The 576,716-nt window shown below is 47.8% G+C and overlaps 2 protein-coding genes, 1 long non-coding RNA gene and 1 pseudogene across 5 annotated transcripts; 3 read left to right on the top strand and 1 right to left on the bottom strand.

Moving 5' to 3' along the window:
• Window positions 1–117,619: 117,619 nt before the first annotated feature.
• On the bottom strand, window positions 117,620–553,717 carry Dock1 (dedicator of cytokinesis 1). Of its 2 annotated transcripts, none has more exons than XM_070011394.1 (52): window positions 553,540–553,717; window positions 511,051–511,134; window positions 504,699–504,739; window positions 502,146–502,201; window positions 499,715–499,811; window positions 496,091–496,239; window positions 493,321–493,456; window positions 492,465–492,622; window positions 491,338–491,419; window positions 490,240–490,375; window positions 484,109–484,181; window positions 481,050–481,129; window positions 475,553–475,678; window positions 471,723–471,847; window positions 470,626–470,724; window positions 469,685–469,757; window positions 467,888–467,991; window positions 467,100–467,283; window positions 462,769–462,866; window positions 458,365–458,454; window positions 458,006–458,106; window positions 453,110–453,244; window positions 442,131–442,239; window positions 405,428–405,498; window positions 402,201–402,307; window positions 384,680–384,807; window positions 382,931–383,026; window positions 273,543–273,644; window positions 266,072–266,166; window positions 201,462–201,540; window positions 200,138–200,238; window positions 192,801–192,859; window positions 183,499–183,647; window positions 173,100–173,185; window positions 172,756–172,912; window positions 167,753–167,793; window positions 166,339–166,429; window positions 163,584–163,703; window positions 155,510–155,599; window positions 154,574–154,678; window positions 149,839–149,980; window positions 149,637–149,715; window positions 147,753–147,837; window positions 143,204–143,290; window positions 141,660–141,836; window positions 140,646–140,729; window positions 136,676–136,813; window positions 131,371–131,516; window positions 127,158–127,356; window positions 124,321–124,474; window positions 122,287–122,456; window positions 117,620–118,769 (listed from the first exon to the last, which is right to left on the bottom strand). In XM_070011394.1, the coding sequence occupies exons 1-52, from the start codon at window positions 553,583–553,585 to the stop codon at window positions 118,680–118,682; spliced, it is 5,610 nt and encodes a 1,869-aa protein (XP_069867495.1). In that variant the 5' UTR covers window positions 553,586–553,717; the 3' UTR covers window positions 117,620–118,679. The 2 variants fall into 2 exon arrangements, with proteins under 2 accessions (XP_069867495.1, XP_069867494.1); XM_070011393.1 differs by having other exon boundaries at window positions 481,050–481,192; window positions 553,540–553,689.
• LOC138819873 (uncharacterized) lies at window positions 184,256–185,136 on the top strand. Its single transcript, XR_011369659.1, has 3 exons — window positions 184,256–184,334; window positions 184,576–184,596; window positions 184,942–185,136. It is a non-coding gene; the product is annotated as an uncharacterized lncRNA (long non-coding RNA).
• Insyn2a (inhibitory synaptic factor 2A) lies at window positions 317,556–375,598 on the top strand. Of its 2 annotated transcripts, XM_070011395.1 has the most exons (4): window positions 317,556–317,627; window positions 335,724–336,873; window positions 357,186–357,257; window positions 372,883–375,598. In XM_070011395.1, exons 2-4 carry the CDS (start codon window positions 335,729–335,731, stop codon window positions 373,064–373,066), a joined length of 1,401 nt encoding a protein of 466 aa, XP_069867496.1. In that variant the 5' UTR covers window positions 317,556–317,627; window positions 335,724–335,728; the 3' UTR covers window positions 373,067–375,598. The 2 variants fall into 2 exon arrangements, with proteins under 2 accessions (XP_069867496.1, XP_069867497.1); XM_070011396.1 differs by lacking the exon at window positions 357,186–357,257.
• Window positions 496,988–497,160, top strand: LOC138819882 (U2 spliceosomal RNA; annotated as a pseudogene).
• Window positions 553,718–576,716: the final 22,999 nt, after the last annotated feature.

Here is a 576,716-nt window from a genome sequence, read left to right as displayed (position 1 = left end):
TAGGCTCTGAGTTCAAGCCCCAAGACTGGCAAAAAAACAAACAAACAAAAAAAGCACCTGACAATAGAAACAGTAGCTTTTCAATTAGAAATAATGAGAAAAAGTGTAAACACTGCAAATAAAACTTCTTAAGTCTCTCAGCCCTCTCTTCCAGCTTGATTTCAGAAATGACTTAAGCGGAGATACTCACATCCTGAGAGAAGAGCTGTCGGGATGATTGATTCTGCTTTGGAACACACTCCAGACGCTTGGCGGGGAAGGCATACCCTTATCAAAGAGCTTGATAAGGCTGCATTTTATTCTGATTTAAAGTTGCCTTTTGCTCAAATAAATGGCAAAGGAACTGATTTGATAAAGTCCTTGCAGTTGGTTACTCTCAAAGAGGTTATGATCATTATATCAATAATGCTTACAATGTTCATGACGATGATGGCTGTGAAGGCTAATTACACTTCAGAATGCTCAATGGTGAGCTGGTGAAACTCCAGACCCATGAGCCATGCAGCCGCAGGTGTGAGCAGGGAACACATATACTGGATGTTCTGAGGGAGCTGAACTCTGACAGGTGGCGTCACAGTTCTTGGGAAGCATCATCTGAGGTGAAGAACTGTATTAAGACATGATCCCAGGAAAAGTTGCTGGAGGAATGAGGAAGTGGGGGCAGGCCACAGAAGGTGGGTACCAGCCAAGGTGAGTGTGACTCTGGCTTGTTCTTCTCTGCATGCTGTGAAGATCTGTAGCTCACATCTCAGTTGCCGATGTTAGTGGAAGGGGAAGGAACCATGTGTACTTCTGGTTCAATGCTGACCTGGGGGGATGGGGGGATGTAAATTCCCAGGTACTTTTCTTCTCTTCCTGTGCAGAAGCAAAATGCACCGGCAGCCCAACAAAGGTTCACAGATGCTCTCTTGTAAGAGCAAGTGTGGGTGTTTGTGAAGGTGGTGAAGGACCAGGATGTGAGCTGTGTGGATGTATTTCGTGCTATCCACCACGAGCTTTGTACACCAAATGTGTCTCCCCTCTAAGACCCACCCTCCGACTTCTATGTCTTTACAGTGGTGTCTGCTCATTAGCAATAGCTTCTCAATAATGGAACCCTGGTTATATTTTAGACACAAGAAGCCCCACCAAAGTATCGCACTTCCAGGCTCCCTTGCAGCTAGACTTGATGCTTTTCTGTGCTTCCTCCTTCTGTTTTTTCTTTATTTTTCTGTCTTGTTCAGAGGTCAGCTATAACAGGAGCTGGCCGTCAGGGTAGCAAGGTCTTCCACAGGGTGGTAGAGTATAAAGATGGGAGGAAGTGTAGGTCCCCAGGAGCTGTCTGTTGGGGTACCTGCATCAGCCCTACATGGCCAACTGCTGTGACATAAATCTAGCATGAGTTCTTTATCCATCTGTAGATGGATAAAGATTCATCACCAGCACTGCATTAAGTGGAGAGGGAACAAATGACATAATGGTATAATGAAATAGATGTGATTTTGCTTGTTTTTGGTCAAATGTTGATAAAAGCAGAAGTGACCTTGAATGTTTGCCAGACTCTGTGGATGAAAGAAGGTGCCCACTTGGGTTTTCCAAATCATGATTGGATTGTTTTTCTTCAAGGAGAAAAAATAATAGACACATTAGGATAAGGAGAATAATTCATTGTTCATCTGAATGATAAAGAATGGCTCACAGATTTGGTTTATTTTAACAGATGTTGAGCACGCTTAATCAACAATTGCTAGAAAAAAATGGAATATGTTTATTGCAGATGACAAGATTGTTGAAAGGAAGATGAGCTGGGGAACTGCATGAAGATAATTGATGGTGGGGGCCATTAATCACTGGAGACACTTGGCTCATTTACATGGGGTGAAATTTACTGCGTCGATGGCAAAATGAAGTGCATCATCCTTCGTCCCTCCTCACCGAGCACCAGTCCTGATGACAGTGTGCTGCACTGACCACAGCCGCTCTCCTGTCTCACCTCGTGGGACCCCCAGGACTGAGCTCCCTCGTTTCCTATCTCAGCCTTTTCCTCGGCAAATTGTGGGCTTGTACGTACAATGGAGTGCACAAAGAGAAAGAAGGGAGAGCCCCTTCAGCCGGCCCTCTTCAGGAACATGCAGCCCCCTCACTTACCTGGGAGGTGTACTTTGAGTCTCCATCATGAACGCTCCAAGGACAGGTGTTGTGTCATTACTCACCTGCAAGTCCTCTTAGGAGGCAGGGAGACAGGTGGAGAATGCTCATTTCCACGCTCAGGCCATTCCAGCCAGCTCAAGTTGCTGAGATGCAGGCAGGGAAGTAAACAGATCTGGGTTTAGAATCTGAAAGATGTGTGTGTGTGTGTTCCAACTCAATTCAGTTTTTAGAAACAGATGGACTAGCTGGCCAGCCTTTCACCTGCTAAACCATGAGCCAGGTTCTCATTGTTCTTCATGGTATATGTAAACCATTATTTTTCATGTTAAGCCAAGACTAGACACTGAATTTAAATACAAAACTCACTTCTATTGAGGGGCAACAAGAAATTTGGGGAGAAAACAAGCAAACAAAAACACAACTACAACCCAAGTAGTTGGTCTGCACATATAAAGGTAGAAGAATGAAAACTGTTGAAATTGTTTTAAGGAGTGGGAATGGTTTGGAAGTTCAGAAAATACAAATAATAAAATGAAATGAAAAATAAGTAAAATAAAATAAAGGGGAGGGAAGTAAGAACAACAGAGGCCAATTTGTTAGGATTTCTTCCATACATGTATGAAATATCACAATGGATCCTCCTGTATAACTAATGGATTCTATTAAGTATCATTTTCTAAAAAACTAAAGAAAAAAAGCAATCAGAAAATTTAACATTTCCCATCCAACTATTCCTTGTGGCAGGAGGCAGAAACTGGTATCTCCAGGAGTCTGTGTAAAATAGTAAACACCTACAGATACAGAATTTCTACAAGTGGTAATAGTCTTTCTGCAAATTAAGCACTTTCCCTATACTAAATTCCTTTAAACTATAAAACTTAGAGGAGTAGGACACATATTTTAGGTGGAAGAATTATATAAAGGCTTATTAATTTTGTTGTACAATGTTAAATTCCAAGTACTGAAAGGCTGGCTATTAAATGACTCTTTAACCCAAACTCCTATCCAGCAAATGGACGTGGATGAAGAGCGGACACCTGGCCACAGGGCTCACACTTGTGCCCTCCAGAGAAATCTTGTGATTTTCCCTGTGGATGTGTGTGAAGAAGCTGGATGACTCACAGTCTATGCCAGTCTCTGCCTTGTCTTTATTTTTGTGTTCCTTCTGCTTACAAGCAGAGTGACCTAGTGCAGAAATGATGCTCTTTCCAAAAATCACTCCTGGAGCCATTGGAAATCTACCTGCAAAACAGTATAAACACTGTCTCCCACCTCCTACCATCCTTCAGAATTCAAGTGGAGAGCCTTCCATGCTAACATCTTAAAACTATAAAAAAAATACTGGAAGAAAACCAGAGAATAGTTTGCAACCTCAGACTAGGCAGGAAGATTTTTTTTAATGCAACTTAAAAAGTGATTCATACAGCAAAAATGGAGACTTGGTATGCTTAAAACCTTAAAAATTCTCAAAAATTCTCAATTAAGCAAATAAAAAGACAAATCAGATTGGAGATGCAACACACACACACAGGGTAAGAGACTGGTAATGAGATTCTTGTTATCTCCTAAGTCAATAATAAGAAAACAAGCCTCTTTCTTGCCCTGGACAAGGGTTTGGAACCAACACCCGTAGCTTTATTTAAAGAAACACATAGCTGGCAAATAACAATGTAGAAAAATGGCAACAATGTCAGCAATAAGGAAAAGCCAAGTAACACACCACATGGTCCATGACCCTCTAAGTTGGCCTTAAAAAACAGAAAATTTTAAATGATGGTAAGGAAACAGCATCTGGAGTCCCAGAGGGAATACAAAATAATGTAAGCACTTTAAATAGCAATTCAGTATCTTCCATAAAACTGAACATACTCAGCATTACAACCAGAAGTTCTGATCTTATATGCTTATCTGAAAGATATGAAATATTCAGAGAGCTGCACACAAATAACAAATTTATTTACTTATTATTACATTATTATTTCTTTATTACAGTAGCAAATTTATTGTCCCCAAAGTTTTGCGAACAATTCAAAGGTCCACCAATTGGTAAATGGATAAATCATGTCTTCTATAGGAAGAAATGCTATTCAATAATAATCATAATAAATGAAAGGACAAATTGCTGATTCAAATAACCTCATGGGTAACTCTCAAAAGCACGATGCGAATTGAGCATGACATGCTCAATGGACCACTGTATGATTGAATTCACATTAATGACATTCTAGCACAAAGTTTTAGGAATAGACCAGCGGTCCTCAAGCCCTGGGGCTGAGGAGGGAGGAGGGGTCAGGCTGCAGAGTGATCAGCGCTAATGGGATCTTTTTAGAGATAGAAATACTTTATGTCTTGAAATTACCTCCCAAGTAGCTATACTCTCTGTCAGTTCATAGAACTATCCACCTAAAAGTGAGTGAATTCTACTCGATGAAAAGTCTCCCTCAATAGAGTCATAGGAGGGGAAGGAAAGCCACACGATGGTCAGGTACAATATGTGCCCTCAATCAGATCCCAAGCCCAGCAAATCCTACCAGATAAACAAGACAACTTTTTAAAAACCAACAGCTACTACTTGGGGACAGCTATATTGTTGGGACAGTGTAGGCAACAAAATGAAATATATAGTTGTTTTGGGATAATGTTCATTTCTTGGGCATGATCAATGCAGGAGGAGCAATAAGAGAAGGGCTTTGCTTTGCAGAGACAGGATTAAGTGTTCAGGAGTAAGTGATCTATCATTGCATCTGCAAGTGACTTTCCCAAGATCAAGTTCTAGAGAAAAAAGTGTGTACAGAGAGAGAGAGCAAGAAAGCCATGGTGGGGAAAGAAGAGAGAGAATAAAGATGAGAGAAAGGTTCATGTATAGTATAGTAAGTCTGAGTAGAATCCTCATTATACTACTTTTTCTTCTGTTTTTCCTGTAGGTTTGAAAATTTTCAAGTAAAGAGTTGGTAGAAAAATGTGTTAATCCCTTTTCATCCAACAGTGACCTTTGAGAAAGTTTATCTTAACATAATCAAAGCTGTACACAGATGCAGGGTAATCCACTCTGTATTCTGAAGTTCATGCTTAAAATTTTAGAAAATACCAAAATGTCCAGCAATATCCAACACCTGACACAGTGGGAATCCAACACATTTTTATTGAACAAATTTGTGTTTGCATTCTGGGATCATGAATATATAAATTATAGAATATAAATATAATAGAATATTATGTTGACTTTAAGTATGCTTTGCTAAATATTTAATGGCATGTGAAATGTTTATGCTATGTTTAAATGAAAAATTCAGAATGTGAAACCTGAAGGTAAGATTCTTTTTAACACATGGAGAGAAAGCCTAGAAAAAATAAACTAAGCAGTTAAAGGTGTTTGTTGTCTCTGGTGACAGGATTTACTTTTTGTTGTTGTGGTTTATACTTTGCCCTATTTTCCACTTTTTGATACAGAGCATATCCTTTTTTGTTTATGTTTTCTGACATCTAAAACCGTGCTTGAATTTAGCAGTGCGATGCATGGGAAAGGAGAGAGACAGGTCTAGAAGAATATCAGAAAGAAGTCTGCATATGGGGAGGAGGCAAAAACAAGGTTGGTAGCATAAAATACTGGATGAATTCTGCAAACGACACACGCATTAACTGAATCACAACTATTATGACAAAGCCCCAGGACCTCAACGGAATTCTTTTCTCCTCAATGTAAGAAAGCATTTTTATATATGCCTTCATAAAATAATAGCGTTTTCTGACTTTGTGTTAGTCTTCAGCACGAAATTAAACCTTAGAATTAGCTAAAGCAGAATTATACAGTTGTTCTTTTCCCAGAATTTTCTTAGAAGCTCTGGTTTCCAACCGCGTAGTGCGTGTGTGTGTGTGTGTGTGTGTGTGCATGCGCGCGCGCTGCCTGGGGTTTGGAGACCCCCCTGCCCTGTGTGTGGCAGCTGGGGTACACAAAAAGCCCCCCTCTGCTGCGCCCCCCGCCGCTGGGTCGGAGCCAGCCCCTAGTCGGAGCTTCTCCCCAGATCTGTGGCTGGAGGGGAGAACGTGGAGCAGGAAGGAACCCTGAAAAGGCCAAGCGGAAAATGTGTGAAGATGCCAAGCTGCCGTCAACCCCCCGGGCTCCGGGATCCTGTCGCCGCGGATCAAGGCTGAGTGGGAAGAACGCCGTCGGCCTGGGATTTCAGGAGACCTCCGTGGCGCGAGGAGACCTCGTCTGGAAGGCGGGCTGTGGTGTCTGGAAGGCGGCTGTGCGGGACTGGGTCAGTGCACGCTATGCAGGGCCTAGCTCTGTGCACTCTGTGCGGGGTCAGTGTGGGGTCAGTGCGGGGTCTGGACTGGGCGCGCTCTGTGCAGCATCTGGGCTGGGTGCGCTCTGTGCGGGGTCAGTGCGGGATCTGGGCTGGGTGTGCTCTGTGCGGGGTCAGTGCGGGATCTGGGCTGGGTACGCTCTGTGTGGGGTCAGTGCGGGATCTGGGCTGGGTGCGCTCTGTGCGGGGTCTGTGTGGGGTCTGGGCTGGGTGTGCTCTGTGCGGGGTCAGTGCGGGATCTGGGCTGGGTGTGCTCTGTGCGGGGTCAGTGCGGGGTCTGTGAGGGGCCAGTGCGGGGTCTGGGCTAGCTGCGCTCTGTGCGAGGTCTGTGCGGGGTCTGGGCTGGGCGCGCACAGGTGACACACGGGGTTTTCTCCAGCTTAGAGTCGGGAGACCCAGGTCCGGGGTAGCGAAGGAGAGGTCGTGTTCCCAGCATTTCGGGTTGAGGAGTCTGGTGCGCGATGGGGAGTCCTGGGAGGAAGGACGGCATTGCTGGTGGAAAGCAGGAGCTGAGAGGCGCAGCGTGCGCCCAGTGGAGCTGGAGGTCAGGGTCGGCTGTGTCTGCCATCAATCACCCACTGTCCCCGGGGAGAGCGGAGGCCAGGCCATAGAGGACCGACTGCGAGGCCCCAAGCTGGGCCTTCTCCACAGTAGTGTGCCTTCCTCCAGAGCGCCAGGGGGTTCTGCTGGGGTCTGGCAGTGTTGAGGGGCCAGGACATATCAGAATGAGAGAGAACCTCGTGCTCCAGCAGGAATTTTCAAGCATTTTTTCAGCCCTGTGTAATTTTTTGAATAAATTAAAAAAAAAAAAGCTGGTGCCAGTGGTTCATTCCTGTAATCCTACCTTCTTGGGAAGCTGAGAACAGGAGGATTTTGCAATTTGAGGGCAGCTGGGGCAGATAAGGCCTGTGAGACTCTCAGTTTCCATGGATTTCCACAGAAGGAAGTTGGACACAGTGGTGCATTCCTGAAATCTCAGCAACCCCTTGAAGACTAAAGTAGGAAGCTTGCAGCCTAGGCCCCTGTCTGGTCAGGAGTGAAGATTTTAAAAACAACCAGAGAGAAACAGGGTTGGAGGTGTGGCTCAGAGATATTACAGGGGTGAGGCTCTGGGTCCAAAGACCAACTCTACTTGAAATGATTTTGGAACTGGTATTTTTGAATAAAGGCTATTTTTCTACACTGTATTCCTCACAGCGGCCATGAAGGCCTGTGGGACACATTGAGCAGCGAAAGCGTCAGCTTCGCATCTCCCCGTAAAGCCATCTCTTTCTGCTGGGCTCCCTGTGTTGCTGTCATTTCTAATCACCTGCAATGGACACGGGGCCCTAAATAATGCAATTGTGCTGCAAAATGCTCTGGACTCAATTGAGTTAAATACTAAGTGTAGAGTTCTACAAAACGGTGTGGTTAATAAATGATGTTACGACTTAATGCGATGCTTAGGAACCTCTGAGAGCTTTTATCTTCATATTTTAAATTCTTAATGATTCCTCCCCTTTCTTATTAAAGCCATTTGGAGAAATAAATCTTTTTCTACAGGAAACCCTTAACATTTTCCTCATTTGCTGGAGGGAATGGAACTGCAAGGAAAGCCGCTCACTCCCTCGCGCTCTCCTCCTCGCTCTCTGTCTCTAGTTGTCTGTCTTTCTGCCCCCTCTCTCTGTCTTTCTCTTTCCCCTCTTTTTTCTTCTCTTTTACCCATCCCTCCCTTCTTTTTTCCTTCCCTCCTTCCCCCTCTCTCTTTCTGTCTCTGTCTCTCTCCCTCCCACTCCCTCTCTCTCTCTCTCTCTCTCTCTCTCTCTTTCTCACTCTTTCTGATTGCACTACCTTGGAACAAAGAATTGGATTTTACAGTGACAATTCAGTTGATATAACCACAGAGTGAGCTACTCAGCTGTCTCTGGAGTGGGCACACACGTGGTCGGGGGGTTCGCACACACATGTGCGTGCACACACACACAGTCACAAACACAGAAGCAGCTGAGGTCCTCAAGAGTCCGCTCCAGCCCAGTTCTGTCCCTTCACCTGTGCTGAGTCTGAGGCTCAAGGGTGAGGGGGGCCGCAGCAGGCCAGGGCCTGTGCAGACCCTGTCTTCTGGGGCACCATGGGGTGTGCAGGTAGCAAGACTCAGGAGTTGGGGACGCGGCCCAGTTTCCAGCATGGCGGTGAAGGGTGACGAGCCTGTGTGCCTGGTGGGAAGCGAGTTCTTCAGACAGTCAGGTCCTGAGCTCACGCATCCCAGCCCACAGGCTGAGGCTGACAGGGTGGAGGGGACAGGGAGGAGGGGACAGGGAGAAGGAGAATGGGGAGGAGGGGATGGGGAGGGGGGGTCGGGGAGGAGGAGACCGGGAGGGGGGATGGGGAAGGGGTCCTGGTGCCTGTTCCTGCCACAGGTCCCACCCTTGCTCCATGAAAAGGGACTTCCTCCAGGGATGTTTGGGGAACCAGCATCTACTGCTCACCTTCCTGTAACTCAGCAGAGCCTGGAAGCTTCCATCCACCCACCAGCAAACTGCTGATTGACGACCAGTCAGGAGCGTGACCTGGAGTGGGGACGCAAAGCCACGTCAGACCTCATGAAAACAAAGTGGAATCGGCTCTGTGGTGGCAATTCTTGTTTTCCATGTGAAGCATAGCCACAGCCTCCCATCTATCCCCCCCCCCAGACCACAGCCACAGCCTCCCACCCCCCACCCCCCAGATCACAGCCTCTCATCCCCCCACCCCATCCCACCCCCAGACCACAGCCACAGCCTCCCACCCCCCCAGACCACAGCCACAGCCTCCCATCCCCCCCACCTCCAGGCCTCAGCCACAGCCTCCCATCCCCCCCACCCCCCAGACCACAGCCACAGCCTCCCACCCACCCCCCCAGACCACAGTCACAGCCTCCCACCCACCCCCCCAGACCACAGCCTCTCATCCCCCCACCCCATCCCACCCCCAGATCACAGCCACAGACTCCCGCCCCCTCACCCCCCAGATCACAGCCTCTCATCCCCCCACCCCCATCCCACCCCCAGATCACAGCCACAGACTCCCGCCCACCCCCCAGATCACAGCCACAGCCTCCCACCCCCCCAGACCACAGCCACAGCCTCCCATCCCCCCACCCACACCCCCAGACCACAGCCACAGCCTCCCATCCCCCCCCACCTCCAGGCCTCAGCCACAGCCTCCCATCCCCCTCCCCACCTCCAGGCCTCAGCCACAGCCTCCTATTCACACTCCTAACCTCCCAGATCTGTTCAATTCGGGGGATATCCTGCACCCCAAGGGAGCCATCCATGCCCTTCCCCAGCATATTCCCCAGGGTCACATTTGTGGCCCTTGAAGGTCCAACTCAGACCTCCCTCCAAGGGTCTGGGAGGGGCCTGGGGGGCCAGGGAGCATGCTTAGTACAGGGCCGTGCGCCTGAGCTCCGGCTGTGGACAGGCCCAGGTGAGGGCTGGGCGGGTTCTTCAGTCTGGTCAGGTGAGTTCTCTTTCCTCTTAGGCAGATAGCATCTGGTTTTGTTGTTGTTTTTCTTTTTCTGCTACTGTGTATCTTTACAGCTCACTGAACTTTAGGTCACTTAAGTATGCTCTAAGGCCAAAACAATTCCTCAAGCATATCGAAGGCAGATGCAGAGCTAGAGCTGGACCTGATGTGACTGAGGGTCAAAGGACCCCACCAGTGCTGGGCTGACTGAAGGTCACTTACAGGGCATGTGCGGTGGCGGTGGGTGAGGCCGACTCCCCCTACTTTGAAGGAAGTAAGGCAACGGCCCTATTCATTCCATGAATTTGCCTGTGTGATTTTTAAGACTGACATGAGACCTCACCTCCATCAGGACCCGCCGAAGCCTTTCATGCGGGCACCGCAGACAGAGATTGGTGAGCACACACTTTCTCCACGTCATCAAGTGGAAGGTGACAGGCATGATGCATGGTCATTCATTCCTACAATGAAAAGAGGAAAAACTTACTTTTAATAGAAATTGCAATCCTTTTTCAAATGAAGGGAAAATGACTTGCTGATTTCAGCCAATAAAAAGAAAGTAGTCAAAATCATTTATTAACCAGCTGGTGGCAGTGTTTTCATTAAGAAAAGATAAAGTAATGTTTTACACACTACTTCTGATTCATTTTTATTAAGTGTTAAAAAGGATGGTTTTTTTTTTGTCCTTCTCACAAATATGCTGGAAATTCCCACCAAATTTGGAGTTCTAAGAGGAAACAGTGTCTGATAGTTCTTCGGTAAGTTTGTGCCAGCAAAAAATTAATTATATAAACTAGACAGGGGAAATTTAAATGTGTGCTCTGTTTTCTTTTTCAATTACAGATCCTTTTGTAAGAGTGTGTGAGATCGGACTATGGGGCTGCTCCGCTGGGCTCTGCCTCCACTGCTGGGTAACAGACTGACTTAGCTGCACGGACAAGATACATTATGCATGTGTTCATACTGTAGCTTAAACTCAGGGCCTCCCGCTCTCTTTTAGCTTTTCCATTCAAGGCTGACACTCTACTACTTGAGCCACAACATCTATTCCTGGCTTTTTGCTGAGTAATTGGAGATAAAAGTCTCTAAGGATTTGTCTTCCCAGACTGGCTCTGAACACCTTGATCCTCAAATCTCAGCCTCCTGAGTAGCTAGGATTACAGACATGAGCCACCAGAGCTCAGCTCAGATGCATTTTTTGACAAAATAATCATTCCTCTTCACTGTGTAATATCCAAGAGGAGACAGTGGGATTTGGCTTCCTTCTCTAAAATGGAATTCTGTTCTCACGCACTCTCTGCAGAAAAGGAAGTCGGCCTGCAAAGAAGCCAGTCCTACGTCAGATCAGCAGAGTGCCTGGAGTTTTATTTCTGTGCATGGTCATGTGACAGCATCCTTGCCAACGTTTAGATTCCATTATGCCAAAAAGAATTGCCAATCAGGTGTGGGAATAACGTTGTCCTCCTACTGAAAAACACTCAAAATACCCACAGCCTTGACCTCTCCATCTGGGAGGATGAATAACTCCTTCTCAGAGGGACCGAGCCTCCCACCCGATGTGCTGCTGGGACCATCTGCACCGTCTCCATCTGGGAATGGGGTCCAAAGCCCACACAGCCACGCTCTAAGGCAGCGCCGGTTCCCTGAAGACCCTGGGACCCCTTGGCTCTGCAGGAACCAGCGGATGGCACAGAGCAAAACTTGGCAGTCAGTGTTTCCCCTCCTCTCGTTGAATCTGTGCCTTCTTCCTATTCCTGGGATAAGAATTGGGTCATTTTTATTTCCAAGGGTATGTTGTTCTAATTGGCATTGCATTTAGGGTGATCTTTACTAATTAGTGCTGCAAAGCCCCGTGGCCCGGCTGCCCCTGAGATGCTAAGTCCTCCAGAGTTGGGCAGCCGGCAGCTTGGGTCACCTGCCAAAGGCTGCACAGCAAATTGCAGACAAATGAAGCAGGAAGCCTTGGAACTGCAGTTTTCAGTCCATGAAGACTGTGATGTGGGAGTGGAATGCACATTATTGATTTGCTCAAGTAGGGATACACAATCTGCCCTACAGGCTGGGTAGCAGGTCCTGGAGCGATGAGCCTTGAACACCTGGTGGCCATTCCAGTCCTCACACCTGCCGAAAACCTGACAAGAGCTCAGATGATGACCTGAGTGTCCAGCATGTAACAAAATCAGTCACAGCACCTGCCCTTGCGTCAAGGAGTCTGAGGAATAAGAAGATCCTACGGACGACTGTGGGACGCAGATGATGGGCACCAGAGGAGAGCAAACCTCCAATGTCCTTGAGTAGACCTTGGTCAAGACCCAGGATGCTCGTGTTCTCATGGATACGAGCACGTGGAAGACACGGCCATCTGGCATACACAAAGTGATCTTAGCTTCAGACCTTTGAGTTTTCATTCTATATACTGTCACATGACAGCAGCCTTGCCAACACTGAGATTCCATTATGCCAAAAAGAATTGCCAGTCAGGTGTAGGAATGACCTTGTCCTCCTACTGAAAAATCACTCAAGATACCCACAGCGTTGGCCTCTCTATCTGAGAGGAAGAATGACTCGAGCCTGGCAGCCTAGAAGTCAGGGGCTATGACCATGATAGGAAGAGCAATGTCTTTAAATGGTAGAAAGGCTGGCTCATAAAAGAAAGGAGACTTCAAAGAGAGGTCCAGTTCCGCTCAGAGCTTTCTAGCAATTTAAACTGCTCCTGATACAGGGGAGAATGTTCCTGAAGTGGCCTTAGAATGATTGGGAATTAAGTCTTTGTTCTTATACATACCAGTGGAATGACCTTTAGAAGGTTACTCATTTCCTCCTCTCTCCTCCCCTCTCTTCCGGTTTGTTATGGTTGTTAAGGGATGGATCTCCATTTGAACTCTGACTATTCACATTTGAAGGGATTGTCATTTGTAAGAAGAACAGAGTTGATGGCTATCAAAGTTATGGACAGACCTGGCCATTCCTGGGTAATAATTGTTTAATTTACTGGTACTGGACCCAGTGGCACCTCCCTGCTTATTTCCATGACTTCAGGTAATCCTTCCAATAACTTATGAAAGAGTGTTGCGGTTCTCATTTGGAGGTCCAGCAGCTGCATTAGAAGTGAGATGCATGGTTCAAATGGATGGCAGTGCTGAAATCTGAACTGGCATCCTGGGACAGGGTTCTCTCCCACTCAGGACCTCTATCCCTCCTGTCAGATTGCTTGCACTGCAGAACAGGAGAGTGGAGGAGGGGCACACAGGTCCCCACCCACAAAAGGTCAACAGCGCTGGCAGTCTTCAGAGGTCCTTGGCTACCCTGTGTTCCCGAGTCCCATGAGAAGCCCCTCACTGATGTAACAGCCAAACCTACAAGTGTCTAAGCCTCAGAAGATCAAAGGATTGTCTTCCAAAATATGTTCTAAATAGCTTCAACGCTCTCCTTTAATCTGAATTGTAAATTCTACAAACATCACCACGATCTCCCAAGTGTCCCAGGAATGTGTGAACAGCTGGGCAAATGCAACTCTGGTGCTAATTGACTTGCCTCAGACATGTCTGTCTTAGCCTGGCTTGAACTGGAGGAGTTTTCTGGGGGTATTCTTCTGGCTTGCTAATGAACCATTATGAGCAGTGTGAGAGTCAGCTACATTTTACAATTCATGCCATGAAGATAGGGAGATAGGTAGCTATGAACACATTGCAGATCAAATTGTGCTCTCAAAATTCTGCTGTTTCAAGTTAAGAGTGCTGTGTCTGACCAAGATCATGGGTAAATCCACCAGGTCCTATGTGTCCAGGAGAAAGAATCTGTGTGGTCTGATTATTTGTAGTCCTGCTCTTTTCTCCCTTCTTCCTTCCTTTCCTTCTCCCTCTTTCCTACCCCCTCCTACTTTTGTCCTTTTCTTTCTTGTCAGTTAGGTTTTAGTTTTATCATACTTGCCTTATTCATTCACAGGTTAAATGTTTATTCCTTAAAAATCAATTCACTCAGCTCACTTCCATTTCTTTTTCTTTCTCAGACCTCCAATTGGCTAAAGAGCTAATTATTTGGTGTTCACATCCACATTTCCAAAAATATTCTGGTACCTTTTCTTTTCAGTTTGGGGAATATGTAGTTAAATTATTATTTTTGTGAGATCAACATTGGTTATTCATCTTATAACTCTGTATCACCATTCACAGTCAGCCACATAGTGAGCTAAGATTATTTTTCCTTGCTTTTGTTGGAGTTGAAATTTTTATCTCCTTTTGCTTGCCTGATTTTCTATGTACTTATCATTAATCCCAGCACAAAAGCTCCATTAGTGGTATAATCTCCTGTCAAGATGTTCAGACATGTCAGGATTTCTATTCCTTAGACCTCATGAAGAACTTAGTCTCAGAGCCTCTGCCCTCCTAAGCCTGGCCTGTTATCCAGAATGCCTGAGACACACTGGCTTGAGTATGCCTCCTCCATCAGTCCATGGTTCTCGTCTCCAACCTTTCACCTTCACAACCTGCTCCTTTATTCTGAGCTGTTTCTTGATCTAGACTCTTTGTAAGGGTGAGACCCATCTATCTGAGGGTCCCAAGAAAGTGTGCATCTGAAGTATGCATCTCTGAGATGATGCTTGCCTGAAAATCTCTTATTTCTCTTTCAAAATATATTTGCTGTCTTAGCTAGGTATGGAGACTCTGCAAGTTATAAAATTCTATGAGATCAGCTTTCTGCTCTTGTGCTATTAGCCTCAGCTTTCAGTTAATTTTCAGTTTTATTGGGAAGATGGATGCTGCTTTTGGATCTCTTCAAGTGGTTTTGTTTCACATCTATGTTCTTCCTTCCTTTCTAGAGAGTTGTAGGATTTTTTAGCTTTCGGGCTTTCAGCACGTTTAAATAGACTTGGTGAGATCTTCTCTTGCCTGCCAGGCTCCATGCTTGATGAACCCTTTTCTCCCACATTTTCTTTCTCTTTACTCTGTGATTGAACCCAGGAACCCAAGCATGTCAGGCAAGGTCTCTGCCACTGTAGCCATGCCTCCTTCTGTTTGTATTTGTTTCTGAGATAGAGACCTACTAACATTTCCTGCTGGCTGAGAACTCCTGCTTCTCCTGCATCTACTTCTCAAGTAGCGACGATTGTAGGTATACACATATACCACACTCAGCATCACTATTGTGTATTTTCTTGTGTGGTTTTACTGATGTCCTCTGATCTGTTCTCTCCTTTCAAAATGGCTGTAGTCACCCTTATCTCTAGCTTCACTCTCCAGGGTTTCAGTTTTCCTCAACTAACCAAGTCCAAAAACAGTAAGCAAGTTGTTTTGTTCCCCAAATGTTCTTGTTCTGCTGAATGGCTGGTTAACTAGGGACACTCCAGTGTTGGCAAAATGGGTGCTTTGTTGTAGGAGGCCAGATGACCAAAAGAGAAGTCTCGTAATCATCTCTCTGGTAGGTAAAATTCCAGCCTTGGAGAAGCTAAAAGCAGTCTTTGTCGTCATCATTGTCATTGTTGTTGTCATCTTCTTTTCCTCCTCCCCCTCCTCCTCCTCCTCCTCCTCCTCCTCCTCCTCCTCCTCCTCCTTTTCTTTGAGTAGTTGTACAAAGGGGTTTCAATTCAACATGCCATTTTTTAGTACAATGCATCATGATTAATGCCATTCCTTCCATCATTCCCCACTATGTCTCCCAACCCCATCCATCTTCTCAAGTTATCTGGTTCAGTTTTCACAAGCATACATTGAATATTATGACTACAGCTTAAACAGATATCTAAAAACCTTCCTTTTTTAATCATCCCTGATTAACTCTGCTTCAGAGTTATCCAAGGCCATGAACGATTAGGCTTTCTGAAGATTGCACTATATAAACCCTCTTAATTGATTCTAATTTTTTTCTTGCAGCCAGGTGAGAATTAAGTTCTCTGAGGTCTGCTAGGTCATTGACCTCCTCTATTTTCTTCCCCATATCCAGAACTTTACTGCTGTCCTTTCCTCTCCCTTTCTCCTTATCCTTCTGAGTTCATGCCTATTTTCAACCCATTTTTGTTACCACAATGTTAGTGAGTTCCTAGGGGGTGGAAACATGTGTTTTACCTTCCACCTTTAAGTAGAAGGCCAACCATTATTCCCCTGAAGGAATGTTTCATCTCCTGTTTGTCAATCTTGGGTACACTTTCAAAGGTGAGTAGAAGGAGCCCTGCTCTTTCATTAGGAATTCTCTTAACTTTTTACTTGAGCTTAAAGTGCAGCTGATGGCCCATTGTGATTCCCTCCATACTTTTAGCTCTACTTATTCCTAGTTAATCATTTCTTAAAATAAAGGAAGGCATAAGTAAGTAATTTATTCATTTAGTGAGTGTTTACCATTTTCCAGTTAAGTACAGGGATTACAACAGGAATTAGAGAAAAATGCTTTGTCCAGAGGGACCTTAAGTCCTGCTTTAGTAGAGCTAAAATTCTAATGGTCATTGTCTAAATGTAGTCTTAAGATTTGGCAGAAGAACTTGGGTGGATATTGTAGGTTTAGTTGGGACAGAGTCAATTTCAGTTCCCATTCAGGTACAGTGGGGCATTTACTGTTTGATCAGCCTATTAACTTAATGTTTTACACATAAATTATCTTCCCAATCATCCCTTCTTTCTTGGGCTCTACTAGTCACACAATATATGAAAGAAGCATCCCCTTTACTTGTAATGATATTTGACTGCAGTTTTCAAATGTAGACCCAGTAGGTAACTAATAGGTCTGCCATTATAACTATATTAAAACATTTTTGTATTTATATCTATTTATCCAAGCCTTGTTTTGGGATGTGGCTCTTATAAAGGACATAAAATTAAAATGTAGAATACCATTTATGAAAAGAACCAGTTGCTACTGGGTGAATTTTACATCAAGCTATAAAACTGGTATCAGAGGAGGCTAGCATGGATAAGAGGATTGTACTGAAACAAGAATAAGTGGAAGCCCAAGAGGGGTCTGGGGATGGATTCATCTCTACACTCACCCACGGATTTCCTGTGGAAATGATGATTCATGACAAATCCCCCACAGTTCTACCTGCCTGGAATCCCCAGACATACCCAATGTCAGGCCCACTCTCCTCCCTGAAAACATGCTAGACGACTAGAATCCCCAGCCTGGGAAGCTAGCCAAAGGCGTATATAAAGGTGACACTCATCTCTCAGATTGTCATCTTATTCCAAACAGCTCAGGGGAGTTGGTTAGTCATTAAGAGTCATTGATCCTGAAAACCAAGCTCAGCCTACGTGACACTAAAGCAACGGTTCCACTTAATTTTCACCTTCCTGTTGTTCCTGAGAGTTGAGTGTGTCGTACACTCTGGAAAAGTCTCTGAAAGGGAGCCCAGTGGAGGCTCTACTTTCTAGTGGATTCCGTGGAGATCATCTGCCCTGTGTAGCTTCTTCTAAGGACATCCTCTACATCATAGCCTCATGGCTGCAGCTCACAAGTGAGGTTCTGACACACAGAGGATGAGGTTCAGATGTGAGGTGAACACATCCTGTACCACATTCTACACAGGGACTTACCCTTGGCCATACCTAATGGAGCCAAAGAGGATACAGCCTGGGGCCTGACCATGCAGTCTGCAGACAGAGAAGGGCCTGCAGAGCAAGTGTCCTTCTCCCTGTACCATGGAAGCCATGAGATGAGCTCATGGTGGTCCTGTGCCCAGACATGTGCAGGAAGCTATGTCTTCTTGGGGTGGAAAAGGAGCAGAGGACACAGAAAAAGAGACAGAGGGCTGCCCACACAGGCAGCCTGGCAGAGGCCAAAGCTACCCCTGGTTCCAGTGGTCTTCAGAATCCTCACTCCATATCCCAGAAGCTCCTTTGGTTGAACCCTGTTCCCCACCATCAAAGGAGTCAGTAGCAGATCTTCCACCTCCCCCCAGAAAATGCTGCTTGGTTCTCAGAACTGGATGTTCCTTATTTCCCGTGGGTCTTCCTCCTGGCACATGAAGCCGAGATCCTCCGGAGACTTGCTTATTTCCCTAAGCTCACATCAAGCTGTGTTTCAAATTAGAATGAAGAAATGGAGAAGAAAAGGGATAGAGAGATTCCGTGGGGGTTCATGTTGCCTTGAAGCACACTGACAATGTGTCTAGGAGCCAGGGCTGCTGAGTATCCAGACACCGCTAATGGTCCAGCCACCCTGGGGAGCTTCCTCCCGTGCCTGCCAGAAGGTTCTTTTCTGGAGCCTGGAGCCATGGAGGGTGCTGCGTCACATTTGTTTCTTCCCTGGTTCACTAGCTCACTTGGCTCCGGGGCTATTTCAATATGCCTCCTACTCGATGCCAGCTGCTTGGGGACAGGGGACGCATTTCCTCTTCTCCTCCATCTCCTCCTCCTCCATCTCAAAATCCCGTGACACATAGCAGAAGAAAGAGCCACACCACAGAGCCTGGAACAGGAATAGAGTGCCAGCAATCTTCATTTCTAAAGATCTGATTGTCATGCAAGAAGACCACCCTGAAACTCAGTCAGGTGACAGACACCTGCATCCTGAAGGACAGGAACGATGTGCTAGAATGTGTCATTTCTGTGGTTTCGCCTCTTCAGATGCCAAGTTCATTATATTACAGTCCAAACAAGAACTAGAGGCTTTCGACTGTGGCTTCACCGGAGCTGGGACTGTGAATTCTGTATTTACAAAGAAGTGCGGTGCGTGTCAACAGGATTAAGGGTTAATAATGGTGTGATGTATGCTCAGTGTTGTATGTGTAAATATTTTCTACAAACTTGAGTGCCATCCTAGAATTAAATGTGGAAAAAGAAACTTGTGCATTAACTTCAGCAAAGAAAATTTATACGAAAGTAAATAGACAACCCACACACCACTCTACTACAAGAATTCTAGAAGGCTCATGATTTTTAAAATATGTAGTTTAATCTTATAATTGCCTTTTTTCCTGTCTAGCAACTAAATATCTTATTATGCAAGAGAAATAGGAAAGGAGAATGCCATCGATTTCCAGAGTCTATTTAAACATTTTTTGCTTTTTTTTTTTAACCATCTGTGTGAGACCATTTCACCAGGTAGGAAAACTTTTCTCTCATTAAAGCCAAATTACATTTGAAAAGTTAAAAAGCTTTTAGCAGAACTTGTCAACAGTATTCTATTAGTGAAAATACAGAGATGGAAGGGGAGCTAACAGCAAGTAATTTCCAAGGTAGAGATGCTTTAAAAGTTATGTACATATATAGGCCGGGAATGGTGACACATACTTGTAATCCCAGGTATTCGGAAAGTAGAAACAGGAAGATCAAGGTTCAAGGACAGCCCTGAAAAAAACTAGCATGAGACCCAGTCTAGAAAACAAAAAGACCATGGGTACAACTCAGGAATAGGTTTAGGAAGTATGAGACTCAGTTTAAACCAAAGGACCATAGAATGAATATATATAGTGTATATATACATACAATAATATATTTATATGGTATATATACTATATGTACTATATTCATTATGTAAAATATATTCATTATTCTATGCACTTATTATATAATATTTATTATATATCCATTCATATAATTATTATATTCATTCACATATATGTTCATTATACAATATGGTACTATATTAAACAATGTATATTATAGATTATACTGTAGATTAGTAATTTATTATATGTAATATGTGTGTGTGTGTGTGTGTGTGTATCAGCAAGACCTCCATAGATGAGCCATTAGCCTTAGATCAAGGAGTGATATTAATTTAATGTCTGGGTCTTCACGTGAGCTGTCCTGCGTTTCCTCTTGGACTGAGCAGTCTCAGAATTCTGTGAGAAGCACAGTGAGAGAAACACAGTGGTGGCTCATTTCCAGCCACTTAGGATGATGGCTGCAAACAGGTCGGAATCCGTATGACCTTCTAATTTGGTGGTGGAAGGGAAGGCTTGTAAAGCGACTGAGTCATTCCGCTTGAATTGCATAAGACAGAAGTGTAACATGAAAAATTACATCTGTCCTGTTCTATTCTGACTCCTGCGCATGACGCCAGCAATGTGGAATGCAAAGCGTGTCTACAGCTGGGACGCACAGGCAAGGCCGTGGACCTCTGACATCAACCCATGGAGAGAAAGCCACATTCCCCCCAAAGAGGAGCTGAACAGAGTTTTGGTGACTGTGATAACTACGGCGATGGTAGTGGTAGCATACTAAGAATGACAATAGCAGTAAGGCCACTGCTGTCAGAGAAGAACAATCAGGCTCTTTACCCAGTATTTTATCATGTCATCTCATTTAGCAGCTATAAAACTCTATAATATTCTCATTAATAGATATTGTTACTACAGTTTGCACAGTAAGGAACTATATTCTACCAAAGTTAAGAAACTTTTCCCAAGGCTGACAGCTAGTGAGATAGGAGCTAGGATTACTGTGGGTCCATATGCCGGCGCCCGTGATCTTGGCAGGACTTGGTTGGAATCCATCTTGATGAGATGGAGAGCCCAGGGAGGGCCCCAGCTTGCTTCCCAACAACAGCATGGTGTTTGGTTCCTAAGGTGTAGTTGTGTAGTTGGACTTACCCGTGTCCAATCCTTCCGCCGAGTGCAAGCATGTGGTTTCTAAAAAGGAAGTTTTAGAGAGATAATGGATACTGCATAATGATTTAAATGTCCCAAAAGCTCTTGTGAACAATTTAATGTAGTTTTTTTTTTTTTTTACCACTCATTAGGTTCAAAAGTTGCTATGTGAAGTCCTTACCTAGCTTGAAACTTCTGGAATCATGGACAAGAGAAACAATATTCTCCGTAATGAATTGCTGCAGAATCTTTCTGAAGTGCAGCGGGATGTTATCTGTAAGTCAGGAAAGGGTTCTCGTGCGGCCCCACAGAGAGCAGATTCGTAATTACTTCCATGTTCTTGGCTTTCATCAGCTGCAAATGGGAAATTACACAACTCTCCTACCTCTGTCCCAGAATGATAAAGATCAGTTCATGTGTGAACACAAAGCTTTTTTCAATATTTATGGAAAGGAAGAAAGGAAGTCTTATCAGAATGGAAGAGATTGCTTTTATTGTTACAGCCACAAGATGAAACACAAGAATTTTCACAAACACGCGGTACACCTTCCATTTCCGTTTTCCTCCGTGACAAGCACTTTTTCTCCCCCTCCTGCTTACTGGCAGGAGTTTACTACCCAGAAGCCACTCACTGCCTTTCCCTCTCCTCTCTGCTCTGGATTGATGAGTGGCAGGACATCCTGCAGCTGGGGACCCAGTGTGGGCCTCGGTCGCCCTGGGAATAGATTAGCATTCGCTCTGCACAAGAGAAGGAAGTCTCCCACGTTAAGAAGAGAGCAACTTCATCTTAATTTTGCTTGTTGAAGGCTTTATATAATACTTCTAAGGAAACAACACCCTGAGGCAGGTCCCTTGGCAGATGAAATGCTGTGGCCGCGTTATTAGAGAACATCAAAGCTGTTTAGTAGAAACCAAGGCGCTGGAGAAAGGGCTGGCATCTGACTGCGATGGAAATGAAGAACAATCGGGCTCTCGCTCAGGCCGTATCCGGGCAGCAGAGGTGTCCTGGAGAAATGCTTGTTCACAAGCTGCGCATCGCCCCCTTCAAAACACTGAAATTAAGAGCATGGGCTGGATGGCATCCGCTGATGGCTGAAGGTAGCGCACAGCTTCAGACGCAGCAGCTCGGGGCCGCGTCCCCCGGGACGCTCCCCACAGCCCAAACATTGCCCTTGTTGTGGAAAAATGGCTGCCAGGGGCTCAGTCTTCATGGCTCTGAGGCTTCGCCTTTTGAGGCAGGTTCGGCCAGAGTCCTGCGCCCCTTCCTCCAGAGGGGGTCCCCGAGGCTGAACTGGCACACGGGCTCGCATCACCAAGCCTGGGGTTGGGGCTGAGCCGCTTCTCCGGGGCAGAGCTTCTGTGAGCACCACGGGAAGCAGGAAGAGACCACGGAGGGTGGCACACCACCTGTGCCCACCTTACAAACCTCGAGCAAGCCGAAGGACGCCGCTTCCTTCCGGGAATGCCGCCTGGGCCCTGCCGGAGCCTCCGGGCCTTGGCGCGACACCCATCTCCTCTGCTCCGACCTCACGCGCCGCCCCGGCGTCCTTGCACCGGATAGAGCGACGGCCTGTGGGAACGAGCAGTGAACAGCAGCGGCTTTACAGCTAGGGGGATAGCCTGCGATGGCAGAGAACGAGCCTGGAGCTCAGCGCGCAGATCTTCCACGCGGAATGGACGCCACTCGTCCAGGGCCCCGTGGGGAGCCTCAGCCACCAGGACCCCCTACCCTGTGCGCCCTGTATGCCATCAGGGGCCACAGGGACCCCCTACCTTGTGCGCCGCCCCGTGCGTCACCCAGGCCACGGGGACCCCATACCCTGTGCGCCCCGTACGCCGCCGGGGCCACGGGGACCCCCTACCCTGTGCGCCCTGTGCGCCACTAGGGCCATGGGCGCCCGCACCACGCCCCGAACCCGCTGGGCCCCTGGTGTCTGGTTATAGCTTCGGCCACTGTCTCAACCTCCAGCCAGCGAGCCCACAGCGCCTGCTCAGCACAGGGGACAAGGACCTCGTGACCGACAGCGCACCCCGCGGGCATGGGAGAAGGAGGGGAGGGGGAAGGACAGGGGTGGGGGCCACCCTTCGAGGGGAAGGGGCAGGCACAGAGCCGGTTACACAGAGCAGGGCCGGCCTGCAGGAAGCCCAGGGGCCACGGAGACGGCTGCCCGCAGCAGAGAGCTGCGCCGCGCTGCTGCTCCACCTGCTCGCCTCATCCTGACTTCATCCTCTGTGCTAGACTCTCACGCCAAAGGAAGGGGTGGCCCGATGTCGGCTCGCTTTCCGTTTGGAGTGGGATGGGGAGGAGTTGCAGGCTAAAATGCTGATCCAAATGCGGTAGACAATGGAAATGACATGACTTTGGGTTCTAAACATTAGAATTAAACAACCAGGAATTGAGAGAGGAGAATGTCAAGATAGGTGCCTTGACCAGGACAATGAAGAGCTATTAGTGGAGATTTATCCTGGCAAGGTTACTGAATGTTAAAGAAACTGAAAATACTCAAATGTTCATATTTGAATATATATACATATATAATCATGGTCCATATAATTGTGTAATTATGCTATGTCCTTTATACAGGGGACATAATATAATTATATATAAATACCAGAATGATGCCTCAAACACGTCACAGAACTCCAGGAAAACAATGAAATAATTGAAAGTGTGCAAACTATTGACAGTAAACTATATGCTAACCTCAACTATATGCCACAAGAAGCCACATGCATGGCAATGAGAATAGGGCATTGGGTGTGGGCAAAGATCACAGTCTGAGGCCAGTCCACTCCCCCTCCCCGCAAAAACACATCCACCAGACCCCATGCCAACCAATGAAAGGTTGAATGCAGTAGTGGGCGCCTGTCATTCCACACAGGCCTGTAGAACAGAGGACTGGGGTCTAGGCCTGGTCTGGGGAGAGCCACAGAGTGGTAGAACGGGAAACTTCAGCTGCACCCCTCTGGGAGGATGCCCAGAGGAGACAGCACAGATGGATTAAGATGCCAATGTGACATTTGTTTCCTCTGCTGGTTTGGAGATGGAGGTGAGGGAGCAGACAAGGAGAGAAGACACTGGCAGTCTCTGTGGTGTCCTGAGGGCCTGGCTCGGGCCGCTGGCCACACAGGGGCAGGTGTGGCGAGGCAGGCCAGGTCCTTCTGAGTCCAGCCCTGCAGTGGAACTTCAGGTCAGCTATGTGTCTGCCCACAGCAATTCTACAGAACCCAGAAGTCACCCCGGGTCTCAGCCATATCAGAATTTACATTAGGTGAGAATGATATTTAGAGAAATACTTGGAATAATACCCAATTCATATTTTCCCCAGGAAGGAGCATTGTCTCTCCGTCCTTACCAAGTTAATTGGAAAGGGTGCCGAGTATGCCCGTCTTGGTGTACATTCACCTGGAATGTCTGCAAAGCTCTCGCTATGACGCGCTCCCGTGAGCCCAGCCCTGCGGTGATGATTACGTGTATGACTCCCTTCCTGCCAAGAAGACCCTTGGATTCCAGGGCCACTGTGGGTTCCGGTTCACAGATGAGGAGACCGAGGCTTGGAGCGGGTTAGGAATCTGTCTGCAATTGGTTAAACGACACACCCTTGAGCTTGAGCTCGTCTGATGCAAAGCCTGTCCTTACAAATCCCCAGAAATGTGAGACCCCAGCAAAGCCCAGGGGGTCCTGGGAGAGAGCACAGTGTGCCAATTCGGAGCTGTAGCGTCTGTTTCTTGAAGACTATAAAAGAGTCTGAAGCCGTAATTCTTCCAGGTAGCTGGAGGGTTTCCATCATGGTGGCAGGAAGCAGGATTACAGCTAATGTCATCCTTTGGCAGTGGTCGTAATTCACTTTGGTAATTACTAGCCCACCCTCCCGCTGCCCACCCAAGGAAGCGAGAAGTCCCATTGTGGACAGAGGACAAGCGCTCCGAACGCCCCACAGGCTGACTGAGCTGCGAAACTGTTGACGTGGTTGTAGATGGAAATATCCCAGCTCTCGGTTCCTGACAGGCCAGCTGCATTACAATGTCATGTCTGCATTTCTCACATGTATAGGGAGCTAGCTTGTAAGTTCAGTTTTTTTTTTTTCTATTGAATCCACTTCAACCATTTTCTTTCTTCTTTTCCATTTCCTGGAGTTCATCTTGATAAGTATTATTCTCTATGACCAGGGGCCCAGAGGAATTGTCCTCCCCTTGTGTTCCTCCCCTGTGGGTATCTTCCTTAAGACTCACTGAGTCAGTCCAGCCATTTTCTAACTTCAGTAGGAGTAACCAGTGCAGTTGCACATCCTCCACACATCCCTGCTGCCTTTTCTGTTTACTTGATCTCTGCCCTGCCCCCCCAAAGTCTGCCTGCAGCCAACTTTTCCCCACCACCTGTGACATTGAAAAATACTGAGTGCTCCTGGGAGAAGGGCTCGTATATATGCTCCTAGGGCAGGGCCTGTAGGTCTCCAATAGCTCGGTTGTTTGCATGTGCACAGTTGTAAAGTGGCTCTAAATGTTAGACTCAGCCTTGCTCCGAGGGGTCTGCTGCTCATGTGTCAGTCAAATGCCTAGAGTGTCTCACAATGTCCTTCCATTGGGCGTGGTGCCCCACAATTTCTGGGGTGACATACTCCACTGTCTCCAGTAATCCCACCGCTGGTGTTCATACACAGTGAGTCCCTCCACTTGCCTATAGGAGGGACCTCCAGCTTTCTCTTAGCCACTAGCATCCCACAGAGGTGATGGATGGGTGAAATCACCTCCATGACTATGTTATACAAGGCACCGATGCACCGATGCCCATTGTACTAGAGGATTCTCTCCCTTGCTGGCTTTTTTTTTTGTCAGTCGTGAGGCTTGAACTCTGGACCTGGGCGCTGTCCCTAACTCTTCAGCTCAAGGCAAGTGCTCTACCCCTTGAACCACGGCGCCACTTCCGGTTTTCTGGTGGTTCATTGGAGATAAGAGCCTTATGGGCTCTCCTGCCTGAGTTGGCTTTGAACCACAATCCTCAGATCTCAGCCTCCTGAGTAGCTGGGATTACAGGCGTGAGCCACCAGTACCTGGCTCCCTTCCTGGCTTTGAGGAAGCCAGCAGCTGTGGTGGAGGCCCAGGTAGAGAAAGGACTGAGCACAGCCTCCAGGAATCAGAGGTGGTCACTGACCAGAATGAAACTGGGGCCACGAAGAGATCTGATTGAGCCTGAGCATCAGCCCAGAGCCCTGTGACTGCTGCCCCGAGTCACCAGGCAGAAGGCTTAGTCTCTCAGGCCCAGTAGCAGAAGACCCAGTTGCCAGACCCTTAGAAGATAAAGCATGGCTGTTATTTTAAGCCAGTAACTTCCTGGTGATTTGTAGCACGGCAATGGAGAAGTAGTACACCTTCTGATTTTTGTTCTTTTCTTGTGTGGTATCCTCTTACTGTGGATAGCTGTGGACAGCTGCATACTAAGGGGCTACAGGACACCCCTAGCACAGAGACCTGCCTCTTACTGACTTCGTGACCTTGAGAAAAATCACCGCGGCGCTGTCTGAGCTTCACTCTCCTTGTCTGCGCATAAAGACAGCACCATCCTGCATTCCTCTCAGGGCTGCAATGGAGAAAAGGAGACAAGACACGGAAAGGTCTTGGTGCGAATATTTAAGCCTGTTAAATAAATCACATTGTCCTCAGGGAGGAGCATTTTTTACAGCCACAGATTGAGAACCACACAGCAAAAATCTCTTCAGCTTTGATTTTGGTGGGGGGTTTTTTGGTTGGTTTTGGGGATTTTGTTTTGCATGATGAAGCCATAGAAGGCATTAATTACTTAAGTTGGTGTTGGACAGGCAGAAGCTTGCAAATACCCAGGCACACTGTCAACATGACCAGGTCCAGGGTTTGGCTCACAGGTAGCACACACAGAAGCTGAACCATCCCAACAACATCTGGCTGTGGTCTCCCCAGAGAGGGCCATGAGGACACCACATGGCCACATCTATGGATCTACAATCTGTGCTCCAGAAAAAGGGATCCTGCCCACATCCTTTGATCCATTTCCTCAGAGAAGAGAGTTAGATCAAGAACTGATATGCCTCTTGAATGTCTATAATCTCTGACAGGGAGAAGCATGTTCAGAACGGAAGAGGCGGAGGACAGGGGCCTCAGGTCCCTGTTTCACTCCTACAGGTTGATAGACCAATGGACAGAAGAGAATAGTGAGCTAGGACTAAAACTCTGGCATCAAATCACCAAATTCTCTATCTTACCGTAGGCAGAAAATGGAATTTGATTCTTTTCAGACTTTCCTACCCTGAAGCGCGGATTCTTTCCTGCAGCTGTCCAAAGTTGAATCAGACAGTGTTTGGGGTTTAAATTTTATAACAGGCACCTTGGTGTGTGTTATTAGGTTACCACATTAGAAATCAATAGCCAGCAGAAAGAAAATAAGGTGGGTGCTCCAGAACTTCCAATGCAAAAGTTGAAATTGTAATTTTTGTACTTCTTGGCCTGGGCTTTCCACCCACCCATTCCCTCCTAAACAAAGCTGTAATAGTTCTATGAAGATTTTAGAAAGAGTTTACGGAACATTGCAGAAAATGTTTGTAGGAGCAGTATGCCCCTCATTCTTACATGACAAAGAGTCCCGGGGATGGAGTTGCAGCTGCAGGACCAGCCTCCAGGAAGCTGACACTGCAGCTGGCTGCCTTCAGCACCTTGGAGAGTTCCCACTCTCCCTGTCCAGGTCTTCACCCACCAAAGGCTGCACACCACTGCTCAACTGTGGAGCAAGAGAGAACGGAAGGAATCTTTGTCCCTGGGCATCCTTCATAGAGTGAAGAAATTGCTACCTGTGTTGAAATTTCCCTTGTGTATATTTTATTTCTCTTTCTTCTGACTTCATGAAGACTGAAAGAGACACTTGATGGATAATGACATTTGCTGCTGTAAACCTTCCTGTGGCGTCCAGTGTCACTCAGAGGAAAAGCAAAGCCCTGGGGAGACCTTCCAGGAACTAGGAACTCACTCACCTGTCTGATCCCAGCTCTTTGCATCCTCTATGTGTTCACTCAGTCCTGGGTTTCTTTATACATACTGCAGGGCCATCTTTCTACCTTAAAAAAAAAAAAGAGTAAACTGTCATCAACTTCGTGGAAGATTAGCAGAAAATCATTCAGCTCACCTTGAGCAAAGAGTAGAGCTTTTTAATCTCACTGTAATAAAAGAAACTGAATTCACCATTATTATGCTACCTCAAAGGTAAAAAATATTTTAAGTCCATCCTTTGGTCTTAAATTCTATACATGGTGTTTGAAATGTCTTTCAATTGGAATTGTTCATCTTTGAGGTGACTCTTATTTTAACCTTGACTCCTTGAATTTTAATTTCAGAAGAAAAGTGACTAGAAAGCAAACAATTCTTGCTCTGTGGTACTGAACATATAATTAAAATTCATCAACAAGTTTAGAGCTGGGGTTGGGGCAAACACAAGACTCTAGGTTTGATCCCCAGCACCACCAAGAAGGAGAAAATGTTATTAATATATACTCACTGTGCTCCAATTTTGGAACTCTTGTTAATTCTTTCTAGCAATATTTTCTGTCACAACTTCATCAGAAATGACATACCCAACTCTGCCCTGTGAAATATTCCCTCTCTCCCTTCTTTGCTGATCTTGTTATCACCATGTAAACATATATAAGTATAATTGTATGTACTGGTTCATATGTGACCCAAATGTATACTGTTGTTTGTAAATGTTATCTTTATAATGTACCATAGTCATTACTACCTACCAGTCTATCAAGTTAGCTTCTCTACCATAATGTAGAAAGATCAGAGATACCATTTCTGAACTCTGGCTAAGTTGTCCACATTTTATCGGGAGTATGTTCTGTGTTGTTTGTGGTCCACATAGATTGCATGTTTCTCAAACTCCACGTAAGTGAGTTTAGCCTGTTTTCTTCACTGCTATTTCTCAGTGCTTAAGACACTGTGGCACATAGCAAGTGCATGAGAAATATGAGCCAAACAAATGAATTAGTAAATGCATGAAAAACACCCCTGCTGAGGTAGTAATACCAGCTCCATCTTATATTGGTAAAACTTGGGCTCGAAAGGATTCTAAAAGCGTGGTCAAGATGGTACAACTGGGCGAACCACGGCTGCAGTCTGTGGAGGCTGAGGTCTCAGCTCTCTGGCTCCCAAGTCAGCCCTGAGGTCCTTCCTCCGCATCAGCATTCTCTCTCCCCAGAAGCCTCACCTGCTCTTCTTCTCCCCTCCATGCCCCCCACAGGAAAATCTCTGAGCCCACCACTCAGTCACACTTGTGCATCACTGAGGGAATTAACTAACTCCTTGTCATCCTGGATGCTGTTTTCTAAGAACTTCCAAATCTTTGCATGGTGCATCCAGCTCTGGCTTCCGTCAATGACCCCTGACAATGGAGGGTGGAGCCCCTCGGATGCCCTCTTACCTCAGGTTCATCCTTGTCCACATGTGAGGGACAGAGGAGGAGCAACAGGGTTCAAAGCAGGATGTGATTTGCAGTATTCTCTCTGCAAGCGAAGCTATCCATCCTTGGTGACCTGTCCAACGACTGTCTAAACATGATTCAGAGACATTTTCTTTGTCTTCAACATGGCAGTCCTGCACCTTAGCAAGAGGTATAATTTCTCCTCAGAGAGCCAATTTTCCCATCTGCCCGCTTGCAATCTACTATGATTTTCAGAGTGCAGAAACTTTTTTCATAGTCCTTTTCCCCTGGAGGTTAAAATGATATTTTAGATCCAGAAATAGGAAGAGAAAATTTCCAATTATACTTCTGGTGTTTTATTATTCCAGCCAATCCATATAAATGCAAATGGTAGAAAATTAGAAAGAGTCCCTGAAATTGCTGTCTTCCCTCTGTGATGGCCGAGGTGCCCGTCACCAGCATTCGCAAGGTGAGCTTGTTAACGCAGCCGCTTGCTTTCTGTGTGGAAGCAGCAAATAACACCTATTGGGCTATCTAATTAGCAGCCCCACCAATAGTGCTGGGCAGAGTAGAACTGCCGGATTCCCTGACAAACCCCTGCCAGGTTTCCTATTGTACTGGAAGCACTTGAAATGGTGCCCATTGAGCCCCATGGTGCCACCCAGGCTGTGGCGCACCGTTGTTCACTCCATTCTGTGAGTGCAGGTGCTCCCAGTGCAAGGTGCTGCTTGGGATGAAGTGAGGAGAGCAGAACTGCTACAGGCCATGGCCTCCCCATAGGACCAAAGCCAGTAACCATGGCAACAGAAAACAAAGGACGTAAGCACTTAGTTCACCAACTGCATTAGCACCTCCACCGTTCATCCCTCTCCACATAATCAACTGGGAAATGATGACAAGAGCTTCCACTTGGGAAGTTTATGTTTACTGTTTCAACTATTTCAACAAACAACAGATTCTCAGTGACCTCAGCTCACATTGTGGCCACCAAGCACCCCGAGAGCCGGATGGAGATGGTGGATAGAGACTATGGCTCACCAGACACTCTGACCTCTAATGCGGTCCTCCTGAGGCTGCCTTTCGCCACCAACCTGCCCCACCCCAAGCTCCTGCACAGAAGAGGTGACGGCAGACCGGGATTGCTGGGGTGGGCTGGTGTCTCCTCCATACACCTCCTGGGGGAAGATATGCTGGTGAGGTCCTGCCGACACTGCTGCTACTACCACGGGAGGGAATGGGTCGCAACAGCAAGGGAAGCTGGACCAGCAAAATTAGTTCCACCAGCTTCACTATGCTGGCACATCTGCATCCTGAGCCCCATCGGAACTGCAAGCAAGGGGACTGCATGTCACACTGGTATAAAGACCCAAGTCTAGGCTAGGCATGGTGGTACACACCTGTAATTCCAGCTACTCTGGGAGTGAAAATAGGAGGATCACAATCCAAGTCCTGAATGAGAGTGTATAACCCTATGTGATATATAAATCAAAAAGCAAAAGAATTGAGGAACAGGGTGCTTGCCTAGCAAGCCCTATGCTCAAGCTCTAATAAGACCAAAGAGCAGGAAGGAAGGAGGGAAAGAAGGAAGGAAGGAGGGGGAGGAAGGTGGGGAGGAAGGAAGGAAGGATGGAAGGAAGGAGGGAAGAAGGGAAGGAAGGAAGGAAGGAGGGAAGAAGGAAAGGAAGGAAGGAAGGAAGGAGGGAAGGAGGGAAGGAAGGAAGGAGGGAAGGAAGGAGGGAATGAGGGAAGGAAGGAAGGAGGGAAGGAGGGAAGGAGGGAAGGAAGGAGGGAAGGAGGGAAGGAAGGAAGGAAGGAAGGAAGGAAGGAAGGAGGAAAGGAAAAGAAAATTTTTAAAAAGGATCAGACTCCAAACTCTGCCTTCGTAGTTAGAAAATTAGCCCTGTGTGTGTGTGTGTGTGTGTGTGTGTGTGTGTGTGTGTGTGTGTGTGTGTGTGTTAGAGGGACAGGAATAAGGAGAGAAAGAAAATGTGAATATATTTTAGAAGAAATTTTTTGAAGGGATGTGAAGGGTAAACAAAGGAGGAGGCTGCAATGCTTGGTAAGAAATGTACGCATTATCCTGCCCATGTAATTGTAACTCCTCTGTACAGTATGTTCACAAATAAAATTTTTAAAAAAGAAATTTTTTAAGTATATCAAGGATAAAAGTAGGGAAGAGTAGAAAAAAAACCATTTCCTGTTTTCCACCCAGGAAAGGAGAGTTGGAAACGCGGCTGGCAGTTTCTGTCTGTGGCGTGCCTACGTTTGTGCTGAGTGCATACACACCGTCCAGCAGTCCCACAGCTCCCGATCCTTAGACACTGACTGAGTGGGTAAGATGAGGTAGGCCCACTCGACACAGAGGTCACCCTTTACACAACTACTTAAAGAATTTTAAAAGTAATATTTTTTCCAAAAGCTGGGTACCCTTCAGGCTTTCCTTTTGCTAGGTATGTTTTTCATATTTTGTTTTTATCCAGTCATGAAGGTTCCAAGATTTTTGCCATTTCAAAGGAGAAGGTGGTTTTAGATGGCCACTCTGTGACCCGCGGCCACCACCCTCCTCCCCCATAGTGTAACTTAACATTAAAAAGGAAGTATGTTAGTGCTTCCTTCTTGGCTTTAAAATGAGTCTCTCCTTTTGACATTTGTTGATAATAATCTATTTTCTCTATCTCTGCATCCATCTATCAGGCTCCGTTTCCCCCCTAAATGACTTTGGTCTCATTGAATCTTAAAGGGGTGCAGAGGGCCCATCTTCTATAGCTTCCTGTGGAGTGCCCAAAAATGTTCCCTTTGGGTTAAATAGGGACAGAGAAGCCCCATCTGATTTAGACATTGACCTGGGAAATTCAGCCGGCAGGCTGACTAGAAGATCAGAATTGGAAGTTATCAAATTATTCTTTAAATAAAAGAAATGGAAGTGATATTAGTGTAATTAGTGCTATTAATGTTGTGCTATTATTTTTAAGGAATCATAGAACATGAGCAATGGAAATGTCTGTGGGTTTACTATATTGAATATTTGCAGAGAAACAGCATAATAGAATGGCCTCAGCCAGAGCCTCTGAGTAGGCAGATCACAGCTATCCTGCATGGACAAGGTTTTACATTGATAGTGAGTGTCTCCTAAAGGGATGGGGTTCAGTTTAAATCCTCTAATGGCCTACAGGAAGAGGATTCTTGGCTCCTCAGTGAATCTGGCTGTTTTTGTTTCTGTTGTAAGAACTTAAGAGAAATACATTTTATTTTTGAAATGTAAATCTGGATGCTTCTGCATCTAATAGTTTTGAAACCCAAGCCTTAGGCTACAAAATTTTTCTCCACCTTTGAATAAGAACTTTTAAAGCCATGACCTGCCTTACAGTTACATATACAGAGAATCATAGGTTTACCTAAATCCAGAGTCCCCGGGGCTAGGGCAGATAGCAGACAGCTTTTAAGTTTGAGGTGCTTTGTTTCTCCAGTTTATCTAGGTGTTTACACTCAGGTCATGGGTTTGCTTCTAGAGAGACTGTGTTATTACCCCGATGGAAGAATATTTTTTAAATATTTCAGGTTCCATCTGCTTCCCTCATACCTAGAATGTTTGATGAAAGAGAGAACAGCCCCCAAGGGGACGGGTATAAATTTGAATCCAGCCAACAGAGGGAAAGTGAAGCAGGTAACATGCTGTGTGTGTGATCCCCCCACCCCTTCCACACCACCTTCTGTAGGGTCTGTCACCTCACAGCCCATGGAAGCATCCTGAGACCTGGGACCTGCACTGCTACTTCTGTAGAGACACACATCATGCGCGTGTGTATTGAGTTCTGGAGCCGTGACACAAAGCCCCAGAAGAGGGTAAAGGGAGGGCAGGCCCCAGGTCTTCAAGACCATTGCATCTGCCGGGAGGGCCAGGGGAGGGGAGAAAGACAGGCCAGGCCAGGGGGCAGAGTGCAGAGCTCACACAGGATCAAGTGTCACTGACCTTTCAGATAAACACCCCTTCCTCAACAAGTCTTCACGGTGTTATGCCAGCTCAAATCATGCTTCACTTTCATCTGGGGGGCAAAGGTAAGAGGAGCACCTATTTAGGGCCAAGAACAGAACTCAGACCCCAGAGGCCTGGCGTTTCCTCAATACCAAATGAGGATTGTGGCTTGCAGAATGGGTTTGGTTCAGTGTAACTACTCACCCTGAATACCACTCTGTGAAGACCGTATCACTGTCTGAAATGAGTGACTGAGGACATTGTGTTCCCGGAGCTTCCAGGATGCCAGGTCTGGGGACTGTGTGTGGCTTTCAGGGAAAACGCTCACCATATTGCAGAATGCAACATGTACAGACACTTCCCTTATCACCATACTTTGGAAATAACACACAAGTCAATGTTACATTATTCTTTCTTTTAAAAAAACACCAGGAGTTTTTAACGGAAGGGCACTGGGCCCTTCCCCGGAAGCCCCAGTGTTGCCACCAAGCCGAGCTTTGAGAAGCTCTCCCTCAGGACTGCCCTGCCCCACCAGCAGCCAGGTAGGCTCTCTGGTGTTTTTGTTGTCACCAGCAGTATTTCATGTTTTAAGACTACTAAAGGTAATAAATACCCAAGACAAAACATCAATCCTTATATAAATATATTTGCGATCAGGGAAGGGAGGCAAGAATTACATCCAGAGAGCTCTGCTGATGTCTAATTGATCGATTTATTGATTGATTGACACACTGTGACACTATTCATCTTAACTTTGGTTGATTTAACAAGTCTATCTTACAAACTGAAGCAGCAGAACCCAAAATAATGGGTTGAGAAATCACATTGAAGAGAAATGTGGCATATACATACTTTGCAGTATTCAATAGTATGATATCACAATATTGCAGACAGGGAATAAAAGCATACTAATGTCATGACTATAAAAAATGCTCACAAGAGCTGCAGAAAAGTATGATCAAAGCAGATGCACCCATCTTTATCTGGAAAGTTACCAACTGAGCACATAAATAGTTTTTTTCTGTTACAATGGAAAATTTCAAACAGGTTCACACTCTTTAAAACTCAATTTACTCAGAACCAGTTAGGAGAGGAGAGGTATTTGCAGAGTGGGAGGAAAGCAACGCTTAATGGTAAAGCTACAACAGACTTCCAGCATATCAGTCACACTCCACATAGTTTGAGATTAATTCCCAGAGTTCTTTGCACACTTATTCATCGTTTTGCTCTTCGAAAGGAAGTTTTTTTCATTCCTGTGCCAACTCCATTGCGAAAGGACCTTTTCATTGACATCTTCTCCAAAATTGGCTTTAGAAAAGCTAGTCCCTCACTGCCATCCAGCCTGTCTGGGCAGCTGTTCAGCAGGATGAAGGAAGAATCGTACTTTCCAGACACCTGGCAATTCAGATGAGGGAAGAAGGAGAGAATGCAGCTTCAGGGTTAAAAGTTTATTTCAGCAGGAACAATTTTCAAAAGCTTACAGCAATAAACCCAATATATCTTAATCTTAAGGCAGAAACTTAGTCAAATCATAACATATATTTTACCTAGATACAAAAAATATTATTTGAAGGGCTACCCATTTGTCTAATTTTTATACTTTTTACGTAATTGCTGCTATTCAGTATTTCTATCACGCACGGTACCTAGTAATCTTGCTGCTGTTATTTTGTAAGGAATATTTCAAGTGGCACTAATTAGTCCTGGGAATAGTTTTAAATTTTCACTTGAAAAGCACCCAGGAGGATGAAACTCCAGGGCTTGGGAGGTTCTGCTGAGCCTCCTACCAGCTGTCCCGAGGTGCTGCAGAGGGGGCCCATTTCTTGAGCTCCGGGATCTTCACCTTGGGGTGGGGGTCCCGTCCTCATTGTGGGCTGAGGTCTGGATGGCGCATGGGAGCATTGGGGTGCTGACGGTAGAGGAGAGTGATGTGAACGCTGAGTGCTCACGCTGTGCTTCCAGCCCCATGCGTGGGGATGGAGAAGTCAGCTCGAGAGCAAAGGTCAGACACAAAGTTACAGCCACAGAGACCAGGGGCAGCGCGGACCTGGCCTTCCGCTGGGAATTGTGGATGCTTGTCATGCTTTCTCTCCTGCCTGGTTTCAGAATTGAGAAACACACTGACAAGGGACAAACACAAATCACATCACTAGCAAAAGCCGTGATCACCAGTGGCCTTAGAGCCCCATGCATCACATGCTTCATTTTATTTGGTTCCACAGTAAAGCTAGACTACTATTTCCTCTCTTTTATACTGGGAAGCCACCTGACTAGTGGATAAAGTTATTTCAGCTGATACTTTCTGACTCTAAGCCCAGGTTTCTCAGCTGTACCAGAAGTGTAAATTCTGAATTATTTTATGAAAAAAATAAAGAAATCTACTGAAAAGCAAAAACAGAAACAAAAGCCAATCCACATTACACCAGGTAACTTGAGGAGATGGGTGGGGTTGGGAGGGGAGACACCAATTAAGATGCATAAACTGATGATAAGTAGAATTGAAACCCCTTTATACAATCTATAAATATCCATTTTTCTGTCTTGGTGTGGGAAGTCAGGTTTGGCCTCAGGATCCTATAGCTGGAGGTTGAGGCTAGGTAGGGTCCAGAAAGTTCTCTGTGGCTTTCCTTGCCTTGGCTGGTGACCTGCTGAGCTCTGCAGGTCCCATAGGAAGCATCCTACTGGTCTCTGGGGAAATGATGAGCTTTCTGTGTATTTTTTCCTTTTGGATCTGGGAATAGTCAAAGACAGTTTCATAATATTGGTTATGGGGAAAACAATTTTACAAGCACCACTGTGTGTCTTTCCCTAAGGAATAAAGCAGGGGAAAGACAGCTATATTAAGTAAACAAGAAATAGAAAAGCGACAGATGCAAAGATTAGCCAGAGGACCAATTATATAAGTAACTGGAGATAGTTATTTGGATACAGGATTGATGATAAGTAAATGATAGTTAATTGCCATCTATTTTAAATTACCACCAGCTCAGCCTAGGTATGAACTACAGAAAGGGAAACGATTCGGAGATTTCCAGAAATACTCAAGATTTGCCACCTTCACCTAACAGGAGGACACGTTCTAGTTCTGAGATCCCTAAACCCTCCCTGAAAATATTGCAATACCCTTTGCCCGTTGGAAGGCATTTCATGCTGGGAGGAATGTTATACACGTTAACAGAATAATATTATACATGTGGCCTGCTGCTGAGCTTTATGAAGCTCCAAACAAAATCATAAAATCCCATAAGTCCCAGATACATCATCATCCCCCCTCAACAATCAAATTGGCATGCACACTAGCACCAGATGAAGGGGTAGTAATGACAGCAAAATTGTCACTTGCAAAACCACAAATGTGGAAGATGCAGTCCAAGGTGAAATATTTCATTCGCAGGCAAGGAGGTCTTGTAAGTACGTTAGAAGAAAGAACATTCTTAATTTTAAAAAGCTACAGACAAGTGCCTCTTGTTCAATAGAAATGTCATGAGAAAACCTTTGGGGGAAAGAATAGAAAGTAATTAGGAAGACACTTGAGAAAATAGGCCAATTTATGGATTGTGACTCATCAACTTGATCAATGTGGTGTCTTATCAAATCAATGACTAAATTAGAGTTGAATGCTCATAGGAGTAGAGCAAGAAAAAGACAGCTATCTTAAGTAAACAAGAAATAGAAAAATTGCATATGCAAAGATCAGTGAAAGGACCAATTGTATAAATAACGAGATCATTATGTTTAGATACAGATTTATCATTTAGAGTTTGTGTGACAGCTCTTTATCCTAAACTTAGTGTCATAAACTTTGTGGATCTCAGTCATTACAATGGAAAAGATTAACATTAGGTGCAGAAAAGTTAAGTTCACAATGTCATCAACAACCACAGATATACCTTCTTAAAATATTGGAAGAACTGAAATATCAACTGAAATAATATTACACATTCCAAAGAAAATCTTTCATTTTCAGAATTTCCTGAACAGCTCAGGAAATACAATTAGGAGCTCCATGAAAGCCCTTAATAAATACATGAATTAATATTTTATGTACTCTTTCACTGGAATTTAAATTGTTGTCTGTATTCTTCATCTGGGAAATGTCTCTATTTTTTTGCAAAATTAAGAAATTCATGGCTTCAAAAAATAACGTGTTTTTGTATAATTTGGATGGCTAAATGTTCACTGTGACTATGAGCCCATGCATGCAGAGTAAACAAAATATCATGGCAAAAAATTAAACATTTTAACTTTGAAATGAATGTTTCTCTGTGCAAGAGATAACTCAAAGACAATTTCCAACAACTTTTATATTGGCCAGCATTGCTTCTGTCCTAACAATGCCTCTTTTGACTAATTTCAGGAATCTGTTTATACTTTTTTTTCTTGAAAGCTCTGGAAACAAAGAAAATTACTTTTCTGTCACATATTCTTTGAGTTTATTTTGGATCCAAATACTCTACAATTTCACTCATCTATTCAAACAGAAAAAAAAAAAAACAGAGGCAAAAAAGAGAAAAGCCTTACCTTTGAAGACAGAGCTGGATAACACCAAAACACATGCATGGTGGACAGAGACAGAACCAAGATCAGATTGAGTTTCAATGGGCTGCAGAGTAGAAAGGACAGAAAAAGCTGGATTTAGTTTCTCATAGGCATTATCAATTTAAAAAACATCGAAATTCAAATTTTCTCCGGGCAGAGGAATGCAACGCTTTACCTAATCATTTTGGACTTCCTAAAATCCGTCCAGAGACAACGAATGGGTGGTCTTATTGTCGAGTTCCTCAAACTTACTGTCAGCTCCTCCTTGGAGAGCCCTTTTATAACAGAAAGTTCAGAAGTAAAAATGTCACCATGTCCCATCTCATGTGACTAGTTGGTCTGCCTGTGGCCTTTTGTTCTTGTTAAGTAGGAAAAGGACAATAATGTACACACGTTGTCATTGAGCTCCTTGTGACTGACTTCATTAAAGGTTACCATGAAGAATGCCCTTCAAAAGTCTGTCCTCTGTGCTGTGCTCATCGGGACGTGGAGGGCCTGAGGTCTCAAGAGGAACGAAAGGTCTTGTTTTGTCTTAAGAGCTTAAACTTGAAAGAAGGCTGGCATATTTCCTTGAATGTCTCACAGACTGGTACCAAAGAAATCACTATAGGACTTGGCAAGCAATGTTTGTGCATTAACTTCTCAACTGTGGTTTTCTACAGCGCTTTCTTTTGAACTACTGTGAAGGGTTCCACTAGTTCTTCAGATCAAGGGACACACTGTTTCTGTTCTAGGGCCCTCTTCCAGTCCCAGACCTAGCGTTCTGTAAGCACCTGCTGGTTTGACCTTTTCTCCCTAGGGTACCAGGTTCCCCGAAGGCCTGGACTGTCCTTGAGTGTCAGTGGGCATTGGTGGAAGCCCATTGATTTGGGAAAGCTCAGTACGAACAGATGCTGCTGAGGTTGAGGTTCAGAATGTAGGAAACACCAAGGGAGATGCTTTCTGCTTGGATGGCCCGTGCTTCTGAGATGGTGCCAACATTTCTTTAATACAGAGCAACAGAGGAAAGTGCTTGCCTCCTTCAGATCAGCATATTTTGGAGGACAAAGCCGCCCTGCGTCTGGCACACTTTCTGCCTGCTTGTCAGTACTGTGTTTCTTTCTTTGGGAAACTTCCACTCTGCATGGTCCTCATGTGACTGTCGACCATGGAGTTCCGGTGAGACTCTCGGGAGAAGCAGAGAACTGGACTCTTGATAGAAACGAGATCATGGGGCCAGAGCCAGGCTTGGGGCAGAGATATAGCATTATTGTTTTGGGGGCCATCTCCTGGCCAGCCGGTGGCAAAGGGCTAACAGAGCGCAGAGGGGATGAATGTCCATGTTCTCTGTCAGTTTCTTCTCAATCCTAGCTAAAATAAATACATGAAAACCAAAGGGGGGGGGCGGTCACAGCCGCAGAATTCTGCTAAGGGCTGAGCACTTGAATAGGTAGTGCTGAGAAGGGCTTGCTGACAGTCCTTCACAGGCTCAAGTCTGCCTGGAACCAGCCACTCACTGCTTTCTGCGGGACCTGAAGGAGGTCTCATCAAGGAGGACTAGAGAGGAATCTGTTTAAGGGTAATTTGCATACCACGTGCCCTCCTCACTGACTTGCAAGAAGGCTAGATTCTCTGAGACAAGATACAGAGAAGGTCTCCTGACAGAACGGATCGGTTAGGCATGGTGGAATGCACAGGCACTTCTAAAAACAAAGACTGGGAAAATACTAGACTCAGTGCAGAGGTCAGGGGTCTCTTCTGTGATACGGCATCCAACACACTTCTAGGCTTTAACCTCAAGGAAAGCAACTGGAAAAGCCCTTCATTAACTGCCCTCCCTAAGAAGAAACCTTGGAAATCTAAAGACATGAAGGTTCCCAGACAAAAGCACTCCAGCCAACTGCAATGCTGGAGGCCTCCAGTCACAGATCCAATAGCACACAAACCCCCATGGGCCTGCTGCTGCCTACTCAGAGATCAACAGACCCACCAGACACAGCACAGTGAGTGGGCCAGAACCCAACATGAACAGTACAGGCAAGAGAGAATGAAAAAGAGAAAAGAAAAAATGCTCTCTGAAGGACAAGAAGTTCTATCTATAAAAAAAAAAAAGAAGCTGTGTGAGAGGAAAAAATAGAAAGACCTAAACAAGCTAATGGAAATTAAAACTAAAGAAAACTAGATAGAAGGAACGAGATACATGGTGAAGTAATTCCTCTAGACCTTATAGGAAAAAAGACGAATTAAAAAAGTAAGGAGAATGAAAGAATAAGACTAGTCCAAGAGACCCAACATAAAACCAATAGGAATTCTGAGAGAGAAGAATGGGGAGACACAAGAGCATCAGTGAAAACAATTCAAGAACATTTATCATAAGAGTAAAAAAATCCATCCCTGCACAATGGATAAAATCCAACCTATACCAATAGACATCACAAAATGTCAGCAAACTGGATTTTCCCAGTGTCCATATCACTTATCTCAAAAGTAACATTGACAACCTAGTCTATACTGGAACAATGCTTTCAAAATTTGAGAGGGGAAAATGTAGCCAATTCAGAATATTATTCCTGCCAAATCATAAATAACCCGAATTACTTTCTTAATATGAAATGATAATCAGATTTTCAGATACATAAGAGTACAAAATTATACTTCCTGTGAGACTTTTCTCAGAAAGCTACTCCAGGATGTGCCCTTCCTTTATAGGCTTATTGTATATGAACCTGTAACAAGGAAAGTTCGAGATGCATCCAAGAGATGAAGACAGGAGACAAAAGAAGGGAACTCCCAGGATGACAGCCGGGGGAGCTCTCCATTGAGCTCACAGGGATGATTGTCACCTGGGCAACAGGGAAAGGGAGGGACATGTGCCCTCCAATGAAAAAGAGGGACATGTATCCACTGCAGTTCCAGGCCTACTTGAACCTGTGAAAGGTCGATCAATCAGCAAGCACTCTTCAGATCTACCTACTCAAGTGCTCAGGATTTAGCAAAGTGGGGTATTTCTATTAGCAGCCTCTTGGAGTGACTTCTGTGAGATGAAAGGAGCCAAAGAATGCCTGAATGTCTTGAGAGGAGAAACAGACAACTGGGGAATTAGGGCTCAGTTAGTCATGAATCCATACAAAACTAAGCAACGGGAAAAGAGGGACATATATTCACTCTAGTGAAATAACAGTTACCTACGAAGAAAAAGTAATAAAAGTTAACTACTTGAGTCAGCCAGGGGAGCATTTACATAGTGATAGCAATCATGTAAATACCGAATACTCTTCTAACCCAAAAGCAATTTAAGTGTATTTGAAGATGGGGCTAGGGATGAGTGTATTTCTGTGGTGAAAAAACTGCCCAGCTTCTATGGTAGGAATACAAGACACAGGGGTTGGGAAGGTGGCTCAGTGGTAGAGCGTTTGCCTTGCATGCATGAGGCCCTGGGTTCGATTCCTCAGCATCACATAAAGAAAAAAGAAAAAAAAGCCAGAAGTGGCGCTGTGGCTCAAGTGGTAGAGCGCTAGCCTTGAGCTGAAGAGCTGAGGAACAGCGCCCAGGGCCAGAGTTCAGACTCCACGACCGGACCAAAAAAAAAAAAAAAAAAAAGGGAATACAAGACACAATGTAGAAAATGAATAATCAAAATGCACTGTTGTTATTTAGAGATAAATACAAAGATAATCAGCTTTAAAAGGTTAAAAGTGATGGCTCTGGGGGAGGAAATTGAACAGGGAACAGAAACTACTGTTTTTGTGAAGTACTTCTCAGAATGATTTGATTCTTTAAATAGACTAAGTATAGTGTTAGCTGTGGTAAAAGTAATTCTTGGAAAAAAATATAGGTGAGCATGAAGATATCAGGGGTCATCTCTACCATTGTATTGAGAAAATGCGTGTGATAAAAAGGCTCACACAAGAAATGAGAACCTGGGGCTCTGATAGGGCCCTGGGAGGGGGGGAGATGAAGGGGAAGGAGGAGGAGGAAAAGGAAGAGGAGGAAGAGGAGGAAAAAGAAGAAAGAAGAGGAGGAAGAGAAAGAGGAATAAAGATAGGGTAGATAGGGATGAAGAGAGGAAGAAAGACAAACACTGGGTTGGAGAGAGGGAGAAAGACAGTTGTGGACAGAGAGGGAGAGGATTCGAGAAAGAAGTAGGGAGACTAGAAAAGAGATATGGCGGTAGTCCTGGAACTCACATCTCCCTCTTCATCCTCACGACCTTGAGAACAATTACCTACCTTTTGCCTCTGACCTTGATGGTATTATTTGCATTCTTATCCACAAATTATCTTACATGGTTTTGAAATGTTTCTTCCCCTTTCAGATGTCTGCCTTATCCCACAGACTTGTGCTTCTTTCAACTTCTTATACTTCGGATGATATTTCTGGTTCTATCGGTAATGCCCCATTTATATGTTTAAATAATTTGGTATGGATAATCCTTGGTTCAATCTGGCAAAATATGAAAACATCATTGCTTGAGATCTGTGAGGTAGATAAATTCCCAAGGAAATCTGGGGTCACCTTGCTCTCCAGGAGGCCCTTGGAATGACCAAGTCTCACCTAAATGCTCCGACTCATCTACAGAACCACTGAGACAGGAAGAACTCCCCTATTGACCCACAGGTACTAATGACTGTATTCGGAAGAGAGAAAATAAAGCTGTCAGCAGATTCTCAAAGATTCCCTTAAGAACCATGACCTTCCATCCTCCAAAGAGAATAGCGCTGGCCTACACCAGACCTGTATCCTCGCCGGGTCCTCTCGCCACCAACAGAGAGCGCATAACCCATGATGCCTCTTCCTCTCGGCCATCTGCCTGCATGGCTCTCATTTGTTCACCCATCGAGCCAGTGAGTAAATGGAGTACAGAGACTTGCAGCAAGAAAACTCAATAGGAGAGTTCTGGCACCTATTTGGTCTGGTGGGTTTGATCCTTTTCTACCTATCTGTCTGGATTTGATCCTTGTTCAGACATATTTGTGCCCTCCAGGCTGCTATCCCCACAGATGGAGAGTAGTTCTCCACTCTTCAGCATTGGGATTCACCATGTAACTTGTCTTGGCCGGTGGATCTTTGATGTCATACCACCACAAGCCCCTGCTCCTCGCATGCCTGCCCACCAGTGCCCTGGGAAAAATGTGGCCCCGAGGTGCTAGGGCTCCAGACCAACAGGTAGCAGCGCTTTCTGGCTCAGCGGAGACTGACCACTGGCCTGCAGAATGTCTAGGATTTGAGTCTCTGAACTTCAAGGTGTCTTGGTAAGCAGCAAGCTACCAGGAGTACTTCTGTAAAGATTCACTTGAGAAAAGAAGTTGCAAGAAACCTCAAATGCAGTTCCTTCTTGGAGTCAGTGCCGTGGTTCCTCCTGGCATATTGGCCTTCCTCCCCATACTTCAAAGACTGTCTGGCGCTGTAAAGGGGTCTGGACATCACCTCCGGCCTCAGCCGTTGGCCAGAGTGACTATGCCAGGAAGGGACACAGGAATTGTGGGTTAATGTTTTAGATTAGTTCTTTCAGGCCTAGATGTACTTCCTTCCCTTCTGCTTTTGAAAGGAACGTCTTTTACAGGACTCGACCTTACAAATGGAGTTAGTATACAAGGCATTCAGCCTACCAATCGCTCACTGAATTAGGTCATTTGCTTGTCTGTGGTATGCTGGGCCCCTGGGCTGGGTTGTACTGATGCAGGAGTGAATGAGAGGCCCTATTCTCACATTATAGGTCTTTATGGAATGCTCAGCCTAGGTTCAAAAATAGGGTTTGTTTCCTAATCTTGAGCTTATTAAACCCAAGTGCCAGGCAGTCGAGCAGCTGCAGGGAGAAGGCTGAGCTGGGGCACAGGTCGTGCACAGTGCTCTGAGTTCAGAGCCCCAGGATCACAGCTCAGGGTCAGACTTCTCCGTGGATCAGCCGCATAATACCCTTAGCCTGCACATGTCGAAGGACGCATTTCTCTTTCAACCAAGTTTGGTGGGGAAGGAAGGGGAGAATATTGAGCACTGGATACTTAGAAATGGGGACCATGACTCTGCACCCTCCAGACGGGACAGCAGTGGGAGGAGAGTCAGGAGAATCATGCTCAGACAGTCTGGCGGGGGTGTGGGCTGTGTCTTTGTGTGAGCCGCCCTTTAGTGTGATGTCTGGAGCCATGAGGATACAATCACCCAACTCAAAGCCACTGTCAGCGCCTAACAGGGAAGGTTAGCGCCAGCTCAGCCCTGGGATTTATTGGCCTTCTCACAGAAAGTTTACTTTGGCATGATGGATCTGTCTTAGTGTCACCAAAGCCCTTTTCACATATTTCTTCCTGACATCAGAGTGAAAGCAAAGGAGAAGGAGCAGATTCTTTCTGACTTTTTCCTCTCCCTGGTCAACAATGAAATATTCCAAGGTGCTTCGGTATCACCGCCTCAGAAGTTCAAGGACGTCAAAGCAGGCATATTTTGAACTGAAAGGATCAAAGGAGGTCTTTTTCTAATTCTCAAAGCTTAGCGTTATCATATCAAGAAACTTTCTCCAAGACCAGCTTTATTGCTATTGGGTTTTAGTACTTTGCCAAAACTTTAGAAAGATGCTTTAATGATCGTATGAGCAAACAAATGACAAAAGAGAAAAGATTTGCAATTAAATGCAGTTCAGGACTTTGGTGTCTTTCAAAAAATATTCTGCAATTGGTCCCAGTTGTAATAAGCTTCATATCTCTCTATATGTATGGAAAAATCCATTTAATTTTACTGCTTCTTAATTCATTTAACCATTATATGCTCTGGTAGTATAATTAAAATGTAAAATATGTCCAAGTATATATTTTTTTTTTGGTTTTCTACTCGAGAAGGAGAAATAAAGGCTTGTGCAGAGCTTAGGCTAGCTTATGGAAATAAATCATTGCTCTAATTGATGGTTGCTCCTAGGAAGTTTTGGTACACTTTTCATTTACATATTCTGAGAAGCCCAGGGCTTAATGTTACGACCTGTGTTCTGTGGAGACAAAAAGCTACAGGAAATCTAGATAGAGATGGGACTTGTCATGGCCGGATGGAGAAAGCACAGGCAGTTCTAGTTCTAGTGTTCACTCTGGAATGTGATTTCTCAACATGCAGCACTACTGGAACTTTTGGCTGGTGATTCTTGCTGGCCTCCATCCAATAGATATCACCACCCCAACGGTGGCTGCTGAGGACTTCTGCAGACATTGCAAATGTCCCCTTGGAAAGAGGGCCGGGCACTCCTGGCTGAGGAATACCTCTACCCCACAGCCTGCTGGGCAGACCAGCTGGGTGGGGTATGCATTCCATAGTGATTCCACAGTGATACATTCACATTAGCTGGCAGCGGGTCATTCCTTCCTGGTGGTGCATCAAATAATGGTAGAGTTTTTAGAGTCAATGAACTATTGTAGTTATTTCTGGATACCATGGGAGGCAGTGGCATTTGGAATAAATGGCTTATGTGTTGACTTAAATAATTAGTAATAAAATATGCTATTAAGTTTTCTTTCCCCTGACATATGTCCTTAGCTACAAACTTATGCATATGGTCTATTTTTCTTGCACTTTGCTTTTGGATACTCTGAATGTGTTTCTGAGAAGGCAGATGTCGCATCAGACTTGGCTTTGTCATTCTGCTGATGGCATTGTTTAGGAAAGCCCGCTGGTGGGCAGGAGGGCCTCTGTAATGGGCTGTCGAGTCACTTGGCCCATAGCAGCTGGATCTTTCTGGATGAGCAAGTAGCCTTTGTAGGGACTCAAGGTGCTGGGAGGAGAGCTCTGCTGTAAAGTCCCCTAAAGCTTTTTCAAGAATGTTCTTTGCAGCAGCCAAATCGCATTTGTGGATCCATCAAAGAATCAATGAGGGTGCCCTGCTTGCCAACGGCTGCCGCAATGAGCAAACACTGGGAAGCGTGAGTGCGGGAGAGCGCGGACCGCCAAGCCGCGTGCTGGCGCAGCACCTCGCCAAACGTGGCTCTGAGGAGGAGGAGGGGCCCAAGCCCACGGGTCTCTGTCGCTCTCAGAGGCTCCTTCTTGCTGGCGCACAGGCTTGCTGGGGGGCACAGCACTGTCACACACGGCATGAGCACTAGGCCAAGTTCATCTGGACGTGTGACTCTGCAGACTTCCCGGCTGCCAGGAGGAGGACCGGTTGGCCCGGTGGCGGCAGCAAGGAGACAGCTGCGTGGGCTGTGATCATCAGATCCAGTGAAAAGATGAGGCCAGGGACCAGACGGGGGCAATGGGCGCAGAGACAGAGCCTCGGGCACAGCTGCAAGTCGCACACGTGGGCATGATGAGGGGGGCGGAAGGGATTTCTTTTTCCCACAGCTCGTGGCAATCACTCAAAAATGTGCCATCTTCAAAAATGTGCCACGCTTGATGACAGTGCCACAGCTCCAGCCTCTCTGCTCCTGTTCTCCATCTCCTGGAACATGGGTTCCGGTCTCTGTTCCCACCACATCCTTCCCCCTACCCCCTTCAGCCGCAGGCCGCTCTTCCTTCATAGTCCGGGTAGGAGGCTGCAGTCCTTCATAACTGTCCTGAAAATGCTTCTCTCCACTCAACGCAAATAACACAATCCCAACCATGACTGAAATCACATCACTCACTCTTTCCTGGTCCTACTCAAGGTATTAGCCACCTGGTCTCCCATAAGAGAGAGCGATTTCACACTATCAGTCCTGGGAAACTACAGTGCTTGGGGCTCGCATTACCCCACCCCTGTGCACGCGTGCATGCACGCGCGCGCGCACACACACACACACACACACACACACACACACACACACACACACACACACACACACACACACAGAGCTCACTGAGAACCCAGAAGTGACCAGACAGGAACGCTTAGCTTTTCCCCATCACATTACCAACACACTCTTACAGGTACCGATACTAGTCCTGCCTTGTATTGATGATGATAATTCTTACATCTTCTGGGGGCCGAGTCTCCCCCCGTTTCTCAAGGACTTTTTTCCTGCAATGAGCTTCCCCTCCTCCTGTTCTTCCTCAACTTTCTCTTCTTCTTCCTCCTTTTCTTCTTCTCTTCTTCTGCCTTCTCTTCCTCTTCCTTTTTCCTCCTCCTTCTTCCTCTCCTTCCTTGAGTTCATCCTTCACCTCCTTCTTCATCTTCTCTTTCCCTGGCTTCCATCTGCTGGCATACATGTCATAGCTCCTGTTTCATAAAGGCATCTTCTAACATACCTCCATGAGTTTGTCCATCCATCCAGGCCTCCTCAGCTCCATGAAGACTCATCTGTCTGAGCACCAGACTCTGCTCCTGCCACCTGATGGCTCAGCAGCACTGCACTTGTTCCTTCGGAAAATACTCTGTCCCCTTGCCATTGTCATACTTGCCTTTCTTCCACTGAAAAAAATCCCAACTCTCGAGACCTCCTTCTGGTCTCTCCACACAATCTCTCTAGAGAACCACAGGCAGTCTTGAGGCTGGAAAGACAGCTGCACATCTGACTCACAGTTTATCTCCTCCTGTGACACTCTCCAGGACACCCCTGAGTATTCTTTCTCCTGGGAGCACTGGGGATTGAGCCCAAGGCCTTGAGCCTGTTAGGCTAGTGCCTTATGACTTCTCCAGCCCTTTTGTTTTCATTTTTGAGAAAGGGTCTCACTAATTATTCCCAAGATGGCCTCCATTATACCTACCAAGCAGCTAGAATTACAGATGTGTGCTCCATGCCCAGCTCCCCAAATGCATTCTTGATGTAATCTCCAGGCTTCTCCTCGTCTGCTTTATATAAGCCCTCGACCCCTCCCCTGCACAAGCCAAGCATCTCATTTTTACTTTGGTTGTCCCTTAGCCCTCTCCTCAAGAAGACTTACAAGTTCTTCTGGCAGGACAGACTGTGAGCTCATCCACATCTTTCCTCCCACCACCACTGCTGTCTAGGATACCTGCGAGAGACTCTTACTTGGCCTTGACCTTCTCTTTTCTCCCTAGAATCTTCAACACACAGCTGTCAGAGCAATTCATAGCCATGTTTTTAATAACACAAATTGTATTCCAGTCCTCCCTTATCTTCCCATTGCGTTTAGAAGAGAGTCCAGGCTCTTGTCCTTCGCCCACAAAGCCCTGCTAAGCCCAGGGGCACTGGAGTTGCACTTTTGGTTATCACACTGAGATAAGCACTGCTGGTATTTGGTTCCCAATGCCCAGACTCAGGCCCACACAATTACCCCCACCAAGACACCAACCAGGTTTCTCCTCTATGGGAAAACAAGGGATGTGTGTAGACTCCTTGTACCTCCCCAGCCTGCTCTTCCCACTCTATTTGCCAATGCCACGGGCCTGTGTCTCTTGTTTGAACTGAGGATACAATTCCCTTTGAATCTGAGTACCTGGCTCCATTGTTTCATTTTCTCTGGGTCTGCATCTAAATGTAGGCCTTCCCTAAACCACAGGGAATCCTCCACCCATCCCCACCCCCATTGAGCCCCGCTTCTATTTGTTCATTTCTGGAACCTTCCCCAACCCAACCAGGAACAGACAATTTGCCATCCCATTCACTGTTTCATTCTCCACACAAGGAGAGTAAGGACTATTTGTGAGTGAATGAATGGGCGAGAAAAAATAAAGAGAGGAGGCTGTTCTGAGCCATAACAGGGTCATGGCCAAGTTTTGCTTTATGAGGAAAATAACATCCTCTCCTTTATCCTAGAGGAAGAACAGGTTTATTTATCCAGCAAATACAGTTTGGACTTCTCTCAGTCATGCTGAAGGGCAGAGTGGAGAGTGATGGGCATCCAGTGTGAGATTTGGGGGAGACTGATGTTCGGCAGTCTGGGACAGAACCCCTTACCCTGTTACAGGTTTTCTCCAGTAAGGAGAAATTTCTGGAAGCAGCACTGAGAATGTGAAGGCAACTCAGTGGCTCCTACCTCTGAGAATTGGCAGTGGGTATCAGAGTCTTTAGGGGAGGATGTCTTTAGATGGTTGACCAGATGTTCAAGGAAGCCTGCCATAGCCAAGTGAATCTGGGGAGGGTAATGGGCTGAAGAGAGGCACCATGGAGAGGGGGGACAGAGGAGGAGGGAATCCAGGGGCACAGACAAGGAGGAAGCGGACTCCTGACCTGGGGTTGGGGTGACCCTGGAGAGCGGGAAAAGCCCTACAGAGATGCAGTGGGCCAAGTGTGCTTAATAGACAGTGTTCTAGGTATCTGGGGAGGTGAAGGGGCAGAGTTGAGTCAAGGACACATCCTGAGGGGGGGTGAAGGAGGTTCCTCTTCTTCCTGTACTTCTTGGACTTTGCCTCCGACTGACCTGTACCAGTCTCACGCGGACCATTTTACATGCAGCATCCCACGGCATTTCCGTGTACAAGGATGCAAGCCTACACGTCCATTTAGGCCACAGAATCTACATCCAAGGTCACTCTCATGATGTTCAGCCCAGACCGGATCCCACAGAGCTGCGCCCAGGAAGGAGCAGAGCCTGGAGCTCTAGGAGCCTACCACTGCCTCTTCCTCTTCCGCTCTAGTAACCAGATCCTCTCCTGAGCAGAGTAGCCTTGGAAACAAGGAAGGCATCAGCTCCTGCCTAGCCACTGAGACCCCATAGGACCCATTGTCTCCCAGCCTCCGCAGAACTTTGCCTGGGCTCCCCAGCTAAAAGCTCAGGGGAAATTAAGCCTAAACTCTCAGGGTACCAGAGGAAGAGGCAGGGCTGAGTGGTCAGCTCTTCTCTGCAGACAGGCCCCAGGACTCAGAAGCATTCCAACCCCCTCTCTTGGGACAAACCTGCTGAGTTTGTCCTTGCTTTCAACCTCTGGCCTCATCTTTATCCCCTGTGGTTTTAGAGATCTCATCCATAGATGATACTATCTGGGTTTTATGAGGTCCATAGTTATTTTCCAACTATGTACCTATTTAAACTTTACAATCTTTTATAAGGGTTGCATTCATGGATAAATAAATACCAGGCACTTAAAACTTTATCTCCTGGAAGCTTCTGCTTTGGCTTACAAAATGATCCTGATGTCCCAGCTAAAACAATTTAATGTCATTGCTGCTGGAAGACAGAGCTTCCTGAATTCCAGACCCTAGACAGGGTGAAGAGACATTTCTTTCTGTCTAACTCAAGTGCTTATTTTGTGGATGTTAGGGCCATTTTTGAAAATTCCTTTATTTGAACACTGCAGATACCAGTGGAAATTTAGTGTACTTATTTTAATTTTCCTATAAGAGTAAACATCTCAGTACAATTACAAATATGAAATCCATGTAGGCAAGGTAGTGCGGGCCTGGAGTGAACCCAGACAGCTGCCTTACCTATTCAGATGATTTCAGTGCAGTCAGTTGTCGATGGAAATTTCAAGGGCATCTGACTAATATTTTAACCATGCAATTAGTAACAGATACTGTAATTGTCTCCTGAACAAATGAAAGGTTGTCGAGCCCAATGAAAGCATCTCATTTCCTCTAAACACACGTGCCATTCCTTCTTACCTTGTCGAATATGTCACCAGCGAACACCCAAAATACAGGTCAGACGCTGGCCAGTAGGAGACACTGAAAGGCTGCCAAGTGTGGAGGAGCGGGGATGAAGGAGAGAAGATGGGAGAGCTCATCAAGATCTCTCATCGCATGGGGGGCAGAGTCAGAGCAGGGGCTCCACCCCACCATAGGCCGGAGCTCAGCCTCCTCCCGAGAGCCACAGATGGAGAGCGTGGGACCAGCAGCCTACCTTGTCCTCATGGGGCAGCCCTGGCTCTGTGAGCTGGGGAGCTGCAGGCTCCACGCCCCCTTTCCTGAGAGGAGGAGAGAGAGTACTCAGCAAGGACCGCCCCACGCTCTCTTCCTTGTGACCCAGATGAGCCCCAGACCGCTGGACAGGCCACCGTGGGGCTGTCACCCGAAAGCCTGGGAGCCCGTCCGTCATGCATGTGGACTGTGCACTCTCTCGAGAAAGCAGTCTCGGGTATTGGGTCCTACAAACATCTCTGCATATTCCTTCGTGCTTCTTTTTATTTGACAAATGGGACAGCTGAGACACGGGCAGGCATCTGGGCAGCGAGTCACGCCTCTCAAGATCGTCTGTCTTCTTTCTCTCCGGGTTTCTCCTGGATTCATGGTGGTAGCTGGCATCTGCAAATGCTGTCAATTTGCCATGAGAGAGGACTCTGTCATTAACAGAATCGCTGGTTAACCCAGCCCCTCTGGGTCAGGGAGGCCTATGGAGGCCGTGTTTGCCAGCCTCGGCTGGGAAGGGCTTTTCTGTGCAGCTCCACGGAGCTGGAGGTGGTACAGAGCCAGCCGGGCCCAGTGCCGGCCTGAGACGCAGCTGCCTGTGGGGCTGTGGGAGCAGAGTCTGGAGCCGTGAACCCCACCTCTTACTCGGGTGGCCTCAGACAGGCGAGGGGCTTCACTTCTCTGTATCAATTCTTACCGTACAGGTCTTGTGAGACCCACGGATGGCTCCTCGCATGCTGCTCCACACGACCTCACCCAGAGCTGACCCCAGGACCTGCAGAGCTCCGCTCCGACCTCTGGGGCTGCCGAGCTTTTCCAGAGGCACCGAGTGTACAGCGCCTCTCAAGGAGCTCCTCATCGGCTGCGGGACGAGGCAGGCTGCTTTCCTGCCTGGATCTCCCAGGGGGCCAAGTGGGACCTCAGTGTCTCCTCAGGAACCCAAGCCTCCTCCAACTCCCCCCCTCTCCACACACACTCAACTTCCTCTAAGATATCTTCTCATTCTAAAGAGCACCACAGGAACCGACCAGGCTATGAGGAAGAGCTAGAGAATGATCAGAGCAGCTGCCTGGATGATAGTGACTTGGCTTAGTCAGCGGGGTCAGCTAGACCAGCTGCAAACTCTAGGCGTTGGGGGTCTAGGGAATAATCTATTGTGGGTACAGGGCAGGTATGGAGTGATAGGAAGAAGGCCAGGTGGAGAGGAGAGCTGCCCAGGAGAGCTCAGTCCTGGCTGTCTGCCGGTGACATGCTTTATGAAGAAGTGACTGGCAGGAGAAAGCACCGCACCACTGTAAATGTCAGTCATTGTTTGTGAAAAGGTCCCTCCCAAAAAAGGCGGCCAGCACTGCGGCCGAGCCCTGGCCCAGGGAAAGCTGCTCTGCCTCCCAGCTCTAGATCTCATTTCTGTCCAGGAGCAGAATCTGGCCAAGAACACCACACAGCCCTGGGCTTTGTGGCCTGCCCCAGAGCTCTCCTTCTGCCTTTTCAGGAAAGAGCTTCCTCCTTCCCAGGCTCGTTCCTCCAAAGAGAACAAGAAAAGTCATTTAAGAGAAATGGAAAGCCTACTATTTTATAACTGCATTTGTGTAAAGACAGAGAATCCAGGCTGGCATACACGCTTCTGATTTTCAAAGCAATTGAAAAATGCACGAACAAGCTGAGCGCTTGTGGACTATACCTGTAATCCTAGCTACTCAGGAGACTGAGATCTGAGGCTACGTGGTTCACAGCCAGCCTGGGCAGAAAAACCTGTGAGACTCTTACCTCCAATTAACCACCAGAAAAACCAGAAGCGGCTCTAGTGGCAAAGTACTAACCTGGAGCAAAAGGAGCTCAGGAACAGCACTCAGGCCCTGAATTCAAGACCCACTACCACCCCCCCCCAAAAAAAAAAACCACAAAAAAGCATGAACACAGAACACTGAGCACTGGCACCACTCAGGAAGAACTTGCCAGAGCTCACATTTGCTATGTGTGAGCTGCTGAGTCAGCGCCAGGAGCAGCTGCCTCCCCCGCCCCCACATACACACACTTTGCACCTCACCCCCCATACACACACACAGGTATGTCCCGTCCCCTTGGGTGTGCTGTTCCCATACCCACTTCATAGATCAGAAGGGTCAGTGCTGATCCTGGGGTGCATCTGGCCCCCACAACTTCAGAAGCCTGTGGAACCAACCCCAAGGCCTAAGTCTTTGCTAGACTCACAATAAAGTACATAGAGGACTGAGAAGGTGGCTCGGTGGTAGAGCGCTTGCCTCACATGCATGAGGCCCTGTGTTTGATTCCTCAGCACCACACAAACAGAAAAAGCCAGAAGTGGCACTGTGGCTCAAGTGGTAGAGTGCTAGCCTTGATCTGAAGAGCTGAGGGACAGTGCCCAGGCCCAGAGTTCAAGCCCCATCACCACCACCAACAAAAAAAGAAAGTAAGTATACAAAAAACACTTCATAAAGACTGGCTAAACTCCTCAATCCTTCCTTCCTTTGTAAATCGCTCATGATAGAGCCACAGGCTCTGTATGATTCTATTTGTTGGCAGTACTGAGGTTGCACTCAGAATTTGTCGCTTTCTTGGTGACCACCTTGCACTTAACCTGTGCCTCCAGCCATTTGCTGTTAGTTTGTTTTCCACAGAGAGTCTCAGTCTTTTGTCTAGGCTGGCCTCAGACTGTGATCCTCCTACACCTAGGACCACAGGTGTGTGCACTAGAACACAAGGCCTTTCCTTGAGATAGGGTCTCATCAGCCTTTTCCCAAGGCTGGTCTGGAACCCACTCCTCCTCCTATCTCTGGCTACTAAGTTGCTGGGATTATAGATAGGAGCCACCATACCCAACTGTACAGACACTTAAAACATTTTTCAAAAACACTAGGCTTTAATTATTTTTTGGAAAACTGTTTCTCTAAATTTCTGTCCTGCTCAGCCCATTGGCCTCGGATGGTGGTAACTTTCAGGAAAACAGAAAAGGTCCTTCATACTAGGGCTGTACACTCAGTAGGGACCCAAGCATGGAATTCTATTAAAGTAAACAATGAGGCATGCACAGAAACCCACCAGGATGATTCTCTGACTTCTTTTTCAAATACTGCAGCTCTGAACACCAGCCCAGCATTATTGGTACACTCACAGAATGCCCAGGACATGAGGAAAGGCAAAGCACTGGGGCCATGGGTGGGGGCTGGGGGACTGGGAACACTTACAATACAACATTGAAGGTTCCACTGAAAGCCACACTCTCTTCCCCTATACTATAACCAGATCACCTTAAATCTAACCTGTGGCATTTGTTGATAATCTGACAGTTCTTTAAGAACTAGACTTTTCACAGTTCAATAAACCACCAAGACCTACAGTTTATCCAAATGCACTGTCATTCTCTCCTGAGACCCGAGACTCCAAACGCTACCCCCGTAGTAAAGCAGAACCTGACTTCGTGGGCACGAGGTCTAGGGGATGCTCTGTCACCCAGAAGGAGTTGCTTCTGTGGGTATGGTGTGTAGGGTGTCGGCAGTCCAATTCCGCAAGTAAGTACATCCACAAATTGTCCGTCTTTCCTCCATTGTTACTGCTTAATACTCTCAAGTCTTTCCTTCATGTTGGAGAACTCATTTGTGATATCAGATTGCTGCTGTGTTCTTTTCCTCCTTTCAGAAACACTTTCCAGCTCGCAGTCAGGATCACATTGGCAAATGCTCTCTGCCAGGCTGGGTGAGCTCTGTTTCCAGCATGGCTGTCCCACCCATGGCTGACGTTCTGTGGAAGTTCAGTTGCTCGTTTGGTGGGACAGCTCTGCTTGCTTCCAGACAGTTCTAGAGGCCTCTCTTCTCTCCCTGCCAACTGGCTGTCTCAGGTCTCTGCATTGTGGTGTGGAATTAGAAAAAGATGGTAGAAGACCAGGACGGATGTGGAGGAAGAGAACCCCCGGGGCCTGGAGCACAGGAGAAAAGTAAGAGACAGAGGCCATCTTAGAAGGTCCCTACGCTGCAGGTGCTGTTCATATAAGGGGAAAAGTCACGTTTGTTGGAAATAGCTTTTTGGCAGCCAAGCTGTTGTTGGATGGTCTGAGACTGCCTCTCTGCTGGCTTTGGCAGAATTCCATTTCAAACCTCAGATGCCTGGTCTCCTTCACTCACAAGCCCCGTCCTCCATCAATCCCCACATTCTGCGAAGTAATACCGTATCCTGTGTCCTCAGTGTCTTCTTCTACACGTGTCCTTCAAATGCCCTCACCCTTCACCTGAGTAGGGCCTCCATCCACCTCCTCCCGCCTGCCCAGTGGCCTTTTATAACCCCTGGTACCTTTGGACTGTTTTGATGTTTTCAGACTATCAAGCTCCTCACCCCCCTGGAGTCACAGGAAAGCTGGATTGTGGTCAGGTTCACTTCCCTCTCAGACAGGGCCTCCTTGGCAGCCTCTTCTCCTCCTTGGACCCCACACCACTCCCTGGGGTCCCTCTCCCGGCTGCAGTTATGTCCTTGCCTTGGCTCCCGAGAGAGGACCATGCTGTTCTCTCCCAGAAGCCCTTCATCCCCAAGACACCATGCTGTCCAAATCATCCACTTCTCCATTGTTGCTGCAAGGACAGCAGAGCTGTCTCCAGGCTGGAGACAGGCTGAGGTTCAGACTCAGCTTTCAAACTCTTTGGCATGCCCTCAAGAATATCTCTGAGAGGCCGGGTGCTGGAGGCTCACGCCTGTAATCCTAGCTACTCAGGAGGCTGAGATCTGAGGATCGTGGTTCAAAGCCAGCCTGAAGCAGAGGCAAGAGCCAGGTGCACCACCAGGTCTGCAGTGCTCTAATCTTCTCTTCTCTCCACTCCTCCACCCCTCTACTCCTCCAGCCTCTGAGCCTCTGCTCATGCTATGCCCTATGCCACAACACCTCTTCCTCCCCCTCCATAAATCCAGCCCTTTGTATCTTTAGAAAAGCATAATAATTGTGTTTCTGGAAACTCTTCCCCCAAATCCCTTGTCCAAAGAGTACTCTCATTCTTCCTCTATCTGGTTCCCATGTGGCTTTCATAGCAGTTTGCAATTTTTAAAATATATTTTTCATTGACATGATTTTTCACCTGACTCACCTATAAAATTCTAGCTTCCGTTTGATCAGGAGTCCTATCCTCCTTAGTTACCCCAGTATCCCCAGAGCTCATCAGAACAAGACACGTGTTCTTTTTAAACAAATGTGTATAGACACAATTTTCCTTTCCAAAAAATCATATGTGTATTCATCAGTGATGGTAAGGCGGCAGTAACAAACAGACCCATATCTGTGTAGTAGAGTAAACACAACAGATCCCACACATGCAATCTCCCATAGGGTGGTCCTGATTAGTAGGATATTCTTGGCTAGCAGGTAGCTCTCCTCCATGTGATGGTGAACGGGCTAAAACTTCTTCCATTCCAGGACTCCAAAATTATCTAGGGCCTTCCAGTTGTCTGTATTCCGCTGGCTATCGAGGAAGGGGGAAATGGTATCCATTTCTTGAAAAGCATGGTTCTAATATGGCACCCAGTGGCCTTGACTGGGGAAAAAGTCTTAGAAAGAAGCAAAATAGGTAATAACCATATCCATCCATGATGGACCATAAGGGAACCTCGGCCTGTCATGGCCCAATTGAAGGACCAATCTCTTTACCTTGAGGGCCTTTGACTTTCCAGTCATGAGCAAAAAAAAAAAAAAAAACCCAACTAATGCCACCCAAGAAACCAGAGTCACTATTGTATTACTGACTGTCCTGATAGGTTTGGGGCAGCTCTTTTTGAAGTAGCCTTTGTTGTCATAAAAGACTTCTCTCTGGCTATCTCTTTTAAAAAAAACCTATGATTGAAATTGTTAATGGGTGGCGTTCATTTTAGTTCTTCTTTGCTCCTAAATACTTGAGCTCTCATTTGATATTGTCTCTCCAGACTTTATGCCTACAGAGCCATTCCCAGGTGGGATTTTGAGCACAGGTAATTGAAAGTAGAGCCAGTAGCCAGGCAATGAGGGCAGAAGCTGCCCATCTGCTGGCAGGGGGTTAGGTACTGTTTACCTCTCCATTGTATCTGCCTCCTGTAATTTGGGTTGCAGACGATGCCATCTGTTTCCAAAATCCACTTACCGCCATTGAGCAAGAGGGTAATAACCTTGCTGGCCAGGATTCAGTCTGCCCTCACTCTGATCAGCCGCCACCCCCCCTCCCATCTGTGAGAGAGGTTCGGGGTAGGAGACCGGGAGCCACTCAGCCAGGACAGCTTCACCTTCCTCCCACGGAAGACCTGTCTCCTGTGCCCATCAAAACACGAAAATCCAGATACGGCCAAGGCTGGGAAAAGACCCTGAACCCCATGAATATGAAGATATTTCCGTTGCCTGGGAAACAATTTCCCCTTTGTGTCCTGGGATCAGCAAAGACATAGTCTATAAACTTCCCTCTCAACAAATACTCAGCTGGCTCGTGCATAGCCTTTTGGGAAACCCTGAGATGGAACAAAACTTGGGTAGCAACTCACTGTCTGTTTAACCCTTTTTTTTTAGCATGAGCTGCCCATTCCTGACATCTAAAGTAATATTGAAAGTGTTAAGCATGAGTTCAACTCTTTATAGCAATTAGCACAAGTCTTCTTCCTCTCCCACTTATATGGAAGAAGAGGGGGAGGGGTTTCAGCTTATAGTGAGAACCAGGAAGAACTTTGCGAGGTAAGACAGCTGGTCAGCCATCATGCCAAAGGATGGATTTTGGAGAATTAAACTCCACCTACTCATTTAGCCACGGCCCTGCAATGATGGTTGAACACGGGAGGCTCCTCCGGGAGGCATTCTGCCATTGACATTGGCGTGACAGTTGATTCACGGCTAAGAATTGGGGGTCATTATTTCTGCTAAATCCAAGTCACAATCACCACTTTATCAGCATCCTATTTCACACTGCTCAATTCAAAAATATGTAATGAAAAAGTTCTATTAGTGTGGGCATAAATTTTCAATGGTTGCGTCCCTAAATTGCTACCAATGTCTCTATCCAATTTTGCGATGTTATCCTAGGAAATTAACCCGTGCATAACTGCCTGAACACCAGAATTGGATCTGTGCTATTTGCATGTGCTTGAACCCTAATAGGCGTGGCATCTCACTCAGAGAGGGCAGAATCAAAGGAGATGGAGTGGAGCCAGGGAGCTCAGCAGGAGCCATCTGCCACGTGATGAAAGCAGGTTCCTTGGTGCCAGGATGCTCCCAGTACAGAACAGAAACAACCCAAGCCTCTCCACCAGGCCTAATACACAGGGCATGCTGCACAGCATGAGGCTCTGTTAGTCAGTGGACTAACACTGTGAGATCAGCAACCCCATCTACATCTTTTAAAACCCTGCTTTGTGCCAAGTACTGGGCCGGGCACCAGGGACACAGAGATGTCTATTCCATGGTGTCTGCCTTTAAAGATTTATAGAATAGCTAGAAAGAGGCACTGGACCTGAGCACGTCAATGCAGCGACAAATGCCAGCAGGGTGGCACAGCCAGGAGAAATTCTTTCTCCCACTTCTTGTGCCCCGGCTGGTGTCGCTAAGGCGGTACAGTGCTCTTTGTCTGAACGGGGATGTAGTTCCAGGACCCAGCCAGGTCCTCCAGGCAGCCACGGTGGATGAGACAGCTCTCCTGTGCCAGGAGATGTGTCATGCCCGAAGGTAGACTCCAACTTCAGTGCTGGAAGAAGAGACGCCTCTGAATATCCAAGTCTGCTGATCTTCTGAAAGTCAGCCGCTCACCTGTGCTAAGCCACAAGTAACGGAGATGGGTTGAAATCCCCCCAAGCAAAACAGCTGAGCACAAGGGGGCTGGAGACGTCTCGGGGCCGTCGAGCGGCCCAGGGCTGACTGTGGCTGACTGTGTGGTCATGCCCGTGGACCACGCCACTTAAGACGGGGTCTTACCTGAGGATGTGATGATGATCTTCCCCTGGAGAATAGGGACTGGTCTGCACTGCTCTGTCCTGCACACCAGGCCTAGCATTTGTCTGGGATCACCTCCAGTTTCCAAGACAGAATCTGGGCCATAGAGGATGGAGGAGAGAGCATTGTGAGCTTAGAAAACAGATACGGTGGTAAGAATCAAGATCCCCCCTCCCCCACCTCCCCCTCTTGCCTTTAGCAGAGCCCAGAGGCCAGACAGTACCAGAGTGAAGAGGTACCAGGCCCTCAGGGTGGACAGATGGCCATGTCCGGAGCACAAGCTGCCATTGGGAAAGGAAGCAGGTCTCCTGTCCACTCAGCATGTGTCTTCCGGAGCCTGGGGCAGGAGCCTGTGGGAGAAGCACGGGGGAGCCAGGTGCTGGCTCTTGCAGGTTCACAGTCTTGCTAGGTGTGAAGGGAAAAGTAGAATTCCAAGTTCCTCACCCGATGCCACCAATGCTGACAGTTCTCAGTGTGATGATATTGTTATACTTATTTTAATAGCTTGATCACATCCCTGTGCTAGTATCCTACTGGCGCAGTAACAAATCCCCATAGACCTAGTGGCTTAAAACTGCTCAAAGTGTTACCTTGCAATTCTTGGCATAAAGTGTTCAAAATGCATCTTCCCAGGCTAGACTCCAGGGCGAGGTACAGTTGCTGGGGTTACTGAATTCCTGGGCTGTAGACCCTCTCTCCATTGGCAAAGCTCACTGTCAACTATAGTTTCTATTCTTAACACCCTCCACCTCTCTATTCTTGGAAAGCCCCTGTGATCTTGGGCCAACCTGGTGAGCCTGATGGCTGGCCCCATCTCTGGGTGACGAACTTGACCCCTCTGCAGGCTCTCCTGTTTAAAACTCCTTGGCTTCCAGGATTTGGAGGTGGTCCTTTGGGGTATTGACAATAAGGATCATCTGTTTTTCTTTCAAATTCCTTCCACTTCTCCCCTTGCCTCTGCTAAGCAGGTGGCACCCAGGGCTCTGTGGCTGAGCCCTCAGAGTTGGCAGGAGAAGATAACAGAGGTTGATTGTGAGAGCCAGGGACTTCAACTGCTGAGCCAGGCTCTTGAGATAGAAGAGGCTGATTTGAATTCCAAAAACCTTCATTTGGGGGAAAAAAAAGCAACAGCCAAAGTCTGAAGGATGAGGCATAAAGTTAATCCAAATATAACAGATTAGAAAGCGGACTCATTTGTGTCTGTCCAGAACGGGATAAAGCGTTCCCAGCTGGTGACAGGAGGAAGAGCTGACGGGCCTGGCATCAGCCTAGGAATCTGCTCCCTGCTGGACCAGCAGCCCTGACCAGTGCAGGGAGGCCAGTGCTTCATAGCAAGGCGGTGGGTGGTGGAGGAAGGAGACCGGTGCCCTCGGCAAACCTTCCTCGGGGCGGCCAGATGCGGAGGTCTCTCCAGACCCCCGTCCTCTGGGCCCTGGGTTCCACACCCCACACAATGGGTAGGAAAAGCCCTGGGGTTGCCATGCTTCTCCCCGAACAGAACTGGCAGAGTCAGAAAAAGAACCAGAAGGCCCAAAGTTTAGGGAGTGTGAGACGGCAGGCAGAAGACGCCACAGGGGATGGGAATCCCGGGCGCCCCACATCCAGAGCCAGAATCCCAGGTGAGGCCCTGGGCCCAGGGTCACAGGTCATCTCCCCTGTCTGGGGTGGCTTCTGCACTCCAACTCAAAGGAGAACAAGACGGAGATGTGGTTGAGTGACGGGGGTGTTTGAGGGACCATGTTCCGGTCACATTCAGAGCAGGGACAATGGAATTGCATTTACTTGCTAGTCTCTTTGAGGTGCTGATTGAGTTTTCATTATCCACGGACTACCAAGCTTTTATAAATCATGCTTTGAAAGTGTACATACTGCCACTTTCCACAGCTTACATATCCTTATAATAAAAAGAAAGACATGCATTTACCTTGATTGAGAAATGTCACTCGTGGGTGCCTGCCTTATTTTCTGGCATCCACCCAGCAATTTAGAAGGCCCTGTTCCCCAGTCACTTGCTCAAGATGACAGAGGAAATGATGGTCGGACTGGATTCTAACCCTTCTCTGCCTCCATCACCCAGCAGCACTGTAGTCTTTCCTTAAGTGTGTCTTCACCAGAACATAGGCTCCTTGAGGGAGAAGCTGCAATGGAACTTTATCTCCCTGGCTTTCAGCACCTGCACGCAGCTCAGAAACGAGCAGTCAGTGAGCTGCACCGTCTGCCTTCAACCTGAAGTGAGGACTGAATGAACGAGGGAGCATCTTCTGGCCCCCTAGGTCAGCCTTAGAGACTTGAGGGGTATCAAAATACAAGCTGAGAGAGAGAGAGAGAGAGCAATGGGCAGGACCAGGTCACAGGTCACCTGGTCATGGGCAGTTGTCCCTAACGAGCACTTGCGCATCTTTGAATGAATGACATAACCCGCTGGCAAATATCACAAGCCTTTCAAACACTGAGTCAGAAGGGGAGATTCGACAGGGTACTGAAAACCTTGTCACAGGTCCCTGTTTTCTAAAGTAACATATTTCTCTTCCACTGTCCCTATGATCTTGACTCTTTAGAAGAAACTTGAAAAAATAAACACCAGCCGAAGCTTCAATGCAGACATTCTGGATGCTTCAATGCAGACGTTCTGGAAGCCTCAATGCAGACGTTCTGGTGAGGCGTCTTTCCCACGATTCTCAAGAGATGGGGGTGGGGCTGAGCAGCTGCCCACATGGTCGTAGTGACCTCTGCGGAAATGGGGCTTTGGAAGCGAACTGCATGGAACAGCTTAGATCTGGATTGCTCTGAAATAAAGATGCAGACTTGGGACATTTAAAAAGATTTCATGTGTCTATTTCCTCTTTAGAATATCAAGGGGTTGGGAAGTGCAACAATACCCCCAAGGTTCTTTGCTACTTCTTCAGCTGGTTCCTTAAAGGAAAAGACCACACTGGCCACTAGTATTTCCCAGGTCGGACCTGTGGGGGGTCTGTCTGCATTGGTGCTTGGGTGCTCACCAAGTGTGCTGAGTAAGCAAAGATTCTTGGGAGAAATGAGACAGAAAAGAATGGCTCAACGTGAACACAAAACAGCCCACTCGATTTTATGTTCCTTATTTTTAGTTCAAAGGTGTAATCTAGCCTCATGCACATTCTTTTTCCTGGAAAGCAATCCCCCATGAGCAACTATATGTGGCCTGTCAGCACCCCGGTAATCACTGGGCCTCATGGTGCTTTGAAAAAGACAGAGATTTCTAGTCTTTGCTCCTAAAGGTTCAGATTCAGCAGGCCTGGGATTCTGCTCAGAAATCTTATCTTTTAAATACCTTTGGGGATGATTCTGAGCAGAGCCTTGCCTGGGAATCACAAATTTCTAATTATTCAAAGCTACTAGCTGGGTCAGCATGCTTTGAAAGAGGATTAATTCACCACCAGGTGAAACTTTAGAGGCTCAGCTCCCAGCCCCGCAAAGCATCTCAGTCTGCCCCTTAGAACGGTCAGATGGCTGGGAGCTTTGTAACCATGGGGCAGCCTGCCAGGAGAGAAGGGAGTCCTGCTTCTTGTTAATCACCTTACTAACTCCCCATACCTTATAAATTTACACAGTGTGCAGCACTCTTAAGGGTAAGGTTGAGGAGGAAAACTGGGAGAGAATGAGGGAGGGGATGACACTGTTCAAAAGGAAATGTACTCATTACCTGAATCTTGTAACAGTGTAATCTACCTGAATCTTGTAAAAGTGCTGTACAGAGGGGTTACGGTTCTATGAGTAAGGTAATTGTACATTTCTTGTCAAGCATTGTTCCCCCCCTCTTTGTTCTTCTCCTACTCTCCCTTCCCTCCCCACCTCACCCACTCTACCCCTCCCCCACCAAAGTTGTAAAGTTCATTTGCAACATAGTGTCCTGTGAGTCTCATTGTTGCATTGGGCCATCCTATGTCCTTGTTTCAGCATTTTGCTATTCCCTTTCCCCTCCCCAAATTAGATAAGAGTATATACAAGATGCAGGGCACCAAAATCAAATACAGTGACAACAGGGGATCTACCATATGGGGAAGAACATACAAAAGAAACAAAAACAATCACGTAGTACATTAAAAACAACAACAAAGAAAGACCTCTTGCATCTATATCTCAGGGTTCATTTCGCTTAGCATCATCTTATATGGTCATATATACATAGCTTTTGAGCTTTTCTGCTCATCTGATAAGATTATCCTAGATTTATTCTAGAAAGAAGTATGGAAGTTCCTCAAAAGACTACATATAGCGCTCCCTTATGACCCAGCAATCCCATTTCTAGGCATTTACTCAAACGATCACAACAAGGCCATACTAAAGCTACCAGTACAACTATGTTTATTGCAGCATTATTCACCATAGCTAAGATATGGAACCAACCCAGATACCCCTTGGTAGATGAATGGATCAAGAAAATGTCACACACACACACACACACACACACACACACACACACACACACACACACACAAATTTATCACTTCCAGCAGAAAGAATGATACCACCCCATTTGTTAGAAAGTGGAAAGACGGGGAAAAAAATCGTATTAAGTGCAGTAAGCCAGACCCAAAGAAATATGGGTCCCATGGTTTCTCTTACAATAATTAAAAAAAAAAAGAGTATGGATATCAGGGAGCTGGTGGCTCACGCCTGGAATCCTAGCTAATCAGGAGGCTGATATGTGAGGATCGCAGTTCAAAGCCAGCTGGGGCAGGAATGTCCATGAGACTCATCTCCAATTAACCACCAGAAAACCAGAAATGGCGCTGTGGCTCAAGTGGTAAAGCGCTCACCGTTAGCTGAGGACCTGAGGGTCAGTGCCCAGGCCCAGAATTCAAGCCCCAAATAAACAAACATAAAAGAGTAAGGTTGATCTTGCTTACTAACTCCACTTCACAGGTAAACACAACGATGCTCACACAGGTAAAAGTATCATGCAGGTTCTGCCAGCATGAGTGGGCAACAGCGTAAGTACAGAGCAGCAACTCACACAATGGTCTTGCTACTGGCTCCGGAGAAGTCTACTGCTGAGTCTGATCTTGCTCAAGTGAGAAGTTACTTAATGATTGCTTTTTAAAGGCCCACCCATGAGCCTTTCAGTTTGACCTCCAGTGGTAGTGGATGTCTAAGGTGGGTAAGGGGAATGCACACACAAGACAGTCAAGAGGGAACAATTTTCTGGGATGCTCATAATTGGCATCTTATGAAAGTAAGATGTGAAAAGAGAAAAAAAGACTTCAAGTAGCTAAGTGAATCAAAATTTGCAAGGAAAGAGATAAAATGACTCGAGGAGAGAGCAAAAACAAGATAACATAATATATATATTTAGGATCAGACTTTCTAATTTACTGCAATCTGTGATTCTCTGAATCTGACTACATTGGGTGTAATTATTTCTGTCTAAATAATTTTGCAGACTTGCTGCATAATAACCCAGGATCACAAATAGGAATCAACTCCGCTGTGCTCACAAGACAGCAGTAATTATGTTCTTGAGTCGGTACAGTTCCTTATGTCTTGGCGCAGAGTCATTACGTTTCTTTCTTAGCACACAGCATATTAACCTGTGGAAATGACAGATCGTGAGGTGTAGGAAGCTATTTTTCTTATGGGAAAGTGCCAAGTTTGGCCTCCTGAAAATCCTAGTCTACCTGAAGAAGCTGGCATTGGTGAAGCTTTCTGGTGAACACTTTCCATCCTTGATTGAGGTCATCATTTCTTTATGTGGGTAGGGTTGTACAATATTATTTGTTTTATTCTCCCTCATTTTTGTTCTTGCAAAATCATCCACCACTTCATTTTCTTCCACAAAAGAAGGAAAGAAAGAATGCAATTCAATGAAGATGACAGGGGTATGGCTTCTTGAATTTTCCAGACTGCATACAAACTGGCAGAGCACCTACGCAGTGACCTAAAAAAGTAATAAAATTAAGGAGTAAGTCACTCCCACAATCCCAAAGAATGTAAACATGGAGAAAAGTCTCCAACACCCATCAGGGTTTTGGTGTCAGTACAGAAGAAAGCAAAAGGAAGACAGAAAAACAGGAGAAATCCAGGGTGGTCAGCTGGACTTCCTGTGAGCAGCACAGGCCAATCTAAGAGCAGAGGGCACTTGGGCAGAGCTGACCTACATTGGTGAGGGTGGAGTGGTACCAAAGGACCTGAGCTGAGAAGGTCAGAAGGGACTAGGGCCCCTGTGAGCTCTGGAAACCGCCCCCCAGGATGCTCATTTAGGCAGAGCTCCAGGCTGAGAAGAAGCAGCTAGAGCAGCAATCAAACCTGAGCGGGAAATGGACTCCAGGGTAACAGAAATAAAAAGTGAGATAAAATTGTAAGGGTAGAGGAGATACAGCCAGAAAACACCAGAAACCGAGCAGGCATGTTCTGAATTTCATATGAAGCTAACAGAAGTAGTGCCTGCTATGAGTTACAAAGCTGCAGCGGAGCTAGGATTCCTTCCAAATACTGGAAAAATTAATTGATGTGAACTATTTATCATAGAGCATTGTACTACAGAAGATCAAAGCATTCTAGAAAGCCATACTAAGAAAGAAATTAGGTTAAAGTATAGTAAACATCATTAAGTAAACAATGGAAGAGACACAATAACATCAATCGGAATTATACAAATTTAGAACTAGGAGTCTTTAACTCCTATTCTCTGCATGGGGAGCAGGACGTGTTCCTCTATCTTTTTCTTACAACTTTCACTCTAAACTCTAAAAAAAAAGTCAGAAAACTAAAAAAATCAGAATTCAATGAAACAAGTGGAAATTTAAAACATTTAAATGTAATTTAGAATGAGAATTCGTCTAGAAAGATCAAAGAATAAATAATCCAACAGATAGTGTCCTAATAAAAATAGTAGTCAAAAGAATGTTTGTCTTAAAAAGTAAGAAAGAGCCGAGCACTGGGAGCTCACGCCTATAATCGTAGCTACTCAGAAGGCTGAGATTTAAGAATCATAGTTCAAAGCCAGCCACAGCAGAAGAGTCCCCATGAGACTATTATCTCTAATTAATCACAGAAAAAGCTAGAAGTGGCACTGTGGTTCAAGTAGTACAGTGCTAGCCTTGAGCAAAATTGCTCAGGAACAGCACGCAGGCCCAGAGTTCAAGCCCCAGGACTAGCCAAAAAATAAATAAATAAAAAGTAAGGAAGAATTTAAGAATTTTTTTAATTAATTGAAGATAATGTGGCAATATTGGAGGTAGGCAAAGAAGATGCCTTCTTAGAGAAGACTAAAGGACAGATACAGAATAAATAATACAAGCCTCCCTGAAATAAAGAAAAACATATGAAACTAATTATTGAAGAAGCACTTTATCTACCTGAGAGCACTTGGCATAGAACAACCAATAAGAATCTATGTTCTAGAAAAAAATACTAGAATTATTAAAAGAAAAAGAAAGGAGGAGATCTTAGATAGCTAGGCAAAACAAAAGGGTTATTTTTAAAGGAAAATAAAATTAGATTATTGCCAAATGATTTTTTCTAGCACTATTTTGTACCAGAAGATCATAAATTAGTACAGTCAAGGCATGTAAAGAAAGAAATCAAGAGCCAGGATTTTGTGGCTCAGCAAAGCTTATCTGAGTATAAAGAGCACAGATAGTATCTCAGATAAAAGAACTTAGGAGAGATCTCCTAAGTTCACGGGAGATCTCCCAGAGAATCACAGGGAGAAGAGGCTCCAGACAATCAAAACACCCAGGGTTTTCAGCATGAGCTTGGCAGTGGGAATTACAAATGTTTCCTTGTGAAATGAAAATTAAGTAAGACCTAAGGAGAAGTAATGTGTAATTACTCTATCTTTAATGCAAGCGTAGAGTAAGAAGTAAAATATTGTCAATACTCACAATTAGTGATGGTAATAGAATTATTATCATCAGACTTTTGAAGATGTAAGTAGAGTGAAATGAATAAATAAAGAGCATTCTCATTTATCTTGAGATAATGATTCAAACCCCAGTATGAGAAAGAGAAAAAGAGAAAAGGAGGGAGGGAGAGAGGGAAGGAAGGAAGGAAGGAAGGAAGGGAGGGAGGGAGGGAGGGAGGGAGGGAGGGAGGGAGGGAGGGAGGGAGGGAGGGAGGGAGGAAAAGAAAGAAAGAAAGAAAGAAAGAAAGAAAGAAAGAAAGAAAGAAAGAAAGAAAGAGAAAGAGAGAAAGAGAAAGGAAAGAAATAAGAAAGGTAGAAGGAAGCAGAGAAAGAAAGGGAAAGAGGGAAGGAAGAAGGGAAGAAGAGAGAGAAAGAGAGGGAAGAAAGGAGGGAAGAAAGGAAGCCATAGAGAAGGGAAAAGGTAGGAAAGGAAGGGAGGAGGAAAGGAAGGATAGAGAGAAGAAAGGAGGTAGGGAAGGAAGGAAGGAAGGAAAGCAAGTGGAAGGAAGCAGAGAGAGAAAAGGAAGGAGGGAGGGAAGAAGGGAGAATTATTATTAATACTATTAATAATAGAATTATGGTCAGACTTTTGAAGATGTAAGTGGAGTGGAATGAATAAGTAAAGAGGTAACAAAGGAGGAGGTAACAATGCTCCATAGGAAATGTACTCATTAACTTACTATGTAACTCTAAACCTTCTGTACAGTAAAAAAGAGAAAGGACTCTGACTTGCAATGTTGAGGTTTAAAAAAGAAGAAGGAAAAGCTTCCTATCTCCATGTTTTTGTGCAAGTAGAATAAAATGTGGTAAGGTAAGTTTCCCTGAGCTTTGTCAACTAGCATGAAACAAGTCCTTGGTCTTGGAGTATGGATGTAGATCTTTAGCTCTAGAACAAGAGGCCAGGGTCTGCCTCTCCTAGAGAGAAATAAAGTGCTGCCGTGGAGGACTGTGACACACAATGAACTATGCTTCCCTACAAGGCTCAGGGGTGGCCAACGTCTTCCAGTGCCTGCCTGGCTGTGGATGGCAAGACTCATTATGTTGCATACACTCAATGTATGACATTTTAAAACTAGCTTGTTGAAAAAAAAAACAATATAAGGGGGAACCCGTATTGGGTGATTGCTGTTATTTATTCGGGTAGCAGTACATGATCATCTCTGTGGATCAGAGAAAAAGCAACAGCACCCTCAGCTCTGGTTCTTCATGGAGAGCTGTTACACAGAGCTCAGCATGAGACCTGAAGAGGGACAGACACAGGATTCAGTCACGGGCGACCTGGCAATGTGGCCAGGCTCTTTTTTCATCCTTAAGAGGAACGATCTGGAGGAAAAGCTGTGGAGATGGAAAAGGAAAGCTTTCCTGATATTCCTGCCCCTCCCTGCATGTCCCAGAGCCAGGGTCTGAGCGCACACTGCTGAGGAGAACACAGCTCCGGGTCACTGACCTTAGTACCAGCTCACCTGGAAGCCAAGGCCTTGTCCTGTCCTCCACGGGGTTTGCTGTCCTCTGAATCCCACAGAAATGAAGATGCAGGTCCACAGTCATCTAATTGACTACTTGCCCTTGAAAATATGACTGATATTACCACCTGCAGTCCCTCACTTGAGGCTGAGCCAGGAGAATCTCAAGTTTGAGGCCAGTCCGGATCACAGAACAAAGCTGTCTAAAACACAGGAGAAAAGGGATGGAGGTACAACTCAAAGAGTGCTACACTTTCCCGAAGAGCACAAGCCCCTGATGAACAGTACCAACAGGAAGGAAGGAAGGGAGGAAGGGAGAACGAAGGAAGGGAGAGGAAAGATGGAAGGAGGAGAGGAGAAGGAAGGAGAAGGGATGAAGACAGGCAAAGGGAACAGAAGGGAAACATGAGAGAAAGGGGAATGGAAGAGGGAGGCAAATAGCTGGGAGGTTAAAGACTTAGATACAGGTCCAAATTAACTAATATTCTGATCCTATGTTCATCTCGTGGATAAGTGCTAGCCGTAGCACATGGCTCGTAGTAAATACCCAGTTATAGGAGCTATTATTATTATTATTATTATTATTATTATTATTATTATTATTATTATTATTATTATTATTATTTATTACAATGAAGCCCAAACTGGAAAGCCACATTGTACCCTTCTTTGGAAAACCCTCCGGAGTATTGTAAAGAAATCTGAAACCCACACACTGACCCTAGGAAAGGGGCTCTATAAATCTCATATCGTGTGTTCAAAATTCATGGTTTTTACACTATGTCTTCGGGGAGATAATGTTTATACTTTAACTCTAAAACAAATGTTTGGTACCCTAACATATAAAAAGTTCTCTTGATCATAAAACTAGAAGAGCTATAAACCTAGTTTTATTAACACGGAGCTTAGACTAAAAGAAAGGTGAATGGCCATTGATACATGAAAACAGGTCCCAGCTCAGCCATAACAAGATAAAAATAAATGAAAACTATATTGCAATATTATGTATGATCTATCATTTAAACGAATACAGATGTCAAGCCATGCACTCTGGTGTTTAGCCTGAGGACAAGCCAGTTTCTGTACTATTCTGGTAGAAACCCATGATTCTATGGCTTCTATTCAGGGATAGTCTCATGAGTGAACCCCTGTAGATGCCCTTGACCAAACCACCCGCTTCCCATAAGCCGCCATGAAGACAGATTGCTGCAAACACAAAGACGCCTCTTTGACAATTTTAATAATAGTGCAATTGCACACCATTGGAATCAATGCCATTATCAAGAGACTAGCTGAACCGATGGACAGAGTGTGAACACGGCAGAGTTGTGGGAGGCCAGGAGAAGTGGCAGGGAGCCCCTATGGGCTCATTGGAGGAGATCTCAAGTGGGGACTGTTGCGTGGAAAGACCTATGTAGGTCAACATGCGGAGAACACATCCTCAGGGGTAAGAAGGAAGGAATAATAACATTGCGTGTGTTTGCCCATTTATGCAACAAAAGAAACCCTACAAGACCAGCTGGGAGCAAACAAAGATGGAACTGTGGTGGAAGAGAAAATTCTTTGTGTGGTTTGGATCCTTGAATCCTAAGAATATTTCATATACTCAAAACTTATGAGTAAATCCAAAAGGGAAAGAAAATCCAAAGATTAAAAAACAACCAATGACATCAGTAAAGCAAACTGCATTTCAACTTAGGAAAACATTCCTAAGGAAGCAGGTTATCTATGGCGGCTCTGAGTTCAGGTGGTCCTTTTAGACAGACCCCAACAAAAAGCCATCAAAGAACTTTAAACTTCACTTAGCAATTTCAAGATAGAAGTTCTATTGTGATTGTAGGTTTGGAAGCAGTTTAATCTGTATGGTAGGAACAAAAAAATAGCAAGTACGTTAGTGTTATTAGAAACTCTAAGACGTCATTGTGAGTGCTGACAATATCTCAGCATCTTGGGGTACAATAGGAATAAGGAGACTCTTGAGAGGAACTCAGGAAGGCCAAGTTTTTACTTCCGCCAAAGATTGTGTTACTGACAGAAGGCCAAGGAAGCAAACATGCTGAGCAGCCAGTTTACTCCCTGATGCATTACCGCCCCTCTTTCCCATCGGTCGGCGCTTAGGTTCACGATCTTTAAAAAAGAAAAAAAGGTTACATTCATATATATACATACATATCCTATCTTTTCATTGTAAAGGTGATGTGCAGAGAGGTTGCGGTTACACACGTCAGGAATGAGAACATTTCTTTTTGAACAGTGTCGCCTCTCCCCTTGCTTTCTGCCAGTTTTCCCCTCTCAGGCCTTCCCCAAGTTGCGTGGTTCATTTTCAAAATAGTCTCAAGTGAGTGTCTCTGCTGCATTTGTTCACCCTTTGTCCCCTCATTTCTGTGCTGCCCCTCCCAAACAGATAAACTTCCATATGAGACAAAACAGTGACAAAGGAGAGAAAGAAACAAAAACGAAAAACCTCTTGTTTCCATTTCTTGGAGTTCATGTCGATAAATTCATTTTATAGAATCATATGCACATAGCTATTGAGCCTTTGTGATCCTCTCAGAGTATCCGCCATTGGCCCCACTGTGTGAATGCTTAGAGACCTATATAATTTACCATGCCCCACTGTATTTTTTTGTCTTTTACTACCTATTGTATTTACTTGTAGATTTATAGGCACATTGGGGAAACCATGCAACCTATGTTTCTTTGGGTCTGGCTTACTTCCCTTAATATAATTTTTCCAAATATTTCCATTTATTGACATATGGGGCAATGTCATTCTTTCTGATGGAAGCGTAGAATTCCATTGTATATAATACATACCACAGTTCCTCGATCTATTTGTCCACTGAGGGGCATCTGGGTTGATTCCATATCTTGGCTACAGTAAACAGTGCTACAATGGACATAGTTGTGTAGGCAGCTTTCATGTGGCCTGGTTTGTGGTCTATTGGATAAATGCCCAGGAGTGGGATTGCTGGGTCATAGCGGAGCTCCATGTGGAGTCTTTTGAGAACCCTCCATACTGCTTTACAGAGTGGTTGAACAACGTTACATTCCCACCAACAGTGCAGTAGCGTTCCCTTTGGCCACATCCCTGCCAGCATCTGTTATTGTTAGTTTTCTTGATAATAGCCATTCTCACCGGGGTGAGGTAGAATCTCAATGTTGTTTTGATTTGCATTTCTTTTATAGCAGAGATCAGAGATGTTGAACATGTTTTCGTGTGTCTATCGGCCAGTCTTACCTATATATAATCTTTAAGTACCTCACAATCCTGTGTATTTGGCTAGTTTGATTTATTTTGTTTTGTTTTTGGGTCCGGTCGTGGGGCCTGAACTCTGGGCCTGGGCGCTGTCCCTCAGCTCTTCAGCTCAAGGCTAGCGCTCTACCACTTGAACCACAGCGCCACTTCTGGCTTTTTTCTTTTTGCTTATGTGGTACTGAGGAATCGAACCCAGGGCCTCAGGCATGCAAGGCAAGCGCTCTACCACTGAGCCACCTTCCCAGCCCTATTTGGCTAGTTTGAAAAGGGTTAAAAGTTTCTTCAAGCAATCAGCCAAGATCAGGACACGTGGCCAAAGCAAGACCTTGTTAGGAAAATGAGAGTTGTAACCTAATCAAAATAGCTTCTTTTAAGATGGTGGTGATCCTTAAAATAGTGATGCTTATGTCCAACTCTGACAGCAAAGATTCTAACTCCCACACTCAGGAAAAGAGAAATGCTTCAAACATCTAAACATGCACAAAGAAACCTGGTCTCAGTGGCACCAGGTAACCAGAGGTTGAAGAAAGGCAGACAGAGCTAGAGTTGTGTGCCAGCCAATGTTGACATGCTGAGCCAGACCAAGGGGAGGCTTGGCCTTTATTTTTAAAAAACCAACATGTGACTGTGTCAGTGGCTGGCACTATATGCTCAGCTGACTTCCTTAACAACTTTATTTGTCCTGCTGTTCTTAGAATGTGTGCCAGGTCCTGGTAGGCCAACGAGTGGTTATAACCAAGATGGTTGTAGTCAAGCTGGGTTTCCTATAACTCTGTCATGTTAAATTTAAACTGCAATGTCTGTGGTAACTCATAATTTAAAACAATGTCCTGTCTTGGCCTCCAGGGGGGTTTCAAGACCATGGCACTTCAGTGTTCAGAACTCGATTTTCTAAATGCCATTTCTTCCTAAAAGGTAATTAGGCTTGTTGGGACAGGAAGGATGATTACAAAAAATGAGACATCATTATGACCCAGAAAGTATGAAAACACTCAATGGCCAAGAGGACTTTGTCAGAATGACCTAGAAGATTTACCACTGGTTTAGTGAGAGACATTCTGAACTTCAATGAAAAATTCTTATTTCTAAAATAAACAAAACCCCACACGCCTAGAGTGATTCACAGGGCTTGAGAGAGAGAAAACTAATTTTCCAGCATCAGAGGCTGCTTTGGTAATTAGTCGTTCTGGAGGAAAAGCACAAACTCCACATTATTTTTGAGAAACTCTAGTCATTTCTAGTTTATACTCACAAGGATATCTCTTTCAGAAAGGCCAGCTAATAAATGTTGAAAGTGCGATAAAATTAGAAAATTACCATTCTGTCATCTTCAAGAAAATAAGTGATCTAAGTAAGAATTGGATGATGCTACACACGTTCTGAAATGCTGGGTAACAAAATATTTGCATGGCGCCCAAGCCTGCCTCTGTGTTGCTGGCTGCTCACAGGGAAAACGTCTAACGAGACATTGTCAGGGGAGATTTTGCTGTCACCTTTAAATTGATTTAAGCAATCAGTATCAGGGACCCAGGACGACACCTTGGGTCTCCTGGGAGGTTGTAGTATCACCTACACTTTGCCTGAAGTATCTGCCCCGTGCTGACCAGAATCTAAGTCCAGTGTATCCGAAGCATAGGGATTTTTGTTACCTGGCTAACCAAAACACTCAAAGACCAGGGCTCTCCTTTGTAAACCAAGCAGTAACAGTCCCGCGTCTCCTTCCCTGTGACTTGTTGTGAGGATTGTGTCAGGTAGTTCAAGTCACACATATATCACATACCAGACTACATTCGATGAATTTCAATTTCTTATTCTAATTTCTGTGTCACATAAAAGTTTGAAAGTCATGGAGTTTGCAGAGAATGGGGCGTGGTAGTGTTACATGCTCACATGGTATGTGATCATTTCTGATCACATGAGAAGTTCCATCACACCTGCCATCTCCGATTTATTGCCAAGATTCCAAGCAATTGATGTGCAAATCCTTTTAAATATTGCACTGAGATAGAGACTCAGTCTCTTGGAAAAGGACTTGCTTAAAGCTGGAGTCTAGCCAGGTGCCAGTGGCTCATGCCTGTAATCCTGGCTATTCAGGAGGCTGAGATCTGAGGATTGGAGTTTGAGGCCAACATGGGCAGAAAAGTTTGTGGGAGTCTCATCTCATATGTGTGTGTGTGTGTGTGTGTGTGTGTGTGTGTGTGTGTGTATGTCTGTGTGTGTGTGTGTGCATATATATATATATATATATATATATATATATATGAAGAAGTAAAATTGTGGCTCAAGGAGTAGAGAACTAGCCTTGAACACAAAAGCTCAAGGACAGTGCCCAAACCCAGGACAGGCAAAAAAAAAGTTGTAGTCCAATGGAACAGAGAGGTTGTTTTCTGTAGTGTCTTTAGACTTCCTGGTTTTCAAATTGGATTTGAGACAGTAACATGTGGCAACCTCCAGAACGCTAGCACCCGGGGAAGGATGCTGCCTCCTTTTCCCGCCTCACGGTTATCAGCCCTCTGTGGCTGATGGAGATAATGATAGGGGATTGGAGTCAACCACATATTTCTCACATGAATTTCCTCGTGTCTGGGGTGAACACTGCCCGCCCATGCTGAGTCAGTGCAGGACCCAGGAGGCCACAGCAAACCCTGCCACCCGGCATCCACAGGTGTGTTCATTTGTCCCCACGCAGGGGCAGGGCAGGGGCAGGGGGAGGGGCAGGGGCAGAGGCAGGGGCAGGGCAGGGGCAGGGGCAGGGCAGGGCAGGGGCAGGGGCAGAGGCAGGGGCAAGGGCAGGGGTAGGGGCAGGGGCAGGGCAGGGCAGGGGCAGGGGCAGGGGCAGGGCAGGGGCAGGGCAGGGGCAGGGGCAGGGCAGGGCAGGGGCAGGGGCAGGGCAGGGGCAGGGGCAGGGGCAAGGGCAGGGCAGGGGCAGGGGCAGAGGCAGGGGCAAGGGCAGGGCAGGGGCAGGGGCAGGGCAGGGCAGGGGCAGGGGCAGAGGCAGGGGCAAGGGCAGGGGCAGGGGCAGGGGCAGGGCAGGGGCAGGGCAGGGGCAGGGCAGGGGCAGGGGCAGGGCAGGGCAGGGGCAGGGGCAGGGCAGGGGCAGGGCAGGGGCAGGGGTAGGGCAGGGGCAGGGGCAAGGGCAGGGCAGGGGCAGGGCAGGGGCAGGGCAGGGCAGGGCAGGGCAGGGGCAGGGCAGTGCAGGGCAGGGCAGGGCAGGGCAGGGCAGGGGCAGGGCAGTGCAGGGCAGGGCAGGGCAGGGCAGGGCAGGGGCAGGGCAGGGCAGGGCAGGGGCAGGGCAGGGGCAGGGCAGGGCAGGGGCAGGGGCAGGGCAGGGGCAGGGCAGGGCAGGGGCAGGGCAGGGGCAGGGCAGGGCAGGGGCAGGGCAGGGCAGGGGCAGGGGCAGGGCAGGGCAGGGCAGGGGCAGGGCAGGGGCAGGGCAGGGCAGGGGCAGGGCAGGGCAGGGCAGGGGAGGGGGTGCCCTGCTCCCCCTAGGTTCTCCATCACTGCACAGGAAGCACCTCTGCACTTCGAGCTCCTCCTCCCGCCAGCCGTGCTAGGCGTAAGAGAACACAGGCCAGCCTGTCACCCAAGTTTAAATATTTATCTCTTAATGCATTGTCTGTGTCCTTGTGGTGGAACATTATAAAGGATCAAAACGATGCACTTTAAACGCATGTTTAAAAATTCAAGTCATACAACAAGCACTCAATAAAATACGTCTTCTTCTAGCCCAGTTTCCTGTGGTTGGAGAAAGCCACAGTGAGCCGTCCCTGTCCTCAGCTTTCAGGCATTCAGCCAAGAAACATGCACGCACACATTTATCCATTTGCTACACAAATGGGAACATCCAACACATCATAGACTCCCTACCTTGCTTTAAAAAATGCTTTCCATGAGGAAAAATAAGCAACATATAAACACACAGCCTAAGGAATCACAACATAGCCTCAATAAACTATCCATTGATATCTACAATCAATATGGAGAAACAAATCCACGACTCACAGCACAGAAGAGCCATGCCAAGGGCAGAGTCCAGTACCATGATGATCTCTTACGGCAGTTGCTCTCCACGTGTTACTGTGGCGTAAGGATGCATCTCTGACACTGCAGTGAGAACCTCTTCTTCATGAACAGAGGCAGCCTCTGACCTCTGTATGTGTTTCCATTTGCCCACATGAGTCTGTGAGTTTCATTCCCATTGTTGTGTACAGTTGCCGTTCATTTCTTTACATTGTTGAAATGATGCATGACCATAGGAAAACAATTCTTGGTCCCTTTGGGTTGTATCCAGGTCCTGGCTGTTGGGAACAACGTTGGTGCAAGTGTTTCTGTTCATCCTCTCTGTGCCCCCGCATGCCCTCCTGCTGAGTGGATTGTGGGTTCACTGGTGGTGAGGACACTTCCAATCAGCTCGTCAATTCGTGCTCGTGGTGAGTGGCCCTCCCCACAGCCACGCTGGAGAGGTCCCGCTGCCTGGAGGGCTTCTCATCACCGAACGTCGCCAGCCCTTCTAATGTCCAGCTCTTCTGCTGAGCATTCGCCGACTTGCATTGCCGCCATCAGAAAGCGGTTCTATAGATGTGGTTGCCCATTCTGCTTTCCATTCTTGTCAATTACCTAGCCCATTTCTTATTTGTTGTCTGGTGGGTTGTCTTTCTATTATTGATTTATAGAACTTTAGAAAATATTGTAAATATCACCTCTGTCAGTTTTATGAGTTACACATATTTTTCCTTACTTTTTCCACTCAGTGTATTATATTATAAATAAGTCCTGCCGGGACATGGAGATCCATCTGCTTTTGAAAACACAGATTTTTAGCGAATTCGTGCCTTTCTAGTCACTATTTCTTTAAAAAGCAGTTTATCGAGACATAGATTACATACTATATACTTCATCCACTTAAGGCATCCAACTTAATGTCACTTATATTCATGAGATTGTACAAATATAGCCATACTATTATTCTAGAGCATTCTTTCTCCCACAAAAGAATCCCACAGTCACTGACTTTCTTCTCTCACGATCATGTATTCAAGCTTGTTCAGGTAATAGATGACTTGGGGCTTCATTCCTGGTCAAGGCGGATTCATATTCGAATGTATGGACATGCTACATCTTGCCTAGCCACAGGTCATAGAAATTTTACACAGCAGTTACCATGCTATGGTATGCCTACGCCACGTATGTTTTAAAGAATCTAACACTGGGATAATGTTAGATGATTTATTCTGAATGTTGACAAATAAAAATAATAAGTAAATAATAAACAACTGGTTGTTGTTTCTGATTAAGAGGAGGTAAAAGACCTTGCAGTATGGCTGTGTGAGGTCACGGGTAGAAGATGCTTATTCACAAACCCAGAGAAGAAGGCGGGAGAAACTTCACCTACCGACACTTCCATCTGGGACTTGTAGCCTCCAGAATTATAATGAAGTGATTTTTTATTGTTTAAAGTCCCTTGGTCTGGGGTAATCGGTTATGGTAGCCCTGGTGGATACTGGTGTTCAGCTTCCCATTGGTATGGGGCTTACATGATGTCAAGATTGGATATTAACTTGGTTTGATATTAGTATTTTGCTGCTGGTGAGGATCAGTCAATTATTATATGTTCAATGAATGTCATAAGTGATATTTGTGAATTTCTTATGTCAGATCACCTGGGAATCCTTGGGAAAAGGGTAACTGTGGGTGATAAATTTGAGTTTTGGCATTATTGTGTTGGAATCCATTGGTGATATGTGGTATTAAATTCTGTACCGAAACATCGCTGAAATTTTGTCAGTCTTTGTTTTGTCGTGTTATGTTTGTCAGGTTCCCTTTTCACATTATTCTAGCTATACTAAAGAAGTTCCATGTCCTATATTTTGAAGTTTTGGCAAAAATCTTGCCTCTTAAACTTACCAACAATTTTTTTCTTTGATGGAGAACTATGTGCTTCGATGTTCTATATCTTCAGATTTGTCACTGTCAGTCTTTTTTGCCTGAATTTTGTTTCACTTTACTGGATTTTGTTATTACCTTGTATTTTAAATTAGAGTTCAAATGTCTTAGTGTTCTCAGTCTATCAAATAAATGACTTGGCTTTTATTTTGTCTGATTCCCACACGTTTTATTCTTTATGTGTCAGGCTCTCGGATTTTCTTTCTGTCAAGTTCTTCTTGCTGTTTTTCCCAAGTTAATACACAACCAGTTCCTTCTCACAAGAAAGTTCTTTTCCACTATTGTGTGAGTGTGTGTGTGTGTGAGTGTGTGTGTGTGTGAGTGTGTGTGTGTGTGAGTATGTGAGGGTGTGTGTTTCTTCTTCTTGTCCTGATTGCAAGTTGAGCAATGTCAGGCTCATTCTTACTAATACCGACTTGACATTTGTTTCTGTAATGACTTGGCTTTTCTCTTCCATGTCCCCCAGCTTTTCTACATCACCTTCTACTGCCTTAACAATTGAGTCTGAGATTTTGCAGATAGCTCTCTGCTTTCCTCTCAGCACAATCACACTGCCTTTCCTTTGTTTGCTATCATAGAGAAATGCTTGTCTGCACCTATCTGCTCTTCCCAACCATGATACTTTCATTGTATATTTTTGAATTTAGTACACATATATATACATATTAGTATGTTCTTATTCTATTTGTCAATATTGCATCTGAATCTGAATCAGATTCCTTTTGGATTGCATATCATCTTTGAGTAAGTTCTTCAAGACCCTTTGACCGCTAGGCAATCTTCCCGGAGGACACATCTCTGCTTTGGCATGCAGAAGGCTTGCTTAGCTCAGGAACAAGCCCAGCAGACAAAGGTTCTTCTGGCGTTAACTCAAGTTTCACCCTTGTCTGCTGACTAAGACCAACCATTGCAGCTCTGACCCTCACTAGCTCCCTCTTCCACCCTGACATTCGCTCAGCAGGCTTGTTGCAAAGGCACTGTGCCTTCCGGGGCTTCTGCTGGAACTCTGAATGTCATGTCACACTCCAGGGCATTCTACCAGAGGTGGTCTTTCCACTCAAGGAATTTCTGGGGTGGAGCTCAGCCTCTGCAAAGCCCAATGCCCTTATTGGGCGCACGCACATGCACACTCCGCACACACATATGCACACACACGTACACACACGCACGCACACTGCACTCCATTACTGCTAAAGTAGCTAGCACGTAAGTGCGTACCTTTCCCAGGCAATGTTTGCAATCTGGAAAGCTCCTTGTTCCACAATAAACTGAGACAGCCTGTCCCAAAACACACCTTTGAGTATCAGAACGAACAGGTGAGACTCCATGTACAGGAACATGCATGGAAGCTGGATGCTGTCTGCTTGTCAAAGATGAGAGATTGACTGGGCAGCAGTCTCAGCTCTTTATGTTCTTTGTGAGGGTTTCCAGTTCTTTCCCTTTCCATGAGCCACACTCTGTAATGACAAAGCCCTGTCTGCGGGGCCGCCCAGGCAGACACAGACACCGGAGCGCTGCGGCGGAAACCTGCAGCCCTGGAGACCAGACGCCTGCTTTCCACCTCCCCGGTGTCCACTGACACGCAGCACAATGACCGGGGAAATGTTGGGTGTGTAAATGACTGTGTGTCACAGGTGTTATCGGTCAGGCTTCGTGTCTAGCTCTGTTCCCAACTTATGTTCAAGATGCTATTAGGAAAGGAGCAAGTGCTCACTCTGGGGTCAGGCTACCACACGGTGATGGAACTGAAGCAGCATGGGAAGCAAAACACAGCTGTGGGCAGGAATGATGAAGGGTGAGCCTGGCAGGCCGGAGGGTGCTGCACACCAGGCCAGGGGAGCGCAGAGCCCGTGGGCCACTGCCAGAGACGGAAGCAGAACAAACAGAGCAGCGGCTGCTCTGCAGGAATGCGACTTGCATTCTGGAAGGCAGAGCAAAGTCTCTGGAGAGTAAGGGATGGATGACAGAGACGGCTGTACAGGAAAAGAAATGTGATTAACAGGAAGACATGGCGCTTTTCATGAAATGGCCTTGGGCTCCCAAAACTGGAGGAGAAATGCTTCCATTTTAGAATATGGTGATGGAGTCTGAGATTGACCCGCCCCTTGGCTGTGTGTTACAAGATGGTCTCCGTTAGAGCCATTGTCCTGTGATCATCCATCCCTGCCTGCAGTCGGCCTTGTTGTTGGTCTTGGCCAACCACACATGCTGGTGCTGCGGTCCGTCACGCTGCATTTGCTGTGAGGAGCTCATGCAGCAGGTCTCTGGGGAGCCAGGCACCCCGTGAGGAAGACCAGAATCCGCACACTAGCATTCCCACCCGGTCACCTGTCTCTGCCCTGTCTATGTTCATGAATCAACCCCTCTGTGTATGGCACAGTAATTTTTAAATCAAACTAAATAAAAGTCTTGAGATGACTTTACTTTTCATACAAAATTCAAAAATCCCTATGTGACAAATTCTCAAAAATGTTTGCATTTTCCTTAGTGCATATTAATTATACAAAGAGATTTATTGCACAAACACATACACACACATACACACACACACACACACACACACACACACGTGTAACGCTGTAGTCAGATTAGCCCCTCTAGTGCACTTTCTTTTCATATCTTCCTGCCCTAAATTGCAAACCAGCTTCAGTGAGGCTCCTTATTGTGTTAGATAGATAGATAGATAGATAGAGAGAGAGAGAGAGAGAGAGAGAGAGAGAGAGAGAGAGAGAGAGAGAGAGAGAGAGAGAGAGAGAGAGAGAGAGGAGATTTGTATATACACATATATATGCAGGTCTTATAGAACTATATTCCCAATATGAGAGAAACTATTTGTCCCTGGCCCATCTAAACCTTGCTTACTTGGCATGCTGACCTCCAGACCCATCTACTTTCCTACAAATTCCATAATTTCGTTCTTCTTTATGGCTGAATAATACTCCATGGGGTGTATATCTCACGCCTTCTTTTCCTATTCATTTGCTGTAGGGCATGTAGGCTGTTGCAGGTAATGCAGTAATAAATGTGGGTGTGCACATGTCTCTGTAGCATCTTTATTTACATTCCTTCCACTACATATCCAAGAGGGTAACTCTATATCCTAGGGAAGTTCTGGTTTTAGTTCTTCGAGGAACCTCCATACTGTTTTTCCATAATGGTTGCGTTAAATTTACATTCCCCCCATCAGTTATAAGTGTTCCCTTTCCCAGCATTTGTTTTCATTTGTATTCTTTATGACAGCCATTCTGACTAGAGCATGATGCATTTTCTTTATGGCCAGCTATATTGAGCATTTATCTATTTGTTTATTGTTCATTTGTACTTACTCTTTTCAGAATTATCTATTCAGTTCCTTTGCCGATTTATAAACTGGGCTGTTGATTCTCGGGGAGTTCACGTCTTTGAGGTCCTTGTATATTTTGGCTATTAATCCCTGTCAGAGCTATAGAGGGCAAAGATTTTTCCTCCATTCTGCAGGCGGCCTCCTTCCTCACTCTCATGACCATGTCCTTTGCTGGGCACAACTTTTGAGTCTGATGAAATCCCATTTGTCAATTCATGGTTTTATTTCCTGAGAGACTAGAGTTCTCTTCAGGGAGTTGTTGCCCTATCTCCCAGTTCCAAGGTTTTCTTTCTGTTTTCTTATTGTAGTTTCAAAGCTTCAGGTCTTACAGTAAGGTCCTTGATCCACTTTGAATTGGTAGTTTCAGTCTTCTACATTTAAATATTTCATTTTCCCCAGCACCACTTTTTGACGAGGTTATCTTCTGCAAAGTATGTTTTTGGCACCTTTGTCAAAAATCAGTTGACTGTAACTGCGTTGAAAAATTTTTTTAATGAGTTGTGTCCATATTCCCAGTACTTGAAAATTGTCACACAATTCATTTACTATAGAAACTCCTCATCTTAATCCTTTTAGAGTGCTCGGGTCAGTGGCACTAAATACATTTACATTCCGATGCAAACTTTATCCAATCCATCCTCTGCGCACTTTTAACCTTGCAAAACTGAAAGTCTGTCTTTGTTAAACAAAAAAATCACATTCTCTCCCCACTGAGCACTGATAACCAGCTCTCTCTAGCCTGTCTCCTTGCATTTGGTGACTCCAGGGGCTCTGTCTAAGTGGAACTACACAATGCTTGCTTTTGGGGGTGAACTTAGTTCAGCCAACATAAGGTCTTCAGGGCTCATCAGGCTGCAAAGTTTTGAAGAATCATTTGAAGAATCACACAATACCGTGCTGTATGGATGTATCACATTTTTTGTTGATGCATTCGCCCATCAGTGAATATTTAGGGTACTCTCAACTTTTGAACAGAGCTACTATGAACATAAATAGATGTACAAATAGTTGCTCAAGGTCCTGCTTTTAATTCTTTTTACATTTCTGGAACCTATGATAATTTTATTTCTCTGTGTGTGTGTGTGTGTGTGTGTGTGTGTGTGTGTGTGTGTGTGTAGCAGGCATACTGTCTTGCATGTTCCATACATTTTTGGAACTATTGATTTCTGAAGAGAAAATGTTCATGCCATCCTTGGAGAGAATGAGAACTCGCTGACCATACCACCTATCAGAGACCTCTGCCACGGGGCCATAGATCTGCTCATTCCTGTTTTGCTCAAAAGTGGTTCACGTTTTTAAAGTTCTGTTCAAGATACATTCCTGTGGGGCCTTTCTTGTCTCTCCAGGCAGGAAGGACCTGCCAGGGCCCCCAAGAGGCCTCACGTTTACCATTTCGCCATCACCTGCTCAGATGTGACTCCTGTACCAGCTACAAGCTTGTGGGGGGCAGGGACAGGACTTCCGTACTCCTCCCTTTGTATCTGCAGTGATTTGCATAATCCCAAAGCGCTTCATTGACACTTCCTGGAGCTCTCACAATGCAGGGCACAGTTCAGGTCCCCAGGTCCCCTCTGTCCTCAGTCTCTGCGATCTGCTCTCTGCCACAGCCTCCCAACCCCACCTCTGTGAGCTTGTTTGCCTGACCTCCGAGGAGCAGGGGAGCGCAGGCCCTCCCCCTACTCCACCGTGGCCTCCTAGTGCAGGCCTTCCTCCCTGGCTCTTTCCTGCCTCTCTGGTCCTGGACTCCTAGCGAGGGCCATGTTCAGAGGCCTGCCTGACCTGTGGCCCCTCTATCCACTCTCCCTATAAGCCTAGGCAGGGCAGCCCTGTAGGTTGCACCCTAGAACTCCTAAAACTCAATTTGGTAGCTAGTCTAACGAGCTTTGCCTTCTGCAATGACTGTACATAAAAAACTCTTAATCCCAATTCTACAAACAAGCTTCTTTAGTCTCTTCCCCTGCATCTGCTCCAGGACCGTTTTGCCTGCTGGCCCTGGACGTGGGGCCCCTCCTCCACGGAGAGCCCTCAGCCAACCTCCTGTCAGTGCCTCGCCCTTCTGCCTGTCCTGAGCCATGTGGCTTTGGCGACGACCTTGCCCTCTGCCTTGTCAAGGTCAGAGGTCACCAACTCCTCTGTCCATCATAGCTGACAGTTCACCGGCCATCAGCCTGTCCCACAGGAGCTCTTGAGCTCCTTCTTCCTGCCCAGGCCACTGCTGTGTCAGCTGAGACGTGTGCTGTCAGTCCCCTGCCCTGGAGCATCCTGCCCAGAGCTGAGTGCGCAGAGCCCCAGCTCAGAACCACAGGGCAGACATTACCCTTCCCCCGAGGACAGACCTCCGTGCTGCCCCCGGCCTGGCTCTGTCACCCTCCCTTGCCTCTGTCAGCCCTGTGGTAGATTTCACTGCAGCTGATTAGGAAAAGAACCTACCCAAGTCTAGCAAGTAGAAGGCAGAGGGAAGGCACACAGAGCAGCAGGCAACTGAACACCAAGAGTTGGCGGCTGCTACGGAGCCTATATGGGGGCGGGGGACAGGGACAGGTTTATCTGAGTAAAACCAAGCAGAAACAGAACAAAAGTGCACCCTCTGCTGGGCGGTGAGCCAGCTCAAGAAGGGACACTGCTCAGAGGTCCAGAGGCCCACGTTTTTGTGGGGCCTGCAGAGGTGAGGGTGGTCAGTCCGGGAAAACTGGGTTGTGTAGATTTAACTCTCAGAGACCGGGCCGTGGGTCAACTCCCCACATGGTAGGTGGGGAGGAGGGGTGGCCGTGGACGGTTGAGTCTTCATGCTGTCATTTTCTGTGGACTCCAAGGAGCTGCAGGACAGCAAGGCCCTGCTGTGTGTCACCAGCCGCATTGCCAGCAATCTAGCATACCATTTCTTATTAATAGTCACCTGATCTACCAAGCCCTGAGCCAGGGAAGGGAAGGAATGGGAGTCCTACAAACCGTTATTTTGGTCCTCATGTAACATATCTAGAGAGATAATACCACATGCCCAGACCAGACACTGTTCCACCTTCAAAAGTGCCCAGATATTATTTTTTTTATTGTGAAAATACCGCACAGAGGGGTTACAATTATATGGGCGAGATAACGAGTACATTTCTTATCAAGCATTGTTTCCCCTTCCCATCCCTTCCATACCCCCTACCCCCTCTACCTGATCCTCCCCACCACCACCAAAGTTGTAAAGTTCGTTTTTCGACATAACGACTTGTACATCTCATTGTTGCAATGGGTATCCCTAGTTAAACAATTTGTTTTTTCCCTTCCCCTCCACAAATTAGACCAACATCAAATACAGTAAAAGCAGGGATTATACCATGGGGAAGGGACATACAAACCAACAAAGAAATCATCTTATAACTATGTTATAAACAATTGCATGAAAGGGAAAAAAAACAAAAAACATTTGAATACTTATCTTGGGGTTCATTCCCCCAACATCAACTTATCTGACCTTTTCTGCTTGACTCAGACATACACTGGTTATTGCAAATAAGGGAAACCATGGGACCTATGTTTCTTTGGGCCTGGCTTCACTTAATATATATTTTTCTAAGTCTTTCCATTTCCTAATAAATGGGGCAATGTCATTCTTTCTGATGGAGGCATAGAATTCCATTGTGTATATATTACCACATTTTCTTGATCCATTCATCTACTGAGGGGCATCGGGGTTGGTTCCATATCTTAGCTATGGTAAATAATGCTGCAATAAATATAGTTGTGCTGGTAGCTTTATGTGGTCTTGTTTGTGATCATTTTGGTAAATGTCCAAAAGTGGGATTGCTGGGTCATAGGGGAGCTCTATGTGGAGTCTTTTGAGGAACTGTTTTCCAAAGTGGTTGAACAAGTTTACACTCCCACCAACAATGCAGTAAGGTTCCCTCCTGTCCACATCCCCTCCGGCATCTGTTGTTATTAGAGTTCTTGATTATAGCCATTCTAACTGGAGTGAGGTGATATCTCAATGTTGATTTGATTTGCATTTCTTTTATGGCTAGGGAGGTTGAGCATTTCTTCATGTGTCTATTGGCCATCCTTCTTTCCTTTTCAGAGAAGTTTCTCTTTAAGTCTTTAGCCCACTTATTTATTGGGCAGTTGTTTCTTTGAGGATTTGTTGTTGGGGGGATTTAATTTTTTGAGTTCCAGGTATATTTTAGATATGAGACCCTTGTCTGTTGTACAGGATATTCTTGTGTAAAAAGATCACACAGTGCTTTCCAGCCCTACCTTAGCATTTGTCCTCATTCTCTCACGTCCAGAGGCTTTTCTGGATATTGCTGCCCTGGTGTTCTGCCAGGAGAAGCAGCCTCCCCTCCCCCGTTCTCCATCTCAGGGGTGCAGATGTTTCCATTTTCTCTTGGGATGCACACAGTGGCCATGTCAGGGTTTTCCCTGTGCCCACCTCTGACCGTCTCCACTGCACCAGCTGTCCAGCACAGGTCAGCGGCCGCTCTGCGCTCATGTGGAGTTTTAGTGGGATCCTAGGAAGATGCTACGCTCCGTAAACCATGCAGATGAGCAAGCAGACAGATGGCCTCTCTCTGGAGACAGACGAAGTGCCAGGTTCAAGGAGCATGGAAGAAGGCATTCTGGGCTTGGCCAAAATTGGCTCCCTCCAAGGACTCAGTGCAGGGTACCCCAGCCCAGGCCTGCATGGGATGCAAGGAGTGTTTGCCAAGCAATTATGACTCACGCAGGCTGTACAGGGAAACCGGGAGCTTCAGTCCTCATCATCTGTGGTAGCTGCTGGGGTCTAGAGGTTAACAAGCTTCTTCATTTGGATTAGATTTATTTTTTAAGAGGCAAAGACGACTCGTGGAAAACACAACCAATTCCAGGGATGCTGGTTCTGAGGAGAGCTGATTCCTTACAAGTGCTGAATCCATTCGGGGTTTGAAAGCTGTATTCTGACCCTAGGGCCCAAGGCTTGAGGTAAGTGGATTTCAACATTACCTGCTGGGAACCGGCTGGTGACAAAAGGAGCCGTGTCTTAGGCATGGCCTGGATGTACGTTCCAAGAATAAACCCAGGCCCAGCCCCTTCCTTCCCAGCCTCACGAAAAACAACGAGAGCCACCACCGGAAAGAACAGGGGAGAGTCACCAAGAAGGCCACAGGGAGCTAACCCATGCCCTTGAGTCTTAAGTGGGCTTCGCGTGGCCAGCGACGGTGCATATGAAATCAGCTATTTGGGTTCTCTAGGAGACGCTGATTGACTGTTCCTGTGGCAGGCTCCTGCATAGCATACATGCGCGGGGGATACCACCAGGGACGTGAGAACGGAGCAGGTGGCAGATCAGTACACAGAACAGACGCCACTTACCACGGAGGAGCTGAGCAGAAGCTTTGCCCGTGCCTCAGATGAAAAGACTGGCAAGGCACAAAATAGCAATGAAACAAAACCTAATGCACTGTTAGGATACACCACGCGGGAAGAAGGACCCAAGGCATCGCGGGGGGAGCTGGAGACCCGGGGAGGGGGCAGAAGAAACGGAAAGTGGGGGTTGTTAGCTTAGAGTGATATGCAAGAGCAGGGACCCAAAAAAGTCAAGAGCGGAGATGTGGAGGGAGTGAGGGGACCGAGGCCATGGTCAGTAGAGCCCTGGGGCGGGCTCCTCCAAAGGCACCCACACAGCCTTCCCACAGCAATGAAACCTTCTATCCCATGGGGTACGTGATGGAACAGACATAATGCCACAGAACTGTCCAACAGACAGTGGTAGAAACTAAGCACTGTTCTTAATACCAACGCAGTGTGTCGGCGCCGATTCATCAATGGTAATAACTGTGCTTCACCAGTTCAGCACGTAAATAATTGGAGAAGTTGAGGAGAGGCCATGAGGCAGCTTTGTACGCTCTGCTGGATTTTCCTGTCAACCGAGAGCTACTCTAGGACATAAGATCTATGAATGTAAAAGAGGAAGAAAAGCAGAAGTCATAAAAAGATAAAGGGAACTCTCCACTGATGGCTTTCATGGAGCTCTTAAACCCAATGAGGCTCTGGGAAACATGAATGCGGTCTGCCCAACCTAGGGACCCCGAGTCACGCTGTAGCCCCAAGATACAAGCCTCATTTATCTCAGCTCAGAAGGAGGACTTTCCCATCTTTAGATGCCTGTATTTGATTTTCCTTTCTGTTATGATTGCAGAATACTCACATAAAGGATGTGTTGAAGGACTTCTCTTACCCAACACCCTGTTGCTGGATACACAAGAGGTAGAAGGGTGGCACTGTGGCCCAAAGTACTAGAGCACTAGCCTTGAGCTGAAGAGCTCAGGGACAGCGCCCAAGACCTGAGTTCAAGCCTCACAACTGACACAAGAAGGAAGGGCTCATAAAATACTGACATCCTTTGTCAACTGCCAGGTGGTGAAGCTCTCCTCCACGTCTGTGGAATTCCCTCTACCCGATAGCCCGTCAAAGCTCTGCCTTGTCACTGAGTTTTTCACTCAGAATCATAAACAAGACTAAACAGAAATTTAGCAAAACTTCTAAAATTCTCACAATGTCAGCTCTGTACTCAGCTCATCAATACACAGGCGACCTGGCAAAGCCCTCATTTGCTGAAAATAAACAATCCTATCGTAGATCACTGACAATTTCCTTCGAGTGAATATCTCAAAGTGGTTCTATTTTTGATAAACCATAGTTATATGCAAATTCCTGGCTTTATTTCTCTGCACCTGAGCTTTGATTAAACCAAGCAATTTGCCTCTCTGAGTCTCTCCTGAGCTATGGAGGGGTGCAGTGCAGGACGGGTAACTGTGATGGAAAAAGCATGGGGGGGCTCCGCGGTAGGACCCCAAAGCACCTCAAAGCTGGCGATGAGGTGGAATCCTCACAGAAGAATAATATAGCCGGAGCTTGGGGGGTTCTTGGGGTCAGGGAAGCAATCTGCTCACTGAGATGCAGAACATCAAGACCCTGGGCTCCAGAGCTGATCTGCAGAGGCTGGCCGGCCACCAACAGAGAATGGTAGTTAGCCTTCACCTTCAACACTGACATCGGGTTGCTTATTGACTGGATGATCTGTTTAAGTTTGGGAAAGTTACGGTGGTTAGACTGCACAGTGTCTGAGAAGGTGCTATGTCTGCATGCTGTGACCCTTGCTCCAAATCCCTATGTTGAAACCCTAACTCCACAGATGAGGGTAAGAGGCAGGGGGCCTTCATGGGTGATTAGGTTGGGAGGGTGGAACCGGCCATATGTGGAACACCAGAAAACTCTCCCGCTCTTCCCTCCCTGTACAGATCCATGGAGACGTTTCCAGGCTGCCACCTAGAAGGACACTAGCAAAACCCAAGCAGCTAGAATCCTGATCCTCCATGGCCAATGTCTCCATCAGTCTATGATATAGGAACTTCCATGAAGCAGGACAGAAAGGAGAGCAGAGAACTTCTTTGTGAGAATTCAACCTGATGTTGCAAGCTTTCAATGTGGAGGAAGAGCTCACACACCAGAAATGCTGGAAACCTCTTCAAGCTGGAAGGGGCCAGGAGGAAAGGCAAATCCTGTGGTGCCTGATGGAGCCCAGGAAGCTCCATATGAGACTTGTAGTCCATGAACTGGGAGAGGTTTACCTGTGTTGTTGCAAGCCATCACATGTCTGTGATGATTGATTATAGCAGCGATAGAAACCCAACACATGCAGAGTGCTACCCGCCAACACTAGCTGTCCCTCAGGGATGCTTGTATTCTTCCATTGTATCTCCATGTGATGGTTTATCTTGACTAGCAAGGAGAAGCACATAGGACATCAGTGTGCCTGAAAAGTGTTTCTGGAGTGGATTTGCTAAGTGAGCAGGAACAATCCTGAATGTGGGGAGTGTCACCCTACAGCCTAGGAGTCAGATAGAATAACGGGAAAAGGAAAAAAATCCAGCCGAGGACTGGCAGAGTCTCTCCCCTCCTTTTTCCTCCCCTGACCTCTCTTTTCCTCTCCCATCCTCTCCTCTCCTTCCTTGTACTACAGTGCAAACTGTACCCTTCCCTCCATGATGGGCTGAAACTATAAGCCAAAATAAAATCCTTCCTCTTTTGATTTCATTTCTCATAGGTATGTGTCACAGTGATCAAATCTGATGAACACATCTTGCAACAATTGTAGGAAAACCCCACCATTTACCTCATTTTCAAGAGACAGAAACTGAGTCACAAGGAAGTTACTACCGCACATGGGTTCAAGGAGTCCACCTGATTCCCACTGGGGCTTTGTAGGGAAGGAGAGGGGAGGAGGGAGTTCTTCACAGATCATCCCTAGGGCATGAGCTCAAATGAGAAGACCTATGGAAGGCATCCTAGCCTGTCATGTGTAACCACACACAATACTCGCCTGAGTAATTGATTTAAAGGACTGATTCCTTCCTGCACTGGAAGGTGGAGAGTCCAGTGGTAATCTGGTAACCTCTGGCCTCATTGTCACATGGTAAGACAGAACAAGCATGCACACAAGCTTGGGTCTGCTCTTTTTAGACAGCACTGACAGCCATCCTGGGGCTGACCCTCATGACGTCATCTAACCCTAAAGTCCCACCTGCAAGTCCCATCCACACAGGAGTCCCCAAGTTGTCTGAACACATGAACTTCCTGGGGATACAGTCAACCCACAACAGAAGAAAAGAAGCCACGCCTCAGAAGTGACCAGAGCCCTCGTGATGAAGTCTTGGTCCCTGGCCCAGTCCGCTGGTCTTGACTCACCCAGGGCCCAAGGGCTCACAGCAGGTCCTCCCCCCAGGACTGCTCCCCGCTCTGCCCCCGTCTCTCCTTGTGGCTCAGCACACAGCTGGGTTGAGTCCAGTAGAGTGATAGTGTGGGATGTGGAGACTGGAGCTCCCGTCCTCACTTCTGCCTTGTTATTACAACCTGTGTGCACCTTCCTGGGCCTCCCGCATCGTCCTGGCTCTGGGACATGGATCCTCTAGAAGGCTCTGCCCAGCTCTTGCAGTAGCTCACACGGAAGGAGTCATCCTCAGTGCTCCTAGGGAAGGGGGGTCATACTCGGTGCTCCTAGGGAAGGGGGGTCATACTCGGTGCTCCTAGGGAAGGGGGGTCATACTCGGTGCTCCTAGAGGAGGCACACCAACGACAAAAGTGCTGACATTAGTTTTGTGCCCAGCTTCACTTCCTGTGAAGCTTTGAAAATAGTGAAGTCATAGGAGAAATATTTAAATCTAGGAACTAAAATTCCCATTATAATCTACCTAGAGGGTCCCTCTTTGTGAGTTTTGAGCTACTCCAGAGAATCACTTATTACTCAGAATGAGAAGGGGAAAGAAAGCAAATTCACCTCCGGGTGAGAGAGACCATTCGAGATATTTTTTTAGTGCACTTGCCCTTGGCTTTCCATTGCTATCGTCCATTACTGGCTAATGAAGGAGAAGAGGTATATCTCTGTGTGTTCTGAAAAGGAACACGGTGCTGTCGGTGGAGTGCAAGAGAATGGGAAGTAGGGAGGGTGAAGGAAGGATCGCAGCCAAGTGGGGGGAGGGGGAGGTGAATCTGGGAGATGTACCCATGGGGTGCTCAGGAAATGTCTAGGAATGGTTGTGCCGGAAACTAGAAAAAGCAGTGTTGCCTCCAGTGCTGTGTGAGACCTCTGAGAATGTGGCCTTGCATTTAAATGACGACCCATATAGCACATGTCGGCAATTGTGAGTCTGCTACGGCCAGCCCTGAACTAGGCACAGAGGACCCAACACAGCTGCACCCACAGGAGCCCCTGCCCAGTGGGGAGATGCAGTCAAGTGCCTGAGAGGTAGAACCAGAAGGCCAGGGAACCCATCGCTGCGATTTATTATGCTAAGAGGTTAAATGAGAACACCATATGGTCATCAATATGGGCTCCAGAAAACATTTACAAAAATCACACATCCGCTTCTGCTACCAAGTTTAAGGAACCGGAGAGTAGGAATACATTTTCTAAAATTAAGAGCATCCATTCAAAACATCTAGCAGGCAGCATGTGTAGTAATAAATCACTGGACATTCCCATGAAAGGCAGAGTAGCAAATTGCTAAATGAGGCCGGGAACTCACCCACCATGCCTGTGCGCACCTCACCCTAGGGTGGCTTTGGTGCTCAGCTAAGTAGCTGAGGTGTCCCCACCTCCTGAACATGGGCTATCTTCGCAAAATGCCTAGGAATTCAATAGCTGTGAGAGAATCAAGACCCAGTAAAGCCACCAGCACAACCATGTTCACTGTGGCACTATTCACCATAGTCAAGGTATGGAATCAGCCCAAAGGCTCCTCAATGGATGAATGGATCAAGAAAATGTGGTATATGTACACATGGAATTTTACATATCCATCAGAAAGAAAGATATTAGACTATTTGTAAAGAAAAAGAAAGATCTGGAAAAAAATTATGTGAAATGAAGTAAATCAGGCCCACAGTGACCACAATTACATGCTTCCCCTCATATTAGAAGCTATATTTAGCTTATCAACTCATAAGTAAGTACATTGGGTGGTAGATGAGTACATACAAATGTGTTAACTGAAATACGGTAGATTCAAGGGAGAACACCAATACGGTAATTTCTTAGAAAGCCAAAACCAAAGTTTAGCAAAATAAAACACCAGGAACCAGGTACTTGAAAAGGGTAGGGTGGAGTCAAGGGGAAAGGGGCAAGGGAATGAAGAGGAGAAGAGGGGGAGAATATAGACTAGAATCCAATATATATCCTACAAAAATTAAGAAGAGTAAGGGAAGGAGTGGGTAGGGGAGGGCTGGGGGAGAATGTTGAAAGGGGTGGCGCAGGTCAAGACATACTGTATCCATAAACTACTTTGTTACGTGGCAACTCCTCCACACAACTACTTAAAGATAATAATAGAAATAAATGTAAAACCACAGTGAAGGATGCCGTATTGGTTCCACTAGTGCAGCTAGAGGTCTTATGAGTTCTGCTTTTGACCTCCAAGGACATCATGTGTCGCAGTAAGTGGTATGGCAGCACGTGCTGCTCCAGCTGCGGGCTGGTGCCAGCCATTCTGCACGTGTGTAAGGCCACATGGCCCACTTGGCCTTTGTGAGCTGCCGATGGCTGGGGTCACATGAAGGACGTTGTGGGGGAAAGCCACCAAGAACGGCCCAGCTGAAGCTCAGCCCAAACTGCTGACCCACTGAAACGCAAACAAACACGAAACCACTGCGGCGTGGAACCATCCTGTCCGGGTGATCTGTTCTGTGGGTTCGTTTACTTGGGCTGTCATCTCCAGTTGCTAAACAAACTGATGGGCATCACCAGCTGTGACTGCAGGGTTGGCTGCTTCGGGGCTCTAAAGCAGGTCAGAGGCCTGGCCCCTCTCTCTTTCTCTCTCTCTCCCTCTCTCTCCGTCTCTCCCTCTCTGTCTCTCTCTCTCTCTCAGACTTCAAGATCTTCCTGTTTATACGGTATGAAGCATGTGTGTGTGTGTGTCCACATTTCCCCCTGTCACAGAGATGCTGGTGGTACTGGATGAAAGCCCACAGTTTTGACTCCATTTTAGTTTGGTAACTTCTGCACAGACCCTTCCCCTGAAGAGTGCCTGCTTCTGAGCTGCTGCTGGCTGGGAAGTCCGCATAGGTATTTTAGAAGACCCGACTCAAGCCTGACCTTCTACACCCACGGGAAACCTATGGCGTCCACTGTCAGGATTTACCTTGCATCCGAAGGCAACATAGTAAGACAGGAGCAAGGAGCAAAATGTCTAAGAATCGGAAAGCAAAGACAGCTTACCTTACTGTCTGCCTGCAAATCCTAAAAACTTTATCTGAGACACTACTGAAAGTCCTTATGAAGAGAGTTCCCAGGGATTTCTGCCTGATTGTCAGGACAGCTTTATTTCCTGTGGAGAATAACTAATTTGAATGTGTAACCTAAAAATCTACATTTGCGAACAAAAAGAAAAAAAGACTTGTATACTATTCCTACCCCCAAATAGAAAACACAAAAATTCCTCATCAGCTGACGTCTAGAGGGCTGCATAGCCATCCAAGGATGGCGACTTGGGATCATGTACAAAAGGCTGGTATACACATTTTTCTAAGAAAACATATTCTATAGCTGTTTAAAGCTGTTCAAACCTACATTTCAATGAACGACTTCACTTCATTATATGTAAATTGTGCTTCAAGAAATAGCTCTTCGAAATTCCAACTTTATTAAAGGGATAAATCTTTTTTAAAAAAGATATTAAAAAGTCCAAAGAAAATTTGAAGAATATTTATATAACCTTATGGAAAAAATAATTTAATCAAGATGACAGAGCCAAGCAAAAGCTATAAATTAAAAGATAAAAATTTTTGCACTCCTATATAAAATATTCTACGTGATTATGTATGGAAGGACACAAGCCCCAAAGCTTAGAACCAAGCCACAGGGACTGAGGGCACTGAAGCTCCGTGGTAGAGTGCTCCCTTTGCATGCCCAAGACATGGGTGGACCCTCACCCCACAAATAGAAAAAAGGGAACAAACTTGGGGAACTTCAGTGTGTCTAGCAAACGGTGGGAGATCATCAAAAATGCTGGTGTAGGGTGTGAAGTGAGGAGAGAAAGCTGTGGGAACCAGGGAATTCGGCAGACTCCAGACATGAGAAGGCAAAAAGGCTAGGTCTGTTTGGATAGAGAAGCAGCCAGGAAGGCAGAGAGAGGGAGCAGAAGAGGCTCCTCAGCCTGGTGCCCATGTGCCACCCAGCGTGGGAGCAGTGGGAAGACCTTGTCCTGTGCCCTTGGCCCAGAGCACTGTGACTCCTGCACATCCTCAGTCGCTAGTGTGATGTCATCGCTCTCTGGCCAATCACCATCTCCTTCCTCCTAGAGCACAGTGGAGAATGGATAGGAGGCTGACGTGTGGCTGCAGCTCTCAGGAGACCTTTGCATATGAGATAACCACTGAAGATCCCCAAAAGTGTGATCAATGCTTGCTGTACCAGAAATTAAAACGAAGAATGCACCCACAGGTTGACTGATACATTAAAATGACAATAAAGAACCATGACATCTTAACATAAATGAGCAGCGTAATTTAAAAAAAAAGCTCTATTTTTCAAGACAAACTAAACACAAGGAGGAGGAAGAGGAGGAGAAGGGGAGGAAGAGGGGGAGGAAGAGGGGAGGAAGAAGAAGAGGAGGAGGAGGAGAAGGAAGAGGAAAAGGAGGAGGAGGAGGAGGAGGAGGAGGAAAGAAAGAGGAGAGGAGGAGGACGACGACGACAAGGAGGAGGAGGAGGAGAAGGGGAGGAAGAGGGGGAGGAGAAGGAGGAGAGGGAGAGGGAGAGGAGGAGGCGGAGGAAGAGGAGGAGGAAAAGGAGAAGGGGAGGAAAAGGGGAGGAGGAGGAGGAGGGGAGGCGTGGAGGAGGAGGAGGAGGAGAGAAGAGGAAGAGGAGGAGGAGGAGGAAGAAGACAAAGAAGACGAAGAAGATGAAGAAGAGGAAGAGGAAGAAGAAGAGGAAGAGGAAGAGGAAGAAGAAGAAGAAGAAGAAGAAGAAGAAGAAGAAGAAGAAGAAGAAGAAGAAGAAGAAGAAGAAGAAGAAGAAGAAGAAGAAGAAGAAGAAGAAGAAGAAGAAGAAGAAGAAAATTCCTCCTTATCTCACTCATGACTGGCTTAGGAGAAGACAGCTAGATTCTTAGATTCATTTGGCCCCAATGGTTTGAGTATATAAAGAAGAGTTAATTTTGTACAAATAGATCATTGGGAAAGAGAGGGGTTTGTAATGGCCTTTTTAGATCATGTAGATATTCCTTTTACATACCGCATCAAATCTCAATAAGTTACCAGTACTTCAAAGTTTATTCCACATGAATCAGAAGTCTCACCAATGACAGTTTACTCGGCTACTTAAACTCTATCGGTTGTACGTCTGTGAGTGGATCTTTGACTCACAAAACATCATGCTCTGGTCATCTGAAAATGATGAAGTTGCTGAGGTTATGAAGATCTTCTATAACTGTTGACACGTTATCTTTGTTAAAATCACTTCCAATCTCATCAGGAAGGTATTCATGTACTGAAATCTGCCAGGCTCGTGGCGTCGGCTACAAGTGTTCCAAAATTCCAATTTTCACTTGAAAGCTTGAATTTTATCACTATCCAAAAAAAAAAATACTGTCAGTTGCTTTCCTTGAAGTGACAGGCTTGCATCGTTCATTTTGGAGAAAATGTCTAGCAAATACTGAAGCCTAGGGAGCCGTGGTGTGTCTGTCAGTCATTCTTTTGAAGAGAAAATGGTGTTCGGAGAAAGAGAAGTTGACTCAGCTCAAAAAAGAAGCATTGCACACCAGCCCTTCCGGATAGAGCTTACACAATGGGTGGGCGCACGCTTCCTGCCACCAGGCAGAATAACAGAAGTCATGTATGCAAAGGCCTGAGTATAATAAAACTAAGCTTTCAAGCTGTATCATGAGCTTCTTCAACTACAATTGGTGCTAAGCATGAGTCCAGAGCTCCCAGGAGCGCACTGGCCATTGCTACCAGCACTGTTTCTACACAGTGGAGTACACATGTCGGCCGGGTCCAGTGGCTCAGGTCTGTTACCCCAACAACTTAGGAGGCTAAAATCTGGGATTCTATCTCCAATTAATCAGCAACTGACATTGATCAGATGCATTGTACTTAGAGACAACTGATAGGTTAACTGATAGGTTAAATTTGAGGTCCCCCTCAGTACAACTTGAAGATAATTTTTTAAAAGAAAGAATGAAAGAAGAAATAAAAGAAGGAAGGAAGGAAGGAAGGAAGGAAGGAAGGAAGGAAGGAAGGAAGGAAGGAAGGAAGGGAGGGAGGGAGGGAGGGAGGGGAGAGAAAGGAGAAAGGAAGGAAGAAAGGAAGGAAGGAAGGAAGGAAGGAAGGAAGAAAGAAAGAAAGAAAGAAAGAAAGAAAGAAAGAAAGAAAGAAAGAAAGAAAGAAAGAAAGAAAGAACAAATGAACAACAGGTCTGGAGGCACGGCTCACGTTGTAGAGCACCAGCCATGAGCAAACAAGTCCAGTGAATGCTGAAAACTCTGCATTCAAGGCCCAGGGAGGAAAAGAAGTACAGATGTACAGATTTACAGAAGTACAGAAGTACAGACAGCCACAGGATGGAAGAGAACATCTTAACGTTGTTAGGAAAAGGGTTTTGACCTCGGAGGCCTTGGGGAACCCGGGCGTGCGTGCGGGGTGCTCGCGCTCGGTCTCACCATGACAAGCGCATCCCAGGAGGCCTCGGAAGGCTGTTCAAAGAGGTTTGGTTAAAGGTCTTAATTCCAACAACGTATAAAACAGCAGAGAATGGTGAAAGAACCATCTGGATGTGACTCAGGAGGACGTGTGCATGCAGTGGACGTGGACGGAGGGGGGGGAGCAGGGGGAGGGGGAGCGGGGGGAGGGGGGCTGGCAGGATGGAGCCGACTGTGCTGGGACATGCTGGGGAATGGGAATTGTCAGGACACGGGGACAGGCATGGGACGGAGGAGACGCTGCTGAGAAAGAGGCCTGGACCCGACACACAGAGAGAGGGCCTTTCAGAGGGCCGTGAAGGGCACGGGGCAGGCCTCTCTGCTCCTGCGTCCGCCGTCCAGAGCTGGGCTTGGGTGGGAGCCTGGAGGGCACCGAGCTAGTGCCTGGGCAGGGCTCAGCACCTCCCCAGAAGCTACTAGGAGAAAAGCTGCTTCTTGCTAAAGGAGAGTCTGGGCAGCATGCTCGAGTATCCACCGTAAGCTTTCAAAGCAGACAAGGCAGTCCCGGGATGCATCGTAGACAGATGTGTTCAATGGCGGGTGTGCTGTGTGAGCCGGGCAGCCCAGCTGCGTGGGAGGCTGAGATTGGGGAGATCACGGGAGGCTGAGATCAGGGGCATCATGGGAGGCTGGGATGGGGGGGACCATCGGATGCTGAGATTGGGGGCATCTTGGGAGGCTGAGATGGGGGGATAATGGTTCAAGGTCATCCAGGTCTCAGTTCTGAGCCTGAGACCACATCTCAACAGAAAAAGCTGAGCTCGGTAAGGTGTGCCTGTGATCCCAGCTAGGGTGGGAAGTGTAAAGAGGAGGATCAAAGTCCAGGCTGAGCTAAGCAAGGAAGCAGGCCTCATCTCACAAATAATCAGAGACTAAAGGACCGGAGGTTTGGCACATGTCAATCTCAGGTACCCTCCCCCCCCCAATAATAACAAATAAAAGATATAATTACGTGAAGTAAAAATCTCTAATGTAAGTTCATTTTCTATACCAATAATATAAAATAGGAAAATAAAATGAGAGTCCTCATAGAATAGCCTAGAAAGATAAATAATGAACTTCACAGTAATGACCTTGAATGGTAGCATTCAAGAGGAAAAATCATCTTTATTTTATGTGTATTTGTGTATTATTTACTAATTTATTTACTTGCAGTACTGGGAATTGAACTCAGGGCAGGGTGCTTGATTGATAAGCGAGCACTCTCCTGCCTGAGCCACACCTCCACCCCACTGGCTTTTAGTTTGTATTTCAGACAGAGTCTGGTAGTACCTTTATCCTAGCCAGCCTCGAAACTCAATTCTATCTCAGCCTCCCAAATAGCCGAAATTACAGGTGGGTACTAGCACACTGAGGAACCTGTGGACCCTTCTATGTTCTTTAACAAGTATATGCAATGAGTCCATATTTCCTAGATGCACCCTAGGAAAACCTCTCTATCAGCTTGAGCATCCCAAGAGGGGCAAAGGAGCAGAAATGTAATTAAAAAGAATAAGCGGAAATGTTATTTAATGGGCTGGGCACCCGTGGTTCATACCTGTAATCCTAGTTACTTAGGAGGCTGAGATCTGAGGATCATGGCTCAAAGCCAGCCCAGGCAAGAAAGTCTGTGAGAGTCTTCTTTCCAATTAACCAGCAAGAAATAGAAGTAAAGCTATTGCTCAAGTGGTAGAGTAAATGTTGAGAGAGAAAAAGAGAGAGAGAGAAAAGCAAATGTACAGCACCCAGGCCCTGAGTTCAAGTCCCAGGACTGGCACAGGATTTAGAGTCCTTAGGAGTGCAGAACCTCAGATCTACATCAGTGACACACGCTGCTGCTCACATGCACCCCATTGGGGCTGTCACATGAAGAGTCCCCATTAGGCGTTCCCCTGGATACCCCAATGGACTCACCACTTCACCCAGCTCATATTTATTGAGGAGCTACTTATCGAGGACCTGCTTGTGTGAGACAGGTGTTGATTACAGACAGAATGTGATGAAGCGTCACATTTCAGGCATATCTAAACTGTTCACACAGCAGGCTAAGTGACGGAAATGCGTGGTCATAAGCACTAAGGAGCTTCAATAATTGTGTCATTTTGTCTTGGAACACAGAGACTTGCCTTTGCAGAATTATTCCAGCAAGAGGTTCACGGCAGGAAGTAGAAGACCTACACCTTATGATTCAGCCCGAGCAATACAGAGGGCTCGGAGACCCCGGCTCTGTACCCAGATCAGCCACTGTGGCCCCAGGAGGGAGGTACAAACGGAGCCAGGGGCCCCAGCTGTAGGCAGATGCGGGGAGGGCAGTAACCCTGGCCTCGCCAAGGAAGAGAGCTCACACAGATCAAACTCTGGGGCTGACGGCAGCTGTGCGGGCCGCACAGTTCCTCCCTGCGGAAGCATGTGGCCACCTTCTGTACACTGAAATCCAGTCCACAGCTGTGCACTGGCCTCCTAGGCTGGGCCTGGACTAGGGAGCGAGTTGTGTCCTTGAACTCAGACCAACCTGTGCTCTGAAACCACGTCTAACACGCTCTCACCAAGGTCAGTGGCTGGCAGGTCTGTGAAATAATGTTCAAGTGGAGACCTGTGGGTCTCATCCCCCACATCTCATCAGGGGAGTCCTTGGCCGGTGAGGCAGACGCTGCCACACCAGGTTCTGAGCTATGAGATGGTCCTCCCCGTTATGAAGCATGATGTTGTCCCCGCCCCCGCCCCCGGAACATGTGACCCTGCCTTTGGAGATCCCCACGGCCCCTCTTGCTCCCCTGAACCATGCATTGTGAAGCCATGACCCAGCGACTGCTCCTAAGAGGTGATTCTGCATGCCACCAGCAGATCCGAAAGCCTGCCGTGACGCCGCATTTAGAGTCCCTTTAAACCACGATGGCCCCGAGAAAGTCAGAAGGGAAAGTCAGAAAGTCACAGGGAGCTCTGATGAGAGGGTGTGAGGGTTTCCAAGACACTGGCCCCGCTGGATCTTCAGGGAAGAGATGCCCACAAGAGACGATGAGGGGGAAGAGGCTAAGAAATAGCTTGACCTTGAGTGTTCCTCACCCTTCTCCCCCCGCCCCCCCCCCGCTTCATCTAGCAACTAAAGTTCGTGCTATTCCATCTGTGACAGCAAGGTGAATTGGCAAGTGTGGGGCACAGGGGAGGGACGGACATGGGGAAGTACACAATGCATATCAACTGCCTCTTCCAGCCCCATCGATGATTCTATAAGGGTCTGTCTTGCCTCTACCATCAGCAAAGGAGACTTTAAGCCTAGAAACCTGAAGACAATCGCTGAGTACCAGGGTGAGGGGACTGAGGTAGAGAATAGGTCACCCTTCTTCTAAGACAAAAACGCCGCCATGTAGTATCTCATTTGGAGGGACATTTTAACCTGCAGTCATTCTGACAATGGATATCTTCACTGACGGGTAGAGCCACAACACAGAAAAGGCTTTAGGAGATAGCACTTCACCTGCTATTTAATCGGGCACTTACAAAAGATGGAAAAACCTTTTTGTGTCAGCTTCGTCCACCCTCACTTCAGTGTTTGTTTTAATTAGCTCAAGCTCTAAATTATCAGAGGTAAGCCTGCCTTGAGAAATGTTTAGTTACTTTAGCTAACAATTGAAGAGGGCGTTCTATTTTTTTAATTTCAGAATTGCTTAACTGTTCTCATTTGACAGGAATTATTTTAGCGTTAACAGATTTCTTACAAGTTTGTGAACCCTTTTAACCTCTTTCTGCTGCACTGGGAACGTGTGCTGGTACAGACTCTGAAGAGATTGTGCCACGCCGAGTCCAATGTGGCAGCTACCCTACCCTCTCAGAGAACTCTGTGGGGGGTGGCGACTGGACCTCACCACTCCACAAGCATTGTATCTGTGCCTGCGGATGGGGGTGTGATCTTCAGAACGTTTGGAAGTCATCTTCATAATACAGTAAACAGAATGAATGCTGCGAGATTGTGCATGCCCACTGACCTATGAAAGTGAACGAAATGATGTGACCACTTTAAAAAAGAAAGAGAGAGGAATTAAAGTTCCCTTTATGGAAACACTTTTTTCACACTTTACATGCCATCACTGATCAAAGCAACTCTAAATAGAATTCGGTGATGTGCCTTTCTTAACCAAAATTCACCTCTGACATCCTATGGAGGGCATAGCTGCTTCCATTACAAACTGGTAGAAGAACACGTGCAAGAGCTCCACCGGCTGGTTCCAGAATAACTTGTGGGCGGTGAGGTGGTTGGAGAGAAAAGCTTTATTGGTCAGTTGACGTGCTAGCTTCTGTGTACAAATGTCACCATTTTGTCTACAAGCTTCGAGGATAGATGTTAGAATCCATGGCCATTTTGTCAGTTACTCCATTCTCTTGCAGAACAGAAACTCTCTGGTGGTGTTCCCACAATGCTTAGGAATTATCAATGTATGGTGTCCTGACTCTGTGCCTCTCAAGGCCTAGTGGACCCAGGAACTGGTTAGTCAACAAGTGTCAATGGTCTTTCTGTGTTTGCCCTAGAGATCCTTTGTGAATGAGAAAAGCAATCCTTACGAAGACATTCTTGAAAAGGCTTGAGTAGTATAAAGAAGGAAAAGTTAACAGCCCCAGTTCTGGAATATTAATATATCAAAAGCACTGTCCTCATATGATGTTCAAGAGAATATGCTTTCTTAGAAAATTCCTTTGCATTGGTTTGCAGGGGACCTGGGAACACTAGGAGCACCTTCTTCTTCAGTTTGCTGCAAACTCAAATTGTTGTTAAAAAGAAAATTACCCCGCAAATGCTGTATAAATGCTCTATACAGTATTTGATCAGCATGCAATATCTCTAGGCAAGCATTGGATAAATAAAAATAAACTGAACGTTCAAAGGCTTGCGAATCCACAGTAGACCTGTGGGTCCACCCGACCAGTTACTTGAAGGAGTCAGACAGTCCTGGCAAGCCCGTGGGTGTCTTTTTTACGTACTAGCATCAGACTGGATTTTCAGCCTGGAGTAATGAAGCGTGACAAGACTGAAGTTGAAAAGGTTCACATAAAGGATCTGCGACAGGTCAGAAGTCTAACAAAATGGTAATGCTGTGCTTTAATTGAAAAGTATTTCTCCATAAAACACTCGACAAAGCAAATATATCAAAATATAGTGCTGTATATATTGGAGAAAAATGTGTGACTCTTCTCTTCCACTGACCAGCAAGAAGCTGGTGCCAGTGGAGGTGTGGCTGAAGTGGTGTGGTACCAGTCTTAAGTGGAAAAAGTGAAGAAAGAGCTGAAGGCCCTGAGTTTGGGCCCCACTACTATGCTATAAGAGATTTTGAAGTCTGAATAAAAACATATGTAAGCTGTAATCAACTCTGAAGAAAAAAAGTAGCAAGCCAAAATAAGCCAACAAAATTATAAAATCCATCAAAAAGCTGGGAAGAAATGGAATAAACCAGAGAACATGGAAATCAGTCAAGGATCTACTGAAATTAAACGAACAAACACCTCCTCAGTGCAGATGGATTTGTAAGTTCGATCACCCTCTCAAGAGTTCCGAGATTTAAGCCATTGCAGTCAGGGAGAAACAGAGCATCATTATTAACATTAATAACAGACTCATTCTTCACCACATCATGATTATCCCCAAAGTCTGTGGATTTAAACAATCGCCACCCATGCCCACGGCTGAGAAGTGGCTGAAGGTCAGATCCCACCACGGAGTCTTGGAAGTCTGCAGCCAAGACATTGGCTCATGCAGGAGTTGTCTCAGGGCCTGACTGGGGTAGCTGGACCCAGTTCAAGTTCGGTTGTTCTCAGAGCCCTTGGCAGAAGTTCCATTCCTGACAGACAGCCAGCAGCCTTGGTCTTACCCATGTGGCACTCCTAGGGCTGCCTGCGTCCACTGGGACACCATGGCTGACTTCCCCCAGGATGGGTAATTGGGAAGAGAGAACAAAGGGGGTGTGGCAATGACTCTGGTGACCCAGGCAGAGCCAGCACACAGCCATTGCTTCCTCTGTCTACTCCTCAAATGCTCATCACTGAATCCAACCCACCCTCAGGGGAGAGGAATTAGTTCCGCATTTGGAGGTACGTCAAGGAACTTACGCACATATTGCCTAGTTCTCCCACCGGCAACACACAGCCACCTCTTCTCATCTCCCCTGAACCTACTCTCTACTACACCATCAGTTGTGCCACGCAGGAGCTGTGCATCGAAGGATTCTGCTGAAGTGCAGCGTCTCGCATACCCTGGCTTTTGCCGGAAGACTTCACCTATCCAAAACACCTATGAAAGAACTGTCATTGGCCCTCTCGTTAAGAAAGGGAAATGAGGGGAAAACAAAGGAGGGGTAACAATGTTCCATAGGAAATGCACTCCTTACCTGACTCCTGTAACACTAACCCCTTTGTACAGTGTCTTTACAATAAAAGAACTTAAAAGAAAGGGAAATGGGGAAGTACGGTATCAATTTTTAGGACATCCAGACAAGCTGTGATTTTTTTTTTTTTTTAATGAGGATGCTGTCCTATTTTGGCTCAGCTCTTAGAACTATCTTCTGGACACCTAGTTCTGCTTTCAGAACTATAATTTCTTTTTTCTTAAGAGATAATCATGCTTATACCTGCAAATGTTTTTATCTGCTTTCTGTGGGTGGAGCTTTGAGGAGGGAAGACTGAAGGTCTCTTTTCATTGTCTATTGTTTCTGTCCTTTCAATCTATTGGTATTTCAACCAATATATTTCTTTTGTAAACTTTCTGGTTCTGCTACAAATCTTAGTAGGAATTCATTCCCCTAAGCATAAATCACAGTCGTTAATATTCCCAAGAAAAATTCTTCTCCACTTGGATGACTAACCTACACTTCTTGGGAGTCCTATTATAGAGTGAGCAATTCACAGAGGAAGCAGATATTTCTTTCTGAGGGCTACATCTAGGATTTCACAGAATGTCTTTGTCTTTAGTCTCACTCTCCAATGATTGCCTTAAATTTTCAGTTAGAAACTTTTTTTTTAAATTTTATTCAGCTGTTTGCCAGCTAGAAAGGCTAAGGGATATTTTAAAACATGAGTCCTGCATCTTCTAATGTTTAAGAACCGAACTTCCCTTGGGTTATGTCAATCCTCTCACATTTCACTGGACACAGTAAAGATCCCTCAGCCTTCAGTTAATCCTGGAGTCCATGAGTCTACTCCCCACCAAACCCCAGGTGACTGAATCGTTGAACTTTCTGCCATTATACAACAATGAGTCCCTTTCCTCTAGTCTTCTGCAGGACTCTCCTCGCTTTCCTTTAAGCCGTGGCCGGTATCAAAGGCCATCTTGCTTTCACATGTGGTTTCTTGAAGCTTGTGAAGTTCGCACTCACTCCCCAGCATCCTCCAGGTCTCCATCCACTGCCTGGCTGCAAAGTCATCCCACAGTTCAAGCTTTTGCCATGGCAATGCCCTACTCTTGGTACCAAAGTCGAGCTATCTGTAAGGGTTCAATCAGAGGAGTAGATCAAAACCACTAGGACATCTATAAAAGGAAGTTGGCTGAATAGTTCGTGAGAGCTGGCTGAGCTGTGTCTAGATTGTTATTACATTTTTATGGAGAAGCCTGACATCGGCACGGCAGATGGTTGGGAAGAGAAAACGTTGAAAGGTGGAGGAATGGAGAAGCTTTAGCCCCGAGCAACAAGCTGGCCCAAACCAGAAACACACACTCACCCCGTGTCATCCCTGCCTGTCCCTGATGAAATGGGGTTCCCTTGGAGAGGATGAGCCCTGGCAGCACCAAGCTAAATATACACTGGACCCTAGAGTCAGGGAAGCCAGCAGGGGATGGTGGGAAGTTGGGAGGGCACAGGTCAAGCTGCTCTTCCAGGCCAGTGAGGTGAATAGATGGGTACATGTCATCATGTGAACTGCAGAAGTACCCGTTAGCCATTCACCTAAATATAGAAGCATCCTGGTGACTACTTTAGGAAAGTGGCTCCTGGGGCCATTTCCTGTGGAGGTCTGTGGAAGAGAATGTTCAGGCCTGGTTGGATTAACTTCCAGAACAAAGAAGAACAACAGGAAGCCCCTTCTAAGTGTCCAGGCACGGAGTTCTTCAGTCAAGCCTGCACTTCTACTCTGTTTATTATTGCTATCCTCAGGGAAGAATTTTCTCCCTCTGCAATATATTCTATTTTGGAGGATGCCATCCATCTATCTTCTCACCTGTCATTGATACCCAGCAAGGACAAGGAACATAGACCCAGGAATCAAAGAGTTGACCCGGCCAGCTCGGAGAGGTAGGTCTTCCCCTACAGGCTAAAATCCTGCACCTGCCGGTGGTCCATCCCCTAAGAACTGGAGTGAAACATACTTTGGAGAAACTAATCCTTTTCTCACTAATAAATGCTACCCACACCTTACTACTGTGTATACTTCCCTAGAGATTCGTTCTATTAATACCAGCCGAGGACACAGCTGGCCAGCTCCCCAAGAGCCCTACTTTCATTCTGGGCACAGAGTTCACTCAATGATTAGTCGGGTCTCAGCAGGCTATGAGGGAAGGAATTGTGCTTGAGATCAGAGACCAGGGAAAGCCAGGGAAACCCCTGCCCCTGTGTGGCTCAATGGTGAGTCAGTGCTGGACACCTGGCTATCTGGTGAGTTCTCTCTCCATGCTAAGCCCACCTAGATTGGCTTTTCCTAAAGGCTTTGGACCCATTCTGAAGAACATGCTAACACTGAGACCCTGGTTCAAGAAGACTACCATGCATGACAGAGATTGAGGGGGGAGAGGCACCTGAAGATGGGCCTGTAGAGGGAGAGAGACCTACAGATGATCTTTTCAAATAAACTGGAGGACTTGGCTCTGGTGATAGTAATATACAGAGACCCTGGTTTGCACTGCGCAGAATAGCTCTCCCCCTCAAAAGCCAGGGATGAAGGCAACTATGGCTTTATGCAGACTGTTTCTGGACAGCAAGCTATCATCTGATCAGACCTGGCAAAGCACGTCTGTCTGAAAGCAAACTCCAGGGTGGACAGAAGGGAACCGCTGGAGGGTGGATTGTGACTTGGTTTATAAGTTGAAAGTCCATGAAGTCCAGAGCACTTCCTCCTGTGCATGGATTTGACCATGGGCTTGTGCAGCGTGTGAAGCAGAAGAGGTAACCTTGTCCAGTGCAAATTCCTTGGAAAGACTCGCGTTACATCAGGCAGGGCAGGGCTCCACCCAGACATATTTTACATTCCAGAGTTCTTACCGAGGCGCTTAACATCTTAGTAGAAGGTATTCCTCTAGATACACACGTGTATGTTTCCAAAGCTGATATGCTCAGCTGAGACCCACACATTAGAAATCCAATATTTTCTAGTGTCTTTTCCTTATCATTGTGGATGATATTTGTTTTTCCTCATTAAAAAGAATTCTTACAATCCAACAGATGGTTTGCTTATTCCACAATTAATTACTGAGTAATGAACTATGAGGAGTTAAAAAGTTAAACTAATTGTAAGTCAAGCTTGAGGACTGCTGAACAAACTGGTTGTGGGGATGGAATTGTGCTGCTTCTGACCAGCAGATTCCGGGGCGATAGATGAAGAGAGGCCCATGCAGTGATAGCTCCGAATAGTGTTTATTAAATAATTAATCTTCCAGTTACAACCCTGGGGAGAGGAAATGAGTTTAACTGACAGACATGGTTAGGCTCAAGGTGGCTCCCCCAATCTCTGCTTCCTGCATTCAAATTAGCCCAGGATAATAGACACAGGGGCCCGTTCCAAGGGGTAGGTGACAAATGTGAGAAAGCATGCAGCTTCAGAAAGTGGTCCGGGAACTTTCCTCACTAAGATAATTACCTACAGGGACTGTCTTTTGACGGAAATTAATGCAAGAGGCCAAATGCTCAGAATCCTGTGTCTTTAGTCATGGAACAAGCAACAAGACAACCAGGGTTTTCCACTGGAATCATTCACTTTAAGCTCACCACGGGGCTCTGGGGCTCCCATGGAGCTGGGTGAACCACTGACCAAGGGGCAGGTTGTAGCAAGGAGCAGCCCTACTTGGACCTAAGTACGTAGGAACAGATGGTGTGAAAGTGCAGATAGAAAGGCGTGTGGGGAAAGGAGGAAGCAGGCGCGGGGCTGCAGAGGCGGGACGTGGGGCTCAGTAGACTCAGAGAGCAGCAGAGAGGAGCAGAGAGGCCGAGGTGAAGCCCTGAGCCCCCTTCTGCATAGGGCAGCCTGATTCTCTAGGCCTCTGTAGTTTCTCCCTCAGAGACGGTTATGGATCCTCACGACGTCCTGAGGCAGGTGGGTTTTATTCTGTACAGAAGCAGAAGGCCTTCCTGTGTGCCGATCCTCACAACGGCAGAGGAGACTACAGACTCGGAAAGGTGGGCTGCAGGGTGCCGGAGGCCACAGGGCTCCATGCTGCTCCCCGATCCCACCTGTGCCATGAGGGGGTGTGGCCGGCCTTGATGCCATCCGTTGAGACCACCTCCATGCGGCTGCCCTCCCAGCAGAGCAGATCCCTTGCCCTGCACACACCTTCCACGTGCATCCTCTACTCCTTGCACCTGAAGCCTTGGTTTCTATCTGAAGTCCTCCATGGAGCAAAGCCTGTGGCAGGTGTTTAGGAAGTGACCTGTCACAGTCGGGGAGCCTTCTCCTGCTGGTATCCAGGCAAGCATCTGTAAGCCAAGTCCATCCAGCAAACAGCAAGAATGACACCTTCTGGGCGCCATTCCCAGGCCTGTCACATACAAGAGGAGGGCAGGGCTCTCCTCTGAGCTGCTCATGATTCTAGCTCTCCTCTGAGACCCTGTGCACAGCGTAGGTCCTAGGAAAGGGGAGAAGAGGGCTGGAATCACCACTGATTCCACAGGGACTTGGCACCTGTGGTATCTCCTCCTGCAAACAGCTAGCGGCTGAGCAAGGAGAGCCTGACTTGGAGCCAGTCAGGTCTGAGTGCTGGGCCAGATCTCTGCACAGCTTCCTCTTGGTCAAGAGGACGTGATGGCACCTGGTACTGCAGAGGGATGCCTAGTGCACCAGAAAGCAGGAGGCGGGCATTGACCACCGGCATTGACCACCGGCCTTGCTGTGGGACTGCTGTGCGTTCACAGCTATTTCCAGAGCATCCTGCATACAGACTGACCCATACACACATAGACAGACACACGGACACACAAAGATACCACACAGGGACACACACACAAACAAGACACACACATAAATATATGCACGTAGGCACATACACATAGATATCATATGGACCCATACACACACACAGACACACACCACACAGGCACACACAGGCACACACACACAGGCACACACACACAGGCACACAGGCCCAGGCTATGGGTCCATTAAGTCTCCAGCCATAGCTCAGAATATTTGCTTCTCCTCTGTGGCCTTGGTGTTCCTGGAGGAAGGACAGATGTCTGCACATTGCAGAGCCACTTTGGGGGTGCTGTGCGGGGTGCCAGCCCTGCTGGCAGCTTCCTGGGAGTCTGGCGGCTGAGGTGGCCCAGGAGGAGCTCAGCATGGGTCAATCTGGAGTCTGGCAACACGGCCTCTTCCCAAGGCACCGTGGGGCACAGGTGCGCTGCGTGGCGATCACCTGGCTGGAGGGGTGTCTGGGGACATAGTTTCAGTTGACCATCTGGGCCAAGTCCTCAGTAAACACTGACTAAGTGAGGGCTGGCAGGACCCCAGAGGCCCAGACCCTCACTCCTGTGGACAGACCAATCCTGGCGGAGGCCCAGCTGTCGGATACACTGAGAAAGTCACTGACAGGCTCAGACCTGTCTGCACGAGTGGGGCTGGACTCTGTCAGAACCCCGAGGACCCTCTGCTCACCAGCTAGGTCTGGTTCTATCCAGCCCAGGATGGTTGTGGTCCTAGAAAGGTCATGCCCCATCTCAGACGCCCGGTCTCCCTCCTCCTGACATTCTACAAGGACGGGAGCACGGCTCGGATCCCCACACCCCATCTCGATGGCATGTGACTGGTCACTTCCAGTTATGCCGACCCGTCCTTTAACGCTCTTTGTCAGGCAGTGGAGACAAGGCCTGAGAGGAAACTTGTTCCTTTAGTGCCACTGTGGCATGGGGGATGGGCTCCCAGGAAGCCACACAGTGACGGGCCAGCCAGCCATGGTGGAGCTCAGCCCTGGCGGGCACTGCCTGTTAGAAGGCTCCGCCCACCAGCCTCCCATCCCCAGGGGAAGCAGTCAGCGTGCTTAGGGGCATTCAAGAGAGACCAAAGGTCATGTCCAGGCCTAGCTGGGGGCCTGGACCCCAGATTTGTACCCCAGATTTCTTCCCGGGAACTCTGGGGAAGCTCTGGGGAGCTACAGCAAAAACCTTCGTGGCCACCCAGCTGTAAAGTGGGGCTGGTGTGGTGCCCCCCTCCGCAGCTTGTCAAACAGCAAGTGGGTGATGGCGCTGGCCTCCGCATTCACTGTGTCCAGCAGAGCTGAGCACTCTGCGTGCACCACGCAGCATCACTGAGTCCTGGGCCCCGTGTCAGAGTGCCACAGCGGCGAAGGACACCTCCGAGGGGAGCAGGAAGCTCAAAGCAAAGCAAGGAGGAGCGGCCAGGCAGGCACGGAAACAAATGACTAATGAGTAGAAAACCAACGGAGAGCCAACAAAACCAAAAGTTGCTTCTTTGAGAAGATCCACAAAATGCGCAAAGCTTCATCTAGCCAGCACCAGGATAAGAGGGAGAAGGCTGATAATACTAAAGTCGGGCGGGAAAGAGGGGCGCTGCGCTACCAGCCTTTCAGAAGCAGACATAAGCGAAACCACTCCACACAATGGTTTGAGGCAGGGCACACACTGGCCAGGAGGGGGTTCTGGCACCTGATAGGACTACAGGAACCACCCAAGGAGACACGAGCAGACCGGCCTAGTCACAAGCCAGGCTCTGCTCTTAGCAGGCTTGGTCCCCAGCTATGATAAGTATGGAGGCCTCTGCCTCTGGTTGAAGTGGAGCCCATCTGCCCCCAGGGGGCGCTGAGTGGTTGTGATGAGCAGACCGCAGACCCCTCTCCCTGTGGGGGCTTGGCTGACCACGGGGCCCTGCCTCCTGACTGTGGGTGCCATCTGTGCCGTCCTAAGCCACTTAGAGGGCAGAGACCTGGGTGACTACAGGGGTCAACAGACTGTCCACAACGTCAGCCACCTTTGGCTCTCCCATGATTCCAAGAAAATCATGCAAGGGTTCCGTGTGTGGAGATACATGGAATATGAACGTCTTTCTAATAGGAACACTTTCCCAAGGTCAAAAATAAAGGTTGATGGGGTCATTATAGGTTTCATTCCCATCTTTATCCCAAGGAAAGCTGCCTGGGATGCCTGCTCCCGGAAGCCAGGACAGTCACCTCCTGAGGCAAAGCCCAGCACGTGGCTTCACCTGCTACGCACATCACACCTAGCAGGGTTGGTGAAGGAGAAGAAACCTGGGTTTTTTTGTTGTTGTTGTCGGTCGTGGGGCCTGAACTCTGGGCCTGGGCGCTGTTCCTCGGCTCTTCAGCTCAAGGCTAAAGTCTACCCCTGGAGCCACAGCGCCACTTCCGGCTTTTTCTGCTTATGTGGTGCTGAAGAATTAAACCCAGGGCCTCATGCATGTGAGGCAAGCACTCTATCACTGAGCCACCTTCCCAGCCCCAGAAACGTGGATTCTTAACATGCTCAAAGTCAGTAATTTGCGCACATGGAAGTAGAATCTCTAGAATGCAAATGAAGTGCTCAGATGCAGTCCTGCCCACTGCAAAGGCTCGGAGGGGGAGGAGTTGGGTCTGTGAGCTCTGGGCTGCCGCACAGAATGCAATGCAGGGAAAGAGTCATGAATGCGGCAGGTGCCGAGGAGACTCGGATGGATGTCCTTTGGGACACACGGTTGGGCTCCTAAAAAGTCACAGCCAATACATAATCTAGAACCGCGTTCCTTCTCCATCAAGTGGGAAGAGAAGTGCACGACTCTGCTGAACCACTTAGGCCGACTACCAAGTCCAATGGGACTAACTGTGAACGTAATTTGGAAAATAGAGCGATTCTTTATAAATAAGTATGATCCTGCTTTATACCTAGTAATAATGAAATCTTTCTAACAACTAACAGACGGTTTAGCAAAATGAATATGAGGAAGTTGAAATGGGATTCTCAGAGGGGTTAGTGGGAGAGGGGCGGATGAAGGGAAAAGGGAGTGGGAGACAAATAGACCAGAATATTCCATTTACACGTGTGAGGAAGGACAGGGGAATGTGGCATGAGTTGGGGTGAGGGGCAGGCAGGATGGGAGAATGCTGGGGGGGGAGCCCCACACAGACAGCCCCGGACATCTAGACGGAAGAGTTGTCGCAATCCCCTCTGCAACCTTCTGACGTTCAAAAGACTTAAATTTTCGAAAGGAAAAACAATAATAATTTACCAACATTATAGTTTCCTCGACTCATTGCTACGTGGCTCCAGGAAGCCCCAGGCCATGAGTTAAAGTTTTATGAAGATTTTTCTACTTTTCACTCTCTTGCACTCAAAATGATATTTCCTGTTCCACCAAAGGCATCTGTCAGCGGAGGAGCAGGGCCGGGGAGGGTGAGAATTAGCCTTGTCAGAGAGAGGCGAGCCCGGGCAGTCCGTGGGCACTGCTGGGCTCTCTTCTGCTTCCTTTAGTTGCTCATTCTGAGTCTGAGATCGATGGCAGGCTCCCTGGGGTGTGTGAATTAGGTAGAGCTGCGGCACACAGCCAGGCAAGGTGTTCTGCTTGCCTGTTCTTTCCTCCTCTCTCTGACTCTCTCTTTTCCTCCTCCTTCCCAGTGTTCCTCCTCCTCACTCTGCTTCCCTTCCACCTTCTCTCTCTCTCTCTCTGCCTTTGCAGTGCCACTTTCTCCTCTGTAGACTTGGTTGTGACTTCTCTAAGACGCATGCCCCCTGGCAGAACTGCACTGTCACCGAAAGCCTGGCAAGCTCCATAGCACCTCTACCTGTACTCCCACCACAACTGGAGCCCGCATGGCATTGTGGGCTGTCCCCTCCTGTAGTGCCCACTGCAACCTTACGTCATGGAAGTGGTTTCCTTCCCACTGTTTACCTGAGTCCACCAACGATGCTGGTGGGGACGCTGACAGGATGGTGGTGCTGGCGGTGAGGGTAGAGATGATGCGGAGGGGTGTGAAGATGACGGTGTGGTGATCCCGATGATGGCGGCGGCCATGCTCACAGTGGCGGTTGGTGGTGGTAAGGATTGTCCCTGCTGGCAAGATGAAAGGGACAGGAAGGTTTCCTGACCATCCACGTGCAGAATTTCCAAATCTGCCCCACGCTCCAGGGTGGACAGATCGAGTCTCCCGGCTGCACCCAAGGAGCAGGTGGTCCCCATTCACAACAGAATAGGGGTGCACAGCCTCTCCACCACTCTTCCAGAAAGGGGAGGATGTCAGGGGAACGAGAGGGGCTGCAGGGCGGGGTGGGGGGTCAGTGGGAGAGCAGCAGGCCCCAGAGAAGGCGAGCAGCAAGAGGCAGGGAGACCCTTTGCTTGTCGCAGCACCCCTTTTTTCCGCCCTGATATAAGGCACCATCCCTTCGGTAGGAAGCAGTCTATGAACCCCAATGGGCTAGTGGAGCCCCAGGGCCCAAGCCGAGACCTGGAAAGAGAGGCATAGACCTTGGGAAGGGGGAAGGACAGGTGGAAACACCAATTACATCTTTTGGAGGAGGAAGGACTCAGATGGCTGTGGAGGGAAGCTGGGGTGGGGAGAGTATGAGGGCGCAGCGGCTGTTGGGGTTGAGGAGGGGTGCGGCAGGAGGAGACGGCACCCGAAGACGATGTTCAAGGCCATTTGAGAACCATAGTCGCTGATCCACATCCTTCTTTATAGTTAGGGGATTGCGGTGAAATGGTTGGTTGTAAGAACAACTTTTTTTTGTTTTTTTGGGTCCGGTCGTGGGGCCTGAACTCTGGGCCTGGGCGCTGTTCCTCAGCTCTTCAGCTCAAGGCTAGTGCTCTACCACTTGAGCCACAGCGCCACTTCCAGCTTTTTTCTTTCTTTCTTTCTTTTTTTTTTTTTTTGCTTATGTGGTGCTGAGGAATCAAACCCAGGGCATGCAAGGCAAGCGCTCTACCTCTGAGCCACCTTCCCAGCCCTGTAAGAACAACTTTTAATCCACCTTCCTCAAAGATTAGATCACCGAAGGAAATGGGTTATAGATGGCTAGTGAGAACCCTGGCTAGATTCACAGTCCTATTTTCCTTCCTCTAGACTCTGGCCAACTGTGAGGGGGGGCTGGCCCTGGGAGAAGTGGGGTAACCTCCGTAACTGGAAGGAAGTGAATCCTAAAAAAAGACATGAACTGGAAAGCCAGCCGTGTGACCTTGGTAAATCACAAGGCCATTTGTAGCTTGTGTCCACTAGGCTAATGCAAGTACTGTGATAGTGAACAATCACAACACTGGGGCACCGAGATGCATGACTCCCAAGAGTTCTTACTGAGACAAGACTCTACCTACTGTGGACCCCTCATCTCCTCTGACTTTAGACAGCAGTGATAGCACAGAGCCGAGCCGCCGGTGGTTCTGACAGCAGAGCTTTGACTGGAGAGCTCTGGGATGCTGGCAGCAAACACGGGCCTCTGGTGCTCCCTTTTAGTCTCTGATGACTCTGAGCTGCCGACAGCTGGGCCTGCAGTGATTTCCAAAGCGTGGTGGGTCTCCATTGCGGTGATCCAACGCACCTGCAAACTGCACGGTTCCAGTCATCAGCCATTGCATTCTGTTCTTGGCAATCCTCCCCGGAACGGGATAATCTCCAAGGGACATAAAAGCTGTGACCCCTAGACCTCTTCTGCCCTTCCAGGCTGCAATGAGCCTCCACCACAGGCTGCGAAGCTGTCAATACAACAGAGCTGAAGCAAGACAGTATTGGGGTCAAAAAACACCCACCTCACTAATGCTTCTGAAAAGCGAAAGGGATGAGTCCTCTCCATTGTAACCGCTGTGCTTTCATAAAGCAAAGTTTGCTTTTCAGGTAAAAACAACAACAACGACAAAGAAAACCCCCAAACCAGCTTCACCAAGGCAGTGAAAACCCACAGATGTTGTCTGTGAGCCCTGCAGAGAAGCCAAAAATACGTCGGTGCTTAAAAATAACCCTGCACTTTACGGGTAGTTCCTTGTTCACGCTTCCGCATCCTTCTCTGGTGCGCGGGTCTATAATGCTAAATTAACTGTTAACAGGTATTTTTAAATAGCCCAGTTTATGCTCATTTAAAAATATTCCCGTTCCCGATTGGATTATTTTTACCTTCCAAATTGCTGCACTCTTCCATTGGTGGCGGACGCCACTGGTGGGTCAGAGCTCTGATTGAGCAGCTCTGCTTTCCGTGGACGAGTGTGCACCACTTGCTGGGGGCTGGTGGTGGCTAGGTCTGTGTGTGTGTGGCTCTGTGCTGTGGTATGGTCTCTCGTGGCTGTTGGGGAGGAAGCAGGGTCACTGCCCGCATGGTGAGGACTACCTTACCTAGGGGCTGGGTGGTCCCAGGAGTACTTGTTGACCCCTCTGAGCACACCCCGCCCTCTTCACCCTCTGCAGGAGCATGGCATGGGCGCTGACAGTGAAAACCGAAGCCCGGTGTGGATGTTGCTTCCTCCACAGTCCCTGGGGACTTCCATTTCACTCATCACTTGCATGAGGTTTGCTCAGTTCTTTGCTTATGAAGCCAAGAACCAGGAATGATGCCGAATGGGACCACTATCCAGTAGCCACTTTTGCTCCTTTTGGTTTCTGAGTGGAGACCACCAAGTTGGAGAAGTCCTGTTTCCATGACACTGAACCTAAGGACTGCGGTAAGCAGACCCCATTGTGGGTGTGGCCATAGAAGTTTCTCAGAGCAGCTGTTCAACATGGTGTCATTCTTCCCATGGGAAAGGCCGTCCCAGGCTATGTGAATAATCTATGAAAGGCCAGGGCACGTCATTCCCCTCTAAGTAAGTTGTCTTGGTTTGGTGGTTTGTCTTCAAGTGAGGCCGTCTTCTGACTCAGGAGGTGGTGTAGGGGGTTAGGAAACCTCATGTCTGTGAATAAGAGGTTGGGCACTGAGAAAACCTCACTTCCTGAGCTGATGACATGAACAGAACTGACCTGTGAGCACTGTGGAGACTTCTTGACCCACAGCCCTCCCGGTCCATGGCGACGATGGCTTCAGTCTGACCATCCAATACCAAGAACTCCCTGTCTGACGACGGAGGAGCCGATGACACAGAGCCCAGCGCCTGGTGTGGACGGTGTGTAACCCAGCTTCCTAGGACTGACCGCGCCCATGCACGCAGATGTCAATAAACGCTTGCTGTCTCAGGACCTCTGAGGCAGGGCTGCCGTGAGCCTGCCCGCCGGCCCCTCAGGAGGCACGCTCTGCCTCCACTTCGCTTCTCCTCCTGCTTAGATCTCCTCTGTGTCCTTCTTGAGTTCTTCTCCAGTGTGACCAAGAGCCTTCGACCGCTGGCTGTGGCCTGAATCCAGTGATACAGCCTGACATAGCCTCCACGCAAACATCCAAATCAAGAAACTAACATGGATCCATCAGCACCCCGCAATCCTCAGACTCTCCAGGCTTTCCAAGTTGTCCAATGTAGGGTCCAGATCAGAACTGCATGCAGTTATTTATTGTGCCTCTTTAGCCTGATATGTCATTCATGGCATAGCACGGCTGGAGATTGAACAGCAGCAGTGTATAATTTAGCAACCATAACATTCACCCTGCTATGTGTACAACTCAGCAGCGCATAGTATTGTCATGGAATCAAGCGGCTGCACCTCTGTGATGTGCTGCTTGAAGCTTCATCCTTCTCAAGAGAAGCCCATATTTGCACAGTCTCTCAGTCCCCACACCCTACTAATCCACATTCTGTCTAGAGGTCTGTTGCTGTGGACATTTCACACAAATGGGGTCACTTGCTATAGACCAGTCGTTCATAGAACATCTGGGACTCAAATTTGGCTGACTTTCCCCCTGGTTGATTTCTGACCCTCCATCTTGTCCTCATAAAACAGCCCTGGAGGGATGTGGGATTCTTCTCGAGGCATCTCATCAGGGCGCACACATTGTCATCTGTGTCGTTACTGATGCTCTTTTATTTCTTGATTGAGGCAATGTCTGCCAGCTTTCTTTTTCCATTGTCAAAGTATCCTTTCCCATTGTAATTAATGTTACTCTGTGAGAAGATGCTTTGAAGCTTTGTCTTCCCCAACGAGCTTGTATATGTGGGCATTGATTTCTATCGATATGAGCTCATGAAACATGATCACTTTATTCAATGGGTGAAACAAAAGTCACTACTGTCATTTATTTGGATGTTTGCAAGGCCCCAGCTTCAGCCAGTCCATTAGGAATTGCGTTTTCTGGCTTCTGCGTCTCATCCTCGTGCCCCCTACATCTGGGGTGTCCTTCTTTATTCAGACACAAAATGCTCAGAGCTAGCTGTGCCCCCAGCTCCGGAACCAGAACCTCAGAGCCTCTATCGGGGAATGGGTTTTAGAACTGGGCACTTCCCGGTACTGAAAACCAGTATCAACGAGCGGCAATGCATTAAACCCACAGGTGAACCAGGCAGTCACAGAAGGTGGGAAACAGTGCTCCATGAGAGAGAAGGCTGGGGCCCTCTGGATGGGGGAGAGCAGCGTGAAAATCAGAGGATTCACTCACAAACTCGACTGTCTTCAGAGCAACGCAGGCTGCAGTGTGACGCCCGAACCAGCGGCCCCTGAGTGTATCTGGAGGAATGAGCAGAGCTGCCGGGCTCTGAGGAGGGCTCTCCTACCGCGTGGAGGTCACGTGGGAAGGTCAGAGCCACAGCCCCATTTTGGTCTGGCAGAGTAAAGAAATTTTGTTCAGAATGTTAACGGAAAACTTGAGTGTGCAGAGCAGCTTCCTACGGATGTAATAAAATATCCCCGGATGATGGACAGCTGGTGGGGGTGGGGGTGGGGGAGAGAAGTGGAGGAAGGCCAGCCGGCCAAACTGCCAGACATAGGAGGGAAGCCATCTTGGATGTTCCAGCCTGGTGAAGCAACCCCATGGGCAGTTGGTTCTACCTCTGGCCAGTGAAGTACTTTATGACTGGAGAGGCTAAGCGGCTTATTTGGGGATGTCTAGGTCTGGGATTCTACTCTAGGCATCTCTATTGAAAGGTGCTTCTTCCTGCAAGAATGCCAGGGGGGTGTGTGTGCGCGCGTGTGCATGTGCATCTGCGTGTGCGTGTATAACTGTGGGGGGAGTGGGCATCTGTCATGCAGCTGCAGGGCTGGCATGTGGGCCAAGCAGGCTGGGAAGCCAGGCAGGAGTCGAGGCTGTGGTCGGAGGGCAGTTCCATCTTCTCCCGGACACTGTTCACTGATTGGGTGTGGTCCATCCAAATTATCCAGGGTGCTGTTCTTTACTCAACGTCAGTGGATTACAGGTTCTAACATCATCTACAAATGCCTTCACAGCCACGCCTGTGTAGCTTGGTATTTTAGCTTAGTCGTACGACAGTAGCACAAATCCTCCTGAAACTAACTTAGTTTGTCCTGGGCCAAACAGGCAGGTAGCCCCTGCTCCCCTCCCCAACTTGGGCTGCCAGCATGGGCTATTCTAAGGCCCAGGGAAGGAGTGAGAAGCAGTTAGGACACCCCGATTTCACCACCGCAGGAGACGTTTAAGTAACTCTGAGAAGGCCTATTGCCAAAGGAGTGGTAAAAGTTGCCAGGTTTTAAAGAATGAGTAAAATATTAAAAACTAATTAGAGATAGAAAGACTTCCGTGAACATGAAACGTAAAGTCCAACATCACCAAGAATCCAGAGCAGAGACAATAAAATCTTTTAGGAATTAAAAAGATGGAATCTTTACATGAAAGAATAATCTTCAAATTGATTTTAAAATAATTTCTTTGAATACTCAGAAGCAATCTTTAAGCACCAAGGGTGATTTTTAAGTAGGAAAAAGACGTCTTCCATTTAGGAAATACAGCTTATGTGCCATCTACGCTGAATAAAGATGTGAGAAAGCAGATATTAAATTGGGTAAAGACAGAATTTTAATATGCCAGAAAAGTATTTTGGAAGACCAACAAAATAAGACAAAAATTGTCCTGAGTGTGTGAGAATGGACTTTGGCTTTGAGCTTCCAGGCAACCAAAGCAAAAATAGAACACAAGACATTCACCTTCTTGGTTGAAGCACGTGATGCTGAAAACCGTCTCATGGGAGAGATAGTCATCAGACTTTATGTTGCTGTAACAAAAATACCACCCATACGCAGCGTAAGGAATGATTTATTTCTCTCATGGTTTCAGGGGTCAATTTATCATTGGGGGAAGGAGAGGTCAAGGAGGGCATTTTACATTATTATGTGGACAACAAGCACACACACACACACACACACACACACACACACACACACACACACACACACACACACACGCGTGCGCATAAGCACAAGGGGCCAGGGCATGATTCAGCCTCTGAGATACGCCTGTACCTCCATAGGACTGTAACTTGTAACATATTGGCTGTGCCCTCTTTTCCCTCTCCTGCATTCAGCTCTGTATTCTCCAAGTACTCTCCAGGCCATCATGGGGCGCACAGCCCAGGAGGGGAGGTGTGGGGGGGTCCCAGGTGGGGCTCACTCTATGGTAAACCACCATTTCGGTAGGGTACGGAACTAGTCTGGCAGTTTGGGGTGGCTGCTTGTGTGGGAGAACTTGCTGACCACCCAGAAAGGGACCCATGGCCAGCAGCGGGGCTCTCCAACTCTCCTCGATCAGTGTGCCAATGTACTACTGCAGACTTGTGGATAATGGCCTGCTTCTAACTCACTGGCTGGAGGCTGAGCCTTTATCTTGCTCAGAGAGAGTGGATTCACAAGGGAAAAAATAAATGTATCTTCCCCGTGTCTGTAGTTCCTTGGGGTGGACTAGATATTCTCAAGCGCGAGGAAGTGATGATATTTTAGTGTTAAGCAGGAGTTAAAGCAGAATTGTGCAGCTCCTGAGCCAGAGAACGACACCCCAGACGCGGCGCAGCAGCACGCGCTTACGGATGGAACACATCTGGAGGGAAGCGGTGGGAGAGAGCCCTCCACAGCAGCCAGCACCCCACTGCCTGCCTCTCTTCTTGCAACTCAACATCCAGCCCGGAAGGTGCAGGGCAAAGCTCCCAGGGTCCAGACCTCTCAAGTCCAATCACACACCCTACTGAGCAGAGCCTCCTCTCGAATTAGCAGCTGCAAGGGGCGAGGCGGAGGTGTCAGTGACTGTGGCCGGCAGCCCCCCAGGGTCCGGCAGAGGAGGGGGCCGCAGCCTGCTCCGCTCCCCGGCATGAGGACTCATGAGGACTCCCGCGAGGGAGCAGGAAAACATGGCGCCCGGGCCCGGGCCCCACCAGGCACAACGCAACCGAGATGACAGGAACGTGATGTCTGAGAAAGAAAGCAGTGTGGCTTGTCACTTCTTTAAAGAGGAAAAAGGCAGAGTTTCTATTTCACAGTAAAAACAAAACAGGCCAGGCACCGTACCGCTTTTTAAATACCATTTTATTTTTTCATTTGCCAATGATTAACCTTGAAGCTATGAGGAGAGTATCATGATCATAGTGAATAAAAAAATATAGATAGAATACAATATCAGGTTATACACGTTAGTTTTCATAAAAAAACCTTGTTGTCCATCCATATCTTCAGGAGCTGAATGCTCTGGAGAACACATTGAATTTGTGGATGTTTTTCTGGTATTTTTGTTTTTTTACATTTCCACCGTTAGAATTAGGAATTCATCTTACGAATCATTTGAAAGTGACTATGACAACGAACAGAAGGGCCACAAAAAGTTAAAACAAGTTCTAAGAACCACCAAATATATATAAATCTCTCTATATACAAACTTCTGTACAGGAGACTGAAATACAGGGAATGCTCCAGTCTAAAACCATCTTGTGTGGTGCGCAGGCGTTTACAGCAAAGAATGCCCGTGTCTCTCCTTCCTATACCCATCTGATCCAGTATCCTCAACGGTGTTTCTACTCCATAAATTAGTAACTGTTCAGTAGCTGAGAAATATCCTATTTTAAATTATACCAGGGAAAAAACAACCAAGAACCCAAACCAGGAACCTCCCTGAAGGGTTGAACTCTTGAGTTGCTCGGCATAGGTTGCAGACATAGCCAACCCGCACAAGTGTGGGGTGGGCTGGGGTCCCGGCGTTAGCAGACGGTGGGCGGCCAGGGGGGTCGTCACGGCGGCGCGCTGCTCACCTCTCCGGGCTGACATAGCAGCCCAGCTCTTCGCTAACACACATCATTTGGCACAAAAACAAAGGATGTTGGGCAAGACTGGGGCTCTCTCTAAGACTGACCTGCGAGGGGTCCCCAAAGTGTTGATGAACTCCAGGCGCACCTTGGTCCTATGCCCCCCTGAGGACACCCCAGGTGAGGGCCACAGGTGAACCACCTCCCTCTTTCTGGGAAAAGCCCATGCACTGAAGGTTAGACACCACAGCCCCCCCCCAATGAGGTAACTGCCAGACACGAAAGATGGGGTGAGGGGGGGACAGCTGGCCTTTGAGGCAGGCCTGCGGCTGCTCACTGCACGATCCCGGAGTCCACCGAGGTCTGCTTGCGGGTGGTCTTTGGAGGAGGAGGGGGTGGCGTCTTGCTGGGCAGCGGAGGCGGCTGGAAGACACGACGGGAGGAGATGTCATGGTATTTCTGTCCCCACGTGGAGAGGTCTGTCTCCAGGAGGGGCCGCTCCTGGCACAGCAGTTGGGGCAGGAAGCGATGCAGGCCGCTGGACTGGAGCCGTGCCCCCCACACCGACTGGCTGAGGGCTCGTACAATGCTACACCCAAATCTGGCTGCCTGGCCACCGTGGGTCTCTCCGACAGCTCTGAGTGCTTGCTCACCGTGTGCACAGTCCCCGAGGTGCACGGCCCCCACGCTCGGCTGCCTTAATACAGGTGCCACGGCAGTGGTGACTGGTCTGCTATCAGGGACGGGCAGGTCCCGGGAGAGGTTCTACCGAGGTGGTGGCAGACCCCTTCCCTTGCCTTGTGAACCGGAAGTCAAGGTAGTCAGGCTTCCCTGGATGTGCGGGCCCCACAGCTCTACTGAGCTGGGAAGAGCTAGCGATGGTACTGGGTTCTAAGGAAAGTTGACTTTAAAAAAATGGCAGGTCCTCTGAACAACTACCCAAAGATAATAACATAATACAAAATAATAAAGGAACCCTCCACTACTTTTTCAAGGGGGGAAAAAATAGGTGGCTGGTGAATCTGAGCCCTAGGCCACTGGATGTCTTAGAAAGAGAATGAACTAGCTGGGCACCAGTGGCTCCCGCCTGTAATCCTAGCTACTCAGGAGGCTGAGATCTAAGGATCATGGTTCAAGCCAGTCCAGGGATGAAAGTTCGTGAGACTCTTATCTCCAATAAACCACCAGAAAACTGGAACTGGTGCTGAGGCTCAAGTGGTAAAGCATTCACCTTGAGCTGAAGAGCTCAGGGATAGCACTCAGGCCCAGAGTTCAAGCCACACAAAAAGAAAGAGAATAAAGTTACAGCTGGAAGCGAGTGGCCCTGCCTGATGCCAGCAGCGGTAGGCTCTGTGACCATGCACCCATCACAGACAGACAGAGGCATTCCACAGCTGTGGGTCCATCACAAGGTAAATGAGCAGTGGAGCCAATGAGCCCACAGCTGAAGCAATGAGCCGAGCTGAGACGGTGGGGCATAGCAAGCAGAGCGGCTGGGAGGGCGGCTCGCACGCCACCGCCTGGCTTAAGGGGCTTGTGGCTTGCTCACAGCCTGCAGCGGAGGCAGGCACGCAGGGAAACGCTGGAAAAGTCTGCAAAGGACCACAGAACGGCGCGAGCTTTTCTCACCGGCCAAGTTTCTTCCCGACTCCCAGACAAGGATCTATGGCTGAGGATCTGGGTGAGTCATGGAATTCACACCTTTATTAACTGAACCCAAGCCAGTGGAGAGGATGCTAGGCCTTCACCTAACTAAACAGAAATGGCACCGGGAACTTGGAATGATGCGGTCCAGGAGAGGGGGAGGGGCAGGAAAATGTTCCCCAAATCTTCCATTTACTTGTATAGGGAGACCAGGGGGGACATTTCTGATTTTCTAGTAAAATAAAAGAGAGGAAATTAAAGATGTGATTAAGTGAGCCAGTAGGCTAGAACACCTGACAAAGCCAAGGTTCCTCCTGGACTCCGCAAGTCTCCTTTGCGGCCACCACACAGCTACAGCACTGGGAAGGTCAAGTTTACACTGCAGCTTAATTTGGCCTCTGAGGAGCAGCCCGCAGCATCCCCGGGTCCCTGGTTTGCCACCAAGCCACGTCTGGGAGGCAATGACACTCTAGTCTTGGAAGAGACACCTGCCCCTTGCAGGCAAAAGCAATACCCAAATAGACGCTATTAATAAGCACTCTCTCCTCCACTCTTCTCCCAAAAAGAGGAAAAGTCTGCAGAGCACTCAGGGAAACCGTCTCCCTGAGGAGGAACAGGAAATGGAAAACAGAAATGGCATGCAGAATTTCTATTGTCTAGAAAGAGCAAAAAGCCACACCTGGCGGTTCCCCGCCCCTGCGTGTCCCCATGTGCCACAGGGTGTCTGAGACTATAGAATTACAGAGCAGCTGCGTAAATATGAGCAGAGGCATTTACGCTGCAGACTGAGCTCCTTTAGTTTTACAAGGCCATGAATCGTATGCACATGGGGAAGGGGTGAGACCCAGAAGTGGACTTTCTGGTTACAGCATCCATCACCCAACTGCACCTCCTGGTTCTAAACTGGAGCAGCGGCCAAGGCACTGGACCTAAATGGAAGGATTCCACACGTGGCAGCCGGCAGCAGTAACCAGATCGCAGGCTAATGCGCATCAGTGCCCCAAGCAGGCTCAGGGGCCACTGGGCACGGTTCATAACACACCAGCGCCCAAGGAGCAGCAGCCTCGGGTGCAGGTGGGCGCGGGCTCAGCACTGCCGGAGGAAGCCAGCACCCAGAACCCACATGAGGGGTCCACGGGAATGGGGCACGGGGGGGGGAGGGAGGGGGGAGGAGGGGTACCGGTGCTGTCTCAGAGCCTGAAGACCCCTGCTCTACGCCTGGGATCCCGGCACAAGGGGCACCGCCAGGACCTGGGCTGCGAGGCACGGGTTTGTGCCTCCTCTCCAGGGCAGCGTGCACATGGACAGCACAGGCAGACAGACAGACAGACAGACACGCCTTGGCAGAAAAGCCGCTCTCAAAATCAAAATTCTGGTTCAATTCTGCCATCCCAGCTACCCAGGAGGCTGAGAGGTGAGGACCACAGGTCAAAGCCAACCTGGGCAGGAAAGTCCATGAGGCTCTTATGGAAATGAATCAAGTGGTAGAGTACCAGCTTTGAGCAGGGGTTAAAAAAAAAAAGCTAAGGGACAGAGCCCAGGCCTTGAGTTCAGGCTCCAGTACTAGCATAAAAACACACAAACCGGGCTGGGAAGGTGGCTCAGTGGTAGAGTGCTTGCCTTGCATGCCTGAGGCCCTGGGTTCGATTCCTCAGCACCACATAGGCAGAAAAAGCCGGAAGTGGTGCTGTGGCTCAAGTGGTAGAGCGCTCGCCTTGAGCTGAAGAGCTGAGGGACAGCGCCCAGGCCCAGAGTTCAGGCCCCACAACCAACAATACAAACAAAAACAAACAAACAAACAAAAATCAAGGCTTGGTAGGAACTGCACGCCCAAGGCGACATGGCAGCTGCTGGGAGGGGCGCCCTCCTCCCACGAATCAGGAAGCGTGGCACGCGTGAGCACAGGGCTCACCTGCCCGCGCCCCCCTCAGCCCCCCTCGGAGCACAGGGCTCACCTGCCCGCGCCCCCCTCAGCCCCCCTCGGAGCACAGGGCTCACCTGCCCGCGCCCCCCTCAGCCCCCCTCGGAGCACAGGGCTCACCTGCCCGCGCCCCCCTCAGCCCCCCACGGAGCACAGGGCTCACCTGCCCGCGCCCCCCTCAGCCCCCCTCAGAGCACAAGGCTCACCTGCCCGCGCCCCCCTCAGCCCCCCTCAGAGCACAGGGCTCACCTGCCTGCGCCCCCCTCAGAGCACAGGGCTCACCTGCCCGCGCCCCTACATGTGTGGTGCTCCCACAGTCAAGCCCAGGCTGCTCCTGTTGTGGGGGGAGGAGGGAGCCCTGCAGGTGACACTTACCCGCTGGTGGGGAGGCGGGGGAGGGGGTGGGGGCGTCGACGCGCCCCCCAGGTCCTGGGTCTCCATCAGGTTCCCGTAGTCTGCCGTGCTGCCTTTGAGAGGCAGAGGGGGCGGGACATCAACCACGTCCACGCTCGTCACGCCGCCCGTCACGCCGTTCAACTCCAGACCTGGAAGATCAGGGCTCTACTTTACACCAGCCTAGGACGCCCCTGCGGCCCGGTGCCCGCGGCCTGAGTCCTGGCTCCCGGCTTGAGGAACACTTTGTCCGGGGGAACATCTGCCCATGGAGCAGAGAGCCAGGGAGAACTTAAAGGGTAGGGTTGCCTTCTAATGGAATGCTCTAGAAATGGAATAGCAAGTCTCACAACGCACTGAAAACCAGAGCTTTCATAAGACATCGGGCCTCTGTGAAACACTGAAGTTGACGCAGCTCTTCCCGGAGCCCCTGCCCGGTGGCTTCTCCGCGGCCACTCTCTGGAGCCGGCCTGCCCGGACGGTCCCCAGGGAGAAACCCCCAACAAGGGGCACAGACGGCCCCCACCTCCCGCTCCTCCTCCCTCTCCTGGAAGACCGCACAGGAGGGGTGGCTGCTGCTCTCCCCCAGCACAGGGGAAGAGGGGTGCATGGGGGACCGCACGGGGCGTCCCGACGCGGCCAGCACCCGGGACCGCCACCCCTCCCCGCTCCCCTCTCCCTGAGTATCCTGGGAACAATCTGTTTTCTTTCATATCAGAGAGAGACACATTGACAGGTTTGCTGATGGGCGTCTTCTGGAGTTCTCCCCAGTGGCTCATCTGATGATAAATCAATCGTTCATTAGGAAATCCTTCTCAGGAAGCAGGGGTCCTGTCAAAGGGGAGGCCACGCTTCACAGGGGGCGGGGGGAGCAGGAAGAGGCGCTGCTGGCTCATCTTACGATGGTGAAACAGGCATGGCATAAACTCTGCCATTTTGCCATCTACTAGTGTATGACCCAGGGACAATGTTGTCTCTGTTGTCACCCACACAGACGGAGTGCGCACCCAGCCTCACTCCGAGTCTTCAGTACTTCCACCCTTTGCCTGTTCCAGGTACTTGCTCCAAGTGCAACGAGACAGAACTTTCCTTCAGTGCCCGGCCCCCCTCCCTCAGCTGGTTCCCAGGCTCATCAGTGCTGCGGCGCGTCGGAACCCCATTCCTTTTTCTAGCAGTATAATGTTCCATCGCACGCGTCCCCGCGCCTCCCCCCTTTGGGTGCACATTTTGTTCATTTTGTCAGCTGATAGTATTTGTACTGTTTCCAGCTTTCTCGAATAACAATGCGGCGGACATTCTCATACAAGTATCTGAGCACTTTCCAATTCTTGAGGGGGATCTAGGTTTAGAAATGGAATTGCTGGGTCATATATGGTAATTTGGAGAAAACATCAAACCGTTTCAAACAGTGTTTTTCCTATGGTTCTTGGATTCTCAGTTTGGGTGCGGTTTCTTGGCTTTTATTGTGGTCTTGTTGGTTTTCTATGTGTAGGGTATCTTTAAGAATCTTTTGTAGGGCTGGTTTCAAACAGTGTTTTGGGATAGAAAATTCCTTTTGGAAAGGATTCCTGTGGTTTAAAGAATGGGGAAGGACGTCACCACCTTCCTTCCAAGGACCCCGGACATTCTTGGCTTACTAAAAGTGAGCTTCATCTATCTACTCCTGGAGCCGAGAAACCACCACCCGAGGGTCTCCAGAATCACCGCTATTCTCCTTTCTGCAAGAAGTCAAGTGCTCGCTGTTGTCTGTCTGTCCACCGCACCACTCTCTGTCTTGGAGCCCTCCCTCTGGCCAGCGGAGGAGTGGACGCCCCCAATTCTCCAGCCACTGATTTTCGAATTCAGAGACAAGCTTTGGCCCGAGCTGCTGGCGACCAGCCCATCCTGAGGGTCATCCCTGGACACTGGGCTGTGACGCCCTGGGCCTGCTGCTGGGGTGGTGGGGAGGAGTCATCGTGCAGAGCCCTGCTCGAGGGGCCGGGGCGTGCGCAGCGGGGGACAGGCTCTCTGACTTACCAGACTGAACGCTGAAGCTGAGCTTGGCCCTCGGCGTGACCGGAGGCGGGGTGTGCTGGGATCCTGGCGGAGCTGGAGACACGGAGAAGCGCCGCTCACTGCCCATCACATTGAGCACCTGGCTCTTGGGTCTCTGTGGCCGTAAGGGACTGATCTGCGGGGAGGAGAGAGCCCGGGGCAGGGCAGGGTGAGAGCTCTGGCCCTGTGCCGAGGCCCCTCCCCCAGGATCCATGGTGCACATCTGAAAACAGGAGTCTGACAAATGGCCCAGTCCAGCTATGTCTCCACATGACAGGTGTCCTTCTAAAGAAGGGGACGTTGTGCGCACACACACACACACACACACACACACACACACACACACACACACACACACACACACACACACACACACACACACACACACACACACACACACACACACACACACACACACACACACACACCCAGGAGAACAGAGGAACAGAGTGGAGGGCCGACCGGCCTCTGCAGGCCAAGGAATACCAAAGGATTCTGTTAGTTTCAGGAGCTGGGGCGGAGGATGGAGCAGGTGAGAACTGTCCTGCACCTGAGCCTCGGACTTCAGCCACAGAATGGAGAGGGGGTGGATTCCTGGACTGCTCAGCCTCAGCAGTGTTGCCCCTTAGTGTGGGCCTCATGCCGGGTGGGGGTGGCGTTCCCAGGCTTCCCAAACACAGTGAACAGCGGCAGAGCACTGCCGGAAGCCATTCGATGCCCAGCAAGACGACCCTGGCAGCCCCCAAAGACTCAAGAATGGAGAGGAAGCCTAGAAACATCAGCAGAACTTGTGCTGCATCCCTGCCACCTGTTACTGGGTGAGAGTTCTTTCTCTGTGACTTCTGTGGGCCTCTGGCTTCCGGTGCACTTGACTTTCCTTGTCTGAGCCCCTTCCCCGGGGCTTGTTCTGGCAATAAATTTTGTTTACGTATTTCCTATACCTTGGCCTCAGATCAGTGGGCCTTAGGAAGACCAGGAATTGCAAAATATTCAGAGGTAGAAGTAATCAGGAAAGTTATTAACTCAGCCAAAACAGCAGGACGGTTTCTCCTGCTCCCCCCAGGAAGGAAGGGCAGGCAGGGGCTCCGGCCTGGGTGCTGCAGCCTGATCTGCAGGGGCGTGTGTGTGTGTGTGTGTGTGTGTGTGTGTGTGTGTGTGTGTGTGTGTGTGTGTGTGTGTGTGTGTGTGTGTGTGTGTGTGTGTGTGTGTGTGTGTGTGTGTGTGTGTGTGTGTGTGTGTGTGTGTGTGTGTGTGTGCGTGCTGGGGTGGGGAAGGGACTGGTTTAAGTGAGGAAGTGCAGCTGAGGTGCAATGTCCATCCCAGGAAAGGACCACAAAGCCAGAAGCATCTAAAGCTTCCAAGGCAGGCCTGGAGGCTGTGCCTGAGCAGGAGGCGGGTCTCACAGAACGGTAAACGAGGGGCCCAGGGCTCAGCCAACAGGCCCACCTGAGACCCACCCTGTGGGGATGGGTGTAGGGAGGCCTGCTCGGAGGCCTTGTGCCGTGTCAGGCTGACACGTACACCCAAGGGCTGGAGAACACAGGATGGGGAGACTCAACACGGGCCTGGTAGGCTCCACCTGGAGAAGCTAGAAATTCGCCTCTGGAGCAGACGGGCTCAGAAAAGGTGGGGACATCATGGATGGTGCAAATCAAGTAGGAGGCTAAGCCCAGTCCCAAGGGTTAAGGAGAGGAACGTTCGTACAGTCTGGAAAGGTGAATGAGGGCAAGGGCAATGCAAGGCTAGGTGCCTGGCGAACACTAGGGGGCGCCAGGGCTACCTGGGGAACGCAGCTCCTCTCTGGGGCCTGGGGCTGCTCCCTGCCTCTCTCCCACTCCAGGCTGTGCTGACACCGCGTGACCACTGCCCTCAGAGCCCGGACAGACCCTCGGTGTCTTAAGAGACAACAGCAGTGCAGTGTGTCATATTAAGACATGGCCCTGTCTGAGTTGTCATGAAGAACCCTTACATCACGGCCATGACAGAGCCGCCAGTCACGGCTGCTGTCCAGCAAGGAAAGCTTTCTCCACTCACCAGACAAGCCTATGTGTGTAGAGAGTATACCACGCCCACATCGCCCCGGAAGTCGGCAGCCCGCGAGGCCCTCTTCCCACCTCGTTCCAGCCTCTGGACAGTGCTTTCTGTGCCTCATTTCTGCACTCAACCCCAAACACTGTGGTGTGCTTCTGGGAAGCCCTCCCTGCGATGACAGCAGACCCCCTGGACTTCGCTCCCTCCGGACGCCCAGGACGCTGGGGGTGCACACGAGCCTCTGAGTCTGTCCTAATGTCTACTTGCTAGTGTGTGTCAAGTCCCTGCAAATCCTTCTGAACTATGGCCGAGAGAACTGTGCACGTGGCAGCTGGGGTGGGGGGTGTGGAGTCTGGCTGGCAGACAGGAGGGGCATTGGGGCGCTGGCTGGGCGGGTAGTGATCGGCTACGATCCTGGTCAGGAAGGGGTGAGGGGAGGCAGTTGACACACAGCACTGGTTGGCCTCATCTTCCCGGATACCAGGTCCTTTGTGGAACCAAGCCACACAGAGCACAGGAACCCCAAGATGCCAGGGCCTGCCAGAGACGGACCCCTCCACAGCCCTGGGGGCAGGGGATGAGGGCTAAGACATCACCCTCCAGAGAGCAGGCTGCTTGACCCTGCAGCTCTGATGGTTGAAGTTAAGGATGAGGACGGCCTAGGTTTTCAGATGACTATTTTTGTGAAAACTCAATAAAATCCACCCAGCAGCCCTCTTGGCTAGTTGTGCCGGAGCGATGGGTCCCAAAGGCTCCCACGGAATGAGGCAGATACCCTGGCAAATTACCGTTTCCGAAAGGATCACAGCCTCGGCCGGCTGCAGGGAGCCGTCGGCCGGCTTGAGTTCCTTATCAAGTATCTCCTGGTGTTTGCTGTTCCTCTTCTCCTTCCTCTTGTCCTTCTTCTCCTTCTCCGCGTCGTCCTTGTCCAGCTTGTCCTGGGACCTGGAGTGCATTTTCTTTGGCAGTAGAGGCTCCAGAGCAAACCTAAAGGAAGCAGTTAAGTCACAGGAGAGGAATTGCTTGTCACCCTGCAGAGTTTGTTCATCCGCCCGCCAGGCACCTCCCCGCTGCCTGGGAATCACAGCCCAGGGTGCAAAGGACTCAGCCAGAGCCAGTGGGGTCCTCCAGACACCTCCCCGCTGCCTGGGAATCACAGCCCAGGGTGCAAACGACTCAGCCAGAGCCAGTGGGGTCCTCCAGACACAGGGGCCCAAGGGCAGAAAACGTGTTTGTATCCCAAGAAAAACAGACGGGGAGAAGAACACCAGGAGGATAGGAAATCGGGCTGCGTATTTGTTGTGGGGCCTAAGAGCATCTGTTGATGTATGATGGTTGGTATGACATATTGGGTCGATTGAGCAATGTACACATATATTCTCAGAAGCAATGGGGGATGTGGGGGGGAGCTATGCGGGTAGCAAAGTGAAGAAATTTCTCAAACCTTCATTCTGACCGAGCGTCTGGTTATAAATAGTTGGTCTTTTCCAGGTGAGAGCCCTTTGGACGGCTGGCCAGAAGCCAGTGGGTTCCATGGAGAGGACCCCAGGTTCACAGAGGTCTGGGTTCCCACTCTGCCGCCTACTTTTGAGCCCTGGTGTCCGCGAACCCCTGGGAGCCTCAGGCTGTCCTGGAACGCCCGGGGACACTGGCCCCCGCCTGCCCACTGATACCCCACGGTGGGTGGAAAGGTGTGCCAGTGGGTGGACTGGTGAGGGAATTGATTCTGAACGAGTTTTCAAGCCTGGGGCCAGAGGTGAGTGTGCACACACATCTGCACACAGCTGCAGCTTGCTAGTCGGCATCCGATGGGGAGGTGCACACCTGACTGTGTCCTAGTACATCATTCCTGGGGGGAGACGAAGGGTCCAGTGCTAAATCTCCACAGCCTCTGCTGTCCGGACGGTGAGGGGGCAGGGGCTCTTTGAGTCACGGGGTCCTAACGGAGAGGTTTATTTTCAAAGCAGAGCTGGTGAAAAGGAATTCAAGAAGAGGCATGGCCTCTGAGTAGGGGCCCTGTCACACAGTGAGGGCGTGATTGCTGGTGGGGTCCTGCTTCGCTCTGGTACCCACATCAGCTCCAGTGGCTGAGAGAGGGCAGCAGACAGCTCCAGGCTCTCCATGGCTCAATGTCCGTGTGGTCCCTAAGCCGGGTGGCAGGGTCGGCTCCGGCCCCGTCGTGTGGTTGGAGCTGGCCCGAGCTGGCCTTCGGGAGCTTCCTGCCCCAGCCTTGCACAGCCTGGATTCCCTGACCACCTGCAGAACACACGCCTGCTGATTTTGAGAGAAGGCTGAGCACGGCAGTCACGTTTCCATCTGCCCGCGGCTCTGCTCATGCCGACTTCTGAACGGGACTGTGGGGGTGAAATGGCTGCTCCAGCGTGGCAAGCGGGCTCCCAGTGCGGGCCGGCACGGGGAAGGAAGGAGAAGCCCGACACCGCCCCAAATCTACTGGAGACAGACTGCTGCCCGCAGTCAGCCCCACCCCGTGACCCGCTTCTCCCCAGCCGGTCTGCTGACACGGGCACAGGAGAGTTCAACAGCAGTGGAGTGGAGTCTACACATTGACTACCAACCAATAACTGCTCCATCCAGAGAAACCAAAAGAAAGAAAATTGATTACCGCTAACTGCTCACCTCCAGAGAGGAAAAAGAGAGAAAGCCAGCCCTGACGTGCCTCTGGGTGGAAGGACACACAGGTCTGACTGCAGATCAAACCAGAACCAGACCAACTCTCTAGCTTCAACTCCACATTTGCAGGAAATATGGGGCAAACCAACTAACACATCAGGGGGTCGAGATCGGCCAAGCCAATCATGACCTGACGGCACACACTCACAACAATCCATACTTCAGGAACACAATGGGAAAGAAAACCTTGACTTAAAAAAATATTACATAAGCCGGGCGCTGGTGGCTCACGCCTGTCATCCCAGCTACTTAGGAGGCTGAGATCTGAGGATTGCAGTTCAAAGCCAGCCCAGGCAGGAATGTCTGTGAGACTCTTATCTCCAATTAACCACTAGAAAACTGGAAGTGGCACTGTGGCTCAAGCAGTAGAGCGCTCGCCTTGAGCTGAAGGGCCGAGGGATAGCGCCCAAGCCCAGAGTTCAAGCCCCACAACTGACAAAAAAAAAAAAAAAACCATAACAAGGAAAAAGAATGTAAAAGTAGGACTGAAACAGACAACTAAATATAAGGTAATGGCCAAACAAACAAAAAGGACATTTATGATAATGAGATATTAAACAGTAATATATATATAATATTCTGTATCACAGTGATATGGAATTCCCATTAATAGGTTGCCTGAAATAGTCTTCTCTTTCAGCAGTGCGTACTTGAGGCGTCTGGCTGTGTGGGGAAGGCAGGAGGCAGCACACGAGGGAGCAGACTGGCTGGGCTCCCTCCCTGAGCTCCCACGCCTGGGATCTGTCTCTGACGGAGCCGGCTTCCCGTTACAGGTTAAACAAGAGGCTCCTGGGAGGAGCTGACTGAAGCTCACCACGGTCCGCCTGGAACCCTAAAGTCGCAATTTTGTGCTAAGTGACAGGCACACGTGATTTAAATACCTGTAAGTGGGGAATTTCTGTACGGCCTGACATCCCAAATATCAAACACGCACAAAAAAGTACTGTGAATAAAAAAAAAAAAAAAAAGCATGTGCGGGCACACCGCGGCTCTCCACCGGCCCCCTCCACGGCTGGGTTCAGCATGCGCAGACAGCCGGGCCACCTGCCGCGTGGCCTGCAAGTGTGTGCCCCGAAGCCCTTGGGTTTGACACGGTGATGGCGTCTAAACCAAATGGGTTTGGACAAATACGTAATGGTGCACAACTCCACAGCCAGACAATGAGAAGTCCTTCTCTGATGTCTAAATTGCACGCGGAATGTTTCCATTTTGCAGAACAAGATTCCACTTGACAAGGTACCCACATCGAAATGCAAACACCCAATATTGACCGAGACTGTCCCTCCAACAGTCAGCTAACAACGAAGTTCCAGTGAGTGTCTGGGGCTCACATGCCCCTGGATGGGGCCCCAAAGCCCTCCTGTGACCCAACTGTGTGTTTGACTCTCCAAAATCAGAGGCACCCAGTGGAGTGGTATTTACGGGGTGGGGTTAGGGTCAATGGAAAATGAACGAAAGGGTGGCAATTCTGTGTCAGCAGGGTGGTCGTGGAGAGGAGGGGACAGGAGGGTTCACCTTTCCCTTTAGAAGACAACAGCCTCATTAGAAATAAGAACAAGCAACGCTGTTCTCACACACACACCCAGGTTAGAAGAGTGGCCCCATCAGACATCTTGGCGAGGACACAGAGGCCGTGTCACCCTCGGGCCATCCAATCCGAGCCTGGCTTGCCGCCTGCATGCAGCATGCACGCAGCATGCACAGAGCACGCGCAGAGCACGCAGAGCACACACAGAGCACTCACAGAGCGCACGCAGAGCACGCACAGAGCACACGCAGAGCACGTGCAGAGCACGCAGAGCACGCACAGAGCACTCACAGAGCGCACACAGAGCACGCACAGAGCACGCAGAGTACTCACAGAGCACGTGCAGAGCATGCGCAGAGCACTCAGAGAGCACGCGCAGAGCACGCAGAGCACGTACAAAGCACACAGAGCACGCAGAGCACGCACAGCACACGCAGAGCACGCACAGAGCATGCAGAGCATGCGCAGAGCACGTGCAGAGACAGGTCCACAGGGACGGCAGGGCCTTCGGGTAAAGGACACCAATGATGCCCCAGTGCTCAGGGAGGACTCGCAGGTACACGGATGCCTTTTCCAGAAGTGCTCCCTGTGGGAGGACTCTCCCTCAACCATCACAAGACCTGGAGTGTCACCCTGGGCACTACAGCCATTCAGTCTCAGAAGGTCTCAGTTTCAGGATGAAAAAAATCCTCAGCGGCAAGAAGTAGTCCCAGGATACAGTGTTCTTTGTGAGGACCCCAAGTCCTCCTCTGCCCCAACTCCCTCCTGCTGAACGTACTCACCCATCAGAGCCTGGCCTGGATGGCGTGCTGTCGGACGACAGGGAAGAGACGGAGGCCACGGACAGAGGCCGGGATGTGGACGGCATAGTGAAGGATCGCACCATGGAGCGTGGCCGACTGCCTCTTCTGTCATCCAGGCTTGAGGGCTGAGAGAGAGAGGCAGAGAGAGAGAGAGAAAGGGAGAGAGAGAGAGAGGTCTGATATCCATACTAAACATGGTATCTGAGGACAGGCACTGCCATTACTTCAGCCTCTTTAAAGCCAGACCCAGTGATGTAGAAAATATAAGAAAGGACCTTAGTTTAAATGCACTTTTCTTTTCTGTAATGCACCAACCTGCTCCTCAGTGGCACATACTGACCAGGAAGTTTGAGGCTAGATGCTGGAGTAGCATCTCACATCTAGAATGTACTTCCAGGTGAGTGTGGTACGTTCCCACAAGCTGTGTGGAGCCGTGAAGACTGCACTCCATGCAGAAGAGGCGGCCTCCTCCTATGAGCGATGCTGTGACAGGTGAAGGTGACCCCTCTGTCCCGGGAGACCACTAAGGCCACCTTCTAGGGAGAAATGATCTCAGGGCTGGGAGCTGGTGGCTCACACCTGTAATCCTAGCTACTCAGCCTGGGCTAGCCTTGCCAGCCTGGGCAAGAACATCCATGAGACTTATCTCCAATTAATCACCCCAAAAAGCAGGAACTGGGGCTGTGGCTCAAGTGGTAAAGTGTTAGCCTCAGGGGAAAAAAAAAGCTCAGGAACAGTGTCTAGGCCCTGAGTTCAAGCCCCAGGACTGGCACATACACACAGAAGAAAGGGTCTCGGTGTAGAATTTTTCTCTTCTCTCATTGACACCTTGTTGTACATCACCACAACAAGTCTCGCTGAGATGCTGCATTTGTCAACACCTAATTAGCCAGGGATGGCTCGGGTACCTGTACCAAGCCAGATGTTGGCACATTGGGAACCACAGCTGCTGTGGAAGCAGTTCCCTGGAAAACAGGGAAACCACATTCCTGAGGGCACAGCTGTGGCCCTGCATTCCCCGTCCTCCTCCCAGCCCACGCCGACGCCCCGCCCAGCCGGTCACCGGAGGTAAGAAAGAACCATCACAGATTCCCGACGCTCACTCCAACACCTGAAAAGTGGGCCTGCTTCTTGAACACGTGATCCTAACTAGAACAGAAAGTCCAAGATTGCAAAAGGGCAGGCGCTGGCACACTCCCTCTGCAGAGGACCCCGGATGTAGTCTTTTAGGCAGACACAAACCTGCGCAAAGGAGGTGGCTGTGGTCCAATAAAACTGTATTCTCAGAAGCAGGTAACTGGCCTGAGTTTGCTAACCAGTGGGTAAAAGCAACATGGCGCCGGAAACGGGTAGTAGAGAGGGGTTTGAACTTTGCTACAGAGATGCGGTGGTGGTCGTCCCTGTGAAGATGTCCACTGTGCTCGACCAGCTTCATAAGCGAATAGCAGGGCGAGAGTTACTTGTCGAGAACCCTTATACAATGCGACATCAGGAGACGCAGCGTCTACACCACTGTCTCTGGCAGGCTGAAGGGGTCCTCCACCAGCCTCTGGCTGGACCAGTGGACTCGGTTCTGTGTCCTTGCTGTTCCTAAGGGCTCTAAGGCTACCCCAGATCCGCGCTGGGCCCGGGCAGCATCCTCCTGTCTGTATCTCTTGATTCCTCCAGGGACCTTGAAGCGATCTCGTGACAGCCTTGGTCTTCCCAAATCTACACTACCCCTGCCTGTTTCTTCCACGGGGTCAGAGGTGGGGACTGCGGGGGAAAGGTGGTTGTTTCCCAACATCCATCCGGGGAGGGGCTGCCTTCTACCTTCCCTAGAGTCACCTCTGGCTGATGTGACTCCACTACCAGCCTTTCCAGACACAGGCTGGGAAAGGACGGAAGCCAGCAACCGTGGGTGCATCTGCTTCCTGTGGCATGGAGAACAATCACTCTGTGACTCTGCCACCTGGTCAGGTAGAGAAGCAGCAGCCAAGGAAATAGAGGAAACTCGCCGTGCTTGACATGTGGGTGGGGTCTTGGCACACAGCCTTGACCATGCTGGCATCCGCGTCTGTGATGAATTGATTTCACAGCCGCTGAGGGCCCGTGGGCACATGCCGGAGGGGGGCAGCCGGGGACCAGGAGGTAGAGATACCAGGGGAGGACGGCCTCGTGCCAGCTCGCAGGCAGGCAGCAGCAAAGCAGCCCCTGAGCCCCCAGCTGACCATCAGCAAGAGCCGGGAACCTCCCTTGGGACGTCTTGGGGCACCCACTATGTCCCGTAAAGGAAGGGGAGCCCCCGGCAGGGGCTGCATGCCTAGGCCATGTGTGGCGGTGGCCATGGGCTCACTGCGCTCTTTGCTTCAGATTTCTTTTTGAGTGAGCAAAACGTCTAGAAACGGAGAGACGGGAATTTCATTTCTTTCCGCTGAAGCAAGCAGAGTCCTCCTCAGTCCTCACAGGTACAGCTCAGCGCCAGCACAGCTGGCCCACAGCCTGCAGTGCCAGTGTTGGAGCAGGGCTAGAAGGTGTGACTTGCCGGAAACCAGGAGCCGCTCTCCGCCTCCGCCTCTGCCTCCTCTGGAGCACGGAGGAGCCGTCTCCCCTCCGGGGTCCTGCATGGGGACACTGGACGGATGGTGGAGGCGAGGCCCATCCTGCTTGGAGCAGGCAGACGGCAGCGCACCTGGCTCCCAGGGCTTGTGCTTGCATCAAATGCAAGAGCTCCCTTCAGTTCTCACAGCCGGAGTGACCTGTGCCCCTACCCAGAGCCTTGAGGCTGTGACGCTCAGATGAGCCGCCATGACACTTCTTAACGCCGGACCACCGCGGAGCATGGCGGGGTGGGATCAGCTGAATTTCATCAAGGTGACCAGCAAGTGAAGTGAGAAGGAATGGTGTACAGTTCTCTGTACACGTTACACGCATGACAGCGGTGGCATGCTGCCTGCTGGGAGGTGGCAGGGTCTGTGGGTATGGGTCGGTCAGGCTCTGCTGGGCGGCAGAGGCAGCTGACAGGGCCCAGCCCCGGCCTAGAGACGCCACCAGGACTGATCTGAGGGGTGCAGGGAGACTCAGGCTTTTCACCCGGCTGTTTTGGCCATGCCCGGGGGAACCAGAGCAGGGAGCCAGGCAGACCGCAGGCATTGGGAGGCAGCTGCAGACAGGGGTTTGGAAGTCTGCTCAGCCCATGGGCCCCTGGGTGGCTTGGGAGGTGGACAGGAGCAGAGCAGAGGACAACGGAGCCAGGCGAGGTCTCGTAGTCCCTCACTGGACTCGAAGGAAGAAGTACATGGGAGCAGGGATGCTTTCTGCCTGCGTGCAGAAAGCAGCCACAACAGGGGCTGTCGTACTCTGTCTCTTCCCCAGGGTTTCCAAGGCCTGCTGAGCCCCCGTCCCACAAGCAGGGGCTCGGTGGGGCTCTAAGATCGGCCAGACAAAGGAGCGAGACACAGAGGCCTGTGCATTATGAAGTCAGAGGGCGTCTGAATCTTCTTTCTGAGGCTTAGGCTGGCTCAGAAACATTGACAAAATGGTTTATGTCCTTTCTGTGCGTTTTTTATTTTTAAATCCATCCTGGAAGCAGGGTGATACACTATTGCTTTTCTGAGTATTCCAAGATGCTTGCAAATTTCCAAAGAAGGTAAGACAGGCAAGAAGCCTTCCACACTGCTTTATTGCTGCATTTCAGAGACCACCATAAAGCCCTGCTCTGGGGTCCCTGGGTGGAGAATTCAGGAAGGCAGCTCCTGGAGACAAGGCTCTTTTTGGTTTTGTCCCAAAGTCCCACTGTCTCTGCAGAGATGGGCAGGAGGCGTGGTGGGGGTAAGGCTGCCGCAGAAAGGGCTTATCTCCAGTGGAGAAGGCTGCTGTGCAGCAGGACGCTGTCCTCAAGAAGACACATGCCCTTCACCCCCACAGACCCCTCACCCCAGCTTCCCGCCCCTGCATCCTCACCCCGAGAATGCGCCCCAGCAGAGAAGGGGCAGGAGCAATGCCTGGCAGAGCCCAACACCTGCCTGGGATTCAGAGATAGGCACTAAATGATGGTCAAAACAGGAAGCTTTTCACTTGGAAACTTGAAGATCACACAAGTGTTTGTTTCTAGAAAGAATTAAGAGCCGGGTGGAACTTTTCAAGGGCTGCCTTCCGACGCACTCTGCAACTCTTGCAGCCTCTCAGCCCTGACTGTAAGGAGCTGCGAGCTCTGAGCTCATCAAGCATTCTCAACGCTTCTGACTCACACGGGGGTCCTTCAGTGCATGAGGAGGAGGAGGAGGGGGATGGGGAGGAGGGGGGAAGGGAATGAGGAGGAAGGGATGAGGAGGCAGAGGAGGAGGAGGAAGAGGGGAAGGAGGAGGGAGAAGGGAGAGGAAAGGGAGAGGAAGAGAAGGGGGAAGAGGGAAAGGGGGAGGAGGAAGATGGGGAGGGGAGAGGGGGAGGAGGAGGAGGAGCAGGAGGAGGAGGAGGGAGGAGGGAAGCACCCTGCTTCCAAGCCTGGTTACTTGCTGCGCCTCCCGCTGGGCTGTCTGTCCCAGGCTCCCATCTGCTGGCCTTGTAGCCGGAGCGCTGCTGACTACCTGGGCCCAAGACTCCTGACACCCTCGTCTCAGGACGCCAGCTCTGAGCCTTGGACGCAGGGCCTAGCCACGCCAGACAGGAGCGCATCTGGATCACTTCTACTGCAAAGCTTTTTGCATTATTAAAAATCCTAAGCAGCTTCTGTCAGGCTCCTGATGCAGCCCTGACACTTTCCACCGGCTCATCAGAAGGCCAGATTCTCCCGTCATCCTGCCCTTGAGGGGCCTCCTGACACTGGAGGCCGGGCCTTCCTTCCTCTGCCCTGACGGGCCTGCGTCCTTGCGGCCTCTGGCCCGCCGTTCAGTTCCCACCTCCCTCTGGGCCTGGACCATTTCTATTCATCCAGCAGGTGTGCCTTTGGCATTCATTTCAGCCTCAGAACCTCCTCTCTCCTCCCTTCCCGGCTCCTGTGCGTAGGGGCTGACCATGGACTGGGCACAGGTGTGCTGCCCTGTGTGGGTGGAGCATGCCTGGAGGCCTGAGACCTGGGTGACGTGGGTCTTTGTCCACAGTGCCGCCACCGAGGGCCGACTGCCCAGCAGGTAACTGGAGCAGATCCAAGAACGGTGACTCATGCCAACATTTCCCATTTCTGGAAGGAGGTGGATGGATGGGTAACTCACAGACAAGGAAGGCTGGGCTCTCTCGCGCCCCAGGTCTCACGTGCACACCCAGCTTCCCCACTGCGGGCACAGCACAGCGTGGCACCCCTTCTTACCATGGTTCGGATGCCATATTGCTTCTCCACCTTCTCCCTCAGCTGCTTGAAGCAGGCTTCCATTCGCTCATGGAATGGCCTGAGAGCCTCTGTGACCTTGTCTCCATGAATCCTGATCCCTTCAGCAAGAAACGGAATCTGAAAAACATACAGGTTCATGGTCCTGATTCCGGGGTGTGTGGTCTAGAGAGAGCGATGCACTTCAGGAGGGGGTAGGGCATGAGACAAGATGCACCTGCTTCTGCTTGGTGTTTCCAAATCAAGCTGATGGATTAAGCTCTCATCACCCCCAAAGACCAAGATATTTAGACGCGGCGCACTGGTGTGTTGCCGGGGCCAGGTGGGTGAGGGGACCCACTGCCTTGCGGGGCTCCTATGCTCTGCTGGCCCAGAGGGAACTCCCCAGCGCTTTTCACTGGTGTTGGGGAAGAAATGCACTTGGAATCTGATCAGTTGCATGTTTTTCTGTGACCAAAGGGTCACGTTGGAGACCAACAATTTTTAGTTAAGAATATTGTCTTTACAGGTAATTGAGAACCCTACTCTAAACCGCGAGAATCTAATGACGTGATCTAGAGTCCCACTGGATATTCTGATGTAGGAAGGAAAACTAAATTTATTCATCCCGAAGACTAAAAATAATCTCTTCTCTGCCAACACTGCTGTCACAAGACATGCATGCCGACATTTCAGTCCCCGAGAGCGGCCATGGCACTGACCTCTCCTGCCGTAGTGAGAAGCCTTGTCGCTCTCTCGGCCGCACAGACCCTCTGAGCCGAGGTGGGAACAGGAGGTCTCTGTCCCTGACCTCTGCTCCCCCCACCCGCCCAACGTGTCTAAAGGTAGAAGATAACTACCTGCGCGGACTGGGCACTAGACACTTCCTCTCACTCATTTCTAATTAAATAGAAATACTGATTAAAAGCAGAGTTTCCTAATAGGACAGAATACCAATCCAAAGGAGCACATTTATCAAGAAGAGAGATAATAAGTAGGCACTTGGATTTTATGGGAGCAAATTCAAGAAATCTTATCAAGACGAGTCAACCTGTGAGATGCACTTTGTTGACATTTATACCGTATATACCCTGCAGCTGCTGGTTCTCCTGGCACTCCAGGGGGGCTCCCTGAGCCCCTCGGCCCCCCCCCACCCCCTGTCCACACGGTTCCCAGCCTGCTCTCAGGTGGCACTAGCACAGAAGGGAGTTTTGCTGACAGTTGGACTAAACCCAAGGCAACCCAACTGTCCCGTTCTGGGACACTGCATAGGTGAGACTGTAACACAGACGGGCATCGTACTGTTCATGTGAATTTCACATGCAGCGGCAGCTTCCCCGGCATTCATGGCTAGCACTGTGAGTGCTCACTCTGGGGCCCTTTTGTTTTCTGGCTTCTGCTTTGGGGGAAGGCATGCTGGGACAACTTTGAGGAGCGTGGCAAATGTGTGGTAACTATCGGGGGGCAAAGGCCAGTGGGGGCGGGAAGGCCGTCTCCACCTGAGGACTGCTAGCCTAGCCCCCGGCGGCATTTTAGAATGGCCTTGTTCAAATGAGCAAAATGCAATCTAATCATTTCTCTGCTAGTTATTTTTTGTCTTTATAATAAGTCTTTTATTGGTCAGATTCTTTGCATTAAAGAAGCTACCAGCTGGACCAGAGTGGAGAGTACTTATTTTGTGCACTGGTACTACTTAAACTGCAATCTGGCAGATGAAGTGGACTGGCTTCTTAAGAGTGAGGTGCTGGTGGCTGTAATCACAGCTACTTAGGAGGCTGGATCTGGAGGACTGTGACTAGAAGTCAGCCTGGGCAGAAAAGTCCTCAAGACTCCATTTCCAAAATAGCCAGCAAAAAGCTAGGCTGGAGTTGTGGGCTCAAGCAGGTCCAGAAAGCACGAAGTCCTAAGTTTAAATTCCAGTACTTCCCCTACCTACCTCCTCCCTCCCCCCACCCAAAAAAAGGGAAAGTATAGTATCTGCCTCAGGGCTATGACTATTTGGGCTCAACTACAGCTGTGATTGTAGATGAATGGAAATAAAAAGATTCTGTGGTACCTAAATTACACAGAGAAGACACAGACCTCGGGCCTGCGATGGTCTTTGAAGGCCCTTTAGTTTGGTGGCTCTGCCATGGCTATGATTTAAAATCAGGCAAATTCCTGAACTCCATTAAGGATTACCTCACGGCCCAGCAAGTGTACCCCAAGAACCTTAATTGGCTGTAGGAGGACCCCAGAATCTGCATTTCTAAGGTTCTTCCCAAAGCCAGAAGCAAGGACTTTCCCAGAGTCCACCTCTAGCTATTCAACAGGAGCCTGCAGGCTGGATGACATCTGCTCCTGGCGCCCACACCCAAGGCCAGTGGTGCGGAGCATGTGAAATCCCTGCTTCAGGCTCTGGAGGCACCAGGCCTGGCCAAGGGGACGGCTCCTGTCAGAGGCTGGGGGGTGAGGCGGGTGGTGACAAGCCAGTTTGATCTTACCCATGTCCAAGGGTAAGCAGGGCAGCAGTGTGACGGGAGGCTGTCTAGGGTCACCTCCCAGCACTCAGCAACAACAGGTGCACTGGTGGGAAGACAGCACCGGGCCTTGCGGGACGTGCCTCACAACCTGGCCTGACTTCGGTCCTGGTGCGGGCAGCTCAGTCAGTACCACTCTCTACTTCAGAGCCAGCTCACAGAACAGAGGCACTGCCAGGGCCAGTCCGCCAGCCTCCACCAAGGGCTGCGGGGGCATGGGAGACCAGTGGCTTGCACACGTACACAGGTGACACAGACCGCACACAAGTCCTGGGACTCCCAGGAGGAAATCTGCTGTGCCCCAACCAACTCAGCTAGTGGACAAAACCACCACAGAGCATTCTGACAGCGCCCGAGCGCTCCGGTTTTTAATGAACACAACACTCAATTGCTGATATGAAGACAGGGGTTTCCAAAACATTTGCCAATGAAACAAAATCACAGGTGATGTTCTGAATATGTATTTTCCCTCCCCCTTTGATTTAATGAAGTTGCTAGAAAACTGGTTCAACTTTCCTGCAAGCTGCTTTAGAATTCCTCCTTTAATATAGTTATTAGGGGTGATGGCACAAGGCTGACATAAAGTTGCTCTCTAGGGAACAAATTATTTTCCTCGATAGGACTTAAAACTCTAAAAATCCAATTTGCTGTAAAAGCTTACAGGGGGGGAAAATCAATAGAACTTCTGCAGACCAAACTAGTTTTGTGTGTGTGTGTGTTACAGCATTCACAGGAGTTTTGAGTTTTATATCTTTTAGTGTCTACAGCATTCAACATTTAGTATCTATCTATCTATCTATCTATCTATCTATCTATCTATCTATCTATCTATCTATCTATCTATCTATCTATCTATCTATCTATCTATTGTCTAATCATGGTATAAAAGGACCACTCCCAACAAGAGGCTTACTTTCCATGCAAAGAAATCATGGTTGGGTAACGGAACACAGGGCACTCTTCAGGGGTCCCAGGAGTGAGTGGGAAGGAAATAATATGCAGAATGAAGCTGGGGAAGCAGACAGACAGACCCAGACAGACCAGAAGCCACTCCCAGCTCGCAGCCTCCGAGCAGAGGGAGCGAGGCCGCCCGCGGCTTCCAACCTACAGCTTCTCAAGGACTTCAGCAATCACAGCGGGCCTTTCTGTGGGTGGGCTGGGGCTCCAGGGCTCCGGGCTCACCCTGATGTTCTTGTGTTGTACTACCACAAAGACTTCCTAGCAGCTAAGATACCAAGGGGAGCCAAGACGTCTTGCATGTTTGCAAGAGAGTTTCCTGGGAGTTCAAGTTGACAGTGTAGCCCGAGAGTTGAGCTGAGAGTGAACTGTGGGGGGGGGTGTAGGGCGGTTATCTGAGGGAATCATATTGGGAATTCACCCAGAGGCACTCAGACCTCAGTCCAGAGGCCTCCACACCGGCCTCGGCGGTGCGGGGATTTCATGAGACATCTTACCTGCCAGGCTATGAGGTCCTTGAGCTTCTCTATCTGCCCGTGGGCCTCAGGGTGCTCCTGCAGGTACCGGTCTGTGAAGAAGGCCTGTGAAGAGACAGAAGTGCTCAGAGTAGCAGCTCATCCAGCATGGGCTTTTACACACCAGGCCTTAGGGAGAAGAACTGGGCATAAGACGGCCCCACCCTGGCCTCCTGAGCTCCTGGCAGACTCCGTGTTAGGCCCCTCGCCAGGCCAGGGAAGGAAGTCAAGCACAAGTGGTGGACAGAGCGTCTGGGCAGCCACAGTGGCCACTCACCGATGGCATCCTGTCCTGAGAGTCCAGCAAATCTCCAGCTGGCCTGAGCTGCTTGGTCTTGCTAGATGGCAGTGAGTACGGCCCTCCCAGTCCCCACCATACTCCTGCCAAGGCCTGACTTGCTTTTCTCCACCTCCATAGCACTATCTCTGGTGCTGGCCTTTCTGCCTCAGTCTTTCTCTAGAGAAGATCACAGAAGCACTGACTATGAGGACACCTGGCATGAGCAAACCCGCCTTGGCCAACTGCTCAGCTGTGCTGTGGCTGTGTCGGGAAAACCACCACAGGAAGAAGCACAGAACCGGCAGAGTCCACATGTGGGCAGACTGATCTAGTCCACACCCCACAACCTTCAATTTCTTCCCATTCCTACCGAGCTACCATCCAGGGAGATCAGCGGGCCAGCTCCTTGATCTCTGTCTGTCTCTCCAGTGGAATCAGTGGGGCCTAATCATCCCACAGCTGAAAGCTACCCAAGGGCCCTCTCCACAGCTAGCCCGGTGTGGACGGGCCACTGGGGCTCTCAGGCTGAGGATGATGGCTCAGTGCTGGCATCCGGCCTCACGTTCCATCCCTGCAGACCGCCCGGGCTGCTGCGAGCCCTGTGTCTGCTGAGGTGGCTCAGGGACACGGAGAAGCTCTCGTGCTCGGGGAGTTGTGACTAGCAGGCTCAGCCTGCCCCGGGGCAGGGTGGTGAGGAGGACAGGGGCGTCACGTGCCTTCTCGTAGTTTGCAAAGCCTCCCATAACGGCGGGGTCCACGATGCCGTTCAGGAGCATGGACAGGGGGTTGATGGGCAGACCAGGGTCGTCCAGGTGCTGCTGCACCATGCTGCTGATCTTGTCATTGGTCAGCTGCATGGTCTCGATGGCGTTCTCCAGCGGGCTGATCTCCACCTGCGAGGATGAGGAGGCCAGAGCGGCGTTGGGGGGGGGGCAGGCTTCCTGCTCTCCCCTGAACAGCACCCTCACCAAAGCCCAGGCTCCCTCCACCTGCTGGCCAGTGAGCTTCCGCATCCCAGCCGCGGGGCTCCCAGCATCCCAGGTGTCAGAAGCCATGCGTGCAGAAGTATCCGGATTGTTACCTGTTTATAACCTACTGTTACACGTAAGGCCTGACAGGGTTCCACCTGCCTAAGCTAAAGTGAGTATGTCCCCAGGAGGGGCACACAAAGGCCCAGGGCTCCTTCCTACAGGCCCGAAGGTGGGGGAGGGGGGCCCAAGCCGACGTGCACAAAGGAGGAGGGTGGGCTTGGCTGGAAAGAGAATTTCAGGAGGCCTCACTACGAGCGAAATGGTGAGTACCATCCCCAGGGGCAGGATCCGGTCCAGGAAGACTCAAAGATAAAAATGTATTTCAGCCGGTGCGGGTAGCTCAAGCCCATGATTCTAGCTACTCAGGAGGCTGAGATCTGTGGACCACACTTTGAAACCAATCTGGGCTGAAAAAGTCTATGAGACTCTTCTCTCCGATTTACCACCAGAAGTGGAGCTATGGCTCAAGCAGAACACTAGCCTTGAGTGGAAAAGCTGAGGGATAGTGCCTAGAGCCTCAGTGCATGTACATGCATGCATACACACACACACACACACACACACACACACACACACACACACACACGGCAAACAAACAAGAATATATTTCAAACAGGTCTCTGAGTGTGTGCCATGACATTTTGGTACACGTGACCTGACATTTGCTGCCCAAGTCTGCTTCACGAGATGCAGCCGTCCCACGGCATTGCGATGTGAGCTTCTTGTACATGGAACTGCCCCACAGCAAGGCAGGATAAAGCGAGGGAGAAGGAAATGATGATTCTTTAAAAAAATGCCCAGAGAGGGGTGTATTTTCAGGCTATTTTTACTTGAAATGAGCAAGTACTATTAATTAAGTTGTTTGTCATGTAAATGGTAATAAAAACCATCAGGAAGAAAGATCTGGTAAGGAGTTTATGTAAATGGGAATTTGTTTTAAACTTCTCATTTACTTAAGGGAGGGAACTGTCAAAACATCACAGCTATGACTGAAATGAAATACTGCAGGAGGGAGAAAGAGGTCCTGGGGCTGCTCTTAGCAGCGGGCGTGAGGTGCGTGGGATTCCAAGGCTCTTCCTGGCCAGAGCTGGGTGAGGGGACACTGACCCTTCCACTACGTGACCTGACCACAGGACCTGCAGCCAGCCACAGTGACCACCAGGCTCCAGCTGGGGGGAAGGGTGGGTCAGGGCGGGGTAGTAGCAGGTCCTTCTGAAGGGTATCCTTACCATGAAAACTGATTTGACCTCAAACCACCTTAAGATCCCTGGCAGCTTATACGCTGTAGTGTATATGGTTCTCTCGATCCACATGTTCTGTGAAAAGAACACATGACATGGTTAGGCGAACGCTCTGCCCTCTCTGGTGTGGAGGTCTCCTCCAGGACCAGGTCCTGCTGTGTCCGGGCCAGGCAGGCATGAGCCATGGACGGGGCTCTCGGGAGTCAGATTCCACCTGACAGCACAGCACACTGCAGAGTGGTCCCTTTCAGGGCCAATATTGCCCAGCTCTCGTGTATATGGCAAAGACTATAACAGGAGAGCAGGGGAGATGTCAGTCCTTCTAAACACAAGTGGGGTCCCTCTTCCATAAATGAAATTCGGCCAGGTACCAGTGGCTCACACCTGTAATCCCAGGTACTCGGAAGGCTGAGATCTGAGGTTCACAATTCAAAGCTAGCCCAGGCAGGAAAGTCTGTGAAACTCTTATCTCCAGTAAACTACCAGAAAACTGGAAGTGATGCTATGGCTCAAGTGGTAGAGCATTCGCCTTGAGCTGAGGGACAACACCCAGGCCCAGAGTTCAAGTCCCATGACTGACAGAAAGCAAGCAAGCAAGCAAGCAAGAAAGAAAGGAAGAAAGAAATTCTGAGAAGATTTCAACTGAGTTTTGCAAAAGTCTTACTGAGGTTTCAAGAGAAACTCAAATGGTGCATTAAGAGATAAGATTTAATATAATCCACTATTGAACTCCTGCATTTTAATCAAATTAATATGCTGGGTGCTGGTGGCTCACACCGGTAATCCTAGCTACTCTAGAGGCTGAGATCTGATCATCTCAACTTAACTCCAGTACATCAGCACAAGGTCAGAAATGGAGCTATGGCTCAAGTGGTGGAGAATCAGCTCGAGAGAAAGAACAAAGAAACAGTGCCCAGCCCTCATTTGGAGCCAGTACAGGCATACACACATACATGAAAGTAGTATGTATTTACATGTGAACATAAAGATTTGGAAATAGAAGGGAGAAAGTTATTCATTCTGCAGAGAAGGTAAGCTAAACATTTTAGTATCCATCCTTCAAGACTTCTTACAAAGTGTTGTATCTGACATGTTATGCATATTTTAAACAAAAATACTATTTAGCACTGAATGTGGTGACTCGTTTCTGTAATCCTAGAGGTAGAGATCAGGAGAAATGTATCTCAAGGCCTGTCAGGCATAAAGGTCGCAAGATTATGTGAACTAATAAGAAGCTGAGTATGCCAGGCGCTGGGGGCTCACACTGTAATCCTAGTGACATGGGAGGTCAACCTAGGCAGAAAGTGTCTTGAGACTGAGAGCTGAGTATGGTGGCACACCTCTATAATCCCAGCTGTGAAGGAAAGCTTAACGTGGGTAGGTCATCAGACAGGCACTTGCGCAGGAAGTGAGGCCTCCTCTCAGCAATACCGAGCAGTAGAACAGGGCTGGACGTTCAGTGGCAAAAAAGCCTCCTAATAACTGCAAGGCCTTGAGTTCAAAACCCAGTACTACTACAAGAATTTTTTTTTTTTACAGCTCAGCATGGCAGTGTGTGGCACCATACCAGCTGCCAAGCCCGCTAGGGCAAAACTGTGAGATGCCATCTCAGAAATCACCAAGAAAATAAAGTCTGGAGGTGTGGCTCGAGTTTGTGACATGCCTGAGTAGAGAAGACCAGGCCCCATGTATTGCCAAAAACAAAGAAACAAACAAGCCAGATGTCCACGCCTATAATCCTAGCTACTCAGGAGGCTAAGATCTGAGGATTGCGATTCAAAGCCAACCAGTCAGCAAAGTCCATGAGACTTTCAATAAACTACCAAAAAAGCCAGAAGTGGAGCTGTGGCTCAAGTGGTAGAGTGCTACCCTTGAGCAAAAAAGCTCAGGGACAGTGCCTGGGCCAGGAGTTCCAGCCCCAGGACCCCAGACAAACAAATGAACAAACAAATGTTGCCCAGGGACAGCACCCAGGCCCCAAGACTGGAAAACCAACCATCCAAGCAAAACCCACAGTGCCGTTTTATAACAGGTATTTCTGTGAAGTGGTACACTACACATGGCAGGACAGTGCGATGCCAAGCACAGTTCTTCCTGTCACGGCTGAGCTGAGTGCCAGGGGCAAACCATAACCCTTCATGCCACCGCTGAGCTGAGCGCCAGGGGCAAACCATAACCCTTCGTGCCACCGCTGGCTTGGGCCTGTCTAGCTTTGGATCACAGACTACTCTTCTGGATGTTCCCTCCCTCTTCCCAGAGCAGAGTCTACTAACAAGAGTCCAGACAGAGATCAATGGACGACCATTCTAGAAAGCTGGTCTGGATCTTAGAAACCTCTGAGAGTCCAGGGAAAAAGGGGGGGCACCTGGGGACAGAGGTGGGCTTCTGTCTCTCAGGCCAGCTCCCTGGGGGACCTGCCCAAAAGGGGAGCTGGTCTGTCACCCTTGCCTGCATCTCCCCACCTCATACCCGGACGGGGCCCTGGGTCCATCGTGGGCTTTTGGCCAGCTCCTCCTAACCCAGCCATATCAGTGTCCCCTACATGCCCTAGCTTGCAGGACTTCCTTACGATTTACAGATCAGAGTGGTCACAGCTAAGTCTCAGCCACCAGCCCTGGGACCCGAGGCGACCAGGCTCCCTGAAGAAGAGGCTTTCCAGCACACACTATCTGGAAGCCTCGGGCTTTGTCAAGCCCGCAACCATCTTATGTGAGGGCCTAAAAGGGGCCATCAGGGGATTTCAGAGACATCTAGAAGCCGGCCCGACCTCTGAGGCTTAGCACAGCTCAGAACGTCAGGAGTCTCAGTTATTCTTAGCTCGGCTCCGTCTTGCGGTGCGCCCCGTGACTCGCGGCACGCCCCGTTGGCAATTCGCTTGACCTCCTTGTGTCTTTTCCTCACAGTGTTAAGGAGACACACGTCTCCGGATGGGAGACATGGGAGGGAAATGTGTAAATCCTGAAGCCAGAAGGCACGGCATAAGGAAAGGTGTAGCTGCTCAAGGTGCACACTCCCTAGCCATCCGCTACCCTGGCAAGCGTGCCCGTACCGCGTGCGCCCAGACGGTGTCTCTTGCTGCAGGCACCACTTAACCAAGAAAGCCAGGATGCTGGCATTCGCCAAGAAACAGCAACCAATCTTGACAAGAACGGAGTTAATAGGTTTTTAGGATTCCTGCAGCTCCAGGCTCCGGTTATTATCCAAATACACTGGCCTCAGAGCAGGGGGGGGATGTCCCCAAGGTGGCTTCTAAGGAGGAGGGACAGGCAATGAGGAAGCCGGGGACTCCTGGGGAGAGAGGTGGGCGCCCTCCCTGGGGCAGCCCTGGGGGACAAGCTGGAGCTCTGCTCTGGCGCAGGAACAGGTGCTAATTCACCTCTGACTCCAGAGCCAGCCAGCCTGCAGCCAAACAGCTATTTCAGTGGTGCTGGCCTCCCTGGGGCTCCCTGAGGCTAAGGGATCCCCATGATCTGAGCACACAGAGGAGCCTCCGGGAGGGCGTCTGGGCAGGAGGAAGAAGTGTTCACATTCTTAAGAGCTGCTGCATCTGATGTATGTTAGCAATGGAATCCATTATGCCGGTTTGGATAAATAACTTGTTTCTCTGGAGTTCTGAATGTAAGGCTTCTTGTTTGCTAGGCAGGCCTACCATTTGAGCCCTTTCTTACTTTAATTATTTTTCAAGTACGCCTTCCCACTTACTGCCCGGAGCTGTCTGAGACCAAGGCCTTCCATCTCCCACCACCACATCCAGCTTGTTTGTTGAGATGAGACTTTGTCAATGAGTTGCCCTGGCTGGCTTTTAACTTTGATTGGTCCAGGTGCATGAGCACTGTATCCATCATGAAAGGTTAAGGGGACATATGTTACTATTTCCATGATACTCATGCAGTGGTTGGCAACAAGATACAAATATTTGGTAATGTCTGGAAATCTTTAGGGTCACAACTGTACAAACCATAATGTGCACAGTCCATAATACAATCACATAGCCCGTAAAGTGCAGCACTGGGTGGAATCCTGTTACGGCATGGAGAGCTACAGGGAGGTTGAGACTGGGCTCTGGATTGTGTGAATATCTGTTCTAGATCCAGCTCATCTGACCACTGTCACTGGAGAAGGTCTGGGAAGTCTCCACTTGTAACCAGGGTTACGGTGCCTGGGGTGAGCAGGAAGGCCAATACAGAAACAAACACAGCACCTTCATAGCATTGGGCATCTTGTGATCTGTCTGTCTGTCTGTCTTTCTGTCTATGTTCTATATGCCATCTACCTGCATGTCTATGCATCTACCATCTATGTATCCATCATCTGCCAATATATCATCTATCAAAATTATCCTATTCTATATTGTCTGTGGTAGTCCTGAGACTACATTTCTTCCTAAGCATTTTTAGTGGTAGAATTAAGGGTATTTTGGGGGGTGGGGAAGGGGTAGGGAAGGAGTAGTTTGCTTCAGTAGTGAATAAATAATAAATACATAGATATATGTTGTGTGTGTGTGTGTGTGTGTGTGTGTGTGTGTGTGTGTTTTTACCGCAAATTCATTATCTGGGTTTTTCTCTCCTTTCCGGATTGGCCGTGAATATTCAAATCTCTGGACTTCATTCACCCTGTAAAAACTGTAGAGACAGATAATCATTAGAAATTTTACCTGAAAACAGCCAATCTTCTTTTAGACATGGCGTCCTGTCTCAAACACTGAAGGCCAAAGCATTCCCAGCAGTGACCTGCAGCTGATGGTCTCATGAGAGAAATGTAGGTAGATAGAAAGATCACCTGAGATTTCCCTTTCTTCCTATTCCTGCTGGTCTCCAGGGGGTAATTGGCACTGGGAATGGAAAGGTAACGCACAGGAAAGGACAAGGGCTTGCACAATCAATAGTGTTTATCTTTTTAAGCACTAATCCTTTAGGAGTTTAATTCAATAACTTAGTAAAGTATTTAGACAATTTAATAATTTGTTATTTTTTATGTAAAAATTATTGTGCTCATTGTGTATGCTTGTGTATGTATGCTGGTACCGGAGCTTAAATTCAGGGCTTGGGCACTGTTCCTCAGCTTTTTCACTCAACGGTGGTACTCTACACCTTGAGCCACAGATCTACTTCTCGTTTTCTAGTGGTTAATTGGAGATAAGAGTCTCATGGACTTTCCTGTCCAGGCTGGCCTTGAACTGGGATCCTCGGATCTCAGTAGCAAGGATTACAGACAAGAGGCACCAGCACCCAGTTTCACTTCCAACTTTGTGGTGTTTAATTGGAGATAAGATCCCTGCCCAGGCTGGCTGGCTTCAAACTGGGATCCTCAGATCTTGGCCTCCGGAGTAGTAGGCACAAGCTACAGGCACCCAGCTTGTGTTCATTGTTTTTAATAATACTTGTTTCAGCTCTCCAGGAAGCAGAATTTGCAGACTCCCCCCAAAATGCCAAAGACATTACATAAGGAACTGCTGTCATCCTGAGTGCTGGTGAGCAGCAAGACAAAGCATGGGAGGACCTGTATAGTTCCTGGTGGCTCCACGCTCCTCTCACCAGCCTGCCACCCACAAGCAGTCCAGCCCGGTGGTTTCCATGACTGCTGATGGAAGGTCAGACATGATGAAAGGCCAAAGGAGCCGGCACACTTCAGGATGCAGAGCAAGCAGGTCCCAAGGACCAGCGGGCCATCAAAGAGGTTAATTCTTCCAGCAGGACACAGATCAAATAGAAAAGCAAACTACTGACATCAAAGAACCATCTGCAAAGGCAGATGTTTCTACCCTGTCATATCGCTGCAATTCAGAGGCGCACACACTCCCTCAGAGCAGGACAGCAGACTCATGAAGCTACAAATCGCCATGACCACGCACAAGGTGATGGGGGAACAAATGTTGGAACCTCTTTTCCTGTTTTGCACAATGCAATCAGCCATGCCTCAGTGGGTCCACTCAGACTAGGTCAGGGTGGAGTGTGGGCTCTACCCAGAAGCAGAATTCTACCCCACCTGAGATTTTATCACACACACACACACACACACATACACACACACACACACACACGATTGCCTTTCCTCCTTTGCTCCTGTGATTCTTTTTTTTTTAATTTTAATTTAATTTTTTATTTTTGGTCCGGTCGTGGGGCCTGAACTCTGGGCCTGGGCGCTGTCCCTCAGCTCTTCAGCTCAAGACTAGCGTTCTACCACTTGAGCCACAGCGCCACTTCCGGCTTTTTTCTTTTTTTGCTTATGTGGTGCTGAGGAATCAAACCCAGGACCTCATGCATGCAAAGCAAACACTCTATCCCTGAGCCACCTTCCCAGCCCCCTGCTCCTGTGATTCTAGAGCACAGCAACTTCTATTGCTCTTGGAAGGCAAAACTCAGCCTTCAGAAGGTAGTGTTATTAGCAGAGGCTGTGTTGGTAAGAAAAGCAAGATCCTTACCTCACAATCTGCTCGGACACCGGTCTGTGAAATTTAGGGGGCAAATCAAGCTTGGGCTTCACTGTGAAACACTGAATATCTGAGAGGAAGGGGGTTAAGGACAGGTAGGAGAGATCTACCCCCACCCCGCCACCAGCACACTAACTGCCCAAATGCACGGTGCTCCGAAGCTCGCTGGTCCTCACAGCTGCTTAAAGGATACACTGGCCTGGAGAGTTTTTAATATCATCGCCTGGTGGAGATGTTGTCTTCATTTTCTCAGCATTTGGAAACTGAGTTAATAGCCGAGCTTCAAAGTCTTCCCTGCGTTCATACTCTTTTCCTCGGTAAATGAAGACTTTCCCCTAGAAAATCATGACAATCTTTAAATAACACCACCGGGGAAGGACCGGGGAAAGATCGTAGGCCAAGGCACTGGTCTTCAAGACATACTCGACAGTTTTCTTACAAATGTCACCATATTTAAGAACAACTTGTAATTGCATTGCTCTTACTAATCAAGAGCTTGTGGACAAAAGCCATCTAAGTTAATATGGTTTAGGAAGCAATGAACCTCACATCACTGAATTTTTGTGATAAGCTTTATTCTTAGCAGTAACCACCCATTAAAACCACCCATTACAAGCTCATGCTTGTAATCCTAGCTACTCAGGAGGCTGAGATTGAAGTTCAAAGCCATATCGGGTAGGAAAGTCCATGACACTCTTATCGCTAATAAACTACCAAAAAGCCAACCGGTAGAGCACTAGCCTTAAGCAAAAGAAGCTCAGAGACAACGTTCAGGCCCTGAGTTCAAGACCCAGGACTGGGGTTGAAATAAGCAATCAGTGCCCCATTCTCAGTCAAAAGAGGCTCAGGGCTGGTAGGACAAGAGGAGAATGTCATGTGCACGTCTTCTCCCTGAGCAAGTATGGCCATACCATCTCAAAACATGCTGAATGGGCATAGATTAGTTACACTGACTTAAGTTACTTAAAATGTTAAGGCATTATGCGCTAGTAAGTTATCCATATGGGGATCCTATAAGTTAGTAACCTTTTTATGCTCTTCTCTTATTAATAAGGTCTTGGTTAAGTTGGTTTCTAGAGCTCTCTAGCGCCAAGATCGCACATGAGAACTTGGAGGATGGAGAGAGGGTAAATAGAAGGTAGCCAGAAGGTAGCTATCTTTCCCCTAAAGCCTCTGTCCTGACCAAAGAAGTCGAGGCTTTGTAAGACTAAAGCTGGGCCTCAGAGCCTGAGTCTGACCATCCAGTGCTCCACCAGGAGACATCACAAGAGATTAGTAGAACCACAGCAAAGGAGGCTCAGACAGAAGAGAATGGTGCCGGTCTCTGGCCTCCCTGGGGGCGGGTGAACAGCAACACTGCCCCTGTGGCAGTCAGATGTGCTGTGTGGATCCCTGTTCATCTTCTCTGGACTAAGGTTTGTCCTTCTCTAATACCATTCCCCAAGGGAGGGTCTGCAGCACTTGTCACCAAGGGCTGGGCTCGGTGTCCTTGGTGGGGTGTAGGGAGCTGGCTTCCTTATACCCACTGTCTGGGGGAGGCCACCTCTGGGTGATGTGACACAGTCAGTCTGTAAATGGCCTGGCAAGGAGTCTCTGTCTGTGAGCTAACACAATCTCCGTTCCTCCCAGGATGCAATGAACCTTCTGAATGTCAACCGAGTCACAACCCGGTCTGAGTCATGACCAGGTGTCAGCGGGTAGAGGTGTTAAGCTACCACTGATGGGGACTGAATTCTACCTGGAGACTTGGGCAAAGAGGGACAGCAGGAAGGAGGCCCTGGGCTCAGGAGGAGGGGATCTGAGGTTGACTTCTTCAGAGCCCTAGGTTGCTCTGGGGTGTCTGCAGTTTTCCAGTCAATATCTGTGCAACCTTGCCTTATCTGTGGTAATTCTTGGAAAGCTACTCGAGAGGAGGATACGAAGAAGGACAGACAGGTAGACAACATTTTGCTGCGTATTTTTGCATCTCTGTCTCAAAGACTCACCCTGAAATCAAACTAAGATTTATCTAATTAACATATCTTCAAAAAGTTAGAGAGATGCCCCAAAATTCATTTGTCCCTGCTATCCATCTCAATATTGTGTTCCCCCAAATTCCTGTTGAAGCCTAGTTGCTAAGGTGACCGTACTGAAAGGCCGGGAGAGGTCCCCGGAACCCGCCTCCCCTTCTCTTCTGTCCAGAACACACCCTCACCACACACCAGGTCTCCAGCACCAAATTAGGTTTCCCAGCCTCCGGAACGGTGAGGAACTTCTGTTCTCTATAAATTATCTGCTCTGAGGACTTTTGTTATAGCAGCTAAAATGGACTGAGATGACCTCTTCTCAAGTTCCACTTTGTTCTGAGCTTTTACAGATTGTCTAACAATCGAATGATTTTTTCTCCCTAAACATTCTACTTAGCTATGCCTTAAAGTACCATGATGGAGAAAAACTGTTCAATTTTTCTGGAAAAAAAAATAACGTCCCCAGCAGAAAGCAAAGTAATTTGTAGTCTTAATTAGAGATATAAATATACACCGTGGTTGGTTTGTAAAGGTATCTAAAGCTAAACACTTCAGGAATTCAGTAAGATTTGATATACAGCAGGCTACTACTGAGCTAGCATGAATTTATTATACTTCATGCTAGAAGAAGACATAATAATAAAAATGTATATAAAGGCTTTAATAGAACAACACTAGTGAGTTATAGATGAAAGCAGCAACAATGTTCTCAAGAAATGTCAATTACTTTGCATTGGGAAGTAGTCCCTTCCAATGTGAAAGCAGAAGGAACAGCACACGCAGTCATAGATATGTATTCCTTGCAAGAACGGTAAATATTCATATGAACACAAAAACAAAACAGAAAAGAGAGATGGATTTGTGGAGTAAAGCAGAGCCAAAGGGCCGGCGGCGGCCTCGGGGCTGCGCCCGTAGCCGCAGCAAGTCCCCAAAGCATCCCACCCACTTTTTTCGTAACTGCAAGTGTCATTGTCAGACTGACCCCTGCCAGGTGATCTGTGAAGCGTAATAAATTTATTACTTCGGCCCCACAAAGTTATTCAGGTGTGGCGGGAAAGTCAGTTCAATATTAATCAATCCCGCTAGACTCAATTCATACTTTGCATTTTGTCCTCTGATGGTGGCGGTGACCCAGGACTGTCCCCTGGCGCCCGCAGTGCCTGCCAGCCTGGCTCCCCACGGCACTCACTGGCATAATCAGGCTGCTGCCCGGCTCCCGGCAGATGCTGGATCATCACCCCGTGCTGACCTGTACTTGGTGGCCACTCTATCACAGGCGACCACGGTCCACAGGGACCCAATCTCGTACCTCAGCATAGCAAGCGTCTACACTGGGCTGGACTGGTGTTAGAGACAGTCTCTGGGCACAGGTACAAGACACGCACACTAATGAATAAAGCCTTGCATGGCAGTAAGTGATTTCTCTTCCAAGCTCATTCTATCCTTTAGCTTTGTCTCTTATCTGAAGCTCTGAAGTTAATTTCTATTTCCTCCCTCCCCAGAGCTGGTATTCGGACATTCTGTGTTTGTGCTTTGGGCCAGCAGGCTTTCTGTAGCATCTGGGTCACAGACCCTCAAGGAGGGCAGCAGGAAAGGCTGTCCAGTGCGACCCCGGCACCCACGGAGGACACCGAGGGACAAGGCTGACCAGCCTCGCCCTCTGGAGTCAGTCAGACTATGTGGTTCACTTCTCTAAAGAATGGCATGTCCTCAGTGTGGAAGCATCTGAGTACCTGGGCACAGCGTGAAGAGAGATCTCGTATCTCAGTGATCCCCTGTGACCAGAAACACAGGAGCGGAGAGCACACTGCTGGGACCAGTAAGATCCAAGATGGCTTCAGTTCCCCCAGAGAGCTGTGTTCCTGGCGCAGATCTCCATACTTCTGAAGCCAGGGGAGGCACAGTGGGCTTCCCAAGACAAGAGAAACCCACGTGTCCCAGAAACATGTCGTCTGCCCAGATGCCCTACAGTCCAGGAGTGGACCCCAACATAACAGATTTTATACAGCCATTAGAAAAAGTAATATGATGCCATTCACAGGGATAGTTGGACCTAGAACAAATCATGTTAAGTGAGGTAAGCCAAGCTCAGAGAGTGCATGTTTTCTTCTCACATATGGAAGCTAGATCTAAAATACACTGGGTCATGGTAAATGATACAGGACTAGGCACTCACGCAGAGTGGGACTGAAGAGGACACTCTTAGGAAAGGAACACAAAGGCGCAAAGCCTCTGCGCCTCTGCTCATATAAAATCATATTTATTGAAATGAACTCCAGGAAATGGAAACAAGAAGTGTATCTTTTATGCCATTATTTTTCTTTTCATTTTGTTCTGTTGGTTCATTTCTCTGTTTCAGATGGGGTAAGGGGGGAAGGCACAGAAGTGGAAGAACAAAGGGTGAACAAATGAAGCAATGGTACCACTGCACACGACGTTCGAAATGGGGACGGGAGGGAAAAACTGGAAGGGAGCAAGGGAAGGGGTGACATTGTCAAAAAATGTGTATTCTTTACCTGACATATGTAACTGTAACTGCTCTGTATATCACTTTTATAATGACCAACAAACCCAAACATGTCACGGAAAGTGACAAGGAATAGTGCTCTCACAACCAATGACATCCAAGACTGTATTTTGACAGAACGGAAACAATTTTGTGAGGCAGCCAGGGCACATTTTCTTGCAGACTCCTCCTCTAGGCTCCTGTGAGCATGGGGAAATGGGTGCCTGGCTGGTGTTCCAGTCATTTGGGTCACGGGTACAACAGCACCCACCTCTCCCAGGGTAAGTGGGCATCCGCCCACAGTGCAGCTACCCACACGGCCATGGCTGCAATGCACCAAACCTTCCTCAGAATGGTAGGAATCTCCCTGAGGAGGACCAACCCTGGCTAGGAAAAAACAGAATTGAAATTTTTACCCGAAGGAATGTAGGAAAGCCTTGTCCGTAGTAGCCAACGGCAAAATAGTCAGGCTTGGGTCTTATCACTTTGACGATGTTTTCATAAAATTGAGCCTGTTTTTTCTGGAAGGAAGAAAGAAAAAGACAACCTGCATTTCAGGATAGAGCACAGCATAGGAACATCCATTCCTCTAGGTCCTTCCTCTGGGCCTTTGCGCTTTGGCAATATTTACGGGGTAGGAGGAGGTTCAGTGACCTGCACCTCAGTTTAATATCCAGTAGTTTTGACATTAATTCTCACTCATCCTCCCTTACTTTAGCACAGAATTCTGAACAAATATATAACAGCAATTTTGACTTTGAGGTGTTTTCAATGACCAGAGACACTGGATGGGATTTTCTCTTCTGATGAAATGATGAGCCCTTAGTGCTTTGCTTTTTTCAGTGCTATGAGTCAGGCATGGAGTATATTAAAGAATAATTTAAAAGGATGGAATTATTCTGCTCTACATTAATGACAAACATTACAGCATCCTAATAGTGATCTGTTGAATACAAAACAGACATGGCTGGAAAAGCAGTCATTAGAAACTTACAGAGCTTCTGTAGCAGAAGAGAGGTCTGGCTCTCATCTATAGACTCCCTCTCAGAAAGGGGATCAAAGAACCCCTCCTGGGCCTCCAGACCATTAACACAGGAGAGCTCAGCCATTGGTACGGATCACTCCGTGTTGGGTTGAGAGAGCTGACGTGGGTATACAGAGTGAATTTTCACAGGCCATAATCAACTAGCAGATGTAGAAGAATCATGTCAGCAGATACCACCGAGGACCAGGCCGGAGAATGCTTGGGGTGGTGCGGATCCCATCATCCAAACAGAAACTCCAACAAAGAGAGCCTACATTGCCTTGGTTCAGTTAAAAAAAAAAAAAAAAAAAAAAAAGCAAAGACCTACCAGCAGTTCACTGAGTTGTTCATAATCAAACATTTCGGTTTCATACTGTTCGGCAAGTTCCTTGCCCAAGGCGATGGCCTCCTCCCACATCTGCGAGTTACAAGGAGGAGAAAAAAACCAGACACAAACCTGAATCATGCAGTCTGATTACAAAGGCAACAACATCATTCACGTCGCAGCGATTTAGAAATACACCGGATTAATTGAAATCGTGGAAGAATGATGCTGGGAAAATAAAGCATTTGTGAGGGTCTTGTCCGCTGGCTCAGGATCTGGCATCTGTTGACTAAACTGGTCAACCCCTGCCCACCCTCCATGCTGGCTGGCTCAGCCTAAGGGGATGCAGCTTGCTGACCTGTCCTTAACCCCCTACCCCCGTGTCCAGTTGCCAGGCATGGCTACCAAGGCCCATCTGTTCGTGTGCTCCAATGCCAAGGAAAAGCTACTTCAGGGTGAAGGGCAGCTGTAGGGGGGGCACTTATGTGGGAACAAGGGGTCTGAGCTGTGATTACACTTAATAAATACCACATCCCAGAGCACCAACTGCCAGAAAAGACCAGGGTCTATTTCACCTCCAGATTGAAGCATGCAAAAAGCTGGCTTCATGCATGCATGCTGTGCAGATGGAAGTCCTGCCCTCATTTTGGAAAGGAGGGGCTCCACAGGGCACATCTTGTCAAAGGGACTTTCCACACAACTGGCCTCATGACATGCAGATGAACTTCTGGCACGTGAGGCCCTCTGCTCCAGAGTCGGCTTCAATTTCCCTTGCATTGGCAAACAAAGAGGATCACTTGGGAAGCACATGGGCATTGGAAGGAACCCCCAGCTCCTCTGGGAAGTCTTTCTGGCTGCTACTGGTTCTCCTTTATGCTTCCAGGATGGCCATGACTTCCAACTTTCTGTCTGGGAGCAGAACTTGAACTCGCTTTACCATTCCTCCTCCAGATGACCTTCTGAGGTGCTTGTGAGGCCAAACACCAGTACCCCGGGAAGCCTGCTCTACACCCCAACTGCACAGCACGCTCAGCAAACAGAACTGAGGGTTGATGACCTGGAACCAGGAAGGCTTTGCACCCTCCTGCAAACTGTTCTAGGCTCTGAGTCCCACCCTGTGGCTCCATGGCCGCCATCCCAGCAGTAGCCCTCTCACGAGCTGCCCATTTCTATCCTAGCTTTGCTTGCACGCCTGGCTGGGGCACCGAAGACCCTTGGGGTGCGTCCTGCCACCATGACTGCGGCATGGGCCAAGAGGTGCTTCCACCTGTCTGTGTTCCCTGACTGAGCCTTGATCCACTTGGTTGTGTGAGGTCTTTATTACGCCATTGCTGGCAAGTAATCCTCCCAACAGCATCCAACACTGAAGTGCTGTTGGATGGAGTTGGATGTTGTTGGAGTTGGCCTCGCCCAGCTCCATCTTCCCCAACATTCTTCATCTTGAAGCCCAGGTCCCCGCACTTCCAGCTCCGCCCCTAAACCCTGGCCTTCCCCAGGCTCATCTGTTTCTCCTTCTCAGAGTGGACCTAGGAGAGGCCAATTCATTAACTGAACTGAAGCGTCTGTTTTACTGAAATCCTTTTTTTCCCCATAACTACTCATCTATTTTTGATTTTTTTTAAAAAGGAAGAGTCATATTTTAATACTTGAAAAACAAGATTAAAGCCCAGATTGAAGTTGCGAGAGGGCCGGTGTCTGGGGATGGGAGAAGGTGGCGGAGAAGCCCTGCCTGTGGCCGAGTGTGCCCCATGTTCCCTTTGGTTCAACACTGGCTTACATTCTTTGAACATCTATATCGGATCCCCAGATCCTTCTCCCGTCTTCCTCCAGAGCCCCGGCCCACATTCCCAGGAAGGAAAACTCAAAAGTTTTCTTTTAAGCTCCAGTGATTCATGCTTCTCTTAGCATAATCTCAAAGACAACATTACTGTTCCTGGTAGGCCTCCTTTATGGGATTTCTTTTTCTTTAGTTTCCTGTAAGCTAATGTACATTCTCTTAGCTACTGAGAATGTTAGAGTTTCTAATTCACTGTGGAGTAAAAGCTTAATCTGTCTTTATCCTAAATGACAGACGAGGTACTTTAGATACATATCAAAAGCAATTGTTTTTAAAAGAAATACAAGTCTTGAGTAAATATCTTATCCAGCTAGCCCCGAGGTTATGTGGTTGTGTTTTCTATCAGATTTTCTATAAATACAAATTCCCCATTCCCTTCTTCTCCGTGTGTGTTAAAGGCTTTCACACGGAGGAGATTTTCATCTACTTTTAATTGGACAGTGCTCTAAAGAGTATGGGTAACTCATATTTCCAATGTGAGTACCTTAGAAAATATTTCTGTGCCAGAGAGAAAACAGATTCGATATGATCGGGATTTAGATTATCTCGGTGAAAGAATCGCTTTAACCTTCCCCACTGAACACCACTGGGCTCCATTCTCAGAAGAGCTATAGGCTTAGCAGGTTTACGCAGCCCCAAATGAAAAAGCTCGTATCAGCAGACAGCATTATTTTCTGATCGGAACTCCTTAATCCAGTTTACAGCACTTTGGAAATTGTTAGCTCCTGGCTTCCTGGGCACATTCTGGCCTCTACTGCTTTTCACTAGAGGATGATTGGTTCCATTTTCTTGAGATGAAAATCTTTCCCATCTTTCTGCGTCTCTCAGTTGCAGGAAGTTCCATTTCTCCCAGTTCCCTGAACAGAAAACTTTCTTTTCTGAGGAACACCTTCCTTAGGCCAAGGAAGAGTGGCCATCAAGAATGTATTATTGGGAACTGACTTCTTACAGAGGTTAGGGCTAGCCAGGTTGGTCAGAGGATGGCTTTGATCTCCAGGAGCTACGGATGGTCGATTGGGGACAATGGTCTCTCACCACTAATGCAGGCCTCTGGTGGGTGACTCTGTTAGCTGCTGCTAGCTGCGAGTAACTCACCAAAGAAGCTTGACACTCAGCCATTCATCTACGGTCCATTTGTCTTTTCCTGGCAATGACTGGAAAATTAGACCTACTCAATCACTCTCTGAATTTCCAGAGTCCTACACAGTTCTGATGGTGAAGTGGATTAATGCCAATGGAGTATGAGAATCTAGAGCTCTGGTTAAAGTCTCTTCGACCCAGGGAGGGCAAGGTGGCCCCAAACCTGCGGGAGGCCTTGTTCAGTCAGTGCCACGCCCAGCCAGTGCCGAGAGTAGCCATCCTTCCGGTCCCAGGTCAGTTACAAGTTATGAGGAGGGTCCCAATGGTTGTGGCCAAGTTGACTAGAGGCCCAGATTATCATGTGGTCCTAACGCCTGAGTTGCAGCTAGCTGCAAAGTCAGTCACTTCAAAAACACACAAAAAACGAACAAACTGAATCACTCAGTTGAAGAGGCACCTTGGATGCTCCTGGTTCCAGTGTGACTTCACCTTCTTCACACGGAGGCCATACACAGGTTTGGAGTCCACCGGGTGTGGGGCACACTTTGCATTCCACCCTCTCTCACCCTCACGGGACCCAGGTGACCTCAGTGTCCTCACCGACCACCTCTGTCTGTGCGTGTCCTTTCTAGTCTTCCGTCTGTGGCCTCCCGCTTCGCCCTCATTTGCAGAGCTTGTGAACGTGGGACACGGCTGAGATGCCACCCACTGGCCCAGGTGATGTCACTCCTTTTGTTCATTTGCTGATTGTGAAGAACCAGCTCTGTGAAGCCTCCCCTCCCCCAGCTCCAGGAGGAGGGGACATGCTGTCTCTGCACCCCCTTCCCACCTGTGACGCATATCCACCTATAACAGACGTGGGGGAGCTTTTACCTGCGGTACAAGGGCCGGGCAATGTTAGTTCAGGGTGCAGGGTGGCCCTGGTCACAATGTGAGCAAGGAGAAACTTGTAGCTGCTCCTAGAGCCTCATGAGTGGCTTTCCTGGCTTTAAAATGTGACTTTCTCAGGCCTTGAAAAAACATGATTATTTTCTAATAAAAAATCCATAATAAATAAACCTCCATAATAATTGATAATAATTGATAATTGATAATAATTAATAATTGATAATTCAGGCCAAATTCTGGCTAGTGGAAGGCATTCTGGCTAAACGTTATAGGAATGCTGAGCGTTCATTTGGCAGAGCATTCTATGAAGCAGACCTGAGCTCATTTAATGACAACTGCATCCTCCAAGGGAAACGCAAAGGATGAGAATGCTCCAGCCCCTAATACTTAGGAAAGAGAGCCAACCATGCCATCAAACAGGGAAACTTGTTCCCCAACCCCTATATTTAGTTCACAAAATGATGCCAGCAAGCTGCATGGTTTTCAAATTCGGTGCAAGGCAGAAGTGTGAACTTTGTCAGAGGAGGGTTATTTTAAGGGAAAAGAGAACAGAGCCCCAGTTGAAGACAGTAGCAGGGCTTCGCACATCCGTGTGGCTGGAATGGCTGTGCGGCCTCTGTCCGCACACAGCGAGGCGGGGCCTGGCTGCAGAGGTGGTGCAGTGTGGACCATGACTGGTTGTCAGCTTGGGCTAAATTCTCTCGGTGCAGCTGCTATTTTCCTTTCTCACCTCCAAAGAGAAGCCTGGTAATTTTCAGTGAAGTACTTGGATTAAGGGCTTTATTGAAAATGACTAGGCCTCCACCAGACACAATAAGACAGACAATTGAGAGCACCTTCAGAAAAAGAACACTTGCCGCCCTGGTAAAGCTCAACAGAAGGCTTTCAGGGGCGGAGAAGGGGGGGGGGGTGCTGCAGTGGGTGGTGAGAGCGGACCGGGGAGGCTGAAAGTAGTAATTATTAGCCCAGGAAGGAAGAAATGTTCAAGAATGAAAAGGGAGGCAGATGGGAATGACGTTTTATGGTGAGAAAGAAAAAGGATTAAGAGACCAAGAGCTACACTGAAAGACATTCACAACTTTGTTTAAAAAAAAAAAAAAAAAGACCAGTGGGAAAGCAAGAATAGGAGAATGCTTTCATGCAGAAGAAATACAGAAAGATAACAGAACATAATTCAAGGGCCAGAGTGTCCAGAATAAAGAAGCAGAAGGGAGGGAAACTTTAGTATCTTCCAAATCCCACCTCTTCCTAGCCCCAGCATGCACCTGGAGATGCAGCCAGCGGCATGGGGGCCTCTGGATCTGCCCCCTGCAATGATGGCCCTAGGGTGGCCAGGTCTGCAGGAACTGCCTCCTTTTCCAAGGGCAAATTAGCTTGAGAATGTCTATTGTTTCCATGCAGTAAGTACTTAGTGAAGACTTCCTTCACTACACCAGGACTCCCACAGCCCACAGCGAAGCTGTATCCATGGAGCTGACAAGTCAGGGAGCTGTCACACTGAGCTAACACTTCCATTTCATAGTCTTGTTTACAATTCATTGATCTCTACGTTCAACCATGCTATTAAGGTCCCCACTCTAATATATTTTTAAAAAAGGTCAAAATTGCATTCTATTTCTTAACATTTCCAAGTCTAAAATTAAAGCAAGGAGATGCTTCCTGAGGTATAACTGCTCTGGGTCCAGGGGCGTCTGCTCAGATGTGAGCCTGGAGGAGCCCGGGCCCCCCATTAAGCCAGTAAATTCTGTCTGTGCGGCGATCTCTGCATGCCAGCCTGCCTGCTCCCTCACTCAGTAAGTTGTTGCAATCATTTGGACTGAAGATGGCTATTATTAACAGGCTTATAGGACACTAGGCAGTAAGGACCAGCTTGTACGACTCTGTCTTTGTCCAATCTACCACCTTTACTGCGAACAGGGTGCTGAAGGCAAGTCGGCGTGAGACTGCGCATGCTCATGGCACATGTAGTTAAGAGGCAGCGTGGCAGGGGACCGTGGCAGCTCTTCACAGGGGATGAGGCGTGAGAAGAGAAGAGGCCAACTCTTTATCCTTCTCAGAAGCTTAGAGTCTGAGTCAGGGGGCAAGATACACACACACACACACACACACACACACACACACACACACACACACACACACACACACACACACGCGCACACGCACACGCACTCGCACACACTGATGAGTGTGTGGACTGCCTGAGAGATGGTGGTCTTTCCCATTATGTACATTCCAACTGGGCAGCGATGAATGCTGTGGAAACAAGGAGGAGTGACAGGTCCCACACCACAACAGGACAGCAAACACGAAGGAAGCACCCGAGCCCAGGGAAGACCTGAGAAAGTCCAGGGTGGTAGATCAGAAAGCGTGCAGCATGTCGTGAACGATGAGAGGGCTGAGAGGTAGGCTTGATTCCTCCTTCCAGGTGAGAGGCATGTGGAAGGGAAGGGAAGAGCACACCTGAGGTCTGGGCCTCTTAGAAGCCATTTGAGCTATGATCCCAAGGTCATTGCTTACTGGAAACAAGATTGACAGCCCAGGGAGCAGATGATCACCAGTTCAGGACTGGGGCCAGAGCTCCTCAGTGGGTGCAGGATGGGCTGCATCTAGCAGCAGGCCTTTGTTTAGAGATCTATACTGTCTGTGAGTGAATAGGGCAGAATTGCATGGAACGGCTACAGATCTCAGAGCCTCTCACCGCCCAAGGTGGGCAGACATTTATTTACCTCTCCAGGAGTCAATGTGACTGATCTTCATAAACCCAGGAAATTAAAAAAAAAAATGAGACTGTGACAGACTTAAGGTCAACACAAATTCATTGCTTAGGGTTATAATTCTAAATTTTCATAATAAAACCCCTAGGTATAAAAGAACCCTCCAACTTGTTTTTTTAAATGATGTTACATTTTCTTGATTCTTTCAGTTTACAGGTCTGTTTCTGCCTGTCCATCTCCCTCTCTGCTTTGTGTTCTTCTTCCTTATCCTACAATGCAGGGGCTAGCTACAGGGATCCCCCCAGCTCCCTCCACGTTCTCCCCCAAACTACACAACTCTGAGAGCTAGTTCACAGTCAGAGAAATGACACGGAGGTACAAGTATCATGCCTGTCAGGCCTTCACTCATCCTTCTGACATTTCACTATCTCTTGCCTATGGTGTAACTGACCACCTGTGACGGGCCCAGAGGACACAGAGCAAGCATCCATTTCCTGGCAGTGTCTGGTCAGGGGCTAGATGACAGCTTTCTTGGTGCTTAAGGAGAACAAAGGTAAGCTCAGAGCAGCAGACCCTCCTGACAAAGCGGCCAGTAGCCAGCCCTGCGTGCTGTGAAGGGAGGTATCTGCTGCACCATGGCTAGGCTGGGCAGAGTCCACATGGCATGCTGACCCTTCTTTGTAAGTGCCACTCAGGACACAGGCTCCTGTGAGGATTCTCGACTTTTCCTGTGTTAAGGACCAAGGGAGACAGAAGATAGGGGAACGCTCACGTCAGACACAGGGAAATCCACAGTGATTGCTCCTAACGGGGTCTGGTTTATGTGAACGGGACAAGCGCTGTGTGGGTCGCCATGTGTCCCCCCCGATACCGAGTCCCAACCCCCAGTATCCATAAATGCCACCTTCTCTGAAAACCGGGTCTCAGAGCTCCCTGCACTTCGGGAGAATGAATTTCTGCTCCTGAAAGCTGCATGCCTCGGGTCCTCTGTTACAGCAGCCCGGGGAATAGAACATAGGCTCCTTCCTGGAGTCCACTGTCATCTCCCTCAAGTGACCCGAATCAGCCCTGAGGTGAGTGGACAATCCAGTCCCAGAGGGAGCTGATACCACAGCGGTGGTGTCAGATTTGAGGGACTTCTAAAGCCAGTGTGTCTAAATCACAAGAGTGTGTGACCAGGGCTGAGAACACCTGTGACAACAAAACAATGCAATGACACGAAACGCACAGAGACACGTCCAAACCACTGCCATACCCACTGCTCCAGCACAGAGGGGTCAGAATGCTGTTTCCATAGCCCTGGCCATCCAGAGCATCTACAAAAGGCTATTGATTCAAAAAAACAAAAAAGAAAAAGAAAGAAGCTCCTACTTAGAAGTGCAGGCTAGAGCAACACGCATGCATAAAACATTTCAGTACTCAATTTGTAACACATTTCTGCCTCTGCAAACGTCATGCGCTAAAAAGACATGTTTACAGTGCTGTAGGAGGCACGCATAAAAGTAAGCAAGAAAACTCACAGGTTTTCTCTTTCCTCTCTCCCCCTCTCTCTCTTTACCTTGCCCTTGTCAAAGTAGTGGATGATCTCCTGGTAGAGCTGCTCTTTCAGCTGCCCCTGCGTGGTCGCCTGGTACCCGTCCCGCTGAGTGAGGTGAGCCGCGCACACATCCTCCGACCACTGCAGGCAAAAGCAAGGAGTGAGCAGGGCCCTGGCAGTGGGTGGGGTCTGACGGGGACTGGGGAAGGGGAGGATGAGGGGGAGGAGTCCTGATGGGGGGAAGGCCCCAGAGACTGGTCCTGGTTGGGGGGCTTCCAGTGGGTCAGAATCAGAACGAGCTCTCCACTCCATGAGTGGGGATTCCAGGGACAGGGTGTGGGGCTCATGTCAACAATCTGTGGAGGACTGAGAATGCAATGCAGGGCAGCGCCTCTGTCTGGGGGCCCTTGTTTATTGACTATAAGTATTCTGGCTGGACATAGACAATTCTATGGAGGATTTTTAGCTACAGGATATATTGGTCAGTGGAGCACCTGTATATAGTTCACACCTGCAATCCTAGCAACTTGGAAGCTGAGAACTGGAGGTCTGTGGTTTGATGCCAGCTTGGATCAAAGCTGGGTGCAGTGATACCAGCTTGTTATCCCAAGCTATGTGGAAGCCTGAGGATGGTGGGATCACAGTTCTAGAACAATCTGTGAGGCTCCCTCTCAACAGAAAGAAGCTGAGCATGGGTGTATATGCCCATCATTCCAGCTATGATGCAAAGCCTGAAATGGGTGGATTGAAATCCAGGCAGGGAGTGGAGAGCCTATCTCAATAACTGTTAGTGCCAAAAGGAGCTAGAGGCTTGGTTTTTATAAGAATACAAATCATGTTGCTGCTTAGTTAACCAGCATACATTCATATTTATAGCAATATTAAAATACATTTAGGAAAAATTACAAAATGTAACAGTTTAAAGAACGGGGTGGGAGATTACATAATATCCACCATTTACCTGAAGAAGTCGGAGCCCAGCAAAAAGATAACTGGGCCTATTGATTTGGGCAGTCAGACAATCTGTGACGAGCCATCTGTGCCCCATAAATCCAGTGATTAAGCAAATGCTATGTTTATGCACGTATACATGGTCTACATTCTCATGAACATATAAAAGTTTATGTTCTCTGAGAGGAAGACTGAATGAGCAGTTTGTCAACCTATTTTAATCTCCATTGTGTTAAAAAAAAAAGATCTTCACAGTTACAAAAACATCTTGTAACTAAAATTCAGGTTTCTAATAAATGAGGGCTATCAGAATTCATAGTGCCATGGCTCTCACCAGATACAAGCCCTTTGAAATCTCTATCCTCAGACACGCTGGCTTGGAAGGGCTTTAGATGACTTTGAGGCCCTCAGCCGGCTTGCCTGGAGGAAGATGGATAGAGAGTCTAGAGAAATCCAATGTTTTGTTTGGTCCACACTGAGCCCTCTTGCTTTGACACGGAGGTAAACTACCTCAGTCGAGTACTATAGAGCAGCCGGTGTGTATTTATGCTACAGAAGCTACAGTGGATTTAAGAATCAGGAAGGCTAGGGCAGACTTGATGGAGTTTTACCTCCTAGTGCTGAGCTCCTTAACTCCCATTACTCAACAGACATCACTTCAGCCTATTTTAATGTCATTTTCTTTGGCTTCTTTTCATCCTGCCTGTGATGTCTAGGAGGCTGGCCTAGATTTGCAAATAAGATTCCTTGGAGAAGATCACTCAACTAAGTTCTAGTCTTTGTTTTAGCCAGTTCAGATTTCTTTTTTGAATTTTCAAAAGGCTATCAGGAGAAAGATAATCTAATGACTTGCTGACATGATAAATTCTAAAACTAAAGCCTGTCTGAGAAATTTCCCCATCCATTTCCAGATTCATCTACCTATTCCTTCCCACACCCACTCACTTATCATCTACCCATTTCCACATATACCCATTTCCACCCCTACGTTCACACACGCTCATCCATACATCTGTCTATCCACCCAACCACCATCCCATGATATTCATCTATCCATCTCCACACGCCATCCATCTCCATCCATCCATCCATCCATCCATCCATCCAGTCATCTATCCACCCACTAACCAATCATCTATCTATCATCCATCTGTCTCTTCATCCATCCACCCACCCACCTACTCTACTTATTATTAAAGACTGACTCTGCATTACTAACCATGCTGAGATTGGACATTGGAAAGAACATGAACATATCAGTATTAAACAGAAAAGCCTATGTCTAAATCTATCTGCATAATAAAAGAAATCCTAAGAGCTGAAAGATGTTGTGTTAGATCAATGCTCATGAGCAATGTTCTTTTAGAGGCTAAGACAGCAAACACTAAAGAGGTCTCAGAAAGAACAGCTTGACAGAAATGTCATGATCTAGCCTCCATTCTCACTGCAAGAATATTCAGTGGTGTAACTCATTCTATCATTTAGCCACAGTGCCAGGGTCATTCCTTCTTCTCAGTGCTGCTACCCACGCTTCCTGAGTCTTAGGGTACAAATGAGGCACTGTACAACCTCCAGCCTGCTGCCACTTCATAGCCTAGTGACAGGTATTTGTGACACTTTGACATCTTGTTAAATCTCATTCTGTAAGGCCAAGTCTGTAATCAAAGCACTTCCTAAGTATTTCTGCCTATTTCACTGCCACTAGTCAATATCTATAAAACCTTCTTCGGCAGGTCTACTAAAATTTGTCACAGAAAGGTAAAATTTTGAATAATCTTAGCATCTAAACAAGAAATTGATAGACATATACAGAACTTTTTATTACCTTCAGAAGCTTCGCATGGAGGAGCAAGGTGTAGGCCGCTTCGGTGTAGTTATCGCACTCTTTGTGTAAGTCACAGAGCTTGTACAAATACCTGAGATGATGAAATACAGGTACATTCTTAAAATGTCACAAAGTAATTTGTGCCGAAGATTGCAGGAGCTAAATTCGACGTTCTACAGTAACTCATATCTATACCTTCTTTTTACAGTGTTCATAATTCACAATGTCTTGAAAACTTTTGGTGCAGAATTCACCAAAAATCTACAAGAGTAAATGCGATAACACAGATACATACATACATAACACACATGCAAATGCAATTATATATTTTTAAATGTTAAGCCCTCCCTTAACCTTCTCTTTAGGTCAAAAATGAAGATGATACACATGGTGGAATTATACTTTAAGAAAGGTCCTTATTCCTTTCATCTTTTCCAACTTTTTACTCAAAACACTTGAAATGAGATTACACAATCTCAAAAATCCACAAAATCCAAACCCACAAGAATAAAAAGTTCCAGCTATCACAGTGTGTGTGATCGGAAGAGTTTCTCTGCCATGAAGAAAGGTTGCTTATCATACAAAGCAAACTACATTTTCCATGAAAGAAGCAAACTGATGGTTCCCCTGATTTATTATATTCATATGTTATACTCTTAAAGAAGCAAAACAAAAATAGAATAAAAAATACACAACTACACATATCTTCAGAAGCACACAGTAAACACTAATGCTACGTGGCGTAATGCCCTTCCATTATTTAAAGTGACAATCTGGCTAATTATTGACATAGGGCCCAAGTGTCCAAGAAAGAAAGAGGCTTCACCCAAGTACCTCCCTTCTACTGATGCATGTCAGGCGTCTAACCCAGGGCCTCTGCCTGCCAGACGAGGACTCTCAGTCTGAATTATGCGCTGGGCATCACAGGGGATAAAAAGGCCAGCGAGGGGACAGAGTCCCTCTGTCAAGGCAAAGCATGTTTCCTCTTTTGAGGGAGAAAGACACAGAAAACAAGGGAAGAGAGTGTCAGCTAAGGAAGAGTAAACTGAGAAATTACATTGTCTATTTCTCATAAATTTATAACTGGATTTCACATTTGATCTTCTGACTTACTGTGAAACATTAAAATTTATCATGTTATCTTTCTTCAAGAGCACCATAGGAGTTGGCCAAAAGGTACAAAAACCTTCTGAAATAATCAGACAGTTTGGATTTTGAGCTGGCTAATTGTGAGACCCTCTGCCTCTCCCAAAATTCTGTGTTGGTATGGACAAGCTTAAACAAGGCCCAGGGTGCAACTGAGCACCCCAGCAAACAAAATCTCAGAGATGTCATGATGATCTGCAAACTAAAACATTTCTTAGCAGGTTCTCACCAACAGCAATTACAGTAAACAGCAGCTGCAGCAACCTACCTTATGTACATTTCTTCTCTCTCAATTTCTTTGTAGAAATTCTGAAAAAAAAAAAAAAAGCCACAACAGTTTTAGGAAGTCTGTTCCACAAATACATTAATAACCCAAAGTTCTTCGGCCTGTTATCAAACACGGTGAAACAGAACCACATGGATTAGAACCATAAACTCTGATAATCATCTCACTCTCTGCTGCACTTTTTTGGCTTTTCTAAGGACCACATTTCCTATGCTTTTGACACTTGGTGACTAAAACCTGCTTCTATTATTTGGAAGTAATCTGCCTTCAGTAAAAACAAGGTACAGGCCAAATAAATGACTTCTTACCTGCTGTAACATCATTTAAATAAAGCAGTAACAGCTGTAATCCTAGTACTCAGGAGGTGAGATCTGAGGTTTCACATTTGAAACCAGCCCAGGCAGGAAAGTCTGTGAGACCCCCATCTCCAATTAACCACCAAAAAAACTGGAAGTGCAATTGTGGCTCAAATGGTAGAGTGCCAGACTTGAGAGAAAAAGATAAGGGACAGCACTCAGGTCCTGAGTCCAAACCCCACTACTAGTACAAAAATAAAACAATTTGAGAATAAGCAGAGAAACATCATAAACATGACTTGAAGCGTGCTGGGTCTAACTTCAGCAAGAGCCAAAGAAGCTTCTGTGGCATTCCAGCCCTCAGGTGTCCAAGACAATAGCCACCAGCCACCTGTATTTAAAGGTAATGAAAGACACTTTACATAAGAATCTACATCTAGTCAGGTGCTGGTGGCTTACACCTGTAATCCCACCTACTCAGGAGGCTGAGATCCGAGGTGATAGTTCAAAGCCAGCCTGGGCAGCCATGCGACTCTTATCTCCAGTGAACGACCAGAATATTGGAAGTGGAGCTGTAGTTCAAGTGGTAGAATGCTAGCCTTGAGCAAAAAGAGCTCAGAGATAGCACCTAGGCCCTGAATTCAAGCCCCAGATCCAACAAAAATAGAAAGAAAAAAAAAAAGAATCTACATTTACCTCCTGGGTTGCACCTCCCAGTGATGTCCATTGAATACCACTCACCACTGGAGACAGACCTTTGGAACCACAGTAAGACAGGCAGACACTTAACAAGGCCCTGTGTACATGCACTCACGAAGAAAGGTGGGTTACCAGATTCTAACCAATGGCAGTTTCTACATCTTACAGCGAGATGTCTTGTAGCTGAGCAGACGCACATATATCACAATTCTGCTTCTTCATGCAAACGCCTCTAAACACTTCACATCTTAATCACAGATGGTGCATCAGGACAGAACCTGAGTTACACCTAACAAGGTCTACAGAGTGGAAACATGGCAGTTACTTGCCACGTGAAATCTGGCACTTGGAAAAAACGCTGCTAGAATTCTAGAATCCAGGCCCTAGGGAAGACGTGACTATCAGCCATTATGAAGACTCACAATGACCCACTAAGATGAGGCAGCCTTTGTTCATTAGCTCAAAATGGCACTGCCTCCATGGCTCATCTCTCTGAAAAGAAATGATAAATAAGTATAGAAAGTAAGCAGGGGACACGTTCAGAAAAATGCACCAGCATCTGACATTTTAATGTGCCCCAGATCCTAGGATGTGGTCGGTAATGAGGATATTTTCAGCTGACAACTCAGAGCGACGTAACAAAGAGAATCTGCACCAAAGGCTGAGAGCGAGGCTTCATTTCCAGCTCTCCTTCGCCAGCAGTTACAAGCTCCCATTCCACACCTTCCCCCTTTTGTGCTCTTTATTTTTAATCCTTCTCTCCTGAGCTTTCTGTCATTCATTGTGAGATCATACGACCCTCATCCTCCTTTCTGATAGAAGGAATGGCTTCTATTTTCTGCCCGGGCTGAGGTTTGCTCTCTCCCAGCACTTCAAAACCTCTCACAGCTAGAGCGCACTCATCTCAAATCCTATTTCTATATAAAACTTTGCGTTTCTTACGTCAGCGATCACACTGCTCAGGCACTCCTGGAGTTCTTGTCCGCTCAGCCCCTCGACCCTCCTGATATCCTCCCCCTCCCCATCCCCCCCAGGGCCGGCCAGGTGCCAGGCCCAAAGCATAACTCTCAGAGGGACACTGTAGGAGCTGGGCCTCTGCACTGATTTGCGCAACTTAAGACATCTGCATTCCATTCCATTTTGTGCTCTTTATGACCCAAACAGAATCTCAGACTGCGAATTCTGGCCCTAGCCCTGTATGAACCAGCCTGGGAAAAGAGTCCTCAGGCTGAGGGTGCCCATCAAATAACTCTCAGTGATGATCCCACCAGCATGAGGACTGCGGTGTGCCCGTGGCTGCAGGGAAGTACTAGGCGAGCGCGACTGAGTCACCAAGCACCCACTGCTTTATGTTGCGTGAACAACGGAATGTCCACTACAGATTAAAGAGCTACCAGCACGACTATGTTTACTGCAGCATTATTTACCATAGCTAAGATATGGAACCAACCCAGGTGCCCCTCAGCAGATGAATGGATCAAGAAAATGTGGTATATATACACAATGGAATTCTATGCCTCCATCAAAAAGAATGACATTGTCCCATTTGTTAGGAAATGGAAAGACTTGGAAAAAATTATATTAAGTGAAGTAAGCCAGGCCAAAAGAAACATAGGTCCCATGGTTTCCCTTCTTTGCAATAACTAGTATATGTCTGAGAGAAGCAGAAAAGGTCAGATAAGATGATGTTAGGCAAAATGAACCCCAAGATAAGTATTCAAATGTTTTTGCTTTCATGCAATTGTTTCTAACATATTTATAAGATGATTTCTTTGTTGCTTTGTATGTCCCTCCCTTATGGTATAACCCATGCTTCCACTGTATTTGATGTTGGTATAATTTGTGGAGGGGAAGGGAAAAAAACAAATCATTTAAATAGGGTTACAGGCGGACCCATTTCAACAATGAGATGTACAAGTCCTTACGTCGAAAACCGAACTTTACAACTTTGGCTGGGGAGGGGGAGAGGATGGGAAGGGATGGGAAGGGGAAACAAAGGAAGAGGCAACAATGCTTGATAAGGAATGTACTCATTATCTTGCCCATGTAATTGTAACCCCTTTGTCAGATGGGATCCAGGTCCATGCAGACATGTGTGAAGGGACTGAGAGGCCTGGACAGCGAGGGCCCATGACCTGCCTTTGCTTTGTTAAGATGGGGCGGGGAGGACATGAATGAGCCTGCATGGCTAAACGGAATTCTATAAACTCTGTCTTTAAAGTACAAAATCACAGCACTGGTTCTAAAGGGAAGTTGGCAGTGGACTCAGTGGCACCGGAGTATTCTGAGTTACTTACATATCCAGAAATGTGTTTTTGTTTGAAAGGACACAGCGATGATGCTGTGTTATTTGAACACACGTGTGCAATGATCAGGAGGCATGTCTGCCGCCTCCACATTTATCATTTCCTTGGGGGAAGGCGCAAACTCCCCTCTACGAGCTCTTTGCAACTCTTCACTCGATGGCCGTCAGTCACAGTTATCCGACTGTGTTACAAAACATCGCAAGTCACTTCCTGCAGGTCTGTGCTGCCCTGTGCAGCTGGGTCCTCTCCTCGGTTTGCCTACTTATGGACTACACGGGGATTTCTGCTTAGCAGTGGACATGGCTGATATAACTGATATACCTACACCCATTTAGAGATGGATACACGCATACACACAAATATATGTATCCATCTTAATACACATAAAATTAAATATATGTGTTTATATACAGATGTACTCACATATTTCATTTCCATGAAACTCTATTTGTTTCTACAGTAAAAGTATCAGGAAAAATGAACCAGGAAATTGGTTTGAAGGTGAATATTTAGAGACAGGATACCTATCTGTAAAACTGTAGCTGTGTGTGTATGTGTGTGTGTGTGTGTGTGAATGTGTGTTAGAGAGAGTGAGAAAGCACTGTGTAGGCTGGGATCCATTCTGTCATCCCAGGAGATGGTTCGTGGACTGACTCAGGGAAGGAAGTTAATAATGTGAGATCATCTGGGGAACCCTGGGTTCTTTTGAGAACACAGAGCCGGCGCTGGCCCCAGTGCCAGTAGGTGGCACTGAGTCAGGCTGTGACTACAGGAGGGAAGCATGGACGCGTCATCACGGGAAGCTGATGAGTGAGTGCAGGTGTGGTTACAAGTCTCCTGACTTGTGATCTGCTTGTGATCTGACTTGTGATCTGCTGGTAAGAGACCACATGGAGGGCACAGCGGTGTTTCTCTGCGGTGGCTCACATCCTGGTGAGCACAAGGGATCCTGCTTAAAACAACTCCAAGTCTTAATTGTAAAGGTTGGGAAGCCCACAAACTCATTGGTCATTCTGCCTTCTAGGTGTCCATTGGTCCCGTTGATTCTCTTCAGGATCAAAGGCAGCACTGGAGCGTTATGTTCGTAGGACAAAGGAGTTTGAAAAGGCCTCCCTTTCTTCCCTCAGAACAATGCTGGTTCTTGTTTCATGCCAACCACATTAGTACCATGAAGGCCCACAACTTTGGATGTGGCAAGAATGCAAGAAGACACTGTGTTCCTGTGCCGAAGATTGAGGCCGGCTCACCCGGGTACACCTATGCTATGCTGCCCGGTGAATCTACGGGACAGGAGACAAATAGAAGACGACACAGAACACATGCGCACATCCGTTAGCAGCCAGCATCCAGCCCACTCACAGTAGAACATGGCATAATCCTAGCACAATGGCATCTTAAGACCTGCAATCCATCACACTTCCTGGGTTTTCCACACTGAAATAGCTCATCGCTCTTAACAACACCACGTCAGGCCAACCTCTAGAGAGCTCACAGACTTGTTCTGAGTCGATCTACAAACAAGACTCATGATTCCTTCCCCACAGCAGGGAGGAAAGCAGCCCAGGAAGCCGTGTGCTGCCATGGGAGGAGGTGAACTGTCACCAGCCAGCACGCGGGCCATGCGTGTCTTGGCCCAGGCTGCCTCATGCTGGGAAGACGGAAGGTTCCTGAAGCCTTCACTCACCAGCACGTTGACGGTGCAGCTCATGCGGTTCTCTTTGTTCTCGTCGTTCATGATGGTTCTGTAGTCCAGCAGCCTCTCCATCAGCCGCACCACGAGTTTCACGAACGTCTCCCCTGTCTTGGCAAGGTACTTGTGTTTCCTGCAGTGTTCCAGGAGGCTGCAAAAATAATCACGCACACCTTGTTAGTCATACTCAGGAAAAGAGACTCGACAGAGGTGCGATTTTAAATATTTTCCATTATTAACACATTTTAATTATTTCTGGGCTACAAAGTTCATTGTAGTCTAATTACAGTCCTTCTGTCTTGATTCCGACACAAATCCCATCGCTAATCAACACTTACATCTTATCAAATAGCACTTTGTACTGTTCATCTCCTCGGCCCCCTTCCACTTCATGATCCAGCTTGGTGACGATCTCATTTTCAAACTATAATTAAACAGAGGAAAGCGTAAATATCAGCATGGCGGATATTGCATTTTGTGACTCAAGTGTCAGCAGCACATATATCGGTCGGTTCATCGCCAGGCAGTTGCCTTCTGCCTTTTGGGCTTGATTTCCTTTCAAGATGCCATCCTCTGAGCCCCTGGCCACCGGGGCATTCTTTACTCCCCTTCCTGGGTAATGGAATGAGCATGTATAGTCCAACAGCCGAAGAAAGGCGAGGAAACTGTAGGGAACAAGAATCAAGGAATAACGCGCACGCACGCGCGCGCGCACACACACACACACTCTCTCTCTCTCTCTCTCTCTCTCTCTGTCCCCAACTCCATCTTGATGAATAAGATCTGAAGTAACATGGCTCCTGAAATAGAACAGATGGCATGTCACTTGCCAGCCAAGAGTCCTCGGCACTCTAACACACCCAGGAGGCTACTTCACGGCTATTCTTTGATGGATCCCAGAGAAATGGCTCACTCCAGTTGGTAAAATACCAATTAAAAGCAAGAGGGGAAGCGGGGCGCTGGTACCTCATGCCTATAATCTTAGCTACTCAGGAGGCTGAGATCTGAGGAGCGTGGTTCAAAGCCTGTGAGACTCTTATGTCCAATTAACCACCAAAAGGCCAGAAGTGGAGCCGTGGCTCCAGTGGTAGAACACTAGCCTTAAACAAAAAAGCTAAGAGATAAGGCCCAGGCCCCAAGTACAAGTTCCTACACACACACACACACACACACACACACACACACACACACCACCACCACCACCACCAACAACAGCAAAAACTAAATTTGGGGGAGCCACAAATGTATAGAAGCTGCAAATATCCAGAGTGACCGAGCTGGAAATAACCACTTCAATAATGAATGTGTTTTCCCCATCTCCTTCCCTGGCAGAACTGGGGTTCCCCAAGTCTCAGAGGCCCTGGGGTCACCCATGCAGGAATGCTGGGAGAAAGGAGGAGCTGGCTTCCATAAAGACGGAGACAACTAAGTCTGGACTCACAGAAGGGGAGCAAGGGCAGAGCTGTTTGCCGGAAGCATGGGGGTGCCATCAGAACGCCGGCTGAGAGAGTGCAAGCGTTTTCTTCTTCCTTGGCCGTTGTTACACCCCCAGGGCGCACACCAGTACCTGAGAGGGCACAGGTGTTGCGGTGTGCACATGAGCTTCACACAGGTACGTGTGGAGAGGAACGGAGCTCAGACAATGAGGGCCCACAACACAAGCTGCTCTGTAAGCCTCCTCAGCTACAAGAGCAGTCTCCCCACAGGCTCCAACCACTGCACCGGGAACTCAGGGTACTGCTGAAGCTGATGGTGTCCCCTGAGAAGCAGAGGAAAAGACCGGGAGGGGCTTCCATGCTGGCACCAATCAAACAGGCCTGGGAGAAAAGCACCAATGCTTGCTCCACACCAAGGCCTTGGCAACTTCAAAGCAACTTTGCCCTTGGTAATCTTCCCACTCTTCCTCCTGGTCTCATGCAATCCTCCCCAGACACACACCAGGTAGCCTGGCTGAGTGAGGCCAGCCTCAGGTTACAGATCTTCCTCCTTCTCCCTCCTACCAAGCTGTGATGACGATCCCTCTACTTCTGTCTCCTAGCAGGGACTGCGGGCATGAACCACCACAGCGGACCCCAAATACATGTTTGTAAAAAAGAGATCTCAGGCAGGTTGGAGCTTTAGGATCGGAGAGAGATGGTCCCATTAAAGGAAAAAGAATGACCTGGCTTTTTATTTTCACCTGGAATCTTATGGTAATGCCTTTTACTGTGAAATGACAACTTTGCTTCCGTACAGAGAGGACTTCTTCAAGAGCGTATTGATTCTGGAGTGCAACACAAGGCAGGTCTCTTGCAGCTAGCCGATGGTATTTAAAAGCAGTCCTTGCCTGTACCATGATGGAAATACCAAAGAAATAGCAAATACTGATAGGCTTTGGAGCAAATGATTGAGCTATAAAATAGGACTGAATTAAATGAAAACAAGTGATTTAATGTCGCATGTTTAATGAGCACTTACAACTGGGAAAGCGTGGTGAGCACAGCAAGAAAACACGCCTCATCCTATCCAATGCATACATACACAGACATTTAAAATTCTTCATCACGCGTCAATCAGGAGGTGTTTGAACTTCTGAAAATGGCATGCTCCCACATAAGCCCGGCAGGCCGTAGGAAGCTCAGCTCCTTAAATATGCTGCTTATCAAATCTTTGACTGATGAATTTAATGTTTTCTAAAAAGAGTGACTGAATGATAAGTACCTCAGAACACAGCTGATTCTAATTTTACTAACCTCTAGTCTAAACTGGAACAATTTGTGCTAACACCTGGCAACTCGGTTCTGTTTACCAGCAAGGATTCCATATCAGAGATCTGCAGCCAGCCTCTAATTTCAGGGTCTTCGTTATTTTTTTTTGAAACAGAACATTCTAGACTCAATTTGCTAGTGTGCTGTAAACTATGATCATAATCAGAATTAAATGACCCTGTCCACATGAACTGAAGGTAGTACATTTGCTGATGGAGCAGAGCTGGTTCTACGAGTCATGTTGACGAGACAGACAGTATACACTATCTGGTGATTTGTAGCAGGGCTGTGTGTGGCTAGGATAAAATTAGCACAGGTTTATTGTACTGCTCAAAAGGTGGCGAGGCTCACTCACGTGATAAGCACAATCATTATGACTTCTTCGCTTTCTGAAACACCAACACTACTACAGAAAATATCCACAGGGTATCCAACTTAAAATATCAAGTGAACACAGCATCTCTAAGTGAACACAGTCTCTCCACGGCTCTGATACCAGCAGCCCCCAGAGAACAAGGAACACGGGAGAACATCAATAGAAGGCTTTCAGAAGATGCTTTAAAATGGAACGTGGGCTGTGCTCATAGTGGCACTGATGTTGCTAATTCAATTTACTTAGCAAGGAACTGTGGCTTCCTCTACACTTTGACAAAGTTAAGCGCAAGTTATTGAATATGACCAGACATTATGACGAGGGTCTCAAAGCAAATTACATTTTGTGTGAAATGACTTTTTATTTTTAGATTTACTGTAATCTCAATAATATATTTATGTATGCATAAATACATTTTCCAGGGATCCAGAAGGTACTGGGGATTTGAACTCAGGGCCTGTGATTGCTGGGCAGGCTTTCTATCACCTAAGCCACACCTTCAGCCCCCTTTTGGTTTTTGCTTTACTTTTTGGATAAGATCATGTACTTTTCCTGGGGTCAGCTTTAAACTATGATGCACCTGCCTCTGTTTTCTTGCCTTGCCACGCCCTTCCTGGTGGCCTTCACAGGAGGGAGGGAGGGAGAGAAGGAGTGACAGAGGGAGAGAGGGAGGGAGGAAGGGAGGGAGGGAGGAAGGGAGGGTGAAAGGGAGGGAATGAGGGAGGGAGGGAGGATCAGACTGCACCTGGGTGAGAAAGGAGGCTAAGAAGAATTCCAAAGTTCCACAGAGACAAGCTGGCATTTCAAAACCCCGGGGGCTTTGGCTCCATGCTCCGCCCTGGGTCACTGATCTCTGAATCTATCACTTAGCCTATAATCCTGGTGCTCAGACACATGGATTTTTTTTAATGTATATTGGACTTCTCTTTTCTAAAACACTCTGTAATGTAATTACATGCTTAATTAATGTTCCATCCGATCTCACATTCTCAAACTTCCACATCCTCAGTCTACCCAGCAGGGAGCTCCCTGACCTGGTAGTTTCTATGAAATACTTAGGAACCTCCAGAGACCTCAAAGCCACTCTCAGAAGAGCCTGGCGGGGCGCTGTCTGCGGTCTTCATACGCTATCAGGGCCACACCCCGGGCAGGTGCAATAGCACCCTGCCTCTGCGCAAACAGACTGAGGAGCAACGGCGTGTGTATGGACTCGGGGCCTGCTCACTGTTTCTTAGCTTTTTTGTTCAAGGTTGGCACTCTACCACTTGAGCCACGGTTCCACTTCTGGCTTTTTGATGGTAGGTACACTGGAGATAAGATTCTCATGGACTAGTCTGCTGGGGCTGGCTTGGAACTGTGATCTTCAGGTCTCGGCCTCCTGGGTGGCCGGTGGGAAGTGACGGTGGCTAACCCAATCACAGAGGCTCAGTGGACTCTGGCAACACCGTCTCGTTGGGAGCCCTGATTTACTGACTGAGCTAAGGGGGCTTATGGGAGCTGGGGCAGCTCTTCACCAGAGACCTGGACTCCTGAAGCCAAAGGCAGTGGCTTCCAAGAGCTCTGGGATGACCTCTGGGTCTGAAGGAAGACTAATTCTCGTGCCACAGTTTCCTTTAGAAGCGTCCAAAGCAGTATTTTGCAATGGAAAGTACAGACAAACAAACCAATGAATAAAAGTCCCAATGAATTGGAGAATAAACAGGATAAAATTGCCACCAAACTTCTTCACCTTCGCATTATAGTACAAAACATATTTGCTTTTCTACCACATGGCAGAAGCTGCCGGCATCCACTTGGGTTATTCAATTATTTGCTTAAGGTTACTGGCATGGGCAGCAGAGAGGGATTATTCAAATAGGAACTCAAAAACACTGACGACACAAAGATTACTCATGTTCTAATATTGTTACAACTAAATGGAAATTTCTGGAAGTTGTGGAACAATTTACTGAGCCTCACAAAGATGACATAAAATAGCTCCATGATTGAAAATATTATTTTGCGGTGGAGCCTTTTCCATTCCATTTTATTAATGGTCTATGGCCCATGTGGTCATTTGCTACAATTCTCAGATGTTAGTTCTGCATTCTCCAAAGGCATAACAAATGGAATTCTTTAAAAAGATGCCAGGAGAATTTAAAGCATGCTTTTTTCCCCTTATAAAGTAAAAATCCACTCTAAGGCCGAGACTCTGGGCATTACCCATCTGTAAAGCAGAGTTTCGGTGAGGTGGGGAAAGTTGGCTGGCGGCCAGGTGAGGGCTCATCCGGGCATCCAGACAGGCTTGTCCAGGGGCTCGAGAAGGCCCTCCCCACTCCGCCGGGCCTCTCTGGGACTGGTGTGAGAGTGGGATAGGGAACGAGGAGCACAACCACAGAAGCGGTTTGAGGAGGAGACCAGGAGCAGCTGGGATCACAGGCGTGAGCCAGTGATGCCTGGCGGCTGTTTGAGCTGAAGCAGAGCATCAGGATTCCTCCCTGAGGTAACCTCCTCCCGAGGTAACTTCCCCACTCCAAAGGTAAAGGTGTAACACACTGGAGCTGATCTTTACTTCGCTAGCAACAGTCTACCGACCCTTTCACCATTAATTCTACTATGAACAGTTCTACTAAGAACAGTATGAAGACTGAGCAACCTGTGGGAGAATAAATCTATCTTGAGATTCAAACACTGAAGTTGAGAAAAAAGTTCCCCTCCATCTATTAGCCTGCACTTCCACTAAAAACGTGGAAGTAACTTAAGGCCTGTTGACGTGACTGGTCGGGTTAGATAATTAGACCGGTGTGGGATTAGTTAGAGCGCGGGCTGCCAGCCGGTCCCAGCAGCTCCTGTGGAGATGCAGGTCAGGGCAGCCAGGCTCTGGGGCAGGACGCATCCACGGAGCGCCAACAAGGAACCAGGGCCTGGCCTTGTGCTTTAGAAGACCAGGCGGACAGAGGGCAGGCTACAGAGAGCAGACAGGAACGAGAGAAGATAGAGCATGTGGAGAGACAGAGGCGGTAGTCCAGGCGAGGCCTGGAAAAGCGCAAGATGACGGAGGGAAGCTCAAGGGTGCTGGGGATGAGACTCAGGAAGGAGCCACGAGTCCTCCCAACCACCACCGGCAGTCAAGACAGCCAGGAAAGGCCGGTGCAGCCTGCACCAAGCAGACCAAATGGTAACGAGGCCATAAAGATGGAGACGACGCCGGACGCCGGTGGCTCACACCTGTAATGCTAGCTATCAGGAGGCTGAGATCTGAGGATTGAGGTTCAAAGCCAGCCCGGGCAGGAAAGTCCATGAGACTCTTATCTCCAATAAACCACCAGAAAACAGGAAGTGGCACTGTGGCTCAAGTGGCAGAGCGCACGCCTTGAGCTGAAGAGCTCAGGGACAGCGCCCAGGCCCAGAGTTCAAGCTCTGGAGATGAGCACAAACAGGTGTGAAGGGAGGACATCTGAAAGAGGACCACGCCATCCTGATGTCCTCCTGGGACATCATGTACATAACCCAACAGTAAGGAAAACTGGAGCTGTGTGCCAGTGGCTCACACCTGCAATCCCAGCTACTCAGAAGTCTGAGGTCTGAGGACTGTGACTCCAAGATGGTCTGGGCAGAAAAATCAGAGAGACTTATCTCCAGTTAACCAGAAGTACAGGTGCAGCTTAAGTGGTAGAGCACCAGCTTTGAGTAAAAAAAGCTGAGTAAGAGTGTGAGGCTCTGAGTTCAAGTCCAGTACCACCACACAGAGGACAGAGAGACACAGAGAGAGAGACAGAAAGACAGAAAGAGACAGAGAGAGACAGAGAGACAGAGACAGGGAGAGGGAGAGACAGAAAGGGAGGGAGGGAGGGAGGGAGGGAAGAAGGAAGGGAGGGAGGGAAGGAGGGAGGGAAGGAGGGAGGGAGGAAGGGAGGGAAGGAAGGGAGGGAGGGAAGGAGGGAGGGAAGGAGGGAGGGAGGGAGGGAGGGAAGAAGGAAGGGAGGGAGGGAGGGAGAAAGGAAGGAAGGGAGGGAGGGAGAAAGGAAGGAAGGGAAAGAGAGGGTAATTCTACCAGGTAAGATATTTGGGACCCCATGTTCCTTTGTTATGGGCTCGACCTCCAGGCTGGCACCTTTGGGAGATGGCAGGCCTGGCAGCGGTGGGAGGTTTTCAGATCACTGGAGAGGAGCGTGGACACCAGGCCCTTCCTCTCTCTCATTTCTTTTCCTGGCCATGGAGGAGTGAGCAACTGTGAATCACAATAACTTTTTCTCTTTATAAGCTGACCATCTCAGATATGTATCATGGCGAGGGAAAGCTAACACCAGTACTTTGCAAGTTTCAGTGTTTTTGGCCTTCCCTAAAACAAACAAACAACAAAATGAAACGAACGGGGAGGGGCATGCTGACCAACGCAGCTAGAGCGGGCGTCCTTCTAAGGACCTGTGCGTTCTCGTTCGTGTTTAAGTATCATTTCAGGCCAGTAGAATTAGCGGCAGCTTCTGAGATGGGATTCAAGGGGAAAAAGTACTTCATGGTATTACTCAGTGTCTAGCTTCTGGGAATGATACCAGACAGTAGTTGAAGCTGGAGTGGGGAGTGTTGAAAAATGAAGCAAACCAGCTGTGGCTTCCCACAATGGGACAGCAGTTGCCATCAAACCTGGGTGAACGGAGATCAAAACACCACCTTGGATTATTGTATGGTGTTTTCAAGCTACAGGGAGACAGCGGGGAGACGAAAGAATGTGAGGAAGGAGGGGAAAATTGGAAGCCAAGCTGTCATTCATCTTTATTCCATCTCCCCTTGACCTTTATTTTGACTCAAAGACCATTTTCCAATGACAAATGGTATACATGGCTCGAAAGGCTTCAGAGTTGAGTTTTGGGGGCACGTGGCATTTATCTATATCAATATGCCCCTCATCCTCTGCCTGAATTTTTTACAATAATAGCAGTTTTCACAAAGTCTTTCTTTGTGCTTGATTTATATAAAATTCAAAAAGTTGGATAAATTTCCTGCCTAGGAAAGAGTACTTTAAATGATCATTTGTAGTTGGCGTGAGTTAGCAGTGCCGGCACCATGATTTAGAGGCTGCAGCAGTGGAGATGGGACAAACCCGCTAGCAATCACATCAAACAACTTGGCAATAGTGTCAGAAGTTACAAAAACATTTTGAGTCAGCAACTGCCTTTTTGAGAATGTACACTAGGAAAAACGTTTGAGACAAATTCACGCGGAATGCAAGGATGTACCCGTGGTACAATCGTACTCGGCGTTGAAGACCTGCAAGCAACCTGAACAAGGGGACAGAGAGGAGGGCCAGAGGGAATGTGACACCCTTCTCTGATCACGATGGCTACCATGCAATCAAGAGAATGTCCTATACTGTCAAACAGAAAGAACATCACGGAAAGTAAAATTTACAAAAGTAAAATTTATAATGCTACCTATGTACAGAGACCAACAGCAAACCAGAGAAACAAAAGTAGCTCTTCCAAAAATGTATTCTCTTTAGTTTTGTATATTAAAAAAAATAGATGTTTGGAGACCTTCCTTTTCTAGGCAAAGAAAGAAAAAGAACTAAGGAAGGAAGGAAGGAAGGAAGGAAGGAAGGAAGGAAGGAAGGAAGGAAGGAAGGAAGGAAAGAAGGAAGGAAGGAAGGAAGGAAAAAAGGAAAGAAGGAAGAAAGGAAGGGAAGGAGGGAGGGTGGGAGGGAGGAAGAAGGGAGAAAAGATGAGGTAGTAACACCAATTACTTCTACCCAGAAAAAAGGACATTGGGAAAAATAACATGGAGCCCTTTCTACTGGTCTCCATTGGGATACTATGAAGGGGATAGTAACCAGTGACCTTATAAACCCACTTGGAAGATCCAAGCACAAAAATGAATGCTGATATCCTATAGCCAGATGCCAGGGTCCTCTGCAGGGGGTTCTGGAGCCCAGTGTGGGTGAGTGGGAGCTCCGTGGGAACGGCTTCTTTAGTACGCAGACCCCCTTCCTTTCAGAAGCCCACCTAGAGAAGTGAGCAGACCCAGCTTGTAAGCAGCCCTGAGCCTGAAGCACACACACACTGCAGGACCCTGAGGACTTGATGTGCAGGCTGTGCCCGTGCTGGGTGCTGCTCCGGCTACTGAGCCTCAGTGACGGACACACATTGGTGGTGGTGGCAGGCATTGTGCTCAGGGCCGTAGGCTGGATCTTATGTCATTCTCACAACTCCCTTTTTGGCTAGATCCTTTTTATACCCCTGTTCTGCTCCTGAACTGGAGGTGTAGGAGTGCACCCCTGCAGGGTGAAACCCAAGTCCTGCTCACCGGGTAGAGAGCCTTTGTTTGCATGTTCATTTTTCTGTTCCAGCACAGAACAAAACAATGCTTCAAGAATTCTGCTTTCTTGCAGTAATGGTGAAATGGAAAATGTATCAGTCATTCAAGGCTTCCTTAAATTACCAGCAAGGACAAAGGTGGGCAAGGAAATCTGGCTTTTAAAGATTAGATCTCACTATACTCATACTACTTGAATTGTTGCATTTAGTTTCTCTTCATTAAAGTAATTTTTTCTCAAAATTCATCAAAAATCAAGTACTCATATATTGACTTAATTGAATTGCTATTTTTAAAGGCCCTCTCCTTCTGTGTGTGTGTGTGTGTGTGTGTGTGTGTGTGTGTGTGTGTGTGTGTGTGTGTGTGTGTGTGTGTGTGTGTGTGTGTGTGTGTGTGTGTGTGTGTGTGTGTGTGTGTGTGTGTGTGTGTGTGTGTGTGTGTGTGTGTGTGTGTGTGTGTGAGTACTAGGGCTTGAACTCAGGGTCTCATGGTCTTCATTGGATTTTTTGATCAAAACTAGCATTCTATCCCTTAAGGCACACCTACATTTTTGGCTTTTCGCTGGTTCATCAGAGATTAAGAGTCTCACAGACTTTTCTGACCATGCTGGCTATGAAAAGAGATTCTCCTATCTCAGTATTTGAGTAGCTGGGATTACAGATGTGAGCCACTGGTACCCAACTTTAAAGGTTACTTTTAGTATAGAGGTGCTCCACAACCAGGGAATGCTTCCTGCAGAGCACCATGGTCGAACCTTGAGCTGATTAAGGATAAAGTCGTTGTACGTGCACGTGTGCACACACAGGATGTGCAGATGTGTGCATAGTGTGGGTGTGCATGTACCCACTCAAGAATATACCAACAGGAGTTTCATTTCCATGGGACTGAGGAAAGGACATTTTGCTACTCTCAAGCCAAGTGGCTGCCTCTGGTGTGGCCTGCCGCCGCCATGGGAGCTGAGCACTGACACACACTTCCTTTGAGGATTTCTCCTCCGTTCCATCACGTGGACAAAAGACCCCCACCACACCCACAAGAGTAAAAGCAAAGACTTCAGATTTAAAAAGTGCCCAAGACAGCCATTACAACAACTGATTAAACACTCCACAGCACAGCAGGAGAGAGGCATTACCCAAGGTTCAATGTGTACACGCAGGCAAGAAAAATAAGCAAGCCATAGGTACACATTGAGAACAGTAAGGGCAATCTCAGGCTTCTGTTTCCATGGCTAATACAGCTTCAGTTCTAGAATCATCTATGATGCTCTTTCGAGGTGTCTAGTATGGCTCCCCCCCTCCCCACCACCCCATGTAGCCCGGGTGCCCTTACCATCTGGAAGCTTCGGGTAGAGTGGAATTCACACTGCATCATATCAAAGAAGATGGGGATGGTGGCCTTGCGTAGTTCTGTCTCAGGAATTAATGTCATTTCTAAGATAGGGCCCACCATTTCTGGAATGAACTTTATCTTGTGTTGACCTAGGAGTAAAGAAATGATTAAATTCAGAAACTTAAAAAAAAGGACTCTAAAATCAGATTAAGTACACAAAATATAACAGCACGGGGCACATGGGTTTAAACTGGAGACTCGGGAATAGCCTATTGTTTCCTACCTGCAGACAATACTTTGAACATGTCTGGTCATAAAGACTCCATCCAGTAGAAGGATTACAGAAGGAGACAAGTATAACATACAGACTGAGCACACAAGGAGTCGCTGGTCTCCAGTTGTGGACAGAGCAGAAGCTGGGACCGGGAGAGTCAGTGCCTAACTCTGTGGACAAGGACCGGAACAGGAGTTGACATAGACGGAGCACAGATGCTCTCTCCATCCTGTCTACCTCCAGCATTTTCTGAAGAGCTTTCATGGTGCCTCTGTGAATAAAGCAGTGATTGCTACGGCACTCCAAGTGACTACAATCAAAGCCAACCAAAGCTCTGCTCTCAAAGGACGGGAATAAATAAGCAGGAGAGATTCTCCCTACTCCTTTGGCTAAGACTATTTGACAGGACAATGCTTGAAGAACTAGTCAACTAACCAATTTTCTGGATTATATTATATATCTCTATATATTTATGGAAAATATTCCATATATACACACACATACATATGTATGGTGTTGGTTCTTGAACTTCGGGCCAGATGCTCTCACTTTTTCAATAGAGGTTAGCACTCTACTTCTGGCTTTTGGTGAGAAACTGGACCTAAGAGTCTTACAGACTTTCTGGCCAGGGCTGGTTTCAAACCACAATCCTCAAATCTCAGTCTTCTGAGTAGCTAGGATTGCAGGCATGAGCCACTACGCCCAGCTTGTCCATATATAATTTTTAGGAAATCAGGAACTAACTTATTTTTCTTCCTTCCTTCCTTCCTTCCTTCCTTCCAACAAAAATAACAATAAACCAGCTGTGTGGATTGCCAAAGCAGGTGAGTCACTTGAACTAAGGAGTTTACAACAAGTTTCCAACCAAATATCATACCAATACCAAGAGGTGAAAGGTCAGTGGTGAACGGAAGTGAACACTTGTAACATTCCCTGACATTAGTAAGCACTCACTAAGTCCAGCCCAGTACACAGCAGGGGGCTCCTCGCATTCCAAGGGTGGCTTGTGACTGCCTCACCGATGGCTGGTGAGGGCCCAGGGGGGGACCCACAGCTGCTTAGTGAGTGGTGCAGAGGGAAGGGAGGCGCAGGGCTGGGCCTGGGTTTGGGATTGTGAAGTCTCAGCTGTAACCTTGCTTTAGGGATCCCTTCCTTGCCTCTGGTCACAGGATCCTCGGCCCTGCCATGTCTCTACCACAGAAGCCATGGGTAAGACAGAAGTAAGACAGAAGCCAGCAACCTGCCACTTAGTCCTGCAGAGAGAAGGTCACCTGCATGCACACAGGAAAACATTTTTATTTCAGTTGATTTTGCTGGAAGTCTTGGTATCGTGCTTTTGCAAGCGTCTTTACCCAGACACTCACACAGGAACACCATTGGTAAGTCTCCCCACTTAGCAAGTGGCCCGGGGAGGGGGCAGCGGCTCCCTCCTGCCACCCAGCCCTGCAGTGGCCCCATGCCCTTTGGCTCTGCTGCTTCCAAATTGCAGAGGATTGAGCTGGACCAGGGTGACCCTATATGGATTCTGAATTGAGCCAGGGAAGGCAGAGGGAGCAGGCAGCAGCAATCCCCAAGCTGGCTTCCCTGCCTTGATGCTAAGACTCCACGAAGCTGCTGGAAACCAATTCTACACGAAAGGTCGCCAGCCCTCCCACCCCCCACCAAGGGAACAGCAGAAGCTGCTCCTACCAGATGTGGCCCCTTCAAACCAACCCTCCCATCTTCAACTTCAGAAGTCCTCCTCCATCTTCATGTCACCCACTGTAACTAAAGCCATTCCATTGCTAATGCAGAATGGGAGGATAGGAATTAGTAGAAAAGCAGGCAGGTGACAGAACATTGTGGCCTATAAAACTTGCAGACATGTAATTGTAGCCCCTCTGTACAGTATGTTCTCAAATAAAATAAAATACAATTTAAAAAAAAAAACAAAAAAACAAAAAACTTGCAGACAGTGAGATACGCTGATAAACCAGAACCTCTCTGACAGCCAAATGGGGTCGGAGGATTTCAAAAGAATGCGTAAGTAAGAAGAAAAGAATGAGGAAATAAAGGCCAGACAGTACAGCTTTTGTGTGACAACCTTATAGAGCACAGACTAGAAAGGAGAGCTACCAAACAAGCAGTTGTCTTCAAGGACCCCAATTCTCCCATCAACCCAGGTCCAATCTGGGTAACTCCAAAGATGACGCAAGATGGCTGAGACGGCGGAGTGTTGTCTTCCTGCAGCCTGTCTATGCCTCGTGCTTTTTCTCTCCCAGATTTCTTCTCTAATGAACTTTCCTATTGTCTTCACTATGTCCATTTCTTGCCCAATTCTTCTCTTGCCAGATGAAACAATCAAAGTCAACTTAGTTGCCCTAAATTTCTCTCTCTCTCTCTCTCTCTCTCTCTCTCTCTCTGCCTTCGATTCACCTAAAGGTTTCAAAAGTGTACACAAAAAATTATATGCTTGGGTGAACTGTGAGGTTTTTCTTATTAATACCAGTGATGTATCCAGTTAATCAATCTAACACTTTCGCATAATCAGGAATCAGAATGGATAAAGAATTTAGTTTTCTTTACAATTCAAGGAATACAGATCACTGTAGAGAGAATCATTGCACACATTTGATTATCCTCAGTAACTATATTTAAGGAAATACATCTATAGGTAGTCTAGATGATTTTTATTGGATGGATACATGTACAAGCTACCATGCACATGTGACTTTCAATAAGGGACCCGAATTTAATTAAAATCCTGTTTTCAAGTTTTTACTCAATCATTGATATTTTGACTAAGGCTGTAATAGTGTGATTTTCATCTCTCCCCCAAACCCTTAATGCTTTTGAAAGGCATATAACAGCTTCAAAGCATTCTCTTGAAAATGCCATTATATTCCGTCTCCTCGCAGGTGACACTTCTGTTGTATTATGACTACAAAATGTCAGAGCCAATGCTTCAGAAAACAGATGACAGCGACGGCAGGCTGTTCATCAACAACAACCCTAGTGTGGCAAAGTTCTGCCCGTGTTTCAGGCTGCGAGGAACCTAGAAGGCCGAAACATGTGGCTATGGGTGCAGGTGCCAGAAAACTCAGCCACAGAAATCAGGGTCACTGGACACTACCCTTGCCATGGGTCTAGGGGGCACCCTGCTCAGGACAGGCCCCGCCCTTTGGGTAGCATCATCCTTGGGGGCTGAAGAGTCCCTCACAAACAGTCCTTGAGCTGGCTGAGGCTCTACCATTCCTCTTTTTTTCTCTTGAAATCTGCGTTTTGGGCTTTCCCTGGAACATTCCATTTATCGCACAAAAGGATCCAGACCTTTCTTTCTCTCCAGTGCAGGCCCCTGCCAGCCAGTGCCTCCCAGTGTTCAGGACACAGTCTTATCCTGGGAAAAGCATCTCTGCACTCACCAGAGGAGGTAGGGCCAAACCTCCCCTAGCCAGCCAGGGCTATATTGTGCAGGGCATATTGTGCAGCAGAGACGTCTTCATTAAAACAATAAACAATAACAACAAACAACAAAAACCCAAAACTGCCCATTCACAAATACTTAAAACGGAAATCCCTGCATGAACACTATCACCGGCCCAGCCAGGCCAACACAGATCCTGCTGTTTGGACACTTGTTCCGGGCTGCTCAGATGGCAGGTGCTGGCTCTCTCCATCAGCCAGTATAATAAACAAATATAAATGGAGGCGGGTACCTGCTGCACACCCTGAGGGAAGTAGGTGCCTGCAGCCTGCCTGGGGGGCTTTGATAAGCACCCACAGAGCTGAGTAAACTAAGCACCTTTCCCTTTCCCAAGAAAACACCCCCAGTCCCATGGGACAGGTGACACAAACACACCTCCGATTCCTGTCCCCGTCTGTGGGCATTCCATCTGAGACCCCCGTGGACAGGGACTACACCTGGTACTGGAAGGGCTCAGGGAAGACAGAGTCGTAGAGTGCTTGGCGCTAGGTCTCCTGAAGTGAGAGGTGACTAATTCTAAGGTGACAAACACACCTGATCTGACTTCTATTTTCATTTTCCTGGCACAGATGGCTTGATGTGCTTGCCAACCCATTCCTAAAGCTGAGCCCATTGGAAGAAGCGTAATAAAAAGCTGTGTAGAAAATAGGTTGTGCACACACTGGGAAATTGAGATGCACTGTCATGAATTTGGAAAATGGCAGCCCAAACAATGACACTCACAGCCAGACTCAAACACCTGAGCATCTTGGTAGGAAACGGGGAGGGGACCCAAGGTGACCCCCAGAGCCAGCCTGAGCCATTTGGAGGGGCTGCTGGTGAAACTCAAGTGGATGAACTTGATTACTTCTTTAACTTTTATTTCTTTGCTAGCAAAGCATCCAACCCTGGCAGTTGCTTGTTATTTCCGGCGGATTCCAAGCCCCCGTCATTAATTGGCTAGGGCCATGGTTTCCTTTTGACCTCTTGTCTGCTTCTCATGCCCAAGTCAATGTTTTCAGCTGAAGAGCTGCAAAAACCATCTCAGGCATTAATCACTGCATTTAAATCAGAAGTGACAAGAAGAACTGGGGACGTCTGCTCCCTTAAGAGCATCCTTCACAGGGCAAAGCAAGTCTCTGTCGCTGGGCCAGCTTGTTTGCCAGATTAAGCCAACTGTTCTGAAAAGGCCTTAGAGAACCCAGCCAGGCCCATGAGGGTCTCCTCACCAGCTTTCCAAAGGCCCCTGAGAAACCCCTCCTTCCCCAAGATCCTCTCTCCTTCCCTGTTGCTATCTCGGCAGGTGACAAAAAAATGAAACGGCCACTTTCAAGAGTGGTTAGTCTCAAGGGCCTTCAAAGTCCTATTAAAAATACAGACCTCTGAGTGCTGATGGATCTCACCTGTGATCTTAGCCACTGAAGAGGCTGAGATCTAAGATCAAGGTCTGAACAGCCTGAACAGTGCCCTGGCCCTGAGCGTGTGCCCCACACACCACACTTGCGTATGGGAGATCCAAACATCAGATTACCCATCAGTCAGAGCCTGGCTCTGGACAGTGGGGAATCCTCTGTTCCAGGCAGTGACCCTGGCACTAAAGGGCACCTAGAAGGAGGAGAAGGTCCTCTGGAATCCCAGAGGGGACTGCACGGTGGCCACAGCGATATGCCAAGTGGGAAGGAAGCTGCCTCCCTGTGAAGCGACCCCTCGGGACCTCTGCTGGGCTCCTCCTACGTGACGTGGAGAACGGCATCTCCCGAGACATTCCACTCGCCGTGCCTCTGTCTGAAAGCCGCAGTGGAGTCACCTCTTCAGGACTGACCACTGTAAAGCGTCCAGTCCACCCTGGGTGGCCTGGCTGGTGGAAGCCACATTCCCAGCCCTGCCTTGCCCAGTCTGTCATCCAACAGAGACCCCAAGCGTCTCTGGAGCCGGCCTCTTGTGGTTCCCTCCTGCTCCCACCCCCGGGGGCTACACACAGTCCCCGGCTGGTGTGAGTCCTGCAGATGACAAATTCATCTGCCACAGCATGATTTTAAGAAAGAACAGAGAGATCAATTAGAATGAATCATGAGTGGTCCTCTTCTCTGTTCTAAGAGACTTAACACTATTATCGAGCCCATCAGACATATGTCATGGAATTATTGAGCCTCAAGATTGGAAGGCTCTGAAAACTGCAGTCAGCCTCCTCAGCTTACTTTAAGGTGCTGTGGCTTGGACTCAGAGTCTCCCACTTTTGCACCTGTGCCCTTTGATCTGCGCTGTCCTCTGCTGCAGTCCCCGTGCAGTCAGCTTGGACTCCAAGAAGGTTCAGTGGGAAGCACCTGGCATGGAAGGCAAACTTCCTGTCGCACGGGCCAAGCCTTCTTGTCATCTCAAAGGACACAGACAAACACTCAGGAGGCAGGCAACTTGTCCCAATGTAACATGAAAAAACCCCCGAGAACTCTTCCGAAGACTGAGCTAAGGGTCACCTAGGCCATGCCTGCAACCCGGGGCTGTGTTAATTCAGCAGCCCTTCCACTCCATGCCCCCACATCTATTTAACCCAAATGTCTATACCCCTGAGATGGCGGGAGGCGTACCGAAGCTGTCTTCCCATGGTTGCTATGCAGTAACGATCGGCCTTTCTCTGCCCTTCACCACGTCTCTTTACTTGGCATGCAGGGTAAATGGCTGAACCTTGCTTGAAACGCCTTGACTTTGGGCCTGGTTCTAAACACAATTCTATGATAACCTCTAGAGAAACGAGTAAAAGGAAATGTTGGACAGCGCCACCTGTCTGAGGCTAAACAGACAGGGACGCGTGACAGCTCTAGACTTGCAGACTCTCCGCTCCATCCCATCTGGGGCTCCTACCCCGCCCCAGGGGAAGGGGACCAGGGACAGAGTGTTCCCTGTGGGCTCTGTGTTGCAATGATTGGCAGGTTTTAGACAGACAAGGGCTGACACTCAGGTCATGGGCATACAAGTTGCTGTGCTCAGGTCACCTGCAAAGCCCTCGACAGTCGCTGAGGATCCTTGGCTGACTCCAGTCCTAACCCGAGAGTGTGCAGCAAGACAGGCTTTCGTGGGATGAGGACTCTTTTTTCTTCCAAGGATCATTTAGAGAGCTGTGGTATCATCTGAGGGCCGTATAAAATTATCAACGCAGGCAGTTGGCGGGGAAGTTGATGAGAAGCATACATGTGTTTGCTATTGTGAACCAAATGACTGTACGTGTTTCAAAAGGGCCAGGTGTTTCCCACCCCAGGACACAGCGCGCACAGATTCCGCTCCTCACTGCTCTGCCTCTCCACCCGGAAGCTTCCATGGCAGCTTTGTTCCTGAGAGCCTCACTGGGCTGAGTGAAGTGTCTATATGGTGAGCATCTCCACAGACAATGTTCCGGACGTGTTCTATGAGTTTGCCAATGTCTATTTCTGGGTAAAGAGCCATTTGCGAAGTTATGCTTCACAGGAGAAGAAAGACAAAGCACACCAGGGAGTTCTTGCCCGACTTTCCCTGGAGATAAGAGGGGTCGCTACAGGTCTGCTCACATAGAGAGCTCAGGGAGGTAAAGGTGAAGGGTCCTACAAGAGCCCTGTCTTGGGCTGAGAGGAGGTCACATGGGCACAGTAGGTGTAGCCCTCCAAAGCCAGTCCTTCCAGATGGAAGGGGTCTGGGAGGCCAGGGAGTCCAAGACCCAATCAATGACATGCCGTCATCAAAACCCATGGTTCATTCTCTTTTTTTGGAGGCTGCAGGTACTGGGGATTGAACGCAGCGTCTTACCACTTGGGTTAGACCCCAGTCTTTCTGCTGCTTAGTTTGCCTTTCAGATAGGGTCTTGTGCTTTTAGATCTGGACTGTGATCCTCCTACCATCACTTCCTGAGTAGCTGAAATTACAGGCATGCTGAAATAAGGAGTTTGGGTCTGCTCAGCGTCATCCTGGCCACATGGTGGATGGTAGGGTCTGGTAGCTTGTCTTCATGGTGGGGGAAGGTGAAGCTCCCACCTCCCAGGTGATGGGTGTACCTGAATCCCTGGGGGTGGGGCAGGGACTTGGCTGATAGGTTACTAAACCTGTCAGTCTAGTGCCCCCTGACCTGACCTTATTTAGGCCTGGACCAGCTCAAGTGGCATTACTCCATGCCACGAGTCTCTGTGTTCATGTCCTGTGTCCTGTCACCTGGCTCTCCTCTGGTCACCATGGCCTCCCACTGCAGCTCTCCACTGGAGCTGAACTGGTTTGTTGGTAGTTCCTTCTTTCCTTTCTGGTCTTCACGGCTCAGTTTCCTAACAGTGTTAAGCGTATTTGCTGGCTGCTGGTCTTGGAAACGGGAGTCCACCATGCAGTCGCTGGCCTGTTGATAAAGACTCCAAGGTTCGACCTCTCAAAATGTGGCTTCTCTGTTTTGTCACCTTACACGATGCATCAATATGCTTGTCCCATTCCCATTTAATTTTTCATCACATTCTCCCATTCTGTATCTTTCTAGATATACTAGCAAGTCAGGAGCCAGGAGCTGCTCAGAAGTGAGCAGCTCCCATGACCAGTCCTGGAAGAACAGGGGACACTTTCCAGTCCCAGAGGAAGAGGAGAGAGCCAGGCCCTCTTCAGACAAGCCGCCGATGGTGCCAATCAGATGGAGGAAGATGGGAAATGGAACTGAAGCATTGTTGAGGACCTGGTCAAGGCTACCAGCCCCGCATGCTCTGATGGCACGGGAAGGAAGAGGGCAAAAAGAGCTTAGTACCAACTAGGAATGAGACCGCTACAGGTCTCCAGTTAAACGTCTTCAGTGTCCTCCAGGCAGTAAGAAACACTGGACTAGCAACAAGCAGATTATGATGAGTCATAATCAAAGAACTGCATGTTATAGTGATGAACCTTCCTACAGAGACTTGAACTTCTTATTCTGGTTGCTTTTGAGCTTGTTGGAAAATTTTGGATACAATTGTATTTGCTTCATATTCTCCATCATCACAATATCCCACGCATCCGTATCCCTGAGTGCTTGGACTGGAGGAGCACACGGTACCACCCTCTACCCCACAGTGCCACTCCCCTCCCTGGTGCCACCACCCCCAGGATCCGGTTTGGAATAAACCATTCAGAAGTTAAGATTCTGTGCAGGGAGTGCAGGGAGCGATGGGCAATGTCACCCAAACTACTGCATGGTTTGATACACAAGAAACGAAGGGGTATGCTTGGCACGATGTGCATGCCTGTCTCCCTAGCGCTGAGGAGGCGGAGGCAGGAGGATCACGAGTTCCGGTCCCGCTTGGGCTTCATAGTGAAATCCTGCCTCAGACAAGAAAGTGAGGCCTGCCAGGATGTCTGGGAGCAATAGAGACCTACAAGAAATGCAGTCCTGACACAAGAGGCTGGCAGACACAAGGGGCACATTCTCCATTTGTCCATCTGCCCAACCCAGCAGACCTCTCTCCTCCCCTTTGGTCTAACTTTCAGTGACCCAGCACGGTGGTTACAAAAAGCAGCAATTCCGATTTTTTAGTATGTGGTGACCCTGAGGAACAGGGCATGTCAGGACCCAGTGCAGATCAAGATGGCCGCCGGCCCAAGACGGCTGCTACTCACCCAGGTTGTACCACATGTCTCGGATTTCAAAGCCAATCTGTCTCCTCATATCTCCATACCTGGAAACCAGGGAAAGGAAAAACACCGAATCATTCACAGAGCCGGTAACCACACTTGATGCTTCAGATACATCAAAGACCTCTACCCAGAGACAAATAGGGGACTGCCGTGTTCCAACTTCCTCAGCCACCAGCAGGGCTTCCGAGACCCAAGGTCCAGCTAGGAATCTGTCTCATCCCCAGGTGACACAGCACCCCTGGGAGCCTGGGGAAGCCGTGGACCATGACAAAACCATTCTGCTTCCTTCAGTCCCTTGGCTCCAGGCCTTTGGACAGTTGTCTTTCTATGCCTGTTGTAGTGGCGAAGTCCCAGATCACATTCAACCCCAGTATCGACCACTTTCTGGGGTTAGAACTAAACCCTGGAGTGACGGAAGTCTCCCCCGCCCCTCCCCGTCCCCATTTCCCTGCACTCTTTCTAGCATTTTTAATGTAAGGAAGGGCTCAACAGCAAAACACATCAACACAGAATGCATGGGTTTTTTGTTTATCAGGGAAAATAAATGTAAATTTTCCTCCCGGTGGGCAGAGAGAGGAGGTATATGTTTCATGGGTAAACAGAATTTGAGAATTTGATGCTTCAGAAGATAAACCTTTATTAGTTTGTGAGCAATTCAACTTTTTTCCTCTATTGCCTAAGGAAAACACTGATTATATTAAAAATAATAATTTGCAAAATTATCATAGAGTGCAGCTGTCACCGAGCTGCTGGGCTGTCCGGGCAGCAGCTGACGTGCTCAGGAAAGCTGATGGCAGATGATCACACTGTGGCTCCTGAGGCAGAGAGCCTGCCTAGTAAGTCAGCAACCACGGTCCCTGCCACCTTACTAAAGCCTCCAGGGCCCTAAGTGCTGGTCTATCCCGCAGGTGAGCAGGGCGCTCACCTCACCTGCAAGAGCTCCCCCTGGTGTGTGGGAGGCTCAGTGCAGAGGGAGAAACTGATGTCAGAGCTTGAATCATTCCCAGGACACCCTGGGAGCCAGAAACCCAGCCCAGCAGGTGGGCTGGCTTGGACGCAGGTGGATTCAGTGCCTCAAGGTGGGGGGGGCGGGGAGGGAGCAGGCGATGGGCTCATCACCAACACCATAGTGAGCAGAGGTCTGACATAGGCAGAGGAAAGCACCAGCTGCAAGGCCACTGGGCCTTAGCAGGAGAGTAGCAACGTCTGTGTATGACTCACACCCTAAGCCCAAGGGCCATACAATCTGAGCCTGATAAATCAAGCATCCTTTGGGAGTCTCTCAAGTCCCCCTTTGCTCCTGCTTTAACATCTAAGACTCGCTCAGGGAGGACACCAGTGGTAGTGTGGGACCCGGTGGATTGGCTTGGTAACTCGGTGGCCCAGAAGCTTGGCATCTTCCAATAGTTAGCAGGGAGAAAGGAATGAGAAAAGTAAGCCATGCTCAATCCCGGCATTGACCTTTCCTCCAAGGTCAGTAAGGTCCATGCTGTTGAGTGGACAAGCGCCTTTTTAGCCAACCAGGCATCAGACAAGCCCAGGACACAGCCCAAGGAAACAAACTCCTCTAGTCCTCTAGCCCCTAGGACGATCAGATTCCCCAACACACCGAGGAGGCCAGAGCCCCAGAGGAGGTGAAAACCATGAGCAGCAGAGTTGACCAATCAGCTGGTAAATCAGTGTGGTCACCCCTGCATGGAGCCTGCGTGAAATTCCTTGTCAACCCTGGGACAAGATCTCTTGAAACACAAGAGCTCCTGATGCTATGCTGATGATCTTCGCCAGGGTCTCTGTCTCTCTGGCCCGGGATTCAATTCCATCTCTCAGGCCCTCTAACGATTACAGTTACAATGATTTAAAGGAATTCCCACAGTCTGGAAATTTAAATGCAAGAACATGTGGCTAGCAGGAGCTGAACACAGCTGAGCTGTGTGGCTCAGGCGTGTCCAGGTGGTGGTCTTCCATTTTTCCAGTGCTGGGGTGGAAGCCCAGATGCTGACAGTGTGCTTGGGGAGGGCACAGAGAAGAAGGGTGGTCCCCAGTGCCCCCTCTCTGCCTGGTACCTCTCCTTCGGGTCGGAAGGAGGGCTGAGGGCCAAGGAGCTCCATTCCCAGTCTGGCTTTCCTCTCTTTGGGGAGCAGCTGGGAACGAAGGGGTCGGTGAGGTCCTGAGATCACCCAAGATCTCTTCAGGAGAGCCAGGCACCCCAAACAGTGCTGCTGAGTAAACAAGACCCAGTGCCTCCGCCTGGAAGCCATGGTGATGAGAGGGAGCTGGACGGTAAAGGGCAAGATTGGGCTTCCCTGGCAGCGAGACTGATCTGCTCTTTAGTTTTAATAAGAAGGCAGCACTGATGAATCTATGCACGCCTCTGGGTAATCCCCACACGCAGCCACCGCTGTCATCAGCTCTCCAGAGGGCTTCCCGAAGTGTTCCTACCTTCTTCCCGTGCAGGAGAAAAATGATCATAATTGAGTTTCTAGGCTCAGCTCATTAACCGGAGTCAGAATTTGGAGCTGGTGGCAACCCTAGAGATCACGCTCAAGTTCATCTCTAACAATTCAGAGCTGCGGGAGCTGACCAGGCCTGGAAGGAGAGGCATGGCTGCTGGGCCGGGAGAGGAGAGCGCACATTCTTTCTCCTCTCACACCAGCAAACACTGTGTGTCTTTTGGAACACTTGCATTTCAGATTCGGAGCTCAGAAGCAGACGGCGTTGTGATTCCTTCAGGGAGGAGGCTGGATGGTACAGCATTGAACCCCTGCCTATGGCACAAAGATACATGGGCAGGGAGCAGAAGGCACCTCGCTCAGTTCGATGCTCCTACCATACCTCACGCCCCGTGCCACCCCATGAAGTAAGCATAGGATGTATGTTCAGGGTGGCCTGAGATCTTACACCTGGCCTCCTGCGTCTTACCCCTAGACCAGAACATCCCGGTCCAGCAGAGCCAGCCCAGGCTGGAACAAAGGCCAACCTGAGCCTAGTCACCTGACCATTCTGATCTCAGTCTCCTGGACCACACAGGGGAAATGACCTATGATGTGCAGCTCCCAGGCTTTCCTGAAGAATAGGAGACAGATCGTGCCTGCCTGTCCCAGCTATCACACCAGCTGGCTAGGCCCTTCCTTTAAAGATTCGGGCAGGGATGGTGGCTCAGTGGCAGAGCGCTTGCCTTGCATGTAGGAGGCCTTGGGTTTGACTCCTCAGCACCACACAAACAGAAAAAGCCAGAAGTGGTGCTGTGACTCAAGTGTCAGAATGCTAGCCTTAAGCTGAGGAGCTGAGGGACAGCGCCCAGGCCCAGAGTTCAGGGCCCACGACCGACAAAAAAGAAAAAAAAAAAAAGATTCAGGCAGTCATGAATCGGCATTGCAATGGTCATTAGACTGACTCATTTGGTAAATGTTTACTGAGCAATTTTGACAAGATTTACAGACCTCAGGAGGTTATTTGCGTGAATGGACAGACGGACATTAATCTGATAACCTGATACAATATATTTTTATATCTAGTATACTTGATTTCCTTGGAAATGGGATCTAGTTGACATAAGTCACACTAACCCAATGCCTGGTGTCTTTAGAAGGAAGGGGATATTTAGTGACAAAGACACAAAGGAAGCCATGAAGGAAAGTCATATCTGAAGACGGACAGAATTTGTAGTTAAGTAACCACAAGCCAAGAACTGCAAGGACTGGAGACAGCCAGAAGACACCAGAGGAGAGGCCTGGACCGGATTTTCCATCAGAGCCATCAGAAGACCTATCCGGCTGGCGTCTTGGTTCAAAGCTTTGGCCTCTACAATTGTGACAAAAAAAAAAAAATTCTGTGGCCTCAAGCCATCTGGGTTGTGTTCACTGCTAGGGCAGATGGACCTAAATAGGAAACTAATACTATGGTCCATTGGGTTAATATCCTGGCTCACTAAATGGCTGGTGCAGTCACGTGACACCCTCTCCCACAGGAAGGTGCTCAGTGGCCTGCATATTAAAGTCAAGCTGGCAGCCAATCAAAAAGCACCTCTGGTACATGCACTCATGTTTCCGGAGCCTCGGTGGCAGGCACTGGGGTGGAGGGGGGCTACGGCCAGGCGCCGCGTCCTTGTCCTTCTTGGAGTGCTCCCGGCTGAGTGCGCACTCACTGCATTTTCTTGTTATGGGCTTTGCGACCCAGGGGTCACTTATTCTGGGTCCACGGGCACATCTTGTTACGGTTCGGGGCTGGCATGGTCAGTTCTCTGGGTGGTATGGGCCGTTCTTTTACACACCTGGGGACTGGGTCTCCCGATCATCCCTATCTGCGTCATTGGAGGACTGAGCACTAAACAAGGGGGAACAAAGAGACAGGTCTTCTGATACTAGAACATTCTACAGTTTTGTACCACACAGAAGTGTGGGCCTACCGGGCGTGGTAGGGCACAGAGAAAGGTGGGCAGAGAGAGGCAGGGGTCATTCGTTAAGACCTAGAGAAGCAGACGGGCCCACCGGGGACAGCCTGAAGGCTGGGACACAGACCGGTGAGCAAGTGCAACATGTTTTACTGTGCTCCAAGGGACCCCCAGCCTCCGGCTCAGGCCCAGGGTCCACCCACATCACTGCCCCTCTACACCGTGTGCCAGGGCCCCAGGCTCCACTAATTCCTTATGTCTCCCACAGACATAGATCAGGCCCTGTCCCTGGCGGCTCCCTGTCCCCTCGGGGCTGGCTGTTAGCCAATGCTTGGCTCCAGGTAGTCAAACGGGCAGACCTCTCAGCTTTTTTCCTCTCAGCATGAAGCCCACGATGCCAGGAGGCCGCTGGGTTCCCCAGGCTGTGTCCCGAGGGCCAGGGTCCCAGCCGTCCCTACCCCATTCCGTCCTCCTGTACTTGTGAATTTTACAATTTGGCTTCTCTGCCTCCTCCAATAGCTGGCGAATGTCTTCACTGTGGGAACCGCTTTTCCTTTCTCTCCTGAGCCCCAAGAACCCTGAGCACAGATAACTTTACACAAACCACTGTGCATGTCCACCGTACATGCATGCCGAGAAAACAAACTGCTGAGCAGGACGCCTGCAAACATTTCTTACTCAGGCTTTGTCATTTAGAAGTAAGAGCTCTGAATGGCCTGCGAAGTGTGTCAGGTTTATCGAGGCGGGAAGAGCGCAGCAAGTGCTGATGGGTCTGCACGCAGCCCACATCGTTGCCCACATCGGGCTTGTCTCAGACAGAGGAAGGCCGGGGCCGCTTGATGGCCGGTCCGCACAGACCCAGAGCCCGTGACCCCGGCGAGTGCCCCCAGGATCCCAGGGGCCCAGAAACCATCCTGCACAGTCAGGCCAGGACTTCTTGTGAAATGCTCAGAAATCCATGGAAGACTGGATTGGTGGTGGTGAGAGATCCCAGGCCCGATCCAGGAGCCCCGCTGGCTTTGCACAGAGACACGGGCTGCCATGTCTGACTTTCTTTGGCGTTAAAGCCTCTGACTCTACCTTGCTCTGTGGGGAGCAGCCGTTTTCTCTGGCGGCCAAGGCCTGGCGTGGCTAAGGCGCTTGTGGGCCTTGCCTTAGCTTGGACTGTTGCACACCGGCATGAGGACCCTCCCAGGGCAGAGCGAGGACCCTGCCCCGGCACGTGCCCACCCCAGCCTTCGAGCCTCCGGTTCCACCGCAGCTCTCCTCTCCTGTGGGCAAGCCTAGGGGTGGGAAGCGCAGGAGCACAGGAGCCGTGGGTCCCGCAGCCGGCTGGAGCGTCGTCGCTCAGTGGGCACAGCCAGCGGGGACAGGGGTGCTCCCGGCAGCCAGCTCCTCCTGGGGGATGGGCAACAGGGGCCTGGGCTTCGAGGAGCTGTGGCCCTGAGGGGGCTGTGCCCACAGGGCCCGCAGTGCCAAGGCGGTGCTGGTGGTTACGGCCTCGGGCGTGGAGCACTGGAAGAACAGCAGGAAACAGCGAGCGCCGTCCCTCACCACCTAGGGCCGGGCATGTCGCCCTGCAGCTGCTGCTGTGGCGAGTCGGGCTCCAGAGGGTCTCGCCTGGGAAAGTGAGGCCAAGGCAAGGAATTTGGGCCTGTGCAGGTGCCAACGAGGTGGTATTGCCGGTACCATGGCGAGGCACTACTGTCCACACCATGTTCAGATGGTATCTGTCCTTCTGAACATTGTGCACTGTCTTAGACCAGGGCTTTTAGACACTAGTTATCAGGGGGCCTGAAGGAGAACTGGTCAGGGCCAGGCTGGCCTTATGTAGAAGGGCACAGACCAAAGGCTTCAAGGTCACCACCGCAGCACGTGTTACAACGCTGGGATCTGAGCTGCCTGCACTGGTGCTCTCCGGACCTTCTAGCCAGGGCAGCCAGTGACTCTGTCCTCACCTCATTTTATCTGGAAAATATGGGCGATGAGCGGACTCAATAAACGCTTTAGCTTTTCAATGATTGTATATGAAAATGAGCACCAGGCTTGGTCATACTAAATTATTTACTGAAACACATCTTGCTCTCTAGGGTAATCTGCTTTATGTTTATCCCGCAAAACAGAGAAACACTGAAGGAGCCGGAGGAAGGCAGAGTGGCCGGCACCTTTGGAGACTTCCGTAAGAAGCTCTGACTTGGCAAAGCCTAGGTAGTCAGCATATTGCAGAGGTATTATGAACACAATGATCTGGCAATAGGGGAGCCATTCCAGAATCTTCTCAGGGGTTCTGATTAAAAGGATGCCCAGAGCAATGGGAAATTAGTGCAAATGAGTCAGAAGGAAGAGGCAAGAGCTCACGGAAGGAAACTCAGGCAGTGATTTTCTTTCTTGATGCTGTAGTGTAAGGTGCAGACGGGGGTGACAGGGATGAAGGTACCCCAAGAACCTTCCTTTCACAGAACTTAAGCTGATACAAGTCCACTCAAATCTACCAAGAGGAAGACAGGTCATCTGGTGCCAGGAGGGAGTCCGCTGTGAGGTGCAGGCAATACCAGCAATGCCACTGCCTTTCATCAGAATCCTCTCTTTTTCCAGGAAGGATTGGGGAATTAAGCAATAAAGTAATCCACATGTGTAATGACATCACAACAGGCCCAGCAAAAGTCATTATCTCCAGAAATTCAAATTCTGTGTTGCTCTAACCATCTCTAAGGGCCCTGACGTTGAGCCTACCAGGACGCATCCTGCAATTTTAGATCCTGATTCATGGGTTAGAAAAGGCAATATTGGATTCATGATTTAAAACCACTCTTTCATTACACTGTGATTACATCTCAATTTGTACCCAGTTGGCTTAGAGATGACAGGAAAATTATGCTAATAGTGCTGCAGGCTCCTGCCCAGTGTCGGCGCTGGACAAGCGACTTACTTGTTCAGGATTTTGCCTCTCTTGGCACTCGAAAAATTTTCCAGTTGCAGGGAGTCCTGAGTGAGGAAGGCAACTGCCAGGTGAAAGTAGTTGTTCCAGAGCTGCAAACCAGAGCGAGGAGAGGCTGAGTGGTTGCACAGCTTCACACAGGACCCCAGAAAGGCCCCGGGACAATTGTCATCTGCTTGACACACATTCAGAAATGTCAGAACAACAACAAACAGGGTTCTAGTGGCTCACACCTATAATCCTAGCCATTTAGGAAGCTGAGGTCTGAGGATCCCAGTTCGAAGCCAGCCCAGGTACAAAAATCTGTTAGACTCTTATCTCCAATTAACCACCAAAAAGCTGAAAGTGGAACAGTGGTTCAAGTGGTAGAGTGCTAGCCTTGAGCTAAAAAGCTAAGGGACAGGGTCCAGTCCTGAGTTCAAGCCCTAGGACCAGCACCAAGATAAATAAATAAATAACAAATAAAAATAAAATACGTATTTTATTAAGAAATTTTTGAGTATGGCATTTTCAAACACACACAAGCATACACACAAGAGGCTCTTCACATGTACATACACACGTGCACGCACAAACACACAAAATCATACATTCTAGAGGCTTTTCACACACATGCACATGCATGCACACAAAGCATGCCCTTAAGAAATATGATACATGCCACACACATGCACACACCACACACACAGGGATATATACACACAACACACAGAGAAGCTATTTCACACACACATAAAGGCACGTACAGTATGCACCAAAAGGTGTTTCATGCACATGCACACACACACACACACACACACACACACACACACACACACACACACACACACACACAGAGCATGCACTGATGAGCCCTTCCTGAGGGACTAGCAAATGACTACCCTGGGTTAAGGTGTGTGGAGTGACATGAAGCCAAGAAAGAGTGCTGGGTGCACAGTTCTAGGAGCAAGATGAGTGGGGCAGACCTGCTCTTCCTCCTGCTGACCCTGGTGCTGCACCGCAGGACGGTGGAGACAGTCCTGCAGCCACACACTGACACTGGGGCCTCCTGGCTACCTGCTTGCAGAGCCCCTCTTCTCTCCCACTCAGTCAATTCTCTGGGAACAACTCCATCTCCTAAGTTGTTCAATTGAGCAAACACCCTGGAGGCATAACTGTCACTCCTAAGGTCCAACGGCACACTCGGTGAATTCTGTTTCCACACATCCGATGAGAGACCAATGCAGCTCCAGGATTAGAACTACACATGACCGGCGTGCACCAGCCATTTATATTAACACCACTCCACTACAAGGCTCAGGTCTGCCTCTCTTACCTGTAGCTCAAAGTTGGCTTGATCCAGAAATTTCTTGTTCAGCATATCTGCGTACTGATTAATCGCTCTCAGGAAGACTCTGAAAGATCAAGAGAAAATTACATAATTACACACTTAGAATCCGCACCTTTGTGGGGTTGGCATTTCAATTAGATGCAACCCCAGACTGTTTGGAGAGTGAAGTCTCCAAAGTCCTGTTCAAAGTTGGAGGAATTTGCCAAAAAAAAAAAAAAAAAAAGCAAAGAAAACCCACAGGATTATATGCAGATGTTCTCCAAATTAATCGAGAAAATTAGCAATCGCAGAACAAAGGGCCAGACCAAAATAACAGCTCCTGAAAATCACATTTGAAAAGTTATCACTTAAGAAATTCCAATTTTAAAGAAAGGAAGAACAGAAAGGTACAAATAAAATCCTTTCCTAAAGTTGCAATGTCTTAATGTAACATCATTAAATTATGTTTGCTTAGATGGCTTCTTAATGCAATGAACTGGAATGGGCTTCTAGCACACAAACTATCAGGCTGGGAATGGTGGGTGTAACAGGCCTACCCCGGAGAATATGGCTGGCATTGCATGGTTTGTCTTATATTGTGCTAACAGTACTAATTCCATCACTGTTCAATTGTTAAGGGAAAATTAAAGAGCTTTAGTCAATAGGAAAAGTGATTTGGTGAGACTTTTTCACAGGGATTTTAATTCTGTGATTCATGGATCCCATACAATGTTAAGCATCATTCTCAATACATCGACTTTTACTTTTTGATGGTAAAATATACAAGGCAATCATAGAAAAGCCATTTATCATGAACCTCATTGTGACTCTGGAGTTCCGGCTTTCTGGTGCTTGTTCATTCAGTATGGGTTTGTTTGTTTTTTGTTTTTCCTTTTAATCACCCTTCAAAGTGTTGACAAAAGAAAAAAAAAGCAGAGCCCAGTTTCTTCCTTGAAAGTGGTCCCCAAGTCTGGCACAAGGAAGAATGTGAGAGGAATTAGCAGCGGGTCACAGATAATAAACTTAATCACCCTCCCTCTGTTTAGCAGCAGGGAGCAGCTGGAGTGAGAGGAAAATCTAGGTTACTTCCTGGTAACTGGGGCTTTCTCTCTACACCCACTCTCCAGCCAGGCAGGGCTGGAGGAGCAGCGCAGGAGCTGTGTCTGCCTCACCCACAGGACCCGCACAGCTTGCTGCGTGGCCCACTCTGCAGTTTGCCGTCTCTACCACTGAAGACAAAAACAAAAAAAAAAACTGCAGGCAGACTTCCCTGCATCTCTCTCCGGGGACATCAACACAATGCGAGCCTGGAAGAAAATGTGTTTTTAAGTAACTGTTTGTGGAAAGCTATGAGAATCTCTGCCTTGTCCAGTCACAAGGGCCAGGCTGGCCAGGTCTGGCTGACATACGTCAGCCACAGGGCTGTCAGAGTTTGCAAATGAGATGCCCAGGTAAATCTGAAAAGAAAATGCCCTTACAGCTGAATTTGGTAAGTGGGTATGATTGTTTGTTAAGCTGTGGGCATCTTTGAGGTACTTCAAAGCTGCTTTTGCTCAGCACCACTGACTGCCCAAGAATTCACTGAAGGCAGGATAAAAGCCTGGCATCCCAGACTCCATTTTTATTTGTGTTCTTAGCTCTGAGCCATCTGAGCCATCCTTTCCTGGAGTCATTTTATAGACACCTGGAAATCCAGACAGGAGACAGAAACTTCCTGCTCCACAGCAGTGCTCACTGTAAAAAAAAAAAAAATGGAGGTTCCTCAAAAGACTCCTCATAGAGCTCCCCTATGACCCAGCAATCCTACTTTTGGGCATTTACCCGAATGTTTACAAACAAGACCACACTAAAGCTACCAGCACAACTATGTTTATTGCAGCATTATTTACCATAGCTAAGATATGATGCCCCTCAGTAGATGAATGGATCAAGAAAATGAGGTATATATACACAATGGAATTCTATGCCTCCATCAGAAAGAATGACATTGCCCCATTTGTTAGCAAATGGAAAGACTTGGAAAAAATTATATTAAGTGAAGTAAGCCAGGCCCAAAGAAACATAGGTCCCATGGTTTCCCTTATTTGCAATATCTAGTATATGTATGAGTCAAGCACAAACGGTCAGATAAGGTGAGGTTAGGAAAATGAACCCTTAGATATGTATTTAAATGTTTTTTTTTCTTTCATGCATTTGTTTCTAATGCATTTATAAGATGATTTCTTTGTTGCTTTGTATGTCCCTCCCCCACAGTATAACCCCTGCTTTCACTGTATTTGATCTTGGTATAATTTGTGGAGGGGAAGGGGAAAAACAAGTCGTTTAAGAATACAGGTGGACCCATTACAACAATGAGACGTACAAGTTGTCATGTCGAAAACGAACTTTACAACTTTGGTGGGGGGGGGGAGGATTGGGGGGGGGCGGGGGGAGGGCTGGGAAGGGACGTGAAGGGTAAACAAAGGAGGAGGCTACAATGCTTGATAAGAAATGTGCCCATGTAATTGTAACCCTTCTGTACAGTATGTTCACAATTAAAAAAAAAAAAAGACCACACCTGTCTAGTTGTGAGACCACGAGCTGCCAGGCCAGCGGTAGGCGCCAAGTCCACAGGTGATTAGTTACACTTCTCCCTCACCCCCAATTCTTCCTCCTGCTTAAACCCAAAGCATGGGTTGAAATTCCACCTGCCCTCCTCGGAGGTCCCGGTGCCATGTAATAACCCTCCTTCTCCCCCTACTACTGCTTCCTCTGCCTCCACTATTACTTCCTTTCCCTCTACTACTCCTTCCTCTACTCCTTCCTCTCCCTTCACTATTGCTTCTTCTTTATTGGTTGTGCTAGGGCAAGACTCCAACAGTCTGGGCCTGGGACCCAAAACCCTTTTGAAACATCTTTACAAAGAAATATAGGACTGAGGACAAATAGCACAAAACTCAGGGCCTGCTCTGTAAGAGCCCAGCACTCCAGCCAGCCTTCCGTGTGTGGGCTTTGGTTCAGACCTCAGAAGTTCAGGACTGGGGCCAAAGAGGAGAGCATTGCCTCCTCGTCCATCAAAGCCGGCAACTCTGTGCACAGTTCCTGGGGACGTAACTGTAAGAACTGGGGGGTCTGACACCACGCTCAGCGCTGGCAGAGGAAGTTTCCAGTCCTTGCAAGGGGGCTTGCAGGAAGCCCAAGAACACTGGGCTTCTAGAAGATACTGTCTGCAGCCCTCCACAATAATGACAAGTTTACGTTATTATCAGAGGGTAATTGTTTTGCCTCCAGATAGTTCCCACATAGTTGTAATGTGCTATTTCTAATTAAGCTCTGGAACAAATTCAGTTGGCTAAATAAAGATATTTCTCAAAATTATTTTAAAAAACAAACAACAAATGAGGTGCCAGTGGTTCACGTATATAATCCTAGCTACTCAGGAGAGTGAGATCTGAGGATGGCGGTTTGAAGTCAGCCCAGGCAAAAAAGTCCACAAGACTTTCATCTCCAATTAATCACCAAAAAGCCAGAAGTAGAGCTATGTGGCTCAAGCAGTAGAGCAGGAGTCTTGAGCAAAAAAGCTCAAAGATAGTACACAGGCTCTGTTTTCAAGCCCTAGGAGGACCTCCCACCAGACACACACACACACACACACACACACACACACACACACACACACACACACACATACACCACCACCACCACCACCACCACCACCACCACCACCACCACCACCACCACCACCAACAACAACAAAACCCATGTCAGGCTGAAATACAATAAAGCTTGAACAAAGGCTTTTAAGGAACTGTCATCTGAGGAAGAGAAGTGCTGAGAGATAGATTCTATAATTTAGATCCCCTATAAAAAAATTTAAAAGCCAGGACCAAAAAAAAAAAAAAAAACAAGAAACAAAAAACCAAACAAACAAAAAAACAAAAAACGGACTGCGAGTTGCACAAGGAAAAGCAAAGATAAAGTAAAAGCCATAATCAATTCAGCCCATGGGGCTCAGTGCACTGGCATGGACAGTCGTGAATAAATGTCCCACCCTTCACCCTGGATGGGATTAAAAACCTATCGTCCACTTGACGATAAATCAATTAGCTAGCCAGGCAAACAGAAGCAGAGACTATGGTAGGTAAGACTGTCTATTAAGCATTGTAATTCTTAAGTTATTTCTAATAAATGTCAACCTATGGAATGTAAAGAAGAAAATCATATTAGATGCTGCTGTGTGATGATCTGCTTTCTGTCATCCAGAGGTAGGAAAAGCACCACCGACCAAGCCATGTGACTGGACAGATGGCGGGTGCATTACAAGGTTAAACCAAAGGATTCCCTTCCACTGGGCTCCACACAGTGAAATGACCCTTGGTTTAGAGGGAGGTGGAGGCAGGGAGAACAGGTGCAAATGACTTGCCTTGGCACTCTTGGTGGCCCTGTCTATGCCTGGGACACTGTAAGAATTAGCTAGAGAAGCCTGCACCTACCATTGTGTCAACATCTTGGGGAGTGCTAAGCTCTGTGTCTGCTGGTTCACCCAGATGCCTTCTTTGCCCACATAGCACTTTGTACATGGAATATGCTCACTGGGTGATCATCACAGGAATGAATGAATAAATGAATGAATGAATGAATGAATGAATTGATGGATGGATGGATGGATGAGCTGGCCCAGGAGAGCAGGCTCTGATTCACATTGGATGGAGACACAAATTGGCCATAGTATTTGGCTATGCATTCTGAGTAAGTTTTTTTGGATCAAGTTTAGCTTTTTTTAAGTTCTTATGACCCCAATCTCTCCTTAGGTATCTGGTATCTAAGTCTGGTGTTGCTACCTTTTTCCTTGCCTTCAGAGATCATTCCTTTAGTTTCATCTTCAGTGCTTGTCCTTTTTTTAATTTATTTTTTATTGTCTTTAAGTAGTTGTACAAAGAAGTTCCCATTCTACAAAACAGTATATGAGTGAGTACAAAGTGTCTGACAATATTGTCACCCATCTCTCCTCTTAACCCATCCCTCGCTCACTTTTTTTCTTTAATTGAGATTAGGTGATTACATAACTTTCACATATTTCACAGTATTGTGGAATAGTGATAGTTAGGGTCACAAACACATTTTAACTTTTATAAGGCAAATTGTCATTATCATAGTCTATACAGTTTGTGAATTCTATGAACTTTGACAATGCAAGTTACTTTTCCACATCAGGCGATGTTTACGTTTCTTTCCTTTTGCTTAGGGTGCTTTCCTTTGATCACAATGATCTTGTCTTTTATCTATCAAGTTCCTCCAGTGCATTTAAGAGGACCCCTTGCTGCTGTGCACATTCTGAAATGCTCTGCTAGAAGACTGTAAGTACACTAACCCATCTCTCTGAGCCAAGGCCCTGGGATTCCCAGCAGCACAAACACGGCCTTCCTTATGCCCCCCGCCAGCTTGCTGTAGTGGAGGGGTGGAAGTCTCCCCATGGCAGCCGGCTCCTCTCCACTTTTCCCAGTCAGCACTACAGTGTATAAGCATCAGGGCCCAGGTGCAGAGGCAGGCAAAGGGCAGAGTGAGAAGCTGGAAAGAGAAAGTAGAACAGGTAGGTGTTATTCTAGTCTCCAGAAAAGTCAGGGACATGAGGGGAAGACAACAATCACCCTGTGAGCCAAACGATTTAGGTCTTATTCGGAGTCAGAAAAATGAGGTGAGTTCTAAAATCAAAGCTACTGGTGTGAAAATTAAATACTTTAACGGGTGCTGTCCCAAACAGTCAAAAAGTTATTAAGAAAAAGGGCAAGCCCACATTAGATATTCTTTCCATCGATGGAAGGAATTATTCATAATCTAAAGTTTTAGAAGATAAAAATCAAATGCACGGATCAATAAGAGGAGCAGGGGAGTGAAAGGGTCAGAAGCAAATCATATTATCCTAAAAAGATCCAAAATGCCAGCAGGTCAAGATGTCTGCAAGTTTTCTTTCTAAAGGCCCAGTGGAAAGACAAGTGCTCTTTGTTTGGTACATTATTCTATTTCCAGGAAGGTGGAAGCAGACATCTCATGCATCTAAAAAAATCGTGGAAGTCACTGGGATATGGAGACAGTGCACTCATGCCCATGAAACTGAACAAACCACACAACTCAGAAAGTTTCCTAATTTCCTTCTTTGCTAGTCTGGATGTGGAATCCTGGTGAGCTCCCACTAGAAACAACCTTTGGCTATATCCTGTCTGTGTCAAATGAGTTTAATTATAGTTGACACGTTTATAATTTGTGTAAGTTGGGGTGTTAATCTAATATCTGTCAATCAATAGTTTCATGTCCATGCAAAACATTTAGCTATGCATCTTTCAGAAAGTTGGTCCACACCACAAAGAAATGCTGACAACAGGAGGTGGCAGAAGTTAATAGCTTGATTTAACCATTCCACAAGAGGTATGCGTATCACCAGAAAGACATACGTTTATCTGTCAATTCGCGGCTCTGCCTATTATCCTAGCTACTCAGGAAGCTGAGATCTGAGGGTTAAGGTTTGAAATTACCTGGGCAGGAAAGTCGATGAGACTTGTATCTCCAAACAACCACTAAAAAGCCAGAAGTAGAGCTGTGGCTCTAGTGGTTGAGGGCCAGCCTTGAGTGAGATTAATGAGGCCTTGAGTTCAAGCCCCAGTCCCCACCTCCAAGTCGAAAAAGAACATTACAGCAAACCCAAAGAATTCCTCAATTCTTTTAGATTCTCTTTCTCTCTACCAACAGATGAGAACACTAAGCAATGCACCTCGGAACTCTCTGGAACTTTTAATCCAAACACCAATATCACTAGAACTTTCTGGAAATGAGGCTAATAAAGGGTTATATTTTGTTTTTAACTTTGGGACTGAAGACAAAAAAAAAAAAAAAGAGACACTACCACATGGCACAGAGTCACTAAACTGTGATCTCCACTGACAGTTTCTAAACTCTTCAGTCACAGTTGGTGAATGGGGAAGGACAGCCAGCACAGCACTGGGGATGAGGGCTGGGCGTGGCGGAAAGCTGGATAACTCTGTCTGCAGCATTCCCAAGGTTCTCAACCCGACATCCCATTCCTGGGGACATCCCCACTTCTGGCATTCCCACCCAGGTGCCCACTCTGCCATAGCACAAAAAGGGTCAGGGGACACTTCAGCCGCTATAGGAGAACACCCTGCAGGCCTCCCAGAGGGAGGGACTGCGGCTATGTGAAGGAATGTAGGTAGGACATCCTAAGTAATTATGTGCTAATTGGGAAGAAGGGAATTTAGCAAGTGGAAAGTAATCAGAAAGCAATTTAACTATTACAAGCTCCTGGCACAGTCACCGCTCTTAAATGACTCCATTCTGATGGAGCCTCAGGCATGTCTACCATCTCTTGTTACCCAGCGCTTGATGCCAATAAAACTCACGGTCCTTATTACTAAAGAGGGGGAAAATATGGAGCTAGGCGTTGAGCCTGCAGTGAAATGCAAAGCTCGTTTCTCAAATTGCGATGCTGGGAGGAATTTTTATTCCTTCTCTAAACTTACTTTAAGTTACATAATCTGATTGTACAGTTCACTATAAGGGCATTTAAATACTTTTGGCACCAAAACAAGCTGCTTTTGGGGGGGAAATGCATCCCTTTAACAAACTGTTTTGCCCAAAATGGATAGAAAAAAAATTAAAAAAAGGAATTAAAAGTGACAGCTTCTGTCCCTGCAGAATGGTGCGTCAAGTAGCAGTAGCTGGAAATCTGCCTTAAAATGATTTCCACCTAATTTAGGAATGCTGGGGAAAGGGGGTAACAGGGTGAACTGATAAAAGACACAGGGAGACTGTCACTCAATTGAGCGGGAACAAGCATTAATGTGTGTCTTATTTCCACTGACCTGCCCTTCTGCACAGTCCACACTTGCTGGAACTTTCTTCAAGTCCGTGACTAAATGGGATTAGCAGCCTCCTGCCCTGTGACCTGGATGGGAAATGGAAGCCCCACATGCACTAAATGGGCCTTTGAAAAGAGGCCTCTCGGGTGGGAAGGTGAAGTATTACATAGGAGCTTGGGAGCCTGGGGGCCTGCCTCAAGTCAATAGACCAATGCCACTAGAACCTTCTGGAAATGAGGCTAAAGGGTCACCTGGGAACAGGATGAGTGGCCAGGAATGTGGGATGGATGCATTTCCTGTAGGGAGTGGGGATAGGGTGGGATCTGGATGAATCTGCGAGTGGGAAATGGTGCACAGTGAATGTATCAAGGCCAGGAAGACACCTGTGGGCAGTGCTTTGAAGCCATGAAAACCAGTCCCTGCTACTTCGGTCCACATGAGCTCTAACTTTGTTTTCCAAAATGCCCTAATTTTGTTTTCAACCCCATAATCCAAATCATCCTGGCTGAGGAAGACAGGCTGTGACACCCACTGATTATACACAGACATTCCCGGAGGCCACGGTGTCCACAACCAGAGCGAGCTGGGCCCCCGTCTACTGAACACTGGCAGGCAGGGTTCGTGCCCTGAACCAGCACTCACTGACACAGCACTCTTGGCCCAAGAAACATCATGAGCCAAGGTGGGCCGTCGTGAGAGTGGCCACATCCCACGTCCACCTCCAGCTGCCGCTCCACCCTTGAGCGCATGACCAACTCTGCACTCAAGGCCTGGTGGCTGAACGATTGCATACAAACGGTGCCGAGTGCTCTCAAGCACTCACACATGCTGCAGGAATCATGGGAAGTTCGAGGGGCAGACCTGGACGGGGCAGCCAGTGCACAGCTCGCTGCCTTCCTTAGCAACCTCCACCAGGATGGTCAGCACGAGCAAGAAAATCCCTGCATTTCTGGTACTCTCACAGTGTATTAATTCCATCATAAAACGAAGCAGACAGCCTGGTAAGTGGTCCTTCAACCAGCTTCACCAATGAACACTTTCGGTCCGTGATGTGCTGCCTGTCTCCCCAGCCCCTACCAATCTCATAGTCTCATGTTTAAGTAGACGTTATTTCAATACTGAGAACAGCTTTCGGCTTCCAACCCAGCCGAGAGGGATGTACACGTTTCCCTGGTGGCTCCGCCACTTCCTTTCCACTGGCAGTGCCCAGTGCTCCAGCCTCTTCCCAGCCTCATCAGAACATCCCAGGCTCCCATTGCTGCTGCTTGTCCTTCATAATAATGTGTGTGGAGGGGAATGGCAAAGCTTGATGGGAACAAAGCCACACTCATTCATTTGGGGAGGGCCTGTGGCCATTTGCCCACAGGGTTGAGCACGTGGACTCCTGATCTGTCCCCTATGAAGATTTTTTTGAAGAATTTCTCATTGGTTTTTTTTTTTGGGGGGGGTGGGGGTAGGGGGATGGTAGTGGCCAGGCTCATATCTGTTTCTAAGTTATCAGAAAATGCAACTTATTGATCAAAAAACAAAACCAGTCAGGTGCCCTTGGCTCACATCTGTAATCCTATCACTCAGGAGGCTGAGATCTAAGGATCGTGGTTCAAAGCCAGCTGGCACAGGAAAGTTGCTCTCCAATTAGCCACCAAATAACCAGAAATGGCCCTGTGGCTCAAGTGGTAGCCTTGAGCTGAAGAGCTCGGGAATAGCACCCAGGCCCAGAGTTCAAGACCCATGACTGACAAAAGCAAAAAACAAAAACACCCCCTACCAGCCAAAAAACAAAACCAAATGAACAAGGAACCTGTGAAGACTTGCAGCTGAAGTGAGGTGCCAAATGTCAGGGTAGACACATGCTGAAAGCCCGCAGGTCCCCTTACTTGTATTACAGGCACCCCAGTGGTGGCTTAGTGAGGTTTTATTTCAGCTTTCTTTAAAAAGTACCTTAAATGTAATTAATTTTGTGCTGGTACTGGGGCTTGGGTGGAGGACCTCGGACTCGCCTAAGCTTGTTTGTTCCATTCATGGCTCCAATTTTGGCTTTTTGCTGGTGAACTGGGCTGGCTGCGAACCTTAGAGCCTAGAGCTCAGCCTCCTGAGTAGCTAGACGGAGCCACCAGTGCCTGGCGTAAAGAAGAACCTATTTCAAAACTCATACTTTATTTATTTATTTATTTATTTTTTGGGGGGGGTCCGGTTGTGGGGCCTGAACTCTGGGCCTGGGCGCTGTCCCTCAGCTCTTCACTCAAGGCTAGCGCTCTACCACTTGAGCCACAGCGCCACTTCCGGCTTTTTTCTTTTTGCTTATGTGGTGCTGAGGAATCAAACCCAGGGCTTCACGCATGCAAGGCAAGTGCTCTACCACTGAGCCACCTTCCCAGCCCCTCAAAACTCATACTTTTGCAAATATTTTCTCAAAGAGATAACCTACAGAACGAGAGAGAATATTCTCCAACTCCACATCTGATCATTGGGTGTTAGTCTTCAAGATGAATGTGGAACTAAAGTGACTTAAATGCGAAAGTAGAGCTAAATCAGGCAAACGAGCTTACTAGACAATTCTCACAAGAAGACACAGAAAGGTCCAACAAATATATGAAAAATGCTTTAACATTAGTAATTGTGAATTAGAAAATGTGAATCAAATTTTCAGTAGGATGGCAGCTAATGGCTTTGGTTAAAAAAAAAAAAAAAGGTAACAATGTTGTCCAGGGAACAGGAATGCTTGTCCACTGTCAGTGGCAAAGTAAATTAGTGAGTCGTTATGGAAAATGGTAGGGGATTCTGCAAACAATTAAACTCGAACTACAAAGTAAGCCAGCAAGCTTAAGGTTGGGTAGGTATCCCAAGGGAAAAACGTTAGTGTGTTGAAAAGATACCACTCTATACCCCTAATGTGTTTACTGCTATATTATGGACAATAGTTAACAGGGGCGAGGAATGGTGGTATACGCCTATAATCACAGTTATTTAGTAGGCAGAGAATCATGATTCAGGGCCGGCCCAGGTTAAAAAGTTGGTGAGACCCCCTCATCTCACTAAACAAGTACGGCGTGGTGGGTGGGCCTCCCATCCCATCTCTGCTGGAAGTGTGGGTGGGAGGATCTCAGTCCGAGGCTGGCAAAAATGTCTTAGAGAAATCCATCAGAAAGAGCCACCAGTAACCCAGGGTAGAAGACTTCTCTATGGGAGTGAGGAAGGGCAAGGGCCACAGCCTACCTTGAAAATTAATCATGGAAAGTGATTCATCTCCCCAAGAGACCCTTCCTTCAGCACCCCAACACCCACTTGCCTGGTCTTTCCCCAAGGCGCTGCCCATTGTTCCTTGATCTCCAGTGGAAGAGTCAGGGGCTCCCATGGACAGATCTGCCACAGGCTGGTGGTGGAGCAGGACCGGCAGCCCTGGGCACAGGCACAGATCCGGGAAGACCTGCTTGCCAGGTGCCGGCAAGCCCTGAGCGTGGGACACGGGGTATTTTGTCTCAGTGAATGGGGTAAAGGTGGAAAATGGGTCAAGAGTAAAGGAAGAGTTTGGCGAGGGCCGTGCCCGGCAGATGTAATCCACACTACACAATCCTGCACTCGGAAACGGCAGACATAGCTACTTTATACCATATGTATTTTTTTGATCATACAAAAGAGAAACACAGGGAGGCAAGGAAACAGAACTTCCCAGAAACCACAGAGGGGAAGTCATACGTTTTCTGTCCTACTCCGATGACTTCATGTGACTCCGTTCCATGATGTAAAACATTGAAACCAACCAACCCACTCAGGAAGAAGAAGGTGTGCCTTTCCACCCAAAGACCCAGGCTGTTCCGATGTGTGTGAGGAGCAGATGGAGCACTAGTAAATAAGCATCAACAAAGACACCAAGAGATACCTAACAAGGACAACTGCACACTCAGACCTTTTCCAGGCTGTTGCCAGCCCCAGAACGGTGCTCAGTCCGTGGCACACACCCCACAGTGTCCCGTGTCCTCTTCCAGCCACAGCACCCAGCACTGCCTCCTGCACGTGTTGGCCAGTGTAAATGAACCCGCCTAGTGGCTCAGCACCTGAGTGCGCTGTATGATTCCAGGCACAAGTCTTAGGAGAGACTCGCAGAACAAAGGCAGATTCTTTTTTTCAAGTCATTTCCTGCTCAGAATAGACTAAGTATGCCTAGAAATAATCCTAGTGCATTTTCCAGTCTTGCTTAAGGGCACTTTAATCATTTAGCAAACTAATGTAGTTCGCTGGAGGCTCCTTGCCACAGGCTAGACATCAGAACAAGCTTCTCTGCCCACTGCAGGCCTAGGTGTCAGAGACAGCTCTGAGCAGCTGCTGGCACTTGCTGGCATTTTCCATCCTTCCCACCCTCTCTGGTGCCTAGCAACTTCTCTTCTATCTGCTTAGATTCCCCTCACCAAGCCTGTGAAAGGTACTGAGGACTCCGTAGCACGGGAAGAGGAAAGAGGGGTTCCTGGAGGTCTGGTCATGAGCCCAAACTGAATGCTGTCCACTTATAGGCCGGGCAGCCTTGGTCCAGTTCTGAACTCCAGTTCGCTGAGGTGCAGAGGGAGGGTCTAAAGGCTGAGGACCAGGGACTGTGGAGTGGAAGGGGACAGGTCCATATTATTAACTGTTTAATAATTGACAGCTACTGTTGGAGGGGAGGCGAAGGGTGTGACAAAGAGAGAAAAGAGGAAGGTTTCCATCACCTGATTTACTGGATAGTCTCCAAAAGATCTTTGTGGACAAAGGAGAAGTTAAAGGATATAAAAGTTCTGCCACTGTGACAGCCTCCTGTCAGCTCTGTTCCCCCTCCCCCACCACACCACCAACAGCGAGCGGGCTCTATGTGCTTCTAATCTCATCTCCCATTTGCTACCAGCCAAGGCAAGCTCTCTTTCAAGGGCTGGTATGATTCCTATCCAGATAATCTTTTTTCCTTTGGGCTAATTAATTACTGACGAATGTCTGCAAGACCTCTATATCAGTGCAAAAATGTCATAGAAATACGTCCTATAACATCATCATATGCAATAATGACAACACAACATATTCTTCTGTCCTCTCTCAGGGGAGGAGTCTATGGAGGGGCCGCAGCCTTGGGCAGATTTAGATGATGACTGTGGGAGGTCTGAGCTTTTCCTTACTGATGAATCCTCAGGGAAGAACTGTTCTAGGCATTACCAGAACACATCCCAAAACCAAGGAGAGCGGAGGGGATTTCAAAGCCAGAGCACACACTGTGAGCTGCTTGTGGAAATGCTCTTCCCAGCAGTCTGTGCCTGTGGCAGATTTGACCTGGAACAGTAAAGTCTGGCAGGCAGTGGTGAGACCAGGGCTCACACACTCGACGGGCAGCTTACAGATGGCTGCGTTAGTGTTGTCACTGTGACAACACACTGACCTGAGAGAAACATCTAAAAGGTGTTTTGCTTCATGGTTTCAGTCCATGTTTCCAATCGTGGAAACCTGCAGCCAGGGCAGAAACATCATGGAGGAAGGTCATACAGGGGAAAGTGGAGTTTCTCATGGCGGCCAGGAAGTAGAGATGAGGGGAAGTGTACAGGGATAAGATATGCTCTCTGAAGCCACACCACAGTGGCCTTCTACCTCCAACTGGTCCTCACCCTCCCACCACGGAGGAAGTTACCACCCTCATGATCCAGACCCCAACCAATAGCACCATTAGCTGTGGTATAAGCCTCTAGGGAAGGGGCACCTTATATCCAAACTGGAACAGTGACCTCTGTCAGCTCCCATAGTGACTGGGCCTGTCTCCCTCAGATCCATCAGGGGAGGGTAGATGGGACCCCCCACCACCTCATCACACGTGGGATTAGAAGCCATGCTGGCTGAGAAGACAATCTTGCTTTGGACCCTCAGTGGGGCCACAGGAAGCTGCCTTCTTAGTCTGCTCCAGGGAAACCCACTTTCCAGGCATTTCTCAGTTCCAGTCCTGGCAGAATGATTGAATAGTGATTAATGGCAAGGATGAGACACAGGCAGAGGACAGTGAAGGCGTATTCAAGGTCCCAGGAGATGAGGCTTCATCATTGTCAAATGCATTTGTGGTAGGGTATTTCTGCTCTGTCTGTTTCTGCCATCTAAGGCCCAGGGGTTGAGACAGCAGAAGTAGACTTTTTTCCTTTAGAGGCTTCTGTGAGTCAGAGTCTAGTCTATGCCATACGTCTTCTCCATGATCTTGAGAACATCTTTGCATTCTTGCTGTTTCTTGATCCCATCCTGACAACTGACAATTCCCAGCCAAGCTGGGGGAGAGCTTACTTCCACTTTCCATGACCAAGACCAGCTCTGCTAAGCAGCCTGCTGCTAAGTTCTGCCTCTCACCAACACCTCGTCATGGGGCAATGGTAAAGCCTGACCTGAGGGCCCAGTGGCTTCTCTCACAGCTGGCTTTGAACCAGCAGGACAGCAGCAGGGGCCAGATACCAGCTCATACCTCAAAAAACTCCTGAGAGAGTTCATTCTTCTAAAGATGAAGGAGCAGCCTTGACCAGACAAGTCTTCCATGCTATCTGTTGGGCTAAGGGCTCATACACACTCTCTACAATTTATAGGTGGGAAATAAAGGATGAGGGCTAAGCTGAAGTGCTCTTTCTAGAGGTTCTACAGAATCCCCTTTCTTCTCTGTTCCTGGAGGGGTTTCCTTACACTCCATATTACCACCCCTGACAACACATCATCACATATCTGGGAGGAGGTGCAGACATCTTTGAGACTCTCGGCTTGCCCTACTGAATGACAAAATCATCAGACAACTATAACCATGTGAATGCAAAGCGATGGTGCTGTCTCTCCTCCACTATCTCCAGACACCTACGTCACTTGAGAGGACTTTGCATGGCTCATTGTCCTCCTGGAGTTATGACCTGCTCCTAGAAGGCATGTCTACTCATGAGCCATTTCTGCAACCTCCATAACCAACTTTACACACAAAGGCTCTTAATTAACATCAGAGCGATAGGTTACATATTATTATTGATCGCAGCCCATAAATAATATTTCTACTAATACGAAGCTTTCATTCTATACTGAAGGGTTCAGTCCAAGGATGACCGATGTTTTCTGTGACAAGCCAGATAGTAAATGGATTAGGCTTGACAGGCCTGGTGGTTTGTGGAGTATCTCCCTTGCCAGAGTGCAGGCCCAGACAATAAATACAGGGTGGGCATGGGCACATGCCCGTGTAGCTTTATTCCTGGCCATGGAAGTTTGAATTTCATGTACTTTGCATGTGTGATACACAGTAGTATTTTGCTTTTCTCCTGATCCTTTAAAATTATTCTTAGCTTGTCGGTCACAAAGACATCCATGCCCCACTGGTGGAGGCTAGTTTGGTTCTTTGGCTGCAGCTCACTAACTTATCCTGACTAATGCTCATGAATGAACAAATCTCCTTTGCCTCTCCGCCTCCCCCCTTGGGACTGGATATGTGCCAGGAATGTACCTGTCAGTGCAGGGTGATGAGCTGAATGTGGGAGGGGTGTGGCTGTGAGGAGGAGGGAGCAGGATGGATGGACCACTCCCAGGATGGGTGTGTGGTCCAAGTACAAACTCTGGGGATAAGGCCCAGTTCAGCCTAGAGACCCACGATGTCATGAGTGAAAGGTCAACATTGGGAGGGACATTTGAAACTTTAACTAAGGGGAGAGGAGAGGAAAAGAAAAGAGAGAAGGGAAGGGAAAGAAAGGGGAGGGAAAGGAGAGAAAAGGGAGGGAAGGGCAGGGGGAAGAAGGGGAAGGGAGGGGGAAGAGAAGAGGGGGGAAAAGGAGGGGTGAGGAGAGGAGAATAGGAGAGGACTCTGGAAGACAAGGGGACTGGAAAGAGAAAAGAGAAAGAGGGGAGAGAAAAGATATACCCCAAACAGGGAACCAGGGCAAGTGTGGGGTCATGCCAGCGGGGACAAGCACAGTTCTGGGAGGGGACACCAGCAGCTGTGCGGGACTGGCAGGCACCATGACCCGAGCACACTGAGCCATGTCCGCGGCAAGGGCAGGGGAACAGATGTTGGAAGTGTAGTGGGGGGCGGCGGCGGCAGATGCAGAGACAAGGGGAGGAGGCTGTGTGAGGTCAAGCAGTGAAGAAGACAAAACACAGGTCCCTGGGGCGGCAAGGGTGAGCTTGTGTAAAGGGTCAAGTGGAGAGAGAGACAGGGTCATCGAGAAGAGAATGTCCCCTGGAGGTGGGGGGCCCGGGGCTGACCCATTTCAGTACTCACTTCTGGACAGTGGTTACACTAAGTGCTGTCACTCAAGTCCCTTCTCTCCCTGCGTCCAGCTTCGGAGCTCACTCTGTTCCCAGCACACCTTGAGCCCCTTCCTCTCTGCTTTCCTCAGAGCCTCCCGCCCCCCCCCCCCCGGCTCTGACCTCATTCCTGTTCCCCATCCTGGCCCACACCGTGCAATTTGATGCTATCAAACCTGACATGTTTCCAGCCACGTGGTTGCGCGAGAGGCCCTGGGCATCCCGTTCTACTTACACAACAGCTCTGCAGTGGCACTGGCCCTGCGTGCCGGCCTCTGTGCTTCCCAGTCAGCCCCTGGAAAGGCTGGAAATAGATCTGCAAACTAACTCCACATCTGCCTCTGCTCTTCCTGCCAGACTGCCCGCCTGCCTCCCCCCTCCTTTCATCCCTTTCTCTTCCCTCTCTCCCTCAACTTTCCTTTTTTCTTTAAAGAATATACTATTCTTAAAGAAAGATCTCTAAATAATGGTACGAATGGGCTTCCGTTCAACACATCAGCTGTGAGTATAATGCATCTTGATCAATGTCATTCCTTCCATCATTTCTCCCCATCTCTCCCCACCGCACCCATCCCCCTAAAGACATTGCACAGTATGACTTCATTCATCCACCCTACCTCTTTTCATTCATCTGCCCCCTCCCCCTCGGCCTCCCCTCTCCCCAGACAGCTCCATGGTTTAATCTGAATCAAATATCTCTTATAAAGAGGAAAGGGAGTGAGTCAGAGGGCCAGGCTAGATGACTACTGTAAGGAAAATAGGCAGCAGACTGAGTGAGGGATTCAGATCACTGCCTAGTACACCAAGCTCGGGCTCCATCTCACCATCCCCGTGCTATAACAAACCAGAGAGTGGTTATGGTAATATAATGCTTACGATGCTGCCTCACAGGTTGATTGAAGACTAAATGAGACCCAGAACAAGTGGACATGGGCCAGAATCTAGGAATGCGTGAAGCTGTGAATAACTGAGCAACTACAAGGTCAGTCAGAGGCACGGAGCAAAGCCCTGATAGAAGCAACTAGATACACAGCTCTGTTGTAGTGCGGCATCAACAGTCCAAAGCCATCTTTTCACCTTACCATGAGTTTGGGTAACCAGTCAGGATTTCCTTGTTCTGATGGATATGTTATAGTCACTAATATAATAGTTCCATTTTCCTCTTACTATATGCTTTATCACCCAAATAAAGCCAGAGCCAACTGTATGCATTGACTTTGCTATTAACAAGAGGCAACTAGGTGATCATGGGTAATGATTGTCTACCTTCTTAATGCCAAGTGACTTATTACCCATAAACACATGCGGAAGAGCTCTGGGAAGCTCCGACAGCCGAACACATGCAAGTTAAGCTTCTTAATTGAAAATATAATCTGTATTGCAGAGATTAAAATATATTGGATTCATTTTGGCTCTATTCTTCCCCATTGTCCCACATACATTTTCTTTATGCTACACAATCAAATTAGTTCCCCTGCTACGGAAATTATTTCAACACAATAAATCAATTTTATAGTGAAGCTATGATTGAATGTCCTATTTAAAGGGAAAGCAAATCAGGGATGGAAACAATTTTCTTACTGATGTGATCAGTATTTGCTTCCATACGCCTTTGGCAATCTGAGTTGGTTTTATCTTTGTGGGTTTTGTAGTTGTCTTTTCTCCCATCATATTGTCCTTGAGGAAGATGTTAATTCTGGGTAGAGGAGGAGGCAGGTAGGCAGCAGGGGAGGAGGCCTCCATGGAAGGGCTTCGCAATGCCAGATCTGGTGAGGGGATGAGCCCCTTGCCAACCCCGCTCTGCAGAGGTTCCACAGCCCGCCCAGCTCCCAGCCGCTGCTTGTCTCGTTGATTTATTTGTATAATACTTATGTTACAGAACTTAGCTACCCTTTGGTGGGCTCATGTCAGCTCCCACCCAAGTGGCAGGCAAACTCCAGGAAGACAGAGGCGTGGCTGGGTTTACTCAGCATTGAGAAGAAGACCTGGCACAAATGCCCATGCATAGTCCAACCGCATAAAATGAGACAGTGCGGCCCTATTGCAGTTCAAGTTTCACTGGAGCTGGATGGAGAGTGGAGGGAGAGTGTTCATTAGAGGCGGCCTTGGGGCTGGACACATGGACTCATAGGATGGCCATGGTGCCAGGCCTTCCGGATGCTTCCATCCTTCCTGGGTCCCGGGCCCTGGGCCCTTGCTGTTTCCTCTCCCAGGAGAGCTCCCGCTTTCCACATACGTCAGTGTCTTTCAATTCTTCAGCTTCCCGGTACCCAGATCTACGATTCCCTTTCCCTGTGTTTCTGCAGTACCACCCACCTCTCCTTAGGGGCCCTAGGTTCCATTTTCCATTACTCACAATCGCTATTTGAAGATCTGAGCAATGTCCACGATGCTCAGCCTCAAATTCAAGCTGTGTAGGCTCAGAGGTTCCCGCCACCCAGCATGCCACCTGCCCCTGTCACCGGATACTTGTGACTAGAGAAAGAATCAGTGGGTGTGGTGATGGGAATGATCCCGAAGTCCATTCAACAATTCCAGTCTGAACACAGGTGGACTAGCAAGTGAGGATCCAGTCATGCCCTGACGTCTAGTCTACTACAATGCGAGTAAAGAGGAGAGAGCTGCTGAGCCAGGATTTAAAGTCCTTTAGTACAGTGACTTGGTTATGACACCAAGGCCTTTCTCTGGCTTGTCCCTCAGCAGAGTGAAGTCAGAGCCCCAGGTGCAAACTCACTGGTGTCAACTCCTGTGTCCCTGGCAGCGAGTTCAGTGGGAGTTCAAGGGTGTCCCAGGAATACACAGGGCAGGGGAGGCACTGCTATGTTGGCAGCGTGGGAGCAGCATGCCCAGAACACGCAGGTGCAACTTTGAAAGGCTTAGTATCTTAGGAGACTCAAAGCTGGCCAGACCGTCATCTTCACGAACCTAATAGCTGAGATGATCCCAAGCCCTGGATCAAGCGGTTGCGAGAGAAGCTGTGGCATAAGGTGGTTTTGTGAATTATCTGTTCTGTGTGACCAGTGAATGTGAACTCAAACCCACGGCTCCCACCTCTGGGTACTGTGCCCTTCCCACCTCCTTTGTAAACTGCTCCAGGTGAGCTCAGGAACAGTGTCGCACCTGCGGAACAAGGCACCCAAACACAGATTGGGTAGATGAGAATTCCCAGCGCAAATACAGCAAGCAAACAAAAACTTAAAAAAACCGAACAAGCACAAAAACAACCTTCCGATTTTACCAAACCAATCTGGTATTCTCTTACACCCAAATTTAGAACCGCCACGTGGTTTCAATGTTTTGTGTGCAAGTCTGCGGCGGACAGGGCCTTTTGTTGCTGGCCCACACTCGGAGGCAGCGGACACTGTCCTTCCCAACCAGCTTGATTTTAGCTTGGGCCTTTGACTTCAGAACACAACGCACGTCCTTGCACCCATACCCACAGGCTTAAACAAAAATATGCACCTAATGAGGTCCCAGAGTTAATACTGAAATGCCTAAAATACACAGTGTGGGCTCAGAAAAACTGTCAGCAAAGTCTCAAAATAGCTTTACTAAGGTCTGTCAAGTTTTGGGAAATAATCCAGGAAAATGATACAAGGGCGTACACAGACGAGTCAGTCTATTTTAGCTAATGACAGCACAGAGGACAAGGTTGAAGGTGAAGTATTTGATTATTTAGGGGGGCATTTCTATGCTCCACGCTGACAGCTTCCTGGCCTCAGGGAAGACTGTTCTGGCTGTGGAGTGGCTCTTCCCAAGTCCACACACAGCAGGATGAGGCACAGCACAGGGCTGGCTGTGGGCATGCACGCTGGGGGAGGGGCGTGTGCATGGGAGGAGGAAGGTGGGCTGGAGGCACAGGCTCTACTTTGAGAGAACTCCTGCATCTGTGCAATGGTGTTTCATAAAGCAGAGTCAAACCTCTTCCAAACTCAGCACTCTCAACCCTTTTGAGCAAAGTAAGGGCTAAGCTAAATCCACTCAAAATCCCAGAAAAATAGACCCAATATTGCACAACAATAAAAACTCAAACCTGTTGTTTTCAAATATGGTAGCAAAGAAGAAACTAAGCCAAGGTGTTTCGGTTTTAATATGCTACTCAAATTAAATCCATAGGAAAGCCCACTGGTACACCAAAGTTTGTCTTTTCCCCAATGTGATTTCTGATTTCCAAGAAAAAATGATATTACCTCATTATCCTCCTTCTTCCTCAAATTTTAAATAAAGGTATAGGAGTAGGAAATGGGGAGACTTAGTCACAGGGTGAAAAGCTAAAGCTCTGTGGGATGAATAAATTAGATCTAATGCTTGAGGACTATAATTTACAATATTTCATCATGTGCTGAGAATTCAGAGGAGATTTTAGATACATTTACAACAAAATAAATAGGGAAATGTAAGTATGTGGAACAGATGCTAATTTATTTGACTGTAGTAATCACTATATATATATATATATATATATATATATGTGCTCCACATGTAGATCCTAAATGTGCTTAACCCAAAGAAAAATCTCAAAAGGTTATCGCTTATTTTTTAATATATTTTTATTTTATTTTTTTGGTGCTGGTAATTGAACTCAGTCTTGTGCTATTGCTTGGCTTTGTTCACTGAGGGCTGGCACTCGAGTTATGCCTCCACTTCTACCTTTTTTTTTTTTTTTTTTGCTGATTACTTATAACTGAGTGTCTCACAGATTTTCCTTATTGGCTGGCTTTGAACTGAGATCCTCAGATCTCAGCCTCCTGAGTCGCTGGGATTACAGGCCTGAGCCACTGGTTCAAGACTCAACACAGCCACTCTAGCCTGTGCTTCTGGGCCCAGGTAGCTCCTCTTGATTTGAGGGCCTGGGGGTCTTGTCACATTGTGATTGCCAGTTTCCAGAGGAAACCTATGCAGGGGGTCAGGTATGTGGGGCTCGGCTATAATTTGCACATCCTCACCAAAGTTAAACCCTACTGAGGGGGGATCAGAAGGGTGGAAACGAAATCACTGAGGCATTGGAGGCGGGAACTCTGGGGTATGAGTAGTGACTGTGGAGCTAGAGGACAGGAGGGGTAACACTGACAGTCCATCTCTGTCTCATCCAGTGCTTCCCGGGAGCTCTGCAGAGTCGCCACCAGGAAGACGGACCTTACCGGTGGCCTGATCTTGAACTTTTCAGCTCAGGGCTGCCACCAAAATGAATGTTTTTTTTTTTTTTTTGTAATATATAGGTCTTCATGCGCTTGCTAGGCAGATGTTCTACCACTTGGACTACCCACCCCCATGTGCCCCCAAAGAAACCTCCATTAAAAAATAAATAATTCCCCCAGTCTGTGGCATTCTGTTTTGGCACAGCAACAGAAAATGGACAACTACGCTATACCCACCCACATACGTGGCCATTTGAAATGACCAGGAGAGCCAGCAGCACCGACGCCAGGGAGCGATCAAGAGGCACTCAGCACCGATCCAGCTCCGTTTCTCACGGAGGCTGCTTGGCCTGCCTCAGGCTCTGCCCACCCCAATGGGGTGATTCCTTGCAGAAATCGGCAGGAGCCACCTGTGCGCAGCTTGCTCTGGACAGACTCGTCCCAGGGAGCCATTTCTCTCTTTCAAGCCGCTGTGGGCTTTGGGCTTCTGTGATTTCTTCCCTTCTTCTTTGTGTAATTGAGAAAAAAAATCAAGTATTTAATCCCACTTAAATACAGACAAACATACAACCCCACAAACACTAAGTATGCCCACTCCAAAGGCAAGCCCTTTCATGCTTTGGCAACGCACGAACACCAGGCATCTCTTGAGGAAGTCGGGTCTCGGGAGGAACATCATGTGTGTGATCAGACACTTCAGTCCAATGTGTGAACACAGGTGCAGGAGGACGCATCTGTTTCAGTATCTGCAGGCAGGAACAGCCATGTTCTCTGAAGGGTTCGGATCTCTAAACACCAGCACATACAGCTGCTCCATACCAAACCCATAGGACAGAACAAATCAATGTGCACGTTGGAGGAGGTCCTATAGAAAACCAGCAGCCACAGGCCTGCACCAGATATAAAGACACACAAGCTCAAAGCTGGCCAACAGGGGAGCCAGCGAGAGCCAAGGGACCCGAAATTACACTGAGCGACCTTCACTCTGGATGAAGTCTTCTGACGGTGGGTGAATGTGTTCCTGAGGATGCAGCCCAGCGCAGACAGCCTAGGGGTATCTCCCAGAGGAGACCGGATCAGGAAGAGGAGAAGAGAAGCCCTGGAGGTGTCTTCTGGGGGGCAGGATGGAAGACAGCAGGGAGGATGCGTGATGACTGGTATGTGAGGATACAGCGACCTTGGCCCAAGACTCCATCCTTGCAAAGCCCTTGGCTTTGGTAAACCCCGTCAGGCTATGGCAGTGCCCCAAGCCAGCCCACACGGTAACAAAATAAGAAATTAGTTTGCTGAACAAATATTTCATCTGACAGACTCTGGGAGTAACAGATGTGAAGTTTGGAAATACCATTAATCTCTTTTTTTTTTTTTTTTTTTGCTACTGCTTAAGTACTTTCCCTGTAGTCCAGTGCTTGAAGTCTCTGATGGCACCAGGCAGAAACATACATTCTTCCACCCTTTTATTTAGTACTTCCGTACCAGCCTGTCTTTGGGTCACAGACCCACTTAGGAGGCTGCTGCTGCTTGTGAGTGTACTCAGGGCTAGGGAGTGGTTCCATGTCCTAAGTAGGTCTATCACCCAAAGACAAGCTGGTACAACCTCCCCAACTGCGGAGGGCATGAGCCCTGGGCGAAGCTCACGCATGAGGCTGGTCTGCAGACAGAGGAAATGGTGTGTGTCCAAATGCCCAGAATGAACTGGAGTACTGAGGTCCAAAGACCACTCACTCATGGAATGAGTCAAACAAAGCCGCCTCGATCCACCACCCAGAGGAAGACAACAAGGACTTCAGCTTGTGCAAAGAGGGGGAGAAATAAGATGAAGAAATGGTTGCTATAGCTGCTGGACCCAATGTGAGAAAAGGACAGGATCTTTCTCCCCAGAGAGCAGGAGTCAGGAGGACAGAAAAGCACAAGGGAATTGGTGGGTTAAAACCCAATGACTGGCTCAGAATAAACTAGAAAGGGTAGGCTCTACATGAAGGAGGTCTGTTGGTTAGATAGAACCAGAAGTTGGGTACCATCTGGATGCCACAGATGTATGGCTGGGCCATTGTTCCTTAAGGTCACCCCTGGAGAGTCATATTGCATTATTGAGAGCCTCCTTCATAGATACCTAGATGAGAACCTACATTTGAACCAGACCCCCAAGGACTGGTGTCACATACTGAAGCATGAGCAGCATTCAGGTAAAAAAGCTCCAGGCCTGTTCTCATTTGTGTTCTATCACTCCCAAATGCCTATGCACTATCAGGAGGAAAACTTGCCAATGGAGGTGGGGCCCAAGGTCAACTGGAACTCTGGCCTTCCGGTATCACACTCATTTCAAGCCCATTTCCTGCCATGGGCTTGGCTTGTGTCTTTTCTCCGTCTTCTGAATGCCATCTAATAAGATATAATAGGAAATAAATCAGCCTCTAAGATTGGGTCATTAAGAGATTGTAGTCATGTGTTCTAGCAGCCCACTGGAGTTTATTTCCTCATACTGCATGACAACTGGTGCATTAAATAGTTTTAAATCACTGGGCTGTCCATGGCCTGTACAGTGGCCACTCCTGTGACTTTGAAAATCCGATATGAGAAATGACTCTATATGGCAACCTCCATAGCTGCAAGCAAAGCAATTTAGAGAACACTTTTACAAGACAGTTTTCACATATGCTGCCTCGGTTACACTGACTCCACGTTGACGACACTCGCAAATTCGGTGGTTTGAGTAATACAAATGGTGTATCAAATTTCTATATGTAAAACTTGTTCCTTACCAACACAAAGAGGCAGCAAGGATACCCAGCTATTTTGTGGCCTCCGGTCACTAAAGCCAAACGGGGCCCAGACCCTGAGGGTGGGTTTTGCACCCATTTCCTTCATCTCACATAATAAATTCCTTGATACTGGATGGGCAGCAAGATGTCCAATCAGAATGCAGAGGAATGCATGGAGGGTGGGGATCATGGAAAATTCCAAGTTCTACTTCTCTAATTATCATCAAGATCTCAACAAAGACACCTGTAAGGCAGGGTAATTCCATGACCTAAAACGTAAGATGCTTAGAGAATACACACACACACACACACACACACACACACACACAAACACACACACACACATTTAATGTTGACGAGTCATCTCTTGGATTAAAAACATTTTCAAGGATAAGGAAGTCCTTGGAAATGTTTGGTTAGAGCTGTATGACTAGAGGGTACAGAGAAAGCAACCCAGGTCACTCCGAGGTGAGGAGCGAGGAGGCGGAGCTCTAGGAGGAAGCAGCACCTGGCTCCCCCTGATCGGAGCCTGGCTTTGCCTGGTTCTCACAGGAGACACATATAGAACTATATATATATGTATGTATGTATATATATATATGTATGCATGTATATATATATGTATGTATGTATATATATACTATATACATATATATACGACACACACACACACACACACACACACACACACACACACACACACACTATAACGTACCTCCAAGGTGAGCAGTTCTAGAGGTCCACCAACACAAGGTCAACAGGAGTGAGCCGGCACAACCTGAGGTCCTTATATGGTCCCAGGAGAATCACCTCGCCTCCAGACAGTGGGCATGATGACTCTAGTTGCTTCCTAAGGACCCTCAACTGAATTCACATGTAGCCTCCATGGGGGGGGGGGACAGACTGCCAGGTGCCCAGTGCCATAGAGGGCCCCTGACTGAGACAGCCAGGAGGCATCAAGCTCCACCCTCATCCCACCCAGCCTGGCTTCCCCGCTGGGACAACTCCAGGGGACAAGAGGGCAGGAGAGACAGGACCCCTGCTAAGAGCAGGCTCCTCTTCCTCCACAGTAGATGGGGCCATAGCAGGACATGTCCACAGGACATTCGGAGTACCCGAGGGAAGCCTTGTCTCTCTCAACAATGATCTGCGAGATCCAGGGGAGGTGGGTCAGGCTCTCAAGAGCAGAGGCCTCATAAAAGCCAGGGGGGTAACCACAGGAGGCCAGGCTCCTCGGACAGAGCCCTGACCGAGGGGCAGCGGAGGTGTTTGGCATCTGTGTGTGTGGAGCTAGGGTGGGTCAGAGCCGTGTTGCCCTCCTCGGGTCTGCCTAGCCTGCAGACGTCAGTGTTTGCTCCAGCGGGGCACCGTGACACAGTAGGGCATTGAACACAAGGATTTCCTTTGGGGGTTGAAAGTGCTGGTGGAGAAACTGGGTTTTTACAAACAAACAATACAACCCTAAGAGAAAAGAGGATCTGCAGGGAAGAAGGCGACAAAATGTGACAGCATCGTTTTGCTGTACAATGCCAGTCTTTACCGGGGACAAAGCTGCCGAATGTGTGCCAGAAGAGGAAGGATTTTCGCCCACTTTTCATCAAATGACAAAGCTGTCAACACAGAAGGCTTGATATCCAAACAAACTGATGAAAGTCAGGGAAAACACAAAGTACCATAAATCTGATTAGCACAGCTCCAGAGGGCTCTCACTCTTCATACCTTTTTGCAAAGTTATATTTCCAAACATTACAAAAATTAAAATGTTTTCTTCTAAATGGAACTTCCTTTTAATTCTAGAACAATTCCCAAGCTAGGATCCATGTGCTGCCTCTTTTCAGTTATGGTTAATCTAATAGTGATGCTTCGCACGTAATACATGTAAATATTTTCCTTAACTCTTGCCCAGAGAGAGATTATAGCAAATTTCCTCGTACCAAATCAAGACTATCAGAATCTCAGCTTTCCACTTCAATGCGCCCCACTGCTTTATTTATTTATTTTTTTAGTTTAGTTTCATAATAGCTGAAAATCTATCACACAGAGATAAGTTAAAGAATCCCCAAACACATATCCAAATTTCCCACAATGTAATCAGGATAAACAAAACACATTTTCCTGACAAATTCCTAAACCCACAGCAAACCCAGAGAAAGCTGCTTGAATGCGGGCCTGGGATAAACTTCCAGGTGAAAAAACACAGTTCTTATTGTCCTACACGCACAGATGTTTTGGGTAGCCATTCTCCTAGGCCTCCAAGAGTCCTCAGATACCACAAGCTGTGTTTCCACAGCTGTGTTTTAAGGTGTTCCCCAGATCCACTGCAGACACGATACAAGAATGCCATCCGTACAGCACCCAATACCCAAGGCCACTCACATGCTACCACTCTGAACTCTTGAGTTTCCTACGACCCTGTCCCCTGTCCATGACCTCACCGCCATTCTGCGCTCTGTGTCCTGTCCCTTGACTTTCCTCAGGTCACCATGGCCTCCCTCTTCAGCTCTCCATTAGAGCTGATCTGATTTGCTGAGATTCTTTTTCTGCCCTTTCTTTCTTCTACTACTCTTGTGGCTCTGTTTTCTAACAGTATTAAGTGTATTTGAGGCTGCCAGGTCTTTGGGGAGATGTGTCCTCACGCAGTTGCTGGTTTTCTAATAAAGACTCCTGATTTGACCTCTCAAAATGTGTCTTCTCTGTATCCCATGATCGCATTCCTGTCTAACACAGTGATTAAAATGTAGAGCTCTACATCTGAAATGTAGACATGCCACATCGTGATCTACCCGGTGAAGTCAGGGCCTTGGTGTGTGCGATGAACAGATGAACTTGGCTCTGCACACAACTACTCTGAAATCAATGAGGGAAAACGAATCAATAAACTTCTCCTCAGTACGGAATGCCACGGCAAATTGACACGTCAATTCTATATCTCACATGTGGTCGCTCTACACTCATGGATTGTGAGCAGTCAATCGAACATGAAATTCTGTTCCTGAGGACCTGATTTGGAGGCCCGATCACGTGCACTGCTTGCCCTTTGCTCCCTTTGCCTGACCCCCCTGAGGCAGATCTCATCTCCGGCTGGGCACCCTGAACTCCTCACAATTTGGGAGTTCCCCTCCGTGCTCAGCGCCATCTGTTGGGGCTTAGGTACAATATGTATCCTCTTTGATGCGTCCTGGGAAAAAGAGCCTTTGTGTTAACCAGAACCACATGACACCTCAGTGAAACACATGACCACGAGGATCCAGAGCTCTGTTAAGAGCAGCCTTTGGTCCCCCATGAGCGTGGAGCTTACCTATCAGGCTCCTCGGTGCCCATCCTGTTACTCCATGGTGTTTCTTCAGCATCTCCCTCCCAGGTCTTCCACCCACCCTCCAGGAGGCAGAGGGTGCAGTAGCCCCAGAAACCTCAGGCCTCGGGAGCTGAGCATCTCAGGTTAGCCATCAAGAATGACTCAAATTCCCCTGGGAAAGACCAGGGGCAGAAGACACAGGTTATGCAAAAGAATTGGGCCAGATCTGAGGATCACGGTTCAGAGCCAGCCCAGGCAGGAAAGTCCACGAGACTCTGATCTCCAATTAACCAGCAGAATGCCAGGAGTAGAGCTGTGGCCCAAGTGGTAGAGCACCAGCCTTAAGCAAAAAAGTCAAGTGAGAGTAAAAGGCCCTGAGTTCAAGCCCTAGTATGTACACACACACACACACACACACACACACACACACACACACACACACACACACACACACACACACACACACACACACACACACACACACACACACACACACACACACACACACACACACACACACACACACAGAGGCTGCCGCAGCCTGGGGACCAAGCCTTTACACAGGAATCTTTGGGAAATACTCATGAAACCACCTCAGCCTCTTCACAGATGACCAAAAACCCCAAGAAATTCTTATTCCACAGTGAGGAAAATAGTAAAGCGAAGCTGGTTTGTAAAACAGCCTTCATTCCTCTGTCTGCCAAGAAAACCTTGTTAGTACCAATGTTCATTAAAGTCTGTTTTATATTCATTTGTTACATCAACCTGATATTTGGGATCATTTTGCTAGGGTCAGTTCTTATGACTTGCAGCTCAAAGGAAGTAACGTTTTCTCGACGTTTCTTCTGAACCGCTTGGGTGGATCAAGCAGCCACAGCAGCAGCTCTGGTCTGGATACGAGCCCCACTTCTGCCCCTGATCCAGGCAGCACAGTCTCCAGCCCCTCACGTAATTGGACAAAGCTTCAAAGTCTGTCCCTTTGTAGTCCTGCGTGCTGATGGAATGGATAGCACAGAGGTATGCTCTTTCTGTTGAGACAGTGCATACTGCTGGATGACTCTAACCGGGAGAGCTCAGACTTTGACCTCTTTCAAACAGCTCAAGGGTCTGGACAGCCAAGAACAAGGCAGCTGTGTTCTGAGGCCAGTCCTCATGCCTCCTGTGTGGTCGTGGTAGATCTCCAATGCCCTCTCATTGGTGAGGAGGAAACACAATGCAATCCCAAAGCCCAGGAAGCCAGGCTAGCATCCAGGGAGCTCAGAGGGAGCAAGGCTCAGGCCCCAGCAGGCCAGCAGGGCAGCTCTGAAGTTACAGAGGAATCAACTCCTAGAAAGACTTCACAGAGGGATTCAGGAGGAACCCCAAGGACTGGAAGGGAGACAGAAAATAACCTGGGACGTCCTTCTGGGTGCCAGTCTGGCTGGCAAGCTCCCTGGTGTAGAGGACAGGGACACTTTTGCAGGGACCCGTGACACCATGCCTGCAGGGTGCGTCCCAGAGGACTGCAGGGCCTTCCAACAGCTTCCCAGCAAGCGCAGCCCATCTCCGCTAGAACACACTCAGGCTCTGGGCGGCTCATTTTCTGCTGGGCTCTCCCAGGTGGCACAGGGAGAACCAGGAGCAGAGAGAGGAATGGAGGCTGGAGGGACAGCGGAGGGAGGCCAGCAAGGCCAGCCCAGCCTGCTGCCCTGGCTTCCCATTTCCCACTGTGCTGTGGTCTCCATCTACAAGTTCCCAGAGCTCAGGCAGGGATGAAGGCTCCAGCTATCATCCCCCAGGACATTCTATCGGGATGATGTCAGCTGAAAGGTCAGGACCATCCTGGTCTCTAGAATGTTCCAGAAAGGAAAGAAAGGCAGTACTTGCTTTGCTCATTGAATCCTGAGGTTACCTGTCCACTTGTCAGGCCTGATCAGGACAGCACTAACGAGAAAGAGTAGGCTTTAGAGAACCTCAGCCTGTACCCGAAGGCTGGGATGCTCGAAGCAATGTTGGAACAAGACACATAAACAACCCCGAGGGACGGCTCTTGGTTCAAAGCTCACATCTCCCCAAACCCAGGAGAAAGTGGTCAGGACCCCAGGTCTGGCCAGTCTAGGTGAAGACCACTGTGTGGTGTCATGGAGCTTGAGTCAAGAGGCTGACTGAGGCCTTTCTGGCCCAGACCCCACTGTGGCAGCACGCCAAACTGATCAGCAAGGCCTGGGACACCTGGATGAAGCACAGGTTTACCGCTAGGTCTGCTCTCTACATGACCACTAGTGGACCGGCATAATATGGAGAGCCTGCCTAGTCTTCAAGAAGCTCCGGTTCAACCCCAGGCACCAAAACAAAATTAAAAAGTGCCGAGATTCCCTGTCTGAATCAGACATTCAAACTCAAGGTGTCGGCAGGGTTGAGCGTCCTCAGCAGTCTCCAGGAGACATTTGTCCCAGCCTGGCCCTTTGCCTCCGGTGTTGCTGCCAATCCTGGGTGTCCTCTGATTTGAGAGCATGATTCCAACCCGTCTCTCTAATCACGCAGGGACCACACAGGGTCATCTGATGATTCCAACCCCAGTCTCTCTGGTCACACAGGGTCATCTGATGATTCCAACCCATCTCTCTGGTCACGCAGGGTCATCTGACGATTCCAACCCGTTTCTTTGGTCACACAGGGTCATCTGATGCTTCGGCTTCCTCCTCTTAGAAGGGCACTAATGAATGAACGGCCAGAGGCCCCACCTGACTCAAGCATCTATTTCCAAACATAGTTATATTCTCGGGAACCAGGGTCAGGACTTAACATGTCTTCTGGTTGGAGCCACAATTCCAGTCATAGGTAGGCTGACTTGATCACATCCCTTCAGGTATCCTGGGATTTTTTTTTCTGAGTTCTTTATGATCACACTTTTGTTGTTGTTGTTGGCCACTCCTAGGCAGACTCAGGAGCAGGGCCTTCATGTACCTCATACAGCCAAAATGAATTAGAGTTCTACCAAATGTGCCTGACTGATCTTCAAAACTCATGATGTGGGCTGGGAAGGTGGCTTAGTGGTAGAGCGCTTGCCTTGCATGCATGAGGCCCTGGGTTCAATTCCTCAGCACCACATAAGCAGAAAAAGCCAGAAGTGGCACTGTGGCTCAAGTGGTAGAGTGCTCGCCTTGAGCTGAAGAGCTCAGGGGCAGTGCCCAGGCCCAGAGTTCAAACCCAGAACTGGCAAAAAAACAAAACAAAACAAAAACTCATGATGTGCTAACTGCAGACGCTGGGTCTTGTGATATAAACCCAGACAAGTTTGCTAGGTGTTTCTTTGAAAATCAAACACTAACACTTTTTTTTTTTTTCTAATCTGTCTTCATGAGGTTCAACAAGGCCTGGCACTGAGAAGTGTCAGCCTCTGGGCTCCCCAGAGCAGACAGCAATCTCAGGCCAGAGAGAATTTATGGCCCAGCTGGGAAGGGAGAGATGCTGAGAGGAAATGCTTTGTGGTTGACAATGGTCAAAGCAATTGCTTGGTTCACTCAAGGAGAACTGAAGGATAGTCCAGTAAATTTAAAAAGAAAAGAAAGTGCCCTAATAACTGAACCATGAGAGGTAATTTAACGAAAGGGTTTCATTTCAGTTAATGAATGATTTATTGAAAATGCAAACAAATGCAGTTCTCTGCTACAATTATCACTAGAATTCCAAAAGAGGGGCCTCGTCATCTAATTAGTCACAGATTCAAGCTAATCCCCCCAAAAGGGATTCATCTGTGAGACATCTGATTGGCTGACTCGTGTGATTTTTGACACTCATTACCATGTAGATGTTATTTGTTTGGCAATGAAGGTCCCAAGGTCATACCCAAGGTTACAGAAGCTGGTGGAACAAAGTATGCACGAGCTAATATTGAAATGATGGTGCTCATAACTAGGAACCAATGCGGTTTTAATAATAGTTTTTAAATTCACATTGATTCACACTTAATGGATTATTTTCCCTACAGATGGGTTATTACGCATGGTGAGAATAATTGCTTTTCTAATATAATGTTGGGTGGGATTAATTAAGTGGTGTTTGTTTTCTCTCAAAATAATATAGGGAAAATCTTGACATGAGTGATGCTCGGATGAGGACGCAGAGTGGCATGCCGGTACGAGCTGGGTGGAGGCAGGTGGAACTGTCTGCTCTCTCTCCAACCTGTGTGAATGGTGCATAGCTGTGGGAGGCCCATAGCTTTCTTCTCAGAAGATTTCCCCATCTCCCCCCTCACTGAGCTGATTTCCAAGGCAGGGCTTCCCAAGCTAGCTCCTGGAGGCTTGGTTCACGTTCTCAATGTTCTCAGGCACTAAGCCATCACTACAGAGTTACAAACACTTACCACAGTGAAGTAGGAAGGAGCATCAATTATTGCAGAAAACACAAGAAACCACTCACATCTTCATGCCCCGGCCTTGGTCTAACTGTCAGAGCTCTTGTCTGGTTCTTCTCCCCATTGCTCTGTGACTGTGGGTCTCACAATGGCCAGTCCCGACTTCTCTCATCACACACCTCCCTTTTGGACCTAGGACTTCTCATTCTGGTGAACTGTCTCCCCCTCTCAGCTATGAGGTCAATCAGATGCCCTGGAGACCACCCATTTCCAGACTGCGGTAACCTCCGATGTTCCTTCCGCCCAGTGGACCCTACTGCTGTGAAGGCATCCACACACTAGCCGTGCCCAAATCAAATTGATGAGTTGCTTTCTTCCAAACCCCCACTGCCCGGACCATGCCTCTTGCCGATCTGCCAGCTGCCAAAGCAGCAGGCTGTGGTCCCAAAACACACTTGTTACCATTGCTCTTTTGCACCCTTCCCTGTAGCTCCAGTGGCCTGTGGATCTGGACTTGGTGTCGCACTTCTGCTCCAGCCCCTCCCGCCCCTCAGCCATGCCCACAGGAGGCCTTGACACACAAGTTGGTCTCCTCCCCACCCCCGACACGTGACACTGGAACCACACAGACTTGGGAAAAGTCTTTATCATTCACGGACAGGGCATCTGGGGAAGCCACCTAACCTTTGCTAGGAACGGCAGGTTCCTCACTGGCTTTGGTAGCTGTGAAACGAGAGAACAGCAACAGCAGCTGCTGAATAAGCTGTCTTGGAAATTAAGCCACAGCTAGTCGAGATCCACTCATCCTTCAGCGACTGTGTACAGGAAGGGGTGTGTGCATGGGCGCTTTGGGGACTTGGGTGAGCAGCACAGGTTCAGCTGCGCGGGCTTTGTGTCCCCACAGCTCCTTGTTCTGCCACATCGCTTTGGTGATGCTACGATTTCCTGTATTTATAAAGTCTTTGTGGAAAATTCATGACCAACGTGATTCTATGCCCCAATCGGCTGCCATATGTCACACTCAGTAGGTATGGAGAGCAAGTGCTACCATTTTTGAGGGGCAGAAACAGGATCAGAGTCCTCAGGAGGGATAGCACAAATACCACATTCACTCCATGCGCCCCTGAATAAAGATAATCCCAGAGAGGCTAAGAAACTTGCTCCAAACCACACAGTGTACTAATCGAAACCTTGAGCCTCGCTTCCCGAAACAGGCTCCTGTATTAGTTTTATTTAAAAGTACAATTATCAGTACCCAAAGGAAGAGATTAAATATTTGCCACACTGATGACTTTAGGTTTTTCATGTTGTCAACACCTTACTTACACCTGAAGATTAAATAAAAGCAAAACAAAAGGAGCTTCATGAATTGCGGTTACAAGTGAGGCGGTGCTCAAGAGGTGGGCTGCGTTTGTTCCAGGGGCTTCTGTCTCTGGTCCCAAGCCCTTCCCACCACACGTCTGTACGCTGTGCTCTTATGATTAGGACAGTTCATATCAACTACATTGTCTTTTGGGGAAGTGACATGGTACATAAAAACCGTTCTATTCCATGACAAGTCTACCAGACACAAACCTCGAAATGAGCAGACAACAGCCACTCCGTGATCTTTAAGGACCAAGGGCAGACAGATAACACTTGTGGCCATGGGGTCTGGGCACACTGAGGAGCGTCCTACCCTGTGCGGTGTCACGTGAGCATGTCTCCCCGCTGTGGCCTGAGGGGCTTCATCTGAGAATGAAGGGCACAAGTTTGCCTAAACCCTAGGGGTAGGACAGATGACCAAGAACGTTTGTGTCCTGCGGCGTGCAGAGGGCTGAAGGGGGAGGAGATGGTTAACTGAGGGAAGCCGCTCTCTTCTCTGTTCTCACAGAGCTATTGCACGTGAAACGCCTTCCCTGTTTATGCTGGTTTATTGCATAAGCATTAAGAGTTGTCCTCATTCTCAGTGTCAGGGGCTCGAGGCCCCTACCCCCACCGCCTCCCTCCTCCAGCGTCCTCACTGGCAGACCCTTCTCTCTGGCTTGTCAAAGTTTTGGCCGGTGGGTCTGCAGAGGCTGGCCGTCACCTTAGTTTCTCAGAGCCTTACCCATTACAAATTGAAACTGTCAAGTGCAGGCCACCTAGCCCTGCTTTTAATATGCCTAACAACTCGGAGGCAGCAAACAGGTGATCAGGGGACGGGGCATGAAATCTATCTGCCAATATCAACCCTCAGAGGGCCGAGTGTCAGTCCGCATCATTGGCAGCTCTTCCTCGGAAGGCCCAAAACATGAAGCCATCGCTGAGGGAAAGCTGCAGGAACCGCTTTATTTCTTCTTCAATAAATATGATCAATAGCACTTGTCAGGCCGGCAGGCTATAGGTTTTATCCACCGACAGGGATGCAAAATATACAAAGATGTATGCAACGACACACCCAAGAACTTTTGAATCCCACAGAGGAATGCCGCGCCTGCCATTTGTCAGGTCTTTCCAGACTGCCACTGCTCCAGGGCCCTGTTCACTTGTATCCTGGGCACGCTGCCGTGCAGGTCCCGCGACAAACACTGGTGGCCCACGGGCCTCTTCAACACACCTAAAGCCCCACAGACGGAATCCTGTGAGGCGAGAGAAGAGCTCTGCGGGAGGACAGGCTGACAGCGGAGGCTCTGCCCAGCCCACACCGGGCTGCGGCCAGCAGCACACTCAGCAGCCCGTCCGGAGGCTGGCGGAGTGGTCACAGAGCCCCGCGCCCGGAGGCTGGCGGAGTGGCCACAGAGCCCCGCGCCCAGAGGCTGGCCGAGTGGCCACAGAGCCCCGCGCCCGGAGGCTCTGTCCACATAGAAATGCAGAATCCAGTAAATATTTTACAGAGGGTTGAAAAAGGAAAAAAAATCAGGAGGTTGGAGTTGTCATAGTGGCAGTACACATAATGAGAACTGTCAGAGTCAGAGTGGTCTATGAGAAATGAGGTCAGAGGCAACCTAGGGCCCAGCCCAGCAAGCGGATGACGTTTCTCCCTGGGAGCTTGGGACATGAACACTTTCCAAGGATCTGTGGCTTCTGGTATCCTTATCAAGCCATAGATTTCTGTCCGAGACCGATGGCTGGCTCATTGCCAGGCCCAGCCTCAGGTGGGTGAGCTTCTGTCAAGATAGACTAGAGACAGACAAGATCTACGCCCCCTGCAAAACAACCCATGTCTCATTGATTGTGTATGGGGAGCTTTTCACGTAAGCTGGCTCATCAGCAGAATGCTAGCTGCCCTATGTGTCCCGAGGCTCATAACGCCCCCCCACCCCACCCCACGCACGCACCAAGAGTAGAGCAAAAAGCTTGAGCTCTGTCTTTCTAATAAGGTGGAGAATCAAGCCACCTGGGGAGTGGAGAGTCTGGGTGAGTGCTGGCTGCGCTGGGCTCCAGCCGGGAGCAGGTCCAGGGCTCTGGGGTTGGCACAAGGGAGGGAGGATCAGCAGGAGTCACTGCCAGCTCCCTCCCCTCTGTTTCTGCAGCCCTGGCCACAATGGCAGACAGAGGCATGTGCCTACAGACACATTCAGACCTGTTTTCTAGAAACTTGTTTTCTAGAAACTCTGACTGAGAGGCAAGTGCAGTCTGTCTGGGCTGAGCTGTGGGGCCTAACGCTGACACCATCCAGGGCCTCACTCCGCCTGCCAGGAGGGCGAAGCGCGACAGCGGAGAAGGCTGTGACGGGAGATGCGAACAGGCGGTGAGCCCCGCGCAGCCTCGTCCCGGCTCTTACTGCCCCTCAGGCCTATGGGCGCTGGTCCTCCTGGCAAACCACGCTGCACCTGTGTGCTCCGGACAGCTGACACACGATGTCTCCTCCACCTGACCCTGAGCCAGGAGCACGCGCTCTGCCAGGCCCAAGGCGGAAGCAGCGAGAGGCGTGAAGGGCGCCAGGTCTGGTCCCCGAGGCCCCAGAGATGAATATCTGGAGCCCAGGGCTCAGAGGTGGGAGCAGGCATGAGCTGCAGGAAGGCACAACTGCCCTTGCAGGCATTTATCCCAGAGAAACGAAAACAGGACGGTGACACAAAACTCCACACGCGCAGTAGCAACAGCCTTTTTGTGTAATAGCTCTTCAAATGGAAACAGCCCAAATGACCTTCAACGGCTACTCAAAAAAGGAAACATTTAAAAAGCTAAACCCACACACTAAGGAATATTACTCAGTAGTGACAAAAAGAAACAAGCTATTGTTATGTACAACATAGAGAGATTTCAAAGAAATTGTGCTGAGTGGGGGAAAAAAAGCCAATCTCAAAAGGCTACCAATGGAGTAATCTCATCTACATAATAGTCTTATAATGAAAAAATGACAGCATTGGAGAGGAGATTAGTTGTTGCCAGGAAACAGGCAAAGGGAGGAGGAGGAAGGGGCTGAGGATTTGAGAGGATAACTCAGGGGCTGGGAACCTGGCTCAAGTGGAAGAGGATCCGCTCAGCCGGCAGGAGGCCCTGAGTCAAACCCCAGTGTACCAACAATAAAAAAAAAAAAGGCAACTCAGTGTGGTGGTTTTGGTATGTCATGGTGATACAAGATATACGCACAGGAGTCCTCTCAGTATGGTTTATTATAATTTCATGGACACTCACAATTGTCTGAAAATAAAATACTCTTATACAGTAAAAATCTGTTTTCCACTCAAAACAGCTGTGATTTTCATTTTGAATATTATAAGAAAATGTTCATATCATACAATTTATTATATTATCCCAGAAAAGACTCCCATCATACGACCATAGAATAATTAATATACACAAAATAAAACCACAGGAAAGAAGAGAAAATGTATGCCATCTGGAGTAAGAGTAATGTGTTCTTCATTAACTCTCATATATGTATATATATATTTATATATATACATTTCCTCACAATCATTTTTCGAACATACCAGAAACAAGGATATGACTATAAACCAAGACTCATTTCTACCACAAATGTCAATAGAAGCAGATACACAAAGTCATCAAGAATGCCTAAGAGACTAAAAGATAAGACAGAGAAGTTTAGTTTCTGACTAGCAAAAGCCAACCAAATTGATAACTTCATAGCATCAACTATAATCACAATGGTTTCATGGCTATTTGGTTTAGCAGCTCTTTACAGCACTGGTAGTTCACATCTATAATCCTAGCACTACTTAAGAAGCTGAGATCCAGAAGATCAAGGTTCAAAACCAGCCTGAACAGAAAATTTATCTGCAAAATAATAAGCCAAAAGCAGAACTCAAGTGATAGAATACAAACTGAATAAATGCAAGGCCTTAAATTCAAATCTCAGTCCTACTCAGCGCCCTCCAAAAAGAGACAAAACTAGAGGATACAAATAACTAGATTAATATGCAGAGAGGCAATAGCTAAGTAGAGCATCAGAAACACAACCACAAAGATGAAAAGATCTAATGCTCACATAACTGAGTGGTAGAAGAGGAGGAGAAAGGGCAGGAAGTAAAAATAAAAAAATAATAATAGAGATACTGTACTGTAGTGCAGAAACTAACACTTGGAAACATTCACATGGAGCCATACAAAATTGCATGCAGGTACCATGATACCTGATAGACTGACAAAACCTATGGAGTGTGAGAATGTAAGATCATGGAATGGCGAGAAGAAAATAAATGTGCTCAAACTTTTATTTTTGCGACAGTAGAAAAAGGAATAACCCCACAGAGTAGAACTGGGTTTTTTCTACCACAATATGTATGTTGATTCGCCTTGCTCTCCAGCCAGAACACGGCAGAGGGTCTGGAACAGATACAAAGCTATTAACTAAAGAACCATCTACAAGAACAAAACACACAGCAATCAACCAACTGTCAAATACGAAAAAATTGCGTGAGTAAAATACCCTATGTACACCCAATGGACTACAATGCAGTGGTAAAAAGAGGAGAAACATCTCCAAATGCAGACATCTCTCTAGAATAAAAATTTAGGTGAAAAAAATAAGTGGAAAGAAGTGTCTATGACAAGCCACTATTTAATAGCAGCTAGGGGCACGTGTGTGTTTACCTGTACTATGAATTATGGAACAATGCATACATAGACAGCAATCTAATAAAAATGATCTCTGGTCAGTAGTAAAAGGGATAGAAATGGAAGTGTGGTGGGGACAATTGTGTACTCTGTTTGAACCATATATTTAAAACAAAAAGGTTAAAAGTGTAATCACTAAAAGTCAAACACAAAATGAAACCCTTCTAACTATCTTTGACAAGTAACAGGGATCAACTCATGTGTCTACACAGCAGTGACTCAACTATACCCTAGAGAGAAAACAAACTTTGCAAGTCACAACTGGCCTTGTTATTCTGAACTACTTTCATTCATGTGTGCTTACAGGTAAGAAATACAAATATATAGAGGGGGGGAGGGGAGGTAGGGGCATAAATGGACAAAGCAAGCAACAAGTATCCACACTGGTATCATTACAGACCAAGAATGTCAGCAAATGAAGCAGAATTCAAAAACAAAATTTAAAAGGTAAGCGAATCTGTAGAATCCTAACATGGAAGCAGTTTTCCGTATTTATTCACATGGAATGTTTTTTTCTCATGAAGATGTATTCCCAAGCTCACCCATGAGAGGCACAGCAAGCATTCTACGTCCAGACTGTGATCTCGAAATATTTCTTCCAGCTAAGAGCAACTATGATTCTTGGTCTTTGCAAGGTCAAGGACAGGAAGTTCAGCCTGGGACATTTTGTCCTATCAGGAAGCAACCACCAGGAGCTATGATCAAAGCCAACTTAGGATGGTTGAGAAGGACCCGGGAATTCACCTGCCAAGGTTCCTCCTGGCCCAAACTGAGAACAGAGGCTTCAATCTACAGAGACACACACTCATTCATCAACACTGTGAAGGAACTGGTCATCATTGCAGATGAGAATTAAAGGAATTGTCTAGAAACGAACTGCAAAGGGTGAACCAATGCAACAGGGATACTCACAAGACACTATGTTGGAGATGAACTTTACAACTTGAGGGGAAGGGAGTCAGGAGGGGAGGGAGAGCAGGAGAAAATGAAGGAGGGGAAAGCACTTGCCTTTTCTTTAAGAGCTATTCCTCAAGATAATAAAAAAACTTCGTGGAAGAATTTTCTGCTTAATGAAGAATTCTAGCTACTGAATGAAGACAGTGGCACATAATTACACTCACGTATTTACTAACCCCAAAGGAAATAATGGGACCATCACTGCTTTGATAACACTTAGGAGGAAAAGTGTTGTGCTTTGAACAAATCTGGATACACACGGTACTGAAGCCACCAAATAATCTTTGCATTAGAATGAACACAGACGGATGTGACGCGTGCTGTCCTTCCTGGTGAGAGGCAATATGAAGAACACTTCAGAAACATTACTGCCCCGCACCAAACAAGACTTGGATTCTCGCCTGGTCTGTGGCTCTAACCATCGGTCTACAGTAAACACAACAGACACACAAACATGGCCATCCCTTGGGGAACCTGATCTGCAAATCTGGAATGTGGAAATGCTCACAGGACAAGAATTGTGATAACAATCATAAGGAGAAGAACCTAAGAACATGTTAGATACAGCAACCTCATGCAATGAACTAACAAGGAAAATATACATAACCTAGTATTTTCTAATGGGTAATACTATGCTGCGGTGATGTTAGTAATTCCTTTTTTTTTTTTTTTTTTTTTTTTGGTCGGTTGTGGGGCTTGAACTCTGGGCGCTATCCCTGCACTCTTCAGCTCATGCAAGCACTCTACCACTTGAGCCACAACACCACTTCTGGTTTTCTGGTGGTTTTTATTGGAGATAAGAGTTTCACGGACTTTCCTGCCCAGGCTGGCTTTGAACCATGATCCTCAGATCTCAGCCTCCTGAGTAGCTAGGATTACAGGTGTGAGCCACTGGCGCCTAGCTTGCCTTATTTTTAAGAGATGACATGGAGTGGAAATAGTTATGGATGATAAAATGTAATGCCTGAAATTTCTTCAAAATAACCGAGACGTCAAGCTGAGATGGTTGGTGTTAGAAGCCAGGCCATTACGGGGAGTAGTTAGAACTTAAAGAGTGTCATGCTCCATTTTTCTTTTGAACATAATACCCAGCTTAAAAAAAAACCCAACAACTTGGATTACATCCCAGTGGAAGAGAATACACATGCCAGAGCAGAGACAATGACAATGAGAGGGGACAGGCACTGGGATGAGCACCAGTAATCCTTGCTATTCCCGAGTCTGACATCGGAACATTGCAGTTCAAAGCCAGCCTGGGCAGGAAATTCTCCAGGCTCTTATCTCGCTTGAGCTAACCATCGAAAATCCACGAGTGGATGTGTGGCTCAATTGGTAGAGTGCCAGCCTTGAGCAAAAGAACTAAGGACCAGCACCTAGGCCCTTAGTTCAAGCCTCAGAACTGTGTGTGTGTGTGTGTGTGTGTGTGTGTGTGTGTGTGTGTGTGTACACACATACATGAAAGAGAGAGCATGAGAAAGAGAAAGAAAGTCATTTAAATAAGGATACAGATGGACCCGTTGCAACAATGAGAAGTACAAGTTGTTATGTCGAAAACAAACTTTACAACTTTGGGGGGGGGCGGGGAGGTTTGGGGGGGGCAGGGCGAGGATGGGAAGGGGTGGGAAGGGGAAACAAAGGAGGAGGCTGCAATGCTTGATAAGAAATGTACTCATTATCTTGCCCATGTAATTGTAACCCCTCTGTACAGTATTTTCACAATAAAAAATACATAAAAGTTAAAAAAAAGAAAAAGAGAGGAAGGAAGAAAGAGGAAAGAAACCAAAGATACTTTCAGATAGTTAAAAGAATTCAAAACTTAACAGACGAGATGTTTCCAAGCAGAACATAAGCATCACTTCTCGGACAGTGGAAGTGAGGGACACAGGAAGTTCTTTGTTGTGTTCTATGGAGAGGTGGGGCAGGCAGCCTGGGCCAGTGGGTGCTTGAGCAAATACAGAACAGGGACCATGGCAGGAGGCACCCTTGGGCTGAGCCCAGTGGGGAGCCGGCTGGAAAAGGGTGGATCACAGCTCATGCCAGTTAGAGGGGACCTGCCTGGCTCCTAAGTCTGAGAAGCCTCCCTGGACTGGTGGATGGAGGTCTTTTCCAGTAACTCTGGCCACAGAGCCACTGACTCACAGGTAACAGAGTATAAAGGGAACACTGGGGTTGGGGCACGCCAGGACATCCTCAAAACCCCCAAGTTCTTCCACCCTGCCCCAGGAGTAGTTCCATAGGCCGCCGGTGGTGCCCAGATGACGGCATGACCACGGTGGGCAGGTGCGCCTTTGCTCAGGGCTCTGCCTCTGCCGGCACATGGTAAAGCAACAGAGGGAGCTGGGAGTCCTGGGCCCCTACACCGGAGGTGAAGCAGGGCTAGGAACAAGCAGTAAAGCCACAGCTCTGCCACCAAAGTCCTGATGGGAAAGTTTGGGGTGGCCTGGAAAGTTCTAGGTGAAGCTGTCAGTCCTGGCATTTGTGGATGATAAGAGACTTTGCCTTTCATCTGACCAATTTTCCATAATCAACATGAGTGCCTTGGCAAAACAAAGAGACAAAATACACTGAGCATGAAAGTGAGCATTACAAAGCAGTGCTGCTTTCTATGAGGCCGTGATGCACATCCAATCAGAAACTGAAAATAAACTGCTTTGATAGATTTCACAAAATGATTTTAAATTTTATTGGGAGGAACATGGGTTAGACTACTAATGAAAACCGGAGAGTGGGAGAAGGGGTGGCATTATTCAAGAAGGAATACACTCTTTATCTGACGTACGCAATGTTAACTTAACCTCCCTGCATATCAATAAGGAGGAATGGGATGGCTGGAGCTGGGTCTCCAGATATTTACATTTAAACCATACCATGACACAGTCCTAACCCAACAATAAAAATACTTTATTGTTAAAGCAACACAGCCTAAAAAAATGCCTCTCATGTCATTTCAAAGGTTTAATGGAAAGGATCACTTTTAAACTGCGGAGAAAGATTATTTCATAGAAGGTATTGTGGTAGCTAGCTGACATTTTAAATCACTTTTGATACATTTAGCACCAACTATCAAATTTCAGATAAACTCAAGATATAAATGCAAGATATCAAAATAATATAATACAACCAAAACTGAGTATTATTACCTCTGAGGAGGGAAAGTAGAATCATGGGAGAAATAATGAAGTAGATTATGGAGAAATATGCTAAGCATTTGCATGTGAAATACCAAAGACAATTAAAAAAAACAGAAACAAACAAGAATGCACAAAAGTAAATGTGGAAATATGAGGCAGGTTAATATGAGCATCGTATAAAATGCTGATAAAAATCTTAAAAAAATATTAGCCCTGCTAAAAAATGAGTGTGCAAAGGATGTGAACTGATTACAAAACAGGAGTTAGAAAGAAAATAACAGATCTTTTTGCAAATAATGAAAGAAATGTGAATTTAGTCAAGAAAAGGTAACTGTTTACTATTACATTAACAAATCTTCTCTTGTTGGAGATAATTCTGAATTCTGGCAAAGGTGCCCTAACATGGGTAAAATCCTTTTTGGAAAGCAATTTGACAATGTGTATCAAGCCCCAGTAATCCCACTTCTGGGAACGAATCCTAGGAAATAATCCAAAATATAGAAAAACCATATGGGTGAATACACACTCACTACAATGCTATATGAGACAGCTACAACGGAGAGCAACTAAATGCACAAAAGGAAATGTGCGGCAAATCCGGGCACATCCGCCGGGTAGATCTCTGTGCAGGTCACAGGAAGGACATAAAGAAAATCCTGGTGGTGAGAAGAAGGCTAGGTGCACTAAGAAGGTGAACATATAGCCCCGAGATGATGCTACGTCATCACCTTGACTATAGGAAAGTAAATTAAGACCGAGGAACGGAGGCCGCAGGCCATGCAACAGAACAGCCATGGTAAGATTACAGGTGTTTTTCTTTCTTCTTTCTTAAACTCCATACCTCAAACACAGTATCTGATACCTTTTGCTCATCCCCTAGTGCTCCATACCAACTGAGCCACGCCTCCAAGCTACAGGTGCTTTCATCACACCTTTTTCCTTTACAATCAGTACAGGATGTTTTTCCTCCTTCTGTAAGTACCGGACACACCTTTGAAGGGAAGCTGCACTCAAAGCTCCTCTGCCTTCTGGAGGTTTCTCTAACTGCCATGATGAAGAACCAGGGCAAGGCGCCTTTGCATCCTGGGGCTGTTCCCCTGCACTGGTGGCTCAGCCTTGCTGTGCTCTGCTCCTCAGCCTGGGAGAGCTGCTGCCACCAAGGTGGAGGCACTTCCTGGTTCCTATGGAAACCACAGGTCCTGAGCTGGCCACCCGGGACACCCGCAGACACCTCCACCCCTCCCTTCACCCCATCTGGGTTTCCATTCACTGGCTGACCCCAAAGCATCTCCTTATCAAGTCCTACCCTTAGGGCTGGGGGTGGAGCCCTGAGGCACTGCACAGGCCTAGCCACAAGACCTCCCATCAACACCCAGCACTGGGGGAAAATTCCCATTCTCCCTTTAAAGCTCAGGCCCTAGGTGAATTATGCCCCACTGCCAGCCAGTGCCCTCCATTCAGGAGGCTTGTCCCCAAGGAGAAAGGGGTTAGACTTGGTTGTGAACACTTCCTTCCTGAAATAGGGCCTCTCCCAAAGCAGGGCACAGTGGAGACAGGCACTCAGACACAAGCAACCCACCAAGCTCAAAGTAGCAATCTAGTCCCTAAGACACATCTCAAGCCCGGCATCACTGACCAGCAGGGGGCAGCGCCCTCCTCGGCCCCTTCTCTCAGGCCTCAGGTCTGGGTCAGGAGGTACAGAGGGCCACAAGGCCCAGTCAGCATCTGGTCATCTGAACGGACCCAAGCCCTGTTCCCCTGGGTGCTCCAAATACCCTCTTCAGGAAAGCCTTCCAGCACTTGAGGTGAGACGGGAGGCAGGCCAAGGCAGCTCTGGGGTTTCTGCTGGCCTCTGGGAGTGGTGAGGAGATGGGAGAGGAAGCAACAACCAGTGGGCCGGCACCCCAGTGTGCCCCATCTGAGGCCCAGCCACGCCAACACGGCCTCCTGGCCAACAGCGAAAGGCTTCCTGCACAGTGCTTCCAGAATGACGCATCCTCCTAGGTTGCTTGAATGGGTCCGGAACCATCTAATTAGATCCCAGATTTTTCTAGCAAAGCCCACCTTGCAGTGGTGGGGTTGGGAGGGTGGGAAGAGAAGCTGGTGTCACTGCGTGCGCTGATGCACACTAAGCTCGGGATCATTTTCTCAACAAGCCGCAAAACGACTTGAGGCTGTGGCAATTTGCGACACCATGGCTCATCGAGCTAATCCCTCTTTCTTGCTAACTTCCTACCAATTACAACCCTTGGCAGTGCATTTTAGGAAGACTGCAGCTTTATGAATTTGTTTCTTGGAGGACATTAAACAAATCTACTTTTCAATTTAAAAATAACACTGTATGGGGGGCAGGGCCCCGGAGCCTCGGCCTCCCGCCATGCTGGAGACAAAGACCCGAAGACCCCACTCCCTGAACCAAACAAAGCGACCAGGAAGTTATTGAAAACAGATACGTGCTAAATGGAAATATATTAAGTATTGCTTTACTGAAAATTCCAAAGGGGAAACTTGTTCAACTAATCAGTGCTGGTGATTTGTTAAGGAAAAAAATATGGGCAAGAGTTGAGTAAGTTTTCATTCCTTTGTACTGTCTGACAAATAGAAATACCCACGTGTATGTGTGTGTGCATGTGTATTTGGTATACATACATACGTATGTATATATCTTGCCAATACTGGGGCCTGAACTCAGATTTTTTTAAATTTAATTTTATTTTATTTGTGAACATACTGTACAGAGGAGTTACAATTACATGGGCAGGATAATGCGTACATTTCTTACCAAGCATTGCAGCCTCCTCCTTTGTTTACCCTTCACATCCCTTCCCAGCCTCCCCCCTCCCCCCCAATCCTTCTCCTTCCCCCCCCCCCCACCGACGTTGTAAAGCTCGTTTTGGACATGACAACTTGTACTTCTCATTGTTGCAACAGGTCCACCTGTATCCTTAAACAACTGGTTTTTCCCCATCTTCTCCACAAGTTATACTGACATCAAATATAGTGAAAGCAGGGGTTATACTGTGGGGGAGGGACATACAAAGCAACAAAGAGATAATCTTATAAATGCGTTAGAAACACATGCATAAAAGAAAAAACCATTAAAATATATATCTAAGGTGAACTCAGATTATATGCACTGTCACTTAGCTTTTCACTCAAGGCTAGCTCTTTGCCACTTGAGCTCAACTTCTTGGTCTTGGGTGGTTAATTGGGAGATAAGAATCTCACAACTTGGGCTGGCATCAAATCCTGATCCTCAGACCTCAGCCTCCAGAGCAACGAGGATTACAGGCACGGCCACTGTCTGCAGTTCTCAAGAAGCACAGGGGTGGAGGCCTGGGCTGTGCTCAGGGGGCTGCTGCTCATCAGCATCCTTTCCACTGCACACCTGACTACCTGCCAGACTCTGCCTCTGCAGACACCCACGATGATCTGTACCCTGAAGTCTCTCATGCCAAAGTGCTCAGCAAGAGGCCAAATGTCTGCCAGGCAATGAACAAATCACCAACGGTGTCCCTGGAACTTGTCAAAGATGAGCAAATCCCTTCTTCTGGCCTTCAGTTTTCCAAGTGCCAGAGAGCTGTCTATCTACCCGTGATGGGTTTAGGAGAGCGTGCTGCTGGGTGAATGTGGCATTTTTGTCTAAGTTGAAAAAATAATTCTTTTTTAAGAAAAAAAAAAAAGGAAAGAAAAGGGATATTCATTCCCAGAGCCATTATTCAAAGAACAAAGGATTCTCTCATTTTTGAAAAAACAAAACTACGTGAATTTCTAAAACCCACCCAAATTTACTTTTAAAATAAATGTGCTCTCAAAGTATGACATTTGGTTTAATTCTAAGGTTAGTTTCTTACCATGCTATTAAATAGAGATACTGTGGAAACGCCACTCTGCGGACAAATGAGAAATGAGGAAATAAAACAAATACTGCCTTTCATATGAGGATCCTTTCTTGTTTTGCTGCCAAATACGGGGCTTGAACACCCTGGGTGCTGTTCCTTAGTTTTTTCAATCAAGGCTGAGGTTCTACCACTGTGAGCCTCACCTCTGCTTCTGGCTTAATTAATTAATCTCTACTGCTGGTTAACTGGAGATAAGGATGTTTTCCTGCTTGGGAGGGTTTTGAACCTTGATCCTCAGTCCTCAGCTTCTGAGGAGCTAGGATTACATGCCGGAGTTACCAGCACCCAGCTATGATCCTTTCCACAGTGCCATGCTGGCCAGTCTGCCTGCTCAGGAGCACTGCAGACTTCACTGGTAACAGCCAGGGCACAGTGCCCCAGGCCCCAGGCCCCAGCTGCCTTCCACAGGGCTTTCAAATGCACAGGAAAAGCAGAGACCACCTGCAGACCTATTTGCACCCCTGCTTTACTTCTATCTGAAACCACTCACATTTGACTAGCAGAGGGCTGGGATTGGTGCAGAAGTACTCCATCAAAGCAAGAAACATGATGCTTGCCAGAGCGACCTCACAGCTGGATGATCACCAGCCTGAGCCATTCCCTCCCAGCCACAAAACGGTGAAGAAGGTACAGCGCAGTCAGGGAGTTAAGATGAGGATGCCTGGTGGGCGGATGAGTCGCGGGGCTGCTGAGCCCCACAGTTAGCGCCCAGTCAGCGCACCTGAGCGAGGAAGGCTGGGCTTGTTCTCCGCAGCTACCGAGAGCATACATTTGAACAAATTGATGCGAGCTAAGCGTGTGGTTGGAATTAAGGCTCAGTTCATATGAGGCGTTTGATTATGGATTTCACTACTCAGGGAGGCTGTGTGAAGGCCACCTAAAGTCGGGCTGACCACCTGCACCTATTCCAGCGGTGTCAAGGATCACAAATGTGGTTTTCGTGTGAGAAAGCAGGTGTGCAGATCCGCCCTCTTTACGGGAAACGTGGCACGGATCACCGATGAGGTATAAAGCAGGTGTGACAGGCTGTGTCCTTCCACCAAGTGCTTCCCAGGAATCCAAACGCCCAGAGCACGCTGAGGGGCTGGCGCAGGACACAGCAGCTCCCTCAGCTGTGGGGTGCGGTAGGGACTTCTTTGGGGGTGAATGTCTCAAGATTCTGGGGACACATTAATTTTTGTCCCATCATCTCCATAAGCAACAGATCCAACCACTGTCATTCGGGTCCCTGCTTGACATTCAGGAAACTTTGTATGTAATAAACAATGCTAAGAGCATCTTATAATTTGCTAACATCAGTAATTACATTTTGACAAGAAAGAACACATCTTTTTGAAAGAGAACAAAATAATTTCTTTCCTCCCCTCCATAACACCTCCCGAAGCCAGGGAGGGAGCTGCTTTATCAAGTCATCAGACACTTAGTACCATGCCCCAGCATTAGAGAGGAATAAAAGGCTAGATGTTCTTCTTTCCACTTTCTGAATTTAGTTCCTGGAACTCCCCCACCCTGCCCATTTCCCTCAGATGAGACAAAGAGACAGAGATAGAGAGATAGACAGACAAACAGACAAAGAGAGAAAGAGAGAGAGAGAGAGAGAGAGAGAGAGACAGACAGACAGACAGACAGAGACAGAGGGAACAAGAACCAGAGAGTTTGACTTATTCTCCTCTACTCCATTGAATTTAGTTTTTTTTTTTTTTGACACATTCTTCTCTACTCCATTGAATTTAGTTTTTTTTTCCCCCTCTAGGTCTTTAAGAGCGGGTTCCCATTTTCTGAGGCCCTGCAAGATACAAGCTGCTACCTTGGAGAGGTGAGGGACTAATGACTACAACCCCAGCAGATACCAACAGCTGCAGCTCTGCAGAACTTCACTTAATGCTAATTAAACCCCTTGATGGCCTCTTTGCTAATACAAACACCATGGGTGTCCATTCGGGTCTCTTCCTGTTAAAGTTTAAGTACACTAATTTAGGGGATACCTATAAGCAAAGCTGCTTGCACCCCACACTGAATAAGGACACTCTAATCTGTGCCTTCACAGTTTTTAACAATCTACATAACAATGACAACAAGGGGTCTCATCCAATAGCCCCTGTGTGTCTTGAACTTGTTGCTCAAGGCTTGAATGCAGCACACACACGTGCACACACACACACTTGATGTGCACTGTGTCTCCGCGCTTCCCATTTCATGCCAATTAAGTGCTAGAACTGCCATTATTTACTGAAATATTACATAAGATGGGACTATGAAAAGAAAGTTGACTTTTACAAGAAAATAACGTCAAAGCTTTTGAAAAGACTAAGAAGATGATTCACTTTAAAAACTGCTGTCAGCTCAGATGGGTGTTAGACTGCTGGGAGAATTATAAAAATGTGAAAGGGCTCATGTTTGCTGTACGGTTCTCCCCAGTCGGTTCTTCTGTGACTTTAAGCTAGCTCACAGGAGTGTCTTACAGGAAGGAAGCATCGTGAGATTCTCGCCAGTATCAACAAATAAGAAAGAACAACGTGACCCATACATGTGCCTGGGCAAAAGGAGGTACATCCACTTATTCTCGGTCAAATTACAATGTGCTTGGAGTATATGTGTATTATATATTTTAATGAATCCAATTTTTGATAAGCAACTGATAATGTTTACAGTTCTAGTGGATAAAATGCTTCTGCAGATTTTTGGTTTGTTTGTTGGTCTGTCTTTTCTTTTTTTGGTACGGGGGATTGAACCCAAGACACTGCGCTTGCCAGGCAGCCTTTGCCACTGACCTACATCCCAGCTCCAGAATTTTCTTTCATTTTTTTAAGTCAGAAGGGCGCTCGGATCACTGGTGCTCGAGACCTTTCAGGACTAACACTCAGCCAGGAGGGACGCGCAGGGGGCACCAGTGGGGTGTGGACTTCCACAGAGGCAGCAAGCCTCCCCAGTCATCGCCAGCCAGCACTGGTGTTTCCAGCAGGACCAGAGGGAAGAGATGTGATGGTGAGAGGCCTCTATCCATCAGCTTTTCCGGCCCAGTGTCCACTGACCAGCAGCTCGCTGGCCCTGGGCACTTCCATCTTATGTCTTTGAGGAAGTTGGGAGATGAAGTCAGCAATAGGAAATGGCCTGTCACGCTTGCCACATGTGACTGGTAAATTCTCTTCAAGTATTCTCCATTAGAGGCATCGCCAAGGCAGTGGGCTCCGGGAGAGCAACGGAGATAATGCAAGAAGAAGAATTTGACTCTCAAATGTTTTTGCCGCATCCAAGACATTGTAGGCCTGTTTCTTTTGTTTTGTTTTTCATTTTTCAAAGCTTTGAGCAGAGCAGTACATTCTACACCTGTGGACAAAGTGAGGCAGAGATGGAGAGCTGCCGGCCCGACGTCTTCATAGGGAGGACCGGAATGGTGTCCGTCCACCCCAGTGCTTCGGGCAGCACTGCTTTGTCATGCTTGAGGACCCAATAAGTAGGAAGACCAAAGGCTGGCAAGCAAGAACAGGAGCCAGGATTTCACACTAAGGCAGAGCTGGCACCTGAGAGGAGGACCCTATGGGCAGCAGGATGCTCATGCTGCCCTGGTCCCCGGCTAGAATATTCCTAAGCAGACTCAGAGCAGCGGGGGACCGGGGCCAAGTGACCATTCCAGTTCCAGAGGACTCGGGGCCCCGCATCCCAGCCCGTTTGGGGCCCAAGGCCAGGCCGGCACGGCGCACTTGTGTGTGAGGAGGTCTGAGAGGGCTATTTTGAGACAGAGGATTTTGATGGCTAATAGGGTTTGTTGAAGCTTAAAAGACAAGATCCATCTAGACCTGCTCACAGGAGGATGACTTAGCAGGAGTTATTTAAAGCAATCTAGTTTCAGGTTCCTCCTCCTGTAAGGCCTCTCCCGGCATTGTGCACCATGGCGGGGGGCGCTCGGCCCAGGAGGGCTGGTGGGGGGCTCTGGGGGCCAGTCCTCGTGGGCACCACACAGTTACAGATACACGCAGTAATAGGACCGCCTAAACTCTTCCAGATCATGGCTGGCCTCCAGGGCTGAACGCACAGCAACCACGCAGGGTTCACCCACGCTGTCTCCTTCTGTCCTCATTCCCACCAGGCCAGCCTTCCCCTGTCGTCCCTTCCTCTTGCTCCTCACTGCTCTTATTACCAGCTTCTCCCTCCACCAGACCATGCCCCAAGCCCTACATAAGCAAAAATTACAAGAGCCTTCCCAATGCCCAGCTGCCCATGGCACCATTTGTCTGACCCCCAAAGCGCCGCCTGGGCTCCCACGACCATACCCCTCAAGTCTATGTACCCCATGATCTGCCACAGACCCAGTTCCCTGCGGCCCCGGTTACAATGTCAGTGACCCCCTCGGCATCCCGATCATCAGGTCCCTTCTGTTATTTGCACGCCCTCCCTGAGGAACTCCACGCCGCCTTCTGTTCCTGCCGGTCTTCTCGGTGAGCTTGTCTTCCAGCCCCTGAGGTTGTGTCTTCATCTCTTCCCTCCTGTTGGGGTGCTCCCTCTCCAGGGGCCCAGCATTATCATCTAAGTGGTAATGGCACCCAGAGTTGTAGTTTTTAACATTCCCTTTCTACTGAGGCCTGAATTTCCCATTGCCAGCCAAACTTCTGGCTGTCTCCGAGCACCCCACAATGAACTAGGCCATGCATTACCTCGGGGACAATCTCTCCACCAGACGGGAGAGGGGTAGTGGTTCCCTGAATGTGGTGCCTATGGAAACATCTTAGATATCCTGCGTGTGACCTACTACATGCACTGTGCCCTACCCCCAGAGAACCTTGTTCTTACCATTTAATTGTCTCCTTGGTGAAATGTAATTGAGTTCTCCTCCTCAGGGGTAAAATGATTGGAAAAAGAGGTTGGGAAACACAGCTATGGCAGAGCCCCCGATAGCCTCAGCCCACCAGCCCGCCTCTGTCCCACAGCAAGTTCCCTTCGCCTTCTGCTTGAACTGAGTGGAAGACTTCTTTTTTGCTTTTCTTTCTTTCTTTTTTGATTGTGGGGCTTGAACTCTGGGCCTGGGCGCTGTCCCTGCACTCTTCCGCTCAAGACGATCGCTCTACCGCTTGAGCCACAGCGCCACTTCCCATTTTCTAGTGGATTTTATTGGCGATAAGAGTCTTAGGGACTTCCTGCCCGGGCTGGCTTTGAATCACGATCCTCAGATCTCAGCCTCTTGAGTAGCTGGGATGATAGGCGTGAGCCACCAGCGCCTGGCGCAGAAGACTTCATAATGGCCCATCGTCTGTCACTTGCTGCATCCACTTCTAAAAGGTGCCTCTGGCCCTGCCTGCCAAGTCACCTCAGCCCTCAGCAAAGCCATCTCTGTACAGATTATTCCAAGGGCTCTTGGCTGGCCATCTAATGTAGACACAGACTTCCACACGCTCCGCTCCACACAAAAGCCCAAACTGTCTCCAAGAAGCATTAGTCAGTGGTGTCATGTCTGTTTTAACGTACGGAGACTCTTCCCATCTCAAAATAACAGACACTACAGATCAGACTTCTTTCTGTCCTCTACAGTGTCCTCCAGCCCTTCTCCCACCACCCTCCACCTTGCTGCAGTAGCAATGAAGTGAACAACCATCTCAGGTCTACCCTATTTGCACATGGATGATTGGCGGTGTGTTCCCTCTCCTTCCACCAATTCCATAAAAACTCAGTTCACAATGCATGGAGTCTCGTGAGCTTGCTGTCCACAGGAGAGTATCTGGCTCTCTGAACACAGCCCAGATATGCCAGTCCTGAATAATTATATGCAAACATACTTATTTCAAAGTATTTTTCATAAAGGAGAGATACTCTATTCTCTCTGAGTCCAACTTATTCTTAGGTTGAATATATATATATATATATATATATATATATATATATATATATATATATATATATATATAATCTCCACTATTCAATTTCTTCTTTTCTATTTGCAAATCATCTGCAGGTCAATAGCTAATTTAAAAACCGACTGGTGGGAATGAGCTGGTCATTTACTTTAGTCCAGCAATCACATTTAGTTTGAAGAAGCCAATCGCACTCCGGACCCCTGACCCCCAGGGACATGGAGCGTGTGGTGAGGCACAGCTCGGGGTGGGCACCAGGGGATGAGCTCATGCCGTGGCCTGCCTGGCTCTGCCTCAGCGAGGAGAAAGCAAGAATGCAGCACCGCCAGTCCTTGGTGGCTCAGCTTCCACCAGCGCAGTCCAGTCCCCTTTCCAAAACCCGTCCCTATCCTGTGGCATCAGCAGGCTGGAACCTCGGCTGGTAACTGAGGACTTGTCTACATCTGACGGGAAATTTCAGTCTGTTTTTCCCAAAACACAAAGCATCGTGGGTAAAAGCAGGGGTGTGAAGCTCAATTGTGTGAAGGTAAGGCAGTGGGGCCCTCTCACCTTCTTCCCCAAATCTCTGCCTCTCAAGCCAAGCCACGCCAGCTGGATTGACTCTCTTCAGCCAAACTGGAAGACAAGGTCCCTTTTCCACCCGTGTAACTAGCCGATGCCCTGGGAAGAATGGCAGGTGCTGAGCAGCCGCCAGCGAGCAGACAGAGAAAGGGCACCTTCCCTCCCGGGGTGGTAAATATTTATAGGAACAAGAAGGAACCGTTAGCACTCTGCAGCGCTTCCCATGGACCCGCGAGACCGTGACTTACAGTCGGCAAGCCCAGATGCACCGGAGGAAGGACACTTATGATAAACAGCGGGGAGAAGCAGCCTTGCAGCCTGAGCTTTTGTTTTGGACCATTAGAATCCACTGAACTGCAAAGATCAAGCTGTCAGAGTTCATTTTCCTCCTAAATCAACCAAGCTGTAGAATAACACAAAATATTTCACTTTACAGCATAATTTGTATCTTCAATTTACTTGCAGCTCTGGGAGCTTGACAGGTACAATATTAAGTAAAAACCCTTCTCTGAAGTCTTATTGCAAAGGTTAAGCACCGAACGGCAAGCGGGAGCAGACAGCGGCTCCCTGTAGCTCTGACGCTGGCCTGAACTTACACACATAGATCTCCCTCCCAGGCTCCGTGGTAAATTTAGAACAACTTTCAATTAAGGAAATGCACTGGTTGCTAGGTCGTCAGGAGTGGAAGAGGTATTCCTTGCTCGGTGCATATTGATGTCTGGAATTATTTCTTTGTGGACAACAACTCTTAAAAAGCTAAGTGCATTTTAGTCCTGAAAAGGAACGGCAATGGAAGTATGTCTTGTAGGCTGTCAGCTGACTTTATGGTAACAAATGATTGACATCCATTCTTGCAGCCCGGCAGTGATAGAACTTGTTTGTTGAGCATCTACTATGCCTCAGCTGAGGTTGCTAAGCACCTTGCAGTCACTAGGATGGCTAGGTTTTTTTTTTCTCACTCTAGTGTCCAAGTCCCATGTGTGCAGGTAGCCAGAACTCCATGGAAAACCCAGCCAATACCACAGTGAAAGGTCGCATAGGAGTAAAAATGGATAGAAGAGATCCAAGTCTGTCATGAAGACATCATAGCAAGCATAATTATGATTTCTGTCTTTTTTGCTGATCAGTTATGAGGCTTGAACTTGGGGCCTGGATGCTGTCTCTGAATTCTTTTGCTCAAGGCTAGTGTTCTACTACTTGAGCTACAGCACCACTTTGGGTTTTCTGGAAGTTAAATAAAGATAAGAGTCTCATGGACTTTCCTACCCTGGATGGCTTCAAACTGTGATCCTCAGCCTAGGATTACAGACGTGAGCCACCAGCACCTGACTTTGTAATTTCTTTGTTGTTCTGAAAATGTATTACAGACATGACTTTTTAAAACTTAAGCATACCATGGTCAGGTTTTCTGGAAGGCAGAAATCATACTTATACTTCCAAATCTCAGGTGTAAGCATAGGAATATATGGATCAATAAAGGTAGGATGCCATGTTTCCTTTTTAACACAACTTCATTATTTTATGTAAAAAAAAAAAGTATTTTTTAAAGAATACCAAGTCTTGCTACCTGGACAGTCCACCCACAAGCAAGTCTATTCAGTAGCTTTCTGTTCGTCTTCAGAACCAATTTTAAATGTCAACCAGCAAAATGCCACTGAGAAGAAACCCCAGCTACTAAAAAGAGAAAGATACTTGCAACACACACAGCTGACCCAAGACTCTTGATATAAAAAGAGAAAGAGAGAGAGAGAGCCATTAGCACAGAAGAAAGACAAGAAGACTGAAAAGAAACCAATGGTTATCATTATTATTATTATTTTGCATAAACAAAAGAAAAAGTGCTCAAGTCTATCAGCCACGAAGGTACAGAGAGTTTAATATAATCCTACTACACAACAGTTAATTGGCAAAAATAGAGAAGTATTTGATGGTATTAAATAGATGTTGCTGAGAATACGCAGCATGGGGGTGGCAGGAGGCCTGCACATAGACCAAAGTAGAATAAGGCACTGTGAACAGCACTGAAACCCTTTGCAGAAGCGTTTGGAGAGGAAATCTTGGTGGAAAAGAAGATGGCAGCAGTTATGAAAGGGAAAGAAACATGACTATTTGTAAGATTGGAAAGGAGACAAGGAGAAAGGAAGCTAGGCAGAGAGGAGGAGGGGAGGGGCAAGAGGAGGGGAAGAGAGGAGGAAGTCTGGAGTGCAGGAGGGAGGGAAATCTATAGAGGAAGGCTGAGTAGATCTGCACTTCCCATCATCCCCACTGAGCCGGAGCCAGCTGTCACCAAGGGCCTGCCTTTGCCAGGCTCCCTACCCCAATGGTCCTCCCCAAGGAGCACCACCCACATCTCCTGTGCCTGGATTGGGGAGCACTGTGCTCCTGAGTCTAGGCGGCCAGTGGCGGTGAAGGAAGCTGTTCATCATGACTTCGGGACAGGACCACAGTTTCTTAGGCTGCATGGGATTCTACTTTCCCAAGTCCAGTCAGAGCACAGAAGATTATTCCAAATGCTACTTCTGTGAAATCAGCAAGTGATACCAACTGACTTGTCTCTAAGTTACGCAAACTTGCAATTTGAACATACACCATCGTCTCTTAAGTCGTGAGGGAGTGTATGAAAACAAAGACTGCATGTCTTTATAACACGCTTGTTAATATGTGCAGAGAATCCTGCATCTCCAAGGCGATCGCCAGAGGACTAGACACATCATGGCAGTGTATTATCTCCAGTGAAGTGGCCATGGCCACTTTACAGCTCTTGTTGGGTGGTCACTTTAGGCCAGGCTTTGGGTGGAGTGCTCTAACTTCAGGACTTCATTTCCCCTTCTATTTCCATCTCTAACCCATAGTGAAGAAGCAGTGGCGTGGGGTCAGTTTGGCAAACACAACAAACTTACCCTGGAGAGAACTGGAATCTGAGCTCCAGGTTGCCTTCAGGCCCATCTCCTAACATCTGCATCTGCGTGGCTCTGGAGGGACAGGTACAGAAGAGCAGCAGCAGGACGGCTCCCAGCCGCAGGAGCAGCAGTGGGGGACGTGGAGGCTCCAAGCCAAACACTCGCTGACAAGGCGGCACAACTCTCCACACCAGGCACTCCTGCGGGCACCCCTGGCATCTGAATTCATGTCAGCGCGATGCTAATGCCCAGCTTGCTGCCAAATGGCACCCATCACTCAGTAGGCTTGAGCCAGGCCCAAGAAAGGTCTGTTGGAAGCTAGGAGCGGGGCTAGGGGAAAACCACCTCCTGTGGACAGACACCACCCTAATAAGTGGGGTTACACCTGCCATCTTCAACAATGGCTGCAATGATTTCTCAAAAGTACTGGCCACATATGATAGGTAGATTACCACGTATCATGATATGGTGTGGCATGTGTGTTGGCTCATACCTGCAGTCCCAGCTACTTGTAGGGCAGAGATAGAAAGATCAAGATTGAAGCCAATCTGGGCAAAACTTAGCAAGAGTTCAATCTCAAAAATAAATGAGAAAATACATATAAATAAATAAAAAGGAACATGTAGTAGCCTGTGTCTATATCCCCAGCTAGGTAGGAAGTAGAGGATGAAGGATTGCAATGTGAGGACATCCTAGGCACAAACCACAATACCTACCTGAACAGTAACTAAAGCACAAGTGTCTGGGAAGATGGCCTACGTGCTTCCCTAGCCGGCATGGCACAAGTGTCTGGGAAGATGGCCTACGTGCTTCCCTAGCCGGCATGAGGCTCTGAGCGCAAACCTCAGTGCTCAATAAAAAGATTTAAAAAGGGTCAGTATCCAGCTGCAGTGTCTATAACCCTGGCTACTCCAGAGGGTCATGCTGGGAAGCCGGGCACGGCTCATGCCTAAAGAACGTATTGAAGTCAAATAGTGACAAGACTCCATCTTCAAAAAAAAGAAAACCACCAGGATCAGAGGTGTGGCTCACGTGGCAGAGTATCTATTGGGCAAACGAAATAATACAAAATTTACCCCCCAAAGAAAACCCCAAAAGGGTGCTGGTGTCACACAACAGAAACGAGTAACAAAGAAAAGGGGAAACAGCAAAAGGGAATCTTGTTATGGCACACACACGGCGCATCTGTTTCATTGGTTACTTTTTCCATCCTTAAGATGGAGAGGCCAGGGACACTTCGGGCAGCATGGGCGGGCTGGTGCGTAGGGAGTCACACCAGGTAGATGCCAGCAGCCCTGCTCTTCTCCCACAGGTAGCAAAAGTGGGTTGCAAGTGGCCACTTGTCCTCTAGGGGTTACATCACCTCTGGTTGTATGTATGGAGCCTCAGACACTTTGACCTAAGGACTTCCAGTCACATCATAAACCAAAGCCCGACAAAGAGACCCTCGGGCTGTGTGGGTTCTCCTCTAAATCCCCCAGCAGTGCTGGGGTAAGAATTCAGGATGGAAGACTGGAAAGGCACAGGACTTGAGCGCACTGAGAGGCTCCTTCCTGTGGTGGGGTACTCAAGGACATCCCCTGAGGGAATCAGAGCGGGAGCCCCCCGCCCTGCCCCCACCATTGAGGGCCGGCCCAGCACCCCCGAGCTGGATGCCTTCTGAGAATTCTTAAACCAATTTTGCCCTTTTAAAAACTTTCCTGTAGAGCGAGCGTCCCTAAATGAATTTGAGTCCTGGCTGAGGGCTCTTCATCACTGCCATTCCTTTGAGAGCAGTTTGATTTTTCATCTTGGAATTAAATAAAGAGGCAATCGGAATCAACCATACTGAACAAAATAGCTATGCTAGGTGCAATACCTTGGTTATAAACAACCAGGTAAAATGAGGAAATCGTTTATTTTAATTAAGCAAAGAGCAACAGCACACGTGATACAGAATAACTATTACGGAAAGTATTGGGAGTTAAAAATAATTGATGGAAATGTCACAATGATAAACAGAACTTGAAGAGGTAGCAGGTGTTAGTTGGTAGTTTCTACCACGAGGGGACACTTGAGTCAGCTATAGATAGCGTCTGTAACTGCGCCCAGGCCTCAAAGATGCCAGGGAGAAGAGCCAACATCTCTCCCCTTCCACACTCACGTCTCAACTCAGGAAAAAAGGAGGATGATGGCCATAGCAAAGCACACTGCAAGCACACACGACTTTGCAATCCACAGCTCTAGTCAGGGCTATACTGAAACCCTAGAGCAAGCTGGCCAACACCCCCCCCAAGGAACTCAAACAAGAGATTATCTGGGGAATGAGCCACAGAGGAGCTCAGGTGGAGCCCACCATGGCCCCAACACGGAAGGCAGGCCTTGCACTCGGGTGCTACCTGCTGGGGGCAGGGAGCTGTGAGGTGCTCACACAAGGTCTGTCTCCATGAAGAGGGTCAGGGTTCAGTATTTAGCTGAGTTCAGACCTGGAATCCTGACGTATAGGAGGCTAGGGCAGGAGGCTCTCAGGCTGGATCTTGTTCAAAGATCTTGTTCCAAAACAAAACAAAAAGGAAGGGAAAAAAAGAGCGATATTACACAGTTGATGAGCTGGGATAACTTGAAAGCATACTGAACTCTAGATAGACATTTCAGTCTGGAATGTTACCATTATATTGACTTGGAGTTACATATATCTATCTATCTATCTATCTATATGCATATATATATATTCACACACATATATTCCATATATATAAAGAATATGTCCTTATATATGTGTGCGCCTTCTTTCTACACTTGCTATCTATAAACAGGAAATGTAAGTATGATCTATAAACATAGCATTTCCACACACTTCCTTTGGGTCCATAGCTAGATGTGTTCTGACACTATTTTTTATGTCAACAGCTGGTACATGTTGTTTCAAAGGAAAAGATAATCCTTAGGTGAGCTTAAAATTGTCAAGCCACCAAATGTGTAAAATCTCAGTAGTAAACCAATGAATTGAAACTATAAATTAGTCAAATTAGAAGTAACAACATCAACGAAAACCCCAAGCTTCAAAGAAAGGCAAAAAGATGCTTTGGAGTCAAAATCCCCAGGTCTCTAGAGTGCTCAATCCACTGCCGCCGCGATTTCGTGTTGCACAAATGTTTGTCAGCTCTGTGCCTTTCAGAGGGAGCAAAGAGCTTGCTATGAATATTGAGCAGGAGAGGAAACATGCCCCCAGACCCAGCCATCCTCAGGCTGAGGCTGGTCTCCACCACTGACCCTCTTCCATCCCCGATCCTTGGCACAGGCAATCACCAGCCACAGCTGTTTCAGAGCTGTGACAACAAATGGCAATGTGTCTGCAAGCCAGGAAAGTTTGCTCTCTGCAAGCCATCAATCTAATATCTCCAAGGCAGAATCCCTTTCTATGGTTTTTCCCTGTCCTGTCCTGATGCTATGTCAAATTAACTTTGGCAGATCCATCAGTGAGCTCCCCATCTCATACATCAGAAGCAGGAATGCATTATATTTAAAGGGAGAAGAAATGCTAAGTGACAAGAAATGCTAAGTGACAAAATAGACATGGAAAATTTACCTTGTGAAATGTGATTATGTGTGTCCATCTATGTCAAGCATGTTCTGTCAGTGAGAACACAAGGCATGGATTACTGGATGAGCAGAAATACTTCCTGGTGAAAAGACATCTGAATCAACGGTGAGGAGGAGGAGGAGGGAGACAAGGAGGAGGGGGAGACAAGGGACAAGGAGGAGAAATGAGGAAAATCAGAGAAGGAACAAAGGAAGGAAGGAAGGAGGGAGGGAGAGAAGGAAGGAGGGAAGGAAGGAAAAAAGGAGGGAAGGAAGGAAGGAAGGAAAGAGCTGTCTTTCAAGCATTAGCCAGGCTGTAGCCAAAGGTGGTCGAGAGAACAGGTTGTGCTATTTTGAGCAGACTGCAAACGTCAGCCCAGGCTGCAGCAGGACAGTCTCCAAATGGCCACAATTAAGACAAAACTTGTACAGAAAGAGAGAGAGAGACACATGAAATATGTAGCAATACGATCTCATGAACTTTAAGAGGAGCGTAAAGTATGGAGCGTGAAAGGATAAATACAAGGTAAGTTGATTCCAGGCCTACGAACAGCAGAGTCTGGACTTTGGCAGGTAATCTCCAGGGCTCGAATGGTCAGCCAACACTGAAGACGAAAGGGAACAGGACATCAAATTCTATAGCGCATGATAAGCCAGGTCTTCTGACAGGTCCAATTATAGCCAACCACCACTAAGGCCTACGTGCTGAGTGCTAACATCTTCAGCATGTCAGCTTGAAAGAATTATCTCTTCCCCTTTCTCTAGGCAGACTTCTGAGTTCTCGATTGAATACTTCTGTCTCTGATTCTCTTGCTCATTTGTTAAAGGCGTTCGTCATGAACTGTCAAATCTAGGCCGATAAGCAGCAAAGATCCACCATATCAACCAGACAGAATTTTAGAACTCTTGTATTTCCCTTCTGTTGCTTTATCTTCCAGTCAGGTTCATGCATTCTGACTTTTTAGAAAGTTCCAATGGTTTTCCATGTCCAATTTTATATTCATGGTCTACAAATGCTTACTCAAATGAACAATGAAGTTTTCCATTAAGGTATAAAGGATATAAAAAACAAATTACGGGGCTGGGAAGGTGGCTCAGTGGTAGAGTGCTTGCCTTGCATGAATAGGGCCCTGGGTTCAATTCCTTAGCACCACATAAGCAGAAACAGCCGGAAGTGGCACTGTGGCTCAAGTGGTAGAGTGCTAGCCTTGAGCTGAAGAGCTGAGGGACAGCACCCAGGCCCAAAGTTCAGAACCCATGACCAGCAAAAAAACAAAACAAAACAAAACAAATTACAAATGTGTTTCCTGTAGATGGCCATCCAACTGGGACAGGACCAATTAGTCAAAAACACAAACCCTACCCAGACAGAGAGAGACAGTGGAAAACGATGGAAAACCACAGTTGTAAACTCTATGGACTGCACCAGATATATATTGAGTTCCTTACTCCAGCCAGAGAGAAGGGCCCAGGACATGAAAGCCCATGGAGAATTTCAACTGGTCTATTTGAATTGATAAAAATTCTGCAACCATGGGGCTGGGAGGGTGGCTCAGTGGTAGAGTGCTTGCCTAGCATGCAAGAGGCCCTGGTTCGATTCCTCAGCACTACATAAGCAGAAAAAGCCATCAGTGGCACTGTGGCTCAAGTGATAGAGCACTAGCCTTGAGCTGAAGAGCTGAGAGACAGCGCCCAGGCCCAGAGTTCAGGTCCCACAACTGGGAGAAAAAAAAAAAATCTGCAACCAGCCTGAGTTGTGAAAAATGTGGCAAAGGTTTGTTACCTGCTATGCAGTTGATATGAACAAGAATATCTAATTCTAGAAATCTGAAAAATTATATTCCACACTACCTTTTTTTTTCCTCAGCCACTGAGGCAGAAAAGCCTTTCTCAAGTGAAATTAAAGCACTTGCTAAGAAATGCTTTCTAGAAGGAGAAAAAGAAATATGGTCTACCTGGTAGACTCAGTTCCTTCCAGGTGACACTCGTGGCTGGAAATTGTCCTGGGGTATTATTGATGCGCAGCTATGGAACCCCACTGGGCTGAGGCCAAGAACAGAGACAAAGGAACACACTGAACCAAGTTCCGGCTGACAGCAAGCAGCACTCAAAGAAGACAGCGCACAACTGTGGGCTAGGCGACACTCAGGGAACACCTGGAAAGCGCTCCTCAGAGCCAGGACAGGTGTGGCCCTCGGGGCCAACATGCCTTCAGATGCAGCCTGGGATCGTGAGTGGTGACGCACCCACTCTGGGAGGATCATAAAGCACTTCGAGACACCAGCACACGAGCTCACGTGAGTCTACTATTTCTGAACTAGGCTCATGTTAAATGCCATCTTGCCATCTGGCCATATCCTACCTTAGTGCACTGCTGCGATGCCATCGCCAATCGGTCATTATCTCCAACGCAGCAACCAAGCACTGGCTGCCCTTTGGGATGCTCATTCAGTCCTAAGGCTTTGATCTTGATTTACAATCTGTGACACCCAGTCTACCAGCCGCTGTCTTTAATTACATTTTACAAGCTTCTTGTGCTGGGGAGCTACATTCACAGAGACAAAGCTGAACAAGCACACAAATATTTAAGACACCAGAGAGGCTGATTTTGTCAATTCCTAAGTTGTGGGCGGTAAAACTGCATGTCCAGCTGTGCCATTAACACTTAAATACAGACTCCCAAAGCTTCAGAGAATCACAGCTTAGGCTAGTAGGGCCATGGAGTCTCTGGTGCATGCTGGTGGGGGGTGAGGGACAAGCCTGGCAGCATGAAAACAGTCATTTATTACATCACAGGCAAAAATGATGACTACATACGTACATGCATACACTCATATACATGTAAGCATACATATACAAATGAAGAGAAGATATGACATAGAAACCCTATTATATGATATGTATATATGTTCTATTGAGAAATCATTGTCCGGGATTTGTAAGATTTCCATCCTTCCAGTGCACACAGCGGGCCTGGTGGACAGTGTGTTAAGGGGCCGGTTGCTGATAGCATATGCTTCCAGTGGTGAAGGTGAAGAAGCAGCAGGTCTTCTTTGCTCAGAAGTCACTCATGGAAAACCTATGCTTGAAAGATGCTAGAATAAACTACCACAGTCTCTTGGGGAAATGGAGGCACACTTGGGATGAAGAAAGACGGGAGCTGGCGAGTTAGGACTTGACTCTGAATGGTTGGGCAGGATGTAAATATGACAGTTCAGCTGGAAAATGAAGCTCTATGCCTCAGTTTCCCCACGGGTGCAGTGGGTGCCTGCATGGCGGCCGCCTGAGAGACCCGTTGGTGTGAGCACAGTTCCTTAGCTGGTATTCCCAGAGGGACCCTGGGACACAGCACCTAGAAGGTCACTCACTTTTGTTCTGGAACAAGGGTCTATACAGTAACACATCACAACAAAGGCCTTCACCATGTGAAAGCCCAAATAAACTCTGCACCATGAAGCCAACTTTGGAGCAAGGCGTCCTGAACGGCCAGGGAGCAGCTGCCTCCCTACGGAGCTGTGAGCACTGGGCCCCAAGCAAGCAATGACCCCGAAACAGCAACAGAGTTGGCTTCTGAAAGCCGCTGGTTTATCCCCTGGAGGGGCAGCGTCGGGGTGCAGGCATGCAGACAGCCCTCATTCCCACTGCCCCTGGAGCATGTCTGCCTAACGTGTCTGCGCCCTGGCCGTCCCTGCGCAGCTCACCCTGGCTTGGGACGTGGCTGTCCAGGAAAATGTGTGGTCAACGCCCAGCAGTGTGAACCACGCCTCCAACACCTCCCAGAAGCTCTGTTAGGGCCATGACACCAGATGTACAGCCCACAGTCTGAGCATTATGATGGGGGGACCCTGAAGTCAAGTCCAAACCAGGAGGTGGGGGAGTGTCACGCCCCCCCTCAGCCTACCCTGCACAAGACCAGAGTCTGGAAGGGCTGCAGCACATACCCCTCAAGAACTGGTCCATAAAACACCCAGACATCTCTGCTTCTAGGAGGTGGGGGGAAGGGGTGTTATTGTTGCTGATTTGTTTGTTTTTCTTATGTGCAAAAGAAGCCTATTAAAAACACTTTTGCAGCTCTTCAGAGTAATTCTAAATTGCCAATCACAAAACAGAAACATCCTTGTTAGGAGAAAAAGGGAGAGAACTAGGACTTGCTTTTGCAGCTGAGGGTTTAACAGCCCAGAGAAAGCCTCTTCATCACATAAAGCAGCACAGCAGGAGGAAAGGGGAGAAGGAGAAGCCATGACTTGCCTGTTCCCCTGGCTGGGGCTGAATCTCTGGCCATGCCCTCCCATCCCCTGCTTACCCGCTTCACATCTCCAATGGTGTCTTCCAGGTGAAAACTTCACCATGGCTGCATCTGACTTGAGAACCAACAAGCCCTCAGACTCACCCTATGGGAGACCAAGCAAAAGGCCACCTATGTCTCTGCAGGCACAGAATGGAGCAAGACCCAGGGGACGCCCAAAGAGAGATCTCTGCTGTGTGACACGGTCCACAGAGGCCTTAACAAAAGGCAAAGCAATCGGTAAACGTAGATGGACACCACAAGGAGAAATACTACAGGCACAGCCTACAGCTAAAATAACAAAAATCCTAGCACCAAGTGCAAAGATTGGATGTGGGGAGCCTGGACACATAGCACATTGCTAGTGAGAATGGAGAACGGCAGAGCGTGGGCTAGCAGTTTCTTAGAATACCGGACATGCGATTACCACGCAGGCCAGCCTTTGCACTCCTGAGCATTTACGCCACAGAGATTAAGATTTACGTTCACTCAAAAACTGAGGCATAAATGTGCATTGCAGCTTTGCTCATAATAGCTGCGGATAGCGAGGAACCCAGATGATCCTCAACAGGAAAGCAATAAGGAATACTAGTCAACAAGGAAAAGGAACATAACTACCTAAGATTCCCTCTAGGGAATTAACAGAATGGAAGAGGCTAACTCCAAAAAATTATAAATCGCTGACGTGAATTTATACTATTTTTGAGCATTTTAGAAACAGTGCGAAATTTAGTGGTGACCAAGGATTAGTGCTGCTGGAGAGAGAAAGCGAATATGGTCATAAATGGACCAGGAGAGGGACAGCGTGGTGACAGAAAAGCACTTCGCTTGACTGTAGTAGTAGTAGGTTCAAAACCATATGCACAGGATAGAATTGCACACAATTCTATTGCACACAACTCTAGTGAATACGAGTCCACACACTACCTGTAGCCATCCAACTGTCTTAATAGAGTGCAGTAATTCAGAGATCAAAGCCGGGTATATGGATCTCAACATTCTTCCCTATACATGCATGTGTATCCACAGTTATCTTCACAAAAACTTAACAAGAAGAAACTAGATCCAGAGAGATTTCTCCTAAAAAGTCCCACATGACTGAGCAGTCTTGTGATCACGTGTGGTGCTTCTGGAAATTACAAAACCCAAAGTGCCAGAATATTAGCCAACAGTCTTCCCAGGGAGAAGCTAGGTGAAGCACGGGTTCAGTATTTCATCAGGATGGAGAAAATGCTCGTGATGTTTTTTGTTTTGTTTTGTTTTGGTCGGTCGTGGGGCTTGAACTCTGGGCCTGGGCGCTGTCCCTCAGCTCTTCAGTTCAAGGCGAGTGCTCTACCACTTGAGCTACAGCGCCACTTCCGGTTTTCTGGTGGTTTATTGGAGATAGGAGTCTCATGGTCTCTCCTGCCCGGGCTGGCTTTGAACCGTGATCCTCAGATCTCAGCCTCCTGAGTAGCTAGGATTACAGGCGTGAGCCACCAGCGCCCGGCTTCGTGATGTTTTTTAATCTAAACTATGCAAAATGCAAGTCCTTAGAAAGGGCTAGAGAATTTCCTCTGCTAATGAAGACATCTGCTTAAAATGAGCCGGTATTGATGGAGAGCAGTTCCTCTCTTCCCTTACTGTAGCTGCCACCCCGGGACCGGGCCCAGCTCCTAGCATCAGAGCCACATGGGCCAGAAGGACATACACACACAGCCCTCTGAATGATGCAAGGCAGCAGCTCTTGGGGAAAGCCACCACCTTGGCCCCCAAGAAACACTTCTGTTCCCAACTTCTCCCCACACTTACTTATTCTGCATCATGTTCATGATGACCCAGTCGAAAGGATAGACGTTCTTCCCAATGAGGTTCTTAAACATGATGAATGTCTCCATTAGAAAATCCTGAAATGAAAACACAACAAAAACACAACATTGAATCAGTCTGCCGGGAACAAGGGGAAAGCAACCCCTTGGAAGAAGGCATGAATGATGGCATAATAAAATACCCCATTCTTTTTAGCTGAATGAGAACATTCTGAAAACTAATGAAGATGTATTTCAGGGGAGCTATGTATTCGTTCTGTCTTTCTGCTTATCGGTGTGCCTCTGGTCAGAGACGGCTTTGTTAAGGACATATTTTGAAATTGTCCCTCTCGAAAAGTATTTCTCTCTACAGTCAAATAAAGTAGATCCCCCGTGGGTTAAAGTATGCATTCCTTACCTTTTTGCTAAGAGGAAAACATGATTTTTGCAAAACTAACAGGAAGGTGATAGCTTCTTGAATTTATTCTACATTTATTGTTTTCACTATGAATAGCCCATGTTAAGTTAAATATGCGAACCTGTTCAATGATCCTTTCCTGATGGAACTGAAAAAATACAGGCATATGCACGGACTCCCCGAGCTGTAGACCCCGTGAGCATGCCTCTGCAGGCCACGTGAGCGTGCAGCCACCTTGATCCACCGCTTCTCTGCTGCAGCTTCATCTCAAGCCACTCAATGATGTTTCCAGTTTCATGCAGTGATTTCCACTTCTCAAGTAGAATGAAGGGTTTCCCCCTTGGCCGACCCTGCTTCTAGCCTGCTAAGAGAGCTCCTGGTGTTAGCAGGGTCCAGTCGCCTGCCTTCTGTGCTAATAGAACCGGGAGAATTTCCCATGCATGAGGGCTGGATGCTTACTCCGTGCTGACTTGAACAAAGGAAGTTTATCCTAAGCCCCAAAAGAATGCTATCAACCCACTTGTTCTCAGGACCTGGGGTGGGATGAGAGCCAGAGATTGCCACAGAGTCACAATTAGGTGCCGTGACTGTGAAGGCCAAGGTATCCAAGGGAATGTAAGCAGCCACCAAGCCTTTCCAGAGCAAGAGTCTCCACCAGCACCGGTGCACGAAGCACAAGCCACACAGGGACTTTCAGGCTTCTTTCTGCTTTCTGCTTCTGGTTTGGTTCTGTGCTGGCACTAGGGCTTGAACTCAGGGCCTCACATTCTTGCTTGGCTTTTGGATTCAATGCTGACACTTGACCTCTTGAGCTACAGCTCAACTTTATCTTTTTGATGGTTAATTAGAAATAAGAATCTCATGGGTTTCCTGCCTGGGCTAGACTTGAACCCCTACTGCAGACCTCAGCCTCCTAAATAGCTAGGACTACAGGCGTGAGCTACCAGTGCCTGGTGTGGTTATTGGTTATTTTGTCTTTGGTGACACAGCGCTCTGGGCTGGGTTAGGGACGGGGGCAGAGTTAGGCAGGAAAAGTAGGGGCAGATGTCCTCCAAACTGTCCTTGAATCCCGTGACTGCCAGAGTCAGGATCACCAGAATTCTCCAGAATTCTCCCGTGCCCACCCTCTACCCCAACACACAAATGGCTCCTTCTTACAGATTAATTATTAAAATTCCTGCATCACTACTCAGTTTCCCGCGTTTTTCAAGAGTCTCGTTTGATGAACAGGGTGTGTGCGTCCCCAGCAGAGTGCTACAATTTAGCTCTGTCTCTATTTGCATGGAATTGTTCACTTCTTTGCTGATGAGTTTTCCAGACTTAATAATTGGGATGCAGGGTCTGAATTTCATTATTCGGGGAGAGAAACATCTTTTCCCAGCTTCTTTTCTTTCTTTTCTAGGAGACGCAGTCTTGTACTTCATTAGCATGGCTCAGCTGTTAAATTTTGGGACTTTGCTGATCAAACAAAATGCTTCCTGGAGTGGGAGACGAGGCTCTGCAGGCATCCTTGTTGGTCTGCATAATTCAGCCGTCATGGTGGCCCTCAGAATTGATGGGGAGGCTTCACTGGCTGTCCAGGGAGATCTCCAAGTCCACAAGGGACGTTCTGGGAACATCCCCAGTCATCGCTGATTCATTCCTCTAGCATTGCTTAGCTCGGTTACTCACAGGATGTCCTGTAGAATAAATGCACGGCACTGACTCCAGCCATCGGCGCGTCCCACAGGCTACCTGAGCGAACGCTCATGCTCATCTCCTCACACTGGAAGAGACTCTTAACCCAGCTTATTATTGTCCTGGTTTGTCCCTGAACTTCACCCAGCATGATGGTTCCCAATACAGATCTGATCAAGGCAGTGACACTCCCCCAGTCGCGCTCAGAGACATGAGGCATCTTCAGGCTCGTTGCTATGGCGAAGGAACAACAGTCACCAACAAGGGCTGTCAGAGTTTTCCACCCATTCAATGAAGGGCTGGAGGAAGCTGTGTGTCTACCAATGTTGGCTTGAGTGGGTTGAACACTGCCAAGGAGAGGGGTATTTCTTTGCAATGGAAGCACCAGGAGATTGCCACCTTTGGACCAAGTGGTCCGATGGGTTTGTGGGAGAGCATCGACGTGCCACCCTAGCCTCCTGGCGGAACACAGCAGGAAATACCCAACCCATCTCTGAAACCCGTGGCTAACAATCTGAGTGTGAATCTTGGGGCTCTATCATGGCTGGCGGTCAGGACAGGGAGGGAGGAAGGCTGGTTTTTGGAAACACATTGAAAGATGTTACAAAAGAACTGAAAACAATAATTCTGGGATGGGAGACAGCCTATCAATCTCTCAGCTCATTCTTTTCAAGATAAGTAGATAAATTAATAAATTAATAAGCAATGACATGAAGACAAGAAAAAAGCAAGATGACAGGTTTAGTGTGGAAAAGAACACCAAGAGACACAAGGCGACAGGAAAATCTGGCCTGGATCCTGCCCGGGGGGCCGGGGAAAGAGAGTGCCTGAGCCAGCTGGTGGGAAGATGGCTCTGCTTCCTGAACCTTGAGACTACCAGACAGTTCCCTCGTTCTCTGGACAGAGACACAGGGAGACGCGGCCACACAGCCCCCAGGCGGCAGGTTTCTTGGCGGACAGTTCACGGCAGTGACACCCATCTGTGCTGCTCTGTACATTTAAAATGAATCATCACACATAGTTAGGGCAAAAACACATGCCCTGCTGAAGGAAGCCGAGTGAGGCCGGTGGCCCACATGCACGGCGGGACACGGGCTGTGGTGGGAGACGGTACCATGGGGAAAAGCTGGGCAAGGCACACGGCACATGCGACTCCAAACAAGGAGTTCACTCAAAAATAAATGCTTTAAGGATAAATGTTAAAGAACTAGAGGAGGAAAACAGCAAATGGATTAAAAAAAAAGAGCAAAGATGAAACTGGAACAGAGGAGGCCCTGGGTGTCAGGTGACTCGGGATCCCTTGGAGGCCTCCACAGGACCTCCTCCTCCCTGAGCACAGGGTCTTTGCACGGGCACCTACCTACAGACCTTGTTCTTCTCTGCAGAGATGGCTAACCATCCCCTGGCCCTGTCCGCCTGGTGGAGGGATGCTTTCAGAGCACAGTGATTTCAATTGACTGACCATCCCTGATTAACTGCGGCGTTCTCCTCTGGACCATGAATGAAGAAGTCACTGTGAAAGAATTCTGTGCCTCAGAACCACCGTCCAGAGGACAGCCATCACTTTGTCTGTACCGACAGGAAGTAAGCTCCAGGGGGCGGAGCCTGGTTCTCTTCCCACCCAGATGCTCATCCTTGGAGCATTCAGGTCATCATCCCTCAGTGCCTGCCCACCATTCGGCCTGGTGCCTGTCCCCTGCATGCCCCTTGCCTGCCCTCTGTGCCTCAGTGCCTTGAAGACCCCTCCAGCTTCCTCTACAACAGGGCGTTTTGTAGCTGGGTCTCTCACCTTGCTAGCATTCTTGCTTCCACAATGACCAGAGACATGCTTATCATTCCCAGCAAGTCAGAGGCCAGACAAAGTCAGAGGCCAGAAGGGGAAGCACTTCGTCTCCCGGCCCGGCCTGGCCGGGCCAGAGTGAGGGGTTCCAGGAGGACAGGGCCGAAGCTGTGCAAGGAGGGGAAGGAATCCCAGCAAGCGCTCCCATGCCAGGCTGAGGTACAAAGGCACCTGGAGATCCAGCCACACAGATGCAAGTCAGCTCCAGCTGCCGGGCTGCGGGTGAGCGAGCCACGGCACCCCGGCTGACCTCCCTTGTTCTGTCCTCGGTTGTCCACTGGCCCTGGGTAGGTCCTCCTTCACTTAGTCACTCTACACACACACACACACACACACACACACACACACACACACACACACACACACACACACACACACACACACACACACACACACACACACACACACACACACACACACACACACACACACACACACACACACACACACACACACACACACACACACACACACACACACACACACACACACACACCGCCGAAAAGCTCCCAAAGTATAATAGGAAGAAGCCTGTCGGTCTTTGCCCAGGATCCTGAAAAGGAGTCTTAACTCCCTGACAATTTCCTGAGTGACAGGAATTCACAGTGAGCCACGTGTGTCCCCAACCGAGCCATGTCAGTGCGGGGCAGGGCGAGGCTGCTCAGCGTAAGAATGAGAAATAGAGGAAGAAATTGAGGAAGGGAGGATGCTAGGACTTTCAGAAGAGACCGGAGGCGCCTCTGGGCTACTGAACTGGTCGGGGTGCTGAGAGGTCAGAGGTCAAGAGAAGATACCCATGCCCCTGATCTACCTTGCCTTGTCACATGCTGCTTTTCCTTTAAGATTCCATCCAGCCTTGTAGCCTTAATAACAAACCAGCACACAGAAGCCCCTGGGTTCTGTGACTCACTGAGCCCAAGCTCACGGGCGCCCCTGATGCACTGTTGTGTTAAACAGGGTATAGGAGCACATGCTTATAACGTATTGGTCAGCACAGCTGGCCCCTGCCACCTGTGGGGTCTGAGGCTAACTTGAAGTAGGTGGTGTTGGAGGATGGCTCAGAACCGGAGGTTGTCAGCTGTGTTCTTCAGCCCGCCATGAGGTCAGGGGCAGCACTGGGAGAGAATGTACAACAGGCAGCCAGAGGACAGCGTTCTCTGGGAAGTTCTGAGCCCTCAGTGTCCCTTCTGCAGGGCCACAAGGTTTCTGGGCCAGTTCCCTGCTTCCATCCCTGATATGAGCATTGAGCCCAGGACCACAGAAGCCATGGGACAGAGTCGTACTTACAGTGCAGAAGAGTCTGGATACAGGGGTGACTCTGTCCTGAGGCGGGTAGGCAGACAGGTTGGCCTTCACAGGGAGGGGGGTTGACAGGGACTAGTCCAGCCCTTTTCCTTTCTGGATCAGTCTGTCCCCTGTGAGTATTCCCTCACTAGTGTAGAGTTAAAGGGCCATTTGAGAGGCTGTATAAGCAACAGCCCTGTGGCCCGTGACAATGTCGGTGTGATCTGTTCGGGAATGATTCCCTAATCATGGTGGTTTAGGCTCTTTTCCTATCGGAACACTAATTAACTTTCAGTTATTTCACATGAAATGATCTTTTTGTTTTTGTTTTTGTTTTTTGGTAGTTAGCAGAGTAGAAAAAAGTGCTAAAAGACTCTCTACATATAGTTAATGGATAGGAACACATTTTACAAAGGTTCTGAAAGATTAACAACAATAAAAAAAATGTTTACCACAGTTGCATCCTGAATTTGAGATATCCAAATCACAAAAGCCATTTTGCAACGGAAATCAAATTGTCTGCAAAGAATTGATTTTCTCAACTGCTGTGTCTATGAAAAAAAAAAAAGTCCCTGGGGAAATTAGGACACACTGTGGAGTAAGTATCTGATTCTCACTCTGAGCGAGGGAGAGGCCCATGCTTAGAATTTGGCAAAGTGCAGTCATTTTGAAACACCTCGCTGAATAACCACCTTTCACAAAACACTGAAGCTACCTTAGTGATGGCCAGTTTAACAGCACACATGAGAGGTCTGTAACATGTGTTTGTGTTGCTTCTGACCAGGCGACCTCTCTGATATTGCACAAATTGTTAATGGGCATCCACAGTCTTCACTCTGCAAAGTTTACCACCCAGCCTGGAATGCAGTTTTGACCTGTATTCTTTCCACTGACCAGACGTAGGGACATAATTGAGACATATTTTTGCTATTAAAAGCTACACATATAAAACATGATTCTACTATGCCTTGATTTCAAACAAATCCTACCTTCTAATATAGCCAAAATATTTGAGTAGGCCTTTACCATGAACTACACAGTAATCTTAAGGAAAACTAAAAACTACAGATATACAAATAGGTACATATTCTTATTCTTGAACCCTGACTTTCAATTAAGGGAAAGTGCTGTGATTTTGATATATACATTTCTTTTTGTTCTTAGACTGACTCTCTCTCTCTCTCTCTCTCTCTCTCTCTCTCTCTCTCTCTCTCTCTCTCTCTCTCTCTCTCTCTCTCTCACTTTCTCTCTCTCTCTTACTCTTTCTCCATCTAGCCCTCTTGGCAACAATAAGGAAATTTGTCATAGAATCTTCTGAAAAAAAAATCATTAAAAACCAATCTCTTCTTTCCATCGTTTTTTTTTTTTGTTTTTTTTTTTTTTTGGGTCCAGTCGTGGGGCCTGAACTCTGGGCCTGGGCGCTGTCCCTCAACTCTTCAGCTCAAGGCTAGCACTCTACCATTTGAACCACAGCACCACTTTTGGCTTTTTTCTTTTTGCTTATGTGGTGCTGAGGAATCGAACCCAGGGCCTTGAGCATGTAAGGCAAGCGCTCTACCACTGAGCCACCTTCCCAGCCCCTTTCCATCCTTTAATAAGATAAAGGTTGGGTACAAGAAACCATGTTCTGGGGGCAGCCTTTGGAGGGGATCTGTGGGTATTATAGAGGGACCGTCAGGCCCTTAGGCCTAGCATCAGGAATCACGTCAGCTTCCCATCAGGAGTTGTGCCGGCAGGTTTGGTTACAGCTCTGCAGAGGACACTGCCATATGGCAAGGTAATTTGAGGTCACTAGGGAGGAACCTCCGAAGCATTAAATCTCGCCCCATTATACTTTTCTTAATTAAGCTGCATCATAGTTTTATCTGGGATGACTAGAGAGTTATCTGCAGAAATATGATGAGTATCAATGACTAGAGCTAATTAATAACAGTGTTTGGCCATGCTCTATGAACCAATAAAAACAGAAGCCACTAGCCGACCATGTGTGAGTGAGCCACAAGCACAGGACAGGACACCACGACCAGAACAGACGAGATTCTTCTGGCCTAGACACTAAGACATCCTCTAGGTCAGCATCAGCTACCCGTCAACAACTCAGAACCCTCATCCTATTAGACACATGCTTTGCCTACACTGAAATCAATCAGAGCAAGTGTTCACTTGAAAATCTACTAAAAATGGAAATGCTGTCATTTTCTGCTGCCCTTGCTGGCCCCACATACAAGTGCGTGAAGAGGAGGGCGGGACACTCACCACGACATCCGTCCTCATTTTCCCGAAAGTCTTGATCAAGTGAGCGTAGTGGTAATCCTCCATCTGGCGTAAAATAGCTGTCATGCAAGCGACAAAGTTGCCCTGCAAGTGGATGAAAAGACAGTATTAGATGGGCAAGAGAAGACTGCTCCTGGGAGAAGTCCACACCCAAGGGTCTGGCATTAAACAATCAGGGAGAGAGATCAGAGACCCCAGATGGAAGCCAAGCCTCACTCAAGGCCAACCAGCCAAAGTACCAGTCACTTGAACCTCTGGACATTTATTTTGGGGGAGAGGGTCACTTAGGATTAGAAGAATATGATATTTCTTTCTCATAATTGCATTAAATGTTTCCTGAGATAAGGTTTTCCAATTTGGAAAAAAACTTTAAATTTTATTTCTTGTTAAAACTACATACAAATTAATCTCAGACTTGTAATCCTGGTCAGTCATGTTCTATACTTTTTTTGGAAATGTGCAGCCAGGCCTTATTATCAGGCAAAATGTGTACACAGCCCCTCCTCTCGGGCCATGGCAAAGACAGGTCTTTTATTTCTCCAAATCTGCCTGTGTCCCTGTTGGCCAATTTAGAGGCAATCACCACCAACTCTACAGTGAGTTATGGTGCAATTCTCCTCCTCAGGAAGGGAGGAAGGGAGAGGTAGGCTCATCGAATGTCAAGTGGGAAAGAAAGGAATTCCTCATACAAGACATAGCTGGCTGGAAAGGAGAAGGAGCGGGAAGAAAGAGACCAAGGAACAAATCAAGGCAGAGGAAAAGGAAACACACCCAGCTGTTAGCAAACAGTGGTGTCTGGTCCATGTGGTTGTGGGCACACAGGTCCCCATGTGTGCCCTAACAGTTGTTGACTTCTTATTGTGTGTGATGAGCAGGGAGGAGGGAAGCCTGCTACTATGAACGGCAATTTCTTACTTCCAGGTGGGTAGTTGACATCATAGACACTTTTTGCCTCTTAGATACGAACTCCAAAGTTAATGATATTTTTAAAAACACAGGATATATATTTTATCCTTATGAAACCAGTAAAAGTCTGTTAGAATTAAAGGACGAGACACAGTTTGAGACACATCCCTATTTTTTCCCTAGTAAATGAGCTCCCAAATTGCATTCTTTTACTCACTCTATTTTTTCCAGCAATATATTTGAATGCCTAAATGACTTTTATATTAATTTGGAAGATAACACTCCACGGCGCAATGTTAACGTCCAATATTTTCTCCAATCCATTTTGTATCTATACTATCCATACACGCTTCCAAATGAGTCCTCCAAGGAGGCATTACATAAATTGAACAAATACAATAATGATGATATGGTATCTTCCATTTGCCCAGAAATGTAAATTATTTGTGAATGATGATAATTGCTGAGATTTCGATTCCATGTTGGTGGTATTTGGGGAAAGAACTAAATAATGCTTGTTTTGCATTGGAGAAACCATTAGTAAAGTGGTAAAAATGGCTATTTATGAATATGAACTTTTGAAAGTCATAAATATTGGGCATCTCATCAGGCTACAGAACAGCTGTCTTCACATCTGGATGTCCCCTGAGCTGCCAATCCTTGCACTGTCATCTCCATGGTGTTCTTGTGTTAATCAAGCCCTGTCTTGGGGCCATGAGAACCACACCTCCCTCAATCACAACAGACTGGCTTCCAGACCCGGTTGCAAACAACATAACTGAGTCTCAAATTTCACCCTCTGAAGAACAAATGCTAAAGCTGGGTGAGCAACCTGCATTCCAGGGCTGTGAGGGAGGTACTTTTCAGCTGACCTAATTTCTTTCCTTCTCATCCCAAGGCAGTTTTTAATTCTTCTTACCGAAGTCTGAGGCTACAGCTACTGACCACCACCAGGGAGAGGTGAATTGTCTCCCAGAGAACAATGGAAGAGGGAAAGGAAGAGAGAAACCTCCAGAGCAGTAGATCCAGATTCCTGAGCGATGAAGCCATCTGGGACTGTCTCCTTCCTGGGACATGAGCTTTCTAGGAAGTCAGTCCTACATCTATCCAGGTACACTGAATAGAATTCAAATGAATTCTGAAGGATAACAGAGCCCAACTATGGAGATTCACATTTTACAACTGATGAAAAAAGCAAGTCAATGAGTCAGTGAACTGCGGTCAGAAGCACTATACCAACATGCTCAACTTAAAATACCAAGTGGGAAGGAGAAAGCAAAGAAAGTCCTGAAGGGGTTCAGGCAGGCTAAGGGCAAGGGCTGAGAGTGACATCAGGGAGCATACCTAGTCCGCCTCCAGTCAGGCCAGGGATCTGCACGGGGCACAGACACACTTCACTTAGTAACATGGCCACCACCACGCTGAAGTTCCCCCCGACGTGAAGAACAGAGAGACTGAGCTGATACCTACAGTGGAAACCACAAAGACAGAGCAAAACCCGCAAACTAGTCCTGGGAAAATGGAAAAAGAGCCACTCAGAGTCTTCCCTCAGCATGCATGGAAATGTCACCGAAAAGGCAGCCAAATGGCCCTGATTTAATGAAGATGGAGACTAATTAGAGCAGGCCCTGCCAGGACAGGCCAGGGGCTTCTCCATGACTTAAGAGGAGCATCTCCCAGCAGCCTACATGCCCTCTTTACTTAACCTAAGGAAATGGGCCAAAAGCAATTTGTCCTGCGTGCGCAGTGTGTCCTTTCCTGGAGGAAGCCAGTCTTGCTCATTTAGTTCTTTTCTAAGTGGGAGCCTGGGAGTCCATGAGGACAGGAGTGAGTTACAAGTCAGTGTTCTTCCATGGAAATGCTGCCCCTTCCCTTGCTGCCCTGCAGGCTGGGGTCCCAGTTGTTTCACAGGGGAAGCACAGCCAATACTGTAAAGTTTCAGTGCCCCATGAAGATGGGACCCCACACACCTCACTGTGCTTCCTAAGGGTAAGGTGCACAGGCATTTATGGAAGCTGCATTAGGAACAAAGTTGGAGGAGAACTGAAAACTTTAGTTCTGCACAGGTAGCTCATACCCATAATCCTTGCTACTCAGGAGGCTGAGATCTGAGGATCACGGTTCAAAACCAGCACAGGAAGGAAAGCCCATGAAACTCTTATCTCTAATTAACTACCATAAAGCTGGAAGTAGAGGTGTGGCAAGTGGTAAAGTGCTAGCCTTGAATGGAAAAATCTAAAGGACAATGCCCTGGCCCTGAGTAAAAACCCTAAGACCAGCATGCGTGCACACACACACACACACACACACACACACACACACACACACTCTCTCACACACACATATACACACATACCATTTAATCTATATTCTTTAACTGATTTTTTACGTGCATTTAGGAGTGGGTATACTCAGAGGTAGGTTGGTGTCAGGCCAGGAGGCTGGGGGCGGAGCCCAGCTATGGAGCAAAAAAAAAAAAAGTAATTAACTTAATAAAAATAAATCCTCAATCTGTGACTTCAAAGCAATGCAAAGTAAGGGCAGGGAAGTCAAGATATACTTGCAGGAAATTTCAAAACCAGGGCATTAACTGCCTGATAAACAAAAAAATGTGAACCTCATTAGTAATCAAGATGAAAATGATACATCATTATTTGCTGCCAAAATAGCAAAGAAGGATTTAAGTGACTCTGACGCGAAGAAGGGTACACGAAATGAGGACTCTTGTACACCGCTGGGGGGAGTGAAAATTGCTCTAACCTTTTAAAAAGCCAGTTGTTGGCAGGTTTGAAAAGCTTTGGGGTGGGGGGGAAATACTCATCTCCTTGGTAATTTTACTTCTAAATAACCCACCTAAAGAGAATTCAAAATAGGAAATTTTATGTCCAAAGATGTCCACTGTACCACTAAAAATATCTAAGCATCCAGTGCAATAAATTGTATAAGTAATATGATGTTATGTGGGTTGCAGGGTAAAATATGGGATGCTCACTTCAATTTGAATCTCAGATAAACAACAGTGTCCCAAATATTGTTTTGAAAATACTGCACGGGTTGCATACAGAGGAAAAAACAAACAAAAAATTGTTGTATAGCCAGGTGCTGTAACCCTAGTTGTCTATTTCATGCTTGTAATCCTAGCTACTCAGAAGATTACGATACGAGGATCTGGACAGACAAATCCATGTGAGATTCTTATCTCCCCAAACCCAGCAAAAAACAAGAAGTAGAGACATGGCTCCAGTGGTAGAGCACCAATGTTGAGAAAAAAAAATAAAGCTAAGGGACAGCGTACAGGCCCTAAGTTCAAGCCCCAGTACTGGTATACACAAACACACAAACCAGTTGTTTACCTGAAGCTCAAATGCAACTGTCATTCTTTTAAACTTTTATTTTGCTAAAATCAAACAACTGTGAGATCATGTTACAAGGAAACATATAACCTTTAAACATTATGCAAACGTGTTGCATTTTAATAGCTCTAGCATGAACAAGTATTGGAGGAACAGAACTAGAGACAATTATATGTACATACCATAGATGACTCTATATAGCACAGGAGAAATAAAACAACAACGAAAACTGGGTAAGCATTCCAAAAGACTCCAGATAATCCACAGGGAAGGAAAATGCACCCCAATTATTTTATTACGTAAAAAACATAATACCACTTTAAAAGGTGGTCCGGAAGAAAGGGGTGCTCTGTGCAGAGGGCTGCTCACCCTGCCCCGGAAGCGGTGCTCTGTGCAGAGGGCTGCTCACCCTGCCCTGCATCTTCCTTGTCCGGTCTCTTATCCTCTGGCCCCTCTCACAGGCCATGCACCACTCAGATCTGTCTCCCACCACAGACAGCATCCCCGATTGCAGGAGCCCTCTGACGGCTGCGCTCAGAACGCCAGGCCTAAAACCTTTAACCGCAGGGCAGTGGGAAGGTGGATGGGTGGCAGGGGCCTGGGGCAGAATGGAGGACAGGGCAAGGCGAGGGCAGAGGGCACGGAGATTGAGGTAGAACACGGACAAGCAAAACACAGGAAGGATGAGGGGCAGGTGGAGTGTGGACAGGCAGGATGGAGGACGGGACACGGAAGACTAGGACTGAGCATATATGTGAGGAAGCCGGGGACAGCAAGGAGCCAGCGGCCCTGGCAGCCGGGTGAGTCACATTATGTCACGTGCAGAAGCAAAAGGTTGAGAAAAAGGCAGCATGGAGGGAGAGTTGAAAGGCCCTGAGACCTAGCTGTTCAATGGGGATTTCGTCAGCTGGGCTGAAGTTAAGGCCCACAGGCAGGCATGAGAGTTAGCGGAAAGAACTCGAGGACCAACTCCTAGCCTTGAGGTGTCGTGATGGAATACGGAAAGGCCAGACAGGCGCTGTGCTTGGTAATTCCATCAGCTGGCTTTGAGCTACCTCGACCGTCTGGAGCTCTGTCACAGGAAGCACATCTGTGCATACACGCATGGCACATCTGTGCATACACGCGTGGCACAGGCCCTAAGGCCAACACATGCTCAAGTTCCAGACTCTGCAAGGCCTTTGGGCCATTCCAAAGCACTGGAACTGTGGAAAAGAATCAACCCAGAAACATGAAGTGAAGAGGGAAGATGCCAAGTTTGAATAAAAGGTGTCAATAATTAGGATGATGGAATAGGGGACAACTCCCAGGGATTTCCTAGGTGGTCTTGGTTTCAAACAAAATTAAGCATTTTTCACAAGGGCAAATATTTTGAGGAGGAAATCTCCTTTCAATGCCTAAATTAAAAATACATCAATGAAAAGAAGCTTATTTCATAATCATCATTAAAAGCTGAATGAAAGAAATCACCCTGTGACACTGAAAAATATGTTACAATACAACCCTGGGAAATGTGTGTAACAGAGCTGGGAGATATTTAACTGAGTGAATCCTGAATGACTCTCATTTTAGAACATTCAGGCCATGGAAAAGAAGCATTATTAGACTAGAGGATTATGAGGAAAGAATATAGGAAAACATAATATGGTTGAGCTAAGTCTTCAGTTTCAAAGTCAGGGGTGGGTTGAAGCAAAGAATTATGGATACGTTTTGGTACTGATAGGCAAAAGGCCTATGTAATAAAGTCTTTCTGTTTTCTACACAAATGCTAGTGTGAAACATTCATATGATCTATTTTCTATGAAGACATTTTCAAAAAGAGAAAAACAGGAAGTCCAAAACCAAGAGAGAAAAATCTCCAAATGTCACCAAGTAGTCTGAAGTCTGCCTAAATCTACTTAGGAAGGGGGTGGGGGGTTAACAAATTGAAAACAATTACCTCTGAGTCCTTACAACTGACAGCAGGAAGCATGTGTCAAATACAAGAACGCAGAGGGCCAAGAGCCGGAGAGGAGAGTCCATGAGAGAATTCTGGACTCTGCAAAGCAGAGGGCTTCACTGCTCAGGTACCAATGAACTCACGGCAGGAAGGAGGGGAGATTCCTGGCTTCAAATCAGAGGGAGACTCAGACAGACACTGGAGATGGATGCCAGGAAGTCAGAAGTTAAGGCTGCACGTGAGATGAAAACAATGGCAGCAGTGGCCTTCACAAACGACCTCTCACGTTGTCGCCCACTCTCAACATGGCAGCGAGGCCCACCCCACCCTATTAAAGAGAGAGAGCAAGGAAAATCGTGGCATGGGGGACACTAACCACGGCGCTTGGGGGCACTCAGCCAGCCCACGTCACACTGCCAGAGGCACTTGACTCTGTACTCTGGGCTCTCGCTGGTAAGCCAGGAGTTGATTTTAGGGCCTCAACGAATGAAGTTCTCCAATTAATAAACAAACAAGTCAGAACTGAATTCAGAGAAGAGAAAGGAAATGCAGAAAATACGGTAGAATTTGAAGAACTCTACTATCCTCAGGTTCACACAGGATTGTATCCATGAAACAAGGCGATGATGATATAAAAAGAAAGAGTCCAAGAAAGAATTCTCAATTATAAATTTGAGAGGATTTACAATATGCTGACAGAAATAGACATAACAGCTGTGTGAATAAAACCAACCCCAAGATACCACCTCACCCCAGTCAGAATGGTCCACATCCCTAATTCAGCCGACGACAAATGCTGTGGGATGTGGGAAAAGAGGAACCCTATCGCACTGCTGGTGGGAATGTACACTAATACAACCACTTTGGACAGCAGTCTGGAGGGTCCTCAGAAAGCTAAATATAGACCTCCCCTACCACCCAGCCATCCCACCCCTAGACATCTACCCTGAGCAACAGGAACCAGGATACAAAGACACATGCACCTTCACGTTCATTGCTGCACTGTTCACAATAGCCAAGATATGGAAACAACCCAGATGCTCTACTACAGATGAATGGATCCCAAAATTGTGGTACCTATGTACAATGGAATATTTTGAAGCCATTAAAAGGACAAAATAATTGCATTTGCAAAACAATGGATGGAACTAGAACAAATCATTTTGAGTAAGGTAAGCCAAGATCAGAGAGACAAACCACATATGGTCTCCCTGATATGTGGATGTTAAATCCAAAATGCAAGGAGCTATGACAAAGTAAACAGGACTCAAGAAACAAAGGACATCTCCTTAATTTGTTATATAATTTCTAAATGACTCCATGTTCTTGAGTCATATATATACATATATATATACATACATACACACACACACACATATATATACATATATACATATATATGCACATCTGAGGGAAGCAAGGAGGAGGGCATAGAATCAGAGGGAAATGGGAAAATATACAACAGAGGGGCCCATCAACTGTATTGAACATTGATGAAGATGAACTAAGCAACTCTGACCAAGATAATGACAATTTGTCTTGTGAAGGTTAAAGTGTGTTTGTGACTTTAACTAAGTATCACTATCTTACAATACTGTGAAATTTATGTAATCTCTTAATCTCAATAAAAACTGGAAATAAGAAAATGGACCAGGCACCAGTGGCACACATCTATCATCCTAGCTACTCAGAAGGCTGAGATCTGAAGAATTACAGTTTCAAGTCAGTCTGGGCAGGAAAGTTCAGAGGCTCCTTAAAATAAGCAAGGCTAAAGGTAGCATTTCTTAAATGGTAGAGATCCACTCTGGCCTGGGTTAAAAATCCCTAGTAAGATCAAAAAGAAAGAAAATAAGAAAGTCACAGTCTATGTAAGCAATTAAATATCTGATTATTAGGAATTCCAAAAAGAATAAACACCAAAAATAGAGAACTAAGAGACATCTTTGACAAAATGACACAGAATCTACTATTAAATTATTAAGCTTAGTAAGTTCAACAGATTTCAGGAAGCAGGCAAATGTATGAAAACATTCTATGCACAAGCAAGTGGCAATGCAAAAAGCAATCTCAGAAAACAACTCTGTGAACAAAGTCATCAAAAAGAATAAACTAGAAATGTTTCACAGGAAGAACTTGATACCCCTGCAAACTGAATGTTAACAATGGAAAATATTGTTAAAACAAATTTAAGAAGGATTCAATGCAAAATCATGCCCTGTATGTGGACCAGTGACATTGCTGAGCCAGGCCCGGTCTGCAGCCCCATCCTCACATTCAACGTTAGTGCAATCACAATGCCCAACTGACTTCTCTGGAGAAACTGAGCAGCCAGGCTAGAAGTGCCCATCCAGAAGTGCTCACCACAGACCAATGTGTAGGGTCAGGAAGGAGGCTACCCACAGTCTAAGGGAAGAGGTCCAGGGAGAAATGGGGAGTACTGATAATGGGTACAGGTTGTGTTTAGGGGTGATGAATGTACTCTAAGATTAATTCTGGTGATGAGCAACTAGGTCAATGCACACACACACACACACACAGACAGACAGACACACACACACACACACACACACACACACACACACGCCACTGAACTGTATACTTTAAATAAAAAACTCAGTGTTAAGTGAGACATATCACAAAGCTTAATTTAAAAAAAATCAAAGATGTTAAATTAAAGGATATAAGACAATTTCACCAAACAGGTATGCATATCATGAAGAGTCCACAGTGAACAAGCATTCTATACCAAAAACGAAGCCCATGAATTGTGATCGCTCTGCCCTGGGAGAGCGATGGAGAAGACAGCTCAGAGGGTTGTATTTCAAGATATGTTCAATTACTTGCCTTCATAAACTGCATGTTATTTTACTCAGATTTAAAGTACTAATAACTATTATAAGGATAAATGCATGTGACATGATCCAAATTATTTAATTCCAATAACTATGTTCTTGTACTCTATATACATATGAATATATCTTATACAAAGGCAATGTATTTTATATTAGTGTGTTACTCTTTGTTTTGATCTACTTGTCAGTTTCATCTCATCTGGAATTCCTCCCTCAGTCTCCTGTTAGGTCTGACTGGCCGTCGAGATCTCTGAGAAGACACAATGATCAAAACTATGGAAGGAACAATGCAGTAAGATAAAGATGAAGAGGACGGAATGGCATGTAACACACATGAAAAGCTATGAGTTGCTGCTGTGACCCACACGTTTACTTCTTGTGCTGTTAATTAAATGTTTGATTAAGCCCAGGACATAATAAACCTTGGAACTGGGTACCATCATTACATCTAACAGAGAGAGCTTACATCATGGCTTGAACTTTCTAGACCTTTCTTATAACAAGTGCAAAATAAGGGCTGACTTTTCTTTTTCTTATCTAAAAAATATTCAATCCCATAATATCATTATTAAATTTATGACTAGTATTCATTTACTTCTTTTAAAAAATCTTGTGATTTCCTCATTTTATAAAGCCCCACTGTGATGTTTCTAAAAAGATATTATGCCAACCTGTAAATAGAATTGTTGAGCGCTATATTTGCTATTAACCATTTTAAACTACTAGCAAGAAAATTAAAAATTAAATTCAAATTGAGTGCTTGGTTATATTCATAGAGAACCAGTATCTCTTATCATTTCACACACTATAAGCAAAGAAATTTAATTTTAAAAACAAAATCAATTTTATTTTTACAGTGGCAGTAATTGTAGACAGATTTTTAATAGCTATATACCAAAAGAGAATATTTGGACATTAACGTACCCATAGCAATTATTTGCCAACTTATTCAATGTAATCATTTAAATACCTAGTCACATTTGCTATGGATGATAAAAAAATGAAGTATAAAATTATACTTTATGGTAGAGTGAATATACTTTGTATGAATTCTCTTAACATAATTCATGGGATGCTAACCTAAGACAGAGAATACAGCAGACAATTTTATATTTTATTTTTATAAACCCAATAAATCAGGTAATATTGGAGCCTTAGAGAATTGAGGATTTTACAAGTCTTATCAGAAGGTATACAGCATCAATAAACAGAGAGTCATAGAAGCAAGAATAATTCATCCCTAATAAACTCCTGTTATCAAAGAGGGAAATCAATAGGACCACGTGTTTTATGATTGACTTCTGAACCTAAAGGCACCATCATGATCACCGCGATGGAAGTGGAACCTCTTCCTTAGCTAAGAGGGATGCATGGCTGGCACAAGGATACAACATGCAGCTCAAGGCACCTTGGTTGGATAAGGTCATGAGCAGAAATGTCCCCAACACCAAGTGTTAAAAATTAGCAAGTCAAAAGGAAGGGGAATCCCTTAAATACGTCCTTTAAATACTGCATAACAGAATACAATCTACGACAAGGTATTTCTCACGAAGTGATTATTTCATATAATAGATACACGCACGGTAGAGGGTGGAATGCTCAGGTACTGCATGTATAATTCCACAGGACAATGGATAGCTTGTCTGCTTAAAATTATGTAAGATATCAAAGTGATTTTAGGGAGAACCTTTCAACATTTATTTTCAAATGCACCCACTCTGCTGGGGTGTGACTCTGTGGTGGGGATCCCAGAACCCCTCCATCAGGTTTGTGGAACAAAGCATGAGAAGCAGAGCCAGGTCTGGTGTGGGGGGGGGGGGAAGGGGGAGGCGCTGAGGGAAAGGGCAAAAGGGTGACATTCAGACTGGGCGGGGTCTGATCAAGAGCATTGCCGAGGAACCAGCCACAGCTGCCCCCCAGACTCCAGGACCATGTCAAGGGGCACAGAAGAGGCTTGTGTGTTGGCTAACCAGGCCACATGTGTGGGAGACAACTGGGACTATCTAATGTCAAATGGCCAATGAGCATGTAGGAATGGACCCACTGAGTGAAAGCACAAATCTACATGTCTGCGCGTGCGCGCACGCACACACACACACACACACACACGTGGGACATTTTCATACACAATGAATATTACTAGACCAGGCACTGTTGCTGAGAATTTTCAAAGCCTCAGCTAGCATTCTTACTGCTGCTGAGCCACACAGCACAGCTCCACTTCTGGCTTTGTGCAGGTGAAACGGAGGTAAGAGTTTCATGGACTTGCCTGCCCAAACTGGTCTTGACCCAGTATCTTCAGATCTCAGCCTCCCGAGTAACTAACCTTACAGGTGTAAGGCACAGGGAGTCTGGAGGACATTACATTTTCTTAGCTGTCCCTGCTGATTTTGACAGGTGTGAACAGTGCTGTGGGTTCTCTTAGAGCACGAAACCACAGGGCCTCGTGTGTGGTAGGGTCAAGGGATGAGCTGACTTCCGGCCTGCCCACTCACCCTGCGCTCAGCCCACGGCAAGGCCAGCATGAATGGAGTCTAGTGGGTAGCCATGCACAATTTACTGGAATCTTCTTTCACCATCTTTGCACCTATGAAAAACTACAAAATAAAAAGCAGAGGAAAACAACTCTTCGCTACAGCCAAGTGAGAAAAACAGACCTGACGACAATTAAGTAATTGCCACAAGGTTCCGAGTATCTCAAAGGGAAAATATCACAGACTGCCAAGGGAATTCTAAGGAGGAGGCATTTCTGTTTTCATGGAAGGAGCTATTGCTGAATATAGCAGCAGGCGCAGGAGCCACGGTTTGATATTTCCTCTCACACCGGAGTCAGGGCGGCAGTGAAGACACTGGCAGGGGAATGCTCATGCAGGGAGACGTCCGGGCTTTCTGACTTTTGAACACTAAGCTGTTCCATAGGCACTCTTCTCAGTCTGAGAAGGGTTAAAGGATTTGGACCATTCACTGTAGAGATGCACAACGTGGTAAATAAAACACAGCCAACGTGTTAGGAAAGCATGCAAACAGCTGTTTTCCCTGCCAAGGAGAGCGTCCTGATGTCATGCTGCCTCTCTTCCCCTTTCCCTGTCTTGTGCAATAGTTCCACGCGTGCACGGCAGGAATAGTGTGGAAGACAGAGAGGTGGGAATGCCTACCAGACCAAGACAGAGCCTCCACTGCCTCACCTGCAAACCTGGATCCTGATTCTAGAAAGCGGAACTCTCCAGGAGATTCAATTGGGTGTGCATTTATCATTTCTGGCTTGGCCAGGTAGCGGGGAGCACCAGTGAACGGTGGTGACAAAGAAGATGGTGTCAGTGCTCATGTAAATGGACAAAATATGAAGTCATTTGCTACGTGTGTATGATGTGCTTGTGTGTGCATGTGCACATGTGTGTGCATACGTAGGGCTGGAACTCAGGCCCTGAGCACTATCGCTTAGCTTTCTCACTCAAGGCTGAGCTCTACCATTTGAGCCACAACTCTACTTTGGCTTTTGGTGGTTAACTGGAGATAAGAATCTCACAAACTTTCCTGCCCAGGTAACTTCAAACCCGGATCCTCAGAGTTCATTTTCCTGAGTAGCTAGGATTACAGGTGTGAGCCAACTATATCCAGTTAAAATCATGTCTTAAAGTCTCAGAAAACATTTAAAAGTCACAAAATGGCTGAACCCAGGAAACAGTGATGAAAGGATATAATAAAACATTTAAAAAGGAAAGAGAAGCAAATCTAGGTGCCAAAGGTTCATACCTTATAATCCTAGCTACTCAGGAGGCTGAGATGTGAGGATCATGATTCAAAGGCCAGTAGAGGCAGGAGAATCCATGAGATTCATATCTCCAGTTAAACATCGGAAAACTGAAAGTGGAGCTGTGGCTTGAATGGTAGAGTGCTAGCACTGAGCAAAGAAGCTCACAGCCCTGAGTAAAAGTCCTAGGACTGGCAAAAAAAAAAAAAAAAAAGAATGGCAATACCAGGTCATGAATTGAAGACTCCATATTGTTATAATGTCTAGAGTTTTCAAAAAGACAAGAAGCATTTGTATAGAAATTATCAATCCAGTTCCAAACTTTTTATGGAAAACCAGAAAAACATGAAATAGCCAAGGGATGTTGAAGGATACACAGAACCTAGTGTTAAGATTATTACAAAACCACAGATATCAAGAATGTGACAGTAGAAAGATTGCCAGAAACAAACTGACCACAAACAAATGGCTAACTGATTTTCAAGGAAGGTACTGGGAAAAATCTATGTGAAGCAAATGGGCAAAGTAGGAAGGAGCCCCAAATGAAAAGGAGAGAAGAGGAGGTAGAGAGGAATGACCCATGCTCACACCAAGCACAAATATTAACTCAGAAAGGTAATATAGATCCTAAATGTAAAATGTGAAAACCAAGCAAACAAACTTTTCTTCTTCTTCTTTTTTTTTTTTTTTTTTTTTTTTGCTGTTTGGGCCCTGTCCCTGAGCTTCTGTGCTCAAGGCTAGTGCTACACTACTTTGAGCCACAGCTCCACTTTTGGCTTTCTGGTGGTTAATTGAAGATGAGTCTCACAAACTTTCCTGCCTGCTGGCTTCAAAGCATGATCTTTACAACAGTGCCTTGCACCACAAAACTTCTTAAAGAAAATCTTCTGTGACCATGGTTTACACATAGATTTCTGAGAAAAGCCAAAAGAATGAAACAACAACAAAAATGCACTTTGTTAAAATGAATAACTTTTGGTTTCTGAATGTGTTTAAAGATTTGGAGATTCTCTTAAAAACTAAACATAGAACTACCCTATGATGATCAATGCTGGGCCTCTGTCCAAAATATTTCAGTTCAGTATACAATAAAGACACTTGACCATCAATGCACCATTCACCATAGCGAAAGAATGTGATCCGTCCAGATTCACATAGATGAGTGGATCAGAAAAATGTGAAATTAATATATATAACATATATTATATATATATAATGCGCACACACACACAGATATGCAATGAAATTTTACTCATCAAAAAGAATAACATGTCATTTGCGGGGAAATTGTTGGACCTAGAAAAAATTACATTCAGTCAGGCTTAGAGAGACAAATGTTTGCCTCCTATGTGGATCTTAGATCTGAATTACAGACATATATAGAAACATTTAAAAAGAATATAAAGAAGGTATGAAGACTGGTTCCATAGTTGAAAAAAATGTATTTCCAAAGCAAATACTGGATAAAGGCTTTGTAAAGAATTTTCAAAAATCAACTAAAAAACATTTCAAGAGATATTGCACCAATGGCCAAGATACACACGAAAACAGGTTCCACGGCAAGTCCGTAGGAACATACTAATTAAAAGCATAGCAATATGACACGATGCACCAAGTACAATCACTGCTGCTGTAATTTTGGTGAACACTTGGACAGTTTCCCCCACAGTCCTGTCCCCTAACCTTGTGCCCCACCAGCCATCTCAGATGTAGGAGCCAGAACTAGGAAAACACAGCTACAGGAAGACTTCTATGCAAAGATTTCCAAATAATGGACCAAAAAGAAATTTGTGGTAGATGCATTTGATGGAATACTCAGCAAGAAAAGAATAAACTACTAATAAATAAACACAGTGAGTTCTCAAAACACATCATGCTAACAGAAAGAAGCCAGGCACAGAAATGCATACTGTGAATGAATCTACTCCTGTGTCAGAGGGCATGCGAGGTGGTGGTTACAAAAGTATGTATGTGTGTAAGTGTGCATACGTGTGTTATGTGATTGATTAAGGTTGCTTCAGATTCAGAAGTAAAATGGTAGATCTTACTATACAACCTTCCAATATATGAAGACAATTTGAAAACTATCAGTATTCACAAAATGAGGAGTGACACTTCCAGTGATTTCTTTCTTGTGGGATCTACATACAATTAGTACTTGAAATATTAGTACTTTCATGGTTTTGCTACTTCGCATTGCCAATCTTACCTCATTACTCTTATGTGCCAGTGTCTTAAGCATCTATACCCATTTATACTCCAAGATAAGCTTTAGAACCACATTTCTCAGTCTGAAACATGTGCCATTGGAACTCAAATTGTAATTCCACTGAATTTTTAAAGTAATTGACGAGGCTTACAGTACTAGCTTTCCCATTTAGACACATAAACTCATTCTCCATTTGTTCCTATCTATTTTTAGGCCATTTGGGAAAATTTGGAGGTTTTCATCATATGGATTTTAAACAGCTCTTGTTAATTTGGGTTCTATCGGGAGGATCGCTTTGTTCAATATGCTCTTTATATAGGAACTTACAGAATTCTATTACTTACAAAGTTTGTTTGTTTGGGCTTCAGAGAAGGCTTCCAAACAAATCAAAGTAACATCTGTGAATAAATTTGTGTTGTACTTATGTTACTTGTTTGTTACTGAGACTGTGGGGTTTTTTTTTCAACTTTTTATTTACTTTTTAGAATCTCCCTATGTAGCCCAGGCTGGTCCTAAACCTTTTTGCTTTTATACAGGTAGTGGGGCTTGAACTCAGGACCCAGGTGCTATTCCTATACTTTTTTTGTTCAAGGAGAGTGCTCCACTACTTGAGCCACAGCTTCACTTGTGTATTCATTGTGGTTAACTTGAGGTAAAAGTCTCATGGACTTTCTTGTGCAGGTGGCTTTGAACCTCAGACCTAAGTTACCTGAGTAGCTAGGTGTGAGCCAAGGATGCCTGGCTCAACCTTTTGATCTCTTTGTTTCTTCCTCACTAGTGTGAGGATTACAGGCAGGCAATACCACACCCAGATGGGGTGTCCTTTTAATCACATGCAGTCCTACTTCTGTTGCCAGATTTAATCCACAGTCTTGCATATCGGGAAGTCAAGTTACTATCATCACAGCCTGCCCTATGTTTCTCATTGATTTTCATGGGGTTTGGGGCCAATTTTTAACTATGACTTTGAATGGTAGATAAAACTTATTTATGAAGTTAGTTAGGTATTCCTAAGCAAGAGATCAGCTACAACAAAATGCATAAGCCAAATGCATATGACTGAAGATAGAATTAGAAAGCAAGAGTTTCAGTACGAAAAAGCAAGTAGCTCAACAATAAAAGTGAACAACCAAAACCCAATTATATGTATGATTCTAAATTCTTTCAAAGAGGGTCAAAATAGTATAAATAGTATGTGTGTACAAATCAGGTTTTATAGGAAAGAAAGGATGGCCACTCCTTGAGAAAAATACTCAAAATGGTACCTGTATCCCTTGGAAAAACATATCTACTGAAGTATAAAGGGATAGCCATCCATGTCTACATCTATATCTGTACAAGGATATCTATTATATATTGATACTATTCATATTATATATGGATATATATTATAAATAATATGTAATCTAAAATATATATGGATATATATTGTTCTATATAATAGAGATTGTTGTTCTATATAATAGAGATTCATATTATAATATACTATATTATAAAATACTATTATAATATGGATCTCTATTATATAGAACAATGTAAGTTCTAATTTCTATTTCTACACAAAGGTATATTATTAGCCAGGTGCTGGTGGCCCATGCCTGTAAGGCTGAGATCCAAGGATCACCATTCAGAGCCAGCCTGGACAGAAAAGTCCATGATACTTGCATCTCAGTTAAATAGCACGAAGCTGGGAGTGAGTGAAGGGATGACTTAAGTGGTAGAATATCAACCTTAATGGAAATGGCAAGTGCAAACATGAAGCCCTGAGTTCAAGACCCAGCACTAAAACAACAAAAGGAAACACAGTATCAAAACATGAGTCTCCTCACAATTTAGAATTGCTTTTGGTAGTTATCAAACAGCTAACATTCATCATAATGTTGTCCATCATAATTTTAATTAGATAAAAATAGTGCCTTACAGAATAACCTCCCTTAAAATCCACATATTTTGCTGTTTTGTTTTTATTAAATTGTGAGAATCATAGATAATTCAATTACTCCACACAATGCAATGAAGGGATCATGACAGTCCAGTTGACCTGCTCCCAACTCTAGTCACAGGTCATACGGAGAAGAGGCAAACTAGAAGACATTTTGCAACAGATGTTGAATCAAGATTTCTTTTAAAATTTTTTTTATTAATCTTGCTTACAGAAGATCTTAGCAGCTTGCAGCGGAAGGTAAACCCACAGAGTGGGACCATAATGACTAATTTTAATTACTTTCCAGAATCACTACTTGTTTGCAAAATTGAGTATGTTTTTCACAAGCTAATTATCTGGCTACCCAGTTAAAAGTTTGCAAAATGGAATGTTTCTCGTTCCTGTCTAACAAGGAGCCCGGGATAATGAAACGCTGCCTGCTTGTTCTGAATTTTAATCAGCCGCTTTGGTGTCACAGAGGGGCAAAAACACAGAAAACAAGGTGGGTAAGACACAGTGAACAGGAGGTAGCTGTGGGCCAGAACTGGGAACTTCAACCACCACTCCACAGACACTGCGGCAGCAGGGGGGGGGGGGGCCCATGTTTAGATTGAAACCATTAACATGAGTAAGAGTTGCAGCCACTGGATGGACCGGGCACCCCACGCACAGGCCAGCGAGGCTCTGTGCGGTGGCCTCAGCGCCACCTTGCCTCCCCTTCCCTGCCTCCCCTCGTTACTCCAGCCAGCCATGCTGGCCAGCAGGGCGGCCTTCACCTTGGCATCCCGGCCTGGGTCTGGCTGGGTCCTACAGGAGGCCCTCCCCCAACATGCCCATTTCCTGGCTTACCTCTCCTGAAGTTTCATGCCAAAGCCTCCTCTACCCAGGCCTATGCCTGCCATCTCCCACTTCAGACTTGATGCTTGTCCGGGCCCAGTGCCCCCCGTCTGCTTATCCTGCCATCAACGCACTGGTCACCTTGCACAGTACACGGGCATCTGTGGACATGCCACGGTGTACCACTGCTTCTCACGAGGCCTGTATGCAGCCAGGGGTCTTCCCTTGGCTCGCTGGCAGACACCAAGCCTGGAATATAGTCTTCACCAACAGGGAGCTCACCCCTGTGTCAGGCAACTGAGTGAGCACGCACCATCCTCTACCTGCCCTGATCAGATTTTGAAGACCCAGAGAGGCAGAAAGCTGGACAGACCCACAGACAGAAAAGCTAGCAGTCTACCAAGGACCTTGACGTTCTGATCAAGTTAGAAATTTCTTTTCTTTTCTTTTTGGTCTATTGTGGGGCTTGAACTCAGGGGCCTGAATGCTGTCCCTGAGTTCTTTTACTCAAGGCTACCACTCTACTACTTTAAGCCACAGCACCAATTCTGGCTTTCTGGTGGTTCAGTGGAGATAAGAGTCTCACTGACTTTCTTGCCTGGGCTGGCTTCTAACTGTAATTCTCAGATCTCAGTCTCCTCAGTACCTAGGATTATCAGTGTGAGCCACCAGCACCCTGCGAAGTTAGAGATTTTATTTCTAGCCCTTGTGAATGTTCCCAAACCCATAGGAAATCAGCACCATTTTAATGAAATTTACACAACAAAGAATTTTTATAATAAGCTTAAAAACACACATGTTCAGACATAGACTACCCCAAGATTTGTTTGTCTCACAGTGCTGAGGACAAGCTTTCAAAACTCTCTGTGGCGGGCTACACAGAAGGTGCTGACACAGCAGAAAACCACCAGCACTCAGTTACCCTTCCTGTCAGATACAGCTCCCGCCATGTTGTTTTCTTTTCTCTTCTGAAAAACTATCTGTATCAGCATTGACTAATAATACAGAGCTGCACTGTGATAACAGCATGCCAGCACCACCCCGCATTATTTTCCCTTCACTCCTCCATCCTTCAACTTTTTAAACATTTTGGAAAGATTTCATTACGCTCAGTACATATGTGTACATGGATGCATGCATGTATGTATGCATGCCTATTTGTATGCATGGAACATCTTAGTATCATTTTCAAAGACGAAAGCCAGCTTTAGTCTTATTCTTAAGATTGCCTGATGAGTCTTAAAATAGAATTTGTTTAATAAAAAAACTAAATAATTAATAATGATAATTCAATATGTTGGAAAATTCACTTCCAAAAACACTTAGGAAGAAGTTAACTGGAGAGGGGAAGATCTGCATACTGAAAAATATCAAACATTCATGGAAGAAACTACATGACACAAATACACATCCTCATGACAAAAAAAAATATATATGCATAACACCATTTGTGCATGACACAAATACATAGCCAATACCCAAGGTTTACAGACTGAATAATTCATACTGGCAAGTGTCCATATGACCTAAAGTGGGTCTATAGACTCATGCAAGCCCGATGAAAATTTCAAAAGCTTTTTCACAGAGATATAAAAATCAATTGTAAAATTCACATGGAACTCCAAAACAGACAAAGCAATCCTGGGCAGAGAAGAAAACTGAGGTGTCATGCTGACAGATTTCACAGTCCATGCCAAAGCTATGCTCATCAAAACAGCATGGTACTGGTATGAAAATGGACACAATGACCATTTGAACAGATAAAGAGCCAAGAAATAAATTCAGACATTTATGGTGAACTCATTTTCCACAAAGAGTCAAGAACACACAGAGGGAAAGGACAGTGCCTTCAATAAAACTGTCTTGGGAAAATTGAATATTCACATGCAGAAAAATGAAACTCAACATTTATAATGAACTGAACGGTATTGAAGACTTGAGACCAGAAGCTGTCAGGGTACTGGAAGAAGATGTGGTTCAGGCCTCGCCACCGTGATGGGCGGAGAGTGTTCGGCTATGAATCCAAGGAAAAACTCACAGAACGGCATTGAAAGCAAAAGCTTCATCACAGAAAAGGAAACAATGACTAGAATGATGTCTACCTAAAAATAAAGAGAAAATGTTTGCAATAAAACCTTCGTATTCCTCCACACAAATAAACCCGACAACAAAGTAACAACCAAAGCATCCCCATCAGAAATGAGTAGAGGATCTCCACCATTTTTTAAAGACATGCAAATGGCCAATTGGCACATAAAAGAAAATATTCTAGATCTCTAATCAGATCGAAAAGGAAAACTCAAACCACAGTTATGTAGAACTCCTATGTGGCCAGACGGACTGATATGGAAGAAAATGAAGCTAGAAAGGATGACAAGGGAAAGGTTGGCACAGCCGAGCAGACGGACTTGGGACGGGCATTGTGGAAAACAGCAAGCACACTGCTCAAAGAGCAAAACTAGAAAGAATCTATGGGCCCATGTGAGTGCCCTCAGACAGATGAAAGTAAGAAGAAACCTAGCATATACACACAGTAGAATACTACTTAGCCATAAAAAGGAGGAAATGCTTCCATTTTCAGTAAAAGAGGCCAACCAGAGGGCATTAATGACATGAAAGAAGCCTGGAAGAGAGAGGCAAACACTGTCTAAACTTGCTCACATGTGGAATATAAATGGAGGGTGAGCACCAGGGGAATTAGGGAATGTTGGTTAAAGGAGACAAAATGTCATTTAAACAAATGGAATAAGTTCAAGAGGTCTATTATGAATCATGGTGACCTAGTTAAAAATAATGTATTATATACTGAAAAACTGTTTAAGAGTAGATGAGTGTTCTCATCACATAAAAAAACAATATTGAGGAAATTCATACATTAATTAGCACGACTTAGCCATTCCTCAAGTATACGTATTCTAAAAGGCCTGGCTGCAGTTCATAAGTGTCTACAATTTTGTCCATTTAAGTTTTTAATTGCAGTAATGGTGACAATGCCACATGCTAGCAAATTATGCGGTGTTTCGCAGGGCCCTAGCAGCGCACAGGGCGTGGGTGCCATGGAGGCTACCTGTGAGGCCAGCGGGGGCAGACACAATGCCCGCCGGGGTCTGCGGTACACACGCGCCACGTGTATCTGTGAAAGATCACAATGGGGTGACATGGAGCTGGAGGCGGAACCTGACATTGTTCCCATCTGGGTGAAGATGACAGTGCACAGAGGAGGGGGCAGTGGGCAGGGGAGGGCAGTGCTGAAGAAATGATATGTAATCCACAGGGCCAGGGCAGCAGGACCCCGAGGGCACAGGGCAGAGGAGGGGCACTGCGCAGAGCAGGGGACACAGGGCTCTGAGCAGCCCAAAACCGATGGGCCTGGTGAGCAGCACCAGCCAGTCCTCTTCTGATATGTGACCCTTCATCAAATGCCAAGAAATCACCGCAGGCAGGCTGCAAGACGGGAAGAGCATTATTCAATTTTATTTGCCTTCAAGTTTCCTATGTCTTCTGCATAATCATTCTACTTGCAAATTCAACCTTCCTGTACCTCTCAAGACCTCAGTGTGACGGAGAAGATGCTGCCATTTCTCACTATTAGACAAACTCCAACTCAGAAATGAGTAGGTCCTATGCTATCATGCTTAGGAATCCCAGTTTTTGTTTTTTAATTTGGCTTTCTATTTTCACACTGTTGTACAAAAATTCCATTGCTGACGACCACAGCGCAAAGGTAAAAAGGACCTTTGGGATTCCTAAGCTATCTATCCAACCCCTGGCACTCAAAAGACTAAATCCTTCAACTCATTCCAGACTAACCCCCAGGTCCACGAACAGAAACAAATCTTTTCAATCTGATGCACTACGCACTGGACATAGTTGGTGACACCCTGCACTGGGTGCCAGCAATCTGGAACAAGAAAAGAGGAGGCTGTCTTACAGCCCTCGATGCCATTGCTCTGGCTGCTACAGGGAAGAAATAAGCCAGCGCTCCTCAGCAGGCCCTGCTTTGGGCTCACGGCCTCCTGCCGGCTTCCAGGCAGGAAGCACTGGACACATTCCCATGCCCACCGTGCGCACATATCGTCACCAACACAAACAGGAAAGAAATGTCAGTTTATACTTAGAAAACACAATTACACGGGTCCTGTTGTGACAAATTATTATTTTCTTTCTCCTCCTCATGAGTTATTTTCTATATTACTGGGGGTTAAACTTAGGGACTCAAACTTTCACTTGGATTTTTCACTCAAGTCTGGCACTCTACCACTTGAGCCACATTTCCACTTCCAACTTTTTACTGATTAATTGGAGATAAGAATCAAAGGACTTCTTTGCCTAAGCTGGTTCCAAATTGCAATCCTCAGGTCTCAGCCTCCTATGTAGCTAGGATAAAGGTAGAACCCACCAGCACTGTGTGTGTGTGTGTGTGTGTGTGTGTGTGTGTGTGTGTGTGTGTGTGTGTGTGTGTGTGTGTGCACATCTATAGTATATATATACATATATATACACACATACATAGTATATATAATAGATTTTACATATAGCAACTTAACAAATAGTATATACACACAGAGCGACAGAGAGAGAGAGAATAGATTTTACATATGGTAACTTAATAAACAGTATATTGCCAAAGTAGAAATGGCAGTTTTTCTGCTTCCAGTTTAATGAATATAACCTTTCCTTTCTATTCAAAATTTTAGAAAGAAAATGAAATCTTTTCTTTCTCTTCAACATTCTACCATTTTGAATCACAGGGAATTTTCAGTGTATTCTTTACCCTGACTTCAGCACTGTAGTTCATATTTTCATTCCAGTGAGTGAAGCCATGGTGAATGCGTTTATGTGTATAACTGTTTGCAGTGAATCTCCAGTGTAGAAGACTGAAGTTGACCCAGCAGGAACGTCCAGGCCCATACGCTTGCCATCTTCCACACAGCCTACCGCTGCTGCACTCGGTCCCTTCCCCCCTGGGTGAGCCCAGGGCCAGAACGCAGGCAGGAACCAGTTTGACTCTGGTGACATAATGAACACCATGCTTGCCTCTACACACAAGGAAATCGTGATGAACTAAAAAGGAAGTGAATGGGCCTAGGCTATTAAAAATGCCACATCCTAACAAAACACAATGCATTTTTACAAGCACGAATGCCTATTAGCAGCTCATACCTGATGCCCTTCTATGGACAGACTCCCCTGATGGGTGGAGTGATTTTCCCATTTTTCCTGCAAATCTACACTATAAAGTTAAATGTTATCAGAAACAAGAGAGATGTGTCCGTGGGGTCCTAGCACTTGGGAGGCTAAGGCAGGAAACGAGAGTTTGAGAGTTTGAGCCAGCCTGGACCACACAGCGAGATCTTGTGTCAAACAATAGACAAATGAAATACTGAGAACAGAATCCGTTTCTACATTATGAGACCACAGGGGAATCTGTGGATAATGTGAGGAAGATCATTTGACTCCAATTTAAAAACTGACCTGCAGTTCAGAAACCAATGTTTAGTCTGGTATTGGTGGTTCATGTCTGTAATCCTAGCTACTCAGGAGGCTGAGAGCTGAGATCACAGTTCAAAGTCAACCTAGGCAGAAAATCTATGACTCTTGCTCCAAATAACCAATAAAAAAGCTATGGCTCAAGGGGTCGAGCCCTAGCCTTGAGCAAAAAAGCATGGGTGCAGTGCCCAGGCCCTGAGTTCAAGTGTCACACACTGGCGCACGCACGCTCATACACACACACGCACGCACGCACGCACGCACGCACACACACACACACTAAACCAATGCTCTAAAACAGATGAAGTCTCACACAAGTGGTATACAACATACTTCTGTAGTTCCTCCACGCTTAACCCAGGAGACAACGAATACCATCACAATGATGCATGTAGTATTATCAGAGGTGTGCAAACAGCGAAATGGGGAATAGGTGTGTGTCCCAGCATGGGGCTCAAACTCATACCCTTCTGCTTTAGCTTGGCTTATTTTGTTCAAAGGTAGCACTCTACCATGTGAGAAACACCTCCACTTCTGGCTTTTTGCTGGCCAACTGGAGGTAAGAGTCTACTAGATTTTTTTCCACCCACGTGGGCTTCAACCTATGATCCTCAGATCTCAGCCTCCTGAGTAGCTAGGATTACAAGCGTGAGCTACCAGGATCCAGCTACACAATTGCCTTTTCACAGGCCAATGGTAAGCAAAAGTCTTGACTACAAGTAAGCATTGCAAATTCTGACATGTGTCAAAGCAGCATCTGTCAGCTTCCCTGGCTGTTCCCGAGGTTCCATCATAGCCATGTTCCCCTCTGTTCCCGCCATGTTCCCGCTTAGACATGCAGAGACCCTATCCACTGGGCTCTCCCTTCCCCCCCAGCAGGGCTTGTCAGGGGAATGCAGGTCACCTAGTTAAGTCAGAATTTCAGATAAGCAATAAGTGTTTTAGTACAAATCACCTCAGGTATTACAGGAGACATACTGCTATTCAAATTAGTTGCTTTTCATCTGGGTGTCCTATATTTAGCTGTGAGGGGTGACAGCCCCCGTGTGGTTAGGCCACGGCCCCCGTGAGGTCACGTCACGCTCGCCCACGCACAGCGGGAGCAGCTGTGGCATGCCCTCCACCCCACTCTGCTGAGCAGCCCCACTTCCTCTTTTTTCTTTTCTTTTTTTTTTGCGGGGGGTGAGGGGTCTGGTCGTGGGGCCTGAACTCTGGGTCTGGGCGCTGTCCCTCAACTCTTCAGCTCTAGGCTAGCGCTCTACCACTTGAGCCACAATGCCACTTCCGGCTTTTTTCCTGCTTATGTGGTGCTGAGGAATCGAACCTAGGGCCTCAGGCATGCAAGGCAAGTGCTCTACCACTGAGCCACCTTCCCAGCCCCCCAGTTCCTCTTCTTCCCTTCTTCACATGATCTTGCAAACACTAAGCTGCTATATGATGGAGCATCATATCAGCAGAGAATGTCACCCATCCGTCACCCAGGAAAACACAACACTACCACAGGAGCTGAGAAATGCTTCACCAGGAGAAGTCTATACACGTTTTCCCATGATTGTTCTTGAGTGTGTGTGTGTGTGTGTGTGTGTGTGTATGTGTGTGTGTGTGTGTATCTCCTAAGATTATGCAATGGGCTGAAGATCGGAGGTGTGAAGATAAATCACAAACACTGAGATCTTAATTCCTGAGGATGGGACCATGACAGCCAGGGGTGTATGGGTGATAGCCATTTGACCCCTGCTCTGGGGGTGGACTAAAGCCATGCACCAAGCAAGGTGGCTAGGTGTAAGCATGAAGCTGGAGAAAGAGAACTCCTCAGAGAGCTCATACTTGGCACGGGAAAGACACAGGCTGCAACGATGGCATACGAAGATGTTGCCAAAATCAGCGTGATGCCCTAGACAGCCAGTCCTCCAACACAAAAACAAGGCTGGTGGTTGTTTACGGCAGAGAAAGGGGAAAACGGGAAGCTGTCCTGTGACGGACACAGAACTTCAGTATTGCAAGATGGCAAGAGTCCTGGAGACTAGTTGCACAAAAATGTGAATATATCGAACACTACTTCTCTACATACTTAAAAATGGTTAAGATGAAGCCTGTGATCCTATTCAAGAGGCTAAAATCTGAGGATCACTGTTTGAAGCAAGCCTGGGCAGGAAAATTCATGGCCCTGCATTTAAGTCCTTATTCAGGCACAAAAAATGAAAAAGAGAGGGGGGGAATGGAAGGAAGGAAGGAAGGAAGGGAGAGAGGGAGAGAGAGAGGGAGGGAGGGAGGGAGGGAGGGAGGGAGGGAGGGAAGGATGGGGGAAAGGAGGGACAGAAAAGGGGGGGAGTGAGCTGGCCAAAGGGGCTCCTGTCTGGTAAAGGCAGGATCAAGGCCATTATAATAGAGGCTTGGGGAACATGTGCCTCACTTGCGCTCTGCCCTCTGCCCTCTGCCCCAGGAAGGTAACATCCCACTTGCAGAGCATGCAGCCATTAGGCACCACCTTGGAAGCTAATGGCAGAGTTTAGTAGACAAGGAAACCTCTTCACAACTTGATGTTGGATTTCCAGCCAAGGGCAAACTCTGAGAAATCAAGTTTCTATTCTTTTTAAATCACTTAGTCCACTGCCATTTAAAAAATATCCTCCCATCCACCACCTCCGAGCAGGAAAATAGATACCCTGCTGTGCAAAACTTTTATGACTTGGCGATTCCATTTTGAAGCAAAGTTTTCTAATGTCAATAACAGAAAAGGGAAGTTCGGAGCTTGTGTTCAGACACAGTAATATTTTTAATTGTGCCATCTCATGTAATACTGCATATTCAGTCAAATTGCGGTTATACTTCTATAAAAGAAATCCTGTTCACATAGTCTAAGTAGGATTTTCTTCCACTAATGAGAAAAATACTATCCTCTGAGATCAATGAGAATAATTCGGTAAACTTTAAATGAAAATGGCTTCCACAGGGCTGTTTTTCTGTACTAGCAGCATGGAAGCAAGATTTCCCCTTTCAGGTGTAGGAGCACACTGATATGTTCAGATGGACAGCGCAGGGTTATCGGTCAAGTGAACTCGAACGTTAAGAAACTGGAATAATCTTCAAAGCCATCCCTTCCACGCTCTTCCTGCCGTGGGGTCTGAAATTCGCAGCCCTCAGAGGCTGTGGGATGGCCAGGACCCTGCCCACACCGCGGCCCCTCACTGTCTGGTTCTTACCACCTTGGTTCCCAGAGAAGTAGCACATTATCAGTTTAGGAGAATTATGGTCCATGCACAGTATCACTAATGAAATAAAACCCTGCGTGAGACCACTTAAACCGCTTATGCCGTGCACTTTCAAAGAAGTTATGGGCAGAATCCAATTAAAACCCCAGTTTTCATCTGCTAAACAAGAAATCAAGGGCAAAGCGACCGGAGGGGAGAAGGCGGCACTCACAGGTGTCCTACTGGCAAAGACACTGGCCCTGGCTAACGTCCTGGGTCATGTGACGGTGAGAGATGTTTCTGTTCTTCCTGTGGCCCTCGGCTGTAATGTCACTCCAGGAGGACAGGGAAGAAGAGTACTGGGCACAGTACTGAATGTGCAATGCTTAGACACAGCACTTGTCAAATAGTAGGTATAGCAGACAGGTTGGGAGCAATGGCTCATGCCTGTAATCCTAGCATCTCTAAAGCACTGAGACTTCCTTTAGATGAAAACCTCTCCAGGGCTGGGAAGTTGGCTCAGTGGTAGAGTGAGTGCTTACCTCGCATGCATGAGGCCCTGGGTTTGATTCCTCAGCACCACATAAGCAGAAAAAAAAAAAAAAAGCCAGAAGTGGCACTGTGGCTCAAGTGGTAGAGTGCTAGCCTTGAGCTGAAGAACTGAGGGACAGCACCCAAGCCCAGAGTTCAGACCCCACGACCGGACACCCCCCCCCCAAAAAAAAAAAACCTCTATAGGTGAATCAAAGAACCAGGAAATTGTCATAGCAGTGAGATGCAGGAAATCAGCATGGAAACAAAAGCAGGACTCTCTATCCTTTTTGTTTGGGAAGGTGGACAGAGAGTAAGAATAAGTGAATCAGTTGTTGTCCCAACACCAGAGGACTAAGAACCTTCTAGAGCCTTGGCCACAGAAAGATAAAGCCATGGGCTTGACCAATTTCATCCTTTTTCGAGAAAAGTCTTAAGAGCTACCTAGAACAATGAGACCTTGAATTGCAAGGCACCCAGGACCATGAAGGAGAGGCCCTGGCAAGCAGGTGATTGGAAAACAAAACAAGACACGTTGGAGCCAGAAGCAGGGCCGCATGCAGCGGCTGTTCGTGGGCCACAGGCTTCGCCTACTCACGGCTCCTCACTTCCCATGGAAACACATTCTCGCCTTCAGTGTGGATGACATTGCACCCTAAAAACCCCCTCAGGCATGCATAAGCACAGAACAACGTGTAAAAGCTGACATGGAACCCACCTTGTCACACTGTAGTTTAGCAGCAATTTGCTCCCAAAACCATGCTTTGTAATAGTGAGAACAAAGACTAAAATGATTCTTGAAATAATTCATCATTTTCCCAAGCAGCCACAAAATCAAAGGCCCCAAAGAAAGTTCTAAGGAATCAGCCAATCTGAATTAAAGAAACCTCAGAGTCTTGAAAGGAAGGAATGTAATCAAATGGTCATACCCTCATTTTTTGGGGGAGAAGGCGAAGGGGTCAGTCATGGGGCTTGAAATCAGGGACTGGACACTGTCCTTGAGCTTTTTTGCTCAAGGCTAGTGTTCTACCACATTGAGCCACAGCTCCACTTCTGAGTTCCTGGTGGTTAATTGGAGATAGGATTTTCATGGACTTTCCCACCAGGGCTGGCTTTGAACAGTGACCCTCCGATCTCAGCTTCTTGAGTAGCTAGGGTTACAGGTGTGAACCACCAACATGGTTGGCTTGTGATAGCTACTTTTTAAAACCTAAGTGAGCTAAGATTTGATTCTGTACAGTAGAGAGAGGGGGAAAAACAGTTTTGGATTTTATAATGCACATGCTCCCCAACTAGCATTGGGACCAACACTGAAAATGTGTTCTCTGTACCTCACCTGCCCTCCCCAGCTGAGCCTGCAGCAGGGTGAGCCCAGCGCTGCCAGGCTGACCCAGGGACTTCCTTGCTGTCTTCGAATAACACTGCAAGAGGAGCATGAAGCAAGTTCCAAGCCTAGGGACAAAAATCGGAGGTAGAGCCAGGAGCTGGTGGCTCTCACCAGGAATCCTGCCTACTCAGGAAGCTGAGATCTGAGGATGGGGATCCCAAACCAAGTAGAGAAGGAACGTCCATGAGTCTCTTAGCTCCAATCAACTACCAAAAAGCTGGAAGTAGGGGTGCAGCTCCAGTGGTTAAGCACCTACGTTGAGTGAAAAAGCTAAGGGACAAGGGTTCAAGTTCATATATTAGTACTAGCACGAATGAATGAATGAATAAATGCATGAGTGGAGGTGTTCTTGGTTGTTTTTTGTTTGTTTGTCTGTTTTCTGGTCAGTAGTGGGGCTTGAACTCTGGGCCTGCATTCTGTCCCTCAGCGATTCAGCTCAAGGCTCTACCACTTGGGCCACAACAAAACTTCTGGCTTTTTCTGTTTATGTGGTGCTGAGGAATCGAACCCAGGGCCTCATGCATGCGGGGCAAGCACTCTACCTCTGAGCCCCCTTTCCAGCCCCAGAGGTGTGGATGTGGGATGACTTTCTGTCATTGCAGCAGCGCAGGCTGGGGCTGACGCAGTCCCCTTGTCCAGGGCAGCATTTCCTTCAAGGAAGACGACGAATGTGCCTCAAAGAAATGAGTGGAATTCTCTGCAAATTCAAACCACTCAGTGACAGTAAGGGCTGGGGCGTGAGGGGAGGAGGGGCTGTGGGACGGGTGCAGGCCAGGTCTGTGGGCAGGAGCCCGGGACACAGACGCCACCAGGGGCTGGGCCTGGCCGCTGGCCGCGAGGCACTGCCGTCTCTCTGCAGCAAACACAAGCATTCCTTTCATTACATCTTTTCTGTTTCTTGTTTTTAACTATAGTGACTGAATTTCTCTTCCCTGACCAATGATCCAATCGATAAGGCAATGTCTGCAAAGTTCAGTAATAGAAGCTGGTAAGTGTCAGAGGGAAATAGGAAAAGGATAAAAAGCACAGGACAGTTCTATCTCCTCTACACGGGACCCCACACCCAGACCCCCAAAATCACACACTCTCAAAATTCACACGGGTGGTGCCGTCCGTGAAAGCGGAGAACATGAGAGAGCTGGTGGCTTTGTCAGGCCCGGGAGGACTTGCGGGAGCACTGTCAGAGGATCAGCCAGCGGCATGTGATTCGGAGAAGTCTGCCTCTTGAAAGTGAGTTTCTGGGCGGCAGCCTGGAACCCTAGCTGGGTCCCCGGTGGCGTGGGGGCCATTCATGGTAGGTCTTCCCTGATAGTTGACACAATGATACCCATCTACCTAGCAAGTTGCGCTTGGCTTTCCTGAGCCATCCATCCCATAATCAGTTCATGGAGCCCCACAGCCCAGCTGGAGCTTCAGGGGATCCATTGACAAGGGTTTCTGTTACTCAGAATGAGTAATTCTGAAGATTGGCCCTATAACACATGCTGATAGATCCAAACACCACCATGTAAACCTGAAAATCGGTGAGGAGGGTGGGTCTCAGTAAACAGTTATAAATAAAATGAAATAACCAATCTAATTAAGGTAAACAATGAAATAAAGCAAAATAGAGATTGTAATGTATTTGAGGCATTCAGCTGTGGCACTCAAGAAATGAGGCACAAGAATATTTTGAGTTCTGGTTTCATTCTTTTGAAGAGACTTAGCATAGTATGTTGCCTCAGAGGGTAAGAATTTGCAATCGATTGCCAAATTGAGGACACTGGGCAATCTTAGAGGGTGGGGTCAGGGGCAAGGGAGGTGGGAGTGAGACTTGAGAAGGAGAGAGACAGAGGGAAGGGAGAGGGGGAGAGAGAAGGGAGGTAGAAGGGGAGAGAGAAGGGAGGGAGGAAAAGGAGAGAAAGGGGGACAGAGATAAAGAGCAGATAGGGTAAAACAGTACAGTACAGGGAAAGGGAAAGAAAGGAGAGGGAGAGAGAGGGAGAAGGGGGGGTGGGGAGAGAGAATCCTAATTAAACTCCATTAACCAGGGCACCAGCCAAGGGGGGTAGAGCAAAGCTTTGGCCTGATCAGTGCCTCCCATACTCTATGTTGCATCTGGCTGCAGTTTAGAGACAGGGCTCGGGCACACTGGAGGATGGAGACCAGGGACAAGGGGGAAACCAACAGCCCTGACCTGACTCCTCAGGACATGCATTTCCTGGCTTCCTGAGCTCAGCGTGAGTTGTGTGAAGGAACGCCAACACGCTCTCCTCCGAGTGTGCGATCTTCTGAAGCACATCCTCCATCCTTCAGAAGAAATCCTCAAGCCCTGGTCCCTTTACAGCCCAGAATGTCTCCTGCCACCTCCTTGGTTCTCCATGGCTTCGGCGGGAGTCATTGGCGGAGACAAGCAGGGGCCACTTCCGAGGCGTCAACGATGCCCGCAGCTCGAGTTGACGGCAGCGGAACGAGGACTTTACAGTAATGGAGCAATAACCACCAAATTTAAGACTTCATAAAAAATTCTGTGCTCTCAGCATGGAGGGCTGACACTGAGAGAAGAAATCTTTCTTTCGGTTTCTTTGTTTTTTGTTTTGTGATTGAGGGGAAAAAAAAAAAAACCCAAAGATGGCCACTGCATTATAGTGAAACCCCACGCAACCCAGAGTGAGAACCCACCCAGAGGCACCACGTCAGGCCTGGGATCTCCTGACTTGGAAAACAGGACATCTGGGAACTGCCAGCTGCAGCCCTATCAAGTGCAGGAAGTTCAGAATGAGATGTGCTAAGCAGAGGGGAGCGAATCTTTCTATTCAGTGTCTGCATGGGTGTGGCCGTAGCAAGAGGATGCAAGCACATGCATGCCACACCTAACTGCCCGGCGGCGGTGGGAAGTACCTAAGTTTGCAGCCATATTCCAGGGAGTACTTACTGACTCGGGTCATCTTCTGGCGCTTTGACTACTGAGGCCCTTTTCAAATCCATCACTGTAACATGAAAGGGAGCTCCGTTCCAGGGGGACAGAAAGAAAAGATTTACCACCCACCTCCCAGGGGACAATGGGATGGCACAGCAGGGGGCAAGGCTGGACACAGCAGGGGAAGCTTTGGGTCTCACTCAGCCCTCACCTTCCCTGAAATGGCATCTTCCAGGCCTGCAAGAGGAGCCCAGCGCCCCCTCCCACCCCTGTCTTCTCCTAGTTCCTCTTTTCAACCTTTAATCTTGTAAGGCACCAGTGCCTCCTGCCTGTAAGCCTAGCTACTTCAGGAGGCTGAGACCTGAGGATCTCCATTCTAAGCCAGTCAGGGAAGGAAGATCTAAGACTCTTGGTTCCAATTAATCAGCAAAAAGCCAGATGCAGAGTTAGGGTTCAAATAATAAAGTGCCAGCTTTGAGCTAAAAGGCCAATTGACAGCACCCAGGTCCTGAGTTCAAGCCCCCAGATTGGCTTGCACACATATGTACACACACACACACACACACACACACACACACACACACACACACACACACACACACACACACACACACACTTCAATCTGAAATGAAATCTTCCCATATAGGCCAATACCCGGAGTTTGTTTCCTTTTATGAAAATCCAAGTGAGGTCCTAAAACATCCTCCCTGACACGTACATACACTTGACTTTAACATCCCAGCGGCAAGCTCCGTCTTCCACTTGCCTTTGTTAAACATTCTGTGTCATCTGAAAGGGAAGAAGATGAAACTATCCAGCGTTCTCAAAGATGATGCTGGTAGCTCAAAACCACCACCACCACCACCACAACAACAACAAACAAACAAACAAACAAACTGCCTCTGGACAGCCAAAGGAATGCCAGTGCTCCTCAGCATCACACAGCAGGAAGGTAAATTCAAAGACGCTACCTTCAACTAGACACACAAGAGAAAAGTACAACTAGGTTAAGCTTTTCATGGTCAGATAAACAACAACAACAACAAAAAACCCACTTAAGAGAGCCTGAATCGCGTGACACTTGGTGTGTTAGAGCCCTGCGCACAGCCAGCACTTAGTAATGAATATGGGAGCTCCCTGCACTTAATAATAGGCCACTCTAAGCTACTGCTCTATAAAATAGGCTTATCATATATCCTTGGGGAACATGGCGAAGCACTCATAGAAGACAGAGTACTGAAAAATTCCAACGTGGGGTGAAAACGCAGAGTGACCCATGGAGAATCTGACAACCCTTTTATCACTATTTTGTCATGTTGAAAAAATGATTCCAGGTCATGAAACCATGGCTCTGATAATATTCTAGTATGTAACAAGGAAAAGGAGCTTTGAACATTGATTCTTCTTTTAGGGGAAAATTCATCTGATTGTAATCGTTCATCATAGTTCGTAGGGTTACAAAAAACAATTATAGAAACTTAACTATTTATCTCAATTGTGTGGAGGCCGTCAAAACAAAAAATTAAAAAGTAAATCAGTCACCATAACAGCTCTCATCTTAAAAGCCTACAGCAAAGCCATTCCATTAGGTCAGGCTGCATGAAGCACTTAAATAAATCAGCCACAGATAAAAATCCAATATAAACAATACATTGCTGACTGGCACTCTGGATTTAGATAGGAGTCAAATACACATACAGGATTCCTTTAAAGGGATTACTGGATTTGGGTTCTAACAGCTTCATAATTCCCATAGTTATCAATGCAAAATTACTCAGGTTTACAATGATAAAAACACTTTGCTAAGCCCAGTGCTTTCCTGTTGTCAATTACTGACCTTTAAAAAAAAAACCAAACTGAAATAGAGTCTCACTAAGTTTTGCCCCAGGTGGGCTCCCACACCAACCAATCATCTCAACCTCTCCTATAATGGGAATTATAGCAGTGTACCACCACAGCTGCCCAAGAACATGAATCCTGATGCATAATTGTCTTTGTCACCCAAATACTAATGGATGAATATCTCCTTGCCTATCCCCCCAGAAGTAGTCCCCGATGGTGCTGTTCTGACTACCAAAATCCCAAATGAGGTAGGTTCGGCCTACAGTCCAGCAATGAGAAGCCGAATCTTCCTGTGATGAATCACATGACTTAACTCATTCTAAAAATTGAGAGTCTACCACATACAGTCTCTAAGTCCTGACAACATAAGTCACAAATAAAGGAGGGGACTTGGGAAACTGTTCTGTGAACCAAATCTGGCTACTTCCCAGATTTTTCAAATGAAATTTTACTGGAACTCAGTCACAGATCAGTTCTGTTTCTTTGTTTTTGTAACATATTGTCTATCACTGCTTTCCATCTTTCTCCAGCAGCAGAGATGAGACCCACAAGGCCTCCACAATCGAGAATGAACTCATTAAGACAAGGTTTGCACCCTGTACAGGAAGGAATCTTCCACTCAGCATTTAGGTATATGAGAATTGCCCATGGCCGCAAGGAGAGAAAGAATAAATCTAGATGTTTCCGCAGAGGAAAAAGTGACAGTCTTCCAAAAGTGCTATGGAATCATCCAGGTACAATGTGAAAATGAACAAGGCCAACATATGTCTACTAAAAGCTGGATTGGGTCGGGCATTGGTGGCACATGCCTATAGTTCTAGCTTCTTAGGAGGCTAAGATCTGATGCTCCATTTTAATAAACTCTTATTTAGCAAAACTTTGAAGATACTGTAGACAAGGACTCCTCCCTTATGAAGCATGACCTGCTCCTCAGGTTTTGTGATCCATTAATACTTCAAATTTCTTGATATGGCCCAAACAATGAAAGCAAAGCTCTGTGGAGCTCTGTGCATACGGAACTGTGGTAGCCTCTGCTCCTACCAAGCTCCAATGCCTACTGAAAATGACACCAGAACACAAAGAGGGACATAGTGAACCTGAATTCCAAATCCTGCGAAGACAGTCCGACTTGTGAAGTGTGTCCCGAAAACTGCCACATACATCTCTGGAAACAGTAATATAAGAAAATTCTTGTTCATCTATATAAAAACAGGATAATACTGAATGTAGTAAGTGTATGTGAAAGTCATGTTTTAAGTAATTTTTGACCATCTGAATCCTCCAAGCATAGTGAAAACAGTGGCTATTTGCAGGCAACCCTAATGAAAAGGAATATTGCACAGAGGGAAACCTGTCCATTGTCTTGCAGATAAGCCACAAGTTCATATTTGGAGACAGCTTTACGTAGTTATGTTTGTAAAGCAACTCTTAAACTACCAATTCTGATGTATCCAGATGTAGAGATCGGGCATGCTTGTCAAGAAATAAAGAATAGGAAAGGCTACAGGGGATCTCTGCACTTGATGTGGTACCTAGATATTACTTCTGCATTAATAGAGCTTATTTAAATTTCTCAGCAAGCATTGCCCATGTTCTAACACTTGTCATATGCATCACAGCTCAAGCTGAATTTAAACACTAGTGTCCTGTAAACACTAACAAAGTGTGGAATTGCCCTAAATGAAGTAAAAGCAGTCGGCAGGAAGCTCCACCCATATGTGTACAAGAGGAAGGAGATATCAGCCAGACATATGTCCTACACTCTGTCTGCCCACTTACTCAGCTAGGAGCAGCCATGACCAAAGACATGGGGAGGTAAGAGTCCAACTCCATTCTACAGATCCAATTGCTAGCAAGACACTGTCCTGGTAACAAACCAAATTCACTGGCTTTGCAGAAAGACACACAGACACCCAGGTCTGCCCCTGAAACACGAACCAGGCAGCCACAGGCACAGCCTCCTATGCACACTGAAGTCAGCAGCAGAGAAAGCTCCGGAAGTGAAAATCTTCATTAACACCCAGGGACCAAAAAGGAAAGAGCCAGGGACTTACGAGTCTGCAGGTGAAAACGTCAGCTCTACTATTTTCATGGTGTGAATGAATCACACATCTTATTTTAAGGGACTAGGAAGTATCAGCAGGCATTTCATGTGACAATATTTACTCCACTGGGAAGGGGGATAAAAGTACCATTAAAATGTGTTTCTTCATCTTCATATGTGGATCCAGTGAGCAAAACACATGGTCAGTAGACTCCATCTTTTATTAGGCTGTCCGGACTCACTAGTGCTTACAACTCAAGCAGGCCAACAGAAAGACAATTGTACCTTTTCCCAAAGTGATGAAATCCAATCAGGAGATCTCATTTACAGGGCAGAGAGAGAGAGAGAGAGAGAGAGAGAGAGAGAGAGAGAGAGAGAGAGAGAGAGAGAGAGAGAGAGAGAGAGAGAGAGAGAGAGAGAGAGAGGGAGAGAGAGGTCTCTGAACACATGGCAGGTGGCAAGAAGACAAATTATAGGCAATAATGACAGGCTAAACTGACAAGCTAAACTGGCCAATGCAACCATTAAGAACACCACTGATCATGGTAGAGCTTTGATTGACTGATTGCAATTGAATCTTTATTTTAAAAAAAACCCTCCTCCAGGGAATAATTTTCAATATTTGATACATTCTGAATTAAGAAGAAAATCCGGGAAAGCATTCATATTTGATGCATATCCTATGGAACTAAGGGCACTGAGGGTGGGGTGTGTTGGGAGGGATAGGAAGAAGGTGAAGGGCTGTCATTCATCAAGGTGGCTTGTACTCATGCGCTGACATGCAGAATGGTAACCCCTCTGTACAACTACTTAAAGATAATAAAAAATTTCAATAAATTCAGAAATATACGGGGTCATGCCGAAAACACAAAATGAATGACAATTTCCTCTGGTCTTTATACTGTGTATCAAGGTTCCCTGATAATGCATGTTCTTTTTTTTTTTCATTACTCAATTCCCATAATTCCAATCAAACAGAAATTCATTCTTTCTCAAAGATAACTTTTCCTTCCTGTCCTCTTTTCCCTCTCTCCCTCCTTCCCCTCCACCCCCCCCCCGTTTCATGCTCCCACTTGGTTTTGTCACTAGACTCTGAACACTAAACTCCTGAGCCACACCTCCACCTTTAGCTTTTTGCTGATTAATTGGGGATGAGTCTCACAGAGATTTCTGTCTAGGCTGGCTTCAAACTTCAATCCTCAGATCTTAGTCTCCTAAGTAGTTAGGATCACAGGCGTGAGCCACCAGCATCCAGCCAGGTTTGCTTTCTTAAATCTACCAAAACAGTTAGCCAGAGAAGAGTGATAGGGAAAAGTTCTGCATGATTTACCTCTATCACTTGAAGGAAATCAATGGCCCACGAATCTCAAGAGCCTTCCTCCTTCTCAGATCTGGGAGGGCTGGAGGGTCCCGGGAAGCCTCCTTCAGGATCAGAGAGCAGATCCAGGGCAGCTGTGTAAGCTGAGATCCTAGGCCCACACACACAGTATTCTAGTTCCACACATTTCAAATTATGAGCACTGGCATTTTTGTGTGTATGTTCTGGTCCCAGGACCTTCTTTTTTTTTTTTTTTTTTTTCTTTTTGGCTCACTGCTGGACTCTATCCCTGACAGAGGCTTATTTTTTAATTTTATTTTTCCTTAAAGTTAGCACTCTGCCACTTGAACCACAGCTCCATTTCTGGTTTTTTCTTTTTCCTGATAGCTTATTGGAAGTAAGAGTCTCACAGACTTGTCTTCCCAGGGTGTCTTCAAACTGTGACCCTCAGATCTCACCTCCTGAGGACCTACAATTACAGCTGGGAGACACTTGTGCCAACTGAACACAGGCTTTTTAAAAAAGAATATTAAGCAACATTGAAAAACAAAATATCATGCTACTGTTCAAACTCTGGAAAACATTCAACTTGTAGATGAAATATATTAATATATATTTTTAATTACTACTTGAGCTGAAAGGTAAACCAGTACTGGTACACAAGCCCCCAGCAGCAAGCCTCCAAATCAGAGGAACCTAAAGCTCAACACGGCTCCAAAAGGTGCCAAGAAATAAATTTAGTAAATTGGAGACTGGACAAATGGTGGGCCACAGTGCAGTGGAATTATAGTAGGGACCTGTTTACTGGATTTCCAAGGACTTAGTATCAATGTGAATATAAAAAAAAACAACAACTTTATTTTTTAAAAATGGGCTTAAAGGCTGTGTCTGACTTTAGAGTTATCAACCATAACTAGATCAGGACATCAGGACACTTCCTGCTGGGTACCGACCTGCCCATCCACAGCAATAGTCCTGCTTTCCAAGTAGTCTGCATGATTCAAGTAAATACAACATCTAAAATCAGGTGATCACTTCTTAAACCTAAATTAGCAAAATAATTTATTGCACTGAGTATAAAAATGTCAAGAGTAGATAATTAGAATTATATGCACAGTGTGTTAGTCATCTTAAAAAGGGAAAGAAAAAGAAAAAAAGAAAACTAAAGTCATTTGCCACTGCTCACTGGAGATAAAAAATGACAGCCCTCAGAGTTGCTCAGGATCGATCAGAAGCCAAAGTAACCTACAGCCCCTATACTTAGGACCAGCAAAACCAGAAGGGGAGCTTGTACCTTCTGCAGAACATGTATGTGGTGGATCACTTTAATAGCGGTATTTCAAAAAAGACACTGCCTGATAACATCATTAAAATTGCACAGGAGCAGCATACAGCGTGATCCAAATGCAAAGTCACAATGGTCCATTCCTGTTTCTGGGACATGAACTCAGTCCTGGGGCTTGAACAAACAGCCCAGGTGCCATCTCTGAGCTTTTGTGCTCAAGGCTAGCACTCTACCACTTGAGCCACAGCTCCATTTCTAGCTTTCTGGTGGTTAACTGGAGATGAGAGTTTCACACTTTCCTGCCCAGGCTGGCTTTGATCCTCAGATCTCAGCCTCCTGAGATCTAAGATTATAAGCATGAGCTTATAATCTGGGTCTGACTATTTTTCAATGCAAAGCACAACTAACTGATTCAGTGAGAAGATGAAGTACAGCTAATAAAGGTCAAAGTCACTCCTTACAACTCCAGGATGATTATCTGCTCTAAGAGGGCTGAGCAGGAGCACAATACTCCAATCAGAGCTGCCTGGGTCCCTTGAGAACATATAGCTGATCCTCTCGGGGCCTCAAAGGAAGGTGACCACTGAGGGACTGGCTGTACTCTAGGGCCAGCAGGACCAAGATGCCAGTAGCCACTGCTGCTCCCCAAGGAGGACCACCGTGTTTAAGTACTTAACACTTGGCTCAAACAAAGCCACACTCCTTTATATGTTCTTCAGCATTCCCAAGGTTAGATAAAAATAATAAACGCAAACAGGCAGTTTGGCCCTGTGCAGAACAGCACTGCACTCTAGATTCCATCCCTTCTGAGCTGTGTGGCCTTGGAGAAATGCTTTACCTATTCTGACCAATGTCTGGGGGGAGGGAGGGGAGGAAGCTTTACAATGCTTTCTACACAGCTGTCTTGAGAACAAAAGTAGATAATGTAAATACACCTGGGGCTTGGCATGCTATGGGCACACAACTAAAGCAGAGCTTCATGAAAGTCCCATGTTCCAACATTTTAGGAAAAGGAAGAAGTAAAATGAAGAAGTTTCCATGTTCTTCCCCTTTCTCTACAATGCCCAGATATCCCCTGGGCCTCCCTAGAAAAGAGCAGACCTTAGAGGGGAAGGGAAGGGAGGAAGGGGTGGGAAGTGAACCATCTAGACCCTGGCAGAGTGGATTTGCAGCCACTCATCAAAGTCTGAAAGCAATTTACACTCCTTCTGGAGCCAGTTTGGGTCATGACCTGGGCATGGGAGCTGGCCCCAGTGGGTGGCAGTACCAGCCAAGCTTAGGAAATACCCGGAGCTGTCTTCTTCTGCCACAAGACACTTGGCCATGGTTGATTAGACTGAGATAGTACAACCCAGACTGGCTAGAGGGTGCGGAAAGAATCAGGAGAAGAGGACGACTCCACAGCTCACCATGGCTGTTGTGTGGTGTCTAAGGAGACCCGCCAGTCACTCCATGCTTTTTAGAAGTAAAAAGACCCCACTTGCTACAGAAAACTACATGCAACATGATGCAAAACAGAAAACCGGGGATTTCAACCAGCCTCAAGACTGCCCTCTCCTCTCAACCCACGAGACATGGAGGCTAACAAAGGAAGCAAAAGAAGGCCTGGGAAATGGAGCATCCCAATGAGTGGCCCAGTCCTCAAAACCAGAGTTTTATTTCCGAGAGGAGACGTAGTTCCCAGAACCATGGAAGAGCCACAGGCCAGCGGAGGCTTTCTACAAAAGGACTCATAGCAGAAGGCTAGAAAGCAGAGTGTGTAGGCTTGAGCCAAGATGACAAAGAGAGCTATCTATTCAGAAGGGAGGCAGGGTAAGGTGAGGCCAGGCTGAACACTCTGTCCATCTTGTTCCTGAAAGAGAAAGCGAGGCTTCCTCCCATTACTGATCTCCATGCAGCAGGGGAGGTGGGGGTGGGGGAGGTCCCTCTCCATGGAGGAGTGGAGAGCACAGGTGAACAGCCCCTGAGTTAGTTGAATGGAGCCCAAGGATGTGACCGTTTCATCACAGACGGGTGCTCATGTACAGTCTCTTAGGAACATTAAAGTAAGAGGAAAGAACATCTTTCTAAGTGAACTCTGTTAGGGTTGCATGTGAGAGTCAGCAGGACCTGGGCTTGGCAGTAGCCAACCCCTCCCCCGAATCTGAACAGTCCTACAAGCTGCTAAATAAGTCCCAGTGGCAGGATGTAGCCTGCATACCCCTCTCTTTTCCATCACTTGGCTCAGGACAGGAAGCTGGCTTCAATCCATACCATTCATCTCACAGACGGACGAACCAGTACACTTAAAGGGGAGAGATTAGGCTGGGTGCCGGTGGCTCACGCCTGTAAATCCTAGCTACTCAGGAGTCTGAGATCTGAGGATCATGGTTCAAAGACAGCCTGGGCAGGAAAGTCCGTGAGACTCTTATCTCCAATAAAAACCACTAGAAAACTGGAAGTGGTGCTGTGGCTCAAGCAGTAGAGTGCTTACCTTGAGCTGAAGAGATCAGGGACAGTGCCCAAGCCCAGAGTTCAAGCCCCACAACCGACAAAAAAAAAAAAAAAAGCAACAAAACGGTGGGGGAGAGATTATTAAGGAGTGCACGTAGACACCAGAACACAACAGTGACTCTGGTCAGAAAAAAGGGGAGTTGCACTGAGCCAAGAGGATATCTAGATAATCCATATATTTTTTCATTGTGCCAGTACTGGGCTTAAAACTCAGGGCCAGGGTGTGGTCCCTTAGCCTTTTCATTCAATGATGGTACTTGAGCCACACCCCCAATTCCAGCTTTTTTTGATAATTAACTGGAGAAAAGAGTCTCATAGATTTTTCTGCCCAGCTGATTTCAGATCTCAGCTTCCTGAGGAGCTAGAATTATGGGTTTAAGGTATTTGACACCTGGTTTGGAACACACACACACACACACACACACACACACACACACACACACACACACACACACACACATACACACACACACACACACACACATACATACATATATGGAAAGAGAGCTATACAAGCATATAATCACCTAATACAAGACACGAAACATTCCAGCAACAATGAAGGAACCTTGGCCCTATGCCATTATCCTATCCCAGTGGGAACCTGCACTCTGGTACCTAGCATCTTTTACAAGTCTTTTGTGAACTTCATTTAAAGGATTCCCACATTCTGTGTGTATACACTGTGTGCATTAGGAAAGCTTTGCTTTCTTGTCCTGACCTCAGAGCGTTTGTGAAAGCCCTCCTGCTCCTTCCTGTACCAGCAGCTAAGACTGCTTGTATGTAGCACTCCACAAAATGAATAAACCAAGACGTGTCTATCTAGTCTGCTGTTGATAGCTATTTAGGTTATTTCTAGTTTGGAATTTAACAGACACAATGTTGGCCAGACCACTCTAAAACATCTTTGGCTTGCATATTCTTACATTTTCTTGATGTGGAAATTAAGACCCCAAAGCTCAGTGCATTGTAACTTTGGAATTCCAGCAATTCTCCCTAGAACATGTGCATACGTACAAAAAGTGGGCAAAAGAGACTCACATATTTTGATTTGTTAGCTGTCTTGCACTTCCTTATATTTTTATTCTCTAGATGTCTCTGCCTTCAGGAAATCCCACTTGAAAAACAGCTATTTTCCTTTGCAAGTCTATCTTCTGTAGCAAAAGTTCTTTTATATGTATATATGTATACACACACACATATATATACATATAGCCAATTTATATATAACTGATTTCAAAAGTGAATCTTCTTTTTATCATTTCACTCTTGTCCTGAGGAAGATGAACATAAGGACTCATTATAGACCCTTAAAATATACATATGTTCAGTCCATAAAGTAATAATGCATTGCAGGTCTATTGGCAGGAAGATGACCAAATCTCTTTTCACAGTGGTCAGCCCCCAACAAAATGCCTATTTTAAAGATCGGAACATTATTCCACCCAGGTGGGAGTCTATCAGTAGTCAAAAGTCAGACAAGACAAGCTTTCATCAATAATTTCATCTGTGACACTGGGGACCAGCACTTAAGTGGTGCAGCAGGTAAATGGTTTTTTACTCACTAAAGGAGGATAGCAATGATTCAAATACTTAGAGAGCAACAATTGAAGTCTGGCAGGCAACTGCACAATTTAGGGCAAGTCAGTGAGCTCTCTGAACTGCTAATTACAACATTTCATTTTCTTTCAAGAGGTATAGATCGAGAAGATCTTAAGTAATAATATTCTTGAAGACTTTTTTAAAAACCAATTCCTAGTAATACTGTAGCTGAGCTCTTGTATGTGCATTGTGTTTACCTGGTTTTTACTAATTGCCGGTAAAGCATAGGCTTCCCAAGATCAACAGCACCATCTCTTAACTTTCCTGGAGGCTTTTCAATGACAGGTTTAGGAGGATGGGATGCAAATTTTGATTTTATGGCCTTGCAATAGAGCAAGGTTTGTAGCAAGTCCCCTGGGAGGATCCGGGAGCCCTGGGCTCCAGGAGGAGTGGGGGTGCAGAGCTAAGCTACAGGAAACCCGAACACCTGGAGCTACAGATCCCCAAGTCTTAGACACCCCCTTCTGGCTCCCTTCTGAGCAGCAGACATGGTTGCAGGTTTGTAGGCTGCTCACATATAACCAGGCCTATCTCCCAGGGCAGCCCCAACAGCCTTCCTGGTCAGCCAGAGAGGTAAACCGGCCTCTGGGCAGAATGGAGGGCTTCAGAAGGACACCCAAAGGCCACATGGGCAGGCTGTGGAGCCCCAGATACAGCACTCGGTTCCCAGGCATGTCAGGGTCCTAAGGCGCTTGTGTTGGAGCCAGCTGAGGGGCAACCTGCGAAGGGATGAGACTGGAGGGTGTTTTTCTCATGGGATGTCTGCCTACATGTCCAGGGGAAGACCAGAAACACATTTCATGTCAAGCCACAAAGACCAGCCCCCCTAGAACGCCAGGAGCCAGAGCCCAGGCTGGGTCAGGCGGGGGTGCAGGGCCTCAGGGCGGGGCGGTGACCCCTCCACTGGGTCTGGGGAGGGGGTGGGTGCGCGGGGAAGGGCGCCAGACACCTTCGTTTCCAGCTCTGTCGGCTGCACTGTGTGTCTGGGTCTTTCCCCCTCCTAGGGACCATTCAGCCCAGTGAGTGAGTATTCTCACTTGCGGGTCCATTCCAGGAGGCGGCAGGGGAGGCGGCGATGCTGGCTGCCAGGCTGGGCACCGGGAGATGGGCGCCCTGGAGGTCCTGGAGCTGCAGCAGGCCTGGCTGGAGTCCTTGCAAATGTCAGGATGCAACAGGCCGGGGGGGGGGGGTGAGGCGGGGATGCACCCCCTCTCCCCTCTCCTCTCCCCTCCCTCTACCCCCCCACCGCTCAGCCTCGCATGGCCCCTTGGCCGCCCAGACCACATGGCAAAGGGGGACTTCAGGCTGGCCCCAAGGGGAAGCACGCCCCTGCGCCCGGCTCCCAGCGAAGGTGCAGTGTGCGTACTCGGCTTGAGCCCGGCCCCAGCGCCCAGTCCCCCACCCCGTGCCCCCAGGCCGGCCCTCTGGCATCGGGGTCCCGGCGGCTGCCGCCCGCCCATGGCGCAGGAGGTGGCGCCAAGGTAGACTCAACAAGTTCCCGGGCCAGGCAGCGCCGCCTGCAGCCCAGAAGCCCGAGGACACCTCGGCGGAGCCCGAGCGCCGGAGGCCAGAGGGCGGCCAGGCGGGAGGGGGCTCTGGGCCGCACCCCTCGCACGCGTCCCCCCCCCCCGACCCCCCGCCCCGCCCCCGCCCCGCCCCGCCCCCGCCACGCGGGGGCCCCCGGCTCCGCCCGCCTCGGTGCCAGCCCGGCGCACGGGCGGGCGCGCGGCGCGGCGCGGGGCTGGCGGCGCTGGGAGCCGGGAGCCGCGGCCAGGACTTCCCTCCCAGGCCGCCCCCCTGCGCCCGGCCCCCGCTCCGCCCGCGCAGATCTCGCCCGAGACCATCGCAGTCAATGAGGACGGCGGGGCGGCGCGGAGCCGGGCGGCGGCGGCTGCTGGCTCCGCCGCGCGGCCAGCGAGCGAGCGCGCGAGCGTCCCCGGCGCCGGCCTCCGCGCCCCTGCCTCCCTGTGCGCGCCGCTGAGCAGAGCCGGAGACACGCGAGCGAGCGGCGGCTCCGGGCGGCCGGGCCCGGCCGTGGTCACAGCGCGCGGGGCGGGCGGCGGCGCGGACGGCGGGCGCGGCCGGCCAAGCCCCCCCACACCCCGGAGCCCATCCCTCCCCGCGCCAGCCCGCGAGCCCCGCCACGGAGGTGCTGCCCCGACATGCCCGAGCCGGGCGCCGCACCGACCTGGACTTCCCTGTGAGCGGCTGGAGGTAAGCGAGCGGGCGCCCCGCGCCCCGGGCACCGAGCCGCCACCGGGATGGGGCTCTGACCTGGGCTGGGGCGCGGACCCGCGGGGCGGGGGCCGGGACGCCCGGGCGCCCGGCGGGGCGGGTCGCGGAGCGGCCGGCGGGGGTGGGGGAGCTGGGCTAGGCGGTCGGCTCCAGAGCCACGCCACAGCCCGTGGGCGCCCGCGTCCCCGGCCAGGCAGAACTGGGGCGCGGGGGGCGTCCGTGGGCGGCCGGCCTGCTCTCGGGAGCGTTTCCAGGCTTTTAAGTATCTTCCAAACTAGAGCGAACTGGCGAGTGCGGCAGGGGTGAGTCACTTCGGGGGAGGTGACGGGCGCACATGGGGTCCCTGCCACCCCGGAAAGGCAGGGCTCCGCGCGAGCCGCGCCGATGCCCACGGGAGACGCGGTCCCTGCCGCCCGCTCGGGCCGGCCCCGCCTTGGGGCTGTGGGCTCGGGTGGGTCAGTGCCCACCGGGGCTTCGCGATGGAGAGCATCCCACACGCGTGGGAAACCAACCGGTGCTGCAGCCTAAAGCCAGCAGGCGAGGGCCGGAGGGAGGGCGAGCCCGGGCCAGCCACGCCAGGCAGCCCCAGAAGCCCAAAGTCAAGAGCCAGAGTCGGCCTGCGTCTTGCTGCTTCATGCTGGGGTTCCAGGCTTGGCGTGACCTCAACCTGCTCCTGGGCAAAGATACAATGGGCACGGGGAAGAGTGGGGTGCCAGCCGTGGGGGAAGAGAGGCGCCCCGGGAGCCAAGAAGAGGGGAATGGGTGCAGCTGGCCCATCTGCAGATCCGGGCTGCGCTCCTTGCCCTCGCCTGCCGCAGGTCTGTGCCGGGGGCCTGGATGCCCTCCTGGGCCCCTGAGCCAGAAGCAGCAGTGAAGCACTTTAATTTGACCTTGCCTGCTCCATTCTGCCGGAGCATCCTGAGGTGAAACTGGCCAGAGGAGGAAGGAACTTTGGGCAAGCCCTACCTTGGCTAAGCACCCAAGAGATCATTTCAGACTGCTACCCGGCCAGGGCCAGCAGAGTGTTTTCTCCCAGACCAAGGACTCGCTAGTGGGTTTATCTTTCTAGATTTTCCGGCTGGGTACTGTCAAGGTGACAGCACTGGGGACCTGATTTTAAAAGGCCACTTAAATCACAAGGGCCTGGCCATTCTAGTGAGTACAGTGTCTGTGGAAGTGACATAACCTTATTAAGCGTGAGCTCCAGCATTAGCAGAAAGTAACCCATGTCAATACGCAGCAGGGGAAGATACTGCCTTTTGCTCTTCATAGTGTGCTATTTATTACATATCCTGTTGAATGTTACTTTCCAAAGTTCCTATTTGTCTTTGCAATATTTTTTGCAAGGATGATTAGCAAACGTGCATGAGCGGCTCAAAGGGAAAAAAAATGGAAGTCCTGTCATCTGCATGCCTGGCCAGATATTAATAATTTACTATTCATGTTTACTACTTACATTAGATGGCACTGCTCCACACGATGGGCTTCATCAGGAGCGCATTGGGGGAGGGGAGTGTGGCGGAGCCATCACTAATTGCATGATTTTGCATAAATTATGTGAGCTACCCTGAGTTTTTGCTTTCTTTACTTCACAAAATTCATTTCCTGACAAAGATAGAGTGATTCAGTTTGATTCTTTCAGCTAATGAAAAGACCTCTGCTTAAAGACAGGGTGCCCTTGAAAAAGCAAAGTATGCTTTTAAACTTACTACAGTTGCCATGACTTTCTGTTTTATTATTGTGATTAAGACTTTGAGCTTTTACATAAATCAGACCCATTATCCTACTGAGAAACATAACTACTACTCAAGAAATAGCTTCATAAGGCAAATGCTAGAAAAGCTGCAGGCCTGCTCAGGAAGCTTGCAAAAAAAAAAAAAAAAACTGGATAAAGGCTAGGCACCCCATTATGTGATCATTTAGGTGGGGGTGGGTCCTCTGTTTTGACACAATTGTTTTCCACATGGAAGGATAGGGGAATTTTTGTCTTTTGTTTCTCCATCTGCAGGGAAAACATTTAAAAATACATGATGAATACATAAACGAAAGACTCGTACAGGAAAGGCATATGTATACAAAAAAGGTTTCCACACAATGGGACAAGCAGAAGAATTTTAAAAATCAACAGAAGATCATCCAAAGTTACAGAGGATCACAGCTGAGAGGCTGGGCACACACAGTCACGGGGCGCCATGTTTGTATTCTCTTCTTTGCTCCAACTCACGGTTGCCTCACGGAGAGCAGCAGTGACTGAGCTCTCCTGTGCAGGAAGCAGGTTACTTAAGAGTACTTAGCTCAGGGCCAGGCTGCTTCTCTGAGAACAGCGGTCAGAAACCATTACCTCTGTGAACGGGCCTTCTCAGAGGCCAGGGACAGGATCGCCATGGAAATGTATTCTAAGGCTCTGGACCAATCCCCAGACACATAAGCAGATGCGTGACTAGGATGCAGCCCAGCAGGTGATCCGGCCATCCCGTGACCATACCAGTGACACACCTGTCATTCTGAGGTGGCATGGTATAAGGACTATCCACATAAAAGTAATCTCACTAGTTTAAACAGTTACTGCCTAACCTGACTCTGTTCCTTACCCTCCAAAATTCTACAGAGACCTACTTTCCCCAACCCCCAAATTAGCTGACATAATTTATGAAGCAGATTCTTTTTAGTCTCCTCACATATTTGATGTGAATATTTTATAACATTATGAAGTGGCTTCAATATTTTAAAGCAAAATTTAATATGATTGATATTACATGACAACACATCCATTTCCTGAAGTTCCCCTACAAATATTCAGAAGAGTCTGTATCCAAACTTGAATTCATCTTTACATAAATGGGATGAAAAAAATCGGACCTTTTAATCAGCTTATTTTAAAATACGTTGCTCATACACTTTCAGGACAGAATACAGATGTGGTATGGGTGGATGAGGTCATGTGACGGCGCTGTTTTGACAACATTTTGTGCTAACTACATCATATAAGGTCCAGGTCTGCACCTTTGGGCTGTGTCTGATAATTTATCTGTTTCAGTGGCTGAAAGCACTCAGGCATCTCCAAGAATTTTGCCTTTCAGACTGAAAAACACCATAAGTTTGCCGATTATCTTTTTATCTTGATAGCCTCTATCTACAACATCTAAGTCATCAGGATAGCCAGTATGAACTAGAATCATCCAAACTTCATATAAGTCCCAAGTGAGTTGAAGCATTTGGGGCTATACAAAGTTCAAGTTACAAATCTCTATCTTCATTAAAGCAAACTATTCTAGCTCAACAGCCCTGTCTTCCTGCTGAAGACAGTTCTTCGCTCTAACTGGTAGAAGGATGAGAACGAGCTTGAATATGCAGAAGGAGGAAGAGGAGGAGGAGGAGGAGGAGGGAGAGAAGAAGAAGAAGAAGGAATTTGCTCTCTAAATTACATTATAAACCTTTGGGATGATACCATATTTCACAGGGATTTTGAAAGTACCCTCTCTCCAAAGCCTTTATTTGTGAATATTGCTTTCACAGAGTACAAAGCTGACCACTGGAAGTGTTGTATGCCCACAGACCTGACTCTGCCCAGCATGATCCTGAGATCAGGAAATGCGAGCAGCAGAAGGCCGCAGAGCATGCACCTTCATACAGTGCATTCACAGACATTACACCATTTAAGCCTATAAAATGAAGAAACTTAAAGAGCAGCATGTCCAAATACTGGTTGAAGTTTATACTGCTGTTACTGTAGAAATTCCAGTTCCATCCTTAATAATCTAGCTCTGGTCATAAAAGGAAAGGCTGTAAACTACCGGTTATGAGAGACATGGAGGAGATGATGGGATGCTTTGCAAATAAACATTGCTCTCTCTCCACATCAGTGCCCCAGGGAGGAGGGGAGCAGTCAGGCTGGCATCAGCTGCTCCGCTGAGAAACACCATTGGGGTTCACCACATATACTGGCAACCTTCATGAGACTGAACTGTCCGGTCTGCATGTTTCTAGGTCATTCCACTGTAACATGGGTCCTTGTACTCTGGTTCTGTACTGCTCAATTGGCCTTCAAAAGCCCTTTGCGCTCTTCGTGCTTGTCTTCCAGATCACTCATATGATCTACATTCATGAAATCGGCTTATTTTTGTAATTGGTGATCTTAGCGTCCTTGAGAAGTGAGTGGAACTATAAAATGGGGCAGGCAGAGGGAAGGTGCATATGCAGTTGGATTTGTGCACCAAAGATGTGTGGCTGAAAACTGCCCTGAGCAGGGGCACAGGGCACAAGGCCTTTTGGCACTAAATGATGCACACTTGAGACTCTCAGGGCCAAGAGCAGAAAAAGAAAAGCAGCCAGTGCCTGAAGGCTCCCAGGTAGAGGAGCCACAGAGGAGGGAGGTTCAGGACAAAGTGTGGGTGGCTGGATTGGAGAGTGGAGGGTGAGATGGGACTCTTGGGCCTGGCAGAGAGCCATCCCAGGACTTGAGCCTAGTGGGGTCCTGCTGCCAGAAACACACCACAGGGCAAGCGTGACAAGTGGCACCCAGTAAGGGTGTGCATGTCTGCAACAGAGGGTGTGAGTCGGAGCAAGAAGAACAGGGGCACCACCCATCACTGAATATTTTGACATTGTGAGAAGACCAGAGATAAACCAGAGAAAAGGAATTGCAGCCCAGCCGAGAAGGCATCACAAGTACCAACTGGCTAGGGCCAAAGGTGACTAGTGGCTCCGGGGTGAGTGGAAGGGGACGAAATCCACTGGAAAATCCCTGTAACATGGAAGCTGGGAAAAGAAGGCATTACAGGTGCTGCCCCGGGCTAATAAAGGAGTACAGTGGTTTTAATGGAAACTTTAAGAACCAGCAAGGGGGAGGAGGGAAGGGATCACACGGTGATTATGTAGAATTTAAGTTTTCAACTGGAAATATTATTTAAGAAGTATGTTTTTCATCATCTCTAACATCTTAGAACTTCTGTGAAGTTCAAATAGGAGAAAAAAATGCATTCACAACCCAAGAAATCCTTAAAGTACACAGCAGAGTACTATCTAGTAACAGGTGTTTAATAAATATTTAATGTGGTTATTAACAGGAACCAGAGCCAGTTGTTTTGCTAGAAATTCAGGGAATCCTGACTGGGAAGGAACTGTTCCATTCCATAGATATACTTTTGCTTCGTGTAGTAAGAATGGAGGGAAAGGGTCTAGAAGGGTGTTCAATGGAAGGTGGCATTCAGAAATTAACTATTAGTCCTTACTTACATCAGGCTATTCAGTGTTTATAGAGAAAAGTACCCAAAGTCATGGCTTTTTGATGGCTGAATTCAACCTCAGGCATTTTATCTGGTACAAGTTCACTTGGATAGAAGTTGACTTGGTGAGGAAAGAATGCCTTTGAGTGTACTGGTGTAGTAACTGAGTAAAAGACACTATCCAGGAGAAAGAAGAAAACTTAGCATGCTACAATCATTGAGATTCTCTTACAGTCCAAACGCTGACATTCTGAGTTGAAAGAAATGTTCACTAGAGCTTTTCCAAAAAGAGTTGGGCCAACTGGAGACACCTAGCTGTCTAGGCCTCAGCTCTGCCTCTACATTTCAATTTGACATAGCAATAACAATGCCATTGATCTCTGTGCCAGACCCATCTACATTTGACTCCTTTTCAAAAATCAATAGGAGTGGTGTGTACAACTTCCCTTCTCCCATCTTTCTTCTTGAAAGCACAGCATGAATGACTAGCATCCAGCAGATCATGAACTTGAGATGCCCACAGTGTGGATTGTATGAGCAGGATTCACTGCCCCATGTGTAAATGTAGAGAGTTTGAATTCAAAGGAATGCAGAAAACAATCCATTTCTCACCTTCTAGCCATATTTTTCATTTCACATCTCAGGCCATTTAAGAGCCCAAATGATAGCCACTGTTCACAGTTATTTATTCTGTGTGTTTGTTATAGTGGTGGTTGTTAGCTCGATGGTTCACTGCAATAGTTTGCATTCTTGTGTAATTTGTTTTATTCTTGCTGTTTCTATTTGTCTCCATATGTAATATTAACTCTCCTTACAGTGTATCGTGAGTTTATTTACTGGGCTTATTAGATTTGTTATTGTGGCACAGGTCCCACCCTGGGCTGGGTGGTGCCACGTGACCTGGGGAAGGAACTCTGGATCCAGGACACTGTCACCTACTCTGACTCTGTCGGGCTAGCACTCCTCCTCCAGGGATAGAAGAAAATTGTAAGTGGGTGGGAGACACTGCTCTTTAACTTCAATGCGTTCTTGGCACTCATTAAACATGCAAGGACCACCGCCATGCCCTGATTTAAAGGGAAAATCAAGGGCAAGCATACGATTGGTTTTTAATTTTCCTTTCTCTTCTTTTTAATGATTCTTAGTAAGACATGGCAATGCAAACCTTCTGCTGGCTGTTTCTCCCCAGTGAACTGTACCCGGTGTTGCACACATATGGAACATGCTTCCAAGTGTGCTGGGTGTCAGCCTCCACTCCACAGGGCGAGAGGCCCATAGCTTCCCGAGAGCCTCCCTGCTCTCCACACAGGGCAGCGGACAGCTCCTAGCCAGCGCCCACAGCTCGGGCAAGAAGCTGACCGTGGGAACATCACCTAGCTACCCAGGCCTCAGCTTCTCACTTGGTCATGAAAATGGTACTCATTTCAGAGGGGTTTTGGAGAAGGAGCTCTGAATATAGACCACGTACAGAATGTAATGCAACATCACCTCTCATCAACCGCCTTTAGTCTCCAAAATCATGACTTGTTCAAGATGTTTCTGGAAGGACTAATACTCCACACAAAGCAGTTAGCTCCTCCACTACAGATCTGAAGGACTGAAGCCAAGAATTTCCAGGTCACAGAAATGAAATGTCCTAGAATGTAAGAATGCTAAACAGATGACCTTAAGCACCCCCCCTCCCCCAACACCAGTTTGTAAAAGCCAAAAGTAAGTTATTCACTGAAAAGACAAGGTACTAATAACTGACCTCTGACCCAGACCCCAGAAACATAAAAAACAAACAAACCAACCAACAACAACAGAAAAACCACCAAGATTGGGGAGTATATCACATGCCTGTTGTGAATCTGCTTGGTGAGTTAACTCCAGAGTTGCACTGTGTTCATCAGCTCACTGTGATAAGACCGGAACCTCACTGGAGAGCAGTGACTGGCCGCCCAGCTCTCCCCCTTCCCAGCCATGGAAACCTCCTTGACCAGCTTCATTCTAGAAAGACACTAAAAATCAAAGAAGCCGGCACTCTTTCCTCCGGGGACAGTCATCCATCCATCTCTTCATCAGCAAATATTCTGCTCTTACCTGTTTATGTGCCACATGTTGGTTTGAGAGTTCAACAGCCTCGAGTCTCCTCCCTTCCCCTCTCCTTCTCTTCCTGGCTTCCCAGACTAGCTACCTGGCCCATAGGCAAAGCTTCCAGGGTGCAGGCTAGAGAAATGTATCCCACCTGTCAGAACAGCCAGCCTGAGGACTTTCCTCTCACAAGTCCAGAACTTCATGCTTTACACACACACACACACACACACACTCACACACACACTCACACACACACTCACACACACACTCCACAGAAGGGGTCACTTGAGGACTGGGAAGATACACACTTTCTTTTCAAAAGTCTTTTTAGGATTCTGAAGTGCGTGGAGGGCCATTGTGCAGGTCTTCAGTACTGCTGTCGGTGCAAGGCTCACATCTAGTGACAACCTCTCCGGCCCGGCGCTGCTGTTCTCATTCCATTTTCCTTAACCTAGTAGGAGACACTAGACAGACAGCAGGACAGATGCAAACACAGGAATGTCAGCTTGGACTGCACTAAATGTACACACGGGCTCATTATGCCTTGAGAGAGCTTGAGCTGCCCGGCCGGGCCTGGCCTGGCCGTGGTTTGCTCCAGGACCAGGTGGTGTTGAGTTCCACTCTGGTGAGGAGGGGCTGGGTGCTACAACACCCACCCACCACCCGAAGAGCCATGGGTGTTGAAGGTGACAGGGCAAGGCCATCCCTCATCTCTGTGCCTCCCGGGAAACAGCACGGAAGGCACCGTGATTTATCCAGTGTGGGTCCCTTTCCTGCTCCTGTCCGTCCACCTGTGCATTTCTCCGTCTGTCCATCCCACATCCCCTTTCCTTCCTCTCCACACACATCTCAACGGGCAATGGCAGTGGGGCCTGTGTTTCTAAGTACTGACTTAATGCACCAAGTGCATGGAAAATGGAAATTGATTCACCGAAACTTCTGGGACCCCCAAACTAACCCAGCCCACGAGTGTGGCCTGCAACCACAGTGTTTTTCCCCACTGACGGTCAACCATTCCTCCCCACAGCTTGTTAGAAGACTAAGCCCGGGAAAGATGCCGTAACATAATTTTTTTTACATGATTCCAAGTTATTGAGATGTTTGATTTAAATTCTTAATTTATTTTGCCACTACCACTTCCTAGTCCCTAATAAAGTGGGATAATTCAAGAAATCTACTGATAATTCCTACCAAGTCACATTTACTTTTTACCAAAATTATGTAGTAAAGTCCTCGGTATATTTCTTGATTCAATGCAAAACACAGCCATTTCTAGGCCATCTACTTATTTTTGTGAGTGGGTGTGCCAACTCCTTCTCTCCTACCAGCACAGAGAATATTTCCACAGTGAGCCAACTCCAGACAACAGTGCTAAGATGCAGAAGCCTAAGAACCTCTGCTCATCGTTTCATTTAAGATTCAAAGAAACTCCATTCCTTTTCTTATTGCTACCCAAGGTTCAGAGTTTTGCAGGTGATGTCGAGAGAATCCCTGAAAAAGCATTCTTGACATATCGTGGATAGGGCCTCCACTGTAAGGTTGCTTTAATGTGTACCTTTATGTTTTTAAATAAGTCAGCAAGTACTGAAGGATGGATGGGCACAGGAGAAAGGGAGGCACAGAGGGACCTTGTCCACACCATACTCATTTGTTCTCCGGTGACAGAAGTGGCACACAGCAAGGAAAAGCAATACATTCTTTAGTCCCGTTCCTAGGTGCACGCAGGCGCGGCTGCCCATGCCCCCAGGGTCGCTGCCAGCCCTCCTCTGCATCTCCACCAGGGTGCTGCACTCGGGGAGCTGCAGCCAGCCAACTAGCAGGTCGTTTACTGCCCCCCGCCCCTCAACGGCACACTGCTGAGGACTGTGTCTCCCTTTCTTCTGTGCCCTCAGCCTCCACAGGGGCCCGAGCCAGCCAAGCCTGTGCGAGTGGCTCACCAGGCCCACAGGGAGGTAGCAGACAGGGCTGTAGAAGATGGAGGCAGCAAGGCACGACCCAGACCATCGAAGACAGACACTCCAGGGGCCTCAGGCCTGGACAGGGAGCTCAAGAAGTGAAGACAAGAAGTAGGGATGACCCTGGTGTGTTCTAGAGATGACGAAGGGACGTGTTCAGCCTCAGGAGCTGGAGAACTTCTAACAGTGATGGAAATCTAGAGAAATAAGCAGGGTGGGTAACAACACCAGCTGAATAAAAAGGACCTGGTTTTGGAAGTGCCCCTGTGCAAAGCTGTAGAGCGGAGAAGCTGGAGTACATGGGGCCTGGAGCTGGTAGACGGAGAGAATAGAAGCCGCCCCGGAGCTGCAAGATGGGGAGAATAGAAGCTGGAATACATGGGCCCCGGAGCTGCAAGTTGGAGAGAGGGAGGGCGGCAGAGGCACGGGGGGGGGGGGGGGGAGTCAGGATGGGAAAGGTGTGCAGAGGAAGGAGGGATTCAGGAAAAGAAGCAGCACAAGGGAGAGCGAATCACTGGGGGTACGAGATGGTGATGGCTGGATTTGGGGCCGCATGAGGGAGTGGAAGCCAGGAAGGACACTGGTGGCCCCCGTGAGGACCTCCTCTGGCTGAGAGCATCGGTAGCCTCTATGCTCTTCTAAGCCAAGGACAGGCCTGTTGGACCCATGGGAGTGGGCTCAGTTCAGCACTGCCTTTAAGCCCAGCTACCTTTCCTGCAAGGGCCAGCTGAGGGAGGCCCAGCAGTTGTGCCCCTGGGTATTGATATAGACCCCCCCCCAGGTTTCAGGCCTCCCTGGGTTCACTCCCTCTCCCAGAAGCCCCCCAAAGCCCTCCAAGCTGCCAGACACACGCTGAGGTTCTCATGCACAGGAAGACATCACGGTGGAACTTAGCAAGGGAAGGAAGCATGTGGCTTTATATTTTTAAAAGTATCTAGTCTCTCTCTTTTTTTTAATGAACAGAGAAGACAGACATTCACTGTCGCTCTTAGTCAAGCAAAGAGTAAAAGAACCAACTGACTTGACCAAACAGAAAATGACACCAGAATTGGTGATGGGGGAACTTACTGTAAGGAATGAGTTGTGACAGCTATCTGGATTCAGAGACTAAAGAACATAATATACAAATTAAAATGAAAAGAAAAATCTCTTGCCCACCCCTCCGGTGACATTTAGGTTCTAAAATTTGCCCTATGCAAACCTGCCACCACCCACACTTCCCAAGCTGCACACTGCCTCCCCCCAGAATGAGCTCTGGTCTACACGGACAGCTGTCTGCAGAGGGAAAAGCTATTGCTGAGGTCCCGTTCTGACCATCAGCTCCAAAGGAACGAGGAAAAAGTCTCCTCCATTTCACACCATGGGCTAGTCTTAATTGTTTCACTCCCAATAGGACCAGCCTCGACTCATTTGTAGACCATGAATCAGAAGAAAACCTGGAGAAGTCCATGGAAGACAGTCTTTCCCTATAAGACCACACCAGTGAGACCTCTGAAGCCTTCCATGTCAGTCACTAACTACAGCCTTATTACAACTGTGTCTATGCACTCCTGGTGGAGCTCATTTTTCTCTACATTCTATTTCTCATAAATAATAGCCAATCCTGAGAAGTTCTCTTTCTCTTTGGCATCACAGCCCAATGCAGCTGGCCAAACCAAGGGAAATACAGGATGGGTGGTATGAGATCCTTATGAGAACAGATAGTCAATACGTGTAAGGCCTGCCATGCTCGGTGCTGAATGACTCCAGCTGCAGTGAGAAGGTACCCAAAGCAGAAATCCCGCCCTGGGTGTTCCTATAACCTCATGAGACCAACCTGGACCACAGCAGGGAAAATGTATTCCTTTGACATACAAGTCATTTCAGGAGGAAAAAACTTAATCATATAACTTTAGTTTCAGATATAGCATGAGATAAAATATGGCATTTCTTAAGTGTGTTTGATGTGTGTCTGTCTGTCTTTCTGTCATCTGCCGCAGGGCTATTGCAGAACATCAGTTTCGTAAGACTGAGGGTATCATGAACTGTGTCATAAAGAGACGCCACCTGTGTGGGTTCTACGGACTCTCCCATCTCTAACGGGACCCACGTGACCAGCTGACTAGCGCTTAGCTATCTGGAACCCCCCGGGGACACTGGCTTTGGTGACCTAATGCCCTAAGGAGCCACACTCACGAAGCCAATGTCTCACATTTTTTTGTAATGGCCCTGGTCGAAGTGGGGAGGAAAGGGAGATTAGTTATCTCCTTTCCGAACCTTCCAGACCATTTGGAGTTGATGGAACCACATTTATTGGACTCTTTCTGGCCACTGTTGGTTAGCAAAGCTGACTGCTGCAAACAAGGGTAATTTTTTTACATCTCTGTAATGACTAATTCAGAGGGGGCATGCTTTCCAGTTGATTTTTACCAACATCATAAAATTTTGCTAATTCATTTCTACTCATTTATATTCCGTTTGGACAGTGGATAAGCAAAGGTTAACGCCCGTATGAGCTGGAAGTCATAGAACTGAGTAAATAGTGAAACACAAATGAAGAGGGAAAGTCTGGACTGGGGAAGAGGGCCATCCTATGTTTCTTGTCAAACCTCCAAACCAAGCCCACATCGTCCAGCCCTGCATGAGACCCATGGTTCACTGCCTACAGGCAGATGTGGGACTCTGGCTGGAATACTCCATTGTAGCCTTTCTGGTAGTGAAATGTACGTTCTAAAATCAGAGAGCTGTGTACAGGAAAGGATCTAATGAGGCTTTTCTTCTGCCTCCAAACCTGCCTTGAAGCTCCAAGCATGCCTCTCCTTCCTGACTTCAGGCTGGACAGTCATCAGGACCCTACTCCCTCCCACCTCCCCCCCAACTCCCCACAGTGATCTACCACCAAAAAGTACATCTGAGGTACTGAGCTGCCCCCTTTCCAGGCCTCTTCATCAGTGATCTTTGAAGGGGCACATGTCTAGAAAAACATCGTTTCAGGGTATTAAAGGAAATTAAGCTGGATGATGAATCTAACTAAGACACAGTCCAGAATCTATCCTAGGTGCTTTTGCCCCAAGGAAAGAAGACTCATAGAGCCGAGCGAGTCCGAGGCACGCTGCTCCCTCCCCGCTCAGAGTGGTGTGCTGAGCAAGTGGGATTCCGTCTAATTGCCTTCCCCCGTGGGAAGCTATGTGCCAGAGTGGCATCCCCATTTTTACCAGTCTCCCACTCAGAGCCGAATGCTCAAGCGTTCCTGCAGCATATGGAATAAAATCCTGACCCAATTAATTTTGAACTCCAGCCAGCATCTTTCACTCCAAGGTGTCTCAGCAGTGGGAGAGCAACTAGGAAAACCAATAATTTCATAGTCTTCCTTGCACGTTCAGATCACTTGCCTAGCCTGTAGGCCATATCAAGTGACACCCCCAAAATGTAGACCAGCCCACCCTGCTTACTAGCGCCACCTGTCAGAGGAAAGTGTCATGACACCTACATCTCAGCCAGTGGGAACAGGACAGACATTTTAAAATGTACAGAGTCTCATGGACTCTTTCTACCAGGAGTGCGGAATCCTTTTCCTGGATCTTATGTGATTATCTTTCAAAAATTACATTATGATTTGGATTTACTTAATATAAACTTGTTACTATGAAAAAACCTATATTGGCCATCAGGAGCTGCCTTGTCAAGATTAGACCAAAGATTTTGTGATGGACATCCCTAGCCAAGCATAACAAAGTGCACAGGACAAGTCCATTCTATTTCTACTAAAACCGGCAGGACCTGATTCCTAGCAGTGTCAACAGATCTGCTCAACACATACAATCTATCTATTACTATCTATGTACAAAGGTCGCACACATGCACTGTAGTTACTTGTAATTCCTTTTCTTTCCTTATTCAGGCCTCCTCCAACATAATAAAAGATACTGCTTTTCCCCACACCTGTCCCTTTCTGGGTTTTTCTCATTTTAACACAGGTTCATGCTTTGTGGGGACTCAAGGTGAGTACCGCCTATGCTCCATGCTCTAGAAACTAACAAAGCAAGGCGATGACACTGCACCCGCCAATTAGAAACATAGGAACAAACAAATCTCTCCCAGATCACACGGTTTTAATACCAGTGCATGACCACTTTTGTTCGTTTCTCCAATAAAATTTGGTAGACTATTTTCTTCCACTTAATATTATTTCCTAAGTGGATTTCTGTGATACTAAATAATCTTTATAATTATCATTTTAATGGCTGCCCTGAGTGAATGCACATCATAATTTACTTTACTGTTTTACCTATTGTTAGCCATTTAGTTGCTCCCATGATTCACTTCTGTACATTGAGATGAACATTTTTATTTAAGCTATTAATCTAAACCAGTATATATGCAGAGATGAGTCTACATCGCCAATCTAAAAATATAAGACATATATTTACAGCTCACATTTGATCATGAAATTTAGTTTGCAGGTAATTAAGACATTTATATTCTCAATAGCTCCTCGACACCTAACTCTCCCGGGGCTGGATGGGCCCGGCCATGACTTGCCACTTTCACCCTGAGCTGGCACAGGGCAGTGGCGGCCACATGACTTTCCCAGGAACAATAAATGGTGTGAATGCCTCCTGCAGCTCTGGAGCTGAGAAATTAACTCTAAGAACATAAGTGCTGGTCTGTGGTCCATGGGGGTGACCTGGCCAAGGAGCCATTGTTACAAAGGCCACTGGATCCCCGCTCCCTCCAGACTTACAGCAGCCCGCACTGTGGTTTGGAGTTGCAGGCCGAGGGTTCACTGTCTTAAGTCTGGGTTTTCAGACCAGATGTGTTTCCCATCTAGGTATGTGTTCTTAGGCTAAATATGCTCTCGGTGTGCGTTCTCAGCCAGGTGTGTGCTAAGTCTGTGTTCTCAGGATGGCTATGTTACTGGACCAGGTGTGTTATTGGCAACAGGCCGAGAAAACTGCATTTTTAGCTACTTGATGCTTTTGGAAGGTGACTACAGTTGTTTCAAGTGACAAGGCACACTGTAGTCCAGTGTCTGGGCCCAGGTCATAGGCCTAAGTACTGGGTACAGCACACAGCCCGTTAGTTGTGTGACTCCAAGCAAGGTTAGGAGTTAGGTCTCCAGTGCAGAGATCACGATCTTGGCCCCCATGAGCCTGCCATGAGGGTCAAAGGAGAACATGAAGTGGAGCACAGGGAAGGTGAGGGCTGGTTAGGACACAAAAGTAGGCCATATTGGAGCCAGGCCCTGGAGGTTCACGCCTATAATCCTAGCTACTCAGAAGGCTGAGATCTGCGGACCATGGTTCAAAGCTGGCCCAGACAGGAAAGTCCATGAGACTCTTACCTCCGATTAACCATCAAAAAGGAGGGAGTGGAGGTATGGCACAACTAGGAGAACATCAACTTTGAATGAAAAAGCCAAGATGAGTGCAGGGTCCTGACTTCAAACCTCAGTAGTGGCACAGAAAACGACAACCATCAAGTGAGCCACACTGATTGCAAGGGTTCTGTGACACAGTAGCATGTGCTTTCATTGCACGGATGGAACACAGGAAGGTGTCCACAGGTGAGAAGGTCCCGTTGTCTCAGGGACAATATTCCACACTACTTGTTTCCTGACAGTCACTTTCTTACTAGCAGTCTTGATAAGTATTTCCCCTCCCGAAAGATGCCGTAAATAAAACCCCCAAAGATGTAATTCCTAATGCCGAGTAAAATTCCACCCAAACATTTAGGAACTGCCATCCAGACATCAAGAAGAAGTCATCATCTCATCTGAAGTCAACATAAATCAGCAGCCGGAGTTTCTGGGTATCTTCCCAGTGAGGACTACATCAAACAAAATAAACTGATTAAATGTCCTAAGTACTGCCACCAGTATTACAAATAAAGCAATTAATTCCATGTACTTAGCAGCTCCATAAAGAAGGGCTTAGATTTTTTTTTTCCACCACTACTATTTAGCCACCAACAATTAATTCTTCTGATTTGTCTTTATGTGTTCAATGGTTGGGACCAACACTCAGAATGGCATTCCAAACCAGCAGAAATGATGTCAGAAATGGGTTCGGTGCAGTTCCTGGCAAATCGTGATGATGAATAGCATAGCAGGACAAACTTATTCAGACACACATTTTTCAGTAGTGGCAGGGAAAAGGCTGAAAAATTACTAGTAAATTGCTTTTTGTAAAAATGCTCTCTCTTTCAAATTTCTCCTAGTATGAAGGCCTTCTGTAGAATGATGGCACAATGCATTCTGACACACCTGGACGGCATGGATATGAGATAGCACTGAGGGTTAAGGTTTAATTTGCCCATCCTCTTCCCCCACACCAACTTCCTTTGTGCACATCTTTTTAACCTGTTGGGAAAAGTGCTTCTGAAAGATATCTATTATCTATGCCAGCAGACATACCCTGCCCCGCACACCTGTCATTGTGTCCCAGCAGAATGAGCCAGGATGCTGATGCACCTCTGGTCTGTCCTTGCTTTTGGTCTTCTTCATAAAAAGCTACTTGTGGGTAGAGTTTCAGATGACGGAGGTGTGCAAATATCCTCAGCACATAGAAAAACACCAGACTTCTCTGCTTTCTCTGCAAGCCTCGCCTTCCTGAACACAATGGTACCACAGAGCAGGCATCCAGGCTAGCGCAGGCATCTCAGGCCCCTGAACTCAGTTAGCAGTGTCGTTTCTAACTGGTGTCCTCCTCCTCTTGGGTAGTTAGAAGCCAGGCTGATACTGTTGATGGTGATGAAGCCCCACTCTTCAGGACAGCACTTCCGACAACAGCAAGTTGTCTAAACTAAAACACCAGTAGTGTGGTGGCTGAGAAAGCCTGGTCTAAGCAGAACCACACGTCACGGGTTGCTTTCTGTTATGCCCACACATGATCCCCAGCTGGTTCTCAGCCTAAGTTACGGACTTGGTTTTCTTCTAGAGCCTTCTGTTTAGGAAGCACTGGTGCAGCTTGGGAAATGACAAGGCCCGGCGGCTTGACAGGCACAGGTGACTTGAGGAGCTCCGCGTCGTGCGGTGGTATCCTGTCTTCTTCCTTTTCACCGAGCCGCCAGGCCTGCTGCAGGTAGTGTGAGTCCGTGTGGACTAAGGACGTGGGGGCTCTGGGTCCTGGCTGATGGACACCTCGGGTCTATTAGAAACAGTGTTGATTTGCGATGTTCTGCCGCAGGGACTGTGCTTCTTGCTTGTTCAACAAGTGACATGCATTCTTAGAACCCTGTGTTCCTCCATGGAATAGCAGGCCTGGCACTGACCTTCAGTAGCTTTTTGTCTTTCTTAATCCTAGGATTAGATCTTGAACTCAGAGACCGGGCAATAGCTTTTAGGTTTTCCGCTCAACAAAGGTGCTCTACCACTTGAGCCAGAGCTCCACTTCTGACTTTTTGCTGATTTATGGGAGATAAGAGTGTCACAGACCTTCCTGCCTGGGCTGCTTTGATCTGCACTCCTCAGATCTCCTGAATAGCCAGGACTTCAGAGGCACTTATAAGGATGGTATTTCATATGTAGACTAGCTGAACACCCACCTACCCACAGGCTCACTGACCCTGTAAGTGGTGACTACCACAGAAGCAAGAACTTCTGTTCCAGATCTTTCCACTAGGTGTGTAGCCCCTGTGAGGATGGTGTGAGGCCTGTGGGCACTGGGCGTGGTGTGTAGATTTGTGTTTGACCTTGACTCACTGGAGATTTGGTTCCAGATGCCTGGGCCCGTACAGTGTTGTCCTTCCCAGAAGACTCTTCTGCTCAAAGGCCAGGTCTACACTGCACACAGGCTAACTCACAGCCTGCTTACATTCATCTGGCTTTAAGTTCATCCCAGAAAAAAGTTCTTGCATGTGCAGTACACAGCTGTGAATCTGCTAATAAAGTGAAGGCATTCACCCCTCTGGTGTTCCCCAGAGGCCTCGTTGCCACCTGCATCTCTTTAGCTGCATTTAATAATTCAGCCCAGGATGAATTTGCATGATTATCATAAAGCCTCGCAAGTTTTTCTTCTTTCTGGATTTAAATACTCAAACAACTACCATTGTTTTCATTTCCAGAGGTGATGATCAAAACACAAAACTTGCTTCTAGAATGAATAATGTCTCTTTCTCTCTCTTTCTAAGTAGTTGCAAATACCACTTCTTCATGGAATCAAAGGAAAAAGTTGTTTCAGCCATTTTTGTAGAGGTAGAGAAACCCAAATTGCTTTGGGGGCTGAGGTTGACTCATGAGACGTCAAGCACTGCGCCATGATGTATATCTGTGTTCAAAATGCCCAGGGAAGGCAAGCCAGCTGAGCTGAACTGTCTGTCTAGTTCCTTACCCCAGCGCTGTCCACCCAAGCTTGCTTGGGACCACCAGTCTTCAGTCAGTCTGTGAAACAGCAGCTCTCTTCCATTACAATCATAGTTTAAAACAAAATAACAACAACAGAAAACCCCACAAATAAAGTTTGCATTTGGTAAACCATCTGTCTTTGGAGTGGAGACACCCATGTGAAAAGATAATTTGCAAAGCAGACAAGGCGGAAGCGTTGGGCTTCTTGATGAATATAGTGAAAAAAAGGTTTGCCTAATGGGGAAACATGTATTACTATCAAAAGAAAACCAAGAGTATCCCACCTGGAAAAAGCCAAGCAGGCTTTAATATCTGAGAAGCATTTCACGCTGTGCCTGCCAGCAACTCCCCGCCTGTCTGATTTTCCTTAACATAAAGGCCGACCCACCTGTTTAAAAATAATTAGGAAGCCGGCAGCGGTGGTTTGGCTGGACGTGCAGAGGCGGCGTTTGCATGTGTTCCCCCCTGACGCCTCTGTTGCTGTCTCTGCATGCAGGAACCATGGTCAGCAAGGACTCCGGCAGCTGCCCGCTCACCACGCCCGAGCGGGAAGTGGAAGTGGAGATGAAATACGCACTGGACCCCAACCGACAGATCAAGAAGCGAAACAAAGCCCTGCAGGTGCGCTTCAAGGACATCTGTGAGGCTCAGAACGAGCAGCGGGACCCCCAGCTCGCCTCCTCGGGGCCAGGGATAGAGAGGCCAGAGGCCAAGCCTGTGTCCTGCAGGGCGGCCTACCGCAAGTACATGACCGTGCCTGCACGCCGCTCCATCCCCAACGTCACCAAGAGCACAGGGGTGCAGACCTCTCCAGACCTAAAGAAGTGCTACCAGACCTTCCCCCTGGACCGCAAGAAAGGGAGCCTCAAAGGAGGCCCGGCCGCCGATCCCTGCAGAAGCCAGGACAATGGCTTCCTCACGGACACCAGGGAGAGGGGAGAAGCGGGACCCCTGGGGGACACCCGGCCTTGCAGCGCGGGCCGCGTCCACAAGACCACCGCCTTGGTGTTCCACTCCCACGAGCATATGAACGCTCTGGAACAGCCTTTCGGGGTGAACTGTGCCGAGCCCTTTAAGAACCCCGAGGCGCTCAGCCATCCCGATCCTTTGCTCCAGAGCTCCTCCGGGCTACCCTCTGAGGAGCCTGGCCAGCAGCTAGAGGGGGGAGCCAGGCCCAGCAGCGGGACCCCGGACTCCGAGGAGCCCACTCCGCCTGCCCACGGGAGGGTGTTTAAGACCGAGGTTGCTGCGGAGTACCCGCCCGCCATGCATGCCAGGACCCCCGAGCCTGGCTTGTCAAACTCTGCCGCAGCCAGCCAGTGGTCCCTCTGCCCTGCGGAGGAGGAGCCCAGGCGCGCTGCCCAGCTCAACGGGCTGCAGAGGCCCCAGGGGCCCGCGCCGGCCTGCTCGCCCCCGGCGCCGTGCCTGTCCCCCGAATGTAGTGGCCAGACCCCGCAGCCCCAGCCCAGTCCCACGGCCGTGGCGGCGAGTGAAGAAAGCCAACAAATTGTGCCTCATACGGAAGTGGTGGACCTCAAGGCCCAGCTTCAGGTGATGGAGAACTTGATCAGCTCCAGTCAAGAGACCATCAAGGTGCTCCTGGGCGTGATCCAGGAGTTGGAGAAAGGAGAGGCCCACCGGGAAGGGTATGTACGCTTGCCGGGTCTTGTCACCTGGGGTGGGCAGGGGGGGGGGAGGGCTCCATCTAGAATGCCAGCTCTTCGTCAGCAGGCTGTAGTCTAAAGGCCTCAAGCTTTGAGGGTTACAAAGAGCTGAAGGGACCAGGTCTCATGCCAGGCGCACTTTTCAAGTCAACTGGGCTGGCATTCACCTGGACTCAGATCACAACTTGATGCCTCTTATCTTTTATTCTAGGATTATGCATTTATGATTGTGATAATATGTGATTTATATTCCAATGTAAAATACCTAGGTAAGAAGCTATGTGCCTCTTAGAAATCACATTATGGAGGAGGAAAACCTATTTTTCAGATGGCATTGGAGAAAGTTAATGCTGACTTATGAACTCATAAGAAATAATCAAAATGGCATTATATCCAGCACTATATAAGATTCTAAATAATAGGCGATATATTTTCCTGAAGCACAAAGCCACAGTGCCCCTCCTCCTTAGAGAAGTCTCACCTCACCATGAGGACGCAGACCGCTGGCCCCACGAACTGCCCACCCTATCAGGCCGGACTGCACAGGGCACAACACCAACTTCACAGCCAGCCCTGCTGAGTTGTGTATTGGACTGGACCATCCTGTACAGAGCAACTTTAGGAACAAATGCCCTGAACACAGACCCAGCTGTTGAGCTCCATAGCAGGCTGATGCAGATTGCCAGTGCTGCTCTCACTCGGTGCTCCTGTGCACGGAGCCCCTGGATTGTCCGCCTGTATTTGAACAGCTTGGCCTTCCCATTGCCGTTCCCTCCGGCAAGCGTCTGGAATTGCTCCAGCCTGTGTTCTGCAGTTGGATCAGAGGGAGTGATCTGTTGCCTTGTGTGACCTGCACCCTTCCTCTGTGGGGGAAGAGAACAGAGAGCAGCATAAAGGCAGGCAGGCAGGCAGGCCAGCTGGCCAGGAGTGCATTACCAGGGCAGCATGGAGCACGTGACTCCCAAGGGGCTGGCCTTGGTTAACTACATATCATTGGCTTATCACAGGCAATGGAGAAGAAACAGCCCCACATTTCAGGGGAGGAAGGCAGCCGCGGTGTTGCCTTCGATGGCCAGGTACCTGGTATAGCCCCTGCCCTAGTTTCCAGATGCTTCTGCTTGGTACAGGGGATGCTCTGCAGAATGAGCTAATTCTCAATATCCACCCCCAACCTCTAGGTTACACAAAATTGTGGTTGTTATTAAGCAAAAGAGCTGCTAGCGAAATATAATTAAGCAGGAGATTGATAGGAAGTCTAATAGCATCCGTCGGGTTTTCAGATGATATTGGATGCATTTTAGGGTGGTATGGCTGTAAACCAACATCACAAACTTTCAGGAGGCCTAGTTGAATCTTGTGATCACATCTTCATCTTCACCCCATCTCAGTCATTCATTCTTGAATCCATACCGAGCAAGAACGAGACAGGCTGGGGAGGAGGGTCACATCAGGAATCTGTAGACCACTAGGCCCCAGTCCCATGTCCACATTAAAAGCTCCAGTGGAGGGGCTGGGAAGGTGGCTCAGTGGCAGAGTGCCTGTCTCACATGCATGAGGCCCTGGGTTTGATTCCTCAGCAACAGATAAGCAGAAAAAAAGCTACAAGTGGAGCTATGGCTCAAGTGGTAGGGCGCTTGCCTTGAGATGAAATGCTGAGGGACAGCGCCCAGGCCCAGAGTTCAGGCTCCACGACCGACAACCGACAAAAAAAAAAAAAAAAAAAAAGCTCCAGAGGAGGATGTGGTTGTGAAGTACAGCACATGCCTCCCATGTACAAGTGTCTGGGTTGAATTTGTAGTATCTAAAACAAACAATGAGCTAATCACTGACTTTGACATAAGGTAGACAGCATAGAGGAGCAACACCCCCATCATCATATGAAGAATGAAGTTCATCCAGCAATGTCAAACCAAACGTCAATGTTTGTATTGCTAAGCATCCACAGGAACACTACAGAAGGAAAACCATGCTTAAAAGGCCGGGCATCTCTTCTATTATTAGAACAAGTATGGGACTTGGTTTTCAGACCAGATTGCTCTCGATTGTGTGAGACAGGCTTTGAACAGTGAAGTGCTCCTAAGATTCAGGAGGCCAATCTGGGCAGGATCCTGGCCCTGGATACCCAAATAGCACTGTACCTCTCTGTGTCTCACTGCTCATCTTACAGGGAGAGCAAGGACTACACAGGTGACCTTCAGGGTGTACAGCCCAATGACAGAAGTGACTCCATGGGACAATGCATGCTAGAGGCTAAGGCATAGTCTTCCAGGCCAGTGAAGTTTGGGATGGGAAGAGACAGTTGGATTGATGGCAATTGAACACTTAGGATTGACTGATATCTAGCATGATCAGTGTGTTCCAGCAATATGCTCAACATATAGACTACCACCCAACAGTATGCCTTAAAGCCCCAGAGCTTCTCTGTCCAATAGAGTGGGTGTCTGCCCATGAGCCACTGAAATACCAACTCACCATTAGTAAAAACTGAAAACTCAGTTCCTCAGGCACAATGGCCACATTTTAACTGCTTCATAGCAATATGGATAGGACAAGCAATATACACAGAGGAAGTATCCCAAGAAAGCCTTTCATTCCAGTATATCAAAACCTGGCACAAAGCCTGGCTCGTGGCCATCTAAGGACACAGAACCTTAAATCAAGGCGCACAGGGTTACTTCACTTTGGAATTAATCACTACCAAGGAAAAGCACTCAGTACCAGAGCAAGCACACAGAGTAGGAGACCCTCATCAAGTGTGAGAGCTTCACCTCTACCTCCACCCTGGGGCCCTAGGTACACAGGCCACAACGAAGCAAGAGGTTCCAACTCCAAGGCGGCTCTCTGGGCCCAAGGTCATTCATTTGGCAGCACCTCAAAGTTCCCAGCCCTCTTTTCCAGGTTAGAATCTTGAGGAGGGCAGCAGAGTCTAAGGAAGGCAAAGTAGAACCCCCTACCCCTCCTCCTCAGGCTGGGGTCCTGCAAAATTTTGGGGAGTAGAAAGACCAGCCAAGAGCCGTGCTGCGCTGGAACATCTATCTGTAAGATCTGACAGCACGTGGTAGCATCTGCTTATTTCCCAGGCGTACATTCTACAATGGCCAATATAGCTAGCAGTGACTTGAGCAAAACAGCAAAGTCAAAGGACATCAACATCAACTTGTGAAAAGCAAACAACCAATCTCTGAAGGAGAAGTGGGGGAGAGGGCCCATGAAAACAAGGAAATTTATAGAGCTTACTTTATGTCTCTGGCTGAGTTTGGAAACGGGTGCTTTAGTTGCATACCAAAGTAAAACCCAGACTAACACACTCTACTTTATATGGACTATTATATAGACTTTCTGTGACACAATAAAGAATTGCACGACCAATTCTCCTTTTCCAAGTTGTTTTTGGGAAATATCCAATGGCCTGCAGGTCATTAAGTGGGACAGTGCTGAGAAGCTGGGTTGAATCAACTGTTCACATCACCTGCAATTAAACACCAAGGGGCTTTTCATAGAATTTCACTCTCATTAAGAAGTCTTGGGGGAAAAAAGGCACCTCTGAACCCATAACTGAGTCTAAGTGACAAGTCTGGCCTCTGAGTCTCCCAGTTTGACCCAAGCCAATAAGGGCTTGGGACTACTCTTGTTTATGATGTCAGGACAGGGCTGAAGAAGCTGATAATGCTCTTTGAGTTTGGCCAGCATCCTTTAGCCTCTGTGTTTCTTGGAACATATCTGTTGTCTTTAGTGCATCTCTCTAATAGAACTTATTTTCACAATGGGGCTCCTCAGGGAAGCCCTTCCCAGGGGCTTTGACTCTGGGAAAGAATCTGTGTAACACAGAACTACTTTCAGGATTTTCTTTCTCTTCTAGATTAATGGGATTCTTTCATTAGTCTCATTTGCTTATGTGCATTTCTGAAAGGTCAAAGGAAAGGAAGTTTTCACCTTAGGCAGTTAACCTCAGTGAGCTTCGGATCTGTCTTTGTTCAGGAAGGAGCAGTTTTAGCTTAAATGTGCTCTCTCTGAAGCCTCTACCAACAACCAGCACTCGGTGGGCACAGCATTAAGGCAGGGCCTATCAAGAGCCTTTCAGTAGGATGCATTCTCCAAGGAAGCAGATATGCAGACATATTCTACACTGTGCCTTTTACTCCCTTGTAAAATGTGTGGGCAATTGACTGAAATCGCTCTGCTTTATGCAGTGCAGGCAGTATTTGTATCACTCAGCTTGCATGAATGCCAAGAATTGTCCTATTTCAGAGCTCTCCGTATTCTTGTCTCTTCTCAGGAAGTTCAGGGTCACACAGGCCACTGCGTGACTAATGTGGTCACTGCAGACTGAGAATGGGGCAGGAGGGACACAGATTTAACACAAGCAATGCCAGGAGCAGCGCGGCTTTCCATGGCAAAGACAGGGCTGCTGGGCAGGTCAGCATTGTGTGAGCTCGGGCCTGATGCATGTGGCAGACGTAACAGCACCTGGGTGGGAACAGCTCTGCCTTCTCCTAAGACTGTCCAGCAAACACTCAGGTTTTCATGTGTTCTCAACAGCATAACGATGCTTGGCTATATACAGAAGATTTGAAACCCACCCTGTGAGAAGTTACATTTAAGAACCTACAAGCTACTTTCAAGGACATCATCAAGCAAGCCAGGTGCTGGTGGCTCACGCCTGCAATCCTAGCTATTCAAGAAGCTGAGATCTGAGGACTGCAGTTGGAAGCCAGCTCAGGCAGTGAAGTCTATGAGACTCTTAGCTCCAGTTAACCACCACAAAGGCCAAAGCAGAGCTATGGCTCAAAGGTTAGAGGAAAAAAAAGATAAGGGGTAGCAGCAGCCAGGCCCTGAGATCAAGCCACCGTGCTGGCAGGCATGACACAAGAATATACACACATGCACACGTGCGTGCGAGCGCACACAGATACACAGACACAGAGACAAAAACACACAGTTATCAGAATACATCACTGCCGAGAGTAAAGCAGCGTCTTGCACGGTCTGTGGTTCCCCCAGCATCTTCTATGCCAAGCCCAGGCTTACACATGACCAAGAGGCAGAGAGGAAGCCACGAATCCTCAGGGGCTCTGTGGTAAACTAACCAAATCAGAGCAAATGTGAGGCTGGATTTAAAAGAATGTCAGCCGCAGCCTCTAACAGCTTGCAGGAAGGTTTTAATTCCAGTTCCTCAGTCTCCTATAATCTCTGCCACTCAGTCATGGTGGCTGCTTGTTAGGCGGGGACCTGGTCAGCCTGGGAAGGATTGCTTCTCAGGAGCCAAAGGCTCATTTCTCCCCAGCTCAGGACACGTGGTGGTTAAAAAAAAATAAATCCAAGGGACCCCCCAAGTTCAAAGGCCCTGTGAGGACTGCACCTCTAGGTTTTTAAGGCTAGGTGGACAGGAATGAAGGGTGGAATTAGTGTATAGCTGTGCAGTAACCTGTAGGAATGTTTACCCAACTTCATTTTTCTTAAATAATAAAAAAAAGGACTGAAGGAAAGTGAGAAAGGGTCATGTGTGAAGGGTCATGTGTGAAGGGTCATGTGCGAAGGGCCATGTGTGAAGAGGCCTGATCTCCAGAGTGCATTCCTACGTGGCAGTCTGCAAATGGTTTCTCACAGAATGACAGAGGAAATATTTTAGGCTTCAGGGCTATTGTATGGTTTATATCATCATACCCCAACATTTGCCACAGACAATCTGTGTACAAATGTGTACAGTTCCGTTTCAATAAAAATGTTATGTGCAAGCCCATGTCGGTGGCTCACACCTGTAATCCTAGCTACTTACTACTCAACAGACTGAGATCTGAGGATTGTGGTTCAAAGCTAGGCTGGGCAGAAAAGCCCATGAGACTCTAACCTCTAATTTATAAGCAAGAACAAAACAAAACAAAAACTGGAAGTAGACCTGTGAGTTGTGGTTCAAATGGTAAAGGGCCAGTCTTGAAAAACCCAAGCAATAATGTGAGGCCCCAGTTCAAGCCCCAGTACAAGCGCACGTGCACGCGCGCATGCACGCACGCACACACACACACACATACACATACACACACACACAGAATTCACAAACATAAGCAGCAGACAAATTTGGACCACAGGCCAGAGTCTGACATAGCTATGTCAGTAGCTACATCTGCTCAGCTGAAACTCAGGTCAGAGTACAGGTGTAGGAGATCTGGGTGTGTCACCAGCAGGCATACCAGTGTGCCCTTTGTTCAGACATTTACAGGGTTTCTCCAAGCAATTCTACAGTTTGAGACTGTACCAGGCAGTGAGACAGTTCACAAACACTGAATTTGTTCAAGTGTGTGCGACACTGATCACCAAAGTGTGTAACTTTCAGGGAGCAGCCTTAGAATTAGGTGTGTGGGCATATGACACACATATGCAATGCAGGTGTGTAATTTATTCAGTGTGTGGGTATATGACACACATATGCAATGCAGGTGTGTAATTCATTCAGTGTAGCTCCTGAAGCTGTGAGACAGGCCTCAGTGTCCCCCTGCAGGAATAAACGGCCATCACAGCATGGCTCTGACGGCCGTGACTTGCTCTGACCTAGATATCCATGCTGGAGAGAAAGGAGGAACAGACTCTCTCCTTCCTCCTCGTATTGACGAGCTGTTCAGAAGAATCTTGCCAAGGAAGAAGAAATCTCTCTGAATTTAATTACCCATCCCCAAACAGAACAAATACTGCATCCCGATTATGGGGGAAGCATGAGGGGACAGTTTAATTTGTCTAAGTCACAGAGCAAAAAGAACCAATGTGGAACATTGTGCAGCTACGGCCTAAACACCCAGGCATCACAAAGATCAGGCATCAAGAGTCTGACTTACCAACTCCCTGAGTCCCTGCTCCAAGAGCCCCGGAGAAACTGGGACAAGAATGACTGGGCTATCCCTGCCAAACCTACCACTCAACTGAAATCAAACCTTGCGTCTGCGTAGCTGGAATGGGCTCTGAGGAGGAGATGGGCGGCGTTAGACTGTGTCATGCTTGTCCCTGTGGTCCTCAACACAATGTCTGGGGACTCCGGGGCGTTGATGGCTGCTTTCCTGGGCTCAGGAAGAGAGGGGATTGAGAATGACACAGAGAAAGCAGCACTCGCTCAGTGTGAGGTCAGAAGCAAAAACGGTTCTGCTTTCTGCCAGATGCTCTCCTGTCCCTCTGCACTGGTGATTTGCACGGGATAAAATGTCAGCACTTCATTTTCTAATGTTCTTGATAAATCGGTTTTGGTGTCTCTCTCTCGACGGATGTTGTAACCCAAAACATTTTCAACTGTTGCAGCAGGCTGACCGAGGTCGGGCGCCTGCATGCTCGCCTGTGCTCCCTCTTCAGGAGCTGAGGTTCGGGGTGGGGAGGGGAGCACAGAGTGGAAGAGCCAGGGCCCTGGGGACGGCCAGCCAGTCCCAGGCTGGGAACGTCACTCTGGTAATCCTGCCCTAACTGCATGGGCAGCGTTTCTGACCTCAGCCTCTTCCTCTGTAACAGAGACCTAGGCACGCCTACTCTTCAGAGAATAAAAGAAATACAGAAGCCAGGTGTGGTGGCACACACCTGTAATCCCAATATGAGGGGACAGCTGACGCAAGAGGACGCTGAGTTTGAGGCCAGCCTTGGCTACAGACCTTGTCTCAAAAGGCCACTAATTAAAAATTAAAAGTATATGTATTTCTGTGGAAGACAAAGATCTCCGTCCCCAGAGGTGTCTGCACTCAGTCAGACAAGTTAATTTGGGAGCTCACAGGAAGCAGGCACGGACAGGGGACGCTCTGTCTTCTGGTTGGTTTGTGTTGGAAGTGCAGGGAGAAATGCTGGATGCAGACACTGTGCTGTGGACTCCTCTGCAGAGCAGAGCTCAGGGTAGGTAGATTTGGGGTCCTGAGCATACACGCAGCTGAGCTACACTTTCTGACAGGAACAAGAAAGTGTTCATTAGAAAAGGAGCCCCAGAGGCTCCCTTCATCTCCAGGAGCACCTTCTACAGAAATTTCTAACACCATCACCATCTTAGTCCCTGTCTTCAAATACTCCTACAAGTTTAGAGGGGAAGAAAACGCTAGCGCCATTTGTACAGATCTCTGCCAAAGCGTATGCAGTGGCAGCCATGTTGTTTCTTTCACTGGTCACTTTATCAACTCTTTTCTTCTGTCAGGCTGCAGGGCTGGAGCCGGCCTCGCTCCTTCAAGGTTGCCGCTCTGCGTCGTTTCCAAAAAAATTGTTCTTTTTCTTCAGCTGCAACTTATAGCTTTCCTAGGTTCGTGATAGAATATTCAGGTGCTAGAGTCCAAGTCTAGTTATTACGTTTTTTGTGTAGCTTGGAGATGAAGGCATAGATCATATCCTTTCTAGCATTTCTTTTTCATTTAATTCAGAGGGTCATGGTGAGCTTTCTTTATAACTTATATTTAGATAACTTTGTAAATACTATTCTTACATTCTTAACAAATAATAAGCCATTCCATCCCTAATAGGAAAAAAATAAAGCAGAATGTATTTGTAAGTGTATAAAGCACATTTTCGCATTCATGCTTTGGGCTTCATGTAGGTATTGCACATACTTGAAAATGTAATTTAAATAATCTTCCTGTGCAGAATGCCAAAATAGCTTTCAAATACCTCCCTAGCCTTTCAAGTTGGTAGGTGAATAAAAACCTTACCAGTGAGCCACTAGGCAATTCAGACACCCATTTGCAGATAAAATGAGCAATTCAAGGCATGACATGAACGTTTATGGAATTTATGGATCTGTGTTCCAGAATTTGGATTTAAAAAAAAAAAAGATGAAATGCAAGTTCCAGTTTTCAAATACTTTTAAAAAAAAACCCATGCAATATCTGCTAAGCTATGCAAAAAGTGGTTTGTGATCTATTTCCCAGTGGATCTGAGGGCGAGTACCAACCACAGGAGCCTCCCTAGCAGAGCACCCACAAAGCATTCTGACTCAGAGTACCCACAAAATGCTAGCTACCCAGGACTGCCAGATTGGATCCCAAAAATAACAATCCAAAGTAGAAAGGCTCTCTAGGAGACCCTAAGACTTGGGAGTGAAAAAATATGATCGGTTTACTGTTGGTTACAGCATGAGGTTACCTCCCCCTAAAGATAGGTTTCAGATGAGACATCAGAGATTTTGCAAGTAATCACATGAAAATTCAAATATTTTAATCTTTCGTGAGGAGAGCCCAGAACCATTGGTTTAAAACACAAATGCAAGGTCAGGCCTTTGAAGAAAAGCACAAAAGCTTCAAGAAGAGTAAGTTCTCACTTAAAAATTGTTAACTAAGCTGTTCTAAAAAAAATGCATCAAAAGAAACTATAAATAAAAGATAAAAGCCTTGGTGGGTATTTACTGTCGGATGGCTGACAAATGCATAGCATGGGTACCTTCAAATTAAAACCTCTGTAAATGCTTCCATGGGTCCCAACTCAAAGCAGACACAAAGGCCAGCCAGAAGGAATATCCATTTCCGTCCTTTTTCCTAACACCCTTATTTTTCATTCCAGTGTGGTAGCTAGTGCCACCGAAATTCATTTTCATTAATTTGCAATAAACTATAGCTTAAGCTTTTCTTAACTCTCCTCCAGGAACAGAAGTTAATCAGCCTGCCTCCGCTTAGCCCTAAGAAAATGGTATTTGTTATGAACGGCCAGCTCCTGGTGCCTCAGGAGCCAGTGGCTAGGTGCCGGCCTTCCTGTCATCATTTTGCAACTTAGGATCACCCAGACAGCAGGAATGTGTGAAAGAAATCACAGGCTTCGTCCTGTTTATAATAAGATAGCCGGATGGCAGACACACTAAGAAATAATTACTATTTGTCTTGGTTTTTTATATGTTATAAACCTAAAGGAAAAACAATAGTCCTGCCTGAGTAACACCATTCATCCTGGTGGTTTGTCTCTTTCTAAATCTGCATGCTTTCTGAAAATAGTGACAAATAATTATGAATACTATTACATTATTAATATTATAATGTAATCATTAATATTCCATTATATAATAGTGGAGACTGAAGATTATTGTTGTTGTTGTTGTTGTTATTGGTCTGTGTTCCCTTTCCTCTAGTATGCATGGCCCTAGGTACCAAGTAGCATGCAAGGAGACAGACTAGGACCGTAAGGAAAGAAAAGAATATAAAGAAACAAATGTGGAGTTGAGCCAGGGCCAAGCGAGGACAAGCGGAGAGCCAACCAGTCCATTCTGGCTGTTGGGAGAGGAGACGCCACACAGGCAGGGACCTCACACTAGCTAAGAATCTTCCCCATTAGCCACCATTATCATTTCACTTTAATTCTTTGTAATGAAAACAAGCATTAAAACCTTCCCTAATACCTAAAGACTCCCCAGAATTATAGTGTCACCACATCTCAGGAGCTGCTGGGCCAGTAAAAGTGAATTTGTCAACATCATCTAAAGAAAGTAATTGAGTTCATTATGGTGTTTCTCTGAGAAACAAGTTTACCAGGATGGCTCTAGGGCTAAAACAGTGACCTTTTCTGAGCATGTGAAGAGGTACCTGTAAGGTGCAAAGCTGAGTCATTTATTTTCATAACTGGGTATGGGAAGCAAACATGACTGCCCTTCTCTCCACTTGTTGAGAAAATTCTTTTAATAGACTGAGGCTTATTGTACCTAAGCCACACCCCTTACTCAGCCAGGCATGGTGTAAAACTAAGTCTGGTTTGTCTTCTCATAAGCAAAAGGGCATTGTGTCCAGTAACCAACTGGTACATAGAGTTCTTCATATGCTCATTCATTGGTTCATCAAATCATTATTCAAAAAGTATCTCTTAACCATCTACTAAACTCCAGGCTTCCATGTGGGCATTGAAAGTTCATGAGGGAACAGACAGAACTTCTGCCTCCTTTGAGTTTATAATCTAGTGGACAGAGACAGAGAAAAAGCCAAGTCAGAATCTGACATTCATGGCAGGTTCCACAGGGACAAATATGGGGGAGAAATTCAAAGCAATAAAGTCACCGCAGGAGGAGGGAAGTAGTTTTCTACCAGTCAGGAGAAAACCAGGCACTTAGTCAATGGAGGGCACCAGGCTGGGACTGGCCAATGAGATGTTTTCAGCCCATCCTACAGGAGGAAATGACCCATGGGAAGAGGTGTTCAGAGGCTCACAAAAGGCTGAGACTTGCTGGAGATGGGCTGGGGGTGGAGGAGGGATGCCAGCTTGCAGGCTTGCAGGCACACTGCAGCAGTGGTGTATAAAGAGTGTTGCCTTTCGAAGCCAAGCAAGGTAATTCCCTAATATAGGGAACACTCCTTCATCTTGTAAAAATAGGTCTTCTAGATTTGAAGTGTGTTGAGGGCTTGGTATGGGTTTTATTTACCTATGTACAGCATCAAGCTCTGGATAAACTGTGAGGAATCAAGTGTGGTGGTGGTTTGGGTTGGCATCTAGCAAAATCCTTGAAGGTCTCTGAGTAGGACTACACAGGATGACCAAAAATCACCCTCAAGTTAGAGGTCTTCATGGGGTTTATGTGCAGAGCTAATCCTCCAGAAGATCACCATTCCTGCCTCTGAGAGGAGGCGGCAGGGACTATGAGAACTTCAGCCTACCGTGAAAAGAATTTCATACGGAGAAGTAACAAAATAAGATAAAGAAGACCCACCTCAACTTGTGAATGGGATGTGCCCCAAACACTGTTTCTAAGTAACTTGGGTTGGAGTTCACAGCTTGGTCTCCAGAAGTGGTTAAGCTACAGAATGCTACCAACTCTGATCACGTTCTGGAAGGGAGCATCCTGCCGTCCTCCCCTGAGGTAGTCAGCCGGGGGAGATGAGTTTATTCAAGGGATGTTTAGGATGCACGTGTTCAAAGTTGAGGAATCTGTGAGTTGATCTCAGTCAGAGTTCCCTGCTCGGCAATGACCCAGACTAATATGGAAAAACAATGGTTACTGTGACTGCTCCTCACACCTGGAGTATACATCCAGAAGCCAAAAAGCAGGAAGATAGAATAAAATAATTGGGCAAGCATTCTCTATATGCACAAGATTCTTTGATTCTATCAAATAACTGTAATAGAGGAATTGCTCTCCCATGACCATGGTACACTGGGCAGAAGACATGGAGTGAGCTTTCTGAAGTTTTGTTTACCTATCAGAGAAGGCATGTGAAATTTCACTGGAGCCAACTGAATTAACTCTCAAAGATCTGCTAAGACCAAATCATTTCTTAATTAAATTTGCTTCTCATTTGCTCATTTTTAGAAATGCATCCACATACATTAACTGCCATCTCTTCTGTAAGAGGCATGGCAGACATCAGCTGGTCAAATACAGAAGGGCGGGTCAGCACGCTGGCAGCGAATGCTGAGCACGCTAGCAGGGGAGAGCAGGTAGAGCAGGGTGGCTGAGAGCCGGGCAGAGGACAGGTGAGGAGCAGGTGACGGTTCCATCGGAGCTCTGAGACGATGATGCCAGCTGGGCAGTGCTAGCTCCACCAACAGTCACTTCACTTAACCACTCCCCCCCAAGGCAGGGGAAAGCAGTGGTGCCTCCGAAGGCTTCACCAAACTCGGAGGTCACAGTGACTTTGTGTTTTTGAAAGAAAAGCCTCATTTCTTCACCCTATCAACCTACTTTGTCTGCTTGGAGATCCGACATCAGGCAAAACCACAGCGCTACGTGCTCTGCCTTAGCATATCTGCCGTGGCTGCAAGACAGCAAATAGCAGCTACTTAGGGCAAGGCAGCTTGTCAGCCCAGCAGCTGTGTGGGCCCATTTTGCCTCTGATTGACCAATTGGTGGTCTTGGGGTTGGTTAGGAAAACGAATTTCATATTATAGCAATCTTAAATTGGGTGGTCCCCAAATGCTGGCATGTGGTTACTTACATGTTTAAAAGGGATGTTATTGAGTTCTGTGGATAAAGGGGAAAATCTAAATTCACTTTAGCAACCCGAGAGCTGAAATATGAACTGCAGACACTTCCAGGACTCATGTGAGGGGCGTGCCTGAAGACACCGATGAGGGAGGAAGCAGATTATGGGACGTTCCCTGGACAACTGACTCTGACCACTTCTGAAATTTAATACCACCCCCTCCCCCATAGTACAGCCATTGTTGGTTCCCTCTAATGAGTGTCACTTTGAGACTATTAAGTGACAAGGCCCTGTGAGATGCGGACATAAATGATGGCTTAGTTATCAAGAAGGGACGCCGGGCAAGAAGGCAGAAGGAGAAAGCATTTCTGGCTTCCAGTGAGGAAGCCCAAAGAACAAGAGAGAACACAATGAAGAGAATGAATTAGACAACTGCATAAAATTATCACTGAGAGCAGAAACGGGGCTTTTTGGTTTTTGCAGTGACCAGCTTCCGTGCCAAGGGCTATAGGCACAGAGCAGGACACGGCCTGTGAGTAACTCAACCAACAGTCCCAACGCCGCTTGTACCGGCACACTCAGAGGGTCACACTGGGATTTAGCATTATGCACGCTGCCTGTTGCTTACAGGCTTGATCTGGTGAACACTCAGCAAATGAATGTGCCATGGACCACCAAATTAGGCCACAGAACTGGGCACCAGTGGCTCACACCTGTAATACCAGCTGTTCAGGAGGCTGAGATCTCAGGATCATGGTTTGAAGCCAGCCTGGGCAGAAAAGTCAGTGAGATTCTTATCTCCAATTAACTACCAAAAAGCCAGAAGTGAAACTGTGGCTCAAGTGGTAGAGCACTATTCTTGAACAAAGGAGCTCAGGGACAGTTCAAGCCCCAGGACTGGCACCAAAATAGGCCACAGGATCACTGGCTGTCTCCAGCACAGAACAGAACTTTTGGGGAGGGGTGTAAAGCACCTAGTGTGACAAAATACAGTCAACAGTGAGAGGGAGATACCCATCTGCATTCCACAGCTTTTTCCAGACTGATACCACACTGCTATACTGATATCTAACTGATCCAACCACTTCAGCCACTCTCATACCTGGGACTACAGGAGTACACCAATGGCTGGTGAGAACTTAAGGCCTTACCATGGTGTTGAGGATGTAGCTCAATGGTAGTGTGACTGCTTGCCATGTACAAAGTGCTGGCTTTAATCCTCAGTTCTACAAAGATGGATGGACGGATGGATGAATGGATAGTTGGATAGATGGAATAATTAGAGAAGATGGGTAGGTAAGAAAATTAGATGGGTGTACACATAGGTAGTTATATAAATGGAAGATAGATAGATAGATAGATAGATAGATAGATAGATAGATAGATAGGGATGATAAGTGGATAGATGATAGACGCATGGATAAACATTTACAACGACAGACAGGGGCATGGCTTCCTCTTACAGAGGAATTGTGCATAAGCAGGCAACACTGCCAACATCACATCTGATAAGCCAATATTGGTAATTACTATTGGATGCCAAAAAATAAACTTTTAAAACTTTTAAACCATTTCCTCTGAGATGCTTTTTAAATAGCACAGTGGGAGACTTTCCCCCCCTTTTTCTTGACTTTTTAACCAAACAGTTTGTGTTTTGTTTTGTTTCACTAAAGAGTTTTTGGTCCTGCTTTTCAAGACCATCTTCAAGGTCTGAAAGACTTCAAAGAGCCTGGATTGGGAACTGTAAGAAAGCTGTCAATGACCTTTCTCTGATATTCCTCCTGCCCTTTCCTTCCACAAGGACTCTGCTAGCTTAGCTCTTACTGCTGCTTCCACGAAAAAGCAGTCTCCTGCTCCCCGCGCTCCCCGTGCTCCCTGCCTCCTAGGACGGGGACGTAGCGCGGCTCAAGTTCACGCTGGCAGCCTTCCTTCCTCATGATCAGGAGACACATAAACATGACTGCACAGAATGGTCTGACCCCCTCCCGCCCTCCCTCCTTCTCTCATCCTTTCCTTTCCTTTTCTCCCTCTTCCCTGCCCCCCCCACCCCGCTTCCTTCCTTTCATATAGTCTGCTCCTGATTCCTCCTCATGCCTCGGGTATATAAAGGGAACTGAATGCAGCAGCTTTCACCTGTGCTCCTCCCACAAATCTACTACCTGCACTGCACAGGGGCACATACGCATGTGTGCTGTACTGGTAGACTCCCACATACGTACATTTGCACATTCAGAGATTTGATAGTGGCAACTGACAAGCTGGAGCTTAGTGCGGAAGCATGGGAAAGTTAGAGACTGTAGTGGGGCGTCTCAGATACACTGGAGACGCCCAGGAGCTGCCGGGAGGCAGCTGTGGGGAGGTGTCCAGCGGGATGCCCCAGGCCCAGGATGTGTACTGGAAGCCAGACTCACTTTCCTGAAGAAAGCTGGCTCACTTGGAAGTAGAAATGATCGACAACTGGGCTCAACCAAAAGTAGCCTGTGAAATTGGCTTGTCCAAATCCTTTCCATTTCAACAGAGTGTTAAATTAAGTCCTTCCCCTCTTCCTATTTCCACCGAGCCCTTGTCCTCCCCACCCTATGTATCTTCCAAACGTCTCCTTGCCTTCAGTCGTCAAAGAAGCCCATCCTGACAAAGGGGTGGCCACAGGCATCAAGGAAGGAAAGGTCAGGGCCCTGGGTCTGCTGCGGCCTGTGGGTTACACCTGGGGGAGGAGAAGCTACGGAGGCAGCAGAACTGGAAAACAGAAGGCACCTTGGGTCCTTGGTGCTGTCCGTGGTGCTAAATGCCGTTTCCACAAGTTAACGTTGAAAGTCAGTGTTGATGACAAGTAACAGAAAGGCACCATTGGGGGCACTAAAATTTCCTTTTTCATAATGAGCATGTTCGACATTAGTTGAGTCCAAAAAGTTCACACTGGGAAAAGAGAGGATCAAACCGTTCACTTCCATTGTCTACCTTCTCTTCCACTTTCTAAACAGATTAGCATGGTATCTGGAGAAACAAACTATGGCTAACTTAAATATGAACTAACATCCAGAAAGAACAAGGCACCACATCCCACATGAGGTTAATAGCCCACATAAAGCATCAGCTCCTCAACAGAGAAAAAGCTTTGCATAGGTGGCAATTAACTTTGAAGACAATATGTATTTTTTAATCATAATGTTTTTGCATCCCAATAAGGTGATTTGTGCTTGCAATCCTAGCTACTCAGGAGGCTGAGATCTGGTAGATTACAGTTTGAGACTCCAAAGAGTACTCAAAAAGTAGAGTTGACCAGGTGCTAGTGGCTTACACTCGTAATCCATTACTCTGGGTGCAGAGATCTGAGGATCACCGTTCAAAGCCAGCCCATGCAGGAAAATCTGTGAGACTCTTATTTCTAATCATCCACTAAGAAGCCAGAAATGCAGCTGTGGCTCAAGACACTGGTGTTGAGCAAAAGAACTTAGGGACAACAACCTGAATTCAGGCCCCAGGACTAGTACAAGAAAAGAAAGCAGATCTCAAATGGTAGTTCACCAACCTAGCAAGTGGGAGGCCCTCAGTTCAAACCCCATTACAAGAAAAATTTTTGTGTGTAGGCTTTAGATCAACAGTGTAAACACTTATATGTCTACATTTCAATGCACAAAATATCTGTACGAATCACCATGGAGAAGTATATGCCCCAGGAATCTGAAGCCTTACAATTGCCTCTCTTCATGGCAAAGACGGTATGAAAGGGCTACCACCTCAAGTACTGGTTTTATGATTTGTTTCCAAATTGAAGAGGAAAAAATAGAGAAATTCTAGAACAGCACTTTGTGTCCTCCCACAGAAGAACTTTTCTGTTCCGTCTATATTTGGAGTACACATTCATTCAGATGCTGCGGCCCAATTATTAATGTGACCATAAAATTATCAGTGATGCCAAGCCCTACAGCCTGGAAGTTCCAAGGACAATTAGATGGATTACCAGAGCAATAAGCACAATGAATTACATAGCTCTTTAAACCCTCTATTGAGAATACTCCCATGCTTAATAAAATTTTAGCAGCCATACTGTGATTGGCAGTCTTGACTGGTGGTAGCCTTTGAGCTTACCCCATGACATAGGATGGTGTTCAAATTTTATACATATATTAATCTCTCACTAGCTCTTTCTGACACCAATATTAGATTCCATTAAATAACAACCACTTATGAAAAAGATCTTAAGCAAAACACTGAAGGGCCACACCAAGAGACGTCTGTAGTAATTGAGTCTTGAAAAACATTTCCCAGCTATGGGAAAACAATATGACTAGCCTGCCATTTTCTTTTAAAATACCTGGAGAGTGACCACAGATAGGTCCCCATACACCGTGGGCAAAATGATCCCAACACCTCTTACCATGTGACACAAACCAGCCCATTTCTCAGGACTGAGTAAACTGGGTTGGGTTGTGAGTATAAGAAATAAGAGGCCGGGGGTAGAATGGCCACATTGCTGTGGGGGACAGATAAGAGGAGGGCTTTTCAGGTCATTCTTTCAGCCAACTGACAAAACTCTGGAATGACTTGCAATTCAGCTTAAAATACAGCGTTATACGATCCAACATCACCTCCCTCACCTCCATGGGCACCATCTATCCTGAACTCTCAGAACTCTCCCTGTGTCTAGCTCACATGCCACCAACGCTTCTGCGGTTGTATGATAACATGTGGCAGCCCTTGTGCTTATAAAACTCAGGCCGGAAACATTGATGAGTGATTACCTTCTTATTATCCCTCTGGCCTCATTACAGATGCTACATCCTAGAGGTCACATCAAAGACATTCCCTCACAGCACTTTGTTCAGCCCCTTATTGGTATCCACATGATCTAAGCATCAACCATCCACATGTACAGGTACATTAGCTGCCTGCCTCTCCACTTAAGCTGTGAACTTCATGAGGACAAGGACCTATTGCACAAACATCTTCCCAGGAGTCACAATGATACCTGGGACCATACACTTTCAAACTGACTCTATCGGGGGAAATGTGTGCATTGTTCAAGGTGATTAGCACATAGTGTTTTCAGGATGAGCTTTCAAAAGGCAATTCCTTACTGAAGAACTCAACCATCCAGAAAGAGTCCTCTGTGAGGTGCCTGAAGCCTTTGTCCTGTCATTGCCAAACTCACCTACTGTCCCAAGCTGCCAATTATATAGTGCAGACACAGGCGAAACGGAGCAACAGAAGCCTGGGGTCTGAGAATAATGAGCTTCTGCACCGGAAGTACTAGTGTCTTCTCTGTGAAATGAGTCTAGCATAATTAACTGGAAGATTCCAGGCTGTAATGTAAGTGAGGCCCTTGGAAACACCGAAGCCACCAAGCAAAGAAGAGATGTTGATGTTAATAAAGCTCTATAAACACTGTCCTGAGATCTAGGAAGATTCTGAGAGCTTGAAATACACTGAAGAGAGCCCTATGAAAATAGTTGAGAACTACCCTGATGCTGCCTTCTGTGAGCAGCTGAAGCTGGATGTGACTGGCACACGCAGATAACTACACATTGTCTCCTTCTACCACTTTGAAGGCATAGAATAGCAGCGCCTCTTCTCAAAACCACCAGTGTGACACCACATTTGGCATGAAGCACATCGGGACCAGGACTTGGGCTCTAGGATGACACTTATTTCCCTGTGCAGAATAACTCTAGTCAGAAACGAGCCCCGTGCCAAGTTCAAGTAGAGTAAGCTGGACAGAGAAAGCTATTCTGCATATCCAAGGGATGGATGGGTAGACAGTGAGAGCCGTACTGGATCTTAGAGGAACGTGGCAAGGACTGGACCATTCCGCAGCTCTGGGGTTGGGGATTGGGAGGTGGGCACAAGTTACCGTGTGAGGAGGAGGAGGAGGAGGAGGAGGAGGAGGAGGAGGAGGAGGAGGAGGAGGAGGAGGTGTAAGGCACAAGCTCCTCTTTCCTTCTCAATGTGGACAAACCTAAAGGCAGAATGGAAAGGCCGAACTTGAGTGGCCAAAGGTGCCCCAAATAGGATGATAGAAGTGCAGTGAGGCTAGGATTCCTGTTCAACTGCAGAAGAGACTTGGCAACTTCACTTGATGAACAAGCAATAGCAAATGCAAAGGTCACCCATATTTGCCCAAGGTCAGGCAGATAACCTCAGCACTGAGCAGACAATCCTTTTGTCAAATGTTTCTATAACTCCAATGAGGAAACCTAAGTTATTTTCCATTTTAAAGTCCATGATGCACACACAAGCAGGGAACACAGCGAAGGTGATAAGAATATCGACTACCAATGTTGACAGAAAGCCTCTGTGCACACTATACCAGCGTCGAGTAAGTTCCCGTGTAAATCTACCCCCAATGTGATGAGAAGCCAATTCCGAGAGGAGGAGAGACGCTTTCCTTCTGCCACAGGCTTAACAGAATTGCTTGAGGCTTTTTGTCCCTGAGTACAAAACAATATTCAGAATAAACACACCTTCAGGTTGCAAACAGCAAAGAGGAAAGACCAGCTATAAAATAAAATCTGCCGGGAGAAAAGCCTGCTCATCCTTGTTCCTCAAGAAGACCGGGCCGATGCATATTTCAGGCAATTCCAACCTAGTCAAGAAAATCCTCCCAGCATAGTTCGTAAGTCCACACGACCTTCAACATTTTGCTACAAAAATTGTCCAAGGCTATTTTGTTTTGACAGGAGGGAGGATCGCAGCTCACTACACATAGGCATGCCAAAACCTGGGTGGTCTCACAGGACCAATGACACTCAACAGAGAACACCCTTGAGACAGTAAATCAGGCATCAGACATCTACATGATGACACTCTGGATACTCACACAGCCATGCAGTAAATATTGTGGGATCTGTAGACCGAGGGGCAAAATCAAAAGTACTGCATAGGTATTTATGTAAACACCTTTACTTCACTATTAACACTTAAAAACTTTATGGACCCTGCCATCTAAACTTCTGAAAACCTGACTTGAGTCACAAATAATCTTCTATCAACTTTTTAAGCATTTAAACATGTAAAACCCCACTCAATACCTGGGAAGACCAAGCACAAATGAGGCAGGGACAAAGCCTGCGGGCTGGAGTGTGTCAAGCCCTGCTCTCGCAGGGGGCAGGAGGTGAGAGGGCAAAAGCAAGGCAGCAGCAGCAGCTCAATCTGGGTTAGATTCTCTTCCAATTTTCTTTCAAACATCCTAAATATAAAGCTGCACGGAAACATCCCATATTCCCTGTGCTTATAACCAAATCAGATGATGTACTTCATCCAGGAGCTTCTGTTGGCAACCTCATTTAAATATCTTCTCAGCTGTGGGTGTTGCATGGACCGGGTACACTAGAAGCAGAGACAGTTTCCATGAACCTGGCCAGCTGGGCTTTGTGAAAGCATCTGATTTGAGACTTGGGCTCTAGAGGCCAGCGACCCCCCAGCCACCGCTTGTAATGCTCTCCTGTTCTTATCTTGTAGGCTTTCATATCGGACGGGGCAAGACACAGCTAATTGTGACACATGCAGGAACAGTGCATGCATTATCTATAGGTAGGTCAACATTCTCCTCTTCCCACTTTTTTTTTTTTTGAACTCTGACAAATGATGTTTACCCACAAATACAAGATCCATCTGGGGCCATGCTGGGATGACTCGATCTAACAGAAAGTAAGGGGCCTGCCTTGACCATAATCCTAAGTTACCTGTAAATAGCAACTCTCAGGTATGTGTGAGCGCAGGATGAAGGAGAGCGTGAACCCATTTGTCTTGCTAATGTTCCTCTGTGGATTCAAGAGCTGGGATCAGCTTGATGGCTCCGTCCCTTGGAATCGATACCATGAGTACTGCACTGTACGCTCTGGCAAGGCTGTAAAATATAAGCCCTTCAGCTAGCATAGATCAAGGCAAAAGAAACACTTTATGAGTTCAAAATGCCCTGGAAGGTCCAGCCACTCGCACCACACGGGCAATTAATTCGTGGGAACTCATAAGGAGCGGGTCATTCTCTTCCTCGTGGCAGGATCCTTTCTCTCTGGCCATTCTTCATGCTGTGGTTTTTTTTTGTTTTGTTTTCTTTTCTTTTTGAACTAAAGTTTATGTTATTGACATCCACAAGAATAGAGCAGAAACTTTCACCGGGAAAGCAGCTGTGTTAGAATGTTGGCCGTCATTCAGGATTTTTAAGACACAGTCCAAAGCAGGGAGAGATGTGATGATTTTGCTTATCTTACAAAAATTAAGACTGCAGACGGTAAAAATTAAGACTGCTACGACAGGGTTGCAGCAGAGCTGTCAGTGCTGAGGGTTTCTGACACGCTGCCTGCATTCCCTTGCATGAGTGCCCAGGAACGGGGCTGTAAGATCCTGTGGATCCAGCTCTTAAAAGTTTATTTTGGCGGGTATTTTTTTCCTTGGTCTTGGAGTAAAACCTAGAGTCTCGCACGTGGAAAGTCAGAGCTCCACCACTTGAGTCATTCTCCCAGCCCTGCTGTTTTTTTATTTATTAAATTATGTATTTTTCTTTTCTGTTATTCTCTTTAAGTAGTTGCACCAAGGAGTCTGTACTCAGCGTGCCAGTTTATGGGTTCAGTGCATCTTGATCAGTGTCATTCCTTCCATCATCCTCTCTCGTCAGTCTTGTGAGATTCTTTGAATTTTCCTTTTGAGACGGGATCTTGTGATACTTCTGCTCAAGGTGGCTTTACATCTGACATCTTCTTGCCTCAACCTCCCAAGGAGCTAAGACTGCAGGCACTCACCAGCATACTTGTCCTACTTCTAGGTTTTCAGGAACTTCCATACTGTTTTCCATAATGGCTGTCCTAATTTACATTCCCACCAACAGTGCTCCTTTACCTCCACATCCTTACCAACATCTGCTATTTTTTGCCTGATTGCTAATGTCACTGTAAATGGGGTAAGGTGGCATTTTACTGTGGTTCTAATCTGTAATTTCTTCTGGGTAGTGATGCTAGGCATTTATTTCTATACCTGTTGGTATAAGAATAACAAGTGTATATTATATGTATATTGTATATATTACATATGTATATTATATATATCTGCTATTGAATGAATTGATTTTAGTAATCTTCCACATTATCAAGAAAAGCTACCACATAACTGAATAGTTATATGCCTAAAATATATAAAGACGCCCCTCCTTCGATAAACAAAAACAAACAAATGACAAAAAACCCACTGAAATAACTTTATAGTTACTTTCCTGTGTATCAAGATGTCAGACATGAGCCAGGCCTGGTGCTGCATCATTGTAATCATAGCACTTGGGTGGCTGAGGCAGGAAGAGTCACAACTTCAAGGCCAGCCTGGAATACATAGCAGTTCGAGACTGGGCTACACAGTCAGACCTTGTTTTTTAAATAAAATTCAGACTTAGAGCAACAACAAATTCAGCCACACAATCTCAGCCCCACAGGCTCCTCTCCTGAGGGAAAGACGCCCTCCCCTCTCCTGCCCACAGCACAGCCTAGCTGGTGCATGAACCAATTCCTTACTGTGGAAGTTGTGGGCCAAGGCCAACATCTTCGACTCCCAGGGCCTACCTGGCAAAGGGAGACCCTTTCCACTGCCATGAGTGAACAGGTACAACTGGCATCTAGCGGGGAAAAGCCAGGCATAATCCTGACATCATGTGTGCTCTAGTCAGATGACAACAAAATCATCAGGTCCCAGATGTTGACAGCTAGACACAATGACAGCTAGAAACAATGACTGTTCCTGGCTCTGGCCCATGTGGAGGTGAAAGGTCACACACATCAAGAGGTTCCTTTGAGAACTCTGAAGTCAAGTCTAGGACAGAACCTAGCATGCCCAGTGGCCTCATTTCACCACACTGTTACAGGGGTGAGAATTCCGAGTCAAGAGCAAGGGAGTGTAATTCAGACATAAAATAACCTTCACTGACATTCGTGCGTTAGGAAATGAGGGGATGATGTAGCTCTCGAGGCAGACTCTCAAGGCATCCTTAGACTTTAGCGTCCACTATTTCAGGAGCTAAATCTCATCCACTTTTTTAATGTAACCAGACAGAAAGGAATGAAGATTTCCAGAAAAGGCTCAGAGAATGGGCGTGTTCAGCCTCAACCTATTTAACATCTTCTGAATGATTGAAAAAGGAATTTATTAGGACACTATCCAATGTAACCGAAATAATCTGAATAAATTTAGCTCTAAATCCAGAAGTGACTTAACATAAAAAGTGATATTAAAAGTGATTTAACAAGTCTGGAAAGGATAGGAATTAGCCTAGAGTGGTTACTGTTTTGAATTGGCTTAACCAGCGATGAACATGAATCCTAATACTTTAGCCTCTGGCTCTCTGTCTAAGCACTACAGGAATTTGCTAAAGAAGCAGAAGACTCCCAGGCAAAAGAAAGAGGAATGATGATCCTATCGGTGACTGTACCACAGAGGTCCCTCTGCTAAGGATAGGGGTATAACCAGGTGCTAGTTGCTTACGCCTGTAATCCTAGCTACAAGAGGCTGAGATCTGCGGATCCCAGTGTGAAGCCAGTTCACATAGATAAATCCAAGAGTCTCTTATCTCCAGTTAACCAGCAAAACGTCAAACAGAGAGCTGTGGCTCAAGCAGTAAAGTGTCAGCTTGAGAGAAAAAGGCCACGTAAGAGGTAGAGGTCCTGAGTTCAAGTCCCAGTACTGGCACACTCACCCACAAAAAGATACGATTGTAGACAAGACTGAGTTGATTTGGTGGCATGCATCTTCAAAACTGAACAGAGATGGCCACTCATCCACATCACAAACCACCATCAGCTCTGTACAACGTACATAGATCCTACAGGGTAGTATCAGTCAGAAGGAAAATAGAGTGGGAAATCTTCTGTGCAGGCAAGTAGCTTAAACTAAAATAAGCAAGTAGCTTAAACTAAAATTAGTACCTTCAGAGTAGTACCAGCACCTAACAATCCCCACAACCCACAATTAACAACTGTTAAACTTGGGTTGAAGAAGAAGGTTCTGGAACATTCTACATATTAATACTTTAATAGTGGACACCACTGCCTGCCCTCCCCCCAAAAAACTTATTTCACCGACTCTTCAAACTAGGATTCAATTAAACCTCACCGTTCCTACAAGTCAGCCAGTTCATCAGACTGCTTTCCAACATTCTGATGATTCTGTTCAGGAAATACTGCAAGTCATGACCACTGCCAGCAATCACAAATTTCAGACAGGTTTCCTGAGGCCTACCCAGAACAGATGTTAAAGGAAGTAACTGTACTCAATTAATCAAAAACCCAGTCCAAAGGGACATCATAAAAATGGTTTTGCACCTATCCTAAGTATGCTATTTTAACATAAATCATGCAAATGGAAGATTCCTATCTATATGATGTAAACTTAGGCCAATTTTCTATGGCGGGAATGAGCTGTTCCCTCTGGACGTAAGCCCTCCCCCACTTTAGTCTCCGGGAACTTCCTTGAATCACAACTGTGCTCCCTTCTAGAGAATATGATGTCTTGTGATGGGCTCTGTGGGTACACATTTGACTTGTCTTCGTTGTTTTTCACACCCAATATTTGGTAGCAACTCACTCTTTCCAGAGGCTCTCAGGAAGATCAATCCCTTCATACCTCATTGGTTTCTGCAACATTCAAATAATTTCATCTACACAATCAAATCATGCCAACACAAATGGCATGATGCAAATACAACATATTCTAGCTAGAAAAATGGAGAGAAACAAAGTAGAGGCTTGTTTCTCTGAGCAGCACCAATGCTTTAGAAAGAAAGGCTGGTCAGGCAAGGAGAACAGGGATTCTCCAAGCCCACCCAATACCAAAGACTGACGGGCTGGGGAGAAGAGGAAGCTGCACTCTTAGCAGAAGGAGAAGGGCTGGTGGCTAATGGTCAGAATCCTTATGGTTGGTCAGATACCTGGCTTTGGTTCCTGGGTACAGTCCCCTGCATCGTAGAATTCAGGAACTCTGCTGCGAATCCCAGTCCCACCAATACCCACCTCCTCAAGGGTTGCCTACTCCGGGATTGAGAAGGCTGAAAGGAGATTCAAACTAAGAATTTTTAACACATTGCATGGCCCTGGTTATCCGAGAGGCCGGAGCACACAGGGGCCATGACAGCTGCCAGAGTCCCCGTGTTGCAATTTGTCATGCGTGCTTGCTGGCAGACAGAGAGTCCTGCAGGTCAGTGAATTTGACCCCACCTGTCTTGCATGTAAACACTGCTTTTTGCTTGAAACCCAGCTGCTCTTTTGAAGCAGCATAGTCATCTTTATGCTTCCAGTAAGGCCTGGCCTTGGGTGGTTCACTGTTTCTTGCTTAGGCTCAAGAACAGAAGCCATGGTCAAGACCTGTTTTCTTGAATACAGTCTGGTAGTGACTGAGCCTTTACCATGCCAGGCAGTTCCTGTTTCTTTGTGTGTGTGTGGCGAGGGGGGGGAGGGACAAAAAAACGACTATCCTGGAAATATATAGGTCTTGGGGAAAACATCAAAAGATCTTGAAGCAATTTCAGTAGCAAAGCTGGAAGCAGCAGCCATTCAGACCTGGTGCCAGGAGATCAGAAGCCTCAGAAGTGCGCTGTGGGGCCGTACAGATCTGGAATCTCATAGGCTGGTGACAGCTTACAGTTTGGAAAGGAATGGGTCTGAGCCGATAGATGGAGGCTAGAGTGAGGACCATCAGCACAGGTGTTCTGCATTCCAACATCCCTTCCTCCGCTGGCCGTGGACGTTCACACCCAGCCCAGAACTAACAACTCTGTTGAGTGGTCTACGGCAACACCAAGAACCAAGTTAGTTCTAATAACTGGAGAGTTTAGATGTTTTGTATTGTTTTTCCCTAAGATAACATCCCTTTGTGACCTGAACCAATTGAGATGATCACATTAAGTATCTTAGCGTGAAAGATGAATGGAAAGCCAGGCTCCCACCTATAATCCTGGCTACTCAGGAGACTGACATCTGAGGATCAAGGTTCCCAGATAGGCAGAGCAGAGATAGCTAAAAGACTCACATCTCCAATTAACTAGCAAAAAAGGCAGAAGTAAAGGTGTGGTTCAGGTGATAGAGCCCTAGCTTTTAATGAAGAAGTCAAGCCCTAAGTGTAAAGCCCTAAGTTTAAGCCCTAGAGGGAAGGGGGGTGGGGGAGGAAAAGGAGAGAGAAAAAGAAGATTCAAATTCAAGGGTTGGAATTCTTTAAGTAAAATTTGTCTGATGTATCCATATTTCCTGTCAAAATATGCTTTAATTAGCTCAGAAAATGTTTTCAGGATAAATTGCTAATATGATCTTTGCTCATAAACAGGTGAAATCTTTTGTCTGCAGTCTATCTCAGTAACTTCTTTGTCAGACTAATCTGATGAGTCATACATGGGTGATTCATCCTTTGTTCGAATACTTTTTCAGGGAGGAAAATGAAAGATGCCATTGGCAAATCCACCCCCTTCCCTCTTCAACTGAAATGGCTAATTCATTAAAAACAAAATAGGGTGAATTCTAATCTTTTATGTTTTTTGTGAAAATAAAAATATGCGAGGCTCAATTCAAAGGCTTTTGGGGGTATGAAGCAGATTTAAAAGATAATAACACTGAATCACATTAGCGAAGTAGTGGGATTTCCAGAAGATACAAGAAAAACAACAGAATTTCTACTGTTCGTTGCTAGACCTGAGGACAGACTCCTCCAAAGAGGAGTGCACTTCTTTCTGTCACGGGATTCTTCCCAAGGAGCAGTGAGCAGGGAACCAGCACCTGCCTGGGCTCCATCATCTGCACTCCAGAGAGAGGAGGCTCAGGATCATAGGATCATAAGCCATCCCACGTGAAATGCCTTCAGCACCTGATAGGATCCATGTCAGGCGCAATTTGTGAATGGACACTTCTTCCTATTTATTTATCTTTTTATTTTTATTTTTTGTTTTTGCTTGTCCTGGGGCTTGAACTCAGGTCCTGGGCAGTGTCCCTGAGCTGCTTTTGCTCAAAGTTAGCACTCTACCACATGAGCCACAGTGCCACTTCTGGCTTTTTCTGTTTATGTGGTGCTAAGGAACCGAACCCAGGGCCTCATGCATGAGCGGCAAGCACTCTACCATTGAGCCACCTTCCCAGCCCTATTTATTTATTATTTATTGTACTGCTACGGCTTGAACTGGGCTCTGTGCCTGAGGATTTTTGTTTGTTTGTTTGTTTGTTTTGACCATGGTAAGCAGTCTACCATTTGAGGCACAGCTCCACTTCTAATGGTTAACTGAAGATTAGAATATGAAGAACTTTCCTCCCTGGGCTGGCTTTGACCTGCGATCCTTGGATCTCGGTCTCTTGAGCAGCTAGGATTGCAGGCATGAGCTACTGGTGCCCAGCCTGCCTGAGCAATTCTGAGTGACCCATGGAGGTCGCAACAGCAAAGCTGGGACCAAGTGAGGCCGTGGGGTTGAAGGCATAGGGGACAGATGTGCAGCCATGGAGGGCAGAGGAAGAGCGGGGCGCAGGCATGCTTCATGCGGCAGATGTTGAAGAGTCAGAACATGATGGGAGGGCTAGCATTAAGGGAGGGCTCAGATATGCTCTCTGGAGGCCCCTCGGCTAGAGAGTTAAGAACAACTGGCAGGAAGTAAGGAGAGAAAGAGCATCCTGCGGGCTGGAAGACCATGCCTGGCTACACTTACGTGCTACCATTGCTACAGCATCTGGGCTTGCCCAGTGCAGTCTCTGCTGGTTTCTCTGCGGTTATGCAAGTTATTGCTGGAGGATTTCAGGACAGATGAGGGAAACACCCTGACATTATGAGATTGAATAAGGAACGCAAAGACAAACTGTGAAAAAGTTGGGTTTCCTCAAACCATCCAGGGGTGACTTACCATGTCAGCAATAAAAGCACCAATTGTAAGGGTGCAGGGATACCCACATAAACACACACTCTGATCCTTCACCCATCCCAAACAAAACAGAAGATAGGAGGGAAAGCCAAGTGAGCAGTAAGACTCATAATAGAGAGGGGTGATGACATTTGTATGCAGAAACAGCGCCCACTCCAGCCTGTTGTGTCCAGAGCCTGATTGGAGCTTGCTAGTGTCTACAGCTGTTGCCATCCAGTGATTAACTCTTCAGGGCAGTGCCCCTTCCAGCCCTGTTTCAATTACTACCCCTTGTGCATATTAAGTCTGGTAACAATGTAAGCCTGGGTAGGCAGGGAGAGGGGAGGTGATATGCTTTCTGTGTCATATTTAGCATTCCACTCTTAGTCCAATACAGTGAGTGGTAAGGACACAGGGAAGGGACAGAAGGGAATCGCCGGGTAATACCTTAAACAATACTATTCTGACATAAGGAAATATTTTTGTAATAAAATAAATTGCATCAGAAAAAAAAAGTAGAGTGATTTTGACAGGTCTCAAAATCCTCCTTGAAAATTCCCAAAGCTAATAATCCAGGTTCTTTCTCTATTCTATAAGAATTCTAAAAATATGCAATTTCCACAAATGCATAAGGATTTAGGTTCAGTAACTTTGGTAACTTAAACTTAAATGCAGCCATAAAACTGAACATTGATTAAAACTTAGTATTTATAGAGCAATTACTAACCATTCAGAAGAAAAGGGCTACTTGTACCAACTGCCTTCACCTTTGGTTACACTCAAGGGTAAAATTTAGGGGCCTTTGACTCATGTGTAAGGCATACTGAGGGCGGGGAAACGTGTCAGTTTCATGAGGAGATAAATGTAACTCACTTTAACATGAATATGGAGATTTCTCTAAGGGTAAATAGAAGAATCAGGACTGCCACAAAACCCAGAGTTAGGTGGAATGCAATTCCCTGGCCAATGTCTGTGACTACAGGATGCAGCAGTTCCTGGCTCTACAAGTGGCTTCATCCCTACACCAGCCACCGTGGATGAACCCAGGCCTGTGTGACATTCTGGGCAGCCCTGGGCAGGCAATGGCCTGGAGACGCATGAGTAGCCAGAGGCTCTGTGTGTGATGGGCGCATGCTGGCTGGTGGGGAAGGCCGGCTCTCGGTGCTAACATCAGGAGGGCAGTCAGCTCCTTAGCCTCAGCCTACAAGCAGAGCTGGGTCCAGAGCCAACATGGTAACTGCCTCTCTAGACAGCAGGGCTCATCTTCCAAACGAGAAGAGCAAGTAAGACCATACCAGAATTACAGCCACAAAGAAAGACTACCCTGTCACAAACTGGCTGCTTGTGCCCTGATAATATTCTGTGTTTGCATTATCTCATAGCGGTTATTCCCCAAAGATGACAAAAGCGAGCTCTTCATTGAGGCCAGGGACCCCAGCACTTACCTGACCACAGTTGATAAAGTACTGATCCCTTCTAATTACAACATATAACCTCTGTGGTTTCAGAAACAGAAACGATGGCATCAGGTATGTTGAATATACATGCTTCAATCCTGTTGTCATCTGACTGCTTTCCTGCTGGGGACGTTATCATAGCAGAGGTCATAAAAATGACTTACACCTGCCTCTGCATCCCCATGGTTAATACAGGGCTGGCTGCTCCCAGAGCATCTAATCTGGCCTCAGATGTGGGCGTGCAGCCGGGACCTGGGCACAGCATGTAGCATGGGCACAGCATGTGAGGGCGAGGCCTGAGCCCGGGCACAGCACAATCTCACGGAGGTCAGTCCACAGCTTCAGAGGCACCCAGGAAGCTCAGTCTAACTCAGATGGTAGACAATGCACAGTACAGTTTATAGCCAAGATACCTACTGAATGCTAGGTATGGAAGTATAATTTCCTTTTCATAACATACCAGTTCCAGTGTGAATATTATTGACTGATTGGCTGCCTATTTCCAACTTAAGATATGGGAAGTTGGTAGCAATTCTATAAACATGTACCTAATACATACACACTGGGGAGATAAATGCAAAATCGCAATGAATTGTGTCTATGTTTAATGTGTTCAACAGGTACGAATTCTGTATTGAGATGGGGCCTACATGCATATAGGTATGTAGATATATAAGACATACATCTACATACATGAGATCATGTGTATAATAAATCAGACATTATATAACATGCATTAGAAATTATACAAGTAATAGGATAAGTAGAATTCTAGACAAGTAGAACAAATAGTTCTACAGACATAACAAACGTTGAATGTAAGAGAGCAAACGGGTCAGGAGCAGTAGGCTGAGATGTGGAGTAGGAGGATTTGGTTGAGCTCATCAGTTCACTGAGATTCAGAACACAGAGAGCATGCTCTGAGCCTGGCACTGCTAAACACACTGCAGATGAAAGATGGATCCAGTATAATCCGTACCTTAATGGGCAAAACCAGCTGCCAGCCTACATCAGCCATGCTGAAGGAGAAGAATGGAGGGAAGCTGGTAGAGGGGAAGGATACTTACACACAATCAAGAAGGGGGCAGACCTGGCCTCTCCAGAAAACCCACCGGAAGAAGGGGTGACGTGTCACCTAAATGCAGACATATGACCAGGAATATGAAATGGCCTTGTAGATTCCCCACAGCAGCCCTGGCAACAGGAAAGCAAGAATGATGGAAGAGAAGAGGAGACTCAGATACTTCAAGTCCCAAAGAGCAAATGCTGACACTTTGGAGTGAGATGGTTGAGTGAGACCAGTGGGAATACTCGGGAGACTTCGTTGCGGGCACACTCGCTGGGCCCCGCTGCTAGGAAGGCAGGGGAGACACCTGAGCTGGGGTCTAGGGGTGCAGAGGGCTCAGCCTGCCGGGGGAGTGGTGGCCGTCAGCGGTGTGTGGAAAGACCAAGGGAAAACATGGGTGAAAACCGGCTTTGGACATGGCGGACAGCTGATTCTGCCCAAACAGAGATGGTCCTAGAGAGTATATTCAGAAGAGAACGGTGCCGTTTCTGCCTCTGCTTGGAGAAGAAGGCAAAAGACTTGCCCACCTTCCTGTAGCACAGAAAGGGGAGTGCGGGGCCCGGAAGTGAACCCTAGTGTTTGGCTTCCTCTGGGCAGAGGCAGTGCTGCCCATCAGGTGCTGGAAGCTGGCCAGATTCTAGCTGACTTCTCTTCACATGGTTGTGCTTTGGGACTGGATTTACTCAACCTACACGCTAAGAGGCTTCCCAAACCCCAAAGAGTTAGGCCCCCTGAGCCCGCATCGCTGTTGCCCGAGACCATTCTGTGAGTGCAAGCGCGTCCCTTCCATCATTTCACAGTCAGGGAAGCTCCGGTCCCCAAGGTGATCTGATTTATCCACAGCAGCAGAGCATGAATCGGTCCAGGGCCACGGTTAGCACCAGGGACTCTGTGATCTAATTCAAAGAGAATTAAAAGCAGAGACTTGGGATCCGCAGCCCACTGAGCCACTCGGCACCGGCCGACGAGAGAAATCAAAGACTTCAAGTTTTCTTCCACTCCAGAAAACAAACAAGTACTTGGAGCCAAAGTCATCTACTTTGAACTCTTCCCCACTACCTAGAGGGAATGAGGTCAGAGACTGACTGCATCCAATAAACCTGAGGAGTTGGAGACAGCTTGCAAAGCAATCTGGCAGGCCCAGGTATTTCTACGAGCGTCAGACAGACAAACAGTGGAAGCATCAGACACAAAGGAGCACCCTGCTCTTCATTAGGAAGTGGCTGGGAGCAGACGCCCTGAAAACCTAGCCACCCCTGGGGAGAAAGCAGAGCTGAGTGTGAGCTGATGGCGCAGCCTGACATTTGGGGCAGATTTTTACTTCTTTGGAAACATATAGGATAATGATAATAATTTTGTTACGACAGTCCGCATACTTAAAACTCATTTTTAAGAGAAAAAGACTGAAGAAACAGCCCCCACCTGACTTAAGCACATGTCCGTTCGTATGGCACTGAGAGGTCCAGATGAGCACAGGTGTGCAGAGCTAGGGCTTCCACACACGGGGAGGTTCTGTTGTCAGCAAGGGGAACAAATAGACATGCAAGCGGGCAATGAAGAGCGACACACAGGGACATAGTAAGACGTCCTGTGGGATCCTTCTCCTCAGTGAAACCCACGGGCTACCTCCGCCTAAGGGCAGACACTAAGGGAGAGCCTACCAGGCCCCAGACCCGGAGATTCACGCTCTGAAATCAGCAGCCACGACACTGTTCTGACTGCTTATCCCGCTGAGGTGTTAACCCTTCATCAAGATGCACATAGCTGCTGGCCTGGGTGTTACACATGCCAGCTTAGGCCCCTGAGCTGGATAGCACACAGAAAGGCTCCTGCTTTAAGTGCCACGGACAGAGACTTGGACAACTGAATGGAGTCTAAAGAGACACAGGGATCCAGATCCCAGACACTCCATCTGCCCATGCAGCGAAGAGCAAGCTCTGCTCTGGTGCAGGCCCCCTGGTTGCTTCTGATGGCCATTAGAAGCAACATCATCACAGGACAAACAAGAGTTTGGGCTCAGACCCTCCTTTGGTACAGAAGAAGGCACAGAGAATCAATGATATGACCAGTCCCCTTTAGGAAAGCACCAGAAACTGGCCAATTGAAGGCCAATCCTAAAGGTGCCAACAAACCACCAAGCTCCTGCAGACACCTAGGGAGAGGAAGCAGCGAGCAGGCCGGCACGCTGCATCCTGCAGAACACGGTTCAGACCAGTGCTGCAGAGGGAAGTCAGGCCGTAGACTGCCTGCCTAAATCTCTACTGCATCACTCACTGTCTCCACAAGGAGCCCCGTGTGTCTGCGCTACACAGGACCTCACACTGGGAACAGGATAAGAAGAGCAACCCCACTGGGAGGGTCAAGGCAACGGGGATGAGCACTGAGTCAGGACTGGCCTTCCAGACGCCAGTCTGCATCCATGCAGGAAACGCTGCCTAGGCAGCTGCCGTGACTCAGGTTCAGACAGAGCTGCTGGGAACAGACACAGCACACCGTTCTTCCCCTGGCCATGGCACCTGCGATCAGGAAGAAGAAAGCCAAAAATAGTGTAGACACAGATGGAGTTCCGTGTTAATGTGCAGGAGGAATTCATGGAGGATGGAGGTGGGCGCATAAGTGGGAAGTGATCAGACATTTGTGGACCTGAAGGGCAGCGGGATGGTGAGTGGACAACCCTGCTAGGAACTGATGGCAGGTGCTCCAGGAGGGGTAAACAATGTCCTTCAAGAAGACAACACTGTGACCGCAGCCATGCACAGGAATCCCGCTACCGATGGGAGCAGGTCATTCCAGTGTCTGGGTGAAAGCCATCCTCACCCCCCGCCAGCCAGGTTCCCCATAGCCCTGTCTGGAAGGAGCCATGCATGGAAGGCTAGTCAGAGGAGCTGCAGTGGCTTGGAATGTCCTCGAGACAGGGTTCTTCTAGCTGTATAGTTGTTAAGACTAAAGGAACCCCTTTCTACCTTGGCCAGAGACAGACAGACTCAAGCTTGTGTCTAGCTGTGTGCTTCACCTCTCAGTGATTTGGTATAGCAGCTTAACACCAAGGAAAGTCTAAGCAGACAGCAGTGGAGCACGGTGCAAACATGCCTGCTAGCAGCCGGCGTTCCTGTGACTGCCTGGTGATGCACACTGACCCCACAAGCAGATGCCTGCAACCTGACTGCTGTACACGTGGCAGCCTGCGGCAGGGCTCACAGCCACTCGCTCCCTCCATCGCCCCACTGCAGGCCTGTCCCAGAGGCTCTCAAGGCTCCGGGTGGCTCACCAAGCCCACTCGGGTTGCAGTGTGCCAGGACAGCTTTCTGGAGGAGTATGGACAGAGTCTACTCGACAGATAAAGTCGAGTCATTCTGTTAACAAGGACTCAGATTAGATTACTCTGTGATTACACGGCTCTGCGGTGTGATAAATTGGTTAATAACAGGATTCCCAATGTAGTTACTTAATGGGAATTCAATAATTATAGGTACCCAGGACTGCACTGTTAACTCTAAGAAATGCTAGCGCTATCCACTGTCCTGACAACCCAAAAACCTAGGCAGGACATCTGAAATGGCCCCAACCTGGAAGACAGGTGTTCAGTACCAGCCAGGCACTTTGGTAGCACTTTTCTTCGGTGCCCAGCATGCCACCCCTCGGAGACTCAGTCAAGGGGCTCTTGTTTGCTAGCGAAATGAGAAGTCTCTAATAGATCTCTTTCTGAGTTAGCCCTTGATCCCACTGGAAAGTTAGTGATCCACAGATGATGTGGATAAAATAGTATCCAATTCATAACATATATTTAAGAAATTTTTTCATGGGCTCCTTTCTTAGGGGGAAACTTCTTATCACAATAGAGTAAGACAGGAACTACTATCCTTTTTCAAAGTAGAAAAAAAAACAACAACTATAAAGCTTTAAACAAGATGCAGGACCTAAGCCAGACCTCCATCTTGGCTCTTCACTGGGGCAGGAGTCACAGACCCGTTCACCACCTCCAGAACTGAGGCCTGAATTTCACATGCACAGTGCAGACGTACACCTATACTTTCCATAGCTGTTTCTAAGAGGGACCATTCCACCATCCACTCTCACACATTCTGGAGTCACGAGACTAGAGTTTATGAGCAGTTTTGGGATGGGGTAGGGAGGGGGTGGCTTGAACTCAGGGTCTGGTGCCTAGCTTTTATCCACTCAGTGCTGGAGTGCTACCATTTGAGCCACATGTCCACTCTGGGCTTACTGGTGGTTAAGCGGTGGTAAGAATCTCACAGACTTTCTTGCCCAGGGTGACTTTGAACTGCAATCCTCAGATGTCAGCCTCCTAAGTCGATGACGAAGTTGAGCCTTCACTCCACTCCCTGTGCATGGCAGATCTCACAGGGGCCTTTGAAGTAGGGAAAAGAGAGTTTGCTTGAAGAACATAGGGTAACTAGCCATAAACATGTTTAAGAAGTTTTGGGGATATTTTTAGGAATATTATAATCTTTGACCATTAGTAAAATGTAGCAATGAATTTAAAACATAAAGAACTATTAGGTAGGGCTGGACCTTGTTTTTAAAACTCCAGATAATACAGTTTTGCTACTTTGTCTTTCCAAAATGTCAAAATTTGGTTAGTATAAATGGTTCCCTAAATCCACAGGGTTTCATGTTTATACATGGTTTATGGTTTTCACTAGTTATAAAAGGTTATGAACATTTGCATTATTATTGTTGCTGAGCCTCTAATGAAATCTAGTGACCTTTCGTCTGGCCACCAGATTCAACAAGGAAAGAGGACACAGAATCCTCCAGCTCCCTGGCCCAAACCACAGGGTGCCGAAGATGAGTGGGAAAGTCACAGAAAGGCAATCCCCACTGCTGTGTATAGTGGCAGAAATATAGCAAGTGGGTCGGTGACTCTGTCCCACAGACCCAGGGAACCCAGACAGGGAAAGCCAGGGCAGCCAAGACAGCCCTGCCCTGGGGAGAAGGGATGACTCCAGGTGAGTTGACGGTACTCTTCATAGAAACTTCTTGAGTAGCAACATACATTTGAAGAGTCATCTTTAATCTTATCTTTCTAACGAAAACATCACTACTGGCAAACATCTTTCCCCTGTAACTACATGTTTGCACACTTTGGCTGCGGAAATGTAATTATAGTTTGTGTTGTTTTTCCCAAACACTATCTGTGTTGTTTCCTGAAAATCCATTTGGTAACAATTGTGTATTATAAAATGGTGTAGACTTGTTAAACACCAGGCGCTCCCTAGCCTCAGTCAGACGCTCTGGCTCCTAGGATGAGTCAAATTTTACAAGGAGAATGCAGTCCAAGGTCATTTTGCTGCACGATGGCTGAGGTGATAAATAGATTTCTCTGATTGATGACAAGCTGCATAGAACAGAGCTTGCGTGGGCCTGGCAGGTATATGTTAGGATAGTCTATACTTACTCCCACTACATGGCGATATGTGCACAGTCCAGGATAAACATTAGATCATTCATATTGCATGGTTTTCACTTCAACAGATACCTTACAGATGTCCACACCAGCTACATACATCAAAACTGCATTATTCCACCCATGAAAGCAAGTAAATTATTTTCATGTGAAAATAATCTGATTTGAAAGCAATTTCAAAGCAAGCTAAAGTTAAAACATAATATAGCCAATTGCTTAACAGGGTACCATACAGTTACTATGAATGTATAAAGTTACCTAAGAATGGCCACTACCAGACAGGATTGTCACCCCGGTTTGCTGTCCCAGAGGGGGATTATCAGACAGGAAGGAGCACGTACTGAAGTCTTCCTTTGTCTTTCTAGTGTGGAGCTGGATTTCAAGCAGCAAGAAGACAAATTGCAGCCTGTGCTGAAGAAACTGCACCCAATCGAGGAAACTCAGGTTGTACCTTCGCCTTATACACAGGAGACTTACTCCTCGACACCCAAGCAAAAATCCAAAACTGAGTCCAAAAAGCACGGAAGATGGAAACTCTGGTTTCTTTAAGACTCGTGGTGATCGGAGTATCGAGGCCGTCTTTAAAACCCACAGGAGTTATTAAGTCAATCCTCTTCCAAAACGAACAGGAACAGGATGAAGGGAACTGAGGCGCAGACTCACGCGCTCCCCGCTTCTCGCCCTGTGTTCCTACCAAAAAGGCCTTTGTACCAACAGATCATTAACAGAGCAAGAGAGTAAAGGGCACACCTAGCCAGCTGCTCTTTTCAGTCCTCTGATGTGGGATGTAGAGACTGAGAGGAAAGCCTATGTAGTCAAGATGATCAGTAAAAATCCTCCCCCCTCCCCCTACAGCCCCCCACCCCATCCCTAGCTCAAGAACTACACCGCCAGTCAGCGATGGGCGGGTTATCACTCCCTGGACACAGCTAACACCCATAGAGTTATTTTCAAGCCTTTATTTTTTTTAAATAATGAGAAGAAACAAGCAAGCCTTACGTTTGCAAAGGACTTCATTTTTACATTTCATTTTGCAAATAAGCAAGGGGCTGGGGGGCGGGGGGGGCAAGTGCAACTCTCAGCACACCAAATTCCGGAGAAAGCACAATTTTTTCACGTGGTCAGAGACCATGAATAAGCTCTAAAATGTGACTTTATGTGTATTTGCCTTCATGTGCTGTCGCGCTAAGCCAAGTGACCACAATTCAGTGTCACATCGACACCTCAAATTTAACATCCTCTTCATCCCCAGACCTACAACATGTTTACTGCTCTTTTTCCAAATGGCCAGCAGCCAGGAGGTCCCTAAAGTCAGGACATGCCTTTAATCACTGAGAGTTGACAGGGTCAGAGCTTACAGGACACTAAGCTTTCTAAGATCTCGTTTTTAATCTTTTGGTACCCAAAGGCCAAATGATACATTCTGGCAAGAATTTGAAAACACACATTGAGATAAACAATGGATAATACTGTCACCAATAAATCACAGGCATCGGGCCCTAGCAGGAAATATTTTAGTGGATCAATCCTGGGCCCCCGTGAGCACGGCCAGACGTTTCATGCAATTCGTTACACTCTGTCACAGCCGTGCAAGATCTGGCCACCTCAGAGTGAAGCTGTGTGTTTCTTTTAGCTGCTACCAATGGACAAACTTAATATCACCTACATGTAACTTGTTAGTGAGCTGTGCTATGCGACATACTTAGGGGAAAGCTGTGAAATCCAATGTTTTTAGGTATTTTTTAAATGCACAGTAACAGAGTTCTTTTTGACTACACATCGCAACTGTAAACCTCCATTCCTTTATTTTTCCACTGGTTTCTTCGCACCTTTGCAAATATCTTTTTTATAGGAACTGAAATCCCCTCGTGTGCTAATGACGCTGTCTATCAAGTTTCGGCTTTCCACAATAGGAAATAGGAAGTTTTATTTTTGCCTTTTATTTATTTATTTGTTTATTTATTTATTTATTGGTACAACGGAAATTTTGGACAGTTTGTGGACATACCAGAAAACATAGTCTTCAAGTTTTTGTGCAGGAATCTGGTCTCCTGTCTAACTGTGTGCTCCCACACCCAACTCACGGCTTAGAGGCCGAATACAACGTGGTCTCCCTCACAGAAAGGGTCTCAACCTGCTTCCTCCAGATTCAAGCTACTTCTTGCCACACATTTTCTTCCGACTCAACAGTAATTCCATTTTAGTTTCCCAAGTTAGGGTTCTAAAGGAGCCATTGACCAGCAATCGGATCTGAACTAAGAAGAGAAAGTAAGAGAATATATAAGCATTCTTTGGGGGTGATGCTAACAAGATAGCGGAGCTATATTTAACACATGCATACACATATTTAACTCTCTCTCTTTTACATGCACACACACATACATGCACACACACACACACACACACACACACACACACACACCTTTTGTGGAAACATTATATAAGCATTCAAATCTCTGAATAGCAGTAACTGAACTGAGACATTTCTTTTTGTGCAAGAAGATAAGCAAGTTGACCCTGTACCAGGAAGGAAGTGCAATTGTTTCATGTAGACTCAATATTTAAAAAAAACGTGTTTCATGTTTTTTATACTGTTTTTAACTAAAGTTATGAAAATGTTTGCAACAAGTTACCTTTCCTTATGTCAGAAGAACCCTCCCTCCACCCCCTCTTGGTGAACTGAATGAAGTGCTTTCTAACCAGTACTGCGCAGTGTCTAGATGAGAACACCTCCCAGCCCCAGAGAGGTCACCATTTCCAACTAGTGTTGACCAAAACACTAAAAAATAAAAAGATCAACATTGTCAGAGTCAAAAAGAAAACTCTAAAGATAAACTAACTACACCCTAAAAGTAATACCATCTCCCAAATAGAAAAATATATTTTAAAAACCATTTCCTAGGTTAATTGCAACACATCCTTGACAGATGGTGATCCTTCTCTTGGGAAGATTGAAGTGAAAACTTTGATACCAAACCACGGTAAATCAGTCTTCCCCATATGTAGACGTAACTCATGCCATTACAGATAGAGACTTCAATTATTATACTTGTCATCAAGTTCTTTACTAATTTTTAAATAAAAACTCAAACATAATGTTTTGTATGGCTTCTAAATTCATTTCTTACCCTCAGGACATTGAAAAAATATGAAGTAAGCTAAGAAAATCATAGTGAAGGAAGGAATGGGTCCCGGGAAGGACAAAGCCAGGTACTCTGTGATCTGGGCACCGCCAAGTGTTGCCTGCGCTGGCTTGGAGACAGGGGACCTGCCAGGTTTGCCCAGCTCCCTAAGCATGAGCTTGGACACCAACAAGACAGGTTAACTTTTTAAGATGGGCAGGGAAGCATCAGGCTTAGAGCACCACGTGCCTGTAGTGTGAAGTGTAACTTTTAAAGAGCTCCAGCACGGTCAGCTCACCTCAGCCAATGTCACCACCGCAACGCTCCCTGGGCGCCAGCAGACAGCTTCACCCTACAGCATCCACCAAGCAGGGGGGATCCTAGCCATGGGGACAGGACAGCTCCTTCCTTTGTTCCTGCCTTTCTGCCCCACAGGAGGAGGGGGCAATCACCTTGGCTGGGTTTAGCACCTGCTTCCTCAGTGAAATCAGCCCAGCCCTACCAGTGTCCAGAACCCACTGGGAAGCCACAGGGCACGCAGACTTGGACCAGAGGCTTCTGCAGCCCTGACTCAGGGGAAAGAAATGGATGAAGACCGGAGCTGTGTGTAAAAGGAAGGCAGGCGCCCTCACATGGGCAGGGGAGGAGGGGAAGAGGTTCCCCAGATACATTCTATAATCATCTGTAAACTCTTGACCACCCCCACCTCCAGGAGCCATTCCCATAAAGGGAAAGAGACAGGAAAGGCATGGGCTAACCAACTGAGAAGGACCCCCAGGCACCCTGCAAGGCTGCTCAGGGGCCTGCTGCATAGAGCTGGGTACCAAAGGGGTGAGGAAAACCGGACCTCGGCTGAACACCTCCCCCCCACCCCCCGCGCCCCCGCTACACACACATACACTGACAAGAGCAAAGAGGCATCTGGTAACACAGCTTTCCTTGAGGGATTTACCACACGCGGGTAGGAATTAAGATACACAATCACTAAATGAACCCGAAATGACCACTTCCACTGAAAGAGTTTTTCATGGCTGAGAATAAGAACTAGAAACAAGTAAGGGGTGGGAACTTTTCCCTATTACATTGTGTAGAAGGCCAGGACAACTTTACAAAGCCTACCACTGTTGGGTGACTCTTTAGGAGCATTTTTACCAGGAAGTGAAATTTCGCTTGATGCTAACAAAAGCAATCTCATAGGTGCAAAGTCATCTAAAGACAACAGGGGCAGATATCCAAACCAATGTGTTCCTTGATCTTCAAAACTTCCACCACTCACACTTGGTCTGGAAGTAAACAGCACTATGATGCAAAGATGTCCCATCCCAACCATGAATTAGCATAAACTAATCATGTTGTAATTGGTACCATGCAGCCTGATGGGTGGCAGATCACTGAAAGCTGCTTATTACCCTGGAAATCACTCAGTAATTAACTTAAGCCACCTTTGCAGTTTAGTATCCATATGCAGAAATTATAAAACGTATTTCGATCACGTACTGATAACATTTTTATTTCCTCTGCCATAAACCCACAGGGAATGGGCAACCTTAAAACACTACTGGGGGAGAGGGGGTTGGGATGTGGCTTATTGGTACAGTGCTTGTCTAGCATGCATGAAGCCCTGGGTTCCATTCTTCAGTATCACATACACAGAAAAAGCCAGAAGTGGCACTATCGTTCATGTGGTAGAGCGCTAGCCTTGAGCAAAAGAAGCTTAAGGACAGTACCCAGGCCCTGAGTTCGAGCCCCCCCAAAAAAAACCACTGGGGGTCACAGGAATTAAGAAAAATTGCTCTACCAATACCAACTACATAGCTTGTAGGCAGAGCTGGAAGGGAAAATCAGGGGAAGCAGAGGGAGGGGTGACATTGTCCAAAGAGAATTAGGCACATTACTTGACTTACAATGGCAAACCCTCCATACAACACCCTAATAATAACAATAAAATTACATAAAATGAAATTACATGAATTTACATAAAATGAAAGTATCTTAAACTTATAAAGACATCACTGTTCATACACAGATGTGCATTAGGGAGATTTTCTGAAAACCTTGTGCTCTGTCAGAAGATTTACTAACAAGCGGAGTAATTAAGAATTTGTGTGATACTTGAATACAAGAGCCACACATTGTCTACTCGAAACATTTACAATATATTTCTCCATTGCCAACAAAGACTTAAAAAACAGCAATTTTTTAAAAAGCATATCATATACTTAAATTCCAAGAGAATAAACATCTCGATATAACAGCTCATGCAGGATTCAGCATCCTTGCAGAAAGATTTGCTTCTGAGCCATGGTAACAAGGCACAATTCACCAGGAAACCAATTCTATAAACCTATTTTCCAAATGAAGAAGCTTGTCAGGTACTTATTTGAACCACCCACAAAGAAAATATGGATTTTTTTCCTTGGTACCAACATCAAAATCCTAACCCCCACATCAGGTACCCAGAGGGGAGAAGAAAAAAGAAGTGTCCATCACTAGACTCCAGAAAGTCAGAGGCTTAGTGGAGAATCTAGGCAGGTCTTTCTGTCCCTACACCTGCTTCTGTGAACATTCCCAGGAAAACACCTTCATTAGATGAGGCCCACACTTCCATTTTAGTGAATTAGTAAATTTCAGTCTTCTGGAGTACATCCAGGGCAAAGAAGATTCTACAACAGTCCTTCCCCCTCAGTTACACTTTTAAAGGATCCATGAACAAAACACAAATCCAATCATCTTCAAGAAGCTATGCCAGCTGTAATACCATAGAAGAAGGAACATTGCTACGTATCAATGGTTTCAGCAGCTAATTCCGGGGAAGACTGTGCACAGTAAGGCCCAGGCCACCACCAAATGTCTGTTCTGGCCCCTATAGACAACACGAGGCATCTGCCCCAGCTGTGATCCCTGCCTATAAAGGACCCCTGCTCAGCAATAAACCCGCCAACCACACAGAAGAGAGAGGAACACTGAATATGTGCAGGGCCTGGGCAGTCTTTGAGAAAGGAAGAGAAAGAGGAACCATGAAATCTAACATGATATAAAACTATTTTGCTCAATTATGCCACAGCATCAGAGTACAGCAGAGATGCAATGACCTTCAAATCTGTGGCAAGGTCACTGCAAATCTTCAATTTCAGGGCTTGTTGAGAGCAACAACATATCTATTCTCCCATAGCCAAAGAATGTTCTGTGCATTTTTGGTTTATTTTAATATAATACTTAGGATCATGGGAGAGTTCAACCTTATGCATGAAATGCATTCCAAAAGCCATTTCAAATATAATGAACTAAAACTAATGATACATAGCTGACTGCAAAATGAAGCTTTTATAAAGGATCACAGACACCGATAACAGAAGCCTTGTGCTTCTATCAGAGCTTACCAGCTGTGGTGACAGTTGCCCAGTTCCCATCTATAACACAACTAGGCAGAGAATGCCCCAGGCCCAGAGGGCAGTCCTGATGGATACTGTTCCCTGTGCAACCTGACAAAATGTCCACTGCTTCTAGTGCCAGTTCCAAGCAGGAAGTTGTTGAGCGAGCCAAGTCTCTTAAGAGTTTTTTTTCTTATTATACTGTTGTTTTAGAAGTGATATACGGCAAGGTTAACTTTACATATATTGGGTGCTATGTACATTTCATTTCTTTTGCTTAGTATCTATCAGCTGTTTCCTCCTCGCTCATTGCCCTCCTCCCATCACCGCCCTTGAGTTGCTTCATTCACTCTCCTCAATGTTCAGTGAAGCTGACGGCCCCTCTACTGTATTTTTCCACCCGCTTTCCATTGATTCTGTGTCCTCCTCCCACCTCCCTTGGATGTGCATGTGTATACACCATTTATGAGACAAAGAATACCAGCAAGACAAATTAAGAGGAGGTCCTTTGTTAAACCTTGTCTTTGGGGTTCTTTTCAGTTTGTATATTAGTTTACAGACATATGAGGAAGTGCCTGGACATTACATTTTGAGTGAGGTAAGCCAAGATCAGAGAGACAAAAGGCACATGGTCTCCCTGACATACAGATGTTAGGTTTCAAATGCATTGAGATATGACAAAGTAAACAGGACTCAAGAAACTCATACACAATGAGACGCAAAGAGGATAGTTTCAAAGAGTTTTTTTTGAAATAACTTCAAGGTGTTCAAAAGTCCATTTTGACAGATAACTTGGAACCTTGAAGCAGTTCCTCAGTCATTCAACTTCTCTGGCACACAGTTTACACACACACACACACACACACACACACACACACACACACACACACACACACACACACACACACACACACACACACACACACACACACACACACACACACACACACACACACACACACACACACACACACACACACACACACACACCAGAGTAATATACAAAGCTTAAAACCTCCAAGGTAGATAAGACAGATGTGTGAACCTTTGCCTGCTCCTCTCTCCATGCTCAGATGTCCACTGATACACTGTCTCAGGCCTGTTGGGGATATGTGTGCTGTACTCTTTCTCTAACCCAATGGCACAGAGGAGCAGCAGAGATGAGAAGCCACAGCACACAGCCACACCGCAAGAAAAGGGGGAGGCCAAGGCGAAGTGCATTAAGCAGGACACCGCTTCCATCGCGCACTCGGCAGACTCCGAGATGAGACTCTTAGTTAGTGGACAACTGAGAGGTGTGTCTCAAAACCCAAATATTAAGTGGTGAATGCCTTTCTTGACACATCTTCATGCTGTCACACTCAGAAAGTAATTACAGTGTATTCAGGGTTATTTCTCTCTGAGATTTCTCCCATGGTCACTCAGTTTTACAAAATAACAGCTAAGTAAACTTTTTAAGATTCCTTTTTCAGTTAGGTTCGCGGGAAGGGGAAGCAGGCAGGTGAAGCGCTCAGGCGCTTTCTGGCTTCCATAGACTTCAGCAGAAGGTAGGGCTGTAGGGGAAGAGCCTCCACATGGCAGTGGGCTGGGCCTGCTCAGTCACTGACAGTGTCCTGAACCATGGGGCAGGCCAGGGTTGGGCGAGGACTGGCAGGCCCGCTTTCCAGACCGTGCAAAGGCCCAGCTGCAGGAATGCCCAAGGACCCCAAGGAGCATGGAGGCTGCTCCAAGTCAGGGAATAGAAGGGCAGCAAACTGGTGGTCTGGCCCCTCCCCCTCCGGGAGACCCTGGACTGGGCGCTGATGGAAGTGAATCATGGCAGAGCATAGAATATATTCCCCCGAGAGCCGCCTCGCTCACAGGAGAGACGGTGGCGAATAGCTCACAGGCCTCTGGCGCCCCGGCTGAAGGAGGGCAGGGCACAAGCACTGGGACTCAGGCTCCCAGCAAGACTGAGGACAAGTGGACACCAGACCCGGGCTCTATCACAGCTCTGACACGCTGGTCAGAGGTCCTAACAGATTCCCCATTGGCCCGTGGGCACTGGGTACAATAGTCCATGCCAGTGGAGGGTGAGAATTAACCAGGAAACTTGCCGGTCATTCTTCAGTGTCCAGTCCATTAATAAAAGCTCATCGCAGAGTTGCTGTTGTACTGTCACTACTACTGTGTGACAGCAATGCGTCCTGGACCCAAGGTTTGAAAGGAGACGCCATGCTTCACCCCCTTCATTCTATCTGCAATAAAGATGGCTTACCACCCATGCAGTGCTGTATGGGTCTCTCCTCGCCCTCCTCTGCCCATTTTAACTGCTGGCAGGAAGACAACGAAGTGAGCACAGCCCTAGGACAACATCCCTCATCAGAGGGCAGAAGGTGTCGCTTAGTGGTGGAACATGTGCTTAGCATGCAAAAGACCTGGCTCTACTCAGAGGAAGGATTGTGCCTCCCCACCTCATTCCCTGGGGTCTGTGTTATACACCTCCACCTACTGTGAGCACGGGACCACCTCGCTCATCCCTCATGCCCTCCTCCTGTGTACCCAAGTACCATTCTGTCACATCAGCCTCACTACTCAGCCAGCCCATTCCAAGAAGTGACACGGCAGTATGTCACAGCACATGGTTCAGCCTCAAGCCACACGCCATCGATTCTACCTGAGCCCCTTTCCTAGTGCCCATATGCACATGCATCAAGTGCACCAGAGGACTACAACATCAGACCTCCTACTCCACAGAGCTCTGTCCTCTCAGTGTTAAGGATAAAAAGGTTTTTCTACATTCTGGTGAACAACAGTCCTGGAGTAAAGTATTCAAAGCAACAGGGAAATGGGCATACAACAATGGAAAGCCTACTTCAAATAGCGCCAATTTCCTGGTTCATCCCTGCAACGGCCCAAAAGTATATGACGCAAACATAAAAAGAAAGTGCCTGAACACAGCGGGTCCGGAGACTCAAAGACATAAGCCAGCATGGCTCATTGAAGAAAGACAGACTCCAACGCATTTGTCTGCCTCTGCGTCCCTTGCTGACTCCTGCAGCATCCATCCTCTGTCAGGAGGCCAGCCACCACCAGGAAATGAGTCCAGGGCTATGTCTTCTGTGCCACCCGGAGAGGCAGGGATTTCCCCTTACTTGTCCGCTCTCTAGCTAGGTGGAAAGATCCAAGGTCTCACACAATGAAGGCTCATATGCCTTTTCTGACTGCTAGTGAAAACCTACACCGGCTTTTGATATTTCAAGTATGAAAGTTATTTTTCTGAAAAGCCATCCAGTCAGGTTACTGAAAGAACAGTGCACATTACAAGTGGAAAAAGGTCAACAAGACTAACCTATGGCTCTTCTCCCTACGGAATCAAACTAAAGAACAGTGGGAGAAGGTGGAAGACTCAGGAACAAAGGCACCATGATATAAGATTACAAATTAATTGCTAAGATGTTCTTGGAATAAATTAATAATAGTTTTCCAAGTGTAACTACTCAGTATAAAAGAAACACACCTAGACTACTTTAGAGTCCACAATAAAATAGCCAACATGGAGTAGCTCAATTACTTTTTAAGACCCTTCATAAAATTTTATTAGTGCTACCTTAAATGTAAATAGAAAGAACGACATTGCCAGAAGAAAAAAGACTTAGAAGGAAATGCATGTCTTCGGTTAGAAGAAAGAAGAAAATCTAGCACCAAGTTTTCTGTGTCTCAAGTGCTAGCTGCTTATCCTCCATCTCAGGCATGGCCTCTAGAAGCACGTGGAAAAATGAGACAGTTTTCTACACCAGACTGTGTCTCGACTGCTCACTCTGTCTTAAGAAAGGGAGCTCGTTTCTCCATGCCAGTTGGAAAAAGACCAGATGGAATTGGAGGCAGGAGAAAAAATGGCAGTGCCTGGAGCATCCAAGCAGGAGCCGCTGAGCACTTACAATGAGTTCGGAATCCCGGCCCATGGAGATCACGGTCCGGTTCACTGTCCTGAGAAGTTTCTCCATGATTATCTGGACATGCCTCTGTGTTGGCCCCTGGAGGAAGACACAATTGTCAGCATGGAGACACGGTGGCTGTCCATCGTAAGGCCCCTTACTGTGAAGAGTCAGTCAATTACAACCCTTGGCCAGATGCATACGGATACACACACACACACACAACCACACACACACAACCACACACACACACACACACACACACACACACACACACACACACACACACACACACACACACACACACAGGAAATGATCCTTGTCAAAGGCAAAGCCTTCCGAAAGAAAACTGAATGCATTTTATTAATTATAGTCTATTAATGATAATCTGCTATAATCACAGTAATTTAATTTAAGCAAACCTTAAAACTGAAAGCAAATCCATTTAAACAATGTAATGTTTATGATCCCTGATTAGACCACCAATTAGTTTTCTAAAGACATTTGGCCGTCTGTGAGTGGAAGGCAGGCAGATAACAAGCTGAACTGCTCTGAGAGTCAAGGCCTGACAACAGTCACAAAGAACAGAAGGTATGAGTGTTAGTTTAATAAACTATCTGAAAGTCACACTGTCATGGACTTCCCTTTTATTTAGAGTGGTACGGGGTTGTTGATCCTCTTCCACAAACCAAGATGTATGTACTGTGCCTTCCCTCAAATTCCCCTCTCCTTCCTGTGGCCTGTCCTACCACCTTCTCGCATAACCAATTCTCTGAAAAGATAAGCCATGGTCTGGTGGAGCCTCTCTAGCTGGCCTGGGGCAGGGCAACCCTTTCCAAAGGAAAGGCTCTGGAAAGCCAGTCCAGTATCGACACAAGGACTGATCCTCTTCCTAAGAGGCTTGGAGAGACTATGCCAACACGTGTGTTCATGTATGTTTATGTGTGCATGCGTGCTCATGTGAGCATGCATGCATCTGCATGAGCATGTCATGCCAGGTCATGCAGAAGAGACCTCAGAACAGATTCTGCCTGCTCGGAACATAGGCAGGTAGAACCCTTCTTCCACCACAGCATGCACTCCTGGAGAGGCAACGCACACATGGTATCACACGCACACGCACAGGCCTGACCTCCACAGGAGGGCTGCTCGGGACCGAGGCCCATGGTGAGCTTCTCCCATATGTGCTTCCCAACATCTGACTGACTGAAACAAGACCAGTGGAATAAGCATAGCGTTCAGAAATGCCAAAGAATATTCGGAGCTGGGAAGGCTGTGGAGGCCACTCCTTGCTGGCTGAGGAGCAGAGAGACGTTCTCTCAGGAGAACTCCCAGAGCATACTTGTCTTGTTGCCTTAAAACAAAACAAAAAACTTTGTGCGTCTAATAGTTTAATAAAAATAAAAAATTCAATAAAGAGTGTAGGTAATTAGCCAGATTTCAGCATAGAAGTCTTTATTTGACCTTCAAGACTAAAATGGAGGCTGTGAGGGGCATTTACTGGGAAGACCTGGGAAATAAACTAATTTCAATGCAACAGGATAAACCTTGCAATACAACATCATGATCTATGCATAAATAAAAAAGGCAAGGGCACACTGCTACAGAGAGAAAGAGAGAGGCTGAGCTTGCACACAAGGACCACGGCTTGACAAATGCATTGGGTACAGGTTTATGGAGCGCCATCAAGGTAAAGGCCAATGGCAGACGAGGCTGCCGGGAGCTGGACACAGGGGCGGGGCTGTCACTCACCACGTCCTTCTTGTACAGCACCTCCAGGATGTTGCTGAGCAGCTGGCAGCAGGCCTCCAGGTCCTCCTGCCTCTCCAGGTGGTACTTGAGCTGCTCCGTCATCATGGGGAGCAGGATCTCTCTGCAGTCTACAGGAAACACAAGGCGGCCCGTCAGTGCCAGGCGCTCTTGGCCCCTTTATGCGTTCTATCTTCACATTCTGCACCACAAAAGCTGCAATTGTTGACCACAGTGCCATCATTTCTATGGCTGTCAGGAATTTATAACCTCACACAGGTACTTGTGCTTTTGTGAGCATCTCCATGAACATACACAGTATGTCACAAAGATGCATCATGTACACAAACCATAGCTGCACATATACTAGAGAAGATGTAAACACAAACCATGGGTTCTTTTTTTTTTTGAATTTATTTTCTCATACTATTAACGTATTGATTTACAACCTTAAAAGCTTTACTTCTTGTAACTGGGGGAAAAAAAAAAACTCCCATGGCATATTTCTGTCTCTAGCTAGCTCTGGAGCAGGACATGAACACACTGGGCCCTTCCCAGGGTTTAGAGGGGATGAAGGATGAACAAATAGGACTCAGGGGCAGAAATATCACTCTGAGAAAAACAAAGGTAAAATGAAGAGATACTGGTGGGAAGGGTGAGGACCAGGCCAAAGAAGGTGTGGGCTTGCATTTGTTGTTGAGATAGGCACACACAACGACTGCTCAGAAAATGGAAGAGCAAGAAGGAAACGGATGCAAATGAAGTTAGAGATGAAATGAAATTCCTAACTGCCTCTTCCAGTTGGGAAACCCAGGAGAACGCCAGCATCCTCTAGTTTCCAACCTGGCTTGTTTATCACACCCGCTTGGTGTTTTGACAGTAACCCAAACGTTACTGCTTCCTTTAAGATGCAAAGCATGAGAGAGGCGGCGGGGTTTGGCAACATTAAATCGATGTAGCTGGATTTTAGGATTTACAACATTAATGATACATAAAAAGCATGTTTTGCATTAATGTTTCCTTGAGTGGTTTATGTAAGGAATGAAAAATGCGTGCAACGTTGGTATGGTTCCTCTTACGTATTCAGAAGCGCACACAGAGCTCTCCCAAGGACAAGGGTATAAGGAGAGACTGGAGCAGAGGGGAGGACAAGGTAGGCATGATACAAGCAAGGAGAAGGAAAGATCTAGAAATAACATGAACTCACCAGGCACTGGTGGCTCATGCCCATAATCCAAGCTACTCTGGAGGCTGAGATTTGAGGATTATAGTTCAAAGCCATCCCAGACAGGAAAGTCTATAAGACTATCTCCAATTAACCACCAGAAAACCAGAAGTGGTGCTGTGGCTCAAAGTGGTAGAGAGCTAGCCTTGTACAGGGACAGAGTCCAGGCAACCAAGTTCAAGCACCATGACCAACCAAAAAAAAGAAAAGAAAAACTTGAGATCCATGCTCTTCCTATGGGCAGCTAATTACCGAAGTTTTTTATTCCATTTGCATTTACTTCATGGTAAAAAAAACTAATCAAAAGTCAGCGTTTCCAGAAAGAGTTTAGGCCAATGAGTATATGAAGACATGGATATACTGATTTACATATTGACTTCACAATGACAATAATCCATCCACGGGCACAAATAATGTATGGGATACTAAAACTGTATGTCACCAGGGAAGATGGCAGGCCAGGCTTGTTGGCAGTGATGACTGGGAACATCATCCTGCAGGAAGTCAAGGAAGAGGGGACAGCACAGAGCTATGGGGCCACTGGGTCTCTGCTCTGAGGGAGTCCTCACACCCACTCCCGTATCAGCTCATCTCACTCTTCGTGTGATATAGATGAGAGCACCAAGGCCATCCCAAGAGAGGACAGGATCCTTTGGAACCTGGGGGGCTCCCAAAAGCCAAGTCAAGCTTTCACGGTAGGAGACGGCACCGATGTTGAAGTCAAGGACAAACCTCACAAGAGAAATGACTCCCAGGGGTGAATCCATCTGCAAACATAGCCGCATGGAATGCGTTATTCCAATGAAGACCCCAAACCCAATATCTCTTCCCCTAGAACTCCAATGTCTTCAAATTACATCCTCCCTCTTCAGTCACTCCACCCACATCTGCTGGCCTCAGCCACAGGCAACATGGGTGGAAGGCAAACACTCACCTAGAAGAGAGCTAGAAGAGCCCTGCTCGGCTCTGCTGCCCTGCGTGTGGCCCCCACTCAACACCTCCACGCAAGTCCTCTCTCCCTGCCAGGGGAACAGGTAGCTCACAAGGGCCCACTTTCAGCACTCCAGAAAACCTGGGCCGTCCCTGTCCACTAGGTCATCCTCTCTATAATGGATTCCATTCTGGAGAACCAGCCAATTTCCAAAGCATTTTAGAGCAGGTGTTCACAGCTAAGGAAAAGCAACAAGGAAGCCTTGGTAAACATGTTCTTTAACGCCTGCTGAGGAGGGACTCAAAGTGGCAGAGGGTGAAAGGCATGTACCAGCACGGGCGAGAGGAAGGATGTGCCGATTAATGATTGTACAAATTAAGCCGGGCACTGGCGGTTCATGCCTATAATCCTAGCTAATCAGGAGGCTGAGATCTGGGACTTGAGGTTTGATGCTAGCTAGGGCAAGAAAGTCTATGAGGCTGTTATCGCCAATTAACCAGCAAACAGCCAAAAGGGAAGCCGTGGATCGAGTGGGAGAACAGGAAGTAGGCTTGACCACAAAAGCTTACACACAGCACAAAGGCCCCGAGTTCCAGCCCTAGGGCCAGCATGAAACAAAATAAAACAAAATTCAGAGCTGGCCATCCTCTCCCTGGTAGCCAGATGTCCTGGCCTCTCTCCACCCTTCCTGGCCCCATTCATCTGTCATGCTGGGCAGGCAGTTGGGGCCTACACTGTTCCCAGAGCTAATTGCGTGTGTTGGTTCCATTTGTCAGAATTACTCCAGGGTGAAGGAGGAGATGTCTGCATGTTCATCCTGGCAGCAAAATGCCATCCAACATCTTTGGCTAACTGACAAGAACGCCCGCCACCCACCCAGTCCGAGGTCTGTGCTCGCTTCACCCATTTGTCATCCAGCCCCTCAAGATGAGAAACAAAACTTCTGTAAAGTTCACTGGCATCTTGTCATATTTCAAGGTATTTCTTTCACTGAGCGCCCCCAAGCCAAAGACCATAGGGAAACTGGAGTAAGCATACTTTACGAAGACCAGGTAAAGCGGTGTGAGGGAAGAGCTCGCAGAGTGCATGTCTAATGCCTCTGTGAGAGGCCCATATCCACCCGACCACGGGCCCGAAGCTGAGCAGACAGATGCCCAGCTGCCCTGCAAAGCTGGAGGGCACAGTGTCCACGCTAGCGACGTGAAGAGGCCTCCGAGGCTACAGGTTGCTTTCATGGTCGCTGCCACTGCCTGCCTCGGGGCCCCCGGAACCTCAGCAAAGCCCTCTGGAGGAAGGAAGGCAGCGATGTGGCATCCCACAGAGAGGCGAAGGACCAAGGCCTCTATGGAGAGGAAATGTCACCTCCAGCGGACCGGGCTCCGCAGGCCTACACACAAAACTAAGACAGGCAGTCATCCGTGCTCAGTCCATGCCCATGTGAACACAGACTGCTTATAACAGTTGATGGGAATCCAACCTTTGAGTAGGCAAATATTTCTCTGTTCTCTTTAAGAGGAATAGCCTCACAACATGAAACAAGACCAAACAGTGAGTGTGTGTGTGTGTGTTCGTGTGTCTGTGTGTGTCTGTGTGTGCACATGCCCAGCTCAATGTGGAGGAGGGTTTTCTCTTCCATTGTCACTATCTCCTGTCTCCAGCAATGTACAGAGACCCATGCCTGCTAAGTGGAGAGGAGGCGCTGTGGCCCAAAGCAGTACAGATTCATCCTTGGCAGCCACCTGAAGGACAAAGGCACTGGAACAAGAGCTAGCCACATCTTTAGGGACCTCACTTTCCTGGACTGTTTCCCAGGCAGTCTGGGCGGCAGCACACAGGTGTACTTGCAGGTGCCTGTCCAGGGCCTGCCTGGGGGTGGCATGTGTGATACGCTTTAATTTGCAATGACATGCACACAGCTCCAAACCCAAACCCTCTGCAGTTAAAAGCAGGTCAAGTGCCCAGTCCTGTTCCCAGCCCTCAATACACAGTAGTTGTTATAAACAATCATATGAAAAACTGTGTCCTAGACACCCAGCCTTTCCAACTGAAAAGGACACAAAGAAGACAAATGTCTATGAGTAGATCTATCCCACACAGTAGCTACTCCACTGCCTCCCCAAGAGCAAACACTAGCACAACGACCTCAAGCCTCATCTTAGTGGGACTTTTGATATCCGATAGTGCACTCTATAGATCATTAACTTGGTCCAAGAAGCAGTGCAGCACAAGTGAACACAGGACTCTCAAAGTTTATCTTACATCAAGATGGGGAATCAAGGGTACTGGGAAAGGCAGGATATGTAGACAGACACACAGACAAACACTCCTGCAGGGATCTGCATTTAAAAACAGACCAAGCTGCCTAGGGCAACCAGGGAAGAGCAGTGTCCTGCCACAGCACAGATATCCCAAGCCGACATCTGCAGTACCCCTCCCAGCAGACAGAATGTCATGTCTACATAGTGATGTGCATGGATAGTCTCATTAGATCCAAAGCAGATGGCCAATGCAAACAACAAAACAAACCAAGAAAGCCCCTATATTTCAAAGGGAAATAAAGGTTTTCAAAAACAACCCACATACAACCTTTGGGAAATCCAAGAACACACACTTGACCAGATGTCCAGGACCTTGATTCACATGATGAATGGTGGTATCCAAAGATAAAGAAATAAGAAAATCCTCTTTGTTTACATCTTGGGCACATTGATTAAAAATTCTGGGCCTGGACTTTTCTTCTTATCTGAAAGGTAAGGCTGCCGATGGCTACCTATCAGGCTTATGCTGCTAACTATGGTCTAAAGTATGTGCTCAGCAAGCAGAGAGCAGGTCATACATGGAGGTAGGCCATGGAATCACATCCTAGCTACTCAGAAGTTAGCTAGACTTAATCTCCAAAACAAACCAGTGAAAAGCTCAGCTAGAGATGTGGTCCAAGAGGTAGAATTGCAGTTAGGAAGCAGGTAGAGCAAGTACCAAGTCCTGAGTTTAGGAAGATTCAAAGTGCTTTCAGCTAAAAATACAGTAATAAATCCCAGTATTTCACAACTCCACTACTGATTATGGCAGCCACTGAAATCTGAAATTTAGCTGATGTCACCAAAGAATGGAATTTTTCATTTGATTTCATTTTCATTTGTATATTACAAACTCTGACATATAAAGGGATATATCCTTTCATCTTACTGGAAATACCTGTTGGGAATGACATGAAGCAAGGTTGTATTAAATGATCAAAAATCTTTCATAAAAATTTTGCATCCCATTGAGAAGCACTAACTGTATAAATGAAAGCCGTTGAGTTTCACACAAAACCAGTGCTTTTCAGACTGAGTTCCTATTTCAGGTAAAATACAATTTTTTTTTTGTGGGGGATATAGGGATTTATTCTTCATCTTCTACCTCCCCACCTCCCAATTCATAAATTTACCACTTTGGTACAACAGTTTTTTTTTTTTTCATTTGTTCAAATTACCTGTGGTGCATTTTTTTCTGTTATTTTTCATTTTTTTAATTTTTTAATTTTTTATTTTTTTTTGTGAACATACTGTACAGAGGGGTTACAATTACATGGGCAGGATAATGCGTACATTTCTTATCAAGCATTGCAGCCTCCTCCTTTGTTTACCCTTCACATCCCTTCCCAGCCTCCCCCCTCACCCCCTACAATGTTGATATTAACTTCACTATGGCTTCATACTACCCTCAGTGTGGAGACTGGGAAAGCTGAGTGCCATCCGGGGTTTGGGTTCTGTTTCTGATGGACAGCACAGTCTTGGGAGAAGGAAAGGAAGCAGACGATGACTCGCATGTGAGCTCTCACTTTAATGAACTGCTAATCCTCTCCGTCAAGGGCACTGCTTTCTCCCAGCACACATGCCACCCCACAGAGGAGACTCCAGGACAGCCCTGCACCTATGAGCACCAACCCACCGCACATCAGCCAGGTTGCGAGAATACTCAGTCGTCCTGGTTTGCTCTGTCCCGCACACACAGCAAGACAGGCAGCTCAGCCCGGGCGGCCTGGGAAGAAGTCGACAACCGGGTGGGCCTCAGCCCATACAAATGGGCGGAGGGACCACAGGAGCCACCTTCCACACCCACATCCTTGTGATCCACAAGGATTACGGGCGCCAATCATCCAACATCTGCTCACCGCAGCTGCAAGGCCTGAAGCCAGGATGATTAATGCCCTGGTAATAGGCACAGAGTAAAAAATATTAATCTTTATAAAAGGTATTCAACAGGCATCATCGGCTTATAAATGTCCAAGCAGAATATCCGTCTCTAACCCCATTACAGCTCTACATTAAAGTAAGATGCAAAAACGAGAATGAATTTGTCCATTTAAAACATTCATTTTTATGAACACTGAGTAATGTGCTTCTTAATTTTTAGTTTGGTCACATTAAACAAATGATCCATAAAGTGCCTTTAATAACCTTGTGTGTGTTGCATAGAATTGAGAGCCAAAATAACACTTTTAACGAGAATTAAACAGTTAGAGCTATATAAATGGGGAATGCACGGTATTCATCTTTTATAGACAATCATCTTCCTTTTCAGCCATCTACGAATCCTATACCCACGTTGCAATATGCTCAGACGGTTCCCTCTGTACAAGTCCATAAGGGCGGAAGTTCAAGAAGCCATGCCAGCTGGGGAAGGGGCCAAGAGAGCCATCTACTCATCTCTGCTCAGCACAGATGAGGGAACAGGGAGCCCGGGGTCAGACACATCCAGCAACACATTACTGAACAGAAGCTGGGCTAGAATTAAACTCATGAGCCTCAAACCGGGGTTCCTCATGGAAACGTGACCCCTGCATAGGCACAGGAGTATAGACATATACACCACTGGGACACAGAGATGAAATACAATGGAATTTTCCCAGGAATTAATTTAACAACAGCAGTTATAAAAGTTAGGAGTTTCACCCACAGTATATTATTTTCCCTGCTGAATGTTAGTTTCCTGATGGAGGAAACAGAAGAAAGCACAATGGTGTTTCTAATCCTGCTGGCTGGGCATCTTCTAAGGTACCGTGGTCGGAACACAACAGCTGCTCAGCTATGCGCTGACACCATCTGAAGCACAGCAATACAATCCAGCCCTGAGGCGCTCCGTGCCACAGATTTTTAATTGGGAGGATGACAGAGCAAGGGAAACCATCATGGCAATCAAAGGAAGAACAGCCTATCAAACAACGGGGAAGAAGACCAACGGAAGCCATGTCTTCCTACTGCTGTCATTAGTCCTCCCAGAAAGGAGGAGATCTTCAAGCAGAAGCACACAAGCTAGTAGATATTCTCTGTCCTTACTTAGGAGATAGTCCCCTTCAACAAAGAGGTCAAAGTTCCATAACTCTTGTGGGAAAGGATAAGGGGTCACATGGATAGAGAACCATGCAAATGAGAGCCATTCAAACCATAGGAAAAGATAGTAAAACGAAAGCCAGGTTCTACTGACTTACACTGTAATCCTAGGGGCACAAGAGGCAAGATCGAGAAGATCATAGTTCAAAGGCAGCCTAGGCAGAAAAGTCGGAGAGACTTCATTTCCAAAATAACCAGCAAAAAGCTGGATAGAAAGGGTCATTCAAGTGTGCTAGAGCATCCACCAGGTAGTCTTGTGAATGTACTGCCCTGGGTTCAAACTCCATTACTCGAAAGAAGAATAGAAGGAAGGAAGACAGGGAGGAAATGGGAGGGGAAGGGAAAGAGAGAAGAGGAAGAGAAAGGGCAAGGAAAAAGACAAGACAAGACTGAGAAGACTAAAAAGACTACGAAATTCCAGGGAAGATTGTGTGAGAAGAACAGGTCAAGTAGGAGTCTTCTCAGAAAGGACAGAGGTTTATCAGGGCAGTGAGATCAGGCTTGGGAAGTCTGACAGAAACTCTCTAGCTCTGCCACTGTGTGAGCAGAATCTCATCACATGGAAACTGAGAAAACAGAAAATGCAAGGTAATGAGAAGGCGTGCATTTCTTTAACCAGGGAAAACAGGTAGCCAAAAACACTGTTTGCTTGCTTGCTTGCTTGCTTGCTTGTTTGGAGCTGGTACTAACACTGAATTCAGGGGCTTGAGCACTTCAGCAAGTTCACTCTAGGCTGGTTCTCAACACCAGACCAATTACTCCATTTCTAGCTTCTTTTGCACTGGTTCATTGGAAATTAAGAGTCTCATAGACTTGTCTGTCCAGGATGAGTTTAGACATCATCTCAGCCTCCTGAATAGCTATGATTGTTCCTCCTACTCGTCCTCACAAGGAGAGGAGGAATATGTTAAAAGCAAGTGATCTGGAGCATCTGTTACCCCACTTTTAGCATGGTGCACACAGGAAGATCACAATTTGAGGTCAGCCAAGGCAAAAGTTTGTGGCACCTACACTGAAAACCAGTAAGCATTATTGTGTGCTCCTATAATACCAGCAGTGCTAGGGGCAGAGGCAGGAGAGCACCAGTCTAATGCTAGCTCAAGTGAACATACAAAGCCTATCTAGAAAGCAAACCAAAGCAGAAAGGGTTGCAGACATGGCTCAAGTGGTACAGTAATTGCCTGGCAAGTGTGGGGCCAGAGTTCAAACCCCAGTACTGCCAAGAAAAAGAAAGAAGGCCAGATGCTGGTAGTTCATACCTGTAATCCTAGCTACTCAGGAGGCTGAGATCTGAGGAACATGGTTCAAATCCAGCTTAGGCAGTTAAAGTATGTGAGACTCTTATCGGCAGTTAACCACCAGAAAACTGGAAGTGGCACTGTGGCTCAATAGTGTTCAATAGTAGAGCTCTAGCCTTGAGTCCCCTCCCCCCGCCCCAAAGGCTCAGGGACAGTGCCCAGGCTCTGAGTTTAAGTCCCACAACCAACATAAAAAGAGAGAGAGAGAGAAGAGAGAGAGAGAGAAAAGCCAAGAGAGAGGGGGGAGAAGGAAGGAAGGAAGGAAGGAAGGATGGAAAGAAGGAAGGAGGGAAGGAGGAAGGCAGGCAGGCAGGCAGGCAGGCTGCAAGCTGATATTGAACAAAAAGACAATAGCCTGCTCACAAATTGGCACAGAACAGAGAATCAGAACAGAGAATAAATAAATTTTGACTGCTGGCTCCACCAATTTGGCCATAGAGAAGTCTCTCCACCCAGAAAGAGAAGAGAAAAACTATTAAAACTCCATGAACATATAAACACCACCATAAGTATAAACCATACTGTTTTATTTATGTATGTGTTTATCTATTCATTTATTTGTATTCCACATAGCATCTGAAGTTGATTCAGTTTTCAGAATGGATTGCTCATGCATTGGGCGTGAAACACTTTAGGAAAAGAGTGGGAGAAGAATGGTAAAGATTGATCCCCTTAATCAGCACCATAGTGGTGGACAGTTCCCTGCCTGGGATTTCTGCATACAGACAAGGCTTCTTAGTTAACTCTGATGTCCTTATCTGTAAATTGAGATAATTACTCTTTTCCAATTCTATGTTTTTAAGTTGATGACTCTGAAGACTCTCAGAGGAATCCAACTGGCTAACCCACAGTCCTGAGAGCAGGGTAGGTGATCAATAAATTATGAAAGGACTGAAATGGATATAATTAAGAAACCGAAATTGAGTTCACCCTCCTAGATTCAATAAGCAATTTCTAAAAGCCTGCACTGTTTTAACAAATGGTCTTTTCAAAAAAACACATATAATGAAAGATACGGAGAGAGATACACAGTCTGAAAGCTTATTAAAAAAAAAGGGATACTGTATAAAAAAAAGTTTTCCTGTAGGCATGGAGATAAAAAAAATAAAATAAAACAAAAGAGAAAATGATGTTTATATTCCACCATTATTTAAAGGAGTTAGTCCTCAGGGTTCACAGCTGGCAACATTCATTAGAAGTCATCAGCACAGCTATCTAATTAAAGAATTCCAGAATGCCACATAAGTGGTGCATTAAATGGCTGAAACAAAATTAGCCCCAACCCCAATTTTTCTCCCTGTACATATCCATCATGTGAACAAAACTACTTGAGAGTGGCTCTAGTTTTCAGATCTATTTTTCACAGTAGAGAAGCTCCAGAGGTGTTATTTTGTTTATGGATGGAAATCACTACAAGGTACATTTTATTATAGGTCTGTATAACACATGCAGCTTTTCTTGTCCAAGATACAAAGCAAAAGAAGTTTATTAACACAGGCAATTTTTAAAGATATATACATTTTCCATTTAGGACCTAATAGCTATTAAAAGAGGAATCTGAGTTCACTATTTCCTAAGAGCAAAACCCCAGTAGATATTCAGGGCTTTGCCGTGAGACCTCAAAGGACTATAACTAATGTTTCACCATTAACAGAGTTTTACTCTGCTTGATCACTAGATGATTTATTTGCCTTGAAAACTAGAATGAGAGAGAGGGAAAAAAAAAACCAACCCTGTAGGCCTAGCTCCATAAGAAGCTCTATATTCAAAAGTGGAGGTGAATGTTACAATGGTGAGGGATAGTATCAAGCAAAGCAATTTGTTACAGCAAAGGAAAGAACATGGGATGGCCAGGGCTTGCAGAAAGACACATATACACAGTGGGACTCCAACCAACCACCAGAAAAACAGCAGCACCAACCAAAACAAGCAAACAAACCAAAGGCTGCCAGTGAATACAGGCTTTCCAGAAACAATTCATCAGGCTACTGAACTCTTCCCTAGCTCAAAAAGTCATAGACTTCCACTAATTTTTTAGTCATTAAATCTTCAAAACTTGACCCAACAAATCTTACAGTACATCCCAAAACAAAGAAAGAGGACATAAAGGTATGTTTGTAGTAGGCCCTAAATTCAAATCTGTCCATTTCTTAGGCCTCTATTAGTATAGAAATAGGAAACTGAACACATCTTGTTAACGAAAACAAGCTACTCCAGTGTGTGGGATTCAGAGCAGCTGGAGAAAGGGATACATGTCACAAGGAGCACATGTTCCAGTAGGACCCGCATATTTACTCAAAGGTATTGCCAGTAAAGCCCATGCTATTTTCTAAATTATAACAGTGCTAGTTGAGGTTGATTCACTTATTTCAATTTCTATGCCCTTACAGTAAAAGACATTTTTGTAGGTGTAAATCCTCAACCTCAGTCTTCCTATATTCAAGTGAATCTCACTGAGGCGCTCCTTTTCTATAAATTTAAACTTCACTTTTTAGTGTTTGTCAGAAATGTGGGCAACATCTGGGAGCAAAGTTAGAAATGGACCAATGATGAAGCATCCATCTTTTCTTCTCTTTGTATCTGATTTTGAGAATCTGCTCACTCCACACCATCTATTATACGCAAGAGTCATCTTTTGGTGCACCGCATGTCTATCTAGCCAATTTTCAAGTATTCAACTCACATGGTGAGACCAGGCTCAGAAGCCATTACCGACCATTCATTGGCTCTCATGTGGAGCATGTTAAGGAGGCAAAGGCCTTTCACCTGATCAGAGGAGCAGAAAACCGACACCCACAGGGGCGGGGCACACCAGAACAGGGGACCCAACTCAATGAACAAGACCTATTCAGGAGCAGTGCCACATGCTGAGGTTTCTCATCCTACACAAATGTTAGTGACTGGGATTGTTCCACAGAGGCGGGAGAGAGACAGACAGAGTCTGACTATGATTTCATAATTGTCCCAGTTGGGTGATGGGTAGATAGCTGTGCATTGCTACTAGATGTTAGAAATCCTCCTTATTCTGCTCAAGAATCCTTGAATCCAGAGGTAGACCTGAATTGCAAATATCCCCTATCACGTTTCCAGAAACCTGAGGAATGTGTGGTCAGAAGAAACTAAAGCCAATCTGGACGACGCACCCCCCGCCTCCATCCCCCAGCCCTGATCTTGGCACTCTCTGATGTCCCTCTCTTCCCACTCGCCTCCTATCACTCTTCTTCAAGGACATCCCACACTCCCTCTCAATCCAGCCAGTCAGAGCCATGACCAGCATCATTGCCACCTCTCTTAGAACAAGTAAATGGGCCTGTGGGCCTGGCCATGAGACAGCTGTGCTGGCTCAGAGAGGCCCCCCTATAGCTCTTTTCCCTGATGAATGAACACGGTAGGAGTACAGGGAGGGAGGAAGACAAGCTCGATGAGCCAGCAGTGGAATAAACCGAGATGTACAAAGACGTAGGCTGGGGAGCTCTAGTCTAGGGAAAGGCCACAGAAGAGAAGCAAAATCTAGGAAAGAAATGTAATGGCTTCACAAGGTGATGTGGTGGCTATGAGCACCCACAGAATGCCCAGAGTTCCTCTCAAAGAAGCCTAAGCCCTCAGGGATGGGTGATTCATATGTGTCCAGCCTTGGCCCCCAGGACCCACAGGGAGGTGAAACATGTCTGGGTGTGTTTGTATTGAAGTTTAAACTGACAGACAGAGGAAGGCAAAATCTATACCTTGCCTGGTGGATAGACTCATGCCATCTTTGAGCTGGGACAGATCAGAGAGGAGAGGAGGGCTGGGCTTCTCTGTGGGCAGAGGTTGGTAGTGTCAGGACTCATGGGGTCAGTTCCATACAGACTAGAACCCAACCCAACATCTGTGCTGATAGCACATCTCCTGCTGCAGCCCAACCAACTCCAGTGACAAACCATCTGTTACTATGCCTTAAGGGGGGGTGGGGGGGAATAGGATGCGCACAAGCAGGAAACAGTGTTGGACAGGGAACCTGGACATGACAAAGGCTGGCTTATGACACAGGAGCGACTCCAGTGTCAGGATGCACTGCCCATTCCCATAGCAGGGGGATGCTGGAAGCCAGGGAGTGGCCTTGTATCACAAGAGACCGTACCAAGGAGACAATCACCATGGCCTAGCATGGGTGCAGGGCACATCAAATGCAGCCAGAGGCTTTGCTAGATCTGACCTCCGACACGCCCATGGTTGAGCCTTTGGAAATGGCTGCAGTCGTGCACACCCCTGCCCTCCCAGTCACAGGCATGCTTCCCCAGTGTGCTGACCCTGGACCCAGGTGTACTGACGTTAGGACTGTGCTACCCTTCATTCTCCAGAAACCCAGTTCACTTCTGTTGACCTCCAGTCTGTACAACAGACTCCACCCCCACGCTATGCCGAAGATAAGACCGTCCACTCCTTGCAAAACAGCACGAATCACAATCCCTGACAAACAAGCTCTGTAAAGCACAATCCTGGGTATAAATCTATTATATGGCCCCCCACTATGTAAAAATCAGAGCCCATTTTTAAGGATACCAGAATCTGTGTTTCCGACATTGCCATCTTGAAGACCTCCAAATACCAGTTCATTGTTCTCAACAAGGCTGATTTTATTCTGGATGAAGAAGGTTAACCAATGCATCAAGGAAGGGGGGGTCTTTCAGTAAGAGGAGACGAAGCCCACACGAAGAGATGCCGAAGGTTTGCACAGGTTGCATTTTATCCACTCCCCACGGGGGGGCTCAGTCAGTGCCACATGCAGCTAGACCTGCTAAATTGAGTCCTAAAAATCTAGACACATGTAGAGCTGATTTGACTGATTCTACTGGGATCAGGAAACAGGACAAAGACAACTATATTTTTCACAAATTAACAAGACGTATGGAACACACAGCTATCATATCTCATTAGAAAAAGGCTCAGCTTTAAATATTTATAAAAACGAAGCACAGAATACTTTGCAGAAGTAATGGCATCTTGGTAAGAGCAGACCAACCAGAAGATTTCAGCTGACAAATCTGTCCTGACAAGGAGCTAAGACAGGTCTGAAGAAGCAGAGCGTGCAGTTGAGAAAAAGTGGGGTCATCTTTGCTACTCCTACCAGAAAGACTCAAAACCCAAAGCCTTCAGAGGGGATCACTTTCAACTGACCAAAGCATTCTGTAAGGATCCCAGAGGGCCACTATGTTTTCAGAAGCACATTTGGACAGCCAATCATGGCTCAGGTCATTGTTACTGGATCAGATGATTCTGGGGCTGCCTGCATATGACATATGATGCTGCAAACTAATTATGGTTCTCTAATCCCATGACAATTTTCAATTCATGTATTCCACACCATCTTATTTATTACACTGATGATGGTTTATTAGTAAGATCAAAACCCTAGCCTCAGAGGAAGACAACAGCTGAGTAAGCCAGTATCTCGTCTCACAGAGACACCGGATTCTAACACATATCCTGTAGAACAGCGAAGGACCAGCACTTGTGACAGAGTCAACCCAATTACACCAGGATCTCCTGAACACACCAGATGACACTACACAGAGCTGAAGAGGCGTGTGCCAATCAAGCAGAGTTTGGGGGCAGGCAGTAGAGAATTCAGCAAGTGCAAGTCCTGCTTGTGGGACCCCTAGCTCGCTCCACATGAGCACTTTCCAATCAACAGGAGCAACCAGTAGGTCAAAAAAGTCCTTGGAACAGCATGGCACCACATTCAATGTGGATCTTGGAGACTGGCCGCAAACCCAGACCCAGTGCTTTGAAGTCTCTGAACTGGGAGACACAGCCACACCGGTCTGGAGAAAAATGACTCAAGTGGGCACAGAACTAGAAAGCATGGAGAACACTGTGGGTCCATTAAGAAGCAGATGCCAGACTCCAGGATGCTGGAGAAGGAGAACTTTCAGTCGACATTATTAATGTAAATGTTCTAAACATCATGTAAAATTTAAAGGAGCCTTGGTAAAATGCTGTTGGTTATGATTCTTACCTTACAATGTTTTCCATAATAAAAAATAACTAAATTGTTTTGTCAATGGCACTCACCAAAATTTTTGACTATGTTTTGCTATACATAGTTTTAGTTCTTCTAAAATACTTGAAATCAACATCATCAAAGTAAAAATCACTACAGACTCTTGAAAATAATGTTCAGGTCAAAGTAAGTTCTCTTATAAATACACTGCATTGGTTTGATAATCTTCAGTAAAAATTAGTGTAGCTATAAAGGAAAATTATGTATTTCAGTTCAGACTTTTATAGATTCTCTTGGGCTCTTAATAATTTTGTTCTTTTTTTCCTTTTTAATATTTATACCTATTGTTATCAAAAATTGTGCAGAAGTACATGTCCTAAGACAATAACTGGTCTGAGCATTAAGGTGATACCTCTTACCTGTAGGACAAAAAGAACCTGAATGATGAAAAGAACCTGAATGAAAGGCATGGAGGAGTTCTCTCACAGGACTGCCTGGCAGGGATGGTTGGAAGACTGCGGGACTGCACACCTATACCTCCACACTGCAACCTTGTACCACAGGTCTTCCCACGGGACATCTGCCCAGCAACCGTGGGACTGAAGCCTCTTGGTACTAGCCAGTGCAGCAAAGGATTATCTGAGAAGAGTCCCCAGCCCCTTTGAATAAGCTGGCTGGGCCATGACAGGATGAGCATTTCCACATTTCCCTTCCAGTGCTTTCCTTTTCCCAACTAAAATTTGTGATTCTTAACCAATCTCTTTGAGTTTATTTTTTCTTGGCTGTATGGGATTTGAACTAGGGCCTTGGGTATCCTGGGCAGATACGCTACAACGGGAGCCATATCCCCACGCTTTTTTTTTTTTTTTTGCTTTAGTCATTTTTTCAGATAGGGTCTCTCATATTCTCTTGCCTGTGGACTGAACCATGCCTGGCTTATTTGTTGTGATGGGGTCCTGTTAACTCTATTGCCTAGCTGGCCTCAAACATTGATTCTCCTCATCTTTGCCTCCTGAGTAAAAGAGATTCAGGCATGAGCCACCATGCCTGGCTTTTTTTTTTTAAGTTGGCAACAGGTATTAACCCAGTGAAGATACTGATGATGGTTGGTGTGTGTGTGTGTTGGCACTGGCAGAGAGGTATAACATCAACCATGGTTCTAGTAAGACCTAGCTATAAACCTTCTATTGGCTATTACTTCCCTGGTAGAGAGCGTACTCAGCGTGGAGCAACACTGTCCCACGTATCAGCCGAAACACATGTTCGGGGCCCAGGCCTTGGCAAACACCCGGGCAGCAAGCAAATCAAGCCTCAGCCTCGAGAGAAAACTGTGGGCAGTTAGAAACTAATAGCTCCCTTTACATATCTATTTCTTTTCTTGGGACTGGAACTCTGGGTCTGGGAGCTGTCCCTTAACTTTTTTGCTCAAGGCTGGCATGCTATCATTTGAGCCACAGCTCTCCTCTCAGCTTTTTGCTGGTTAATTGGACCTAAGAGTCTCATAGTCTTTCCTGCCAGTGCTGGCTTCAAACTATGATCCTCATATTTTAGCCTCCTGAGTAGCTAGGATTTTATTTTCCTTTTAATCTAACGATACGCTTTGATTCCTGTGCTTTAAGTCCCAGACTGTGAGAGCCTTGATTTTCTTTTGGAAAAACAAGAAACAGGCCTCTGAGACAGAATGGTGGCTTCAGAAGCTTATGGGGTTCCTGGGTCGCTATTTCTCTGTAGAGCACACTCACTCCCAGAAGAATCCTGTACATTTTCTCTCGACTTAAGCCTCATTAACCAGTGTCCATTCCAGTGCAGTTCACTAACTTAAATCAAGGAAGGAAATTAAAACCAGCCAGAGAACCCAGTCCTGAAGCCCAGGAGACATTAGGGACCTGGCTGGATGCACGGTGAGCTCTGTACAGCCAGTTGTTTCTGACCGGGGCAGGCCCATCTGGCCAGCTTACCCGTCGAAGCAGCACAGGGCAAGCACCACAGTAGCACCATACCTGAGGACAGAAGGGAATGAAGGGAGAGACCCATGGCCCAGACCCAGGTGGAAGAGAATACACCCATGTGCCCAGCCAGAATGTTACTCCACTCAGAGCAGTGAAGAGGAAGGTTGAAGAATTATGCAAAGGTTTTAAGCTTTCAATAAGACTGCTTGACAGGTGTAAAATACTAATTCAATCTGTCCAAATAGAGGAAATGATTAATGAAAAGGATGGGAAGATAATGGAGGGGAATACAAGGCGATGCAGGGGATGAATGACTTTGGGAGTCATTACCATCTGTATTGCTCTGAGTGGGCTCCAAAAAACCCTGCCAAAGCACACCGACTTCCTGAGAGGGAAGACCATTCCTGGAACATTTCAAGGAAACTTGAATTTTTTTTTCATTGCAATCATCTTGATGGCAGCAAGTGATTGCCTCCCCAGGAGAGACAATCACACACTTTAGGGCTACAATGTATGCTGATTGGACCAGGGCTCAGGTGCTGCACTTAAATTACAAACCACGAGCCTGTGCCTCTCTTTGTCAATGATCTATTACCTACCTCACAGGTCAATTACTATTCTCTTGCAGGGCTCCAGTTCCCTGTCTGGTGAGGGAGCTGTTCCCGCTGGGACAGCCTCCGCTCTGTGGGGTGAGCAGGAGAGGGGTCATACCTGCACACAGTGAATGATGGGACAATTTAATGGTCTTCAGCGTTCCACTCACCATGTTGTGTGAAGAGGTCACTGTGAACGATTTCGATCAGGCAGTAGAGCTTCTGGATGGTAAGCAAGCCCGTGGGGACGTTGAGGATGAAGTCGGTGAACATCTTGCTACAAGAAAACCCAAGTGGAAAGATTCAGATTCAAGCATGCAGAAGGCATGGCCGGGAAAAAAAATTGTTGTTTTTACTTCATAACCACTAAAAATAGTTACATCTCTCAAATGAGAGGCAGTAACAAGTGTTGGTGAGTATTTCCTACCATGCGGCTGGGAGTGTAAACACTGTGTAGACACTGTGGAAAACAGTCAGACACATCCACAAAAAGTTACACGCAGTTCCTCAGGACTCTGCAATTCCTCTTCTTAGAAAGGAGGAAGTAAAAGAAGGAGAAAGGGAAGAAAAGGTGGCAGGGAGGGAAGGAGGAGAGGGAGGCAGGAAGAGACGGTAGGGAGGGAGGACTGAGGGAAGTAGGGCAGAGAAGGAGGAATGAGAGGAGGAGGGGCAGGATGTTAAAGGGGAGAGAAAAAGAAAAATAGAAGAGGGAGGGAATAGGAGAAGGAGGAGAGAAAGGATGTGTCTCTTTGTACATGACAAGGTAACGTGATTCATAGCACTCAAAAGGCACTGGCATCCATCAACTGTTGAATGGCAACACAAAATGCTACACAACCAATCCCACAGCTCATCCAAAGGAAAGGGGGGACTTGATCCTTGCCACGACGCAGATGAACCTTGAAAACACAATAAGTAAAGGCTGAGCACTGCTGACTCTATTTCTATGAAAGGAGCAGAAGAGATAAACCCAGTGCCTAAGGCAGGGGAGGGGAAATGACGAGGAAACGGCACAAGGGGTCTCATGGGAGTTGTATCAATTCTACAGAATTGGACTCTGCGGCGATGGTGGCACAGTTATGTAAGCAAATTAAAAAATCATGGAACGGAACACTCCAAAACAGGCATTATTTCCATAGCATGGAAATAACATGTTTATTTTTTTTTACTTTTATAAATAAACAACTGACATATGAAGGAATGTAACGAAAATGTGCACTGGAGGTATGATGAGATACTGTTCTTTAGCCAAAATGCAGTTTCTATGAAATGCTAATTCATATGGTGGGAGCACCCGGGAAAACTAACATGACAATGTACGGCAGAATGCTCATTTGACCTCTCAGAAGGTCACTGGGTAACACTTAGTTTTTAGAAGCTTTTAAGAAAACACAGGACCAAGTAATTCCACTTGTTTAACATTTCTAATGACAACTGGGGTGTGTTCTACAATTAAGTCACAGGAAAGTTTATCCCACTATACTTTGTAATTGGCACAACCCAAGACCTCTCAAGTAGCTTAAAGACTAGAGCCCCGTTCTTCGTAATCAGAAAGCCAAGTTGGCCTTGAACCAGTGCAAACAGCCATTGAGTTATCATGGTCAAGCAAAATTAGACTAATAATAGGGCCAGTGTCGTGCCACTGTAGTAAAGATTAATTGACTACCACAGGGAGAGGGCTTGGAGAAAGCTCAGCTGACATAAACAATGGATAGGACCAAATGACCCACTATGAAAGATGCTGAAAATTATAATGCTGAAGAGGATGTCATGACATAGAAAACAACATGTCTTAAATGCAGGATCTGGTCACAAAGAAAACAAGGTTGATCTTGAGGATGAGTGTGAGTGTGAGTGTGTGTGTGTGGTCATTTGGTGGTCATGTTTTATAAAACTGTGAATGTGTTTTCTCAATAGGAACATATATTTGCATGATATTTATGGTCCCTGGCAAAGTCAGTACAAAAGGCACTGGAGAGGGACACGCAAGCTCCCAGAACAAGAGCGGGAGTGTGGAAAAGCAGGTCTTCTTGAAGCTCCTGTCAGTTAGTGAGTGTTGATGGCAGCCTCTGTGGGCAAGGGGTGGCCACCGGTGCCCAGTGAGGACCATGACCAGACCACGGCTCCATCCATCTCTGAGCTTCCCATATGTGCACCAGGAATGCCCGGAGGGCTCCGTAAGAGCAAAGATGTGAGCCATCATTTCTACTCCAGGGAAGCACATGGGGCGGAACATTCTAACACGTTCCCAGGGGTCATTCAGGCTGCTGTTTGAGGACTACTTTTTAAGAACCATCTGGAAGCAACAGGGTGTGCACATTGCCCTGGGCCCATCACTTCCTCCTTCCATTGTGTGCCACACTACACCATAATCACATGCTAAGTACGAGACACTACGCCATAACCACATGCTAAGTACGACACACCACGCCATAACCACATGCTAAGTACCCTCAGGAGAAGGAAGTAACTGTGTCTCCATTGTGTGTGACACACTAAGCCATAACCACATGCTAAGTACCCCCGGAAGAAGGAAATAACTGTGTCCCCACTGTTCACTGGACCTGAGTCAGCACCTCCCTAGATGCCTCCATCCCTCAGTTCCAGAACAAGAGAGAGGCCAGAAAGATGGCTGTCTTTAATCTAGGTAGCCACTAAGGGGCAGAGGGGCACTTACTCTATTTGGGAGATTTTAAGGGCTGATACAATTGGTGCCACTTATCTGCCCCTGAAAGTCATTCATTATGTCAAATCAAAGCCAAGGGAAAAACAAACAAACCAAAATAGATAAGGACCAACCATGCTATTCTGAACTACAAGGGAGTCCCTGGGGGGAGACATGGCTCCCTGTGGTATAATGGAGACTTGGGTCCCAGCCTCACTTCCCAGCCAGAAAGCCTAGTGCTCACCTTCCTCACATCACGTGTTAGGGGGCTTTGATTTTAGCATTCCCCAAGATGAGAACTTCTGGGCACTGTGCATGAAGGTCCCAGCTCTCATTCCAGAGCACCCGATGAGAAGCTGTGCATTGCTACACAGAAAAGGGACTCACCCGGGACTGGGAAGGCTTTACGTACATTCTCCAGATGCTGGAGACTTAAACCCCAGCACCCACACGTTGAAATCCAAATCCTAAAGTATGCAAAATGCCAAGGTTATGTCACATCCCCACCGGTAACAACCTTCCTCCGCAAATGTCACTCTGTGGACAGGTGACGGCTTTTCCAAAGAAGTCACATGGAGCAAGATGTCACTGCAACAGCAGCAGCGTGCATTCTGGAATGATCCAAACACCGACCAATGTGGTCATGACACAGATCTCAGGCAGTCTTATGTACCAGCATGGCTCACTGCGGCTGGCAATATTGTGCCCCCTCCCCAGCCCCAAGCTACTTACCTGAGCTCCTTGGGATCAAACACCAATTTCACATCATTGACAATCGTGGGCAAGTACTTCAGTGCTGCTCCCTGCAGACCAGAACAAAGAAGGAGGCTGAGCAGGTTGACAAATATCAATGAAAACTCCAAATTCCAATGAAGAACCAGAGGCAAACAAGAAGAGAAGCGTTCCTTCTAGGGCTAACCGCAATGGAAAGAGAGCAAAGGAAGGTCTGATCCAAGAAAATGGTCTTTTCTTAGACAGTTGTGGTGACACATAATAATTAATGGAAACTAACATTTATCACCTGTAGAACAAGGAGGTTGAGCCGGTATGCAGTTTGTCTCCTTGAAGCCTCACATTACAAAATGAAGGCCTGTTCCCTACAGCATCCCTCTTATATTACATTGACAGCCACAATTAAAATGGACGGTTTTTGTGATAGTCCTAAAAAGTGTTTTCCTGTACCTGTGTATCCCCATTATGTTCTTTAGTAAACATACCTCCTACAACTCATAGTCTTCAGCTTCTCCCTCAGAGAGTAATGGCAGTGATAGATTCAGTGGACTGCCAAGCACTGAGTAATACCAGGACCCTTGTATATTTTGTTGCTAATGCTAACAGAACTCCTGTGGAGTCGTTAGCTGGGAGAGAAACTGTGATGGAGATATTAATTACTTTGCTCCTGTTCGCAGCCATGAGTGAGCTAAGCAAAGGAAATTCAATTTGAGGGAAGTCAGAGACTCCAAGCCTTTTGTTCTACCTGTTGGGTAGCATTCCTGATATTACATGTTCTACCTGTGACCCTGGGCGACTCCTGTTCAGGATTAGCTCTATCCCCCTAAAAAGCACGTGGCTCACACCAAGCCCTTCAAGGGATTGCAGAAAAGCTCAGAATCAAAGGGAAAACAGAGCAAGATGACACTTGAGACACAGAGGAACACGATGCCTCTTATATAAACAATGGATAATACTGCTCTCCAGAAGCAAGTGGGCAGAAACCAACTTTGTGAACACCACCCTGAACATACATGCTCCCAGTCTCCTAACACCGCTGCCAGACAACTTCCATTCCCTAACTCACACACTGCACAAATGTTCATTTTAAATACATGCTAGGTCTCAAATGAATAATTCAGGAGTACAATACTTATAGAAGAAAACATTTGTGAACTTCAGGCCAAGTAAAGATTTCTCAGGTACGAAACTAGCTGCACAGTTTGCAAAAGAAAACACCCAAAACAAGAGCTCAGACTGGAAAAGGCGCTTGCTGATGGAAGAGCAGACCCTAGCGACAAATCAGCTCCTAGTAAAAGCTCATATAGAAGATGAAGAAAGAATGCAATCTCCATAATGAAACCAGCTCTTGCGCTGAAGAAAAATAGACAGAAGACCTGAAGATCTTCTCTAGGGAAGAAAGAGGATGCAAATACACACCTGAAGCTGTTTGGTACCACACCTCAGGAAAACACAAATGAAAACCACAATGATGTACCACTATGCCTATTAAAACTGACACCAGCTAGAAGAAAGCGATGTGTGTCTACACATCCAGTGGACCTGAGTGCATCAGTGGTAGCTCTACCTTAGAAACGAACTTAGTAGCTTCTTCCTATGAGACCTGCTTGGCCAAAAGACTAGGGGCAGTGTGGCCCTGGGTATTTCCCATTGGAGAAGTGGGGGAAAAAAAGCTGTGCCTATGGACGTTCTCAGCAATGATATGTGTAACCAAACTAGGAACAGCCCAAAATTCCCCCAAGAAACCACACACACACACACACACACACACACACACACACACACACACACACACACACACACACACACACACACACACACACACAGATGCACTTGTATAAGTAAAAAACATTAAGTCAGACTCAAAAGGCACACACTGTGTGATTCCATTTCAACCTTCTTGTAAAAGTCTCAGCTTCAGAGATGCAGGAAATCTTAGCAGATGCAGGGAGGGGCGGGCAGGGCTGGAGGAATGTCTCCAGGGAGGATAATGCCTTATAGGTATCCTTACAGGATGTCTTTGTGGAAACAACAATTAAGAAATACCTTGCCTGGATATATATCCGTTCCTGGCATGGCACACATAAGACTTAGGTAGGCAGATTCAATCACTGCAGACGAGTATAAGCTCCTAATCTATCCATGTGACATCCTCTACACATCTGACATGTTGCAGAAGCTCAATGAAAACCACTGACACCTTGAGTCCTCAGGACACGCTCTGCAGGGCAGTGCACGGCCCCCCTTCCACAGATGAGACCACCAAGGCACAATGGCTGGGATCCCCACAGCTCCCACTGCAGCAGTCCACCCCAGCCACCTGGTCAAACACCACATCTGCGCTCATCACAAACATCCACCTGGGAGTCAAGGAGACAGAGGGCAGGTGGGCATTTTTACCCACAGGCCTCCACTGCCCATGGCAGGATGACTTTTACCCATCGGTCCCCACCGCAGATTACAGGGTGACCTTCTTTGTAAGAGTTAACTCTATCCTTCAGTGCCAAACACACTGAGCCATTCCAGTCAGCTCCAGTTAGCTGTGATTGAAAAAAAAAATTAAACAGAAATAATGTCATTCTGGTTTCAAATGTTCTGCTTAGATGACCTCAGACTTAGCTTGGAAAATATTTATCATAACATTTAATAATAAGTCTTTGTCCAGGCCGATTGCTAAAGTGCCTTGTTTAGTTGGTGGATGATCAGAGGGGAAGGGATGCACAGGATGCATGCATTTTATGCTGCACCCCACAAAGCAGGATGCATGCATTTTATACTGCACCCGATGAAGCGTCCTGTCTGCAGCCACTTCATAAATTCCACTCCCCATGGACAGAGCAGACAGTGACAAACCAGACAGCCACAGAAGCTCAACTTTGGCTAGCCGGGGACACCACCACACACTGTGTTTAGCAGAATAGCTGGCGCACTGGGCGGGGCCTGTATCCCACAGGCTTCCCCCTCGTAGGGGTGTCCCAGGGAAGTGTACAGCGGCTCTGCAGGATTAGCTGGGGCACAGCCAGCCAGAGTGCTGCAGCACGGGTGAAGGGAGAACACTGCGTGTCACCCCACACGCCGAGCACAGAATGGAGCAACACTCTGGAGCCCCCAGCAACGTGACACTGGCTCTGGGACCTTCCACAGCACTGCCACGATTCTCCCACAGAGCCCAGGGTGCTTGCTTCCCAGAGATCCAACTGCAGCTGCACCCCTGTCCCAGCATGCTTTGCAGATACTTGTTCTTCCTGAGCACCACACCTGCCAGCCACTGTACTGGCTGCCCGTGTACACCGCCACTGACTGACCCCACAGACACCTGACCTCTTCCAAGATGCTCCTCTCCCTCACTGCCCCCTTCCAAAAAGCCACAACGCTCAGTCCACCCTGAGATTAACCTTCCGTTTCTGCCACCATCTCCCTTCTGCTGACACCAGCCGGTCAGGTGTCCGTGTCACCGCCACAGCCTGCCTCCACTGCTACCTCTCGGTTCATTCCCCGCTGGCCCCCAGGACAACTGAATGCCTCTGCTCTTATGGAAAGGGAGACCTGGCCAGCACCCCTGGGGTGTCCTGGGGGGCGCCTCACCTCCCTGGGCGAGGTCACCCTCCGAGCCTGCTTCACCTCGTCCACCTTCTGCAGAGGATGGTGCTCCCGTTGTCCCCTCTTCCTGAGCGCCTCTGTTCCCTCCACTCCACAGACCCCTTACGGCTGACAGCTGACCAGGCGTGCCTCACGTACACCTCGCTTTCTCCAGGACTCCGGGATGACAGTTAGGTACCCCAAGGCTTTCCCTCTGCAGACAGCAAGCCAAGGATCTCCTCGGCCCTGGGCCTCGCAGAGACCAAGGGCCTGGCCAGACTCCATGACTTCCGGATGAACGGGAAGCGCTGGTGCAGTCGCCTCCTTGCCCTCAAGAGTGCAGCCAGGTCCATCCTGCCCAGGGAAGGGAGGAAGGGCAGGCCCTCCCAGAGGGTGCTGGCTGGGCAGCACCAGGGCGCCTGCCTGCAGAGTCACCTGCCAGCACCGGGCTGCACACGAGCCACCCGCCAGCACCCCACTAACACCAGCCACCCGCCAGCACCCCACTAACACCAGCCACCCGCCAGCACCCCACAGCGTACCAGGCACCCGCCAGCACCCCACACAGCACAGCGCACCAGCCACCCGCCAGCACCCCACTAACACCAGCCACCCGCCAGCACCCCATACCACACCAGCCACCCGCCAGCACCACAGAGCACACCACACCAGCCACCCGCCAGCACCCCACACAGCACAGCGCACCAGCCACCCGCCAGCACCCCACTAACACCAGCCACCCGCCAGCACCCCATACCACACCAGCCACCCGCCAGCACCACAGAGCACACCAGCCACCCGCCAGCACCCCACACAGCACAGCAGCCACCCGCCAGGCCAGCACCACACAGCACAGCAGCCACCCGCCAGCACCCCAGACCACACCAGCCACCCGCCAGCACCCCAGACCACACCAGCCACCCGCCAGCACCCCAGAGCACACCAGCCACCCGCCAGCACCACAGAGCACACCAGCCACCCGCCAGCACCACAGACCACACCAGCCACCCGCCAGCACCCCACACAGCACAGCAGCCACCCGCCAGGCCAGCACCACACAGCACAGCAGCCACCCGCCAGCACCCCAGACCACACCAGCCACCCGCCAGCACCACAGAGCACACCAGCCACCCGCCAGCACCACAGAGCACACCAGCCACCCGCCAGCACCACAGAGCACACCAGCCACCCGCCAGCACCACACACACCACAACAGCCACCCGCCAGCACCCCACACAGCACACCAGCCACCCGCCAGCACCCCACACAGCACACCAGCCACCCGCCAGCACCCCACACAGCACAGCAGCCACCCGCCAGCACCACACAGCACACCAGCCACCCGCCAGCACCCGGCTCCACGCAGGCCTGTGCCATCGCCCACCGTGCTAAGTCATCTTGTTTTGCCCACTTGGAACCAGCAAGACTTCCACATCCTCGGAGGAGCTGGCCGCCACACAGAATTCAGGTCTCCCTCAAGAAGAGGGCCGTCCCTCACATCAAGAGTATTGTCAAGATAGGATGCACCCAGTGCAGACACTGGGCACTGCTGTGTGGTGGACAGCACTGGGCAGGCAGCATGCTACAGAGAGACGCTCACAGGAGCCCTGACACCAGCAAAACCAGTGATCAATACAACCCCCTCCAGAAGTCCCCGGGAGAGGGAAATACTTTGTGTGCATGGTAAGTAGACTCAGGATTCCAGCACAACCATGACACTAGCAGTTCCCAGTGGGAGACCACGGATGGACACACGTATAGACGCGGTCAAGGGAACGTCAACCAAGGGGACATCCTGAGCAGAAAGGCGCTTGAGGCTTGAATCTTTATCGAGGGAGACCTTCCGAAGCCGACCCTTTGTGCACACAGAGGCGGGGATGAGAGAAACAGAAGGTATTTAAGGCTTTGCCTGGCCTTGTGTGATGCTCCGTGGTTTTTCTTACACCAGTGAAGGTCTTTATGGAAGCAAACCCCTGCTCAGCACGTGCCAGGCTCTTCCACACTCTGGCAAGGAGCTGGACGCCAGCCTCTCCTGGTCCCCGGGCACCGCACAGAGGCACAGCCACCCGTGCCTTGTCAGGGACCGTGGAGAGGGTGGAATGCAGGACAAGGCGGTGGCGCCCAGTAGCTGGGCAGGAGGGGTGGGGGGGCACCTCTTGTTCACCTCTTAGAGCTGGGGACCTGGATCTGGCCAGACCCCACAGCAGAGAAGAACCCTGTACCGGAAACTGAGGACGTAACCAACTTTCGGCTTGGTTTATTTATCTGCTGTTCACTAAGCCATAAGCAGATTTACAAATAAATATTTGCTTCTGAAGCAAGTTACTTCTTCCTAATTATTTTTAAACCCAACAAAATTAACATGATAGCCGTTTAAGACCTCACTTGAGTTTTTCTTCGTGCTTGCTGCATGCAGCTTTGGTGTGTCTGCTGCAGGATGGAAAGGGCCACGTCTGAAGGGCTCGAGGGACATCTCTGCTGTGCACTGACCCCGCAGTACTCAGGGGCTCCACACCTGAGTCCACACACATCCAGGAAAGCAAAATGTAACAGGGATCCCAGCACTGAGCTCCGCTCGCAAGCCGGAGAGCCACGGGAATGTGGAAACGGAATTATATGAGAAGACAGGCAGCCGTTGGGTGTCCCTCTTAAACCTAGGCTCTTCTCTTAATATCTAGGCAAGCACGACTCACAGCAATCAGCAATCGCTACTCTTAAGAAGAAAAGAGACGTCCAGCAGAATCACATGTACAAGGAACACAGTGAAACCTAAGTTTTTGAAAGAAAAAGTGGGAAACTCATGAAAGAACTCTGAGAGGGCAGAAAGTGCTAAAAGTTTCTTAATTGCTAAATAGTTTGGGTTAAAGAAATTAAATAAATGTTATATTCTAAGCCAATTTTATTGCTAAGCTTCTCATGAGAATGCCAACTTAATACAAACTGTAAAACAAAACAAAAAAAATGTACTTTCTAGTGAGCATCAGCTAAACATTATAAGTGTCTCCAGCTAAAAATATTACTACTGCTGATGAGTAATAGATACTATTTTAGGGTAAAGTTCAGGCTACATTATTCAGTATAATTATTTTAATTAAATCCATTAGCATATCTTTATATAAGATTAGGCAAGCTATCGGTGATACAAAATAAATTTTTCTTGAATAATGTATGAAGCAATTATTAATTTACATATTTCTGGAGAAAATGCATATTAAAAGATGCCATTTGAAGGTTTTTGAGCTAAAACATACATGTCTACAAATTCTCCTTCCGGACTGAGGTGCTCCATCTTTGGAAGGTTGGGGGCAGAGACAAACACTCAGAAAGACTAGACACTCTGGAAGAAAAAGTTGAACAAGGCCCCTCCAGCATTAGGGTGACCCCAGCCCAGCAGGGCTGAATTGTGTCGAATGACAAGTGGCCAGATGTGATGGCATGACTAAGCTACAGGCAGCCCTTTTAGCAGCCGAGGATGTGCCAGGTGGTATACTGTTGTTTGAATCCACAACAGAGAAAAACGGGGAGAGGATGTCTGCTCAACTTCTTCGGTCCTATTAAATAATCACAACTTACATCTTCAGTTACTTAAATCTAAGCACAGACTTTTCCTTGTCACCAATGTTCCTTGAAGCAGATTCCAATCTTTCTGATAGCATTCTTCTTCTCTTTGTCAATCCTTTGGGTCATTGAGCTGCTGGGGGGTTTTTATGGCTTGTGTGAACATCTGCACATCTACTCACCACAAAGCCCAAGCCAAGAAATTAACAAAGAAGGACAAGCTTGCGAACATTTTTCAGTGAACCCAACTGTAGCTTCCATGGTTCAAAGTCCATTGGCTATGCCAGCTGGGAGTCTCACAAGTTTAATAGGTAGAGAGCTGTGGTCTTCACTGTATAGGAATGCCTTCACCATTTCAGTCATACACACACAGGCATGCATGCAAAAACATCCTTGAACACTTGTTCAGTCATACACATGGCATGCATAAACATCCATAAACACTTGCACACATGCATAATTATGTGCTGTATGAATGGTCCATGCATGCATGCATGTGTGCACAGGCACGTGTGTGTCCATGCATGTATGTGTGCACATACATGTACCTGCACACGTCTACGTGCACACACATACATATACCAGGCACACATAGACACATGCACATACAATAGCTTTCTTGTTCATGTAGTTATGTAACCAAGAAGTCTGTATCGCACACCAGACTTCAGCCCTGAAGACCTGGTCCAGCGAGTTCCAGGGGCTGGTCCACTCTGGCCACATGACCCCATCCTCTGAGTCTAGTCCAGGGCTAAAGAAAACTCTGCTCTCTGTCCCCAAATCATTATGGGGATGTGCAGCCAAGGTTCCCAAGTGGTATATCCTCTTGTCCCACTGCTGGGCACAGAAAAAGCCAAGTGAGAGCCTAAGGCCTGCGTTCCAGCCTCACATCAGCACCAAAAAGGCCAGGGGCAACAGCCCACACCTGTCAGCTCAGCTATGGCAGGAAGCATAAATAGGAGACTCGAGGTTCAGGTCAGCTGGATAAAAAGTGAGACTTTCTCAGAGCCCCATCTACCATTCAAGGTGTCACAGCAATAGACACCCATCTAGTAAACTGTGAACTTCAGAGTCCAAAACCAAGTTGCTGCCACCCCCAAGAGAGGTGCATTCATATCCTCCTGATCTGGATGGCTCAGCCCTCGGTACTGCCACATAGTCCACTCACACTTCTCCTAGCCTCGGGTTCCTCATACTACCTGCATAAAACCGGCCGAGACATCCCAGTGGCTGTGCCTAGGAGCTGACTGAAGCTGAGAGAGAATCTAATTTGATGCTGAGCATCGAGGAAACAGAGAGACGTGGGTAGAGATGCACAGAATGCATGTACAGACCAAGGCAGGCCTGCAACAATGCTGCTGCAGTTGAAGGCTCACCGCAGACTGCCTGGAGGTTAGCCGAGCCCCACCCACCCACCCACCCACCTAGGCTGGAAAGGCAGCAGGGGGTCTGCCCAGCGCCTTCAGAGAGCATAGTCCTGCCAATGCCTTGACCTCTAGCATCTAGCTTCCGGAAGCGTCCAGGAGTAAGCTCATACCACTCCCGGCCACTCGGGATGTGTTCATTTGCTAAAACAACAGGGAAGAGAAACAGCACCCAGGCCAAGACCAAAAGACATTATCTTAAGTCCAAGATTTCCCCATTACCTGCAGTGAAAGATCAGAATTTGTTTTGATTTTCATTTTGTTTCTGACCTAAATCTTTGCAAAACCCAAGAAAAAATGCATTTTGTAGAAGCTGAAATGCCATTTGGATGGCACAGTAGTGTAAGATCATTGTGAAACTACCTCATCACCCCAACGAAGCACTCACCAAGATCCACACACAGACCATGGGCAAGGGAGCAAGGCTGGCATGCCCACAGACTGGGAGTACTGGGCCAGAGGCTTTGCCTGCTCAGCAGTGAAAGAGCCAGGTTTATGAATCCCATCTCCGTCCTGCCATTTCCTCCCCACTTCTCATCCAGCCCAAAGCTCCCAGCTCTACTGCAGCTGGGATTGCTCCACTTCCTTCAGTGATGACACGCTCTGGAGCTCTGTGAGGACCAAAGCCCTGGGCACAGGAGACTCCTGAGCAATGGACACACAGCCAGGGGAGCTGAGGAGCAGAAACGGTGGCGTGGATTCATCTGAACAATTTAAACGTAAACAGAGCGATGCAAGACCAGAAGAGCTGACACCACAGCAGGAGTTGAGACATCGCTGCCCTCATGCTTACTGATGCCAACACCACTCAGCATCTTCCAGAGGGAACCTCCAATGAGCAGTCACTGGGACACTCCGGGGAGGGGGGTCTATACACAGCTGGAACGCCATCATTCCTCCGGGGGCACAGGTGACGCCCTCATGACCACCCAGGGAGACTCCACACTGCAGGCTCCTCCGTGCGACACGGAACCAGAAACGCCACCTTCTGACACCGTGTCCTCCTGAAAAGACACAGATCCATGCAAATTCAAATCTTAAGGCTGACTTTCATCCTGTGACTCTGCCCTGCCTCTTCCAGACAATCCTCTCTGTGGCCCAGACACAGACACAGCATTCTGGTACCTTGAGCCCTGACCTTCTAGGAAGAGCCTAAATATCTGAAGGCATAAAAGACAGCCCTGGTTCAACCTGCAGAGAAATGTCTGGGATTCTTGGCAGTCATTAAAATGAAATACTTGAAATAATTAATATATGCAAGAAAACATCTGTTTAGCTCACAGGTTTGGAGTTCCCAACTCAAGCCAGTGAACTCTTTGCTCTGGGCTTCTGTTGGGATGGCAGGGGGGTGGGGGCTGCTTAATTACAAGAGTAAATGGTGAGGAGCTTGTGGTAGAACAAACCATTCATCTCCCAGCCAAGAAAACAAGGAGAAAGAGGAAGAGTGTATGCTACGGTCCTACATCCTACAGAACCCCATGATGTACGATGGCAGCTGGGCACAGTCTCCTAGCGGATGCTCGCCTCCCAAGCTTTAACTCACGAGTTTTGGGGGACAGACAACATCCAAACTGCACCGAATATAATTTTCACAAATAACATTTTTAAAAGGGAAAATTCCCAGGCCAAACCACATGACAACAAGGAATCACACGGGAGGAGTTCATATGTATGAATGAAACAATTAAAAGACTGTCTTTTCTCAATGAGTTTAACTGGCGGCCCACCCAGCAGGTCGACACACCCAGGGTATGTACCCCAAAGCACTAAAACCCACAGGTGTTAAAACAAAATCCCACATGAGAATGTTCCCAGTGACCTTGCACACCACAGCCAAGGCAGAAGAATCAGGCATCCCACAAAAACAAACAGATAAAATGCAACAGGCAGAGCCACACAACGCTGGACACTTCAGCCACCAAAGGGCAAGTACTGACTCAGAACACAGTGTGTGTGAATCCCAGACAAGCTCAGGAAAACAAGGGGCGTGGGGAGGGGGGCACACACCTCCTCCTCTGGCATCATCTTGTGAAATCAACAGATTAGTAGTTGCTGGGGAAGGGCGGAGAGAAGGCAGGATTTCCTTGAAGGTGATGGACATACTCTGAAACAACACAGTGGTGATGGACACAAAGAAGATAAGGTCAGTGGCCTCCGTGACAAGGACCGGTGCAAGAGAAGATGGTCTCAAAGATGAACTTTTCTGTTATGTGTTTGAGCACAATGGAAATCTGAAAATATCCAGCTCCCAAGGCTGGCTGACATAAGCCGTGTGTTCTAGGCCACAGCCTGTGACTAAACACGCAAAGTCTCCAGTGGTAACACGCACGAGCCAGGGAGACACCAGGCTGTCTTGGGTGGCCTTTAATATGGACACGGGGAAAGTCACCTTGTCAGTGAGTTCCCATGCCATTTCCACTAAGCTGGAGTGTGGGCGTCCCCTGAGCAAGCCCCCACCAACAGCACCGCTTGAAGGATCAAGACAGGGAACCAGAAACAAGAGCCAACCCAGCACCCAGGCGCAGGCCAGCATCCAAAGCCAACGGCTCCTCTCCAACCCCTAAACCCACTCACATCTTCATCTTTCTGTAGCCATTTTCAACTACTCTCTGATTAGTGCACAACAAACACCTTGATCAGGAAAGATAAAACACAAACATCCCAATTCACAACTTTTTTTAAAAAATGTGCTCAGGGATGTCAGGAAGACAAGTTTCTAAATCTTGCCAAAATAGAGAAAAAGGAAAGCCCCTATCCTCGAAGCGAAGGCAGCCTGGGAGAATTCAAAATCTCCGGGCACATGAACTCCCTTCACAAATGCTACCCCAACATCACATCAAGAGCCACAGATTTTTTTCTTTCATGCGATTGTTTCTAACACATTTATAAGATTATTTCTTTGTTGCTTTGTATGCCACTCCCCCATGGTATAACCCCTGCTTTCACTGTATTTGATGTTGTTATAATTTGTGGAGGGGAAGGGAAAAAACAAATCGTTTAAATAGGGATACAGGTGGACCCACTGCAACAATGAGACGTACAAGTCATATGTCCAAAACTACTTCACAACTTTGGTTGGGACGGGGGAGGGTTGGGCGGGGCGGGGGGGATGGGATGGGAAGGGGAAACAAAGGAGGAGGCTACAATGCTTGATAAGAAATGTACTCATTATCTTGCCCATGTAATTGTAATCCCTCTGTACAGTATTTTCACAATTAAAAAAAAAGAGCCACAGATGCCACAAACCCCCACGTGGGCCACAGACAGCCACTGAGCTGGGCCGGGACCACCCCTCCTCAGGAAGGAGGCCTATGACAGTCCATTCTCCAGCCAGGAACCCGTGAAACCGCCTTCAGAAAACAGGCACACATCAGAGCGTGGTGGGGATTGGGGCGAGGCTGGCTTTCCTGCTCCAGTCCCTATCCAGCCCACGGAGCTGGTGGGCCCAGGAGAGGCAGCTCCATGGGCTCTGAGGGGCACTGCCTGGGAACAATGGCCCAGCGTCCACACAGGTGCCTCACTATGCCCACTCAGACCCTAGGCCTCTTCCCTGTGCTCTCCCCCTCCCTTCTGTCTCACAGCCCACAGAGCAAGGACATGGGCATGTGAACCCAGGCTCCCGACCCCTGCCCGAGGTCCCTGGCCTTGCCTTCCTGATGAGCTTCCTCAGGGCCTAAGACTTGCTGGGACTCATTGCCACTCACACCATCCCTTGCAGGAAATCAACACAGAGCCTGCTGGTTCCATTTCCCACTTAGACACTGGCTTGTTGCCTCTCCCATGTACTTCCTCATCACAGCCCTGTGGGGGCTGCCCTGGACCCTCTAGGATGGACCTGTATGGTCCCCACCAGCTCTGCAGGACCTCCCTGCAACCACGCATCATGGATAGTGTGTTCTGCAATCATGGCCAGAAATAGAAAAGGTCAGGCAAAGCCACCGTCACTGGCTTTCACTCCTCATTCATTGACCCCACCTAAACATCTGGCTGAATGAAAACATGAGCTAACATTCCACAGAAGGACGGCCGTGGAGGCTGTTAAACCCACTGGAGATAAATGCCCAATGCAGGGGCTTTCCAGCTTCTGTTTAATAGAAGTGGTAGCTTCTGAGAGAGGTGCAGCGTGGGCCGCTCGCGGGTACAGCACTCTTCCGGCCTGTGCCTCTGAAGGGTGACACAATTAAAGATGAGAATCACCCAGGAGCAGTCACAGAAATGAATTCTAATGGGTTTCTCCCAGGCCCTGGCTTCAAGTTCATTTTTCTGGGTTACACAAATGACATAAAGCATACCTTTCATGTTGCCTTCTCTGCACAGTTCACGCAAATTGGAAGTTATTAGGAAAGCACTATCATCATTGTCATTCTCGGGTGTAATCAGAAAAGTGATAGATTAATTTCAACCAATGCAAGATCTCACAGAAAGACCTAAGCCAGGACAAACTAGGAGGAGTGCCAGGGCTTCTTCTGGGCATCTTCAAGCCAGTCTAACAGCATTAGTAGCTTCTGGGGCTGCATTTGACACAGATGGGAACAGCCCCCCCGTTTGCAAAGGTGTCCCAGAAAACAGGGTTCTGCCTGCTCCAGAGGGACAAAGTGGCAGCTCCCAAAACTGACAGGAGAGAGAGAATGTCACCGGGCACAAAGGTAAGCAGTGTAATCAGGGAAATGACGATCTCTTTGATGTTTCACGATGACCCAAACATACACTAATGACAAATAAGAGACACATGATGGTAGCTAGCTCGTTATCAAGTTCAGCAAAATTTGGGATAAATTTTACAATTACGCTAGGGTGTAATTGTAAAATTACAGCCAACATTAAAAGAAGAAATAAAAAAAAACCTGTAGCTTTCACTTTGTGTTTGTAAGAGGTGACTTAGAGCAAACCAGAGAAAACTTTGAAATTAAATACAAACACAATGATAAGAAAATAATTATATTTACTGGAAAATGAAATGACATGGCCCTCAAAGAATATTAGATAATTCAGCTCTGGGATCTGGAATGGTCTAAGAATTTGACAAACACACAGTCCATAAAAATAAAGCCAGGAAAAAGAAAGCTTAGCATGAGCTTCCCATTTATACCCAAGATTAGAATCGGTAACCAAAGCATCATGTATCTATTTAGCAACCAGTTAATATGGAAATCGCTAATTCTTTATATAGATGGCTGTAAAGCAGCTCTGTGAGGTTACTTGCAAACCATCAGTGTCACCTCACCAAGATAAGGCTGGATCCCAAAACCACAGAGCACTTGAGCAAGAGATGGAGATGGTGTTAGGTTGAGACTAACCTTACTCTGCATTCCTTTCTAGTTAATACTTTTAAGAATGTGAACTTAGGCATACATAGGTATCAACCCCCTTGTGAAACAATCTCCCAGTAACATCTTCACAGGCGTCTCTGATGTCAGTATGTCACTGTCACTGCTACCCACTGGCCTTTAACATAAAGTCCTTTGTCAGGGCATTTTTGACAAAGCACAGGAATGTTTTCCCAAAAGCCACAAGTGCCCATTTAGAAAATATTAGCAGTGGTTGCTGTCAGTTAGGTACATATTCATGATCTTTCATGAGCTCTACAACATAGCCAGTTGCTCTATTTTTAACATGACCTTTAAAAGGCTTATTTAAAATGACATCCAACAATTGTATTCATGCCAGCAGGAAAATGCCAAATATATGTTAAGTTTGCTTCTTTTTTTATTCGTTCTGCTAGGTAACTTCCGAAATCGTGCCAAGACAATATGGAGGTTTCATGGAAAAGGGTTTCAATAACGTGTGTGTGTGTGTGTGTGTGTGTGTGTGTGTGTGTCTGTCTGTCTGTCTGTCTGTCTGTCTGTCTGTCTGTCTGTAGTTCTGTGTGTGTGCATGCAGATGTGAGTACCAACTGTTAGGAAAAGAACAAGAGTGTTAGAAGGAGCTAAAGCAAAGGTGAATGGACTTCCACTGACCAGTATGGAGGAAACGCAGGGGCTGCAGGTGTGGACTGTCTCATTAAGGAGGCCAAGGCGGGTTCCCCTCCGAGACCACGGAGACTCTTCCAGCTCTGGATCCCAGGACCTGCAGGGAGTTTCCTCCAACACTTCCTCACCTAGGGCGGGGCTGTGTCCATCCACTGCCTCTCCTTGCAGGCCACCCTCTCCTCACTCACTGAGACCCTGAGGCTTTCCAGGAACCCAGCATCTGGCCTTTAACTGATGCTAGAAAAATCTTTGTTTAAATGATACATGCATGAGTAAAATCACCAAAAGGCACCTAAGAAAAACAAAACACACCAGCTAAAAAGGCACAATACAGACAGGAGAAGCAGGAAAGGAGGCCAGTGACTGAAGGAGTTCAGCACCCTAATTCCTGAGGGCAACCTGGGACATGCCACTACAACAGCTGACAGCTGGGCGGGAGAGGAGGGGTAAAAGACACATTTTACAGCAAACGAAAGCTTAAAAATTTAGACCTGTTCCCTATTAAGAGACCGAATCCCTCCCAAATTAAGATCTGGACATTCTTTCTTAAACAAAATGACAGTCACCATAATCACAGTTGCTTGAGGTGTTTTATTTTGAGGGATAGCACACTGCTCTGAACAGAACAGTCAGCTTTCTATCTCCCCCCTCTCCCTCTCTACCTTGCCCCGTGTAAGAAATCCATGTCTATAGTGCTGCTTGACACCTACAGGGCTACAAGATCTCTAGTAAAAAAAAAAAATCATGGACTTTGGTTGATGGCGATTTATTTTTCCATATTTACTGACTGATAAAAGGCTGCCAAATGTGCACAAAACAACTCAGGAGTCATATAATAAAGGAAGGAGAAAGGATTGTAAAGCTCCCTTCCCAAACTGTCAGCGTGAAGCTTCCCTATTTTATAACGGCTGGGGATTCATAGGAAAGGAGAAGAAGACCACTCTAGGAGGGCAGGGTCTACAATGCAGAGACTGGATCACAGGGCAGCACATAAGTCAGGACCAGGAAAGCAGGCCAGACAGAACCCGCGGTCTAATGCCCCTCAGCACTGCTCTAGGATGCAGATGCATCTCCTTCCTTCCACTCAAGCTCTTCTGGAGGTAACAGGCCTCTGACTACCCTCCTTCACAGGGGTGACCCCACCAAACAGCCCACCCCCATCTATCTGATCATCTTTTCGAGATGACCCATCACCTAGGATGTAGGGAAGCTGAAGGGTTAAGGTGGGAAACACCATGAGGAAAAGAAGTATTGTGCAAAGAATATGCTATAAAGTTTACATTCTAGTTCTTATTAAGCACAGAATTCCTCATGGAAACTCACTAGAAAAAGAAGACAAACCAGTATAGTGTGGACATGTTCACTGGTGTTTTCTTCTGACGTGACCCAGCAAATAAGAAATGGTAGGAAGGCAGTGCACCTGGTTCAGCCAAAGGCTGCTCCGGCTGGGTGTTACCCGTACTGACAGCTCTCCCGGTAGGCTAGCAGGGAGGAGTGTCCAGGTGCCCCGAGAACAGCCCTAACCCTGGTATTTCTCAGAGGCCCCTGGGAACGGGGCCTTCACAATCCCACCAGACTGAACTCTGTGTCTTGCTGGTGACGTGAGTCTCTGAATTTGATGTCTTTCCTTAACAAAAAAGTGAAGTCAGAGATAATTAAAAACAAGTACGTAGAGGCCAGCTGAACCGTGGCCCAATGGAGACCATGCATTTATTTAACTTGGCTTTCTATACTATCTTCTTAATTACAATATGTAACATTCACTCAATAACAAAGGATTAATTAATTGTTCAGTCGTGAGATAGTCACAATCATGGACAGGAGATTATGGGGTAGAGGATTTAAGGATAAAAGAGGTAAAAAAATAACACTCTTTAATCATCAAATTACAGGACAATATTAAATAATGGGATTGAAGAGGATTTAGACCCTCTGAGAATACTAATTTTTAAGGGCAACACTGCAAAACATGGCAGAAAAATTATAAATATTTTAAACGTACAAACTCATCAGTGCATTTATGACAACCACCGGCCATACAAGAGTGTGGTCAGAAAGCCTGGCAATGTTGACCCAGGGTTAATAAGACGCAGCACAGCTGTGGGCTATAATTTGTTTTCTCTCCTGTGCCATAATAGACTAAAGGGACAGAGAGATTACTCGTTCCTACAGCTTTAAACAGCTTCTTAAAGGTTTTAAGTAACTTTTAATGGGTTTTTCTTTTTCTTTTCTGTATCACAGGAATTTGTCGAGAAGATTAAGAAATCACCTTAGGAAAAACAGAAAACAGAACTCACTAATCATCTTCCATTTAGCCTTTTATATGAGTAAATAGGGAAATCATTTATAATCACATCCATTATAAAGAATTCGAATTATTGCGCTCAGTTTTATTATCTATCCATGGGAAGCATGTCTCTGTGCTATGAAGCTGGAGAGTTTCTTACATGACTAACCCCTACCTTAATAGCCCAAGGGCTTCTCCAAGATGGCAGTCTCGTCAGAAGCAAAGAAACAAAGGTGGCGGGGAGAGGGATGAAGGCATCAAGCTTGGGGAAGAGGCCCGGGAAGAGCCTGGGGGACACGTCCTGGAGTGCAGCACCAGTCATTCTACATCTCACAGGCACCAGGCAAGAGCCTTTCCACGGGAATCGTGTACCTCCCTTCCATTTATCCACTGGTCCACGAGGTGCACACCTTGCAAAGTGCTCAACGGCCAAGAACTGAGATTAGCTGGAGAGGACAGGGGTGAGAAACCGCCACGTGAGCACACCTGCCTGTGGAGCTTCCTGAGAGTCCCCTGCACGGAGGAGGGGATCCAGGGCCCAGGCAGCAGTGCAGGGAAGGCCACCCAGCCAACCCGAGCAGGAGCAGGTCCCCTGGGAGATACGAGGGGGGCAGGTGCTCCAGGAAGAAGGCACTACACATGTGGTGACCCGGACGGGAAGGAGAAGTGAGGCGCGGGGGCACAGGTCAGCGAGGGAGACAAGGCTTCACGGGGCTCAAGCGATTTGTGACAAGACAATCGTGGGGGGGGGGGGGCAGAGCCTGCAGGCAGCTTCTAGCTCCTCCCACACCCATCAGTCAGGTGCTGTCCCTTCTCACTGTCCTGCTGAACCTTGTCTAGCCCACTCCAGGCAGCAGAGATCAGGGTGGAAACCAACTTTATCTCAGGGGAAGAAGGGGGAAAGCAACAGAAGGAAAGGGAGAAGGCACAACCCCAAGCCTTGGGCTGGACGTGACAGAGAGGGGACCTGCTGGGCACGGAGGAACTGAGCACCACGAAGAGTTACGGTCTACTCCTGAAGGCAGGAGTCTCAATCGAGCAGGAAAGAGAAGCCACAAGTCAATCAGTAAGAACTATCATCCCAGGCCAGACAGCAACATCGTCAGCCATCCCTTTAAGCAGTGGTGGCTTTCCTCACAAAAACATTCCATCTCCTAATAAAAAGAAATAGGGCTTTTAATGCGTGATTGGAAATTCTCTGCAAATACTATTTAGTTTGGCCAAACATAGCACCTGAGGTTCGGGAGCGTTTCAAATAGAGATGACATATCTAACTCACAAAGAAAATGAAATCTCATTTAACTACCGTGGAGGGTCACCAAGGATAGAGGGTGCCCACAGGCGGCTCCCAGGAGCCTCCAGCACCGATGGAAGCTAATGAGTCCACCCCAGAAGGGCGGGGGGAGGGGGGGGACTGCAGGCTGGCCAAGACAAATACCAGACCCGGAGTATTAACATACTGAATGGCAGCGTCCAGATCCAAACCTAGAAAGCCTAACAGCAACTTGGAACGGCCCAGCTTTCCAGACAGGCTGGCTCAAAACAAAGGGGGGTCTCAGAAATTTCAGTACACACTGAGGGTCCCTTCCCTCTCACATGACCATGTTGTGAGCAGCATCAAGAGCCAGAGGTGCCAGAAGGCCCCACCCCCACCCCAAACCCATGGCTGAATAACCCCACAGCTTCAGACAATGGGACGTTTTCCACATCAAAGCTGATGTAGCCAGGTGTGGTGGCTCATGACTGTAATCCAAGCTACTCGGGACACTGAGACCTAAAGTCTAAGGTTGGAAGCCAGCTCCAGCAGGAAAACCCTTAAGGTTCTTATCTCTGATTAACCACCAAAAATGCTAGGAATGGAGTTGTAACTCCAGTGGTAGAGTGTCAATCATGAGCAAAAAAATTAAACTGGAGAGCAAGATGCTCAGTTCAAGTCCCAGTACCAGCATCAAAAAACAAACAAACAAACAAACAAACAAAAAAAACGATTATGTAACCACAGTGAATAAAGCACTAGAGTTGGGAATTATATTTAAAAAGCAAATTCCAATCAAACCCCACAGTCTATGTTTAAAATGAAGAAGGGACAATTCCTGAAAAAAATACCAGAAATGACAGATTCTCAACTGCTATTAAGCTGCAAGCTTTCAAAGCAAATGAACAGCCTGGCTTTCTCTTGATTTGGACAACACGTCAGAATCTCTGAGCCGGAGGAGACCTGAGGTCATCTCTGCGTCCTTGTAGACTTGAGAGGCGCTGAGGAGGATGCAGTTCCGCGAGGCACGTGCCTGTAACGGCTTTGCTCTCTCAGGAGCTGACTTAATCCTGCCAACAGTTCCTGTGTGTCTGGCGGAGTCTCCTGTTCCTAGCTAGGAGAGGTGAATGGCAGCCCAACCACTACATTAATTATCCCAAATTATGAATAAGCAGGGTGTGAATGAGACTCTGCTCCAGTGAACTTAACATCGGTGTCAAAAAAAAAAAAAAAAAAGAATGTGAGAAAAGATTTTAAATGGCATGCTAATTCTGGGAATTAAGATGAGTTTACAATACAAAGCCAGCACATTTCCAAAGACTGGCTCCAGCAATCCACAAGCCACTGATTCTTTCTTTTTTATTTTTCTTTATAAGGACTTCCTTCCCAAGGCAGACAGGTGGAAGCATTTGTCCTTCCTCTGAGGCCCCTCCAACACTTTGGAGGTGACTGCTTTGCCTCTCGAGAGGATCCTCAGGGTACAAATGCAGAGGGAGCCTGGAATGGTTTCCATTGTCGCTTCCATCTGAAGGAACTGATGGATTCCAGGAGAGGACAGCAGAAACATGGCCCAGGTCATCAGTGAGCATGCAGGCCCAGGAGACGGAGGCGGCATCTGCTCCAGTGGGTGTGAGGTCTGTGACGGGGCTGGGCCCTACAGCTGTGTGCATGTTGGTGTCTGTGCATCAGGCCTCAACCTTCATTCAGCTTGTTTCATATAAGGATTACTAAGCAAAAGGAAAAGACCACCTAGGCTGGTAACTGAAGCCTGTCATCTTAGCTGCTTGAGAGGCTGAGATTATCCAGGTTCAAGGCCAGCACAGGCAGAAAAGAAAAGAAAAATTCAGAAGACTCTGCACAATGAAGAGGTAGACACAGGGACTGGCGCCCATTCCCCGAGCGCCAAGAAAGCCTGGCATAGGTGGATTGTGCCCATGTGGAGTGAGAGCATATCTCAAATATAACAAGGAAAAAACCCAGTCTGACTCAACAGAACAGGGTCCTGCCCAGAAAGCCTGAGGCCCTAAGTTCAAGTCTCAGTATAGGCACCCCCCCTTCAAGGTACAGGATTGAGTTCTGCATGCAGATCAAAACCCAAGGTTGTCACACAGTGGATCCTAACACAACAGTAAATAGTTTACAACAGGCTGTCCTTAAATACAAAAACAACAGAAAGTAAAAGGATGAAAGGGGTCATCATCAAACACTGACCCCTAGCAGGCAGGCAGGGGCCCTGTAACACCAGAGCAGACTTGAAGACTCAGAACAGGAAGAGAATATCACTGTCCACTCTCCCTGTGGGACGGCCCGGCCTCCCTCACGTCCAGGATGATGTCCCAGCAGGAAGAGGTTTCTCCAGTGCCGGGCCCCAGCGCCCTTCCCACCCTAAGGAGATGGAGACCCGGTGACACGGAAGGGGAGGACTTGGTGGTTGGGCGTAGAATGCCCACCGCGCCAGGCTCCAAAGCGCACATCCTGAGATGGAAGGACAGCTATCCAGCCAGAGCCAGGGACCCGGTGACATCTGTCCTACACAGATGACTGCACGTAGCATGTCCTCTATCCAAGATGGAAAACAGGCTTGGGGAGTGGCCACCATGGTCTGCAAATACAAAGGCTACTCGTCCCCTTCACCAGCTCTCTGGGGCGGGGGGGGGGGGGGGCGCGAGGGGGAGAGGGGGGAAGTCCAGAGTAACAAGATGGAAGTCTACAAATCACCCAGGCAGCTGCCTGCCTGGCATGGAAGGTCAGTAGTGGGGCGGGGGGGGGGGGGGGAGGGGGGGTGTAGCCATACACCCTGAGATGAGGGTCTCAAGGAGAGCCACAAAATTCTAGAAGGTTCCACACAAGGTTCTCTTTAAATTAAAAACATATTTTATTTACAAATATAAATGAAAAAAAGTTATCCCATGGTGAAAATAAGAGCACTAATAAAGAATTCAAGATAAAAAATTTCAAGAACTCATGTAATTTGCATGCTGCGAGGCCCCGGCCCCTTCCCCTCACCCCCCTATCTTCCCTGGGAGATCTTAACCTTTTCTAAAAATGTAATTAAAAATTAAACTTGTATGTCAGTTCTCAGCATGGCAGCCGGGGATCTGAGAAACAGCCATGAGACTTCCGGAACAGCCAGCTCCCGCCTCTGAGCACGGGCCCCAGGGCGGACAGGACCAGGCCCCTCCATGTCCCCGCCTCTCGACCTCGCTCTCCACTCCAGCACCCCGAGTTTCACACACTCCCCAAAACCAAGCCATTCCTATCCCCTTCTGCATTTCTCCTGCTCTTTCCTCCTCATGCTTCTATGGCTCTCCACCCAGCCCGGAAGCTCGGAGCATCCTATCCACCAGGCCTTCCCTGGAGGCGATGGTCCTCTTGCCTCTCACTCCGGAGCCCCGCCTGGCCGGCAGTCTCCCATGTGGACAGCAATGATGCCCCACCTCACCTGTCATCTGTCTTCCGGGTCAAAGATCTGGCTTCCAGGAATTTCCTGCAGATGCAATGCCATCTCCTTCTTTAGGGGTTACATATAGCTGGCCCCACATGAGCACTTGATAGACTACAAAGTCAAGTGACCTGAGGCCCATTATCTCTGACTAGATGCTAAAAGTGTACACACATTTAAAAAGCCAAACCTCACGACACCCAGGGAGAGTTCACTGTTTTTAGTGGAGGTAGAAAAAAAAAACATTTCCTGTTGCTTTCTCAATAAGAACGTAATAAATGTCAATGGACTATACGGATGTTGAAGTTACCCTAACTTCTCTAAGGCATCATCTTCCTAGCCATTCCTACGGGGCATCAGCCCCTACTCTGTGAACACACAGGCTCCTGGTACCTGCCTGCCTCTGCCCGGGGAGGTCTGTGGATTTAACAAATCCACAGGGCCAGTGGTTGGGCCCTGGGTGGAGAGTCCCCCATGCTATTTCATGACACTTTATACTTTAATATTTGCCTGCCTTTGAGAAGCAGCCAATAAAGAAAGAGAAATTTCACTGGAATACAGTCGTCCTAACGTTTCTGTGGCTCTAGATTCTGCATCAGGCCAGGTGGTAGCAAGAAAGCACAAAGAGCAGATAGTCCCTGCCCCAGCAAACCCATGGCTACCTGTCACCCCACGACTCTGACACAGAGCTACAGTAGAGGTTAAGCAATGACACCCACACCTGGACAAGCCCAAAGGGGAAATCCCCCTAAGTGAATCCTGCACCCTGGAAGTAACTTCCACACTGTGAACCAGGAGTCCTTCCTTGCTCCCCCGAGATGGTCCAGGGCCCAGAGGGAGGCAGAAAGAAGAGGCCACCGGGCAGACCAAGTACCACAGCAGGGCAATTCCCTGGGGATATATGAGTGGTAGAACACTTCCTCAGAATCACCTCCTTCTCAGAGATGATCCAAGATGATCAGCCTCAAAAAAGAGGAAATATACATGGTGTGTGTGTGTGTGTGTGTGTGTGTGTGTGTGTGTGTGTGTGTGTGTGTGTGTGTGTGTGTGTGTGTGTGTGTGTGTGTGTGTGTGTGTGTGTGTGTGTGTGTGTGTGTGTGTGTGTGTATATGTAAATAAAACTAGTGAATGAGGAATGAGCTTGGTGTCCAACTATTTCTCAAGTTTAGCCTTCTGAAGTTTGGATTGAAGTGTTCACAAAAGGGCCAGGTGAAAGGCTTCCCCAGTGTGGTGCCCTGAGGAGGTAGTAGAGTCTTTAAGAGGTGAGGCAGGGGGCAGTCTTCAAAGGAACTGTGCGTCCCAGCCCTTCTCCTCTCCCTGGCTTCAGAGAATTGAGGGGAGGGGTTCTGCCCTGCCTTGTGCTTCTTCCCAATGTACTGCCTCGGCACAGGCCTCAGCCAGGAACCAACAGGAACTTCTCCTTTGTCCTTTTTAAGAAACAGAGTAAGTTAATTTGAAAAAGAAAGGAAAGCCATGGGAGAAAGAAGGTAGACATTTTTCTGGGGAGGGCCCCCAAAAAGGAGCCCTTTCAGGGTGTGGTCAGTATCATATAGGGCTCCTCCCAGAGCTCCTCCCCTGGGCTGTGCACTGATGGGCCGCCTGCCTCTTTTCATTGGTTGAGCAGGAACCCCTGGCATTATGGGAAGAAGTGTTGGAGCAGGAACTCAGATTTGTGGGAAAAAATCATTTGAGCAGGCGCTCAAAGCACTACGGAAGCAAGAAGTACCAAGATGGGACATGAGTTATATGCCACCTGTTACATCCACCACTTTTTATCCCTAACTACCTGATTCCCTTTCTTTCCTTCTCGTTCTCCCTTTTTTTTTTTGGGGGGGGGGGGGTGGGGGAAGGTCCGGTCATGGGGCTTGAACTCTGGGCCTGGGCACTGTCCTTCAGCTCTTCAGCTTAAGGCTAGTGCTCTACCACTTGAGCCACAGCGCCACTTCCGGCTTTTTTCTTTTTGCTTATGTGGTACTGAGGAATTGAACCCAGGGCCTCAGGCATGCAAGACAAGCGCTCTACCACTGAGCCACCTTCCCAGCCCCCTCGTTCTCCCTTCTTAAATCAAAATTTTTTATAAGTTGATTTTCTCAGGTATGTGTTTGCTCTCTATCACACAGCACCCCTGCTTTGAATTGTTATTGGTGGGTACACATAATAGTGTCAGAACGCATATTTCTCAGAGTTATTTGAAAAATGTCACTCAGAACTATGGTCCAACAACTACAGATTCTACTAGCAAAAAGAAAGTACGCTTTGTTTTAATGAAATACACCTTTACAGCTGTTCCCTTTACCTCTTCCCTAATTCAGTGCACCATATTGACTGTACAGGATTTCCCAAGGGGAAAACAATTCTGTTTGAATGATAAAAGTGTCACAGACACAGTTCATTGGCAAAGAATACTGCTTGGCTTTTCATGAAAACTACAGTGCTTGGCAACCGATTCTAAATACAGCCAAAATGATGTACACGTTTAGTATCAGACAAGGGTAAAGTCATGGAAAAAAAGACAATGAAGTAGAGAATAGGAAAAGGGGCACAGATCCTCCCCAAGGCCCCTGTGTTCCCAGTTAAATGCCAGAAAACACTGAGGACAGATGGGACTCTCTGCTCCCCATCTCTGATGCAGCCAGGTTAATGACCTGGGAGAGATTAAGAAACAAAACTTTACCCAAAGTCCACACTTCACCCATCCAGAGACAAATAATTTATTCTACCCTTAAGTTCTGCAAGCTAGCTTAAATTTTGTAAGTACTCAATCTCATGATAACAGACTAATGCCTATTTTTAACTCACACAGAAAGCATTTCTTTTTCACCTTTGTTAATGCTACACCACTAGCGGACATGTTTCTCATTAACTCCTTCTTGGATGTATTTAAGTAGAGGCCTCCCAGGCCTCTACTCAGGCTACCTGGAATGCAGCTCAACACCAATCCTAACCGAGCACTCTAAGGACACAATCAGATTGCTCCAGCTTTGTAATAAGACTTGACATCAGGAGTGCCAGTCCATCCGCATTTGTTCTTTTCCTTTAATAGTGAGCTGGTTTTTCTAGTCCTTTGTGTTTCTGTATAAACTTCAGAATCACATTGTCAATACTCACAAAATAACATGCTGAGATTCTGACTAAAACTGCACTGAATCTGTGGACTGTGTTGAGAGGAATTGGCATCTTAGCAATATGAACTTGTCTCATCCAGATCTGTATTTACCACAGATCTGAGATTTATGCGACCTGCAATCAAAACAGGTCCAGTGGTATAAAAACTTAAAATACTTGATGCGCCGGCAGATACCCACAGCCAGGGTGTGTAGAAATATCACTTGCAGACTGGCATGCACATGAGCCTCTGCAGGCCTGGGAATGTCAGCTCTGGTATGAGGGTCCACCAGAGCCAGTATCTCCAAAGACCCCAGCATCTGAAGACCCCAAATCACATGGGACATGGGATAGAAATGTTTCCACCAACAATTCAGCTCTTAGGAGACACAAGCCGAGCACGATTATGTCCTCTGCCCACCGCCTTAGAAAAGCTTCTCTCAGTCCTGCTTTTAGCAGCCATCGTGGTGGTGGAGAGAAGATCCCCGGAGATGCCAGGCATCCCAGGGCTCTGGTGACCGGGAGCCATACAGCTAGAGGGGATTAGGATTATTTCACACAGTACAATCCTCAGGACAAAAGCGACAGCTAAATCCTCACCAGACCATATGGGAGTCTGGTGTGGGACATGCTCAGCCGTCATTATGTAACTGTGCATCCAGCACCACCAGATCTGCAGCTGCCTGACCCTGCTGGCCAGCCACCCAGAGCACCACTTCGTAGGCACCCCCTGCCACTTCCAATTATGGATGCTCCTGCCTCAGCCTCCCCAGGGTGGGCAGCACTGATCACACCATGGCTCCTGTGTACAATATTAGATACTGAACCTAAAGTCGCATTCATGTCTGGCTGAGCTACACTCTAAGCCTCTTTGTACTGTATTTTCAGACGGTCCTGCTAGCTTCATGAGGCTGGCTGCAAACTTACAATGATGTTCCCTCTGCTTCCAGCAAGCTGGGAGGACAGGTGTGTACCACCATACCCAGCCAAACTCTTGAAGGTAACAAATACCTTTCTGTCTGCAACCTCTCCCTGAATATTCTCCAGTCTATCCTTTCAGGCTCACTCACCCCTCCTGAATCTTCCTGAAACCCTAAACCGCTCCTGATTCCCCCACATGCCTGGTCAGCCCAACCCTCACTCTTTCTCAAATGACTTACTACAACCCACAAAGAGAGAGGTCTGCAATTTCCCTGACATCACCTACTACGTACAACTGTACAGTGACATGTTTATGGGAGCGGCTGGTGTCTCACACACTCACACGCAGTCACAAGCCCACAATATGTGGTTCCTGCAGTGCTTGCAGGAACTAGCCCGGTGCCTGGCACACGGGAGATAAAACCCTATGGAGTGATTGTTCAAATGAGTGAATGAGGAGTTGCTAAACCTCAGCCTATCTGGGAGGCCCAGCCCCTCCCCGAGGACTCCGAGTGGCTCATGATGGGGAAGGGCTGCACGGCACCTTGCACAATGGCAGGAGTCAGGGGCCAAGGCAGATGGCACAGATGTTGGAGGGGCACTAGGGCAGAGAAAGGCAAGCAAAGCCAGGGGCAGGGGCGGGAAGAGGAAGCCATGGACGAGATCCCAAGCAGAATCCACCTGGGCAAAGGAAACTTCATTAGAAAGAGGGGTGGATAGGGGAAGCAAGTGGCCAATTCCAAGAGAAAGGTGTTCTGTCTGGTAGGGAGGGGAAGCTGGGGGCAGGGAGCGTGGGGGAGATACCACAAAGGAGACCCGACACAACACACAAAGATGACGTGTCACCACTGCCTGCCAACGAAATCAGCCACTCCAGGATTAAAAGCCTAAAGGCAAAATCCTGGTATTTGATAATAGAAAAATTAATTGAATCAAAAAATCATTTGATGAAGCAAATGAATGCACATGGATTCAGGAGCAGATCCAGAGTGGTCACACAGCAATCGAGTTAGGACTACATACTCACGCAGTAGGTGCTCAGCATTAAGGAAGGAAAAAGGTAAGAAATCTCACATTCTCAGCCCATGCGCCACGGTTGATGGAGACCTATGCTGGGGGCCAACTTGCTAAGGAAAAGTAGGAGGCAGGAAGAATCTCTGTGCTCCAGTCCCGGGTTTGCAATGCCGTGCTCACAAGCACTGTGCACACTGCACACAGTGAGAGACACGCGCTCAGCACACTGCACACAGGTGAGAGGCACGGTGCGCTCAGCACACTGCACACAGGTGAGAGGCACGTGCTCAGCACACTGCACAGAGGTGAGAGGCACGCGCTCAGCACAGTGCACACAGGTGAGAGGTACGCGCTCAGCACACTGCACACAGGTGAGAGGCACGCGCTCAGCACACTACACACAGGTGAGAGGCACGCGCTCAGCACACTACACACAGGTGAGAGGCACGTGCTCAGCACACTACACACAGGTAAGAGGCACGTGCTCTGCACACTGCACACAGGTGAGAGGCACGTGCTCAGCACACTGCACACAGGTGAGAGGCACGCGCTCAGCACAGTGCACACAGGTGAGAGGCACGCGCTCAGCACACTGCACACAGGTGAGAGGCACGTGCTCAGCACACTGCACAGAGGTGAGAGGCACGTGCTCAGCACACTGCACACAGGTGAGAGGCACGTGCTCAGCACACTGCACACAGGTGAGAGGCACGCGCTCAGCACAGTGCACACAGGTGAGAGGCACGCACTCAGCACAGTGCACACAGGTGAGAAGCACGTGCTCAGCACAGTGCACACAGGTGAGAGGCACGCGCTCAGCACACTACACACAGGTGAGAGGCACGCGCTCAGCACACTGCACACAGGTGAGAGGCACGCACTCAGCACACTGCACACAGGTGAGAGGCACGCGCTCAGCACACTACACACAGGTGAGAGGCACGCGCTCAGCACACTACACACAGGTGAGAGGCACGCGCTCAGCACAGTGCACACTGGTGAGAGGCACGCGCTCAGCACAGTGCACACAGGTGAGAGGCACGTGCTCAGCACACTGCACACAGGTGAGAGGCACGCGCTCAGCACAGTGCACACAGGTGAGAGGCACGCGCTCAGCACACTGCACACAGGTGAGAGGCACGTGCTCAGCACACTGCACACAGATGAGAGACACGCGCTCAGCACACTGCACACAGGTGAGAGGCACGCGCTCAGCACAGTACACACAGGTGAGAGGCACGTGCTCAGCACAGTGCACACAGGTGAGAGACACGCGCTCAGCACACTGCACACAGGTGAGAGGCACACGCTCAGCACAGTGCACACAGGTGAGAGGCACGCGCTCAGCACCCTACACACAGGTGAGAGGCACGCACTCAGCACAGTGCACACAGGTGAGAGACACGCGCTCAGCACACTACACACAGGTGAGAGGCACGTGCTCAGCACAGTGCACACAGGTGAGAGGCACACGCTCAGCACACTGCACAGAGGTGAGAGGCACGCGCTCAGCACAGTGCACACAGGTGAGAGGCACGTGCTCAGCACACTATACACAGGTGAGAGGCACGCGCTCAGCACAGTGCACACAGGTGAGAGGCACGCGCTCAGCACACTACACACAGGTGAGAGGCACGCACTCAGCACAGTGCACACAGGTGAGAGGCACATGCTCAGCACACTATACACAGGTGAGAGGCACGGTGCGCTCAGCACACTGCACACAGGTGAGAGGCACGCGCTCAGCACACTGCACACAGGTGAGAGGCACGTGCTCAGCACACTGCACACAGGTGAGAGGCACGTGCTCAGCACACTATACACAGGTGAGAGGCACGGTGCGCTCAGCACAGTGCACACAGGTGAGAGGCCAGCTCACTGTACACAGGTGAGAGGCACGTGCTCAGCACACTGCACACAGGTGAGAGGCACGCGCTCAGCACACTACACACAGGTGAGAGGCACGCGCTCGGCCAGGCAGCTCCACACCGACCTCACTCATGCCAGGCGCCTGCACTGCCTTCCAGACGGCAGGAAGACTCTCGGGGAGCAGTGGAGGCGGGGGGAGGGGATGGCGGGAGCCAGCTCTCTTCTGGACTGTGCAGTCCTGCAGGACCATGGACCGGTGACCCCGGGAGGCAGCTGGGAGTTCTGTAAGGCCCAGGTCGTGAAGCACTGCCTCCCCTATCTTCCCTCCCACACCTGCTCCCTGCTCACATGAACCACGACTTCACCAGCAATGGTCTCACCATCTGTGCTGGAGACCAACACATCAAAACAGCCTAGAATGTTGGGCAACCGAGGGCCCTGAGCTCTGAGGGCCTCATCAGCTCTGAGCACACACTGCATGCTCTCCGTGCTGGCCAAGGCCAGGCCAGGCCAGATTCCAGGAGGGGCCGGTGGCCAACAACTCCCAGGATGTGTTGAAAGGAAGCAGCCGCCCCAGACTCACAGCTGGATTCTAGACAACCGTGAACACATGGAGGTCTGAGAAGGTTCTGGGCCACAGAATCCTGTAGGGCAGGCTGACCACAGAACCTGGCTTAGTACCACCTCCCCATGGCATTACCTGCCACGGGGCACCTAGGTTCCCTTCTACCGCAGCATGGAATTCTGGCCCTCAATAGCACATGTTCATGTCCTCCCAATCCCAAACCCTGATGTGAGGTGATCTCAGGTAGAAGCGGGCTTTTCTCAGGAGTTATCTAGTTAACACAAGGACCTCAGGGGGGAGCGCAGGCGCTGAGTGCCACAAGACCAAGAAGAGGAAAAAAGACACAGACACGCTGTGGAGACCACATGTAGACGGAGGCCGAGACAGGACGCACAGCCAGCACGCCAGCAAGCCCGCGAGGGCGAGGCCCCGAGGCCCCAGCGCAGGGAGACACGGCACCTCGGCTAAGATTCGGACAGCCACCTTCTGCGTTTGTCATTTTCACAATCTCAGAAGACTACAACAACTTCCAGGTGGGCCAGCCCCATTCCTCCATGACTCTGGGACCCTCCCCTCCACTTTTGTGTCAACAGCAGAACTCTCCAGAAGGTCTACCCTGTGCTGCTCCCACGCTGTCTGAGGCTCTCATTCTACAAGGCCATCTCCCACACAGGGAACATAGCTTGGACAGCTGCCATTCAAACCATCACATCGTGTGCACACGAAATGCAAGAGAACTGCAGGTGGACCTCCACCACGGCCACAGCCTGTCTCAAGACAACTGCTCCCCAACCTCGGAGAAGGGAGGCAGAGAAAAGATCACTCGCACTGCTCTGTGTAATCCTTTCAGGCTCAACACGCCCCCAATTTTCTTAAGGTGTACCCTCCTTCTTTATCCCCAACAAGGCCAACAGTCCTCAGGCAAGAGAAACAGGATTACAAAAGCAGGTGTGAGACAGGAAACGGCTCCCTGCTACCCAACACTGCGGCTGAGCCGCTGAACCCTGGGAAGTGTAGAATGTTCTGGAAACACAGATGGAGCGCTGACGAGAAACCAAGCCCCAACATCACTTGTCATCTAGTAGGGAGCGAGTCCTGAGACCCTCCGCATGACTTTCACAGGACTCCAGAGCACGGAAGGCTGAATGCCCCGAGCAAACAGATGGAGCAGGGCTGTGCCATGACAGGAGAGCCAGCCACAGAGCGGGAGACATGCGCTGCGGGTGGAAATGAAGCTGGGCCCCACGCGGGGGCTCCAAGATCAAGTGGGTGACACAAGCTAGGATCCAAAAATGAGGTGACATCCACCTACAGAGACGTATTTACACATCTATACACATATACGCATCACCTACATACACATAGATACACACATGTGTATGTACACGCACACATACATGCAATCTTACAAAACACGTTCCTCGAAACTACTGATGGACATAGAAGGACAGAGAGCAAACAGAAGGGGGTGGGAAGAGTGTCTCTATGCGCAGTATGTACAGACTGCTCTCACTATCGTCCTCTAAAGCACACAGCCTGGTAACACTAGCACGCTTACACAGCATTTCATGCTAGAAGAACCTAGGGCAAATTAGGTGTCATAACTGACAGATGATTTAGAGTAAATGGGAGAGTACGCATGGGTCACATGCACACACTATGACGTTTGGATTTGAGGATCTTTCAGGTCCGTATACACTGAGGGACTGGAGACTGATGAAGATGGAGTGGAGATGATGGAGACAATGGAGATGGAGATGATGGAGATGTACACATAAAGGTGACTTCAACGGAGAGCATAACATGCAATTCTATAGGCGGAAGGCCAACAGTAAGGTGATAAACAATTACTCTTTGTTTCAATTGCCCATGAAGAAAACACACAAGGGCAATGGGGAGGGGGACTGAGGCAGGTAGAGGGCTGGAGGCGCGTAGAGCGGGGGCCAGAGAGGAATCTTGCTGAGAGCAGAGCTCCGCGCAGGATCAAGCTGTGGGGTGCAGGCTGTCTTATCAGATCCTTCCCTAGTACATTTCATCTATTTTTCCTGAGGACCATAAAATCCTACACTTGAAAATTCATGAAAAGCAGTGTGGACCCTAGATGCTGGCTTTAAAATAAACAGATGACAAACAGTAAAATCTCCCCATAAGAATCTTAGCATGACATAAGGCAAGTAAGACAGTTCAATTCAAGTCAGAGTATTATTTTCAGGGAAATTTGGATTGGAGGGCAAAACCACCATCAAGTGCATTTATGAGGATTACAGGACGGCTTATTTCTGACACGGCTGGCTTCCAGAGGCCAGATGGAAATGGCATCAAGCCATGATGAGGATGGAGAGGAAGGTGGGCTGCCCCAGGGCGGGCCTTGAAAGCAGGCTCCGCTGAGGCTGAGGGGCCTCAGTTAACCTCCAGCCCAGACAGATGCTCAGCCCGAGTGGCGGGGCGGGGCCAGGCCGGGCAAGGCAGTGAGGAAGACCAGGGATGGCATTTTCACAGCCACTGCCCAGCAGATCTGGAAGAGCCCCGAAGAACCACCAGGGACACCAGTCTAGCCACTCAAGAAACACTGTGCCTGTCAGCAAGACTTTCTTTTTAATTTATTACCTTCAAATAGGTGTACAAAGGGGCTTCAACTCAACCTGTGAATTTACATGTAGAAGGCCTCTTGATTGGTGTCACCCCTCCCTCCTTCTCCACCCAGACCTCTCCAATCCTGCCTGAACACGGAAGTCTCCTGGCTCCATCTTCACAGACACACACGCGTATAAAACTGTATTTATTACCCAACATCCCTCTCTTGGTTCCTCTACCCCCTGTGCCTAGCCCAGGGTTCGAGAGGGTTATGTCGTGGGAATCTAGCCCTGTGTGTATCACAGTGCAGTCAGTCTGATCATGGGTGGACGCATATGGCCTGTACGTGTCTCATGTATGTTTATGTTTCAGATCTAACTTCCACACAGGAGAAAAAAATAAGCATCCCTTTGTCTCTTTTGACCCTGCCTCACTTCACTCAGTATGAGTTCTTCCAGATCTATCCACTTCCCTGCAAATAATGCACTACTCTTCCTAATGAATGCCCAAAATTCCATTTCATGATTGTGTGTGTGTGTGTGTGTGTGTGTGTGTGTGTGTGTGTGTGTGCGCACGTGCGTGCGCACAGGCATGTATCTCCTATTTTCTTGATCCACGTATCCGCTGAAAGGCATCTGAGATATTCCCATGACTAGGCTACGGCAAATGCAGAGGTCTTTACTGTATCTTCACTTGTCAGGTTTTGGGTAAGTGCCCAAGAGTGGTATCAAGCCATGGATTTTTGTTAAGTGAAAAATTCAGTCTAAAGTATATGAAATGAGGCTAGAAAAGTCCAGAATATACGGCATGAATACAGGTACAAAGTTTTCATAAACTATTTTCCAGATTCATATATGCAACAAATACATACACGCACAGATACACACAGAAAAAAGTACATACTCAGACGCACGAGCAACAAGTGTGTATACACATAACACACAGAGGCACCCACAACTCACACCTGCTCATAGCCCACAGCTACACACACAGGCACACACGACGGTACAAATACATGCAGGTAACACGCAAACTCACATACACAGGACATGTGCCTGATGGGTTGGAATCCATTTATTCCTGTGGCCTGTAGTCAAAGTTCCCTTCTATAGAAAATTGTGGAATTCTCAGTCCCAGAGAGAACAAGAACGTGTGCACAAGTTGTGCGTAGAAGGGTCTGTCCAGGGCCACCCCAGGGAGAAGGAACAAATATCCACGGAAGTGGCTTCGGTGACTGTGACAGCAGCGTCCCCATCACGCCAACCTTGCTTCCATGGCAGGCCAGGAAGGGCTGAGCACAGAACCCTGCCTGACACAGCGGAGCCATCACCAGAACCCTTCCTCCAAGAAAGCGTGTGACCACTCCGCGTGCAGGCTCCCTCCCCTGGACGAACAAGATCTCTGGGAAACGTCCCTCCCTGCTTTAGGCACATTCCCAGCAAACAGGCAGGGATGGGAAGCTGCCCAGGGCACGCAAACAACGGCTTTCCAGAGCAAAGCGCCTGCGCAGAGTGTTTGTCCATCAACAAGAACGACAGGTGGGAGCCTTACCGTCCCAAGGGAGCAGCCCAGGTGGAGGGAGGCAGCGGGCAGGAGGATGGGCTTCACCACTGAGGGAACAAAGGCAACAAGGGACATGGAGAGGCCTAGCAAGCTGGAGAGGCCCAGCAAGCATTCAGGAGCACTGACAGGGCGTGCCATTGGCTGAAGCCTGAGGGTGGTGAGCTGCTGGCAACCTCTGTTAAGGTAAATGCCATGGGGGCTTAGAGGATCTGAGTGAAGTTAACAGGGCATTGTAGAGACTGGGCTGATTTCTCCCAACAGAACCATGAACTACACTTTCACTTCTGGATATGTAGGGAAGAGGATAGAAGGCAGGATCTTAAAGAAAGATCTCCCTGCCAGTGTCCGTAGCAGGACAATAGCTGAAACTCAGATACCAACCAAGTGTCCATCAACCAATAAATACACACACACCATGACTAGTGTATATGTTAGGACAGAATATTATTCAGCCTTCAAAAAGGTGACTACAAGGTTGAACAGCTGAGGTACTGTGCAAAGTGAAATTAGCCAGTCATGAGAACACAGATGTTCTGTGACTGCACATCCATGAGCTTCAAATTCACAGCGCCAGAAAAGGAAATAGTGGTTTTCAGGGGTGGGGAGGGGGAATACCACTGTAGCTGAGTAGTTACGCAGTGACAGTCTGGGAGCATGAGGAAGTACTCTGGAGACAGAGGGTGGTGGATATGCTTAGTATCCCTGAACCGTACACTTCTGAGGGGAAGCTGCAGCAGGGAGACGGGTCGGTGAGAAGCACTCAAGTGCACAGTGTCTGTTTCCAGAAACTCCCTGGGCCACAGCAGTAGCCTGGGGACTAGAGGTGACACGGAGTAAGGAGGAAGGGAGACGGTGTGCACACTTGCTGTAGCTTCTCCCGTGATCTGTACATGTCCTCCATCTTCTCACTAAAACTAACTGCCCTGGTGCAAGTCTGCCGAGGAGTCACACGGGAGAGACGCTGGGAACAGCTCCCCTGCGGAGCACCACTGCCTCAACGCCCCCAGCTCTCCACAGAGGCTCAACCCCACAGCCAGGTGGACCCTGTGGCCTGGAGGTGGGCAGAGGGCGTGGCTCTGAGAAGGGAGCTCACACCAGAAAACTGTGGGCTGGTCACCAGGAACAGCGCTGTGAGGGCTGGGCGGTGGGGGGGGGGGGGGTGCCCGCCCTCCGGGCCCCACAGACAGAGGCAGCCTACGGGGTGTCCTTTCCCCGGGAAATGGCGCAGCACAGAAACAACTTTCCCTACAAAAAAACACTCCAACTGGCTTTCCATTTCAACCCAACGAAACTGGGAAAGCCAACACAGCCCACACACCCGGGACCCAGGACATGAACTCGTATTTCCCACAGGAAAGGCCAGTGACGGGAAGTGACACAATGCTGAGTTGGCAGGGAGGGAGGCAGCCTGTCAATCAAACCCCCAGGCACCTGCACCTGGCTGGCACGTGCAGTCCATCCCCCCGCCCTCCCCGAGCCCACCCAAACCCCCCCACCCCACCCCGCTGCCCAGGGACATCACACATCTCGTTCGTGCCTCACCAAAAAAAAAAAAGTTTGAAACAAAACCAATTTTTAAAAATCTCAGCAGCCTCCACTCACTAAATGATTTCATTCCCAAGGATGCAGGCAGACACAAGTCAAGCCCAATCAAATTGAATAATGTAAGTATATATTTAGCAATCTAAAATTACTTCTGGGCACAAAACTTCCTGCAATTTCTATCTATTCTTATGTGATGTGCGTCTACTTTGTGACGTGTGTGTTTCTAAAATGCCACTGGATTAGTAGTAAAATGTTACACGATGAGGCTAATTTTAACCTTGGAATGACACTGCAGTTTTAGGCAACATCAAGTTGCCAAAGTAACTAACCTAAAACTTCAAAAGACGTATTGTGTGCCTTTCTGCACAGAGCACATGTTTTCAGAGGTGACTCAGACAAAGATCAAGAAAGTATGGTGGACAAAAGGGAAGTTATGACTTTACCCATGTTGAATCAGACTTGGTCCCTTTTAAACCAGGAAATACTTCTAAGTGTACGTACATGCACACACATAAACATGCACACACACACACAAACATGCATACACAAACATGAACATGCATATGCTTGTGTGCACACGCATGTGAGCACATACACACTCTTTTTTGCTGTCTACATTATGTCTTAAGACATTTTTTATTGTAAAGATACTGTACAGAGGGAATACAGTTACATGAGTAATGAGTACATTTCCTAGCATTACTACCCTCTCCTTTGTTTTTCCCCTACTATCCCTTCCCTTCCCACCTCCCCACTCCTCCCCCCCCAGCCCAAAGTTGTAAAGTTCGTTTTCAACATAGTGTCTTGTCCATCTCATTGTTACAATGGGTCAACCTGTATCCTTGTTTCAGCATTTTGTTCTTCTCCTTCCCCTCCCCAAATTAAAAAAGGTATATACAAGATGCAGGGCACTGGACTCAAATACAGTGCCAACAGGGGTTATACCATAGCAGGAAGAACGTACAAAAGAAAGGTTCAGAGCACAGGGCAACACAGCAAAGCAGGAAGTCCCCCAGATGGCTTAAGACAAGAGTCCTAAGAGTGTTTTCTGAAAATATACATTAAGAGAACACTGGAAGAAGGAAGTAAAAGGACGCTGCCACCTCCCTGCAGAGCGAGCGAAAGCCACAGCCAAGCGCTGGGAAGATGCGTGCTCTTGGAAGGAAGTGTCACGGTGCAAGGTGCAAATTGTGCAGCTTTTCCTTTAGTATACCAGCCCACAAAAATCACAGAACTGGACGTCCAAGAGTGAGTGCTGCTCCTCCTCCGGCCTCCGCACCACTGCTTCCTGGCTATCCACTCCCCAGGGAGTGCCCAAGCAGACAAGGGGGCAGGAGGAGAGACCCGGAGCCGATGCGGGGCAAGGACGGTGAGAGCTGGCGCCCTGCTCTTCCACACCGGTGACGAAGTCGCAGCACACGATGCAACACCACAGCGGGACCACCACCTGGGGCCGCCTGGTGCCCGCCTCTCCACCCACCCCACCGCCCAGCGTCCCCCACACCAAGACACCCAGACAAGTTAGGCCGACAACCTGCCTCTCACCAATTGCCCCTCATGACAAAAGTAAGTTCAGAATCTCCCGTTATGAGAGAAGAAGACACAACCAAAAGACATATTTAAGCACACCTCGGGAGGGAGAATGGAATTCCAAGCCAGGAGGAGTCAGTGGCTCGCTCTTCCAGTTCTAGCTTGTATGAGGAACAGGATTCAAAGCCAGCCAGGGCAGAAAGGTCCGTGAGACTCTAATCTCCAACTAACAATCCAAAAGCCAGAGGTACAAGCATGGCTCGAGTGGCTGAAGCCTAGCTTTGAGTGAAACAGCTAAGGAACAACACGGCCCCGCCCTGAGTCCTAGCCCCAGAACCGACACACACAAAAGAAAAGGCAGAATTCACAGCGGCAGGCAGTGCACGGCCACAGCCCGCGCCGGGCTTCCTCCTCCCACTGCAATGCTCACAGAGCGCAGCCCCCAGGCCCAGCCGCACAGGGAGCTGGTCCCAGCCACTGGTCCAAGCACGGAGGGCACCTACCTTCACCCTGACCGTCTGGTCAGACATACTGCTCATCATGTCATTGATGGACCGGAAGAGCTGCAGCAAGGACTCCACGAAGTCAGCCTCCCCTTTGTCCTCATACAGCCTGCAAAGAAACACAGGAGACTGTGGGGTCTGCAGAGCTGGACGCCGTCAAGGGAGGGGAACGGGGTCAGGGGGAGACACAGACAGGAGCCACTGCCCCAGCATCATGGGAGCAACGCAATTCAACCTGCACAACAGGCAGGAGGCACGGGGGCCTGGCCCAAGTGTGACCCCATATGAAGAACCAGGCCCAGCGACAGCACCAACTGCTGCAGTCCCTGAAACACGGCACATTCACGCAGGGAAGGATGGAAGGAGCAGGGCAGAAAGAAGGGGAAATGAAGAAATTCAAGCAGAATGCTGCCCCACAGAAATCATTACCAATAAATCTGTGCATTTTCTGCCAGTATCGTGAAACCGTAATGTGGTATAATCACCAACCATGAGGAATCTTAACTGGCTACATTTAACATGATCTTATAACCATCTGAAAACGAGGTAAATTCAACATGACTTTATTTCAGAGTAACAATGCTCCACCAATGCAGTGGTAGGGCCAATGGTAGCTGAAGAATCTTCATGAGTGACCACATGTTCACTGAATGGATAATAGGAATCTGTACATCTGGCTCTATGTATGCTAATATATGCTGCTAATTGTAAATAACCTTCATTTATAAATTATTTATTCACAGCTACTTCAAGTCCAATTACATTTAAAAATGCTGCAACTCAAATGCTTTATTAATACAGACTAGTTTTCTAGACTTTATGAAAAGTACAGCCTACCTGAAACCTCACCCACAATGAAAGGTCTGACAACTGAGTGATAATTAATTACCCGACAGGAAACCGTACGTTTAAATCAGCTCCACTGTAAAGCCAGGAGTTCTGCATAAATAGGTAAATTCTAGCCTAGTATAACGGTTCTGCAAAAAGAGATTTCTAAATACCAGTTTGCGTAAATGATGTACCCAACAGTTCAAATGGCGCTCGGAGCCTGCACAAGGCTGAGGCACAAGAGGGCATCTGCCCTTCTTCCCGCACACTCATGTGTTTCTGGATCCACATGATACACAAGACCAAAATCCAAAACGGAATTCTCTAGAAGGCAGAGTGGGAGCATCATCAGCCTCTGGAGGAAACGACTTTGAATTCAGGAAACAGCAAGAAGAGGAGTGCCAGATAACACAGCAGACTGTCAGGTGGAGGAGCTGGAGACCCTGAGCACACCAAATGCAGAGCACGGCTCACCAGGGCCACAGGACAATCCTGTCTGAGGACAGTCATACCACGCTCACAGCCCAAAGGAAGGCGGAGAAGTCACCTCTGCAAAGAGGTCCCACAGACCAGAGCTACTATACGGCTTTCTAACCACAGTCCAGCCATCAAATAAAACTCACCAGACCCAGCAAAAGACTACACCATGTGGCCAAGTCAGAGAGACAAAGATCACAATTGAAACAGACCTTCAGGTGACCAAGACACGACAGTCAGCTCAAAGAGCATCAAAATAACTGGAATTACATTTTATAGTTCTATATTTTAGAATAAGAAGATGGAAAGAACAGAAAGGGGGCCATTTTAGCAGGGAAATGTATCTGGTAAAAAAAAAATCGGATGGAAATTCTAGAACTAAAACATGCAATACCTAAATTACAATTAACTTAGACACAAGAGACAGAAATAGTGAAATGCAAAAAAACTCAACAGAAAAACAGGAGAAAAAAGAAGAGAAAAATTCTAAAAAGAACTAGAACTACAAAGGCTCAATGAAGAGACCCAAAGAAGATGAATGGAGGCATCAGAAGAACAAGAGGGAAGACAACCAACGCGGCAGGAACCATGGGAGACCCAGTGACCCTGAATTGCCCAACCCTCACAGAGGATGTCAATCAAGCAATCAAGAATTCTAAGTAGGAAAACATAAAGCATCTACAGCAGAACATAACAAGATTCAAAGAAACGCCAAGAGGAACTGTAAAAAAGCAGCTAGAAGAAAAAACAAAACAAAGTATAATTTACCTTCCACAACATAACAATAAGTCTGAAAGTGGACTTCTTAACAAAAATGACAGGAACCAAAAGAAAATAGAGCAACACCTGCAGGAAGAAAATAACCGCCAATCCAGAATGCTGTATTAAAAGAAAATATCCTTCAAATACAAAGGCGAAATAGATCATTTTCATACAAACAACACCAGTAGCTGACTTCCACTAAAAGAAATTCTTCAGAGAATTCTTTTGACAGAAGGAAAATGATCCCCAAGAGAAACATGGAATTGAAGGAAGGATGGAAAGCAATCATAAATAGAAAATGAATGCTGACTACACAATAGTAATGTCTGATAGCATCTTAAAATATATGTGGAATTAATATGCAGGACAAGAGCAACACAAAAGAAGGGAAAGAAAAAGGAGCTCAAAAGTTCTGTTTATCTAGCTATATGGAACATTCTTAGGTAAGCAGTACCAATGATTAATCTGAGTAACCAGCTAAGCCCATGATGCATGCTTTAATCTGTGATAATTATGACATGTTAAGAGTAAATGGAATGAGAAAAAGAAAGGTTTGGTACTAAAGAAGGGAGGGAAGAGAAGGAAAAGAATAAACTTTAAATGGCTAAATGAGAAAAATGATCATTACAAATCTGTGGGGGACAAAAAACTAGTAATACATAAAAACAATATGGCTTCTGCCAATGCTATCCAAATCAAGCCAGGAGCTTAGGAAGGAAGCTTCTTACCCTGCCTGGACCATTGAAAGGCTCTGTCAGAAACTTGAGTAGGGCCGGGTGCCGGTGGCTCACGCCCATTCCTAGCTACTCAGGAGGCTGAGATCTGAGGATCGAGGTTCAAAGCCAGCCCAGGTAGGGAAGTCAGTGAGACTCTTATCTCCAATAAACCACCAGAAAACCAGAAGTGGCACTGTGGCTCAAGCGGTAGCGCACTCGCCTTGAGCTGAAGCGTGCAAGAACAGCGCCCAAGCCCAGAGATCAAGCCCCACAACCGACAAAAAGAAAGACAGCAAACAGAAAGAAAGAAAGAAAGAAAGAAAGAAAGAAAGAAAGAAAGAAAGAAAGAAAGAAAGAAAGAAAGAAAGAAAGAAAGAAAGAAAGAAAGAAAGAAAGAAAGAAAGACAGCAAACAGAAAGAAAGAAAGAAAGAAAGAAAGAAAGAAAGAAAGAAAGAAAGAAAGAAAGAAAGAAAGAAAGAAACTCGAAAATGTACTGAAGAAACCACAAGCCAGAAAGTACTCTGAGGCCTGGTGAGGCGTTACATACCTGGGTCCCAGCTACTCAGAAGTAGAGGCAGTGGGACTGCAGATTGGGAACAACGTGAACAAAGTCAAAGACATTCTGTCTGACAAACAAGCTAAAATCACAAAGGTGTAGGGGCATAGCAAGCAGAAAGTCCTGATTTCCATCCTCAGTAATGCCAAAAAATGGGGCTGGGAGCCAGACACCAGTGGCTCAAGCCTAGGTCATCAGGAAGCTGAGATGTGAGGACTGTGGTTGAAAGTCAGCCCAGGAAGGAAAGACTGAGACTCTTGGTTCCAATTAACCAGCAAAAAGCAGGAAATTTACCCATGGCTCAAGTGGTAGAGCGACAGCCTTGAGGGATAAAGCTAAGGGACAGTGCTTAGGTCCCAGTATTGGTGTGGGGGAGAGAGACACGTATCAGCACGTCTTCATCTGTCTGCTCAGCTGCAGATGCCTGACACTCCTCTTACTAACCACTGAGACCCAGCACCGACATGTGACATCGCTGATGGCATCCTGCTATTTGTGTCCTTAAAAACTCCCTCTTGGGGCTGGGAAAGCGGCTCATTGGTAGAGTGCTTGCCTCACATGCTTGAGGAGGCCCTGGGTTCGATTCCTCAGCTCGACATAAACAGAAGAAATAAAAAGCCGGAAGCGGCACTGTGGTTCAAGTGATAGAGCGCTAGCCCTGAGCTGAAGCACTGAGAGACAGCACCCAGGCCCAGAGTTCAAGCTCCATGACCAAGAAAAAACAAACAAACAAACAAACAAACAAAAAACCCTCCCTCTTGCTTCAACCTTAGTTTTTGCTAAGGCACGTGTTCCCACTGCAGTGTTATTTTCAAAAAGTATTATTACTCTCTGGAGAATCTCTGAATTGTTTTTCCATTTAAGTTGACACCGACTATGAGAGAGTCCTGGAACAAGACCACTTTGAGAGCAAACAGGACCCAGAATGGCAGCCTCATTGAGCCTTGAGCCCTCTGTTCTCTCGGTCACAAGAAGCCACCTCTCAGTCTCCAGGCTGGGTCTGGAATGTACTGGAAGGCGGGCTTCGTTAAGCAGGAAGGCAGAGTCATTGAAGCCAGTATTCTGGGTGTATACCCCCACTACAGCTCTCTTTTGGCAGATGCTGTCTGCATTCTCAGGGCTGAGTCTGGATAGTTTTGGCTTTCTGGGAACCCTAGCAGGGTCAATCTGCAGAGCTGACGTCAAGCCCGTGGAGGTAAGCAGCCCTGGAGGTACAGGGACACTCTGGTGAGCGCCCGCCCCTCTCTGCGGGTTTGCTACAGATTTTTCGGTGCTTTGTCACACAACCAAGCTCATGGTACTATCTTGAGGGTTGTGGTTTCATTTCTGTTTCCCTTTCCTGGTAATTCTGAGAGCTTTACAATGTTTTCCTTTGATCTACATGTCGAATTTAAAACTTAGTATGAATACCATACAGCTAACTCTTATAATTGCAGGATTAATATGTAAATGGACTTTCTGCTCTATTTTCGTTTTCTTTCTTCCTAATCTGCTGACCTTTTAACTTGTAGTAAGGTAATTTTGTCATCTACAAGGTATTTGAAAGTTTGTTATTTCACAAAAGCATGACTTTTAAATAAATGAGGCAAGCCAGGGGGCAGCGGCCATGCCTGCGATCCTAGTTACTGAGGAGGCTGAGACCTGAAGCCTCAGGCTCAATGCCAGCACAGTCAGAAAAGTCTGTGAGACGTCATCTCCAAAATAACCAGTAATACTGTCTTTTCCTTTTTTAAGCTTTATGGCTTTTGTCTGTTAAAATTTTACATTAGTAACTCCTAATAAAATAATGTAGCCCAGAGATCATACCCATTTCCTGCAGAACAGGTAAAATGAGACTTAACAACCATAGGTACTTTATTTGAGAGCCATTCCTGCTAAGCCTCTGTTACACAAATGCAAGTAAGAGGGTTTTGACACGAACTCCTAGTCACTAATCACTTCAGCCCCTGACACGTGAGACCAGAGAAGCAACCAAGACGTTCTTCTCAGTAGCAAAACAATCCAATACTAACAAGTAGCCCATTGATCATGTTATCAGAGAAATGTGAAAGACTTAACAAGTATAAATCTGTAGGCCTATAATAACTGCTTTAAAAGCTACAAAACATAGGTAATGAGCCTTTGACATAGTTATAATTCTACCATGAACCTGTCTGTCAAGGATGAAAATTAAATAGTTTCTCTGTTGCCAACCAGTATGTTCAGACACAATAATTAATTAGCATTTCACAGTGGTCCTTTGAGTCATCTTTCCGAAATGTAAGATGACCGCTGATGAAGTATCTAGAGGTTTAAGTCTTCGTTTTTATCAAATTAACCAAGAAAGGTCATCTGTCTGACCTACTTTTAAGTGAAAAAAGGAACTGAAAACTCAAAAGACCTATGGACAGATGATTAAGACCTCTTCATTCCTTGTTCTACTTTCAATAAATATTCATTATCAACAAATAATAGGATCTTTGTCTATTAACTACATCCTATTTTGTGACCTATAGAATGACAGCAAAAAGATAGATCAGCATAACTTATTAATAATAAACAACTAATTACTTGCAATGCTAACACTAGATGACAGGCAAAAATTACAAAGCCTGAGAAGGACAGCAGAGGAGCCAAGTGATAACCAGGCTTAGTCATTTGGTTCAGAAGAAGGTCTGATATGGGATGCGTCTATCTGTTTTCCGGCTTTCTGGCTAATGCAGTCCACCCACACAGAAAGCACAAACAAAAACCAGCAGAGAAGTGCCTCTGGCTGCCAGGATCTTTCATGGCTCCCTGTGAACTAAATGTCTTTGGGCCAGAGCTTTTAAACTGCTGTTCTCATTTCAAGACAAAATGAGCTTTCTAAACAAAACAAAAAAGTATGGAATCGCATAGCAAGAAAGATGGTAAGATAAGTAGAATAAGGTTCTGCATCTTCATCTTCCAAGTTTCACTCTTTGGTTCTTGGGGAGAATAAATACTGTCAATTACCCTGGAATTTAACAAAACGAGTGCATTATACGAACCCACAGAAGACCATTTGGAAAAGAAGAAGGAAAATAATAGATCTCCAAAGTTGGTTCCAACTGCAAAAAGAAAAACACACTTGTCAATTCCAGCGGTGAACACAATTGTTTTTCTCCCAAGGTAATAAATGTGTTGCAGGTAAGAAAATGAGAGCCTGGTTTGTTTCCTTCCCTTTCTGGCCTCTGCAAACCACCCTCCCCCTCCCCCCGACCAGACCTGCACCAGACCCGCTTAGGGCTGCCTGTGATTCAGTATTCTAGACAGCCTGCATGGACCATCAGACTGCTGCTGCTTTAGAGGCTGACTCAGAACAGGAAGAAAATTGGGCTTACAATCAGGTGAATGTTTCAATAGGACACGAGAGAAAGGAAGGGAAGTAAAAAGGCTTCAAACCTACTGCCAATGCTTTTAGGATCATGAGCTTTTTCTGCCTCCTCTATAATCTGTCAGATACTAAAACATTTTCTTAACACCATTAATTCGGAGACTTAAATTAAGGAGCGTTTATCATACCCACAAAATGTGGCTACAACTATGTTCTTCATCTCAAAAGAGATGTTTGTTTGTCCCTTCCCTCGGGAATCCTAGTAGACAGCCAAAATCTACATTAAAGATACATTTAGAGTGCCGCGGACCGGGTTCTGTCGGGACGACGGAGGATACCTAGGGGAGGAACCTGGAATAGGACGGGGAGATGGCAAACAGACAACTCACACACATTAGGAGTGGATGCTGAGTGCTGAGTGCGATTTAATGCAGAGGATAACAAACTTTTATAGCAAAAAGTCTCCATAAGAAAGGGCAAAAGGTTACATAATCTTGCTGCAGGGCTTCATTCTTGGGCGGTCACCAGCTGGTCGCCTGAAAGGGCAAAAGGTTACACAACCTTGCTGCAGGGCTTCGTCCTTGGGTGGTCACCAACTGGTCGCCTGATAGGCACTTGTTTCCAGCTTTACCTCTATTTTTAAGAAATACAATGGGTTCGATGATTGTCACCAATTAACCACTACTTTTTTCTATAGAGGCCTTAACTGTCCCATTAAGATCTTTCCTGTTCCTTCTTTAATAGTAAGCACCAAGGAGACTTAGATTTAGCAAGTCTCTTAGTAAATGAGGAAGTTCTTTCTCCTAAGTAGTTATCTCAGCAATTGCCATACATTCTTTCTGTTCTAGCCGCACCTACAACTTTTTGTAAATCTCTTACAATTCCTTCTGGAGTGACTTTGTGAAACCCCCAATACTTTTATATTTACTTATAACTTGTCTACTAGCCTCCATAAGAGGGGTTTCAGGGTAGCACTTAACTCTGGTGAGTTAGTCATATTTTTAAGACACTCATCAGATATTGGAGTCGTCAACACTCTTAAGAAAGAGCTTTGAATAAGGGAACGTTGACAATGAGTAAGTACAATGAGCAGTAGAAACAGTAAAAAATTAATAGGCACTCTTATGAGGAAAAGATAGGCAGAAACACATCTTTTCCAGGGGTTTTTGCCAGCCTTTTCCCAGGAGTAGGCCTCTTAGAAGCCCTATTCTCCGAGGTAGACTTCAGTGAAGTCCCAAAACTTGGAGATAGGTTTCTGTAAAGCCCCATTCTCTGAGGTAGACTTCGGTGAAGTCCCAAAACTCAGAGATAGGTCTCGAGGCCCCTATCATGGTCTGATAGATGGTTTCCCATGCTAAGCAGACTCTACTGGGGTCGGCGTGGCATTAGAGGGAAAAAGAAAATACCATAAAACTACTGCAGTCTGGCTTATAAACAGGACACATAAGTTCATTAGGAATGTACGGAAGAAAGAAGGGTCAAAGGAGAGAGGGAAAAGAAGAAAAGAGGAAAGGAAGAACAGTAGAAGAGAGAGGGAGGAGGGAGCCAGAGGGGAGAAAAAGGGAGAGAAGAGAGGAGAAAAGGAAGAAAATGGAGGAAAGAATGAGGGAGGGCTGTGAATATCAATTCACTATGATCTCCAGGTCAGCTAATAAGGTTAAGGATGGGGATCCAGGGCCATAGGAGCAACTGGACACCTCATACCTTATAGAGATTGGTGATATTCTGTGTCCTAGACAGTTTCAGCTATTTTGACAAGTTATCCCAGCTAAGAAACTCAGGTTCTATTATGTCCAAAAGGGGAGAGAAGCAGGCTGTAGGATCAATGGTGATCTGTGACCAGTACAGAAAAGAAGGCCTGCCTGATCACTGAAACACAGAGTACTTCCTGAGTCACAAGGTCTTACTGAACACATACAGAGTAGTTCCTGCAAGGGTGACCCTCCACCGAGTATTTAGCCTCGTTTCTATGTAATTCCTAGGGAATAAAAATTTTTTTGACTTGGGGCTACAATTTTAAATTAAAAAAATTTAAATCAGAGAGACACAGGTGACAACGGTTGCAGACACTAACATCAAACTAAAGGGACACAAAAGTTTTGCCCATCTGACTTGAGGATTAATAATCTGAAATAAAATAAGGAAATTCCAAATTATTAAGCAACAGACAGACATTTTCTGGGTTATAGACATGATGAGGAAAAGTTGGAATGTCACCCAATTATCTTACTGGAACACTAAAACTGCTTTCCATGGGAGAGCTTGTTTAGCCCCCAGCCTCTCCTCTGCCATCTTTCCATTTTCTCTCCCAGAAACTGTGACAGACTCTTCTTCAACTCCCTTCCACGAGGGGGACACAGAGGGTGAATAATTTTGGAATACATTGCAGCTACACATGAAGACAACATAATGAGTCTCAGTGAAAGCTGGTGATCAACAGGGGATTAAAGGACCAAGGAAAGAGAAAGCAACAGGGAGAGTTATTCAGAGCAAAACACAATATATGCATGTCATAAATACCATGGTGAAAGCCTGTGGTCAATTTTAATACACACTAAAAAAAAAAAAAAGAATGACAGGAAAGTAAAACAAGCTCTGTTATAAGGAAGCCTATGAATGAAGGAGCTTGTTTGCATGTATGAACAGGGCAATGAAAACTATTGAAATAGTTTTAAGAAAGGCAGGGCGGTGAGGGCAAGTGACTGCAGAGGACAATGATTTCCATACCTTTCTGTGGACATGTCACAATACCGCCCCTCCACTCTTGTATAACGAATGCAAGTAAGTAAAAAAGCAACTACAATCCTTCCTGCCTCCCTTGCAGCTAGAGTAGTCACATGACATCATTCTGCCAAGGTAAAGAAAGCATAGAATACTTGAAGGAATAGCAGAGATCATTGCCAGGGAGAAGAGCAGACAGGGCAGTGTCCCCCTTTGCCCTTTCCTCTCTTCTGCTTCAAGTACGAATGTAAGACACAACAGCCACTTTGGGAACATGAGACAATGGAAGACAATAATCTTCTCTTTCTTGTAGGCCCTTCTAGATGTACCTGGAAAATACACTTACAAGGAAATAGGGAGGTTCTGATCCGAGCCATGCAGGTTCAGTGCCCAGCTTCCACTGAGAAGGTCTTGAGTACCACACTGTTTTTTTGTTGTTTGAATTTTTTGCCAGTCCTGAGGCTTGAACTCAGGGCCTGAGCACTGTCCCTGAACTTTTGTGCTCAAGGCTAGCATGCTACCACTTGAGCCACAGCTCCACTTCTGTCTTTTTGGTGTTTAATTAGAGACAAGAGTTTCAAGGACTTTTTTGCCCTGGCTGACATCAAACGACAATCCTCAGATCTCAGCCTCCTGAGTAACTAGGACGCCAGGTGTGGGCAACAGGTATCAGGATGAGTAATGCACTGTTTAAAGGTGAACATGAGATCTGTGATGTAGAGGAACTCTCGGGGGAACTCACCATAGCAAGGCCATCAATTGAGAATTGAGAATAACCACAGACACTAACAGGTGCATGGTAAATTACCCACAAAATAGCCAACCCTCTCCCCCACCCAAAGTAAGAGCAAGTCCAATGCCAACTCTCCATCCAGTGAAATAATGTAAGCCAACAGAAGGTTCTTTTAGTTAATCCGCGTGGCTCTTACTATTATAAATATTAATATGCAAGATATTCATTCTCTATAAATTAATGAAGTCATAAATACCCCCAATTTACTTTAAAGCTTGAAAATAATCCCTAAACTGATGCAGAGTGATTAAGAGATGCCAGGAAGCCAAAGCATGGAGAACAGAAGCTGAGCTGTGCTGGCTGGAATCTGTGCTGGTTGGAATCTCTCGGCAAATCAGACTCAGATGAAAGGAGGTGAGGGGAAAGCCCCTGTGTCTCCCCCAAGTGAAGCAATTTCACTTGATTTGGGCTTTGTGTTGTTTCTGCTTGCTTCATTTCTGCTAGTTTTTTTGGGTGTTTTGCTATATGAAGACATACTGTAGAGTGCTCAGAGCTGTAATGGACGTCCGACACTACGTGGGAGGCATGCCTAAGCTGTTGGCAGACAGCATCTGGCTAGAAGGCAAACACCCCAGCCCTGGTAGCACACAATCTCAGCAGGGCCAGCCTTTGACAGCACAGGGCCAGGATAGGGTCACTGGGCAATGCCACCGCAGTCCTTGATCAACAGGTGCTATGTCACAGGGGATACCAAGTAGGAAGGAAGAAAAGGAATAGAAGGTGGCAGAGCAGGGGAAAGGAGGAAGAAAGGAGGAAAGGCTTCTCACAGGATTTCCTGTGAGCATACTTACTGATTGAACAGGATCCTGGAGCGCACGATGAACTTGAAGATGTACTCCAATGCCTTCATGGCTTTGTACAGCTGTTCGTTGATACCAGGCTTCTCTGCACCATCCACATAGGTCCTTAGTACCTTCGTCAGCTTCCTGTTTGTGATGGAGGCCCAGGCCAAGGGTAAGTGTGGGAAATGACCACACCTGGAATCTTCACTAAGATGTCCGCAGCATAGGAGACTCCCCCTGCCACCCTTCAGGTATCCCTGGATATCTAGTCATTTTTGATAATTCAGTAAACTGCACTACCCTTAAATTTCATAGAGCATCATAGACCCCCCCCCAATTCTTCGTACACCTAAAATTGGTGTTTCTGTGTTTAGGTTGTATTTTTTTTGACTGTGTAGATAGCTTTCCTAACAGAAAAATAATGAGTACATTTATGTAATACCACATCATATTTGGGTATATGTACAGATTGTAGATTTTTTAATTTTTTTAATTTTTTATTTTTGTTAGTCATAGGGCTTGAACTCAGGGCCTGGGTGCTGTTCCTCAGCTCTTCAGCTCAAGGCTTGCACTCTACCAGTTGAGCCACAGTGCCACTTCCGGTTTTTCTGATGGTTTATTGGAGAAAAGAGTTTCACAGCTTTTCCTACCCAGGCTGGTTTTGAACTGAGATCCTCAGATCTCAGCCTCCTGAGTGGCTAGGATTACAGGAATGAGCCACGGGCACTGGACTTAGATAGTAGAATTATTAAATCAAGCTTTCTATTTCACTTTTCCTAGGTTTATCTACTAGTTCTAATAATTTTGTTCATTTGGTTTTGGGCTTATGTTACCTAGATTCTTTATAGTTTTTTTATGGCCAAAATTCACAGCAGGTGGAAAAACAGTCCTACTACTTTCTTCCCATTTTTAAATAACTTAGTTTTTGCATCCTCATTCCTGTTCACTCATCAACAAGCATGATGATACCAGACAGCCTTTCCATGTTCCCAAAAATAGGGAAAAAGCTTTAGAATTTCAGCACTAATCATTAAATTAACCACAACTCCATGCTGATGGGTTTTTATCAAGAGTAAGGAAGTTCTCTTAATTTCATGATTTGCTATTGCTATTACAGGTTTTATTATAAACAGATGGTGAATTTCATCAAATGCACTTTCAGCATAATTGAGACTTATGGCTAAAAGCATAAAGCCACAAAAAGAACTTTCTTCAGTGACAGATTCCCTTTATGGCTGAGCTGCCCATGGTGGTAGCCACCCAGTAGATATAGGACATGGCCAGTGGAAATGGGCCTGGCAAAACATAAATGTTTAAATGTATTTTATTTAAATAGCCACACACGTCTAGCACTAGGTCACCACGCAGGACAATGTAGACAATGGTAAGACAAAGCTACTTTAGCCACGAAACTCAACCCCTGTATGTTAAAATGCTGAATGAGGCTTCAACAAAATTACAAATAGAAGTTCATGGAAAGACACAACTAGGAAAAAGGATAAACAAAGCCCAGTGAATGTGCAAGACTCATGTGAGTCGACCATAAATGGCAAACAAGAAATAACTGTGTGCCAACTGCCATCAATCAATCATGAGACCCCACCAAGACCTACATAGATCAAGTTGCCTCCACTGCAATGCACCAAAAGTTCTTAAAGTCAGCAAACACTACACGTAGATGAGGAAGTTACCAACAGCTTGCTGTAGACCAGCCACCCTATTCGGAAGCGCTAACGGAGGACCACCTCACCACTATCAACAGGAAGAAGGGGATGAATCCATAAACTTCCCTCACTCCATTTACCCTGTTTTCCCAGCTTTAAATACCTTCTCCACCATGGATTTCCCAAAAAACTCCATAGGAGACACATTGGGAATTCTTTCAACAAATTCATCAGAGAAATATTTTTTAAAAAAAGGTTCACAAGGAACATAGCTCACAAGTAGAAAATAAATATGCCAGACTGTCTTCTGTCTCCATAGAGATCAAACACCCCTGCTATGCCACAGAAGTGCAGATCAGGCACAACATGAACTAGGTGTCCTCCAGGGCCTGGGGAGCCTCTATTTTGGTTTTTTTTTTGGAGGGGAGGGGTCAGTCGTGGGGCTTGAACTCTGGGTCTGGGCGCTGTTCCTAAGCTCTTCAGCTGAAGGCTAGCGCTCTAACACTTGAGCCACAGCACCACTTCTGGTTTTCTGGTGGTTAATTGGAGATAAGAGTCTCACGGACTTTGTTGCCCAGGCTGGCTTTGAACTGCGATCCTCAGATCTCAGCCTCCTGAGTAGCTAGGCGTCTGTGACTTAGATGGAGCCCCATGGGCAGAAGGAGTCCAGGCACGCTGGTTATGTGCTAAAGCCACACCCACCATCTTCCTGTGCTTAAGCCATGCTCTCTTCCACTATAGACCAGTGCTAGTCCAACCCACAGCCTCTGATCTTCATGAACTGTAATGACAGAGGCGTTCTGATGGGGTTGCCGTAATCACACTGCTAAAGCTTTCATTCTCCTCCTGCTGGTCTAGTCTAACCCTTGGGAAGAAGCACGGAACAATCACCATTTATCAAAGGAAAGAGAGGACCTGACAAGATGTAGGTTCAAGGTCATCTGGGAGGAGGGACAGACACTCTGTGACAATACTGAGTTCTTGAATTTCCGGTGGCCTAGGGAATATCAAAGCAACTACATGAGCCCAGCATCCTTCAGTGATTTGGCAGGAACCTCATGAGCCACAACGGACTTCCGTGTTCTTTCAAGGTGTAAATCCTAAGATCCCAATTAAACACCTGAGCCTAGTACTGTATCAAAGAATGATAAGAATACTTATTTGTAGAATAAAAATTTCCTTTGTAGCCGACTGCAGCGTTTGAATGGGAAGCTCTGGTTATTATCTCAGAGCCGTGCTGGCTTCAGGATAACAGGCTGTTCTGTGTCCTCCATTGGGGAACTTGCCACAAAACACCTCATCTCACAGCACAGCCCGCTGGCAGCCAACACGTGCGGGGAACGCAGCACGCTGGCCTTGCACTGCCCTCCTCTCCCCGCACTGAGAGGAGGAGCAAAGCCACTCATACAGACATCACATCTCCTTCAGAGCACCTTTCAGGCCAGTCTACAAACCCTCGATGGCTGTGATTGGTCACCCGAGCCTGTGGGTGCCACAGGATGTGCCCCTCCCCAGGCTCTATTTGGAACTGTCCATCATGCCACCCGACGGGGCATGTCCTCCGGGTGAGCAAATTGCTCTAAATGGACATTATTAGCAAAACACTCATGAAAGGCTTCTCATGGCTGCCTCTCCATGCACCAGGCCGTCTGCAGCTCTCCGCTCCACCCCCGATCCACCACCTTGCTGCACTCAAGTGCTATCTGCACAGGACTGGGGTTCAGGAGCCAGAATCCCCTGATCTTCAGTTCACAGCCACGTGCAGTGAGAGAAAAACAGGTTATACCAAAATCTCAAAGACATGGATGGAAGCTTAGACTCAAGACACTGTTAGTAAAGAGAACCATTGCTAACGATGGTAACTGGGATGTTCTTAAATAAATAGTATGAAGTTTTAGTTTTGCACAATGAATGCCAATAAATCCCACCATGAAAACAAGTAATGCCATATAATAAACGAAACCCAACAATTGCTCAGGTCTTTTAACGTACCAAGGATTTGTGAAGTACTCTACCTGTAGTAACTCATTAAAATTTTGAAACACCAGGTATGGTGTTACATGCCCATTATCTCAGCTACTCAGGGGGTGGAGGTAAGAGGATCATGATCACTGGTCAGCTCTGACCAAAAGCTTGAGACTGGCCTCATGTGAAAGATAAACTAAAAGCAAAAGAGCTTGAGCCTGGGGCTCAAGCAACAGAGTGCTACCTAACAAGCACAAGGCCCTGAGCTCAACCCCATTACTGAAAAATAAAAGTAACAAAAAGTATTATCAAACAAATCTACCATCAGGTCTTCCTGCATAGGCAAGGCTGAAGAGTAGAGAGGTTAAGCAATTTGCTCAAGATCACGGTGCTTAAGAGGAACAGAGCCCGGGCAGCGTGGTCCCAGGACCACAACGCCCAACAGGAGCTGAGCTGCAGCTAAGTGTGGCCAGGCCCAGACACCCCTCCTGGGGCACCTGTCGAGAATAAGGAGAGTAGAAGAGGCAGGCAGGAGACTATAGGTTAGATACAGCTGAGTGTGGGGAAGAGCAGGGGACAGGAGACATCTTCTGTCCTTACAGAGTCCTTGCAGAGCACAGGACTGTGTTTTATTCACACTGAAGAACCAGTAACCCCCAAGCAGGACACACCCACCCATGCAGGGATACGCCCAGCTATGCAGGGACACGCCCACCCATGCATTCATCAAATGCTTGTTCAGAAGCCACACAGGACAGGTCTGCATCCATCCCTCAGATCATCTAACATACACTGAAATTTCCAACGATAAGTAGAAAATAGGTCAAAATTTATTCCAGAATTTCTGATAATGTATCATATATCCCTTTCAGCAAGATCTTTAAGATTGTTAAGAGGGGACCACTAATAGAAATTATAGAATTGGGGGAGAGGGGTGCCATAGACAAAATGCTATAATCCCAAAAAGACTAATTAGCTAACATCCTAGAAATAATAATTCCTTTAAAATGACACAAAAGAGCCAGGTGCTAGTGGCTCACAACTGTAATCTTTGCTATTCAGGAGGCTAAGATCTGAGGATCACAGTTCAAAGGCAGGCTAGGCAGAAAAGTCCGCAAGATTCTCATCTCCAGTTAATTACCAAAAGCCAAAAGTGGAGCAAGCTGTGACTCAAGTGGTAGAGTGCCAGTCTTGAGCAAAGGAGCTAAGAGACACCATCCAGGCTCTTAGTTCAGGCCCCTGTACCTGCATGAAAAAGTAGCAAGAAAAAACTCACGTGTAGGCTAACGTGGCACTGAAGTGTTTCTTAATGTAAGTTTCCAAAACAGGATTAAAATGCTGGAATTTTCTATCAGCAATTAGCCCAATGATGAAGACCTGTCAAATTAATCAATAACATTGTTATGAGCAACGCAATGAAATCAATTTTGGAAACTTCCCCAGGCACAACTGGAACCACAGATGACAAGACCAGGTAGAACATTTGCAGGTAGGGATGTCCCAGCTTATGCCTTCCTACCCTAGAAATGATATTTGCACAGGTACACTTACACTGCCCCTTCGCCAAGGCTTTCGAGGTGACAGTGAAGGATCCTCTCCCCCTCCCTGCCTGGGGATGAGAAGAAGGCCCCTTACCAGAGCATCGAACACCAGCGTGTCAAACGTCTCGCTCTCGGAGTTCTCCATCATGATGTTGAAGAGGGCATCCAGCGTGTCCTGCAGAAACTGCATACACACTCAAGATCAGTGACAGGGTCAGCCACCCCATCCCTCCCAAAAGTGGAGTGACCATCCTGTCTGGAACATTCCACACACTCAGCGTTCCCTGATGATGCCTAGAAAGCTAGCATCTTCTGAGATTTGTTCAGCATTAGGTGCAAGAGACAGGAGTTTTCCATGAGTAAATCCAAAGATCAGCTACACAGAGTAAAGCAGGAAAGACTCACAGTCCTGCCCCACCCTGAGACCTGCTCAACCCCTTCCTCCTTTTCACCAGGATGGATGAACTATGAAGTGATGGACAGCTACTCTAGAAAGACTGGCTCAGACTCATCTTCATAATGGACTTCAACCAGTGAAGCCACAGAAGCCAGAGACAGGTGACAACCCAGAACAGCAACAGAGATGCCCAAGATAGGAGGGGGTGAGGGGGTAAGAGTCTGGAGCTCAGGCACAAGGCTGATGGGAAACTTAATTATACATTGTACTGAAATTTACCAAATAAAGGCAACCATGGAGTGTAACAATACACTGTAAATTAAACAAAAGAAAAAACTCCAAGTTAAGGAACCCACTAAAGGAAGTGTAAGATGGGTGTGGCGAATTCACAATGGAAGTGGTGAGTTCCGGAGTGGGGGACCAAGAACAGGTGGAATGCTGCCCAACAAACCGCCGTCTGTGAGAGACAGGCATTGTGGACACACAGCGCTAGTCCTGGAGGAAATGTCTACTGGAGCCACATGAACACTCACACTCCATTCAGTGGCTGTGTCAATGATGGAGGGCCAACAGTAGGTACAAGGAAGGTAGAAGGAAACCAGAGCCTTGTACACTCAGTGGTGGTAGAAATAGAAATGGTGCAAGGCCTTTGGACAAGGGTCCCACAATTCTTCAAAAAGCTAAGCCCAGATTTACTACCTCCTCCCGTGATTTCGTTCCTAAGTATAGATCCCAAGGGAAGGAAAACAAGTGCCACGCAGAAACGTTTACATGAATTTCCACAGTAGCACTATGTGTAATGACACTCCAAAGTGGAAAGAACACAAAATGTCCGTGAACTGTTGGTAGGCAAACGTGCTCCAGCCACACAATGGGATGGGAGTCCTGCATCCGGGACATGCTGTCACATGCTCAGACACAGAGGAACCTACAAAACGCTACAGGCGAACGAAGCCAGACACAAAGGACACATGTGGTATGGCTCCAGTTACAGGAATGCCCAGAAGAGACAAATCTGGAGAACGACCGTGGATTCTGGTCGTGGGTGGGGAGGATTGCTAACGGCTATGACTTTTCTTCTCAGGGGGATCAAAATATTCTCAAATTAGATGTGGCGATGATGGCACAACTCTATAAATGTGCTAAAACCACTACGCCGTGCAGATCAGAAGGGCAGGCTCTGGGTGAGGCCCTGTGTAGCCTGGGCTTCTGAGCTTCTCCCACCAGTGAGAGAGCCTGCAGCCAAGGCAGTCACTCAACCCTCTACCTCCAGGCCAGGGCTCTTTAAACCTTTATCCTTTGTAAGTTTTGAAAGATAAATTTTATGGCACATAAACTGTGCGATGGGTATATGATCACTTAGTAAGATGGGTGCATCAGATGTGGATGTAGAATGTTTCTGAACCATCCAAGAAGTATGTCCACTTCAAAGTGTCACAGCCATGAGGCTGAGGGCCAAAGCATGGGAACCTGCTCCCACCCCAAAACCTCAGAGCTCTCCGTGGACATAGGGGGCTCTGCTTGGAGATGGGGGAGGGGGGTGGTCCTCTTAGGCACAGAGGGCAGCTTCTGAACCCGGCAGAGATTCCACACTCCCGAGGCATAAATCCTCACTGCTGCCCACCACTCCTTATGCCAAAAAAATGTCACAGAGAAAGGACAGAGAACAAAACCTCCCCAAACAAGAGGCATGCCATGCTAGTCTGGACGGGCTTAATCAACTGCTTGGGTCTGTACTGCCTCACTTTTGTAGCATTTACCATCGTTTTCAGATTACAGATCTTTGCAAAGGTCAAAACCTGACACCATCCACAAAGAGTCTACCATTCCTGCCAACAGGCTGGCCAGGTGTCAAGCTCTAATGAGACGCCCATCCCACCCACACAAATGACATGGTCAGCTCCAGAGAAACAGAGCTGAAGAAACAGAACCGTACTAGACTAGAGAGCCTGCAGGTCAGGGGTGTCTCCCCACAAGCCACAGAGAGCTTAATGAGAAGCCCCCACTCTATGAGACCACCACAGATGGCTGGACCCTCAACTGCCTTCTTCATCTGAATGAGAAAGCATTTGTTTCACTAAGGTGCGGATACCTTCCCCGATCTATCCATTACCCAACTCCCAGTTATGAATCCACGGAAGAGAGACTAAGAGAAAGCCACTCTATATCTGTGTACCTATAGAAAGTCTTGGGAATTCCTCAAGCTCCAGGTGGCTCTCCAGGGCCGGGGGCTTAGACAGCCAGCCCATCCTCTAGCACAAGGTGGGAAAGGCAAGGAAGAAAAGAACGAAGTCCAGCACACAGGGAAGGGGAGTCGAGCCAGTCTGGAGTAACAGTGAGCCCAGGAAGGATGGAGAGAAAGTACTCTAGGAATCACAACTCATCCTCATCAGATGGCAGATGGGAGACCAGGAGCACAGGACCAGAGGATTCTAATTTATTTTCCTGCTAATTATAACAACAGATCAACAGATATACAATGAGTTCTCAAAGAGACAGAGACTTAAAAATGAAAACGGGTGAAACTTCTTGGGCACTGTGTGTCTTCTAAAGTAGCTTTGCTTACTCACAGAGCCTCCCCCTCAACTGGGAGCGCACAGAACCCAGGGAAGTCGAAAATGCAATTAATACTGTCCAAGCCACTGGCAGAAGAGCAGGACTGAGAAAATGATTAAAATTTGAAGATGAGCAAGGATATGTTTGAATGACTACACAACGGATATAGCAAAGGAGAGAAACTAAATTAATTCATGCTGAAGTTAAGCACATTGCTGGTTAATTAAGGCCATTTGAAGTAATTAATTCTACAGAGATAAGGCAGTCTCCTTCCACAGGCTCCACTCGAGGAGGGTGAGAGAGTAAACCAGTGACATTGCTTATGAAACACCACAGGTCACTGACCCGCTCAGCAGCCCCTGATCCAAGGGAACACACTGAAAATGATAATGCACTATTATTAATGACAGTCACACACACTGAGTGATCCATGAGAGAAATATCAAAACCACAGACAATTAAGAACAGAGCATTTGAGCCAGGTACTGGAGGCTCATGCCTGTGATCCTAGCTACTCAGGAGTCTGAGGTCCGGAGGATCATAGTTCAAGGTCAGCTCAGGCAGAAAATAGCCAGCAAAAAGCAGGACTGGAAACATTGTTCAAATGGCAAAGTGTCAGCCTAGCAAGCACAAGGCCTTGAGATCAAGCCTCAGTGCCACCAAAAAAAAAAAAGTTACAAAACTTGGGTTTTCAAAGGGATCTCACATTGCTCTATCTCACATGCCCGGCCTCACAGATGAAGCTGCTAATACAAGAAGGCTTGAAAAAACATAGGGCCCAGCATTTGTCCAGAGCTGCAGAAGCTTAAAAATATGCCCAAATGTCACAGAAAAGAAATGACCAAGCCAGACCCAGGCACTGAGGTCTGTCTACCACATCATCGCATCCCCAAGTCAGTGTGAGGTCGCAGGAAGGTGCTCGCAAGGTTAATAACCAGGGTGGAGACAATGACTGACCAGAGGTGAAAATAACCAGGGATTTCTCATGGGTGCCAGGCTGGGTACCTCACCCCAGGGAAGGAGGCCCCGTTAGCCATTGTCAGCACTGCACAGAGGACTGGTCAGCCATCCAAGGCCCGACCCTTCTGGATAGGCCTCCATAATGAAACCAAGCAGCCACAACCCACATAGAAGCAAACATCATTGTTGGCAAAGGAGACTGGAACCAGACTCCCATGGTGCCTCTGGGCTCATTGGCTCCCTACACTGAGAGACTCCCATAGTGCCTCTGGGCACACTGGCTCCCTACACTGAGAGACTCCCATGGTACATCTGGACACACTGGCTCCCTACACGGACAGACTCCCATAGTGCCTCTGGGCTCACTGGCTCCTAACACTGACAGACTCCCATGGTACATCTGGGCTCACTGGCTCCCTACACTGACAGACTCCCATGGTACATCTGGGCTCACTGGCTCCCTACACGGACAGACTCCCATGGTACATCTGGGCTCACTGGCTCCCTACACGGACAGACTCCCATGGTACATCTGGGCTCACTGGCTCCGTACCCTGGTAGTACCTCCCTCCAGGGCCCCGTTACCTTCACCACCTCGCCGCCATCCACCTTCATCAGCTGCCTCAGGTTCTGCTGAAGAAGGTTGGTGTTGGAGCGCCACTTCAGGAGCCCCAAGAGGTCCACTGCAAGCACAAAGCAAAGCTCAGCTCCTCTGGTTAAAACCTTGGTCTCTGCTTCATGCCTCATCCCACCCCTAAAAGAAGAATCAGCCCTATTTGGGAAGGTTAGCCTACCAAACGTTCATTACCATGTTGCAGCACACGTAATACCGAGTGCAGCTGAAGTCATTATTTCCAGCCACATCATTTACCATGAAATCATTTCTATGTAGAAGCTTTACAAATGTATTTGAGAAGCTTAAAAATAAAAAAAGGACTGGCTTTCTCAGCCTAGGGGAAGCAACTATGGAACACAGCAACATCTACCCAGAAAGTTCCATGCAGGCATCTACTCCCAAGTGGTTTGTTATGAGAAGGAACATCCAGTTGCTTTTTAAGTAAAGTAACGTAAAACAAAGAATACAAATTAAAGTCCAAACACTTCAGTATCACCAAGCCACAAGAGCCAGGGACCGCTGAGAGCACTCGCAAAGGGCTCCCTGCTGGGCTGGCAGGACAGTTTGTCAGACTTAAGATGGTGGTTTTTGTCTGTTGCCTTTTTAATGGAAAAATCGAGGGTTGAATATACTGGATTTGTAAAAGTTTAAAGGATATCTCAAATTTTGAAGGATCTTACTTAAGATATCAAGACATTCTTCAAGGTGAGAAGACAGACTCTGAAATCTTTCCAGGAAAGTACGGGCACCCACACATTTGCACTTGAAGTTGTATTAATATCCCAGTACATGAAAAAAATGCAATTAGCAAAGTGCATCTAATTTACTATTTATGCTAATCAGCAACCAGCTTCCACTAGAGAAAGGGTAACCATTAAAAAAAAAAAAAAAAGAAGACAAGATCCTAGTGAATACTGAAAGGAAAACATAATTGGGGGAGCAGTAGGACTTCAGTGAACATGGACACCCATTACAATGTTAAGATCAAACAATACAAAAGATAAGCACATATGGGACATTCAAACATACACTGCCAGTGATCTGTCCTCATCCCAAGTATCTTGAACAAAGATTAGGGTTAAAATAAAAACCAGCAGCCCCCATGGATTCTGTGGCATCTGAAAACTGTGGGCTGCTGAATCCTGGAGTGATGATTTCACCTCAACTTTCCCATCTGAACACTAGATACAGCAATGTAACCTAATTAATTAATCTTAATTAATCTTACTCTTGCAGGACTGTTGCAAAAATTAAATGCCATAGGAAAGAGCCCAATGCCCAGCACAAAATACTAACAGCAGCAGGCACTCGAAGAAGTATTCTAGTTGATTTCTAATTAGAAGTGGAATGACAGCCTGGGCACCTGTGGCTCATTCCTGAGATCCTAGCTACTCTGGAGGCCGAGATCTGGAGGGTCATGATTCTAGGTCAGACTGAGCAGAAAAGTCCATGAGATCCCATCTCCAAAATAACCAGCAAAAATCCAGAATGGAGGTGGAACTCAAGTGGCAGAGTGGAAGCCTAGTAAGCAAGTCAAGCAAGAACATGCATGGTGCCAGCAAAAAAAAAAAAAAAAAAAAGAAGGAAGGAGGGAAAGAGGGAAGGAGGGAGGAAAAAGCCTATACACTGTGCTCATACTCTCAGGATTACAGTTAAGGCACAGTTTCTTTAACAGAGACCAATCAATAATATGGACCTGATTGATTCAAGGTTGGTGGTCCCTGGAATACAGCTGAGCTGAGCTTTACTTCTGTGTTTGAGAAAATGTTCGCCAGGGCAAATAGGAAGTCACCTTGGAGGGGGAGGAGGAGGAGAAGGAGGAGGTTAGAGGAAAATGGAGCTTGCCCAGCCCCCACAGGGCAATCCACTGGAATAAGGTGAGTCCCCAAGTCCCCAAGCCAACTCCACGGCAACTCTTTGTTTCCTGAGTACTTTCTGTCTCACTATCCAGGAAGCGACCTGAGAAGAGGATCACATCTGATGCTATTTTTCTATCCAGGAGGCATCCAGCAGGATGCTCAGGACAGAGATGCGTAACGCAAACTTCAATGAATAATTCAGCCTCTGTTTGTCCCTAAATGACAGAATGTCAGTAATGAATTACCATCTCAGAAAAATAACTCCCTCAAATGAGAGTCAGAGGCTCGATGCCTGGATGCCACCTGGGGAAGCTCCATCCTATACCCGTCTGACGTGGCATCCCAGAAAAGGTGCACGACCATGGTCTGAAACAGAAGCCACAGATGTCCCCTCTGCTCCAGTGAGCAGCCCCACACTGGAATTTCCTGTTGCCCAGCAACAGCTGCGGCTGAGCCGGCTCTCTCCCTGGGGACGCGGAGGGAATCACCCTACAGCTGGGGAGGCTGGGGAGCTTCAGGGTTCCTGGAAGGTTCCAGCCTACCCTAGGAGCTTCCCGACTCCCAATCCTCTTTCCAGGAATGTTAGGGTTAAGGAGGATTCTGGATGGGCTTCAGAAGATAATGGCTACTAAAAATATTGTTTGGAAAGAGAAAATACATCCAAGTTTAATACGTGGCAAAATACATGGTAGAAATGGCATGCACAGGCCCTGCCTGTCACCAAGCACCCACCAAAAACCTGACGTGCCCAGCGCATGAGATTGAAGCCACCTTCATCTTCACTCTGGCCTAAACGGGGTCCTGACGATATAGTCTGCAGGCACATGGAGATGTCAGGCCATGTCCAGAGAGCAATGTTCATAGTGAGAAGCATCCTTTCCATAACCAGCCCCCAGCTGAGGCCCCACTGCTGACCACATGTCCCCTGGGCACCAGCCTTGGAGACTCCTTGCGTTCTCCTCCCTAGCCCTCCTGCCTGCACAGATCCCACAACCCAGGCAAAGCTTTCCATCTTCCTAGTTTGCCTGAATCAATCCTGAAGTGTCCAAGCGTGTGCCTGGGCAGTGCTATCCAGGAGCACATGGAATGCCTGGTCTGGCTATATTTCCTTTAAGGTTACCCTCCTCCTGTTTTGCTTGAATCATTTCTGAAGTAACTATAGCCAAATGGCCTTAGAGCCTCTGTATGGAAATGGCACACAAACGGCCTCAAAGTGTCCACATCCAGATATGGCCAAATCATCCTAAATTGTCTGAGTGACTTATTGGTCAATTCTCTGCACAGTTCCCTCCCGAGATCCTGGTGGTAAGTGCTGCTGAGCATGTCTGAGGCTGAGACAGCAGACAGCCAGGCAGAGAAAGTTTGAAAAGCGTCTGAGGCAGGGTGCATATGCTCAAACCCTCGGGACACCAGCACCGCCCCTGCAGGGCCCAGGCCTCCAAATGATGGGCTTACTTTTGTCCTGCACTTATCCTATTAAAGCTCAAAGGATGCCTGCCTCTTGGCAAAGCCAAAATGCCTGTCATGATTGACGGACAGCCAAGGAGATGTAATTCTTGATAGCAACAGACATTAATAATCACAGTCCATATCGGTCAGTTAAGAGGAAAAAATTGGATTTTCAAGCTCAGTTTCAAGAGATCATAAAGTCACTCTGCACAGCTGTGATATGGCCACATTAGGGGATGCAATTTTTAAATGAAGGATCTGTGCAGAAGAGCCTCTGCCTCCTCCAGACAGAGTGACAGCAACAATGGCCCTGTGCTCTGAATATGAAGTGTTCTGCTGGACAGCCAAGTCCTCAGGGAGGACGCAAATGGTGGGATATGAACTTGGCCTGCCTAGGTGCCCCAGGTGTTAGCTGACCAGTGGCCTGCAAGTCAGGCTCAGGTTCATGTGCATGAATCGGCAAGGATGCCTCATCTCACACTACAAGGGGACAACAAAGTGTCAGGCAAATCCACTTGTTAAAAGAAAGATAACTGGTGTATTATCCCCAGGAGTAGCTAAGAAAGAAGACAGAAGGAGGGTAGGTACCTCAAATCCAAGTTATCTAATAGTCAGAAAGCCCTGGAAGCGGGCATGAAACCCAGGTCATAGGAAACAGGGTTCAGAGAACTCTTGTTCAAGGTCATTTCCAAGAGGAACACAGGGCTGGAATGCCAAAGTACTTTCCAGTGGCTGAAGAGCACTGTAAAGAAACCCATTGCTCTGACTTCCTGTCAATGTCAAGCTAATCCTTCTATGAAAATAGGAGTGTGAATCTTAAATGACGATGGATACCACTGCCTTTCTTCTAGCCCAGGTTGTGATCCTCATCACAACCACAACAGAACAAAGGATGCACATGACACCTACAGAATTCTCCACCCAGCAGCAGCTGAGAATGGGGCTGAGAGGAAGGAATCCCAAGGAGAATGGGTTTCTACTGGCCAGCTCACCGTTCTGGGTCAGCTTGGTGGAGCACACGAGTGTGGAGATCTGGAAGGAATCTTTGCTGATGGTGCAGCTCCCGAGGCTCTGCATGCTCTTGCCTGTGGCCGAGTGGCCCTTCTCCTCCAGCTCAGCTTTGGTGGAGGGCAGACTCAGGTAAGTCGCTGCGTCCTCCAGCTTCTTGGCTTCAGCCTGTAGGTTTAGGTAATGTGTCACACCTGACCCACACACAGCAAGACATCACTTTCCCAAGCTGTGTTATCCTTGATCCTTTTCACTCTTAACGCTGCTCTTCATGGCCAGCCCCACAGTGTTTTAGGGTGTTTTGTTTTGTTTTGGTGCCAGTACTAGGACTTTAACTCAGGACCTGGGCTCTGTCCCTTAGCTTTATTTGCTCAAGGTGAGTGCTCTACAGTTGAGCTACAGTTCCTCTTCTGGCTTTTGGTTGGTTAACTGGAGGTAAGAGTCTCATGGACCTTTCTGCCTGGGATGGCTTTAAACCAGAATCCTCATACCCCAGTCTCCTAAGTAGCGAGGATTACAGGTGTGAGCCACTAAACACCCAGCTTCCACAACGTGTCCTCACCATTTCCCTTATTTCTGGCAGGTTGAATCATGCTCTCAGCCTTTTTGCACAGCACTCTCTTCTCTCAATACGAACAGCAACAGGGTTGGTCACCATCAATGTCCACTTAGATAATTAAAGGTAGCTACATGGCAGCTTTCTCACGGTGATGGGAAAGGTAGTTCAGGGAGCCCAAAAAAGCCTCGATACTGTAGCGGTGACAAGACCTACCTTGTAGACAATAAGGTCATGTTCCCCGTCCCTCAGAGTTGTCCCGTCATATCGCATCAGTTTCACAAATGCTAGCGCAAATATCTTCTCAGACTTATCTTTAGCTGCAATGAGAATCAGTAATCGCCTTCAATATGGTCATGACAAAATAACATTATAAAGTGCCACAACAGCTACTTTCATGAAAATAACTCCAAACCTATACTGACAGATGTTAAGGTCCGTCGAATGGTGTGGAGACATGGGAGATGGGAACACAGGAGGACCTGGAAGAAGTCTCAGCCCTTCCCCCACTGGCCAGCTTCGGCTGGAGGGTGAAAGGTGGCTCCTGTTTGGACCTGCCCTGGCCAGGGCAGGTCCCTTGCCTGACCCTGGGCGTCTACAGTCAGGCCTGGCTGGAGAGGTCCCCCACAGCCACCCTCAGTGACTAATAGCTCAGAATCTCATCAGCAGCCAACTTTCCATGCTTAACATTTCAGAGCCTCCCCTGGCTGCAGCCTGGGAAACTTTGTTAATTATGCAAATGTGTCTGTCTACAATGAGTGCTTAAGTTTGACGGGAAAAACAAGGATTTTGAAATTTAGAATGCAAGAGAAGGTATTCCTTTGCCCCTGTGTAATTTATTAATTAAGGAGAATGAGCTTGTTAGAGGGGGAAAGCATGGTGGTAAGGCAGTCCTCAGAGGAGTCTAGAGCTCTCTGCCCCCATCCTGCCTCCCTGGGCCTGGGAGGGAGCCCTCTGGTGCAGTCTTCCGGGTGAACCCTAGCTCAACCTCCAGCAGGCCCCTGGTCCCAAAGGACTTGCTTGTGCCTAGCCTCACCTCAGCCCAGGTCTAGCCGACCCCACACCCAGTCCTGCTGTGTCGCTGTGCAAGCGTCTGTTCAGAGATGCCCCTTTCACGGGAGCCTGGTGTGGCCACACCACACCTCTGGGAGCTCATGCTTTGCCCTTCACTATTTACACTTTGCAGAATCTCAGGCAGCAGAGGACCAGAAGAGGCTCATGCGGACGCCCGCAGGAGGACAGAGCCAGCAACTGGTCATGTCTGTCACCCCTGTGGCCTCGTTGGGTCCACCCAGACCACTCTATTCCTCTGATCCTGTCCAGCACACAACTAGAGTCAATATCACTACAATTTATTTTCCCAAGACAGTTCCAAGCCAAGACAAACCACAAGGGGCAGGGACAGAGTGAGTCTTCCTTCTCTAATCTCATCTGTTGGGTCTAACTAACGCTGCACACAGTGCTCAGACTCGGCAGCAAATAGCACAGAAAGTGACGGATTCAACACATGTGATCCATAATAAATTCTCTTGGAAGGTGAGTGGTGTGGACACTAGCTCCTTCCTCCCCTGTCCGGGCCTCAGTCAAATTCTCACAGCTGGAACTGCTCGGCTGAGCTCCCCTCACCACGGGCCACCAAGAAAGATGAAGAGGTTCCACATCCTCCTCTCCAAGACAGACAACACTAGGAGCCCAAAGGAGTTTGGTGAGTGCAGGCAACTTTTCTAAATGCAAAAGAGAGGGGACCCCAACGATGAGAAAGGAGCAGCCGTGTTCCCTATTCCACAAAGAAGGGCAAGACGAAGAAATCAGAGGTCTTCTGAGGTCCGAGGACATTCCCAAGATCAGGTTCAAGTTCGAGACCATGCCGTACATGACAGTCACACCTCAGAGCCACCCAAAACATGTGCAGGCAGCTGAGCGCCCCTCCCCATCCCTTCCTTCTATATCCCAGCCCCCACCCCCCCCACCCCCGTGGCAAAAAACTAAAAGATGACATGTTCCGCTACTCACAGTCCTGGGATGACCTATGGCGGAAGGTGAATCGAAGGTGACTTCGGTTAACGTCCTCGATGGGGATGGCCACCTAGAAGAACAGAGAGGAAATCCAAGCTCATTCCCCAGCTTTGTGCAGCTGACACACCAGGTCTAAGTGTGAACACTTCCACACTGGATATCTAATTCCCTATATGGTTTTTCCAAAGTCAAAATGACTCTGTGTACAAGATTCCAAACCAGATGTCAGACGGCTGGATTTTTCTCTTTTAATGTGCACATCCTTACTATAAAGATTCTCTTTTTGAAACTTGGCACCTTTGTTGTGAGCCCCAACACACTTTCAGCAAGAAAGCTTTTTCGTGATCACATTAGGGAAAAGGAAAAGACCTCCCAGGTGCTGTCTGTAAGCAAGGATGGTCCTTAATACTGACACCTAACATCTGTACTCCAGAGCCAATCTCTAGCCTAGTTTTCAAAGACTCAAGCTCTCGGGAAGGGGGAGGGGGAGGCATGGACTCTGGGGTTGCCATGGTACAGGCAGCATGCCGCGGAGCTCTCAGCATGCTGCACAAACACAATGCATGGGAACGCACAGGAATCCTCTCCTGGTGGTGATCTCCACAGGCTGGAGTCCCTGTTTCGTCACATTTGGTATAACAGGCAGCAGGCTACATGTAGAACAGATCCAAGGAGAGAAAGACAATAGCTATCTTTAAGACATTCTGTTATTCCCCATGAAAGTGCTATTTTTGTGGCTAAAAGAAGATGAGGGCAAATACATTCCAAGAAATGCCAATGTGGTCCCTTGGCAAAACCAAATGATTTTTTTGGCCACCACTGGGCCTCCTGTTATGTCACCAAGAGACTCCTGGGACTAGCAGAGAGGTTTGCTTTCCTTGCAATACAGTGAACGGTTCATCATCAGTCCAGGTGATAAACGATCATGAAAATTATACCTTAACGGTCTCAAACCAGCGCGGCTGCTTCACTTGGTAGTAAATCACAGATTTGTACTCCGAGATCGCCTCATCACCAGCACCAGGGAAAATCACATGCTTAAAGAAAAAAGTAGAGTCACCTAAGACCTCCCAAACCTACACATGGCACATGTCTCCCCCTGCACACCCCACTACAGCCTGCAGGAAAAGGAGCAGAGCCCCCCACAGTCGTCAGTAAACCATCACCACAGAAAGGAGCCAGCCTCTAGCTAGTCTCAGATACAGGAGACACTGATGGCTTAAGATGGGGGAAGAAGCTGTCCTCTGTCCCTCTCCTCTTACCATCCCAGTCACTTTCACACCAGGACCCATAGTCAGTTGCTTCATTCACTAGGCAGGTCTAGGATTAGGAGCTGCCCATCAAACAGAGGGCGCGACCCTCCCCCGACTCCCCAAAGCCATGGAGGGCGTCCACTAGACTCCTAACGAAGCCACACTGGTGAAGGCACAGAGGGAAGGGAGGCAGCCCCCTGCTCCCAGGGAGACGGCAGGCAGTGACAACGACAAAATCAGTCACCAAAAACCGATGCCAACACTGCTCCACACAGTAAGACACAAGCTTCAACCTCTGCTCAACAGCCCCAATTCCCAGGACACCACAGGGCACCTCAGGCCACAGCCCAAGAAATGGGGTGGCCACAGGGGGCGCTCAAGGTCTCAGAGCAGGCTGTAGGGATCAGAAGCCCAGATTTCAACCTCAAGTCCTCCTCTGATTTGCTCTCTGGCCCTGGGGAAATCGCTTCTTTCTCATGATCTCCTTGTCAGTCAAGTGGTAATGAAAATGGTATCTGTATTTGCAGACAACAACTAGGCCTTGTAGCCCTTGGGATTATGCCAGCAAAAGTCACTTCCTGATAAGGTTGGGCAAAGAAGGTGGTCAAAAGCCAAGGGCTCTCTGGAGACAGGCTGGTGGCAGGACCCAGAGGACAGGAAGGCAAGCTGAGGAAAAGGAGGAGACAGCCAATGCTTATCCAGGAAACAGGATTACAAGGCCTGTGGAGAATGCCTCCGGTTCTACAGCAGAGCCCAAGCAGACACTTCCAAAGCAGACATACCTCCAGTCGCTTCCCATCTTCATCATAGACAGACACCGTCACCTCCACGTTCTTCGCTGTTGTTTTGTTGCCTTTATCAAAATCTCCTTGCACTAATGTTACATAGATATCATTTCGAACATCACCTACGGGGTTGGGGGGAGAATTAAGCCTTTTACTATCAATCCATTATTTCTAGTGAAACCACAAATTGTACAAGATTGTCTAAGGGGCTACCAATCCTAGCAGAATATTATAAATAACTCCATTTGATGACTGCAAAGTATTTTTTTTGGGGGGGGAGGGTCCGGTTGTGGGCCTGAACTCTGGGCTTGGGTGCTGTCCCTCAGCTCTTCAGCTCAAGGCTAGCACTCTACCACTAGAGCCACAGCACCACTTCTGGCTTTTTTTTTTCTGCTTATATGGTACTGAGGAATCGAACCCAGGGCCTCATGCATGCAAGGCAAGCGCTCTACCACTGAGCCACCTTCCCAGCCCATCTGTGAAATATTTCCTACGAAACAATCTCAGCAATTTGAATCATCATCATTAGAAGACTTGCTAGAAAGAGAAAACATTTAAAAGCCCAAAATTTTCTCACTGTACTGCACAGGATTTTCTTCTCTGTGCCTCAGCAACAAGCCAATGCCCAGAACATCCACAGTGCTACTGACGGAGACACAGAGACTGAGTCCCCATGAGCACCGATGGCATGGCAACCAACATTACCACCCTGTCTGATTCTGCTGGCTGAGGTCACCTGACTCCTTGGGAGCCACACCAGGCAACAGCATAGATCAACTGCAATCTTCTTCTTCTCCTTCTTCTTTTTTCCAGAGCTGAGGACAGAACCCAGGGCCGTGCACTTGCCAGGCAAGGGCTCTTCCACTGAGCTAAATCCCCAACCCCAAATGCATTCTTCTAAATGCAGGATTCCAAAACGGAACTAAAAGGTGGATTAAGAGAACTGCAAGCCTACGATGAGGAACAAGAATGAGTCGTAGGAAAAACTTTCTGCATGTTCTTATCATGGTATAACAAGTAGCTATGAGGATCCTGGATGAGTATCACAGAGAAAAGATAGCAAAACAGAGCTATGCTCTGTGTGTGTGAGTGTGTGTGTGTGTGTGTGTGTGTGTGTGCGTGTGCGTGTGGGTGTGCGTGTGCGTGTGCGTGCGTGCGTGCGTGCGTGCTCGTGCGTGCGTGCGTGCGTGCGTGCGTGTGTGTGTGTGTGTGTGTATACATTGGTGCATTGGTACTGAAGCTTGAACTCAGGTCCTCATACTCTCACTTGACTTTTTCTCCTCAAGCCTGATGCTCTCTGTCACTTGAGCCACAGCTCCACTTCCAGCTTTCTGGAGATAAGAGTCTATCAATTTTCTTGCCTGGGTTGGCTTCAAACCACGATCCTCAGATCTCAGCCTCCTAAGTCCTTAGGATTACAGGCGTGAGTCACCACAGCCTAGACTAGGTCTGTGCATTGTAAAGTAAGATAGGCCTTTAATTGTGGTGGGAAAAATTAAATCAAATGAACTCAACTCTTTTTCCTACTGAGAACATGTGAGGCCCCCAGTAATGGTCCGACTGGGAAAACTTCACAAGCTTCGTTAGCAACATGATTTAGAGGAAGCATCACTGGCTGTGACTACTTCTCCACCTCCTGCCTGGTTTGGCCTCCTATAACCCGGCTCCTTCCTCTTTCTGGGTCCTCCACCTCCTCTGACCCCTACCTGCCCCCCAGCTGGTGCTGAACTGCTCCACACAAATCATCAAGGTCTCTCAAGAGCAGCCAGGGACAATCTTGCACTGACTAGAGAGCCAGGGTTTTTCTTCAGGAAAACAAGCCTTTCTTTGTTTTCTTGTGTTTTCTTCTGCTTCTTTTTCCTTAACTGCTCCATTTTGGCTTTTAATGTATCCAACTATTAACTTAAGCTTCCATTTAAAAGTCATTATTGTAATAGTCCCAGTGGGTTCTCCCACAGCCACAGAGTGGCTGCTAGAAATCATGGCTCCAAGTGCAGTACTGTCCAAAAGAGAAATTAGGGAGGATGTACCAGCTGGGGAGCAGGAGGCAAGGCTACCTGTCCAAGACCCACCACTCACCAGCTGGGTGACCTTGCACGGAGTACGACTAACTTCAGACTAAGATCTCTATCATAGCACAAAAAACAAAACAACAACAACAACAAAAACACAGTCATCTATTCAGAGGCAGCAGCAGCCTCTTAAAGACCAGCCTGAGAAGTGACAGGGTCTGGGGGCAGCAATCGACTGGTTCTCTGGGGCCACCCCAGAAGATCCTATGTACAGAAGGTAAACCCCAGAGGTGGGCATCCCAAAAACCCTCAGCAAACGCCTCCTCCAGAGGCAGGGCTCCCATCTCAGGAGGAAGGAAGGGGAAACAGCTGAGGGTAGAGGCCAGCATCCGACCCAGGTGACCCAGGTGTCAGGACCCTTCTGAAGGACTCTAGGATGACAGTGGGTGGAGGGGGAGGAGCAAACACAGTGCCGTGGCCAGTTCCACCACTGGGTGATGGAGATGGAAGAGCAGACAGGGCAACTGCCCAGGATAAGCCAGTCTAACTGCAGAAAGGCACTAAAAAACATTCCCGCTGCCTCCAGTACCCACACACTGGCCAGTGATAACTCAGCCAACAGCGAAGAGCGATAGCTCACTCCAGCTACAAGCCCTCTCTAAGGAACCCCTTAGCACATGGAACTTCCCAGAACAGCAGTCAGCATGCTTTCCCCACAAGTCTGTCAACGGTAAAGAAAGCCTTCATCAGCATATACGGGAAGTTTCCTGGGCTTCCCTTTGGACATAAGGACATCCTAAGGCCCCCAAATAAATGCACATCATCAACTTCAGCTGAATTTGCTTCTCAAGTCCAAGTGCACACAGAAAGTCCACAAATTAGTCCACTTCCATCAACAAGTCTGCATTAACTTCCTAATTACAAACTCATCACAGGAGAGCAATAGCTGTCCCACAACGCCACTGGAGGCCAGCTGTCCTGCTTTCTCGGTACGGGTGAGCCTCGGTGCCATCCACTCTGATTTCCAATGTTTGCTGAAAGGATTTAGCAGACATGGTCTTCAATAACCCAAAATGGTTCTGAGAGTCAAGAGCAGTGGAAAGCAGGAGACCCACAAATATGTGAGTTTCAGATGGACAATGCCTCTTAGTACATGTGAACAGGGGAGGCCTGCAAAAGGAGGCCGCACGCGACTGCCCAGTATGGGCTGGCCTGGCCCCACTTCCACTGCTCATTGCCCAGTGACTCTAGGCTGTGGTTGCATTTTGATGGGAATTAGCTCAATGTGAACTTGTAGGGGTCCAAGAACCTTATGTGGGTCAACTGTTCACACACCAAAAAGTATCATTCGGATACATAGGACAAATGTGATCACGATTCCAAGATCGGAGAACCAAGTGAGACTGTAAATGTGAATGTTATCGGGAAATCAGAAACGACTGTGAAATGTAAGAGAAGAATGTGAAAGAATCCCAAATCATGTTACTCTGTCCAGACAAAAGCCAGCAGTGGTGAGGACCTGTGTAAGCATTTAGATGTATTGTCTTCTAATCCTGCCCACATCCTGTGGTGGCCTCATCTTGATTCACCTCCTTCTACTCAGACATCTGTGCAGTATCTGTGCCAACCACAAGACACCTGAGTCGGGCAGGGGCTAATTCTGTAAGATCCAGTGACTGACATGCCCTCACCACACTGGGCACAGCCCCTGACCTCTAACTTAACTCACAGCCACACTGGGGCTTACCTGTCACAAGCCATAAGCCACGCCACACCCAAACCATCACCTGAAGCCCTGAAGCAGCCAGCCCTTACCAGGCATGATGATCTCCGGGAAGCCCGTCTTGCGAGCCACGGCAGTGGTCCTGTCCACCAGATGAGGAAACTCCTTCCGAATCTGATGTACATCTCCAGGAAGCAATTTCAATGTTACCCACAAACCTGGAAGGACAGAACACTCCTGGTCACACTGTATCTTAAGACAGTTCTAGAAGTTTTCACAAAAGCAATTTTGGAAAAGGAACAACTTCGAATTCATGTTCAACACCAGAGCTGAAACATACAGCCAGAAGCCCAGGCAAAAATGAGCTGCTGGGGTTAGCTGGGAAACAGACCTTGCCCAGGAGGGAGGAACAGATAGAGGGGTCCACACACAGAGCGTCTGCACAGCCCTTTTGAGCTGACAGACAGTCAGGATGCATCAGAAGGTGGCGTTTATCTGGGATAGACAAAGAGACTGACATTCTCCTGTATGCCCGAAAGCAAAGGGCAGGGAGGAGTCAGCGGTGAACAGTTTTCTTCAAGAACACAGGGGGTCTCATGCTGCCAAAGCACAGCACCCTGCCTAGGTGAGCAGCAGAACGTGGAGGGTTGTGCCAGAGACAACGCAGCCCGCAGAGCGAACCCTCCATGCTACATCAACAGAGCAGGCCTGCTGAGACTCACTTCTTCCAGCCTAGTAAGGAAGACATGGAAGACTTCCTGGAGCAAGTGTGGTGTGGTGAATGCAGTGCCCCCAGGCCAGGAGGCCAGGGAGCAGAGGCCACAGGCTCTGTGGTTAGATTAGCATGTGCGCTCAGCTCTCAGGGGACGGGGACAAAGCACACGCCAGCAATGAATGCATCAAGGGCAGGAGACAAAGCCAGTGCCCGGCGGGGCCAGCTGCATTCAAGCACAATGGCTCTGCTCGCGTGCAAAGAGTGCCAGTGTTGTCTGGCACGTGGCAGACAGGGCCGCGGGGCCCGGCCTGCTCCACACAGCTCGGTGAACGTATCACAGCATCTGTGCCAGGCTGCGTCTGCGTGTGCCTGCATACATCCGTGTGTTCGTGTGGCTTTGTGTGTTACTGTGTGTGTCCCTATGTGCTTCTGTGTATGAACACAGGTGTGTCTACATATATGGCTGTATCTCTGTGACTGCAGACGTGTGCAGCTATTCACGTTCTGGATGCTTCCAAAGAGCAAGGGGCCTATCTCTCCTATTGCTTAGCTCAGCACCCTGCAGTCTGGAGAAGGAAAAATGAGATAAATATCCAAAGCCTTGTCCACCATAGCTTGTATTCTAAGTGGGCCTGGAAGCTGTTCCACGGGCACACGCGGAGCCCCAGGCCAGCTGCCCACTGGCTTCACCCCGGAGTCCAGCTCGCGGTCCTGGAACAGCTCCCCTGGAGAATCTGTCCCCTTACAAAGATGAGCATCACTTGTGACTGAGAAAAAAATCACTGATGACTCCTTATCCTGCGAGTTGGGGAAATCCCATCCTGCTATGAGGGAGCCTCCTAGCTTCTCCGAATTGCCTACAGAGTACCTACTATGTGCCAGGCCCTCCCTGCACACTGAATACACGGATGGGAGTGGCTGTTGCCACACCAGACTTAGGATCATCATAGGAACCCCATGCTAACTCCCAGTCCCTCGACACGCACACGTGGAAGAGCTGTCCTGAAGGGCACAGTGGGCTCATCCCCACCTACGCTCTCCTCTGAGCACACGAGGGCGGGGGTCTGCGGGCCACAAGAAATGAAACTCCAGTGGCTGCATCGGGAGGCTATCAGGACCCACCTGAGAGGAGGGGGGAGGTCCCAAGGAGGGCTTAGGAGCGAGGCCCAGGTCTGCCCCTGACTCCACGTGGCAGCACGGGAGCAGTAAGTGGGAATGGACAGGGAGAGCCGTGCGGCAGCCCCAGGGGAATCTACACTCAACTGTGAGAAGGGTGGACAAGAATCCAACCTTCGGGTTAACATGCAGAACTGGAAGAAAGGCCGGGGAAGGAGGGAGACTCTCAGAGAGGGTTCCTATTGGAATGCACCAGGGCAGGGGAAAAGAAGAGGGTCCTGCAGTATGTATAAAAGCTCTCCTTCCCTTCACCCTCCCCCCTCCCCCCTCCCCCCTCCCCTCTCCCCTCTCCCCTCTCCCCTCTCTCTCTCTCTCTCTCTCTCTCTCTCTCTCTCTCTCTCTCTCTCTCTCTCTCTCTCTCTCTCTCTCTCTCTCTCTCTCTCTCTCTCTCTCTCTCTCTCTCTCTCTCTCTCTCTAAGTTCACACCAGGAAGGAGAAGCCAGAGAAATGAGAGAAGGGCTGGAAGGGAGGCGTCCATGCGGCCCAGATGCCAGCTGCTCCCACAGGAAAGGGAGTTTGGAGCAGGCCAGGCACTGAGCACTCAAGATGTCACCCAGGCCTTAGCAGGAGCCACCTTAGTGCAGGGCAGGGTAGACAAGGTGAGAGAAGGAAAAGAGGCTCTCAGGATCTGCACGTCAAGTGCTGGCCAAGAAAGTGAGTGCCTCAGCACGCCACGCTCCATCTCCTCACCCAGACAAGGGGCCCCTTTTTCTAGTTCACACACAGCAGCAGCTGAATGGAGGTCTGGCCACGGCCTCCCCCTGTCTCCTGGCTCTGCGTAGTTGTTAATAACTGAAAATCCTGTCCTCTCTTTCCTGACAAAGACCAGCTCACTCAAATATCTGCATTCTTTAACTGGAATATTAGTGACAGCATCCATTGTGCTACAACACAATTTAAATATAGAGACTAAATTTTCCTGATGACAATGAGTTTAAAACATTCTCCTCACAGGAGAAAATGAGACCAATTTTCTCCAAAGAACGTAAGTAGGTTTCTAGGTGACATCTGCTTAGCTAGAACATCTAAAAACAAGAAGGCTGGGTGTTCATGACATCACAAACATGGAAGATGTCACGGGGCTGCGGGCTCACGGCCCCCGTCGATACCCGTGTACCTGCAGCTCACAAGTGAGAATAATTTGGATCAAATATAAAAGACTTACAAGACTGAGGGATGGATCCCCAGCACTGAAAACTAAATGAAGAGGCACACATCGCAGCAAGGTAACTAGTGGATACAAACCTAGAATAGGAATAGGCCAAGGTTTGGAGCAAATGCAGACAGACAGGCAGCAGGTAGAAAGGCAGAGTACTTCCTCCCTCTCTTCAGCCCAGGTGTTCTCCAATGGCCAAGCAAGCATTGGCACAAGCCTGACACGTGAGGACGGGAAAGCTGGAGCCCCAGGGAAGCCTGCAACCCGCCCCCAGTAACTGCAACCCAAACTCCAGGGTCCTATCTTCCATCGCTTCCTGTGGAATGGCCTGGATTCTGCTCCGGCAGGAGCCATGAACTAAGGTTCAGGATGGAGGCAGAATTGGTTAGGGATGTTGCCCAGGGCACTGTGAGTCAGTGACCGGAAACTACTCCCCCTTCCCAGGAGTCCAAGGCACCAGCTGGGCACCGGTGTCATCATGCTCCAGAGCATAGCTGTGCCTCTGACAGAGGCAGACTTCTGTCCTCCCCTGGGGGTAGTGTCCTGCTGGCCTGACACAGTCCCCTTCTGCTTGTTTATAAACCCATGTTCGCCAAAATGCTGAGAACACTGCAAGAACAACCCATATCCATGCAGTGCAAGGGGGGGGGGGGGGGGGGGAGTGTCTGTTCCAGGGCTGAGGGGCCCGCTAGGGCCCTGGCTCACTGGCTCTCAGCCTGGAGAATGGCACCAATATAAACTCAGACCTGAGGCCACCAGGTAGCCAGGGAGGGCTGAATTTAGAAGAGGACGGGACCTGTGTGGGTTTACATGTGCTCTGTGATCGACCCCATCCCAGGGACTCAGTGCTTAGATGGCTATTCTGCTATTGCTGGCCTAGGAAGGGGGTGGTTTATACCAGCTAAGGGTCCCTACAGAGCCCTTGGAGGGCCCATTGTCCAGAATATTCTTCCAACTCAATTAGTACTCTCCTGAGGACAAAGGGGGAATGGATGGAGAGGCGGTTTGAGGAAAGCCTGGGGACTGGGATCGGGGGCTGGTAAGTGGGTTTTCCTAGACCTCATAAGCCAGGCTAGCATCAAAGCTCTGAAGCTGACTCCCCATTGGTTGGGCAGGAGGGGGCCTCCATAATCAGTTGTTTTCTGGCAGCCTCCTGGCCAGCCCCGTGCCAGGCCTGGGGTGAATGATCCATTAGTTCTGCCTGTGGAAGGTCAGCTGCTGAGAACTTGTCAGTGTGGGATTGAAAACAATGAAGGTGTCAGATTGGGAGTGGGAGGGGAGAAAGCCTGTCCATGACAGAACGGCAGAGAAGCCACCTTCCTGAGAGACAGAGGGACAAATCAGAAGACAGCGGGCCAGTGATTAGCACACCTCACGGGTGAGGACAAACAGGGACAGAGGCACGTGCTGGGGATCGGATGGGAAGAGCTATGGCTGCAGAGTGAGCAGGGGACGGGAGCAGGCAAGCTACAAATGGCCAGGGAAAAAGGAGCCTCGCACAAGCTGTCTGGAGCTGTAGAACGGTCCCTTGGAACAGGGCACAAACCATGTCTCATCTGCCCAAAAGACACTTCCTGTAGGATCCCAAGCTGCTATACCCCACTCTGTCCCTTTCACCAGGAAGCCGGGGGGGGGGGGGGAGGGGGAGTGTGGAGGGGCGTCACCCTGGTCCCTAATAGCAGTTAGTTCTATCCCAGAGGGGTAACGAGAGAGAAGGGAGAACTGGTAGGTGGCAGATATAGCATATGGCAGATAACATGTGGCCCACCACCTTCCCATAGTGCCTCAGGCTCCTCCTCAAATGTTTCTTCTTCCCATAATGCTGAGTTCCCTCACAAATGCCTCTTCCCATAATGCCCTCAGTGTCTGCTCAACCAGTAGAGAGAGTCATGATGTCCTGTCAAATGCACAAGCCAGCAACTGACCGGCACAAAGCCCGGGGAGGAGGTTTGAGAGACCATACTGTAATGGCAGCCTGCTCCCAAAACTCCACTGGACTCATCCTTGGGCCCCTCTCCAGATGAGTGGAGAGTCTCACTACTTCCTTTGATGGCTTTCTTTTCACTTTGACATAAACTTATTGTTTACTTTTTAAAAGGTAAGGAGAGGAGAGGAGATGACTGAGGAAGACGGCTCAGCTCTGGGGTCTTCCCAGAGATCCAATCGTGTCTTGTTCAGTCTGCAGCTCTCCCTGCAGCCCAAGCTGCCTCTCAGTAACCCTTACAAAGGCAATCAGTGAGGAAGCCACACTTGCTGTCCACAGGGGACCACTGTGACACACCCTCCCCGCGGTGACTGCCACCCACATTCGACTGAAAGTCCAGCCGGCCAGCCAGCCAGCCAGCCAGCACCCCCAGGTTCATGTGCGTGCATGTACACACACACACACACACACACACACACACACACACACACACACACACACACACACACACACACACACACACACACACACACACACACACACACACACACACACACACACACACACACACACACACACACACACACACACACACACACAGCACAGCACAGTACATACCCTGCCCCTTGTGGTTGACTTCTTTGGCAGCGATCACTTTGTTTATAACAGTCTGAAGGAAGTCATTCTCCCCTGCCACCCTGGGTGAAAAACGGGATGACATGTTGAGCGGCTTGTGTCGAATGGCTTCATCCAACGCGAGCCTGGAGGGCACGGGACAACCAAGACCACAGGAGACAAAGGGCACAGAGACCCAGGGGTCACAGTAACAGGGGGACACAGGGGAGCATCGCCGCGAGTGCGAGAGCGTCGTCATGAGTCAACGCACGACAGAGGGCAGGATAGGTAACAAGAGAAACAGGGAAAAGCATCGATCAGGAAAATGAGAGACGTCAGGCCGTCGGGGTCCCCCACTCCCAGGAAACATGCACACTGGGCCTCTACTCCCTTTGCTACTGGAAGGGGTGGTTGGGAAGTATGGTGGCTCAACTGTGTCTTATTCCAAGGCACGGTTACGGTCATTTCTCCCACGTCGGTAGTCCTGAACAAGCAGAGGACAAGGGGCAGGTTCTGAAGGGAAAAGGGAACTGAAGACTCCTACCCATCCCCTAAAACCACCTCTGAAACTCAACAGCTGGGGGAAGTTTGGAGCTTTGCCCTCTAGAAGGACACGTGTGGGAGGGGCCGCCACGGTGGGGACGCTGAAGCCAGGACACCAACTGGGGTGCAAACCCGCACGGTTGTCAGCACCCCTGTGCCAGGAGCCTCCTTAGATGTTGGCTGCGTAAGTGACCGACTCCAACCAGGCCACACGTGCCAAGAGACATGGCATGTGGTGCCATGGCTCACAAAAGGGGAAAAGAAGAAAATACCCATGGTGCACGTTAAGTTGAAAATGAATTCTGGACACAATGGCAGAGATAACCATTGCATCACTCAAGGGAACTGAGGGCTGTACTTCACCCACTTAGAGAGAAAGACAGAGACAGAGACAGAGAGAAATAGAGATGCGCTGAGCTTTCGTTCCTAAAACAAGCCCTGTGGGATAATACATCAGTTTTAATGGAGCAAAAATGGTTTCATTAGGCCGACATCTCCCAAGAATGGCTCTGTGGCTTAGGCTGCCATTAGAAATGCGCTGCTCTCTGTGCTTCCAACACTGAAAACATCAATCTGCGTAGGAGTCCTCCGTTATGGAGCAAGAGTCACAGCTTATGTAAGTGATGAGTGTGTAACATTTTTTAAAGGGGACGATCACTAAAAGATAGAAAGACACAAAGGAGATCCCAAAGACCTTGTGCCAGGACTCATAGAAACCATATATCTAAACTGGTAACTTCCTTACCTAAAGCTTTGCGTGATTGTTTATTGTTTTCCCTTTGAGTTTTCATGGAGAGAAAACAACAGATAAAGTCAACTTAATGGCACATTGGGGCAGAAACCTTGAAGTCTAATATGTAATATAGCATTGGGAACAGCTTTGGTTCTTATGGACAAGAAACAATAAAGTATGATCATTTTACAAGGATGTATTTTATTTATTACCTCCATGTCTGCCCATGTTCCAAAACTATGTTCCCTTTATTGGCTGAAGAAGCTTCCAGAACCTGCAGAACTGTGTTCCTTTTCCTAACTATCTTCACTGGGTACAATTCGAACACAACATCACCCACCACAGTGTTCCAGTGATGGAGATGGTTGTGGGTGCTTTGTCCAGCGCTGTAGCCACCTACACCATGGGGAACTGAACACTTCTGGGGTCGTGGAAGAGCTAATTTGTTTATCCTGTTCAATTTGAGTTGATGTAAATAACTACATGGGATAGTAGTTAACATACTGGATAAACAAAAACAAGTCGAAAGCTATCAACAGCCTTTGTCTCCTGTTTTGTGTGGTTATATCTGCACACATATATGTATCATTACATACATATAAATATATTATATAAATATATATAACTCAACCCTGGCTTTAGGCTAGGTGATGCAGGGTTTAATGGTATTCTCTTGTCAAGAAATTGCAAAGTCTTCTACCGAGCTACACAGAAAGCCTAGGGCACTGCTGCCCACGTGCGCTGCCTGCACAGCAAGCCCCGCGTGCTCTCTACACACCACACAGGTGGCGCCACACTCAGGCCTCGGGGGCAGTCACGAAGAAAGTGTGAAGGAAATGCCATGTCCTCTTCCCTACACCTCCCAAAACAGGTGCTTCCGACACCAGCCTCCCGCAGCCCCTCCACCCCCTAAACAACGTAAACATTCTAAAATATCATGGTCTCAAGCCTGCAATCCTTTCAATTAAAACAATAAGGAAGAGAAAGGCAAGAACACAGACTGCCATGACAGGCCACGTGGACAGGCCACGGCAGCCCGTGGAGTTTATCCCTCCAAACCCTCAGAGCCGGGAGAAGCCGCCTCTCTGCCATCGCCATCCGCTTCCTGAGGGAGCAGTGTTCCCGAGGCTGCCGAGGACCGGCACGCGGGCGGCCACACGTGCGCCAGTGACCAGGAAAAAACAGAAAACCCTCCAACGTCCCCATGGGGTCTAGCTTCAAATCAAAGCATCGATTCCACAAATCGTCCCCCAGGGCTTTTCCTGAGTCTTTTGTCCTTTAAAGAAGACTATGGGTCAGAAGTAGACAAAGACTAAAAAATGACAAGCACGTATATGGTCCACTCTGAGTGAAAAACCACGACAGAAAAATTCCGCAGTGTAAATTAGAAGCTTTAAAGTATTATTTCTTGCTCTAACCAAAGAACTCATTATTTTGTTTGGTCTCTGTTCTCAAAGCGGCAAACCCTATGTGATGAATTTGAAAGTGTGAATTGCTGCTACGATAAATCAATTATGTACAGCAACATTTAAAGTTAGATCAGAATTGTAATTCTTGTTCTGAGACAGTAGGTAACTCAGGGAACACAGTGAAATCCACCCCCAGGACCAGGACTCTAACAGATACCAAAAAATTCTATGAGCTGTGGCAGTGACTAGACAGATTTCGCATTAGGGTAATGAATCCCTCCTTGAGCTCCATGTAGAAACTTCATTACAAGGATGATTACAGGTAGAACTTCCACATTCATTCTATCTGGTTAGGACTTGGACCGCTCCATACTTACGGCTGGAAGGGAATGAAATGTTGTTTATCTTCATCGTCTACTTTTCCATTTATTATATCAGTTACATCCATCACTGGGAACAAGAAAAGAACAGAGATGGGTTTTGCTTCAATGCTACAATCATACAAAGTTAACAAACAAACAAACAAAAGGAATTCAGGGTCCTCTTCTAGCCAACCACTATGGGTTATGTAGAGGAATTTTCTTCACGTCTAAATGATTTCTCTGTTTGAAGACAAACTCAGTCAACCGAGAACGCTGAGCCCCCATGGAGTTGGAGCTCCAGTCAGCATCACACCGAGAAAGTTCCTTTGCCATCCCCTAGCCACGACTCTGTGCTGTGAAACCCCACAGACAATCTTGGGAAGAAGAAAATATAATCCAGCCATGGATGCGTAAACCTGGGCATGTGTGACTGTACTGATCTCATTCACTTAAGCCTAACTAAGGTACACAGCCACGTGTCACAAGCAGCAACACTCCAATCAGAAGACACCAAGCACGTAGCCCTAATTTACCAAGGACCCCTCTCCCCTGCCACCAAACACAGGTGTCTGTAGAGGAATATGGGGGTGTCATTCAATGTTGGCCCTTGGTCACTTGCAGTGCATCTGAGGAATCTGAAGCTCACAGACAGGAATTGACAAATACCCCGAAGCCACAGGGCTGAAAGGCCTCGGTGCCCAGCTCTAGATCACTAGGTTAGCTCAGGCGGGCACTGCAGGGACTGGGCTCCCTAACATCCCGGAGAAACTCTTATATCCCTGATGGTATTCAGGTCCCTCCCCGCCCCCAGCTACTTCCTACCTTCTGGACAAAACATCTTTTACCCTGAGCTATCACAAATGCAGCAAGAAAACCCAAGCCCAGCTCCGAGAAGACTGGGCATGACCTCAGACTCTGTGTCTTTCCCAGCCCACCTCACCTGGCCAAAGGTGAGAGCGCCCAAGTTCTTCCCCAGTGACAAGTGCTGTGTACTGAAAATGTGGACGAATGTCATTCCTGCACCATGACCCCTGTCCAAGGAGAGACCCCAAAAGAGGGCAAGCCCATCCAGGGCAAGACAGGATGGCTATGTCCCCTGCTCGGTGTGGAGTGAGATAGGTCATGGCCCCCAGTGAACTGGTGGGACCAGAGACCGGAGAGTATACCAGTGTGCTCAGAAATATCCATATCCAAGAATCCAAAGTGAAGGAAAACCGTGGGAAACGGTCGACCACCAGACAATGGGGTGGAGCGCAGGTCCGACCCTGGTCAGATGCCTGCCCGGCACCGGGCACTCATGGGGGTGGCTGGCTCTACATCCAGCCTCTACCTGTTGCTAAGGGACTCACACACGCAGGCATGCACGTAGCCACTAGTGTAGAAGCATGGAATTGTGATGGCTTTCACAGGATGCCACCCAAGTGACTACAGCCAGGACAAAGTCAGCCTGAACCTGGCGCTCCTCTACCCCAGACTGTCTCGACGGCTCATGGTGGGTCTCCTCGCATATCACGCTCGCTTGCACCACCAGCGTGAACCCCGGCTATTGATGGGACTCAGTAACTGTGTGTAGGAAGGCAGCAAGTAGGCCTGAAACACAGCCTCAGTTCAAGCACCCACAATGCTGGCCCGCTTTCATCCTGCAAATAACAACCATGCCACAGGCCCAGCCCTGCCCAGCACGAGGCCTGTACACATCACCTCTGATGTCAGAAGACACAAGGGACTCACGGGGACCGCCTCCCAACCAAGGCAGCAAAGTGTCCACATCCAGGTGGAAGACTGTCAAATCCAGTCGCAGATAGCACGATGGTGTGTGGGAGTGAGAGTGGATGGGCTAGAAAACAACCACGCAGCGTGTGTGGGGAGGAGGAAGGTGGCAGGCGGGGGACAGAGCAAATGGGGAGGTGATGAGGCTCAGCTCAAGCCTTGGGGAAAGATGCATCTCCACAACGTAGTAACAGCATCTGGGCATGGAGCAAGTGAGCATGAGGACCACAGCTCCCCCATCACCGCGATGAGACTCTCTGTGGCCAGCAGAGGGGGATGCTTCGGCTCCAGGGCCCTCACGCCACACTTCCGGCACCACACAGACTACAGAAGTAATGACACAGCCACAGACTCTGCTCCTCCAAACCCTAACCCCTGAATCAACTTAACAAAACCAGATGTCCATGAGACATTCAGTTTTTAGAAACTAAATGGTACATGGCTTCTATGACTGAACGGTGCATCTGAAAATGGTTAAAATGGCAAAGAAAAAGAGACCGAAGAGACAGGAAAAAAAAAATCAACCAACCTTACTAAGCTACAGTTGTTAAATTACATACCACAAACACAGAAAAACAATTAGAAATATACCATACTCATCACAGGGTACAGCCCTGGCTATGTAGACTTAGGAATGATTTATTTAACAATCTTTCTCCCATAAAATGTCCAGTATTGAATGTACATTATCAAAAGGCTTAGGAGAAAGGAAGGTGATTGTAATTGGAGGGTTTGGGGTTTTGCTGCTGCTGTTGTTGGTTGGTTGGGGGGGAGGGGGTCACTATACTTGGGTTTGCACTCCGGGTTTTGTAGGCATTCTACCACTTGAGCCATACCTCCGATCCTTTTTGCTTTTGTGATTTTTCTCATCAGGTCTCACTTTTTTAACCAGGCCCAGCTAGACTGGAAGCTTCCCACAGTATTGGGATGTCAGGCCAACACTACTGCCCACAGCTACTGGTTGAGATGGGAGCCTTTTAACCTGGGGTGGCTTGAGACCAAAATCCTCTCAATCGGAGCCTTCTGGGTAGCTGGGATTACAAGCATGAGCCACAGTGCCTGGCTTTGACTTTTTTTTTTCAATAAGACTAAAACTGGTAAGTTTAAGATCCATGAATATTTTTCTCATTTTAAGGAACTGGGCTCTGTTGACCTAGACAAGCAAGAATCATTCTGAAGAAAGCCTCAAAATTAAATTTGCATGTGGAAATTGGAGCTGCATACAAATAGGTAGAATAAAGTACCAAAATGCCTCTCCCCTTCCTCTGGCAGGAACGGAAGGGGGCCTGTGGCAGGAGGGGCCCAAGTGGGAGGGGCCCATGTGGCAAGTGGGGTTCTGTGCAGATACACTCCGAACTACAGAAGGGGAACGCACCTTGGGCACAGTGCTACTGACACATAACGAGCAGGCTTGGGTAGCATTTTGGGATTGGATAAATCTGCTTAGCAAAAATCACGAGGAAATGCTCCCCCACTGTGTCCCAGGGTAACTTCCATTCGGAAACTGGACACTGAATGAGCAGAAAGTTCAAGCTCTTACTTTAGTGCACACCACTGAGTGGGTCTCACACAGCAGACGTTTGAAGTCACGGGGGACGGGGGGAGAGGACCCCGCCATGGGGCCCAGGATGAACTGAGGCTCTGGCTTCCTCAAGCGCTGAAGAGCCAAGAGACCAAACACTGGCAAGGCAGCTATGACCAGGAGCAGAGGTCACTGCCCAGAGGACCTGGGAGAGGCCTTCACGCGACCAGGCCTGGGATGTCCAATGGCAGAGAGCAGAGGCGGGGGGGGGGGAGGAGTGGAGGTGGGAGAGGGGGGCTGAAGTTATGAAGTGGGGGGGGAGGAGTGGAGGTGGGGGAGGGGAGCTGAAGTTATGAAGTGAGGCTCTCATGCCAGGCCGTGCAGAGCTGTGAGAGTCAGGAGAGCTCAGACAGCATCCAGAACAGACGACCAGCAACCTACAGAGTACTGGGTACCAGGACATGAGACAGAAGAAGAAGACAAAGACAAATCCAGAGGAGCCAGCAGTGGAAAAGTGGTTGTAGAGACCAGGAGTTAGGACACGGCTGGCCTCACAGACAGAGACCAAAGCCCCAGGGAGTAAACAGAAGCCAGAGTGCCCGCTGACTCCAGAAACAAAGCACTAAGTCAGGGCCATCAGCACTGCCCCACAGCACAGTATAGGCCAGAGTTTCTGGATTCCTAGACAAGTCCAGGAGCCAGGAGGCTCTGACCCAACACCAGCCCAGCCAGCAAATATGGGCACAGTCTGAGCCTTCATGGGCAACAGTGGCATGCACAGGAATGGGACCATCATCACCCCTGCCACGCCCTTGTGCCATCATTCCCTGGGAACATTAAAACTGAACTGAAGAATACTGGGGGGGACCCCATTTTAGTCAAAAAGAGAGGGAAACTGACAGCCTTTCGCCAAAAGCTCATCTTCACTTTAACAACTCCAACGACAATGGCGCTCACAGGAATTTAACAACAGTGTGATCTCTCCAGTAATCTAATAACCAGAGAACCACGCACCACGCTGGCAAGCGGAACAGCTCAGGGATCCTGTCAAAGACATCTCTGATTACTTCAGGGAACCTAATACGGCTGTGCCTAAAATAAAACATTTCCTTCAAACTACCCTGCAGATGAGAGAGGGAGGGAATAGAAAATTTCTGCAGAAAATACAGGTGTCTCAACTACCTACAGGGACTTACAGGTTCTGAAAAGTGGAGGAGCAGCTGTAAGGTGGGAATTCCAGTCACCGTGAGTGGAAATGTGACTATGCGCGCTGGTGCAAGGCCGAAGGAACCCCACAGCGGAACCCCAGCCTCCACATTTCACTCACAGCCGGGGAAATCATAGAACGGCCCATTAGAAGGCAGCAGCAGTTAGATGGAAGCAGCGTGGAGCAGCCTGCTTCTCTCGCTCACGACGCCCACATCACTGAACCACACGAAGTGGTTATCGTTGATTTAAATGACTGGATGCGTTTTTGCTTAAAGTCCACAGGAGCATGGGGGATTTGCAGGGCAGTGGAATGACTTCTGTGCGGAGAGGAGGACACAGGGCAGGATTCACTGTCCCAAACCCACAGAGAAGCACAATGCTGAGCATGACCACTAGCGCAGCCTGTGTCCTCTGAAAGACGGGGACCGGAGTGCCTGCTGGGATGAGAGTTCCCGTGCGAGGGGACCCTCACCCCTGCCCGGCTGCAAGTCTGGCACAGGGATATGAGAACTGTCCGGATCTAAAACTGTTCTGAACACAGTCTATGTAGAAGAGAGAGACAAAAGCCTAAGTTCTGAGCTTCTGAGAAGCTCTCATCATTGTGCAGACAAAATATAAAGAATTTCCCCAACCAGCCAGGCACTGATGGCTCACACCTGTAATCCTAGCAACTCAGGAGGCTAACATGTGAGAAGTGTGGTTTGAAACCAGTCCAGGCAGGAAAGTCTGAGCAGGAGACTCTTATCTCCAATTAACTATCAGAAAACTGGAAGTGGAGCTGTGGCTTAAGCGGTAGAGTGCTAGCCTTCAGCAAAAAAAGCTCAGGTCCTGAATCCAAGCTCCATGTCTGACAAAAAAAAAAAAAAGCCAGGAGTAGTGGCAGATGCCTGTAAGCCCAGCACTCAGGAGGCTGAGGCAGGAAGATCATGAGTTCAAGGCTAGCCAGAGCTACATAGCAAGACCTTGTCTCACAAACAAAAAACAGAAAGAACTGTGTACATGTACGTCTCAAAAAAAAAAATCTAAGTAAGGACAAAGAGGACAAGATGGCAAAATCCCACAGCAACTATAAAATAGTGAGGAAAATGTTGGCCCAAATTATGAAAAAAGGAATGACACTGAAATGGTCAGCCAGTGACCAGTGTCTGGGGATACTTCTCCTTCATCACGAGATCTGACCAGGATCACACTTTGCTTTTGCTACCACCAAAGATAACCAGGCAGATACAAAGGAGGAAAAGCCTACATTGGGCTCACTGTGCTCGCTCTCTCCACCACCCTCATCCTTTGATGGGTCTACACCATTCCCATCCAAATCAATCTCCAAGTCCAGTAAGCCTGAAACCCTCCGATGCCTGGCTTCCCTGGAAGCTGAAAGGAAATGGGCCACAGCCTCTCCCAAGAAAAGATGAAATCGCCTTTCAAAGCAAACATTCCTCGAAAGCTCTTGGACCCAAAGCCTCCTGAGTTTAGTAGGTCAGCTTGAAACTATCCAGGAAAAAAAACAAAAACGAATACACTTCTTTTTTCTCTCCACCATCAAAGCTTAAATCAAAGCTGCCCACGGTGGAAAATACAAGAACAGCTCTTACTCCTGGCACAGGTGGTGACCTGGCACCCTAAGGAAAAGAAGGAAATGGATTACCAGCCACGCCAAAAGGTCGCCGCAGGCCCGAGGTCAGTTTCCGAGTGTTGCTGTCCCTCAGCTCCATGCGACCCACTCGGACAATCTGACAGACAAAACTAATCTTCTCCCTCTTCAGGTCTTTGCTTCCAAGGTCCTAGAAATATTCATTTCCATAAATTATGATGGAGAACCATTACTCAAGGTGAATACAAGCAGAAAGGAGGGGGAAGACCTGGGCTGGGAGTCTTCTCTCAATCAGGACTGCAGCATTTTGATGCTTGTCAAAGGAAAAAAGGAACCTAAGTGAATTGAGATACAAGTCTAAGGGACATGCTGTAATAGAGAAAATCTTTGTCACAGTAGTATTTTTGAGGGGAAGCACAGTACTAGGGTTTGAACTTAAGGCCAAGCGCTTGCTAGATAGGATCTTCGCAACATGAGCCACACGCCCAGCCTTCTCTGCTTTTGTTATATTTTGGATAAACTCTCACATTTATGCCCTGGACTCTAATCCTCCTACTTATGTTTCCTACTTAACTGGGATGTCAGGTACAACATACTTAGCCTTTTTTTTTTTTTTTTTTTGTCAGTTGTAGGGCTTGAACTCTGGGCTTGGGCACTGTCCCTCAGCAATTCAGCTCAACTCAAGCACTCTACCACTTTAGCCATAGTGGCACTTCTGGTTTTCTGGTGGTTTATTGGAGATAAGAGTCTCATGGACTTTCCTGCCTAGACTGGCTTTGAACCATGATCCTCAGATCTCAGCCTTCTGAGTTGCTTGGATCACAGGTATGAGCCACCGGTACCCAGCTAACATACTTAGCTTTTATTGACTGAGATGAGGTCTTGCAAAGTTTTTTCCCAGACTGGCCTTGAACTGCAATCCTCCCGATGTGAACCTTCAGCTAGGATTACAGGCATGTGCTGCCATACCTGGCTTAGTCACAGGGACTGTTAAATTTAGCTAGAGACTCCAACTTCCATATAGCTAAGAGTAACCTGTGCTGCAAGGCTCCGAGGTCCATGCACCAGTGAAGAAAAAATCAGAGAAAAAGCTCACTTAACATAGCCATTAGAGAGATGAACAACACAACTAGTCCTGGAACGTGTACTTACCGTAAAGACAGCTCTCAAATTATGCAGTCTGTCTATGTCCTTGGGTAACCCTGAACTCGACCAGCGAACAAGATAGTTTTCACTGGAAAAAGGAAGAAGTAAAAGCCAATTAATTTTCCAAATATACCAGGGTCTTAAATGCACATGTACATGACCTTATAATTAATACCATGGAGATCTACTGTAACCACAATTTATAAACTGTGAGTGTATAAACAGCAACAATGTCGAATAGACTAATTCCCCCATGAGCAAATACTGCACACACACACCTTGGCAGGGCTCCATTGAGATTCTTCAGTTATGATTGTAAGGGAACTATTTGCGAACTGTATTTCGATGTTTACAATTTGAAAAGCCTTGTCAATTTAGAATGATAAGAGCATAAAATTCAATACAATGTATATTTAATTCAGAACATAAAACAAACCAAATACAATGCAAATACTGTATCCTACATCAGAAAGATATAAAGTCCTTATGAGAAGTGGGAATGAATTCACCCAGTTATTCTGTCTCAGACCTACACTGAGGTTTTAATCGTTGAATAATACAAGAGTAGACACTTGAGTCTTAACTCACACCGACTCTTGCAGACTTTGCATACACTTTAATTAGAATGTCTCCAGCTGGACAAAGAGGACCCCACCAGAACAATGGGTTGCCACGTTTTCACTCTGCAGATATTAATGATGAGTCCATAGGTGGTAAGCACCCTTCCAGACTCTCTATTCCAGCCAGTCGGCTAGGAGAAACATAGCAGTCACAGAAACAACATTCAAAAGTTAGAAAAAGGAAAAGGTGACCTTCTGGTGAATATGGAAATACAAAGTCTTATACAGACACACATAAAACTAAGGATTGCTTCCACCTCCAGCTCACCCCTTAAAATATCACAGGGTGTTCCAGGAACTACTGGAATCCAACAACCTTTAAACAGCAACACAGCTGTAAGAAAGCATACTCCACCCAGAGCCCAACCAGCTACCATGCTGGCCAGAAACAGCCCCTCAAGCTGAACCCTGCCTTCCCCAGCAGTATCAGTCCAAGTGGGCGTATGGATGGTTCTGGTGCCATTTGCTTAAATCTAATCAGACACCAAAACCGTGACCGAGGAAGTCACACACCTGATGAACTTGGACTCTGTAGGGTCGTAGAGAGACATGAGGACCTCGGCATCTTCTCCGATCTTACAAACCACATTCTTGAGGTTGACAAACAGGGCCAGAGAAGGGGTGGCTGCAAACCTGGCTTGTCTGTTAATATCCAGGTTCTGCTTCTGAGACTACATGGAAAAAAAACAAAGTCCACATGAGCAGCACTGCCCCTGGGCAAAGGTTCACAGCTAGCCAGCCACTCTCACTGGTGCGGTGTCCCCGCCATCCCAAACCACACATCCACCACACTGAAAACACAGCACCCTAGGCCGGGGTCGCAGTGCTGTGTACCAGCTAGTGTTGAGTATCCTCAGGGTCACAGAACTGCAGGGAGCAGGAAGGTGACCACAGGAGGAATAGCTTTTTGTAGTTTGGGGGGACCCTCAGAATAAATGACCCACGGACATCGTTGTCTCATTCTTCATCATATCCTTCGCATATACCAGATGCCTGATAAGTGCACGTTAAATTAAAAGATGGTTCAGGCAATTCTTAGTGTCAGCCCTGAAGGACGAAGATGAAAAGCTGAGACATGTTCCCTGCCCTCCCCTTGCTTACTCTAGGTTGCCCACTTTCCGCTGTCAGCGAGGAGAGGCTGAACATGGCCTTGTCTCCCACTCAACAGAGGACTACAGAGGTGAGCGTCACTGAGAGCTCCTGTGTGCATCTCCTCAGGAAGGGAATCCCCTCGCCTCCCTGCTTGCCGCTGTCCCTTCCCAGGCATCACGGGATGCACTCTGTGTACTTCTCCCATGCATGCAGATTCTGGGCTCCCTGAGAAGTGCAGTCCACATGCACACGGCCTACAACAGAGGGGCCAGCATACTTTTTCTTCTTGCAATCGTTCCTCCACTTGCTTAGAAGCTACTTTGTGGGCCCGGAAGAGACTAATGGTGCTTGTTAGTTCTGGATCCAAAATATTCCCATCTTCATCGCGCACCACAAGGTCCAAGTCAAGAATTCTAGAACAACAAGAATTCACAACTTCAGGGTTACAAACAACATCAGGACAATTTCAGCCCCAGCCACTGAACAGATGAAAATATCTCAAAAAGTGTGGTTTTCAATAACTCAAAACGTGTTGTCACATTTGGGAATTAAAAGAGCAAATGTCTCAGTTTTTAGTTCCATTGCAATAGTGACTTTGTCAATCAATAAGAAGTCTGATACATCTACAAAGCCCGCCAAGGCACTGGGCATGAGAATGGTAGAAAGGACCGACAAAGCACATTACATTGTACACCCATACAAAACCTGTGTACATGACTATATATCTATGTTGTCATAATCACATCCAAACTCGTGGAAGAGGCCAGCCATGTTGCCTGAGAGCCAAGGCTCACACCTGCAGTCCTGGCTATGCAAGACACTGAGATCTACAGATCACAGTTAAAAGCCAGGCCGAGCAAAAAAGTCTGTGAGACCTCTTATCTTTAATTAACTACCAAAAAGCCAGATGTGGAGGTATGGCTCAAGTGGTAGAACACCAACCTTGAGCAAAAGAGCTAAAGATCAACACCTAGGCCAGGAGTTCATGCCCCAATACAAGCACAAGAAAGAAAAAAAAAAAAAGATGGCAGCTGTCACATCATGGTTGGGTTGAGGAAAGAGAGGACGAGGAAGAGTTGGCACAAAGACACACATACCCACACATAAACTCCACACCACTGTCTGGTAGCAATCTCAACAAAACTTCCCTTCTGCCTAGTGTCCGTGCCAAACCCTACATGGAGCCACCAGAAGACTTACAATAAAGATGTTTGAGCAGGGAACATATGGAGGTTATTCACAATTACATTAAGCAACTTCCTGGCCAGATGGCTGAATGCAGTGGCCAACTTAAAATACAAGCAACATCTGGCTAATAAGTCTGTCCATACTACATCTAGAACTATTTTTTTTGGCAAAAGTCTCTCCAATTCCCAAATCCAGTACAATTATTATCTGATATTTTTAACCCAACCTCTTATTTAAAAAAATAAGTAAAAGGAATTATACAAAATGAAGAAATCAAAATTTCTGCCAGGGTGGGGTACTCTGATTTTCTTTTTAGTAGGACAAGTAGATCTTAGAGCAGGAAATTAACCAGAGGCAGCTGATACCCTGCCCAGCCCTTGGGATTATATTTCTACTACTAACAAATCTATAGGAGCAAGGTCTTTTTTCAAAACCATATGACACAAGAAAGTCCTTCAGAAAAATAAACTGCAGTCCAAAGATGTCTTTAACAGTTACCAGCTTAGGAGGAGAGTTGAATCCAACAATAAACATTCCATCACAAGCTAACCTTGCATTTCTCTTGCTGACACACAGCTTAAAGCTAGAGGTGAGACTCAAAAGCAGGTCAGCTATGTTTCTTTTTTACTGTTAGGCTGGCACAGCACCATTTGGAAGGTAACTGCAACTGCTTCACTTTTCCAACCAGAGCTGCAGCAGCCTTGAGGGTAAACAGACTTGAAACCAGAAAGAGGCCTGAGGTCATTGAGGGCGCTCTGTGAGCGTGGCCAGGGCTCTGTGGGCAGGGTCAGCATTGGTGTGGATGTGGCAGTACTATGTGGGCAAGTCAGTACCCTGGGTGGATGAGTGCTCTGTGGGCGTGGCCAGGGCTCTGTGGGCAGGATCAGCATTGGTGTGGGTGGGGTCAGAGCACAGGTGCATCCCAGCGTCCTGTATCCTAAAGCCTCTCCAAGTGATTCGGATGTAGATGTGCCCAGATCATATCTAAGTTTTCCTTAGCTTTGTTCAGCCAGGGCTGGGCACCAGATGGACTGTTTAAGGCTTCCAGAATCATTTGGTCCAACCCTACCACCTACAGTAAATCTAGAGGTGATTTTCATAGCTACATAAATTAATAATAAATGAATCATAATAATAATGTAAATTTTGAAAGACAAGCCAGGAATTTTCAGGGAAAAAAATGTGCCAATCCTGCAAGAACAACAAAATAAACGGTGACTGGACGCGCCTAGACACATCTTCGTTCTAGTTACAGACCTGACAGAATCGGGATCAGAGAGGGTCTCCTGCCCGCACGGGAGCAGGCCCTGTGGGGTAGGGGTACACTGTCTATGCCGGCATTCAAGGGGAGCTGGCTGGCGCCTGCCTTGGGTGGGAGCACTTGCCTGAGATAGCTTCTTGGAATTTGAACGTGGCCCAGCTGTGCATCTGTTTGTAGAGCCCAGCACAACTACCCAGAGGACAAGTTTCATAGTGACCTGTCTTGGGACTCAGAACTGGGGGAGTCCCTGGGAAGAGCCCTAGTTCTGAGTACTGCACACCTGGACTAAGGGCAAGTACTACTACATGCAGAAAAGGAAAGAAGCTCCTTGTGGGGGGCTGCCCTACCCCCAGCCTGCGGGAGAGGGGGACACCCCACCCTGGGGAGAAAGAGAGCTCAGGTTTATAGGGCGATTCAACAGTGCCCTGAATTTCAAAACCCAGCGGACAATACCCCACCCCTTTCTAAGTGGAAACGTGCTTCTGTTTTGATGTTAGAAATTTGATTTTTTGATGAAATGCAACTGTGGTGTCCTCAGGCTTCTGCCTGCTATTATGCTGGGTAATTTAAGCATGAAATCATCTTTAAGTAAACAAACCTGTTTCCATAATCGATTTTGGCTGTAACCTTCTTCTTCAGCTCTTTGAGCTCATCCTGGGGCAGAGTTCCAGACAGAATCTGTGACCTCCACTCGATGAGGTCGTAGATCATGTGACGGACACTTCGAAACATTTCCCTGTTATCTTGCTAGACAAGAAGGGAAACAAAGGTCATGGAAAAGTTTCTCGTGTAAAATGTTGGATTGTAACCCCTTTGAACTACTACTTAAAGACAATAAAAATATAATTTTAAAAAATTAAACAGCACTGTGAAGATCACACTGAACAGATACTTCTTCCAATACATATAATATATACACTATACCATGAGATTTGGTTAGTGTCAAGTTAAAAATTGATTTTAGCTGGATAAGGTAGCTTGTACCTATTAATGCCAGCTACTTCGAGTTGAAGACAGGAGGATCATAGTTCAAGGTCAGCCCAAGCAAAAAAAAAAAAAAACCTAGTGAGAATATTTCAAATAGAAGCCAGATGTGGTACATGCCTGAAATATTAGCTAAATGGGAGGAAGAGGTAAGAATATCTCAGTCTGAGTTGGGCCCAGTGCAAAAGCCTGATAACCTATCCAAAACACAACTGACATAAATATTTACCAAAAAACAAACTTGAAAAGAAAAAGGCATGCAGGGGACAGTGCTCTAGTGGCAGAGCATTTGCACAACAAGTACGAAGCTCTGAATTAAAATTCTAGTACTGCTAAAAAAAAAATTAAAATTAATACAACTCAGACTGATTTTAGCAGGAAATAGAGCACATTATATAAAATTTGATTCTAATGAAGCAATCAAACATTAAAAATAAGAAGAAGAAGCATCACCCTCAAGATGTCATGGGACATTCCCAAGTATACAGCACTGAATCAAGGGGTTGAATGCCTTTGTTCTCTGCCGCTGGGTTATGATCAAGCGTCCTGTCTGTTCTTATCAGTGTAATATCCCATCTTCCTCCATCTGAGGACAATTTATGAAATGGATTTTTGGAGTGAGGAGATGGAATAGGAACTTGTCTGCTCATTGAAACTACTAACCTGGTTCCTCTGGAAACCAAAGCCCTCGGGGGACTTGAAGAAAAAAGAACAGGAAGAAGAGGAGGAGGAAGAGAAGGAAGAGCGAGGGAGGGGGGGAGGGATGGAAGGAAAGCATAGCAGAACTGGAAGGTAAGATTTAAGCATGGCCTTGCACATCTATCATCAGTCAAGGAATAGGCAACACTTCAAGCTCCCTGTGTGTTAGTATCAGCTGCAAGCCCTCCCTTCTTGCTCGTTCCTTCTGCCATTCTTCAGAAACCCCCGCACCTGGACCCTCCAGCACCTTGGGGCCTGCACTCCGGCCTGGCTGTCAGCAAAGTCTCACAGGGAGCCATCACACAATGGCTGCCTGTGTGTCCTCTGGCCCACACAGCTGAACAGGGCCTGTGCAAGGCCTGGTCTGGAGCCCCCTCCCCTTCTTTGCCAAAGGAAGATGCACACAAGAAAGATAGCAGACTCACACTTCTTCCCACCCAATCTATATTCTGAAGGGATTCATGGTGTTAAGGAAAAAAACAGCTTTGCAATGGGAGTGGCACTATTCACCAATTATGGACTCCCTATACAGCCTTTTCATGAAGAGAAATCCAGGTGGAACCTAACTGGGGAACATTTGATTTGCTATGGTCCCTGTAAAAAAAATAGAACATGGCCATCATCATTTGTTTTTTGTTTTGTTTTGTTTTGAGGGTATTTATTTATGGCAGTACTGGGGTTTGAACTCAGGATGTGATATTGCTAGAGAGGTGCTTTATCACTTGAGCCATGATCCCAGGGCTTTATATTTTGCTTATTTTTAAGTAAGGTCTTGTTAGGCCAGCCTGGACTACAATCTTCCTATTTAACCTCCACAATGTAGCTGGCACAACATTGCATGACCATGCTCAGCTGTTTCTGTTGAGGAGACTCCTGAACCTTTTTGTTAAGGCTGGTCTAGAACCACAATCTTCCTGACCTCAGTTTCTCAAGGATTTCAGAGGTAAGCCATCGTGCCAAGTTGTTATTTCTGTTTAAAAAGAAAAAATTGTACTGCCTGAATCTGCTGCTCTTGGATTTGCTAAGAGCCTTGCCACCCATTTATCACACAGCACCTGGCAAGGTGTTTTACCTCCCATGTGGTGTTCCTTATAACACCCTAATTTTGATTTCTTAAATAAAAGCAAGAGAATCAAGTTTAATGATCTACTGCAACATTATGTTCTTTTCCCTCTTCTTTTTTTTTTTTAATGTTTTTTTTTTTTTTATTCAGGTCTTGGGGTTTGAACTCAGGGTATAGGCAGTGTTCCTGAGCTTTTGTGAAAGGCTAGCACTCTACAACTTAAACAAGCAGCTCTACCTCCAGCTTGTTGGGAGTTAATGGAGATGAAAAGTCTGCAGCTCTCTTGGTACAGCTGGCGTTACAATACCCTCAGATCTCATCCTCCCAAGTAACTAGGTTCACAGACGTGACCCACTGCACCTAGCTCTCTTCCCTCTTCTTAATTCTCCTGGTTACAAAGGTCCATCAAACAATTCCAGACCCTTACAACGGACAAGGTCCGTCCATCTGGGTCAAATGTAGGCTCATAGGGGGAAGACAAGGGGTCATTAGGAATGGCCGTTCCAGGATGGCCTAACACCAGCATCTACACATATCAGTCAGCAGCAACTCCTGTTTATTTTGTTGCCATATTTTTGTTTAAAAATTGCAAAACCGACTATGATATTGCTCAGATTTACACAAAACATTCATGGCTAACTTTACGCTTTTAGGTTTTTTTGAGTCCATTTGATGAACAATTACAGCAACTGCTTATTACCACGCATTTATAGGAAACCACTGTATAATCAAAAATGCCGAGCAGCTGTGGGACTTTAGGAAGTTTTCTGTGTTCCTGAGAAATTAACGCACTGACTTCCTCCCAGAGCCCTGGCTTGGTGATAATAACATTAGCATATGAGAAATCAACACTGTGAATAGAAATACGGGCTTAACAAAAGGTAATCTTCTGCAAATATGAATTTATCTGCAAGGAAATGCCCTGAGGGAATATGAAATGAAAGATGTCAGATCTCCAACTTCCCCGCATTAATAGGATTTCTTCCAAAACCAGGAGAACTGGACAACTGAGCACAAAGCCAGCATGTACAAAGTTCCTACCCTCTCAATAACTCACGTAGCTACATCTACAAAACCAACTACTCAAAACCATCAGAATTATCGGAGGCATTACCTATAGGTAATAGCAAGAAAAAAGAAGAAACATCCCTATTATATTATTATATCCATAAACAAATACTAATTTCTGTTTTAATGTAGGGGATTTTTAGGGGGGGAAGTGGGGGAAAGGATTGAATTCAGAGCCTGAGCACTGTCCCTTAGCTTTTGTGTCAAGGCTAGCACTCTACCACTTAAACCACACCTCCACTTCTGGCTTTTTGCTGGTTAATTGGAGTTTCATAGACTTCCCGGCCAGGGCTGGCTTTGAACCATTACCCTCAGATCTCAGCATCCTGAGAAGTTAGGATAAAAGGAATGAGCCGCAAGCGCCCGCAGCACTGTATTAAGCTCTGACTAAACCCCCCATTTTCTCACCACATAGAGCTGCCTCCAGATGGCGGCCCACTCCCGGAGCGTGGTGGTGACTTCCTGTATGAGGGGGAGGTCGCCTGGGATGACAGTCTCATGTTGCCTAAAACAAAAGCAGACTTGGTGAACCAGTCAGCTGCATCGGACAGCTCCCCCATCCCAGTGATGGGGTCCAACAGTTAAATGGAAAACAACAACAAAAAGACAAACATGACCAGGTCGACACCCAGAAACACATGTCTCCGAATGCCATGGTCTCTGCACAAAGCTGGAGAGGGTTCCTGCGTGACAATGCAGGTGAGCCATCCACCTTGTAGGGAAGAGAAAGGAGGCAAAGTAACAGCCATGAAAAGACTTCCAAATGTCATGGGAAACCCGACTACCCCTCCACCAAAGACACACCGTAAACTACAACCATTCTGTGCAGCATTCAGCTGCAGGTTCGGGTTAAGATTGTTTTCACCTCACCATCAGGCAGAACACTCACCACATGATAGTGCGGGGGGCAGACAGCCTTGGTGAAATGAGGACTGGGGCCTCCTGTGGGGCGCACTAACCAGTGTCAGCCCCCATTATCCTTCCCCTCCCCCTCCAAACTAACCCCTGCCTTGCTTTTAACTCTTTAACCATGTATGAATCTTTCAAAAATCCAGTGCTTGGGGAGAGCACTACTCTAGACTGAATCCGCATGGGACCATGTGAGCAACCGGATCTGTGGCTCGTGTCTCTGGGCGTCTGGCCCCAGGGACCACTGCCTCAGTGTCCTGACACTGTCCCTGAGTGTGTCCTGAAGAACCAGAGTCAGCCCGCACGGAGGACCCATATTCACTGCAACCGGTCACCCTGCACAGGCCCACACCAGTGGGAAGGACCACAACGCTGCTGCCCTGCTAGCTCTCATCTCTGAATGACTTGCTGATGGAAGAGGCCCTAAGCAAGAGATAGTGGAAACCCTGAAGGGGACTTCCTCCCTGGGGAAGACCGTCCATCTCCCTGAGGAGGGCGAGGCCCCCATGTCTGAGAGGGCTGTGTGCAACCAGCCCTCACTGCTGTCCAATGGGACTCCATCAAGTCGTCCAAGGCACATGACTGCTAAAATGGCAGCCTGGCCGGCTAGCCAGGATGCTAACGGGAGCGTGGGTGCTTGTGGGCCAGTCGCCTTCCAGGGCCTGGAGGGAGAAGCCTCCACTGATCACTGCTGGACTACCAGAGCTGGGAGCTCAGTCCTCCTGACTTTGCCCAGGTGGTAGGGGTCATTCCTCACAGCCAAGACGATAGGTAAGTACCACCACACCTCATTTCTTGATTGAGATGAGGTCTCATTAGTTTTTTGCATGGGAACCAATGACTCATTGCCCAAGCAGCAGGAGGACAAGTGTTGGTGCACTGCTTAGTCGCCCGTTGATCTGCTCACTCCCCTACACTGGTGCCGAAAGACCGGCTCCCGGTCTTCTGAGGAGGCATGTGTGGCTCCCCTTACCAAAAATCAACCTGCGCTCACATTTATATCTCAAAATGCTTTGGAAAAGAAAAATTAATCCAATGCAAGGTGATTTGCATTAGGATTCTGACACAGCCAAATATGAAAGCACATTAAATGCACACTTGATCAGTTCTGTCCACAAGAGTCAAAGCTTCAAAAACTTTCTCTTCCTCTTCCACTTAGAACTCTGCACACAAAACATTTTATCTGTCTGAAAATAAAACCACCACCGGGCAGGGCCTCACCGCTCCCGCCTCTCAATTGCTTTCTTCATCTTCATTATGCATCGTGGAACTCCAGTCCTTTTTATATGTTAAAAGTACAGTGCTTGGAAAGGCAATTTTGTAATCAGCCAAAAAGATGTCATTATGCAGTAATCATATGATTAGTAATTTTATAATTTACATATTTAACTGAGTGTGAAGATGGAGCAGAGACCAAAAAGAAAAACATTCTAATGCTCCTTCTTCCAAGTTCACACCTGGCTATTCATTTGCTGTTCCAGCGTAACAGGCTTCCTGGTCTACAAGCATCCTTTTAATGATCTTCTGCATCAGTCTGATGACCTCCAGGAAACATACATCACAATTACCTGAGATGTAAATTCTACCAGACCTCTACTTAACAACAGTAGAGTCCCCCAAACCTCCATTTGTATCATGGAATGCCAAGACTTCTAGAAAAGTGGACGCAGAGGTGGGATGATTACAAGTCCCTGGCCAATGGGACAGAGCCCCAGGGCCAACGTTCCCCAAAACCAACCTCAGGTTCAGTGAGTTATGGTGCTCACCTACTCCAACTCTTGACTCAATCTCCCCTTTCCTTACCAAACATCCTGGACAGCATGCCAGCTCCACCCTGCACCTTATTTCCCAGTTACTTGACCACATATACGGCAGCCACACCAAGCGCAATCATTCCAGTTCTTCATTTCTACATCAAGAATGAACTCACCCTTTTCCTTCAACTATTGCTTCTTTAAGATGAATATAAGAAGCAGGAAATATGCCCTTGAGGAAACAAAAAGAGAGAATTTTTATTATTAATATAAACCCTGACTGCAAATCAGACAATGGTGAGGGTTAGGAGTGGCGGGATTTTCATCAATTCTTATGCTAAGCTTACTGTACAACAAAGCAAAGAAAACACAATATAAAATAAACAAGTCCATCAGTTTGTATCTCAAAAAGTGTGCAGATGTCGTAAAAGAAAACAGAGATGGTATGTATGCCAAGGATTAATTCCACTCGGCTATAGAAAACTCATCTTCTCCCTAGGTTGACTCTCAGCTCCACACCTGATGTCAAGAACCAACTGTGGTGATGTCTGACATCCTGCCCTTGCCAATTAGTGCAAAGCATTGGCCACTGCCTGTGCAAATGACCATTGCACACTTGGGACTTCCTCTCAAATCTCCACAGAGGGCCCATAAACCTCCTTCACAGATTGCCCAGTCTGCTTACAGTCATTCGGTGCTCTACATCTCCCAAACACGATGCACACTCAACCAACATAGCTGTGCCCAAAGAAGCTGCACAGGAGATTCAAATCAGACTGCCTGTCGTGGGAGGCTGTGGGGCTCAGAGGCGGCTGGGGGTGGGGCTGCAGTCCACAGAAAGAAAGTCAAAGGCTAAGTGACAGCAAGGAAGATCCAATGGGAGGAAGACAAAAGCTGAGTGACAGCAAGGAAGAGCCAATGGGAGGAAGACAAAAGCTGAGTGACCACGGGATGATCCCAGGGATCCAGCAGAGTTGCTCCATTCACATACTGAGCGTCCCAGACATCCCCAGATCCCAGGACAGCCTGCAAGTAGGTACAGAGCATCTTTCCACCATGCCAGGGGGTATGTTTGGAAACAAGCTATCCCAGCCCTGCCAGGCCCCAGAGCAGAGATCCACCCACCCAATCTCAGCAAGCCCACTCAGGGTAGAAGACGCTGAGTGGCGAGACTAGGTTGGACACACCTGGAGGTCTGACCAGAGTGAATTCAGGGAGGGCATTACAGATCAGCCCAGAATTACACCCGGGTAAATATGTATGTAGAACTGAGAAAGTTGGATTCTCAGGGCAGGCTTTGTCCCTTCCCCATTACTGCCTGGGAGCCCTTCACAAAACGACAGACCAGGGCCTTGACCTCTTTACCTGCAGGGGTGATCCTAGACGCAAGGCCTAGGCACCCGCAGATCAACAGCTCACTGGGGCCTGTGCTGCCCCTGAAGCCATGGCTCGTCTTGGATTGGCAGAGCTTGGAAGGGAGGAGCCTGAGCACATACTTTTTTCTCATCTTCTTCTTACTAAAGTCCCCAACTCTGCCCTTCCAGAAGAAACTCGGGCTTTCTGTTGCAGAAATAGAGCCCTGACTGATTGTACCCAGGGAACCAAATGCGAAGACAACTTTCCTTAGGAGAACTTTCCTCTCCCCTCCACAGAAGCAGCGTGGGGACCACTGGAGGAGCAGAGAGACACACAGCCCTGTCTAAGCTCAGCAGGTCCAGGAGGGAGTCCTTCTCCTAATCTGCAGGTCTGACTGACCACCGCTCATAAGGTGACTTTCCCTCTAAAACATCAACATGGCAGTGCCCTGGGCCCCAGCCTGGACCCTGGGGTTTCCAACCAGGTCACACAGCGTGGCTCAGACCTCTGGACAGGGGAGCGCCCCAAGGCCTTGGCACTGGAGTTATAGAGCCTTATTACAAGCTGGGGACATAATGAAGAAGTCAACCCAATATGGAGACAATGACAGGCCAACTTTAAGAAGTAAAGTGAACCATCTATCAAGTAAAATCAGAGAGTACAGTGTGGAAGTTAATGGAGAGAGCCTAACCACAGCTTAGAATGGACCTGGCTTCGCAATTACAGGATGAAAGAGGAAGAGCAATAATTAGGTATTTCTGCAAAGCTAAGAACGTTGAATTGTGGATGGGCATGTCCGCCACAATGATGAGAGATGTAATTACATGCCTTAAATGCAAATGGAAAGGACCACGGATACAAACTGCCCTGGAAAAGCAATTTGTTTTTTTGCAACTAAACTTGAGAAGTGTGAAAACTGTCATAGCAAGAAGGAAGTAAGCACAAATGAGCTTTGCAAATTTGTTAATTTATCAAGGACCATGTATCAGGTTGGAAAGCGTCCACCGTGGTTTGTTTGTCTGAAGTCCTTAGACGAGGCTCACTCTCTCTTACATACACACTGTCTGAATAGGATTTAGGATTCTTTGGGACAAGGACACTGCCATTGAGGACCAAAGGCCAACACCATACCACACAACCCTGCAATTCATTCTCAGAATGAAGCTGCAGTTTTATGAACAGTTATTGTTCAGAGGAAGCACTTCAAGGTCATTCACATTTCAACCCACATATGTGTATATATGTATATATACTTTAATTCAAGCAAGAGATATATAAGTAAAACTCTTAAGACACCAATGCAATGGAATTGATTTCCTCTCACAGTTTGATTTATGAAGGGACACGCATCGTGTTTAATGGAAAAGACTTACCTTCTTCGACTTTTTCCTTAAGGTGTAGCCTCGGTACCACCCTGAACAAACACAAAGGTGAAAGAGTTAGTTGAAGGAGACACAGTGGGGACCAACAATACCTCTGTGCTGTAAGAACCATCGAAGGACCAAGAAGTCAACAACCCTACAGCCTAAAAGGTGCCACCACTAGGAAGACATGCCACCTCCACATGCGGGCCTTCATCACTACCTGCCTCCCTTGGTCTACAGGCCGCAACCTGAGAGTTTAGTTCCGAGAGGAGAGCTTGTCCTTTTAACCTGAGTCCCAGTGAGACTCTGTGTGTGCATTTCCCTGCCTCTCCCTCAGCCTTACTTGGATCAAGGTCTCTTCAAGTGCACAAGCCAACATCAGATCAAGAACAGCGCCCAAACAGAACAGCAATTGAGAACACACTTCCTCCCTCCTCAGGGCAGTGGGGCTTTGCCCCAAGCAGCCCTGATCTCAATGAGCACTTCTGGGGCAGATTCAACCCTCCATAGGAAGCACCAGGGGTAAGCACTCCGGCTCCCCTCCCCACTCCAGGGCCAGCCTGGAGTCAACTTCCTGTTCCCTCTGTGAGCTGAGAGGAAAAATACAAGGCAGAGAGTGGAATGAAGAAGGAAGAACTGTTCACAGCAAGTGCTGAGTGGAAGTCCCGCCCCTGAGCCTTGGGCCTCCTTTAGGGCTGAGTGCAAAAATTTGTCCCGCCCTGGCATGAAGTCGCACGGACCTCAACATTCTGACCCGAAGTCGCCCCAGGCACCACACTGCCAAGAAGCAAATGAAAAGCTCAGAAGTAAATCCCAGCTCTGCCCCCAGAGAATTTATTTCTGTTTGTCTACTTTGATTTTCCCTCCCTGTGTGCACAGGTGTATACACACACCCGTATGAGGGCTTCAGCTCATGGGTTTTTCACTCAAGGCTGATGCTCTAACCACTTAAGCCACAGCTCCACTCCCAGCACTTTGCTGGTTAATTGGAAATAAGAGTCTCAAGGACTTTCTTGCCCAAGCTGGCTTCAAAGTACAGTCCTCAGATCCCAACCTCCTGAGTAGCTGGGATGACAGGTATGAGCAACGGGTACCCAGCAACCAACTTCCTTCTGGACAAAAGGACCGAACAGATTGAGGAGGGGGTGAGCGCAGGCACGAACACCAGAGGTCAGGCACACATCTGCAGGACTATCTGACCGCCACTTGGTCCCACTCAGAGGTTTCAGATGTGCTAGCCAGCTCTCCATACTGCTCACAGCAGCAAGAAGGGAACAGGGATGGTAAACCTAAGCAGTTATTATTCTAAAGCTTCATTTAGTCAATTCAAAGGACTGTCCTTTATCCTGTCACTGCGTCCTTCCTGCATTTGCAGGATTAACATGTCCTTTCTTCTCTGAGAATGACAAAGGATTAATGTCCTGGAATATAAGGAAATGTCACAGAGACAAGAAAAAGTCGGCCACCAAGCAAAATAAAGGAGCAAACTCTCTAAACAATGTTTTGAAGAAACCAAAAAGCTTACAATGCATGAACTTAGAGATGCTCAAACTTAACGAAAAAAAACAGAGAAATGAGATTGTAAAAACAGCACCATTGCATGATTATTAAGAGAGGTTGAAGGGGAGGTTGCAGGAGACAGCAGCCCGGGTCCTGAGGGGAATATGGCCTACAGCTGCTGGTAAGATCACAGCAGGACCTACACCCCCAAAGTGTGAACCTCACACCCAAGACCAGCAACCACTCCTGGGAGTGCAGCCCAGAGACAGCAGGAGAGAAAGGACACACAGCAACACCGTCCAGGTGGAAGAAGTGGAGATAGTCTAAGCCTTCCTGATTGAGAGGGTGGTGCACAAACAAGGGACATGAAGAGAGTGGTGTGCAAATGTGAGACACGCACAGGAAGCACATCCTCACGTGGAGCCTGGATTGGGAAGCAGCACACAGGAGCTGTGTTTGTTGGCCATTTGTATTTCTCCTTTTTTAGCATCTTTGGGCAGTTGCACAGAGCAGCTACCATTCAGCAAATCAGTTTAGAAGCACAATGCACCTTGGCCAATGTTGCCCCTTTCATCATTCTCGTAACCCAACCCCTCCGCCTCCAGTTTCCTAGTTTCCTAGGACATGTGTGGAATATTATGACTGCATTCTCTGCCCTGCCTCTCTTCATTCCTCCAGCCCCCTGCTTCACCTCCCCCACACAGTTTTCAAGTGCCAGTTCCCTGGTATTCATTTTGTTGGACTGTGAGTTCGTTTTTCTAAGGACTCACACCATTTGAATTCTACCCTGAAAATACCATACTTCAGCGAATGCATTTGCTGCACTTCTTTCGAGAACTCTCTGCTCTATTCACTTGCCCATGTATTGATTGGGTTGTTGATTCTTTGGCTGTTTAGTTTCTTGATCTGTCTATATACTCTGGTTATTAATCCCCTGTCAGATGAATAACTGGCAAAGATTTTCTAACAGGGGAGGGGTGCTGGGGATGGAGAGACACTAGTGGGAAGAGGGAGGGTGAATAGAGAGGGTGAAAGGAGAACTGTCAAAGCATGTTGTACACATATATGAAAACAGAACACTAAAACCTAGTGAAATTGTCTTAAAGAGGAGGGAGGAGATGAAGGGGAGGAAGGAGAGCAATGGAGAGGGAATCTCATCATGACATATCCACACTGTGAGCAAATACAGACATGGCAAATGAAACCCACTTGTACAACAATAACAAATAACAGTAAAAAAAAGATTAAAAGAGCTATGACCATATTTATCTATATTAAAAACATATACACCCCAAACAGGGCAAGAACACAGGTAAATGAAAGTGCAATCCAAACAGAGCAACAGAGCACTGAGTTTCATTTTGCTTTCGAAGTGGGCGAGGTATGGGGATAAAAGCGTGGGAGGCTCTTGGTGATTCTCATTAATAGATGATGGTTTCTTTTGTAATAAGCTTTCTAAGCAAAATGTAAACTACAGTTGCCTTCCCCAGGTACTGTGCATGCGTGGTTCCTTCACCTCTGTGGCCCAGAAATACACAGAGATTGGAGCAACGCCTGCCCTCCACCAGTTCCTGACCTGGAGGGCACCCCAGACAAACAGAAGTCACACCACAAGCCACGCTGCTGACAAAGAATGCACAATGAAGTATGGGCATCAAGAGGGGCCACGACGGGGGCAGAGACTCTCAGAGCTAGTGGAATTTCAGGCTGGCTGACTTCACCCAGGCTAAAGACTTCCACTAGGTAAGCCACCTGCTTCAGCAAACCGCCCCTCCCCAGGAAGCTGGAGGAGGGCGAGATGTGGGCCCTAAAGTCAGGGAGGCTCTGTCCAGCACAAGAAGATGGCAGGATATTTTGAAAGAAAATCTATTATTATTAATATTCCTTTTCACAATGTAACGTCACCAGGCTGGAATACTGTAGGTTCACAGATGAAGGGTAACTTTCATCTGCCCTGAGGCACAGCCACCAAGCCCTGGGGGATCCTTATGCAAATGAGAGGGCAGAAAGCCTGGCATCGCCATGGTGCAAACAGAGCACTTAATAAGCACCTGGAAGTTGGCCTCATGCCTCTGGTCTGGACAGTGGGAGCGTCTGAAGGAAGGAACCTAAATGGGATGGCCCCTCGAAAGGCTGCCTACCTCCACCATAAACTGGAAGCTTTCTCTAATGTATGCTCTAAGCCTTCATGAGCTCAAGAAAGAGCAATTCACTACAACTTGAAGGAAGTGTGTTCTCTGAACCTTATCTAATAGACTGATTTACAAAATAAATGTAAAGAGTAAGAAAGCCTCAGAGGTGGGAGTTCTAACAGTCACCATTTGGAATCTACATCCTCTGCAGCAAATTGTTGACAGTCTGAAAGGAGCACAGAGACAAAATAAGTTATACCAGAACACAGTGGCCAGTGGCACACACCTAGAATCCAAGTATTCAACAGGCTGTGATCTGAGAATGTAGGTTCAAAGCTAGCCAGGACAAGAAAGTCTATGAGACTCTTATGTCCAATTAACCAGCAAAACGCTGGGAGTGGAGCTATTGCTCAAGTGGTTAGAGCATCAGACTTGAGTGAAAAACCCATGAGCTGAAGCCCTCATTCGGGTGTAGATCACACCTGTGCATACAGAGATGGAAAATCAAGGTAGATAAACAGAAATAAATTTCTTAGAGGAAACAGAGGAGAGGGGAGAGGAAGGAGGGTACAAGCCAAACTCTAAAAACCATCAGCAGAAGGTGAGGAAGACACAGAAAGCAATCAGAAGTGCACTGTTGTCTTTAGCGGATGATGATAAAAGTCACCAAGTTTCCCAACGGTGAAATGAGTTCCCTAAATCTCTTTCTCTGAATAGAATCTTGGTGAAGTCCAAACAAATCAGCTGTCAAGGAAGGGAAATTCATTTCATACTGCAGAGTCTTCACAAAGACCAAAATGTCTTAATCAGAATCTAGAAAAACTGTCCCGCCTACAAACAATGTTCACTGAAGACCCCAGTGAAAACCTCTGATCAGGATGTCAGTCTACTAAATGTCAAATGCCACCATCAGATTATTTTGAAGTGTCTAACAAGACTTGTAGATGTGCCCAAAGGTGGCACTGTTAAAGACAAAGAAGCCAATTCCTTGTCATAAAACAGAGGACAAGACAGGGCACCCCACAAAAACAGGCACCACAGGAAACCATTACCTAGACAGGAATGACATCACTAGCAGTGGTCAGGAGGAGGGATTTCAAGCTTAACTGACAGATAGCAGAGCATTGCCCTCTGATGAGAAGAGTTCTGAGATGGGAGGGCTGACCCTTCATCTCTCCTTAATTTCTCTGTATCCTTGCCACTGGCAATATGTATAGAGAATAGATAAGAAATCCAACTGTCAACTGTCAAAATAGAAAATGAGCAGAAGGTGCCCCACACAGCTAAGGACTAGCTCTGTTTCACAATGCCACAAGGTCGATTCTTTTTTCCAGACAGGAGTTTTTCAGGGTAAAGGTGCAAATGGACTAGATCTCTACGTCAGACTACATCCAGTGGATAAAATAAGGGCCAAACCCAAGGGTATTCTCCTCAGTCTGTGCATCTAGCCCTGGCTTGCCCGGCCTGAAGAAGCTGAGCCTGGCTCATCTCTGTGTAAACAGACTTCACAGGCCTCTCTGGAAATTCAATTTGTTGATTATTATGGGATATCTAAAATTTCCTGGGCCACTTAGAATGTTTTAGCTAAAATGTGGTCTAAAAGCAAATTGGTTATTTAAATTATCCATCTTAATCAGTTCTTTTTATTCATACGCTATCTGGGAATCGGCCCTTCAAACAGAAAATGAAGCTAAGCACAGAAAACACCATCTGAACAAAACTTCCAGATCGTAGCAGTGCTTAAAAAAAAAAATGGCTGGGAAGGTGACTCAGTGGTAGAGCGCTTGCCTTGCATGCATGAGGCCCTGGGTTCGATTCCTCAGCACCACATAAACAAGAAGAAAAAAGCCAGAAGTGGTGCTGTGGTTCAAGTGGTAGAGCGCTAGCCTTGAGCTGAAGAGCTGAGGGACAGCGCCCAGGCCCAGAGTTCAGGCCCCACGACCAGACCCAAAAAAAAAACAAAAACAAAAAAAAACATGAATTAAGCCCATCACCGCATCCCTCGTATGTGCTAATAACCTCAGAACAAAATGAGAAATGGTCCGCTCATTGCAAAAAATAAAACATGAAAGTGAACTGCAGAACACTAGAAAGCCTCTGTGATCAGCAGTGCATTTACTGAGTAGCTTAACAACTGATTCATTAGGCTGCATCCAGGTCACTGTGACAATCTATTCAACCCAAAGAAAATGGGGGTCACAGACTATAGGAAAAAGGAAAGGGAACAAACGAAAAATGACATTCTTGTCTCCCTTGAGAACTACTGTTAACAAATCAAAGTGACAGCAATAAGAAGAAATCTCACAATTCACATCAACACTTCACATCAATGAACTCAAAATCGAAGTATCTTCAACCCTGTAATCAAGTGCTCAATTATTAGCCATCAAGCTTCACATACACTTGTAACATGAGAAGAGAGTGGAAGAGTTATTTTGGAGGTTCAAAATGAGAAACCTTTAGTAAAAACTTGATTTTAATAAATGTTTAAGTAACAAAAAAGAAAAAATACCTGAAATGAGCAAATCTGGAAAAGGCTGATGATAACAGACATAGTCTGTGTGTATGTGTGTGCATGTGTGTGCTGTGTATATGCATGCACGTGTGTGTGTGTATGTGCATGCATGTGTGTGTGTGTACATGTGTAGCTGGATACACTTTGCCCAGCAGGTACAGAAAGAGTAGCTCAACCTCCCAAAATAGTAGAGGAATCATCGAGACGCACGTACCTTCATAGGTCTCAAGGATGTGCACCGTGTCCCCTATCTGCAAGGAAAGTTCGTCTGCTCCCCTGGCATCATAGTTATAGAAAGCTGTCAAGAAAAGAAAAAACAAAAACGATTAAGAAATATGCTAATAGGAGTTGGCAGGGCTGGGGTAAGTTGCATCACTTGTCTTCACTGCTCAGACATACCAGGCTGTTGCCTGTACGTCATAGCGTGGCGGCGGCGGCGCCTCCTTCCAGACACAGGAACGAGCCATTACATCAGAGAAATTAAAAACCACTCAGAGTCCCAGGCAGCCCTGATATTTGTTTATTGCAGCAAAACATATAGAAGTTGTGAAATGTGTTACTTGAACCATTTTAAGTGTATAATGCAATGGCATTAATTATACTCACAACATATAGCAACCATCGCCCTTAATTACTTCCAAATCCCCACTCCCAACAGAAATCCTGAGCCCACCACACACCCAGTCCCAATCCACCCCAGTCTCTGTTACACCAGGATCCACACATCATCCTTTATGCCATCCCATATAAATGAACATTTCCATCAGGAAGAAAATCGCAGCCATTGTTAACAACATCTTACTGGTCACTTCCTATACCCTCTTCTATTTCCATTAAGAGAACTCTAAATTCTCTGAGTGATTTTGCCCGTGGAATAAATACTTTGAAACTAAGCTGATACAATAATCACATAATGAACACTGGTGGGAAATGTTACAATCACAGTAGACAAAATGTCAACATTAAAAGGAAATCTCTAGCGGTTGAGGAATGTCTCAGTGGCAAAGCTTGGTCTCACAGGCTCAAAGTCCTAGATTCAATCCCCAGCACCACAAAGACAGACAGAAGAGAGGGGGTGGAAGAAGAGAGGGGAAGAGAGAGAGAGAGAGAGAATGGTGATAGCTAAAGATAAATAAGATAGAAGATTGATAGATACAGATAGACATAGATAAGATAGATGATATAGATAGACATAGATAAGATAGATGATATAGATAGACATAGATAAGATAGATGATAAATGGATAGGTGTCTTTAATGTTGACAATAATATTCAGAAAATGTCTAAAAACGTCAAATGTTTATCCTGGTATACAGCTATTACCAATTTGCAAAAATGCCACATTGCTCTTAGCTAAGCACCTAAGAATTACATCAATAAATATAACCACAGTTGTTCTCAAGCATCTTGAGAAAAAAAAAAGTTACTTATGTCAAGGATATAGTAAATTATCTCAGACCCAAAAACGCAGCCCTGAGGGCTTGCGTGCGTGCGCACATGCACACACACACACACACACACACACACACACACACACACACACACACACACACACACACACACACACACACAGAGAAATCCCTCCAACACAAATCATTGTATTTAGAAAGATGCACCATTTATTGTAAAACATATCTCCAAATCCCAATGAATTCTCCATCACCCATCCTGAGAGACTGTGAGATGGATATTTAGCGTACTCCACAGGAGACACACATCAACTCTCTGGAATGTGCTTCCGGTATCTTATAAGGAGATAAGCACCATCATGTGCAAAACCTCCAAATGTATGAATGAATGGGGGCACACACACACACACACACACACACACACACACACACACACACGTATAAGTTTTCTCAGCACATGGGCTCACACACTCTTGAAACGTGACTTCCAGATGTCAAGTAGCAACTTAAAATGGAATTTCTTTCAGAAAGTTGACTCGTGAACGTGGGTTGCTCCCTCTGCAACCTCCTTCCCTCTGTCTCATCTGCAGTTGGGAAGGTCTCTCATGGAGATGGACCACACTCCACAGGAAGAGGGCCAGGGCCTGTCTGAGCTGAAGCTAGGATGTGTCCATGGGGCCTGACCTTGAACTTCACCGTGTTTGCCTGGTCTATGCCAGCGGCTTGCTGCTCCGACACTCAGTGCTTGGACAGGGTCTGCAGAGGGGATGGGAGCCAGCCAGGTAAGAGCCCAAGGGGGCAAAATTAACTCTAATCCTGGAAAACACTGAGCCATTCAGGAAATACTGAGTAGGAAGAATCAGAGCATTTGACACTGCCTTTGAACTTGACCCATGGAAGAGGCCAGGCCTCCAACCCCAGGGCTTGGTGAAGCCAGAAAATGAAGTCCACTGTACTATTGTGAGTGGCTCTGCTGCCAGCACAACCAAGTCCAGTGAGAATAACCACAAAGGGAAGGACAAAAGCATCAGACAGCACTGGCAGCGCCCACTTAGAATAGGAGGTTGGGTTTCCTAAACTCCATGTTCTAAAGAAAAGTGGAAGCCACACCCTTGGCATGTATTTGCCCCAAATCATACTGGCGGACAGGGTGAGCTATGGAGATGTCTCCAGAGCAAGGTCACCCCAAATCAGAGCAACTACTCCCTCACAAGCAACCACTCCCTCACTGCATCAACTCCCCTGGATTCTGAGCTCGTCCAGAACAAAACTCCTGTCTTATTTCTTCCATGGTTCTATAACGCCTGGCACACAGTAGGTCTCTAATACAGAATGGAAGGACAGGAAGGAAGGAAAGAAAGGGAGTAGAAAGAGGGGGAGAGAAGGAGAAAGAGTCTAAAGGTCTGGTTCTAGCCGGGCACCATTGACTCATGCCTGTAATCCTACCTACTCAAGAGGCTGAGATATAAGGATCTCAGTTCAAAGCTAGCCTGGGCAGGAAAGTTTGTGAAACTCTTATCTCCAATAAATCACCAGAAAACCGGAAGTGGCACTGTAGCTCAAGTGGTAGAGCACTAAGAGCTGAAGGACAGCGCTCAGGCCCAGAGTTCAAGCCCCATGACCTACCAAAAAAAAAAAAGTCTGGCTCTATTGGTGCCTTTCAAAGTAAAGTCTCTAATATGTTGGGGGGGGGGATTAATTTTATCTATTTTCCTATATTTATCTTTTGTAATTGTACAAAAGGGGTCTCTAATATGCTTTTACGGGTAAATTTTTTAAACAATGAAATTTATCAGGAATAAAGTTAACTAAGAAAGCAAGGATTAGACAATGAAAAGAACATGGCACTGCAGAAGTAAATCAAGACGAGTACACATGGAAAGACATTCACATTCTCAGGGCAGAAGACTTAATATCATCCAAATGTCATCGCCATCCAAAGCAATCTATAGATTCAATGCAATTCCCACCAAAATCTCAATATTTTACAAAGAAATGGGGAAATCCATCACAAGGTCCTAGAAAGAAGCAAAACAGCAATGAAAAAGATCAAAGTTAAAGGTCTTACACTTCCTGACTTCAACACTCACCACAAAGCTGCAGAGATAAACTACGGTAATAGCAAAGAGATACAGACACACATAGACCAGAGTCACGGAACTGAGCCCAGAAACAAAGCCCCACATAAAAGGTCAAATGGCTTGAACAAGGTCTAAGACCAGTCAGTGTGGAGAAGTTAGACTCTCTGGAGGATGGTGCTGGAAACCACTGGACCTCACATCATTCACAAAAATACATCCTCAACAGGGGAAAGAATTAAACGCAAAAGTAAAAACTGTACAAGTCTGAGAAGAAAACATGGCAACAATTCTGTGGAGACTGTGAGGCCCAAATGGGACCTGTCCTTATCTTAAGGCCCCTAACCAGTGCCTTGATTAACAACATTCCGGCCTTCCCCTCTGTCCCTGACCAGATGAACTCATGTGATTGATGGAGACCAGACAAAAACTTTACTGGCAATTCGGGCCTTGAGCAGATACCCCTGCCTGGCTCCCTGCCTGCTTCCTGCTGTGCCCTTTTCCCCACCATTTGTCCCACCATTAATTACGTTCAGACCACCACCTCCAGACAAATCTAGCCTTCCTTCAGACGCACTATAAATACCTCAGACAGTAAGCAAGGAGTGAGCCTCTAGATGTGGCTGGTTTTCTTTCCTGCCAATAAACCAGTGTGATGGTTTTGAGCCATCTCTTTGTCTATCCTCTCTCATGACTGTCTTTTTTACAACCTAACAGATATAATACCAAAAGATATAAGCAACGAATGGTAAATCTAAGCCAAACTCCATAAAAATCTAAAACATTCATTCCTTAAATATACTATTCACTGAGTGACAAAGCATCCCACCACGTAGAAGATAATTATACAGCATATACCTGATAAGCAATTGTTATCCAAAATAACAAAAAGATTTCTAAAAATAGGGTGCTGGTAGATCATGCCTATGATCCTACCTACTCGGGAAGCTGAGATTTGAGAATCAAGGCTCAAAGCAAGCCCTGGCAGACAAATCTGAGAGACTATTGCCAATTAACCAGCCAAAGCAGGAAGAGTCAATAGGGTTAAAGAAGTAGCTAGGATTGCATATGTGAGGCACCAGTACCCAGCAAAAATAGATTTTAAAATGGAAAAAAACTATTTTGAGTAGACATCTACTTCTCTAAGGAAAATACATAAGTAGCCAATAAATGCACAAAGCAACTCCTACCCCTCAGGAGTATTACCATCAACTTCTATACCAAAAAATCAATGCATAAAAGTCTTGGTGAGACCATGAAGAAACCAAAATCCTGGGGCTGGGAAGGTGGCTCAGTGGTAGAGCGCTTGCCTTGCATGCATGAGGCCCTGGGTTCGATTCCTCAGCACCACATAAGAGAAAAGAAAAAAAAGCCGGAAGTGGCGCTGTGGCTCAAGTGGTAGAGCGCTAGCCTTGAGCTGAAGAGCTGAGGGACAGCGCCCAGGCCCAGAGTTCAGGTCCCATGATCGGACCCAAAAAAAAAAAAAAAACACAATCTTTTATGCTGCCAGCAGGATGGTAAAATGGCGCAGCTGCTGTGGAGAAGGACAATTTACCATGGGATGCAGCAATTCTGCACTTGGGTATAAGCCCAGAAGAAGAGAAAGCAGATACACGCACACCCCGGCTGGTGCTGCATGAGTCACCAGAGTCACCAGAGCCAGACGCTGGACACAAGCCTAGCAACTGTCCACCGATAGACAAATGGATAAAGCAGAACGTGAGGGAAGCATACAATGAGTGTCACCTGGCCTAACAAGGAAGGAAAGTGTGACACATTTTACAATGTGAACATTATACCAAGGGAAACAGGTCAGTGACAGAAAACACTGTACGATATCACGTTGAGAAGGTTCTTATGGAAAGCAAAATTCACAGAGAGCAGAACGGAGGGGAAGGGGCAATTAGTGTCTGGTGAGTCAGAGATGGTCGTGGCAATTGTATTCATGCACACAACAGCACACTCTCAGATGACCAGAATGGTACCTTTACACAAATGCATATTTTAACTGAAATTTGAAAAGGAAAAAAAAAAAGAGGATGCAACTAATAAAAGGCCACAAAAGTAATAAGGAAATCCAATAAGCAGACCTGGCCTCTGCCATTACTCTGCATCCTCCATACAAACCACTGGATTTTACCTAGCAGCCTCTTCTCCATGTTCAAACAGGAAAGAGACTCAAGAAGAAACTGAAGAAGACTCAAGGTCAAAGCACCGCTATACCTGTATTCAGTAATACCACCCCAGATTCTGCCAGAAAGGAAACCACTTTGAAAGTCACCCCATTCCTCCTTCAGCCTCCTATCTTTCCTTCTTCCCAACTCAGAGATTGTTTCTCTCCCAATAAAATCCCCTGTGGTCCTACTCCTTGCACGGTTTGGATAAGCAAATCAAGGAACTCATCTAAATAATTAAAGAAACAGAGCAGGGGCAAGATCCGATAAAGGGCTGGTCATTTGTTATTCAATATTTCTTTCTGCCTTTGGAAGAAAACAGGTGGGAGGGATGGAGGCGATAAGACTGTAAAGAGAAAGATATAAAAGAGCCTTTTCTCAAATTCTAATTGAACTGACAGACACAATTCAAAGACATTTTAATATCTTTCTTCAGAATAAAATATCACTGTACATCTTATCCGAGACCAGCGAGCAACTATCTGATTTCCATCTGGTCCAAAAGGTCACAGAGCTGAAACACACGGGTTTGTAGTGGGCATGCTGGGGGAATAAGCACTGGCTTTATTGCTTTTCTAGTGTAGGAAAAGCAAGATTCTACTTTTTTATAGTTTCAGCTTCATAAAGTCAGTTCTAGGAGAGAAAAGTGCTGGGCTCTCACCGATAGGTCTTTGCAAATCCATCCACAAATAAGAAAAGACTTGGCTGACCTGGAAATGATGTACTTTTACACTAAATTTTGCTCAGCGACAAAAAGATGCATAGTCAAGATAGGAAGAAGATCTAATCTCTTCAGTCATCTTTCTCCAAGCCAGAAAGGTCATTGCCACTAAGGAAATCATATGCACTTACTCCTCCGCCAATGAGAACTGTATAGCACCCTCACAGGGCCAGTGAAGGTCCCACTTGGGACCAGCAGTGGCCAGGAACTCCTCTGGGAAATCTGTCCCCCGCCTGCAGCTCCTTCCACCTCCACACAGGTTCGAGGTCATGGGCACAGTGCCAACACTTACAGCCAGGACCACATGTGATCCAGGTCAGTTGGGTCTCCATGAAGATATCCATGAAGACATGGGGAAAAGAAAAGGAGGAAGAGACAACCCAGACTTCAAGACAGGCATTTGACATGGTAGGTGATAAGGCTACTTCATTCCATCTCCCAAGTCTCTTCTGAGCTTTGGAGAAAGCTCTCAATGGTCTGTTCTGCCGAATAGGTGCACTCTGTGTCCTTTCCTTTTCAATGTCAATTGTTAAATCTAACAGTAATGGGGACCAACAAAGAAAGGAAAAGAGGAACATTCCAGAAGGCAAGTTCTGCTTTTCCTAATGGTTTTTAGTATGATATAAAGAAATATCTGTACAAATCAAATTCACACACAAAGCCAATGATCAACCTGGAGGAATCCACTGTCACAGTGTGAACAGAGGTATTCCCACAGACTGAACCACAAAATAACCGAAGAGCTGTCTGCCTTGGCCACGTGGCCAGGGCTCAACTCCACCTGTCCATGTGGGCCATCCACCTTGATCAAATACCTCCTGGCAGGCCTCCTCTGCTACAGGTAGCTCACTGCAGGACCGACTAGCCTAGAGCAGGTTTCAGGACATGTGACTTGCCGGGGAGGGCCCTCCTTCCTCCTGCATCTGGTCGAGGAGCAGTGCCTGTCAGTCTTCCAGATTCCCCTCCAGCTGCCTGCACCCTCACCACTTCCCATCCCTGCCTCCTGAGGCAGATCCCAGATACATAGGGTTTATTAATAAGCCAATGGAGAAATTCAAGGTGGCAAAACTATGACTGGAATCCTTAATCCACCAGAAAACACTGCTGTTTTGTTTTGCTTTTCTTTCACATTGGAAGCTAAATACCAGACCTGGGTCTCCGCCAACAGAGGCAATGCCCAAAAGTCTCGCAGACAGGCTTGCCCTCAGGACTGCTCCCCCCTCACCCCACATACACATCAGGAAGCAGTGAATCCACTTCCTTTCCCTCAGGTGGACAAGAGCTCTCAGGATGGCCCTGGCCCAGGCCCTCACAGCCTCTTTTGCCAAGAAAGACTCCAAAGATCAAACAAGTCTCTCAAGAAAATGCTGCAGCCCAGCCGGGCGTCTCCCTGCCTGTGACACGGACCAATGACTGTGCCCAAGACAGACAGTAGGCAGACACTGCAAGAGCTGAGCAGTGTCACCCCAAGAAGAAGGAATCTCAAACCCACCTGTGACCTGTGACCATGCAAATACTGTGGTCCTCAAGTGATTCTGCCTTTAGGAAAAAAAAGGAAGAAGAAAAAACCTGCCCACATCCTACATGATTGCTCACCTTGTCAACACGCCCAAACTCCCCTTCATCAGGACATCTGTGTCATCTATGATCAGCATGGCAAAATGCCAAAACATAGTGACCTGCTGTGGCCCAAGGCACTGGTTAGCACTTTTTTTCTGAAGCCCTAAGAAACCCCATGAATTAGCAACCATTGATGAGGGCTAGGGGCCTGGTCCTAAAATCAGAGTGCCTGCCTACCAAGTTCAAGACCCCGGGTTCAGTCCCCAGTACATACACATAGATACATGCACATACGCACGCGCGCGCATTCACACACACACACACACCACACACACACACACACACACACACACACACACACACACACAAAAGCAACACTTCGGGGAAGAAGGAAAATGGTACCCCACAGCACTAAGGACATTCTGCAAACAACATGCATGCTATGATCACACTAACCCATGTGTGCATAGGCCAATTCACCTACATGCTTATTAATGGTGATAAATCCAATGAATAGCCAGCCACTGGTGGCTCAGGTCTATAATCCTAAATACTCAGGAAGCTGAGATCTGAGGATCATAATTCAAAGCTAGCCTATGCAAACAAATCCATGAAACTCATATCCCCAATAAACCAGCAAAAAGCCAGAAGACAAACCAGGCACTGGTGGCTCATGCCTGTAATCTGAGCTACTCTAGAGGTTGAGCTCTAGATCTGAGGGTCATGGTTTAAAGCAAGCACAGGTAGGAAAGTCCTTCAGACTCTTACCTTGAATTAAACACCAAAACAGTCACAAGTGGAGCTGTGGTTCAAGTGATAGAGTGCTGGCCTTGTGGAAAAAAGGAGAGACACCATCTAGGTCCTGAGTTCAAGCCCCAGGATTGCACATGCACACGCGCGCGTGCGCACACACACACACACACACACAAACAATCTAAAAGAGATATGGCTCAAGTGATAAAGCACCAGCCTTAGCTGGGCGCCAGTGGCTACACAGGAGGCCTGAGATCTGAGGATCACAGTTCAAAGCCAGCCCGAGCAGGAAAGTCTGTGAGACTCTTATCTGCAATAAACTGCTAGAAAACTGGAAGTGGTGATGTGGCTCAAGCAGTAGAGTGCTCGCCTTCAGCTGAAGAGCACAGGGACAGCGCCCAAGCCCAGAGTTCAAGCCCCACGATCGATGGAAGGAAAAAAAAAAAAAAAAAGCACCAGCCTTAAGAGAAAAGCCAGGCAAGATTAGAGGCCCTATTTTCAAACCCAAGCACAGTCACCCATGAAGAGACAAAAAAGTACACAATCTTAGAAGATCAGCTTCACAAGCTGTGGATAATTCTAATTCTTGTGCACATCATCTGCACACATCTTCTGCACACAAAAATAAGATGGGTTCAGAAAGCACACTTGTGACCCCTCTAGGAGATCTCCTCCCTAGCCCTGTCTCATTTCCATGACAAAAGGGGATCTCCTCCCCAGCACTGGTCCCTCATCTCCATGACAACAAAGGGATCTCCTCCCCAGCACTGGTCCCTCATCTCCATGACAACAAAGGGATCTTCTCCCCTGCACTGTCTTATCTCCATGACAACAAGGGGATCTCCTCCCCAGCACTGGTCCCTCATCTCCATGACAAGTGGATCTCCTCCCCAGCACTGTCTCATCTCCATGACAGCAAGGGGATCTCCTCCCCAGCACTGGTCCCTCATCTCCATGACAACAAGGGGATCTCCTCCCCAGCACTGGTCCCTCATCTCCATGACAACAAGAGGATCTCCTCCTCAGCACTGGTCCCTCATCTCCATGACAACAAGAGGATCTCCTGCCCAGCACTGTCTCATCTCCATGACAGCAAGGGGATCTCCTCCCCAGCACTGGTCCCTCATCTCCATGACAACAAAGGGATCTTCTCCCCTGCACTGTCTTATCTCCATGACAACAAGGGGATCTCCTCCACAGCACTGGTCCCTCATCTCCATGACAACAAGGGGATCTCCTCCCCAGCACTGTTTCATCTCCATGACAACAAGGGGATCTTCTCCCCAGGACTGGTCCCTCATCTCCATGAAAACAAGGGGATCTTCTCCCCAGCATTGGTCCCTCATCTCCATGACGACAAGGGGATCTCCTCCCCAGCATTGGTCCCTCATCTCCATGACAACAAGGGGATCTCCTCCTCAGCACTGGTCCCTCAGCTTCATGACAACAAGGGGATCTCCTCCCCAGCACTGGTCCCTCATCTCCATGACAACAAGGGGATCTCCTCCCCAGCACTGTCTCATCTCCATGACAACAAGGGGATCTCCTCCCCAGGACTGGTCCCTCATTTCCATGACAACAAGGGGCTCTCCTCCCCAGCACTGGTCCCTCATCTCCATGACAACAAGGGGATCTCCTCCCCAGCACTGGTCCCTCATCTCCATGACAACAAGGGGATCTCCTCCCCAGCACTGGTCCCTCATCTCCATGACAACAAGGGGATCTCCTCCCCAGGACTGGTCCCTTATCTCCATGACAACAAGGGGATTTCCCCTCCCCAGCACTGGTCCCTCATCTCCATGACAACAAGGGGATCTCCTCCCCAGCATTGGTCCCTCATCTCCATGACAACAAGGGGATCTCCTCCCCAGCATTGGTGTCTCATCTCCATGACAACAAGGGGATCTCCTCCCCAGCACTGTCTCATCTCCATGACAACAAGGGGATCTCCTCCCCAGGACTGGTCCCTCATCTCCATGACAACAAGGGGCTCTCCTCCCCAGCATTGGTCCCTCATCTCCATGACAACAAGGGGATCTCCTCCCCAGCACTGTCTCATCTCCATGACAACAAGGGGATCTCCTCCCCAGGACTGGTCCCTCATCTCCATGACAAGGAGATCTCCTCCCCAGCACTGGTCCCTCATCTCCATGACAACATGAGGATCTCATCCCCAGCCTCTCATCTCCATGACAACAAGGGGAATCTCCTCCCCAGCACTGGTCTCATTATTAGGACAAGTTTTGTCATACAAGTGGAATTATGCATTTACATCTGGGTTCTTTTGCTTGATTATTTTCAGATTTATACTTGTGTGTTCTTTTTAACTATAGAATGCTATTCCATTGTATTAGCTGTACTAATGTGTTTACTGGTCCCCTATTGATGAGCAGTACTTCCAGCTGTTACAATTAAGGCTGTGACATTATTTGTCACCCAGTGGCAATTCATCCTTGCACAGGATGAAAAGCTGCACATCCTGAAGGCACCCCAGAGGAGCCCCTCCCCCAGGGCAGCCCCCTCAGCTGAGCATCCTGAGAGCACCCAGGAGGAGCTCCTTCGCTGCTCGCCAGAGGAAGAGGCTGTGTCAGCCAGCCACCAGGCAAGACTCCATTATCACCAAGGAAACATTTGATTTCTTTGTAGTTTGTTGGAATTCCACCTCCTTTGTGCTACATTACTTTAGCTTTGATAAAAAATAAAACTGAAGATTAAAAAAACAGTCAATCCCTCTTTGAGAAAACAATGAAGTCAGGCTGGTGTGGGAGGTTAAGGAAGGAGCCCCGCTCTGACTGCCGAAGGGAGCCCTCCCTGTATCCCTGTTCTCCATGGGCAGCAGTGGCTGGGTGGGGGGGGAGCCGGGGGGACCCGCAGCCGCCCTGGTCCACCACATTACAAAGCCCCAGTCCTCCTCCCTGTGTGCTAACTGAACTGCCTCCCACATCAGACCTCACAAGGGCTCTGCTCCAGGCTCAACGTGACCCCTCCCAGCAAGACAGATGTGCCTCCATGCCGACCTGTGCGGGGAGCTCTGCCCCGCTTTGGGGCCTGTCCTGCCAGGGCCGGCTGACTGACCACTCCCTCAGGACCAGAATCCAAACACCCACTGCACAAGAATCCCCCACGTGGAACATTTGGACAAGCAGTCCACATTTGGCATGGCAAGGCTTGGTTTCCCACTCTGAGATGGGTGGGGAGAGGTTGGGGGGTGAGAGGGAGATGGTATGATATTTCCTGGGGCCAGAACTTCCTGAGCCTGTGCACCAGGGAGAAACAGCAGCTGGAGTTGAAAAGGTGCACAGGGGCACAGTTCAAGGCACTCACGGACCCACTTTGCTCCAGTGAGGGATGCAGGTGAATGGCCACACTGCAGACACCCAGCCATCCCCACCCAGACTTAGCTCCCAGCCCCACCCAGTGCCCTCCCCTGCAGCTCACTCAACCTGCACCAGGTTCTGTCACTTCTGAGGAGCAGAAAGAAGATGACCCTACAGTACAGGACTGAAGGAAAGTTCAAGGTCACTCTCAGAGCCTAGAGGTCAGAGGAGTACATGAACCCCTCCTCTAGGTGCTCTCAGAGTTGCTTGAATCCTCACCAGAGAAGGAAGCTACTCAGCTGCACCTGCCCAACGGGATGCTTGCTAGCTGCAGCCCGGACACAGCCCTCCTGTTCCCAGGCAGGACCATCCACACTTGAGGGGGAGGGGCAAGGGCAGGGAGAGCCAGTCCAGCCTGGTCAATGGAGCTCAGACCAAAACAGGGCCCTGCCTGGGCACCAGCCTTCCCCACAAGCAGATCCGGCAATGCCTTCAAGAGCCTGCTAGCATGCCACACAAGTTCCCAGAGGACTCAAGACAAACCTTTCCTTAGTTAATCACTTGATAAATCTGCCTTCCCTGGGTGATGCCAAAAACCATGGAGGAGGCAGCCATCGCAATTAGGAGAGTTTGCCATGAGCTGCCCGCACTGAAGGGCAGAGAAAGTCTCCTAGCCTTACACAGCAGTGTCTCCCAGGAACAAGGACTGTTTCGGAGAGGGGTATTAAATAACTCCAGGCCTTGCCTGCAGCTTGCCACATGAGACCAGTAGCACAAGCCTATAAGCCCAGCACAAGAGAGGCAGAGGTAGAATACCATGAGTTGGAGGCTAGCCTGCATTACAGAGGAAGAACCTATCTCAAAAAAGAAGAGGAAGAGGAAGAGGAAGAAAAAGAAGAGGAGGAGGAGGAGCAGGAGCAGAAGGAGGAGGAGGAGAAAGAAGAGGAAGAGGAAGAGGAAGAGGAAGAGGAAGAAGAAGAAGAAGAAGAAGAAGAAGAAGAAGAAGAAGAAGAAGAAGAAGAAGAAGAAGAAGAAGAAGAATTAGAATTAGAATTATACAACTTGTGGGTGGGGATGGGAGGGGAAAACAGAGAGGGCAAAGGAAGGCATGACATTGTCCAAAAAGAAATGTCCTTATTACCTGACTTATGAGACTGTAACCCCTCTGTACATCACTACCACAATAACAATTTTTTTTTAATATCAAAAGGAAAGAAGACGCTCAGCCCCATTTCCCAGGCCTGCCAGGAACCACCTTTACATCAAGACAGAGTGAGCCTGTCTTCCTCTTCAGTCTGATAAATCCATTCCTGGGCCAAATGTTCCACCGGGGCTCCACAGTACAGCCCATCAAACCCACAGCAGAAGCTGTTCCCAGGAGGACTGGCTATTTAATTTTCAGGCATCAATGGAAAAAAAATCATCATAAGTTAGCCTCATTCCAAAATCATTAGAAATCAGCCAGGTCCAGTAGCTCTCATCTGTAATCTTAGCTTACTTGGGAGGCTGAGATTTGAAGGATCACATCTCAAGGCCAGAAAAAAGTTCAAAGACCATATCTCAACAGAAAAAGCCAAGCCTGGTGGTATACATCAGTAATTCCTGTGACAGCAGGAGAAAACCAAGTCAGCCCAGTCAAAAAACAAAAAGTTATCACTGGGCACTGGTAGTTCACACCTGTAATCCTAGCTATTCAGAAGGCTGAGATCTGAGGAACTTGGTTCAAAATCAGCCTAGGCAGGAGATTCTATTCGCCAATTAATTTCCCAAAAAAAAAAAAAGAAGGAAGAAGAGATACAGGCAAAGTAGTAGAGCTCTTTCCTTCAGCAAAAAAAAAAAAAAAAAAAAGCTCAGAGACAGCTCCCAGGCCCCAAGACCAGCCCTAGCCCAAATAAATAAACAAACAAATGTCTATCTCAGAAATAACCAAAGAACTAAGGGCTGGGGGGAGGGGGTGGCTCAAGTAATAGACTACCTGCCTGTCGAGCCCTGAAATCAAAGCCTCAGTATCAACTCTCCCAAGAAAGTTATTATAAATGTCAAGATCATTCAGAACACAATTATTTTATGATAATAATATTAAGAGTTGATTAAAAAACAGAAAACTAGGAACCGTTTATGCATTGATGGCAGGATTGTAAAATGTGACAGCTGCTGTGGAAAAAGAACACCTTGACAGTTCCTGGAAAGACATAGTAGAGAATTTTCACATGAGCCAGCCATCCCATGTCCAGGGAAGAGACCACGAGAGGCTGGGAGCGAGGTCTTGGAGAGGATTGTTCGCCCATGCTCGTATCAGCAGCTTATTCACCACAGGCAAACAGTGGAAAAACCCAGCTGTCCGCTTCTCCAAGAACAGAGCAAATGGGATCCATAGTTATGATGAAATAGTACTCAGCCAGAAAAAAAAAAAAGAAGGAAATCTTGAGGTATGGATGGACAGACGTATGGATGGACCACGGTGGCCCTAAATCACTTGATACCGGACAGCACAGATGCGGTGCTTCTCGGATGCCCCTCACCAGCTGTCCTGGGCCGTCAGCTTGTATTGACAATTCTGAACGCCTACAAATGATATAAAAATCTACATGATCCTTTGCAAAAAATATGTTCCTTGCCCTGCTGAAGACATTCGGCAAAATGAAATCAGCCAGACAAAAATTTCCCTTACGAGAGGTCCCTGGAGGAGGCAAAGCCACGGACACAGAAGTGGATGGTGGCTGCCAACGGCTGAGCAAAGAAGCAAAAAAGCTGTTTCCTGGGCACAGAGCTGCTGTTCCAGCAGATGAAATAGGTCTGGACATACACTGCCAGGGGCCCAATATGCGTGTGCTTAATTCCACCCAACTGTGAGCCTCACAAAAAGCAGGCATGGTCCAAATGGGAAATGTTACCTATATTGTATCACAGTAAGAAGCGAGAAACGAGGGCAAGCGGTAACCTCACAGTGAAAAACGGAGTGGGACTCTCGCCCCTCACAGGTCACGGCCCCGCGGCCCCACTCTGCGTCCCCAGCGCAAGGCCGGGTCACCCTAGCAGAGCCACTGGGAGTCTCAAGAGCTGCGTTATATTTTAATAGTCATTTCAATTGACTATAAAAATACAGCAGCACATAATAAAATTGTTTTTGCACCATGGTAGACATACTTAGCATGAGGCCATAAAACCCTATTTGCTTGTGTCTGGAGCTGCTGCTGAACAGGACAAAAGCAGGGAGGGGAACGGGGAGGCAGAGAAGCAGCCCTGAGAACGCATTCAGGGTGTTCACTGCGACCTGAACCCACAGCCCTGAGTGCAGGGCTTTTAAAAAGGTTCTGAGCGGGAAAATGAGTGTCTCGTTTCCATCGGGAATCACTTCCCACAATAACCATGGCTCCAGCCAGTGCTCAGCAGCCTCGGCTGCAGCCAGAGGGCCAGCATCCTCCACGACGCCGCGCCCTGGGGAGACAGCCAGCCCAGAGCTCAGCCGGCACTCAGCCTCCCACACCGAGACTCCAGCAGCTAAGGCTCAGCACCACCACAGCACGACCGCCAATAACACACCGCCAAACCACAGCTACCACCACCACCACCACCACAGATCCATCACCCAAATCAGCACCACCACTACTACTACAGCACCAACACAGCTGAACCACAACACTGCCACCACCACAACTCTACGACTGATAACACCATCAAACCAACACCACCACTATAACCAGTAACACTAGTGCCAAATCAACACCACCACTACACTACCATTATACCATTAACACTATTACCAAACCAACACCACTTCTTCAACACTGCCACTACAGCCAATAATACTACTAAAATCAACACCACCACTATAGCACTACCATTACTGTCAATAACACTACTACCAAAACCAACACCACCACTACCACAACTCTACCACCAATAACACTACTAACAAAACACCACCACTACCACAGCACCACCACAGCTCACCATCAACACTACCAACACCATCATCACAACTACACTAATAACAATGCTACCAAAGCCACAACCACTGCCACCACAGCTCTACCATCAACAACCCTACTACCACGATCACCATACACCAATACTACTACAACATTAACACTACTACCACCATCAACAGATCACCACAGCCCTACCATTGCCAGTAATTCTAACACCACATTATTTCCACTGTAGCTCTAGCACAATTTCAACACCACTGCCACAGCTCTACCACCAATAACAATGCTGTCATCATTACCACTACTACCATCACAACTGCCACAGCCTCACCGTCATCAATACTACCAACACCACAACAACCACTACCCTCACATCACCACTGCCAATGCCTCCACCATCATGGAAATAACCATGAACCTCATTCTGCACCCAGTACGTCAGCAAGCACACTGGGTATTGGTCATTCCATGACTTCAAGCAGCCAGCCCGGGAAGCGAGCACACAAAGACTCGGAGGCCCAGAGCAGGAGAGAGAGGGTACAGGGCCACACCCGGGAGCAGCTGCCTCTGCCCCCAAGGCAGGGGCTTCAGCAGCCCCTCTGTGCCCACTTCCCCTCTGCGCCCACCTCTCCTCTGAGGCCCCCTTCCTTCTGTGGCCCTTCCCCTCTGCCTCACCCAGAACACCCTGGAGATGGAACATGAACAGAAGCAGGGCAGGAGCTCACACTTCCAGTCATTTCCGCTAAGCTCACTCCATGGGGGCAAAGAGCAGAGCTCCAACTTCTAGGCCAATTCAGCCCCAGATCCATGATGTAGCATCAGGATCACAGGCTAGGGCAGCGCAGACCATGAGGAGTAAGTCAAAGGAGCACACTACCTCTAACGGGCGCCCCACAACCAACAGAACAAACACCAGTTAGAAAGCGGGTCTCCAGAGACGGGCTGGCCAGGAAATCCCTTGCTTTGGGACAGTCATCAATGGCAGTTTCTCGGGGCGCCTAGCTCCGTTTGTCAAAGTGCATTTCCACACAAGGTCCCCGGGTAGGACACCACGGTCCCCACATTCAAAGACAGAACACCGAGGCCGGAGACGATGGAGAGCTATTCCCGGTCCAGAAGGAGCAGAACGCTGGAGTCTGAGTCTTCCACCCCTCCCTGGCTGTCCCCAAGCACCACAGGGTGGCCACCCGGACCCCAGCACCTGCTACAGACCCACAGGGGCCGGTCCCCCTCTGGGTGCTTCCGGAACAGCTCCCATAAAACCAGCCAGGGAGATGTCAAAACAAAAGGCACACAAAATACCATCCACCATCACACAAGAACTGTCACAAGCAAACCTTGTCACAAAGCCCTTTTTAGGTGAAATATTTCCTAGTAATAGTTTCCCCTCAAGATCCTTCCAGCATCCGTCAAACTCCTGCGCGTTCCTGCCTGAGGTGGATTTATGGTTACGGCACAGAAAGGACATCCCACACACCACGCTCTCATGGCCCGCTCAGGTCTCCAGCTCAGCCCGCCCTCCTCCACCCTGCAGCGGAGACACAGATGCCCCGAAGGCTGGGTCGAAGGGTAGGAACCCATGAAAGGGGCGCCCCTCACCCACCTGCCTCCCAGGACTGCCAAGTACAGCTGGCGGGCAGGCAGAGCTGGACCCCAGCTCCGACGGCGCTGGGCACGCAGCAAGCCCGTCCCAGTGGGTGCCTTCCTGTGATCCACACAGGCACTCAGCGCAAGGCTTGGGCACTGTCCCGGGAGTGGGACAGTGGGGTGTGTACCCCAGGTTCGCAGCGAGCATCTCACAGAGCTCGCACAGGAAATGCCTTCGGATCCACCTCAGTGGATCCATGCATACAGGCAGAGGGGCCTGAGTGCCAGGCAGGGAGCGGAAGTTGAGCCCACCTCCCTAGCAAGATCTGGAAAGGAGCCAGAGAACTCGCGGCCCAGGCAAATGCTTGGCTGCAGGAAGGAGCAAGGTCCTGGGTGGCAGGCAGCCTGGGCCCGGGGCGGGGTTCTGAGTGCCTGGCTGGCTGGGCAAACACCGGTTCCAGCGCCACCTTCACACCCAGCCACGGCACTCTGACCAAGGCACAGAGGACGCCAGGAGCTCACCTGGGCCCAGCTCAGGGACACAGGAGGGAGATGGGCTTCTCTGAGAGAGGAGGGGAAATGGAGCTCACAGGGCCTCAGGAGTTCAGACATGCCTCTGGCTAGAAGCCTGACTTGTGTATCCCGAAGAGGCTAAGAGCATCTCTGATTCTGGGGACATGACCTCCTGCTGTGCTCCGATGTGTCCCCCGGGTTCACATGCTGGAAACGGCACCCTCAGTACAGCAGAGTGGACAGGACCCTACAAGGTGATCAGAAGCCAGCCCCACAGACCAGCACCATACTGCCTTGCCTCTGTGGAATACAAAACCAACCCAAAAGGAAAGAGGGGCAGGCCCCAAGGCAACACAAAAGAGGGACAGAGGAGGGATGAGAAAGAGCAATCGACAGGGAGAACATAATCGAGGATGTTCTATGCATGTATGAAACCCCTTGCCATGTACCATGTAATACGTGACAATTTAAAAAGGAAGACTTCAACAACTTCAACAACTTCAACAACTACCCACAGTTCTGAGCTGGGCATCCTAGCAGCCCCAGTGGATGTAGGAGAGGCCTTCCCTTCCCGGAAAAGGCCATTGTCTATCACTCAGTGCAGTAAATCCACAAAAGCCGTCTGTGAGGTTTTTGTTGCTATGGCTGGGTTACTTCACTGATGTTCTTTTATTTTTGCGTTTGAAAAGATCAGAGTCAACACGAGCACCATGAAGTGAGACATTTCATCAGGACTTAGGTGTCTGCAATCGATCCTCACACGAAGCCTCTTTTTATGTGTCTTTTAGGGCTTTCTTTAGGGAGTATGTGTGTTATTTTTCCAGTGGGCTCCCCACTGGAAAGTTTATGTGTTCAGACTTCTCCACTGATGGCAGCCACCAGGGTAGAGAAGGTCATGGGGGAGGGGCAGCAGCAGCCTGAGTCACAGACCTCAGCACACCCCCTGCCGCCCTCCCTCTACTGATGTCCTCTGCCACAGCAGACGGCATACACTGCTCCTGGATCTTCAATTTCCCAACCTCCGGAATGAAGAGCAATAAGTATCTTTGCTCTAAAAGGTACCCAGACTGTGGCATTCTGTTACAGCAACACAAGACACAGTGGGACAGTGCCTTCAGCTCATATTCAAACACAAACCACCTCTCTGCCATTCCCTCTGCACACCAGGGAGTTTGTGGAAGAGAAGGGACAGAAACGCCCTCTGGTAAGAGCACAGTAAGAGCACAGGGTTCGGCAGGTTTCATAAAAATGTCCTAACAGTGACCCTGGGCTAGAGGAACCCTGAACACCATGACAAAGACCACAAACTGAGTGCTGACCATTGCACTGGCCATTTGCCCATCTGCTGGCTTCCTGGTATATAGATTCCTGATTACAAGAAGTCACCCTCAAAACAATGATCTGGGTGAAACTATAGAGCAGCACATCAGTTGCTGTAATTCCACTGACACTTTTGATTTCTCTGGGAAGAAAGCCGATTGTGCTTGCTGGTCAACACGTGCCAAATTCTGATACACTAATTACACTCTGGCCAACTCTAGAAGGAGGCATTCTTGATTAATTTGCACTGAAGAGTTTATGAATGGGGCACTTGCAAAATTAATGTTGACTATGAGGTATCCCAGGTTTTACTTGTCCTCTAAATTGGGAAACAACCCTGGTTTGAAAGAGTAAGCAGAGTTATTACACATCTTTCTTCACCCTGCGATTGTTTTATTCAAAATTCAAAATTTATTCTCAATTCATTCCCATGAAATTAAACCAAAATTATAAAGCAAGGCAACTTGCTGAGAGTAACCCCAAGTACCCAAAGTTCATGTCAGCATGCTTAACTCAGAGTGCACTTCTTGTTACTGAGAATGCAAAGAAAGGGTCAGATTAAAGCCAGAAGCAAGAGCTTGCACCTACAATCCTAGCCACTGGGGACGTGGCGTTCAGGAGGACCACAGCTCAAGGCCAGCACACAGTTCAAGGGACCCTCATCTCAACTGATAAAAGCTGGGCATGGTGGCGTGTGTTTATCATCGCAGCTACTTGAGAAGTATAAACAGGAAATCTCTAGTCCAGGCCAGTCCAAGGCATAAACACACCTTACTAAAAAAAAGAAAATAACAAAGGCAGCTGAATGCCCATTCCTATAATCCTAGCAATTCAGGAGGCTGAGAACTGAGAATCATGAAGTTGGCCAAGAGACTCACCTCCAATTAGCCAACAAAAAGCCAGAAGAAGCTGGGTACAGGTGGCTCACGCCTAGGATTCTAACTACTCAGGAGGCTGAGGCCTGAGGATTATGGTTCAAAACCAGCCAAGACAGAAAAGTCCATGAGACTCTTATCTTCAATTAATCACTGAAAACTTGAAGTGGCGCTGTGGCTCAAAGTGGTAGAGTGCTAGCCTTGCACAAAAAAGCTCAGGGACATCACTCAGGCCTTGAGTTCTAGCCCCATGACCAACCTAAAAAAAAAAAAAAAGAAGAAGAAGAGGTGTGGCTCAAGTGGAAGAACATCCGAGGTACACAGTAAAGTCCACAGAAAGCAGAAGGACGCTGTCTCCTTCCTGCTGAGTCCTCCTGCAGGATCCTCTCTGACCTCAGAAGCCAGGCATCCCAGGCCTGACTGATGAGCATCCACAGTCAAAGACAGAAAGTATCTCCAGACCGCGGCCTTCGCAGACCGCCACAGCCTGCGTGGGAGACCCTGAGGTCAAGACCCAAGGTTATGACCAAGCAGACCAGGCCCCGGGATGCTGCCATGGAAACCTAACCCTCCCCATTGGTTTTAGACCATCAGCCCTGTCCTTCCCAGGGCTGCCCCACTGAGGTCAGCCCCCGCTTTCTGCCCCACCACACCATCCTCCACAGTCCTTCCAGGACAGGTGACTGAACCCTGCCTGCTGGGACCAGGAACCAGGGCTGCTGCCCTAACACAGCGAAGAAGAATCCAACTTCTCCCCATAGAGTCGATCGTTTCTCTTCAGGTTTATGTTAATGACTTTCATTCTTTCCCCAGGGTGGCCCGTGGGGCAAGCCTAGTGTACCGTGGGTGAGCCGCGGGCAGACGCCCAGTCCCCACCCCCCCGTCCCGCCTTCCTGCCGCTGCAAGCTAGAGTGGTTTGTAGGCTTGTCAATAGCCAGGGATGCAGTTAGAAAGAGCAATGCATGACGTGCAAAACTAGTACAGAGTTTACATTTCAGCATCCACCAGTACTCACAGGACACAGCCAGGCCGGGCAAGGCCGGACACCTGTGTGTGTGCAGGCAGTAGCTGAGGTGGAGATAGCCTCAGTTGTGTAAAACTGCTCTCACAGAGCTTCAGGAAGCTTCCAGAACTTTCACACTTCAGTTTCATTCGGCTGAGCCTTGGGCCAAGGACAAAACTAGATGCCGGGTATACAAACACTGGGTCACGGCTGGGCCATGCCCTCTTTCTCCTCATGGAGAACACAGTGCCCAGCAGCGGGCCAGCAGACAGCAAGGCCAAGGAACCAGACTGAGGGTAAGTGTCCCAGAGACAGTGAGCAGATAGGCAAAAAAGGGAGAGAGGAACACACCTTTCCCTGACAGCTTGAAAGACTTCAAAAGCAAGAAGCCCAGTGCTGTGGCTCATGCCTGTAGTCCTAACTACTAAGGGGGCTGAGATCTGAAGAGAGCGGCTCCAAGCTAGTCCAGGCAGGAGAATCCTTGAGACTCTTATCTCTAATTAACCACCAAAATGTGGAAGTGGAGGTGTGGCGTAAGTGGTAGTGAGCCAGCCATGAGCAAAACAAGCTCAGGGACAGCTCCCAGGCCCTGAGTTCAAAACCAGGCATGTGGATCCTGCTGGCCATCCAATCCTCGCACCCAGATCCCCACCTTGGGACCACTAGTCCAGAGCAGGAGTAAAGCAATTATCTCCAACCTCCTGCCCTCCCCCCACCTCCAAGGCCCAGCACTAGAGAGCACTTCCCCCATAAAACTCAGGCCTCCCACATAAACCAGAAAACTCATTCATATTTACAAGCACTTCAAACCTCCAGGCCTTCTTCACAGAAAGTTCCAGATGAAAATCAGCCACATCCAAAATGAGGCTCTTTCTGTGACTGGGACACAACTGTCCCCATTTCAAAAGAAGTTTTAGATTTCTCATAATCCTTTTTGTCAGCCTGGGAGTCTATGGGCTTCAGAAAGAAGATAAGACAAAAATAAAAAAATGAGAAATCGTAAGTTCCGAACAAGCCATGGCCGGCAGTCACTGAGCCCTGAATGCAGCTGGACTCTCAGCAGGTGGGAAAATAGATAAGTGGGCATCCATCTTTTTAAATAGAGGAAGGAAATCAAAACCCTGCTCTTGTGGACTTAACCGTGGTGCTCAGGGCTGCTCCCTGCACCGCTCCACCTCGAGCGGCGGTGATTTTTCAGGATAAAGCTGAAATACACCTTCAGAATTTCTCAGGCTTGGATCCTAAATACCCCTGAGTTCAGACAATGTAAAGGCAAGACAGAAGATGCGAGCTTCTCTGGGGAGATGAGAATCTGCAGCAGACCCATGCGGTACCACGGGCGCCACTCTCTAAGACTCGGTGACCACTGGGATCTGCGGGGTCCCGGGTACACTGGCAGGGCACTTCACTGATGCTTTTCTCCAAAAGCTGGGAGGGCACGGCTGTGGCAGGCTGCTATGTCTTGTTTGGGTAATAAAAATCCAAATCCTCTCTTAAAGACTTAAAAGCATCTAGAATGAACGCCATGACTTTTAAGAGTGAATAAAGGTAGGTGGCAGGGGCTCACACCTATAATCCTAGCTACTGGGGAGGCTGACATCAGAGGCCTACAGTCCTACAGTCCCAAGTCAGCCAGGGCGGGGAAGTCCGTGAGACTCTTAGCTCCAATGATCCAGCAGGAAGCTTGAAGTGGGGCTGTGGTAAAAGCAGAATAGCACCAGCCTTGAAGACAAAAGTTAAGGGACAGTGCCCAAGTCCTGGCAAGCACACAGGCACACAGGGGCAGGCACACACACACACACACACACACACACACACACACACACACACACACACACACACACACACACACACACACACACACACACACACACACACACACACACGAAAGTAACTTCAGATTCACAAATGAGAAGTATCCTGGAGAATTCACACTGGTCAGGTCCAAATGAAGCCCAGTCAGGCTGGTTGCTGGTTATCTCAAGCCACCCATCACTGAGTCAGATACAATTCACTTGTCCTGCATCTCTGTCCTTCTGCTACCACATGCCAGTGCAGAGCACCCCCAAACACACAGCTGTGTCTCCTCCACCTCTTCATCCTCCACCAAGACTGGTACCTAGGACAGGAAGCCATGAGCAAATGCCATGCATCCAACTGAGAAGGCACAAGAGTGAAGCAGGCAGGAAGTTCCCCCGCCCCAAGGACACAGTGTGGCTGGACACAGTGGCACCCATAAGGATGGGCAGGGCACATCAACCTACAGGAGAGTCTTCGCTATCAAGTAAGGTGTTGCCCGAGACACCCAGGTGCTGGCGGCTTGTACTTCAGCAACAACACCCCACATGAACCATGTTTACCAGCAGCCTCTGTCTCCCGCAAGCTGAGGGCTGTCACCTCAACGTATGTGCAAGAGCAGCAAATCTTCACGTCCCACAGAATCCATGCCAGCTGTGGGAGGTGCGCCAGCTGGGTCACCCAGCCACACTGGGCGGGCAGAAGCAGCGACCCACACACATCCACAGAGTAACGGAGGGGGTCCGAGATGACGTCTGACTCCGAGTCATACCAGCAGGGTCGGAGCCCCTCCAGGGCCCCCTTACCGGCCCGCAGAGCCTCCCAGGGCTCCTTGAGCAGGTACCATGGGGCCTGGCCTCCTTTGGCACCAGGAGAGCAGCACTGCCCGCTGCTCCAGGCTGACCAGCCCCAGCCTGGCCCCGCCTCCCGCGTCCTCCTACCAACCTCGCACACCACCAGGCCAGAGTGAGAAGGTCGTTCTGCTTTCCTAGAAACCTTGCTGACGGAGAGCGGTCCACAGCAACCTCTAGAGCATGGCTCTCCGGAGGCCACACACCACCCTGCACGAGTCAGCTGCCTGAGTCCTGAGTCCTGGGCTACAGGGATCTCCTGCAGTGCCCAGGACACATACGTGTGTGTGTGTGTGTGTGTGTGTGTGTGTGTGTGTGTGTGTGTGTGTGTGTGTGTGTGTGTGTGTGTGTGTGTGTGTGTGTGTGTGTGTGTGTGTGTGTGTGTGTGTGTGTGTGTACTAGGACTCAACATTTCAAGCCCAGCCTCCTGCAGTGCCCAGGACACACGTGTGTGTGTGTGTGTGTGTGTGTGTGTGTGTGTGTACTAGGACTCAACATTTCAAGCCCAGCCCAGGATGTGTGTGTGTGTGTGTGTGTGTGTGTTTGTGTGTGTGTGTGTGTACTAGGATTCAACATTTCAAGCCCTTTCTGTAGCCACTGTATGCAGGCCACAACTGCACAACGCAATGCCTGGAGCTAGAAGGAAGGAAGTGGGCTAGGGACCTGGAGTCTTCAGGATGCTGGGCAAAGTTACAAGTCCAGACTCATGAGGCCCTGGGGACAGAGCTGCCACCAGCCCTGGTCCTAGCTCTGGGTCACCAACCACACTGAAACCCAGGGCAGGCTGGTATAGCACCCCGGGGAAACAGGCCCTCTGCCCTCCTCCCCCGGGGTGGTCCGGGGTTCCTTCCTCTCACATAGACTTACGCCACAGCTGCTTAGCACTAAGGAGCTTGGCTTCCGCCCTTGGTGCGTCTCAAATCACTGGCTCTGACTACAACCCATCGTGGGGCACGGCCTTGCTAGATGGCAGGCATGAGGCTGGTAGTAAGCCGGCCTTGACCCCACTAAGGGTGTCACACAGAGCAGCTCTGACACAGAGTCAACTGATGAATGCATGAAGGAAGGAAGGACCCACATTCTCTTGAGAGAAAGGAATAGACCATCCCTGCTTCTAAGTAATGAGGCCTTCCAGAAGGATCTGAGTGCCTGACCCTTGAAGGGAGGGTGCTTAATTATTTCCGGCATCAGGTGGCAGTGGCTCACGCCTGTAATGCTCACTACTCAGGAGGCTGAGATGTGAGGATCACGGTTCAAAGCCAGGGAGGAAAAGAAAGTCTATGAAACTCTTATCTGCAGTTTACCACCTTCTGGTAGAGGTGGAGGTGTGGCTTCAGCGGTAGAGCACCAGCCTTGAATGAAAAACCTCAAGGACAGCACCTAGGCCCTGAGTTCAAACCTGCCCAAGCACAGGCATATGTGTGTGCACGCATACACACACACACACACGCACGCACACACGCACACACACACCCTCGCACTTCAGGTCCCTCCGCAGTCACACACACACCACCGCAGTCACACACACACACACACACGCGCACACACACACACACACACCACACACACACACACACACACACACACACACACACCCTCACACTTCAGGTCCCTCCGCAGTCCCCCATGGGGGACAATCGTGGGGCAGGGAACCTGAAAGTCCTGCTTTGATGATGTGAGACCCCTGACAACGTGTGGCGACTGAGGCCTGAGCCCCGATCCCAGTCTCATCCGAGGACAGCAGGCCGCGCTCCTCCAGTGCCTAAGGAACACGTTCCTTGCCCAGGAGCCCAGGAGCCCAGGCACCCTCCTCAGCCCTGCTCAGCATGGGCAGGGGACCCCACTTTCTGTAGAACGTTCTGGGCTGCCTTCTTGGGTATCTTGACCCCTCCATGGGAGGACTGTGACACTGGAGGAAAGTCACGGGTCCCTAGTGCAACCGGCGTCATCTCTGCTCATGACACTGACCCTAGCTAGTGTCAAGTCAGGTCACTTTCTGTTAGGGACACTGTAACTTCAGATTTCTACCACCTGGTTGTTGGGGGGCGGGGAAAGTAGCCACAATTTAACCCTTGATCCCCACAGTCCCCGGAACACAGGCTGTTTATCAATGGACACAGCCAAGCAGGCACAAGTAAATGTGCTTTCCCTCAAATTGATATGCAAATGTATGCAAATGTTGGTGGAAAAAATGTTTTTTAAAGTTTAATGGCTTTCTCTTTTATCTACTTTTCCTGGAAATCTCAATTCAGACTGAGAACAAACAGCAAGTAATTTGGATGGAAATCTCTTGATTCTACTTAAGAGAGTTCCAGTATTATTACATTGGGTTGTTGTCATTGTTGTTGTTGTTTTAACGGAAGATAGAAAAGATAGGTAGGTCTGTCATGGGGACGATTTTCTGCTTCCCTGGTGCCAAGGATCCTGTGGCAATGCCCCAGGGGGTTAGCAGGTGCAGGCTAGCAGCAGACCTCTGACACCCACTCTGTGGGGAGCGGGCACCATGTGGCCCCACCCAGCACACACAAAGGAGACACCTGCTTCTCATCCTGGCCACCACGAGGCAGCTCCCCAGACCCCTGAGCACCCGAGACGGCCACTGTCAGCCCCATCAGCAGTGGCAGGGCCTCTGCGCCCCTCTGGAACCCACAGCATTTCATCTGGAGGCCCAGGCAGGCAGGCAGCCTCCCCAAAGGAGCCCACGATCCTCCACTAAGGCAGCCTCCGTCCTTCCTGACTCTCCTTCACTTTCTGCTCAGAGGAGTCATGGCACCACCCCAGGCCTAAGAAAACCTTCCCTCTTCCTCGGGAGTCATCTGGAACCACGCACTGGGGGCTAGCCCCTGCCACCCCAGCTACTCAGGAGGCTGAGATCAAGGTGAAGATTGAAGTTCAAAGCCAGCCCAGGTAGACAAATTCATGAAACTCTTATCTCCAATGAACCAGCAAAAAGCAAGAAGCAGAGGCATGGCTCAAGTGATAGAATGCCAGGCCTCAGCAAGAATGTGAGGTTCGGAGTTCAAGTTACTGGCACAAAACCAATAAATGTCATAAAGAGTTCACTCTCCACACTGCCTGGCCTCTGAGCCTCCAGGGAAAGGTCAAAGCTCAGAGCTTGACAGCTGTTACCAACACATCTCCGAAGAATGAAGCCATTCCATCAGAGGTTCATTCCTGTAGAGACACCCACCCTCATGTACACCAGCACACAAGCACACATGCACGCACGCACACACACACACACACACACACACACACTCTACCTCCCTCCCTCCCTCTCCTTCCTTCTCCCTCCTTCTCCCTCCCTCTTCCCTTTTTCTCTTCTCTCTCTCTCTCTCTCTTTTCTCTCTCTCTCTCTCTCTCTCTCTCTCTCTCTCTCTCTCTCTCTCTCCCTCCCCCCAGCATACATGCTCCATGATGTCCCTAGGACTGCATTAAACAGCAGTCCTGTGTTTCTCCTACATATTTATAAATGCAATTATAAATTAGACACAGTAAGCGAGTAACAGCAATAATAAAAACTGGGCAATTATACACACCTATGATATCAGGTAACTTATAAATTAGGCTCAGTAAGAGTCACAACAACAACAAACAGTAATGGAACAATTACAGCAATATAATATAATAAATTATTTAAAACTTAGCAATTATTCCTTTCTGGAATTTTCTATTCAATAGTTTCAGACCTGAGCTGGTTATAGATAACATAAATACAGAAAGCAAAAACAAAGAGGGAGGAGGATGCATTCTGGGAATGTGTGTGTTCTGAGTGTGTCTGTGTATGGTATGGTATGTGTATATACACATACACATACATGCACGCAAATAAAAGTATTTTAGGGTTAGGTGTAGTGGTGCATGCCTATAATCCTAATTACTTGGCAGACAAGAGCTGCAAAATGTTAGTGAGACTCTATCCCCTCACCCAAAAAAAATTAAGAGTGTAGTGGCTCATGACTGTAGTCCCTGCTACACAGGAGGCATAAGTAGGAAGAGCCCAGTCCAGGCCAGCTCAGACATATACAAGACATAGTTGGTGAAAGTAACTAAAGACTAAAAGGACCAGCTGTGGTTCAAGAGGTAGGGTGCCGGCCCAGCAATAAAGAGGACAGGAGATCAAACCTCAGTACTACAAAAAAAAACTACTACAGCCTACTACCTCAAAAGGCAGCTGTCTCCAAGCGATGTGTGACAGTGGGAAGTGAGAGTGGACACCACCCTGGCATTTCTTGGGGCCCAGCCTGAGTCACGGTGATGTCAGTGCTGGAGGCAGGAAGGCCAGGGCTGACTCACGACCCAGTCTCTGCACAGCTCTGCACATCTGCAGGCAGGCAATGCGCAGAGGCAGGTCCGTCCACGAGACACAGATGCTCAGCGCTGCGATTATTCACACTCTGTCCTTAAGAAACACGCTCCATCCTTCGCTTCAGGGACTCGGATCCTTCACTGTGCAGGCTCGCTAATCCCACCTTTAAGTGCCGGCCTGGAAACCACAGAGATCAAAGAGGGACACCGTGCAGACAAATGTTCCAGAGCTCTGGCCCACGGCTGGTCCCCACAGGGAACTCCAGGCAATGAAAAAGGCAAAATGTTTCTGAATTTGGAAAAGTTTGCTTTGTTTTGACTTTTTATTCATCCAGAGAAAATGTATGCAAGAGGCAGAGATCCAAAAGAACCAAACTTCTGCCCGGTTATTCTTGAGCCTTTCCCCCCACTCCTCGTCCTGGACAGGGATCTCCAGAGAAACCCTCTCCACCCACCCCACCCCACCCCACCCCACCAAAAGCTCAGCGTCACCACTCAGAGCACCGCCTCGGCCTCCATCTCCACCTCCACCTCCTGGAGTGGCTCCCTTCAGCTGCAGGGTCCTCTCCCCTAATCACCCCCTCCAGCTTTTCTACTGAACTTCTACCCCTCAGCGCTGGCTGCTCAACCAAAATGCTTTAAGTGTGCCCTCTTAGCAATGGCAACTCATTCCCTACCATTCCCAAGGCTGGCAAATTTGATGTCTGGTAAGGCTCTGCTTCAAAGATGGGACCTTCTTACCGTCCCAACATGGTGGAAGAAAGAAGTCAGCTCTGTGAGCCAAGTGTGGTGGCACAAACCTGTAATCCCAGCACCAGGAGGATGAAGCCTACAAGCCCAGTTTGGACTACATACGAGGTGGCCAATATTCACACCTGTAATCCTAGCTACTCAGGAAGGTGAGACCTGAGGACCTTGGTTCAAAGCCAGACAGAACAGGAAAGTCCTGAGAAAGTCCCTGAGATGCTTATCTACAATTAACCACCAAAAAGCCAGAAGTGGAGAAGTGGCTCAAGTGGCAGAAGACTAGCCTTGAGCAAAAAAAAAAAAAAAAAAAAAAAAAAAAAAAAAACCACACACAGAGAACTGTGAGGACTTGAGTTTAAGCCCCAGTATCAGAACACATGCATACACAGGCAGGCAGGCGCACGTGCACACACACACGCATGCGCACACACACACACACACACACACACGAGAGAGAGAGAGAGAGAGAGAGAGAGAGAGAGAGAGAGAGAGAGAGAGAGAGAGAGAGAGAGAAGGTGGGGGAGGAAGGAAGGACAGAAGGAAAGGAGGAAGGGAGGAAGGGAAGGAGGGAGGGAGGCAGGGAAGAAGGGAGATGAACAGACAGGCAAGAAACATCTGTGGGGCTTCCCTGAGGGCAGTAGTCCAGCAAAACCCTGGGCAACCAGGTTTGGATACATGAATTGTGGGAGAATGCAAAGATTCAGTCCACAGCTCGTGGGCAGCAATATGCTTACAACAGTGGTTATTTTTGCCTCGAACGTTACTTGGAGAATAACAAAGCTTAGGAGCTTTTCTTTTACATCCTTACTCTTTTCGTATTATTTGCTTAAAGAACTAGCACTGAATGTTACTGCAAAAATAACAGTCATTATTCTAAAATGTAAAGTCTAAGACTCAAAACCAAAGACAACTAAACACAGCTGGTAAACCAGATGACCCAAAGGTTGGCTTAATTGGCATTGTTCATAAGGTAAGAATGGGTTTCTACCTTAACTGAGCCTCTGAATTGAAGCCCCAGTACTGGCATACCTGCACACTCACTCGTGCGCTGCACATACACACACAGAGGAGAGCCTCCAGCCTTAAGAGGCCTCTCCACATGCCATACCCCATCCAGTGGCAGCCACTCAGCTGTCTCCGTCCCTGTGGAGCTGCCTATCCTGTACTGTTCACACACGTGGGGCCATGTCACACACACACACATTCATTCACACAGCCTCTGTGATGCGCTCCTTCCCCTCAGCATCGTGTTCGTGTTCACAAGATCTTCCACGTTGCAGCACAAATCAGAGCACCAGTGCTTTTATTGGCTAAGTAATGGTCTATCCTATTAGCATGTCACATGGTGTTTAGGCATTCCTCAGCTGTTGGCTGAGCTGGGCTGCTTCCACCTTTTCAGTATCGTGAATTGTCTGCTATGAACATTTTTGAGCTGCAGTTAACTGCTTTAAAGTGGAATCCCTGGGTCATATGCTTAACGTTTTTGTTAATTTTTTGATAATCTAACACTGGTTTCTGGTTTCTAACTCTTGGGTTTTGGTTTTTTTGGTTTTTGGCTTTTGTTTGTTTTTTGTTTTTTTTTTCAGTGCTGGTAATCAAGTGACTAAACCTAAGGCCTTGGACATGCTAAGTAAGTACCCCACCGTCGAGCCACAACCCCAACCCTGGTTTTAATTAATTAATTGAGCTCAGGTTGCTTGCTTGCTCATCTGGTGCTTTGCCATTTGAGCTATGCCTCCAAGTCTTGCTTTCTGCTGTTTGTTGCCGGTGCGCCTTTTTGTTTTGTTTTGTTTTCTTGGTTTTGGGGATATAGTCTAGCAGATTTTTCTGCCCAGACTGACTTCAAACTTTCAAACCATGATCCTCTAGATCTCAGCCTCCTGAGTAGCTAGATTATAGGCATGAGCCACCCATGCTGGCCCAATATTTTAGTGACTGAATGAGCTCCTACATAGCATCCTCAATTTTGCCCTTGGTACCTAAAGTCAAAAGTATTTATCATCTAAACCTCTATAGAAAAAAAGTGGGCCCATCCCAGTTGTGGAGAGAACATTCTACTGATTCCCTTCACCTCTTCAATTACAAAGTATTTTGGTATCTATTCCCTCCTTTGATGTCACTGGCTTTTCAGAGCATTTGGGAAAGGAAAGGCCGGTGGTGGACCCTTTGTCAGAGGGCTGCTCAGAGAGTCTCGAAGCCCTTCAGAACCCTAAGGGGTTCCTATGGCTGCCACGGGGTCCCATGGCTGCCACGGGGTCCCATGGCTGCCATGAGTAACAGCCAGGTCTTAGACACCATCTCCCTTCACAGACCCAATTTTCCTCCTAGTAGTCACTGAAGTCAGGTACACCAGCAGCTGAATAAAATACTGAGTTTTCATTTGTTCTGCTTTGCCTCTTTTGGTGAGACTACCATACTCACAACCCCAGTCTCAAAGGAGGACTTAAAATGTGTCCTGATAGCAATGCCAAGAGGGAAGAAGACTTAGGAGAAAATTCTACCAGGAAGAGTAAGATCAAGAAAACGCTAGTGATGGTCCCAGACTATCTGGAGGACTCGGGTTCCACCAAGGGCGTGGAGTACCGCCAAGCCCCACCCACCAGGCCCGCAACTCAAGGAGCCGATTAGACAGTGCCCTAGTGGAGGAACTCTATCTACTGTCAGGGCAAAGGAAGCTCCCAGGCCAACACCATCTTCCACAGGTTGCACAGCTGAGCCCAGCGGTGTCCTGGAAGGAGCAGCCCAGCCCGGGCTGCCACACCCACCCACAGGACACTCCAGGTCCCCCAAGGCTGCTTATGACACTCAGCTGCGATGAAATCCGTCCCTTCATCCGCACTGCACAAGGAGCACAGCACCACACTAGGTCTGGGAATGGAGAAGAGGATGCTGCTCAGCCCCAGAGACTTGGGGACTGGAGCAGACACCCACTGTGTCTGCAGGGAGGACCTTCTCACCATCTGGATGTCCCCACCCAGGCGAGATGAGCAGAGCAGAGGCCAGGAAAAGGAGCTGAAGGGTGGTTCAGAAAAGTAGCTTCAGAAAGCAAGAAATGTATTTTCAAATGCACTGTGGCCTACCAGACCAGAGGGCTCTGTGCCCCTCTAAGTCACATGGACTGGGGCCACAGAACCTCGGTAGGGAACTATCAACAGGACATCGCCAGGGTCACCAGCCAAGGCTCTTCCCTTCCATCCCGGGGGGCTCCCTGGGTGACCCCTACCCCACTTCAGCCTCCCCCTGCTCTAATCAGGCTGGTCCTCAAAGCAGCACCGTCTCCCCATCTCCAAGAATGGTCCAAAGAGGTAGGTGGGCCTGCTGCAGATCCAGGGACCCGAGACACATTCCTGCCTTTGACAGATGGATGGCCAAACACACATGAAGTTAGAAGGATTTGGAATAAATCATGGAAAGTTAATAGAAGAAGGGCAGCAATTTGGAAGAAAAATAATCACATTTCCCTTCTGCTAAATCATTATTTGCCCCTGGTAAAGTCAGTTACGTTAAAGAAAGTAAGATACTATTTTAGAAAATAACGCAAGATCTTGACAAGTGCCTTTATTCCCACAAATCAACCTTGGGAGGTTGAGGTCTGGAGCTCAAGAGGGTGTCCAGGCAACCAGAATGGTTTCTCACAGGAAGAGTTGTAACCACAGATCTCTCCCAGGGCTGACCTCCCAGAAACTCTCTCAGAAAAACAGCACTAGTAGCTCACATCTGTAATCCTAGAGACACGAGAGGCTGAGATCTGAGAATCATGGTTCAAAGCCAGGACAGGCAGGAAAGTCCTTGAGACTCTGATCCCCAATTCACCAGCAAAAAGCCAAAAGTGGAACTGTGGCTCAAGTAGCACAGCACCAGCCTTGAGCAAAGAAAGCTCAGGGGCAGTGCCCAGACCCTGAATTCTCAGTACTGGGACAGAGGCAAAAGGGGAGGATAGAGGAGAGCGAAGGGGAACAGGAGGGAAGAAGGGAGGGAAAGAGGAAGGGAAGGAGAGAGGGGCTGCCAGCTACACAAACCACTAGACAGTCAAGGAGCCGAGCCACAGGGCCCCCAGGTCCCTTGGTTTTCAGTTCTCCCCTCCAAGTCCTCCCCCTGAACCCCACAAGGGTCGAGATGGTCAGGTCCAGCTTTTCTTCCCCAACTGGTCATAGTCTGATTTCAGATGTTACTTTCAACCCACAAAGGTGGGCTGAAACTGTAGTGCGACCTGAGTTTGGGTGTTTCTCTGGAGCTGGCAATGTGTGGGGCGACCCCTGTGTGGCGCCGCCCTCCCCCACGGGCTCAGCCTGCAGCCCGGCCTCCCTCGTGCTGCTGCTGAGCGAAGATGCTAAGCCTCCACCTAACAGAGCAGGGACCGAGGGCGGCTGCTCGGGCTGCCCTCTGCCGCAGGAGGGCCGGCTGCACGCGGACGGGCTGCAGCCTGCGAGTGGAGTGATCCCCAGTGAGGTGGGCACTCTGTCCCTAGGGAACACTGGTCAATGTCGGGGACATCTTCAGGGGATCGCTGGAGGGGTCCACACTGGGTGGAAATTAGCTTAAGGCTCAGCAACTCCGAGAGGCAGGGAGTTCTGTTATCTACACCCCACACATGCACAGTGGGACCCGGGGCCTCAGGCCTCGCACCCCTGGCACTGAGACAGCAGGAGGCGGGAGAGCAGCAGGGGGAGGAAGGCCAGGGGGTCTGCACCCCGGATGTCACCAGGAGGAATTCCCTTCTCTGCATTAAGACCACTTCATACATTTTGCAGCTGGTGCAAGCTGGGCACAGATGGTCGGGGCTGGGAGAAACGGGGTCTCTCCTGGTCCAGGGCGGCCTGCCCCCAGCTTCTGACAACTCTGCCCAGTTGGGAGAACCTGCCTCCCCTGGCCATGGACCCTCACATCTCTATAATCTACCTGAAGGGATTCAGGCGACAGACAGCTCCAGGAGTCCTGGAGGGGGAAGACTCCCATCCCCCCTTCCCCCTTTCCTAGGTCTGGGGCACCAGGGACCATTCTTGACTGGCCCTCAGCTCTCTCACAGCTGTCCCATCGCCTGGGCTCAGCACAAGAGGGAGAGGTCAAAGGCCACCATGACAGGTCCACACGCCAGGAAGCCGAGCAGAATGTGGCGCATTGAGCTAAGATGGAACAGCAGGAAACGGCAGGTCATGACCCAGGACCAGCCGGAAGAGACCAGGGAGGAGGCCACGGAGGACAGGGACAGAGCCAGAGACGGTTTCTGGACTCTAAGAAGACAAAAACTGTATTGATTTGGCCATGAAAACATAATGGAGCCATATTTCAATACCCAAGGCCCAGTTCCTCCAAAGCTTCAAAACTCAGTAAGAATTCATGTAACGGTACAATCCTGGTCATGACCACTTCTGCACGCGGTGCAAGGTCCCGCAGGCCAGTCCACATGGAGCCAGCTAGAGCTCACGGGGTGTCCGGTAAGGGACACTGTGCCAGAATAAAAGTCCCATGAGGACAGCCGGGAACCAGAGTGCTCACAGAGAGTGCTTAGTACATATAGGATATGTACACACTTCTGGTATAAGGAACAGGGACCAGAATGTGTATACACTTCCAGTGTAAGGAATATAGACCAGCCGCTTAGTACACAGAGTGTGCATACACTTCCAGTGTAAGGAATACAGACCAGAATGTTCAGTATGTATAGGGTGTGTGTACACTTCTTGTGTAAGGAATAGGGACAAGGATGTATGTACACTTCTGGCATAAGGAATACAGACCAGCCACTTAGTACATACAGGGTGTGCATACACTTCCAGTGTAAGGAATACAGACCAGAATGTTCAGTATGTATAGGATGTGTGTGCACTTCTGGTGTAAGGAATAGGGACCAGGGTGGTATTCACTCTGGTGGTGACATCAGGAGCTGCCAGGCCACTATGAAAACCACATTTAAAGGGCTTGTCCGGGTCCAGACCCTTGAAGATCTTGAAATCCTCAGGACCCAAGTAGCAAAGCAGACACGAAGGAAAAAGATGGCATTGGTCCTCACCAGCCTCTCTTCCCAGCCCTTTGGTAGACATGACTCATGAACCCACTTTGTACCATCAGTGCTCAACACCAATAATGCTACAGAGCCCCTCCCCTCACACTTCCTGCTGGGTGAGGAATACGTATCTGAAGGCCTTGGTATGGAAGGCATGGAAGCCCACACTCTCTGGCTCCCATTATACCTGCAGTAGGCCTGGCCAGAGACCAAGGTCAGAGCAAAGGACCTGGAGCAGAAGGAACAGGACCACCTCCACACCAGCTGGGAGGACAAGCTATTCTAGGCAAAGGATGGAAGGAGCCACACCAGCCCGGGCAGGGCCCAGCCCTGCCCTCTGCACCGCACCCCCTTCCCTCTCCACTCTCAAGGTCCATGTAAAGCAAAATACAATGACAGGAAGTACAGCATAGTGGGGCTGCTTGTTACAGCCGCTAACAGCTCTAATTGCTACAGTGATATAGAAATGTTTGCATAATGTATTTAATTCAGTTAAATCATTCAAGATAGTACATCAATTTGTATCACACTCCAGAGGAAACCAATGGTGAATCTTGGCTGTCAAGATCTCTGAAGTACAACTGCATCACAGTAGAAATGAAGGAGCACCTTCCCTGATAGATGCACTGGGGAGTCCGGAACTCTGCCCTGCCTTGTCCCTCCAGGGTCCCCTGGGGTTCAGCAACCAAGGTAGCTGGGCTCTGACATCAGAGCTGTGGCCTCCCACTTTCTCTTCACAATAGGGAGGGGCTGCAGAAGCCTTGGGCTCCTCCTTAGAAAACAACCCATAAAGAAATGAGCCTCCATTCTGCACAGGCTGGGGCCGGGCTTGTGCTGGGTCCTCTCTCTTTATCCTCAGAAATGCCGCCAGGGTTGGTGCTGCCTCTAATTCTACAAAGGAGAGCCGGTGGCTTCAGATAAATTGCAGGCCCAGGTCACAGAGCAACACAGGGCTGAAGGGAGCAGGGGTTTCAAGGCTGCAGGAAGGGTGTCCGGGGCACTCTCCAGGCCATGACACCAGACTCTTTGATGGCACAGCCCATGCCAAGATAAAGTGCCTTTCTTCCCCTCCAGGCACCCAAATGAAATTTTAACAAGCTGACAGACACCCATCTGGGATGAAGCCCTCGGCCTGTGGATAAAGCCAGCCTCACACCTGCAGGTGTGAGGACGAATGACTCATATCTAAACGTTTGTTCCATGAAGCCAGGGTCATTAGTTTGTCACAAGCCAGGCCCCTATCCTGCCCCAAGGCTGCCCAGCCAGTGTGGTTGGGGGAGATGAGCCCAGCTAGAGGCAGGCTGACCACATGCAGAGCCCCCAGGGCGGGGGGGAGGGGGGGCTATCCAGAGAGCCTGGAGCTGAAGCGCACTCCTTCCACCATGGTCCAGCCGGGATCCTGAAACCAGCATGCACCTACTCGTGCTAAGAAATTGGAAATGGCCCAGGCCACACAGAGCAGCTGAAGGCAGGCAGGAGCCATTCCACAGGCCCACAAGCAGCCACGCGGAAGGGCTGCTCAAGTTCCCACTCCGGACTTCGTTAGATTACACAAGGAATTTCCAGGTCTGAACACAGAAATGTCCAAGTCCAAGAGGAAAGGCTTAGGCTGACAGCCTCACCGCCACCTCCCACAGGCCCCACGGCTCCCCAGGCCACCCAGATGAAGCCTTCCGCCATGCAGATCACACTGTTACTTCAAGGGGGACATGTGCCCACATCCATGTGCTGGAGGACCAGCATCAGTTCTGTAACCAAGAAGGGAACCTGGGGGGTGAGGGGGGGGGTGATGCCCTCAGCAACTAGTACCCAAGAAGGGAACCTAGTGGGGGCGAATGTCCTCAGTGTCTGGGTACTTTGTGACAACCACACCAGCAAGCTAATATATGCACTGTGCACAGCAATTTCAATGTCAGAATAACAGCTCCCACAGGGTGTCCTGTCCCACCACAAAACTGAAAGACTACTGGTAGCCAAGGGCAGGATGGCTCAGGTATAATCCTAGCTACTCAGCAAGAGGAGATCTTAAGATCAAGTTTCAAAGCCAGCACAAGCCAGACGATCCCTGAGACTCTCATCTCCAATTAACCACCTTTGAAAAGGCAGAAGTGAAGCTGTGGCTCAAGTCATAAGAGTTCAGTGAAAACGCTGGGGGACAATGGCCAGGCCCCAAGACTGGCACTAAAAAAAGGGGGGAAGGGGAAGAAAGCAGATGTGCGAACAGTGCCACTGCATTGCATTCCAGGACTCCGCAGGGCCTTCAACAGACACAGCCGTTTGCTCCTGTGAACTTGCCATCCCGCCAAATTTGTGGCAAAACTAAGCACTGGAAAAGGGAAGCTTACCCACGTCACAGGAATGAAACGTTGACCGGCCACAGAGAAAATCCAAACTCTGACCCCTCCAAGCTCACCAAATCACAGCTTCCTCCCCTAAGTGATGGTCGACAAGAAATCAGAAGAGCTGTGGATCCTCCAGCTGCCCCACCTCACTGCACACCACAGCAGCCAGGCCCAGCCCCTCCAAGCCCCACACCACCCCCACTGACGCAGGCACCTGCATGCAGCCTCCTCGTCCACATAAACCCCACCGAGGCCGCAGACACCTAGCAGACTGGACAGCCCAGACAACAGGGATAATAGCAAAGATGGCAGGGACAGGGCAGAACTGGTCAGCACGTGCATGTACACACACACACACACACACACACACGCAAGCACGCACGCACGCGCACACACACACACACACACACACACACACACACACACACACACACACACACACACACACACACACACACAGAGTCGCCGGTGGCCATGCAATCTGGTGCTGCCACTCTGGAAAAGCCTGGCAGCTTCTTAAAAAGCTAAATATTCAACTAACACAGGACTCAGCAATTTTATTCCTGGGCAGTTATCCCGAAAAAGTAAAGACGTATGTTCATGCAAAAACCTGTACATGAGTGTTCTTAGCAGCTCTATTTGTAATACCCAAAACCCAGATGGCCTCCAACAGATGAACAGTCAAACAAGCTGTGGCAGAGACATAAAGAACACTACTCAGCAATGAAAAGGAACCAACGTGAGAGACACAACTTGAGAGATCCTCAGAAAATATGTCAACCAGAAAAAGCTGGTCCCAAAACCACACACAGCCCCTGTATGACGCCAGTTGATACAGAGACAGGGAACAAATGGATGGTGGCCAGGACTTGAGGCCAGGGGTTGAGGGTCTTTCGTGATGCACAAAGTTCTACATCTTGTCTATGAGTGTCTGTGTCCTGCTGCAGAGAATGGATTATAGCTGTACAAGGTGTAAACTTGGGGAAAACTGGTAACAAGTACACTAGATCTATTCTCCATGACTGTAATCGCTGAATATGCAAACCTTAATGAAAGAAAAGAAGGGAAAGGAGGGAGGGTGAGCTCCATCCCCCCCCAGGGACAGGCTCAACCTGCTGCTTCCTTTCTGCTTCACCCTCGCACCCAGAGGTGACAAGTGAACACAAGAGGCTTACAGTGGTCCACACCTGAATCCCAGCCACTCAAGAGGCTGAGATCTGAAGATCATGGTTCAAAACCAACCTGGGCAGAAAAGTCCCTGAGACTCTTATCTCCAGTTAACTTGCAAAAAGCCAGAAGTGGAGCCGTGGCTTAAGTGGTAGAGCACCAGTCTTGAGTATAAAAGGCCAAGTAAGAGTGTGAGGCCCTGAGTTCAAACCCAGTACCAGTACCAAAACAAAGAAAGAAAGAAAGAAAAAAAAAAGGACTATTCACACCCCTAAGACAATCCTGACCAGACACCTGATCTGATAGGCAAAGTGGTACAACAATAAATTTTAGCTCTCCATAATGTCTCTGAAATATAATCAGGTTTATAGATACATATTATGTACTAATCTTTTTCCCTCTAGCTCTAGTGAATGGCAAGGCTGACTCAGATAACAAAGGAGGTCTCTCTTGCACACCTTCACTTACAAACTTCTGCGGTCATAATACTTTTAAGAAATCAACTTTTCTTTTTCTGACAGCCTAGACATCAACTTTTGAAGGAAAAGATTTCCCCAGAAACCATAATGATGAAATCTAAACAGAAAATCACTTGTCACTTCATTTCCAATCTTTGCCCTTCGTTTGATGAAAAATTAATAGAAGTGAAGGAGTGACTGGCATGCCTCAAACACGTGTCTGCGCCCCTTGACTCCACGAATGCTTGAAGTCTGCAGTAAACAGGCTCAGCTCCCCTACCAGATGGGGACAGGACTAAAAAGTGGTAGTCAATTTGCTCAGGGGTCACTGCACAGGGCGTAAGAGTCAGGAATCAAATGTGTGAAGCGCCAAGGCCCCATCCCATTAAAGGCGAGAAGGCAAGACACGGCTCACGGTGTTCCACCAACCTGGCCACAGAACGGTTCACCTCCTGTACGCCCCTGTGCATTGGTTCTCACAGCTACCGCACCAGGCCCCCTGCCCCAAGTCTCAACAGCTTAAGCACACACAGATGCAGTATGTCCACTTCTGAGGCCCAATGCCCAGGGGCTTAATTCTAGGTGCTGGCTCTGATCAGGCGGTTCTGGGAGAAATCTGTCTCCAAGCTAGAACAGAGGTCCTGTTCCTTGGCTAGCTGTTGGCCACAGGCTGCCCTTAGCTCCCTTCACAAGTGAACCTCTAATCTCAGAATCAACAATTGCCCACTGAATCCTCCAGGTTTGGGATATGATTTCCTTTCTGCAGCACCCCTCTTCCCCACAGGAAGGATACAGGACCATTTCCCCTTCCCAAGCTCTAATCACATCCACAAAGCTCCTTTGCATATAACTAGCACATCCTATTCCCAGGGTGCAGGGATTAGGCTGGGGGCATCCTGGGGTCCTTCCTCTACCTTGCACACAGCCTCACCTCTTCATCCAGCCTTCAAAACAGAATCCAGGTGCACCTCCTCTTCCTGATTCCCGGGAGGTGACCCTGCCCAGCCACGGGGGTGGGAGGGAGGAGGAGGGCGGGGGAGAGGTGACAGAAAAGAATCTATGGCCCCTCCTTCAGGGACCGTGAAGCCATGTGCACGCCAGTGCAAATAAGCCAGAACCCTAAACATGCCCCCCCCCACGAAACCAAGGAAGGGGAAGGAGCCATGGGGCAAATGTCACCGGCGGTGCCCAGTGCAGAGAACCGCAGAGAACCCACACTTCCTACCTCTACACAACAGTCCACAAATCAGCTGTTTACCCTTTTATAAAATAAATAAATAACTGAAGCGTCTCAATTTACAAACAATGCTTCTAGCAGATTCCAAAGTACTCTCAAACAATGAGCTATGATTCATGTTTTCCAGTGAGAAGGAGTTTTACCATTTCCTTTCCCCTCGTGATCCATTCATGGGCCAAGTGGCGAGTGGAAGCATGGCCCACCCACCAGAGCCCAGAGAAACACTGCTCTGTTGTTAGGCTCCCCAAAAGACTGTTGAGGTTGAGAAGAAGGATCTGCAGTAATTTTCCCTTCATTGGAAATAGCCAGTCAGCTACTGCACCCTTCCCTGCATCATTCACAGCCACACCCGAACCCCTCACCTGCCCCCAGAACAAACTCACAGCACAGCACAGCACAGCACAGCACAGCACAGCACAGCACAGCCGCCTGGGATGACTCCACCGGTCAGCTACCCTCCCACTCCGCCTGCTGAAGTCTCCAGCCTCCCCACCACCCTCTCAGATAGAGGATTTAGTCTCTCAAGGGCCTCCTGAAACTCTTACTTTCACTCAGCTCAGCTATCGTCTCCCCATCAGGTAAATGGAAATAAAACCCACCCCCTGCTCCACTCCACAGGAGAATCAGTTACACCTTGCTATTCTTCCCTGGTAAAACCATCCCTTACGCCTTTCTCCTCCGGGAACTTTCCAACACTGAGTTCTGAACATAATATCCCAAAATATTAGCAAGAGGTGTGAGGTTAAAATTCCTAAAAAGGAATGCTGGTAAAGCTCTCTGGAAGAGAGCTATGAGTGACATCGGGCAAGATTATTGGCATATTACTGGCCCAGGACTAGCCACCCACCTACCTGCCACTCCTTGAGAAGCCTCTCACCACAACTTGCAATTTCAGGGAGCCCATGCCTGCCATAATTGGCAACGCTCCCTCTGGCCTTCACCACGTGGACAGGGCACATTTCAAACATGGTGCCCGCCAACATCATCAAGGCCACCTGGATGAGTGCTTCCTTGAAGATGTGGGAGGAAGCAGGGCTCTGGTGCTCACACCTTTAACCCTAGCTACTCACACCTGTAATCCCAGCTACTCAGGAGAGGCTGAGATCTGAGCATCTCCATTCAAATCCAACCTGGGCAGGCAAATCTGGGGGGTTCTGATCCTTGAGTAACCACCACAAAGCTAGAAGCCGGGATGTGACTCCAGTGACAGGGGCCAGCCTTGAGCGGAAAGCTAAAGGGGCAGTGCACTGTTCCTGAGCCCTGAGCGCAAGACCTGGTAACAGCACACACACACACACCCAAGTGTGTGCACTCACACACACAGGGTAGAGGCTCAAAGAGCAGCCCTCCCTCCCTCCTCCATTCCAAGGACCTGGCAGCAGCGGCGCACAGCGCTCACTAAAGCATGGACAAGCCTCCCTGCCCTAACCCTGCAACACGGAAGTGGCCACAGTCACAGACGGGATGGAGGGGGGGGGTCTCCTGGCGCCCCTGCACCGGCCTCTGGGGCTGGGCTTGCTCACTCCTCCGGGGCTGGGCACGTGGGGACGATGCAGCTTTGCCTCCAGGCCTTCCACCCCTGCCTCCTGCACTGCGACCCCAGAGCCTCTGGGCTGGAAACTCCCCCCCCCCCCAGCCTGCCTCTCAGAGGCACACCTGGGAACTCAGGCGGGAGGTCGGGGGACACACACACTCCCTGCTCACAGCACTTGGCTCTGCCATGCCCCTCCGGGGATGTCGGTGCCCGGTGTGCTCAGCCAGAGCGGCGGGAAGCCCAGCCCCGGTGCTCCCGGAGCAGGACGGCCCTCGGCCTGCTCCCCGCCTTAAACACCGAACCCGCTGGCAGTCCACGCGGCGGGGGTCCCGGGCCCTCCGGGCCTGCTGGGCACGAGGCCGGGACTTGAGGCGGACCTGCGGCAGGGCGGACACGAGGCCCCGGCCGGGCTGCAGGGGAGGCGGCGCCCGGGGAGCGGCACCTGGGGCCGGGGCGAGGCGGACGGAAGGTGAGGGTTCCTGGGGCGGGCTGCAAAGCCGGGGGGTCGCGAGCCGACCGGGCCGGGCGGATGGGACGAGGCAGGTCGGGGAGGAGCCCGCAGGCCTCGGCGGGCCGGGCCGGGCCGGGAAGGAGGGCGCCGGGGTCCGGGCCGCGCAGGGCGGCCTCACTTTCTGGGACGCGGGGCCGGGATGGGAACAGGAAACTTGCGGCGGGGCTCCCGCCAACCAGGAGCCCGGGCGGGCGGGCGCGCGGGCCGCGGGGTCCGGACCCCGTCGGGGACAGGGGCCCCGAGGCTCCCCAAAGTTCACCCGAGAAGCGGGGGGTGAGCCGACGCGCACCCGGGTGCCCCGCGCGCCGCCCGCCCGGCCGCGGCCCCGGGGCGCACGCGGGACGGCGGGGTCCGAGCGGCCACGGGCCCCGCATCCCGCGGACTGCGCGCGCGCGCGGGCAGCAACAGGCTCGGCGCCCGCGGCCCGGGAAGTTGTGCGGGCGGCGGCGGCGGGGAGCCGGGGGGCCCCGGGGCTCCGGGAAGGGGGCGCGGGGCGCTGCTCACCCACGCCGTACTTCTCCTCCCTCTTGGTGGGCACCCAGCGCGTCATGGTGCGCGGCCGCGGGGCCGAGAGCCGCCGCCGCAGGTCGGGCCGGAAAGTCCGCGCCTAGGCCGCCATTTTCCATTCCTTTCGAGCCGCGACAGGATGGGAGGAAAAAGTTTGCGGCGGAGGCGGCGTCATGTGGGACGGGGCGGGCGGGGCGTCGCGGGCCGGATGGGAACGGCCGGGAGCGGCGGCGGGGGCGGGGGCCCGGGCCGGCGGCGGCGGCGGCGGCCGGGGCGCGCGCGGGACCCCGGAGCCCGGGCGGGACGCAGCCCGGCCCAACGACCCCGAGGACCCCGAGACCCCGGAGCCCGAGCGGGACGCAGCCCGGCCCAACGACCCCGGGGACCCCGAGACCCCGGAGCCCGAGCGGGACGCAGCCCGGCCCAACGAGACCTCGGGACCCCGGAGCCCAGGCGGGAAGCAGCCCGGCCCAACGACCCCGGGGGCCCGAGACCCCGGAGCCCGAGCGGGACGCAGCCCGGCCCAACGACCCCGGGGGCCCCGGGACCCCGAAGCCCGAGCGGGACGCAGCCTGGCCCGGCGGCCCCGGAACCCCGGAGCCCGAGCGGGACGCTGCCCCGGCCAGCCCTGCGTGCCCGCCCGGGATGCCCTCTTTTCCCTCTCCCGAGCTTGCAGCCCGCCAGGCCACGACGGGGAGTTGGGGACCACGAGCACCGCAGGGGGGGCTTCCCCCAGCTGGGGCTTTACCTTGGCGGGGAGCCGGGGGAGGGGGAGGATGGGAGGAGAGGTGAGGCACTCCAAGACACGTGGCTCACTCGCCAGTCTGAAGGGAGCGCCTACCTTCCCTCGCAGCAGGTGGGAGAGGGTGGCCCCAGGCACGGCCAGCCCACTTGCCACAGGTCCTAAGGGTGGCTCGGTGTGCAGCAGGCGGTCCTCCTGGGCCTGGGAAGGGAGGGGACCCCACAGCGGAGCTCTGGCTGGAATGCCGGACCTAAAAATGGGGCGACCCAGAGAGGCCTGGAGAAAGATGGTGAGCAGAGGGGCAGAGAGCTCTCCAGCCAGTCACGGGGCCCCATATGTAATGAGGGCTTCCGATGGCTTCAAGGGGAAAGCAAGCAAGACAGAGAGGGAGAGGTGCAGCCTCACCATGAAGGCTGAAGCCCGGTAGAGTGTATGTCATTTTGTGGCGTATTCAGTGGGAGTCTGTTCTTTCACCAAGCCTGAGCTTGAGTGGCTGCAGGTTTGGAGGAAGGAAGGCACCAAGGTGAAGGCTCTTTCAGGTAGGTACTAGGTAGCTGAGTCAGCCAGAGAACCAGGAAAGGCCCAGAGGACTGCTGTGCTGTGGAGAAGGCCTGAGGCCTGCCCCTGCTGCTGCCCCCAGCCAGGACCGGGTCTCGGGGCCCATGCAGAACGTGGCTTAAATGAACATTTCGGAATGATGGAGAAGTTCACTTTTAAGCCAAGAGGAAACCTGTTGCATTCAAGAGAATAGCATGTAACGGAAGTAACCTAAGAGTTCTAGTAATTCAACCACAGATTCATGGAAAGTCACAGACTTCATTTTACTGACAAGGAACTTGAATCCTGCAGCGGGAAGCAGCCTGGGCTCCCTTCCCACGTTCTCTCAACACAAGATCATTTAAAGCCTTCTGTGCAATTCGAGGGCTCAGGCCCTGTAGGCACAGCCTGGTGACTCAGACCCCTCCCAGGGGAAGCAGCTGTGAAGACGTAACCCTTGGAGGCAAGTGATGCTGTGGCCTGTCCTGCTAGAGGCCATGAAGGTTGCCTCTGGGAAAACTCCATAAGCCCAGACTGTAAGGATAAGCAGAAACAGCTAGAAGAGGAACCACATGTACAAAGGCACCGTGGTGGGAAGGAACATGAATTCTTCAAGAAACTGATAAGCCAGTACAGCTGGCTGAAAAACAGTGCCCAGTGTGGCTGCACAGGGTGAGGCTGTGGGATAGAGGGGTGTTATACGTGTTCCTAAGGTTTCGAATTCTTGCTGGGCACCAGTGGCTCATGCCTATAATTCTAGTTGATCAGGAAGACAAGATCTGAGGATTGTGGTTCAAAGCCAGCCCAGGACAGAAAGTCTGTAAGACTCATTTCCAGTTAACAAAAAGCTGGAAGTAGAGATGTGGCTCAAGTAATAGAGTGCCAGTCTTGAACAAAAACAAAAAAGCCAAGCAAGACCACATGGTCCTGAGTTCAAGAACCAATACCAGCTCCCCCCCCCAAAAAAAAAAACAAAGTCTGGAATGTTTCTTTACCTGGGGAGATCAAACTGAGGCTGCTGTGGGTGAAAACAACAGAGATCAGCAGCATTTAGGCTGTGCCTCACTTTGACCTAAACCACTACATGGTTTAATTGTGCCGATAAGCAATTACATCATCAAACATATCACAGCATTTCCAAAAGACCAGGCTTGAATGTATCAGACACACCGGCCCCAGTGATTTGGACACCCCCCCCACACTTGGCTCTGGGACACACCACCACAGGCCTACCTGTCAGCAGACCCTTCAGAGTATGTGTCAAGAATCAACTCTCCCTGGGGCTCCAGCTCAGTTCTGTCCCCTGCTTGACATGATCCCTTCTAATTGCTAGCCATCCAGAAAGCAGAACCATCTCTGCACCTGGATTTCACTCTGCCTGAAATCAGTTCTGCTCTTCAGCATTTCACCTGCAGCCACTCAGCATGGTGACCTCACTAGGTGTCCACAGTGCTGGGACACGGACCCTTCCCTGCATCCTTCAGGATCACTGCAGTGACTCCACAGGTCCCTATCTACTCTCGGCTTTGCCTTAAGCAAGGTCTCTGAACTAGTGGCCACTTCACTCTCTAGCTATCCTGCAGCCTCTGTATTGCTGGGAATTGTGTTTTATGAGACTAATATTAGTAATTAAGAAAGAAAAGGCACCAGTGGCTCACATTTGTAATCCTAAGATCTGAGAATCCCAGTTCAAAGCCATCCCAGGCAGGAAAGTCTGTAAGGCTCTTCAATTAACCACCAAAATACCAGAAGTGGACCCTGTGGCTCAAGTAGTAGAACTTGAGCCAAAAAGCTCAGGGACAATGCTTGGGCCCTGAGTTCAAGCCCCACTACTGGCATAAAAATAACTTACATTTCCAACTGCCTAGCTTATCATGTGATCTCAGTAGTACTCGGCAAGTTAACACTCACAGAATTGATATAGCTTGTGAATTTGTGGTTTTTCAATAAATTCTGACATTGGAGAGACTCAAATGTGTCTGTCCAGTCTTGACATTGCCCACTCTCTCAAGACAGTGCCCCACTTCATTTCTGTTTGTGAGGCTACACTTGAGGGAAGTTTCTTACTGTGTGGAAAAGCAGGGGCTCCAGAATCCCACAGTGCTGAGCAGCCTGCTTAGATGGGCCAGCTGTGTGGCCATTACATTTCTGGTCATTCTCCTGTCTCTAAACTCTAAGATTCTTAACGTTTCTGCAACCATGTGATGTGTCCAAGTCAGAAGACATAGTTAATCCCTAATTTCCCAGCCAATGCACCAAATACATTACTAGAAAGTTTAGAGCAGCTAAACAACCTCAGTCCTTGTGTCTGAAAAGAGGAAAATCCAGGCAGGCAGGACGAGAACAGAAGTAAGATGTTTGGGAAGTTGACTAGAGGAGAAATATGGCAGAGAAAGAGCATGTGGCAAGTATATGCCACATATACTTGCCACAGGGAAGAAGCAATTTAGTCCATCTCCACCATCTTGGCCCTCTTTCTCATACTATCTTGGCCTCACATTGAGCAGTGAGAATGAGCCAGGTGAGCAGCTGTACATGCCCTTGAAGTACATGTACAGGTTTGTCCATACCCCTTGGCCGGAGCAAGTAGTGGTCTTACCTTTCAGGTCTAAATGACAAATGTTGGAGGCCCTATTTGAAAAACAAACCAAAAGCAGGCCTGGGTGTAGTGCAAGTGATAGAACACTTGAAGAAGAGATCAGGGTCAATCCCCAGTACTATCAGAAACAAAAGTAAATTCAGCAAAAATCTGGCCTTGAAGAAATGTCACAAGCCACCATGAGTCAGTGGGCAGTAAGTTGGTTGGGAAGGGAGCAGAAGTCAATGGACCAAGGAAATGAAGCTCTATGCACAAAAAGGGCCTTGGCTACAAGGTAGAAGGAAAGTGCCTGGTTTTGCAGTGAGCACCTGGTTGGATTCTGGTCTGCAGAAGGGAAGAAACAAGTGAGAGGGTCCCTGCAGCCACCTGAATTGCACTGAGAAGGCTGATTGTGGGCCGTAGGACAGGATGGGATCTCACTGACTAGAGACAGACTTTGGAGTTCAGAGAAGCCAAGCCTTGTTGGAGTTGTAATTGTGACTCCCCAACAGCCAGCTGCCCACACAAAGACAGAAGAGCAGAGATCTCTAGAAGGGTAGATGTGGCTGAGTACTACCTTATCTGTGTGTGGAGTGATAGCCAATAGTCTGCAGCAGAAAGAACGCCCAGGAAGAACAGGCCCCAAGTTATAGCACGAGCTACACAGGCAGCAGGACACATGGAACAGCTGTTGGCCAGGGTCTGGTGGAGAATGGCCTCACCAATGTCAGGCAAGTCTTCAGAGAGACAGTAGCTTCGAGGACAGGCCAACACAACCACAAACCCATGGCCTGCTCTGGTTAAAAACAACAACAACGAAAACTTAGAAGCAGACTCAGAAGAAAGGAGCTGAGCTCAAGCAACTTTGCCCCCAACTAAATCTAGTTTGTTATTACCTTGAAGTCGTTGCGTTATAATTGAACGCATCTTGATCAGTGTCACCCCTTACATCACACTTTCTCCTCTCTTCCAACCCCACCCATCTCAAGTTCTTAGTCCCATCAGACTAAAGACCCAGTGGCAACACAGGGAGAAGACAGCTGAAGGCCATGGCTACCACACCTGGATCTTGGACTTCAGCCTCCAGAGCCGAGAAATCAGACACCTGTGTCGCTCAACCATTCCTGCCATTCATGGTGTTCTCAGATGGGCCACCCTCACTGTTCCTTATCACTGAAGCCCAGAGGAAGAACCCGCCCCATCGTCAGGTGGTCACATGGCCTGGCCCAGCCAATCAGTGGAGTCCATGGATTTGGGCCTAGTACATTTGGAAATCAAGGGCCCAACTCTTGACCCAAATTAAGGGTTCTTATTGGACATACAAGAGCAAGACAGATTCTTCCCTTGGCTTTTCAGTCACATGGGCCACAGATAATATTTCCCCCAGAGGCAGTTTGAACTGGGTTTATGGGTTGACCCTATACTGTAACATTGTAACAATGTAACAAACAGAGGGTGGGACGGGGCTTCCAGTTCAGCCAGTGCCTGCTTACTGGAGGCTCCTTGAGTGAGGCTTCACCTGGCTCTATTTCACTTTTCAGCCTTGAATCATGATGGTAATAACCTGCCTCATCTTTTCAGGATGGTCAGAAATGGCTCCTGGTGAGTAGTAGGGACTCAGCAAACATGGCTGCCATCCTTCCTTGCTGGCTTCCTACAGGCTCTTGCATGGCATCTACTGAGGCTTTCCCTGCCATCTACCCTCCAAGAGGAAACCAAGGCTCCCACAGGCAGCCTGCCCTGAGTCCATCCTGGAAAGTGAGAGAATCCAGATGGAACCCAGTCACTCACACCACAGGCTGCAGATCATCACCAGCCATGTGCATTCGGCCTCACCAGCAAATGGCTTGACAGGTGCCGGCTTATAGAAGAGGCTAGAGACAGAGTTGCTGGGCCAAAGCCCAGACATGCAGACATTTCAGCCCTTGGAGATGGGATGCTCGGGTCCCACGTCCTGAGGCACATGAGGACCCAAACTCATAGAATTTTCAGCAAGACTGAATTATGGCCCAGTGCCAGTGGCTTGTGTCTGTAACCCTAGCTACTCAGGAGGCTGAGATCTGAGGATCACAGGCCAGAAAGTGCTTGAGACTCTTATCCTCAATTAACCATCAAAGAGCTGGAAGTGGAGCTGTGGCTCAAGTGACAGTGAAAATAGAGGCCCTCCAAGCCCAGTACCAAAAGAAAAATTTTCAAAACGACTAGATTATGGCATGCCTGGCCTAACCACGTGGAGACTTCACCTTCTTTTGGGGAGCAGGGAAAGCCATGACAGGATGGAGAGGCAGGCCCCACGGGGTAACCCCCAGTCTCAGCCAGGTCTCTGGGCCCAGCCGGTCCCGCTGACTCAGAATTCACCTCCTGCACCTCACACTCACCACCCACTGACAGCATACCCGGCCCCACAAGACAAATACACATTTGCAGTACACTTGAGCACACCTAAACTGAAGCCCTTCCTAGGCCATTGGGACCTCCCCCACCTACCTTTCTCCTCCAGATAAGGCTAAGCCTTGGCAGCCAGGCAAGATTTTCTACCCTCTAGGAGGTCAGTCTGTCTCTCTGAGGTAAGCACAAAGCCCTAGCTTGCCTGGCCCGAGTCCTGTAATTATGTGACTGCCCCATGGCTGAGAGAAAGTATCTGCATTTTATCTGCACAGCCTTGTACTTGGAGCTAATAAGAGAGGAGAGCAGAAACCATGCAGGCAGCCCTTAATGCACACATGTATTATCTCATTTAATTGCAGGCTTCCCTTTGCAGAGAAGTAAGGGTAGGGAGCATTTTGTGCTCTGCCTGAAGGATAGTGCATGTGGGATAAAGGTTAGCTACTATTGTCCTGGATAGAGCAGGAGTGCTTGATGAATGAATGAATGAGGTGGTTTGAGCAGCTAAGTGAGTTCTTTAGGAGTCATGCATGACTTAGACTGTCAGCCTGATAGAAGGTCATGGCCCTGCAAGGGTTAACTGAGAGACAGCAGAGCGCAGGCACCAAGCCCGATTACTCTGCTTGTTGTTATGAAGCTGCTGCATCTTGGAAGATCTGAAATAGGTATGAGTGTCACCTAAGGTGGCTTGAAGGCAGGCAGCAAGGTGCAGGCAGTGGTGGTCAAGAGATGTGCAGGACTGAGGGCCAGGGGAGATGGGGAGGGACTTCAGAGGAAAGAGTAGTTTGGAGGAAAGGTTCACGGCCCAGCAGTGGCAGGCTGCTAAGGGAATGAATGGATGGATGGATGGATGGATGGATGGATGGATGGATGGATGGATACAGTGGGAAGGACACTAGCCTGTATGGTTTAATGCATTAGCCAGGATTAGATAAGGCCCTGATGGTGGGACCTCCAAGGTGGTACTAGTGGGTTTGTGAGGCGAGACAGAGGCTTGAGCTAGGATGCTAGCTCTCTCTCTCGTCAGGTTATGATACAGCACAAGGCCCTCACCAGGCACCAAGCTGACTTCCCATTATCCACAGCCCTGAGCCAAAAGAACCATTCTTTATCATTTATCTGGTTCCAGGTATCATGTTATGGCAAGAGAAAATGGGCAAAGACAGGTTTAGACTGGGCAGTAACAAGCCTTGCACATATACCAGTGTTGGTTCATACGTGTGTGTGCACATGTGTGTATATGTGTTCATTCCAGATGCCTGCAGTCTGGAATCCCTAGAGGGTGTGTGTTCACAGCATGCTCCCTGGAGCACATAGGGTCAGGCTAAGCCATCTCTGAGTTCACCATGGACTTTGTGTTAGAACAGGGAGAACCAGGGTAGTTTCAAGAAGGAAGACAGGTGTGCCTAGAAGGAGCTAGGAAACAGTGCTCCGGGTCCTTCCCCGAGCTGTCTGCAGGAGGCGGCACCCCTTACAGGGTCAGGATTTGAGAGTTCTTTCTCTGGCATATTCACATGAACTCCAAGGTGCAGAGACCCCCTCCCGGTGCCCGAGTGCAGAATAGTCTTCAAGGCTTTGATATTGTCAGGAAGTTAGAATTGCAAGCACTTCCAACTGGATGATAATTGCAATGTGCCTGGAAGTCCTGCTCTGGAGGAATCTAGCTTTTCAATTTTTAAAGCTCCTTTTCTTTAATCAGAGGAATAAAGCAGTTTTAAGAAACAGGTATTCCTGTTGTACTTTGGGAATCTCATGTTCTTTTCTTTTGGCAGATCGAAATAGTAGTAGGGAAATGTGTCTCAGACAGCAGCTCTTAAAGGGATGATCCGGAGTCATCCCGGAGTACACTGCCCTTCCCCCTCTCATCTCCCCCGTCCAGTTTCCCCTCCCCCTCCGGGCTCAGCCCTACCCTCCTGCTGGCAGAGGAGGGCCCTGGGGAACTGAGCTGGGCAGTTGCTGGTAGGCCCGCGATGACCTTTTTCCTGCTATTGGAGATGGGCACTGCGCAGGCCAGGTGCGCTGGTGCAGCTTTGGCCCTCGTGAGGCTCCTTGGGTGGGCAGGAGGGAAGCTCACCTCAGTGGCCCAATTCCATGGACAGCAGGTGCCCTACAGCTAAGAACTGCATTCACTGAGCCCTTGGTACCTCCTAGGAGCCACCACGCTGGCTGTCCCCTGCATGCTTCCCTGGCTCCACCAGTGCTGGGCACCAGCATCCCCTCGGGGAATGAATGGCAGAAAGGACAGACCTAGCCAAGCTCCATGTCCACAGCCCTGCAGACATCTGTACTAGGGAAGTTGCCATCTCCAGAGGGTGGATGTCACTTAGGAGTTTTGTGCTAGCAGACTGGAGCTCAGGATGCTGCAGCCCAACCCAGGCCAAGGCCGAGGCTAGGCTGGCACAGAGGGTTCTGGCCATGGCCTCGCTGCCCACAGGTGAGACAGTTCTGCGGGAAGTCTAGCTCTGGATGGACTAAACTGGGTGCAGCCGCTCTTCACCAGTGTCCCCAGCAGTGGTCCTGATTTCCTCCTTCCTGAGCAAAATGATTTCACAACGTGCCATCTGTACTCACACTACGAGAAACAACCAGAGACCCAGATGCCTGGGAGCTGGGACAAGTGGAAGGCAAGGGTGTTTGTGGAGTCGGGAGAGAGAAGCAGCCCATGGGGCCGGGGTGTGTGTGGGGGAACAAGGGTGAAAAAGTGGGGAAATGAGTGGGCAGAGCCACTCGGAGTGTGCAGGGTGCTTGCTCTGTTGTGCAGAGCTGGACAAGTGCTCGGGTACTAGGCCTTGCTTGGCCCTGTGAGCATGCTTTGGATGGGAAAGTTCACAAACACTGAGCCCAAAAGATCCAGAGGCGAGATGGAGGCTGGAAGGCCTGGACGAGGCCCCGGGAGAGGCAGAAGAGCAGCAGAGGATGGGGAGAGGCACCAGCGGTGTCAGGCAGCAAGCACAGGGCTCCCGCCGGCCAGGCAACACAGCACAGACACAGATCTTAAACGTTTATATTGTTACATGTTGTCCTTTATTTAAAAGTGCCCCTAAATGTGCATTTATGGCAGTGTCCTGTGGAATGTGTTCGTGTGCTGTGAGTCTTCCCACGCACGGAGAGCCTGTGCAGTTTTTCACCTGGGCTGCAGGCTGGGAGACCTGGGCTCTCTCCGCTGGGAGACCTGGGTCCAGCCTATCTTGCTGATAGTCTGGAGCAGATAATGGAGAAGTGTGTTTGTGTGGCATTAAGGAAACACATCTGAACCGTGTCCCGGGAGCAGGAGACATGTGTATGAGAGTTGCTCGCTCTGCAGACTGGAAATGCCGAGCAAGGCCTAGTGCTGCAGAACAGAGCAAGCACCCTGCAAGCTCCGAGTGGCTTTGCCCAGTCATCCTCCCACCTTTGCACCCTCCTCCGGCCCCACCCCCACCCCCCAGCCCCACGGGCTGCAAGTCCAAGGCTCACAGATTCATCCCTGCATTCTGGAAGCTCTACCTGTGCCCAAGAGCTAAGGAAGGTCCGTGTCCGCTCCTAGAAGTTCTGTTCACTTTCTCGTTTTATAGAAGTCATTGTTCAATTAAGTCTAGAAGTCAAAGTCATGAGCCAGAGAGGCTTTAGTTTTCAAACCAAAAATTGTTCTCTGGGGGGCTCTGCCTTTTTTGTTTGTTTTGATTTTAAATCTTTTTGTTATAGAATTAAATCACAAATATAGAAAATGTCCCCATCAAAACTCATCTCTGCTCCCTTAAGAACCATTATCTTGGTTCATAAAGTAAGTTTCTCGTGCTTTTAATTGGTTGTCTCCGCTATGGCTTGGATGCGCCTGCTCCACTGTGTGTCCGTGTTGGGGTGGAAGCTTTATCAGCTGGGGCCAGCAGAGGTCATTCTATCTCAGGTGTCTGGGTCAGTGGCCATCTCAGGAGACAGAGCTGTGATAACACACGGCCGTGCCCCTGCAGTTTCTCTTACATGGGCCAGCCAAGTGATGAGGCTGGCCAGTCAGGAGGTCGCACGCCTTCATTTGGTGACCAGTCCCTTCACGCCATGCTCTGCAGGGGCACGGTGCGCTTGGGAAACGGGGGCCCTGGTGCTTCTTCCTCTCTGGCTTCTGGTTTTCTCCACAAGTTTGTTCTGCCGTGCTCCACATGGGACCCCTTTCCACAGTGATGATTCGTCACAAGGCATTTTGGGTCCCTGGAGGTTGTTATTATTATAACTGAAGCAAACCTTCCCCACCTTGGTCAGTGGGAGGTATTTCACACACACACACACACACACACACACACACACACACACACACACACACACACACACACACACACACACCACACACACACACACACACACACACACACACACACACACACCCCACTCCCTTACCAGCATCCTTACTGGCTGGGGGTAGAAGAACTTTCAGGCCATCTACAGGGGTTCTGCTCGGACATGGAGGCAGTCATTTCTCCAAGAAGCACTCACTTCTTTCAGTGAGAGACTGTCACAGGATGATCGTATGAGCTCCCGAGATAGGATTGCTGTTGGGTTGGATTTGGGTTGGGGCTGGGGGAGAGGGTCAGGAGCATGAACCCAGGATCTCATATATGCCAGGCAAGCATTCTAACACTGAAGGAAGGGTAAGCAGGCAGTGTGGTCCAGGCTGACTCTGGACAGAATCACTACAGGACACTATTGGAAAAAGAAAAAAAAAAAAACTTTAGTTAAGGCAAACAGGGCTGAGAATGTGGCTCAAGTGATAGAGCTACTTGGCAAATAAAGGTCCTGAGTTCAATCCCCAGTAATACAAAGGGGAAAACCCCCACAGGCTTGGATTTATTGTTTCTAGGCCTTTTCAGTAATGAGAGTTAGGAGAAGAGTTTTCCTTTTGATCTTCCAATTCAAAGTCAAGACTATAGAGCTGTGAATGACCTCTTTCCCGGACCTTTTCTACTATATCTCTGTCCCTTTTGTGGATACTTAAGGACACTGGGGTGGAAAGTTAATATTCCCCATATTTATACTAATTGAACAACACATAGCCACCCCGGAGTACTAGCACCAATACTGCCACAAACATTTTAAATGGTTTTAGAGCATATCTCTTAACCTTTTCTATGTTTTTTGTGTATCTCTTAACCTTTTCTATGTTTTTTGTGTTGGCAATAGTGAACTTTAAACTCAGTGCTTTGTGATTGGTAGGCCAGGTGCCCTACCACTTAAGCCATTCCCTCAGCCTTCTTGCTTGTGTTTATACCTGAGCTGCTCTAGACTGCAGTCTTCCTATTTACACTTCCATTAACTTGGGATGACAGGAGTTCCACTGTCCCCAGATTATTGCTTGAGATGGATCTCAAGAACTCTTTTACTTTTCTTTGCCTGGGCTTGCCTCAAACCTGATATTTCTGACCTCTGTCTTGCAAGTAGCTACAGCCTTATTCCAGCTAGGATTACAGGCCACTTCAGCCACCGCCCCTGCCTACTCTCTACTTTAAAGTCTCCATCTAAGGTGGCAGAGCTCATTAATTGCTTCTCAAGCCCTGTTCCACTTGGCATTTGTTACCTTGGTACCAGAAGTTATGGTCCATTCTATGCTTCTGATAGTCATGTGTTGATGATTCTGATTGCTGGAGTGTGAGACCCTGAAATTCCATATGTGTTCTCCATTTTCCCCCAGCAGGAAACACCACCAGAAAAATCTCTGAGGATTATCTGTCTGTCTTTTAAATCCCATGTTCTGTCTTTCTTTTTTTTTGGGGGGGGGGAATGGTCCTGGGGCTTGAACTCAGGGCATGGGCAGTATCCTTGAGCCTCTTTATGCTTAAGGCTAGCACTCTATCATTTGAGCCACAGTGCCACTTCCAACTTTTTCTGCCCAGGCTGACTCCGAACTACAATCCTAAGATCTCAGCCTCCTGAGCAGCTAGGGTTACAGGCGTGAGCCACCAATGCCCCAGCTTCTGTTTGTCTTTTTAAAATTCCATGTTTCTGTTTGTCTTTTAAGTCCCTTATTTCTTTTCTAGGATAACTGTAGTGTTCTCTCTCACTCACACACACTTGTGTGTGTGTGTGTGTGTGTGTGTGTGTGTGTGTGTGTGTGTGTGTGTGTGTGTGTGTGTGTGTGTGTGCGCTCATGCGCCAGTACTGAGGCTTGAACTCAGAGCCTGGCTCTTAGTTTTTTTCACTCAAGGATGGCACTCTACCACTCGAGCCACAGCTCCATTTCTAGCCTTTTGAAGGTTAATTGGAGATAAGCATCTCCTGGAGTTTTCTGCCTAGACTGACTCTGAACTAGGATCCTCATATCTCAGGCTCCTGAGTAGCTATGATTACAATAATGAGCCACAGGTACCTAGTATCTTATGAGACTGTATCTGTTGGTCACTCTGAGTCAGTAGCTCTGAGAGTGAACCCTCTACATAAGTAGTTTTGTATCTCTCTGTTTCTTTTAAGGAATTTTCCTTGAATTATGTTTTTAATATTTGCGATTATCTTCTTAAGGGACTCCTATTATATCCGTGTTTAATCTGTATTCCCTCTTTTTTAATATTTGTTCCTTTTCTCAAGTCTTTTCACTTTTTTTCATTTCTTTTTAATTTAACATTGTCTTCTGTTTTAAAATATGCTATTTCTCTTCAGGCTTTATCTGATGCTTAGTCATCCTAAGTTTTCTTTTGACTTCTAATTCTCTTATGAGTTCTGCTAGCTCATTTTTTTACTTTTCCCAAATAGTATTTTGCCCTGTGTCATATTGTTTGATTTTACTTTTAAAAATTACCTTTCAGTAGTTATACAAGGGAATTTCAATTCAACATGTCACTTTATGGGTACACTCCATCTTGCTCAATGCGACCCCTTCCATCTTCTCCCTGATCTTCCCCAATCCCACCCATTCCCTAGGTAGCTGGTTCCATTTTCACCTATGTACATTGAATATTATGTCATATCACTTAAGCTTCTTTTGAAACAGTATGCAAAGTTTTACTTTGAGGTCACATCTCTCTTTCATGCTTTGATTTTCTGTAGGGTGATTATTATGCCCCCTACTCTCTTTTTCTTACAAATGGTTCCTTCATATGAGATTTGGTTTTTTTTTTGTTGTTGTTGTTGTTTTTGTCAGTTATGAGCCTTGAACTCTGGGCCTGGGCACTGTCCCTCAGCTCTTCACCTCAAGGCAAGTGCTCTACCACTTGAGCCACAGCGCCACTTCTGGTTTTCTGGTGGTTTATTGGAGATTAGAGTTTCACGGAGTTTCCTGCCTGGGCTGGCTTTGAACCACGATCCTCAGATCTCAGCCTCCTGAGTAGCTAGGATTATAGGTGTGAGCCACTGGCACCTGACCCTATGAGATTTTTTAATTCATGGCTCTGGGTCTTGAACTCAGGGCCTTGCATTTGCTAGGTAAGTACTGAGTCCTCTACTTGTGTCACACCTCTAGCCCTTTCTGCCTTTTCATGTTTTTCTTTGAGATGGGGTTTTAATTTTTACCCGAACCAGCCTGGGGCCACAATCCTCCTACCTATGCCTACAGAGTAGCTGGAATTGCAATCATGCACTACCATGTCCAACTGGGATTTGGTCTTGAACACTTACCTGTCGTTTTTAAATAAAATTCGTTAAGTGCAATTTGTATTCCCACGGTTTCCACTTAGATGATACTCAGAGAAACTTTTCTAACTCTACAGAGCTTCCCTCTTTAGTTCGATGCGGTCATTAACCAATATGGCAGCTGGCTTATTGAGCCAACAGACCCAGTCCCTGTCCCCAGTATGGTCTGGATCTTTTCATTGTCTCTATCATCCTATCCTTATCCGTTTTGCTCCCATTCCCTGAGGTATCTCATCTGTGCAGCCCCTGTCTGAGACTTGAGGTCTGGAAGGACAGTGTTGAGAGTTCCCAGGGCTTGACTATGCCAGCCCTTCCCTCCCACCTTCTTCCACTAGCTGTTAGAGGAGACAAAACCTTGCTGGGTACCCCGCTGGTTCCAGAATTCCCCCAGATTTTTACTTTTCCTTTGCTTCTAAGATGACCCAGGCCTTCCATGATTGCACTCCAGTCAGAGGAGATTGATGCCAAAATTTTTGTCCTTGTCATTTGCTATTACATTGGAGAGAGGAGCAAAGTCTATATTTTAGATGCTCAAGCATGAGCCAACAGTGGCTGGGAGCTTAGCTGGCCCTGAAAATTGATGGTTTGTAATATGGTTGAACGAATATTCTAGATAAATTGCAGGTTGGCTGTCTCTGTAATTTTGTTATGAGCTGAAAGGAATGATAAGTGTTTATTTTAGTATCACATATTAATTTGGATTTTTTTTACTTGATTGTAATTGGTATAATTAATAATTTTTAAGTTTTCATTAATACTAATAATAAATCTTTACTTCTAAGATATTAATTGAGAAAAAAGATAAAATTTTATGTCTTGGGTAAGTCCTCACCTTTGTATTAAAAGAGTAATGAACTGAAAGATATTTTTTAATTCTGTTATTTTTAGACACTGAATTAAGCATCAAAATTAATCTTTAAAATGGACTGAAAACTCACATTTGGAGACAGGTAAGGAAAATCCATTACGTGATTCAAGCACTATGGAAAGAACGGTCTTTTGTGAACCCCTCAGTTTTTGTTCTTGGGATTGAGCAGCGCCTGAGGAGGAGCAGAGCCTGAGGTCTGGGAAGACTGGCAGAGGAGGGGAAGCCCTCAGAGGGGGGTAGGGTTAGGGGAGGGAGCAAGGACCGGAAGTAGGTAGGGAGGAAATGCCCTTCAGGAAGACAGGACATGAGCCAGAATAAAGAAGGAAGACACAAAGCTCATGGGGTCTGGGGAGCTTGGTGCAGAGTGAGAAGGACGAGGGGGAGTGTGGGGAGTGTGGGGATAAATATAGACAGGTGAGGGCCTGTCCGTGGAGGCCTCTCCTAAGTCCTCTATCTGGGCTGAGGGCCCAGGTGGTTGGATAAAGACTCAAGGTGAAGCATGTGGATACTGAGTCAGGCAAGTTCCACTTGACACAAGTGATGGGGGCCTGGCCCAGGACAGCAAAGAACAACAGGAAATACTACAGCAGACAGGAGACACTTCGAGATGGTAGAAAAGCTCAGGGCCTGCAATCAGGCCTCTGATTATTGGCTGATTGTTCCACACTCTGACTCCTCACCTGTTGGAATGGGGTGGTACCTTCATTATAATTGTTATTTTTTGGTCCTGGGCCTTAAACTCTGGGCCTGGACTTGTCCCTGAGCTTTTGTGTTCAAGGCTAGTACTCTACGGTTAATTGGTGAAATGAATCTCAAACTTTCCTGTCTGAGCTGGCTTCGAACTGTGATCTTCAGATCTCAGCCTCCTGAGTAGCTGGGATTACAGACATGAGCCACCATCAGGGCAGTACCTTAATTCTTAAGTTACAGAGTCTTCATCTGGACCGTGTGATAGGGAGGGGGTGACGATGGTTATCTAGTATAATGTGAGGAACTGTCTCTTCATCAGGCTTGAAGCCAACATTATGATTGATGACTTTAGGTCAGAATGTTCAGGAAGTTTCTACTGATGTAGTGCCTTCAGGCCTGAGAGGGTGACGAAGGCCAGAGCCATCTGTATGGGGAAAGCCCTTGTCTCCCCATTTGATACGCTGCCATTCTTCCATATTAAGCTGTGCTTTTAACACTCAAGAAGAGACGGCTCTCAGTTTCACTCTGCACAGCCCAGGCCCACTCCTGCCACTGGATTATAACTTGATGGACGTTGACAAACCCTTCTAAATTAAAGACCTATGCTTTAGGCTTCAAATTGCTTTTCTTACTGAAATATAAGCCTGACATATAATTATAGGAAAATGACTGATCAAAATCCAAATCCTGATGAAAGAAACCAAGAGGCAGGTGATCAATGGCACAGTTCTAAAGTGATCACTCATTACCTGGCACTGAGTGCCAACTTCAAGAGCTGGAGAGGAGGCACAAATAGATATTTCTTTGAAGTTTGAGCCTGAAGTGTGTAAGAGAGGCCCATTTATCCTGCCGTTCCAGTTCCTGGTGTCTCTGGTTGATGCTTCACTGTGAAATGTTGGAATTGCAATGCCAAGGCTGACTGGGAGGAGGAATGAGAAGGAATCAATTGCCCTTGGTTGGATGTCTGGCCACAACCTTCTCTTTCTCACTGATCAATGGAGATAAATGTGATCTCATTTTTCTTGCCAGGTAAGTTGGTGGTTCCCAGGGGGTTCTTGGGGTGCCCCAAGAGACTTCAGGACATAATCCCCGTTTCCTCCTACTTCGAAAGTGCATTCCAGGGGCTACTGGGCTCAGCCTTGACTGCAGTACAGTGCCAAGACTGGAGAAGGTTTTTGGAAATGATGAGATAGCATGAAAGGCTCTTGAGAGAATCAAATGAGGAGGTAATACAAGGCTAGACTAGGAAGGAGTTTATAGTAAGACAAGGGCGTAAGTGGTGAGGAGACAGGCCTGGGAGGCCCCAGACCCAACATGAAGATGTGCTGTTTGTCTTGAAGGAATCAAAATGGTCCAGCAGCCAGGGAGGTGTGGCAGGGGCCAGCAGAACAGATCAGAGTCAGGAAGGGGGTAGAGGGTGGAGGGGGCAGGAGAGGAACTAGAGGATTGTGAGGAATAATGGTTTTGTTCTAAATGTGGTGGCCTGCCTTGGATTTGGGGCAGGATGAGCTTACTTGACATTGAACACTTTTCTTGGGTTAACAAGGGAGTCAAGGCAGGGGATTTGAGGATTCAGACTTGTGGTCCACATTGGAAACCCGATGTGACAGGACTCTGCAGGAGGTCAGGAAGGAGAGGCCCTGGCAGGCTCCCTGCCAGCTCCTGGACTCTGGGTTTGAAAAGCCGATGAATGGCATGAAGGATAATGAGGTAGCAAAGAAAGCCCAGGCTGTGGGTAAAGAAAGGAAATGTAACTTTGAGATTATTTCTGGGTACCCTAGGAGCCTGTGTACAGGGGAGAGAGGTTGGCATCTGGAATTCTGGGAGGAGATGGAAAAGGAGAGAGAGTAGGAGGGTGGCCGGTCCTCGTTTGGTACCTGGAGTCAAGTACAGAGAGAAGGAAAGGGCTGAGGGTGTCCAGCACGGAGAATGAGAGGAGCAGGAGCATGGTGGGAGGCACCCTGGAGGCCCAGAGGTGCATTAGCAGGACAGAGTGGCCTCCCGTAGAAGCCCAGATGAGGAGCTAAGCAGCAGAGGTTGGGGAGGAACCTGCTGATTTGTCTGCAAGAAACTCAATCAAGCCTTGCCCCCTTAAAAGTGATGGATCTCCTAGGGTAGGGTGAGTGGAGGTTTGTTTGGATTGAGATCTGAGACAGAGGCTGAGAGATGACATTTCCTGCAAGCTGGGTTTGCCAACTGCTGGAGAAGACATGAATAAAGCAGGAGGGAGAGGGAAGGAAGGACTTTGAGAGAAGGCTGGACTTTGACATGACCAGGGAGACAGGACCCTAAGCACAGGAGCACTGGCTGAATTAGGAGCAGCCCTGGAGGGGTGGGAGGGAGCTGGTGGTCTGAATGCTTGGTGAAGACACCCGCCATTCTTGTCTGTGCTTTCTCCTCTGTTCTGTGTATTGAGCCAGACAATATCTGGGTTCCATTCTGACCACGGGCCCAGCAGCGCTTGTGCCAGTCACTGCCCTCCCTGGTTGATGCTTGGCATGTTTCCACGGTGACCCAGCAGTGCTCTATCTCGATCTGGTGGTTGCTGTCAAATCTCCTCCAGTTTGTCCCTATATCCACATCACAGAGGTCTTTGAGCAGGTCACCTGACCCCTGCATGCATTCCTGGAGATAATAGTGTCTAATGCACGGAGTCATTAGAGGATTAAATGAGACAGTGCCTTTAAAAATGCTTAGCACAGAGCTTGCCACTGGGCAACTGCTCAGCAATGTGGGTTCTGCTTGTCATTACTGTCAGCGAAGCCTTTTAGCTATGTGCTTGTATTACTGCCTGCTCTTGAATTGCTTTTAGAGTTCCTTCCATCTGGAGGTTTGGTGTCAGTCTTGCTAGCCCATCTGAGTGCCCTCAGCTCCAAGTTACTCACAATCAGCTCCAAGTACTTCCCCGGGGTTCCCACTGACTGCCCCTCTCTGGGACACTTGGTTCCTCTTCTCATCTCCAGCCGAGGGCAGATGGCCCATCGTAGGGATGTGCTGGGACTTCCTGTGCTGACATCCTCATAGCCCAAGTGCCAAGGTGCCAACACTGCTGGGCAGTGGCGGCACAGCCTCGGAGCTCTCCACGGAGCTCTCCTTCTGTTCCCCAAGGCTGTCTTGGTCCCTGCAGCCACCCTGCCACCCTGGCTCCAGCCATCACTGTGACCTGTAATGCTCCTGAGACAGACGCCTTTATCAGCGCAGCCGATATCCCGAGTCTCCTGGTCATATGCTACCACAATATTTATAGGCTTGTGGGTGGCAGAGCCTGAGCAGTGGAGGAAGGCTACCGAGGTGAATGAGGCGCCAACAATGCAAAGCAGAGCTGGGCAGGGTGCAGCTCTCGTTAATGTCTTCGTAAATCACACCATTGCTTCCGGTTGCTCAATATTTTCATATTCATCTCCATTTTTCAAGGGGAAAGTGTTCAATCTGTCAAGCCAATTCTTTATAAATGACCTGCCAGTTGTAGCAGCATCAGGTTGAGTCTCGGGGCCTCATACCAATGAGCCAGGGAAGGCTTGGCATCTCCTGGTAAAATCCTACTTCAGAGTCCTAATTGATGAGCAAAGGTGTGTAGAACCCTGGCAGGTTCCAGGAACAGTGCCAGCACCCGAGGCTGTGAGGGGCTATGAGGGCCGAGGAGTCAGGCCCTGCTACCCTCCCCAGCCCTGGGCATGCTCTTGTTTGCTGGAAGGAAGCACCTCATTACTTGGTGATTGTGTTCTGCCCACCATGACAGTGTAACCAGAGGCTCGAACTTAGCCATGAAGCACATGGCTCACTCTTCTTAGGAACTCCAAGGAGCCTTGGCAGAGGGAAGTTTGTGTCTTTAAAAACTGTGTTGTTAAAAAGTTGTGGTAGGAAGTGGCGCTGTAGCTCAAGTGGTAGAGCGCTCACCTTGAGCTGAAGAGCTGAGGGACAACGCCCAGGCCCAGAGTTCAAGCCCCACGACCAACAAAAAAAAAAAAAAAAAAAAAAAAAAAAAAAGTATAAAAAAAAAAAAAAAGAAAAAATACAGATATTTAAAAAAAAAAAAAAAGTTGTGGTAAAAGTTACCATTTCAGCCTGGGGCTGATGGCTTATACTTACCATCCTAGCTACTGGGAAGCTGAGAATAGGAGGATCACTATGCAAGGCCAGCCCACACAGCCAAACTCATGAGATCCCTTCTCAACCCCTAAGTGGGGTGCGCTGGTGTGACCTCATCATCCTAAGACAAATAGGAGGCTGAGATTGGGAGGTTGGGTGTTCCAGGCCACCCTGGGTAGGAAGGTCTTCAAGACATTACCACCATGGAGGGGAGTCAGGTATGGGGCACACACCTGACACCAGCAATGAAGAGAAGCCTAACGTAGGCAAATCACAGTCTAGCTTGAGCCTGGCAAGAAGCAAGATCTTACCTCCCCTCCTCTCCCTCCTCCTCTCCTCTAGCCTCTCTTTCCCCTTCCTCCCTTGACCTCCCCTTCCTCCTCTCCCTCTCCTACTCCCCCCTCTCTTTCTTCTTCTCTCCTCCTTCCTTCCTCTCTTCCTTTCTTATCTTTTATGTGTTTTTTTTTTTTTTTTTGCTAAATGTTATAGTTTAGTTACTGAGTGTAAAGCTTAAAGAGAATAGTGTCTGTGTGTGTTTAATCAAGCGACTCATCAGTGTTTAGCTCTTACTTCTTGGCTCCTGTTTCCCAGGTGTCATTTTTCTGATCTGTCCCTCACTGTGGTGACTCGCTTTCTTCACGTAGCATAATGGCCTCAAGGTTCACTCATGCTGTCGCGTGTGTCACCATTTCCATACTTTCAATGCTGAATAATATTCTGTTGTAACTCACATTGTAGTTATTTAGTTATAACATTATATTATATTTTGGCTAGACTATAGTTATAACATTTTGTTATTCATCCACCCATGGGTAGACACATAATTTCTACCTCTTGGGTACTGAGGATGATGTTTAAAAACATGACCACAGGAGTTTCTGTGTGTGTGGCGGGGGGGGGGGGTTGTTTTATTTTGTTGTAAGATGAGCTTTGATGAAGTCAAATTTTCCTGGCAGAGCCAAGGAAGGCATGGACCAGGAATAATTCAGTGCGTGTGTGAAGGCTCTGGGCCTTGGTGGCACAATAGCAATGGGCTTAAGGATGGCTTAATGTCCCCTGGCATGGGGCTCATAATATAGAGAAGGGTAGGTAAGGCCGGACCACAGATTGAGCTGGAAACATGACAGGTTACAGGGAAGCCACAAACCACAAGGTATCAGATGCAGAGTTTATACTCAACGCTGGACTTCTCTGGAGTAGATAACAATAGAATTCTGGGTTTCAATGGAGCACATGCAGTAAACCATGTGTACAGCCCCTACTTACCTGTCAGGGACACCAAGCCAGGCATGTTGTCTTTTGGGCTGTTTATAAACACTGGGATGAAACCAAATCAGGACTCAGCATGAAGCACTCAGGATTTGGCTCTAAATACTCTGGACTCAACACCAAGCTGTATTGCTGGCAAAGTTCAGCTACCACTGCTCAGGGTACTGTGCCCTTCACATGTCTGAGAACTCTTGGGACCATGTTTAGTTTCTTATAAGGTTCTCCAAAAAGAGACTGCCACACCGTTCAGGCAGAAAAGAGTTTATTGAGGGAAGAACAAACTGCCGGCCTGCACGAGATGGAGATGGAGATGCAGAGAGAGAAGAGAAGAGAAAAAGAGGAAGGGAACTTGTGGTTGAGTGGGATTACATAGGGTAAGGTGGGTAGGTGTGACCACAGCAGATGCAGAAGGATCTCAGAGCTGGGGGAACCTCCTAATGTCCAAAGCAGGTGTGACAAGGGCAGTTCAGGAAGTGATGTCAGCAGGTGAGGAAGTGACCTCAGAGTCTGGGGTCCTTTGCTGACTCACAATCAGGTGATTGACAGTCAGTGATTACTGGTTTGAGGCAGGTGATTTCTGGTAAGGCTATGTGCTGTCTTTCATGAAGAGAAAGTGGGGAGGAGGCTGTTCTCCCAGGCAGACCTAACAGTGCTAATAACTCTGAGACCAAGAGAGTTACTTAGATCCCTTGAATCTTTGAGGTTTTATCTGTTACATGAATGATAGGAATCATTTTTAGGCATTCTTAAGCTCCCCGATGTCTAAGCTCTTATAAAAATCTATCAAAATTTGTGTTAAATATGCTGCTATTCTCCTTTTTTTGCCCTGAAGAAATATAATTCCATAAATTATTAGCCTTGGACAAATTGTTTAACCTCTCTCAGCGTGTTGGTCTGAGCCACTGTCTGTGCAAGGATGTTTGGAATGATCCCAGTAACTATTACCTGTGCAGGGAGGGTGGCAGTGTCCCCTGCACGTCACCAGACTCCCCGTGGGACCAGGAAGTGAGGCGATTACGTTGCTGCTGCCCTCCCACAGAGTCTCAGGAGCTAACTTTCTCCAGCTCGAAGACATTTGCACCCAATACTTAGAATCTTCTCTGAGTGCTTTTCTCCAAAGATTCTAATCTTCCTCAGGCCTTAATATCTTACTTGATGAATGCACAGGATAAAGTCTTCCAGATTGGTCTGACTTTTGGCCTGGCCAAGATCAAGTCAGAAACACATAGGTGAGGCATGCTCTTCCTTCCAGATCCCTTTCCCAAAGGCTGGCCCAGTCACAGAGGGCTCACCTGAATTTCTTCTTTGATAAAACCATTTTGAACTGCTGTCCTTCAGCACTATAGGGTGACAGATGGGGGGTCTGTCCCCGAGCAGCATTGAGCTTAACTTGTACAGGAAGAGGCCAGATAGTATGTGGACACTGGTGAATAGGGGTTATGGGCTAGGTGGTCAAGAGAAGATGGTTGTTTTTGTTTTTCCTGTAAATAAAGTGGGCGGTGGGGGATAGGGAGTTATTGTTGAAGCTGGAGCAGAAGAAGGAAGCAGAGAAAGGTAAGTTAGAAGATGGCCATTTAGAGAGATTTAATAATTCTACTTCCAATAGCCATTCCAAAAAGAATAATCATCAAGGTGTACGAAGCAATTGCTTAAAATGGTAAAAATAAATAAATAAATAAAGGGGGGGATGGAGCACCAGGAGGCATGAGGGGAATCACCAAAGAAATTTGATGGTACCATGGATAGATTGCACTATGGCCATTATAATCCATGCTATCGAAGACCATTTAATTAAAAAATGAAAACACTCTATCTTGTTAAGTGAAGAGGTCACAGGCAGACTGAAACCAATTTTTCCAAAATGCTGTGGGTAAACATATGCCTTTTTTAAAAGACTCAGGAAAGACAGCACAATTTAAATAATTACTGTTGAGTGAGAGAGTTTCAGCTCTTTCAAGTTACTCTCACTTGCCTCTGTTCCTATCTTGAGTAAAAGTTATTATTAGGCCATCACTGCAAAGAGTTCTACCAGTCAGTGCTGGTGAGAGTGAATTCACTCGGTGGTTCTTAGATGTTTTGGGGTCATATGCCTTTGATGGATCACCTCTCCAGGAAAAAAAAGACACATCTTGAAAAAAAAAGCAAAAAAAAGTCTGCTGTGAACATTTCTGACCTCTGTTAATCCATCTGGGCTCTTCTCTAGAAGTACTTCAATTTCCTTCGAGTAGGTTCCTCAAGCCTCATGCTCTGCCTTCCGTCTTCAGGTAGAACAGCTGACCAAAGCTGTTTTCTGTGTCTCCCCACGAGGCCAGTGGACAGGCAATTATCCACTGTGTACTCTACTGCCCGAAACTATCGTTATTAGTAAACAGAAATGGAAATGGAAGACTTAATGGAAATTTAGCTTCTCTTGCATTAAACTCCCT

This window comes from Dipodomys merriami, unplaced genomic scaffold (genome assembly GCF_024711535.1).
Source record: "Dipodomys merriami isolate MVZ:Mamm:240054 unplaced genomic scaffold, mDipMer1.0.p SCAF_82, whole genome shotgun sequence".
NCBI classification, from domain to species: domain Eukaryota; kingdom Metazoa; phylum Chordata; class Mammalia; order Rodentia; family Heteromyidae; genus Dipodomys; species Dipodomys merriami.
This window is presented reverse-complemented; position numbering and strand designations above follow the sequence as displayed.

Bases quoted from the DNA above. Each gene is read 5' to 3' on its own strand.
- Dock1 (XM_070011393.1), bottom strand. From the start codon at position 553,585: ATGACGCGCTGGGTGCCCACCAAGAGGGAGGAGAAGTACGGCGTGG. The intron at 502,202-504,698 runs GTAAGTCTTTTC...TGTTTCCTCAAG, and splicing joins TAAGGAAAAAGTCGAAGAAG to GGCATATTTCCTGCTTCTTA. The intron at 127,357-131,370 runs GTGAGTACGTTC...TGCTTCCTTTAG, and splicing joins TCCAGGCCAGGCTCTGATGG to GTTTGCTCTGGAGCCTCTAC.
- Insyn2a (XM_070011395.1), top strand. From the start codon at position 335,729: ATGGTCAGCAAGGACTCCGGCAGCTGCCCGCTCACCACGCCCGAGCGG. The intron at 336,874-357,185 runs GTATGTACGCTT...CTTATCTTGTAG, and splicing joins GGAGAGGCCCACCGGGAAGG to GCTTTCATATCGGACGGGGC. The intron at 357,258-372,882 runs GTAGGTCAACAT...TTGTCTTTCTAG, and splicing joins AGTGCATGCATTATCTATAG to TGTGGAGCTGGATTTCAAGC.